Below are 554,393 nucleotides of genomic sequence, written 5' to 3' on the forward strand. Positions count from 1 at the left end.
ACTTCAGTTTATCTTGTCGCTATCCCGTTGGGCAGTCTGATGTGCGTCATGCATCGTCGCGAAATGTGCAGCACACATGATTTTGCTAGTTTGGAGCTTCCTGCCTACACCATTCCGTCCAGTGAGCACACAAGTATATAGTATAGGTGAGTTTGTGGTAGTTCCAGGTGGATTGTCCATGGAGCCGATCTCCGCTAATGCGGCTGCCAATTTAACCCATGTGCGTGATCTCATGTCTGGTTGCTGAAGAAGTCTCTGGTATGAACATATTGTTACGGAGCAGTGGGGCATAGTCATAATATGACTGAACAAAGACGATGATTTGCCGAGGAAAGCGTGCGGCTGGTTTTAGGCGGCCATCTTGTGCATGCAGCATTGCTGAAACTTGTATATGCTTGTAAATACACCTACGCTTCACTAATTCTGCCCCGTGGCATTTTGGTGGCATACAGACTTGAGCATTTCACGACAGCTTGCCGCCTACCATTGTGCTGAGTGGCCAGCGCTGACTTTGCATCATGGCCATGTGCTGCTTGGCCTAACCAGTGCTGCTTCATCAAGATGCTGCAGTGAAAGTTGCAGTTGGGTGCAGAATCGATGAAAATCCCTTAGTAGCTGCCATATGGCATTCTGAAAGTAATCGCGTAAACAAAAGCGGGGGTTAGGGCAACAACCTGAATGGCGGCAACATTGTTTTTAACTGTTGTGCCCGTGCCATTATTATACGTTATCATTATTATACGTTGGAAGGAGCCTCGGGGCCCAAGCCCCTTCCAAAGTTTTCCGGGCAATGCCAAAGCCCCTCCCCCCCCCCCCCCCCTTCCTCACACACACCTAAAGTGGCATTACCATAGCTTTGTTACCCACATCATTTGAGGTTTCTTTGACCTTCCCCGACCTTTTCACTTGAAATTTTACTGGGGCTAATAGCTTACCCAGGGTGTCTACCAATTGGGAAAACCGGGAATTCTCGGGGATTTTGAGTAGTCTTGAAAAACTCAGGGAAAACTCGGGGAATTTGTGCTTCTGTCAGGGAAAATTAGCTGTAATTTTATTGAAAGGGTCGAAAGTGGAGGTAATGCTGGCTCGAGTAACAGACAAGAATCGTAATGAATCATCTTTGACGCCCTGTCGTCGGCTGTAGGAGTTGCCAGTGTAGTCATCGACCAACTTTCCGGATTCCCGATAATTTGGACGGCTTCGCGGCACCACCACGTACCCCATAGAGTCAATGTATCAGAACGTCTGAAATTTCGGACGTAAGAACTCTTCGCCGTCCGATTTTCCGGAAGTTTTGCCGTGACCGCAGGTACAAAATGGCATTAATCAAAGCCACCACCGCTGCCAGCGTGATTACCTTGCCGCCTCCAACCGGCGCTCTCACACGCAGATCCGCTGGCAGCCGTAGCCACCATGGCGGTGTTGCGACTTTGGCGTGGTCCCGTAGCGCTCATCACCCGTTTCGTGACAGAGCGTTGCCAGCGCTCCAGTTGGTAGCGAAAACTCCGAGTCAGGAGTCGGTGAGAATAACAAAAGTGAGTTTATACACTATATACAGATCATTATACAGGACAAGATCGGATCGGCACGCGGGCCGAGAGCTAATAGCAAACGCGACTGTTCCCGCACGGCGACGTCCGGTGAGACTCCAACGCGTAACACATCTCGCTCCACTCGAGAGCGGCACTCGGCTCACAGTGGTTCGGTGGATCCGGCTCTCCAGGCGGCGGCGTTGGGGCTTATAAAACCCCGAGAAACGATTGTCACTTAAGCGGCCCAATACAAAGCCAGCACTCGAAGGTCGTCCGAGAGGTCCAACCAGCGACCGCGCTGGCCACCCGCTTCGATTTTGCCGCACGTGGTGACCTCCAGAGGAAAGGAAATACGGCGCCAGGCTGTCTAGCATAGCATTTTGTTGCACATTTGGACATGTCGCTCACCGATGCTCCTCCACAGGATGCCACTGCCAGGTGGCGCAGCATCTTGACTTGTCAAGGGAGCGTTAGGGCGTTGTGCCTTTCGGCGCAGCCCCGGGTTCGTCCAAAGGGCGTTCGCAGGATAAATTCTGCATCTTCTAAATTCGGAATCCGGGCTGGATGCACGGGCACAACAGTGGCAACGCTAGGCCTAGCTGCTTCGACGTTCGCTATGAAGCTTGCCATTGGATGCCGTGTTTTTTATTGAAAGAATTCGCTGCTGTCAGCAATGGCACGGACTCCGCCTTTGTGGTCCTCGCGATTGGCTTAGAAGCTTGGAAAGCACGGTGCGTTACATAATGCCGGTTCCCGAAAGTCAGCTTCGCCTCCGTACACAAATGTTACCTGGTGAAGCATATGCAAAGGTATTGCAGTGAAGCGTAACAAGCGTGGGAAGGGGCTATTGCCATGGGACACAGTATGTATTCCTTAATTATACATGCGTGCACCCGGTATTTCCTGTCGCAGTACGAGCACCGATATGCCTAATACGTGTACCGGCAGGCCTTCAGAGCGTTTTCGAATGTGCCTGTGGCGGTTTGAGCCGGTAAGGGCAGTAAATGACATGCATTTATTTTTTCCAACTGGCCGATCTTTCTGACGTTTTCGCGGCCCCTAGGGAGTTTGAAAAATCGGACGTGGACTGTGCAACTGACCAAGAAGATGTTTCAAGTGGTCTCTGGGGCGAACGAGTGGCGGAAGGAGGACAAGAACAGAAAGGACCTACGCATTAAGGAATGAACGGGAAAGGAAGCGTGCTGCCGCCGATTTGAAGGAGCTTGAGCTCAAAAAACAGTGTTGGCTGATGCCGAGTTGCAGGTGTCTCTCATCCAAACCAAAATAAACTCTTCAAAGCCGTGAAACACAACACTGAGGCGTCGTGCGCTGGCTGAGAGTATGTCAGGACAGTTGAAGTTGACATACGAGGTGTTGAGAGAAAATCTCAATTGTGACAAAGTTTGGGCTTCGTACCAATGAGCTTGCTATCAGTTGATAGAAATAGCTCATATTCGAAAATATTAGCTTCTGTATGCATCTTCTTTTTATTCGTATTTGAGAATGTCCGACTCGATTTGCAATTTTTTTCGAAGACATTTTATTTGCTGTGCATTTTACTAACCCCTCCCGTCTATTTCCTTTTTGAATAACATAAACACTACTCCTTAGTATTCAAATTTTACTAAGTCGTTTTTCTTTAAATTTTTCGTATGCTTACTAGAGTGACAGCATCGGGCGATATGGTTTCAGCCCATCTTGACATAAAACATAGTTCTGCATCACTCAGGGAATTTAGCAAAGGCACTCAGGGAAAACCTGGAAAACTCAGGGAATTCGGAAATGTCAACTTGGTAGACACCCTGTATACTGCATCATTGCTGGCATGGACATGCATGACCTTTAATTCATACTTTCGGTTTATTTCTGCAAATCCTGTCAATAGGAGAATGCGCATTACAAGCACTAGCGGCAGCTGCCTCATCCGCATTTTCTCACTTCAACAGTGTTTTAAATTTCCACTGTGAACAAGATGCACATACACAGGACAAAGTTTGTGATATTTTTGAAAGAGATAGAGGTGGCCAATTAAAAATTATTTCTGAAGCTATGGATAGCCTATGCCTAGAGAATGAACAGTTCACCACACTTCAAATTGCTTTGCATGTTTTTTTGACCATGAAGAAAACCTATAGACTTCAGTGACCCCTTTGACAGAGTCTTCTATCAATGGCATGTGAAATGCATGTGAATGTTGTGTGCCTCAGTATTGCTCTTTTTCCAGTAAGCAATGCTAATGACTCGTGAAAAAAAAAAAGAAACATTTCTAATAATTTACAACATTTTTAGGGATACTGACATTGTCACTTGCATGCAAAGGTAAATATATACAGAGTTTCGAAATTAACTATAACACAGCAAGATTTTAAAAAAAGAGCAATGCGTTACTTGAAGAAAACCTAGTGCATATGATTTCCAGTACAGTGGAGTAGCTGCCAGTAATATTTTAATTACCGAGGTTTAATTAGGTAATTGTAATTAATTAGATACCTAACTCGAGGCATACTATCCTAATTATCAAAGTGTCACTGAGGCATTTGAAGGCACAACCAAGGGACATCTAACTGCGATATTGTCACGTGGTCGTGACGTCAAGGAACACAGCAGCAATACTGTGAACGACAAAACTAACTTTTATTGGTCGAACCTGTGCCCACAAAACAAGCTACACATATAGCACAACGATAGCGGCGAACACGCTCGGCGATCGTTGAAAATCTGATCAGCGGGTCAAGCGCGTCGGCTTTTATAGATCAGTCGTGGAATGTTCCAGATTAACCGATGGGACCCGCGTGCTTTCCATAAAGTTCTACACTATTCGCGTCGCGCATACATGCAATCAGATTACACAAGTTGCGGTGAAAGACAGTGGAGGGAACCATCGATAACATTCCAGAAACTTCTTTTACATGCAGGCGCGTCCTGCACTGCACGATAACATTTGTTAGGCGGCCAAACGTGGTCGCCCGATAAAGATAAGTACACGTGTCAATATTTTCAGCGACGTCCTAATTGCATACAATTTCTTTTTCTGTCTCGTAAGCCCCGCGTAATATGGAGAATACCACGTGACTGCGCTCCCACCTGGATCGTAAAGCAGCACCCTCAAACAGGCTCCATCTGAGTTATATAGAACAAAATAAAAAAAATAAAGAAAAACATAATGATCGAGCTATGCCTTATCTGCCGCACCCCGGCCGAAGTAACACGTCTCATTTGGTGTTGGAAACACGCTGTGATAGCTGTTGTCTTAGCGTAGATAAAGTGCATGGATGTTTCTTTGTTTTGTTCTTTTCCACGAAACCTATGATCACAAAAGCGAATTGACAACGTCGGTGCAAAGGTTTAGAGGTGCGTTTTGTTTCGTCCCAGTTGCCATGTCTTTCTGTAATGAGCAGAAGGTGAACATGATCCTTTTCTTGGGATCTGCAAATGGCAGCAAGAGGAAGGCCGCAAATATATGTACTGTATATCAGTCATGGAAGTGTAGCGGTAGGCCAAACGCATCGACTGTTATCAGAAATTATGAAAACCTAAGACAAACCAGCAGCTTCAAGAAACAGCAGTGGAGGACTCCATCTTTGAGTTCTAGCCTACGCACGGATGTTCTAGCAATTATGACCTCAAACCATCATGCTAGCATACGGGACCTGGCCGTCCAGGTACCTATTTTCAAGTCACCAATTTGGAGGATTCAAAATGATGGCATTTCACTCGTACCACCTTAACCAGCACCAATGCTTAGAAGATATGGACCAGTAGAATTCTCAGAAGATTTCTCGAAATGTGTACTCGCAAAAGCCAATGAGTCCCTGGACATTTTGAGCAACTTCATGTGCATAGATGAAGCCAATTTTCGCAGAAACGTCTAGGTAAGTTTGCATAATGCACACTACTGGAGGGACTCTGATCTACACTGGGTAAAGCGCAATCAGCACCAGTATCAGTGGTCCCTCAATGTGTGGTTTGGAATTTATGCCGTTGCCACGATTGGTCCCATCTACTTCGATCACACATTGACTGGACAGCATTACGTGAATGAAATCTTTGAAGGAGTGGTGGATGAGTTTCTCAGCGAAGTTCCACCATCACGCCTTCCACTTATATGGTATCAGTAAAATGGGATACCCGCACACAGCAGCAGCCGAGCACGAAACTGGCTGGATGCGACATTTCATGTGCATTAGATTAGAAGGCATGGGCCCGTAAATTGGCCGGCTGGGTAACTTAACTTCTTTCCACTCGATTTCTTTCTTTGGGGTTATGTGAAAGATCATGTTTACATGATCAAGATGGACGTACATATTAGTTCAAGGCAAGGATAACGGATGTCTGCCGTAGAATTCTGGCGTCGGTCATCAAGAAAGCCACTGAAGATGTGATAAAATCCACACAATACTGCGTAGCTGCAAAAGGAGACCTATTGGGACACGTCCTCTAGGCTGGTGTTCATTTGATAATTCGTTTGATAATAAGGACACACTCAAATATGATGGGCTTTTTTTCATGTTTTTTGTTTTTGTGCAGACATCCCGACTGCCAATTTGGCCCATTTAGAAGTGGTATATTTACTTTCTTGAAGGCATAAGTTTTGTCTTTTCTCTACACGTTGGTCACTTGCCGGTGTGTTTATTTCGCTTTTATTTTTTGACACGAATCTGTTTTTGCAGCACGTATACACTTTCATGAAAAATAAAACGGTCACATTAACTTGGCTTTGGTCCGAAGCAAGTTTCTAGCGCAAACTGTAGCTTCATGTGCACTCTTTCAATGCGGTGCAAGCAAAGCTGGAATTTTGAAACATTCTATGCCTAATACATTGCTTTTGGCATGTCGTGCGTGGTCAGAGCGGCGCTTCGGCCGCGTTATCAAGGGGCTTTTGTTATCAATGTGATCGATCGGCCTTGAGAGACAAATAATAAATGTGACATAGAAATGAGAGGAAGGAATAGCTGCGAAGCCACGAAACCTGCTGTTGGCGCTCCTTTCGTACGATTATTTTTTTATTTGTTTATTTACATTACCCCTAAGAGAAGGAGAGAAGGAGATTCTTGTTGATGGGAAGGAAAAGTCCTCACACAAGGGTAATACATAGGGGAGGGGGGGGGGGGGGGGGCACAGACATGAAATATACACAAGAAATAAAACTACATCGAATAAACATACACTCAAGGAACATAAAATAAATAGATATGAACAAGGGGTATATGCACTTCGTCATGAAAACACAAGTACATTTTACATAATATGTTAATATGTGCATGTAACCATAAGTAATATCTAATCTGCTACCACTAACCGTTTTCTTGCAACAAAGTTTGGAAAGATGGTAAGTTAACTTCAGTAGCTATGCGTGATCGTAGGTTATTCCATTCTATTATTGTGCGTGGAATAAATGACTTTGCATAGAGCGATGAGCGGCACATTATGCGTTTTACTTTGTTAGCGTGGTCACGGCGCGGGAAAACTGCCGGGGGTGGTGAAAAGAAGTAATTGTGAAGCGTGGAATGGTGATGGTGAGTTTATGAAATAAGGTTAGGCGAGCAAACTGGCGTCAACGTGATAGTGATTTCAACTCAGCACGTTATTTTAACAATGTAACGCTGGTGAAGTGTGAATAATCGGAAAAGATGAAGCGAACAGCACGGTTTTGCAGAGATTCAATGTTGTTGATTATGTATGCTTGATTGGGATCCCATATGGCAGAAGCATATTCAATTTTTGGGCGGATCAGCGTGATATAAACAAGTTTTTTTTAAGTGTGAAGGTGCGTGCTTGAGGTTATGCTTAAGAAAAGTGCTCGGTTAGCTGATGCTAAGACAGTGTTAATATGGTAATGCCAAGTTAAGTCAGACTGAAGATGAAAGCCAAGATACTTGTAAGTTGGCGCAAGTTCTACTCTAGCATTATTGAGAAAGTCGGTAGTAGGAAGTCGAGTAAAATGGTTGGTAAATGACATTAGCTTGGTTTTAGACGTATATAAAGACATTAACCACGAAGAGCACCAAGCGGTCACCGCATCAAGATCAGTTTGTAAGGAAAGTCGGTCAGCGTCATTACTAATATTACGATATATAACACAATCATCTGTGAATAATCGAATTCGAGATGAGACACTTTTGGGTAGATCATTATTAAAAATTAAGAGAAGTAGGGGACCGAGGACGCTGCCCTGGGGGACTCCAGATGTTAAAGGAACAGAAGAAGAGTTGCAGCCATTAGCACAGGTAAATTGTTGTCTGTTGGAGAGAAAATCTTTAATCCACACAGGAACATTTGGGTGAATATTTAAGTGTGTTAATTTGATTAGAAGCCTGTGATGAGGAACGCGATCAAAAACTTTAGAGAAATCAAGAAACACTGGGTCAACTTGGAATCCTTTGTTAAATGCGGAAAATATATCGTTAGTAAATCCGGCGAGCTGAGTGTTGCATGAATAACCCCTGCGAAAACTGTGCTGGTACTTGAAGATGATATCATGGTCTTCTAGGTAGTTGATGACTCGTGTGTGCTCGAGAAGTTTACATATGTTGCTAGTTAATGAGATAGGACGATAGTTAAGTGGGACAGAGCGATCACCTGATTTAAATATTGGCATTACTTTAGCTATTCGTCACTCATGAGGAATAATGCCAGATGATAATGATTGTGAAAACAGGGCTGATAACACTTGAAAAATGTTTAAAGAAGCGTTTTTAAGTACCTTGTTATTGAAACCAAGTTGATCAGAGCTAGTAGTAGTTTTGAGGTTATTCAACAGGGCAAGAATACCAGAATCACTGATGACAATTTCTGGCATGGAAATGTTAGGCAATGGCTCTAATATAGGCGAAGAAGTTATATCTTCATTGGTGAATACTGATGAAAATGCATCGTTCAAAAGCTGCGAACACTCAATTTCAGTGACTGGTTGTTCGTCAGCATTAATTAGTGGTATATCAGTATAGGAACTCGGATTGATAATGCACCAGAACCTATGAGAATTATTGGTTAACATAGTAGACAGGTCGTGAGTGAAGAAATTACGACGGGTTGTTCTAAGCAGGGACTGATACTCTTCATCACAATTTTTGTACTTGTTCCATGATGACAGGAGACATGTGGTCATTGCTTGGCGGTACAAAAGTTTTTTCTTATTATTAAGACGACGAAGACGATGTGTGAACCAAGGTGAATTTTTATGATGTCGGATGGTGATGATTGGCACATACTTATCAACAAGGTGAGACTAGGTGGTTTTCAACGACAGCCAGTTTAGTTCGATTGAGCGTGATGAATACTGAGCCAGGAAGTTCTCAGAGAAGGTGTGTAGTTCCGAGTTAATCATCTCAAAATTCGCGTTATTGTAGCAATGAATTTGCTTAATGGTAGTTTTCAGTAAATGGATGCGTGGTGCACACGGTGATAATGTCGTGATCGGATAAACCATTTAAATGCTGTGTATCAGAAAGAACATCCGGGTTATTTGTTAGGACAAGATCAAGGATATTTGCTGTGGTAGCGGAGCGAGGGGTAGGACTAGTAATAAGTTGAGCGAAAGAAAAATCTAAGCAGGAATGAAGAAAGGTGTGAGCTTCTTTATCACTGGAATTAACACAGAGTGGGCCATTCAATGCTTGCAAAATAAAAATCGCCAAATACGAGGAAAATAGAGTTAGGAAAACGCACATATAAGTCGCTGAGTATTCTATGGAATTCACCCGAGAATCCGTCAGACATATCGGGCGGCCGGTAGAAAGCACCAATAATAACATCAGTAACTCCGAATTTACACCATATCAATACACATTCGAGGAAAGTATCAACAGGGGAACAGCAGATAATTGTTTCTTTCGTAAACGCACGTAGAATCTATGAGCGAAGAAAGGGCAACAGTTTTGGAAAGAACACATCTGATGTTTGTGAACAGGAAATTGGTATTATTCTTTAAATTAAGACACGCATTGGGCAAAAATGATGTAGATTCTGTAGATGACTTATCAACAGGCACATGTCATACTGTGGTGGGATGACAAACTGGCACAGCACGGTTACCCGCGACATCCCACACATAGGTGTCATTATTGATATGCAGCTTGTCGAACGTTAGGCGCACACGGTCACGTTGTTTTTAATTGATCAAGAGAACTGCAGAAGTTTCCGGCGTTTATCACGAACGGCTTGGGAATAGTCGCGTCCTATGCTGAAACCTGTGTCCCTCAGCTTGCTGCCTGCTGCCTTTACTTAAAATAGCCTCAAGATCTTTATCGTTGAAGAACTTAGCTAAAATGGGACGTTTTTTCACAGTTGAAAAACGGCCCACACGGTGTGCCCTAGCAATGGAAGTTACAGTGACACCAAGCTTATCATGGCAGAACTCACGCACAAGTCGCTCTGAACTTTCCCAGCTTTCGGATTCGTTAGTATCGGTAACACCATAAAACAAAACATTTGATCTATGCGACTGGTTTTCTAGGTTATCAATTTTGTTAATGATGCTAGAGTTACCACTATCGAGAGATGTTGGGGCATGAACAGATGGAGCAGATTCTATTTTGTTTTCCAGTTCCTGCACACGTTTGGTTAAGCTTTCGAGGTCTGTTTTGAGTTCTGCATGCATATTTAGAACTTTCATTATTAATTCGAGAAGACTTGCGTTGCTGGCTTCAAGACGCTTTACAGCCTCAGCCACACCATCTAACTTCTCTTCTTGAGCCTTTGTCATAGGTCCGGGGTTTTCCTCAACATCCCTACTCAAAAGCAACAGTCGCAAAACATAAACAAGAGCAGTGCCAGACCATTTGAAATAGTTGGGTGGCCACGTCACTGCCAGAAGACAAACATTATTGCTGCGGTAACAGCGAGTTTGATAGTAACAGACCTGTAGAAAAGCAGTTGGTGAGCGCCGAACCATTGTGGCAGTGTCGTGGCCCGAAGCTTCGTCCAAATGGGCGCGCTTTTGGGGAGGCGCTGTAGATGTTGCCATCCCATGTTGTCCGATGAGCAGCATGAAATTGTCCAGGATCGGCGGCGGGTGATGCAGCAGACTCGATAAGTCTCGGCAGATTGGCGGGTTGCCCATGCAATCCCCTGTACTCATGCGCTGTTCGTCGGCACGGGTATCAGTCGGCTGTACTGCAGGCAGCGACAGCAACTGTCCCAGGACCGGCAGCAGCAACATCTGTAGAAAAGCAGTTGGTAAGCGCCGAACCATTGTGGCAATGTCGTGGCCCCGAGAGAGACAGCGCATCAAAGTGATGCGCTGTCTCTTCGGGTTTGCGACTGGCAAAGCGGTTGCTTTCTATCAGCTTATTTGAGGGCGCTGCCTTGTGATACGGGTGGGAGTGCACTCACGTAATATTTTTCATACTTCGTGAGGTTTCCTTGCCAGTCAGAAAAAATTGAATGGAATTAGTACGTCGCTGAAAACACCGCAGTTAGATGTCATTTTGGGGTGCCTACACATGCCTCATTGACACTGAAAATTGGGATAGTACTTCTCAAGTTAGATAATTATTTGCAATCACTGAATTAAATCTCAGTAACGAAAGAATTACTGGTGGCTACTCCACTGTACTGGAAACAATATGCACTAGGTTTTCTTCGAGTAACGCAACTGCTTTTTTTTTTAAGTCTTGGTTCATGATAGTTGGAGAACACTGTATTTTACTCAGTAACCGAAATGAGGCCAAGCCGGATTCTTTCAAAATCGGAATCAACAGCGGTTATGCGCAGCAGCGCTTATACTCGGACTCACAGAAAAAAAAGAGAGAGAGAGAGGCTGCAGTTTCGCTGGAAAGGTGAAGCAGTATTCGTGATAGTCAAGTATGCGACCATTACACGAAGGAAGATTACACCACCGAGAGGACACAGGCTGTGAAATTGAACTGGCTCCTACTATGGGTCTTGTATATACTTGTATAATGCCACCGAAAAATGAAAACTCCCCGCCTATGGTTGTAGGTATTAAACTTGTGGATCTGAGTTTAGCAGATAAAATACTTCAATGTAAAACATTTAGTACATGAAACGGATAATGAATTAACTTTACATTAGGGTTAAGTATGAATTTATCGTCATCTTCTTATATATAAGAAGAAATATGGAACAGCAAGTTGAAGAAAAATACTTGTATACTAGTGTAACACATAATCAATGCATTTTTTGAGAAAATATCAGCTTATATGGTGTCTTTTTTTTTTTTGTTAACTGCATGCAGAGCTTCCTCTTTGCACCAGCGCAGTAAGTTACTGCTCTGATGCATTGTTTCCTTGCTCCAAACAGCAAAATTTTCTGCTCTGAAAGCATACATTCTGACTCCAAAAGCTTCAAAAAATACCCGAGTGCCGCATCCAACATTAGGAGTGAACCAGTCCAGAAGCACAGAGTGAACGAGTACAGAACAAGAAGTAACACGCATGAGCGGATATAAACGCACAATAAATTGGTTGATTCTTGCCTGCACTTCAAGCAAGGAAAAAATACACAAAAGAAAGATAAAACATACACTGCGATGTGTTCATTGTGAAAAATGGCAAGAAGACTGATGCATGCAAGCCTTTCGAATACAGACAGAGGTGCAAAAACCTCCAAATATTAATTGGGAAGTCTGAAACAGAAAAGGAAAAAAAAATATTAACAGTAAAATAAATTTCATTGTATTATAGGGCTCCAGAACAGTGGGAAGTTAGTTTTCGAGGTCTTGCTCTATGTACTGCTCTGTTCAAACATCTATAATAATACGATAATCTTTTTTTTTTTTTCTCTGTGAACAGAAAGGTTTTTCATGATTGTTTGAACGTCCACTTCGTCATTGTGATTGCCCTAAAGAGCAGTGCACTTTTTCCAGCGGTGTGAGAGCCTTGCTAGGCCCTTCTGGAACCACTTGCTTGGAGTGCTGCACATCTATGCCCGGACAATGCCTTGCAGTCCCTGTATGTGAGCAAAATGCTGACCATATGGGGGTACGGAGGTCTTTTCATAGTTCGGAACAGGCGAATGTCACTGTAGAGTCAAGGGCAAGTCCCATGGACGCCTCCATTTTGGAGAATGTTACGTGCCTTTCCTCCATAGTCATGCCTTCCACCTCCGTGATGGTGGGCGGCGTTGTCACAGTCGGTGACCGTGCAGGACTGGTCCCTTTCGTCGTTGACATGCAGGCCGCTTTCCAGCCGTCCACCCAGTTGTAGATGGATCTTTGGGAGGCTGCCTGCTCGCCACACATTGCCACAAGTCACTGGTGAATCTCCACAATGCTCATGCCCTTCTTCCTCAAGAACCACGACATCCAGCACTGCCCTTGTTGGTCGCTTTCTATGCTGTCCGCTTGGCTATACTGATGCTTGAGGGGAACATGTGTACTGGCAACCACAAAATGGATGCTTCCGGCACGTTCTGCTGTTTGGTACTGAAACAAACTCCAGCCGGTGGAGACGGCAGTTGGAGAATATCGGGGTGTTTCATGAAGTTTCAGTCTTCATTTGAGCAAGTAAACAAAGACCCCTCGCAACGTCTGTCCTTGATAAGGGTATAGGAATTGTCGGCATTTCTTAAGGCCTGGCCGGGCTGGAAGCAAGAGTCCCAGCAAGAGGTCCCCAGATTTCGAAAAAATATCCAGCAAAAGTTCCCAGATTTTTCTCTGGGGATCTTCTGGCTCTGGCAAATATGATAAAGAAGGTCTCGTGAGGCAAGTGCAGAGGCTTTTTGGTTTTACTTCTTCATCATTTATGCCAGGGGGCGTACGTAGTGTTTCGTTTTTCCCGCTCCTTGTTCATTTGGTCCATTGTCCTCCGCATTACAATTACCCACGTTACTTGCTCTCTCAGCTGCCGGTGCACCGATGGGTGGATGGATGCTATGAGCGTCCCCTTTGAAACAAGAATTGCGGATTGCACTACCCAGCTCTTGCGCCACCAACCTCTGTTCTGTGGGATACCAACCCCTAGCTGCGGTGATCATCCTGTTATGTCGATCGTTATCGTGATTGGCGAGAGACAGCATATTTCTATATATATATATATATACAGAGAGAGAGAGGGAGAGGAAGAGAGGGGAGAGAGGTCATATCGTTCGCGGTTTGACGGTCGCCCTCCCCCACTCAAGAAATATGCTGTCTCTATGCTTGTGTGTTGTGTATATATATATATATATATATATATATATATATATATATATATATATATATATATATATATATATATATATATATATATATATATGTATATAGAGAGAGAGAGAGAGAGAGAGAGAGAGAGCTTTATTGAGGGCCCCACCATTTTGCGATCGCGGCGCCGTCTATCGTGCGGCGCCATGCTGGTATGTGGGATCGCGCTAGAGTGCGCATGGCGAACGTGTTGACGACGAGTGGCATGTTTTCGCGCTTTCCCGAGAGGTGTGGACAAGTTGTTTGGATTGGAAAACTTTGCATGTCATCACTGAGCTTGTACCTTCGATGTAGCCGCAATATCGAACAGCTACGGGCCTAGAGGCGCTTCCGCAGCTCTCCCCATGATTGAAATAGGAGGCGAGTAAAGTATGAACATTGTCGATGCATAACCTATACATGTAACGTGTTATTATTGTATGTCTAGCCTTGAACTATCTTAAGGTAGCACTCAGGCGACAACAATCATATATGTCTACATGTTTCATGCGGTGTGCCGCAGCTTCGAGGAAGCACGTCTAGCTATAGTTGGATACAACTCAAGTCTGCAGTAAAGCCCCGCCCACGCCCTCATAACCGCCAGCCACTGTTCCTTGGCGAGGCTGCAAATAGTTAAATAGTTAGTACTTCAAACTTTCCCTGCTACCTAAATTAGGTGATAACCACAAAAATAAAATTGTAAGGGAGTAATTTTCTACGTTTTCACTCGTCAATTAGTGGAACAGTGAAAGCCTAATTCTTTACTGAACTGAAATAAAAAGCATGCTTCGCTGCAACTATTTATTGTCAAGTTTCACTTCATTTGGCAGTGAAGTTTCATGAGTAAAATGGGGTTAACAGTGAAATAAACTGTACTGCGGACTTTTGAAAAGTGAAATGCTGAGACTCCATACACTTTGCCCATGTCTGTTGCACAAGGTCCTTAAAGTACCCCCACTACCGCTATCTTTAGTTGAGCTCAAAGAACGCATCAGCCTCAGTGCTGCAGTGCAGACAATTGACAGGACTATGCTAGAAAATGTGGAATGAGCTCAACTATTGCCTGGACGTGTGTCGTGTCACCAAAGGAGCACACATTGAACATTTATAGAGGCAGTATAGACTTGGCGAGATTGTGGTTCTTTTCGTATATCTTTCATGTGTGTACGTGTAATACCTTTGAAAATATTTATTTATTTATTTATTTATACAATACTGCAGGCCCATATGGGGGCCCAAGCAGAAGGGGCAGAATACATAAATATATGCATATGCACATATATATATACATACACACATGAAAAGGAAATACAAAAGCAATGCAACATATGCAAATATCGAAAAAACAAGAAATGAGAGCGACGACCAATAAGATTAAGAGAACGTACACTGAAGGAAGAACAGTATCACACGCATATATGAGCACTTGCAACCACTGTCAAGAGAGGGAAAAAATAGAAGAAAAAGAAGAACAAGTACCAGACGTTGAACGAGCAACCATTGCAAAATACTGAAAATAATAGAATAAGGAAGATGTGGAAAGTATCAAACAAGATTCACGTGTAAAAAATAAATAAACATAACAGTAACAAGGCTTGCCGACATGGCAATACCCCTAGTATTAAAGACGCATGCGTTCAATACAATCGGTGTTTATCAATTGTGATAATGGCAGCCTGTTCCAATCTGTTACAGTTCGCCGGAAGAAGGAAAACTTAGAGGTTAGTTCAGATGTTATAAGGTGTTAAAGAGTCGGCGTGACGATGCCGTGTTCAGCGTGCTGTAAGTGGTTTAACATAAGCCTGTGGGTGGAGGGACAAACAGTTGTTTTTAAGCAAGAAAAGGAATGTCAGTCGTATTTTCCTGCGGAGTTGTAGCGTTTGAATATTATGTTGATTCATTAAGCTAGTAGGAGAGTCACTCAGTCTATATTTGGAAAAAAACCTGACAGCTAGCTTTACGTTGAACCATCTATAAAGCGTTAATGTTAATTTTATTATAGGGATCCCACGCAATGCATCATATTCTAGTTTCGGTCGGATGAGGGAAGTGTAAGCCAGTAATCTAGTACCAGAAGGAGCGTGCTTTAGTTTGTGCCTGAGGAGACAAAGCTTCCTGAAAGACGAGTTACATACGTTCGAAATGTGGTTATTCCAGCTGAGGTCACTGGTTATTGTGATTCCAAGATATTTATACTGGCTGACTTGGGTCAGCGGTTCAGAGTCGAGGTTATAGACAAACGCCATTTTTTTTTTGTTATGGACATGTAAAGTTTTTTCTCTGTTCAATTCCATGCCCCACCGACTCCACCAGGAAAGAGTGTTTTGATGGTCAAAGTTAAGCATTAATTGATCTTTGTGGCAAGTAACCTCGTTACACAACACACAAGCATCAGCAAATAGTCTAACTTGAACAGGATGAGAAATTTCGGTAGTGATGTAGTTTATGTATATTAGAAATAGTAAAGGTCTTAGCACGCTACCTTGAGGTACGCCAGAGGTTACTGAAAGTTCGTTAGAAGATTATAACTATAAATTGAAACAAACTGCTTGCGATTAGACGGATAAGCCGCCACCCAGTTAATAATATAGGCTGGAAGGTCTGTCGACTGTAGTTTTTCTGTAAGCTTATTGTTAGGAACAAGGTGAAACGCTTTCTTAAAGTCTAAAAATATTACGTCAATTTGGCTTGACTAGTCAAGAGCACTTGCAAAGCTGTGAATAATTGTGGTTAATTGTGCCACAGTAGAGAAACCGTTCCGGAAACCATGCTGATGAGGAGACAGTACGTTGTTGTCACTTATAAATTTGGTTATTTCATTAGCTATAATATGTTTGATTAACTTGCACCATGAAGTTAATGATATCAGATGATAACTAGTTACTAGGGTTTTGTCACCTTTTTTCGGTATTGGAACGACACATGCAGTTAGCCAGTCTATAGGAAGATTAGCCGAAGATAACGAGGAACGGAAGATAACAACACGAAAAAGGGCTAACACTCCAGCATATCTGCACAGAAAAGCGTTCGGTATGTTGTCTGGTCCTGGAGATGATTTAGCTTTGAGGTTCAGGAGCATCGACACTACACCTGGTTGCGAAACAATGTCAGAAGGCGAGTTACATGACATGCGGTTAAGGTTTATACCACCATTGAAATTTGAAAAAACACTCTGAAAATAATTATTGAAGTGCTCCACGATACGCCCTTAAATATGGCCTTTTCAAGGCGAATTAATCATTTATGCTAGCCATGCATATATATATATGTATATGATGTTACGGAAAGGAAGAAGTGTGCGCCTATTTACAGATGGCTTTTAATGGCTGGGCCAACAAGCGTAGAGCAGCGATAAAAAACTACCCTCTTCCTCGTCGTCTCTCAGGCCACCATCATAGTCTTCACACATTACCGACTGTGACAATATATATATATATATATATATATATATATGAGTGGACCAAGATTTTAAAAATACCCAAGAGCTCTAGAGAAATCGTACCGACTACATAGTAGCCGTATTGTCGCGTGGTCGTGACGTCAAAGAACACAGTGGCAATACTGTGAAACACAAAACTAGCTTTTATTGGGTGAGCCTGTGCCCACAAAAGAGGCTACACTAATAGCACAACGATGGCGGCGAACACGGTCGGCGATCGTCGAAAATCTGATCAGCGGGTCAAGCGCGTCCGCTTTTATACAGCAGTCGTCGAATGTTTCAGACTAATCGTTGGGACCCGCATGCCTTCCGCAAAGTTCTACACCATTCGCGTCAGGTGATGAAATCAGATAACATAAGGTTCGGCGACAACAGACAGCGCATAGAAGCATCGATAACTTTTCAGAAACTTCGGATACATGCAGGCGCGTCCCACGCTGTGCGATTACATTTGTTAGGCGGCGAAACGTGGTTGCCGGATAAAGATAAGTACACGTGTCAGCATGTACTCACGGCCGCTATTTAATTCATCACGAAGTATTACTTAATTACTTCTAATTAGTGAATATTTACTTATTGATTGAATCGCAAACGCATCAATTACAAAGTTGTTGGGCACCTCAAAAAACCTCCGAATCAAGCATTTGTTTAGTGCTCAGCTTTGCCTTGTTGGTTCTTCCGGGAAAAAACAAAAGCGCGTGATATACGAAATAGGCGCTCGCGCGCCGCTACTCGTGCGCTCCTAGCGGCGGCAGCTCGATACAGGGCCTCACGCTATGTGATGGGCGCGGCATCAAGAGGACACGCCGCTGACGCATTGATAAGCGTTGCGGAGCCTCTCTTACGAGGCGACTGTATGCAGCCGTATATCTTTCAATGGTTGCTTGTAGGCGCTTGAGTAGCGGCGTGCGAGTGCGCATCTATTTCGTATTTCGCGGGCTTTTGTTTTTTCTTGGAAAAAACAACCAGGACCACTTCAGCACGAAATAAATGCTTGATTCGGAGGTTATTTAAGGTGCCCTACAACTTAGTTATTGATATGTTTGCGATTCAAGCAATGAATAAACGGTTCACTAATTAACGGTAATTAATGAATACTTCGTGATGAAAAATATGCTGGCCGTAAGTACTATACGCACTACGGCTACTGATATATGCTATATGACTACGGCTACTATATGCAGCAGGTACGATTTCTCTAGAGCTCTTGGGTATCTTTGTCCAAGTTAGCTGGGACACCCTGTATATACAATACTCATTCACACAAACAACTACTCTTCTAGAGCTTTAAGAAAGCTAGAGGACTGGAAAATGGCTCCGGAAGACAGTTTCAATCGGAAACGGTCCGCGGGACAGAAATGTGTTTGAACGTTTCGCTTCTTGTAAAAATTAGTTTTAGCAAATTATTTCCAGTGGGGTGTGTTCGTCTAGGCGATAGCTGTTTAAGTATTGTGGGACGCGGTATGTTTAGTTTATGTGTTAAAAGGTTATGCGTGAACAACAAACGGGACATTTTCCTGCGTACTTGAAGTAATGGGATGTGATTGGTTTTCTTTAGTGTCGTATGTGAATCTAATCTTTTGCATTTGTTATAAATGAACGTAATCGCTTGTCTTCGCACCATCTCAAGCTGGTAAATGTCCTCCTTTTAACCTTGCGCTATGATTGTGGATTCAGTTACAACGTTATTATTATTTCGAATTTTCGTCAACTGATCAATCTTGCAACCTAGACAAGTCCAAAATTTTTAGGGATCACTTCTGATCAATTCGGGCAGCGTCGTGCCAAAATAACGGGACTTTGCAAGTTTCTCTTTTAGTACCTGGAACTGTTGAAGGCAACATATTTCTTTCCTCCTACATTGCTTCAGTTTGCGTCTCATTTGAATAATTGGCGACTTATCCAAGGATTGCGACGATTAATACAAATCTTTCTAAGGGCAACAAAATGTTTCCCTTAGATTGGAACGCAGGAATCATTCCAAGTTACGTGGTTTATCGAATTATCCAACGAGAAGAGATTTCGTGAAACGAAGTACAGTACTGTATTGCACAGGCATAGTTAACATATCTGCCACGCGGTTGCCGATCCGCCGTGGTTACTTAGTGGCTTTGTCGTTATAAGCATGAGATCGCGGGATCAAATCTTGGCCACGGCGGCCACATTTCAATGGGCGCGACATCCAGGAACGTCTGTGCATTGGGTGCACGTTAAAAAACCCGACGCGTTCAAGGTTAATCCGGAGCCCCCCGCTACGGCATGCCTCGTAATCGGATCGTGGTTTCGGCATGTGAAACCGCAGAATTTGCACAGGTGCTGTATTTTATGCGAACATTTCGCTCTGCGCTTTTGGGTTCTGTCTGCGCAGCTGACTTTCTATGGCAGCCATCTTGATATTGAACGATGTCGGTCGCGTATTCTTTTTACAGGGCTGACCGTCGGTGTATGATTTTTGCCGCGCATGCGCGACCTCGCAAGGTGTTTTTGCTGCACAAGGGGAAAGATGCGCTAAAGCCTGTTCGGCGTTTCTTGTAGCCACGCTGGCCGTGCCTCCGAAAGGAATGAGGCCTACCTGAAACCGTGGTCGAGCGGTCGAAACAGTGCTAACCCACTCGTGCGGCTACGTAGACCGGAAAAGTGTTTGCCATACGCGCCTTTCCTCTTTACTGTCTGAAAAAACTGCGTGCACGTTTAAAAGCTCGATAGTGGAGAGTAACAGCCTGGCCATACTTGGAGAGAAAACGTGCCACCCGGATTCGACTATGACGACGGCGCGAATCTTGTGCGGTGGCTGCTGAAAACTGCGCGCGGGGAATTTTAAAGCGGTGAGTCATGCTTCGCTAGGCACACAAGCGGTGGGCGACATAAGCCGAAAGGTACTTTCCGAGAGTTTGTGTTTTGGCCGATCGAGCAATATGAGGCCAGAAAATTAACTACTGCTTTTGTTAAATTTGCAAGATGATCTTATTAATAATTGATCACGTGAATGATGTATATTAATTAGAACTAACGCACTAGTTATTTACTACGTATCTACATGACATGAAGTATCAGTGTCGTTTTATATGTCCTGTCAAATGTCATCATTGGCAATGTGGGAACAAGCGACTATTCAGGCCGAGAAAACGCCAGCCATTCACTGTTGTGCTCTCGTGCTGCGTGTCAGAGCAAAAGAAAAAAAAAGTTGAGTATTTAGGAATTTATTCAGGGTTGATTTGTGTACGTCATAAAAAAGGGTGACTGACGACGGGATGCACAAGCGGGGAGATAAGGGGCTGCGAACTGCCAGGGGAGGCTTCCTCGGCAGAACGGGTGCACCGATAATTTGGTCAATGTGCACGCACCTTGCAGAAAGCGTGAACCACAAGTATTTAAAAAAAAAACACCCAGAGCCATTCCACTCTTTGAACCTGGATGACCAGCGTAGCTGTGTACAGTATATGGTGATAAATATGTTCATAATAAGTATTATAAAGGAGATTTATTGGGGTTCGTAGCGACCGCCGGTTCTAGGATGCACCGAGCAGTTCCCGAGCTCGAGCCTCTGCTGCGCGCTTGATGCTGCCGATGCTGCTGACCCAGTGTGCTCGTTCATTATATTCCTTACAATGGCTCCGCGGAAATAAAGGAGCCATCCTGGCGACTTAGTTTTCTGGAAGGACGGTAGAATGGTGATACGGCTTGGCACGCTGAACGTGAACGACTTCGCGGTTACGACGTCGCATGTCGGACGGCGGCGTTAGCGGCTCAACCAGGTAATTAACGGTTGATGTTCTTTCGAGAACGCGGTATGGCCCGTCGTACTTTGGAAGGAGTTTTGAAGCGAGCCCAGGCGTGCAGTTTGGCGCTAACAACCAAACGAGAGCGCCTGGGAGAAAAGTGGGAGTCGAGTTCTGAACATCGTGAACCGCTTTTTGACGGTTCTGGTCGTCGGAGGTGAATCGGCGGGCCAGATGGCAACATTTCTCGGCGTGTCTGGCGGCTTCCGAGATCGGCAGGCATTCGGATGAGTCCGGCCGGTAGGGCAGAATGGGGTCGATTGTGTGCGAAGGATGACGGCCGTAAGGAAAGTAAAAGGGTGAGAATCCAGTAGTGGCCTGAGTCGCGGTGTTGTAGGCCTATATAGGTGACAAACGGAAAAACTAGGTCCAAATTAGGGTGATCAGGTGAGACATACATGGCGAGCATGTCATCAAGAGTTCGATTAAAGCGTTCCGTGGTACCGTTAGTCTGTGGGTGATAAGCAGTGCATTTACGATGAACAATAGCGCATTCAGCAAGCAGTTGTTCGATGACTTCAGATAAGAAGGCGCGGCCTCTGTCGCTTAAATGTTCACGTGGACCTCCATGACGAAGGAGAAAAAAGCGAAGTATGAAATTGGCGACCTCCTGCGCTGTAGCATTTGGTAGAGCAGCAGTCTCAGCATAACGGGTCATGTGGGCTACCGCAACGATTATCCACCTGTTGCCGGTAGGAGTCAACGGAAGTGGCCCGTAGAAATCTATGCCCACGCGATCAAAGGGTCGGGATGGGCATTGTAAAGGCTGGAGTTCACCGGCGGAGTTGTGCGGTGGCGCTTTGCGGCGTTGGCACTCATGACAAGAGCGGACGAACTTTCGAACGAAATTATACATTCCCCGCCAGTAATAGCGGTGTCGAAGTCTTTCGTAGGTCTTGAAAACTCCCGCGTGGCCACACTGAGGGTTGACGTGGAACGAGGAGGAGAGCTCTGACCGCAAGATTCTCGGAATGACGAGTAACCAGGGGCGCACCTCTGGGGCATAGTTGCATCGATATAGTAGCTGGTCTCGAATGGCAAAATGAGGAACTTGGCGCCGAAGCGTACGTGACGCCGGAACTTTCGACGTATCCGAGAGAAGGACGAGCAGAGATGCAGTCCAGGGATCATTACGCTGTCCAGCAGCGATAGTGTCAACGTCCAGAGAGGATAATGTGCACTCGCCGGAGGAGTTGTGACTGGCCATCGGGGGAAGCGGCGATCAGGATAGCGCGTCAGCGTCGGAGTGCTTTCGCCCGGAGCGGTAAACCACGCGGATGTCATATTCTTGGATTCGCAATGCCCAGCGGGCAAGGCGGCCCGATGGATCTTTGAGCGTCGACAGCCAACATAGTGCGTGGTGGTCGGTCACTACGTCAAACGATCGGCCGTATAATTATGGCCGCAACTTGCCAAGCGCCCGCACAATGGCTAAACACTCCTTTTCTCTAACGCTGTAATTGGTCTCCGCCTTGGTTAACGTGCGACTCGCGAATGCGACGACGTATTCTGTGTGGCCAGGTTGACGCTGTGCAAACACAGCGCCAAGGCCTACACCGCTTGCATCGGTATGGATTTCGGTTGGCGCTTAAGGGTCAAAATGGCGAAGAATGGGTGGCGTCGTGAGAAGACGGCGCAAGGTTGTGAAGGCTTCGTCACACGCTGGAGACCACGATGAGAGATCTCTAGCGCCACCAAGGAGCTGCGTGAGAGGCGATATAATTCACGCAAGGTTTTAAACGAATTGCCGGAAGTAAGAGCAGAGGCCGATAAAACTGCGTAGCTCTTACATAGTGGTAGGTTTTGGGAACGCAGTAACATCACGTAGCTTCTCGGGATCCGGGCGAATGCCGTCTTTTGACACGACATGGCCTAAAATTGTGAGCTGACGAACTGCGAATTGACATTTCTTCAGGTTAAGTTGCAACCCGGCGTTGGTCAAGCAAGTGAGTACGTGCTGGAGGCGGAGCAGGTGCGTTGCGAAATCAGGGGCGAACACCACAATGTCGTCAAGATAGTAGAGACAGATTTTCCATTTGAGGCCGCGCAGAACATTATCCATCATTCTTTCGAACGTAGCAGGTGCGTTGCAAAGTCCGAAAGGCATGACGGTGAATTCATACAAGCCGTCTGGTGTAACAAAGGCAGTTTTCGAGCGATCGGCCTCTGCCATCGGAACCTGCCAGTAACCTGACCGCAAATCCAGCGAAGAAAACAACTCAGCTCCCTGCAAATAGTCCAGAGCATCATCAATGCGTGGTAATGGGTAGACGTCCTTCAGGGTAATCTTGTTCAACCGTCGAAAATCAACACAGAAGCGGATGGAACCGTTTTTTTTTTTGTGACGAGGACCACGAGAGAGGCCCATGGGCTTTGCGAAGGTTGAATGACGCCTCGACAGAGCATGTCATTGACCTGGTCTGCAATGACACGACGTTCCGTAGCGGACACGCGATATGGTCTTTGTCGCAGCGGTGAGTGAGACCTAGTGTCGATGTAATGCTCGACCGTCGATGCACGGCCAAGAGATGTTTGCGCAACGTCGAAAGAACGGCGGAAGTGCTGAAGGATTGCGAGAAGTTGAGATCGCTGCGAATGCGTCAGATTTTCGGCGATGAATGGGCTGAACACACCAGTCGATGTTGAGTCTGGTACGGAGAGGGCACTCAGTTCATGGACGGCAGTAGAAGGCACTTCGTCGAGGACGGAGGCAATTCGTGTTGAATCGACCGACTCGACGTAACCAAGGCATTTGCGGCGGAGCAGTGATAGCGGCGATGAAAGATGATTGCAAATGGGCATCGTGCTGACACCGGCGGCAAGGTCAATAGCTGCAAAGGGCAAAGGAAGCGCTTTTCGGGTAACAGAGTGATGAGAGGGCATGAAGAAAACCGTCCCGTCGGATATGGTACTGCAGAAGACTGGTACGAATGCTGAAGAGCACGGGGGAATACAGGTGTCTTCTTTCACGACAATTTTAGCGGCAGGATGAGCATCGACGGAGGCTAGGTCACCAAGGTGGAAAAGTTCAATCTCAGCCCGAGCGCAATTGATGATGGCATTGTGGCGTGAGAGAAAATCCCATCCTAGAATAACGGCGTGGGAGCACGATGAAAGAACTATGAATTCAATCGTGTACAAAACATCCTGTATGGTTACACGGGCAGTACAAGCAGTGGTAGGGCAAATGGGTTGAGCACTCGCCGTTCGAAGCGACAATCCAGACAGAGACGTCGTCACTTTACGAAGCGAACGGCAAAACCTGGCATCCATAACTGAAATAGCGGCACCGGTATCGACGAGGGCGACTGTAGCGACATCTTCCATGAACACATCAATGACATAGACAGGTAAAGGAGGAGGACTTCGGCATGGCGACACATACGCAGTTCTTGCCTCAGGAACTGCGTCGTCTAGTTTCCCTCTTTGTTAGAAACGGGTCGTCGACGCATAGGGGAAAGCGATCGGCGTCGTGTGGAGGGTGGAGGCGTTCGAACCGAGGACGGCGATCAGTCTGGGAGCGAGCTGGTGATGGGTCGAAGGGTCCGTAAGGCGCATCTGAATTAGGCGGCTCATAGGGCGCTCGGCGATCGTCATCGAACGCCTGCGATCGGCGGCGGCAGAATCTTGCGACATGACCGGGATACCTACACGCGAAGCATATAGGGCGATTGTCCGGCGTACGCCACGGTTTAGCGACGGCAGTGGTGGTCCAGGGAACGGGAGGGGGAGAGCGGTGCACAGGCTGCTGGAAGCGACGCACGGGCACAGTGCGAGGGGCCATTGCAGCAACCGTAGCATAAGTGACTGGTATAGTCATGACATCCTGCTGGTGAACAGCCGGCAGCGCTTCCGCGACCTCTTCATGGATCACGTTACGGAGATGAGACGGCAAAGTGCTGGCAGACTCCCGAGTGACGGACACCAGAGATAGCTGTCGTGCTACTACTTCGCGCACGAAATCCTTGATTTGGGTTATCAGGGAGGCTTGTTCTGGGCCGGTGGTCAGGCTGCAGAGTGACGCCGCATTTGGTGTGGGATGTCGCTTTGTCAGAGCTCGCTGCTTGCGTAATTCATCATAGCTCTGGCACAAGCTGATGACGTCGCCAACAGTGCGCGGGTCCTTGGCCAGAAGCATCTGGAACGCGTCATCGATTCCCTTCATGACGTGCTTGACCTTTTCCGCTTCCGTAATGACAGCGTTCACGCGTCTGCACAAATCTAGGACGTCTTCTATATAGCTGGTGAATGTCTCACCCATGTCCTGTGCGCGTGTACGCAAACGCTGCTCGGCTTGGAGTTTCCTGACGACGGGTCGGTCAAATACTTCTATAATCGACGTCTTGAACGCCAACCACGTTCGGATATCCCGCTCATGAATTCTGAACCAGAGACTGGCCACGCGCGCGAGGTAGAATGATACGTAAGCCAGTTTGTCCGGGTCATTCCATTTGTTGTGAACGCTCACCCGTTCGTAGGACAACAGCCACTCTTCAACGTCGTTGTCGTTGGTTCCGCTGAAGATAGGAGGCTCCCGCTGGCGAACGGTGCCAGCGCAAGGGACGGGTGGCGATGGAAGAGTCTGCTGGTCGGCGTCCGGCATGGCGGAGGGTAGCGTGCGAGACGGAGTTCCAGGATGGTAGAATGGAACGTTACCCCGCACGGCTCCACCACTTATAAAGGAGATTTATTGGGGTTCGTAGCGACCGCCGGTTCTAGGATGCACCGAGCTGTTGTTGTTGTTGTTATTGTTGTTGTTGTCCTAAGTGGCCGTGGCACATACCCACAGTGGGCGATTGGCCAAGAATCGGGTGGTTCAATTAGGTGCATAACAACAATAATAATAACAAGGGAGTTAACAATTTGAGCGTTGGAGTTTAAAAGTAAACCTTTTGTGTTTGGAGAAAAAAGGAAATAATCAGATGAAAACCGGGTTATACCGAGCTCGAGCCTCTGCTGTGCGCTTGATGCTGCCGATACTGCGGACTCTGTGCGCACGTTCGTTCTCTTCCTTACAATATGTTTATTGAGAATGAAACGCATACCACAATGAATTTTTTAACGATGTTTATTGTTTTATTAAATTCCATGCTCCATGCTTTCTTTATTTTTAACGTTCTTTTGTTTGCTTTTTTATTTATTATTCGGTCACCAAGGTGACTATCACTTTATGATAGCTATGATATACAGCCAGTAGCTCTGTGGCGACACTGGAAAGGTTCTTGGCCAATGTGAGGTATATACACGACGGATGACGCGTCGTGGGCGCACTAATGTTTGTGTGACATTGAATACTGAACCTTTCCAAGAGAAACACCACTAACCAGTCTTCGTCTGGCCGGGACACGTGTATGTTGAAATCACCCACAATTACGATGGGAGTGGAGTCGGTACGGATGAACCAACCAAGGGTGCATACCTTTGGTTGGTATGCACCTTCGGTATGCATACCGAAGGATCTTCGTCGTGCCGCCCGCCGTCGCCGCGCACATTCTACGACGGTGTTCTTCGTAGGCGCGCGGTTATTCCGCAATACTCACCGCACGCGGCCTGGTCATTGCACGGGTGGAAGGGAACTGAGATAAGGTTACGTGGTTTGCCTATAGATCCCGTGACGTCAAACCGCAATCCATACTAAACGGTGTCCATTCCGGTGTAACTTTTTTATTAGGATATATTTTTTTTTTTCACAATGCGTTTTGACAGTTCTCGCGATTAAGCGCAGCTCGGGCATACCCGGCAATATGCTTTTGCTTTACGCTTTCTCTTTCAGCTCTTGGGTGGCCGCAGTCTTTTTTGCTTACGTACACAAACCGCCAAAACCTAGCGTATAGAGGGCAAGCTCCACCACTAGAAAAGCTGGCGCTGCCGTCGGCGTAACGTGGTATGAGGGATCACGTGGACACAGCAGCCGCGTTGGCTGCTTCAGAAACGCAGAAGCAAGCTGAAAACGAAAGTTTGAAATCCCGCCTGCGCTGCGGTTCTGATTAAGTGGGGAGGTTTTCCCGCTTCGGGTGTCTACTTGACAACACTCGAAAGCACTATAAGAGGTAGTGGCTGCCTTTGAAGGCGTCCAACGTGGTAGGCTATACGGTTCGGTGCCGTAGTGCCGGACGTACGCAACGGAGCCCGGTGTCAGTCTTCCCACGTAGCCGCAGGACAAGAAGCAGCTTGAAGCTTGGATCGTAAGAGCCGGCAAGAAGCCATGCATCGGCTGCAACTATAGGGTGTGCAGCAAGCACTTCCGGAAAATTTCTGCTACGGCTTCGGGTCCGCGATGTTCAGTGAGTAACAGAAAGTGGGCACTGAGACGCTCGCCCGCGCGCGCGCTGCCCGGCTAATGTCATTAAGCTTTGTTCTATGGACTTGTTGATGCTAGATACTGACAACTCCACTGAAATGGAAAGGGAACGGTAAGCGCAAGCATGGCACATGCTCATGTTTGTGTTAGTACCAAACAGTGAATGTACTGGATTAAGAAAAAGCAGTAGGAAATTGCTCGCTGAGAAGACCGATAAACATACAGTGCGATGCAACTTCAAAAATAATGATCTTTAAACGTTCAATAATTTAAAGAAAAAAAATAGATTGAATCGTCGCGACGGCACATCACAAGTCGCCGTAGACGTCGAAGTCCCTAGCTATAACGAAATTATTTTTGAACAGCTCTGATAGCGTTCACGCAACAATGGTTGCTTGTGTACCGTCAAATGCTCATATGCTGCGACCTAAAGCTCACGGCATGGTGCGAAAACGCGCTCGCAGCGGAAACGAAACATTGTGCGCGGACATGCATGCAGACGCGCAATGTACCAGGCACTTCTTGTGGGCTACATGCGCTACACCATGCATGTGTTATCTAACATGGGGTCATCTTGTATACGCACGCTGGAGTGCCTTCAGGCACAAGCACTACGGATATGTCTTGGCTTGCCACGCTGCACGTCAACTAAGGGCACAATAGCGGAAGCACGGGCTTGTCCAATCGACATATACAGGTCTTGTGAACCTGTGCGAACCTATCTTCGCCTGCTAACCAGAAACTCACACCATCCACTGTTAACACTTCCAAGCACCAACCTTGACTGTGCTTTTTCTAAAGCTATTGCATGTCACGCATGCATTATACCTGCAAGATTCCAGGCCACCGACATCCCCGCGACACCTCCATGGACATTGCCAAGACCACTAGTGAGGCTTCAGATACCCGGAATTATGAAGAAATCTCACGTTTCCTCCATTGGCTTGAAGCAGCTCACCCTGTCCCATATATTTACATTATATAGTAGGACTGTACTAGTATATACCGATGGTTCGGTCACGCCATCTGCTACAACGGCCGCATTTGTCATCCCACAACTTGGAATTACTCTACGATTTCGATTAGACCACAAATCGACATCTACGGCTGCGCAACTTGCGGGAATACGGGAGGCTGTCCGTTTTATGAGAACGCAGACACCCCATAAATGGACGATATTGTGCGATGCCCAATCAGCGCTACAGGCGCTAAAATACGTTTTAAAGAAAGAACCATACTATCTGTTCGTGCTGGAAATCGTCGAACTTCATCACAGTGCCGAGTTAATAATAATAATAATATTTGGGGTTTTACGTGCCAAAACCACTTTCTGATTATGAGGCACGCCGTAGTGGAGGACTCCGGAAATGTTGACCACCTGGGGTTCTTTAACGTGCACCTAAATATGAGCACACGGGTGTTTTCGCATTTCGCCCCCATCGAAATGCGGCCGCCGTGGCCGGGATTCGATCCCGCGGCCTCGTGCTCAGCAGCCCAACACCATAGCCACTGAGCAACCACGGCGGGTGGTGCCGAGTTAAGTGGCCAAGTGATCACCTTTCAATGGATGCCTAGCCATTGTGGTGTTTTAGGTAATGAACTCGCTGACAGCGAGGCAAGATCGGCCTCCTCTTCCTCTGATGAAGTACGGATTGCCTACTCGCGACCTGACACTAACTCTATGATCAAGGCACTCATGCAGGACCTTACAAAGGCTTACAGAGCCCACTCTGATAACATTCACACACGTCTACATACGATTGACCCAGACGGTAAATTCTGTTTGCCCCGAAGCTTACACGGAGCAAAACATCATTGCTACACAGGATTCGGCTCGGCGTTGCTTTCACCCGTAGCTACGCACACCCCATCGGCCAATCGAACAGCCCTGATTGTGAACACTGCCAGATGCCCGAAACACTGCAACACGTACTGTGCGACTGCCCAGCATATATGTTGGAGCGAAGGACGTTAGACAGTTTCCTAGCCAGCGTTGGCAGACAACTACTGTAGGAGGAAGCTATCCTCGGCCCATGGCCTGACACTGCAATTTCAGTGCGTGCAACAAAAGTATTGTTGAAGTTCCTGCAGGACACCAAGCTCGACGAGTGGCTCTAGCGAGGCAACTGTCTCATGTACATAAGCACTCACCACTTCTCTTATCATCATCATCCATCCCAATACTTTCACTCCCCTTCCCTCTTCCCCAGTGCAGAGTAGCAGACTAGAGCGCACTAGCTCAGGTCGACCTCTCTGCCTTTCCTATCAATAAATTCTATTCATTCATTCGCAGCGTGCGATCGCTGCATTGAGGCTTCATTCTGTTAGGTTCCATTTCGTTACACAGACAGCCCACTACAAATGCCCTAGAGTACAGACTTCTGCGTGATAATACCGCAGTATATTGGGATTCGCTAGGTCACCGTCATCACCGCCTTCATGAACTCGACCCCAGAAATGAAAATACGGATGCCACCGAACATGAAAAAGTGCGATGCAAGCTTGCTGCACAGATTACGATTATTCGTGGCCTTCACCCGGCTCTACCTACATCTCGTGCGCCGGGCTGACAGTCCGAATGGGAAGGAATGTGGTATTCCTGAGACGACAAAACACCTATTGATGCGACTTAGATAAATATCACTCAAAACTTGCGCAACTTGTGAACCAATGCAATCAGTGTAGATGCACAAGGCCTTTTTTTATTCGCTTCCGCAAACGGAACTAATGTGTAGTGTTAAAAAAGAAGCGTTGACGCTCTACAATGATGAGTTCCGGTTTACCCAGGACTGTGACATGCCCGTGGAATCTTTTTTAGAGCTTTTGTTGTTTTATCTAGATAATACTTTTGTAAAATGGCGTGTTTTTATGTATGTACAACAATCAGGAGTTTGCATTGGTTGAAAAAGTGCGCCAGTTTTGAGTGATATTTATCTAAGTCGCGTCAAAAGAAAGCTACAAAACAATATTAAGGAATTGGCTGTGCATACCTTTCTATACGGAGATGACTACCTGGTGTTTTGTTCGTGCGATAACTATGCTAAGAAAGTTACGTATAATTCAAAAGTTTTTAGGAACTGTGGTGAGGGTCTTGGTTTCACGCTTGAGATTATACAGAACAACAAATACAGTTTTTAGATCTGTGCTTAGCGTTCCAAGAGGAACATGTCTGTTGGAGCTATTCGCCTAGGGCAAAGAAACCACTGCTTGAATTTTCTTCTTGGCATTACAGACAGAATACCTCTTGTACATCTGGCCGCGATTTGATGTACAGAGAAAATCACTGACCGACATCTTGTCAAAATTTGTCGTTGGACCATTGACTGAAAAGGTTATATTGGGACCTTCGCCTGATCCTTGTCATCAGCTTGATAGTCTGAAGGCTCTCAACAAATTTTCTTATGAGAACGGACTGGACAAGAGACTTTGAAGAGTCTTGGAGCGTGCAAGATTTTCACCGCCATCTTCATCCTCATAATCAACGTCTTCTCTATTCTTTCTTTGTACACCCTTTTCCCTTCCCCCAACGCCGAATAGCAGGTCAGAACATTGACTCAGGGTGACCTCTCAGCTTTTCTATAATAATAAATACCACTGTACAAGAACATTTTTACATAGTTTGCTCTCAGCGATTGCCTACCTTTCATGCAAGAAACCGGTTCGGAGGACTCTATCGCGGCGACCGCGCGCAGTGGCCATTCACTGTGCATATTCGGTAGAGAGATAGCGTCTGTAAACAATTCTGTGCTTCCTGTTCGCCCAAGGTTATTATTTTCACAGTAAAGAAGGTCTGTCGTTTCGAGAGAACTTGCAGAAATGTCCAGGAGGGCCGGGGCCCGCGTGGTGTTTCTATTGAGCGCCGACAACCAAACCTATATGAGGAGTGCGTCGCGTTAAGCGAGGCGCTTCCGACAGCGCCTCGCTTCACAGTCACTGAGCACCAACACCATGGCCACTGAGCAACCACGGCGGGTAGCGCTGTGTGTGTCCCTGTGTGTCTTATTTTGTCCCGTCTTTTAATCGCGCTACAGTACACCCCTTCAAGATGCATTACCAACAAGCACACATTGCAACCCTCGTGGCTTTTAACCGCCGCGTAGCTAAGTAAGCGAAAAAGTATGGCGAAGAAAAGTGCGTTCTCGACGGCGTAGACAGCTTGGCAAGGACTACACTCGGGAAACCCGCCCCGAAAGTGACATCCATAACAGGCAGGGTGGCCGCGTTTCGCAACAGTCTGTCTCTCCTGTAAGTGGATAAACCGTGATGCTTCGTCGTCACACCGTCCTGCCTTTTAAACGAAAAGGAATTGCAGGCAATATCAAATAACTTTGTCGCAGTAAAGCCGTCCGCAACCAGAATAAAGGGCAAGGCAGTGACCCTTTGTAAACCCATAGAAGTCCAGAACATGGCTGGAGCTATCGTGGACTCCAGAGTGAATACTTTGTCCGTGTTCTTCGCTGTTACAACCCATAAACCCGATGCGCCTTTCAGGACGATTGTCAGCAAGAAAGGCACCTGGTAGCAGCACATTAGTCGTTTTTTGTTTAAGCACTTCAACAGTTTAGAAGTGTAGGACCCCTTTGCTGCAAAGAATACTTTGGATGATGTCAGCATATGTCGGAAGGAGAGCAGCAGAAATGTTATGCTTTCTCCATAGATGTAGATGATGTATTTTATTCTGCACCCCATAACGACCTGTTTTTTACAGCTCGACAATGCATAGCAGTAAATGGCATAACTGCCTTTCAGAATGCAGCTGGTTTGAGTGCCGACAATTTTATGTCACTTTTAGAGTTTTATATTAACGCCACCTTCATCCAGTTTGGCCACCGACGGTTTCTGCAGCGCCAGGGCATTTGCATAGGATTACGTGTAGCTCCAGTTCTGTGTAATATTTTTCTTGCATCAGTTGACAAGATTCTGGCATCATTAAGTGACGGTGGAATAACCCTCAAAATGTTTAGATATGTTGATGATTTTTAGTAATATTAAAGAAACGGAATATAAACCGTGATGTGGAAATCGCTATGGGGATTTTAGAACAGTTCGGACATCGCAGAGAGCTTTCTTTCACGTACGAGTTGCCGGAACAAAATAGCCTTCAGTTCTTAGATCTCAACAACAAGCTCGGAGAAAGGTGTGTTTGCTGGTGCTATCGCTCTAGCGCCAAGAAATATTATTTTTTGCCTTTCGATACGGCCCAATCAAAAACTGACAAGAGGGCTATTGCGACCCTTTCTCTTGAATCCGCCCTCCTCAAGCCATGCCCTCACACGAAGCAGGCAAGCTTTTAAGATGAGGTGGCTGGAATGCGAAAAGCAGGGTTCCCTGACCACGTTTTGGCAGCCGTGGCCGAGGCACTGTTACAAAAAAATCAAGGGGAGACCAAATAATCCAGAGACATGAACGTAGCAGCGCCAAACCAGTGGTGGTTCCGTATACGCATAGGGTGCTCCGCAATCTGAAAAGGGTTAACAACAAGTACGGTGTTGCGATGGTGTTCTCTGCATCAGGTAATTTGGCCAAGGGGTGCCCCAAAGTCAGCAGTGGCGGCCCTGCAACCTCCGGCTGTGGAATGAATCACACATAGCCGTACGTACGTACGTACGTACGGTGTGCCGCGGGTGTGGTCTATGAGGTTCCCCCTTTCTTGTGGCAAAGTTTATGTTGGTCAAACGGGGCGCTGTGTCAACGAACGCGCCAGGGAACATGAAAGATCATTAGACGTTACGGCCTCTTTCCAGAATCTACCAGCTCATTGCCGCTCTTGCAAAGATCTGAGCGATCAAATGTGTGAGCCACGACTTGAGGGAATAAAAATTTTAACCAGGAGTAAAGGCAGATTATCTCGCGAGCTATCAGCAGCCTTTTTATCATGCAGAGAGGCGACATGTGCGTCAGCACCACATCAGTCTCTCTGCGTGGCAGTGAATTCAGGTTATTAAGCGAAGGAAGATAATATGCAGTCTGTTCAACTTAATCAACCGTTTTTATGTGTGTGTGTGTGTGTGTAAGTTTTTTCCTGCAGTCATGAATGCGCATGCGCTCAGTACCTTCATAAATGTAGGGCGTTTGCCTTTCAATAAACATAGTCGGAGTCAGCGCCCGTCCTGTCAAGTCGTTCTGTGTCCTCATCTTAAAAGGTACCGCTGTATTACTTTCGTAAGCAAGAACGGCCGTATGATATGCATTGGGTACGCGTTAAAGAACCCTCGGTCGTCAAAATTATCCCGAGTCCTGCTCTACGACGTGCCTCAATCAAATCGCGGTTTTGACATTCAAAACCCCAGAACTCAATTTAATTGTAAACTAGAGGTGTGCGAATATTCGAAATTTAAATTTCGAATACGAATCGAACATTTTCCTTATTCGAAGCGTATTCGATTCGAAAATGCATATTCGGAAATATTTATATATTCGAGGACGGCCGAATAACGGTAGAAACGGCGAATATTCGGACCGATTGCGAATAATTTAGCAGTTAAATGATTACATGCTTGCTCCGCATTCTCCTAAGAACATGCTTATCCACTGAGATCTTTGCATGATCCGCTCATAATCTGTATCCTCTGTTTCAGTGTATCTGCATCCGGCCCGAGAGACATGATTAGTTTCGGTTTCTTTTTTACCAAGCTTTATTCCGGGGCTCTTTCATAACGATATAGGATGCACTTTCGGGCTCTGTAAGTATACGTTATAAAATATGTGTCTCGAAAATGTTACCTGGATAATTTTCAGATGTTTGGAAATTAAAAAAAAAAAATATATGTCCGAGGAGAACGCCATTGACGACTCCCACCTTGTGTTCCAGTTTTTCTAAGGTGGGTTCTTCGCTACGTGCTGCGCTATTTTGCCGCTGCGCTATTGGCGACCATCTCAGTGCTGATACAGCCCTCTCAAGCGTGTTCTCCAAGAATGGCATCAACTGCGGAACACGAGCCACCGAACAAGCAAGAAAAGAAAACCGGCAGAAGTCTAATTAAGGGGTACTGCAGAAGACTCTCGCCGTCGACAGCTCGGTGCAAGTCGTGCGAACGTGTTCTTAAAACGCCGACGGGAACGACTACTAGTCTTCGAAATCACATGAAACAGTGCCCTGTGTTGATGGAAGAGTACAAAAAAGACGCTGCTGCAAACGCGCCGTTGAAGAATCAACCGACACTGGACGATATACTACAACAGAAACAGCAGCCATTGTCTCAGAAGAAAGAAAACGCACTTTACCAGAAAGTGGAAGAAATTGTCGCCTTAGATCTTCTCCCTTACAGCTTTGTAGAAAACCGGGGGGCTCAAAGCACTGATGAAAGCAGCGGCACCGTGCTACAGTCTGCCATCTCGAACAAAACTGCCGCGTGTGCTCGTCCCGCGCCTGTACGACGATATAAGATCAAAAGTACAACACGAGCCGCGAAAAGCTCTTCAACATGGAACAAGCACTCTCGCTTTTACGAGCGATATCTGGACGTCACGTGCCAACGAGAACTTTTTAAGCCTAACGTGTTATTTTCTTACGGTGAAGTTCGAGATGAAAAAGTTTATTTTGAGCACGCGATGTATGCCGAAGAGTCACACGGCTGTGAACATAGCTGCATCATTGGAGCAGCTATGCACCGGCTGCCAGATACCAATCGACTGCGTGAAGTACATCGTGACGGACAACGGCCGCAATATCCGAGTGACCGCCACGAGACTACCATGGCTCCAGCGAGCCTGCTTTGCGCACACTCTGCAGCTGGCAATAAGCGATGGGATGTCGTGTACTTCGGCAATAAACAGAATCTGCAAGAAGGCGAAAGCGATAGTAGGACACTACAAACATAGCCCTAGTGCGCAGAAAAGACTGAGCGATCTGCAGAGGCAGTTGACCGAAGACGTGCCCCATATTGTGCAGGTTGTTGACACAATTTAACAGGGATAAGCGGGCTAGTTGGTGGTCGTTATTGGAATGCATCATGTAACCGCACAAAGACAAGGGACAAAGAAGGAACACGCAAGACAGGCGCGGAACTTCAACTAAGATTTACTCCGGGAAATCCCACATTTATATAAGTATCATAATCACACTTGCTAACCATCAGACAGCCATCACTCGACGTTGGCATGCGGGCGTGAGTGCCACAAATTTGCATGTAAATATTTGAACTCTTTATCGCTCAATGACACCGAAGAGCTGCTTACGCAGCTGCCAGATTGCATTTTTATATATTCATAGATTTCCCGGCTCAGTTGTGACGCAAACATCTTCAAGACTTTAGTGTCGCGGAACCTAGTTGTGCAATTACGACAGTGGCGATAATGGTCAGCTAGTTTGCCACCCCCCGCCAATCCTTCTAGCCCTGCGCGGTGCTCCTGCGGTCTGACGTTTAGACACCATCCCGTCTGCCCTATGTAGCTATTGCCACAAGAGAGAGGTATTTGGTACACTACCCCTATTCTTCATGGGACGAACCTGTCGATGTGCTTGATACCACATTCATTTCTTTTGTTCTTACCCTGCACCATGTTGCACATAGACAGACAGACAGACAGACAGACAGACAGACAGACAGACAATGAACTTTATTTGATCCTGAGGAGCTTCAGCGGAGGCCCCTATCGGGGACCTGCGGAAGCCGCTGGCCGCGTCCAAGTCGCGAGGCATGAATACCGTGATGTTCCGCCCTTTCTCGGGCCCTCTGGATTGCCTGTAGTTGTGTCTGGAGCGATGGGCTCCGGAGTGCCACTTTCCAGTCGGCTTCGCTGGATAGAGGGCCGTTAGGTAACGAGGGGCATTGCAAGAGCATGTGTGCTAAGGAACACATACCCGCCAGTTTTATGCGAAGCATATTACGAGAGCTCAACCTTTCTCTATGGCTCAACCCAGCTCCTCAGGCGCGGCGGTGTCGCCTTCAATACCACGTGACACCGTGACGTCACGACAGAGCAGAAACGGGGCTCCAACTCGCCCCGTCGCTCGCGGCGTCGCGGCGGTATATAAGCAGCTGCGCTTGCCTCTGCTAGACACTCACGAGGTGAGATGCCTCCTGGAGACTGAGCTGCTCGTTGGAAATAGAAGCGAAGGTTGCGGCGTGCTACAGAGTCTGATTTTCTAGGTGGCTTTAGCTCAACTCTTGCAAGATGGGCTGGGTGGGAATCGAACCAGGGTCTCCGGAGTGTGAGACGGAGACGCTACCACTTAGCCACGAGTACGATGCTTCAAAGCGGTACAAAAGCGCCTCTAGTGAATGCGGTGTTGCCTTAGAAACGAGCTGTTTCTAAGGCTCAGGCGTGCGTCGCTTGCTCAGGCGCACATTTCGTTGCCGCGCCGAACGCTGCGTTGCTCGACGCTCACCGCGTCCAATGCGGGGCGCGTAGTCGCTGCGCCGTAGCCCATTGTCTTACACCCCTTGGCGGGTCGACAGGAACGCTGTCGCGTTCCACTCTTGAAGGCGAAGCAGAGTAACGCATGAGTTGTTTCTTCGTCTAGCCGAACCAAATATAGCCAAGCAACAGCAGTTCACCAGGCTAAACAGTGGTTCAACAACTAAAATAAAGGCTAGTATGCTTCGCATCCTGGGCTTAACCTTAGCTAAGCCACAGCCATTTTTTGGGCGCCGTGAAAACCACCAGTACTTCACATTTTTCAGCCACCTTTTTGAGGCGGTTGGAGATTTGGTGGTAGTACGGGATGGGGGGGAGGCGGGCAACAGGTCTACGACGTTGCGGCTCTACGCTTGGGCGGAGCTCTGATGCGCCCCGCGCTTCCTTGGCAAGGGTTTCTAGCACCGAGGTGACCATATCATACTGAAATCCTGCGCTGTGCAGTCTTTGCAACTGTAAGAACACGCTCTGTTGCATTTCATGCTGGCAGGACTTATCAAGAGCAGCACGCAGGCAGTTTTTTGCAATTCCCCTTTTTACAAGCTTCGAATGAGCAGACTGGTAGTTTAAAATACCTTTTTTTTTTATCGAGGCTGATGCCTCCAGCACGCATGGGTTCCAGCAATAATAATGAAAATGTCCAGGAACTGCAGGCATCCATAAGGCAACTCAAAGGTGAAACTCAACCCAAACGCGCTTTCTCGGAATATTTCAAGAACACGCTCTACTGCAGTTGAAACCCTGAAGCCCTGAACCATCGGCTCGTCTTTCCGGAAATTGTTCTCCTCTTCTACCCGTGCACTCCCTCGAAAAGGCATTCTACCAGGATGATGAAGATACTCAGGTCTGAACTATGGAGGCAAGTGCGACCTATTCAAGGATGCCTACGGTGCTCGCAGCGTCCCAAGTGGAGGGAATCCAGAACATTGAAGCCTTGTACAGAAGTTACTCTCGCGAATGTAACCATTTTACCGAACTGCTGTGGTCCCTGTGCCTTCCAGCGCTCCTCGATTGGGCAAAGGTTCGAAAAAAGGTAGATGTGTCTTCAGGAAAGGTTTCCTATATTGGACACTGCGATGTGCCAAAAAGTGTTGATTCGGTCTTATCTAAAGGACCTAAGTTCCGTATTCAACCCCAAGAGTTCCCGGTCGAGCTCCTATCTATTGTCAAGAACATTGCTAGACGCGCGCCCGAGGATGAAAAAGCCTCAGAAGGGGTGAACTCGCTAGCAGTGAAGCGGTCCAAGCAGAACCAGCAGCGAGATGTTAAGCGAACTGGCGAGTACCTCAAACAGAATGATCTGGCTTTAATGATTTCTGATAAAGAAGGTAGTTTTACGGTTCTACCAAATTCGTTATTTCGTCAGAAAGCGAGGGAAGCTGTCGCAAAAATTTTTTCCATCAAGACGTGCTCTGCCGCTAAGCTAAAAAAGCTAGCGTTGGGTCTGTGTGATAGGTGCAACCTGAAAAATGTTGGTTTGGGTATCAAGGGTGCGAAGAGCGGAGCGCTTAGCATTTTCTTCTCCGCGAAAACGCATAAAGAAGGCATTCCTTTCCGTTCCATCGTATCGGAACGTGACACGTGGCAGGGGACGGTCTCTTAAGTTTCTGCATAAACACTTGCTCTTGCTCAGATTTGAGGACCCGTTCATGATAAGGAATTCTGAGGAGCTTATCGCATTTCTTCGTGATCATGAAGGCTCGAGGGAACCGCTGTTTTCGTTTTCCATTGATGTCATCGACCAATTTTATTCCATTCCACAAGATATATTGCTATGCGCCATTAGAGATTCCATTGATGACTACGGCCCTGCAGTGTGGCCTTTCAGAACGCATGTGGTGTAAGTGTGGACGACTTTTTAGAAATTCTTCATTTTTATCTGGCATCGACCATCGTTAATTTTGAAGGAAAGAATTCGTCCAAAAGCGCGGAGTGTGCATTGGCTCCTGTATTGCCCCTTTATTAAGTGACATATTTTTGTCATATTGTTACAAGCGAATTGCTGACCGCATTGACACAGCCTACTCGGCTAACATTTTTAGATATGTTGACGATTATGCCATTTTTTAAAGGGGTTGGGAAGGGAGGCGGTTCAACTGCAGTAGAGCATGTTCTTGAAATTTTCCCAGAAAGCGCGTTTGGGTTGAGTTTCACCTTTGAGTTGCCTACACATGGATGCCTGCAGTTCCTGGACATTTTCATTATTATTGCTGGAATCCATGCGTGCTGGAGGTATCAGCCTCGATAAAAAAAAAAAAGGTATTTTAAACTACCAGTCTGCTCATTCGAAGCTTGTAAAAAGGGGAATTGCAAAAAACTGCCTGCGTGCTGCTCCTGATAAGTCCTGCCAGCATGAAATGCAACAGAGCGTGTTCTTACAGTTGCAAAGACTGCACAGCGCAGGATTTCAGTGTGATATGGTCACCTCGGTGCTAGAAACCCTTGCCAAGGAAGCGCGGGGCGCATCAGAGCTCCGCCCAAGCGTAGAGCCGCAACGTCGTAGACATGTTCACCCCCTCCCCCCCCCCCCCCCCCCATCCCGTACTACCACCAAATCTCCCACCGCCTCAAAAAGGTGGCTGAAAAATGTGAAGTACCGGTGGTTTTCACAGCGCCGAAAAAACTGGCGGGTATGTGCAACATGGTGCAGGGAAAGAACAAAAGAAATGAATGTGGTATCAAGCACGTCAACAGGTTCGTCCCATGCAGAATAGGGGTAGTGTACCAGATACCTCTCTCTTGTGGCAATAGCTATTTAGGGCAGACGGGACGATGTCTAAGCGTCAGACTACAGGAGCACCGCGCAGGAGTAGAAAGATTGGCGGGGGGTGGCAAACTGGCTGACCATTGTCGCCACTGTCGTAATTGCACGCCTAGGTTCCGCGACACTAAAGTCTTGAAAATGTTTGCGTCACAACTGAGCCTCTATGAAGCTTACTGTATAAAAATGCAATCTGGCAGCTGCGTAAGCAGCTGCCAGATTGCCAGCTGCCGGAGTCCTCCACTACGGCGTGCCTCATAATCAGAAAGTGGTTTTGGCACGTAAAACCCCATAATTTAATTTTTTTTAAGCAGCTCTTCAGTGTCATTGAGCGATAAAGAGTTCAAATATTTACAAGCAAATTTGTGGCACTCACGCCCGCATGCCAACGTCGAGTGATGGCTGTCTGATGATTAGCAAGTGTGATTATGATACTTGTATAAATGTGGGATTTCCTGGAGTAAATCTTAGTTGAAGTTCCGCGCCCGTCTTGTGTGTTCCTTCTTTGTCCCTTGTCTTTGTGCGGTTACATGATGCATTCCAATGTTGACACAAGATGGAACAGTCAATACCTCATGCTCTCGAGGCTCCTTGAACTCAAAGAGTCCATCACACTTGAGCTCACCACTTCGGACACGAGCATAGATGCCCTTAACTTTGCAGAGTGGAGAGATGCAGTGGAATTTGTGGAGGCACTCAAGCCTTTGTTTGACACAACTGTGATCTTAAGTGCTGAAAAGTACTCCTCTTTGTCATGTCAAATTCCAATTATTTTTGGAATGTTGCATTGCCTCGAAGGTTGCAAAGGCAACTCAGGGTTCGCTAACAATCTTGCAAAATGTATCAATACTCGTTTTGCGGAGTGCGAATTTGACGAAGTGGCCAGCCTGGCCATGTTTCTTGATCCGCTCTTTAAGGCCCCACTTCATCACGCATCTGGTCAGACTATCTGGCTCAAAGACCTAGCGACAAAGGAGCTCCAGGCAGCTGACGTGGAAGCCAGTGAGGACACTGCCGTGCCAGCGTCGACTTCGTGTCCGCTGGTGGCATCCAGTGTATGGAATGCGTTTGACAATCTATTGATGAACAAAGAGAAGACAAATTTGGCATCTGCCCCTGAGAGAGAAGTTACAGACTATGCGGAAAAGCCTCTTCTGGAAAGGAGCAAGGATCCTTATAAGTGGTGGCAGTCCATTGGCCCGTTCAAGTACCCGCTTTTAAGTGCACTCGCCCAGAAGTATAGCCATCCATGCCACCTCAGTTCCTAGTGAAACAGTTTTTTCTACCGGTGGAAATGTTGTCACAGTGCATAGAGAGCGCTAACTTTCTGAACATGTCGAGCAGTTAATTTTCCTTCACGATAATCTGTACCAAACGCCTTACCTGACTGAGAGAATTACCTGGCATTACCTGAGTGCATTACCTATAATGACTGCTTCTTTAACCTGAAGCAGCCTTGTAAAATGCGATATTATTTTTTAAAAGGATAATAAAGCTATTGTTACCTCGTTTTTCAACATTTTAATACTACACATATATTCCATATTCGATTCGATATTCGAAGACAGATTTTTGCCTCATTCGTATTCGATTCGTATTCGAAAATGTCAATATTCGTGCACCCCTATTTTAAACCTAAGTTCCCTCTCGCTCAAAGAAGCGCGAAAGAAATCGGTGCGCGCGGAGCGTTTGTACGTTCCACGTGACACGACGAAGCTTATCCAGTCATTATACATGTCAGCGAAGCGTGCATTTAAAGGCAGACTACGAATGAATATGTCAGACTGGCGATATTGTAAATAAATAAGAAAAAAAGTTCGGCAGAACCCGCTTCTAGATGACTGTCGACGGTTGTGCGTTTAGCATCGAATCAATATAACCGCCGTCGAAACGAGTTATGTATGAGACGTATACCGCAGTGGGATTCGTCTTTCGCGCTTCGCTAAGAACACTCGGCGTCATCTAGCGCTGCCGCTGCGAAGCCTGCGCGTGTCCTCCGAAATGCGTGGCGCGGCGATGCGCGCGAACGCTGAGAAATGCGGGAAATGGGCTCCTCTCTCGCGCTTTTTTCTGGACACGCTGCGCCATCACTGCTGAGAAGTCCGCGCATGGCATCGGAGACGAAAAGTGTGGTGTGCCGGTCCCTGTGAACGCTGAGAATTGTTCCTTTGCTTGCTGCACACCCAGTGGCACAATCTCGGTGACCCAAGTTGCCAAGAGGTCCATTGGCGTGTGACACATACCTAGTGCATTCTTGGCCCAACTCGCTAGAGAGTTGGTGTGAAAAACGTTCAGACACGAGCGGCACATACACAGTGCATTTGTTACGCAGCCTGCTAATGCGTCGAGTTGCTGTCCTTGAGGAGTCCTTGCGACGTCGGTTCAATTCCGCTCAGCATCGGAGAAATTTAAGGGATCTTTTTCGTCAATGTATAGAGCGGCACGTACCCCGTGGCAAGTACCTATAGTTACCCGAGTTGGCGTCAAAGACCTTCATTGAGGAGTGGCACACACTTACTGGCACTTACCCAGTGATACAAGCTGCCATCAAAGAGGCTCATTGAAGACCAGAACAAACCAAGTGGTATATGCCCAGTGCTCGAACAGTTCTTTGAAACAGCGGTATACCTACCCAGTCTCGCATCTACAGTGACCCATGTCGGCCTGAGAGAGGTTCGTTGAAGAGCTGCACGTATGTACACATTGCCACATACTCAGTGATCCGAGTTGGTGCGATGGTTGGTCTCGAACCCTGTCACCTCACCGCAACAGCCCGATGCGCTACCCATTCGACCACTGACTACCCAGTGACTCCAGTCTCCTTAAGTCCTTGTTTTCTTGTTGCGCTATTATGCAATCCTTAGTCCCAGTGACCGACTATGCAGTACCGTAAGCAGTATCACAGTGCACTGCAAGACTTGCGGTTGTCAACCAGCATTTCAAGAGACGTCGGCGCTCGAGATGTGTCTATATCGTGAGGTCTTGGAAAACACGTTTAGGTGCGCATGATGTGCCTTTAAAATGTGAAGCATGCGTGAACACGCAATCAGTAGCCAGAAAATTACATAGAATCTTAGTATAGCGCTTGTGTCTGTCACCTCGTCCTTCATGTAACTTGACAATGCACCAACTATAGGCCAAATGTACATGCAAGATAAATTTGCATTTCCTGGCGCTGCCTTACTTTGTGTCCTGCTCCCCGGCACTTTGTCCTCCCATTAAGCTCCTGCCGCAAAGCGAACAAACACTGTGATGGTAAAGTTTTTAGCAACGTTTTCCTCGCCGAACTTTGACTTGTGCTGTGCCAGGTTGAGGTGTGGGATTGTCTCAGCTGGTGAATGAGAACGAGACGTACGCGTGGGGCATCACTGCTTGCATTCTTGTTTCCCCGATTGCGTGTTGTGTGAAACATGCGTCGTCTCGGATGAAGGGTCTCGCCTGTGATTGCTGGGCTGGCATAATATGCGCTGAGCATCTAAAATGACAAGCGTCTACCAGACACACACCCCACAAGTACAAACATATGTTGCTTTATTGTTTTCACTGTTTGTGCAGCGTCTTAACGGGTACACTTGGTACACAAAGATGTTCTTCGGCAATGTCGCCGTTTTCGCCATGTCGGTAAGGCCAGAATGTCTTGCCTTTGTGGCACCCTTGAATGTGCTTAGGAATTGCGTATCTATGGGGTATTACTGAAGGTCAATTAGTGTTCATATAAACGCAGTAAATTTTACTGAGCTAGGTGTTTAAGCTAGGCTACACTTCGTTTTATCAGTTGCATAGAACGTGATGTTAAATTATAGCAAAAAAAAAAAAAAAGAAGGCTCATCACAGCGAATACACCACGTTAGGGGTCCCCGTTGACGGTGGGATCACCCATGGTTCCACATGAAGTCCAGTACATTCTTCAGGCCTGCTTTTGATCTTAGCATTCAAACAGATCATCAATCAAAGCAATATGCGCCATATAAAGTTGAACACAAGTACATTGCAATGTATATAATCATTACAATGCATCTTTACAATTCTGTACAATACTGCTCCAGAGGTGTCTGTGGAACAGACTCTCATGCTTGAAGATGCCCAAGCGCAACTCGCCGTCATTTTTTGTACAGCTCGCATGAAGATATAGCTCCTGGGAGAACGTTTTAAATACTTATTGTGCGCAATGTGTCAAGAAGGTGCACAAATTTCTCCGCGCGCTCACGCGAGCAATTTTGCGCATTCGTCGTTACTCTTTCCAAAAGTAGTTTAACTCCTGTGCAAATGCTTTAATTTGTGACGATTTTTAAAGCCCTATTCAGGAGTACAGGAGTTCACCATTTTCAGCCTTTATATAAATTACCCCTTCTTGTTCAGAATGCGCAAATATTGGTATAACCTAAATGATGTTTCCTGTACTTACTCAAACGCGTGCGCAAGGAATAATTACGGCGTGCTCTGTATATGGATCTTATAAAGTTCACTTAACGTGGGTTTGATGTTGTACCAGTGCAAAAAAGAAGGAAGGAAAAAAAGAGAAAAAAAGAAGAGCGTCTTGAATAAGTGTAACCAACAACAACGTGGGAAACATGACATCTGTGCATTTTCTTTCAAACAGTGTATAGAAATCGGAAAGAAATATAATGAAAAGGGACATGTGGCAGTTGGCACAAGTGACTGTGTCCTTACGTTCACTGCATATTCAACACTTCCCTGTACTTCGGCTTAACTGCCGAAGCTGCGAAGGCACCTGAAGGACTGTCAGCGAACACTACAATCTCAGGAGGTGTACAGCCGATCGCCTCACAGGGTTTTACTTTCTGAAACACAAACAATGTATTGGTAATGGTGAGTGATCCGTCCTTGTGTTTTTTCATCTTACCACTATAAGCATCCATACACTTGCACAGCATACCAACGAGGCCTTGTAAAGCGCAATACAGTCCCCAAACCATTCTTAACGGGATATGCTTGCAAAGACGAGATCTGTATTGAAAAGTGCGCTATTACCACGTGTCGATTATACATATAAAACGCACATACGAGAAGTGACCGTTAAGGAGCCCAGTTGTGGCGGATGTGGCGGTACTACTGACATGTTTGCTGGCCACAACAGCGTGCCAGAAATTTGGATGCACCATCTATTTCTATCCCATAAAAAGACCACACGACATCTAGCTCACGGTTGGCTTCACACCGTATAGTCCACATATAAGGACGTAAGAGCGCAGTAAATGTTTCCTGAATGCGTAGGATCATGCAGATATAAGACAATGTTTTCCTAATTTTTTGGACAGCGATGAAATATGTGTTTGACCGAATGGTGTATACTGCTGGCAATAGAATGTTCTACCGACCATCACTCCTGACATTATTGCGCGACCCCTACGGTGCTATCACGTTGGAGCAACGTAAATTCAAGTTATTAAATATGTAACATGAACGACGATTCATACAGGTGTCTGTCATGCATTTCTTTTCATGTATCGACAGAACGATGGTCTGTTCAAAATAAACTAGCACGGTTCATTATTTCCTTTTAGGAGGTAAAAGCGCTCACCCAACTGCATGCAAAGGCCCCACAATTGGCCTATTTCTCATTTTTAACTTGATTGTGTGTTCGCCACAAGTACAAAGACCTAATTGTATGCATTCTGACGCACTGTACTTCTGCGCACCGAGTACAATAAGACTGGTTTCATTGAGCATGGAATCGCCAGGAGTACCATAGCAGCCTCAACTTGTGTCTGGACGATAGCCATGCCCTTGCGCTTAGTGGTTTATCTACTTCCAACAAAGACTGCGCCGTCACACTGTACGTCTCTATAGCTAAAATACGATCACAGGGATGTAGTTCCTTTCACTGCGTTATATGCCCACGGAGCAAGGAACGGACAGGAGGACACCGCGGCCACGTAGCGCCACGAACGTTTGGAGAAGCATTGAGCCCGTTAAAGCTCTAGAGCCCGTAGCATGCTGGGGTCACCTTGCGGCCACGGTTCCGAGGCCGTGGTCGGTGCCGTATGCTTTCGCCATTAAAACTGAGCTTGGTTTCTCTTCTTACTACCAGGTGGCAGCCGTAGATCCTCCTCCCTAGAAGTAATGCATAGGCTCAAGCCATGGAGCCTATACAGTAACTCTGCTCCTCCCGTTCTCCGTGCTCTTCTCCGTGCTGCGTGTGACGTTATGTGGTCGCCCGCCATTGGTGAGCTTATTCTCCGAAAGGTTTCTCGCTCCGCGCATCCGTTCGCCACCAGACTGGATGAACTGCCTTCGCCTCATCTGCACGCGGCTACCTCAGCCCGATTGCGACCAGCAGGGCTCGGCGTGACCTCTCTCGGGACGCACATGTCGTGCGCGGTACAGAGTCGCGACATTTGGTCATACGGGGCGCGCGAGAGAAGGCGGGGGGCGAGCTGTGCGCAGCGATCACTCTTTCTTTTCGCGAGGCGCTTTCATACAGAAGATAAGAAAGAGCGTGTAGAGGATGAACGCTGTCGATATGGCTATCAGCGCGTACATGAAGAGGCTGAGTTCAGGATGCCTGTACCGATTTTTTTTCAGCCACTCCAGGACCTCCTCTTCTTTCATCAGGTCACCTGCGTAGGGAAGCAGTTTTCAATGAGGGCGAATGCGCTCTTTAAGAACCAAGTGCGCGCTTCTTTCGCGTTGCTTGGCCCATATATGTCTCATAATCGGTCGCGAACATGTGAGAACCACTCACGCGTCGCGCATAATCTGCACGTTCAGTGCCTGTTCGGAGCGGGGCAAATCCAGGGCAAAAGTAAAAAAAAAGCATCGAGCTCGTGGCTGAGTGGTAGCGTCTCTGTCTCACACTCCGGAGACCCTGGTTCGATTCCCACCCAGCCCATCTTGCAAGTTGTTTTTATGCGAAGCATACTAGCCGCCCAACCACGCTCTTCCTTGCTGCGCCGCGCGCGGCCGCGTAGCTACCATATGACGTCATAACAGCTGCAAAAGCGGAGGCTCAACTCATGCGCTCGCTTGCGGCCGCGTAGCTACATAGCCGGGTCTCAGCTCGTGCGCTCGCCTGCGGTCGCACAGATGGTACTGCGGCCTAACTCCCGCTCCTCCTGCTAGGGCACTGACGTCACAACAGCTGCAAGCCGGGCTCAACTCTTGCGCTCGCCTGCGGTCGCACAGCCGGTGCTGCGGCCTAACTCCCGTTCCTCCCGCTAGGGTACTGGCGTCATAACAGCTGTATAAAAGAGCGGCGCGCTCTCGTCGAGGCCGGTTGTATAGCGCGATGGCGGGAAAGGAAAGGGCCGCTCGTCAGACCGCAAAGCGCAAGTTACAAAGAGCCACGGAAACGGCCGAAGAACGAGAAGTTCGACTTGCCAAGCGACGTGCACAGCACGTGGCTAAACAGCAGCGTTCCTTCACAGAGTCCGAGGTAAAGGTAAAGGATGAAGTTGCGAGTGTATCTAGGGGTACTTCCACTCGCTTGGAGCGGCGAAATGCAACTAAAATAAAGGCTAGTATGCTTCGCATCCTGGGCTTAACCTTAGCTAAGCGACAGCCATTTTTTATTCACGAAGTGCCTGCCGGGATTTATCGCTCACGGCCTACGCCACCGACGCCGACAACACCGGCTTTTCTGCGACACGAGCTCCGTAACGCTGTCGCGTTAAAAGTAGTCGGGTAACTTTAAATTCAAAGTGCACACTGCTCGTGTGAGAGTGACTTGCCTACTTAATGGTACTGAAATAATTTGAGTTTATAGATGCGTTCTCCAGAGCTCGTGCACTGCGCGCTAAAGTGCAGTGAAACTGCAATTTAGCCCCACTCTTGTAACAAGCAATCGTGGCGTTTAGTACGTTTGTTTATTTATTGAAGTGGACAGCTTTCTTTGGCTCTTTCGCCCGCTTCCGTGGTGGTCGGACATTTACCGCCGAAGCAAAAGGCGCCTCCGTCGCCGAACGCCAAACTCTTTTGAGACGCGCGTGGTGTCGCGCGAGAGCTCTGGGTGTGCCTGAAGGTGTCACTGCAATGCAGCAGGAAGTAAAGCCCCTTAAACTTCGTAAAGTAGCGACATTCTCCTCCTCCGCCTTCACTACTCCTCGTTTCTCCTCTCTTTCGCGCTCCTTCCTCGACCGTGGCGCCACCTACACTGCTGGAGCGTACCAACATGCGCTCCTCGCCACTCCGTAGACGCTTCTCGAGCAAAAATTGCGCTTTAGCAAGGCGCGAGGGCCCACGTGATGCTATTAGGCCAATAGCGACGCGGCGGCGGCCTCGGCCAGAGCGCGCGAGGAGGAGGCGGCATTCTTCAAAGCGTGGCACTACTTTACAAAGTTTAAGGGGTTTTAGCAGGAAAGACTAAAGCCCCTCAATTTTCCAAAAGTAGCGCCATTCTTAGATCTTTCCGCCACCCCGCTCACCCAGGCGCTTCCTCCTCCACTCCTCCTGTCGCCCCAGCCTCCTCCGCTCCCCCATTGGCCAATCTGTGTCACGTGAAAGCGGGCCCCGCGCTTTTGTATATTTTTTTCTTTCCGGCGCAGAGCAGGCGCCGCGCTTTTGTAAATCTTTTCTTTCCAGCGCGCTGCGACCCCCAATCTTGGGCCTGCGACCCCCATTCTTGGGCCTGCGCGACGAAGTACGGCAGGCGGTTTGAAGGAGCGCGGTAGTTTTATACAATGTGTTAGGGCCGAGTGCTTAATTGCGATGCCGTGCTGCTGCGCCTACGGTTGCCACAACAGACCCAGTGAAGGCAAAAAGCTTTTTGTTTTACCATCCGCCGGGCGCAACGCAAAACGAAGAAAAGTGTGGATTCACAAGATCGGGCGGGCTGACTTCGAGCAAGTGGCAAAGAACGCGCGGCTTTGTGAAGTGACACGGCTCCTCCAACCTCTTCTTCTGACGCCTGTGTCAAAACGGGCCCGTGTCCAGTGCATTGGGGGTGCGTTAAAGAACCCCAGCTGCAAAAAAAAAAAAATTAATCCAGAGCCCCCATTATGGCGTGCCTTATGAGATCGTGGTGTTGGGATGTAAAACCCAAGAATCAACTTTTCTTCTGTCTTGTGTGCCTTGACTGTTCCAGTTAACGCAACACTGCTTCCTTGTGAAAACTTACAACGCAAAAGAATACAGACGCACGTAGTATACAGAGATAAAATTAGCACTTCAACAAAAGTGTTGCTGGTGCCAATAAGGGAGGGGGATAATTATTTTCTGAACCTCTTTCCAGTTGTCCCATCAAGTTCCTTCTTTCTTTTCTATCAAATTCTAACCATTTGCACTGTAATAAATAAATAACGATATCATGTGCTGGTACGTTGTTAAAATTATCTATACCGCCTATGTGTGAAAACGTTGCTCATGGCCACCACAACCTGTGCATGAGCTACGTACATCTGTAAAAGGCGCGGAACAGAAACGGCCCTGCTGCCAGGCATTGCTGACCGCAGACAGTCGGAATCTCTCACGCGCCAGCCGAACAAAGCATCCTGCAGGTACGTAAATTAACCTACGAAACCACGTGCACATACTTTCGCGCTGTCAAAACCTGAAACTCTGGTAATTACTCGCGTGTCTGAGCACACCGCGTGCTTGTGTCGTGTTTCAGCAACACGAACTTTCAACGTGCGCGCGCTTTACGCCTTAAATACGCCTTGAATAATGGTGCTTTTCTCTATTTCTTCCGCAAATCCGACACGACATTCTTAAGGCCAGTTACCGACTGACAAAGCAAGATCTAGATTGAAAAAACTGCTCCGCAGGACTCGAACGAACTTTTCCGCGGATTTCCTCCCGTAGCGTGTTAGCCGTCGTCTGCTACGGCAGGCCCACCACCAGCGGCGCCACCGTCGAGGCCGCGCCGAGCGGAGGAGGAGGGAAGTGAATGGCGCTACTTTGGGAGATTGAGGGGCTTTAGGAAAGACAGCTCTCTTGCCGCTTCCCTGCAGGAGAGGGCTCAGCGGAGGGAGAGGAGGATGTCAGTCGCCCTGCTCGCTTTTGCGAACAAAATTTTCATTCGTCACGAACGTATAACGTAGTTAGCACAAGGTTGGCGCAATAACAATTATCCTCGCTTGTAAAAGTGGCCCAGTTATTGCATTCCGGTCATGTAACTATTTCCCGGAGCAGATCACATTTTCTTGCAACTTACTGATGTATGGACGGAACAGCTTCCACCAGTATATTATTTTTATTGCGATAGCAATTACATGGACACCCCAAGCCGATTTCTGCTGTTAGCGTCGCCGTGAGGTTCTGTATAGAGTCCAAGGGCGATAAAATCGTCGCCACGCGCCGTATGCTGTATGTGCGAGTGAAAGCGTACGAGGGTGAGCCCAACGTTACTAGACTAGTCTAAGTAACGTTGGGTGAGCCGGCGATCGCGTCTCAATCTCGCGCACGAAAGGGCGCAATACGGGGACGAAGCGCGCCGTGTTCCGTCGCGCGCAAGGCTTCAGGGGGAGGGTAGGGAGGGAGGCGCGTTCTCCGTCGGGCGGCCCGGGCCGCTGTTGTTGAAAGCCATCTGCGACGGGGACCATGTCCGCTGCGGGTAGAGAAAGAGGGGCCGCGTTCTACTCCGGGCAGCGCGCGGGCGGCCGCGCATGCGCGGACCGCTGTATCTTGAAAACAATCTGCGGCTGGGACACAGCCCTCCGTGCGCTGTTTTTATGCAGCTTAGTTTGCGTTGACGCGAGACACAGCACGAAGGTCAATTCGCTCACTGCTGCTGCCGCGCTTCCTCACTAAAGCGTTTGGCAGCGAGTTTCCGCGGTCATCGAGTGAGGTGTGTTCATGTTTGCTTGTGCGTGCGTGACATCATGCTTGTTAATTTAGTTAGTATGCCTGTCTTTACAAGTCTATACGGTTTATAAAACTACTATCCCTACTTCGTATAGCTGTCCACTAAATTGCTATCGCAATCGATGCTTCGCCTTTCGGGCGAAACTGCAACTTTTTTTTGTCAGGGGACCTATTTGTGCGAATTCAAATTTGTCGAGACTGTAACTTCTTTTATTTACTGGAATTTCGACAGAACATTACAGACAGGGCACTTTTTCCACCGGGTAACCGTATAGAAACCGCATTTGTATGCTACCATTGGCAGAGCCTGGCGACTCAGGTATTTGAACTTACCTCTGAAGATCGAAGGAAACTTCCTCCGGAAATAAACGATGGCTGGAACCTGGGCGATGCCGTACTTTCTGGCGTACTTGACGTCATTAATCTTGACGAAGGTTACGTCAAGGTCGTCCACTTCATCATCAATGTTCTCCAGCTCAGCTAACACGCCGTCGCACTTCGGACAGTTGCTGTCAACTGCGCAAACAAATGAGAAAAGCGGCAGCCATCATCAGCGCTCCCGCGCTCTCTGCACTTAATCAAGTATATTTTGTCATGGGTCTCTGAACTGTATTAGCAGTTTATGAATCTTAGTGCCACAATATAGAGCAAAAGGAATCCGTCAACTACTTGAACGATCTTACGCGGTTTGAAGTGATGCTGGTGGTGGTGTTTGTATGAAACACTATCGTAATACGACATGCTCTTCGACATGTGCGCTGTGAATGATGTGCTGAGAACACGTTGTCCACCGCTTGATATCAGTGACATGCAATAATACGCTGGCAGCTGTAGCCTTTATTGCACGCCAGCGTTGACTTACAGAAGAACACGGCGACGAAATCGTTTTCGTCGAGTAGTTTGTCCAGCATCTTCCTGTTGACCTCCTCAATTTCGTCCTTGAGCTCGATGTTCTCGTGACTGGTGAGCCAAGCGAGCACCTTCTCCTCGTTCAGTAAGTCACCTGCGAACGCACACATTTGAGCGAAGTTGCAAGGATATATCTGCTATAGTATGCTATCAACATAATTAAAGTGAAAAAAATGGCGACTAGAATGTCTCCAATGGAGAGGCGAAAATATAGTCGTACAACGACACGGTTATAATATATAAAAAAAATCAACGCACGCACACACAGTGGTTGGCGGCGAAGAGTCCGATGGTGTAACAATGAAAACCGTCGTCTTCAGCATCACTGCAGCCTGCTCTCGGTTCTTAAAAAAAATATCGCCCTGAAAGCTGCGGGCGCTGTAGTCACGTAGTAGCACTTTCATTCCTCGATTAACCTTGTCCTGCAATTCCCGAACCACCCGCCGCGGTGGCTTAAGGCCGATTACTGTCGAGCTGCACGTCGCACCGGTGCGGTCGTGCGAGAAACTGCACATGCCGCACACATTTCGGTTTACACTGCATGTGCGGACACAATGTAAACCGAAATTTGTGCAATTTTCCGCACGAACGCACGCGTGTGGCAGGCGGGCGGTGCGGCTCGAGAGACGCTCGAGCCGCACCGCCCGCCTGCCACACGCGTGCGTTCGTGCGGAAAATTGCACATGTCGAACAACTGTGCACAAATTTCGGTTTACATTGTGTCCGCACATGCAGTGTAAACCGAAATTTGTGCACCAGTGTGCGGCATGTTTAGTTTCTCGCACGACCGCACCGGTGCGACGTGCAGCTCGACGTGCAGCCGGTGGTGCTTAACGCCCGATATATAGCGGGCGTTAAGCACCACATCGCGGGCTCGAATTGCGGGCGTGGCGGCGGCCGCATTTCGATGGGGGTGAAACGCCCGAGTACCGCAGACTGGAATCATGTTAAAGAACCCCATACAGCCAAAATTAATCCGCAGTGCCTCACTACGGCTTGCCTCATGATCATGGTTTTGGCACGAGGACCGTGTAATTTAATAAACAATCACCTGAAAGGCGCGTTCTTTGCAAGCTTTTTTCGCCAGTTTCACCCACTTCCCATGATAAGAGATACCAGTTTGGTCGCCGACATTGACCGTGGAGTTTCTATACTTGTGTTATGCCAAACGAGAGGCAGAAATTGACCTCCACTCCTGTCGGTGCCTTTTATTACGTCGAGAAGGGGAGAAGCGCGAGGCCTCTGGGTACAAAGGAATAAGGAGGGCCTTCCATTGTCTAGAGGACGGCACCAACGGTCTACGTCAAGCACTAAAAAGCGTTTTTCTCCGGGACGATGCCGAGATGTGTTTGTTCGAATTTAATGGGTTCGCGAGCAGCATCCAGCGCAGTGTGGTTCACATGTTTCGCCTATTAGCCCCGCAGATTTTCTTTGCCCTGGCTTACTGCTGGTTCCCTCCATCATTACACGTGGATACGGCAATCTTACTATCAGCTGAAAAACTGCATCTCGGTCATGGTCTCGACTAAGCCCCAGCTATCGCTCCGATGCCGATCAACGAATTGATCCTTGCTCTGCAAAAGCCAAATTCGTCTACAGCGCCACTGCCCTTCACCAAGAGTTTAAAGGACCCGCGCGGCCCTGTTATCGTTAGTGGGCACGCGAGCAGCAACCAGCGCAGTGTGGTTCACATGTTTCGCCTATTTGCCCCGCAGGTGCGTAACCAAATTTGTTTATGCGCTAAGCGATGTGACTCTCGAGGTCTAGTGCTGCTCCCGTGCCCGCGGGTTCTTTGTGGCATTTTAGCGATTGTGTAAACGTAGCCCTTTTGTTGCTTCAGTCAGGGGGTGTGGAAACAAACCCTCGTCCCCCTAAAACAATCAAGTCTCGCTCCGACTCAACTAATGAACTTGATATTAACCAACGAACTGTGGAACTGGCAGAAAGTCAGGCGGAAATTATAACTAGCCAGCTGGCCCTTGACTCAAAGCTGTCCCAAATATTCAAACGCATTGAAACTCTGGAACTCAAGTCTAATTGCATAGACGCCATCGGAGACAACCTGGCGGCTATTTAAGAAACTACCAAGAGCCTGACGTCACAACAAGTAACATTAAACTGCCGGCTGGACGAACTAGAAGGTCGATCCAGGAGAAATAATGTGATCGTTCATGGTATTCCTTACTCGCGCTAAATGTGGGCGCGAACTGAGCAAAAAACACTTGCGGCGATTTCTTTAGCAATAGACAGCGACTTTTCCCCAGATGCTGTTGAAAGCGCCCATATACTGGGCGTATTTTCCGACGCTAAATGTCGCCCCGTAATCATGAAGCTGAACAACTTCAAGGACAAAGAAAAAAATACTTTCCTTGCGTCCCAAACTAAAAGAGGACATTTCGGTTTCAAGTGACATTGCGCCGGCAACTAGACATGCACGGAAAAAACTGTTGGTATACGCCAAAGGACAGCTGCATTCCCCACAGTTTACACTAAAATACAACAAGCTACTTATAGATAACCAGTACTATATGTATGATGCGAAGAGAGATATAGCATTCTAAACGTAACATCCCGAGCTTCAAACTATGCTGCGCCGGTTAAACTACGCAACGCTACCACCAATGACGCAGAGACAAGTAGCTTTCCCTCCGAACAGCGTTGGGCTTCCTATAGCTCGATAACATTGCTTACATCGACGAATTAAAACATGCGAAAAATAATTACCTTCAATACACATTGCCGTCAATGCTTAATAACGATCCTAAAAGGTTTTGGCGCGTTATTAATCCTCCCAAATGTAACTCAATTCAGCTAGTCGTTCCCAGTCGCTCTCCCATACCGAATGACGATTGCCCATCTGTACTTAACACTGTTTCCTTTAATAATTTTGTAACCTCTTCTAGTAATTTGCCTCCGTGTGAGGCCAACTATGAGGACCTGCCAATGAATCCCATTACAATTGATCCATATGGCGTTGCCAAAATAATTAAATCGTTGAAAGTGTCTGGTCCCGGCTCTGACCTTACTACTGCTAAGTTCCTAAAGAGCACTATTTTGTATTCGTCTATTATTCTGGCTAAGATTTTTCAGCAGTCACTGGGTGTCCACACAATCCCTGCTGATTGGAAGGTCGCGAACGTGGTGCCCATCCATAAACCCGGTAAAAAAGACGCCTAACAATTATCGACCCATATCACTAACAAGCATACCATGTAAAATTATCCAACACATCTTGTACTCACGCTTAGTAACCTTACTTGAATCAAATTAGTTTTTTTCGCCTTATCAACACGGTTTTAGGAAGATTTTCTCGTGCGAAACTCACTCTGTTTCGCCCATAAACTTAATCTCATTCTAGACCGCGGCTCATGCACAGATTGCTGTTCCCTTGGTTTCTCGAAAGCATTCGATAAAGTCTGGGATAAATCACTTCTCCTTAAACTTAGTCAACTTAACATGGATCGTAACATTTTTTCATGGATAGAAGAATTTCTTCTGAACAACTCGCAGTACGTAACATGTAATGACCAAGAATTCTTTTTTAGTTCTGTTCATTCTAGTGTGCCGCAAGGCTCAGTATTAGGTCCCCTTCTCTTTTTGATATATAATAATGATTTCCCTGCTTGTGTTTCGTCTAATAATAACGCAGTTTCGGCAAACTGCGTTATTTTTCGTGAAATTACAGACCATAACGACACTAACATGCTACAAAATGATATTGACGCAGTGTCTGCCTGGTGGAGGAAATGGCACATGGAAGCCATCATCATCATCATCACCATCATCTTCTTCTTCTTCTTCTCCTTCTTCTTCTTCTTCTTCTATGTCCACTGCAGGACGAAGACCTCTTCCTGCGAGCTCCAATTACCCCTGTCCTGCGCCAACCGATTCCAACTAGCACCCACAAATTTCCTAATTTCGTCGCACCACGTAGTCTTCTGCCGTCCTCTGCTGCGCTTCCCTTCTCTTGGTACCCATTCTGTCACCCTAACGGTCATCTAATCTGCGCATTACATGACCTGGCTAGCGCCATTTCTTTCTCTTAATGTCAATTAGAATGTCGTCTATACCTGTTTGCTCTGTGATCCAAACCGCTCTCTTTCTGTCCCTTAAAGTTATGCCTAGCATTCTTCGTTCCATCACTCTTTGCGCGGTCCTTAACACGTTCTCAAGCTTCTTTGTCAGTCTCCAAGTCTCTGTCCCATATGTCAGCACCAGTAAAATGTACTGATTGTATACCTTCCTTTTCAATAATAACGGTAAGCTTCCAGTCAAGAGCTGTTAAGAATGGCGAGCTGTAATGCAGGATTGCCACCCAATTATGACTGGGGAACAAGACGCGCATCCCCCACTCTCCGTCGCTTCAGCTAGGATGCGTTCCATGAAGCGGGCTTTGTGCTGAGAACCGCCGCCATCCTCTAGCCCCTTCGCCGTTGTGACGGAATGAGTTCGGCGGACGAACTATTGTGCCCGAACTCCCCAGCGCGGACCTGATCTGCTACGCGTGCGCGAGCTGCCGCGGGAAAGCCGTTTTTGTTGCTTCCCACGCGCCGACCGGGACGCAAGACAACGAGCTACCCAGAATGGCTCCGAGCTACCCGGAACGGCTCCCCTCGGACGTCGGCTCCGGACATGGGAATGTGTGTGCCTTTGTGGGCGTAGGCCGTCCTGCGGGAGGCGGCTAGTTTTGCGATGAAACACGAACATTCGCCGCCTTGTATCGCCGGAGGACCGAGTGTTTAAAAACTGCTGTTGTGCGGGTGCTCGATACACTTCTCTTGAGCAGTCATGTTAGACTGATACACTTTTCTTAAGCAGTCATGTTGGACTGACACTCTTTTTCTTAAGCAGTCATGTTAGACTGATGCACTTTTCTCAAGCAGTCATGTTAGACTGATTTAAATACTGTAAATAAACCCATATTCCTCGTTCTCGATGAGAAGCAGTTCTTCCCTTCATCAACGTCCTCAGTGTGGATAAGTTGGACGACGGCATGGGCCAGCTACTTTCGAATTCATGCCGGACTCCAATCTTGACAACGGATCACGAGCGATGGGATTGAGCCCCCAATCCTGACAGAGCTCACGATGTCTGCCGTATGCGATTCAACCCATTTTTATTCTTCTGTGAATTTCCTTCTCATGATCATGGTTCCCTGTGATTGATTGATCTAGGTAAACGTACTCCTTCACAGACTCTACAGGCTGACTTGCGATCCTGAACGCTTGTTCCCTTGACCGGTTATTCATCATTATCTTTGTCTTCTGCATATTAATCTTCATCCCCACTTTTACACGCTCCCTGTCAAGGACCTTAATCATTTGTTGTGAATCAGTGTTGCTGAATAGAACAATGTCATCGTCAAACCGACGGTTGCTGAGGTATTTGCCGTCGATACTTAATCCTAGAGGAAGAAGAAGAAGAAGAAACATTAATAAAGAATAGTCCGGCAGTTCTTGCTGTGGTGGCCTCAGGTGACGGCTCGAAGTCCTTGGACTCGAGCGGCATCTTCGGCTTGCCGGACGGCCCAGAGCTGGTCTGCCAGCTCTGAACTTCTGATAGCCGCCTCCCAGCGGCGGCGACGCCTACGGAGAAGGTCCCCGGCGGCTCCCGCATCCGGGGCGGCGTCGGGAAGAAGCGAGCTCGAGCCTTCTCGGCAACGGCCGCGATTATGGACGCGTCGCCAACGGAGCTTGTTTGATTACCGTTGTTGCCGGCACACTCCCAGAGCATGTGTCGCAGCGTTGCTCTCTGTCCGCATGTTTTACACGCGTCTGTTGAATATAAGCGCGGATAGCAGTGGTGTAAGATAGCGGGGCTAGGGTAGGTGTGTGTCTGGAGCAATCGTAAAGTTACGGCCTCGTTCCTGTTCAATTTATCGTGCGGTGGCGGGAATGTGCGTCTTTCGAGTCAGTAGTGTTGGGTGAGGTCTCTGAACGTGGTTAGGCGATCGCCCCATGCCCAGTGTGTTTCTTGTTGTTGTGTTTCTGCTGTAGTGCTCCGATCCGGCAGATCCGATGCCCCGCTCTCGGGTGCGGAGGCGGCCACATAATCAGCGGCGGCTCGGCGTGTGAGACTTCGAGCCGGGGCGTGGGCCGCCTCATTGCACGCGAGCGGAACATAGGTATGTGCCGGGGTCCAGAGGAAGAAGACCGTAGAATTTTGGGGTTGCGAGGGCGATGACGAGTTGCTGTCGTCAGAAATTTGGAGTATGCGGGCCGCTTCCCGCGAGACACGACCGCGCGCGAAGCCGCGGATTGCCACCTGTGAGTCGCTGATCACGATCGCAGCGTTCGGCACCGCGACGAGTGCTAGGGCTATCGCGGCTTCTTCGGCCGCCTCCGTGTGTCCCGTGGTCACCGTGGCGCTCGCGAAGCACTTACCCGAGCGGTCTACAACCGCTATCGCGTGTGCGCTTCTCCCTCCTCCATATCGCGCCGCGCCTACATACACCGCCTCGTTGCTGTTACCAAACTTCTTGTGAAAGTCGCTTGCTCGTTTGTTGCGTCTCCCGGCGTGGTGCGTCGGGTGCATGTTCTTGGGAAGCGGCGGGATGATCAGGCGGTGGCGAACGGAGGCGGGAACCGCCGCCTTTTCTCCATGCTGAGTGTGGTACGCGATGTTGAGCGACTCGAGGATGCATCGACCTGCCTTTGACCTCGATAATCGTTCGTATTGCGCAATGTCGTGCGCATCGATTAACTCGTTAAGGAATTTGTGAACTCCGAGCTCTAGAAACTTGTTGGTGCTCGCGTTGAGTGGAACGCCGACCGCCCTCTTGAAAGCCTTTCGGATCATGCATTCGACTTTGTTTTTTTTTCGGGCCCGATCCACCTCAGATAGGGGGCAACATACCTTATGCGGCTTATCGCGTACGCCTGCACGAGACGGATCGCGCACTCTTCACGCATACCATTGCGCCTATTCGTGATGCGACGCAAGAGTCGGATCGTGTCATCTACCGAACGACGAAGTATTCGCACCGTCTCTCCGTTATGGCCGTTTGCCTGCATGTGTAACCCTAGGATTCTAATTTTCTCTACGTGCGGTACGGGAGTACCATCTGCCAATGTAATGCGTATTTTGGAATATTCCCGTTCCTCTTCGCGCAGGGTTAAACCTTTCCAGTTTAATAACTTGAATACTTCTACCAAGCACACAGTGAATAGCATTGGAGAGATTGTGTCTCCTTGTCTGACTCCTTTCTTTATAGGTATCTTCCTACTTTTCTTGTGTAGAATTAAGGTGGCTGTGGAATCTTTGTAGATATTTCCCAGCATATCTACGTAAGCGGTCTGTGCTCCTTGATTACGCATCGACTCTATGACTGCTGGCATCTCTACTGAATCAAATGCCTTTTCGTAATATATGAAAACCATATAGAGAGGCTTATTGCACTCTGCGGATTTTTCAATAACTTGATTAATGACATGGATGTGATCCATTGTAGAGTATCGCTTCCTGAAGCCAGCCTGTTCACTTGGTTGTCTAAAGGCGAGTGTTGCCCTTATTCTATTGGAGATTATTTTGGTAAATATTTTATATAATACTGGGAGTAAACTAATGGGCCTATAATTTTTCAGTTATTTAACATCTCCCTCTTTTTATTAGTATAATGTTTGCATTCTTTCAATTTCCTGGGACCCTTGCAGTCAATAGACACTTTGTATAGAGAGCCGCCAGTTTTTCTAGCATTATGTCTCCTCCTTCTTTGATTAAATCGACTGTTATTCCAATTTCTCCTGCCGCTCTTCCTCGTTTCATGCCTTGCAAGGCCCTTCTGACCTCATCTCTAGTTATAGGAGTTTCTGTATCCTGTTCATTATTGTTTCGAATGGAGTACTCCTGAGTCCTCTGGGCACTGTACAGGTCAGTATAGAATTCTTCCACTGCGTTTATTATACCTTCGAGATTGCTGCTGATATTACCCTGTTTATCCTTCATTGCATACATCTTGGTTTGTCCTATGCCAAGTTTCCTTCTCACTGATTTCAGGCGGCGTCCATCTTTTACGGCTTCTTCCGTCTTTTTCACGTTATAATTTCCAATATCTCATATTTTCGTGTTGTTGATCAGTTTTGACAGTTCCGCGAATTCTATTTTATCTCTTGAGTAGCACACTCTTATTCTTTGTCATTTCTTTATTATGTCCTTTGTTACTTGGGAGAGATTGCCTACTGGTTGTCTTGGTGCCTTGCCTCCCACTTCACTTGCTGCCTCTGAAGCCAGCCTCGTTACGGTTTCATTCATTAGCTGTATGTCATCATCATCATCTCTCTGTTCTAAGGCTGCATATTTGTTTGCAAGTAGCAGCCTAAATTTGTCTGCTTTTACTCTTACTGTCTCCAAGTTGACCTGTTTCTTCTTTACCAATTTTGCTCCTTCCCTGTCCAAATTGAGGTGAATCCTAGCCCTAACTTATGATCACTGCACTTTACCCTACCTGTCACTTCTACATCCTGCACTATGCTGGTATCGGCAGAAAGTATGAAATCAATTTCATTTCTTGTTTCACCATTAAGGGTTTTCCAGGTCCTCTTTCTGTTGCTACGTTTCCTGAAAAAGGTGTTCATTATTCTCAGCTCGTTCCTCTCTGCGAATTCTAGGAGCATCTCTCTAGCGTTTCTAGAACCGACGCCATAGTTGCCAGCTGCCTGTTCACCCGCCTGTTCTTTCCCACTTTTGCATTGACGTTCCCCATTACTACTGTATACCGCGTTTGCACTTTTCTCATCGCTAATTCGACATCTTCATAAAACTGATCTACTTCCTCATCCTCGTGACAGGACGTTGGAGCGTAGGTTTGTACTATCTTTAATCTATACCTTTTATTGAGTTTGATTACTACTGCTACCCTCTCGTTGATGCTGTAGAATTCATCAACGTTGCCCGCTATGTCTTTATGGATTAGGAATCCTACCTCGTATTGCTTCTTATCAAGGAGACCTCTATAGCAGAGGACATGACCGTTATTTAGCCATGTATAAGGCTCATCAGTTCTTCTAATCTCACTAAGGCCGATAATATCCCAAACAATGTCTGATAGTCGCTCAAAGAGTCCTGCTAAGCTAGCCTCACTCGACAGAGTTCGGCTGTTAAAGGTTGACAGAGTCAGTTTCCATTGGCGGCCTGTCCGGACCCGGAGATTCTTAGCACCCTCTGCTGCGTTACAGGTCTGACCGTCGCCATGGTCAGGAGCTCCTCAGCTGCTGGGGACTGAGGGCCGTGGGCTAATTGTAGATATCATCAGGGAGGTTGTGTCCGAACACTGCGCCAGGGAGGCCAGTTCCTGCTCTGGTGAGGAAGTGTCTTTGTTCAAGCTTAGTGGGCCTTCCTAATTTGGTTGTACCTAGATTACTATAGCCCCACTCGCTCTCGGCATCTTTCGCCGGTGTCAGGCGTCACTCGAAGCCTGCAGATGTAGTGCACTGGAGAATGTCAAATTCAGGTGCATCAGCGTCAAAAAAAGAAGGGGGGAGGAGGGGAGAGATTTGAACTTCCGACTACCGCAACCGAGCATTCGGCACATGGAACTAAACACTACGAAATGCAAAGCTATGCGTGTCTCCCGTGTGGCATCTTCTCCTGCCCTGGATCATCTTACCAACGTACCGCTCGAAACCGTAACATCATACCGATACTTAGGTGTTCACGTAACGTCTTCGCTTTTATGGTCCCTGCACATTGAACAAATGATTAACAACGCCAGCCGCACGCTTGGCTACCTGCGTCGTAACTTTTCATCCGCCCCGATTTCACTAAAAACACTCTTGTACAACACCACTTTAGTAAGGGCAAAATTAGAACACTCTGCTTCTGTATGGGACCCGGGTACTGAAGTTCTAATTAAATGTCTTCAACTCGTTCAAAACAACACTGCACCGTTTATTACAAGAAATTACAGCAGAGCATCCAGTGTAACATCTATGAAAAATACATCGCGCCTGCCTCTGCTCGCCCATCGCCGTCAGTATTTTCGTCTTTGTTTATTTCATAAAATTTATTATCACAATCCCTACTTGCGATCCATCTTGATACCCGAACCTTCATATGTCTCTGCCCGCACTGATCACTGACATAAAGTTACAATCATTTCTTGTCGAACAAAATCTTGTTTTCAGTTTTTCGTATGCTGTACGTGGAGTACAGCATACGAGTGGAACCACCTTCCCGGACCAACCGTCGCCATTGAAGACAAGTGCCTGTTTCGCACTACTTTAGCTAATACTGTTACTACAGAGCCACCTAGATATGTTATACACTAACTTTTGCTGCATTTTATTGTTTTTACAATTTTTTATCCACCCCCTCTGTAATGCCTTTGGCCTTGAGGGTAAATAACTGAAATGAATTTTACGTTCATTAGGATACACTGTATGCAGGGCGATGAACAGCAGACCGCAACGCAAGCCCGCCCACATGTGTCATTTCGTTGCGTGCATGTTAGTACTTCACTGTTCAGCCTAGAGTGTTTTGAGTTGACTTTGTCGCTGAGACATGTCTGCTCTGACAAGCCCTGAGCTTACCGTCGTAAACGACAGGGGTCTTCTTCCGGAAGTAGACCAGGGTCGGGAATGTTGACACGCCGAACTGCATCGCTGCTTCGAAGTCGTTGATCTTCACGAAGTCAATGCCAAACACGTCGGCCTCATCGTCAATGTTCTCGAGCTCTTTGAGAACCTTTTCGCAGTCCTCGCAGTCTTCTTCGTCTGAAGCAAGAGAGATCGTCGGTTGTCATTGCGTCAGCACAATTTTGTTTCGTTTGTACTCTGCATGATTTGAACATGAATAAATCCACAACATACTGAATCTGCTTTCACTAATAAAATATTTTTACGCGTTAATCACAATAAAGAGTCCTATAGAAAAGTGCATGATCAAGTAAAGATATGTTGAAAGCAAATTCACAGGCGATTACGATACTCCCTAATGCTGAATTTGTGCGCAGCTCTATGCGTGTTTTCATTTCTCGATATATTGACTGGCGCGGGCAACCTGTCTCGCGTGGCACATTGCAAAGGGAGCGTAGTGTGGCGCGATTGTCTCACTAATCGTGAGATCGCGAGAAGCAGTGCGTGGGTGACGCGTGGGCGCGATTCACAACAGTCGCAGGAGACAGACCTTCGCTCATGCTGCGCTTTGTTTCCATATATGACATCGATGGCATCATCGGTGAAAAGACGACGCGCGCTACCCTGGCGCCATCTCGTAGTCATCGTCGCCGCAGAGCCAGTATTGCGGCGCAATACGCTTCTCACGCTTTCGCCATACCCTCCTCCTCCTCTTTCCGCCTCATGGTACCGCTGCACCCTCCTTCTCCACTTTCCTCCTCGCGCTCTCTTCGCTATCGCCGTCTTTCATCCCCCGCTGCGCTCCGCGTTCGCTCTTTTATCCTTCGCTGTGCTCGTTCACTCGGTTACGCCGAGGGACGGCGCCGACGCGAAACGCAGGAACGGGCGTCTTGAAACTGTGCGCTAAAGTGTGACTGAACAAATGAATGAAAGGACAGTCACTTTAGCACACGCTAAAGAGAATGAAGGTGAAAGTCAGCGCGCTCACGAGACATTTATTAAATTACTTGACACTCTCATTCGAATGCATTGTTATTTCCTATCGTTTTCTCTCACCAAAGGTCGTGGGCTCGTGCGCCTCAATTAACTCTGCCTTAATTAACACCATAGGTCGTGGGTTCAACTCCCACCAATGATTGTGGGTTCGACCATCAATGGTGGCACCATCAATTTTGGTGCCAGGAATTTTGGTCTCACCAAAGGTCGTCGGTTCGAGTGCCTTCATTAACTTTGCCTTAATTAACACCAAAGTCGTGGGTTCGACTCCCACCAGAGGTCGTGGGTGGCACGATGAATTTTGGTGCCATAACACCGGACGGTCAATTTTTCGACAACGCCGGACAACGGATATTTAGACACATGAGCCACTTAAGTTGCATTTTTACAATTGCTGGTAGGTACAGCGGAGCGTGGCATTTCTCGACAAGCTCGACGTTTCTGAGCAGGCGCGACTAAAATCGGGTGCGAGAGAGAATATCTGGGGGCGTTTGCTCCTTCAATATCTTACTCTGCCTAGGCACTACGGAGGAGAAGTTTCTTTGCGCGTGTTGTATGCGTTTGGCCCTAGGTGTGCCGGCATCGTGGAGTGGGGCTGAGTTTCTTTACGCTCGGACACTGGCTGTGGCGGCGCGGTGAAACAGGTATAGCAGCGGGCACTGACGCCCCGTTTGGTGATCGTATACGGCTATGTAAATTCTCTGTGAAGCCTCCTTCCCCAGTGCGGAGTAGCCTGCCGGGTTAGCCTCCCTACCTTTACGACACTCTCTCTCTCTCACTCTCTCTTTGTGAAGCCCGTACCGCTGTGAAGGGTTCCGTATGAAGCCCTATAATGTCGAACATTCGCTTTGACTTGGTCACTGACCAAATTTTCCGTTCAGCGCATGGTAAATGCGCTCATACCGCCTAAAGTAATGGAGAACATGTGGCTACTACGTCTTTGTCATGCTTTGCTCCTGCTTTCTGATCTGGAGTGCAGGACAGTGTTTGCTTGTTTGTTTGTTTTTTAGGGAAACGCGCCACTGTAGAACTTTGACTTGTGGAACACTGGACTCTGGACAAGTGAACTGTGCACTATGCCTATAGTCATGGCCGACCTGCCGTGGTGGCTTGGCGGCTGTGGTGTTGCGCTGGTGAGCGCCAGGCCGCGTGTTCAATTTCCGGCGGCCTTATTTCGACGGGAGCGAAAATGCAGCAACGCCGGTACGCCGTGCATTGGGCGCACGTTAAAGAACCCCAGGCGGCCCAAATTAATCCGGAGGTCCCTCACTGCGGCGTGCCCCATAGTCAGAATTTGGGTTTCGCACGCCGAATGTTTCTGTCATTACCGCCTCGACCGAATACCCTCGCTCGACGCATCGCGAAGAACCAATAGACTCAACCTGACTACCGCGCTATTTTTCAACGGCCTCGCCATTGTCCTCCGTCATCGCACTGCGATGTCACTAAACACGCCGTGAAGTCTGCACCGAGAGCACTGGGCTATGGCCGCGACATACCCTGTGAGGCTTGCCAGTGACCGTGGAGACAACGCGAGGAACCATCGTAAATTATACGGGCATAAAGAAGAGCACAGAAGGAATTTTTATCAATTGAAAAGCTTGTAGCTAGGTTATTTCAACACGTTTTCATTAAATATCTCGCTGGAGGTCTTTCCCTAGACGTATGACTATCATTTCGGAGGAAACAAATTCGGATACGATTGCCTAAAGCTCTTCCAGTCAATCGAGTGATGTGGGTAGCAGCGTACGTTAACATGCAAACAACGCTTACAGAACAGAACGGCGAGGAAAGGCGAGTCGTCCACCAGCTTGTCGAGCATCCTCTTATTGACGGCCTCGATTTCGTCAGCCAGTTCCCGGTTGTCGTCATCAATGAGCCATTCGAACACGGCCTCTTCGTTCTTGATGTCGCCTGGACGACAAAGTGCTTCTTAGCGTTAACGCAAAGGGATGCGCGGGGTTTATGAAGACACTATATATATATAATATTACAACGAAGCTGTATATGGCTAGGCTTTCATGTATTTTTCGTGTTAATGGTTCGATCATAAAAATAAACCCAGTGAGCGTGGGCCAATCCCAGAGATAGCGCAATACCAGGCCGATCCGCGGCGGAGGTAAAGCAGGCTTCCAGCGCTCCACCTCTAATAATAATAAATGGAAAATAATAAATGAAATAAATAAATCAAGATGCATTGTTTCAAGTCGACGGGTATAAGGAAATCGTTTATGAACAGCACATAGAGTCACGAGCAGGAGACGTTGTCACATACGTAAAGGACAAAATGTATGTACAATCACACACTCTTGACTCGTAAGAGGACAATGCCACCGACTGTGGAGATGTCTGTACCATACAAGCGAAAGACAGAATTGTGATATCCATTGTGTATATATCTCCAGGCACATCCAAGTGTGATGCCGAGAAGTTCATGAACACGCAGTTTTCATGGGTTAGCCGTGATGACAGTACCCCTGTGATCATCGCTGGTGACTTCAATGTGGGCATTTCAAAACCAGACAAGAAATGCTTCACTCAGTTTGTGCTAGAAGAGTTTGGTTTTAAGTGTCACACCAATTCAAGTAACTCAACTACTCAACAGCGGTCGTGTATAAATTTATTTTTGGCCAAGATTCTTTCTGAGGGTGTAACCGAACCAATCAGTGCATATCACAGTAATCGGAAACATATCGCTAGCACCAATACCAAATGATGAAAATACATGCATGTACCCTTGTCTAACCCTCTGTGATGTTCTACAGCTTCGCTTGTCATCCACCTTCACAAAGTGGAATAGCTCCTCAATTTTTTTTATTTTTTTTTTTGAGGACTCTGTCTGGATCGATTTGACGGGGAAAATGTCGGCTATTAGCGGAGAAAGTGAACTGCCAAATTACCCTTCTTGAATTTCTCGGCGGAACCACATAGCTAGTCGGTCAATACGATGTTAAGTATTTCTAAGTATACTCGCATGTTCAAGTTGTCTTTGGCCTTTAAAGAAGCTATCAAACCTCACTGAATTGAGCCTTTGGTTTCTTCCCTATAATCCTGATTTGTTGTCAAAATATTCCGAAGGCCTTAAGGAGCTATCGCTCTTGAACTACAAGCCCGTCTTTCGTGTTTGCCTATTTTTGGCTTGACAAGGCACCGCTAACGATATTGGATTGCCGTTTCTGGTATTCAGGATGTATAATTTACCAATTAAGCTTAATGTAACATTCCCTCCTAATGTGCCTACAACTACCACCGGTGTGTTCATCCAGTACCGCAATATCAGGAAATACTGGATGTTTCCATCGCTCACGTTACTTATAACTTGCAGCTGTTATTCAGCGTGCCAAGAAAAGGCTGACGTATTGTGCGCCTCGGCTTCTCGATCTGTTTCTGTGACATAAACAGCGAAAACAGTTCAAGGCAAAATAAGAGCGCAAAAAAAAACGATTAAGCAAATATGCATTCTGGTGGCCACTGTGACATCTACCACAAGAAACTTTTTCCAACGCTGTCCTCAGCTCAGCAAAGGCACTTTCGACAGATACAGCTGCGACAGTGATGACAATCTCCCGTTCCAAAGTGCTATGCCGTTCCTACGTAACATCGTCCAATACACACTTTAGGGGGCCACACACTGCTGCAAAAGTCTACAAATTCTCCTAATATGTCTTTGCCGACCGTCGTATTTTTCATTAGCATAAAATAAATAAAAGCATGAGTGCATAGTAAAAAGCGAACACTAACTCTTTTTTTTTAACACAGACCCAATGCCAGTATCGGACCACACCAAAGACTTTAATTCCTCCGACCCTAGGCAATGACACATCATGAAGAGTGTACAGAACTTGTAAATGGTGTGTTTCGGAAAATCTACAGTCCTGCAAAATGTTATTTTCTGTGCACCAGCTTCTGAGGGGAAAATGTCCCTTTCGAGGCCAATGTGGTGACGAACACTGTCGAACACCTAAATACATTTAAGTGGTGAGAATGTAGAACGAATGAAGACTTGAATTGTTGACGAGACGTCATTTATAAACAGTAAGAATAGAAGAGGGCCTTTGAACGGATCCTTTAACTCCGCTAGTGACTTCGTAGATAACAGAGCCCTGTTCACTAGTGCTCACTTTGCAAGCTTGGGTACCAGCGCCACAAGAAAGGGAGGTTTTTAGGTGCTTTATACGCGTAAAAACAATGGACCGATAGCCTACTCAACGTACCAGATTGAGAAAGAAGGTTACTCGAGGTATAAACATTTCTCACAGCGAACATAAATGTTCTGCAAAGGCATCAGCAGCGTTCAGAATACAAGGCATCTCCGGCGTTGTTTTTCGGCGAGTGAGAGTGGGCGTAGGTCCAGAAATATGTTAATTTACGTTTCATGCTGGCTTCAACACGTTCAATATGGTATAGACGAGACAACCTAAAGTTTGCCCGCGCGGCACCAGCGCCGAATGCTCCCCTAGCGGACCGATGGAAGTTCCGAGGGTCGTCGCTGCGCTAGCGCGCGCCCGTGTTCTATACGGCGGGAGCGCTCGTGCGCGTGGTTTTTGCGATGCCGAGTGCGACCTCATCAGCCAGGAAAGGTGGCACGCAATACTGATGTGTTGTTGATTGCCACAGCAGCCTCGAAGACACGAAAGGTCGTACGCCGCCCGTGAAGTTCTACAGATTTCCTGGGAAGTGGTACGAGAAGGACAGACGACAAGCATGGATAACTGCAGTGCGTCGAGTCAGGTAAGCCTCATACTTTCGCATTCACGTGTAATATCTTGAAAGCGGAATAGTCATATGCCTGCTTTTAGTGCACGGCCGTTTGTTTATATAGCGTGTCGCGTTGTTGAATTGTGGTGGCATCCGCCGTTTGCTAGCGGTAAATTCATGCGTGCTGCGCCGCTAAGCTCTAACGCGCACGCTAACGAGCACGCTAACCGAGCACGCTAACGACGCGTGCTCGATTCCCTGCCACGGCGGCCGCATTTCGATAGGGGCAAAATGCAAGAACACCCTTGTTACCGTGTGCTTTGATTTTTGTGCACGTTAAAGAACCCCCAGAGGTTGAAATTATTCCTGAGACTCCCCATTACAGCGGGCCTCATAATGGTTTCGTGGTTCTGGCATATTTTTGGCACTTAGAACCCCCGAATTTATTTGATTGCACTGTGCCTTCCCTCGCGATCGGCATGGACGAGCTCAAGATAATTGTTTCCCTTTTCCAAACGCTGCAACTTAAATTACTAGTTGTGCAGGTAACGAAAGGGGCCGCGCGCTACTTTTGTGTGGTAGCAGACCGTATTTAATGCAAGCCGCGGTCGTCGCGTGCGTCGGGAAGCGGCAGATCGGAAAGCAGCCGCTCGAGACGTGCGCGTTATGTTTGTTGTTTGTCCATGCTTTCTACGTATCTAAGTGTGCAAGTATCATAACTTGTAGTGGTACCACTCTTGTAGAATAATATATGCACACAATCACAGGAACGTTACCTTTGAAAACATATTATTGGGAGTAATTTAATCCCCACAACAAATAGGCACACATACTGTTTCCTTTATATGCGGGCCGCATTTCGATGGGGGCGAAATGCGAACACACCCGTGTGCTTAGATTTAGGTGCATGTTAAAGAACCCCAGGTGGTCGACATTTCCGGAGTCCTCCACCACGGCGTGCCTCATAATCAGAAAGTGGTTTCGGCACATAAAACCCCATAATTTAATTTTAATTTCATTTATATGCGATGCAGATGGAAGCGGCGCCAAACAGACCAATGGCAATCACAAACAGTCTTCTCAGCAGTCAGCACCACCGGGACATGTGCTTTCGTACTGCAGCGACACAGCTCTTGAGCAGCAGCAAGACACATGTGAAACAGACTCCAGAACATGCCTTTGTGAAGTGACGGAACCGTCAAGAAGCAGCCCAATGGATCTGCAGTCATCGCAGGCACGTACCCAGGGAAGGGCCCGGGGGGGCCCGGGGGGGCCCGGCCCCCCCCCCCCGAAATCAAGTGGCATACCCCCCCTCCCCCTCCCCACCCACGCCACCACTCCTCACACATTCCTAAAGCGCCGCCAGATTAATGTTGAGACTTGGCAGCTGTTCATCGGCCAGCCTTATCCTTTTTCACTCCTTTTAGATGGCGGTAGTTATCGGCATATCTTGTAATGTGAAGGACAGTTTTCTCATAGATTCCGCACCCGCGTGGATAACTTGAGATGCGCTGAGTTGTCACCATCTATTCAACCGTCACGCGCATAGCTGTTGCTTTTGTTAGTTCAACCTTCTTTGTTTAGGCTGATCCTGGGACCAGGAGAGAGATGCGGCTGTTACTCAGCTGGTCTGTACTCTCATGGAACGAGTTGCGGCCGGAGAAAACACCAATTGCGTTTAACTTTTCCCTTTGCTTCATTATTTCCTTGAGTTATGGCTCGCCGCGACGCTGGCAGATGCCCGGAACCTTATACACGTGATATGGGTTAGATAAGGTGGGAAATAAAATGATGTGGAAGAGCGTCCATCATGAAACCCTGCAATAACCCTTAAACCCATAAGCAAGATGACTGTCGCCAATTACCTCGGCTGTTTTTCCTTAATTGTATAGCACTTTTCGTGCAAAATTGGAAACCGGAAACAAAAACCGCAAGGAGTTGAGAAATTAAGCGATCTACTAAGGGAGAGAGCCAACGCAACAACCAAACTGCAGGCAAAAGCGAATGATAAAAATGTTAACCGTTGTTTATGAGAATATTTATGGATCAACATTTTTTTATTTAAAAAGGAAGTAGAGAAAACACCACCGGAAGTGGAGAATAATTACTTGCTTTGAATGACGCTTCTACAGTTATCGGTCGAACCGCCTCACGTAGCCACTTCTCTGCTGTGCTTATGTGGGTGTTTTTCTAACCTTTCTCGGTGAGCGCAGTATCTAGAATCGCAGAGTCCTGCGCTCTACGCGGTTGTATGGGACTGGCGGCCGCACAGAGTTACGCAATTCGCGGAACTGTCAAAACTGATCCACAAGGCGAAAATAACTGATATTCGAAACTATAACATGTGAAAGAGTGAAGAAGCCGTAAAAAAATGAACACAGCCTGAAATCAGTAAAAAATAAACCTGGCATAGGACAAACCATGATGTATGCACTAAAAGATAAGAGGGATAATATCATAAGCAATCTCGAAGATACAGTAAAAGCAGCGGAAAAATTCTAAGTTGACCTGTATACAGTACCCAGAGGAGTCACGATACCTCACTTAGAAACAGTAATGAACAGGATACAGAAACTCTCCTATAACTAGCGATGAGGTCAGAAGGGCGCTGCAAGACATGAAACGATGAAGAGTGGGAGAAGGTGGAATAACAGTCCATTTAATCAGAGATGGAGGCATAATGCTTGGAAAACAGCGGCTCTTTATACGAAGTGTATATCGACTGCAAGGGTCCCAGAAAACTGGAAGAATGCAGATATGCACTAATCCACAAAAAAGGAGACGTTATAGAATTGAAAAATTATAGGACCATTAGCTTGCTCCCCGTATTATATAAGATATTTACCAAAATAATCTCCAATAGAATAAGGGCAACACTGGATTTTGTCAACCAAGGGAACAGGCTGGCTTCAGGAAGAGATACCTTACAATGGATCACTTCCATGTCATCAATCAGGTTATTGCGAAATCTGCAGAGTACAATGAGCCTCTTGATGTGGCTTATATAGATTACGAAAATGCATTTGATGAAGTAGAGATACCAGCAGTCTAGAGGCACTACGTAATCAAGGACCACAGAACGCTTACGTAAAAAGCTTGAAAAATATTGCTACATGCGTGTGGTATTTGTTTGTTTGAACGAGGTGCGTGGGTGCCATCACTCCAGAAAAGAGGAGGAAGAACGAACTGGGCTCGCGCTGTGAATCTAACCGGTCAGCGCTGCAACCGTTGTTGTAAATATAATCTGTAAATAGTTTCTCGTCTTACTGGCTCGTCCTTCGCGTAAGAATATATACAGAGGTTCTACAGCTACCTTAATTCTACACAAGAAAAGCAGGGAGATACCTACAGGGAAATGGGTCAGACAGGGAGACACAATTTCTCCAAAGCTATTCACTGCGTGCTTAGAAGAATTCAAGCTATTAAACTGGGAAGGCTTAGGAGTAAAGATCGACGGCAAATATCTCAGCAACCTTCGGTTTGCCGATGACATTGTTCTATTCAACAACAATGCAGACGAGTTACAACAAATGATTGGAGACCTTAACATAGAGAGTGTAAGAGTGGGGTTGAATATTAATATGCAGAAGATGACGATAATGATAAATAGCCGGGCAAAGGAACAAGAGATCAGGATTTAATTACATTTCTAAATTACAGTACTATCGTCCCACGCTCCACTATACAAATCTAGTTTCTCTCTACTTCTAGCCATACGGAAAACTGCCTGCTTCTTGGCCAATCCCCCATAGTGGGTACGCGCCACTGTCTGGGACACAAGACAAGACAAGACAAGGATCGCCAGTCGGCCACTAGAGACTGTGAAGGAGTACGTTTACCTAGGTCAATTAATCACAGGGAACCCTGATCATGAGAAGGAAATTCACAGAAGAATAAAAATAGGTTGGATTGCATACGACAGACATTGCCAGCTCCTGACTGGACGCTTACCATTATTATTGAAAAGTAAGGTGTGCAATCAGTGCATTTTGCCAGTGCTGATAGGGGTCAGAGATTTGAGAATGAGTTAAGGACCGCGCAAAGAGGGATCGAACGAAGATTGCTAGGCATACCGTTAAGAGAGAGAAAGAGAGCGGTTTGGATCAGGGAGCGAACGGGTATAGACGATATTCTAATTGACATCAAGAGGACAAAATGTAGCTGGGCAGGTCATGTAATGCGCCGGTTAGATAACCGTTGGACCATTAGGGTTACAGAATGGGTACCAAGAAAAGGAAAACGCAATCGAGGACGACAAAACACTAAGTGGAGCGATGAAATTAGGAAATTCGCGGGCGCTAGTCGGCATCGGTTGGCGCAGGACAGGGCTAAATGGAGATCGCAGGGAGAGGCCTTCGCCCTGCAGTGGACATAAAACATGATGATGATGATGAAGATGATGATGTTGATGATGATGATGATGATGGAGGTGGTGGGTCCCCCCCGAAAAAAAATCCTGGGTACGTGCCTGAGTCATCGAGTAGTATGACAACAGAAGTTCCTGCTGCCAGTGTGACTTATGTTGTAATTGAAATAAAAGTGGCTAAATTTCTGAACATGGTGTGACCTCTAACTCGACGTCGTCTACGATCTTGTCGGACACCTGTGACACGCACTTGGCTTTCACTCTCACATCACCGTCCACAATTTGTTCAACGCCGTACACGTTCGGAAGCAGACGCTCCCCTATTGTGAGGTTGCCGCCACGAAAAAAAGCTGTCGGCGTCGGCAACCTTCTTGAAACCGCAGGGCAATCTTTGCATCGCTGTTGCGCAAGCAGGCGATATGCCGCCGTCGAAAACGGAGCGCCGTGAGAACGAGCAGCGAAGAAAAGCGCGGACGGCACAATGCAATCAAAGCGGAGACTACGCCACGACGCGACCGCGTTGCTTGGCGTTTCCACATTGGGGGAGGCGCAGCAGCGCCGCCTGGCCATGGTTTTCTCGTCTATATATGTGATCACGGTTAGGAAAGAATTTGCAGAGAGAACGATCCTGCCACGTTCACATTTGTTGTAAGAGACAAGAGGCGTGGGTGACTCACCATCATATATGAGCGGGTTGGCGTTGCGGAAGTACACCAAAGCAGGGAATGTTTTGATGCCGTATCGCTTGGCCAGCGATGGGTCCTGAATTTTGACCATGTGGATGCCGTACAGGTCGGCATCATCGTCAATGTTCTCCAACTCATGCAGGGCTTGGTCACAAGCTTTGCAATTGGGCTTGTCTGTGAGACAAAAAAGAAAGCGAAAAGAAGACCCGTGGCATCGCTTTCCCCTTCGAGAAAATCACGTACGTGTTATGAATTATTCGATCTTTTCGTTTCCCGCAATACTTGTTACAGCTTCTGATAATTTATGTTGCAGTGATTTTCACGGCTCAGCAGCGATATGCTTGTTTGTGCTGCTGCATATTTCTGGTACAAACATAAAACAGCGCTGAAACGTCCATTGAACTGCAATTAGCGTAAAATAAACATTGCTGTTTAAAAGTTCAGAGACCGTGCACCATTCGCGTGACAAGCGGACTTCGCGCCTTGTAGTCCGGTTAATTGTGACGCGGCACTCCAACGGCCGTGGGAGGGGGCGAAAGATTTCGTGCCTTACTGCAACAGCCGCCCTGGTGGCTTAGCTAGCGGTTAATAGCGCTGGCTGCCGAGTCCGATTTCGATGGTGGCGACAATGCAAGACTCCCGTGCGCGCTGAAGATGCCCGGCTGGTTGAAACTAATCCGAAGCCCCCCGCTACGGCGTGCCACACAACCACATTTTGGCTCTGGCACGTAAAACCCCACACTACGCAACAGGACGGCGAGTCGGGCGAGCTTGTGCGCCACACCTTCACGCTCACGGAGGGCCAGAAGTGGCGCAGGAGTTACGGTAGTGCTACGACTATTGTGGCCGAGTGGTAGCTCACCCTGGGACGACTGAATGTTGAGGTATTCAGCTATACATACACCGACACACATGGCGGAGGCCTAGACTTGGCTAACATGGCGTCCCTTGGAACCCAATAAATGCACCGAAGAAGAAACTCTCGTTGTCGACAAAGCAAAAGATCGAGTGTAACTTTAAAAAAATCTAAATATTTTTTTTTCTTCTGATTTCACGCCGTATAATTTATTTCGTGAGCACCATCACACACTGACATGCATAGGCACTCATCTATTGCATGCACGGAGGTCATCACGCAGCAACTTCATCAGTGCGCAGGTCACGGTCTTGGCAGACAGTTGACGAGAATTTTAGACACATGAAAGTCAACAAAATGCAAGAAAAACGAGGAAATTAATTTTCGTGACCATAGCCGGGAGCTGTCTACGAGCACAAACCTATGCGTGCAAAGAGCGGAAGTTTACATTGAAAGTGAGCAGTGTGCAGGCGTTTGGACTCTACAGGTTCTCAAGACAAAAACACAGACGCGCTGAAACAACGGATAATGGTTAACTCACAGAAGAAAACAGCCAAATACTGCGCTTCCTCAATGAGCCGATCCATCATGTCCCGGTTCACAGTTTCGATCGTGTCTTCTGACTTTTGCAAGACGAGCCACTGAAGCACTTCCTCTTCGGCGCCGAGGTCACCTGCATATCGTAAACAGCAAGTTTCATTGTGATTGATGCGTAGCAGAGAAAGGAAACACCCAAGATCATTGTAGGTTAGAAAGGCGCCCCCATCCTGAAAAAAAAATGTAATAAGAAATGAAGTGTTGGCATCTATTAAATGCGCCACGAAGCGATGTTTTTTTCAGTTCCACATAGCGCAACGGGAAGTACAGCACCCACAAAACGAGGCGAACCCTTCTATGCCCAAAGTTGTGTAGTAACTGTGGCCTTCGAAGGGCCTGCGGGAACCGATTTGAAACCATCCTTGTATAAGCGGAATACTTAAAGTGGCTTTTTACAAGGAACGCCATGTGGCATAGTTGTCCACATTCGCTGCCTCGCAGATTATTGTGGATGGCGCCTGTGGTGCTTTTATTGATTGACAGGACGGATATAGTGGTTATCATATGATAAACCATTGGTTCAGAAAGAGTTACGAACCTTCGATGACAACAGTCACTATTGCGGCAGTAAGAGCGAGACACTTTTACAAAACACCAGACGTATTCCGAAGAAGTGTTCCATCGTCAGCCACTGAAAACGATGCAACGCGCAGCAACGGTCTCAGAAGCAAGTTCTCGTAAGACAGGCTGCGTACGAAAAGAAATTGCGCGACGCATATCGAACGTCAGTTATATGTGCACATAGAGCCATGGGATCGATCCGGAACAACTCTAGGGACTACTACTTCTATTCTTAATAAGTTATTAGTCATGACCTCTCCGAATCACTTAGCAGGAGCAGTGTCGTAACCTCAGTGACGTAACCTACGAAGTTGTCCCCTATAGTTCTGACCCCGGTTCGCTCCGTCGTCGTCCTCGCGCTGAAGTTGTTCATATAGTGCGCAGGAAGCCGCATTAATTATGCGCGCACGTGAACGCTGCACCTCAGAAGCTCCAATTCTTGCCGTCAGCTCCGCTGACAGAACTTTTTGATGCGACCGAGACGGTCAATTTTCGCACGGGGGGAGATTGAAACAATGACTGTGGGGCTTCCGCACCGCAGGAATTAGGCGCGCGCAAAGGTCGATGCCACGAAAGACGATGAAGCGCGTTGGCTGCTCGCTCTCTTTCTGGCCCGCCACTAAAGAGAGAGCGTTTATTTTTCCAGCCTCGGTTTTCAACCTAAGTTACAATATTCAGCGAATAACCTAAAATTAACTAATGAACTTCTGAATTGCTTACTTTACGGAACATGTCGCAATTTATGAATTGTGGCCGATGAGTTTGCAAGACGTATCCACTTGAATTTCTAGGATGACGCCAGTTTCAAGGTATTATTTCCCAATGTGTGGGACGAAATACATAGGCGTTCCAGTTACTTTTGTGCTTCAACGCCTAAAATAGCGTTTTCTTAAGAAGGTAAGTGGAATAACAGGGCGTTCTTACGGCAAGTTTGACGGCGCATGTCGCCAAACTGGTGTCATTCTGGATCCTTTCCGATTGGATGTGCCTTGCAATATCACCGGCTACAATTCGTAAATTGCAATATATGCCATAATGTTATCTGTCGCAGACGATTTTTAAACATTCCGTAAAACTTTAAGATGATCACCCCGTGTAAGCGACACTAACTCTGAACAGTGCAGGAACAGCGTCATTGTCATTTGCTGGGAAAATCCAAATCGTATTAGAATTGCTTAAGAAGTGAAAAGTCCTTAGCTACACAAGTGCGAGGCCCCGCCAGTAGTTTGACAAGCTGACGCGACCTACCTTCGTACACGTTGGGTATTTGGTTCTCGAAATAGACAAGCGCTGGCAGTTCCTTCACGCCGTACTCCTGTGCCATGGCAATGTCGGTTGTCTTGACGAACTGGATTCCGTGGCGGTCTGTGTCATCGTCAATGTTCTCCAGCTCTTCCAGTACGGTTTTGCAGTCCTCACATTCGGATCCGTCCGAATCTGGGAAGACCGCAAGCGATGATTTGCAATAGCAGTGCAGTGGCTGCATGCCTTATTGGAAACCGCACCGGGAAATGTCTAGGACAAACGTCGCTTGTGCGTGTCAAAGACATGTTAGATTTTGTTCGTAGGCGCAAGCCTAAAAACGCAGTGTTGACTGCATTGACTTCGTATGTTAACACGCGCACATAAAAAAAAAGACGAAACATATGCTGCAGGAAGAAGAGACACACACGAAGGCTCATGTCACCTCTTGCGCTCCGTTTTTTCTTTGCTTTTAACCGAAGATGTATAACCAAGAAACAATATTCCCAAACTCCCTTTGAAACTTTCTGTAGTTGGTGCGTTAGTCTACCAGTGTGTAAGTGTTTTGCTACTTCGTTTTCAGTTCTTGGCTTTAAGGAATAATACGAGTTGTAGAATGAAAACCTCTCTATGTCATCTCAAGTATCTCATCTGAAGTCCTTCATATATAGGAAGGCTGACCATCTTCAGCTTCCATTAAACTCTTTTTCTTTTGGTGAAAGAGTATAAAGCACTCACAGAATAAAACCGCCAGATACTTGGCCGCCTTGATGAGCTTCTTCAGCCCTTCTCCGTCGACATCTTCGATGATTTCACTCCCAGGGTTCTTCTGCAGTAGAATCCACTCGAGGATGTGCTCGCCGCTCTTGAAATCCCCTTGAAGACAAAGCAAGATGGCGCTTGGCATGACAGCTTAACTTTCGCTTTCGTCATTCTTTTTGTGTGCCACACCTCCTAATCATGGAACTGTAAGCAACATCTTTATCAGAAAGAGTGCAAATCACGGAACTGTATAGATTTCACGTAGTGCAATGCACGCCTTCTTTTTGAATGTGCGATAAGGTTAACATGACGGTGCACGAAACAAGCTCGTTTACGTTACGCGCATCCAAAGCTGTAAGTGAGAGGGAGTTTCGGTCAGATTCCGTGCATGTTCGCGCTGCAAGACATATATACGGCGCTCACAAGAGACACGGTGTCAAAGAAGGGACATGATTGCATGTTCCGTGTGCCGTATCTTGCCGAATCTCATGCTTTACTGCGAGTACCTGATAGCCTTCGTGAGTGAAATTTTGAGTCCTCCATTCACAGCGGCGTGCTTCAACAAGGCTTGGCATTCATGTTTGGCCGAGTAATATATAGAGGAAGCGTACAAGGCGAGAAAAGTAAGAGTGGACCCGCCATGCTGCAAACTCGTGCATGTGCAATAGGTGATGCGCAATTTCACCTACGCGCAATATCTACAACATACAGTAGTGCCTTACAAGTGTTATTGCTGTGATACTATTAAACAGGTAACCTAACCTATCTCTTCGCGTCTTGCCTCCGTGTCTGTACCGCCGAAGCCAACATGTGCCGTCTTCCAACGCAAAGAAAAGAAATCTGGTCATTCGGGCGTCGGTAATCGGCAGCATGGCGTGCCCACATCGGTCGACCCCGGCCGTACATGCATACACGACCGCGCTCGAGCGACATCGATTCGCCCCCCGTTTTCGCCCATCTTTCGGGGCCGCCGCACGCCGGGATGGGCCGAGAACTGGCGCGTTACTTTTCTCCTCTGTGTACAGGGGCGGCATGCAGCTACTGTATGCGTGCACACCACCGTCGTCACCGGAGGAGAGCCACCGACCGGCGTAGATGACGGGCTCCTTGTCGTCGCTGCGGAAGAAGAGGATGGCCGGGATGGCGAACACGCCGTACTTCTTGGCGAGCGCCATGTCGTCGATCTTCACCATGTTTATGCCGTGCGCGTCCGCGTCGTCATCGATTTTCTCGAGCTCTTCCAGAACCTTCACGCATTGCTTGCAGCCCGTCTTGCTGTCTGCGTATGCCGAGACGTCGTGTTTCAGCCGCATGGCGTGCACAGCTTTCCTTCTCTCTCTCTCTCTCTGTAGATATATTGAATACCAAATCGTTAGAAGAAATTGACGTCGTTAGTAGCACCGTATGGCCTTTACACCTTACCTGTTCTCTCCGTTTCTTTCTTGCTATTTGTTTGCCAACACTCTTTTCTAATCACGATATCTTAACAAACAGCTGGAGTCACTCACTTTTCTAACACCCATTACCATGCCAAATATGCTACCGTTATTTACACATTTAAAAAGTGAGTGTTTAAAAAAACTGTCTTTCTCTTACTTTTTAAAATAAGTTCATCAGCTTTTCCTGACAGAACAAAAAAGTTTTATTCAGCATCCGGAACCATGTTAATCGGGAAACATTTCATATTAACGGCTTCCACTAGCCGAGTGGCCATGACGCTCTGTAGCTGAGCATGAGGTCGCAGGTTCGTTTAGCGGCAGCGGCGGCCTCTGTGCAAGCGCAAAGGTGGCACACAATAAGGCTCGTCTGAAGCATCCCAGTGTGTGCGTCTCTTATAACCCGTGCGGTGCTTCAGGACTCTAAACGCCATCAGTCGATATACATATCACAAATGTACATTTACAGTCCTCACACTTGTCTCTCACTGAAAAACGCTATGTTTTACCGCAGTCGTCTCCTTCTTTTTCGATAACTGATGGGACCGTCTCTCTCTCTCTCTCTCCTTGACGGCCGTCATCAACACCTTATTCTTACTAACGCGTCCACACAAAAAGAGAAAAAAAAAACAATATCGTGTCCCACTAACTTGTCGTGGTCGTCGATATTACTCCTTTCTCTGAACCATGCAACGACTTCAGCAAGCATCAGTATACACGTAGCAGAGCAAGCAATCAGAGCACACGCTTGCGCTGAATAGCCCATAGCTGAGCCGAAACGAGTTGGAAGAGGTCCAGGATCGAGAGATCTTATTTTAGTTTCCGGCTGGAAGTGCAGAGTTTTGTTTCGTGTTTCGTTGTTACCTTATGAGTGGCGACGAATATTGGCCGGCAATATTTTGCGGGACAGGCTAGAGTGTATAACGTTGGTGAGACGTTGGATATTTTAGCTGAAATTATTTTTGGGTGCTTTGCACTTTCAATTCTCTGTCTTATTATTCTCTTTCGAACTAATGATCCTACGAAAAAAATGAAAAGAAAAGCTTGCGTGTGTACGCCTCCACTTCCCCGAGAAGACGGTATCCGTGCTGCTTCCTTTTATACCCCATTAGGACACGTTTCGTGACACCTAACGAAGCCGGCTCCAGATCGGCTGGAGAGAGATGTCACGTTTTTCAACGACAGTCTGGATCACCTCAAACAGAAAGCGGGCGAGGCCCTCTGAGCGATTGTGCGTCTCGGTTTCGTGCCATTTCAAGATATACCGCAGAAACCACCTTACAGAAGAACACGGTCAGGTACTCAGACTTCGCCAGGATCCTTTCGAACATCCGCTTGTTCACTCTCTCAATGGCGTCATCCATTTCCATGTTTTCTGGATTGGTGAGCCACTCCAGCACTTCCTCTTCGTCGAAAAGATCGCCTGTTGATAGGAAAATAGAATGCGCTGTTTAGAGAACGGGCAAGAGGTGCTCCACCTGTGCAGCAGGACAAGCGTTATTAGCACAGCGTTCGATGGTGCTTAGCTTCCGGGATGACTTCCCGCTCATTACAGAATTGCACATTCACACTTGCCCACTCTGCAATTACTCCACGCGATTTTTCGGCGGCCTACTGTCCCACGGTCTGTTGGCAGGAAACACACTTGTGCGTAATTTCTAAGCTTAGCTATTTTCTTCATGCAGCTCACTAACAAAACAAGTTCCCAGTGCTTGTTTTAAAATTAACACACGCGAAGACATGAATTGTGGGACTCGCAAATCTTTTCGCAGATTAGAGAGTTTTAGTATAGCGTGAAATACTTGCGTTAGAGGCGACGCAAGGCTAATGCTGTCGTACACTAGTGATGGAGGTGCTACCTAGCCCTTAAACTGGTTTTTGTAATTCTCCGGCGCTTTCGCCGTCATCTCCATCCTTACCACGATTGATTAGTGCGTGTTTGTCACGAAGCGTTCTTGCACACGTTCGAATACGTGAACCTGAACATTGGTTCTGGTACCCCGTATTTGGCAGCGACAGTCTAAATGAACACTGCTACACAGGTACGGGAATGATTTCGGGACAGCGGAAAACAAAATCAGTGCATCTTCTGCACCCCGAACGACGGGGATTTCTGTCGCTTACTTTCATGTCATAGCGGCCTCCTGCGAAGTCTTACTCGCACAAAACGACACTCGATGGAACGTGAGAGGCAGGAGTTTTGCGCTGAGCCTTTGGTGCCCTATAATCGGAAACATATATTTTGCCTTTCACGTTTGTTGCCTTTCTCTGCCTGTCACTTGCGTGTTACCCCCGGAGGACTAAACTGTATACGTATGCGCCAGCTACAAACGGATCAGGATGCGAGACGGGTGTACTTGAATGCGTGATGGACGAGGCTGCGAATCACCTCCGAAATTATGCATTGCTTTGCTCAGTTGATGCACAGCAAGTGGGAAAACAATACTGCTGTAACGGGACGAGAGGAAGAACGGTAGGGCAGTTGACCACGTCGTCTGGTTCCTGCTCGTCCTGCTTCAGTGCTGCTGTTTTCCGACTGCGACATACCTTAATTCCGCTGCCTTTCTGCGCGCATAGTGAGCTTTAGGCAGCCGTTCACGACGCACGCATTCTTGCCATCGCCTACATTTTGTGATCCACTTTCCCATAAGGGCGCGACTGATGTGCCCTCCGGCTACTGCTCCTCCCCTTTCAACTATACAAGTTCCTTTATATATATATATATATATATATATATATATATATATATATATATATATATATATATATATATATATATATATATATATATATATATATATATATATATATATATATATATATATATATATATATATATATATATATATATATATATATATATATATATATATATATATATATATATATATATATATATATATGTACACACACACTATAGTAGGTATGACGTAATAGTTCTGCGGAAGCCCGCAAGGTGGAGGGTTAATTAAGGGAAATTGAAACAACCACCCAATCGTAGCAATTGCTACAAAGGAAAGCCATACGGGTTCCTCGTAAGAAAAGCCTCGCAGTTGAAGAAAAATTCGTCCTGGTCCGGGACTCGAACCCGGGACCACCGCCCTTTACGGGAACTATTACGTAAAACTCTTGCCCTTGCTTCGCATTGTTGACCAATTCGACTTCGTCCTCCCATCTGCGGGCCGCTTGGTTAGCTCAAATGGTAGAGCGGCTGTCCCGGAAAGGCGGTGGTCCCGGGTTCGAGTCCCGGACCAGGACGAATTTTTCTTCAACTGCGAGGCTTTATTTTCGAAGAACTCGTTTGGGTTTTCTTTGTAGCAATTGCTACAATTGGGTGGATGTCTCATTTTCCCTTAATTATAATGTAGCACGCATTTGTTCTCCAACGCATGGCTCACCGGTGAACCTGAGGTGTTTGCCGTGCCGGAAGTAGGCGAGTCCCGGCGGGTTCCGGATGCCGTACTTCTTGGCCATCAAGTTGTCCTGCATCTTGACCAGGTGCACCTCGTAGTCGCTGCAGTCGTCGTCGATGTTTTCCAAGTGCAACAGCATCTCCTTGCTGTCGTCGTCATCTTCCAAGTCTTCAAATACAAACGAATAATACATTAACACATTTTGCCTATTCTGCAATACTTATAGAGCTACATGCAGCGCATGCTGTTGTGGTATCAAAAATAACGCATGCAGTATGAGGTACATACGACAAGAAGATATCCTGTTGCTTTATAAACACGATGCATTCGGTACAACGAAAGAACGAAGGTTAGAAAGGTCTGTGTCTTGGCAATGAGCAATACTGCTCGTGCTGGATGAAGTAAACCATGCTGCGATTCAACCTGGCGTGAGCATCGTGAAACCGTTAAAAGCACACGAGCAGCATGGCAGGACCAGGAGTATGATCTGTTGCTTGCGCGCATCTGGTGGGAAGCACGTTAAAATGAACAAAAGCGAAGATAAGCTTTCGAAAGATAAGGTTACTAAAAATGTCCCGGCTAAGGTGCTCGTGTCGCAAAATGGTCATCGTTAAGCAACGTTGCAGTTTCAGGACTGGTTTATTCTTAAGGCGAAAGATTAAAGCTGAAATTACATTCTTATTACCGCTTTTTGTCAGCGTACACTACTACAGTCGAGCTTCCTTCATATTCGAAGTGTGCTAAGCCGACTACGATTTGAGCGGCGCACCAAACTGTGCACACACATTGTATATTGACACGTGTATTTATATTCATCGGGCGACCAGGTTTCACCGCCTAACAAATCTTATCGCGCAGCGCGGGACGCGCTTGCATGTATCCGAAGTTTCTGGAAAGTTACCGATGCTTCTATCCGCGTGTCTGTTGTCGCCGAACCTTGTGTTATCAGATTTCATCGCGTGACACGAATGGTGTAGAACTTTGTGGAAGACACGCGGGTCCCATCAGATAATCTGGAACATTCGACGACTGATCTATAAAAGCCGACGCGCTTGACCCGCTGATCAGTTTTTCCGACGATCGCCGACCGTGTTCGCCGCTATCGTTGTGCTATAAGTGTAGCCTGTTTTTGTGGGCACAGGTTCGCCCAATAAAAGTTAGTTTTCTCGTTCACAGTATTGCTACTGTGTTATTGCTTCTTTCTTCACCGTCACTACCACGTGACATCTGGTGGAGGTGCTTTTCGTCCATGTACAGGACGCCCCCGACAAGCCGTGATCCCAGCCCAGACCGCGAACAGAACACCAACGTAATCCCGGGCCACCGAGCAAGCCGCCGTCTTCAACAGCTGCCCCCGGAGCACGGACTTCTACCTGAGAAGACCAAGAAGATTGTGGCCAAGGCAACCGCAATGGCAGCCCCAGCGTCCCCCATCGTCCTGCAGCAGCCCAGGGAACCACCGACGTTCCGCGGTTCCACATTTGAGGACCCGGAAACCTGGCTGGAAACGTATGAGAGGGTCGCTACGTTTAACAACTGGGCAAGCGAGGACAAGCTACGACATGTCTATTTCGCATTGGAGGACGCCGCCAAGACGTGGTTCGAGAATCGAGAAGCCACCTTGACGACGTGGGACCTCTTCCGAAGCGGCTTCCTGAAAACATTTCAAAGCGTCGTGCGAAAAGAGCGAGCCCAAGCTCTACTGGAGACAAGAGCGCAGCTGCCGAATGAGACGATCGCGATTTTCACTGAGGAAATGAGCCGTCTGTTCCGCCACGCCGACCCAGAAATGTCCGAGAAGAAGAAAGTACGTCTACTGATGCGTGGCGTAAAGGAGGAACTTTTCGCCGGTATGGTAAGAAGTCCACCGAAGACCGTCGACGAGTTTCTTCGTGAGGCGACGAGCATCGAGAAGACACTGGAATTGCGGAACCGGCAATTTGACCGACGCACCAAGCCAACAAGCTACTCCGGAATTCACTCACTGGCCACGGACGATTTATGCGAGACCATCAGGGCCATCGTGCGCGAAGAACTGCGCAAGGTCTTGCCATCGTCGCAGCCTCAAGTGCCCTCGATCGCCGACGTCGTGAAAGAAGAGGTGCACCGATCGCTAGGAGTTCCTGAGGTGCAACCACAATTACCGCAGCCCCAGCCAGAAGCGATGACTTACGCCGCCATCGCACGCCGTCAAGCTCCCCCTCCGGGACAACGCCAGGTCCCTGTAACGCCGCAATTCCGTCGTCCACCGCCGCCGCCGCCAGCACGCCCACCCGTCGCCCAGCGCACCTACGCGAGGAAGACGGACATTTGGCGCGCCCCCGACCACCGCCCGCTCTGCTACCACTGCGGCGACGCCGGGCACGTGTACCGCCGATGCCCATACCGCGACCTGGGATTGCGAGGCTTCGCCGTGAACGCACAGCGCCCGAGGGAAGGTGAACGCCCTCGTGACATCGCCGATTACCTCGCCGCTACTCAGTGGAGCCCTCGACGACCGTCCCGTTCACCGTCACCAGGCCGCTACCTGTCGCCGCAGCACCGACCATACACCGGCCCAGCCCGGGGCCGCTCTGCGAGCCCATATCCGGAAAACTAAAAGCAGCAACCGATGGAGGTGCGGTTGCTGTTCGTCGAATTGACGAAGATCCTCCGCCGCCGACGAAGACGACGAAGAAACCGTCTCGACGACCTAATGACGACACGCCGCCGTCCCGACGAAGTCAGGAAGCCAAGACTACACCGACGAAAGACGACCTGACGAAGCGACGTTCCAGCTTCAGTTCAACACGACGCAGCCGTGATCCGACGCCACGACCTAACTGCAACGCCAGACAAAGAACCACCGACCTTGACGTGCTTCTCGACGGCCACGCAGTCACTGCCTTAGTCGACACAGGGGCCGATTACTCCGTAATGAGTGGACGCATCGCCGCCCAGTTGAAGAAGGTTACGACTGCATGGGAGGGCCCCCAAATTCGGACCGCTGGAGGGCACCTCATTACGCCGACTGGAATCTGCACGGCAAGAATTACCATTCATGACCGGACTTACCATGCCACCTTCGTTATCCTGCAACAGTGTTCACGAGACGTCATTCTCGGCATGGACTTCCTGAACCAACACGGCGCCATCATCGACCTGAAGTCGCAGTCAATAACGCTGTCGGGAGATCAAGCGATACCATCGGAGCGCCCTTGTAGCCACCACGCCTTGAGTGTGCTCGAAGATCAAGTGAGCATCCCGCCTCGCTCCAGCATCGTTATTTCGGTCGGCACCGAAACACCCGCTGACGTAGAAGGCGTCATCGAAGGCGACCAACGTCTACTACTCGACCGTGAAATTTGCGTCGCAAGAGGGATCGCTCGACTGCACGGAGGAAACACGAGAGTGTTGCTGACAAACTTCAGCCAGGAGTTCAAGCACATCAACAAGGGCACGACGATCGCATTCATCGAGGAAATACAGGAAACCAGCGATGCCTTCGTCCTCTCGGATTCTGTTGCATCTACTCCGACGACCGTAGTGCCCGAGCCAGACTTCAACATAAATCCAAGTCTCCCCGTGATTAAGCAGCAACAGCTCAGAAGTCTGCTTCGACGATACAAAGACTGCTTTTCGACGTCATCAAGGATTCGACAAACACCAGTCGCAAAGCATCGCATAATCACCGAAGAGAGCGCTCGACCACTACGCCAGAGCCCTTACCGAGTTTCGACGCGAGAACGCGAAGCTATAAGACAACAAGTCGACGAAATGCTGCGCGACGACATCATCCAGCCGTCGAAAAGCCCGTGGGCGTCTCCAGTTGTTTTGGTGAAGAAAAAGGACGGAACCCTACGTTTCTGCGTCGATTATCGTCGACTGAACAAAATCATGAAGAAAGACGTATACCCCCTCCCACGGATAGACGACGCATTAGATCGGCTCTGCAATGCTAAATACTTCTCATCGATGGACCTCAAGTCTGGCTACTGGCAAATAGAAGTCGACGAAAGGGATCGCGAAAAGACCGCCTTCATCACGCCAGACGGCCTCTATGAATTCAAGGTTATGCCGTTTGGACTGTGCTCGGCGCCTGCAACGTTCCAGCGCGTGATGGACACGGTTTTAGCAGGATTGAAGTGGCAGACCTGTCTTGTTTACTTGGATGACGTCGTTGTCTTCGCCGGAAATTTCGACGATCACCTTAAGCGGCTTGCGACAGTATTAGAGGCCATCAAGTCATCAGGGCTCACCCTGAAGCCGGAAAAGTGTCACTTCGCTTACGATGAGCTTCTATTCCTAGGCCATGTCATCAGCAAATCTGGAGTACGCCCCGACCCGCAGAAGACAGCTGCCATCGCAAAGTTCCCGCAGCCAATCGACAAGAAGGCAGTGCGCAGATTCCTTGGCATGTGTGCCTACTATAGGCGCTTTGTCAAGGACTTTTCACGCATCGCTGAGCCGCTGACGCAGCTAACTAAATGCGACGTCGAGTTCAAGTGGGAAACGCCGCAGGCCGAGGCATTTCAAGAACTCAAACGACGCATGCAGTCGCCGCCCGTACTTGCGCACTTCGACGATCACGCCGATACCGAAATCCACACTGACGCCAGTAGCCTAGGCCTCGGCGCCGTCCTGGTCCAGAGAAAAGATGGACATGAACACGTGATAGCTTACGCTAGCCGGTCGTTGTCAAAAGCGGAAGGCAATTATTCTACAACCGAAAAGGAATGCCTCGCCATCGTTTGGGCTACAGCGAAATTTCGCCCTTACCTATATGGCAGGCCATTCAAAGTCGTCAGCGACCATCACGCCTTGTGTTGGCTAGCGAATTTAAAGGATCCCTCAGGACGGCTGGCACGGTGGAGCCTCAGACTACAAGAATACGACATCACCGTAACATACAAGTCCGGACGAAAACACTCAGACGCCGATTGCCTATCCCGCGCCCCCATTGACCCGCCGCCGCAAGATGACGAGGATGACGACGCCTTCCTTGGAATAATAAGCGCGGAAGACTTCGCCGAACAACAACGAGCGGACCCGGAACTTAAAGGCCTCGTCGATTATTTGGAAGGGCACACCGACGTTGTCCCCAGGGCATTTAAGCGCGGATTATCTTCCTTCACGCTTCAAGACAGTCTACTCGTGAAGAAGAACTTCTCGCCAGTCCGCGCCAATTACCTTCTTGTTGTCCCGTCAGGACTTCGTCCAGAAGTATTGCATGCCCTATATGACGATCCGACCGTTGGACACCTCGGATTTTCCCGGACACTATCACGGATACAAGAAAAGTATTATTGGCCGCGCCTGACCACCGACGTCGCCCGTTATGTCAGAACATGCCGAGACTGTCAGCGACGCAAGACACCGCCGACAAGGCCAGCCGGATTACTACAGCCAATCGAGCCTCCTTGCCGACCATTCCAGCAGATCGGGATGGACTTGCTGGGACCCTTTCCGACGTCAATAACCGGAAATAAGTGGATCGTCGTGGCGACGGACTACCTCACCCGCTTCGCTGAAACAAAAGCACTGCCGAAAGGTAGCGCAGCCGAAGTGGCGAAATTCTTTATCGAAAACATCCTGCTGCGACATGGCGCCCCAGAAGTCCTCATCACCGACCGAGGAACGGCCTTTACAGCGGAGCTCACCCAGGCCATTCTGAAATACAGTCGGACAAGGCACAGGAGGACAACGGCTTACCACCCGCAGACGAATGGTCTTACGGAGCGGCTGAATAAGACCCTCGCCGACATGCTAGCGATGTACGTCGACGTCGAACACAAGACCTGGGATGCCGTCCTGCCGTACGTAACATTCGCTTATAACACGGCGATGCAAGAAACAACACAGATCACGCCGTTCAAGTTGGTTTACGGCAGGCACCCGACGACGACGCTCGACGCCATGCTGCCGCACGTAACGGACGAAGAGAATCTTGACGTCGCTACCTATCTCCAGCGCGCCGAAGAAGCCCGACAGCTCGCCCGCCTGCGAATCAAGAACCAGCAGAGGACCGACAGCCGACACTACAATCTCCGACGACGCTTCGTCGAGTACCAGCCCGGCGACCGTGTTTGGGTATGGACCCCTATACGCCGACGAGGACTGAGCGAGAAGCTTTTGCGTCGCTATTTTGGACCGTACAAGATCATCCGACGTATTGGTGCACTGGACTACGAGGTCGTGCCAGACGGCATTTCGCTGTCACAGCGGCGCCGCTCACGACCTGAAATTGTCCACGTCGTGCGGCTCAAGCCGTACCACCAGCGTTGACGAACTTTGGTACTTCGCGTAACTGACCTTTGGACTTTATTTCTTTTCGTTGTTTTGTTACTCATGTTTAATAAGTGTCCCTTTGTGTTTCGCTCTCTTTGTAGCATCGGGACGATGCTTTTTAAGAGGGGGGTATTGACACGTGTATTTATATTCATCGGGTGACCAGGTTTCACCGCCTAACAAATCTTATCGCGCAGCGCGGGACGCGCTTGCATGTATCCGAAGTTTCTGGAAAGTTACCGATGCTTCTATCCGCGTGTCTGTTGTCGCCGAACCTTGTGTTATCAGATTTCATCGCGTGACACGAATGGTGTAGAACTTTGTGGAAGACACGCGGGTCCCATCAGATAATCTGGAACATTCGACGACTGATCTATAAAAGCCGACGCGCTTGACCCGCTGATCAGTTTTTCCGACGATCGCCGACCGTGTTCGCCGCTATCGTTGTGCTATAAGTGTAGCCTGTTTTTGTGGGCACAGGTTCGCCCAATAAAAGTTAGTTTTCTCGTTCACAGTATTGCTACTGTGTTATTGCTTCTTTCTTCACCGTCACTACCACGTGACAATATCTATCTATCTATCTATCTATCTATCTATCTATCTATCTATCTATCTATCTATCTATCTATCTATCTATCTATCTATATATATATATATATATATATATATATATATATATATATATATATATATATATATATATATATATATAATACAGCGTTGAACGGACGCAGCCATATAAAGATAAAAATAATTTCAGGCAAGCGCCGCGTTAACCCTAACGCCGGTTCGGCAGCCCGGCATCTCTACCAACTCATCAGGCAACTATGGAAATAGAAGTGGAGGGGACTGAAATCGCCCCGGAAGAACTAAACGAGGCAGGATGGCTCGCCGCCCATAAGACCCTACAGCGAAGCAAACCAAGCCTTAACGAGTCCAAAGCCATACCGCGTACAAGAACTAATTCGGTAGCGCAGACGCCATCGTCCCGTCCGCGTCGGCAAGTGCCGAAGCCCCCACCGCTGCCGGAAGAGGACTTCAAAGTGGTTCTCCGACCGCGTGACGGATTCAATACAGCCAGCTGGAGCTCCGCGCTCATCACCGACAACATCATGAGAACGGCCGCTCTGGAAGCGGCAGCGCAACTAGAAGACACGATCCGAATCAACACCAGCCAAAATATCATTATTGTCAGCACACCAAGAGAAGACAACGCCGTCAAGTACAGCCAAATCAAGGAGCTCAAATTACAAGAGAAGAGATTCAGCATGACTACTTACATTACGGCGCCTGAAAACTCGGCCAAAGGAATCATCCATGGGATTCCGGACTACGACACACAAGAAGACATTATTAGAAGTTTGGCGCGTAATACCCCCCGGGTCCTGCACGCCAGGCGCATGGGCAAGACGTCCTCAGTTATCATCGTTTTTCAAGGTGAAGAAGTACCACACTACGTCAACTACCGAAATACTACGTACCGGTGCCTTCTGTACAAGAAGAAGATCGAAGTGTGCGGAATCTGCCGAAAAGTCGGCCACCGGGACGATGTGTGCCCCACCCCGAACGAAAAATGTTGTATCCGGTGCGGCAAGCAAAACCCGCCAACGGACCATGACTGCGAACTAGTGTGCGCTATCTGCAACGGCAACCATCTCTCCGGCTCAAAGCAATGCAGGAAACGTTTCCAAATCCCCTACATCATCCGACAACGACAGTGGCAGAAACTATCGGTGGAAGAACAGAACATCCCTAACGAGCGCAGGCAAAGTAGATCACGAGAACGCCGATCGACGCAGAACAGCCAAGAAACCAGTGCAAGCTTTTTTCCCGGAGGATCGAGCAGCAGGAGCCGATCTCGGTCTTACCCGAGACTAAGCTCAACTCCAAGTGCCACCGACTCCGACGGGACGTCGCGGAACCGGTCGAGTTCCGGGAGACGAACGACCCCGACTAACAGCGGTCCACAGGTGAGCTGGGCTAACACGGTCTCTTCTCCCAATGCTCAGTATCCTAAGATGCAGGCTCTCGAGGCAGAACTCCAACAAATGAGGCAGTTAATAGAACAACAGAGAACCGAAATCACTAAGCAGCGTGCAGAAATCACCCGATTACAACAAAAACAACAGGAGCGCAGTCAGACGCCGCGCCCTACCCCACCATCTAATCCCTCACTCAACACCACAGCACCACCACATAAACGTAAGGCAGAAGATCATACAGACAACTCTTCAGACATATCACCAAGATTCGAGAAACTAGAACATATGATTACTGAACTTGCCAACCAGATGCTTCAGCAACATCAGGAGAATGGTGCCCACTTGCAACAAATTAGCGCACGTCTAGACGCTCTGGAAACCAGAAGCACCAACCTAGAGTCTCGGGTAGCCGCGACCGAAGCCAAAGTACTTCGCTGGGAGTCGAGATTTACATCCACGGCCTCCGGCTCCCTTAAGGGCGTGGCATCCAAACCCTATGACCGTCCACCCCTATCCGAAATCTCTAAACCGATCGCTGAACCCCCTCCACCTCAAAATGGCTCACACTCCTAATTACAAGATCTGGCAGTGGAACTGCCGTGGGTTTCGCCGCAAACGGGGAAACCTTCAGCAGTTCCTTCGGGGTAAGGCGGCCCCTGATATCATTGCCCTTCAGGAGACGGGAGGCCACGCAAAATTGGCAGGGTACAAATCCTATAATGCTTCTGGGTCGGATTCCACCACCGCTATTCTAGTTCACAGAAATCTAACAGTCATTAAACATGATATTGAAGAAGTCGACATAGACCACGTCTTTATTGAACTCATTCCTAAACGTAAGGAGGATGAAAGCATATTCATTCTTAATGTCTATAGTAGCCCAAAGTGCCGACGTCACCAGTTCGGAACTCTATTCAGGAAGGTTCTCAGAATCTCCCAACAAAAGGCCATATTATTATTAGGTGACTTTAACGCTCCCCACACTGCATGGGGATACCGCACAGAGGTAGTCAAAGGTCGTAATCTTTGGCTAGAAGCCCAACAACAGGGACTGACTCTGATCACAGACCCCCAGACACCCACCCGTATCGGGAATAGTGTCAGTGTTGACACCACTCCCGACCTAACTTTCATCAAAAACATAGGCAACTATGATTGGACTAATACCGGGGAAAGCCTCGGTAGCGATCATTATATCATAGAAATCCACATTCAGGCGGGTCCACCCCGCAAGAAAGGCAAACGAGTTTCGCTCACGGAATGGGACCGCTTCCGCCAGATTCGGGAGACAACCGCCACCGAGCATATAAACGATCTCGAGGCCTGGATCGGGGATCTCAGAGATTGCGTGAAACGCGCCACGAGGGAAATCCCTGAAGACGATGGTCTGGTCGAGGTGGATAGCCGCCTCCTACACTTGTGGGAAGCCAAAAATAGCATGCAAACCCGCTGGAAAAAGAATAAACTAAATCGTACACTCCGCTTGCGCATCGCGCAAATTAACATAGAAATCGAGGAATACGCTAACCAATTAACCAAAAACCAATGGGAAAAGGTATGCGACAGCATGCAGGGACAACTCGGTCTAGCCAAAACGTGGAATCTCCTCCGATACCTTATGGACCCGGATAAAAGTAAATCCGAGCAGAGGAAATGCCTCAATAAGATCACTCACCAATACCAGGGCACGAACGACGAGCTCCTCACAGAGCTCAAAACCCGGTACATAGGCACAAATGCACAAATCCCCCAGAAGCCATACACTGGTCCGGAGAATCTTAACCTAGACGCACCCATCCTAGAGGCTGAAGTACGAGCCGTCTTGCTGAAACTCCGAACTAAATCTGCACCAGGCCCCGATGGAATAACAAATAAGACCCTCCGAAATCTAGACGACGCATCTATCACTGCCCTAACAGAGTACTTCATCCGCTGTTGGGAAACAGGTTCTATCCCCTCGCAGTGGAAGCATGCACAAATAATATTCATACCTAAACATGGTAAGCGACTACAGCTCGAGAACTTGCGCCCCATCTCTCTGACCTCATGCGTAGGAAAACTCATGGAGCACGTTATACTTAACCGCCTCCACAATTTTGCGGAGGACAACAACTTATTCCCGAACTCCATAATTGGCTTTCGTCCAAAACTTTCCACGCAAGACATCATGCTTCAGCTTAAACATCAAGTTCTGGACCACATACCCAAGAATGGTACCCGGGCTGTCCTGGGCCTTGATCTTATAAAGGCCTTTGACAACGTAGCGCATCAGGCTATACTAGAGAATCTGCAGCACCTAGGTGTGGGCCAGAAGACATACAACTACATCAAAGACTTCCTCAACCACCGCACAGCGGAACTAAGAATAGGAGAACTACAATCGGACAAGATCCCTCTTGGAAGTCGTGGCACCCCGCAGGGATCAGTTTTATCCCCGTTCCTCTTTAATTTAGCGATGATCAGATTACCGGAACAACTTAATCAGATTCCAGGTCTACACCACAGTTTGTATGCAGACGACATTACCCTGTGGGTGGTTAAAGGTAGCAATGGAGATGTAGAAACCACGCTGCAACAAGCTGTAGACACGGTCGAAAAGTACGTTACCGACAAAGGCCTCGCCTGCTCCCCGCAAAAATCAGAACTCTTCCTACTCAGAGCCCCTACAAACCGCAAATCCGACACTGCGCCATCCCCAGAAATCACTGTGCGAGCCGGAGGAGGCGCGATCCCGGTGGTGACCACCATCCGTGTACTAGGCCTCTTCATGCAAGCTCACGGGCGCAACGGCAACACAATTCACAAACTGGAAGCATGCGTTCAGCAAACGATGCGACTCATTTCAAGAATTGCCAACCGACACTCTGGCATGAAAGAAGCCAACCTCATAAGGTTGGTACAAGCCTTCGTTCTCAGCCGCATCACCTACATCACCCCGTACCTCTGCCTCAAAGCGGCTGAGAGAGAGAAAATAGAGGGGATTATCCGGAGAGCCTATAAACAGGCTCTTGGGCTACCTATAAGAACGGCCAACGCTAAATTGCTAGCCCTAGGTGTGCACAACACCCTCGATGAACTAGTAGAAGCGCACCTTATATCTCAATACGAAAGGCTAGCTCAGAGTGCCGCCGGGCGAAACATCCTCCAGAATCTCGGCATCAACTACGAGTCGATGCAAAGCATTAAAGTAGACATTTCTCACAATCAGAGGCGCCATCTCAAAATTAATCCACTCCCTAAAAACATGCACCCCGAATTCCATAAGGAAAGGAGGGCCGAGCGGTCCAAAGCCCTACATCAGAAATTCCACGCCTTCAAAGACGTAGTCTATGTCGACGCAGCAGAATACATAGAACGCAACTGTATGTCCCTTGCAGTGGTGGACTCCTCAGGTCAAATAAGCGCTGGTGGTTCAATTCGCACCAGAAGCTCCGAAACAGCGGAAGAGGCGGCTATCGCTCTGGCAATAGCCTCCACACATTGTCATTACATTATTAGCGATTCCAGAGCAGCAGTACGCAATTTTGCGAAAGGTCGGGTCTCGGCTCCCGTAAAACACATAATAGACACAAACCAACACCCACGACCAATCCACATCATTTGGGCACCAGCACACTCCTCCCTACCCGGCAACGATGCCGCCCACACCACCGCTCGAGGACTCGCCAACCGAGCACCCGGACGGCTCACGCTAGGATCAGGGAGGGATCGCATGGTCAGTTACCAGGAAATAACTCAGCACTACAGGTTAGCCAGGACAGTGTACCCGCCAGCACACAAATCGCTTAACAAGCGACAAGAAGTAGCTTGGAGACGACTTCAGACGAACACCTACCCCAACCCCGTAGCCTATCACTACTACTACCCGGACCAATACCCTAATACATGTAAGCATTGTCAGCAAAAAGCGGATCTATTCCATATTATGTGGTCGTGCCCAGCCGAAAATCATACAAATCACGAAATAAGTAATACTGAGCAGTGGGAGGCCGTGTTGCTCAGCTCCGACCCTGACCTGCAGGCCAAGGTCATCGAGAGAGCTGAAGAAGCCGCCCGGGCCCAGGGGCTCGTGGCTGCCTAACAACAAGGTCATCCGTCAATACCTTGTTTTCAAATAAAGTCTTTACTCACTCACTCACTCAGGCAAGCATTGCTTACAAAAGAAAACAGCCAAATAGTCGGTGTCGACGATCATATTGTTGAGCATGTCCCTGTTGATGTTCTCGATGGTGTCTTCGTTCTTCTGCTGCACCAGCCACTCGAGCACGTTCTCCTCCTTCGTGAGATCACCTGCGCGAGGAGGCGAGCGTCCTGGCCGTAAGTGCTCGGTCTCGAGAGGGTGGCGTGTTTCAGCGGAGCAGGTACCCACCCACGTAGATGCTGGGCGAGCCGTGCTCGAAGTACACCAGGGATGGGTACTCCGACACACCGAGCTCCTTGGCGTACACCTCGTCGTCGATCTTGACGAAGTAGATGCCCTGCTTGTCGGTGTCGTCGTCGATGTTCTCCAGTTCCTCCAGCACCTTGTCACAGTCGGGACAGTCATCGGAGACTGTTTCGAAAAAAAGGTACAGAAAAAGAGAGGGGGAAAACAGACATGCCGATTCGGCTAAATGTAGGTGCCTATTATTTACTTTCATTATTTATCTACGGATCTTAGAGATTAACACAGAATAGAGACAAGAATAACGACCTCTGTGGCACGTAGTTACAAATTGGATGTTTGTGCTGTTCATCCATCCGGCTAGTCAGCCTAAAAGTCATGGTACTTTATTTTTTCTTGACGGGCACCGATGGCAGTGGAAATGGCCATATTTTCGCGGTGCTTTAAGGCGGATTATGAAAGTTGAGCAAGTAATCCTATAAATAATTTTGAGCACCTACGGTTCTTTATGTATATAACTTGAAGCAGCGCGAGTGGACGAGGACATGAACAAGAAAACAACCACGACAGGACAAGCGCTGTAAACTCAAGATTAACCAACTCCGCCAAGTTAAGGTGTCACTCATGATTTCCTCCACAGTTCGAGAAAAACCAACTCGCCAAAATCAAGTTCTTATTAGAAAGGTTCTTTAACGGGTACCTGAATGTAAGTGTTCGAGGTGTTTTACTTTGTTTCATTTCACCATCAAGCTTCACATCATTCGTGCTGGCAGTTTCATTAAATTATTTATATATTTTATAAAACTAGAAATACTGGCAATTTGTGTCGCTGTTCCCTGCAGAGCAATTGATTGTAAAATGAGGGAGAATAAATTACACGAGCACTCGGCAATCGCAGATGAAACTACCCGACCAGTTTCGCATGCTTACGAGGCTACCTCATTTTTCCCATGGTGGTGGCGATGTCATACTGCCCACACTGATTCATGCCAGTACTTGCGGTGCAATGGTTGCTGTATATTCATTGTTTGGTTCAGTATTGCATACATCACTTCCAGACTTACTGTCTCTTATTTCTATTTATTCCCCTCATCTTATAGGCACCACTGAGTCATGGCTACATAGCAATATTATGGCTCCTAGTTTGCTCCACCCGCTTTTATTGCCGTGCGCTTAGACAGGATCCACGGCACTGGCGGCATCGTCGTGCTGCTTATCCTCTCGGATCTTCGTGTCTCAGTTTTGCTTTCGCCTCCGGATACAGAAACCGTTTGCCGTAAACTTTTCTTGAATAATCAGTGCATTGTAATTAGCGTTATATCTCTTCCCCCCGGTTCTTCCCTTGATGTCCTTAATGTCATTGCAAATTTCATGTTTCATGTGCCTGACTAACATTGCTGCCTCACGATTTACCTCCATGGATGATTTCAATGCTCCTGGAATTCACTGGCATTCACTAAATGCAACAGGTCGTGACGTAGCAATTTGTAATGAATTAATAAATATTTTCTTGTGCTTTGGGCTCACTCAAGTTGTTTCTAGCGCAACTAGGTTAAATTCCATCTTCGACTTGGTTTTCTTAAGCGCTGATGTAGCGAAATATGACTTCTCTTGCGAAATAATTGACGCAATCTCAGATCATAAAGGTGTTTTGTTATCGCTCTCTTCTCCAACCTCCAAATTGCCCTATACGTTTACTAGTTTTCCTGACTTCACTTGTGCGGACAATTTCATTACTCATCTCTTAGCTGATCACTTCGATACGCTTTGCTCTCTGTCAGACATACAGGATGTAAATTGTCTTGTTAATTATTCTGAGAATGTTGTGAAGTCATGTGTTCAACGATTGGTGCCCATTAAAACTAAGAACAATAATGCTAACGTTCCGTGGATTACTTGCGACATCTTTACCTCGTCGTGTCCGTAGGCTTAGGCCTTCTAAACGAACCAACGATCCCATAACCCTGGACAGGTTTCACAAGGCAAAAAATTAACTTAATTTGAAAATGCGAACGGCCAAAGATTTCTTTTATCGCGTCCAATTGCCTAATCTGTTAAGAACTAACTCTCGTAAATTTTGGATTTCTGTTTTACCTCGCGATGCTTCAGCAACTTTATTCAAAATTGATAATGACGTGATCAGTGATCCGTCAGTAATATCGGATGCTTTCAACAAGTATCTTCAGTCCCGTTCTTGTCACCGATAGCAACTTCATTCCTTCTCTCACCAATATAGTTTGTTTTGAAGGAATCACTGACATTGACATGGACAATAAAGGCGTTTTTAACATAGTGTTATACTTGGATACGAAGAAATGCACCAGTCCGGACGGGATACACAATGCATTCGTGGTTTCTATACCTTGAGGTCATCAAGCCATCTGATGGTGATATATAACAAATCTTTATCATCTGCCACTGTTCCTTCCTCATGGAAGTTAGCTAAAGCGCTTCTTCTTTATAAATCTGGTGATAAGCAGTCTATATCGAACCAGAGACCGATTTCAATAACATCACAGTCTTGCAAAACCTTAGAACACATATTCATAAACACAGTGCTTTTCCTTGAATCTCATAATCTGCTATCTAACATACAGCATGGGTTTAGGCGTGGTTTTAGTACGACAACGCGGTTAATTGAGTTTACGCATGACATTTTGCTTAACCTTGATGTTGGTTAAGCAAAATGTTGCTTAAGCAAACACTTAAGCAAACACTTGTTGGTTAAGCAAACGCTATCTCTATAGACTTATCTAAATAATTTGACACAGTATTACATTCTAAGCTCCTTGATAAACTTAACGCTGTACTAAATAATTCTCAACTACTTAATTGGATTTCAAGCTTTCTTTCACTTCGTTTTCAGTTCGTCTCTTATAGCTCGACCGAATCTGCTGCTATTGATGTAACAGCTGGAGTGCCTCAAGGCTCCGTTCTTGGGCCACTGCTTTTTAAAATTTACATAAATAATTTTCCTGTTAACATCTCTTCGAACAATCGTCTTTATTCCGATGATTGTGTTTTATATTAAGGTGTTAACTCTTCTGATGATCATTACCGTCTCCAAGAGTCATTTGCTAGGTTTTTCACTTGGTGAAACACCTATCAAATGAACATTAACTTTGATAAAACCGTCCTTATGTCCTTCTGTAAAAAATCTTCTGCTTCTCTTTTTCCTTACTCCTTCAATAACCGCGCTGTGCGTAGGGTACCCGAGTACAAGTACCTCGGTGTTATTTTTACGCATAACATGTCATGGTCTAATCACATTGATTACATTTGTATCAAAGCACTGAAGAAATTAGGTTACCTACGTCGTACACTATCCAACTCTCCAAAAGATACTAAGCTACTGTTACGTGAATCGCTAACTCGTCTTGTTGCTGACTGCGAATTAGTCGTATGGAACCCTTATAAGCAGTGTGAGATTAACAGGCTAGAAGCAATTCAGGAAAAAGCTGTAAGATTTATATGTCACCGTTATGATCGTGACTTTTCACCCTCTTCTGCACTTCGTTCCTTGAATTTAACTTCGCTCTATTCACGTCGCCGCATAGCATCGTTAGATTTCTTGAAAAACATCATCAATTCTTCCGTTAGACTTTCAAAAACCTATACTAACCTCGCGCCAGAGTCGTCGACAAGACGACATCACAACTTGAATTTGATGCCCTACTTTGCACGCACTAGTATGCTTAAATTGAGCCTTTTCTCTCGTTCCATAGAAGACTGAAATTCCTTGCCTGGGTCTATTCGCTCATGCTCACCCCGAAGAGTTTTGTATGTGCCATCCGGGATGAATGGTCCTAGCGCATCACCCTCATCGTTCTATCGTAGTTTTCTCTGTATAATTTTCCTCCCTCAATCCACTCCTGCTACAGCGATTATTGCGCTGCAGTATGGATAAATAAATAGATAAATGAATAAATGAATAAATAAATAAATGAGTGCTGTACATATACACTTCTGCTGCACTAGGCAGCCATAGTCAGCAATTTACGCAGCCCTGCATGAATATGCTTGCAGCACGCAAGGTGGAATGCACTTGCCATTACCCCCTGCCTTCGGTCACATCGTCCCGAACTCTGTCGAGCAAGCTGTCCTTCTCAAGGATGCCGTGGAGTATCCAGCAATGCGATTTGTTCGCGAAATATTGACAACCCAGTCACGCGGGGGCCTTACAGAAAAAAACGGCGACGCTTTCCATGTCCTGCAACAGCATCTCCAGCATCCTGCGATCCACGAGCTCGATCTCATCGTCGGACCTCTCCTTCATTTCAGTCAGCCACTTGAGCACTTGGTCTTCGTCCTTGAGGTTTCCTGCAGAACAAAGAACGAGTTGCACGCCATTACGGAGGACAATGATTTCACGCCGCGCGCAATGAATTGTGGGCACTTGATTAAACGTGCCCCGAAACAACCTCCTTCACTTTTTACCGCGATGTGTCCTCCGCAATGGGGCCCCAAAGTGCTTTGCGGGTGTTAGCGTTGGGGCACGCTGGAGCGGAGTTTTAGAATAGGGCATTGCGTTTGCGGATAGCGTCTTGCGCTGACAGTGCCACTACGGCGTCAGTGAAACGCTATTCGAAATAATTAAATTAAGTATACCATTTTAGAATAAAAATAGTAATTCTGCCTTTCGTGTAATAGCGTTTAATTACAATTTATAGGTTATTCCATAAGCAGCAAACAAATAGTTGCGCTTAGTTTTGAGTAACCAACTTTACGTACCTTCACCAGCCAAGCTAAGCCGTGTTAGGCCTACGAGCCATAAGATCCACAATCGAATTCGGAATCAGCGGCGTCTAATGAATCAATCTTCATAACACACGCTAGATGAGGGATAGCGATAACCGCAGTCACTTCTCCTAGCTTGCGAACTTCACACGTTACCACGAATCGAACCCAGTTTGGTGCTAGGTTAGAGACGTCACTTCGATGTTTGTTTACGCAAATCTTTTGCGGCTACTTTTTGGGCTCCCGCTAAATCAGTGAAATAGCGTGCCCAACGCAAAACCCAAACGCAGTTTGCGTCTCGCGCATGCGCAGTGGCTTCGACGCTATTTCTTTGGGGCCCCTATTCGAAAACTCTCTAATGTAACTGTTCCATTACGGTGCCGCTCCTTTTCGCTCTTGGTGAGTGGCCTGAGCGGCGCACCGCCCGCGATCTGCTGGCCGTGAGTGGCGGATGATACACGAGAAAACAGCCGAGTCGAGCGAGTATACGCGACACCGGCTCCGGCGTCCCCACACGAACGCGTTGCCGCGGGTGTCTTTCTCGAAAGCTCGGACGAAGCGAAAGACAACGCGCATGCGCACCTCGTGATCACGTATGAGTCGAGCACTGCCAACGCCTGAACAAATTCTCAGGCCTGCGCATAAAATTTTGGCATCACCAGCTGCCGACCAGCCGTTCGCGACAGCTCCGCAACAGTTCTTCAACCTCATTTCGCCTCGCCGTGTGTTCCTTTTCCGAATAGTTTATATACGACCGTCGCTTTTGCGACATGTTATCGGTGGGCTATGAAAGGCTAAATGTGCGATGCCAGACACGTGTTGCGCGCAACGCTGTTCTGGAGGCCATTCGATAGGAAACAAGGTGTGAGCATTTTCATCTAAGATAATGAAAATGCTTGCACACGGAGCAGATGCATCCCTGCCATTCCTCAAAAGTTGCCTACCTAGAAGGTAGGGTTCTTTCCGTGAGCCGGCGCTTTTTCCAGCACAATTCACCGCTGCTCGTGTTCCCTGTGCTCAATGTCTTAAACAGGGCGTTTTCAAACAAAAGCGCCGCGTTGGAAAAAAAAAGAGAAAGCAAAACAACAACAGCAAAAAAAAGAAACGTAACGGTGATAGCAACGGTGAATGCGAAGGACTGGTGGCCGCCATTTCCAGAGAGACCGTAGGGCTTCAGTGGTTTCTGTGTAGGGGACCTACTTCATTTATTATTTATCTTCACAATACTAGATGCATAATATCCAAGCAGGCGTCTCTTTTTGCTCAACACGTACGTCCTTGTGTACAGCGAATGATAGGCTTTAGTTCTAGAACGTGTATAAGAACCTGAAGGATAACGGTTACGTTGTCACTCATTCATTTATACAGTCCGCCATATATGATGTGTGATATCCGGCGTAGTGCTGTACATTTTGTTTGGAGGTCGAAGGAGTTGGTTATGCAGAAATGGTTCGACTGCCGCACTATAGGTAGCTTTTATCAGCAGCAAACTCAGTGAAAAGAAGAGCAGGCGTATTTTTTCTTTGGCTCACCATCGTAGTACTGAGGAAACTTCTTCTTGAAGAACACCAGGGCAGGCAGCGAAATGATTTCGTAAGCCTTGGCTATCTTCGGGTCGGTGACCTTGACGAAGTCGATGTCCAGTGCCTCTGCTTCGTCGTCGATGTTCTCGAGCTCGGCAAGAACCTTGTCGCATTCCGCGCACTTCGGCTTAGCTGCGTGATGTCAAAGCATTGTGAGTGCAAATCTCATCTACACTCGTGCCATGGATTTGATGTTAAATAGGTAGGTGTAGTCGAGCGGCTCTTGCAGTTATAGTATGGTAATAAATCATTCACACACTGCGAAAATAAACGTGTTCACAAACGCACCTTTGACATCGTTAGTTGACATTGCCGGCTGCTGCACAGTCGTGGCACAGCTAGTGCATTCGCGAATAGCTGTGCAGGAGATGGCGTCGGCAGGGGGTGACCGCGAGTTAACGAAGATAAAATTTAACAATAGTGCGAGAGCGCTACTCTCCGCGTTAGGTGAACGGTTTATAATGACAACCGTTTTGCACTGCACAGCCTAATCTATCGCATGTGTCGTACTTTGCCGAACTGCTGTAAAGGAATACTTTATTAGATGTCAGACCTACTGAGCCAATAGTTGGTAACACCTTGTAATTATTTTTTATCTGTGCTTGATCAGGAATGTTAGGTCATTCCCACATGGACCAAGCGTACCTAATTCTGGTGGAGCTGTCTCCCTGCGCTATTTATCGCCTGACCTGGGAGGCGAACCCTCAAACGCAACTGCAGCAATCGCACTCTGCGAGACTCACTGAAGAAAACTGCCACGTAGTCGCTAGTGCTGAGCAGCTTCTCCAGCATCTTCTGGTTGACACTCTCGATTTGGTCTGGAATGTCCAACGTCTCCTCGCTCGTCATCCACTTCAAAATCTCGTCTTCGTCCATGAGGTCCCCTGCAGGAAAGCACCACGCGACCGTTGACTCACTCGGTGAGCAGTGGACCCCCACGAAAGCCGATCCCAATGCCTTCGCATGACGCCAGCAGTTCTATGCAGATAGAGCTACGGCTGTGCCCCCGTTGACCTTCTCGGGCAATTACGTATTTATTCATCCTGTCGTACTATCGACTGGAGATCGTGGTCAATCGACTGAAGCTATGAGAACCAACGAACCGATCGTAAAACAGTGAAAACAAAAGCCTACCTTTGTAATGAACAGGCTGACCATTCCTGAACAAGACGATGGCCGGAAGACGGGTCACTCCGGCCTGCTTTTTGGCCAACTTGGTGTCATCGGTGGTCACGATAATTATGCCGTGGTCGTCGGACTCGTCATCAATATTTTCGAGCTCTGCCAGGATTTTCGGGCACTCCTTGCAGTTATCAGGCGCTGCGACAAGGAAACGCACGTCTCTGAATGACATACATGACCCGTAATTACTGGCAAGCCGGCAAGCTGGCAAGCCGCATGTGAGGCAGCTCGAGGCTGATGATTCACACGGCTAGTGATAAAAACATCCCAGAAAACTATCGTCCTATCTCCACCCTAACTGCTATAAATATTGTATTCGAAAAATTAATAGTCAAACGAATTATGTCTTAGCACCAAAGTATTATACACCCTGTCAGCATGGGTTTAGAAAGGCTAGGTCAACTGACACGGCAGTCTTGTCCTTATCTGATCTTATTAACTTCCACTTAAATAACAATGGAACAGCTGTAGGTATGTCTCTTGACATAAAGAAAGCCTTTGATACTGTCAACCGCAGCACATTATTAAACAAACTGGAATGATATGGCTTTCGTGGAATCTGCCTAGAATTCTTTAAAAATTATCTAGAAAACCATAAATAGACATTGCAAATAGATCATACCTGGTCTGAGTTTCTTGAAACAGTCTTGGAGTATACCTGTAGTTTAGTTCTTGGACCAATATTTTTCGCACTATACATTAACGACCTTCCTAGAGCGGTAAAATCTTTTCAATATTTATGTATGCTAACGATACAGCTCTCATATGTGCCCAAGACTCTCCAGACCATACCTTTATTTGTGCGAATTCAGAGCTTGATGATATCCACAAGTGGTTCTGTTCAAACAAGCTAACGTTAAATTCACAGAAACCCAAGTATATTGTTTTTAATACACCGTGCAAAATTCTAGAGAAATACTCACGAACACTTACACTAAATAATTTAGCGTTAGAACGAGTGAATTCGGTAAAATATCTAGGCGTTATACTTGACGAATCTTCTAACTGGAAACCTCACATCGACGAAGACTAAGAAACTTAGTAATGGTTGTTTTCTCATGTACAAATGCCGAGACATATTTGACATACCGACATTACCAATAATTTATTTCAGTATACTTAATAGCCACTTAAATTACTGTTTAGTTGCCTGTAGTCACACGCACACCGCTCATATTTAGAACCAGTTACAAGCGCTCCAGGAAAGAGCAGTACGCTTTGTGGCAAATTCGGACCGTGCTGCACATGCACCGCCACTCTTAATCCGAAGCCTAAGTGTGCCGTTCGCCACTCTTGCTTGATTATAAAACTGCGCTAATGGTCCATTCTGGTACAAGCACAAACTATCCAGTCTTCTAATCACATTTTTAATGTTCTCACTACGAAAGCCGTAGCAAAGTACGAGGCAATTACGTCACTGTGGAAGCAGAAAATATCTACGGTAAGAAAACTTACAACTAACGGAGTCGCCGTATGGATTAACCTTCCACTAGAACTAAAACAGAGTAAGGATTTCTCCTTAGCATTGAAAAGACATTTCCTAAGTAATATGTAGGCACTCAATATATTCACTGCTAAAAACCATTTGTTAAGACGAGTAATAATTTTGAACTGACTACCATGTATAATTGTGTTGTACTCGTACATACATTGTGTACATACATAATTGTGTTGTACTCTGTGCATACATGGATGTGTTGCTTATTCTATTGTAAGAATATGTGTACTAATGTTATGAAACGTACCTGTATAAATGCAGGAAACATTTGAAATAGTATTGCAGCGTAATAATCGTGTTATATTTAGTTTTTAAGTGTTACAATGTTAGTCAAAATATTTTTGTATGTATCATTATTGTTTTGTTATGTGGCATGCTCCGTTTCATAATTATACTTAAATGAGTCGCAACTAGCCCCAGTCTAAGCATTCGGGTACGTTACTGCAATTCCATTTTTGTAAATTCTTTTATTTCAATAAAATTCAATTAAGTTAAACTCAGGCGATAGCTGTGCGTGTTTTCATGTGCGCCATATTTCACCACTGGCGCGGCAGTTGTCTGGTGAAAGTGCTGGTAGAAAGTACTTTGAACATGGTGGCCAATGAGTGAAAGAAGCAAAATCTCATTTCCTTCTGCACTGGTCAGTTGCCAATGTTAGTGTCATATCTGTAAGTAAAGCGTTCTAGCCAAGAATTTTTTATCATCATCATCATCATGATCGTCATGAAAGCCTGCAGCTGCCTGCCATGGCGCTTAAAGGGCCCCTTACCAGGTCTGCCCATTTTGAGCTGACAAGCGCAGAGCGTACAATGCGCGATAACGATCGTGTCTGCAAAGTATTACGTAGCTGCGCGCGGCGGAAAGGTCTGACATTTCACACCGAACGCCGTTTCCCCTTCTCCTCGCGGCCGCCAGAGGATTACGTACACGTGCGCCTACGTACTCGTGTCCGCTCTGTGACGTCGCTCGTGGTGAGACGTGACTTCGAGGATTATTCAAGGTTAAATCTGTTATTTGTGAAATATGTTGCTTGAATAGACGAATTAAAGCTCAGAGAAATAATAAAACACAAACCGAATGTCTGCATGTTTTTGTTTTACTTCTCACCGCAGCAAGAGAGATGTACTTCCGCTTTGTCTGCTTCTTCCCACGTCGTGCAGTCGCGCGCGCAGACACAGAAACTATGTCATTTTCTACCGTGTTCCAGCGCGGGACCATGCTCTGTGATCCGCTCAGTATTCGTGTAGCGCAGACCTATAGCACTAGTCAGGTGTCCTCGAGCACAGCGAGCAAAATCGTGCGCTGCGCGAAACGAGGCAATCGCAAATGCTCACACGCGACGCCGTCAGCGGAAGTGCGCCGCGCCGCAAAAACGCGAGGAGACAAAAAAAAAAATGAAGGCAGGGTCCGTGACGTATGCGTCAAGCGATCCTCGAGGACCGGTATGGGAGAACGCTGGGAAGGAATTTCGCTTGGTTTAGAGACAGGGAAATAAAATATAGCTGCAACTTCGCTATGGCCAAATTCTCACATTAAAAACAAAAAGCATCGTGGGACGGAAACGCACCAAAGAACACCATGACGTATTCTTTTTGACGGAGCAGCATTTCCAGTATTTCTTCGGTGACCTCCTCAATGGTGTCCTCGGACTTTTGGTGTAGGACCCACTTCAGGACCTCCTCTTCGTCTTTCAGGTTACCTGCAATGAAGCACGCTGTAATTGACAACGCACGCCTCTCGTAGCAGCAAAGTGGTAGCGAAGGCCGTCCTCGTAAGAGTATATACGCTCCTCGTGGCTCCGAGACCGCAGTTTCTGTCGCCTCCGATGCTCGACATCGCGATGCGGCGGGCTCTTGCGGTTTGGATGTGCGCCAGCGGCGTCATGTGTTCTGCTACCGATGTTTGTGAGGAAGTCGGCTCAAGACGTAGCCTTGCATACGTATATAGCAAGCGTGCGACATTTAAGATCAACAGAAAATAAAACTAACCGGAGAAATAGATAAGTCGGTAATCTAGCGAGACAATATTTCGTTTGGGAAACAGGTTTCATCATTCTCAAATGGGTGCCAGGGAGGCTTAAATTCCGTAGCATACTTTGACAAGTTGGTTTAAAATGAAATGAATTAAATTATGGGGTTTTACGTGCCAAACTCACGATCTGATTATGAAGCAGCCGTAGTTGGGGACTCCGGAATAATTTGGACCACCTGGAGTTCTTTAACATGCACCTATATCTAAGTACACGAGTGTTTTCGCATTTCGCCCACATCGAAATGCGGCCGCCGTGGCCGTGATTTGATTCTGGTATTTCGTGCAACCACGGCGGGTGACAAGTTGGTGGGTCTCTTAGCTATAAAATTCTTTTCCATGAAAGAGAGGAAGAGATAAAGCAAGAGGTGAAAGGCAGTGAGGTTAACCAGATTAACTGTCCGGTTGGCTACTCTGCACAGGAGGATTGGGCAAGGGCAGAAAATATTAGAAAAGTGGAGCAGATAAAAAAAAAATGAACGCATCAGTTCGTATATATACACTATTGATTTTGATCTATCCCGTTGGTTTTAAAAACAGCACTAGCGCATTTAAATCATTTCGGGCCCACGTCGGCTGCAACCAGGGTCAAATAATTTTAGCTTCCGTAAAGGGACGGTTGTCAGTTTTGTCAAGCGTGGTGCTGAGGACTTTTCTTTGTACATTGAAACGACTACAATCGCCTATTGGCACTCACAAACTTCACTTTCCTTGCTTGTGGCCTTTCTGATGAGGTAGTAGTTGGCATTAGTAAAATATACTCCAAGCCATACACGACAAATAGGAATTGCTTCCCGTCGCGGAAAAATGAACGGAATCATAGGCGGTGTCTTGTGAGGGCAAGGTTAATAAATGAAGTATGGGACGCGCCAACGTTCAAGGACAATAGTTTGGCTACACTTACGCTGACATATACGGACTGAATGGGGGCAATACGAAGGAACAATTAGCAGTACCGCCTGTAGAAAGCATTTATATTAGAGTGACAGACAGCAGCGCACAGGTAGCCAATTGAGTGAGGGTGTCGGCTTACAGCGAAATATCATCGCGGCTTTTTAGTTCAGGCAGATGTGTCGATTGCGTATTTCCTCACTCATGTTCTTCGGTTCCCTCGCTGCTTCTGTGGTATTGCAAGCAGTCCACATACTCGTGTGTCTTATTAGGCTGTGCCATTCTGTTCCTGTCCACTCGCTCCTCCTTTTCCAAGCCTTAAAATGGCTCATTGAGTATTCTAGGGCGTGACTATCTGGCTTTCTGTTCGGGTCGTTGGTTACTTGAGCAGTGTTTTCTGAATATTTCCTCCTTCCCCATCATCATCATCATCATCATCATCATCATCATCATCATCATCATCATCCCACTTTATGTCCACTGCAGGACGAAGGCCTCTCCCTGCGATCTCCAATGTCCCCTGTTCTGCGCCAATTCCGATTCCAACTAGCGCCCGCAAATTTCCTAATTTCATCCTAGTCTACTGCCGTCCTCGACAGCGCTTCCGTTCTCTTGGTACCCATTACGTAACCCAATTGACCCAACGGTTATCTAACCCATATTAGGCAGCAAACCAGGAGGTATCTGACAATAACTTGCGCGCCTTCCTTTTTCTGTCGCTCTCTCTGCCTTAAAGGTCTGCCCTGCAAAGTTGCTACGCATAATTTTCTCGCTCGGAATTACCGCCTGGCTTCTACCGTGGCTTTGGCGTATGGCTCATGCACAAAGACGCACCTTCGTAGACGTTTGGGATCTTGTCCTCGAAGTACACGATGGCAGGCAGCTCGTCGAGGATGCCAAAGTCCTTGGCCACGCTGTCGTCGTCGATCTTGACGAAGGGCACCTTGTGCTTGTCCAGGTCGTCGTCAATGTTCTCCAGCTCGGCGAGTACCTCGGCGCTCCCTTTGTGGTCCTTGTCATCTGAGAGAGCCCGCATGCACCGGCCAATGCGAAATGTTTGCGGTCGTTCACGTTGATTTAACGTTAACGAGATTTTCATTTCGTTTTCCTCTCTTGGTTTTAATTAACGTATACAATGGCAAAGTGCACACTTTTGGTACCCAACAAATTTGTTAAAGGGACCCTACCGATTGTTATTAGGAAAGAAACACTTCTGTAGCAGCTGTTTTTTTTTTTATACTGTAAGGTCACATAAAACTGAAATAGCTGAATAAGTAAAACAAGAAAATACAGCAGTAGGGAAAATTTCACAAATGAGATACATTTTCTAACAATTTTCTTTTTTACGTCATCGAAAACTTTTTGAATGAAGATAACATTTTCTAAGCAGCTCCCCATCATGAATCTTTTCCTATCGTCTCGGACACTTCCTGAGCTATATTACACAACAATACTGCTTCTTGAAACTTTTATTTTTTAAATAATCAATTCGTAGCCCTTCATTCACAGTTTCAATCTTTCTAATTTCATCTTCACCGCTTTTAGCGCATGAAAAAAGAAGCGTAGGCGTTCAAATATGTATAATTGTACGCAGCAAAATCGGGACAGCCTCGTTAGTTTGCCCGAATTGCCACTACGTGGTGCTCCGCGGCCTTCCCTACTAGGCACCTACTAGGTTTTCTAACTTTACAATTACAAAGAGTGGCACCATGAAGTTAATGCAATAATTAGCGAATCAACAAAATTTTAGTAATGGATCGAGCGAACTGGCCTTATCACAATACATTCATTACCAGCTAATTAAAAACCATCAGCCACCGCTTGCGCAGAGAGTTCTTGGTGAGGACAAGCTTATATGTACCCCAAAAGCGCTATTTTTCAAAACAATAGTTTCAATCTCCCATTTTAAACGTAGTTCAGGAACTCTAGACAGCGCTTCTCCATTTTCCTTCTGTTTGTCCTATGCCATACGTTGTTCTATGGTTCACAATTCCACTAACTTGTGAGCTTTGTTTTCTGAAATATATATATTTTTAAGTTCTACACTTTAGTACACGTCATAGCATAGTGCCAAAAAGAAAGAGTAGTCCTGTTTAGTAAATGAACTACAAGGCGTTAATTGTGCCGGACTTACTTTCACCCATTGTGTTTCATTCACGAAAAATTAAGTCAACAAATTTCATTTACATACCCTGCGACAGTGGGCAAACTCGCAGTAGATATGTACTGGACTAGGTTGCACTCTTATAGAATTTTTGTGCGTTTGAATATATGCAAAGCTAGACGAAGTTGGGGTGCGCACCATGTGATTTCATATAAGGACGCCAAACACACCTAAAGTAACATTTGTGAGTTGAATTTATGTAAAAGACATTTGCATCGCCCTTTTTCTATAGTCTCAAAGTCATCTGTTGGCGTGCTGTACATTAAAATAAAGTATTGATGCAATGCAAATGAACAGTGACTCACAGAACAAGACTACCAGGAAAGGATTTTCGTCTATAAGCTCGAACAGCATCTTCTCCGTGATTTCCTCGATTTCTTCGGATTCCTTTTGCTTGATAAACCAGGCTAGGACTTTGTCTTCATCCATTAGGTCTCCTGAAAAAAAAAACAAATGTGCGTCGTTTGCAAGATGTGTCAGGATTTATGTTTCAGAATAAGAAACGCAAGTAAATCATGTGCCGCATGTAATTTCCGTGCTGTGAACCCTTGAACCTGTGCCGCCTAAATAGCAGAGGCGAGTCCGGCACTCGTTCGCCGCCCGATCGACCACCGGCCAGTGAGACACGCGGCGAACCACATGCGGCACAGCTATAGGAGGCGCTGTCAATAAGGCACGACTGCGAGACCGCTTACGAAGCAACTATGACGAAATTGTGAGGTAAGTGACGCCGGCCACGAACAGAGAACGGCGCTAAACGACAGGAGAAAGAGAGGGACACAGACCACAGCGCTCACTAACAACCAAGTGTCTTTATTCTTTCAGTCACGATGATGAGGAAGTAGATCAGTTTTATGAAGATGTTGAATTAACGATGAGAAAAGTGCAAACTCAGTATACTGTAGCAATGGGCGACATCAATGCAAAGGCGGGAAAAAAGCAGGCTGGTGAACAAAGAATTGGCAACTACGGCGTCGATTCTAAGAACGCTAGAGGAGAGAGGCTGGTAGAACTCGCAGAAAGGAATAAGCTTCGAATAATGAATACCTTTTTCAGGAAGCGTAGCAACAGAAAGTGGACCTAAAAATCCCAAATGGTGAAACAATAAATGAAATTGACTTCACACTTTATGTTGATCCCAGCATAATGCAGGATGTAGAAGTGATAGGTAGGGTAAAGTGTAGGGATCATAGGTTAGTGAGGGCTAGCATTCACCTCAATTTGAAGAGAGAAACGGCAAAATTGGTCAAGAAGCAGGTCAACCTAGAGTCAGTAAGCGTAAAAGCAGACAAATTCAGGCTGGTACTTGCCAACAAACATGCAGCCTTAGAACAGAGAGATGAGGATGATGATGACATAGTGGTAAATAATCAAACCGTAACGAGGCTGGCTTCAGAGGTAGCAATGGAAGTGGGAGGCAAGGCACCAAGGCAACCAGTAGGCAAGCTCTCCCAAGTAACAAAGGACTTAATAAAGAAACGGCAAAGAATGAATGGAATGAATAGAATTTATTGATAGGAAAGACAGAGAGGCCGACCTGAGCTAGTGCGCTCTAGTCTGCTACTCTGCACTGGGGAAGAGGGAAGGGGAGTGAAAGTATTGGGATGGATGATGATGATAAGAGAAGTGGTGAGTGCTTATGTACATGAGACAGTTGCCTCGCTAGAGCCGCTCGTCGAGCTTGGTGTCCTGCAGGAACTTCAACAATACTTTTGTTGCACGCACTGAAATTGCAGTGTCAGGCCATGGGCCGAGGATAGCTTCCTCCGACAGTAGTAGTCTGCCAACGCTGGCTAGGAAACTGTCTAACGTCCTTCGCTCCAGCATATATGCTGGGCAGTCGCACAGTGCGTGTTGCAGTGTTTCGGGCATCTGCCAGTGTAACAATCAGGGCTGTTCGATTGGCCGATGAGGTGTGCGTAGCGACGGGTGAAAGCAACGCCGAGCCGAATCCTGTGTTGCAATGATGTTTTGCTCCGTGTAAGCTTCGGGGGCAAACAGAATTTACCGTCTGGGTCAATCATATGTAGACGTCTGTGAATGTTATCAGAGTGGGCTCTGTAAGCCTTTGTAAGGTCCTGCATGAGTGCCTTGATCATGGAGTTGGTGTCAGGTCGCGAGTAGGCAATCCGTACTTCATCAGAGGAAGAGGAGGCCGATCTTGCCTCACTGAGAATGAAAGTGTCCAACTCAAGAGATAAGATAGAATTCGCGGAACTGTCAAAACTGATCAACAAGGCGAAAATAAGTGATATTCGAAACTATACTGTGAGAAAGACTGAAGAAGCCGTAAAACATGGACGCAGCCTGAAATCAGTGAGAAGGAAACTTGGCGTAGGACAAACCAAGGTGTATCACTGAAAGCTAAGCAGGGTAATAACATCAGCAATCTGGAAGGTATAGTAAAAGCAGTGGAAGAATTGTATACTGACCTGTACAGTACCCGGAGCATAGAGTTTCTCACTGTAACACCTAGAGGGTAATCTGGCGCCACCGTCTATGGGAGTTTCTTAAGGGGGCACCGTGCCGTCATGGGAATGACGGTATATGTGTCTGCGAGGCTCGTGTTGGCTGGTGTTGTAAGAGGCTTCGTCTAAAACGTGGATATGGCTACGCAAATAACGCGTTTTCAAAGCAAAATCTTCATAAAATGATTCCATTCACGCATATTACATCTTTACTCACCCACGATGCATGACCAAGCGAAGAAAAGCAAGAACAGACGACCAACTGTTTCAAAGCGAGCGCGAACCTTGTCGTCTGTCCTCCAACTTTAGCGGCCCGCTGATACTTTTTACGTGACATGTAGTTGTACACACAATAACAAGTTCTCATAGTTAAACAAGACATGTTTTCGCGTAATAATAAAGCTAAAACAGCTTTTCACGTGCTGCTCTAGTAGAAGATGAATCATTGTGACAGACGGAACGGTACTTGCCAAGCGCGTCTTCAAGGTGTCCTGTCTCTACGAGAATGATGCCGATCCGAAGTCACAGTATACCGGCATTCCCATGTATACCACAGCGCAGCAGCGCCAGATTTCCCTCTAGGTAATGTAGTGAGAAACTCTATGACCCGGAGGACTCAGGACAACTCCATTCGAAACACTAATGAACAGGATATAGAAACTCCTCCTATAACTAGCGATGAGGTCAGAAGGGCCTTGCAAGACATGAAACGAGGAAGAGCGGAAGGAGAAGATGGAATAACAGTCAATTTAATCAAAGATGGAGGAGACAATGCTTGGAAAACTGGCGGCTCTTCATATGAAGTGTCTATCGACTGCAAAGGCCCCAGAAAACTGGAAGAATGCAAACATTATACTAATCCACAAAAAGGGAGACGTTAAAGAATTGAAAAACTATAGGCCCATTAGCCTATTCCCAGTACTACATCAAATATTTACCAAAATAACCTCCAATAGAATAAGGGTAACACTGGACTTTCGTCAACCAAGGGAACAGGCTGGCTTCAGGAAGGGATACTCTACAATGGATCACACCAATGTCATTAATTAGGTTATCGAGAAATCCGCAGAGTACAGTAAGCCTCTCTATATGGTTTTCATAGATTACGAAAAGGTATTTGATTCAGTAGAGATGCCAGCAGTCATAGAGGCGCTACGCAATCAAGGAGTGCAGAACGCTTACCTAAATACCTTGGAAAATAACTACAGAGGTTCTACAGCTACCTTAATTATACACAAGAAAAGCAGGAAGTACCTATAAAGAAAGGGTTCAGGCAGGGAGACACAATCTCTCCAATGCTAATCACTGCGTGCTTGGAAGAAGTATTCAAGCTATTCAACTGGAAAGGCATAGGAGTAAGCATCGACGGCGAATATCTCAGTAGCCTTTGGTTTGCCGATGACATTGTTCTATTCAGCGACAATGCAGACGAGATACAACACATGATTGAGGACCTAAACAGGGAGAGTGTAAGAGTGGCGTTGAAGATTAATATGCAGAAGACAAAGATAATGATGAACAGCCGGGCAAAGGAACAAGAGTTGAGAATCGCCAGTCAGCGTTTAGAGTCTGTGAAGGAGTACGTTTACCTAGATCAATCAATCACAAGGAACCATGATCATGAGAAGGAAATTTACAGAAGAATAAATATGGGTTCGATCGCATACGGCAGACATTGTCAGCTCCTGACTGGAAGCTTACCATTATCATTGAAAATCAAGGTGTACAATCAGTGCATTTTACCAGTGCTGACATATGGGGCAGAGACTTGAAGTCTGACAAAGAAGCTTGAGAACAAGTTAAGGACTGCCCAAAGAGCAATGGGACAAAGATTGCTGGGCATACCGTTAAGAGACAGAAAGAGAGCGGTTTGGATCAGAGAGCGAACGGGTATAGACGATATTCTAACTGACATCAAGAGAAAAAAAATGGAGCTGGGCAGGTCTTGTAATGCACCGGTTAGACAACCGTTGCACCATTAGGGTTACAGAATGGGTAACAAGAGAAGGGAAACGCAGTCGAGGACGGCAGAAGACCAGATGGAGCGATGGAATTAGGAAATTCGCGGGCGCTAGTTGGAATTGGTTGGCGCAGGACAGGGGTCATTGGAGATCGCAGGGAGAGGCCTTCGTCCTGCAGTGGACATAAAAGAGGGTGCTGCTGCTGCTGATGATGATGTCTTTATTCCTTCAGTCAGCATATACAGGTTATCCTACATAACCTGAGCCAAAGTTTTAAACATGAAAGGCACTCTGGACGCGAGTTGAATCGAATGCATAATGTTGGCACTGGCCTAGAGTTACTTAGGCTATTTTTTATTTTTCCCTTAACTAAATGATTAGTTATCTTTATTTAATCTCGGCAGCAGCAGTCGCGGCGACCGCACGCTTTTCTAAGCTCTCCGGTGTACATCTTCAGGTGGTTGAAATCTTACCCTACTAGCCTGAGAGCTTTTACATTTGCCGTGGCTGCTGCTGCTGCATATTGTTGTGCCATTACCACAAGCCCGGATTCCGAATCTGCAAGATGCAGAATCTATCCTGCGAGCGCCCTAATTCTCCCTTCACAAGTCAAGGTGCTGAGCCGTCAGGCAGCGGTGTCCTGCGGGAGAAGCATCGGCAGGCGACGTGTTTAGACGTGTCAGCGTGTGCCAGACAGCCCGGCGCCGCACCTCCTTTTGCATGGAGGTCTCCGCGCGCGCGAACTTTGAACCGGGTGGCCAGCGCGGTCGCTGGTTGGACCCCTCGGACGACCGTCGTGTGCTGACTTTGTATGGGCCGTTTGAGTGACAATGGTTCCTCGGGGATTATAAAAGCAGCGACGCGCTGCCTGAAAAACAGGATCCGCCGACCCACCGGGAGACAGTGTCGCTCCCGACTGGGGTGAGATGTGTCACGCGTTTTCGCCGGACGTCGCCGTGCGAGAACAGTCGCGTTTGTTGTGAGCACTCGGCCCCAGTGCCGACCCGTTCATGTCCTGTATGATAACCTGTATATAATGTATAAAGTCCCTTTTGTTATTCTCATCGACGCCAGGCTCGGAGTCTTCGCTACCAACGCTCTGTCACGAAACGGGTGACGAGCGCTACGGGACCACAAAGCCGTAATCGTGGAACAGCGGTGAAAGTCCGTAACAGTGGCGGCACCGGGTACAAGTTCGTAACACTGGATGGCAGCTACGGGATTGACCGGCATCAGCTACCTCGGCGCGGTGAGTGCCTGAAGTTTACCTCAAACACCAGACTTTCTCTGACACAGGTTATAGTAGCTTAGGGAAGGATTTGGCGTTGCATTGTGATAACCTTGTGTGTTTCAAGCCTAGTAAGAGTATTTTGAAAACCAGGGGATGCTGAGGGGGTAAACAGGGCAGTGTGTGAAATACTTGCATATGTCTTACTAGTAGTGTTATAGTAGCGTACGGCAGGTATATTCAAAAAGGGTAAACAGCAGGAGGACAGTGTGAACGATGGAGAAGTACAAGGTGAAGGAACTTCTCGAAATTTGTGAGGAGTTGGGCATTGAGTTGGGCTCAACCAAAAGAAAGAATGCGATCCTTGAGGTCATGAGGACTGGGGACGTAACGGCTGAGGAAGCCGCTGAGGCCTGGGCGGATATCAATGAACGTCGGGAAAGGGAGGAGAAGGAACGTTGTGAGCAGGAAAGGAAAGAAAATGAACGTCGGGAAAGGGAGGAAAGGAGAGAAAAGGAACTTCGCGAGGAGGAAAAGGAGGAAAGGAGAGAGAGGGAGCGACGTGAGCACGAGCTTAAAATGAAAGAGTTGGAGATCCGAAATAACTCGCCGGCGCCTAGTCTTACTTCTAATGTTCCAAGAATACGAGATCAGCTTCCACCCTTTGTCGTCGGAGAGGATATGGCCAAATACCTCGTGAAATTTGAGCACGTGTGTGAACGGAATAGCATGGAGCGATCCCTTTGGGCACAGAATCTGTTAGCCTTGCTTCCTGGGGAGGCATCAGACGTAATAACTTGCTTATCGAAAGAGGCGTTTGAGAGCTACAGTGATGTGAAGGAAGCGCTACTGCGGAAGTACAAATTGTCGCCCGAAGCTTTCCGGCAGAGGTTCCGGTATGCAAAAAAGGGCAAGGAGTCGAATGTTGACTTCGCGTTTCGTCTAAAAGCCGACCTGGTGGAATGGCTGAAGGGCGAAGAGGTTTACGACGACCGCGACAAAATTGTCGAATGCATCGCGTTGGAGCAGTTCTACCGTTGCATTGATGAGGATGTCCGGCTCTGGCTGCAAGATAGGCTAAAGGAGGTTAAGCTAAACAAGGCAGCAGAGTTAGCGGAAGAGTATTACACCCGCCGCAGCTTACACAGCAAGGCAGTGCGTGTAGAAAAAGCAGATAGAAGAGATGGGTTTTACGGGAAGCCCGACGAACGGAAGGAAATCACGCGTCGCGAGTTTCGGGACGACGAGTCCCTTCCCAAAGAAACTGTAAGGGAAGGACAGAATGCATCTCAGAATGGTGACGATGGTCCGAAACAGCGAAACGATACGACGCGTTCTTTTGAAAAACGGAAACCGTTAACCTGCTACAATTGCAAAAAGCAAGGGCACATCGCTGCAAGCTGCCCAGAGAGAATTGCTTTTGCAACGATACAGGAAACTCACAAAAACATACGTCTATTGGAGCCCTATGTGCAGGAAATTAAGGTAAACGGCAAGAAGTGCCGAGCACTGCGGGACTCTGCAGCAGCTATGGACGTTGTTCACCCGTCTTTCGTCTCCTCGAGTGACTTTACGGGAGAGTGCGTTAGGTTAGGATACGGCAAGTGGCCGAGAAGGAGAGTGTCTGTTTACCGATCGCAACGGTTATCATTGAAGGAGAGTTTGGGAAACTTAACACCGAAGCCGCTGTGTCAGCCACCCTCCCGGAGCAATTTTCCTACCTCTTCTCAAATAACTCGGAGCAGCTGCTGAAGGATCAGGGCAAGTCATTCTTTGCCGACGTGGCGTACATGGCGCTCACGCGATCCAAAGCGCGCCCGCTGTCGAGAGAACTTGACTTTGCGTCGGTGAGCGAAAGGCGGTGCGGCACACGGACCGATCAAGGTAACTTGAGTTGCGAGCAGTCACGGGAGAGGCAGAGCTCGGAGGCTGGCCTAGACGAGCGGGTCCTGGAAGTGAGTGGGAGTGACGCGTGCAGTGCTAGCCGCGATATAGACTCGACGCCGCAATTAGGCGACGCGGGCTCCACACTCGCTCCGGTTTCCGCCAGCCGGCAGGAGCAGGCTGCAGTTGAAAGAGAAAGTCTGATTCGCGAGCAACAGGAAGATTGTTCACTAGCCGATCTGAGGAAGAGCATCAAACGGGGAGTGAAAAAAAAAAAGGGGTTTCATTTGGCAAGGAATCTGGCTTATTGTACCGCCGCTACACGGATAAGCAGGGTCGCAAATATAAGCAGCTTCGGATTCCGCGAAAATATCGCCGGGAAAAATGAATGACCTCATTTGCTTCCTCAGTGGTATGTTTTCGGTCCAAGTGATTTCAAGGGGACCATTCCATTTGTAATTATTATTGCTGATTAATAATTGTTTCTTGTCTATTCTGTTGCGTTGTTAATTTGAAAACTGATTGTTTGAGCCTTGTGTGCTAGATCGTACACCTGCCTCTTGTTGCAGCGGGAGCAAAAGGGGATAGCGATTTAGTTAGGTTGATTTGGATTATGGCCTTGTCTGGTGTTTGACGGGAGACAGAGGGCACTTGTTCGTGTTGGGTGTTGCCTTTTGCCGGTCGGTTTTGCAAGCTGCAGAACGACCAAGCGGGACCAGTGGCGAGAAGCAAGGTCTTAGGAACGACCCGAGCGGAGCTGGTCAAGGTGCCTTGGCGACGACGCGGTGAGCAGAGCTCCTGTCCTGGCGAGTCGGACCTGGGCACGTGAAGTTACCTGGCGTCCCGACACTGGACGTGAACTTGGACGAGCCTGACGAACGTGCGCGCCCGGCATCCGAGCCACGTGGAGGCAGCTCGTCTTCCCGGCGCCTTATCTGAGGGCGGGGATGCTGTTGTGCCATTACCACAAGCCCGGATTCCGAATCTGCAAGATGCAGAATCTATCCTGCGAGCGCCCTAATTCTCCCTTCACAAGTCAAGGTGCTGAGCCGTCAGGCAGCGGTGTCCTGCGGGAGAAGCATCGGCAGGCGACGTGTTTAGACGTGTCAGCGTGTGCCAGACAGCCCGGCGCCGCACCTCCTTTTGCATGGAGGTCTCCGCGCGCGCGAACTTTGAACCGGGTGGCCAGCGCGGTCGCTGGTTGGACCCCTCGGACGACCGTCGTGTGCTGACTTTGTATGGGCCGTTTGAGTGACAATGGTTCCTCGGGGATTATAAAAGCAGCGACGCGCTGCCTGAAAAACAGGATCCGCCGACCCACCGGGAGACAGTGTCGCTCCCGACTGGGGTGAGATGTGTCACGCGTTTTCGCCGGACGTCGCCGTGCGAGAACAGTCGCGTTTGTTGTGAGCACTCGGCCCCAGTGCCGACCCGTTCATGTCCTGTATGATAACCTGTATATAATGTATAAAGTCCCTTTTGTTATTCTCATCGACGCCAGGCTCGGAGTCTTCGCTACCAACGCTCTGTCACGAAACGGGTGACGAGCGCTACGGGACCACAAAGCCGTAATCGTGGAACAGCGGTGAAAGTCCGTAACAGTGGCGGCACCGGTTGGAAGTCGTAACAATATCAACTATCGCCTGTACTTGCTTTTCTGTACTGTTGTTGTCATAGCGTTATCCGAACAGCATGCTTATTTCTCCCTTTGTCCAGTGTAAATGTCAAAGGAGCTTGTTAAACTTTTCGAAGAACTGAAACGAGACCTTAAACAAGAGTTCCGCAAACTGCGGGAAAGTCTCGAAAGGGACATAAGAAAGGACATCCGCGAGATAAAGAAATGCGTAGGCTTCATAAAAAAGAGTTATGAAGAAATGAAAACGTCCGTGAACGACCGTGAAATTGGAAAATGGGGACCCAAGAACATCCGTGGCAAATCTAGAAAAGGAACGAGACGCTTTGCGTACTCAAGTTAGAGAGCATGAAGTGAGACTTCTACAAAATGGACAGCACATGCGGTTTCACAGCGTTGAAGTGAAAGGTGTTCCAAAGACGCAAGGTGAGAATGTCATGGAGATCACAAAAAAGATAGCAAAGGCTATTAAGATGCCCCTTGAAAGTGGAGACATGGAGGTCTGTCACCGCGTTCGAACCTTGGTAAATACAGAAGCTCCAAATACGGTGGCGCAGTTTGCTCACAGATCAGTCCGTGACTGCTTTCTTGAGAAAGCTCGAAAGCAGAGGATAACGTCAGAGGACATTGAACTTGAACCCACGACCCCCGTCTTCATTAATGAGCACTGCAGCCCTTCTATGAAGAAACTGCTCGGTGCGGCAAATGGAAATAAAAGAAGAGTGGCCGCGGAAATATGCATGGACGCGGTATGGCAAAATATTTGTGCGCAGAACAGATACCTCAGCAGTCATAGCGATCATCCAGTTTGATGATTTGCATCAAATTGTGTAGTTGTACCTGCAGGCACCTAAAATGTGTTGCAGGCACCCGACATAGTTTATCAGCCGCAATAAATTAAGCATATAGTGAAACCAAAAAAAAAAAAATCTGCTTTGTCCATTTTTCATTTAAACGTTAGATCCTTAACAAACCATGAAGGGGAATTAGCTGTTCTACTGGATACTTTCGGAGTGTCTCTTAAAGCAATAATGTTAACTGAAACCTGGTACACAACAGCATCGATTGTATTTCACTGTCCTGGCTATCAGTGCTTTTATCATAACCGCCAAGAGAAAGGGGGAGGCGGCGTCGCTCTTCTGCTTAAAGGAGCAGTATCGTGCGAAATAGTCGCAGAATACACGACGACAACTGTTAATTACGAGGTGCTCACTCAACGAATTTCGAACAAACTTTTCTTCGTTATTTACAGGCCACCATCTGGAGCCATTAATCGCTTCTTTGAACTTCTTGAAACAACTTTAGCTATGCATCTGATCAATCTTTAGATATCGTTCTAGGTAGTGATATTAACATAAATATACTTTCATTGACTCAATACCAAAAGGACCCCAATACTTAATTGCTGCGGATGTTTTTTTTTCAGCGTAATAACAAAGCCGACGCGAGTGACTTTAGAAAGTGAATCTTTATTAGATGCATTTATTACAAATTTTGACAGTAATTTAGTAACTGCAGGCGTAGTTTATACCGACATTATTGATCATCTTGGAACCGTCATGATAGTTGATAAGGCTGTTCATGTTAATCAAAAGAAGAGGCAAATAATTTATGCACAATCTATAACGAAAAAAAAATCTCGAATCAATTTTTTTATGCCATTAGCCAACAGACCTGGAACCACGTTTTTGAGGCAGATAATAGTGGTACCGCTTACCTTTTACCTTAACTTCCTCACTACATTCGAGGCTATCTATGACGCACATTTTCCACTAAGAAAGACAGCCACGCCATCAAAGGCACGGAAACCCTGGATGACGTCTGACTCGCTCCAAATAACCAAGCATAAGAACAGAGTGTACGCACAGTTTGTACAATCAAAAGATGAAAAGTTGCTTCGGCAGTTCCAAAAGTACAGAAATAATCTACCATCAAAACTCAATGTGGCTCGAGATGCCTGTTTCACAAATGTGTTTTGGAGCCCTGATGAACAACGATCGGACGTAATCTGGCGGTAACTGAATTCCTTACGGCAACAAAACACCCTTGATACTTCTGATAACGTTCAACATGAAGAAAAACGAGTTTACGGGACCTGTTTAGCTGACGCTTTCAACAATTTCTTTATTTTACAGGCATCTCAGAGTCAGCTAGAGCGCAACCAAAATTATACTGAATCCATAAAGGGATGCAGCTGTCCATCATGCCTTTTCGTTGCGCGCACCCAACTACACAGAAGTTTTCTCGTGCATAAGTAGTATTAAATATAGAAAGTCACTAGATGCAAGTGGTCTTCAAATAGCGCCCATTAAACATGTTATTCACCTAATATACCCGGCTGTTACTCACATTTACAAGCTCATATTATGTACCGCTGTATTTCCAAAGGCACTGCAAATGGCTCGAGTGATACCGGTTTTTAAATGTGGCGACAAGAATTTTATTAATTACTATCGTCCCTTTTCTCTACTGCCGGCATTATCGAAGGCTATACAAAAATTAATGCATGGTAGGGTACTATCTTTTTTTTTTTGAAAAACATAACCTGCTCCTTGACTTTCAGCACGGGTTTCGAAAGAATCGGTCCACTGAAACAGCATTACTGACTCAAAAAGAAATCATAACAGATATGTTCCAAAATAAGGAGATATGTGCAGGCATATATATAGATTTTACTAAGGCTTTTGACTTGATAAACCACAGAATTTTACTGCATAAATTGGCAAACTATGATGTCTCAGGGAAAGCTCACGACCTTATGAAATCCTATTTGTCGAACCGAACACAATATGTAGACTTTAAAAATTCATTGTCTTCAATAGAAAATATTAGTGCAGGAGTCCCTCAGGAAGCATTTTGGAATCGCTTTTATTTGTAATCTATATAAATGATATTGTGCAATGTGTAACTGGTGGTAAGATTGTATACTACGCTGATGACACTTCGGTGTTCATATCCGGGAGATCAGAAAGTGACATTGAAGAGAAAGCAATCAGAACACTGAATGCAGTAAATACGTGGGCAAAATCAAATTATTTGAAGAATAATTCTAAAAAGACAAAAATAATATTGTACTTTCCAAAAGGGAAGCAAATTTCTAGGTCGTTGAACGTGTTCTTAAGCTTTGATACTGTTGAAACAGTAGATTCTGTTAAACTCCTTGGTGTTATATTTTCAAAGCATTTGACTTGAAATGATCATATTGACTATATTATATCAAAATTTTCTTCAGCTGTCGGTGTTATGTTGAGCCTGCGCGTTATTGTTCCTGTCAAAGTTAGGCTGTTCCTGTACAACTCATTAGTTCTCTCTCTCTCTTGCAATATTGTTGTGCCGTTTGGGGCACTGCGGTTGTCACAAATTCACCCAAGCTTCACGTTAGTAGAGAGAAAATCAGACATCCACCCGTTCGTAGCAATTGCTACAAAGGAAACCCATGCGGGTTCCTCGAAAGAAAAGCCTCAGAGTTGAAGAAAAATTCGTCCTGATCCGGGACTCGAAACCGGGACCACCGCCTTTCCGGGGCAGACGCTCTACCATCTGAGCTAACCAGGCGGCTAGCAGATGGCAGGGTGAAGTCGAATTTGTCGACAACACGAAGCAAAGCCAAGAGTTTGGCGTAGTAGTTCTGCGGAAACACGCAGGGTGGAGAGAAGTAATTATTAAAGGGAAAATCAGACATCCACCCGTTCGACATCCAGACATCAAACATCCACCCGGCTTTCCTTTCGAGGAACCTGCATGGGTTTCCTTTGTAGCAATTGCTACGAACGGGTGGATAATGCTGGGCCACCTGGGCCACCGGTACAGACTGTTTATCACGCTATCCAGTGGACGAACCACTCGCCGACCCTGACCTCGATACCGACGCTTGCGTTTTCTCCGTCTCTCAGCTGCTGCACGTTGCCGACGAGCAACGCCGTGATGCCACCTTGCGCGCCGTCATTGATGGCTTGGAATCTTCGCCTTCGGATCCGTCCCTTCACCTGTTTGTTCTCTGGGATGGTGTATTATATCGCCATAATGTACGCCCCGACGGTCCTGCCTTACTCCTCGTCATTCCTAAGCACCTCCGGTCAGCTGTTCTCCAAGAACTTCACGATTTACTAACGGCAGGTCACCTTGGCATCTCCCGCACCTACGATCGGATTCGCCGACACTTCTTTTGGCCAGGCCTTGCCCACTCCGTCCGGAAATACAGTGCGGCGTGTGAGAAATGCCAGCGCCGAAAAACACCACCGACGCTCCCTGGAGGGTGCCTTCAACCGCTCGACATTCCTTCGGAGCCGTTCTTGCGCGTTGGCTTGAACTTACTTGGCCCTTTGCCTATATCCACGTCTGGCAACAAGTGGGTCGCTGTGGCGACAGATTACGCCACGCGCTACGCCATCACCAGATAACTTCCAACAAGCTACGCCACAGATGTCGCCGATTTTCTTTTACGCGACGTGATTCTGCAGCACGGTGCTCCACATCAACTGCTCACTGACCTTGGTCGGACAGTTCTTTGTAAAGTCATCGCTGTCATCCTGCAGTCCTGCTCAACCAAGCACAAGCTGACTACGACTTGCCACCCACAGACTAATGGTCTCACGGATTGTCTGAATCGCACTCTAACAGACATGCTTGCAAAGTATGTCTCGTCCAACCATACTAATTGGCACCTTGCCCTACCCTGTGCTACTTTTGCACATAATTCTTCGCATCACGGCACTGCCGCTTATTCCCCGTTATTTCTGTTGTTCGGCCGAGAACCCACATTGCCACTGGACGCAACCATTTCATCCGCCACAGCAGAGAACAGTGAGTATGCACTTGACGCCATCACTGTAGGGCAGCCCAAGCACGCGAAATTGCCCGCGCTCGCCTCCTGACTTCCCAAGAGAAGCAACGGCGTTTGTACGATCGCCAACACAGAGACGTCCACTTTTCGCCTGGATCTCTGGTGCTCCTGTGGTCCCCGACTCGTCACGTTGGCCTGTCAGAAAAACTCATGTCTCAGTACACAGGCCCATATTGAGTGCTGCGTGTCGTGACTCCAGTTACGTACGAAATCGCCCCATGCAGTCAGTACCAGTGCCTCATCTGCCCCGAATTCCACTGACGTTGTGCATGTCGCACGCCTCAAACCATACTACTCTCCTGTTCATACCGATATTCAGACGCACTGGGACGGTGCTTCTGCCGCCGGGGATAATGATACATGCATAGTGCGTGTTTCTTGTGGACGATGCACGCGGGCACCCCGACGAAGACGACGAACGTTCTCTGGCTCTCGAGCTGTCGGCTGAGCGTGCCAGCCCTGCAATTATCCTTTGTAAATATCCTGTGTAAATAGTCCCCATTTCTGTTCGCGTAACGATAATTCACTCAATTTAAAGCTATTAATAAAAGGAAAATCCGACATCCACCCGATCGTAGCAATTGCTACAAACGAAACCCATACGGGTTCCTCGAAAGAAAAGCCATTCGCACGCTTGAGAGCAGCACAATAACAACACGCAATCGCTCCGTCACGTGGTATTATTTGATATTTCGCGGGCTTTCTTTGGAACGCGGAAGAAAGGACCACGTAAAATATATCGTGTCGGGAACAATTTATTGAGAAGTTTCTCAAGGTGCTCTACAACTTTGCGTATCACACTTGGGGTCTCCAGCCAGTACTTCAAAAGTTTATTAATTAAACAAACTAATCCGTTAGTTAACTGGAAAATAAAAAGATTGAGTAACTCTAGGCCGGTGCCAGCATTATGCGTTCCGTTCAACTCGCGTCCGGAGTGCCTTTAATTTTTAAAACTTTGACTCAAGTTATGTGGGACACCTTGCATATACTCTACCACTATCGCGAATAAGCCGGTATCACGCACTCTCACATTTCAATCTCCTGCCAGAGGCCTGTTCTGTATCCCAGAATTGGTCTTATTGTTTTCTATTTCGGCACGGCGCGATGCCCCATTCATTGTACCGCCACGCTTGGCCTCGTAGCATGTCGCTTGCCAGGTAGAGCGGGAAAGCTGACAGCGCTGGCACTCTGGCCAGCGTCAGCAAGCTCCGCGTCCCGCAGTTGCCACTCACCAAACTCAACACGGACCCCAGCAAACTTTTCCGGAGATCGCGAGTTGTTCGCTGCCGAGCGCGCTTACGCCTGCCTCTGCCGCAGGGACCGCTGCCGTGTGAGCTAGCGGTGGTGTAGCTGGGACGCGAATGCGGACGCATGGCGCCTTCGTTTCGTAAATGAGGATAACTATTGGGGGCTTGTTGGTACGGCACATCTTATTTTGTTGTAGCGCAAGCTGAACGACAACAGCGACACGTGTAAAATCTCCGTAAACATGAACAAAAAGAAAAACACAGGGAACCACACGCAAGCACTTTTTAGCCACACAGATTAACAGACATGTGCACGTTCAACGCGAAGAAAGATAATCCGGCTCTCTCATGGATAAAGAAATAGAAGGCTTACTGACGCATGTGTTACCAAATGTTCCTAGCTTCCATCATCAAGCGCGTCACCTCACACCTGCTTCTACTCATGATGACTGTTTCTTTAAGTCTTGGTTTGCATTTGCATCTCTGGCAATGGATGGCAAGAAAGCCGTCGGCATGCCACGTTGTTTACTTTTTTATTGTGTTCTCGTAGCCTGTCATTTATGCATCCACTTATTTGACCAACGTAGGATCGTCCACACCCGAAGGAATGCGGTAAACCAAACCCGCGAAGCAATCAATGAATTTGATTTTATATTTCTTTTCGCATGTGGTATGTGCGATTCTTTATGGCCTTGTGTTTCTACACATGTTCACCAGTTTAAGTAGTCACCAATCATCATTAGTAGAAGCATTTGTTAGATGACGCGCTTGATAATAGAGGCTACAGACATATCAACATTTGGTGACACATGCGTCAGTAAGCCTTCCATTTCATTATCCACAAAAGAGCTCGATTATCTTTGTTCGCGTTGAACGTGTACATGTCTGTTAATCTGTGTGGCAAAAAAGCGCTTGTGTGTGGTTCCCTGTTTCTTTGTTCATTTTTACCGAGATTTTGCACGCGTTGTATGACGTTTCGAGGGTGTATATAGCGACGAGAACTGGAAATAAATCTATCGTTGAAAGTTAGCGCTGTGTGTGTCCAATGTGCCTTTCTGTTGCCCTTGTCGTTCGGCTTGCGCTACAACAAAATAAGACATTCGTTTTGTATTCCCCTTCGACCTTCCTTCGGCCTCTCCGGTAGCGCATGCTTAAAAGTTAGCCCGTCTCTACAGTGGCGTCCTCCAGCGAACGCCGCCAACTCGCCCAAAAGCACGCCGCTTCTGTGCCCCAGGCAATGTGGCGGCGCGCATAGACCAGCAGACGAATGAAACGGGGTTCACTTCATGCACCGGCGCGTACCGTACATCTATGGCCTCCGAGACAGCACAGCGGCAACGCTTCGGCGCGTTTGCTCCTTTCCAGAGTCGCACACGTGTTGTCCACAGCAGGCCATGCCCAACTCCGCACAGTTTTCGCCACACTGCGATTCGTGCTTGCGGGTGCGCAGGCCAGCACGAATCTGCTGTGACGACGCGACACTGTCGACGTGCCGTCGCCCTTACCGTCGTACAGATTGGGAATCTCGTTGTCGTAGAAGACAAGCTTGGGAAAGCTCTCGATTCCGTGCTTCTCGGCTGCCTCCGGGTCGTTTGTCTTGAGGAACACGATCTCGTGGTCGTCTGCCTCGTCGTCGATGTTCTCCAGCTCGGTCAGGATCTTCTCCGACTTCTTGTCGTTCTCTTTGTCTGCAACAAAGAACGGCGGACAACGCATTTTCCAAGTCACTGCTGCAGTATCTGCATGAAACGGGCCTCCGTGCTCAAATAATTTCGTACCGAGCTTACACCGCGTGGCAAACCGAGCGAAAAATAAATTGAAAGAAAGTCGACAGACGCAACGCGATGCTCTAAACATGCAAATCGACTGCGGCTGCTTTCTTTCGGTTGTACGCGTATTAGATGTTACCGCTGACATAAGATAATTTAAGGCATTGTAAAAGCGATATAATATTTTTTTTCCGCGTAAACATTACTAAAAGCGGCTGACTCTGTAATGCGCTTTGTGCCCAATTAACAAAAATCCATGGGTGCTCTTATTTAACAACGACTATTTAAAAATATAAAGCCATTGCATTCTATTATTTTAAATGTAAATATAAAGTTCTTAAACTTTAAAGCAGGTGAATCCACCCAATGCTAAACGCATGTGCACACCTACAAAAAATACTACGAGAAGCGCCAGTTCCGAGAAATGTTTACCGATATGTGTCGTGCAAACGCGTTTCTTCCACGTGCTATTGCTCCAAAGCATAAGAGAAAGCCGTTTTGTGAAAAACAATGCGTGGAACGCTAAATTAACACAATTTTAGAGGATTCTTCGTCAATGCGCATGCATTGAGTACTGGACGGTTTCAATTTCTCAAGCGGAACAAAAGGTATTAAATAAAGATGAATGTGTCGATTACGTAGTTAAATGACTCAATTACTGGGTTTAACTCATTATTTCTTTACATAGTTTATTTTTATTGATTGATTCATACATTCACGCTGGGACCATGTTATAGTCTTAACAGGGAGGGCAGCGCAGAAAATGCAAGCAAGCAAGAATACGAATTTTATTGAATATAGTGGCAGCGTCTGTAAATAGCAGCTAAAAACTTCAATTTAAGGGGGGATCTCGGCGAGAAAGGCAGGTTAGGCCATACATGCAGTTCCAACGCACATACTTTCTTTTTTTGCCACACCTGCAGTATAGGTCACGACGTACGTTTCATGGGGTATGTTCGAGCAATCTGAAGCGTACTTTTGGGACAAACAGTGTTTCGATGTATAGCGTATAGAGTTATCTGCAAGGCTAAGGAGTGACGGGCAAGTGTGCACACGATGAGCAGGGAATTAAGCCAGCAAGCTAGACGATGCTGCGTCAATATTATATACTGCTCGCAACGATGTTTAAGAAGCGTCAAGTTCACAAAATACTGTACTCGCAAAACATAATAACTCTGGCACTGTTGAGGTGATTGTAATGAAATCGCTGCTTCGCAGATGGTGGCACGCATTTCCAGACTGGTACATAGAGCACGCTAATGCATGCAATTTGTGGGGCACACTTTCAAGGGCCTCGACAGACACACTGAAAAGCAATTAAGCTGCGTCGAAATGTTTTGTTCCCTGGCCGATCTTTATGGCTGGCACATCTATGTTATTAAAGTACGTTTAAATGCAATTTCTGCTGTGCACAGACGACACGCACTCGCTTCGTCCAGTACTGCACTCGAGCTTCTTTCGCGCGTCTTACCAGCATGGCCGATTCTCTACGCTCGCCGATGTCCACATTCTGAGTAGAGCGCATGTAGTTTGGCGCACGAGTGCTTGCAGTAGGCCTAGCGCGAAACAAACGGCTACACATAGAAAGACACTCACCCCGTGTAGCGCACGTCCAGTATTTGCTTTGCGCTGAACCTACGACGTAAGCAGTCCATATTATGTCCTATTTGCTCCCCGTATAGATGTCCGTCCGCAATGCCAACAAGCTATGCATTTACTTCCACCACAAGACAGGGTGCCCTCGAGGTTAGTACTCGCGCCTCAATGCGAACGAGATTTTATCAGAGCATGCCAGATGGGTGCAAAATCAAAGGAGACTATACGCCCAGCGATCCTCTTACAGAAGAGCACAGCGACGTGGGGGTGCTTCTCGATGAGCGAGTCGAGGATCTTGTCGCTCACTTCCTCGATGGCGTCCGACTTCATCTGGTGCAGCAGCCACTCGATCACCTCCTCCTCCTTTGTCAGGTCGCCTGCGGGTCGCGCAGGAAAGGCAGCGCTGGTCACGTCGCTCTGCTACGCTCAGCAATGTGCGAAGTTGGGCTGGTTGGTGATTAGTCATCATACCTTTGTGGCGAAGCAGCGCACTGGCACGGACACAGTGAAGACGACACTCAACTATTTTGAAAATACTTGCGAGTGCAGCAGGTGTTGTCTTTTCTTGTGTGTCTTCACTGTGTCTGTGTCAGTGCGCTGCTTCGCCACCAAGGTATGATGCTCTGCTACGCGTTTGCTTAGTGAACGCGCACATGTGCAACGATTTGCCTGCAGTGCTTATGTCCGCATACTCGAGTGCACCGCGACTACGGCTATCTCGGTTATCGGTCCCCTCCTCTCCAAGAAGATTAAAGGAAGGAAGAAAATAAAGAAACCTGCCCACACCACTCTCTTACGGTCAACAACACTTAACAGATCTCAAATGTTCTATGGTATACTTGTAAATGGGTCAATCACGCTACGGCGCTAACGCTCTTGGGTGGATTATGCCCATTTTCCTCCAGGATTACAATATCACGCGGTATAAACAGTCAGCACTTTTGCCCTCCGCATAGTATGCTAATGATATTGAAGAAATGGCATACGTATTTTTATTTTATTTTTACCTGAATTTCCCCCGTCGTTTCTCGTTTGGCGTTTCCACAAAGCTTTCTCCTCTTGCGGTAAGCAAGGTGCTACGCAATACAAACACGGACGAGAAGAGCACGCAAGGCTGAGCGCAGTCGTTGTGCTCTTCTGGTCCATGTTTGTACTGCGATGCTCCTTGCTTAACGTTGTACGGCTGACTCGCCCAAACATATGTACAGTTGAACTTTCTCCACTTAGTCTGTAACGCGCAGTCTACTCCCAATAATGAGGCTTATAGCGCGTGAAAAGACAACGACGAAAGTAAGACGTGACACACACTTTGTCCTTTCGCCTTTGTCTTTTCACGCGGTATAAGCCTCACGATGTCACACCAACAAGCCCAAATCACTGCCATACAACTCCCTATAGAATATCTCGGATAAATGGCGTACCTTGATTTCGTGTTTATCTATTATTGCACTTTGTTTTTATGAATCTTTCACTCAGTCGGGCGCCCTTGCACGTAGGTACGCACGTTTTCTTTCAGCGAGTGGAGTAGCCGCACAGCAGCAACACCACGCAATCGAATCGGTTTAGGCAATAAACTTCAATATTGGCCTTGTCATAGCGCGGTGGTTCACTTGTTTAAATATGAAAAACGTAGTGGAATGTAGACGCCTGCACAAAGTCAGCCACCCCGAAGGAGCACCAGAGGTGTATAGGCTATCGAATGCCTTCTTCGTTTGCTCGCTCCTTTGGGTGCCGCATGTGCATGCTCTTATTTCATATTCAAATAGCTGAATGCACGCAGAGGGTCCTTGTTCTTGAGCCACCTTTGAACGCCGCATTTGTACGCGAAGCCCACGTCATGGGCTGTTTTGTAGCTTGCGCAATCGCCCATGCTTTTTAGCATAAAATGCCGAGCTCTCCATTCCGTCATACTTGGGTAAAAGCGCCAGTGAACAAGGCAAACGATCTCTACACCACGTCAACGCCGGTGCGATGGGGCATTAATGTGGGTGGGAGGTCCTTTTTTTTATCTTTCCTGCATATCATTTATTTGGGGGGGCGAGAGGGGGCGCTGCCGTGTTCACACCGGCATTTCGCTGCCGCACAGAACATATATCTCGCACAACTAAGAGTGCTCGCCTTCGTAGATGTTGGGTATCTCCTTCTCGAAGTAGACAAGCAGGGGCAGCTCATCGTCGATGCCGTAACTGCGGGCCACCTCGTCGTCGTCGATCTTGATGAAGGGCAGGTCGTGGGCATCGGCGTCGTCATCGATGTTTTCCAGCTCCTTGAGCACTTCCTTGCTCCTCGGGTCGTCCTTGTCGTCTGAAAATGCACAGCGTTTGTCGCGAAACACCGCTCCGAACGCCTCTGGACGCACGCGTCATGGGTCCGCGAGCGACGGATTTCACTGCTCCGGATTACTCATGCACCGATACAGTAACACGCCTCGGAGATGACTAAGTTCGAGACCAACCAGCACCTCGGTTAAAGAAACACAGCGTCAAGCACAGAAACACAGCCTTTTCGCAAGAGTCGGAACTGTCTCAGTGCGCAGTGCTGCCTCACGAGCACAGTGTGCGGATTAGCGTGCAGTACGCTTGTACGCTGCTGCTAAAAACGGAGAAGCATGTCATTACTTACAGAACAGCACCGCCAAGAAATTGGACTTCTTGATAAGCGTTTCCAGCACTTCCGGAGTGACATCTTCGATCTCGTCAGACTCCTTTTGCTTCACAAGCCATTCCAGAACCTCCTCCTCCTTCATCAAATCACCTGCACAAGGCATGCACTTGCAATGACGGGCGGGCAGAACTATGTAAGGTCAGGCACAAATGGTTCCCATAGGTTCCCGTACGATCCGTCTGAAATCTACTGTGCATGGATAAAGTTTATTCCTCCTCCTCTGTAATGCTATAAAAAAAATGCGGGGACTTTTTAAACTGAAGCTACGCGAAAAATGCGCAGTATAAAGGAAGAGAAAACACGCCGAGCGCTGTACAAAGGCGACGACATTGGCGCACATTTATGTTCGGCTTCATGTTATCGTGTAATTAAACCGCCTTGCTCTTTACTTCTCAGCCCTACATAAACTATTGTGTGCAGCTTATTACCATTCCCATTTCCTTGCGGTGCAAGAAAATGAAATATAAATGCATTTTTTCTATTAATGTACATTTTTATGTTTATATTTAATCGATTATTATACATTTATTTGCCTCAATCAGAGTTGGAATGCGTGCACTTTATAATAAAGCTGCACTGTTCAGATCAAGACGAACAAGCATATTTAATTACTTGATTCGTGCTATGTTCAAACACTTGCTAATTGTAACAGTGCACAGTTGTGTTTCCTTCGCCCTCGACTTCCTCATACAGGCAAGTCCTGTTGAGGAACGACAAAGAGAGAGGGCTGGGAGGAAGGGGTGCTACCGTGTCTTGCTCTTGTAATCTTGTATGTTATCTCACTTTGTGCTCCCCTTGTTTAACAAATCAAAGGAGCCCGCTTCGAGAGCTTTCGTAGCCGTGTCATCAATGACAGATCCACACAGCGCGCAAAGTAAAGCTATAGTTTCATAAAAGGGACAGTTGTCGTCCACCGGACAGCAATACGAAACCGCTTTCCGGTGAATGACAGCTTTTCCTTTCAGGTTAGAGTTCAATTCTAGAAGTTGAGAATTTTAAAGAAGCAGCGTGAATATCGGCTAGAAGGTATATACGAACAAGAGAAAGAGAAAAGACGTGAAAGAAAAAGAGGTCAGCCTGGTTAAGTGTCCAGCTGGCTATACAAACAAAGCGCCGCATAATAAGTACCAAGTTGGAGGTTTAGTAAGTTATGGTCGAAACTATACGCCTTCGTGTAGAGCATATTCAACACTGTTTCCAAGGCTAGATACGGCTGCAGCGATTGGCGATCGCCCGAAAGGTTATGTTTCCTATTGCACCGTATAACGCATTACAGGGCAGACAGCGGTGTCGTTCGCGCTGTCACAATGCCGAGCGTCCACCGGTTCTCAAGAGTTGACAACTCACCTGAATAGAAGTTCGGTATCGAGTCCTCGAAGTAGATAAGCTGCGGCACGGCGTCGACGCCGTACTCCTTGATGACGTCCTCGTCGTCGATCTTCACGAAGGGGATGTCGTGCGTGTCCAACTCGTCGTCGATGTTCTCCAGTTCCTTGAGAACCTTTTCGCACTTGGCGTCACCTTTCTTGTCTGCGCCACCGTGGAGCGCAGCGTCGCAGCAGGAAAGGGAGGGGGGGGGAAGAGGGGACAAGAAAAGGAGAGAAACACTCTACGGTCTGCTTTAAGTGAACAGCCGTTCACCCTCCAGGGCGTCAAAGAAAATAAGGTGTCATCTGAGCAAGACAGAAGTTCACAGGACGGTGGAGGCTTGAAGTGATCATCAGCAGCTGAGCAAGCAATGTCGCTCAAGCAAACGTTTCGGCAAAGTGGACTTGTCAGGACAGCAGCTGCTTTCCTTAGCAGTTGCTGCACTGATGAAGACTAGTCCCCTTGTCGAGACGTCTTCAGGATAGACAGGGCTGACTCGAATAGCGAATGAACTATACAGTCCAGCATATGCGCTCCGAAGTGCTACGATTCAAGCTGCAACGCAATGGTTAAAAAACGAACAGGAAGAGCTCTTGCTGAGGCGGAGGTATGTGCCTGCGTGTTAAAAAGCGCTGTTTCTGTTGATTCTTCATCGGTTAGAAGATTTGCCTGAAGTTGATCCATTCACACGATCAATATTTTACCCCCGCATGCCCTCGGTCTCGTATAGCTTTTTCTGCTTGTATGTCGAGCTGTTTTCACCTACACATTACGTCTCCCAGAAATGCTAAACACTCTGCCAGTAGCGACGAGCGGAACGCAGCGTTTTGTGCACCAGAGCGGGACAACATTGCGCAAGCGTTTTGTTGCCATGGTGACACCGCTTGAGTGGGAAATAAGTGCGCGGTTGGATAAGACTTGCGCGCTCGCGGCTCGCAAATTTCCTCGGAAACTTCATCGCTTGCCGCGGGCACTGATACCGCGCAAGGTTTCGAATTAGTTGCAGCATTTCTTGTCATCTAAGATGCAGATGCGAGACTGTCATTCGCCTTTGAGGTGCAGGTGTATGAAGGATAAATGAAATAAGTCAACTGAACTGCCACAAGCTGATGCATAAAATATGACGGTGACAGTAAGCTCACAGAACGCAGCTGTTTGATTAAAATTGAAGCAGAAAAATCAGTTGAACACTGCAGCTTGTATTTTTCATATTCTTGTAATTGCTACTCCAAAACACCTAATTTGTGAAAATTAAACAGGCCCCAGGCCGTAAAATATAGAGCAAAAGCCAATTACACACAACAGTAGCAAAGTAGTATGCCCTCGCAAGAACTTGTTTCTGAAGAAGGGCCCTGATCGTTTTTAAAGAAGCGCTCAAAACGTGTTAAACGTCACTGGAACACTTCAAATTTATCAGACAGAGCGGCCCACCCACTGAATAGTGACCGTAACCAATATAGTAAGCAAAGTGTCTAGGGCCTCCCGCTTCGACCGAATGGGACTTTTTAATGTCATGAGTGATGTGCCTTCACGGCTTACAAAGACGTGTTGTTCAAGAACACAGTTGCATTAGCGAAGCGTCATTGCGACTGAAAGACGATGATTTATATTTATCCGAACGGCTGCTACGATAGTTGGTCTAATCTTTGTTTTCACGTTAGAAGAGTTCTGTGCGTATTGCTGATCTCGACTTGACTTTAGGCACCTTGACTTTATGCAGCCTCTATACCGACGAATCCACGCCTTTTTCTTTAGGGGATAAATCAATTGCGACTCGACCGCTTGTCCATCTTTTTATCCCGTCTGTGCTATGCTTCGCGCTTTTTTTTACCATTTACTTTTAACAAGCAATTTTAATAATGCTTTCCGCGCTTTAGTTCACTGCGGCTTCCGCAGCATACGGAAACGACCTTGCTGATGATGCCACCCGGTCAGCCCGTAAAGGAACCCTCAAAGTTCCTATACCCTTATCAAGAAACGCTGCGAGGGGTCTTCGTTTACTTGTTCAGAACAAGACGAAAACTTTGTGGAACACCTGCAGATTACATCGGTCGAACTTCTCCCGCCGTGATGCAACTTTACTGTACCGCCTCTGGTTAGAGGTGGCTTTTACGGAAGCCTACTCATTCCTTATTGGAATGTCTGACACACCGATCTGTTGCTCGAGCAACTGTGAAGAGATGATAGAGCACGTGTTGTGTTTTTGTAATCTCTACGACATCGAACGCGACGTTCTTCAGAGGGTGTTAAACTGACGGGACAGCAGACCATTTTCTAAGATTCTCGGACCATGGCCCCCCGTGTCGCAGGCTTACAAAGCGACGCGGGTACTGCTACAATTCATGAAATCGACTGGCATCAGTGACCGATTTTACACGTGAAATGGACGACCGCTCGTGTTCACATTGACAGTACCTTCTTCCCTCCCTGTCTTTTCCTTTTCATCCCTTAAACCCCTTCCCCGTATAGGGCAGCGAACCGGACGTTCGTCTGGTTGACATCCCTACCTCTCCTTACTTCTTTTCCTCCTCCTCCTCTTGGACTATGCCAGTTGCAGACCTTTCCGTAGGCCTGAAGTTTCTATACACGATACATCAATCAGTTCAGGCATAACCTCTGATGCACAGAGAATCTGTGCACAGAGATGCACAAGGAACGCTGGTACCAGATTTAAAGAAGAAAGGAATTCCAATATGTTAATCAATGGTAGCGGTCGGATCCATCTGCAAAGTCTCAAGAATTTATCTCTCGGCACGGCAGACCTTTGCAGAGGAGCTCCGCAACTGGCATGGCAAAATGACTCCGGCCAAACTCTGTTCTATTTAACCGTGAAAGAGCGTTACGCGAGGCAGTATTAGTGAGGCAGTTGTTGTGATGACTGACTGAGAGTTAGAACCTACAAAAAAGTACCGCGAGATAGTCAGCCTTCTCGACGAGCTCGTCGAAAACGTCCTCGGACACGTCCTCGATCTCGTCCTTCATCTTCTGTTCCACCAGCCAGCTCAGCACTTTCTCCTCGTTGCTCAGGTCCCCTGGATGCGGGTAACGTCATCGCGGCAGCAGTTAAACTCCGCATACGATACTCATATCGGTTCATGATTGCAACGTATTGTCAAAAGGCAATGCTAATATTATAATAGTGAAATATCTGCTTTCCACGACCGAAACAAGTGATATTTCCATGACTTTATTCATAGCCTGCTGGAAGGGACCCGCCCGACAATGATCAAGGTCAACTACCCTACAGCCGGAGGCGACGCGTGCGCCCAAAAAAAACCTCAGTGCCTCCGGCTTTCAGTTCAGCAGCAAGTGACATCGTGCGTGAGTTTATGCGTGCATTACGAGGTCGGCCACAGGCAGCAGTTGCCAGCCGTCGCGTTGCGTGCGGAAACCAACACAGAACGTGTTTGGAGCGAAATTTTCATCCGTACTGGATTCTTGGTATAAGCCGTTCTTTTGTTTATTTAAGGAAACTCGATTTCACAACTTGGTGCACTATTTACGTTTATGGCTCCGGCATTTAATGGCAAACGCACTGCCTTAAAGGGACGCTAAAGAGGAGGACGCTTTCAGCATTGGTAAGTTATCAAATGCCGAGAAAGCCACTCTCGAAATCAAGAAGACGCTTGGTGCACCAGAAGCGGAAGACTAGTGGCGCCTCGAGGTTCCCGCACCGTGGCGTCATGGATTTTGGGGCCGTCGGCTCTGGCCTAGTTAACATTTTATCGGTGAAAACGAATGGGACTGCGTCGTACTTTAATAGAGTCAAAGACTGAATGTAAGAACTTTCAAAAACTTTTACTGAGCCACAGCGGCCGAAATGCGAAAAAAATAATTTGTGGTCTGTGACGTCACGCTGGTGTACCTGCACTGGGGTTTCGGCGAGAAATTCAAAAATTAAAATTTGACGGTCACGTTCCCTTTACTAGTCAACCTATTAACGCCAATTCAACGAAAGCACATTTCTTGAAGAACGCCAAAGCGACTCGGTGTTTCTCTTTAGTGTCCCCTTAAGTAAGCAAGAAAGGCACAATTGGTTCTACGACCGGTGGGCCCGCACCAAGTGCACCCACAGTGCTACCCGTGCGCCCTCACCTTTGAACACGGTGGGCACCTCGTTCTCGAAGTATATCAGGACGGGCAGCGTGTCCCAGCCGTACTTCTTGGCAAACTCCACGTCGTCCGTCTTGACGAACGGGATGCCGTGCTGGTCGGCGTCGTCGTCGATCGCCTCCAGCTCCTCGAGGATCTTTTTGCTCTTCACGTCGTTCGCGTCGTCTGCAGAGAGAAGCTCGTTTAGTGCTCTTTTTTTTTCCCCAAGGTGCGTACGCCGCTAGTTATCTGCGAGACTATTTATTGCGGTACCACCACACATAGCTGAACACGTGTGCAGTACGTTTGTACTTTAGTTGGGCCGCTTTTCCGGGAAAAATCGCGATTCACAAGTCATGTCGACCTGGAGAAAACGGAAAATGCAAGGAGGTTAACCATGTTGCTTCTGGCTTGTTACACTGTACTGAGGAATGGGAAGAGAGAGAAAGTGGAAGGAAAGCGTCCGAGACGATTGCGCGCATACACGGGAATTGGGCGGCTGCAGTACAAACGGAAAGACGAGCCGCGCGTGGGGGAAGCGGGAGGAAAAGAGGGAGGGTGCGTGAGCGCTGCGCGCAAGGCAATGCACATCACTACTGCAGGCTGACCTACGCATGGCCAAATGGCTGGAACGTGCACCACGCTAACTGGTGCGAATGGCGCATAAGGACGCTGCGGTATCCAACACGAAAGTGAACTAATGAACAAGAAATGTAAACTTCCTACAAGGAACATTGGCTCACAAGAAAGAAACTGATTGATGCCCCCATAACGATATGCGATGACTTTGCTGGTGCTAGGCATTGCAAAACATTTCGGTCAAAATGCGAAGACGCCCTTTCGTCCGACACCGTGGCTGCAAGTGCGCGCAGTTTGAGCCGCGGAGACCCGTGCGTTAAGGCAGCGCAAACGGCGACTCACAGACGAAGACGGCCAGGATCTCGGTCTTCTCGATGAGTGCATACATGTCATCCGCGGAAACCTCCTCTATGATGTCCGTGTCGTCGCCAGTGTCCATGAACTGCTGGAGCCACTTGAGCACGTCCTCCTCGTTTTTTAAATCGCCTGCGACGCAGAAGGTGGTTGGTTACACAGCACGAATCGTCTACGTTTAGGCAATCTTGTCACATTATGCATTTGCTGGCTTTGCAATTTGGCCCTTCTAAAGGTTATAGCGGCATTAAAAAGTAATTATGATAAATTTACGGTGGTGGATCTCAACGCAAGAATCCAGCCAGTCACATATTCTGGTAAGTTCATGCGTCGTCGCCTGCTTTCTCGACGTATTCCACGCTTTGTTTTCTTACCTTTATGACTGATACTTAATTTGCAAATGCCATTGCTTTCTTCAATTGTTTGTTATTGTTTTTTGGCCGCCATGTATACTTACGTGCACAATGCACCTAATGTCTTATTCTGCCCATTAGATTGCTCACTGATTCCAGCCCGTCAATGCTGAGTACTCGTCAGTGCGTGTATATATTTTTTTTATTTACACATTTCCTCATCTAATTTCTGTATATTCATTAGAGAGCCAAACTTTGAGGAAAAGCCAGCTATGAAGGAAGGAAGGAAAAAGTGGAGAAGGAAGGCAGGGAGGTTAACCAGTTTCGCTTAACCGGTTTGCTACCCTACACATGGGAGCGGGATGGGGGAGATGAAAGATGGGAGGAGAGAGAGAGAGAGCACATAACACAGCGAACACATCGTCAGTTACAGTCCGTCAGTCTTGCGCAGTACGCGATATCACTGTCACAGCCGCTTGTCCAAGCCCGTATCCTTCATAAACCGAAGTAGTCCCTTCGTCGCCTTCAGCTGCGATGTCTTCTGTCGGCGATGTGTGAAAATGGTTGCAACTGACAATGGTCTATTGTCCAGGTGCGCTAGAACAGATGCCATGGACTGTCTCTGAACATTATATTCAGGACAGTCGCGAAGTTGCCTACGTTTCCAATATCATGAAATAAATAAGAAGAAATATTGTCGCCTGCTGTTCCGCCCCTGGCATTTGAAGCGGTTTCGGTACAAATCAATTTTAGAGGGAGCTGTTGCAGCTTCCTCGATTGCGGAGGCCAGGCAGTGATGTTCCTGTGTGAACTTTTGGCGACGGCGTTCGTTGATCGCAACGTCTGTGGAAAGTCGATCGCCGAACGGGCCCACCTAAACGCCGCGACTTTGCCACTAGAAGCGCATTGCTTCGCGCTAGCTGCTGACAGCGGCGCAAACGTTATACGGCTGCAGACCTATGCGTTTGCGTCTTTTTGATTTCGCACCTTTGTTGACTGTGCTCGGCTCAGTTCACGTTGTAAGAACAACAGTGATCGTGTAAACTGGCCAGTCTTGATCGTGAAATGCGCTCTGTCTGCAGTATGCACTTAAAACAAATGTGAACAAATGCGAACGTATGCTACTTGCTAGTCCTGTGGCAACTGACCAGTTGATAAGGATATTTCAAATATCAGGTAGAGGTAAAATGAAACAGGACGAGCACACTGCTTTAAAATTCTTGGGGAGATACCATCGGGGACATCAGCCTTACTTTCATTGACATTTCTAAGCAGAGCTTCAATGCCGCTAACGCGAAGCTCGATTGGATCCAAACGAGGAGCGCTGCTATTAGACAAATGTGGACTGCATGCAGATTTAGAAATAAAGACTGGCTGAAAGTAACTGTTTAAGCGCGTCGCTTTTTCTACATCGTCAGAAAGAGTGCGCTCACTGCTAATAATTTCATTTATCCCAGCAGGATCACACTCACTTCTCTTCAAGTACTGCCAGAAATGCTTAGGGTTTATTTTCATTTTGTCATTAGTTAGTTTAAAATGTTGTTCTTCCGGATTTTCAACAGTTTTTTGTACTCGTGCGTTAATTCCTGGAGACTTTTAAAATGAACTTCTCCTTTCGTGTTGTTTTGTATTTTTCAAAGACGCGCCTTTTTTTTTTAATTAGCCTCAAAATACGGAAGGTGATCCATGGTTTTTACGTTTTTAAGCCTAGCAGAATCAATACTTGGTATGAAGTCCCCTGTAAGTTCAAGTAACCTATTTCTAAATACGCTCCACAAGTAATCTACATCGTGTTCCTCTAAACATTCAAAAACAGGCAAATAGTCGCACAGTTTATCGGAAATTGATGGACAGTCACCTTCATCAAAGAATAATACCCTTTTGCCGGTGCGCTTTTTAGTGCGCTGAGTTTTCGCTTTAATACCTGCAACGACAACGTGGTGATCACTAATTCCTGGAATGATATCAACATTATAAACTAAATTAGCCGATTTACAAAACAGAAGATTTAGGGTATGGCTAAGTCTAGTGCGTTCCAAAACATACTGTATCAAGCCAAAACTATCAGCCATGTTTTTCATTTCTACATTAATACGACCTGCAATTTAGGACTTCACATGCACCATTTTCCCATTTCAAGTCTGGTGAATTAAAATCACCCGCTAGTAAAATGGTTCGATGAGATGCCTCCGAAACGATATCATATAGCGTTTCTAAAGCACGGAAATATGTACTGGGTGGCCGATAAAACGCCCCAGTGATAAAATAAAAGTTTTAGACAACGCAGTTGTACACCATACTGACTCGACTGCGTCATGACCGACGTTCAGCATCGCAGGCGAAAGGGACGAGTGAACTAACCAGAAAACACCGCCGCCAATAGCTGGCCTATCGTTGCGACAAGCAGTATCGTTCTTGGGGAACGCCTTCTTGCCATCGATGGATGGGTTGAGCCAAGACTCAGTACCAAACACTATATCTGCCTTCAATGACGCAACCAATCCAGCAAACTCATCTGTTTTTGTTTATTATACTTGGGCAATGTACCACTACAACAATTGAATCACGATGAAGGCGATGATTACTGCTGTGTCACCGTGTAGACAAGGCAACAACTTCTTCATTCTCATCGTCCCATGTAAATGCTCTGCCATTTATGATCAGCTTATCGGCTTTTAGTATAACTTTGCTTTCCCGTATTCCCAGAGTTTCTTTCGCAATGCTCGAATTTTAAAAGAGAAGTCCTGTTCCACGCCATACTGCGAACCCTTAAAATTATTTGCCTTTTTCAGAATGACCTCCCTTTTCTTTATCCGATGAAAAGTTTACAGTAATGGGTCTTCTGTTCCGTTCATTAAAATGGCCAACCCGGTGTGCCCTTTCAATTGACTTCAATTCCCAAATTGGTAGTGCAGACGCTCTTAATCAAGGTTTCGGACTGTTCTCACGTTTCAGACCGGTCGTTGTCATCTATCCCATAAAGCACAAGGTTTAATCTACGGCTTTTATTCTCGAGGTCCACATTTCTCTTTTGTAGAACTTTTACTTGATGAGAATTAGATCCTCAGTTACGGTTGCTTACTCTGGTACCAATTTCATAGCGTTGCGCATCTGACCCCGGGTTGTGTCAAGCTCCCTGTTTATTTCCACCATCTTAGCATCATTGTTAGTTATCCTGCTGTCAATGTTGTCCAGCTTAGTCATGACAGTATCCTGTAGCTTCTTCAAATAATCCGTTTCACCTTTATCAAATGGCCCAGGATTGAGCTCAATGTCTCCAGGAAGTAGCAAGAGCAGAGCAAGGTGTAGCACTCGGCTTACAAAGAAAAACGAGCACGTTTGTTACAAAGTCTGGTGCACACTGGCGCTGTACACGCTACGCGTGCCTTTGTGCGAGGGGCCGGCAACGCTGTAACTGCTCTGGAAATGGGACGAAAAAGAGCAGCCTGCTGCTGGGCGATACCGGAAGAACGGAACCGGCGACTGAGCTGTCATATCGCTACTCGGAAGCAACACTGTGAAAACACGGTTCTTATTCACAAAACCGTTTGTAGCGCACGTTTATTTATTTATTTATTTATTTATTTATTTATTTATTTATTTATTTATTTATTTATTTATTTATTTATTTATTTATTCATTTATTTATTTATTTATTTATTTTCATGCTCCGAGGACCCGAGGAGTGTTCTAATAATAAATTGTTAATCGCAACATTAAAGGCGGGCTGCAGCGATGGAGGCGGGAAGGTGGTTCCAGTCACTGCTTGTTCGCAGCAAAAGAGAGGCATGGCAAGTGTCAGTACTTCATAAAGGAATTTTAACCTCGAGTTTATGATTGATCCGCGAAGGCACGTAATCTGGAGGGATGAAAATATCGTTTTTAAGTGTTGGGTTAGTGTAACAAAATTTTGTGATAGAGGTTTAAGCGGAAGCACTTGCGGCGTGACCGAAGTGTCGGTATATCTAAATTAGCTTTCATTGAATAAACGCTGACGTGGTTCTGAACGGATTCAGGGGCAAGAATGGTTTGTATACGAAGTGGTACTTCCCAATGGTGAAAAGACACAAGATGGCTGCGAATGCGCCAGCCGATCAGAAGCAGTTATAAAAAAAAAGGGGGGGGGGAAGCGTAGGGAAACCCGCAAGTAGAGAAGAAAGGCGATATGCTTTTTGTGCGTTCCCGGAATTGAGGCGTTTAAAGCAGCGCTGAAAGAACGCTGGACAAACAACTAGAAGCACACAGGTGGCCTATGTGCTTTCGGCCCTGCGTCTTCTCAGCGTTGTCCGAAATTTTACAATTTTTCGGAATCCCGATTTGCCGAGTGACGTGCTTGTGGTGCATATCTGGCACGTCGCACTTCTGCGGAGCTCACCGTCGTAAAGCAGCGGGATGGTCTTTCGGTAGTAGACCAGTGCCGGCAGCTGGTCCAGGCCGAACTCCTCGGCCACCTCGGTCTCGGAGATCTTGACGAAGCCGATACCGAGTGCATCCGCCTCGTCGTCGATGTTCTCGAGTTCGGTGAGCACCGCTTCGGACTCCTTGTGCTTCTGCTTGTCTGCACAAAGAGGCACGCTAAGCTGAGACACTTGGTGATTCCGGCAGGAACTTTTTCGGCATTACTGCCGACGTTAATGCGATTATTTATTTATTTATTTATTTATTTATTTATTTATTTATTTATTTATTTATTTATTTATTTATTTATTATCCGTTAGCATTCTTAAGATAATTCGTGCAATTCCCGTGGGCTATCTATGTATCTATCCATGTTTGTGTACGTAACAGTTTTCCAGGTTTTGAAACCAACCAACGGACCAACTTCGAATTTTTCGATCGTGATTGGCTCCTTAGTGCAAACTGCGGAAGGAAGACGACAATTCCTGTCGATAAATTCGGTTCCCATCGGGATTGATCATACTCGAGAATGAACCGTGGGACACGCGTGTTAGTCGCCAGACGGAAAATTTAAGCTAATGTGGACACGGGCCAGGATCTTAAGAATTACCCGGTGGGAGAGTGCGTCTCTCTGTGTTATACTAAGGGCCAACACTGCTTTAAAGCTGTATGTAAGAGAATTGGCAGGACATTAAACAATTAGTATGATAATCCACTGATTCATTCATTGGGTTTAACGCCCCAAGCCAGTACTGGGGCTGCGAGAAATGCCTTAGTGAAGGGCATCGCATTAATTTTGACCGTTTAGTGCTCTTTCACGTGCACTAAGCGCAGGGCCAGTATCGCACGAAAGTGCAGTTGCGTCACTCCCTGCCTCGTGTGCTGCAGTCAAGCTGCCGTCGCCGCGGCAGCTTGCGCAACAGTAATTCTTCGCGGGAGAGCTATGCGGGGAGCGCTACGTGCTTCGCATTGCATGTAGGCGCGGGGGAGCCTTATAAAATTACGTGGTTCGGATGCTTGTTTTGAGCGTGTTCTTTACTGAAACGTACGCTGTTCTGTATGTTGTATGCGTGATTCTGAACTATGTATGCACTGTTCGCTTCACTTTGCTGAGTGCTTGTAGCCTCTGCCTTACGGGGGTATGAACCATCGCATTTGGAAGTATTAACCATGGATGATGATATCTTTCTGTCGACGTTACTCCGCGAAGAAATCACGGGATCCTAGCCACAAACAGCTTCGCTGTAAAAATGTTTCTGTCAGCGCATTATTATTTTGGGTTTTCGACCACTTCTGACTAGCATATGAATGTAGGAGATTTCTTGCGAACATTTGTCGTATATGTTTTTCTGTGTTCGCAGAAAACAGCGAAAGCGGCGCTTACGTATACTTTGTCTAAGCTCCCAGACGCCCTGTCTTTTTTTTCTTATTTTTTCTGAGTGGGGTGCACTTTAGGCACATTGAGAGCAGGAAAACAAAACAAAATAAACAAAAAGAAACAGACGAAGGAAGGCTCACAGAAGAGGACGGCTAGGTATTGACTCTCCTTGATGAGACTCTCCAGAATCTTTCCGTTGACCTCTTCTATCCGGTCTGGCAGCTCCATGGCCTCCAAGTTCGTCAGCCAGTCCAGCACTTTCTCTTCGTCCATCAGGTCACCTGCACGCGAAACGCCCATCAGCGGTGTCAAATACAGGAGAGCAACAAAGACTAGCTTCGAGGCACGCCTCCAGCCGAGCGCAGCGGCCGGCCGGGCAATTCGTTTTCGCCTCGCTACAGTGGTGCAGCGTTGGGAAAGCTGCAGCAGTCGTCGGCCAACCACCGTGCGAATCTACAGCTACGTATGCCCGTAAGAACCATTCGTGACTAGTTTATACCCGTGACCTCGATACGACAGTCATGTTACTGGTCAGTGACGATATGTAATTTACTTTGAGGTGGCCTCTCAAATGCTTACGCACGACACAACTTTGTAGATAGTAAATCGATGTAAACCATCAGTAGTTTACGTTAGCTGTGCATTCTACGATGCTGCACTGTTTTTAAGACGAGGAGTACACAAACGTTCACTGGTGGGCGGTGAGGCTTGTTTGAAAAGGAAGGCACCAAAGCGTGGTGAAAAGGGGGAAGGGGAACAAAATACTGTGTGCCTTAGTTCCTCATTGCTCCCTGTCGCTCCCCCCCCCCTTTTTTTTTACTGCGTCTTTCATTTAACGACTACCATCTTTTCTTATTGCGTTTTCCCCCCTCTCTTCGGCCATACAAGGGTCTGTTCATAGAATGGGAAGCTTACCTTAATATACAAAATTTTTGCTTACTTCATCTATAGTTCTTCTATAGTTCTTCATCTATAGCATAGTTCAAAGCGGCTTCCTTTGAATGCAAGCTTTAGGCACAAGTACACGAAAGAAGAAAGAGAAGAGGAAAGAAAATCTCCGAGGCAAACAAAGAGGGCGAGTATTTACAGGGTCGCTCTCTTGTGCTCATAATTTTCCCACCACACCAGTGCTTGTAGATTGAAAGACCAATATCATCAGGCAGCTTATAGAGCATTGCTTGACAGGAGAGCGGCGCTGAACGTTGTAACATGGGCATCGCTGCTGCATCATTGTTGTCATATTTATTTATTTATTTATTTATTTATTTATTTATTTATTTATTTATTTATTTATTTATTTATTTATTTATTTATTTCAATATGTTGCAGCCCCGAACGGCTATTGCAGGAGCGGGAAGTACGGGACACAAAAATGAGAAAGAAATAAGGAAAAAAAGGTGCAATGCAAGATCAGGGGTTCACAATGTATTAGAAGAATTCAGCGGACGTTAACGATTGAACATGGCCGGGTAAAGAATCCCAGACTTCTACAGTACGCAGAAAGAACTGTATTTAAACACATCGGTGCAGCGTTGAAAAGGAGACGCGTTCAACTCCCGACGGTGTCTATAGTGGATGTAGGTCTAGCGGTTGTCATCTAGCTACTGAGTAGATAGTAAATTGTGGAGCTGAGCTGAGTAAATCGTGGAGAGTTATTCAGTGCACGTTCAAGGATTCGACGTGGTGACGGAGAGAGAGAGAGTGGTAAGCTGAATATTGCAAAGATAAGAACTAGGTGGAAAAAATGTCTGTCGTAGCGACGATAAATGAAGAGTACGGCTTTCTTCTGGGCAGACTCAACTTTGTCGCTATCAGATCGTTTGTGTGGGCTTCGTACGACCGAACCATACTCGAGTGCGGGACGAACTATTGTTTTAGAAATCAAGAGCCTCATGCATGTTAAGAGGGGCCGAGGGTATGTGGCAAGTATCCTAGCTTTTTAAGCGCACGGTTGGACATGAGTTCAACGTGATGGGACCAGCAGAAACCCTTAGAGAATGTAAGACCAAGATATTTACGGTGGCAAATTTTCTAGAGGAGGATAATTACACCAGTAACTGAACGAAGATGGGAAAGAGCGCTAAGTAAATGATACTGAGATTATCTTAACTATAACTGTCATAAACGCGTATTTTAAACACCAGCCGAAAGAAAAGTGCAAGGACAATGCCGGACACACAAACGTACGAGTATGTCCGTGTGTGCATGTATACACCGGGTGCTTTATTTTAACATTAATAGAATTATTTAAATCGCCTGTGTCATTTAGCACAAATATACTTATTGAGCTGGAATATTCGAAGAGGTATACGTTATATTCACTGAATATCAGTGCGTATAATTGAATAATTAAAAATCACTAATTACATGTTCAACTAATTAGTTGAGCATACGTATTGCAATACATGAATTGAAGCCAGGGTATCGCACGGTACTTCCACTTGGAACAAATCTTGAAACTAGCACCGGTTTTGAGGCAAGCACCGTCAAACTTGCCGTAAAAGCGCAATGCTGTTCCACTTACTTTCTTAACAAAACGGCTTTTTTATGCAGGGAAGGTCGAAAATTACTGGAACACCAATGCATTCCGTCAGAAACTGTGGGAACGCACATCCCGAAACTAGTGCCATCCTTATAGTTCGTTCCAAGTGGATATGACTTTAAAGGTCACCCGGCTACAATTCGTAAATTGCAGTATGTGGCGTTAATTAATTAGTTTAATACTAATTAGCAAGATGTTTTAATTAGTCACGGACCCACTTTTTTATACGAATACCATTTGCCTCTGAGAGTAACTTAGCTCAAGAAGTAGAATTATGCTAAATGTCACGGGCGAGCTTTGAAAATTCTGTTAGCGATAACGCAAGACGAGGCGTTTCGCGTTATCGCTAACAGAATTTTAGAAATCAGGAGCCTCATGCATGTTAAGAGGGGCCGAGGGTGAACCCATTCACGCTGGTGGCGGCAGCACACGCGACGGCGCCCGGCCGCCGCAATGTGCGGAGAAATCGCTCGCCGCTTGTGATTCGCACCACGCCATGCTCGGTGAGTGAGTCAGGCTGTTTACCAAAGGACCAACAGAAACCGCTCGGTAAACACTGCTTTTCTCCGAGAGCTTCCGGCAGAGTGGGGCTTGCAAACTGTATGCGCTGGCCTATGGGAAAGCAAGGCACGCGTTGCGCGTATTTTAGAAGCGTGCTCGGAATATTGTCAACGTAGAAACTGCTGGTGACATGTTTGTGACAAAGAAAAAAAAAATAGCGTCAGCATTATTTTGCGAGCAACCGTGCTCCACAGAAAGCTTCCGCCACGCTCACGTTTCAGCAAATTGTGTCAATAAAGTATGCCATTTATTACTAATAACTCGTCCTTTTCCTTGTTAAATTTTTGTTGCGATTTGGACAAGTCATGACATCAATGCCATTAACGTGCAAAAACGTGGCGAATAAAAAGCAAGGGTGGAATTCAGAAAGCTTTCCAACCGTAAAACGACGACTACGCCAGCATGCATCTCGTGGGCTGTTGGCTATTAGCTGACGAACGTCATGCCGAACATTTATTGCTTTCTCCGGTGGTTGTAGCAGAAGATGTGTGCAAGTTAAAGTAAGATTTTGTTCTAGTAACGGAGAACGCTGAAACGAGAAGTGCAGTGCTCAGCAATCGAAACGCGATAATCGGAGCCCGTGGCTGCCGGCACCTTTTGCGCTACCGGAAGGGAAGCCACGATGCTTTTTTTCTGGGGGGGGGGGGGGGGGGGAGGAGGAGGGGATGAAAGCGCGGAGGTGCGCAGCGTTCGGCGCCGAGCGCTTATTGGTGGCGCTGGCAGCCATGGGGTCCGAGAATCGCTGAACACTGTAAGTGTTTACGCAAATATGCAAAAAAAAACATCAGCATTTTTTTTTCATGGTGTATTCTGCATGAAACAAAAAATATTGGTTACACTAAGGAATTTAATGCATCCTGGGAGATAAGCAGAAGTCAGCGCTCAGAGTCAGAGCCACCTCATAAGCCGCATTCAGATAAATTCGCACAATAAGTATCGGGGGGGCGGGGGGGGGGGGGGCGCTCTCGCTTACACAGTGGCTATGCGACGACGAGAAAATGCTGTTGTTTGCTTTCCTTCAGTGTCCCAAGTTCCTTGGATTCCCAATGCACAAGTGTATAGACAGCTGACTGCGCTATGTTTGCAGCCACCGTTTCTTGGTTCGCTTCAATAAGGAGGTTAATTCACCGATGCACAAAATAACGTACCGCAATTCAGTCACACAGTAACGGCTTAAACACAACGCCGCGCCCAGTGTCGTCATCTGTCGACCGCCTCACCTTCGTAGATGGTGGGCTCCTTGTTCCGGAAGTAGACGAGCGACGGGAACTTGGTGATGCCGAGCTTCTTTGCGGTCGGCCGGTCGCTGTTCTTGACGAAAGCCACGCCGAACTTCTCCGCTTCGTCGTTGATGTGCTCCAACTCGGCCAGGATGGCATCGCAGTTTTTGCAGATCTTCGTGTCTGCCAGTAGAAAAGACAAAGAAGGAAAGTAATAGAGTGATTCATTCGAAATTATTACATTTATTTGTAAAACAAACATGTACCGATTTTGCCACTACTGGTTTAGGTCCGCGGCAGTTGTTCCCTAAATGTACAAAAAACTAAATGCAACATGCGCAGAAGGCCATGAAGGAATTGAAGTTATTTGAGCGAAAAATTGTATTATGCAGGGAAGCGGGCTCTCACGCGAATTGCGAAAGCCTTCGTTGTCGCTCACCTGCAGTGAGGTGCAGCGACCTGCGTGCAGCCAACATCACATCGCGTGGCCTTGCAGCAAGCTGGAGGGGCGCGGCGGCCAAACTAATCGCGTTCCGCCTTGAGTGTGGACTTCAGGCAGCGTCCTTTAGCTGGCGCAGCAATGCGCTCGGCGCTCTGTATAATGCCGCAATTTTTCATACCATCCCAAAGCTGCAAAACGTACTAGCTCGTAAATGTTAGGGCTCTTCTTTTTTTTGTTTTGTTTAACGCTGTGCGTGACCATAAGTTCCATTTCATATACTACTAACCGAAACACTGGGTGCCCTTTTAAATGATGAAAATGGTGCAGAAAATTCGTGTTACTAGATTTCGCAAGAAAATGAATAAATATTCGAATCTCAGCAATATAAGGACGTCTCTTGGCAAGATTGGCAGTGCCAGCCACAGTTACAGGAGTCACACAATGTAACCGAGAAAGCACAGAGCTTGCAACGATGTTCTTGAACTGAAATCTGGCGCGAGATACGGAGAGGCACACACGTCGGTCGCTCGGCGCCCGCATCGATGGCCGCACTCCCACGGGGTGCGAAGGTGCAATGCGTATGCGTTAGTGTACCGACCCTTGTGCGCCCATCAAACAACCTCGGGGAATCAAAATTAACGCAGGGCCTTCTGTGCCCTCTGTAACAGTGTGTTGCTTTCGGACATTAAATCCTAATGATTAAATTAGTCGATTATTGTACTCGTATTTTCTCCAGCGCTCACTTCTGTGACATGACTTCCTAAATTCAGGTTAAAGAACTATTAGTGCCAAGACGTGGGATCTGACTCCCGGCCCGCCTTGAATTTCATTGGCTAAACACTACTACGGCGTTACCTGAATAATGTTCTACTGTGAGGTCTGTACATGGTCCACGAGTAACGAAGGAGTCCGGCGTCCAGCTGGGATTAATGTGCATCACTGGCGGCGCTGACGTTTTTCGAAGCATCATGGCGCTTGCAAACCCGATTCCACTCCAGTTTGCGAGCAACCGCTCGACGTTCAGTTCTGCAGCGTAGAAGCTGGATTTTCTTACTAAATACACCAGGGTAAACTAATAGGATTGCTAATCAGAAAAAAAAAATGTCGCGAGGTGTTTTTCTGGGCAATTCGTGGCAGTAGCACTAGTTCTTAGTTCCAATTATGATCGACCTTGTGCGTAGAAACCATACCACCGGCAACAGCTGAAGGAGTGAAGCAGTGAAATTTATGCAAAACGAAGTTAACTTCATCAATGTCTGGATCAAAAAAAAACATGTTCGTTACTACCTTTAGACACCAGTTGTGCCCATGGCCGAAAACAACGGAGTGTTTTGCAGGAAACGTTCTTGGGAGGCCTGCGAATAAAGCGGGGTCGTGTTGCGATTCCAGTCACGCGATGATTTTCGGCGATTGCTGGAAATCATTGCGTGACTTGCTGCTGTAAACAACCACCTGCCATTTCTTGACTCTCAATGTAAGGCAGTAGTAGTGTATTGTACTCGTACACAAAATTCGCGCAAACGCGTGCAAGAAATTCGCGTGGTGAGTAAATCACTTCTGCGGAAATGCTCAAGCTGGAAGACGCTTCATGAAAAGGCAACGTTTCCATCCGCCTGGGAGTGGCACAAAAATACAAAGCAAACTCAGGTTCGATTCTCGAACAGGGACGAATTTTTGTTGGATGGCAACGCCGTCCTTATGAGAAACTCGGATGTGTTTACTCTGTAGTCTGAATAGCCACTTTCGAGTGGATAGCACTTATCACTTACGTAAAATTTGCGCCATGTAATTCACTGTATAGTATCGAACGCCTCTTTATTCTTTTCGTCACAACCAACCTGAGCGCTGCTGCAGAACACTTTGCGAATGGTATGCAGTATTCAAGTATCTTTTGGGCTGCCAAATACGTCTCGACATCAGGTATTTACTGCATTTATTTTTAATTTTATGCCGGTGCTCAATGTACAGAGTCTCCCTCGGTATCCCGTACGGCTCCGCTCCTGTATATATCCACTTTCGAGTGGATAGCACTTATCACTTACGTAAAATTTGCGCCATGTAATTCACTGTATAGTATCGAACGCCTCTTTATTCTTTTCGTCACAACCAACCTGAGCGCTGCTGCAGAACACTTTGCGAATGGTATGCAGTATTCAAGTATCTTTTGGGCTGCCAAATACGTCTCGACATCAGGTATTTACTGCATTTATTTTTAATTTTATGCCGGTGCTCAATGTACAGAGTCTCCCTCGGTATCCCGTACGGCTCCGCTCCTGTATATGTATGGGCTTCTAGCGAATCAGTTCTGTGAAAACCCGCAAGATGAACGAGAGGGAAAGTTGGCATCAACCTGCGAAGCGAGAAGGAAGCTCTCACACGCTTTTCAGAAGGAAACCCATCCGGGAAACCACTTTCTGGAAAAAAAAAACACCGCATGAGCTTTCTTGCCCCTTTGTTTTACGCTTCTGCACAAACCCCCATGTTTATTTTCTGCCTTACCTCGTTGAAAGATACGACATACTCCTCTCTTCGTTGCGTCTTACGTTTTTGGGAAAGGCGAGGCCTCTCGGCTTCGGAATAACTAGCCCTCTTCCGACAATGCTCTTCTGCTAGTCGAATGCGCTTGCGCGAGGCAAATACGAGAGAACCGAGGAACAGCAGCCGCGGACAGCCAGGGGGAGCCAGCGGCGCCCTCGAAAATCCCTCGTCGCCTCGAGGGCGTCCACGCCTGGCCGCACCGTTTCGGCCGACTGCCTCCGAACCTTGCCTCTGCCCCTACGAACGCTGACGGTGCACTTCTAGGCATACAACGAGCTTAGTAATTATCTTCCAACACCGTCAGTGATGCGCAATCATGACGCTCATTTTCATCCGAGGCATTTGACACAAGACGCCGTATACTACAGTTGCAAAAATGCGCATCATAGCAACAGAAGAGAAATTGTGTGCTGGCCTTTTGTCGACCACTGATATATACGTGGCACTAATCAGCTCGCAGCTATCACGCAAGCCGAAACTCCTCGAATTTTAGTCGAACAGCTTTCCTATATCGCTTGAAAATTGAAGTTGTCTGCTCCTATCACCACCATCAAATGCGGCGAAGCCAGCTTTCAGTAGGTTAAGTGCATCCGTCGCGCATGTTGTAGACGGCGCGATGCGCCCTGTCCTACTGCGGTGATACGTTCCATCCAAACGGCATTTGAACAAGCGCCGGGGAGCTTTTGCGTTCGCACCTGTCCTCTTGAGGCACTGCAGCGTGTTAGCAGATCGAACGTCGCGATGCATTAAAATTTCCCGATTGCCATTTGTTCGGCATGTTGGTAAACTGGAAAACATCTTTAGCGCCAGCGAACAAGGACAGAAGGGAGACAAAATGTCATGCGGTCACAGAAACTTTCGGGAACTTTCCTTCATTATGACGGAAATCGATACATTAGCGTGTGCGTGTTAGATAAATATATAGATAGATATATCTATATATATATACATAGATATAGATATACAAAGATCCTCCAAATTTAAATTGAAGTCACAAGCTGCCATTCCAAACCTATCTCTGCTCCTCCATTTGTCCTTTTTGTTAGAACAACGATGTCAAATGTTAGAAGCAGCGCCATTAATGTAGACCGATGTTCATTTTTTTAAAGCAATTATTAGCGAGCAAGTACAGTTTGTCGTCTTCTGGCTAGCCGATGTATTGTACAGCGGTTAGGCCAGAACGTATGTGTGGGATATGTGGGCGCAAGAGAAGTCCTTTTTTGTGCCTAACCGGTAAGCTTGCGAATAAATTACGGTTCCCTTGCAAGCGCATATCCTGACACTGACAGCCTACTTAGGGAGCACAGAAATATAGTGACCTCGTCCGACCACGTGAGAAATACAAAAGCTGGAAGGCGGCGTAAAAGGGAGTTCTTCGTCCGCCCATTTCCACGAGGCCGTAAGTTTAACGATCTCCCATGCATCGTCATTTGTTGCTGCGCTGTCCGGCCAGAAAAGCGAGCAAACGCCGTCAAAAAGGAAACAAGTTCTTTCCCCGCTGATGCGCGCGTAAACTTTTATTATGCGTCGAAACTAGATAACAACGACAATCTAGAGCGTGAACAGCCACAAGAAACCAAATATTAAGAAAAAAGAATAAATGAAAGCATTTTTGGAAATGCCGCAGCATATTGTCTCTCTTAACCCACATGGCATATGTCTAATGCTTTGTATTCGTTCTTACATTTTTGTACGATGCATGCGCGAACCTGCAGCGTAACTTCAGAGCGATACCTATGAATGCCAATGACAGAATATTAAAGCGTGCATTCCACCCTGGAAATTCGTTCATATCGCAAACAAACAAGAATTCGATCGAGGGTAGAAAAAGTCGCTTCCTTAAGCGCGTGCTTCGATCGACGCGCACTCGTCGGGGATCGTTTCAACATTCCTGACAATAGGCCTCATCGTTCTTGTTATTCCTGAAACTCAACGCTCTTCTTTTCGCAGCAGCGTAATTCGAAAGCTTAAACATGAAACGTAGAACGAAGACAAAACGAAAATATCGAAGTTTTCAAGAACTGAAGAGCGAAGCGTCGCCAGTTTTTGCCTATTAAAAAGACTGGCCGAACTGCCTGGATTGAGAAGCAAAGCATTTTTTGTTTCATTAAAGTATAGAATTCTCATAACGTGCCGACATACATCACCGAGGTTTACTTGCGTGCTGGTGTCGCTTATAGTGCGAGCTAGTTGCTTCATTATTGCAGTGCCCTACTTCGCGGTGTGCCACCATCTCCCGCTTTGTTCGCCCCCTAACCCCGCCCCCCCCCCCTTTTTTTTTCTTTTTACGGTGATCTTCTTATTCTGAGACACGCGTCAGTTCAGGAGCGGCTGAATAAACCTTCTCTAAACTTACTCGGACAGCGCCTACACGAGAACGAATGACTACCAAAGGTGTACACCTTAGTAGTGCAGGTTGGAGATATCAACCATCGACAAGAACAGTGCAGTGGAAGACTAGTGCTGTGTTACGCGGTGCCTCCTTCGAAGATGTTGAACCCATAAAAGGGACCGAGAGAAAGTGTCCCCAATATTAAACTACGGAATCTAGGTGTCGGAGATAACGATGTGAATGAAAGAAGGAACGCGCGTCCTTCCTTTCGGGTTCACCGGGGGGCCTCAGCGGCCGCTTGCTCCGCCCCGAGAGCTGAGCTCGACGCCGGGCGTCGCCGCGACGGCGATGGCACTGCGCCTTTGAATCAACGCGTCTCGTCAACCGTCCGACATCGAACTGTCTTCCAGCTCTCCGTGCCGAGTGTCGGCGTCGTCGCTCACGTTTTAAAGCGAAGCTTTTTGTTGAATGCCCCCGTACTTATCGTGAATGTTCATGCGTGCCCAGGAGCTTCTTAAATGCTCTGGGCACCAATATGGCTGTGCGTTCGTTCTGCAAATCAAAATGCAATCATTAATACCGTTTCATTATTTATATTCCCCTTTACTTGGTCGCAGAAACTTGCACCGTATTGTTTGCAGCCATAAAAATATTTGCACGTAGCACCTAAAGCTCGACGTATTCATTCCCTGCCTTTCTATCGCTTTAAATTTTGCCCATGTAAGACCGGTTAAAGGCTTTTTCGTTTATATTACGGGTTTAATCTTGGTTATACTTTATTCTTAGCACGACATTAATGTCATCCCATCTTGTTTCAATTGTTCTATCCTTCACTACATGGCGTTGATTCTTTCGTAAGGCAATCGAGGCTTACTACTTGAATGTCTCTGTATTTCAGAAGGTGCTTTTTCCCCAGAGGCGTCTTTGAATGCCGCTTTCTTTTCGACGACGCGTTCGGGCCGCTAAGCGAGCAGTTGGGCGCTCTTTATCTTGTCTTGAATGTCGCATCCTCCATTATCATTGCTCCTCTTCGACGTTCGTTCCTTCTCACAGCATGATGGCGGGACTGGCTTGTTATATTTTGCGCCTCGCTCAAATACTTGCCTCGTTCATTTACCCTTTTTTTTTCACGCCTGCCCACCGAAGGCATTGATAATCTAGCGGACCGCCTTTATACCCACTGAGCGCACAGTCGTAGTTGGGGAGAACCGCATAAACACGGTGGGCGAAGTGTGTGCCGTTCCCTTGAGGCACTCTTCCGCGGCCGACTCGGTGATGAGATTGGCCGAAAGAAGTTGAATAAGGGCGGCCAACAGGAGAGTGCCTGCTCGTCTCGCACCCCGGCTGGGTAATTCCACGAAGCGCAGTGAAAGCCTGTCCGAAACTGCGCCGACGAAAAGCGATGACTTAGAGGACATGCTGTGCGGTATACCTCCGTGCAGTGCATCAGCTGCCTCGCGTGCACGTATCGGAGGCACGCTTCCGCTTCGTCAATCGGTACTTGTCGATGCAAAACGCCAACGTATTTTGCGATTTGTGCAATAGCTGCAATAACGAACAAAGAGGATTCAGTAAACGCGTCCACAAATTGAAAGGCTGTAATAATTCCTGAAGCGAAAGCAGTCACGTTTGCGCAGTTTCGCTGAGCTTGAAAATCCGGACACGATACGAGTAAGTGCCACAGTACCAAATCTTGCGCAAGAAGTTTCGTGGGCATCTCTCAAAGTTTCGTTTTCGACAGGGTCAACTCAGAGAGCGAGGCCACACGAGAATGATGTGCAGTCAACACTTGCGCCGTGCACGTGACAGCGTAGATAGAAGAGACCGCGTGCCGCCATTGGGCCGAACAGTGCACCATGTCCGCGCACTGCTCGAAGGCCACCACCTCAGTATGTGCGCTTGGCAGTGGCCGGATTTGAACTGCAGAATTAATATGCCAACAAGAAAATTTGTCTCTCTCTTGACATTGGCTGCTTAGGATAAGGAAAGGTATACTTTCCTCAGATAAAAACACAGAGCGGTTTTCATTTACCAACTACATCGCGTGTGTTTAAATTTGCACTGAACGCAAGCACAATTCATGCTTGAGTTTCAGATTCGACAACAAGAAAGAAAAAAATGGCTGTGGCTTAGCTAAGGTTAAGCCCAGGATGCGAAGCATACTAGCCTTTATTTTAGTTGTTGAACCACTGTTTAGCCTGGTGAACTGCTGTGTTGCTTGGCTATATTTGGTTCGGCTAGACGAAGAAACAACTCAGGCGTTACTCTGCTTCGCCTTCAAGAGTGGAACGCGACAGCGTTCCCGTCGACCCGCCAAGGGGTGTAAGACAATGGGCTACGGCGCAGCGACTACGCGCCCTGCATTGGACGCGGTGAGCGTCGAGCAACGCAGCGTTCGGCGCGGCAACGAAATGTGCGCCTGAGCAAGCGACGCACGCCTGAGCCTTAGAAACAGCTCGTTTCTAAGGCAACACCGCATTCACTAGAGGCGCTTTTGTACTGCTTTGAAGCATCGTACTCGTGGCTCAGTGGTTAGCGTCTCCGTCTCACACTCCGGAGACCCTTGTTCGATTCCCACCCAGCCCATCTTGCAAGAGTTGAGCCAAATCCACCTAGAAAATCAGTCTCTGTAGCACGCCACAACCTTCGCTTCTCATTCCAACGAGCAGCTCTGTCTCCAGGAGGCATCTCACCTCATGAGTGTCTAGCAGAGGCAAGCGCAGCTGCTTATATACCGCCGCGACGCCGCGAGTTGGAGCCCCGTTTCTCCTCTGTCGTGACGTCATGGTGTCACGTGGTATTGAAGGCGACACCGCCGCGCCTGAGGAGCTGGGTTGAGCTCTCGTAATATGCTTCGCATAAAAAAAGGAAACTCTCACCGAGATAAGATGCCGAATAAGGGACATAAAAGAAAGCAAAATTATTAAGTTGTGGTGGCGCCACACGTACTCCGTCCAAAGTCTTGACAGGTCTCTATGTAGTTGCCAGGAACGAGTTCCTCTTCGGCGATTTGGCTGGTCATGCGCAAAATTTCTCGAACCGAATGAACAGCAGGCGGATCCACCGTTTATGCGCGGCGCCACTGCCGCGCCATGCGAGACGCCGAGTGGCGCGTGCACGGGCTGCTATACGCCGTCACGGCGGTGACGCTCGTTTGTCCTGTATTTCGCGCGCTAAATGAACTTGCGAAGATAAATTTGGCTCAGTGTTACATCCGCTAATGGGTTGCGTTCTCCCTTACAACGTCTCATGAGAGAGAGAGAGAGGAAGGCAGGGAGGTTAAGCAGATGCGAGTTTCCGGTTTGCTACCCTGCATTGGTGGGGGTACGTAGGAATTGGAAAGAGGGCAGAAATAGAGAGCAAAAAAATCGCGCAGACTCCTCGGGAGTTGCTTAAATATGCGTAAGCATTGTGTCACTTGCTCGTCTCCACGCAGCCCGGTGTCATTATCAGTGTTATGAAACTTCATCCGACCAGTACAAACGACAGCGCTGCGGCGACACGAGCTGGTGCTAAGGGCGGCGCAAGCTGTATTGATGACGCAAGCAAACTACTGCAGGTGCAGGCGCCTGGCGCTCTGTTGACATTCCGATCATTAGAAGCCGTCATCTCTCTTTAGCGCCTTAACCATCCGCGTCGGACGTTTATCAACCGTGATCAACCGTATACTCCGGCGGTGACTACGTATGGCGCGGTCGCGCGCGCCCTATCTGGAAAGCGATCTGCGATGGAGAAACAGTGCGCCGAGTGCTGATAGCTTCGTGTGCGCTGTGTTCTCGCCGCTTAGTTCGCGCTGAAGCGAGAGGCAGCACGAAGGTCAATTCTGCCGCTGCTGAGGGCCTTATCTCGAAAGCGATCGTCTTACTTGACGGCCGGACGGAGGGACGGGTTTCCTCGTTGGGTAGGCATAGAAATGCTTACGCATTTAAAAAAAAGAAGGAAAAAATAACAGGAACAGGTAACGAAAAAGGCGTAGCAATTACAGGCGTTGACACGGGCCGGTCGATCTCAAGAAGCGCAGTAGCGCTTGCACGACCTTCTGATGTGCCAGTGTTGTAAAAGAACGTTTCATGAAAGTGTTATTCTCGGAACCAGCGCTGGTCCCCCTGGAGGGCGCCTTTCGCGCGAAACAGCGCTGCAGTGCTGCGGCAGCCGTGCCGTGCTGCAGCCAACTAGTGCGTGTATAGCTGCATTGATTGCTGTCAAGCGCACGGCTTGCTCGTACCCCTACGAGCACCTTTCGCCGATGACGTTTTCGGGAAACGCGATCTTTTTTTTTTCTTTTTTTTTTACGGCGCTAAATGTATCTTGGGCGGGCCGACCTGAAATAGCCCCATCGAGGCAGCTGCTCTCAGCCAGAGTGGCTGGCGGGAGGAAGGGGGCGGAAGCTGCCGGTGCCGACGCAAAGTGGTGAGGGCTTTCGAGGAGGACGTTCGTGAACATCATTTAGTCGCGTAGCCATACTCTGCAAATCTGCTTTGAAAGGCGCCACATTTTCCCATTTACTTGCTTATTTTTCACTCTTTCGCCATCACCGTGCTCATTTATTTTTTCGGTCGTTCCATATCACTTATGGGCCGCTTGCCTTCTGCGTTTTTATTTAGTTTTTTATCTTCTTCGGGAGCAACAGTTAGCTCGCGTTGTGCTGCAAGCAAGCTAATTTACCCCGCAAGACAAGAAATATTCAATTCTGAAACTGTGGGATGCTTCTGATATGTAAATCAGAAAACAAGGCATATCCTCTTGTTGCGTACAGTGCTGATAAAGATTTTCGGTCAAAATATTTTAAAGTGTGTTTCAATGAGCCCTCTGTTCGCTGAACCACTGGCTCATAACTTCCATGTGTGCGCGTCATGATACTGAATTACACGGTCATTTTTTATAAATTGCACTGTAAACGCTTTTCTGTAAAAGATGTGCGTCTTGAACTTCTTGTCGCGAATATAGTTGACTCCACATAGCGAATATCACTTTATCTGTAATAATACGTAACTTCTTATATCACGAGCAATTAAATTTTCCACTATTGATTCACGTCACCTCATCGCGATCGGTAAAGGCTATGGTTAACTTAAAAGTGACAAGACGTCAGTGTACCATGCACCACCCGCACCTTTCACAAATAAAATAGAACGAACCGTATTGCTACAGGTTAACTAACTTTGGCACTGTCTTCAAACATTCACCCCCGATTATTGCATGTATACGAGAATATCGCGTTTATAAAATGTCTAAAGCGGCGCAAAGTCTTTTCTAATTAAAGTGAAGACGAGATGAATTTGGTGCACGCATTCATATTAGTCATCTTCCTTTTTCTGTCCATATGTATATGGCTTTTTTCTCTCTCTCTTTTCTTTGGCGAATAGTAGTTCTCTGCTTATCAGAGTCATAAATTCGGGCTAGTTGCATTCATAAAGATTCGTCGTGAACCACACTCGCCAAGACAAAGACAGAAAGCGAGGACCGTGTCTTGTGGTTTGTTGCCTTCTGTTCTTTATTTAGTATAACGAATCGAAGCGCGCAACAGGATAAGGAATGCAGACGCACTGGACAGCATTTAAGTGTACGTGTCCGTGTCTTTGTGTCCTGTGGTGCGTTTCGTTGGCCTTAGAAGTTAACCTGAACTACTGATAAAACCGTTTTGTGACGACGACGGTTAGGTGAAAGGCTAGCATCCCGTTCCGACGTTTCTTGGCAGGCATCTAGTGCGAAGAGGGCACGTCCGCAGCCGGCGCTACCGCACGGGCCGCGTGTGTCCCCCGACGGCTGAACTGGCGTCCCCGTTCTGCGTGGAAATGCGAACGAAGCTGTCTCGCTCGGCACCCGGTCTCCGCTGGGTGACGTCGCCTCTGGGCCCTGCGCGAGGCTCGGGCGTCGACGCAGGACTCTGCCCTCGGTTCGAGCTCAGTGAACGAAGGCGTGCCGGCGTTATATATAACCCAGCCCCTCTCGCCCTCCTCCGGCAGAAAAAGTGGGCGCCTCTTGTTTTACGTCCGACAACTGGGCCACCGGAACGCGCGCCCCAGCCTTTGCCGCGTGTGTATATATATAGGCGTGCGCGGCGGAGACGAGACATGCTCCTTTCCCCTTCCTCTCTTTCTTTCTCTGCGTAGCCCCTCCCGTCCACCCTGCTTGCCGCTGCTGTCGCCAGGTGTTACGAGGTGGCTTGTCCTCGCCAACTGGTGGCACGGCACAGTTATCAACGCGGTGCGAGGCTCCCGAGCGAGAAGGTGGTCGCCGCCCAGACGCGTGCTTCCGCTCATTCCACGCGGGCTGCACTGTGCAAGCTTCATCGTACGGATGTTTCCCGAATACCGTAGTTAGAGTTGCGTACAGCTTGCAGCAAACATTTTCCTTGTTTTTTCTTTCTCAATTTCTTACTTTCATTTCACACTCATTACGTGCTCATTGCTTTCAGTCGTCCCCTCATCTCTATGTTTGTCTTTCGTTGTGCTACCTGTCATGGAAAAATATAGGCAGCCGCGTTGCAGTTTGCGATGGATTGTATTTTTTTTTTTTTTTGCTATTGTGCTGAATATTTTTTACTGAAATAGTTGCATATTGTATGTTACGTGTTCCTGAGTCCAGTTGCAAGCGGCCAATCGTGGGAACGCAGCCTCACGAGCAGAACGAAGCGGCCTCCTATTCGCGCTTGTTGTCGTCCGCCAAGGATCCATGTTTCATTGCTTATCGCGCGATAGAGTCCCCACTGCTTGTACGGTGGTGGCAGAACCGGATACGCCATTAGCCTCGCCGGCGGATGCCCCGCTGTTCGCTGCTGTTGACAGGCAGGAATTTCTGGCGCGAGGCGATAGACTGGAACGCCGCATTCACAACGATTCGTTCGCACCAGTGGGTGAACCGCAGGCAGAAACTAGTTCGAGAACGGGCTTTCTGCGGGCACGAATACGGTTTCGCACACATTAGGTTCATTCCGTCATCGTTAGAACTTTGGTGGAATTGGCAGGAAACTGAGAAATTTCGTCTTCAAGAACACACACCTCGCAATGATTGTGGGAACGAACGCCCGCGTTTACTAAGATATTTAAGCACGTCCAGAAGTCCTCCATCTTGTTATTCATTATTTAATGTAAACAAAGGTGCGAAGGCCAGCAAGAATTACGCTATTGCAAAAATATAGAAAGTAAGAGAACAGCTGTGAAGAAATATGAATAAAGGTGAAAACATGAAAGCGCAAAATAAAAAGAGCCGTAAGCAAAATCATCGAACGAGTAAACCATCGAGTCATTCCCGTGTAGCCTGCCATTCTTTGATTAAAAGCAGGTACTCTGGTCCCTAGTCAAAATTAATCAGGCACCCTCCTACACGGCCTAACTCCTTGCCCACGAGGAGTGAATTCGGCTCATATATATAAATATACAGTCCCTATTCATTAGTGTAACGGGTCCGCTTACGAGCGCTCCTTCCCGTTACCATGATTATCTGTAGCTGCCTCGGCAGTTGTGGTTGCGATGGTGTCACAATCAAAGCTATGGCCAGCATTCGCTCCGCCTCAGCAAAGCGGAGAACTTGACGACGGAAAGCGGATTCTTTTATAGGAACGTAAGGAACAGCGCCGTCCACGGTGGTGGTCACTTCGGGGGTCAATGGTGGATAACCGCGTAACGAGACATCTGGGAAAGCTCGACGTCCCGACGAAAGTGCGCCACGTCTTCCACCGCGTCGCGCCTGAACTTCTTTGGATATCGCTATAGGCCAGCGTATGTGCAGAAGTGCGCATGCGCAAGAGTTGCTCTTTCTCCGGTCAGCCATTTGGCCGCAACAAGTTTGGTAAGGACCTTAGAAAAGTGGGCCACGGGAATATGTTTGGTATATCAGTTACGCCGCACCACGTAAATACTGTGGAAGGAGATACATTCGTACAGTGAGTATATGAGATGACTGCATGGTTATCCCGGCTATGCACTGCGATAATTCTGTGCAGTCCCGGCAAGGACTGTGCTCGTTTCCTTCTAACACGAGGGACACAGTTCTCGATCCGTGCAATGAAATGACCGGGGCTTCGACGGCGGCTCTTCGCCGCGCAGTCTCTCAGCCGAGAACGCCTTCATTCGTTGCAGAGCTGTGGAAGCAAGGTGCGAAATAGTGAAGGATTGTTCGCGCAAAATTTGCTTACAAATATGAAGCTAAGTTCACAAAGCTTCTATTTCCACGGGAAGTTTTTTATTGGCTGGTCGCCTTCGACAATAATATGACTGCCATCACGATTGGCTCTTACGAACACATTTAGCGCTACGGCTTTCTGTGAGTATGGGTCCTGAAATTTTGGTTATTAGCTATAGAGTATTAAAAGAAAGCAATATTGGACGTGATTGAATTGCGAGGAGGAGAATCCGACACCGGGCGAGTAACGAATGTCTCAAGTCGCAGTCTAAGAGAGATCTGACAAACAACGGCTTCTGTTACTCTTTCATTTCGTTTTTTTTTTTTTTCCAATACCAACACGTAACGGGGATGCTAAAGCTGCTGCTGCAATGCAACTTTCAATGTTTCTCCCATTTTTTTTTTCACGCGTCCGTTATTTCAGGAATCGTGCCATGGCTCGTTCTGCTATAAACGTCGTATATTGAAACGCAAACTTCCCTTCTAAGCAATTGTGTTTTCGAAGAGACGTACATGAGTGGGCTTCGGAGCACAACTGTATAGGAAACGCATGTAAGCAACAGGTGCTGCTCGCTCTGAAAAGAAGCAGGAGCGAAATAATCAGAACCTTCTTGCTCGTGGTGTCCCTCAGTGAGAGGCACGTGCAAGATGCTTGCTTGTGGTATACGGTGCCATAACCAGAAAAGTAAACTGAGATCAAATGGGGAGCGTAATGTAATTACGTTTCGGTGGCGGGCAATCACTGGAAGCAAGCGCAGCAGGCTTTTTACTCAATTAGCGATCGCAGACCACCACCCTCAACACATTTACTTCCCTCTCTAGGATGCGTAGAGGTGGTTTAACCGTATAGTAACATTTTCATGAATCTGCTCTGTGGAAAACAGATAGTTGAGAGGTACATGACACGTTCATTTGTATGTGTTCGCTATATAGTGAGTGTCACAACTTGTTTGTGAGCGCGCCTACCTTGTTGTAATCGGCATCGAAGCTTATATGATATGACGAGGCTTATGGCATGACGTTGTCGTTCTGTCGTCACCGCCATTCAGTTGCCACTCGCGCACGCGTCACTTGCGCGTAGCTGGCAGGTTGACGGCGTGCTAAGGCGTTGCACGGTGAAGACACACGACAGTTGCGCAGGAGCGTTGTGCCGTCAGTTTTCTTCGTGCGTCAAAAAGTGCAGTCGGCAGCCTCTTCCGGTGGTACGCATACAGTTATGCAAATTAACGAAAACGGGCTGCGCAACTGTTTGCGAAATAATCCCTCCTGTCAGCGTCGAGTGCTCTTGGCTCGCGCTGGAGCGAAGGCTCGGCCGATGTATCTCGCACGGCTGCTGCTCTGTGGTGGCGCGACGACGAAAACGCTGGGCGGTCGGGCTCCGCTTCCAGTGCGAGCCCAACCGCCATTATCGTTAGGCCTTACTGAGCACAGCAGCCATTGTCCCTTCGATCGATGCTTTGTTGTCGTGTGCGGCGGCATTCGAGTCCCCACAGGGCGCATGGTTTAACGCGAGGTCGGCTCCCGCCTGGTGCCAACGAACATTCATCTGCGCCACGCGCGTGGGCAGCGGTGCGGGGGGCAATAATGAGACGCACAGCTAGCGCGTTCGCACGGCCGCGTGAAGCGAAGTGACATTCGGTCGTGTAGTGAAACTGTCCGCAGATGCGAGCACATGTCTCAGTGCTCGCATGTATATATATATTGTGGGAATTTATAAGCTATATTCTGTCATCTGTACACGATCATCATCATATGGGGTTCATGTGGGGTTCTTCTTCATCATCGCTTGTGGGGCTGGTTCTTAATTACTTAATTACTTAATTACTTAAGGGTTACTTAATTACTAACGAGGGTCTCGAATCCGGCAACATTGATGCCTTCAGGTAGCATATGTGGGTTTATTGACCAGTTGCCTTCACCCGAAAAAGATCACGTTCTCGTGACGCCTGCGGCAAGAAAGACGTTCCACGTCCGCCGCCAAGGTCTGTGAGTGGGGGCGCTGGCTAACACTCCCAGGGTTCTACTAGTGCACATAAATACCCAAGAAAGTGGATGGGGAAACGCCGCCGCGGTAGCTCAATTGGTAGAGCATCGCACGCGACATGCGAAGGTTGTGGGTTCGGTTCCCACCTGCGGCAAGTTGTTTTTTCATCCACTTTAATTTCCATTAATTTATCATTACTTTATTTCATTTAATAAGCACATGCAATTTCCCCTATGTTGTACTTGGTGTCAGTGTTTGTTGGCTTCTCATTATATGATACATATATATATATATATATATATATATATATATATATATATATATATATATATATATATATATATATATATATATATATATATATATATATATATATATATATATATATATATATATGTGTGTGTGTGTGTGTGCGTGTGTGTGTGTGTGTGTGTGTATTACCGATGCTGGCTATATCCAGCACCGTTCGCGGTTATTCGCAAAGCGTTACCAAATGGACTAGCGTGTTTTCTATAACGCGAGCATTTGCGCGTGCCACGACATAGCAACACGACGACGACAGTCGCGACGATCGTGTGACGGCGACGGCATTTCTACTCCGGCCGTTCGACGCGAGTGTAGGACGTACTGGTTGATGGGTTCTACATGGGCACTAGACGAATGTGTGCGGCAGAAACACGGACTTTGATGGCATCGGCGACTGAGTGATACAGTCATACGTGTCTATATATGTCATGTCGTCTATGTTAGAACGACGAGGACAACTGTACTTCGGTTACGTAGCGTTAAAACCTGTTCGACTTGGGTCCGTCAGGGACGTGGTACAATGTCACACAACTGCTGTGTAGCGTTAACTGCTGCGTAAAAAGTACCGGGGAACGTGGACCGGCTCTGAAGTCTGTCAGTCTGACACGGCGTCTCCATAAGTAATGGCCATCGTAGAAGGAAAGAAGCCAGATCGTCTCGAAGGGCTAGAGGTGGCCTTGGCACGAGGGAAGTATGCGTGCGATCGTGGCTTTTCTCTATTGAGACCGCCACCAAAGGGCGGTGCGGGTGTCGTCTTACAAGTAATGGAGACCGGATCGGCGGATTCCGACTCTGGACTCGCTCTTGGCCAAAGAGGCGCAGCTCTTAGGACGGCTCTGAATACCCGCCACCTTCAGTACCTTCCTATTCCACGTAATACGCCTTCGAGCGATCCCTTAATAACAGCAATTTTTAAAAATCATCATTGGGTTAAAGGACACAAGTGACGGTAGACAGAGGTTTGATCGCACCGTCGGTCACGCGTTTCTTCTAACTGAAGAGACCAGAAACAAGGCGGGACAGGAACGCATACGTAGCGCTATAAGCGCCTGGAACGAGGAGGCAAGCAATGATTCGTGCTAAATTGCCTGACTGCAGCGGTCTGGATGAGATCCTCAACGTACACCTCTCATTGCCCGGCTGCGTGCGGAGTCAAGTCGATGACCTCGCGTAGCCACGAGAAGCGCATCCAACGCTTGTCTACAGTTCGCGTTGTACCGATGCTGTGCCAAGAAGCACGTCGTGAGGTGCAGGTCACAACCGCTTCGACTCATTCATCGCAGAGACGCGGCGATCGTGTGCACAACTCATTCGACGTTTGTCTTGAGACGCAGGTAGTACGTCGAGGAGGAGGAGGAAAGACTGGGACGTTAGCCACTCTCAATACCGGCGGGCTATCCTATTCAGGGTAAAGGAGGAAATTGGAATAACAGGTGATAAAACGAGGGAACAGGTAACAAGAAAAGCGCGCGCGAGAGAGAAAATAAATTGTGCAAAAGCCTTCGAGCGAATAGTCTGAATTAACGAAAGAATGAGAGAAAGAAAGAGTGAACGAACGAACTCATTTTTCTTGCCGAGTCTGACCACCGACCGCAGACCACGATAACTGCCGAAAGAGCCGAAGAAAGCTGTTCGCTTTAAAATGTGTGCACACAATCGCGACGCAAATGTGTCGGTGACACCGTCCATATGTTCCCAAGTAGCGACACAATCCCGGCGGCCACGGCAGCCGCATATCGATGGGGGCGAAATGCGACAACACCCGTGGTACTTAGATTTAGGTGCACGCCGAAGAACTCCAGGTGGTCGAAATTTCCGGAGTGCCCACTATGGTGTGCATCATGATCAGATCGGGGTTTAGGCACGTAAAATCCCATACTTTTGTTTTTTAAAGTAGCGATACAACACGTTTAGAGCATTTTTGTGTTGAAGTCGGTCTAAAAAAGATGTCTGAGGAAGTTTCCCTCCGTCGAGGGGCGAAGTGGGGTGGGGTCGTCCCATTTGTTAAGCATTGCACTTTTCTAGCTTCAGTAGGGCAGTCACAATGTAGCTTCCTCGCAGTCTCCTGGCAGCCGCAGATGTCGCATGAATTGGCTGTCAGCCTCTTCAATGCGAAATGAATATGCATCCGGGAACGCCACCCCGAACCACACGTGATACAGCTCGAGGTATCCCTGGTGAAATACGGAGTTGCAGCCGATGATCCAGGTTGCGGAGATGTGTGTCGGTGAAATGGCGCCGAGGAAGTGTTCGCCAGTATTTACAGAATTTAGATGACTGCAATTTGATGGATGAATATGCCTTTTCTCGCGAGTATCGTATCATACGGAGATAAGTCCGGCCATGAGCTTCCGATAAAAGGCTTCGTGTAAGACTGAAGACGCGCAATAGACGGAGCGGAGAAGCATATCGGTTGCATTAGTCAGGCTCCTTCGCAGCGCTCGCACCGCGGCTTTGAGACGGAGCGTCGGCGTTCTTGGGCGACTCGCAACCGGTGGTTGTGCGCCGACACTCTCGGAGCGCCGGCGGCGTGGGCAAGTGTGCGACGTTGCACGCGCGGGCCACCTCCCGAAAATAGAAGGCCTGCCGGCCCGCTTAGTGTGCAGCGCTTGGGCCAAGACGAGGATGCAGGGATGCATACGCACTCTCCGCAGGGATTCTTCTTCGTGGTGTATACTCGTTAAAGTGTAGTGATCTAACTGTACTATGAATGCATATTGAAATCTAAAGTGGCATGCACAAGACTATGTACGTGCTTGCGCGTGCATGTTTGAAAGAGGGAGAGAGAAACCCCAGTTTCCATATGGCGCCAGCGCCTGTAGTGACGTCACAGGCAAGTTCACGGTCTTTGCGTGCGTCTCGGTTGCGCTGGATCGCTTAGCGAAGACGACAGGAAGCGACTCGAACGAAGAGGGGACTCATCTATTTTTGAGCTCTGGAGAAGGGTGGGCGTGCAACGTAACTATAGGGAAAGCCAGCGCAAACTATAAATGAGCGAAAAGAAGAAGCTGGTAGCACGGGTGCTGTGTCTGTGCTTCCCGTTGCACTTCTATCTTCTTCCACCAAAAGCGGAAGCGAAACACATGCGCTGCTTCGTGTGCATCCCCACTGCGGCAAGCTGACGGCGATGCAGTGCAGGAGCCGTGCTATTCATCAGGCTATACTTGACCCAATGGTTGGTGACTTAGCCGGCATGCAGCGGAGGGAGAGAAAGGCAAGGAAAAGGCATGGAGGTTAACCAGAGATTATCTCCGGTTGGCTACACTGTACTGAGGGAGGGGGAATGGGATCTGATAGATGAGTTAAGAATAAGAAAACACACACATACGCACACACACGCGCACGCACGCGCACGCGCGCACGCGCACACACAAACACGCGCGCACGCACGCACGCACGCACGCACGCGCACACACTACAGAACTCCGCGGCAGCCGCTATGGAGGCACTGATGCGTTATTTAAAAGGCACCGGACTGTGTGACAAGTTGTGACTGCACACTGTGTGACGCAGAATGTATTATAGTGAGACGTTGACGCTGTGTGACGCTATATATATGTAACGCCACCGCAGACTGTGTGACAGTGCCCTCATGCAGCGCAGCCGACTCGAATACTGACATAGATCTCTCTCATTTCAAAGTTGCGGACGGCATCGGCTAAGTTCAACGTCGGTGGTCAATTTGAGTCGGAAAACGGCCAACTGTTTTGTTCATGAACTACGACAAATAACTTCGCAAACGGAGGGTTGGGGAGGTTGCTAAGGTCCAGCTGATAGCGGCGTCTTCTTCAGGACTGTTCCTCGCTAGGTTCTGGCGTCGCCGCAACGTTCGTGCGGCGCAGGCGAAGCGTTTCCAAATTATAACCTTGGTTGCATGCTACGCTTTGCTTACATTTATTTATTTGTTTATTTATTTATTTATTTATTTATTTATTTATTTATTTATTTAGTTAAGATCGGTTTAACACGTTGGCGACTCTTCTTGCCATCTATTTTGCGACTCGTATGATGCTCGGGCACGCAGGTTTGCTGGAATTCTTCGCCGTTGACCTGCCTCGCCCACACGCCGCTCAAAGCAGGGAGGAAGAGGTGAGGCTGGGTGAGAACTACGCCAGTGGCTTGTTTGTTTGTTTTGCTTGCTTCGGTCCAAAGTGAAGTTAGCCTCAAGTTAAACTTGCCCGTTTCCCACGGTTTAGTGCGAGAGCGCTTCGATTCTTCGCCGAGCCGCCAATGCTACAAATGCAGGCAAACCTGAAACGTTAAAGAAAAAGAAACATTCCAGCTGTTTTCTACTCGTTCGCGTTCGTATTTGCGTCGATGGTACCGGGCACAGACAGCTACAAGCGAATTCCAGAAAAAATACACCGCGATCGGTGTACACTTTGCGTGGCTTTCATAGATTGTAAATAAAGAAGTATGCATTTGCGTAACTCTTCATTACATATACAATTGTTAAGGAATGTACGCTACACTTATGTCGTGCTGCGAGAACGCGCAAACCACCGCGTTGCCGCAGCTGGTCGCGAATGGTCGGCACCGCCTCTCGACGCCACTCGCGCACGCGCATGCACGGCCGCCATCTTGGTGGCGTCTCCGGCGGGCACGGCCTCGGGCCACAAACGAGCCAGTTCGCTAATCATGACCAAGCAGCACGGCTGTCGAACACGGCGTGCCGTGCGCGTCACTCTGCCTCGCGCCCGCTGTGACAAAAAGCGGCGCGTCACGCCGGTTCAGGGCGCCGCCGCAGGCAAAAAAGCGTGACGGCCGGCGGACTGTGTCGCGGGCGGACGGGCCGCGTCCCAGAGCGCGCGCGACGCCGGTTGAACCGTGGCTGCACAACGTTCGTTCCTCAACAACGCTCAGCCGTTGTTAAAATGACGAGCTTCTGATAATCGAAATAATCATTTGAATTACGACTTCTCACCCTTATTTGGCCCTGCTAGAGAAAATTCTTATTCAAGTTCTAAGCTTTCTCTTACAGGCTGTATGCTTATGCTCGTGTTATACACAAAATTATCAAGCATTGCGTTGCAAATGTCTTTTGTCCTCATTCTGTTAGCTGTCTGAAATATCTCTATGCTGCGCATTTAGTTCTGCCGTTGAGCTTACTGCTTTATTAGAAGCCTCCTTTCTACAATATTTTGTTATACGTCGTTACCGAACTACGTCGATGTAATAGCACGAATAAACGCCTGCCGAAGCCTACGGTGATGTCTGCCACTTTTCTACCATTTTTATTGAAACCTGTGACGAAGCCTTGCGCAGAGAGAAAAGAAAAGAGCAAAAAACAAATAAGCAGTTGTGGTACGATGAATTCTGAAGCCACGTGAATCGGTGCACCAGCTCGTCACGAAGAGCTAATGTTGCTCTCGCTCCAAAACTTAGGCACAGGGGTTGGTTTCAAAAGTAAACGAACAGGCTGCAGCTACTGCAGCGTCTATGGCCATGCGTTAAACATTAACGTCAAACGCGAGTAGCACTGCTTACGCAAATTGTGGCACTTAACTTCACCAAATTTACGTAACAAAATGTGGTTCGCAAAATTACTCAGTCTGACATAAAACACGCTATGTAAGCTAAGTGACGACGTAGCACTGCTACGAATCCAGCATCACGGTTGACACGGCGCGCACCGCAGATCAAACAGGGTTGAAACAGGCCGTTTATTGAAGTGGAAAGAAGACGCGTTTAATCGCATACGCCCGCATCGCTTCCAGAATTACCCAATGCTGAGCGAAGTTCACAAGCATTGCGAAGCCCGTCGTTTCTCACCAGTTGAAGCAGAGTTGCGTGCAGCCACCGGTCCCCGTGCCAGTTAACGCTTGCTGGCATAGAGCTGCGTCCCCTTATCGACGCGCTCTGAGCTTTGTTCCGTGTACAAATGCGAAGAATGACGCCTCCTTCGTAGCTGTCCACTTAATCGAACCAATGCTTGATCATGCGCTTACCGTGCGCTAATTGCCGTGTTCTCCGGCCTCGTTTCTTTTCCCGTTCGCGTATAAGTTGCGTGCACAGACTCGCATATGTCTCGCTGCGTCTAAGGAAGCTACGGCCGCCCACAATAGAGAGCTTTAGGTTAGGGGACGCAAGCGGCTTGCGTCCCCTTATCTAAAGCTCTCCAATGGCTGCGCTTCGCGCAGTGCTCCCGAATAGCAAGCGTTAACACCAACGCTACAGCATCCGCGCCATACCTTAAGCACCTGTCAACATACTGGAATTCAAGTATTTCATGTGTTGGACGGAGCTTATCGTAACGTTGTCTCCCGTTTCGTAAGACACATTTCGTTTTTAGCGACTCGTTTTTTTCTTTTTCAGCTACTTCGACAGTTCCCGTGCTAAGCCACTCGCTGCGACGCCACGCCACGAGCGCGCCTCCCGCCGGGTTGGGTGCTCACCACCGGCCGTGTCCCGGGATGTGGACAGGCTGCCCGCACACTACGAAATGGTTCATATTGTGGGCAGCAAGCTCTACATGCAATTCGTGAAGAAGGAGCGCACGCATTTATTTAAGTACACCGTGCCCTATGGCGACTCGCGCGGTTAAAGAGGAACAGTTCACTCCCCGCCGACATGCCGCGTGGTGAGCCGGCTCTCGGTCCGCAGCAACGCGGCGTGACCGGCACGCGTCTTGCCCAGCAGCGGTGACCGCGGTGGTGGAACGCCCTCCAGCAGGACGCGCGCGGTAACCAAAAACCCTCGGCTGGCGACGCCGTGCCCGGCGTGGCTGACTCAGTGGCCCGCTTCCTAAACGGGTGCGCGCCAAGGGGAGGCGGCGAGGGGGCCGCGCACACTCCCGGCGACGACGCTGCGCCGCCCCTGCGGCAGCGCGACCGAAACGCCGGTGCGAGGACGATGGGCGAGAAGTCGCGTTGTTCCCCGCTTCCCACTCGATATGCTCTAGGCCGACAACTAGCGGGACGTCGGTGAGGTTGCACAGCTAGAGAGACAATAGAGAGTTTTGGAATAGGGACCCCAATAGTTTGGGGCCCCAAAGAGCTTTGCGGATGTTAGCGTTGGGGCACGCAAGTGTGAAGAGTTTTGGAATAGGGTTTTACGTTTGCGGATAGCGTATCGCGCTGACAGCGCTACTACGGCGTCAAGGAAAAGCTATTAGAAATAATTAAATAAAATATACCATTTCATGACAGGAATAGCAATTTTGACGCTTTATTCGGGTGTACTTACAAGTTAGAGGTTATTCTGTAAGCAGCAAACAATTATATACGCTTAGTTTTGAGCAAACGAACTTTACGTGCCTTCACCAGCCTAACCTCCCGTACACGAGCCTCCGTTGAGTGCCGTGCATGGGTCTTTAGATGCTGTACTTTCTTGAAGTGCGCCAAGAAAAGAATCAGTATGATGAAAGCAAGGCACAATGCTGCCCGTGTTGCTAAGAAAAAAATACTGCTCAGTGGAAAGAAAAGAGGAGCTGTCACAGCTCTCTTACGTCTAATCAGGACACACGGTTCTGCGGCATCACAATTTTTTCTTTCACTTCTAGACATCGTATATGCGAAGGTGAATCGAATTGCATCCTGGGGTCTTACGTGCGAAAACCACAGTTTGATTATGAAGCGCGCCGCAGTGGGGGGCTCCGGATTAATTTTGACCACCAGAGGATCTTTAGCGTGCCCCCAGTGCACAGGGACACGGGCGTTTTAGAGCGCTAACACTACTACTCCAGACACAAAGCCCGAAAACGCATGGGTCCGTAAATCTGACCTTCAAGTTCAGCCAAGGTCAAACTAGGACTTAGCCTGCCACTACCGGCGGCTGCTGCATACGCCGCGTGGGCGCCCGTACCTCGAAAGCGATCTGCGACGTGGACAAAGTGCGCCGCGTGCTGGTAGCTTTGTATGCGCTGTGCTTTTAGTTCGCGTTATAGCGAGACGCAACATGAAGGTCAATTCGCTCGCTGCTGCTGCCGTGCCGAGCAGCGTCTGCGTCCTTTCCCAAAGCAAGCAAAACCGTTCTGTTGCTCGACAAACTTGGATTAACCGCGTTCAACCACGGCTTTTTTTTTTTGCATTTCGCCCCCGTGGAAATGCGGCCCCCGCGGCTGGGATTTGATCCCACGACCTCGTGCTTTAGCGCAACACCATAGCCGCTACGCCACCGCGGCGGGTTGTGCGAAGGCGGATTCCTCCCACGCGTCATAAGCCATGAAACACCTTTCAGCTAGCAGTACTGAAAGTTTATCATTATCACTCGTGCATTAGGAAAGTTGCTCTTCCGTATGGAGTTCATATGCTTTCAAATAGCTTATAGAGCTGGCGTTTGGCCTATAGGGCAATCATTCGTCTGAAAACAGTCTTTGTTGCTGCCGCTGGTATAAACAAGATAGAACACAGTGAATGAGTTTTCTCAAAAAGCCGATAACTCAATGATAGATTGATGAGAGCGTTAATCTAAAACGCAAGATGCCTTTGATTGTGTTGTTTCTATTGTTTATATTTTACTCTAAGCGACGTAGAAGATGCTAAGGTAGCTATGAAAATATCGTACATAGCTGACATCCTGCGCGCTACGTGAGGCTATAGGCGTGCAAAATACGAGAAGACTAGGGTGCAATGGACATAAAAGAAAAAGGCAGTACCTTATAATGACCGGATTTCAACGCAAGTTTTTCATCGCCGAGTTAAAGTCACAGGGTGACCCAGAATCCCTGGAGGGTCGAAAGCGTAGAAATGATTTATGCGACGCTGATGGGAATAAGGTTCGCCACGACGAAGCACCACGATCAGTTCGAAGGCACGTGCCTGCCCTCGGCGGAATCGTTGTTGTTCGCGGACTGTACGTTCGCAGGCGCCGCGACGCGTTGTCCCCGGTTTCTTGCAGGCAAAATAACGGCTGCGTGTGATCGAAATGAAATGTCGAGGCAGCAGATAAAATCGAAATGTGTATCTTAGTAAAGAAAGTAACACATTCCGGTGTGCAGAACTAAAAAATAAAGCGCGGGTACTTCGCCTTTCAACTTCTTCCTTCGTCGTTCTTATTTCTCACAATGTTCTTTTATTTATTTATTTATTTATTTATTTATTTATTTATTTATTTATTTATTTATTTATTTATTTCAAGTCGCTGAACTGTGCTTTCTAACGAGTTGCAGAAAATAGCGTCTCTTCCTCTTCACAATTTCTCTCTCCTTCATTTTTTCTTTGCCGGATTACGCATTTCATACAAAGCTGCACTTCCATCGCACGCTTCGATTATCTTACATTCAAACCGAGCAATGTCTCGGTAAGTTTATCTGGAACCAGAACACGAGCGCAAGGCCTTCCGCATAAGAACGTGACTGATGTCGACGAGACGCAACAAAACCACGTTGGAACTTTCTTCCGTGGGAAACGGACGACGGTGTAGAGGATAGCATGGAAGGGCAAAGCTCCTTCACAACGACGCATTCTCACATATTTGCACGACTGCGATCGCACCTTCAAAGTTGAACGGACACCTATGGATCGGATCCTGCGATCTGAGCAACAACTATATCACTGCGCACGTTTATGTCAGGTCGCGGGTGCGGCCCCCTCCCGACAACCTTGCGTTGCTGCTGCACTGTCCAGGCGGCGAAAACCCGCTCCATCGATTGGGTGGCGCGTGTCGCGTGGCTCGTGCGCGTGGCAGCCTTTGAGGGATCGGGCGCAGCTGCTCGCTCCGCGGGTGCACGCGCGCGCGGCCGATTTTCGCACGATCGCAACAACACAGAAGCGAAGCTTTGCTTGCATCGAATGCAGCTCGTGTACATATAGGCACCGGTGAGATGCCCAAGTGCGCGGTCAAATTCTAAAAATAGTGGGATTTTACCTGCCAAAAGCACGATTGTGATTGTGAGGCACGCCGTAGTGGGGAGCTCGAGTCACTTCAGCATGCGCCAAAGAGGGTGAAGGCGAAAGCCTGCGCGCTCAAGAGACCTTCACTAAATTATTGGCATTCTCATCCGAATGCGTTGTTACTTCTTATTACTTGATTTCGCCCACCGAAGGTCGTGGGTTCGAGTGCCTGAATTAACTCCATCTTAATTCGGCATTTTTTTGGCATGACGAGCGGTATCGGAGCCAGCCGTGGAAACGCGCGGGCAGTGGCATGTGCGCGTGTCTGCGCGAGGCGAGCTCACGTGACTTCCTGTGCCGCACGCCGCGTTATTGGGGGTGCGGACCACTTAAGGCTCTCGCCTTAACAATTTGGACCACCTGCGGTTTTTATAAGGTGCATCTAAATCTAAGTACACGGGTGTTTTCACATTTCGCCCCCATAGAAATGCGGCCGCCTTGATCGGAATTCCATCCCGTTCGGTTAGCAGCCCAACACCATGGCCACTAAGCAACCACGGCGAGTGTGGTGAAATTCTAAAGGCCGTAATTAATTACTCAAGTTACGATGAACTTCAGTAGAACTGGCGGCTGCAGGCGGATAGCTTTATCAGTGTCACCACAGGGTATGTAATTGTAAACTATAGCTTCAGTGACATCTGCGAAAGCAGTAGCGAAATAATGCATTGACGATCCTTCTGGAATTCTGCCTTCTTTTTAACAGCTTGCTCTACGGCATATGTGAGTATTTAAATGAGAGCCTGGGTGCCCCCCTCGTGTAATAAATTGAAATATATTGCCCGGAGTTCTTTGCTTCCTGCTAACGGCGCACACTTGATGCATGCCTGAGTTCGTACATATCTACATAAGCTTTTATCAGAGGGCGCACACTTGGGTCGCTTGTTAAGATAGTAAGGTTCGAATCTTTTGTCACGTGAGGTAATCGCAGCAGCGCACAACACCTTTGTTGATTGAGGAGGGCAACAAGGTCATAATGAATTACTGTTCTGGCTGAACCAACACTTTCTTCATTGGAAGCCCTGTTCTTGTCCCCACTGTCGTCTCCGTGGCACACTGCTGTGTTGCACAAGAGAGCATCTGTGATCACGAGAAATGTGCGCGCTTATGGTTGTACAGGTCGCGCTATATACGGGGAAAGTTTCCCCGTAGCGCGACCTGCTAATCGAACGGGATGGAATTCCGATCAAAGCGGCCGAATTTCTATGGCGGCGAAATGTGAAAACAGCCGTGTACTTAGATTTCCCGCGCGGTCAGTCATATGAGAGGTGCGCTCAGGTTCGGAACAGGCTTCGGAACGTCGAAGCGCGTGTCGCTGTACTGCGTTCTCGTGGCCGCCTTGCGAGCTCCGGTCATTTCTTCCACGTGGTGGCGGTGCTGGGTTGTTGCAACAGGCTGTTGGACTGCGCGTCATCTCTTTTGCCTTCCATGGCGAAGCCGCGATTCAGATTAAGTGCGGCGTACCATGTTCACTCCAGAGCTTGCGCTTCATCATGTTCCGATGAAAATGAGAGTGATTAGAGCGAACTGTCACAACGAATCGGAAGGAGGTGTTAGTGGTGTCGAGTTTAATATGTGGATAGTGTTGAATATGTGCGGTATAATTAAGCGAGTTGTAGGAAACTGCCGAGGTTCTGCAACTGTATTTTGGAGCATGGAATATTCCGCAGGACGCTTTTTCGGATGTATCGGGCATTCCAATAAAAAGCTTCGTAGAAAGCGTGTTTCTGGAGGAATACTCAAGAAAAAAAAAAGATAGGTTGTAAGTAAGGACACCGTAGGACATCATCAAGTTTGGGCAAATTAGTGTACTTATATATACTTGTAAAGAGACTGAAGCTTTCTTAAGTTTTCGAGCTACAGGTGCATCAAGGTAAAACGTCATGGAAACGGAACGTGTTCTCGGAGAAACATGCTGGGGAAATTCTAAACTTCGTAGCTGCATTGCGAACGCCGTAGGGATTTTCCGACGGGCTGTCGTAGCCTTTAAAATGCTCTATCGTGCAGAGAATTACATTTTTGAATAGCACTAAGCAAATAGCTCGGCATTTTGCCTTTAAACCTTGCAAACGTTGACAGGAGACATGCTTAGAATCACCCGTTAAAGGTAAAGCGTTAATTGCAAGCGGTTGCACATTCAACGCTGCCGGCGGAGACGGTCAATAAGAGGGTGCACGAGGACTGTGCAACAGTTCCGCAGGGACGCGACACGCCTAAAGGAAACACTTTGGTGCTTAACAAGGAGCATGCCGTGGCCTCTGCTTCTGATAATCCAGTTTTTTTTTCTGCAATATTGGTTGCGACTCTGCAACTTCGCAGCACTAGTGTGCCGTGGTGTATTCGCTATTGTTTGTTTGTGCTTCTCTGCAATTTTTCGCCGAAATCCCGTTATAGACACAGTGTTAACCGAAGCGTTATCTTTAGGGACAGTAAGGAAAACACAAATGAAACTGGCTGTGGAAACTATTAAAGACGGCTGGAAGGATCACAGGCAAAGAAGAAATAACATGCAATAAAGCGACATTCTGCAGCGAAGAATGTAGTTTGAAGTATAAAGTATATTTTAATGTTTAAATGCAATGAAAGAATTTAAATAAATAGCTCGGTGGCATATGCCCTTCCTTAATTGGGGTGCTCATATCACTGGTGTCCTCGTTGTCGTGTTGTTTTTTTCATATCCCTATATATTCTGTATTTTCGTTGCCAAAAGCACCAGTCTAATTATTTCTTGTAATGATGTGGCCTGTACACGTGTTGAATTGATTGTTGTAATATACTTTAATATGATATGACAGTCCTATTTGGACCCTCTTGTGGTCTGCAGTGCGTACAAAATAAAAATTTTAAAATAATCGTCATCACCGAGCGAGCACGAGGCTTAGAACGACAGAAAGCTGAGCTAATTGGTAAGGATTCATTATGCAAAATAGAAGTGAAGCGTGCAGACAGGACACAAGAGTAGAGAAGTGGACAACACGAACGTTTGTCTTGTCCACTTCTCTACTCTTGTGTCCTGTCTGCACGCCTCACTTCTAGTGAGCACGAGGCTGCTCATGATGGTCGTTCGCCGTACGAGTGACCCCCCCCCCCCCCCCCTGTAGTGCATATCGTCTGAGTGCACAACGCTGCACCTTTCCCTTCTTTCTCTTTAGGGTAGAGCGTTGTTTTCTTATCTATGATTCTTCCGTTGCCCGAATTCGTGACGCTTCGATATCCGCTGGTAAACAGCAACATCGCCGCTAGAGCGCCCAGTCCCGACAGCCACACGCTGTTGCCGCGGGTATTCTTGGCGGCGCTCCCTTCCATCCTGCGCAGCGGTCCTCTCCGTCACAACTGGGCGCATTCCTCGCGTCCATGGTTTTTGGGTCACAGTAATAAAGACCGGCGTGCGGTCTTGACGTGTGCTTTTCCGCGACACTGCGGTGTGCGGTGGAGCAGCATCCCTCCACGTTTGGGCCTTCGCAGGAAGCAAGGGACAGGACGTTTACAGCCGGCCGGCGGCGCAATGAGATTGTTTCGCTTCAAGGAACCAGAAACACAAGCTGGTCGTAAGCTTTCGTGCAATCAAATTATTGGTGTACGGATCTGTTACAGAACCTGCCTCTCTCTGCTTCCTCCGTTTCATTTTCTGTTCCAAATGGCAAGCTACATTTTTGCATAGCTTGCCTTTTAGATGCATCCTTTGCGGACACTGTTAAAAAGCTCTTCTCTTTCTACTGTATTCAATCGTAAAACTAAGTTGCTGGAAGTTGCATAACAGAATGCGTAGGTGAAAATAAAGAAACAGCACTTGGGCCGACCCCGTGAACATCGCTCGCCCATGGGCCGAGAGTGGGTGCGCTGTGGGGGAGCGAACTGCAAGCGCCGCCTGGTTGTCGGGTCGAGCTCAGCAGTGGCGCAATTACGCAGAAGGCGCGCGATCCCGCGGCAGTGCCACGGTTGACCTTGGGAGCATGCGCCTTCTAATTCTCATCGGAGGTCACCGACAACACACACACATTGCGCATTCAAGTTCTGTTCACTGTTCACGCGCTTAGTCCAGAACTGCTTCAATCCATTTGGTGATTCACTTTGATTTAATATGTATTTCTCGACTGACATGGCCCGACATACAACGGGGTCGCAAAGGAGCAAGCGCCGCTGTGCGTTTCTTACACGCCAAAGAAAAAAAAAAAACGTCGATGCTCGAATCAGAATTGCTCTTTTCGACATACTTCCTTAAGCGTCGTTATTACGTCGCCATCTCCCTCTCGTTTTCCCTGCGCTCAGCAGCTGGCTCGAACCATCCGGCATATCTGTCTCGGCTGCTTCGTTGTCATTTGATTCGCTCTGTATGCCATCGTGATGTGTGCATTTTCGCGTCGATAGTTTTGCGTATCTCGTACACCAGTCAACGTCTTCGATATCCTCGCTAGGCATTCAAGTGACCGCTCGAATCGATTTTTCCCGCCGCTGGCGACCGAGTCGAACCCGCGACGGCGACACGGCGCACGCTGCTCCGCCGCCGCGAAACTTTATAAGGCGCGCCCCGAGCGGCTGAGCTTGAAGCGCCGCCAGAACGGACTCCGACACCGCCCGGCTTCCCCTTCCACCCGGCGCGTCTTCTGGCGTGGCTATTGGGCAACGTGGGCCCGGCGATCGCCGCTGTCTGTGTACGAGCCCGAGAGGCGGGAGAGAAAGAAAGAAAGCAGGGGTGTAACGGCGGCGGTGTAGAGGCGGGTGTGTGCGAGACGAGCTGGCCGCAGAGGAAAGCCAGTGTTAGATTGTTTACCAGACCCCATCGAGATTTTCGGACGGTCGTGTCGCCTTATTTTTAGAGCGACCCGCGCTCGACGGTACAGTTTCGCCGCGTGGCGCCGAGAGGAAAGGCGGCGGCTGCTGGGACGTCGTGCGCGGTGCCCGACTCGGGCCGGTGCTGTGGAACGGTGGCGTTCTCCCAGAATATTTCAGCGCGCACCCTGCGGCGACACGCACTCTTCTCTCGCACGTAAGGCCGCGTTTGACTTGACTGGCGTTGACGTTCTGAAGCTGCGCGTGCGCTTTCAAGGACGTCGGTGGGGTTCTTTGCCGCAAGCCCAAGTCGCAGCACGTGGGAGTATTCTCATTCCACACCGGCCGAAACGCAGCCTCCGTGACTCGCAACCGAACGCGCGCAACCTCACGTTTAGTAGCAGGACGTCATAAGGCTCGGAGACAACGCAGCGGCTGTATGCGACACCAGCACGCCGCGTTTGACTGAATACACCGGCCGATGGCGGGCAAACCTCGGAGGCCCCGTGTAGAATACTGCCGTGAGGCCCGTGGATAACCTGTCCGCTATAGTACCTCGGATCCTTGCGACGGTTGCGCTTGTTACTGTTTTTTTAAGCTGTCGAATTATATCCAGTTGACGGCCGAGAGCTGCACGCAGTGTGCGAGCTGATGAAGGCATCTAGTCGAATGAGAGGGGATGCCGCAGTTCGTGCGCATGCACGCGGAGGCCAGACCTTCTTACGCAGTCGAAATTGTGTACTTATAATTAAACACTGCGAACAACGACGCCGCTGTGCGTAAGGCATGGACGCTATAACGAATTACAAATGTGATGCGAGGTAGCTTCGCGGAAGAAGAAAGTCCGTTGTCGCCTACTGTCAACGTCTGAGGAATTACAGAAAATATAAGCTTCTAAAACGTAAAAGAGGTCAAATGCATATTGTATATTCTCATTTTTCTTTTCAAGATCAATCTACCACGGGGGACTTTAAAGGTCACATTAAAAAAACTGGCTTCATTAACAGGGATGACGTGAGCATAAACGTTATTTATTAAACACAATTTAGAAATGCTATAATGAAGGCTTCGCCAATTTATGTAAACAATTCACGGTCGAAAATTTACTGCACATTCATCTGAAACATGTAACATTTCTGACATCGCAGTTATTGCGTCATGTTAAGTTTTGCCCCACGTCTCTTTTATCCGATGCAATATTCAAGTATTGGTTCTAATGAAGTTCTACCTATAAGCAGCAAGAAGTGCAATACGCACTTTGTGAGGTACACTACTGCGCGCGAACTTAGACGTATCGTCATTTGTTTCTTTACTAACGCTCTTCTTGTTGAAAACAGTCGTTGAAATCCGACGGGCCACAGTAATATGATTCGGTATAATGGCCCACAGTACGAACGAACAATCCACGTTGAGAACTACTCCCAGCCAAGGACCAATGTCACGTATAGCGGGAAGGCAGTACGTGAGAAGGTGTTCAATGCAAATGTTTAAAATAAATTTACGTGCTGTTGTGCAAGGTTTCTAAAGGATCGCATATAGATCTATGAATTAAAAAAATAAAATAAAATAAAATAAAGCTCTTAATAGTCGTTGTACGAGTAGTGCCTACGATTCAACTCTCCATTATGCGTGCACTACTATAGGGTGCCTAGCTTGGATCATCCAGGCATTTTACATGACAACGACAAATCGATGGACTGGGAGCATTCTTTTTGTCTTTTTGCTAAAGCACGGCCACCTTTGTGCATCGTTTTCTAGACTGTAAATACTTAAGTACGCCTGTGCCAATTATGGAGAACAGAACTTGCGGTTCATTTTTGTTCGCGCTAATTTTAACCGTGTAGTTGAACACGCCGCGCTGAGAAGGGAACCAGACACAGAACCAGATTCACCGGAGCAGTGGCCGGGGAGTCCCGCTAACGATGCCGAATGTCGCAGGTTCGACGCCCTGCCAAGTGCAGCGTTTGCAGAACGGCTTCAATCGCGTCGCAGTGGAACTTGGTTAGCAAGCTACCCTGCCACCACCACGGCTTCTACGGCGTGGTAACCGAATACGCACGCACGCACACCCTGCGCTGCTGCCACTCACAGAAGAAGACGGCGAGGTATTCCTCGGTCTGCAGAAGACTCTCGAGCTGCTTGCCGTTCACGTCCTCGATGACGTCGGAGTCGACGGCCTGCTTCGCTTTCTTCGCCCCGCTCGAGTGTCCCGGGAGGAGCAGGAGCAAGAGCGCGAGGCTCAGGAGCACGCGCCCAGCCATCTTCCCGCGCGCGACTGCCGGCCGACCAGCGACGAAGCGCGGGGTCTCGAGTCGCGACGCCAGGTGCCGCCGCCGCCTCGATTCCGTCAGAGCCGCGCTCGCCGACCGTCGCGCCAGCTGTACAGCTCGATTTGAAGTTCTCGTAGTTCAAACAAAGCTACTCTCGTAGCCTTGTTTGGCTCTTATCCCCCGTTTTCGAGGCGGTCGGTGGTATAGCTGGACTTTCAGCGGCGATTCAAAGGCGTCGACACAAAGGCCGCGTTCGTCACCCCAGCGCTAACTATGATATCTCTTTGGGACGCATGTGCTATGTATAGCGCGATAGAAGGCTTGCATGGTGCGCTTGGGAGGGTAGCCCTACCCGCCGAACTCTCCCCATGAGACGGAGGCGGCAGGAGAGGAGGATGACAGTCACGTTCCACGCCGGCGTTCACTCCGATGGAGACCACGAGACATATCCGACGAGTTGGCTTGCACGTATAGCCACCTACATAACCGCTAAGGACGTGCTGGTTAATAACTCTGCTCTATACAAAATGACACAATGAAATAACAAACACTACCTAATATCCTCACTGCAACAAAGCATCATTCCTTTAATAAAACGAACACAGTTTGCAGAGTTCCGCTGTTCACTTTGACAATAATCGTCGATGGTTTCTGCACTTTTTTTTCCTCTAGAATTATGTTGCTTTCAATATCGGCGCGAAGACATCATATGTGTGCGACGCTTCTCTTGCATCGATCAGCACGATGCAAGATTTGGGAAACTGTACGTGGAGTTATACACTCCGGTTTCTCGATGACCATACTGCTGTCTCAAAAAAAGATAAGATGCATTGTAGCCGAGCGTCAGCTTGAGCACTATTCGCAACAACTGTGGAGTTCCCGTTACATTGTTTGCAAATTCAGTACTCAGGCTGCAATGAGGTGTGAAGGGAGCATGCGTTCTTTATTGGCGACGCTGTCGCCTCAGGGGATCTAGCTCGCATATCCTGCCCGCAATCATCATAGCGAATAGACCGTTATAGTGGACTCATGAACTACTACATGCATTTTACTCGCATGTGTTCAGGCAGAACGACAATGCCGTCCAAATGCCGCTGCCAAGAACTGTGGCTGTGAGCTTGCGAAGCAACGTAAAATCCGGAAAACGCGAAGGATTCTGTTATTATCGACCTCTCAAGTGCGAGAAAGATTCAAGCAGGCGTTCCCATGCCGAGATGATTTGTCTCGTCGCAGAAAAGAATGTTAGGATCAGCCTCAATTTCGACCTCTCAAGTGTGAGAAAGATACAAGCGGGCGTTCCCATGTCGAGATGATTTGCCTGGTCCCAGAAAGGAATGTTTGCATCAGTCTCAACTTCGACCTCTCAATTGTGAGAAAAATTCAAGCGGGCGTTCCCATGTCGAGATGATTTGCCTCGTCCCAGAAAGGAATGTTAGGATCAGCCTCAACTTCGACCTCTCAAGTGTGAGAAAGATTCAAGCGGGCGTTCCCATGTCGAGATGATTTGCCTTGTCCCGGAAAGGAATGTTAGGATCAGCCTCAACTTCGACCTCTCAAGTGTGAGAAAGATTCAAGCGGGCGTTCCTATGTCGAGATGATTTGCCTCGTCCCAGAAAGGAATGTTAGGATCAGCCTCAACTTCGACCTCTCAAGTGTGAGAAAGATTCAAGCGGACGTTCCCATGTCGAGGTGATTTGCCTCGTCCCAGAAACGAATGTTAGGATCAGCCTCAACTTCGACCTCTCAAGTGTGAGAAAGATTCAAGCGGGCGTTCCCATGTCGAGGTGATTTGCCTCGTCCCAGAAAGGAATGTTAGGATCAGCCTCAACTTCGACCTCTCAAGTGTGAGAAAGATTCAAGCGGGCGTTCCCATGTCGAGATGATTTGCCTCGTCCCAGAAAGGAATGTTAGGATCAGCCTCAACTTCGACCTCTCAAGTGTGAGAAAGATTCAAGCGGACGTTCCCATGTCGAGGTGATTTGCCTCGTCCCAGGAAGGAATGTTAGGATCAGCCTCAACTTCGACCTCTCAAGTCTGAGAAAGATTCAAGCGGGCGTTCCCATGTCGAGATGATTTGCCTCGTCCCAGAAAGGAATGTTAGGATCAGCCTCAACTTCGACCTCTCAAGTGTGAGAAAGATTCAAGCGGACGTTCCCATGTCGAGGTGATTTGCCTCGTCCCAGAAAGGAATGTTAGGATCAGCCTCAACTTCGACCTCTCAAGTGTGAGAAAGATTCAAGCGGGCGTTCCCATGTCGAGATGATTTGCCTCGTCCCAGAAAGGAATGTTAGGATCAGCCTCAACTTCGACCTCTCAAGTGTGAGAAAGATTCAAGCGGGCGTTCCCATGTCGAGATGATTTGCCTCGTCCCAGAAAGGAATGTTAGGATCAGCCTCAACTTCGACCTCTCAAGTGTGAGAAATAATTCAAGCGGGCGTTCCCATGTCGAGATGATTTGCCTCGTCCCAGAAAGGAATGTTAGGATCAGCCTCAACTTCGACCTCTCAAGTGTGAGAAAAATTCAAGCGGACGTTCCCATGTCGAGGTGATTTGCCTCGTCCCAGAAAGGAATGTTAGGATCAGCCTCAACTTCGACCTCTCAAGTGTGAGAAAGATTCAAGCGGACGTTCCCATGTCGAGGTGATTTGCCTCGTCCCAGAAAGGAATGTTAGGATCAGCCTCAACTTCGACCTCTCAAGTGTGAGAAAGATTCAAGCGGGCGTTCCCATGTCGAGATGATTTGCCTCGTCCCAGAAAGGAATGTTAGGATCAGCCTCAACTTCGACCTCTCAAGTGTGAGAAAGATTCAAGCGGACGTTCCCATGTCGAGGTGATTTGCCTCGTCCCAGAAAGGAATGTTAGGATCAGCCTCAACTTCGACCTCTCAATTGTGAGAAAGATTCAAGCGGGCGTTCCCATGTCGAGATGATTTGCCTCGTCCCAGAAAGGAATGTTAGGATCAGCCTCAACTTCGATCTCTCAAGTGTGAGAAAGATTCAAGCGGGCGTTCCCATGTCGAGATGATTTGCCTCGTCCCAGAAAGGAATGTTAGGATCAGCCTCAACTCCGACCTCTCAAGTGTGAGAAAGATTCAAGCGGACGTTCCCATGTCGAGATGATTTGCCTCGTCCCAGAAAGGAATGTTAGGATCAGCCTCAACTTCGACCTCTCAAGTGTGAGAAAGATTCAAGCGGACGTTCCCATGTCGAGATGATTTGCCTCATCCGAGGAAAGGATGTTATGATCCGCCTGGGCTTCGACCTTTTAAGTGTGGGAAACATTTAAGCGGGCTTTCCCATGTTGAGATAATTGCCCTCTTCCCCGAAAAAGCGTCACACTTTTATGCTCTGTACAGACACAAAGGGAAGGACCATAGTAGAAGACACGAAGGGGAAGAGCTCGTCGACTTCACAACCTGACAAAGGCACTGACAAGTCCACAAATTCCACAGTTCCGAGAAGACATCGACGACCACAAGACCGCGAGGGGTTATTTGAGGCCGTCCTGGCCTCCGTGTTAATTAGAACCCCTCGAGACTCCAATAAGAGTCGCAACCATGTACCAATGAAGCGAATACATCATTTTCAATTTTTTTTTCATTATCACGATGCCTACCTTGGTTGCCGTTTCCTGATTCTTGCGGTGAAGACCCAGCTCACCCGGTCGAGATCATATCAATACAAATTTATACAGACCAAATGCACATGTTAGAATCTATTTGAAGCGAAGGTTTTCTAAAGTAATTATTTAAAGGTTTTAAAATTAAATGCGATGAATACAAATGTCTTTATTTTTGTCCCATGCAACGTGTGATCCCACGCATTGTTTGTTTATATACTCTACATTGTCCGCAAGCTATGGCAAAATGCAAACAGCAGTTAATGTGGATGCACACTGCGAGACGTCGACGCAGTGATGTCACGAGGACGAATGCGATGTTTATTGTTTGCCGAGGAAGGCATGTGTAGCGACAAGTACGACGCGAAAGACAGCGGCAGTCTTTATTCGCCCGCTTCATTCTTGCCTGTGTGGCCTAGCGATCGACGCTCTCGCGGCGTGCCGAGCAAGGCCATTCGGCAAGACAGCAGCAGTGCCGGTGCCGGCAGGACGGGTTCGCACGGAGAGCTTCGCTTAGCTACAGCCCTTGAGGTGCATAGGTTGTTTTTGAAGCGTAGGCATCAAATGGCTCATTGAGCGAAAGAGCGTCTGGAGCAGCGAAACGTCGCCTGAATTCCCGTTTGGCTGCGACGCCGCGTCTTGAGCGCGTCGCTGGCGTCGCGACGGAGCAGCGCGGGCGGAAGCGGCCACCTGCTGCTGCTGTGTTGCAGTCTCTCGTCGCGCAGGACGTCGGTGGCAGGCGGCGCTGGCGCCGAAGGGTACTGCTGCAGCTTGCTGGCTCGGGCAGCACGTACCGCTATGGTGCATTGCTCGCAGTGCTATACTCGAAGGACCTATCAGTGGAGTTCAATGCAACATTAATGCTTTCGCATTCAGAATTCGTAAGAAGTGCTTAGGTGTTCTCAGAATTTTTTTTTTTGGACCTGCGCCTGAGCTGACAGTAGAATAATGGACCAAGTCCGCATATACAGGGTGTCCCAACTATCGTCCATCAAGGTTTAAAAATATGCAAATGCCACGTACCTGGATAGAACCAAGGTAATATTTGCCGTCGCTTGGAAATACTGCGATTATTTTTGCATTCGGTATAATTACATAATTAGTCTTAATTAATTAATCACCTTCTCAAGTATTTTAACTTGATGAAAAGTGTCAATGATAAAACTATACAGCAACATGAAAAACTCCCGATACAACTTTCTGTTGCTGAATACGTGCTACATAAAAGTGTTTTTCCCAACGTGAAAGAATCCCGAAAATACACGCAAAATAGCCGCGCTACTGGCCGCTAGAGACACTTCGCCGGTATATGCATTTGAGAGAGAAAGATAAATTTTAGTGAATCGCTGAAGCGAAATTTTGATCTAGGGCCTGGATTATTTTTAGAGAAATTGCCAGAAATTAGTAGGTTTAAAAAATATAGAGCACGACGTTTACGAATCCGTAACTCTTCACCGATATCACAGTCCTGTAAACTGCACCCGTTAGAGCACCTAAAGCGGACATATATATCTGGTATATAAATTTACACTTCACGCGAATTGATTACAATATCTACATGGGTCTTCCAAAGTCCTACTCACAAATTAGTGGTATGTTTCAGAGAGGTGTATAACACATCAATTTTGTCCGCTTTAGACGTATTATTAGGCGCGGTTTATAGAATCTTGACTTTTTTTTTTCTGCTAAGGTGCAAAGTCTTAAACGTGATAGTGTCGTTTATTAAAATTTAGCAATTTTCTACAGTTCTTAACTAAAAATCTATGGCATAAACATAAACATCTGCATCTTACTGTCATATTCTAGCTTTTTCTTTTAAATGTAGCAAACCTCATCAAATTCGCCGTAGTGGTTGCTGAGAAAAAAAAAAACAAAATCTCCGTTTACATGTACTTAGATAGGAACCCCCGAACTATAGCCTCCTCGTAAAGGAGCACGGCTACTGTTCTACTGCCGTTTGTATCTAGCTGCGCTGTCAATCTGTGTGTCCTTTCTATAATATGTTCATCTGTAACCGCGAAAACAAACGTATGGTGCAGCACCAAACAAATCAGCCGACGTAAATCGCAACATCAGCGGACGCGCACATAGCGCTGGGCACAACGCAGTCGTGGCACTGCGCGGCCGACTGTGTTGACACGTGCACTTGTTTGTCTTTCTCGGGTGACCGATTTTTCACTGTCCAACAAAGGTTAAACGTTATCGCTCAGCGCAGGACGCGCGTGCATGTACCGGAAATTTGTCGAATGTTATCGATGGTTCTACCCGTTGTCTGTTGTCACCGAACCTTATGTAATCTGATTGTATAAGCGACGCGAATTGTGTAGTACTTTCTGGAAGACACGCGGGCACATGCGATTGCACTGGAACCTTCGACGAGTCGTGCACATAAAAGCCGACGCGCTCGAGCCGTAGATCAGATTTCGGCGACCGCCGACTGTGTTCAACGCAATTTTCGTGCTTTGAGTGTAACTTGCTCTTGCGGGCACAGATTAGCCCAAGCCCTGCCGTGGTTGCTCAGTGGCTATGGTGTTGGGCTGCTGATCAGTGGCGTAGCCAGAAATTTTGTTCGGGGGGGGCTACGCCACTGGCCCCATATATATATATATATATATATATATATATATATATATATATATATATATATATATATATATATATATGTATATACATGGGGCCGGTGGCGTAGAGAGAAATTATGTTGTTGCATTTAAAAGACAAAGTTTAATTCTAGTGACTACTGGTTTCAAATTTTTTATTTAGGTGGTCAATTATTTATTAAAAATTGGCCAAATCGAAAATTTTCAGAAAACAAAGCTCTCAAGTTTAAAACTCCGTGACTGAACAATGAAAAATGATATCACAATTCTGTGAATTGCATCTAATAGTACATCTGCAGCGGACAAAATGGATATGTTACACATGAATCTCAAAAAAATTTAGTATTGTGGAAATACGGCTTGTGCAGAACCCTTGTACACAACGTAACCAATTCACGTAAGATACAAATTGACATAGCAAACTTGTCCGCTTTGACTGTTATAATAGATGCCGTTTACAGAACCACAATGTCTGTTATTTATGCATAGCTATTAGTTTGTAAACGTCGTGCTTCTATATTTTCATACTTTCGAATTTTTCAAAATACTTTAAACAACATTCAGGCCCTAAATCTAAGTTGTGTTTCCAACAGAACTAGGATTTAACTTTCTCTCTCAAATGCAACGAATTTCAGTAAAAGCGATTAGCAGGATTATCTAAGAAAAGGGTTTCTGCGTTTTACAAGTATTTGAATAGGCCGCGTCGGATTGGGCCCGAGCTAAAGCTTCCTCTTAAACGATTTGTCAAGGGATCAAATCCATGAATAATAACTGCATTGTCATTGCCAAAGATGCTGCAAACGAATTCTTGAGCGCTACGCACAGTCAAAACAATAAAATATGTATTTTTTCATAAAAGAATGTACTCGTATGTGCCAAAAATATTGCCCAAAATAACGTATATCAATGCTTCCATATTTTTGTCTATTTCAGTAAAGAAAATATCACACGAACTTTAGAACTACATCAGTTCGAAACCAGGAAAGCAGTGCATACCACTGATATGAAAAATTGAAAGGCAATGAACTGAACAAGTTGAGGACAAATATGTTAATGAAACTTTGTCATTCAAGAACTGTGCTTACATTCTTGTATATATGCAATGGCCAGTGAAAAATCTCAATGACGCTGCAATTTGTCTTAATGCATTACGCAGAAGCAGCTGTCACCGGTCGTGTATCGTGAGTAATTGCACCGAAATCAGTCGCAACTGAGGGCACCTATAAAAAGCAGGAATTCTGCAAGATATACGAGGGCAAGTCAAATGAATGTGAGACAACAACGGGGTACTTCTTTTAAAAGTAGTCTTCATGAGAATTTAGACATTTGTCCCATTGACTAACGAGTCGCGTGATTCCCGTCTTATAAAACTCCTCTTGGGTTGCTCCTTCAAAAAGTCTGTATCTGGTTCCCTTGAGCTGTTTTTTCGGTTGCCCCAAAATGTAGAAGTCGCAAGGTGACAGGTCTGAGCTGTATGGGGGATGCTGCAGCGTTTCCCCCTTGAACTTTGCCAGTTTTGTATTAACCACATAAGCGACGTGGGGACAGACATTGTCGTGGAACAAGATGACCCCATTTGTCAGTTTTCCACGTTGTTCGTTCTTGATTGCGACACACTGCCGTTCTGGCGTTTCACAATATCGGAAACAATTGATAGCCTCTCAAGATTTAGCAAATTCTATCAGTAATGGACCCTGACGATCGAAAGAAAAGTCAACAACACCTTTCCAGCGGAAATGATGGCCTTTGCGTTCTTTGGGCGTGGTAAATTCGAATGTTTCCACTGTAAGCTTTGCCGTCGTGTTTCAGGCTCGTAGTAGTGGCACCAAGGTTCGTCCCCGATCACAAATTCAAACATGAAGTCATCATCCTCATTGTGATACCCGATCAGATGAGTCAAGGCAGCGCGAAACTTCTCCGTCTCGTCGCTATGGATCAAAATCTTGGGGATCCATTGCGCACCAAAGAGCCCGATAACCGAGAAGCTCATGAATTAAGGCGTGAACCGAACCGTGACTGATGTTCAGACGGTCTGGCAGTTCATCGATGCTTATCCTCCGTTCTTGTTTCATCAGCTCATGAACTTTTGAAATTGTGTGGGGGGGTGATTGCACGATGGTTTTGGCCCGGTCTTGGAATGTCTTTACAACGTCTTTTAAACCGTTTGCTCCAACGCTTCACAGTGGTCAATGAAATGCCGTGTTCAACGTAAACGGCAGCCATACGGCGATTAATTTCTGTTTCGGAAACACCTTTAGCTGTCAAAAACTTCGCGACACCGAGCTGTTCAACTTTTGAAGTGTCCATTATGTGACGCAACCATATTCAACCCAGTGTATGAGAGCATCAAAGAACATTTATCTTCACACCTGCGTCTCACTTTTGTAAATAAGACATGCCGTTCTCCTACGCGCATGCCTCGCAGATAATGAACCGAACCATTATTGCGCGGTTAGGGTAGGCGCACTTTCATTTGACTCGCCCTCGTACATTAGAAATGCAAAGATACAATGGTATATACAAATGTGAAAATACGGCTTGATAAAGGACAAAAAAGTGTCACTGGAAACATAGTTCACTGCATGTATACACAAAAAATCGCAACAAGATATTTAAGTATACGTATAAGTCTCCAATGAGTAATGTATGTAAGAAAAAGTAACTCTAGGTAATGCGTCAAACAAGGCAAATAAACATGTTGCACAATCATAGATTCACAGAATCCTAGATTCCGCCCCCATTCCATCCACTCCCCCCGATGTATTGCGCGCGACGGAAGGCGGCGCGCTTGCTCCCCGCTTTTCTCCTTTGCGCACACAAGACTGAGCCACCATCGTCGGCTCACCCATTCCACCTCCCCTCCTACGCTTTCACTCGCACATACAGCATGCAGCGCGTGGTCACGATTTTATCACCCTTGGATTTTATACGAAACATGAGGGCGACGGCGACGGCAGGAATGCGCCTGGAGTGTCCATATAATTGCTTTCGCTATAATATAATAAACGTATCCGGAAACTGAAGCGTCCCGTCGCCCATTACTTTCCGCAAAAGAAGTATCAAAATCGAACTTTCACCATGCGACAATTCGCTGCGCCGCAACAATGTATTCTTTTTCTGTGGGGCGGAGGCACCGAAATGGAAAAAAAAACGCATAGGAAAGTGTGTTGGCCAGAATCGAATGCCTACATCGGGCACCTAATGGGGCTACAGAATTAATACCGAAGAAAACATGAGACGATTGGCCCACCGAGAAACATACGCATATTGCTCAGTATCCTACACCGGCGAAACAAGACTTTCCGGAAAGGTTCCGCTCAAGGAACGCGGTGCAATCCTTCGAGTCCCCACAGTGATGGCGGCGAGCGACCATTGTTTTTTTTTTCTCGTCTGCTAGCCAGAAAGCTTCCAAAACTCTGTCAGGTGAAAATCCACTCGGTCAGAGCAAACCGAACGCCCACCGAAGTGCACCGCGCGGCGGTCGGGGCCATACGAGAAAAACATATGCGCTCTGGCTCGCTCTGGCAGCCCGCGGGTAGGGTAGCGAGAACAAAAAAAAAAAATTTGAAGAGGCTCAATGTGTTCTCGGCGAATAAAAGTCAAAGTATAAAAAATAAATAAGAACGTAGTTACTTTGGCTGGCTTTAGTGTCTTAACATGGTTGTTCTGGCGTAGGTTAAAAAAGTGTTGATATTTTTTTATGTGACATGACGGCACAAATGAACCACCCCAACAAATCGTCTCATTGGACCTCGCTGCGTGCTTTGTCAACTCATCTGCTAGTGTGTTGATTTGGCTTGTCTCGTTGTATGTTCCGATGTAAGACTTCAGAAAAGTCAATGGACCTTTGGCGTCAAATGTTTATAACAACATTAAACCCACAAAGTTCCGCAATTGAAAATTTAAAGCACAACTTTGGAAATGTCAATGCAAGTTTCACATCACGAGCTTATGAGATTTATACCCATAAAGTTTCGCAATTGATATCCATGCGCTCCACAGATTCCGTGGCCTCAGTGAGATGCCGCGGCGAGCCCGCTCACCATCAAAGTGCCCTTGAAACATTGCGCTCGGATGGGACTGCTTGGCGTTATGTGACTGCCGGTGTATGGGCGTTGCCACGAAATCCAGCCCGAGTTCGCAATCTTCGCGGTTAAATGTCTTTTCGAGCGTCAAAAAGACATTCTAGACAAAATCCAGAAAATCCAGAGTGATTTCCGGCGCCGGGGGTCGCTTTGGTCGGCGGTTCATGGACAGCACGAAAAAATTTCGGGGGGGGGGGGCTGAAGCCCCATAAGCCCCCCCCCTGGCTACGCCCCTGCTGCTGATCACAGGGTTGCGGGATCGAATCCCAGCCACGGCGGCCGCATTTCGATGAGGGGCGAAATGCGAAAACACCCGTGTGCTTATATTTAGGTGCACGTTAAAAAACCCCAGGTAGTCGAAATTTCCGGAGTCCTCCACTACGGCGTGCCTCATAATCAGAAAGTGGTTTTGGCACGTAAAACTTCATAATTAAGTAAAAACAGATTAGCCCAATAAAAAGTTAGTTTCGTCGTTCACAGTTTTGCTACTGTGTTCTTTACAGTAATTACTACGTGACAATACGCACGCAAACTTTCCCGGAACCACCATGGGCTGAGCAACCTTGAACAGAGTCCCATAATAGTCTCCCAGTGGTCACGTTTTTAGCTTTGGCATAGAAAAAAAATATTCGCCACGTGTTGGCGTGTTTCGCTGCAAATGACGTGTAAACGCGTAAGCGTGGTGGTGCTACGTTAGCACGTCAGGGCATGCGCAAAGAAACTATTCCGCATATTTTAAATTGGTGCCGAGAGTGTGTCACCCTCTTTTGACTCTGCTACATTTTGTAAGGGTGATACGGTCGGTGCCCAACTTACAATTCGAATTACGCTCCGTGTCAGTCTACGCACTTGGATATTGCCAGAACTTGCTTTGCATGTTGATCTGAGTTTTTTAAAGACTTTACACAAGAAGACACACGCTAGCGCCGTATGTGTCCTGTGGGTCTTCTTGCGTGCAGTCTTATTCACGCTAAAAAAATAAAAGAAACTCAGATCAAGATGTCATACTAACACGCGCACATTGTTACTCTGTTTCGAATGTTAAACAAAGTAACAACATGCTGACGTCATTTTTTTATGTGAACATGGCTTCAAGCACGAGGTTGTTTTGTTAGCACAACCTGAATGGAGACATCTTTTCAGCTGGAATGCAATGTTCATTATTTAAATATTTTGAAACGAGCATAGAAATAAATTTCAACTAAAATTTTGCAGTAAATTTGCATAACAAAAGATTAGTCTTTACAGAAGCCCCCATATTGACAAACTGAACAACCATATCTTACAAAAATCTAGGTAATGTTAGGGAATCTTTTTAACCGAGTTAGAGGGAGAACAGGCTTCGGAGGTTGGCAACACTGCCAGCGCGACAGCGAACTCCAATTACAATTAACGCTACCGTGCAAAATATTGTTGCATCATTTAGTATCGAAAAAAATCCTTCTTTCTCAAAACACCACCAATTTTCGCACGGTGGGATAAAGGGATATTTATATTTCTACTGCAGTATTTCTATCCTTCAAGCCACCTTTTCCTTCCTCAATGCTTCACAGTATTACAACCACCCGTGCTGTTACAGCCCATTACCGCCGCGCTGTTTCGTGAGGAGACTGCGTAGCGTCGACACCGTCATGGGAGAGGGAGGCCTTCGAATAAACGTGTGGTCAAATAGTTGCACCTGCCATACTTGTTTCCGCATGCCAAACGAGGTTGGAGAAGCGGACTTCTCCTTACAATCGTCGTTAATGCAGCGAAACTTGCTTTAAAGTGTTTTACTACGCATTCAGACAATCGGTGAGCATATAGAGCATGCGGCGACGTTCGTGCATGCAAAGTACTACGTCGCAAACAGTGCAAATTTCTTTCTTAGAAGGGCAATCAGGTGTTCCGCTCCCAGTGGTCGTTTGCTTGCCTGCAAATCCATAGTAATACCATTGCTTGACTACATTGTCATTCTTTGAGCTCCGTTCACATCAGCCAATGAGCGTAATATTGAAAGTGTACGAAAGAGGGCAGCTCGTGTCATGTATGATAATTTTTGCTGAACGTCAGTAAGCGTTCTCATAGCGAGAGCAAACTTACCTTATCTAAGTGAAAGAAATAGAGCTTCTCGTCTTATAAATTTTTATATCAGATAATTATCGGACACTATAAGGTAGACGTTGCTCATTTCATCGCTTTTTCCTCCAGTTACGCCACTGGACAACGCCATGATCTAACCATAGCGCCCTTTCTAACGCGCAACAACTGCTTTAGGTGCTCTTTTTTTCCAAGGACAGTAAGGAAGTAGAACAAACTGAGAAATGACGTTGTTTTGCAGCCGTCTCTCGAAACGTTTACCTCGCGTATCTGATGATTTCCTGCGCCGCGGGACTTTGTGTTGATCATTGTATGACTCTGTAGAAGTTTCAGTTCTGTTTCCTTGTTTCCTCCTGGTTTTGCTTACGTATACGTTTTGTCAGTTTTTGATTATTTATTTGTTTTCTCTTAGTGCCTATTGTTTGTAATATTCTTGATTGTATTAACCCATCCTGCGTTGCGTTCTGAAAGGTAACGTACCCCACCGCTGCCGAGTTGTTGCGACGCCTGTTTATCGATGCTCGACCGACGTTACTATTGGGTAGCGTGGCGTTGTCGGCGGGCTGCAGCCATCCGGTATACCATGGCGACCAGCCAAGGACGAAACGACTTCTACTGCGAAACTTGCACGGTTTGTTCAGTGGTAGGTGAAAGAATAAGAAGAAGAGAATGAAGTAAAAGTACATAGCGGGGCCCCTTAAATAGGCCCACTAAACTTGTAAGCGGGATCTTGCTCATGTCAACGTCACGTGATATGCACTGAGCTCCACGGTGCTTGGCGGCAGCACCCGTTCACCCGGCGACCTTTCACGAGCGCGCCTCCGCAGGTGGCAACCAGCAGGTCCGGGATCGTAGGCGCTTATGCTTTCTTCTAGGCGACGTAGATTCGCGAAAGTTCTCCTGTAGAACTTGACAGTTCATGGAAAGGGCGTCTGGTTGTGGATAGGTGGCTGACCCGCTGTCCCTATTGACGTCCTCACGAGCGTGCCTCCGCTAGCGGCAGCCAGAGGGTCCTGTCTGGTTCGCGGAAATGGTTTTCACGCACGCAAACAAAGGGGCCTGTGAGCACTTCGGGGCGTCCGCCAGACCGGCATCCCCTCGAGACAACCATGGTGAATTAGGCGTACGTCTTTCGTTCCGCTCAGGCATCCCCACACAAGAAGGCGCCTGTAAGCCATGAGGGGCCCTGCCAGACCGGTCATCCACTCGAGACAACCATGGCAAATTAGGAATCCATCCTTCGTTTCGATGAGGCATGGTGAAGGAGCATCCTTTTTGCCCGTGGTGTCACACGCCAACCGTGACAGCATCTCCAGCGGGGGAGGAAGATCCCGACGCGTAGCGGCCTGCAGCCCTTACAAAAATTTTTATAGAAAGTCCATAGACAGTCCATAGACATTTGTCTATGAAGTCTATAGACTGTCCATAGACATTTCTTTAGACTGGTCTATAGACAGTCTATAGATTTATGGCCGCACACTTTTTATAGACTGGTCTATAAAACGTCTGAGTTTATAGACTGTCTATAGACATTTCTTTAGACTAGTCTATAGACAGTCTATAGACTTATGGCCGCACACTTTTTATAGACTAGTCTATAAAAAGTCTGAGTCTATAGACTGTCTATACACTGTCTATAGACTGTCTGTAGACTTATGGCCATACACTTTTTATAGACTAGTCTATAAAAAGTCTGAGTCTATAGATTGTCTATAGGCTTTCGATAGACTTATGGCCATACACTTTTTATAGACTAGTCTATAAGAAGTCTAAGTCTATAGACTGTCTATAGACCGTCTATAGACTTATGGCCATACACTTTTTATGGACTAGTCTATAAAAAGTCTGAGTCTAGAGTGTCTATTGATTAATTAAAATTCATGTTTGTAGACAGTTGTCTGCATAATGTCTATGGGCAAGTGTATAGGCTTGCAGTTCTACTTTTGTAGACTGAAGTCTATGGAATGTCTACAGACAAATGTATATATACTATAGACATTCTATAGACTTCAGTCTACAAAAACAGAACTTTATAATCCAATACACTTTTTTCTATGACATTCTGCATACACTTGCCAACAAACATGCATTTTCATTAATTTATAGACACAGACATTTTATAGACAAGTCTACAAAGAGTGTATAAGGCCATACCTCCATAGCGGCTATCTACAAGTTAGTTTACATTTTTCATTACATGCGGTAGCAAAACGTTTTGAATGTATTTCATTTCATTTTATAGATATGAAATGCATGGAAATGCATGGAATGCAGATATTATACATGTGCACCTGTTCCTTTTCATGTGCACTTATGCATTACCGTTAGTAGATTAATAAAGCTCCTGAACCAGCTGTACTTTCATATATGTTGCATAAACAGAAAGAATTTATATAGTGCTGAATCATGGAGTGTAAAAAATAAAACAAATGCACCGGCAATGCATTAACCGTTTTTATTGCTCGATATAATACATGAATTCCTTAAATTCTTGTCTTATGCTATTATGGAAACAGATTAAATATTTACACTACTCCTTGGCAAGCATGGTCGCCAGGCTGGCCTTGACCTTTGTGTCATTAGTCCCAAAGGTGCTGCAGGTGTATGCTGCAAATAAGTACATGCAGCAATATGAGGCAAAAATAACAGATGTGTATTCTTTGTATGTTCATTAAGCAGCTGAATATATTTACTCAAACCATCTAAGTCAATACTTAATGCGGTTTAACTATGACTAATGGCTGCTTGTCAATACAAATCAGTACCTTTATGCAATGTTCTATTGCATGGTATGGTGAACAATTAAACAGTCACAACTGCTGCTCGTGTCAGCAACAGTATGTTCCCTTTTATGACAAGTTCATATATGATGCATTAATGTACTTATCCCAAATGGTCCCTATATTTATTGCGGAAACGTTACCCAGTTGGGCTGTCTGTACAGTTTTTTTGGCTGGTAGTTAAGTATGCCCGTGCAGAGGGATGTTTTCAGAAGACGTGACTGGAATATTCCCAGTATCATGCCTAAGATTGTAATTTATTTTGATTAGTACACAATGAAATGTATTTCTCATACTTTTAAACGAATGGGTCATTGGCCATAACTTCAACAGATGGCAGATGGGTTGATTGTATTGATATGGTACCTTAATTTCTTGCAGGTAATGAGGCCTCTTGGGCATGCTAACAGGTTTCCAAGTTAGGTATACCACATGAGCACCCGAAATACCACACGAGCACTATGTGTAATGGCACGACAGATATGCACCTCCTAGGAAACAGAACTGATAGTATAGTTCGAATGAATTCTATCACAGTAAATTATTTAAGGTGCTTTGAAAGAAGAAAATTTTTTCTAGGCTATCGAGGTTCAGGACGTTTAGTTAACGCAAAAAAAAACATATTGAGTAAGAAATGCCTTGTCAGTCTGGTTGACTTTCTTTTTTTTTCAATAAATAGAACCAATTTCCTTCAATTTCTATGAAGAGAAACGTTTTAAAAATATATTTAACACAGAGACTTTCTGGAAACTTTGACATGTAACAAGACAGCATACCTATGTGGCCAATTTAAAGTTTCCCGATCTTTTTCCAAGCCTTTCCTGGCTGTTTTCATGAAACTTTTCTGGCAATCTATGACGCCTGCAGCTTAAGTGCAATAAAAAATACTATGGTTTAATAATTGCCAAGTAGTGCCAGTCCATAATATTTAGATAAAACGAATAACACGTCAGTCACTTAACATGTAGTATTAGATGCAACTGACTTGAATCCCTTGTTTAATAAAGCTGACAAGGGTTTCGGCAAGTTCGTAATTGATGGCCACACGAGTACAGCACGGAAGACACAGAGACACGCGTAAAACAAATGCAACAATGTGAGGGAAAACTATACAATGAGTTATTTTTACGGTTCAATAGTAGTTTTCTATATAATTTGCTCTCACCACTTATGCCTCTAGTTAACTTTGTTTACCTATGACTAAAGACTACATGGCAATATTATTCAGTACCATTATGATGTTTCGTTATATTACAGTATGATAAGCAGTTAGACAACCATAATGGTCGCCGGCGTTAGCAACGGTACGTTTCGTTTCAAGACAGGTACATGTGACACACAGTGTACTCATAAAAATGAAAGAAATGTGAGAATCCCAAACGATTCCTATAATAATAATTGTTGAAACAAAGATACCCTGCTGGACTGTGCACATTTTTCAGGTGTTAATGCAATGTGCCCGTGCCGATCGAACATGCTCAGCATACTGACTGCAGTTTTGAACAATCACGTTAAAATTTGCAATTTATTTCCGCTTAGAACAGTCTGCATTGTCTCTTTTCTCATACTTCGAGATGAATACATTTGCCACACTTTCAGTAGAATGCACATGAATGGGGGCGTACTGATCAGGTTACTTATCAACTAAAACATGTTACGATCTCTTAGGTGTGTTAATAAGTGTAGAACAAATGCAATGTCCACTGAATTATTTGAATAATCTGTGCGTTATCTACTAAGAAAAGATCACCAAATTGATAATCTGGCTCTTTTTTCATTTGTACAGCGCATATAGTATGCAGTCTGTCCAAGACGACGGCACTACATGCAACAGTAATGAAAACCGGAACACTTATTGCGCACGACAAGGGCTTCATACCGTGCACGACTGGCACAATGCGAATCTGCGCCAGCAGCTGCCTAGAGATTAAGAGCACGTAAACTGCATAACCCCGAAGCATCGAAAGGCGCTTACGCTTTTCATATAGCTCGAAAGATAACTTCTGCTGCTAAACTGTTTAAAAAAGAGACAAAAAACAAATCTTCCAACTACCGTCAAATGCAATGCCTTCACTCTGAAACGTGTAAAGGTGCTTCCCGGAGCGACTAATTTATTGTGCTCCAATTTTTTCGGCTAAGTTGCGAAGCTGCGAGTGACTGAGCTTATCGCAGGTTTCATGCTCCAAAAGCGTTTGTGGCTGCATATAAATAGATTGGGTGAATCTAGAGATTTTCGCTTGACATTTCTTCAAGTCTCGTGTTTTGCTTGCGGTAACTTCCCAAAATTATTTAGATTGGTTGCCAGAAACCTTAAAAATACTGCTACCTTTAAACAATGCGAAAACGGCAGTGCACACACTGCTGATGCATGCCCCGCAAATACGGCCTTTCATCCGAGTACGTTAGCAGTTATTTAACTATACGTGTCTGTCAGAACATTCTTGATGCTAACACAATTTCGAGATATATACGTAAAGCGTGTCACGAGAATTTCACTACACATGCGGCGCAGCATTCATCGCGGCCGGATCAAGCGCCACGAAATGAGATCTACCACACTGGCTGCCCAACATACACAATCCGCTTAGTGGTAGCTCAATATCAAGTTAAAACATGGTGTAGCTTCCTTCTTTACGCACCTAAACTAATATGCGAAAATCAACAAGCCCGAGCGATCGCTCGCCGTAAAACATTCCGTATAGTAGAAGCGAGAACAAGAGCGCGTTATGAAACCATGTCAACGACAAACCGACACTATACCCGAGTCGCCTGCGCTACATGCAGCCGCTTCGCGCTACGAAATGCGCTCACATAATCATGAGCTATTGACGCAAAACATCTTTGCTAAAGCTTACCGTTCAGTGTAGTTGACGTGTGATGCCACAAAGATGACACGCATACACAGACACCAACGTTCAGGCGGACACCGCACACCGGTACAACTGTTTACGTGCCCGGCGCGCTCGTTGAGATGGCGCACCGCCGCGCATGCGCAAGATCTCCGAGCATGCGCAGGAGCTCCGCGCGCGATCGCGCGTGCGCTCGGAGGAGTCTGAGCGCCTTCTCCTCCTTCATTTTTTTTTTTTGCTCTCTCTCTCTGCGCGCCATGCGCGCCGGAACGGGTGGCTTATTCATCTTTATCACCATTATTCATCTTTTTTCGTGGACGAAGGAAATGCGCTGGCAGGTTGTATGACAAACGCTGTGGGCTATCGTATGAGACTGGAACGCTAACTTGAATGCGCTGTTTGTAAAAGCCATTACAGGGCTCTTCAAACGTTTCAGACGCATTATTGCCAGCGTCGATTAGTAATACAGCGTACTTGTAGCATATCTTCCAGCGTACCACCAAATGTGATGCCCGCACGTATGTTAGTGCTAATTTTCTGTTCCGGTGATAGGTCAAAGCAATCAGTACAGCATTGAGGTACTCATATGCGTGGCTGCCCAGGCATACCGCCGGCGAAATACTGGGTGGGCTCTGGTGATTTGGCACCTATTTTAAGTGAATGAGAAACTTTGATGGGTTTATAGTGCAGGATATCAGTCAACAAAAAACCGCCCTATGTTAGTGACGCAGCCGAGGTATGAAGAAAATGTGAAAAGTATCCGAGAATCGGACGACACACAACGCGAACACCACATGCGCGACATCGGTTCATCGCACATTCACAAAGTCCGCGTTGTCAGCTACAAACATTACGAGTGTCCTTGCTGTTAGCTCGATGCCTGTTTGGAATCCACTTGTAGCTGAAGCTGGCGTTCATAACAACTATTATAACAATTGGATCGGCGTTTTGCTTTCTTTATTCTACTGCCGCAAAAGTGATGCGACAACTGTGAAGACTGTATTGGGATTGCCGAGACCGACTACGTAGATCATATCATGTGGTCAACAAATGCGGAGGTATACACTATGTGTATACTAATGTCTACAAATAGGCTCTACAGCAATCTCAGCAGTATACAACTTCAGTGGCTTATATCAAACGCAGCTACGTATTATCCACCGGTACCTGCGCTTGGTTACAGCGTACACGGGTTGGGCCCAGATTAACGATGTTTGTCTATTGTTAATCTATAGACATGCAATACCACGACAACTCAGAGGCAGACGAGGTGGTGAATTCACCACCTGGTCTGCCGGCTTTCGCGACTTATTCACCACCTTTGCCACATCATCACCATCTGACCTTCACCAGCTGGTCTCGCGAAGTGTACGTCCGGGAAGCAGCCAGGTTTAGGGCCTTCGGGTGCCTGGAAGACCTTTGTGACTCGGACGTTGCCTGTTCCGCCGCGATCCTCGTTCGGTGCAGCTGCACCGAATGACGACTAGCAGTCTGCACGGTTTGCCCGCCGCGCCGGGGTTGCACGCGGTGCCGGTCGCGCATCAACCAGTGCCATATCATCGCCTTCGCAGAGGGCGGGGAGTATGGGAACTCGGCATTACATATTATCGACTTTCTTATATAGACATTCAATACACCAGGAGAGAAAAAGAAATAGAAACCTTAGCCGACTATTATTATTAACTGTCTAATATAGAGAGTCTATAGACAGAGTATGGACAAAAATAAATAGAGACTGTATCGGCTTTCGTCTATAGGTAGTCCACATAGAGGGGAAGCAGACAAAAAAGAAACAAACACTTTACGGAATTTTTTCTATCGACCGTCTATGGACTGCGCGTAGACAAAAATAAATAAAAACCTTATTGACTTTCGTCTATAGAAAGTCTATAGACAGAGTATATGAACAAAAATAGACAGAGACATGTACCCACTTTCGTCTATAGGTAGTCCATAGAGGGGAAGTAGACAGAAAAGAAACAAACACCTTATCGACTTTTTCCTATAGACCGTCCATAATCTACGAGTAGACGAAAACAAATAGAAACCTTATCGACTTTCGTCTTTAGAAAGTCTGTAGACAAAGTATGGACAAAAATAGATAGAGACCGTACCCACTTTCGTCTATAGGTAGTCCATAGAGGAGAAGGATACAAAAAAAAAACACTTTATCGACTTTTTTCTATAGACTGTCTATAGACTGCGAGTAGACAAAAAGAAATAGAAACGTTATCGACTTTCGTCTATAGAAAGTCTATAGACAAAGTATACCCGCCGTGGTTGCTCAGTGGCTATGGTGTTAGGCTGCTGAGCACGAGGTCGCGGGATCGAATCCCGGCCACGGCGGCCGCATTTCGATGGGGGCGAAATGCGAAAACACCGGTGTACTTAGATTTAGGTGCACGTTAAAGAACCCCAGGTGGTCGAAATTTCCGGAATCCTCCACTACGGCGTGCCTCATAATCAGAAAGTGGTTTTGGCACGTAAAACCCCATAATTTAATTTAATTTTATAGACAAAGTATGGACAAAAATAGATAGAGACCGTAATCCACTTTCGTCTATAGGTAGTCCATAGAGGGGAAGGATACAATAAAGAAACAAACTCCTTATCGACTTTTTTCTATAAACTGTCTATAGACTGCGAGTAGACAAAAGAAATAGAAACCTTATCGACTTTCGTCTATAGAAAGTCTATAGACAAAGTATGGACAAAAATAGATAGAAGCTGTATCGACTTTCGTCTATAGGTAGTCCATAGGGGGGAAGTAGGCAAAAAAGAACAAACACCTTATCGACTTTTTTCTATAGATCGTCTATAGAGTGCGTATAGACAAAAAGAAATAGAAACTTTATCGACTTTCGTCTATAGACAGTCTACCGACTTTGTATCAACAAAAGTCCAAATCTATAGAAAGGAAAGGTCGTCTATAAGAAGTCTATAGACTTTCTATAGACAGTCTAAAGTCATTTTTGTAAGGGCATGCAGCCACTGGGCAAGGTATCGGCGTTTCAGTAGCAGAATTTCCCTCAGGGGTGACGAACCCTTGGTTCGTAGCTGGTAGATTACTGGGAGTCGTTCATCAGTCCTCTTGGCGCTCTTGTGTCTCTTATCCCTGGTCCGGTCCGGTGAAATTGAACTTGCGAACACGTCTCTCAACTTCTCGTCTCCTGTTTGGGCAAGCAATCACTCCAGAACAGTGCCGGATCCACAACCACAATACAGCGACCACAAGGCCACCCTCCCCCAAGATACACCAGGCTTTACAAAAAAAGAAAACTCGCTACTGCTTTCCCATCCCTGTCTCGTGTCCTTCCCTCCTGAACTCTAAAGACAGCCATTTCTTGAAAACGTTCAGACGTGGTTATTAAATCAGCTAACAATCAACTACAACTTCTCGATAATAAAAAACGTATAAAAATACCAACGTAATAAAGCCACGGACACCAGAGTGAGCATGAGGCTTTCGTTACTTTAGAGGCAACGACTCAGACCGTCGGCATTGCCGTTAAGCTTACCCTTCTTACTGTCATACTGTTGAAGAGCCAAGTTCCAGCGCAAAAGACGACCGTTTTTCGTAGACATGGACTGCAGCCATGTGAGGGGACAGTGGTCAGTCTCTATGGCGAACCTTGAACCAGTGATATAGCATGCTTTTATAGCTTCTGCGCCGCCCATACTACGCAAGCGCATTCCTTTTCTGATGCACTGTATGCTTCCTCACGAACTGAAAGCTTTTTACTGGCGCACAGTACAGGGTGTTCGTTTTCGCCATCTCTATTTTGACAAAGCACCGCCCCCATACCCCTGTCGCTGGCATCACACTGAAGAATGAATGGCTTAGAGTAGTCGGGCGCGTTCAACACTGGCTGACTCGTTAGTGCATTCTTTAGCATACTAAGAGCATTTTCTTTGTCGTCATCCCACCTTACCGTTTGTGGTTCTGTTTTTCTGAGAGCTTGCAATCTCGGAATAACGCGGGATATATCTTTGGTAATAACCTGCCAAGCCAAGGAATGACCTGATGTCCCGTTTGGTGCGTGGTTGCGGGAAGTTGTCTATTGCGGTCAGTTTAACCTCGGAAGGCCGACGATGACCTTGCCCTATAACGTGGCCAAGACAAGCTACCTCCGCGCGCCCTAATTGGCATTTGGAAGCCTTGACAGTTAAGTTGGCCTCTCGTAGACGACACAACACTGTTCGCAAGTATTGCAAATGGTCCACGCATGATTAGGAAAAGATTGCTTGTCATCGAGATGCGGAAGCGCCGAGTCCTCCATTCTTTGTAGCGTCTGGTCCATAAGGCTAGAGAAGCAATATGCAGCATTCTTCAATCCAAAGCTCAGGACTTACGGCCGAAGGGTTCCCATCAGGGAAATAAATGCCACAAGCCTGCTTGCCCTCTCGGTCAACGGAACCTGCCAGTACCCTCTGACTAAATCGAGCATGGCGATGAAATTAGCACTGCTCACTTTCTCAAGCCTTTCCTCGATATGCGGTATTGCATAAGTCTGGTTCTTCGTGATTAAATTGAGCCTACGGGAGACGATACACGGTCGCGGCTCCTTCCCTGGGACCTCAACTAAGATAAGAGGCGAGGTATAATCACTCTCTCCTGGCTTGATTCTCTAACATATTGTTTACTTCAGCGGCCATGACTTGTCGTTGACGAGGTGAAACGCGATGTTTTCGAACGAACCTACTCCGATGAGGCTAACTCGATGTCGTGAACGATCGCAGTGGTCCTGCCAGGGGTGTCTGAAAATATGTCTTTAAATTTAGTCAAACACGAGTTCCCTCAGTTATGCCCTTTGATTTAGATTCAACTCTGCCTGCTCTACTAGCTTGTCAATGGTCTCGTGAATGTCTTTTGCCCCCGTTACTGATGTTAACTCCGGAAAGTCGACAGGCCTCTCCTTAGGTTGGTTAAGGGACATGTTCACAATGGCCTCCCTCTGCCGGTAGGGTTTAAGTAGATTGCTGTGGTACACTTGTGATGTCCTTCGTTTTCTCGGTACCGTGATTGCGTAGTTTGTTTCAGATAATTTCTGCATTATGTCAACCGGTCCTTCCCATTGAACCTGTAGTTTGTTTTTCAATGAGGGTTTCAGGATCATTACCTTTTCCCCAACTTCAAAGCGTCGTGTCCGACCCGTCCCGTCACAGTAATGCTTACCATTGCTTTGGGCCTTGCGCGTTTCCTGCTCAACAATCATTGTGGCAGTGCTTACATTCAATAGCTTTCTCCTGCATTCTGCCTCTCGAGACATTTTAGGCTCCGGCGCTTGCCTCACCTCGTCATTAGCTGGTGCACTTTCCGCAATATCCCCTATAGGGCTGTCCTGTTTGGTGCTGGTTGACGAATCCTCCGCCAAACCTGTTTCCTCCACCACTGGACATTCATACACTGCCTTGGAACGAGTTAGGACTTGCACTGTTCCCTCACTAAACCCGATTCCCCTGCGTCGTAGCAAATCCTCGGATTTGTTAGAACACAAATACGTATATTGCGGCGGGAGATGTGCCGAGACGGCTGTCCAGTACTCCAAAACGGCCTTCGATACGAATGTTGGCCACAGGGAGACAAACACTGGAGGTCACTACGGCTTACCTTATCCAAGCACATTCTCCCGTGAACTGGTCTTCATCTACGTACGACGGGTGCACCACGCTCATTGTGGCTGCCGAGCCGCGAAGCACCCGACACGGTTTGCCGTTTACCACGAGGTCTCGAATGTGCGGTTCTAGCAGCTTCAGATTTTCCACGTTACTACTTAGGGACATCAACACTAGTTTGGTATTTCTGCACTCAACGGAGATATGCCCCCTTTTCTGGCAGTTGTATCAAACTACTGGTTTCATTGCCTCGAAAGCTTTTTCTTATTTTGCCTTTCTGCCCTCCGTTCGGGTGACTCCTCCTTTCCCTCAGCATTACTTCATTTGGGCCTAGTTGATACATAATCGCTGTCCTCGTCACTACTTTTTACCGAATCTGACCTTTCCTTTGAGTTATACTGACTCGACTTTGACCATCGCTTTGGCTTGTTGGGTCTGTATTTATTCATCTCCTTAGGAGTTTCGTTGCCTTCGAATGCACGGCGAGTTACATACTCCTCAGCGAGATCGGCAGCTCTCGTGATAGTGTCCATGCCTGGCCTATCCTGAGCCCAATAATTGATATTTTCTGGTAGCAGGCGGTAGAACTGTTCTAAACCAATGCACTGTGTTGTCTTTTCGGCGTCGCCGAGTGCACCCTCTTCTCTGAGCCATTCTTTCAGGTTTACCTACAACGTGTATGCGAAATCCGAGTATAACTAACTTTTGGTCTTGTCGATCTCCCTGAATTTTCGCCTGAATACCTCTGCTGATAATCTATACTTTTTTAAGCAGGTTCGCTTTGACTTCATCGAAGCCCTCTGCTTCTTCTTTCCCCATGCGGGCAATGATATCAGCTACCTCACGTGGCAGTAACGTAAGCAAGCGTTTCGGCCACGTGTTTCTCGCGGATTTTGCCTTCTCACACGTGCGCTCAAACTGTACCAGAAAAGACCTATGTCCCCTCCTACTGCGTAGTGCGCCATCAAGTCCGTCATTCTGCGCTCGCTTTCACGTGCCTCTGAGCTAGGTCTTTCAGTATTTTGAGCTATAAGAAAGTCAATCTCTAGGCGATTCATTTCGAGTGCGTCGCGTGCTGCCCGCTCGCGCTCTTCTTGTTCCTCTAGGCGCTTAGGCTCTTCTTTTTCCTCTAGGCGTTTTACGCTCTTCCTTTTTTTCTAGGCGCTTACGATCTTCCTCCTTATCAGCAATGCTCTCTAGACATTCCTTCAGTTCATCGTCGTCTGCCCCGTTCGCTTCGATGGCCTCAATGATCTCCGGCTTTCTTTTTGATTCGGCAATTTGGAGGCCCAATTCTCTGGCCAAGCTAACCAATTCCGGCTTCTTTAGTGCCTTCAAGTTCATGGCTGCTCTTAGTGCTGCTAACTCTTCACTCTGTAGCAACCTCGACGTACTCAAACCTTCCGTCAACGGTTAAAGAAAAATCACTGCTCTGTACTTCCCCAAAAATACTTAAAGCCGTGTGATATCTTAGTGAAGAAAAGCCGTGCGCCTGACACCTTCCTTCCGACACCAAAATCCTGACACCTTCCTTCCGAACATTGTCACCAGGACGAAGAGGAGAGGATCTCTTAGATGTCGCCCAAAGTGTGGGTCTCCAGGGTAGCGTATCCCAATCGCTTCCAACCAGTTGTTGCGTTCTCCGAGGGTATCGTACCCCGGCCACCGCTGCCGATCAGTTGTTGCGTTCGCCAGGGTAGCGTACCCCACCTCTGCCGAGATGTTGCGACGCCTGTTTATCGAAGCTCGACCGACGTTACTATCAGGTAGCTTGGCGTTGTCGGCGTGCTGCAGGCATCCGGTAGACCATGGTGACCAGGCAAGGACGAGACGACTTCTAGTGCGAAACTTGCACGGTTGGGGCAAGTTTGGTGAAATGGTTGGTGAAAGATGAGAAGAGAATGAAGAGAAAAAGTACATTGCGGGGCCCTTTAAATAGGCCCACTAAAGTCGTAGGCGCGATCTTGCTCACGTCAACGTCACATGATATGCACTGAGTTCCACGGTGCTTGGCGGCGGCACCAACTCACCCGGCGACCTTTCACGAGCCCACCTCCGCAGGTGGCAACCAGCAGGTCCGGGATCGTATGCGCTTTTGCTTTCTTCTAGGCGACGTTGATTCGCGGAAGTTCTCCTGTAGAGCTTGACAGTTCGTGCAAAGGAAGTCTGGTTGTGGAGTCGTAGTTTCGTCTAGTCAAAGCACTTATAGCCATAGCTAAGTATTACGCAGTAATTGAAGAAGTCAAGCTCGTAGCTTTCCGGCCGTAAACATTCGCTTCCTAACTAAATGATCATGATGTCACGTGCCGGAAGACACACATGGACAGAGTACTCGATTACTGCGAGCACTTACCGTCACATCACTGGCCCGATAAGCGCCGGCAGTGGAGAGTGCAACTACTTGACCCAAAGCGAACATTCCATGCTTCATCACTTCAACTGTCGCATCAAGGCACCACCCTACTCAGGTTGCCCTCGCTCCCGCAGCAGATCACGTGGTCTCAGACGTGCGGTCGTATGCATGATACGCGGGCTTGGAGGGCTGGGCCACGCATACACCTCTCACTGGGGACCACATGGCGCTACCGACAACTCTAACGCGCCTCGACTGTCCGTCAGCACAATAAAAGCGATACATTACCCAACCAACAGGTGCCACAACGCCCCACTCACGTAAGCCACGGATTGGTACCCAATGGACCGTGCACCTAAATCTAAGCACACGGGTGCTTTCGCATTTCGCCCCCATCGAAATGCGGCCGCCGTGGCCGGGATTCGATCCCGCGACCTCGTGCTCAGCAGCCCAACGCCACTGAGCCACCACGGCGGGTGCACTGCTACAATTGGCGACTGTCTTGGGAGAATATAAACTAGCCTTCCACGAACTGCACAAGCTAGGTGTGATTGCCGTGACGATACCGGCAGCATCATCACCTTGCGAGCGCAGGTTTTCGTGCCTTCAAAGAGTGAAGACTTATCTTCGCAGCACGATGATGAATAACCGTCTGAGTGACCTAGCTGTGCTTACGGTTGAGCAATCTCTTGCCAATTAGATCTTCAGCTTATTGTCGACATATCTGATGCTGCAAACAGTGGTCGATGTATACGTCTGCACTAGTATGCTGGTATAATGACATCCCACCATATCTTTGCGGCACATTCGTGAGAAAATTGTGTGGCACAGGCGTAGGACCGATACCTATACCGGTATCGGAACACCCGCTTCAACATCGAATAGGCTGTGTTTTGTTTTATACTGTCACAGCGCAGGCATTGGCATCTGTGGTTGTGACAAAACCTTCCGCTGTTCCTGTCATCGCTTTGAAAGAGGTTCCATATAGGGTGCTGTCCGAGGCCACGTCGGTAGCCTAGCTTGTGTAGTGAACAGTGTATAGTTGGAGAGCTGTTATTTGCGTCTATAAGACCTGCTGTACTGGATGACCGAATGTGACGCTGACTGAAATGCCTATTGCGTGCTCTATTTTTGCAGTTCTCCCTTCTATTTGTTTTTGTTATTTTTTTTCCCATTTCGAGCATATAGAATCACTAGCCAGCGCCACAAGAATAAGAACTTTTTTGTAACCTAGCGCATAGTTACCAAAGTTAGAATTGATATACACATTGCTTAGAGATGTTAGTTATCTCTCCTGCTGTGAAATATACTCTTTTGAAGCTCTATGGCAATCTAGTTAGCTGATGTTATTTTGTTGCTGCTGGGTACCCGTTTTTTTAAATTTAATACTGTTTCTTTATGTATGTGCTGTACCATTCATTATATATTATATATATATATTATATATAATTACATATTTTCTCTTTTCAGGATTTACATGATTTCATTTAATATCTATTGTTGGGTTTTGTATTAACACAAATGTTTGCATCCACGTACTGTTCCCAGGGTTTTATTACTTTTGGCACACAATTATGATGCTTTTTTTATGCGCATGTTGTTGCTCTATATTGCTCCATAAATTAGCTGACGTTTATTTCATGTATAATTGTTCAATTTTATCATACCATTAGCAACTCAAATGCTTACTTGCACTTAGCCGTTGCTGTACATTGTACTATACATTTGAAGAATCGAATGACCATGGACTTTCACAGTAACCAACGCTGTTGTAACGCGCAAAATTGTGCATATGTGTGTGACCTGCTGTCAAACCTGTCATTCGTGGGGGCTGAGACCTTTGTCAGGCTTTATGCCTTTAGTCTCAGTCTACCCTCGTTTGAATAAACGAGAAATAAAATTAAATTCAATTCAATAAATTTTCATTTTCTTAGAAGCACTGCTGGGTAAATATGCAAAATTTTAGTTTAAATCTCCCTGCGATACTGGAATACCTTATTCACACTAATGTGTTTAAAGGCCTTCAGCCCAATTAAAAATAGTCAAAACACAATGCATAAGTTCCCCAATTCCCTGCCTCCCTGAAGGGACTCATTTGTTGTTGGTGCCCCCCCCCCCCCACCAATCACAAAATCCTGGCGCCACCCTTGGAAACGATAAACAACGGAGGTGCACAAAAACGAAGTTCCTAATGAGGGTTTAGAAAGTTTGGTGATGGGGATTCTTCGTGGTTTTCGTTTTTTCTTTTTTAACATAGGTAGGACATTAGGCAGTATAATAACAAGAGCTTAGTGGTGTAACCCACCGGTCCGTTCCAGAGGGGACGCTCATAGCCTCCACTCATCCATCCATGCAACAAAAAGGCACGGCGCGACGCAACCCACAACCAGAAACAGGAGACTATGACAGGAAGCAAAGGCGGGTGAAGGAAATACATTATGCAGACTTCTGGCCAAATCTGCCTATTTCGGCGGAGCAAATATTATTGCTCCGCAGAGCGATACAGAATTGGCGGCAGGTCCCGATCTGCCATTGGAACAGGACTGCTCCATACAGAGCAGAAGAACTTGATTCGGATCTACCATTGGAAATCAACATTACGCTGACCCGCGAGTGTGAGGCTGGCCGAGTAGAATTTTGGCGAGTACTTGAGCAAAAAATGAATGTTCTGATTATTTTCTGACTACCTATATGGTGAAATTGAAGAAAGGCATCGCTAAAATCGTTTCGGCGGTGGCAACATCAAAACTTGATCCAAGCGCACCATACTCTGAACGACTGTATCAAGAGAAAAGGACTCATCACGAAACTGTGCGACTGCCGCATTATCGGCTGCACAATGCTCTCACGTATACATTGAACTTCCCCAGTGCTTCCCCCCTACAGGTGCACACACATGTACAAGTTTTACATATGTGCCTGTAGCTCCTGTCCAGAGCCGTCGCAGCAGCGTCGATGCTCAGTCGCCAGCCGCTTCCACTTCCACTGCCCTCACTGCCCAGTGCTTCTTGTCTTGCTCCTACAAGTGTGTGTGTCCACATTTTGCGCCTCCATGGCCCGACGGGGGAAGTTTAGAAGGGAAACGTCGCAGGTGAGTGCCAAGCACTGATCCTCCTCACGAATTTGAGGTGATGGAGGATTAGGAGTCACCAGACCTGGTGGTGGTGGCGACACAGTGAGAAGTGAGTATGTTCAATGCCGAGTGCCGAGTTTGGTCACTTCAGTCAGTGGGCTGGCGAAACTGCTTTGAAACTGGCTGCTTTGGTGAGCCAGCTTTGAAACTGACTTACAAAAGGATAAACATATCTATATAACCTGAAAATTTCTAACTATAATGCTATTTCAGCACATGATAATCTTTTGCACAGAAATTCCACTTCTACGTACTTACTTGAATGAAGCGAGTGTATACCTGCAGAAAAAAATGAAGCATTTGGGAAAATAGCCTCCGACATGCACTTTGACCCTCGTACACCTTGAACCATTATTTCCAAATCAGTAAAAAATCATTTAACAGCACAAAAGCATTTTTTTCTCACTTCATCCATGCCACGGCAACAATACCAAAGCGCCTGAAAGCCTCCCCGACGCCTCGGTTGCGAGCGCCGCGGCGCAGAGGAGGAGCTGACCACGCCCACCTCTGAAAGTACACTCTCTCCGTGCGATTGGGATGGCTGGAGGAAAACCAGCTGGTGTGCACAAAACTTGGAGGCCATGGCAAGATTGACTTCTTACTAATTAGGCTCATCACAAGAGCTGAACCAGTTATCATGTCTTGTTGAGCACATACAGAGCATGCATAACTTCTTCAACTTGCTGAGGAAGAAATGGTCACACAATATCTTTATCAGCGTATTTATTATATTTTAAAAAGCTATCATAAATTACCCTAAATATGACTAGAACAACACTCAACCTCGCGAAGCATCATAGAACAGACAATAGCCATAATAGCCACAACCTAGTAAGCATAAACTTGCTTGAAGTAGGGTGGACATAGCCCTTGTGGCAAGTCACTCTTATTCAGATGATGCTTGCCACTTACGAGATCTCCTAAGTCTCTTCTTGGTCTCTCGCACAAGTGTCTGTTGACTTGTGTATACTGAAACAAGAAAAATATAGTAGAATGGGAGAAAAATATGCAAGAACAAATGTTCAGCAGCCCCTAAAACGAACAAGCATAAGTAATTCCACTCTTCTACATACAGCGTACAATATAAAATAATTTTCAGAATAAAGTAAAAGCAAACATAGTGAAGGTAGGCAGTAAACCTAGAAATACATTGCACTACCATGTAAGCTACAGGTGTGGCTATTGTATTTGGCGCTTTCATTGGTACTATTTATGAGTACTATTTATAGTACAGTAAAACCTCGTTAAACCCTACCCGCTTAAACAGTAGTTTCGTTTTTAAAGTAGTAAAGTCAAATCCTCGACTCAGTGGCCATTGAACATAATATGTTTTATATACGCATAAACCATACTAGCTTATTGCGTATGTATCGGTTAACAGGTAGTGTTTCCACTTTTTGTTGTGCAAGCATGGCGGTGCGTCATCTCCCTCGGGTCGCCTGGCAGAACAACAAGCCTCGGAGATAGGAACGATGGATCAGAACAGCGGCCTATGCATTTGTGCGTGAAGCCACATCAACATCAACATCATTTCGGCGCCGTGCCAGAGAGCATTGTCTAGCCTGTGGCGTCGTGCAAACAAGGACTCGTGTCATGCCGAAGCTCGGATAAAAAAGATGCCGGGCGCTCAGCTTAGAAGAAGAAGACATTGTTCGTGCTATTGAATGGGACAACAAGAAGTCGGTGCTGGCCCGCGACAGGGATCGACTGTTGACTACGGTGTGTGGCATTTGGAACGCAAAGCAGTTCCTCGGCAGCACTGCTGCGACTGCGGAGAGATGTCGGCTGCGAGGTCAACTTTTCGCATCATTGCCAAAGTGTCGCCTAGCGACAGTGATGAGGATGACACAGAAAGCAACAGCACAGGCGATTCAGGCCTGACAATGGCAGAAGCTGCGCGTTACGTCAGCCTCATGAATGCAATTGTAGTGATAAGAACAGCACCTCGCAATAAAGAAGGTGCCCCGCGGCATCTGCAGCGCTACCACGTTCGTGCCCGAAGAATATGCAACGCCAACAAAGAATCTGCCATGTGAGTGTTTGCCATGAAGAGGGGGCTGGCTAAAAAGCTGGCTCGCAGCTTCAGTAAGTTTGAGGCCGCGGTCGTCGATGTTAGGCTGCCACAGCATCAAACGAAAATAACACTTTTGTTGCGCGAAGTGAATAAATACTGCACATTCTTTTCCCATTTCCTTGCACTCTCTCTGAGTTCCGTTTTTGACAGGTAAGTTGGCAATTGCACGCTATTTCGGTCAAGCAGTACTACCGTTTAGTACATACTTTTTCCGAGCTCCGGCCACCTACAGTTTAACGAGGTTTCACTGTATAAGCATTGAGCAAAACATATCACTGAAACATTACATATTGCAAGGAACATTGACTTCATCTGTGTGTTGCAATTAGCTTGTAGCGTCTTTGGTGTTAGTAACTGTTAGCTCACTTCAGAAGCCTGCCAGTTTTATTCTTAAGCAAGCTCACCCATATTGCATGTTCTAGCAAAATGTACTAAGCCAGCCAGATATGCATTTGAGCAAGTTACTATCCTGACATTGCATTTGCTTGCTTGGACTTTAGGTACACCTTTTGCACACACCGAGTTGCTGCACTTCTCATCTCTTCATTTGGTCATCCAAAAATGGAATTATCCTTCTAAATTTACTGCTACAAATTGTAATTATACTAGCTTTGCAAATGCTCTTCAAGACGTTACAGTGAAGTACCCGGAATGAGATCTTCAGGATTTACCCTGAAGGCCTCGTTCAGGGTACTTCACTGTCAATAAAATAAAAAGGGAAAAGTCAACAATAAACACTAACTGCATGAGAAGTTATTGTGTTCAGCTTTTTTGCTGCTGTAGGAAGCACAAGACAGTGGCATCACTGCAGCGCAAGGTTCTAACTTATCGCTTCAATGACACTGTCATGGCAACAGAAGTACAACAATGTGAAACATCCAGCACCATGGTTGGCACACTGGTACATAATCAAACCAAAATTTTCTTTTTTTTTATGTGCCAGCCGAAATGTCAACTACATGCTCAAGGAAAACAACTGGCTCATCCTTAAGAAACAACTTCAAATTTATGTGGCTACTGATAAGCATATTGAATTAATTTACTTGTTTTTACCTTCATTGTACTTGTAAGCATTCACAGGAGAACAAGTGATCGAGTTTCCTTGACTCGGTGATGACAGCTGTCCACGATAAGTCATTGAACCAGTCACACTTGGAAGGCGAATATCTAGATGTGATCCCTTCTCTGTGACTATCTGCGGTTACAGAGGTCAGATAAAACTTTTAGGTGGCTATCTAACTCACATGCATTGAAATTGAATGAAAGGCATCGTAGGAAAGCTAATAATAAAGTGGTGGGTACACAATAGCCAGCTGAGCTGCAGAGAAATAATATGCCTCTTTACAACAACTACACATGGCAACAAAACTTTTTTTATTGCTATTTTATTCTCTAGGTAGCTGTGGCAGAAAAGCAAGTGCGAAATGGTTGTTGCTGAGAATCAGCACCCTGCCCAGATAAAAGGTAATGCCATCTTCAACATGGTCGCATTCATTTTGTACACATCTTGTTGCACATTCTTCTACTTAAACGTTATTAATTCCTGTGTATTCCTGCCCAAAAAAGCTTGAAGTCATCCAAAATGTGCACATTCCATCTGAAAAAACAAAGCCAGAATATATATAATCATGGTGGGCACATACGGTGATGCAACAGGAACTCTAAAACATTCATTCTGTAAGGAGCACCCGCTATGCTGGTTCAGTGGCTATGGCATTCTATTGCCAAGTTCGAGGTCGTAGGTTTGATGACGACCGCAGCGGCCACATTTCTATGGAGATGAAATGCAATATGTTCGTGCACTTGAATTTAAATTAGCACTAAAAAAATCTATGTGGTCGAAATTATTCTGAAGCCCCCACTACTATGGCATCTCTATGGCGTCGTGTTGCATTCAGGACATTAAACCTCATTAATAAATTAATTCTCTAAAGTGCAATAGTCCAGAGTCCAATGACTATGACGTGTTTCCGGCTCCCAAAATCGCTTCACCGCATTCAACCGGCAAAAGCACAGCCTTTAAAGGGACAGACAACCGCACAGAACATGAATCGAGATAGTCCCACTGATGGAATGATTCCCTATTGTAGTGGCTAAAATGAGCCATGTTTTTCTCATTAAACATGGATTTTTATTTTTAATTCATCGCTATAAGTAGTGAAAAATGTCCTCTGGGGCCCCACGCGGCAAAAACATGAAGCTGAATAAGAGGTCCACCGCATGACCTTCTACTAGTGTATGCGGTTGCTGGTCTTTTTTTTAGTATTGAAATGCAGTATACTTTTTATTATTATAAGTTTCCTGACTTACACGTGCAGATAAGCCTTCGTTTGCAGTGAGCAGACAAGTGGTGCTGCCTTCGCCTTTGTTTTCAGTGAGTTGGCTTGGCTCATCTATCGGCAGAACAACAACGACGGGGGCCAGCCAGCCATGGCATAGGCATGTATTTGGGGAAGATGCAGCACAAATATAAGAAATGTCTCTACAACAATGCAAGCTTATAACACCAGCTGTTTATTTTCAAAAGTGGTCGATGAGATCAAAATGTAGGTGGTTAATCACAGTTACACTCACTCCTGTGAAAGCAGAACATATTTAACAGGGATAGGCAGCCTAGTTGCGGCTGCCTACCCTGTTAAATATGGCGGTTAGCTGAAGTTCCACGCCTGTCCTGTGTGTTTCCTTCTTTGTGCTTTGTTGTTTGCGCGGTTACATGATGCATTCCAAGAAAGCAGAAAGATGGGCAGCTTTCACAATTTACAAGGCGGGGTATTGACATCGCTCTCACTTCTCGGCGTTGCTGGAGGAGGGACTTACTTTTTAGAGGCTGTTCAGATCGAAAAATTCTGCTTATTAAATATCCACAAGCTTTTGGAAGTAACCGCTGCAAATGTAGACACTACTGAGAGTGAGCTTTGCGTTGCGCCACAAAAGACTAGGTCCTTAAATATTGGTTGTCAGTCCCTTTAAGATCCGCATTTCAAATCCAGATAGTGCTACCCTATGGGGCATGGATTGGATGCCACCTATTTTTCTTGGAAGTCTACACCAGTGAAATGACAGTTAAAAAAATGCATCATGAAAGAGTAAGCAGTCATATATCCACAACCCAAGGAGACAATGAAATGAGCTGCAGAATCTAGGCAAACTGTACATGCCTTTTCGTTCATAGCATACAGCTTGGAAGTGATGTCTCTAGCAATCAGCAGTGACACAACCGTTGCAAGCTGAGGTTCCTTGATGAGCAAGTACTCCAGGTTGGAGCGCTGCCAGAACAGGTATCGACAAGGAGTCACAGCCAGTATGGACACCTGGAGGGAGACATCAGACGTATAAGATATACGCTCGACAAGTTGACAAAATACAAGTACGACCACTCGTAGTTGAGTGCCACCACTTCGTCATAAATAAGTGCATCTGTCTACTATGCGTCAGTATGATGATACTATATGCAGAGCGGAATTGGGACTGTAAAAAAAGCAGCTGCAAGGTATTGTTACAGATTGATCTGAACATGAATGAACACAATGCTTGGGAGAGCGACGAAGATGCTTGCATGTGGGCTGGATCAGACATCTCTTCACCTAGCTTTCCTTTCGCCTACATCTTTCGCCTACATCGCACCTCTATCAGACTTTGGTGGAGGTGCGGCAGCATGTCAGGGCTCGCAATGGAACTCTGCAGCGGCCGTTGTTCCAGATGTCTGTCTGCAATGGTGAAAGACATGGCACCCAGATTAGCGCCTGTCACTTTAACAGTCGTGCTTGTGCAACCCTGGGGTCCTGGCACACATTGCTGTTCTGGTTAAGCGGATGTTGAAGACTGGCTTGTGGAGTATGAACGTGTGAGTGCTAACAACTGATGGGACCCTACCCTGATGTTGGCAAATATTATATTCTACCTCAAAGGCACGATAACCACAAAGCTGAGATCGGGAGCTGCGACACCTGCCAGGACAAACTATGAGACTTGTTTGGGAAGCCTGTCAGCCGGAAAATCACCGCGAAAAAGATGCTCGCATCATGTGTGCAGACATCTACAGAATATTGCGTCTCATGCATAGAAGATGTGTTATCCTTTTGCCAAAAAGCCGATGGCGTGATACAGGAGGATGACAAGGTTGGGCATATCTTGAAAGGGATCGCCGACGACACTTTCAACCTTTTAATGTGCAAAAATTTTTCTACAGTTGGCTATATTATAAGGGAGTACCAGTGCTTTGAGCAGGCTAAAAGCTGGCACACTGGCCATGTGTTTGCCTGGCTTCTCAACACAATGGCAACGTCCACTTGTGAAGACTACACGGCAGCACAGCCGTCAGTTCCACCAGATCAGTTGACTTGGATTGTACGCTGAGAACTTGGAGGCCGTGACCCTTGCCCCAATTCACGATGGTGACTTGAGCTCGATTACGACTCCATTTGTCCAAGCCATTGTCCAGCCTGAGCTCGCCAACATGGGAATTCACTGTGCATGCACTGTGGCCAGCCCAGTGCAAACTTCGTGGCATACCCATTCATACTATCAAAAGCAGCGATTCCCCACACGATATCACGACCTTGCTACATGGAGAATCTCCGAAAATTGACCGATATGCTTCAATTGTCAGAGTATTGGCCATGTTGCCCGTTACTGCGCCACCCGCTGGTTCTTGAACGCCATCTACCCCTTACTGCAGTATGGACTGCAACCACTTCCCTCCTTCAACCCAGTCGTATTTCCCCAACGCCGATGCTACCACAAGGATATAGTTGCTCCCTGTTGTCGCATGGCCACCACTCACGTTCGCATCCAGGCCGTTGCCTGTCGTCTCGCTCACCACAGACTTGCAGCCCATCATTTCCCTTTAGTCCTGCATGTGCTTATCAAGAAAACTAAGCAGCGCAGCACCCAGGGGTGATGCTGCATTGACAACTTCCACTAAAACCCCTCTTCTGATGCTGCCAACGAGACAAAGCTTGTTAGATGTTGACGTTGATTGCGTCACTATTTCTGTGCTCAAAGGCACTGGGGCACATATCTCTGTAATGAGTGCATATCTTCGTAGTCGTCTTCATAAAGTGCTCATGCCTGCTGCCTGCTGCCTCCTCTGTGTTGCTGATGGAGGAACTCCTGCCGTTCTTGGGAAGTGCACCGCACGTGTCTGAATCGCTGGTCATGCTACTCCAGCCAAATTTGCCGTCATTGAGAAGTGCCCCCCTGACATAATCCTCCTCTTAGATTTATTGTCCACTCATTCTGTCCACACTGATTGTGGGACCAGTGATCTTCAGCTTGGGCTGCCCCGTGTTCCTGATATTCCAACCAAGATTTCACCACACTTATACCCTCGCCATCACGTTCGCTTGCCGCCTCAAGCTGCTACATACGTTACTTTGACGTCTTGGTGGTCGTTCCCCTTCTCAACGTCATCGATGCGAGGCAAAAGGTAGATGTCTTTATGATTACTTTGTTCAAATTCAGGTAATTAACGCATAAACGCCAGCTACCATTCTTCTTTTCCACGAAAACGACAGACGAGGATGAAGGTTTGATGACATCTTCTGTAATCATTTTGTTGGCCTCGTTTTGGATGACTTGACATTCGTGATGGGATACGAAATATGGATGTCGGCGCATAGGATTAGCATCGCCAGTATTGATACGATGAGACACGACAGAGGGCAGTCATCAAAATCAAAAATGACACAATAGGATGCCAGAACGTAGTACAGATCTAGAGCTTGCGCCTGGGTCAGATCGGGAGCAATCATCTTGTTAATGTCATAGAGAGATGAAGGAGCGAAATTGGCCGAGCAAGAAGGTGGCGAAACATCTGCATCCAAAGCGGCAATCTTGCTATCAAGCACGGATATGGCGGCCAGCGACATGCCTTGTGAAATAACCTTAATCAACAGTATCTTTGCAGGGTTCATACAGAACATTTCACTCAAAATTAAAGATCAATTCAAGGATGCTGAAGGCCAAAATTCAAGGAAGGGGAAACACATTATTTGTACACACACTGAGAAATAGTGAAGTCTCCTTAGCTGAAATTTCTTGCAACTAAGCAGCTGCTGAGTTGGACACATGCACCAAGTTCTTCAGGTCGCTTTTCTAAGTTGCCTTTTCCCATTGTAATGATGTCAATCGCCTCTGGCATCATGGTTGGTAGTGTCGGACTTCAACCAATAATACTCTTTGAGTCAATGCCATATGATTGAAACTTACTTTCTGCCAGGCATATATAAGACTAGAGCACAAAAATGGAGCCATGATGGCTGTGGTGTGAATCAACTAGCAAAAGAACCAAACGGTGGCAACGGCTTAGTCACTTGATCTGGCTTTGTCCAGCTCCACGATGTAACCACTTTGAAGCAATAAACTTTGAAACTTTGAATCTCTAGGATTGCTTTCTGGTAGACAGGGCCCATGGCAAAGCTCTTATGCAGATTCTGTTACAGTGAATGTTCAAAAGTCACCCACAAACCGTTTTCAAGGAATTTAAAGAACATGTTTTTTTGCAAGGAGTTTTGCCCTTGAATACATCTTTTCAAATCCAAGGGCTTTTAAGGATCTCATGGAGGTGAATGAACCCTGTGTCTGAGATTAAACTATAAATAATTCATGTGAATGATAATAAAAATAAAGGTATTTGTTCTTTTAATTACATATTAGTGGCAAACTGTGCATATTCTTGATCAACACAGGCTAACCATGCTGTATTGTTAGAGCACGCATAAACAGACGAAAACAAAAGAGAAATTATTAGCTCCACCATCTGTAAATCAGAATCTTACTATGAAAACATTCAAGGAAAGGGGCATAACACTGTGTTGGCTTACCTTAAATTTGTCATCAACACCTGACCGAGTAGACTCAAATTCAGGGGAATCCAGAAACTCACGGGGATGTATGTAATGTAAAAAATGATGGTCTGTCAGCACACTGACCCTGAAATATGTAAAATATGCAACTTTTGGAGCACTTAAAGAGAATTTGACAACATGCTGTCTATACAAGGAAATGACTGAGTGAATGGCGTTTTATCTGTAACGGTACAAGCTGTAAGTTATGCAGTATAAATAAATGTGTTTGCATAGACACAAGCGTAAGGCTGGTAGTTAATTATTAGATGCCTGAACATTAGGCAAAATGCAAATTTTTTCATTACGTTATAGTGCCTATGTTATATATAAGCACGAATTATAGGCCTAGAAACATTTCAGTGGTACCTTTGTCATGTCTATAAATGCCTATTTCGATTTTGGTGCCTATATTGCATCTGCAGTGCATAAAAATATCTTTCTCTGTTTTGCCATAGCCTCACCTTGCTTATAATGCTATCTCCCGTTGGGTAACTTGGCTGAAAGCAGCAGATTACTAAACAAACATTGCCGATGTAAAGGTGTTATTAACGCCTTTACAGGTGATGAGAGTATCGCTGTGAGAAGGGCTGAAACTGCTTTACATAACAATACACTTGAAGGTGACCTTAGCGTACGTGTGTGCTCACTTCACAGTTTAGCTGACATTTTATTTGAAAGCTTGGATGAAACTCTGAACTGGAATGTGACGCTCGTTTTGGACATTCAGGAAATGTTTGACACAATCCGCACTGTACCTGTTGCTGAAAGTTAGTATTAACTTCAACCCGTCTCGGACACAAATCTAGGGCTTTCGCTACTGAAAGAACTGTTGGAGGTTCTGACTGATGAACATTCTGAAATTCCAGAAGGCATTGGGCCACTGAACATTCCAAAGTACAGGTAAGGGCTGCCAACTTCAGTGGATGTTGAGTGTGTTCTTTTTCTGCATAGAAACTAACATACTCAGTAAAAAAAGGCACAACATGAAACATACAATTTTTTAGATGGTGCTTCTTTGTCATTATTTCACAACTTTTCTCATGGTCTCTAGTCACACTAAATTTCAGATAAAAATTGCAACCTACACAACTTGCCTCACTTGGTTTTATTGAGAAAATAAAGAGAGTATCACAAAACTGGGGTTTAGTGTGCAATGTTCCTCAAAAAATCATAATTTATCTTCAGGTGCACAGCAGAAGTTCTTATACTTGCCTAAAGGGCAGTTTTAGGCATATATGGCTTAAATGACAGGTTTAGTACCTGTTATAGGCACCAAAAACAGCATTCTTTAGTGCCTAAACAACTTGTCCTTATTAATTATACACGTGTACCAAGGTGAATATCAGATATCATGATGATGTGGCAAAGATATATGGTTATCTGATTATTTGCTTTAGCAGGTCCTGTCCAAATTAACAAGCACATGACATCTAAAATTAGAGTGGTAAACACTATGCCTGCAAGTGTGCTCACTCTTTCGTTTTATGTTTTAAAGGAAGCAGACTAATCGTGCAAGAACCTGCTCATTGTGGCAGTGTCCACATTGACAGTGAATGCATCTAATGTAAATGTGAGCGTGCATTTACAATGTGTACTTGTGTGTTGTGCACACGTACCCTTAAAGGGGCCTTGAAACACTTTTCTAAACCTAAGTAACATGCTGAATGAGTGCAATGCCCTTCAAGGATTACAATCCAAAAGAAATGTTTGATAAGATCTGAATATAATTATAAAGAAGGCAATGTTGACTTTCCCCATTCCTCCTCAACTCATTGGCTCCTCTCAGCTGGTGTACCTTTGGTATCAACACCCTGCTTATCACTCCTTTCTCTATTTTCTTTCCACTGTGCACCTTTTCAAATTGGCGCATGACAAGCATGCCTGAGAACAACAAAAGAGTGGTGGCATAGTGGATGGACGAGGACACATTAAGAAGAGTCACTTCCCTCTTTACTAGAAGAACTGCAAGGGTGTGCATGCATGCTTGCAGCTCAAGATCACGAACGATCATCCAATGACTGGCATCTACGAGCTATTGTGCCCATGGGCATCTGGAAGTGGTGGGGGGGGCTGGCCACTATAGTGTGCTTCATAATCCAATTGTGGTTTTTGCATGTACAGCCCCATAATTCAATTACAGTTTCTCTTCTGCCGCAATGCAATGTGCCATGTGAGGCAATGATAATGCTCAACCCTCTCAGAGATTATGAACAACGGCACACAACAGTGCCTCAAGCAAACACATCTCCCTGTGTGTTCTGTGTATTATGCAGACAGCTGTGGTGCACAGAAGGTAACGTTTAGCATCAATTAACCAGTCTTGTATTGGACTAAACACTGAAGAAGTTACACATTCACTATCAAGTTCACCGCTCATTATTGTCAATCAAAACAAACAGCATAGAAAGATTCGCTTACAGAGGTTCCACAGTGCGCGATATCCACATATTTTTCTGAACTCAAAGATATTTGTGCAGTCTTATCGTGAGAACTTCAGTTTTTGCATAAATTGACATCTACATCTACGAAAAGAAATCTTGACCACTACATGCTGTGGGGAGAGTGTAACACCTTTCCCTGGCATCACATCTCCTTACAGACTGTGCTTGCCTAATTGCCGTCCACCGCACCACCCAAGCCCCCAAACCTATAAATCTGCTCCTCAAAACCTTGTACTGCACTGAAAGTCAGAGAGGCCAGTACTATGCTTATTATGCGAGCCATTTAAACGGGATTAAGATAGTACCACATAGTTATCTTGGTCCCAGGTAAGTGAAACCAAAACCAAGTTTGGTGAATGGTTGTCTAGCCAAAAAGGATAGTTCATTATATACGCTTTTTTATTACTGTAAGAGTTTAATACACAACATTGCATACCTTGCTTCATTTTCTGTGTGTGAGAATGAGAGCCAAGTGCTTCAGAATAATGTAAACATAATGTAAACAATGTAAACACCCAGAAAGCCACACTGTCATATGGAACTGGTCGGTTGAGTCACGGGACACCTCACGTGGGCAGCGGATGTTCGGCCAGGTCAACACATCAACACCACACATTGAAGTCTGCGATGAAGTTCTGTGACTCAAAAGTCCCTTAATTCAGAGAACCCCATTTGTGCAGCATTTACATACAGGTGCGAGCTGTCAGAAGTTTCATCCATCAATCCTGTACACATGGCCGGTCTGCACATTACTCTTACATACACCCATGTCTTTTCGGCCGGCCGCAAAAAGTAGTACCGTAACACGCGTTTCTTGGAAAGTAAGCCCCTGTCCGTGTGTGCGTCTCCGTGTGGTTGTGTGATTCTGTGTTTTTAAGTGCCCTGCTATCAATGGAGCTGAGAACAACCACGACAGCGGATGAGAGAGCGACGAGCGGCAAGCAGTGTGGTGTGTCACTCATCGTCAGTGTGGATGCGCGAGCGAGATCAAGCGAGATCAAGCGAGATGTATGAAGTTGTGAGCGTATATTTTACCATGTAAATAAGTTTTCCTTGAAGATATAGTCATTTTGTGTTTTCAATGTGCGCACTTAATTTCCCTTTCAATCAATGTATGTATATTTTCTGACACTATCAACCATGAGGAACTGCCTAGCCAGCTTAGACTTGCGTGGTCCCTAATGATGGACATCCGACGCTTCTTCAAGCATAAGTGGGTGTCTGATGGAGTGTTATCCAGCTGCCCGGCCGAATCTTCTAGTGTGCCATGTGACAATGTCGCAGCATTTGACCATAGTGATGTGAACTTTCATCAGCGGACAGTAGCTGAGGTCGTCGACTACATGGAAGGGACTCCACTAACAGTGAGCTCCTGTGACATAGTAAGGCATGATGATTCCCTTTCTCCTTGCTTCGGATTAAATTATGGTGATAACAGCAAAGAAGTGACTAACTTGTCTCAAGAATGACTTGGGAGAGTTTCTAGGCAAAGCTAAACACACGGGCATCCCGGACTGTTAAAGTTAGGCCTTCCTGCTGACCCGTAGTTGCCAAATGTTACATACAACTTTAAGAAAGATGCAACACCTCACAAGAGGAGTTTTCGCTACTAATGGCTGGAAGATTACGCCACATGGCTTGCGTACTTAGCGATAGCGGAAGGCACCCTTCGTCGTTTCTGTGTCACTTTTCCACCGAATGCTCACTGGGGCACTCAAGGTAGTTTTATCGTAGTGGCTTTCAGTAACTACAAAAAAAATATATATATATGTATATATATATATATATATATATATATATATATATATATATATATATATATATATATATATATATATATATATATATATACACAAGGCATGCAGGGATCACGTAAAATCCTAATGGCACCAGGAGGTAATAATGGCCGCACAGAACTTTATGGATGTGATAACAGGCAAGCAGCTGCCTGTTGTACAGCAGTTGAACAGAGCACTGTACAAGAAAGTTGAACGGAACCCTGAGAAACTATTTCTGATAGTTTTTACCAGTATCTTTTGCGCAACGCATGACTTCTCAATTTGGGAAGCAGTCTGACATTGGAGTCTTCAATGATCTCCTTGACTTTCAGGTAGAAGCTGGAGATACTCGACTTGAGGAACACTTCACATCTGCTGGCAATGCGAAGTACACTTCTGCCCAAGTCCAGAATCATCACAATCTGTGGTGACATTCTGAGAGAGCAAATAATGGGTGAAGATAACACAGAATTCACGTTTTCTGTTCTTGCAGATGAAACTGAAGATATTACACTTTATTGACAAAGTGGGAACTGATGTCTACGCTTGAGAGCAGTTTATTGGATTTTTAGAGCTAGAGGAACTGATCTCCACTCGCATCGCCAATACGATCTTGAAGTTTTTGATGTATGCTGGGGTGATTCTTTCAAACCTTGTTGGACAGGGGTATGATCGATGCTCTACAATGACTGGAAAAGAAGCTGGAGCGAACAGAATAATACAGAAACAGCTTCCAAAGGCACTATTTTTCCACTACCAAGCCACAAACTGAATTTTGTGATCAATGATATGAATGAGGTCTTTGAAATTTGAAACACAAGAGGGATCATCAAACAAACCATAAGCTTCTTCTGTGAGAGCATGCTTTGAAGGAAATTGGTGCGCAACATTCTGATGCTGTGCGAGACAAGATGGCCTGCAAAATACAACTCAATTAGGATCCTCTCTCAGCATTACATGGCCATAGTCGAAGCACTCAAGGGGCTCACGTCACTGGACTCAACGTTGAATGCTGCAAACAGGCAACGAGCTCACATGCTCTACTGTGCAACAACAAGTTCACCTTTCATCATCTGCTTGTACATTGTAGTGAAGTACAGCACATGGCTGGGACCAGTTATGAACGTCCTGCAAAGTGTATCCATGGACGCGTTCTGTACATGAACACATCTCTGAAATACAGAATATTTTTCGCAGCCATCAGACTAATGCTCAGGAGCAGTTCTCTGGCATCATGAAAACAGCAAGTGAAGCAGCCTATAGTTTAAATCTGTTGATATCTGTACCAAGACAAGTCTCTTTCCAGGCCCGCCGAAATAGCTACAGGATTCAATCACTGGAGAAATACTACCGTGTGGTAAATAGGTGCCCTCCTTGTACTCTCTTACTGCTTCTTTGGCTCGCCACTTTTCCGAAAGCAACGTGAAGAGCTTCAAACTTCTCCAGCTGCATCCAGCAAAAATCAAGTATTTGAGCCGTGTTGAGTTTGGTGTCCTCACCGAAGAACTCCAAGGCTTTTACTGCATTGAAAACTTCGAGGAAGAGGGCATCTCTTGGTATGAGATGTGGCGCAAAAAACTGGGAACTCTTCAGGAATAACTTACTCTGAACTTCTGCTTCAGGCCAAGATATTCTTCGCCGCTGTAGCGAAAGCAGTTGAGGTAGCTCTGGCCTTTCCAGTAACTGCTTGCACTGTCAGTATGATGAGGAGAGTGAAAACCTGGATACACTCAACAATGAGAAATGACAGGCTGGACGGCCTTTGTATGGCGAGTGTGCACCGAGAACGTGTAATGACATGCAAGAATGACTTCACCACCCGTGTCATCATGCAATTTACCCAAAAAAACCCAAGGCGCCTGCAGCTGTTATTCAAGGAAGACTCACTGACTGACTGGAGTTACACATGTTGGCGAACATAATGTGGTGTGTGCTGGTGATCAGTTTTCATGAGTCAAGAAACTGCATGCGGCGAGACTGATCACTCTTTTCATGCAGTAATAGTAATTTTTTGCATTTTTTAGGCTTCATATGGAGGCTGGGGTGGTACTGAGTTCAAATCCCGGTGCCGCTGGAAACCAACAGTTCTTTTCTGGTGGGTATCTAGAGATGTTCCTAGGCCTGGTGATCGGCGTCTCATGGGGGTTTACATCTCGAAAAGGGGCCCAATAGAAGTTTCCCAAGTTGTCTCTTGGGTGCCTCTTGTCCAATCACAGACAGCCATGTTGAAGGGTAGCTGCCGCGGTTATGGGAGGCAAGTGCTGCCACGGGGACCTACCGGTTAAATAGGTACAAGCGCACTCCTGGCCAGATATTTAGTCGTTATGGGACCTCAACACTTGGAAAGGAGTGTTTGTGCTCAACGCAAAGGTATCCCCACCTCAATAGGTGCATTTGAGGTGCCACATGGGAAATGGCCGCCATGGGAGCAGACCAAACCTCCCTTTCTTTTGTGCTCACAACGGTTTCGAAGGTCGCGTAGCAGTCTTTAACTTTAGGAACGTTGTCTGTACACTGCCTTTTACCCATCCATTGTATTTAAAGAATAATAAACTGAAACTAAAACTGAATGGCAATTTAGGGTGCAAACTCATTTTCCAAGCGTATCACCCCCTAAGGATGCTGAACGCCACGCCACAGTACACTTGTGCCCATTTGAACCAGTGGGCGCCAGGCAGCAGTGGGAATCGAACCTGCAACCTCCCGCAGCCGAGGAGGGCACTCTACAACTAGGCCACGCTACACCAGTAACTCTTGTGTTATTTGCTTTACCACTTCACACATAAAAAGCTATTATCAATGGCACAGTCATCACTGCACATTGTATAGAACAACAAATTTATGGCTTTGTAAAAACTGTTGCACAACATTTACAGTACCACAATGAGCTCATCATTTATAACCTCTAAGCACACTTCACAACCTGATGCAATTTCATTAAGTCAAAATGACTACTGCCTGCATACATTACGAAATAAGTGATACACGATGCAATGATAAAGCTCTGTCAACAGTTGACAAAGCTCGGTTTCAACAGCTGGAGCTTGAACTGTATGGTTTCACTAATGCCTGCAGGGTGGACACATAGGGGTGTTTCTTTTTTAAAAAAAAGGCATGGTGCTTAATTTAATGCTGGGCAGTGCCAAGTCTGCAGAACACATTTGCTTCTCTTAGTGTACAAAAATTTGTGCCTAGCAGTTTTTACCTCAAATCAGAAATTATGACTGCTGCTTATGACAATAATTATGGCAATTGTTAGATGAGAATATTGCGCTGTTACTCTAATAAATAGGTAATTTCTTATCAGCTCCTGGAATTTGGCTGAAATTCAAAGCCCAACAATGACAAATTCAGCTAATGAGCAACAACCTTTTTTTTATGCAGATCTATTGGCTTTTTAAGCATGATAAAAGCAATTCACAAAATTTCCCTCAGCAGTAAATATTTATTTTGTGAAAAAGAACAGTATGTGAGCAATACTAACTTTCCTGCGATCAAGAGTCCCAGGCGATCTGTCTTTGTCAAGTTTTGCATGGCATAAGCTTCTCCAGCATGAAGGTTACATATTTGGGCATACTCCAAGCTCACCAATTTCTTGAACAGCAGTCGTGGTACCTGGGGGGAAAACTCAAATTTACAACTTTTCATGTTTGTTTTCAGCTCGCGTGTAATCAAATTATTATTTTTGAAGAAATAATGTGAAAAGAGAAACCAAGAATTTGCCACTAAGATCAACTTGCAAAATGAAAAAAGAAACTTTTGATAATTGCAAGCTCTTGTGTACTAAAAAAAAGAAATTGGTAGACACAGTGCATCCTGAAATTGCAAAATCCAAACAGGACCTTTGATTAACTTGAACTTTGGGCTCCCTGACGAAGCCAACACGAAAGTAAAACAACTTCCACTGCTCCACTGGCAACTAGTACTGTGCATGCAGAGACCACAGGATGGCAAAAGAGCTCTCGGTTTACATTTAAATGAAGGTTCAGCAGGGCCTCCTTTTTAGTACTAAGTAGAAATTTGGCATATGAAGTTGCATATCATTCACGTGCAGGTAATTAAAAAAACATGTGTGTGCTGCTTAGGAGTTCCCAGGTACCGACATGATAGCCAGTGTATAGCGCATTTTCTGATGGCACAAAACTCACTGCCCTATTCTCCGACAGGCATGAGGCCAACAAGACCAGCAGAATTGTTGATACGCTGTAAACTGACAACTACATTCAACTGTCCGCACCCACATCTGCAGCCTCAGATTATACACAAACATGAAAAAGAAGTTCAGCGAGGAAACAGAATTGTTAAAAGGCTTGATGTGGGTGACGTGGCATTTATTAGTATGCAATTTTATTTTCGGGTCTAAGAGGTTGCCAGCAATTATTGATTTGCTCACTGGCCAGGTGTGCCACAGAGTCACAACATCTGATGGCATCAGATGGCTACTACTGGAAATGTTAAGTCCACTAGTTAATCTGTTTGGTTACAGCGAGTTCCAGCAGACTTCAACTGAATGTGAAGAGGATCACCAGCTCAACGAAGCACTTTTACCACCAAGTTTTCAGCTAGACACTCCACTGGAAAAGCTTGCTCGGTATTCAAGTGCTGAGGATGTGAGCGCTCAAGAGCTGCCCAATCATGCAACAACCAGCAGCTCCATGATCCATACGTCCCTGACTTTCACAGAACCATCTAGTGAACTTCAAGGACTATTAGCTCAGTGGGAAGAGTGTAGTGAAAAAACCCAAAATGCTGTTGGCAACCACGGTATCATACTTACTGGTACTATTTCTGACTCTGTGTATTCTTAATCAGCCTGCATCTGCACGGCATCACATGCAGATGTAATAACTAACTTGTTCACTTTTGTGCAAGCTAGGTGCATTTACGTGCATTCAGAACTTCTACATATGATTGGCTGCCCCGTTTTCCTGACCCTCCATTAAGTGCTGGTAGGATGCCACTTAATGGCCATTTTAATATAAGCATAGTAATAAGTTGCAGTTTCGCATGAAAGGCGAAGCATCAGTTGCAATAGCAAATTGTTAGGCAGCTACATAAAGTAAGGATAGTAGTTTTATCAGCTGTATGAACTTGTAAATATTTGCTTAATAACTAAATTGATAAGCATCGTGTCATGTGGGCACAAGCAAAATGAACACATCTCACCTGATTACCATGAAAACTCATCAAAAATGCTGGCTTGAGGAAGTGTGGCAGCAGCAATAGCAAGCGAATTCACCTTAGTGCTGCCTCTCGCTTCTACATGAACTAAGCAGTGAGAAGACAGCGCACACTAAGTTATCAGCACTATCAGCTATCAGCACTCTGTCTCCATCGCAGATTTCTTTCACGATAGGGCGTGCACGACCATGCTCCGCCACGCCATACACAGCCACCATTGAAGTAGAACCTTCCCGCCCCTGGTGCCTAGTGCGTGATGAAAGACAGCGCTTCCTCCCTTGCATGTGCGAGGTTGAGCCACCATCGTCGGCTCACCCTCGTACACTTTCACGTGCACATACAGCACATGGAGCGCGGCCACAATGTTTTCACTGTTGAAATTCATGTGGAACACCACGGTGACTGCAGAAATGCACCTGGAGTATTCATATAACTGCTTTCGCAATAAAAAGTATGATACTCTCTGGCATACATGTGAGCTGGAGACACGATAGTGTTTGCTTATAATTTGAACATATCAAAACACACATTTCTTTCAAGAGCACAAGGCTTGAACAGAAGCATTATTAAAATGCAGAATCTAGCCTTGCAGAGGCATGCTTACAATTGCTCCATCTGGGATAAATACGCATGGGAATAAACAGTTCATCACAGCATACAGAGGTAGAACTCAACCAAGTTCCTGTATCCAGTGAGTTTACCTACTGCATGACTGGTGATGTTTAGCATTATGTGCTAGACTTGCTTCTTGCATTCTTGCTGGCAGCATGAAAATACAGTGTAGTAAGGAGGTTTCTGATCAGCCGAGTGCCTTGGTCATGGTGGTGGTATGGTGAGGACCCCAAGGAGTGACAGTGGTTCATGATGGCCAGCCTTGATAGTCGCTGCATGTTCTCAGGTACTCTCACCATCAGCTGGTATGCTAGTCCTTGGCGTGCAAGACCATCGGCATCTTAATTTCCGGACATGCTGATGTGCAATGGGAGCTTCTGGAAGTCCAGGTGAAATCCTAAATTGCATAGCTGCTTGATGCTGCGTAAAGGCTGCTGTAGACAAATGTTAAGTGGAGTATCTGGAATACTGGCTTGCAGCCTCACTGCAATACCAGTTGTACTGGGCAAAATTTAAGTTTCTGCAAAACAGCTTCGATTGCGATACTTTTGCTTAATGTCGTAAGAATAACCTGCTCAAACCAGGCAGCCCAAGAAGCTCCCAAGGACAGCGCTAGCTTCTTGTTTCACACCAACAGAGCCATAGGTGAATGCTTGTAGGTGGTGCTAATATGTTTTATCTAATTGCTTGAGCACTAAAAACTTGGCCTGTGCCACAGATGTAGTGTGTTGGTGTAATACAAGTTATCCTTAGATGGCATTCCACAGACTGAAATAACCATGGCAGCTTTGGTCGCTCTCTTATTCATGAAAAATTAAGGCCAAGGAGTCTGAGCACTCAGAACAACGAAAGCACAGAATTCTGTTCTTTTTTGGAGGTGTTGGAGCAGAGCTCTTTCGGTCTCTGACTCGCTCATGCGACAAAGCTGCATTAGCAGTCTTTGAAAAGCTAGCAGATGTAGAGGGAGTGATCGGGACTCATAAAGTACCTTTTCATTCGCTGTTGCCTGAGGTATCCCAAGAGCAATTTCGAGACCTCGCCTTTGTAGTGATCCCAAGATGTACTGGATTTTGGATGATGAGATCAAAGGCAGATGATGAAGAAGCACTCAGGTGACTACCAGGGCTGTGCGCAGCTTCACATCACTGATGTTGAATGGCTTCACCAATGTGTGCCAGTTATTCTTCGAATTGCACTGATACACAGAACAGGCGATGAAATTATGGTATCCATTGCATGCCACTGCAACCTATGGTCAAGCATGACACCAAGAAAAGGTGCTTGCCTTGTCTATTTGATTGGTAAGCCTCCAATGCTGATTGTCAAGTTCAATGCCCTTTGATACATTTCAGGGAATAGAACAAAGCATGATTTGTCCATTGATATTTCTAATCCGGCTGCCACCAGGTGAGCTTGCATAGTCAAGGGGCTATTATTTCCAGACATTTGTGCTGGTAACCACTGAACTAAATACAAATGCCATCGGCATACATAGAAAAACGAATTACTTGTTGAATCTCTTCAATGCTTCGGGTAGGCCAGCCATGGGCACACTGAGCAGTAAGGGAGACGGGAAACATGAGGTATGCATAGGTATGCCTTGTGCTCGTGTTTTTCATGCACAAGCTGTGTGTGTGCTCAGAGTAGTCAAGGTGAAATTAAGGCCCCTCCATCCACACATCACTGCCGCTTTGCTAGTACCGCCAACCTTTGATATGTGCTGCCATTCTCTGATTCGTCGCTCATACCAGTTCCAGTAGTTCCATTTCTGGAATTTCCACTTTCACTGGTGCTGCTTGCTTACACCTCAAAGCAGCAACAGTAGATGGCAAATGACATCACTTCCACTCGGGACCAGAGGCTGAGGACAATGTATGCTGCACTTTACACCAACAGCTCAACAAATGAGTGATCGGGAAGAGTGCCCAGGAAGAGGGTACGATGGCGGTAATTAACCTAGTCAGTGGGAACATGTACAGAGGGGTTTTAGGTACAACATACTAGGTCCTTTCCATTTACTCTGCACTTTATGAACTAGTTCATATCCGTTCAGCACCAGTTCTTGTTTGTTCACAGAACTGTCTCATTGCCTTCTGCACAAGCCCTTCTCTACCTATCATGGAAGGAATGCTGTGGACTCATTTGGCACAAAGCCTGCATAGTGTGAAATGATTGGCAATGTGCAGATGCTGTCACGATGGACTGGTAGAAAAAAAGCCAAAGTGCAACACCTCCAGAGATAGTCCATTAAATACAGGCAAATTTATACCATCAACATTTTATACCACCTTTTCAGGCAATCTTAAGCGACAGGTCAACTTCCCTCCGATTGGAAAATTGGTAAAGTAGTGCCTGTGTTTAAAGCCGGTGACAAACATACTCCCGAAAGCTACAGTCCAATTTCCTTAGCTTGCATCTGCGGCAAACTTCTTGAACACATAATCGCTTCTTGTGTTTACCGACACTTGGAATCTAACAATTTCTTTTTTAACAACCAACATGGATTCAGGAAAGGTTTCTCTTGCAAAACCCAGCTACTAGAATTAAGTACAGGACTACATTGCAGCATCAACAATAATCTCCAGACTGACTGTATTTCTCTTGATTTTTCAAAAGCTTTTGAGCGTGTCGCCCATTGCCGTTTGATTCCTAAATTATCTGCCCTCCGATTAGACTCGCTAACCTTATCTTGGCTCTGTAACTTCCTTTCACTCCGCAGCAGTTCACGGTTATTAACAATTTCCAATCCTCCCTTTCTCACGTAACTTTGGGCGTACCGCCGGGGTGCGTCATCGGCCCCCTATTGTTTTTAATCTATATAAATGACCTGCCGGAAAACATTTCTTCCTGCATGCAAATCTTTGCTGACGATTGCATCATTTATAGTCCAATAACTTGTACCGACAGCCACTTACCGCTGTAAAACGATTTTTACCAAATTAACAACTGGTGCAAAAAATGCCTTGTGTCGCTGAATACAGAAAAATGCAAAATAATCGCCTTCACATGCAAGCAAAACATTTCCAACTACAGCTACACCGTTAATATTTACCCACTGTCACAGGCATCATCTTATAAGTACCTTGGTATTCATTTCACACCCAGCCTCTCCTGGTCTCACCATATTACCACCATATGCGCAAAAGCTTCAACATCTTTAGGATATTTATGTTGAAATTTACATAGCTGTCCCACTCACATTCGTCAACTAGCTTATCAGACCTTCGTTCGCCCGCAGCCTGAATTTGCTGCATCTATCTGGTCCCCCTACCACAATTATTTAATTAATATGCTTGAAGTGGTTCAGAATAGGACCGCCCATTTAATTTCACGCAATTATGACTATCTTAACAGCATAACGCAAATTAAGCTCAATCTTTCACTTCAACCCCTTAGTACAGGCCACGACATTACCCTTTCATGCCGTTTTCACAAACGCACACAGCAACAGACCATTCTCACTTCACCTTGATGCTCCTTCCATTACATCACGTCGGCTGCATAATCACTTACGTTTCACGCGATTATATGAGTCAACTGATGCCTTCAACTTATCTGCTCTTCCTCACGTCATATGTTTGTGGAATGGTCTTCCAGATAATATCGCATCTGAATCGGACCACAATAGTTTCCGTCGACTTTTGCACTCTTTCTTTCTGCAATAAAAATTTACCACTAGATTTCCCAATTTTGTTTTACTTTTCGTGCCATGTCCTGTATCCCACCCATGTATTTATTTATTTATTTTTACTGCTTTAAGACCAAAGACATCTGTCATTCTTTTTTACCACTGCACACGTTTTCCTGCTTTTCTTTTTTCTCTTCTCAGTATCCCACTTTGTGCCCGACTGCATTTCTTATATTGAAAAACGTCTTTACTGTGCATGCAATTAGGCCCTGCGTTTTTGATCATGCTCTACCCTTTTGCGTCTTTCAAACAATGTCAATTGTTTGTGCGCCTAGAATCTGCATATTTGGCTGTCTATTATTGGTTGTAGTTTCTTTTCTTTTTACTGTTGTCATTGTAATTGATATACGTTGTAGTTCTTGTGTGTAGTTTTGCCATATGTATCATGCCATGCAATTTTTTTTTTTTCGTGTTATCCCGTTTCCTGCCCAAGCTTATATTGCCATCATACCACATTATCACCGATTCCTGTTTCTTTGTGTTAATTGCAAATGTGAGCCGTATATTTGTGCTCTGTTGAGACACTTTGCACTTTTGTTACCCCCCTTACTCATGCACTGTCAAGGGGCCTGTAAGGTGTGTGTATGTATGTCTGTGTGTGTATATAGATATATATATATATATATATATATATATATATATATATATATATATATATATATATATATATATATATATATATATATATCAGATGGACCTCTAATAATATATCCAAAATTGGAACTCTCACAGATGCCCAAGATGTGCATGGATGCTGGGTATGCAATGTGTATTGCCCATCAGGAGTTTTTAATAAACTTGAGACAACTATATATTGGTTGGCATAGTTGGTGAACAGAAGTGTTAGAAGCAGAAGCATTTATAGAGCAAGAAATTAGCCCAATTTCCATGTTTATCACATATATTAATGCTTCTTCAATAACGACAAAATATTAATTCATATACCTTTCTTTAGCTGCACACAATTATGGTAATATGAACATGTCATTAGTGGGTGCATACTTAGAAATACACATAACCTAGTGCACTTCAGTGAGCATTTTCTTTTTGTTTTATTGCTTAATATATGACTTGGACATACTGCAACATCATTGGACACAGGGCAATGTTTGTGAAATCAATGCTTACTTGCAAAGGCTGGAACATCAGGACATAGATGTCTTCCAATTCCCGTGGAAACTTGACTTGCCTCATGGTGTAGAGAAGGAACATGGTTTGCACCATGTTGAGTATCATGAAACTGAAGCTCCAGGAGAACATGTCTGGAGCACATATCACATTCCATGCCCATGTGGAATTAAGCAGAAAACCTGGGGAAATGAAGCTTTCTCGTGAGCATCACAACTGCAAATGAAATATTCATTCAACAGGCTGCACGCGCATACACACGCACGCACGACAACCAAATATTGCTAACTGAATGTTCAAAGCAGCTTGAAATGCTTCACATAGCTGATAGACTAACCTAGAATAAGAAGGGCGTGTAAAAACAGTATCCCATAACGACCATTGGGTGCTAAATAGGATACGCAGAAGCAGGTGTTGGCCAGTTGAAATAGCACATGCTGTGGTTGTTTCCAAACATCACACGTTGTGTCTCCAAAAAGGCCCGGAATGGAAATGTTGCGTATAGTGTACGCCTGGGCGCTTGCATTGGCTATCATGGCTGTCTTTGGATGGGGCGAACTGCGCAAGAAAGAAAGAACAAACGAAAAATAGAGGATATTCAGCGTTGCACGCATCTCCGATCAGAACGGATTGCCTTATACAAATTGAGGTTCACAAACGACTAGAAACGTCAGAATCGGGAAGAAATCGAAAAGAATAAAATAAGAAACATTACACCACAGAGCCACCAGTGAGGTTCGAACTCACGACCCCTGGTTTACGAGACCAGTGCTCTAACCACTGAGCTATGGTGGCTGACGTCGATGGGGGTCCTAAATGTCGTTTAAATATCCTTTGTCTACTTTGAATGCTCTTCAACGCTTTGCGTTAATGCGGAGCTGCCTACCTATTGACGCTAAACCTCTCGACATAAAGCGTTCAGTTTACGTAAGGAAATCACCTAAACTCGAGCCGCCATCAACCCAACCCTTCCCCTCCTTTCACTCGCAGCACTAGCTCAGCGGTCCAGTAACACTGAAAAATCGGGTCACTCTTAATTTAATGAGTGATCATATTATAAAGACGATTTAGAGGACAAAAATAGGCTATTGCTACACCATGAGGGCAGATTGTATGTGTTAATGCGCCAACGCTCGGCAAAACCGCGCGGTCGGCAGTCCAAATGCTTGCAAACGCGAACTCACTTTTGATTCTTATGCATTTTGCGTCATTTATTCATAAAACAGCACAAAATACGTCGCACGTTATGTGTAGTTTAGTATCTGTTCATTATTTCTCTCGTCTTTTTTCGTTTCTTTCTTTTTTCGATCTCGGTATACTTTTAACAAGGAGCGTTTTACGCAGGGCTCGCTGCAAGTACGATTCATTACTTCATCCGAAAAGAAATGGGCTAGAACAATATGCACCTCATAATGAATAAATATTAGCCCATGTTATACGCAGTGGATAGGAACTAAAGAGGAAGAGAAACACGGGAGGTTCGCCGCGAAAGAAACTGCTACGAATAATAATCCCGTGGCGATATTTCAAATGCATGAATTTAGCAACGAACAAACCTCATGAGCAGTAAATCCATTCATTCAGTTGCAAAGCCAGGCGCCTCATTCTTGCAAAGTACAGTTATTTGGCAGAAGTAACAACCAAAACATATGTTCGCACATGGCGACGATGCACTCAAAATTAGAGGAGGCACTGCACTGACGAACTGCAGATGGTGGTGGTGTGGTGGTGCTCAGGTGAGAAGAACGCTTGCTACTACCGCATCGATCTTCTCTGCATCACGTAGCTAGCTCGCATCACTGATTATGACTATTAGCTATATAGCTTGTGGTCTTATATCACAGCACTATACGCGAATTTGTTCGCGTCTATACGGAATAAACGATTAAGATAATTCACGTCGTAGCACTAGCGCTACAAACATTTATAGGTGAAAAACTTTTGTCGTTGAGGGGCACGCCTGTGGGGACTAACCAACCATTATAACGTTAAGCCTCAAAATTGTTTAGCGAGAACGTTCGGCAAAACGCTCTTCTTTCTACCGTTAGCTGGCAGCACAATATTTAGTCACCGCGCATCTTCATTATTTGAGGCCAGACAAGCCAGAAACAAGCTTCGACTTCATTTAAATGTTTTTTTATTTGCGAACTATTCAACTCATTTTATTGACCTTAAAATGTGCATGTGAATACACAACTTACGTAACTATTTATGTGTTTCTGATCAATGTCCTTACCTCAGAAATGTGCTTGTTTTGCAGCGCCATCTGCTTTGACTAACTTGCTTCGCATCTCGCACCAGAGTCAAAATGACCACTAGCGACGGGGTGCGGTGTTTTCAGAGCTGGTTCTGTAGGTGTGGTCGCGTGAGAAATGTTTACACGCATGCGCAGCTGATCTGAAATCTGACATGGCGGATGATCCGCAGCTCGCCAGCCCGAAAAGAAATACTTCTGGTGAGTCATGATTTTCATAAGAGATTCCAAAACGGCATCATCAAGCAGCGAGTATTCATGAGTCCCAAAAGTGCAGCACGTTCTACGCGGATGTCTTCTTGTGCATTACCGAAGACGGGCATCTTATGTTAACCCTAAAGAAATCTGCGATGGTATTTCATTCACTGCGTCGAATGATCCGCTTCTTAGATCGTGCCGGTGCTCATCTTTTGTTTGTCTTCAGAGAGACTCTGGGAAATGTTGACGGCGCTATGTTTCCTTGTCGGCTTGCAGCTCTGTCCCTCTGCAAGCAAATTCGTGGCATGCGGTTCTCGTTCGCTGACGCCAATATGAAATGATCCTGACGAGCAATGCATGTGACAGCGCCTAGGCTGCTGCAGTCATCGCGGCCTCTAACTGGCGACATCACGACATATGATTATATCGAGAAGCGCAGTCTGAAGCGTCTTCCCTCTTACTGCTGTTTTGCTAGCTACGTTTCTACTCTGAACTGAAAATGCCGGTCCAGCACTGCTCTGACCTGCTCCGGGATGCGCATACGTCGTCCTCGGCCTCGCACACCTTGATCGCCAAAAGTAGCCAAATGGTGTGCGCCAACACCGCTCCTCTTTCAGCTGGTGTGCATAGTTTACGATGGTGCGAACGTTTTCCCGCAGCTTTCGCCATGGGCTTGAGATGCAACACCAGCCAGTGCTTTGTATAGTATACTGCTTTCTGGCCTTAGCGTTTCTCCCTTACTTCAACTGCTATTATTTGCCCTTGGCATGTAGCTAGACGAAGCCCTGTGTTTCGCGGCCACGCATAATATTGCCTAAATGGCCGTCGTTGCTTTGCCGTCTGTCTGAGAGGAAACACGGACGTCCTGTTTATGCACCGCGATTGTGGCGTCATTAACTGCGCTGGTGCAGACACTAATTAAACTTTCTTGCCCGCTTAATCACAGCGTTCTTTTCTTTCTTTTTAATTTCCGACTTAACCGCTTCCTTTTTCTCGAACCGCATGGGTGAGTTGGTTTCGGGATTTAGTTGCCTCGAACGTCGGTTGCGATTGTCAGCAGAGGTTTTATTTCCTGCTAGACGGATCCTGTTCAAGTCGCTGTTTATATTTTACTTAGAATTGTCGGCAGTTTTTCTCGTGTGTCACTTGCATACACACCCGCGTCACACCGATTAGTCCTGTCGATTGAAAATTTAGCTTCACCGCATTTTTTGCGTCTTCAGAATCATGTAACGCGTACCTCTGCAGAACGTATGTGAAACCGCTACATGACGGCGTACCTACAGAGATGGCACACTCCCAGGCTTTCCTGCCAAACACCTTGCAGCACGGGTGCAATCAAAAAGTGTGGCAAGAAGTATGCCATGCGTTTAAATATCGTTATTTTCATCGCAACCTTTTTGCTTTTGAGGCACTATCACGCTGCGCTTGAAGGGGATATGGCTTTTGTTGAGTAAAGAGAATGATTCAGTGATGCGTTGCTGGCGTCAATACCGAGATAATTGTGCGCATGGTGATGTGCGAGTGAGATGTCATTAAGAACTAGACGCGGTGATGCCAACGTTGAATGTGTGCGAACAGTGTCTGGCTGCATAATATTTACCACTTGGTATGTCGGTCTGCATGAATACGTTGTATTCAAGGCGCTATTTCGTTTATTAGTCGTCAGAGACCGGTACTTGTGCGGCGCCGCTATTTTGCTACTTTCGCCCGGGACCTCTGAGACCTTGCGTGCCGAGGCTGGTGTGTGCCGGCGTCGTGAAATGTCAGGGTTCAAGTTAAGGGATCGCCGGCCGAGTCCGCAGGAAGGCACGCCCAACGCAAACCTCTCTACTAAGTAGGTTCCCTTAGCCAGTACGTGCGACTTCCTTTAGTGAGTCACGGAATATATCTGCGAGCAGCTTCGGCAGCGCTGATAGTTCTCCACGCGAGACAAGATATCCTCGCTCACCCCCGACTCTCCGTGGGCGCACAATATATCGCAACCCCGCAGCAGTGGATGTAGTGTGCGTTCGCGTGCATAACAAGTGCCAGAGCACAAAATGCTTCGGGAAGGCGAGGAGGAAGTACGCGTGCATTTTTCCTGTGCGTCGCCTCATTCGCGTTTCTCTCGCTGTCTTTGGTCGTAACGCGTCGTGCCACTAAGGGGCGGAATGCCTCGGGTCGCCGCCTTTGTTTCGGCCGCCCTGTTGGGATGGAGACTTCGGCGGAGACCCTCACCTCGAGGCCATTGTCGCGAAGTTTGTTCGCGTGCATCATCTGTTCGTTTAACGTTCGGCTGATGCGACTGCATCTGTGTTGCTAGTGACGGTCGAACAGCTCGCAACATGATATGAGTGTGTGGTGGTTGTACTTTTGCAGGGAGGTTAATTTGTTTGGGAAGCACGTAAACAAAGCAGCGTTCCCATTTTCTTGTTTCACGTGGTAGATTTGTGCTGCTCTGGTGCGCAGACGATAAGGAAAAAAGGCGACCTTGACAAGTGTGGCCGAACAGGCGCGATAATTGCGGCTGACGACATTTCTCTTTTAATTGCTGCAGCAGCGACGCTGTGGGAAGAGGAAGCTGCCTTGTAGCGGGTGTGGCTGTATTTTTTTCACCGCTGTTACCATCTAGTGTAGTCACCATGATTCATTTAGTTCGCCAATGTGGAGTAAACAATATATTTTATTATTTATTTTAGTTTTCAGAATGAGTGTTATTCCGTCGTTGACCTAATTGCGCAATGTCGATGCCTCCTGTACAAACCCTTGTTGAAAACGTGTTGCAAAAGCCGCAGGAACCGTGAATTGTGCATTTGGCCATCGTGGTGGCTATTGAAGCGGCGAGACGCACCAGGGAAATCTGGAAGATGCGATGCGCTTGCGAACGCGCGTTATGGAGTCGCCGATTGGTACCGAACAGTTTGCATTTCTGCGGTCGTTTGGCGTGCTCAGTTTGATGGATCGGCACATTCAACGCGTTTGTATCGTACGCTGTGAGGGACGGTTGCTTGCGGAATATGTTTCGGACGTAAGGCCCATATCACTCAGTGTCGCGCCGTGTTTGATAATGAAACTCCCAGGCCCACATTTCTTTTTTCTTCGGTGCACTGCAGTCGTGTTCTGCTGCTATGTGCGAGGTTGGCAATTCGATTCCCGGCTGACGTCAATGTTAACCGCCGCAGTCATTTTTCGTTATATACGACGCGGCAAAGCGAACCTAAAAGAAGTGGGGAAGAAATGACTGTAAACAAGGCCAGCGTCAAGTGTCGGCAGCTGCTGCTTTCTGCGATGTCCGATAGGTGTCGCAGGCGAGAAAGGGGCGATCGGAGCGGCACTGCGGGCGGCGCCGTCGGTTCCCGATGACAGTTAGTTAGCAGAAAGGGACAGACAACCAATTTTCATGGTACCATTTTTTTTTTAGTTCAATGGAAAGCTTACCGGTCAGAGTGTCTAATCATCAAGTGGACGCTGTTATGCTCGACCTGTCAGGTATGAGAAGCATTCAAACGTGCTTTCCCCATGTCCACGTAATTGCCCTCTTCTCCGAAAAACGGCGTCACCCTTTTTCACTCGAGCTGACAAAAGGGTAGACGAAGCAGGACAAACCAAAGGGCAAGCCGCCCTCCCCCCCCCCCCCCCCCCCCGCCTCCCCCCTCGCTCTCCACAAGCTGGCACAAAAGGGAAGGCGAGGGAAGACAAACCGAAGGGCAAGACGGCTCCACCCCGGTCCACGCGAGCTGACACAAAAGGATGGACGGCGAAAGCACTACTTCCACAGGCTCCGGAAGAAGACGGCGACGACCACAGTACCGCCAGGTGTTATTTAAGGCCGTGATGGCCCCCGTGTTAATCAGAACCGCTCACGACTAAGATGAGAGTCACATCCACGTACCAATGGAGTGCATACAATCTTTTCAACTTTTTTTTCATCATCACTGTGCCCGGCTTCGTCGTCGTTTCCCGATTCCTGCGGTGAAGACCCACCTCACGTGGTCGATTATATCAACGCGGAAAATGCCGCGGAACATCCTTTATCAGACTTCTTCAATGTGCAGTGAGGACGTAGTTGTTCACTGGAAGCGTGATGAAAACGGTGATGGTGAGCGCGATAGCGATTATACGTCGGCATTAGTGAAGGGCAGGCAAGTGCGGCCGTAGCTATGAGAAAGTATAATTTTGTTTATCAAGTCAACGTTCCTGTGATTGTCGTTTTCAGAAGTGTTAAAATATTTCTGCGATAATAGCTACGTGTTTTCGTGGTTTTCGGTCTAACGGCTTTGGCATTTAACCAGTCGGATCGAAAACGAAACGCCGCTTTTGCCCGTGGTGCGCAGTTCAGCGTATTGCCGTAGCCATGCGCGCACTTTTAATTTCCGAAGCATAGAATAAAGTACGAGTGTCTAATTGTATGCCAACTGCAATATTAAGCAATAATTGTGCTGCACTTAATAACAGGTGACCTACGTACAGTAATCTCATGGAATACATACGAAGTGTCAAGATTTGGCCGCCAGGCCTCGCCACTTACTAGTCTTTTCAGACTTTACCGATTTAGAATTCTAATTCCTATTTAAATCGCGAACAGCTTCCTGGATTCTCTCACTATAAGTCATGCTCATGTCATTTCCGTCAACGCCTCACAACACATTTTGGCGCCAATTGAGGCGCGCAGCGAAGTGCCGCGCCGTGCGTGGCTTCCTCGCCCACGTCGGTGAGTTTCGCACCGGAGGACGTTCTCTCGGCCATTTGTTGGGAGGCTTTGCCTAGTGTGGCCGTCGGCTGAGGACGTGTTTGCTCGATATTCGTGTCACGGTGGAAGCTAGACATTTTGGCACAATTGCCGATCTGAAGGAGGTAATTAGGCTTACAATGCTGACCACGTGAAAGACACTTCCCGCATGATCAGCGTATTATGGGCAGCCGAGTTTTGCCAGCGCCGTCGAAGGCTACGAGCAGTGGATAGACGACAGTTCAAAAACTGGTCAGGCATTCCGCGTAAACGGCGTCGCGTTGTTTGGTCAAGTCGTATCGCAGGCACCGGAATGCGCTGCCAGTCTGCATCCCGCCTCGGGACGCTGCCGCCGTTCTCATCAGCTGGAAAACGAAAGTTAGTCGCAGCCAACCCTTGTGACGTATAACTGAGAGGTTCGTTATCGGAATACACTCGCGGAAGCTTTCGTGGTCAGATGTAGGCCAAATATTCTCATGTTAGCAGTTCACCGTGCGAAGCCCTCTTGATGGTATAACCGCCGGAAATTGCGCTTCTGACTCTTTGCTTGCTAGAGATGTGTTAGCGCATTATTGTTGTTTCCGATGCGCAGCGGGTGTGCCGCCGCCCCCGCCGTCGTTACATGCATACACAGTTGGGATATAGTTATCACAGGCGTTTTGCACATAGTTGGTATCGTTGGAACGATGAACTGCTGTTGCACTGAAGGAGTTCAGAGCCGGAGGAATCGGTCGAGCCGGCCGATTGTTTAATTTTTCTAAACGAACGTGTCAACAGCTGTGCTTTTAAAAGTGATCGCGTCTTCCTTAGTGGATACGGCCTCCCGACGCCGCCACGGTGTCGACGGACTTCAGCGGCGTCTAGTGTGCAGTATGTACTTGGCAGAGTGAAAGCGGCGCATGCTTCCGCGTTTCCGAACCGTGCACGGGTCGCGATCGGTGGCCCTTGCTGTGCGAGAAGAGGCTCTGCAGCCCTTGCACGACTCAGCGCCTCGGGGAGGGGGGACGTAAAGACGCAAGAAAGAACCGAGAGGCGGTCGAGGCGATCGCGAAGCCCGGTACCGTTAGGTACCGCTGTCAGCGGTAGCCATGCGGCGCATTCACAATTTACACGACAGCCCCGCGTCCTCCAGGGACGCAAGAAGGTGCGCGAAGGCGGAGCCGTGGTGCCGGCCGGGAAACAGCAGCTGCGAGGCGTCGGAATGAGAGCGCAGCCCTCTCTTTGGAGAAGGCTTTCGTCCTCGCCGCACGGCCGGGCATGGCCTGTGCCGTGTGCCGCCGTCCAAGAGCAGCCAGGCTGGCGGTCGGCGCGTGCGGGGAAAGCGGTCGCAGGCGGCTTTTCTCGACGCTGCGCTAATCCGCCGATTAAGGTTAGGAAGGCGCACTCCGCCGCGCTGGGGCTCGCCTTGCCTTCTACGGGAAACCGCCTTCCTCCTCGTGGAGAAAGCGTGCGAAGGAATTCCTTCCCCGACTTTAGGCGCCCCTGCGCTAAAGCTTTGTGCAGTTGACAGTGCGCCAGAACACGTAACCTCTATCGAGCGGTGGAAGCAAATTGGGAGGGACGCAGTAAAGATTCGCAGTGATAATTCCGATCGCTTACCACGGGGCAAAGGTGTCCGAGATGTGGAAATGTCCAGGTGCGCTTGTGTTGTATATGAGTGGGGGCGAGGCGCGTAACGTGACTCGGACAGGCGGCGAAGCGTGTGTCGTTTGAAGTAGCGCTCTCACTTTATTCGCACACCTGTCGGCGACGCTGGGGTGGAGCGTTGTAGCGTGACTGTTTTGTCGCTGTTACCCGCGCGTCGTGGCTGTCTGAATTCCCTCTGTGTGGAAGGACACACCGGCAAAGCTATAGAGTGGCCACAACTGCGCTGACTTTTCATCCGACATGGGTGCTCTATGGCGGCAAGTTGAGACGCTGCATCAATCACAGACAAGATTTTGTACTCATTTTTCGTCACTGGGTAATCGCGGCTAACGGTAATCACTGAATACCATGTATATTACAGTAAAAATAGAAAATTAGTTGATGACCTCGAGGAACAAAGGGGCCCAGTAGCCAGTGTGGCCACCTTGGTTGTCAAGAATTCCGCCAAAAAGTGCCCTAAGTAGCCGCTAGAATCCGCTTTTTTTTTTTTGCAAAGCCGCCAAATTATCCGCCAACGTATAATGTTAAAAAACCTTCACTAAGGGAAGTGTAAGTACTAAATAGAGAGAAAATTTCTGCAGCCGCGACAATAATCTTAACACATTACAATTCTAGTGAAAGTAAGCGTAAATAATTACAAATGAGAGAACCACGCTGCTAGCTTGCCCGACTGTCGAATTCAAATGATGGCTGAACGTATATGTTGAACGTCGGTCCACTGACTAGAAGGAAATGTCACACTCTTGCAGAATTAGACAAGATGGTGTGGTCATTTTTTTCTTCACAATTATATTTCATCTGGGACTGCATCGCTTCTGTATTTTGGCACAGGCAGACATGCCAAAAGATGACTGCTAGTTCGTCGTCGTCAGTATGTGGGTCATGGCTTCTCACTTGGCAGACCGGATGTTCCGACTGGGTCGCAGCGCCTGTTAGAGTTTAACGGCTCACTCACTATTTCTAGGCATCACGAGTGCGTGCAGCTAAAGCGAAGGATAATACTCTGTGGAAGCTCAGTTAGGTGGAAGGTGGGGCCAGTTGGGCTTGCATCAAGGTCACATAACAGCGCAAACTTAAACACATTGCTACGAAGCGCTGCAGTAGCGAACGATGATGAGAGGACTGACGACGACCGCCGATAGTCGCGCGCACGGGCTCCGTCTTGTATGCCGGTCATCGGCCCGTTGTATATATTTTGTAAATATAGTGCCAAGCATCTTTTCTCCCCGTAACATTTTGGCAGAGGTTACAAAGAAGCACACACGGGGACAAGCGCTATGGCCACGCAATCCTCTGAAAGCTCGCAGTCGAAGCGCCCCCTTTGTGCGTGTGTCATCGTCATCGCATCATTTTCAACCAAACGGTACCCACTTGGCATAGAGAATTCTCATTGCTGTACGCTCACTTTATTGCACTAACCAGCCGCCCCGCCATACAGCTGCGAATCATCCCTCCCCAGGCACACACACAGGATTTTTTTTCGGGGGGAAGCCCAACCCAAGGTATCTTTTCTATGCAAATGAGGGGGGGAGGTGTACCTTTACTAGTACAAACGTAAATAATGGGCACCGTACGCCATAAGTACGCCTAAACCCTGAGCGGAGAAATGAAATAAGGTGTATCTCGCAGGTACGCCTGTGAGATGCACCTCTCATTTACTTGACAAACAAGGAACCACACCCAATGGACTCGCGCAGGAGGAACACTGCCAGAAGAAGTGCAGGAAGAACACTGCCAAGAACAGATAAACAAGTGAAAGTCTAAAATAAAGATTTCTGGTAGCGTACCTTGAATTATCTCTGGGAAAATTAAGGAAATATATATTTGCCGAACAATCACAGTTCACTTTGATCCCTCGTTTCCTGCTCTACCAAGTGCCAAAACCGACTCGTATTGTTGTTTGAAAAGCTGCGTAACGATGCGTGGCCGCCGGTCCCGTGCAACCGCGCAGAGCGCAGGGCGCTGCGGTTCTAGACGTCCTGCGGCGGAAGGTTAGAAAAAGATCCACATAAGCACACCAGAGAAGTGGCAACGTCAGGCGGCTCGACTGGTAACTGTAGAAGCGTCATTCAAAATACGCGGAATCATTCTCCCCTTCCGGTGGCGTTTTCTGTACTTTTGTTTCTGTATATGTTGATGCATAAATATTTTCGCAAACAACCGTTATATTTGTGAATTTTCGCTTTTCCTTCCTGTTTGGCTGTTGCCTCGGCTCTCGCGCTTAGTAGGTCGCTTAATTTCTCAACTCCTTGCGACTCTTGTTTGCCGATTTTGCGCGAGAAGTGCTGTACCATTGGGGAAAAACCAGACGAGGTAACCCGTTGCAGATATGTTGCTTATAGGTTTAAGGGTTGTTGCAGGGTTTGATGATGGACGCTGTTTCGCGTGGTTTTATTTCCCACTTAGATTAAAGCTAACTCATGTCACGGGCTTCCAAGGATCTGCCAGCGTCGCGGAGGAAATAATGAAGCAAAAGAAAAGGAAACGCAATTGGAGTTTTCTCCGGCCTCAACTCGTCGCACGAGCATACTGACCAGCCGACTACGAACTGAATCCTTTTCCCGGTCCCTAGGTCAGTCTAAACAAAAGGTTGAACTAACGAAGCAACAGCGATGCGCGTGACCGTTGCAATAGATGGTGACAACGCATCTCGAGGTAATCGCGCGGGCACCGAATCGACGAGAGATCCGGCCTTCACAACCTAGGAGACGCCCATAACTACCGCCATTCAAAAGGAGTGAAAAGGGCAGCAAAATGTCGACCGCGGAATCGCCGTCGAGTTTCGAGATTGATTTGGCTGCGCTTTAGGAATGTGTGTGAGGAGCGGTGGCGTGGGCGAGGAAGGGGGGCGCTTCCTTCTGGGGGGGGGGGGCGCTGCCCCCCCCCCCACCCTGGGTACGTGCTTGCGCCTCCGTCATGGCTCTTCCTCATCATGAGCCACACGCCACTTGTTTCGCTTGCGTTGGCGCCCGCTTTAGATGACACTGTCTTCCGCTTGCGTGCGTGCGTCACGTGACCTACCTCGGGACTTGCTGCTTGTTTGTCTGTGGCGATTAACATGTCGCACCACGATGTATGGAAAACATTCTGCGGTAAATGCGAGAGCAATGCGCTAGCAATTTGTCGCACCTCTTTGAGCTCTCGGGTCCACGATTTAAACCGCGTTCACCACATCGCAAAGTGTTGTTCAGGAGCTTACTCGACAGACGGCCTGCCTCTTCGAGGAACCAAGTCCCACTTTGACCTATTGCACAAAACCTGGTACGGCAAAGTACGCCGAGGACAAACCAGGTCAACAACGCTATGGTGACGAGCCCTGCACGGAGACTCGTGGAGATAGCGGCGCGATAGATCTGCCGTCACATGTGAAGCGAGCTCGAGTGCAGGTCGTCCGGCGTACGCGCCTGGCCGCAGGGTTCCGCTGCAGTGAGCCGGCGCCGTCCACCGCCTGCTTCGGCCCACAAACCGGTTCTGGCCGCATCGAGAAGATCGCTCGCGAAGATATGCCGGTGAAAAACGTAACGGGAATTACTGCCGCAGAGCTCTCCGAAAACATAATGGCACTTGTCTGCGCTCCTGGAAAATTGTAGGCATTAGACGTGTTCGTTATATGCCCGAAACGGTGGTGCCTGTGCGACTGCAGTCTTTCGTCCCGAAGGCGCTCGTTTGCTTTTTTTTTTTTCGCACGCCATTCACGTTTGCGCGAGCTAGTATTAATTCGCAGCGGCGATCGTATTCTGGAACGCACGACCGGCTACCGTCGTGTGCGGTGGCAGCGTTTTTTATTTTTGCAACGTGTAGAGCGGTTGGTGTCTGGCGTTTCGCGTCGAGGTTGTGGAATGCGTCCCTGCGAAAGGACAGTCGAGTGCGACTTGGTCGACTCGTTCTTTGACGCGTGTGCTCCGCAGTGGCGTTGCCGTTGTGCAGCCCGGCCATGCGAACGCTGATGGGCCACTGCTCTGCCGGGGCCGAGGGATCGTGTCGATCGGGCACCCCGAGTCTCCGCTCGCTGAGTCTTCTCGCCAGTGGTGCGAGCACATTTGCGGTGGGATTGCCGTGGATGCTTGACTGCCGCCATGCGACACAGTATTGAACTGTACGGTGATGGATAGTTTGGCGAGTTGGTTTGGATGATACGTAAAACTTGCATACTGAAGTTTGAGCGGGCAGATCTGCTTATGGGTAAATGTTGCCACAGCAGTGCGGTATAGCTTCGCTATTCTGAAAAAAACAGCGCTGGCCACAAAACCACCGGGGCCACATGACGCGTGCGTCCCCCCCCCCCCCCCCCTTGACTGAGCTCGCGGTGCTTCGCGGCCGACGGTCCTGGGGGTGGGTGGCCCGTCTCCTCGCCTGCTGGACACGACGGCCTTGGACGTCCTTGGTGTGAGGCGGAAAGGTGACGCCCCTCCCCGTGAGAGAGAATGCCGGTTTCTATGTGGTGGGCGTGGTCTGCAGAATGGCGTGCCGGCTTGGGGCCTGTTTTCCATTCACGTTCGGTGCCGCACAGTCGTGCGCCACTTTCAGGGGAACCATTTTTCTCCATCGTTGGGTCGCGATGCCCCGACCGAGTCTTGCTCGGCCGCGCAGCGTCCATTGCTGCTTTGATGTCGCTGCTCTTTACGAAATGCCTGTCGCGCTTGTGACAGAAATTGTGTATACTAACGCACATGTTGGAATCGGTGTTAATAAGCGGAGCATTCGTGATGCTATAAAACTAATTGCGATGAGTGCAGTGTTCGTCCTGTGCAACGAGTGATCACACGCAATCTTCGTTTACGCACCGCACAAATCGCGAGAAGAAGCGTTCGCACAGAGAAGTACGGCGTATGGCTAAATACGTTTAAGGCAGCGCCTCTGTCACAGTGGCACACTGCTATAACGACTCCAGAGTGGGGTAGGCCAAATGTTAGAATTCAAGAAATATGCGTAAGGTTCGCTTTTAAAATAAAATGTTCACTTCAAGCCGCGAACTGAACGTGCAGAGGTCGACCGGCTTTGAGAAAAGCGGGGGGGGGGGGGGGGGGGGAATTGCGTTCGTAGTGCACTTGCGCCCGCACGTGTGGTGCGAAATGGATTTCGGGAACTTGGTCGCATTTCTCTGTCAGCGTCTTTCTTAAGTTCGCTATGTCATTTAATAATTTACTTCCTGAATCTTTTGATTATGTAGTGTTTCTCATTTTGTCGCCGTCCTTGCGTCTTCTGCGCCCACTTCATTCCCCACTCGTCGCCGACGTATACTCATGGCGCGTCTGAGCCGCCTCGGTCTTCACTGCTGCTTGCCGATTATCGCCGCGGTAGTTTGCAGAACGCCGCAATGTTTCCATTCCTTGTTCATTTAACCATCCCCTTTAGGAATGCGTGGAACCTTACACTGCTATGTGAACTTTATTGCAGAAAGCTTGGCTGATGTACTGTCGCGCTCAGTGCGAGCTGCAACGCGAAAGCGCGTACTCGCGCGTTGTATAGTACGCCATGCGGAGTGCGATCACGCACAAGAATGTCGCATGGGGCACCTGAAGTGGTTGGTAAATTCGAAAGCTTCATTAAAAAAATATATATATATTACTATTATTTCATCAGAAATAGTGTAAGAGGACGCCGATACAAAAGGTTAGGAATGCCTTACGGAGTCTCGGACCCCTTAACATAATTACACAACAAATTGGCAATTGACATTTGGGCAGGTGGATTCCGCACATGGGATGAAAATGCAAATACGCGATTTGAAACAGTTTAGAACTGCTCAGTTCTAACCATGAAGTATTAACAAATCTGCGAGAACGACCTTAAGAACATAACTACACTTATAGCAGCTGCTTTCTTGTTTATTTTTTTACATGCACCAAAATTTTAAAAATTGCCTGTGGCAGATAGCACAATTCTAAACCTTGAGTTACGTTGCTCCACGCGGCATCTATTACTTCTACAGGAAATCAAGAGGCTAAGTTTTAATGTGTCCGATGAAATGCACTGGCGTTCCAGTTTCTCTTGTGCTCCAATGCATAAAGCGGCTTAAAAGCAAAGCAAGTGGAACAACGGTGCACATTTACCGCAAGTTTGACGGCGCATGCCTCGAAACCGATGCCATCCTCAGAATTCGAGTCGATATGCCTTGCAAATTCCCTAGCCACAATTTGTAGATTGAAATATGACAATGATGTTTATTTGCATCAGTACATGACGCGAGAGGCATGCAGGAAAAGCTGCCACATGGACAGCTTGACGAAGCCGCAGGCCCCCGCATTGGCGTTTGCGCGGCGTTAGCGAGCACAAAGGTAGTACATCATTGTTTAGAAATGTCCTTTACACAATATGGAGCATCTCTAACCATGCGAAGCAAATGAAAAAAAAAAAGGATGTGCTCTAACAGGACATAGTAAAGAACATCTCTAACCAATAAGGATAAAGAGAACAATGATAGGCACAACGGTATCGCAACTGTTCAAAAAACACGAGAAAGATATAGTCATAACACAAGCTGTAACAACATTTCTCATGCAAACAAAATCAAAAATCAAGAATATAAGCTATACAATGGGACTAGTTGGTTTCGATAAGGAAAAATTTGCGAAAGCCAGGGAAACAATCTAGTGCAGGCAGAAATAACTATACATAGCTTTAAAAGAGGTATTTTCCAATCCGGTGGTTTCGTTGTGTAATTTATTCAGTAACCTTGGCAGGTTGTTACGAATAGTTTGTTGTCCATACGTCGTTCTGACGGTTTCTACTTTCCAAGACTGTCTGGACTTTTGTATATGTTGTAATGTTGATTTTTAAATCCGCTAGTGTTCTTAGAAAGCTGGCTACATTCTTTATTTCTTGTTTGTATGCTCTACAGAGTCGACAATCGTACATACTGGCAATTGGCATTACATTGTATTTTATAAAAAATTCACGTGTATGAACATATCTTGGAACATTTTCTACGACTCGTAGGAATTTTTTTTGCAGTACATAAAAGTTTTCCAAATTTCCCTGTGTGGTATAGTAGCCCAAACTAAGTGACAGTAGTTTAGACTGGAAAGAAACAGTGTGTAGAAAATCAGCATCATTATTTTTGTTGGCAGTATATGACGGTATATGCACCTTAAAACGATTAATTAAAAAGTTAGCGTAATTATGGTAATTACTCAGTTAACTATTTTTATTTCTCGTAGAAGTAATGGCCGCTCGTCGAGTAGTTCAGCTCAACTGTTGGAATTGTGCTATCTGCCTCAGGCAGTTATTAGAGATTTAGTGCAGCCAAAAAGAAAAACACCCTATAATACAAAACTAAACAGTAGCCTCATAGATAGGAGGCACACATGCGCGCACACACAAACGCACGCCGGTGCGAGGCCCAGACAGAGCGAGGTTAATTCATACATATTTCAACATGCTTATTTGTCATAGTCAATTCGAAAGTATACACAAAGCAATGTTTGTGTACATACAGTTAAGTAGCATTGCACTATGCGACATCATCTTAGGCTGTCTGAGAAAATAAGTAAAAACAAAAGCAAAAATGAAAATACGCGCACATTCACACGAGAGGTCACGAATAGTGTAAAATTATTGAGGACATTATGCGAGTGAAAAAGGCAACATATGCATAGCACACGGTGTCGCGTACATCCAGTTTTGAGTTAAAGAATTAGAGCAATCAAATTCTTTCACCCATCTTGCTCAGTACGTTTGCTGTATTATAAGAGAGTTTGGTGGCCGTAGGGTGTACAAAAAAAAGCACGCATACGGTCTAGTTATGTAGCTTCGATACGCTTGCAGCGCTTGCGGTCTTAAAATATAGCAACCGCGCTGCGTCCGACCAGGACGGTCACGTGCACCGCTGCCGGGGGGCGCGTTCTGAAGCACCTTCGGTTTCAGATGGATGCGACGCCAGGCAACTGGTTTCTGGCAGTCATCCACCGGCCCACAAGTCGGCGGTCGGGTTACGTCATGTCGTTATATCCGCCAGCGGCAGGCCGGATAGCTCAGGAATTCGGGTTTCTTTTTGTTTCACGTAATCTTTGCAAAGTGGGAAGCCATGCAAAACCTGCGCGTACCTCTCCGCCGCGCGTCGAGTGCCCGCCTTCGACCGGGGGTCTGGGCGCTCGAGCGTCGCTTTCGTGGGCCGCCATTGCGCATGCGGGTGTGCGCACTGCCTCGATCGTGCGCGGGCCCGCTCGCGTGAGCTCTGCTGCCGATCGCGGGGCCGCGGTTCTCGACCACGGCGCCCCTCACCCACGGTGTTGAGGCGCACGTTCCGCTCGCGCCGATCGAGCGTAGTGATTCGACGGCCGACATCGCCTTGTCGAAATAATGCGTGCGCTCATCGAGGCGACCATCTCGACTTAGGTGCCGCCGACGCGGGCCCACGCGGAAGAGCCGGCGGTGGGCGTCTGGGCCGACGCTGCCTGCTGGTGCGGCGCCGATGGGCTCTCGCTGTGCGCCTCGCGTGGTAGGCCTTTCCGGTCGGCGCCGTCCGTCTGCGCGCCGGTCTCGACGCCACCGCGTGCGTCCGGCCTTCCGAGACGCACGCGCACCACCGCCCTTGACGCGAGTCGGCGATCCCAATGGCCGCGGTGTCTCGCTGAGGGTCACTTTGGGACGGTGAGCGCTGCCCCGGGGACACCTCGGCCGTCGCGGATTGCCCGAGAACTCGCTCGCCTGTGGTGCCATGAAACAGGTGGTGTTGCTGGGGCCAAAATAAATTTGCGGCCCACTACTAAAAGACGCCAGTGTCTTGCCAACCTAGGCACACAGCTCGGAGTTCGAAGGTGCAGTCTTTGCTACTTTACGTGTGTCATTTAGACACCCGTGGGCCGGCTGTACCTTCTCGTTGTAATCGTCGTCGTATATTTTATGTCCACTGCGGGACAAAAGTCTCGGCGATCCCAATGGCCACTGTCTTCAGCCCAGTCCGTCCTATGCGTGCAAATTCCCTAATCTCGTCCCACCGTCTGCTGCCCTCGGCGACGTTTATCTTCACTGGGCACCCATTCTGGGGCTCTAATAGATCACTGGATATTTTCTCTGTACAGATTACACGACCTGCCCAACTCCACTTGCGCTTAATCTCGGCCAGATTATCAGCCATTTGCCGCGCTAGCTTAGTGGCCGTCGCGCTGCTTAGGTCGAGGGTTCGATCCCGGCCGCGGCTGCTGTATTTCGGGGGGGGGGGGGCGGGGTGCAGTAACCGCTCGTGCACTTCGCCTTGGGATATGCACGTCATAGAATCTCAGGTGGTAGAAAACAAGCGTGTGTGTGAGGCGTGCCACGTAATCAGATCGTGGTTTTGCCTTGTAAGTAAGCAGAAGTTAATATTAGTTTTGTAGGATATCACCTGCTCCATTTGGCCTTATTGGCGGCGAGGAGTTACGGAGTCGCCATCTATCGCAAGCGCCCGGCTGGCGTAGTATGAGGGATCACGCGGCGCGCTCCTCATAGGTTTTGCTGTCAGCGCTCACAGAAAACACCACGCGCGAGCTCTCCCGGACATTTCTGTAAGTACTTGAGAGAAGTTTTTTGCTGTCTAAATAATAATCTTGGGCAAACTGAAAATGCAGAATCGTTTACAGACGCTATATCTCTTTACCGAATACGTACAGTGAACGCCACTGCGCGCGGTCGCCGCGATGGAGTCTCCCGAACCGGCTTCTTGCGCGAAAGGTAGGTAAACGCTGAAAGCAAACTATGTGAAATATGCCCTTATAGTGTTTGTATAACTAAATGGAGCTTAATAGAATGAAGCCTTAATGCAGCGATCGCACAGATTCGCAGCGACCGACTGCTTGTCTGCGCACTGTTTCACTTTCGCCGCGTGCGTGTTTTCGCACCGTGCCATGAGCTTTACGCCGCAGAATATGAGCATTTGACAGTATACAAGCAACCATTTTGCGTGGGCGTTATCAGAATTGTTCAAAAATAATTTCATTTTAGAAACTTTGACGCCTACGGGGATGTGCCGTTGCGACGATTCAATCTTTTTTTTTTTCTTCTAAATTCTTGGACATTTCAATATTTCTCGAGTTGCGTCGCACTGTATGTTTATCGGTGTTCTCAGCGTGCGATTTCCCGCTTCTTCTTCTTTGTAATCCAGTGCATTAATTCATAACACAAACATGACCTTATGTCATACGTTTTTATAATGTGCTTCTTACGCTCCCATTCCACTCCAGTGAACTTGCTAGTATCTATAGCATCGACAAGTTCATCGACCAAACCGTCATGACATTAGTCGGGTAGCGGACTCGGGCGAGCGTCTCATTGCGCGTTTTCCGAAGATCACAGACCCGGCGCTGCAGCAGAAATCTTCCTCGCGTCTGTGCTTGCTGCATACCCGAGTTGTAGCCGATGACTGTCGACCGGTTTTATGTTCCGCGAGCCAAGCTTCACGCAGCTTGACCTCCGGCTACGTGTGAATAAGGCTGACACCGGGCTCCGTTGCTATGTGAAGCAACGCGGCTACTGCTCGGTGCCGTGGCATTGCGGCACCGAGCAGTAGCCTACCGTGTTGCGCGCCTTCAAAGGCAGCCACTACCTATTGTAGTGCTTTCAAGAGTTGTAAAGGAGACATTCGAAGCGAGAAAATCTCACCACTAAATGAGGACCGCAGCGTAGGAGGGAATTTAAACTTTCGTTTTCAGCTTGCTTCGGCGCTCCCGAAGCAGCCGACGCGGCCGCCATGTCCACGTGATTCCTAATAGCACGTCACGCCGACGGTGGCGCCAGCTTTTCCAGTGGTGGAGCTCGAGGCCAATACTACCCTCTCCCTGCTTCTTAACATTACCCCTTTGATTTTCATTTTCATTCTCTATGGGCGTTCCTTAACTTCTCGAGTGTTTTTGTCCTAGTGTTTTTAAAAAGCCCCATAGGTCAGTGCTGGTAGAATGAATTGATGGCACACTCGATTTGACTTGTCATGTGTGACCATGCCTGCAGTGGCGAACTTTATCGCTGCGGCCGTGCAGTTTTGTTGTGGCCTTCGTGCCGCTGCCGTGCGTAGCCGAGGTTTCCAGGGCGCTGTCGCGGCCCCGCCGTGCACTGCAGTCCTTTACGCTCAGCGTTGATCGCGAGGCGTGCGGACCTACGAGCAGTGCCGATGGGCGGGGACTCGGTCGCGAAAGTCGCTTCACGAGCGAACTACAGGCTGCGCCCCAATACTTAGTTGCCGTAGACGGCTAAATAGACAGCTAAGGAGACAGCGGCCACGTTTACTCTCGTTCTAGGCCTGGCTAAACCGGCAGAAAAGACAGCTTCCCGAAGACGGTATCGAAACCAAAAACTGTGCAGGCTGCTGTCCAAACAAGATGGCGGCTAAGGAGAATGCTTGGAAACGCGTAGGAGGTCCTCTGCCTATATATAAGGGCGCACGCACGCTTTCTTACGCGCTTAATGTTAATAAGACAAAGAACAACGCAGCAATAATATGTGCTTTCCTTAGCGTTTTCTTGTCGACTCTAGGTGTCAAGTCGCGAAGACGTCTTCCAAATCTTCTCTTGTGATCGAAGCGGTCTTATCTGTTAACGTGTACTGCCTCCAATGCGTGGCCAGAACTGAAGCACACCCATTGTATATATGCATAAACATCTGCCTATAGTCGCTGTGTTGTATATATGTATCTAAACAGCCCTGTTTGATCTTTACTCTGTCTCTATGCTATACTATCTTCCTGTCCTTTACTTGCCTGACATTAGAGGTGCAGTGACGCTGAAACCTGTGGCAAGAACTAAACGTCCCCTTGATGTTTGAAGGTGTGCTGACCTATTTTCGAAACGTTCTTAAACCCCTAAGCCCGAGAAAAAAATACTGGCATGCCTTAGCTTTAGTTTTAGGTTCGGTTTCGTTCGCCAGGTGGTTGTTGTGGCACGACTCGGAGTGGTGGGACCAGCGACGTTTGACACTCGCGCGGTCGCCTCCTGCATACGCTGCTACCCGTTGTGATGTAGCGGCAGGAGATGATCGACCGAGCGAGTTGTAGCGAGTGTCAAAACGTTGTCACGATGAACACTGCTCGAGCAAGGTATGTCGCCGAAGCCAACTTTAATTTCGTCGAGGGGACTTCGTGAATTGCTGCCTTGGCAAACACAAGTCCCCTTGTCGAAATGTTCGCTTCAGCGACATTGCTTGGTTCGAGCACTGTTAAATCAAGCCTCCACCTTCCTGTGAACTGTTCCCTTGTTTTGGAAAACGTCGCAGTGTCCTGCTTCCAGATCACTATACCTTCTGTGTCTTAACGTAACGACAAAGTAGAAGTTTAGCCTAAACTGGTTGTTCAAAGCTATTTATTAAATATTTAGGGCACTCCATCGCCGGCGAGTATTTTTGTTCTAGATTTTTAGGGGTCCCGGACCTCCCCCCCCCCCCTCATTGAAGGCAAAAAAAAAAGAAACGATAATAAAAAGAGTCTAAACGCGGCACTGTTTTCGATGTGTCGGGCAGCGTGCGCCGTATCGCGTCGGCGACCCATCGTGACCAAACTCGCCCCAGCCGCGTATTCCAGCTGCGTAACTGTGTGCGAGCGGCTTGTCGCGCACGGCCGCAGCCACAGAGCGCGCGCGTACTCGTCGCTCGCCATCCTCGTGCGCTTTCGTCTTGGCGCGTGCCTGCGCCGCGCTGCGCCACGCGACAGCGCGTGTCGAGCGCAACCGAACGTTGGCGGAAGCCAATCTCGTCGCCTGGTTGTGCAGCAGCCTAGAGTTCGTTGGCCGTGTGGGCGCAGCAGCAGCTCCCCCGCATCGCTCGCTGCACGGGTATCGCTCTGTGAAAGTCCGGCAGTTCGTGTCCCGCGACCTCCTCGGCCTTGGAAGGAAGTGAACGTGAATGCCGCCGCTTCGTCGTCTACGTGTGGTCTGCGTTACGTAGGCGCAGATTGCTCGCCCCTTTGGAGAGTTCTGTAGGAGTGCGCACGCGCTAATTTTTTTCGAACAGAGGTTAAACAGCGCGTATTAAACAACGACACAAATACCACAGACAAGCGCTGTATTTGTTTTTCTGTGTCCCTGTTTAATTCCCGCTGTTTAACCTCAGTTCTAAATATGAACCAACTGGCCCTCATCAAGTGGCACGCTACTTTCTGATTTCCATCTGCCAGCACCGTTTATTTAAGCCTTACAGTTAAATAAATCGCGCCTGCGGTAACAACTCGGGTACACTTGGCGCGCGACACGACCGAGACCACGAGTTGGGTGCTCGACGGTAGAGCGCTGACGCACGCATTCAGGCGCGTGCAGCTCTTGCAAGCCGGCAGTTGTGCGCCATAATTTGAGTGACCGGCGGCGCGCATTGATCCGCGGCCCTTCGCCCGCGTGCACGGGCCAGCGCGTCTCGAAGGACGCCTCGCTCCAGAGGAGGGGATGAACGGCCGTCCGTCGGTGTGCTGCCGCCCCGGGACGATTGTCTGGCTTCCCCGCGGTGACCCAGAACCGCTCTCTTTTGTTCCCCCTAGTGCGTGCGAGATGGTACGTCGCGCCGATCTGTTTTGTCGTCTTCTTGGCGACCGACATTACAACATTAAAACTGGGCTACCGAGAAATCACGTTTTTTTTTTTCTCCTCCCAGTACGTACACCTTCGATTTGAGAGCGTGACCCTGATTAGGCGGGAAAACATGAAGCTGTTGTTTAAACAAGGGGAAAAAAGAAAGCTCAGTGCCCTTCCACTCTGTGAAGAATGATGACCAGCGAAGCTGTGTATGTGGGCCCCGTAATGGCGAACTGCACGTCCCCCGCGGGTCGGCCCGGCATTGCACAATCTTCGGAATCGGTTCACTTATGGAGAGTGCTTAAAGGGGGCTTGACACCCAATTTTCGATCGTAATATGTATTGTGTGAGACAATCTTTGTACGTTTAAGAACACGTTGGCAAAACTTTAGCGCATTTGAGCGAGCACGCAATTTGTTAAATGAATTTTTTTTATTACACTCGAACGGCAAGGCAGTGGGGCAACACTGGCACGCTCCCGAGCCGTGGTGTCACAGGCTGCATGCCTGCCGAGCCAGCGCCTGTATGTTGTAAATTCCGGCGAAGAATCGGCGTGTGCAGCTGTGCGCGCATGCGGGAAACTTCTGCTTTGTTCAGCTTTCCATTGGAATTGTTCAAATTGCAGCGGCTGAAACAGTGCCACAGCGGTGCCTATGTGGTGCTTTGGGCTGCCCGAGCAAGCGGAGCAAGGAGTGTTCCGTATCGTTCTTCAGTTTCTCCGAGGAGCCCGTCAAGCGTAATTGCGGCTTGCGAGATGAGTGCGGGCAGGAAGGACTGGCGTTCATCTGACGCTTTTGTTTTGTTCTGGCAACACTTCACGCCAGACAGCTACGACGACGATTTGCGTCTGCCCGCCGAGTTTGGGATACCCGCGAAAAAGCTGAGGCTGCGGCCAATGCGATGCCGACCGTGTTGCCGCACCGACCCATGCGGCAGGCAGCGGCCCGGCCAAGTGTAGCCTTGCTATTTGTTTTATCGATATCAAGCAAGTTCAAGTGAAAGTTCAGCCAAAGCGTACATCGCGCTAAATCCTTGCGCCGCGGACACATGTGCGCGGGCATTTGTTCACTCATACGCTGCACGCAACTACAGTGGGGAAAAAAAGTCGTGGTGGGAAGGCGCGGCAGCTTAACAACATCGTAGTTTTATTAAGTACGGATCCTCGAGAAATGCATGCCAGCAAACAATCTACGGGCCTAACAATTTGCATTGTACGAAGTAGCATCAGCAGACTTCGCCTCCCGTGTACGGATGTCTACGCGGTGCTCAAGAGCGCGGAAAAGCGCCAACAGCATTAAGCGCAACACCAATGTCGCCATCTATGTTGACCACGTTTACTACGCGGTCTTCGTCCATGGCCACTGTTGTGTACTCCAGGGTAGCGTATCGTACTGCTGCCGAGTTGTAGCGACGCCTGCCTATCGAAGCTCGACCGACGTTACTGTTGGGTAGCGTGGCGTTGTCGGTGGGCTGCACGCATCCGGTAGACCATGGCGACCGGGCAAGGACGAGACGATTTCTAGTGCGAAACTTGCACGATTTATTCAAAGGTTGATAAAAGATGATGAGAAGAGAATGAAGGGATTAAAAGTACATTTCGGAGTCCCTTAAATAGGCTCTCTACAATCGTGGGAAGGATCTTGCTTCCGTCGACGTCACGTGAGCGGCACAGAGTCTGATTGACGGAAAGAGGGCCCCGCCTCAGGTTATACCACGTCTCTGGTGGTACCGAGCCTCCTGGAATTGTATACGCTTGCCCGTCTCTTTTGCGCATTGCTGGTTTGTGAAAGTTCTCCTGTAGAGTTTGACCGTTTGAGGAAATGGTCCCTCTAAAGTCGCGCACGCACGCACGCACGCACGCACACACGCACACACACACACACACACACAAAAAAAAAAGAGAAGAGGCCTGTAAACACTGCGGGGCTTCCGGCAGACACTCGAGATGGTCATGGGCGAATTAGGAAGTCACGCTACATTTCGACGAGGCATGGTGGGAGAAGGTCGGGTGAAATTCCTTTCTGCACGTGGTGCCAGATGCCAACCGTAACACCACCGAGATTTGCGCAAGCCAGCCGGCGCGTGCAAATCTCGGAGGCCGTGTTTCGTTACTTGAGCTGGTGGCGATGAGGTCGAGGTCAAAATACACCATCGCTGCATGTTCTGCTCTAAGATTCCTCGGTTGCTTCATCACGTGAAGTTGACAGTGCCGAAGACATGGCACGCGACATCTGGAGCAAATATGGCAAGAAACGGCAGCAGTGTCCCCACCTCAGATGGCGCGGTGGCTGATTTTGCAGCACACGATGGCTCGGTTCCATGTAGCGCACGACGTCACACATGCGTTGGCAATATGGCGGTGGGCGCCGGAAGGCGGAGCTGAGAGCCAGCGAGTTCTAGCTCATATTTTGGACAGAAGTGTACTTTTACTGCCCAGTTTTTATGCGTGTAAGCCATCATAAACCCTCTGCTGCTACGATGTCTCGCGGGAAACCGAAAATTGTTGGGTGACCGTGTCATGCCCCCTTTAACGCCTGCTTCACCTCCGCCGCGGGACTGCCCGGTTTTGCACTGTCTTCGAGATCGGCCGACATGTGGGGAGTTCTGTGTGTTCACGCAGACACGATCTTGGGGGGGGGGGGGGGGGGGGGGAGGGGGGGTGCTAGCCCTTAACAGCTTCGCTGTAAAATTGGTTACGTCTGTGTGTTTCTTAATAGAGTGTTTTAGTTTTAGCCTGTTTACGCTCCGCTAAGCGGAGCGGAAGCGCGAATGCGGATGCGCCGTCCGCTTAGCCCTAAGCGGGCTAGTGGAGCGAGGAACACGGTCCGCTTAGAAGCTGCCTGAGCGGAGCGTTGCCGCGCAGCGCTTTGGCTAGCGTTGGCGTCAGAAAGGATTGGATTGGATGCAGAAAGCAAGCGCGCTGGCTATCACGTGGCGTTCCCCAAGACGGCGCTTTATTTTCCATTGGATAAAATGGACCGGTAACGCATTGCAAGCGCACGTCTAAATACTTCATGGAGAAATAAGTTATATATATTCATATATACGTTTTACTATATAAGAGTGATCAATAGGTGTATTTATTTTCTTTCATTACCCTGAATTTGGCCAGGGGGCGCTGCAACTACCAAAGGTCCGCTCCGCTCCGCTAACGTACAACTAAAAGCGTGAAAATCGCCCGCCGCTCCGATGTGGCTTAGCGGGGCAGCTCGAAGCGGAGCGTACCGTAAAGACGCGCAACACTCCAATTAATCAGTGGCGACGACGAACGCGGGAGCACTTGCACGAGCGCGTTCGCGCCGAGCGGCGCCAACGAGCCAGCTGTGGAAGGAGACGACGCTGCTGGAGCCAATCCTGACGATGGTTTTGTGTTAACACACGGACACGATCCTCGTGAAAGTAGCCCTTAACCGCTTCGCTGTAAAACATCCTTTAGTGTGCAACTCGTAGGAAGAAAGAAGCCGACAGTACAGAGCGCGCTTGAAATTGGCACGTGAGGATGGAATCGTCAGCGCTCTCTCTGCCGTTGTTTTTATTGGGACGAATTCTGAGGTAATTCCCACGTCTCCGCGCACTTCCTCTCACATGTCGTGTTCGTGGGGGCACAGATAAGAAGCGCTTCCTCGCTCGGTGCGCATGGAAATAGTTGCTCTCGTAGAATAAGCGGCTGTATACACTGGACACGCATCGCCCGTTCGCATACCGGCGGCGTGCTAACGAACAACATATACCTGTGCACCGCCATTCGTTTCAGTTCGTGATGAGTACTTCTGTAGCGTTCAAGAAATATCCATGCTTATGTCTAAATGCAGTGCAGCAAAAGGACGTAGTAAATGTATCTTGCGCACGCGGGCGCGCTTGCCCCTCCACTCACTCACGTGCGGGCACTCGCGGAGACGTGGCCAAAACTTGCAATTAAGGAAGTGGGGGCTATGAGGATATATATATATATATATATATATATAATTTCTTAAATATTCGTCGGCATAACCAAACAAACAGCGTCCGCTGGCGCCGCCTATGCGCTGTCGGCGTTTCCTCAACTGTGCGGACAAATAGCCACCCAGCCTGTTTAATTAATCAGATTTCACTGCATCTATCGCTGTAGCCTTTTGCCTATCTGATTTCGATTTTGTGCATTTGCAACCGCTATCACTGCGTTGTACATTACCTACGCTTGCATTGGTTATATATCACTCTCTTCCTCGCTTTCTTTCCACGCATGCTCTAACCTTCTCTCACCTCGATCGGTGACCAGTTAATCCTCTCGCTGGGTGAACATCTTGGCATTCCGTGACGATGTGCAGAGTCGTTTCCGGACTTTGCAGCGCGCACACAACATTGTGTGGATAAACAGTGCAGATCTTTGAAGGCTTTGCTTTTGCTGGTCGCGTGCGGGTGGAAGCTACTGCGGGAGCAGGAAACACGTCAGAGGCGTCGGGTTTTGGACACCGCATATCGTGCTTCCTCTATCATTGTTTGCATCGCCTTTGCTGCGTCAGGGGGCAGCTTTGGCGGTGACCGAAGCTTTCGAGAGGTCATCTCGCAGGCAGTATACGGAAATAAAGGTGTGCATAAATAGAGAGTGTTAGAATATGGGCCCCAAACATTTTGGGGCCCCAAAGAAATAGCGTCGAAGCCACTGCGCATGCGCAAGACGCAAACTGCCATTGGGTTTTGCGTTGGGAACGCTATTTCACCGATTTAGCGGGAGCCCAAATAGCGGCCCCAAAAGTTTTGCGTCGGCAAACATGACGGCACCCATCGAAGCGACGGCTCTAACCTAGCACCCGACTGGGTTCGATTCGCGGTAACGCGTGAAGTTCGCAAGCTAGGAGAAGTGACTGCGGTTATCGCTTTCTCTCAACTAGCGCGTGTTATGAAGATTGATTCATTAGACGCCGCTAATTCCGAATTCGATTGCGGATTTTATGGCTTGTAGGCCTAACACGGCTAAGCTTGGCTGGTGAAGGCTAGTAAAGTTGGTTTGCTCAAAACTAAGCTGCTTACAGAATAACCTCTAAATTGTAATTGCAGGGGAATACACGAAAGTCAAAATTAATATTTTATCATAAAATGGTATATTTTATTTGGTAGTGACTACAGTGACGGGGCCCGTCACTTTAACATCTGCACTACAGTGACGGGGCCCGGTACTTTAACATCCTCACTACGGTGACGGGGCCCGTCGCTTTAACAACAACACTACACCGACGGGGCCGTCACTATGGGGGCGAGGTCGACTTACGGAGTCGCCATCTGTCGGAAGCGCCTCATATGCGTCGGCGTTAAATAAAGGTTAAATAAACATACTACGCGGCAGCCCTCCTGAACAATTTTGCAAGTACTCTCGAAATGGCAGTATTTTACCTTTAAAATAATCATGTTGGACAAACAGAAAGCACATAATGGTTTACAAACGCTATCTCTTTGCCTACTACGTACAGTAAGCTGGGACTGCGAGCGGTCGCCGCAATCGATTCCACCGAACCGGTTTGCGTGAAACGTAAGCAATCGCTGAGAAAACTATGTGAAATATGTTCTTATAGTGGGATGGCTGTCTGTGTAAATAAATGTAGCATAACAGAATGAAGCTGCAATGCAGCGATCGCACGGGTTCGCGGTGACAGACTTCGCGTCTGCATGCATGTGCTCGCGCAATGTTTCGCTTTCGCTCCGAGCACGTTTTCGCACCGTGCCGTGAGCTTTATGCCGCAGCATATGAGCATTTGACAGTACGCAAGCTACCATTGTTGCATGGACACTATCGGAGCTGTTCAAAAATAATTTCGTTATAGCCAGGGGTCTTCGACGCCTACAGCGACTTGTGATGTTCCGTCGCGATGATTCAGTCTTAATTTTCTTTTTCTTTTCTTCTAAAGTCTTGGAAGCTTCAATATCATTATTTCTCAAATTTCATCGAACTGCATGTTTATCGGTCTTCTAAGCGAGCAATTACCCGCTGCTTCTTTTTCTTAATTCAGTAGAATATTGATTGTCAGGTGCTCACAAGCAGGAACATGGGCCGTGACTTTTTAAATGTGTTTTTACCGTTCCCCTTCCATTAGAGTGAACTTTCTTTATTATAATCATCATACGTGTTACAGTGCATACGCAAAAGATTGTACATTCGTGGACAAGTACCCATTGCGGTCGTTCGATCCGTATGTGTGCAATCATGTATTCGATTACTGCACGGAAGTTGCTGACATCGTGAAATTCACGTGGTGTTGTGGACAGTACTGGAATAAAATACCGCGGTCCGTAAAGTGCTTGGCATCCCCATAGGCGCCAGCACCGAGAAGCTCATGCAGCTGGGGTTCCACAACACTTTCGATGAGGTTGGGTTAGTTAGTTAGTTAGTTAGTTAGTTAGTCCGCTGGACTTTAACCCGTCAGGGAAAGGCAGTGCGTGCTCGACGCGTGGTCGCGGGAGGCCGTCACGGTCTCGCCGTTCCCGCGCAACGTGCACCCGCAACGCAATGTAGGCACACGCCGGGCCCGGGCCGCACTTCTCGGATCCGTCGCCGACGAACCACGATCGGTCGCGTTCGTCGACGTCGCCCAATACGGTTCGTCCGACCGGTTCGCGGCGGCCGTGGTGGATCACAGGGGCAACCTAACGCCGCGTCCGTGCGGGGCAGGTGTCCGGATTGCGGATATACATTCTGCACTTTAGAACACATGCTCTGGCGGTGTCCCTCGTTACGGGACCACGGTCATCTCACCACGGATGAAGAGTGGGAGGAGGCGGTCAGGCACGGCCTGCCCGTCCCAACGTCGGAACGGCTCGCGGCGGCCCCCTCCCTCATAAGGGGGTTTCGGAGTCGCTCCTCAGGACCTTAATAAAGTTCACTGCCTGCCGTGAAGTGCTCGAAGTTGTTTGCATAGAATGTTTGAAAGAAGTGCGGCCATTGACGTCGCTACAGTGTCGACGTAAAGTGCCGGTCCCGTCTGTGGTTAAGGAGACGGGCCCCGTCACTGCAGTGTGTATGTTAAAGTGCCGGGCCCCGTCACTGTAGTACAGATGTTAAAGTGCCGGGCCCCGTCACTGTAGTGCACGATTATGTTAAAGTACCGGGCCCCGTCACTGTAGTACAGATCTTAAAGTGCCGGGCCCCGTCACTGTAGTCACTACCATTTTATTTAATTATTTCTAACAGCTTTTCTTTGGCGCCGTGGTGGCGCTGTCAGCGCGAGACGCTATCCGCAAACGTAAAACCCTATTCTAAAGCTCTCCACTCCTACGTGCCCCAACGCTAACACCCGCAAAGCTCTTTGTGGCTCCAAACTATTGGGGCCCCTATTCTAAAACTCTTTAATGAAAGCGAGGCTTTTGTACACTGCTGGCTTTTTTCAGCGCTCATGGTTTGCCATGACTTACTTTCGGCGCCTGTCGCATGCATGCAGAGCGCGTGGGAACCTTTTTGATGGCATGCGATCTGCACTATACGCTTGAGCTGCCCACGAAGCGGCCCGGCGGTGCGCCTGCAGCCGTTCGCCGAGGCGAATACTACGCGCACGGTGCGCAAATAGCCTGCCAACTGGCGGCCATGCTTTTGCGCGTATGTGGCGTGGGAACATCTTCGACGCGTGCGTTTTTCTCGGCGCAGCGTCACGGCCGCGCTGGCGGCTGCAGGGGTGGCGTGGTTTTGCGTCGCGATGGGAGGCATTTGGCGCGAGCATTCGACTGAACACTCGGCAGCCGTCGTCTGTCCACAAGCGATATAGCGTAGCGCAATCTTTTAACAATAACGACTCGGTCATACTGGCACAACTCGTACTTGTTTTCCCTCTTCTAAAGGGATCCTGAACCATGCTTGGTGGAAAAACTGTGGGGGCAACTAAGCAATTCTTATGATGCGTAAATGCGAGAGCATTACTTTCGCCGAATGTATCGCCGAGTTTAGTGTTGCGACGAAATGTCGCCGAGATTAATGCTGCTGCGTTATGTTTCCGAGTGTAACGTTGCTGCTTACGAGATCTCGACTACGCGAACCGGCCGAACCGGACACGCACTGGCCGTCTATTTAGCGGTCGTGGTGGCCCGTACTCTCACGCCGTGCGTCGCAGCGTTGTTTTTGGTCCCAGTGCGGGCCAGAAGCCGCGTTGCAAAACGCAGACAAAATCACCGGCCCGAGATTTCCAGCAGAATTTCGAAGCGTCGCCGCTATTTGCTTCCCGGCCGTCACAGGCTGCGTGCACACGGTACTGTGGAGGACGGAGTGCGGCCAACTTGCGAAAGGTTCGGTACGGAGGCCAATTCTACCGTTTAGTGCCACTTCTCTGTACTTGTAGTGGAGAGAGACCTACTCGGAAAGAAGGCAACACCGAGTGAATAGGCTTTTTTTCTTCCTTCGAAGCGAAGGGACGCCGCCGCTTTGTGCTTCTATACGGAAACACTGCCGTTGTACGGCTTACGCACGACGTGTGTAAAGCGCTCAGATGCATTAAATGTAGCTCAGCTTCCTCGGAGCAGCAGCACCCATCGCGTTTCGGTGTGCACCCGAGGCTGCTACTTTTGCAATTGGGGCAACACTTTCGCCCCCGTCTGTGCATTCTTTATCGATGGCGTCGAACCGTGACTCGTCAAGCTGCAGCCTCATCTCTTCACGTGTGTCGGGTGGTGAACGCAGATGTTCGGAAGCTCCGTTTGTCTGACTCGTGCGGCTGCGTATTTGCACCGAGATCGGACGAGCGTGCACGAGTCGTCAAATGCTGACGAGAAACAGTGTGGTTAACACTCGTAAGCTTTACTCTCCAAAACTTATTGCCAGCGGAGAAGCACCTTATAAGGAACGAGGCGAATACCTAGAAGCGCAATCGTGGTCGAGTGCGAGCAGGCCTGTGACAAACATATGTAACATTCCTAAAGCTTTTGTATGTTTATGTAACGTTCTGTCGGACCACATGTGGCTACGCACTCGTACTAAACTGTGCAGTTATCGGTGTCTTAACTGCTTAAGCCGCATTGATACACCAAGAAGGCGCCACCTGCTGCAAAGGAATGAGCTTTCGTAACTGTTGAATGTGACCCGCCGCGGTAGCTTAGCGGCTATGTTGTTGCGCTGCTAAGCGGAAATCCCGGCAGCTGGGGGCGAAATGCAGCAACGTTCGTGTCGCCGTGCAGTGGAGGCACGTTAAAGATTCCCTGGTGGTCAAAATAAACCCGGAGTCCCCCAGTACGGCGTGCCTCATAATCAAATAGGGGTTTTGGCACGTAAGTCTCCGGAATTGGATTCAACTGTTTGGGCATACTCAGCAGGTACGCGAGCCTCCCTCCTCGCTATCGATTTTAGTGGGAAGGACTACGAGGGTAGGCCTAAAGAGGAACGCATCGGGGCTCGACGGACCCCAGGAAGTGTCGACATTGCTTTGGAACAACGCGTTTCGCCATTGCATGACGCCCCCTCGGTCTGTGGATATCATGATGGCTCTCTCTGGCCCATTGTGATGCGGCCGCAGCGCCGCTCCGTCCGGGCATGTATAATAAGCGCAGTGTGCGTGTGTGCGTGCTGGCGGCATGCGTAACAGGCGGCGTGGGCTGCGCAGCTGTTGGCCGAAGGCGCGGCGGGCCGACCTCGAAATAGCGTCGCCCGCGGCGCCACCGCGCGCGCCCATTCCGGCGCCAGCCGCCGGTCGAGCCGCACCGACGGAAAAGGACGACGCCAGTGGATTACCGCTAGCGCGCCGGCCGCGCTTCCGGGCACGCAACGCTTCCTCCGCAGTAGTTGTGTGCGGTGCGCGTGCTTGGCCGTCGATCGCCAGCGAGGGATGCGGCTCTACTACGGCGACTCCGGCGTCGTCCAGTTTGCCGGTGAGCGGCGGCCTTCCCTTCCCCTCTCGCGGCCCGGCAGCGTAGCGCGCTGCACCGCGATGACCGTGCCGCCAGCGCGCATCGTCTGAGGCAATGCAGGCGTCGCAGCCATCGCGCGAGCACTGACTCTGCCCGCGATAGGAATTCGTCTCACCAGCACACCTCTGCGCACCCACTGGGATGATCTCGGCCCACCGATTCTCTCTGCGCCATCGCGTGCCTTCTCGATGTTCCCGCGCTAGGAAGGAGCGCTTTCTCAGACGCTGCGTGCATCCGCGCTATAGTTGCAAGCTGTCGATGGAGCAGGTACAGCGTGGTCTGATGCCTTCGCGTAATCAATCAGTCGATGGTCGCTAGCGGTGTGCGACTGAATGGCTTGTCTAAGTTGCAAAACTTGCGATCCAAATCGGAGGTGCAAAAACGAGTAGAATCGTGCCGTGCTGTCACTCGGCGAGACGGCGGGATGGTGGTGGTGGTAGAGACATTTTATTCGAGAAGTTAATAAGAGAGTGGCTTGCTGTGCGCCTGAGTGGCAGCCCCTAGTCCGGGATGCCATTGGAGATGGCCGCTACCCTCTCGTGCGCCACCAAGGAACGTTGAGCTTCCAAGGTAGCCGAGCAGGTACTCCTCCCAAGCCTCTCTAGTAGGGATAGGGTAAGGGGATGAGAAGGAGACTGCAGTGGCGGGCCACGAAGCCACAACGTGAAAGGTGTCGGCGAGGACCTGACAAGTCGGGCACGTGCCTGAGATTTCTGGCATGAAGTGCCGGGCGACCGCCGGACTAAGGAAAGATTTGGTCTGAAGGCGGCGTAGTAGTAGTCGTTCGTCTGCTTTCGCCAAACCGCGTGCAGGGCCAGGGTAGAGTCGGCGCGAAGTGCGATAATTATCCAGAATATCGCTGTAGCGTGTGAGACTCGAGTTGCCAGGATCCGGCACGGGACATGAAGGGGCCCGGGTCGACAGTGCGCCGCCACACGTGATGCGCGACGTGTCGCGTGCAGCACTCGCAGGTGAAGCACCACGCTGTGCACGTTTTTTTTTTTTCCAGCGAAACGCAGCTGCCGTACGGCTATGGCAGCGGCGGATTACCGCATTAATCAAATTATGGAAGAGCTGTAACTATCTTTACAGCGAAGCTGTGCAACTCTACTCCCCCAGTGCATTTGTCGTGTCCGTGGGCAAAAATGTGGTTAATGCAGTTAGTGCAATACTGGGCCGACCCGCGGCGGAGGTGAAACAGGCTTCAAGCATTCCGCGCCTAATGAAATCAATAAATCAAAATGCATTGTTTCAAGTCGATGGGTATACTGGAATCGTTTGTGAACAGCACATGTACTCACGAGCAGGAGGCGTTGTCATATACGCAAAGGACAGGATGTATGTACAGCCACACACCCTTGACTCGTAAGAGGACAATGCCACCGACTGTGGGGATGGCTGTACCGTGTAAGCGAAAGACGGAATTGTGATATTCACTGTGCGTATATCTCCAGGCACACCCAAGTGTGATATCGAGAAGTTCATGACCACGCACTTCGCTTGGGCAGGCCGTGATGACATTACCCTTGCGATCATCGTTGGAGACTTCAGTGTGAACGTTTAAAAACTAGACAAGAAACGATTCGCCGAGTTTGTGCTAGAAGAGTTTGGTTTGAAGTGCCACACCAATCCAAGTCACTCGACAGCGGTCCCGTATAGATTTAATTTTGGACAAGGTTCTATCTGAGGTTGTAACCGAATCAGTCACTGTATATCACAGTAATCACAGAGCTATCTTCACTGCCATTAACAAATGATGAAAATATACCGTTGCCCAACAGTCCATGACGGGCTACAGCTTCGCTGGCGCCGCGCACGTGTCATGCGCACATAAATCTCCGGGAGTCAAACCCGCGGATCCCCCCGTGCGGTGCCCGAGCTGGCCCCAGGGAAGGGGGCGCCCGGTCGCTATAATAGGAGTGGCCCCGGTGCGTGGCGCCCTGAGCCGGGGGTCAATGCTCCCGGGCCACGAACCTGGCACGGGTGGCTCGGTCATTGCATCCGCGGAAGACGCCATTCTCGTCGGGCGTTTAGCGTCGGTCGCCTCTGCAACCGTGCGCGCCTCCCAAGCTCCTTCCACCTTGACCCCGCATCCTTACCGTTGCAGGCCCTGAAAGTTATCTGTTATCGCCTCTGATTGAGGGCATACAAAGCCAAGTCCTTTCTAATCCAGGAATTCGAACTAGACGTTTCGAACGTCTCGAGTTAGGGCAGTTGTCGAAGTTGTCAGCAAAAAAGACCAACTATCGCTCCGCCTCTGTGGAGTCGTCTGGAGGATTCGGCAGCGGAAGCCTTCCGACAGTGACGGTATCCGGCCGCCCTGTAAACTTGTGACGGGACGTATATATATATATATATATATATATATATATATATATATATATATATATATTGCGTGTAAACATGAACAAATACTTCTTCCAATGCAACTGCTGGAATAATGCGAAAACTTCCAACCGGCATCTTAAACACATCGAGGCCAGAAATTTTTATCTTGCTACAATTCAGATGCATCTCTCGTTGATGGCGCCATCAGACATATCGCCCATTCCACCCGCAAGTACAGTGCCGCGATTCCGACGTTCCGAGGCCGCTGTTTCTTCTCGTCGTGTCACGTTGCGCATTTGGAGGAGGAGCTTCGGAATCGCACGTCGGGCTGACTTCTGACGGCACGCATGCGCGGACGGGTGGAGAGGAGGGTTCACTTTTGTTGGTATTGTGTTATTATGCGAAGCATATTACGAGGGCTCAACCCAGCTCCTCAGGCGCGGCGGTGACCATGAAATCACGTGACACCGTGACGTCACGACAGAGGAGAAGTGGCTTTGGCTCAACTCTTGCAAGACGGGCTGGGTGGGAATCGAACCAGGGTCTCCGGAGTGTGGGACGGAGACGCTACCACTGAGCCACGAGTACAACGCTTCAAAGCGGTACAAAAGCGCCTCTAGTGAATGCGGTGTTGCCTTAGAAACGCGCTGTTTCTAAGGCGTGCGTCTCTTGCTCAGGCGCACATTTCGTTGCCGCGCCGAACGCTGCTTTGCTCGACGCTCACCGCGTCCAATGCGGGGCGCGTAGTCGCTGCCCTGTAGCCCATTGTCTTACACCCCTTGGCGGGTCGACGGGAACGCTGTCGCGTTCCACTCTTGAAGGCGAAGAAGTAATGCATGAGTTGTTTCTTCGTCTAGCCGAAGCAAATATAGCCAAGCAACAGCAGTTCACCAGGCTAAACAGTGGTTCAACAACTAAAATAAAGGCTAGTATGCTTCGCATCCTGGGCTTAACCTTACCTAAGCCACAGCCATTTTTTTCATTTCACCCCTACTTGACGTCATTGTATGGTCAAGACGGGCAAAAGAATTAAACGAGATGACACAAAATCACGAACGAAGCTGGACTGACTGAAACAAAAACAAAACAAAAAGCACTCCTTATGCCACGGAGGAAGGAAACTCAGGAGAGGCCCTGACGTCACTCTTTGTGAATATAAAGTGAAGCCGGAAGTTGGCGTTGCTCCGCCTATCGGGCCAGCTCTCCTCTCTTGCTTACATTTCTCGCGAAACCACGCCGCGCTGCGCGCAAGCGGGCTGCTCGGACGCGCGCGCTCCGCAGCAATACTAAACAATCGTTAGCACGTTAGCATGATTCCGCGAAAGAGGGCAACATTTCCCGCGGATATTCCTTCGTCCGTTGCCATTGCCATGGCTCGGTACATTGCGTACAGCGTTGCATGCGCGTTAATTTCACCAACTTTAGTTCCTCCTGTCCCACCTGGCCATAGCAACATCCGGTAGAGCACGGTCCAGATAACGCAGCGCAACAAAACACGGAGACCAACGCAAACCTGCCCGCACAGCGCCTTAGCCTCGGTACGAAACCTGCGGAGCAACACGTGTGAGCGCACCGAACAATAACAAAGCCGCCATTGTGACCCGAAAGGCGTGGCCGCTGCAGCAAAGAAATAAAAAAGAAACAGCAGAAAAAATTAGAACCTTCTACGTCATTTCCTCCAGACTTTTCTAGCGCGCGGACGGGGTAGGGCCTCTCCTCATGTTTCCTTGCTCCATGCCTTGTGCCTATTTAAATGGCGCGCCGACCGCAAACAAACATCGGCGGCGGCGCCTGTGAGCTCGCGCCCCCTCGCGACCGACACTCCGCGCAGGCTTCGAGCACGGACGGTCGAGTGCCAGAGGGGAAGATAGAAGTGCCAGCGTGACTCATTTGCGCATAGGCCTTTTGCAAGCGTGCCTGTAGTCGTCCTCTGAGAACGGACGCATTTACCTTTCGCACGTAATGTGCGATCGTTCAGCCCCATTCACCGGTTGATGCACGTGCTGATATAAGAAGGTTCTCGAATGATGCGTAGGCGCGGGAGGCGTTCGCACGCACCGTCTCGGCACCTGCGCCCGCGAGGGGAACGTATCCATCGCTCCCGGAGTGCTACAGCCGCGCGTGCCCACCGAACCTAAAAATGATTTCGCGGCGTGTTTTCACAACTCCCGGTGCGAGCGGAGGTGGGGCACCGCGGACAATTGAGTGCGTGGCGGCTCGTCTTCCCCGCTGCGTTGGGGTGTGACATAGTGTTTCCTACAAGAATTACTAGAGGGAACTCTGGCGCTATTGTCTACGGGAGCTGCAATGGGAGCGGTTGTCCCAGCATGGGAATTATGGGAAGTACATGGATTTGCCTAAACTTCGTCCTTTTGGCTTTCATCAGCTTTGTGACTTTGTAAACTCGTCATTTTCAGCAGTATATTGCGGAATAAGTAATTAAATAAACATCATTGAAATTGCCCGACGGCAGGATTCGAACACAGGGACTCGAGCACAGAAGCCTAGTATTGAAACCATTAAGCCATGGACGCACGTATCGACACGCGAATGAAACGCCCTTATGAATTTATCGCGGGCATGTCAGTGCGTTGAGACGCTTGGCGCGTTTCGATTTGGCTATCTGGACAAGCTCAATTGTTGCAATTAATAGCAATTGTACGCGGTCCCGGCGTCTTCTGCACTTCGAGGAATATAGATTGCGCCGAAATATACGACAATAATATTTATATAGCGTAATATACAAAGCCACAAGAACGTCTGAATCCACAAGCACGAAGATCAGACAAATCCACGTACTTCCCATCATTCCCATGGTAGGACAACGACGGCAGCGCCAGAGTTCCCTCTAGTAATTTTGTAGGAAACAATTCTTGTAGGAAACTCCATGGGGTGTGAGGCATGCGCGCTTGGGCGTCTGTGCGCGACCAGGCTATGTGACACGAGTTACTGTAAACTAAACGCAGATTTAATATTAAATGTACCATGTACCGTCCTGTCGTGTATTCGATAGTCGCAGCGCCATTACAGAATGTTCTCTTTCAAGAACGAATAGTCTCTTGGCTGTCCACGTTTTTCTTTCTTGTGTTTTCTCTCCCCAGGGATAGACAGTCGGCACATCCGCGCGCTGTCTTTCCTTGGTTTGTGCAGAGGCGCGTCCGTTTGGTGGCTCCTCCTCGGTCGGTGGCACGCGCAACTCGCAGCGTGGCTGCGGCGGGAACCGAGAGAGCTTTCCGCCGCAAGAAGCGCGCAGCGCCCGTCGACGCTGCCGGTGCCGCTCGGTTCGTGTCTGGCCGGCGATCGAGAATGCGTGACCGCAAAAGCGGCGTGTCGCGACAGGCCGTGTTTACGTCGTGCGCCGCAGACTGACGCAGTTACGGCTCCTGCAGCGCACACGGCGGGGGGTGGCCCTCCCGAGAGTCTGGCGCACCGTCTGCCCGCGTGAAGCGACGCGAGGGGGGGGGGGGGGGGGGGTCTGCGCGAGAGGTCCGCTTGACGACCGAACGAACGCTTATATTTGAGAGGCCTCCATTGCGCGCCGCGTGATGAAATATTCTCGATCCCCAATTTGTGGAATCGCTGCCGTAGGTTCGTGGGTCCTTCACCTGTTCGCGAGCGGCAGTCTCTTTCTCGCCCAGTCAGTCCGCATCTCATCCACGGTGAGCCGGCGATTCCGCTTTCGGCGATACGGTTGTTCCGGCGTCGGCGCGAGCCCGCCGTGCCCGCAGCGTTTCACGCCGTGGGAGACGTTGCGTGGTTCCGGCGGCGACTCCTCGCGCGTGCACCTGTCGCCTCCTGCGCGGGTGCGCCTCATCTGCATAGTGCGCGACAGATCCGCTTGCCGCGGCCTCTCCTCGTCGGGCCAAGGTCCCGCGCGGGGGACCCACGCCTCTCGAGCCTGGGTGTCGCCTGCCGAAGAGTGCGGTGCTGCGAGAACACGAAAGTGCCGTGCTCCATTTTGTTGTCAACGTTTATTCCTCTTCCAAACGCGTCAAGCCTCTTAGGAAGGGGCTTTTGGTGGATCCCGGGTAGGGAATAACGGGGAGAAAATAGCGTAACGTGGATTGAATGCAAAAGAGTGTCCCGGGCTGGTTTTACTAAATGGGTATGCGTGTGTCGGAAGTAAGGGAGGCTGCGGATAACAATACGTACGAAGTATAAGCGATTCGTGAAGCGTGTTGTAGCCGCCTTTGTCCCGTCGCCCTAGTTTCTTCGCTCCATGTTGCTGCTATTGTACCCAAGTGCGCGTTTGTACGTTCCCGACGGTACGCTACACGAATCCGATGGCAGTCCGAGCGCTCTAGGGAGAATTGATGCGCGCACCGTGCAAGCGAAGAGCAGAGCGGCTGCTCCTGCAGCAAACGAGGAAGAGCAGCGCGGGGCACTGCCCCGCGCATCTCTTGCACCATCTCCCACGGCAGAGAAGCGCACGAGTTCTGACAACCAGTCAATATTTTTCTCAGGCAATGTGCAGGGTGCTTCAGCGAACACTTTTGAACATTTTTAAGGTTGCATCTGTGGCAGATAGCTTAAATATAGTTCACATGCTGGTCTACTCGAATAGGTGGATAATACTTGCACGAAATTTCAAATGCATAATTCACCAATTAACAAAATCACAAATAAGTGTTTAATACCCCTGTCACACGGGCACCCGCGAACTCCATTGAACTCCTTCGTCTTTACACCAATGAAGTTGCGCTCCGTGTCACACGATCTCCCTTGCGCCAAGGAAGGTAAATGGAGATTTCGGGCGAAAGGAGTTCGGCAGTGACCATTACGGTTGGATGGAGTACTCACGTTCCCAGGCAGCTACAGTTCTGCAGAAAACCACGCTAGTAAAGTCGTCGTAACTGGTTCATTTACAAATTATAGCATTATTTTTTTTTTGCCTTGGGGTATATGCCACATAATGGAAGTTTTAATTTGTTTTCAAGGGCATCAGCACCTGCACTCTCTACACCAATACTTCGCCACGCGGCATCGGGAAACGTCGTTCCGCCATTTTGTTTGTTTTTATATGCACGGGAGCCGCACGTATCGTACGGGTGACATTCTCCGGGTGACACGCACCATGAGCGATCGCGGCGCACCGCGAACGCACAGACACGCGCGATTACACAGCGGAATCGCAACTCGAAGCGCACCGGCCCAACTACGTGACCCGCTCTGCCCACGCACGAAAGCAAGAGCGCAGTGTGGCCAGCATCGCTTGCAACTTCGCTATGCTTGGAAAACAAGTCTTGCGCTAACGTACCGCAAAGATTCCCGCTGTGATTTTATGTTATTACATACTGCGTTAAAAAAATGCACATCGATTACTTTAACGGCGACCGTATACGTGAACAGTTGCACGCGGAAGTAAGCGCAGCAGCGCCGTCCGTGCGGCGCCCGTCGAAAGCTCGCGCTGTGCCGCCGCAACTCCATTGCCGTCAATCTCCGTTAGGGAGTTGCATGCTCAACGGAGTTCGCGGGTGCCCGTGTGACAGGGGTATTACCTTATGGCCCATCTTGCAATTTACAAATTCTATCCGTGGAGTTCGCAAGGCGGATCCACTTGTAACAAATTCTGTGGATGACACCAGTTTCGGGATATTAGTTGCCAAACCTTACGGAGGAATGCATTGGCGTCCCAGTTAATTTGTTAAAAAACGTCGTTTTGCGCATTGAAGGGTAATAGTAACTGGAATGCCAATGCATTTATCCGCTAAGTTCGGCTGTTTATTAATATCTCGAAACTGGTGCCATTTTGAGAATTTCTTCCAAGTGGATCCGCGTTGCGAACTCCACGGATAGAATGTGTAAATTGCAATATGGACCGCAATGTAATCAGCTAAACTTTTAATAGTGAGTTTCTGTTAATTATTCGATTACGCATTTCAATTTTTTTGTGCAGGTATTATCCGCCTGTTTGAGTAGAGCAGCACGTGAACTGCAACTGTGCTATCTGCCACAGGTGTAACCTTCAAGGATGTTTAAAAGTGTTCGCTGCGGGAAAAGTTGAAATGTGCGTGTGAAACTGGCACGATTACGCAGAGTCGATCGTGAATGTGTTCTTTTCAGACCAGTTTGGGGATCGCTCTGAGGAGAAACGACGCGCACTGGCCCGTTGCTTTGTCGGTTATTCTAGAGGGGTGATCGCGGCTTAATTTTGAATGCGCGTTCGGATCCTGCCGGAGACGTGCGTTCGAACGTGTAAAGCACAGTCGCAACAGCGCTGGTTTCTCGCTGTTCGCGGCTTCCGTCCGTCTTGCGACAAATCGCCCAATTCATCCCTGGTGGCGTGCGCATGCTGCGTCAGGATTGTGGTACGTGGCCTGGGCTGCAATTTTGTAGCGATGCCTTATTCTATGCTATTCTTATCATCCACCACACACGGCCGCCTGATCGCGTTGATAATGTGGGCAGACCGTCGCTCTGACCAGTGGCCAAGCGCGAAAAGCCGGAAAAAGCATAGAATGGGAAAAGGCATCGCTACAAAATACCGACCCTGGCCCCCTCACGGCTGCCTTGTGCGCAGTTGCCACGTCGCAAGCACCGCTATAGCGCGCTCATTATGCGCGCCGTGTCGCACGCGAACCGTTCCCGATTGTTCGTGGTTTTGCCGCCCCTGCACGACTTTCCGCACGCGAATGCGAGAACGGCCGCCGTTCATTGTTCCCGTCGGATGGCCGGCCTTGGCTCCGGCCGCCTCGCGCGTGTCAACGCGCTGTTGGCACTGAAGCCGCGGCTCAAAGTAAACGCCGCTATTGCGAACAGCACCGTGCGCGCCGCTTCTCCAAACAGTGCGCTACAACGGATGGCGTCAGGCATAGCCGTGCCGATTTTTGTTTCAGTCGTTCGCTTGGATCTTACCGCTTTTCGTTTATCTTTTCATACAAATATCGCGTGTATCTCGAAATTTGTTTGTAATTAAATCTAAATACGAAGGAGACGTTATGTAGACATTGCTCTGTAAGATAACTCCACTGTCGAATCGCTGCTGTTTCGTCTCACGGGCGGGAAATCGAACCTGCCGAGTGCGGTGAGTAGTGCGTCCTTTTATGCGCACGACACGACTGCACGTAGATGTGTGCCCGTAGCGCTTGGCCAGCGGACTCCGAGCCTCGGGCCGTCGGTTCCGCACACTCGCGCAGCGCTGCGTAGTTGCGTGCAGTCCGTGTGTCGCCCGCACGGCGAGTGGCCGGCCAGCTGCTCGAGCAGCGCACGCACCTTGGCGCGGGGCGAAGAGCGGCGGACCGGCCTGCAACTGCGTCTTGGCGCGCACTTCACGTGCGACGGGTGTTCCGGGCGTGAAATGCGAATGTCCGCCATGTTCGCTTGCTCTCTTTCGCAATTACGCGTGCGCTTGTTCGGCGCCGCGGTACGAATTGTCGGCGGAGAAGAGCAACTCGCGACCGTGCGTTCATTTCGCTTCTGCATCGTGGCGCCGGTCGTCGCGCGATTCCCGAGGGTGTCGGCCGGTTGTATCGAGGGCGAGCTTGCACTTGTAGCTGTGCTGAGCTTTCGCGTATGTTAGAGCGCAGTTCTTTCCAGTGTCACCTGGGAGTATGTTTTGTTGGGCGCGACAGAGAGACGAATTGCGCCGTGTTTGAGGCCGCCATGTTGTCGTCGCTCTTGTATGAAAAAAGGATAATGTTGAAGTCGAAAAGCATTTCAGGCAGAAATGAGAGCATCTATTTATTATTCCGTTCAACAGTTTTTCCTCTCGTAAAATCTCTCGACCGCTGACCACTTATGCCGCCTAATGTGCCACGACTGCTCGCAAGAGCGGTCGAAGGCAAACTTTACACACTGGTGCGCTGCACTGTGCAACCTGCAAATGTACTGCATCGTTCCTTTTAGTTGCTTAGCACTGGCGGTACCGAGGTCAACCCGCCTGCATGTTGGCTCGTGTCATAAAACGAAAAGGCAAGCCAGTGCTCCTATAGGGATGCCCGAGGGGTTGGGCTTTTCTGAGTGAGAGAAATCACGCGATATAACAGCTTGCGTCGTTATTGGTGAAGCAACCCCTGGAATGATCTACCTTGCAGATCATCTAGTTAACCTCTTGGCAACTTTCTCGCTCATTTTCCGATTTGCCTTCGTAAATCGAATCGCTTTGCCTTTCGTAATACGAGCATAAACTATCTACGAAATTTGACTCAGCTGCAAGAAATAAAAAAGAATAGGGAGTTTTAGAATAGGGGCCCCAATATTTTGGGGCCCCAAAGAGCTTTGCGGGTGTAAGCGTTGGGGCACGCAGGAGTAAAGAGTTTTGGAATAGGGCTTTGCGTTTGCGGATAGCGTCTTGCGCTGACAGCGCCACTACGGCGTCTAAGAAAAACGATTAAAAATAATTGAATAAAATATTACATTTTATGATATGAATAGTAATTTTGACTTGCGTGTATTCGCGTTTAATTACAATTTAGAGGTTATTCTTCAAGCAGCAACCAATTAGTTGTGCTTAGTTTTGAGCAACAAAACCAACTTTACGTGCCTTCACCAGCCAAGCTTAGCCGTGTTAGGCCTACGAGCCATAAAATCCACACTCGAATTCGGAATCAGCGGCGTCTAATGAATCAATCTTCATAACATCCGCTAGTTGAGAGAAAGCGATAACTGCAGTCACTTCTCCTAGCTTGCGAACTTCACGCGTTACCGCGAATCGAACCGAGTTTGGTGCTAGGTGAGCCGTCGCTTCGATGGGTGCCGCCATGTTTATTGACGCAAAGCTTTTGGGAACGCTATTTGGGCTCCCGCTAAATCGGTGAAATAGCGTTCCCAACGCAAAACCCAAATGCAGTTTGCGTCTCGCGCATGCGCAGTGGCTTCGACGCTATTTCTTTGGGGCCCCAAAACGTTTGGGGCCCCTATTCTAAAACTCTCTAATAATTCACGCTCCACGACACACGTTGAAACACACGGTCATGTAATGACTTTTATCGCCCCTAAAACTCTGCAGTGAAGCGTATACACAAAACACGGTCTCCCAAACGCGCTGACCGGCTTGGGAACTTGGTTAAATGTATACCAACCGGGAGTTGAAGGAAAACGGTACGAAAAAATATATATATTTAACATTTTTTAGTCTATGGTTTGTGCCGTTCATTTGGTATGTGCAATTTGCTCCCTTTGTTGTTGAAGATGTTGTTTTCACTGCTGCCTAGAGAATGGGGGCTACAGCTTTCACAAGCTGTTTAGGACATCCTTTTCTGCAGCTCCTCTGTCTTTGTTCCTGTTTCAAGACTGAAATAATAATAATAATAATAATAATAATAATAATAATAATAATAATAATAATAATAATAATAATAATAATAATAATCACTGAAAAGCACGGCTTTTGTGAACTTTGGGTGGGAGAGTGAACCCGGACTTTCCTGCTATCATCCAGGTTCGTTGTGTTGCAGTTTCCAACCTGATTCAGAGTTCGCGTGATGCCCGTTTGCACCGTCGGTTGCAAAGTTATGGTACGCGCTTCATGGCACGTGACGCACTTAGCATCTTCAGAAGCACAATACAAATAAAAAGGCTGATAGACGCAGTGCTATTGCGAGAACACGTCCGTTTGTGTTTTGATTGAGCCTGTGTGGAAAGTGGAGGCCTGAGCATTTCCTGCGCCAGCGATCTAGCGTAATGATGTGATATTCATTTTCTACTTCAGCGTCAGATTTAGAACACGCCGTAGACGTGACAAAAAACAGCTGTAAAGGACGAGAAGCAAGTACACTGCTGGAACTTCACTTTATGACAGCACAAGAACGTATGCATAATCTTAAACGACGGCTGCGGCGCAGTGAAGCTCTGCCGAGAAGGGAGGCGTGGAGTTCACCGGCTCTGCCGGTCGTTAAAATGTGACGCCAGCTTTCGACCCTTTGTTACGGCGCAAGCACCTCGGCGCTTTCGAAAAATGTTCGCTAGACAGAGGAAATATTGTCTGCCATTGTGATGATGACATTCGAGCGTGCTGTTTGTCCAGTGCCCGTAACATTTAATGCTCGTGCGGTTCATTCGGAAGATCCATTTGCTTCCTATAAGCGCGGTTGTTCATTACGAAGCGATGCGGCAAATATCGGGAGTCCTAACGTTTGCGGATAGCGCCGTGGTCCAACGGCACGTTTCGTCCGAGCCATGTTTTGACCAAGCTAGGTCTTCGTGTTCCTTTTAACTCGATTTTCGGCAGTGCTGTTCATCGTCTCCATATTCTGTGGCGGTGAAAAGAAATTTGCAGCAGTGCAGAAGGTGAGTGCCCCTCCTGGGACGTTATGGGCGCAGACACTCTCCAGCGGTGCGCGCTTCTCTACAAGAGCAGCGTCTGCTTTTTTTTTTTTCCTACGCGCCGTCAGCCGCCATCGACCGGTTCTGAGGGATTTTGCCGTGCGAGCTCGCGCCGGTTGAGACACGTCTCTCTCTTGGCGGACGAGTGAGCCCGTCGCATGCGGCCATCCTGGTCGGGAGTTGCTCCTGAAGTTAACGAAGGCCGATTTGGCGCCAGAACGCAGCGCACGGCCGATGCTGACGAACTGTGTCGCGCTCGGCTCTGCAGACGTCAAGAAGCCGTGCTTCTGTCCGTTCCCTCGATCGTTTCAGTTGTGCAGCATATTTCAGCGTGGCACTCGCCTCGCATCGCAGTGGTCTGGTCCCCGCGGCATAAAAGTCGACACAGGCGGCACCGAACGCCTGCTGTGCTGCCGTTTGTTCTCCGCAGGAGTCCTGCAGGTGCTGTAATGACGTCACGTGCGTGTGTGCGTGAGAAACGTAAAAGCTCACCGTGGAGGCGGACGTTTCTTCCGCGCCCCCTCTCCTGCTGGCGGGCAGTGGAGATGCGTGCGCCTTTTCCAGGCACCACGTGTCAGGGAGCTCGCTGGACGGCGCACGAAGGATCGAAGGGCACGTGTCGACGCCGTAGGCCGCCTTCGTGTGGCCTTTGCCGAATCGGGCTCATTCCGAACCTTACTTGTACTCGGCCTTTTGTATAGACATCTCGCCCTATTATCTACTTATTTCGCCTCACACGTGCAGTCTCTTTTTTTTTTTCAAGTCACCACTGCCAGGACGCACCTATCGCCGAGCCGAATGCCTGACAAAGCGTTCGTTGCTTCCAAGCCCTGGGAGGGACAGCGCTCGATGGCAGTTGTTCCGCAGGAGTGCCCGCTTCTTCCGAGCGCACAAGTTGCGGCGTGCGCCATCCACGCCGCGCGCACGGCTCTTTCTGAGCGTGCCTGATCGACGGTGTTCCGTCGCTTCGCGATTCTATAAGAAGTGCAGCGCAGCCGCCATTTCTGTCTGTGCCCCGTCGATCATCCTGTTCGCAGCCTTGTCCACGACGTGAATCTGCGAGTAGTGTGGCCATATGCAGGAACACTATATATGCGAATGATAGGAAAAGAGGGCCGCCAGACGATGCGCCTTCCTTGCTTCGCATTCTTTGTACGGGCCTCTCGAACACTGGCGCCCTTCCGCCTGTCTAGAGGGAAAGCTTGCAAAGTGTAAAGGCAGCGAGCACGCTACATTTAGTGCCGTGGTTGCCAAGCTCGCTGTCGCGCTGATGAATGAAACAGCAATGAATGATTATATGTTTGTCTGAACGGGCGATTCGTCGTACACCGTCGAGCGTGGATGGATGGATGGAAGGTAGGAGCGTCCCCTTTGAAACGGGGTGATGGCAGTTGCCACCACGCGCAGCTTTTTATTTTTGTGGCGCCGATGAAACTGCGCCACCAGTGGAAACGATCTGTGTCCGTGGTGAGCCGTTTGTGCATACGAAGCTCGCTTCCCGCCACCCATCCCAACCCCATGCGACATGCAGTCGAAGAGTGCCCCGTGGCCCCTTACGTAGACAGCCATCCCACTGCAGGGTGCCTTTCTATCGAAGGCAGCGCAGGTACAGTGGCTACTGTAGCGCATGCCACAGCGCTCCTTCTGCCTGTGCCGGTGGAGGGCCGACCGGAACCAATTTTCGCCGCCATGCTGGCCGCCGCGTCCTCCCGGAATAGCGGCGTCGCGCGGCACCGTTCTCGGCGGGCAAGGACGTCTCCCCCGGCGTCTGGATGTTTCTCCTCTCCCGGTCCTGTCGCTTCCGCCGGCCTCTGTGGCGAGAACGAACGAGGCTTTGACCCCGCTTGCTGGCATAGCGCGAGTTCTCCGAGGATTGTGGAGCTGGCGACCGAATTGGAGAACGTTGCACCGCCGCGCAGAGGCCCGACTGATGGCGTCCCACTGTTCTGCTCCTGTTCGGATTACCAGTCGTAGCACCGAAATTTCGATGGAGGCAGAATGGAAATACACATTTGCTATTCAGTGTTCAAAATCAATACACGCCAGTGCGGCTGCGAGGCGCGGGCTTGTCGACTTCTTTCCTCGTGCATGTTGTTATTTTTTTCCATAGCTGAAACGTCGCACTTTAACACGTCGCATGTGCAGGTTCCTCATCTGGCGAATCCATCGCCGTAGTCTTGCCACGCACAACTGTGCTCGTTTGTGTACGCGTTTGCTGCCGTACGTGTTTGCACGAGACGGCACCGACGTCTGCGTGCGCGTTGAGGGCACTGCCCCATTAGTCGTATTCGATATGCGCGTAGCTGACGGTCATTCGTTGCATTCGGAAAGTTCTGGATACCGTCCCCGAAGACTTTATTCGCATGTAGATTGCCTTGTGTGCACCGCGCGGTATTGTTATGGAACATTTGAGGAAACGCGGTAGTTGTCACCGAAAGCGATGTTATACCATGGTTTCGTGCGAAATCGAAATGTTTTTTCACCGTTGCTCTCAAGTCTGCTGTGAAGCCCCGCCCATGCCCTTATAACCACCAACCACTGTTCCTCCGCGAGGCTGCAAATAGGTCGTACTTCAAGCTTTCCCTGTTACCTAAATAAGGCGGTAAGCACAGAAGTAAAATTATAAGCGCGTATTTTTATGCGTTTTCAGTCGTCTATTACAGTAGAACGGTGAAAGCCTAATTCATTATTGGACTGAAATTAAATGCTTGCTTCGCTGCAACTATTTACTGTCAAGTTTCACTTCAGTTGGCATTCAAGGTTCATGAGTAAAATGGGCTCAGCAGTGAAATGAAATTTACCGCGGACCTTTGAAGAACGATATGCTGACTCCGTACACTTTGTCTATGTCTGTTGCACACCTCATTGCTTCCGCCGATGAAAAGGCTCTCCAAGAACAGTAGACGCTCCAGAGATATCAAGTACGACGCCATTTTGAAAACGTCGCATGATGAGGACTGTTTGCTTCTGTGATTGGCTAGCGGAGTAACCCAGCCGCGCGTTCCGTGTGCCTTGGTTGCCAACTGCTGTTCTTCTTAAAGTTTTATCCTACTACGGTGTGCCTCACTTTACCTCCATGGAGCCAAGCGAGCGCGCGCTTGCCGCCAGAATGCCGTTCTGGTTAGGCATGTAATGTGTTCTGTCTGCCGGCAGTGCCGCAACAGGCTTCTGTCCCGCAGTCACTTCAATGGGACAAAATGTCGCTTGAAATTGCGGAGTTAAGTTTTTCCAGCTTGGACAACCCGCCTGACCTGCGTGTACTGGGTAGGCCTCCCTGTCCTGGTGTCGCCGAGTTGCATCACGGGACAGTGGTACCATCGGCTGAAGTTTAATGCTCTGAACGAAAAGGGGTCGACGTGGAGCAACGGCAAATGTGGCGCCCCGCAGTGTCCTTGTGCCGAACTCGTTTCTTCCTCTCTGGGCCCGTCGTCGACGACGGCTGTCGCCCCGTGCCTCTCTGTCAGGCGTGAGTGTATGCGAGGCCCGCGCTACGTTGCCTGCGGGCTCGCTCGCGTGCGCGTTGGCGTGAATAATCGCCCGGTATGCGGCGCGCTTGTGACTCGACGGCGGTGACCTTGACGAAGATCCGAGCTCGTCGCTCGGTGCCAGCACTTCCCGTTGCGCTCGCTGTGGAGGAATGCGCCAGTGAAAGCTGTGTGGATACGTGCGCTCTCGTTGTGTCATAATGGAGGCCTATATTAAACGTTGCAATGCGGGCTGGCTGGATCAGCTGAGCGCATCACGACGCGCGTCATGCATCGATACGGTGACCTCTTCGCGAGGGCGTGCATGTTCTGCTGCTTTGAACAGGGCGGTTGTTGTGGTTGCGTGGTGCGCTGCCAGTAAGTGGCGCAGCTCTCCGCTGCTTCGAAAATGAGGCTTTCGTTGCTCTTTTCGTTTCGTTATGCGCGCAGAGCGAGGTTTTGTCAAGGGAGCAAACGCTCCAATGGGCGATATGGATCTCCATCCCCCATGGGTGCGTCATCCAAATGCAGAGCTTATCGCTCTAGAGTTACAAATGATGTTGATCGTGATTTGGGATTCTTATGGCGCAGCAGCCGTGCAGGCTGTAATGCGCCAAGCATACAAAATCTGGTAACTTATAGCGAAAGCGTCGTTACTATATAGCATTCAGTGAACGCTGTTGAAGAATGGCCTCCGAAGCAAGAATGTGCAAGGTTCCATCGCTACTGTACCATTAGCTATCAGCAGTCTTAGTAGCTTTGTTGATTCAGATCAAAGTCGTGGCTGATAACAACCGTGAAGAACGACGCTGTTTGACAATTTTTGTTTCTGATGCACTGAACGTCTGGCACCGCGGCACGATTGGAGCCCGTCTGTGAAGACGCCTTGTCCGTCTTCCTCCTAAGTGGCAGTTTTCTTCCTCGGCTGTTCCCTATGCCTCAGGCACGTGGGGGCCCGGGGGTGCGCCCCCCCCCCCCTCTCACGTCACCGCTTGTCACGCACTTCCTTAAAGCGCCGACAAATAAATCTATTCGGTGGTCAACATTTTGCTGACTTTTACAGCGAAAGCTGTGTATGACTAACCTTCCGTAGTTTTTTACCGACGTCAACAAAAAAAAAAATCATATGGGCCAAGCCTGGTGATTGTGCAGAAAGGGTCCAAGCTCAATGGCGCATACCCCTGTGGGCTCGGGAAACTGTAACGCGCCCTTCGGGATCATCGGGATGGACCCACGTATACGTAGCGCTTAACGCCTGCTTCACCTCCGCCGCGGGTCGGCCCGGCATGGTACTACTTTGGGGTCGACCTGCGGCGGAGAAGAAGCACTTTGCTTTTCGTTTGAGAGCTTTGGCAGTCGTCAGCTTTCGCTGCCATTCCATCTTCACAGAGTGGAATGGTTGTCAATTTTTTCAATCATTTTGCATGGCGGTAGTTATCGGCATCTCCTGAGGTGTGAAGGCCAGTTTTCTCCTCAATTCGGTACCCGCGCGATTAACTCGAGGTGAGTTCAGTCGTTACCATCTTATCAACGATAACGCGCATCGCTGTTGCTTCGTGAGTTTAACCTTCTTTGTTTAGACTGATCCAGGGACCAGGAAAGGAATTCGGTTCGTAGTCTGCTGGTCTGTATGCTTGAGGAACGAGTTACAGGCGAAGAAAACGCCAGTTGCTTCATTATTTCCTCGAGTGGCGGCTCGCCGCGACGCTGGTAGATCGTAGGAACCATATACCCGCAAATTAGAATAATGCAAAACAGCGTCCATCATCAGAGACTGCAATAACCGTTAAACCCATAAGCAACATGTTTGTCACCCGTTACCTCGTCTGGCTTTTCCCTAATTGTACAGCACTTCTCGTGCGAGATTGGCAACCGGAAACAAGAGTCGCAAGGAGTTGAGAAATTAAGCGATCTACAAAGGGAGAAAGCCAAGGCAACAGCCAAACAGGAAGGGAAAGCGAAAATTAACAAATTTAACCGTTGTTTGTGAAAATATTTATGGCTTTTTATTTAATAAAAAAAGTAGAGAAAACGCCGCCGGAAGTGGAGAATAATTTCGTGTGTTTTGAATGACAGTTATCATTCGAGCCGTCTGATGTAGCCATTTCTCTTCTGTGCTAATGCGGGTGTTTTGAAGCGAAAAGCTTCACTGCGCTAGTCAACACCGCGCTTCGCGCGAGCCGGCGTATGTCGGAATTGGCTCCGTTATGTTCGCAGTCGGCGCAGGGGGCCACTGCCGCGCGCTATGCGTCGTCGTTTGACGTTCGCCGCAAGCGCGTGTTTATCGCGGAGGCCGACTATATAACCGCTTGCCAGAGAACAGGCGTGCGCATTCAACATGGAAGGAGAAGAGAGTGATACTACCGATACAGAGAGCTGTGTCCGTGGCTGTACAGAAATCGCACGGCAATGTGCCCAACAACGATGAATAAAGAAGATTAATAATCCTGCATAACTTATGGTATATATCATTCATAAGCAATTTGCATCACTACACAAGGCACACGTATAGCATAACCGTAAGCTTACCAAAGTATATCCTTAATTAAGTGAAACCGTAAGCATAACCATAGGCTAACTCATAAAGCATAACCATAAGCATCACCGAACCTTTTCGCTTCGAGATATCCAGGCTTAACCTTAGCTAAGCCCCATACGATTCTTTCAAACCTTCCGCGGCGGGCGCTGTACGTCTAGAAACGCACCGTCCTGCGCTCTACGCTGTTGTACGGGGCTGGTGACCACGCATCGTTACGCAACTTTCCAATAACAATACGAGTCTGTTTTGGCACTCGGTAGAGCAGTAAACGAGGCATCCAAATTAACTGTGATTGTCTTGCGAATATATATTTCTCTAATTTTTCCAGAGCTAATTAAAAAATAGCGTTATTAGAAATTTTAGGCTTTCGCTTGTTGTTCTTGGCAGTGTTCCTGTGCTTCCTTCATGCGAGAGTCCATTTGATGTGGTTCCTTGTTTGCCAAGTAAAGGAGAGGTGTATCTCATAGACGTACCTGCGAGATACACCGTATTTCATTTCTCTTTTGCGGGTTTACGCATCTTTATTGCGAAGGTGGGCATTTTTCGCTTTTGTACTAGTAAAGGGGCCTCCCCCCCCCCCCTCATTTGCATAGAAAAGTTACCTTGGGTTGCCCCCCCCCCCCTCCTCGAAAAGAAATCCTGGGTACGTGCGTGGTATGTCTAGTTTTCCCGGCTTTCCTCTCTCTCTTCCTCTCTCTATTTTTGTTTTGTTTTGTTTACTTCGCGTTGGTATTTGTATCTTCAGTGAAAATTATGTATGTTAGATCTTTCCCTTCCATTAGTGGTTGTGTGCGGCACGGCCGACTTCTTATTTTGCCTTTGTCCGCTCCCTAATAAATCATTCGACGCCCTCTGTTGGAGGGCGGGATGTGCAGTCTCACTCTGTGTCCGTGTCACGGAGCTGCTCTGACTCACACGGCGCAGGCGTAAACTGCGTGGCTGGTTAGCGAGAGAGGCGGGTTAGCGTGGGTGGCCCGTTGTGTGGTTTCAAAACACGCTCGTTCCTATTCCTGCTCTGGCTGATTAGGGCTGTGGCTCCTGCTTGGCACACGTAATGTCTATTGCGGCGGTGGCACGTGATCCAGACAACTTTTCTGGGCATACGCTGCAAGGTGAATTCACATGGTTGCGAAGGCAAGGCTGAAATCAGTTACACCAGTTACAGTCGTGCGATTTGAAGCGCGGCTACATCTCGCGGGGCAAAACACTAGCTGATGAAAATTATGCTTCTAATACGTCACCAATGGAAACGTCTGAAAGGTACAGACAACGTCATTAGAATAGGAAAATGTCAAGTCGCAGTCTGTTTGTAGTTTGCCCGTAGGAGCGAGGGTGCGGGAACTCCCTATACCTCCCCTGGCACACTCGGTTCCATGCCGATACTAGCCGATACGCAGCGGCAACGCCGCTACCAAGCGGAATATCCAACTGGAAATAATTAACAAACGAAACAATGCCTCCATGACGTCTCGGATGAGGTCTGAAGATAGAGGGGAGGGCGCGCAGCCGGGAGGAGGAGGCTTGCCGCGAAACCCTCCTTTCCCACTTGCAAGCGGGCTGTGTTCGTGCTCTCTTGCAGGTCCGCTGGCCGCGCGGCGACAGCTTGAGCGTCTTTGCGGTCCGCTCCGCCCTGAGTTGCCCCGCTAAGCCACAGCGCAGCGACGGACGATTTTCATGTTTTAGTTATACGTTTAGCGCAGCGGGGCGGACTTTCGCAGTTGCAGCGCCCTCTGGCCAAATTCAGGGTAAAGAAAAAAAAAAAATCTAGTTGATCACTCTTACCAAAGAAAACCAATATATACAACTTATTTGTCAGTGAAGTATCTAGACGTGCACTGGTAATGCTTTACCACTTGATTTTATTCAGTGGAAAATGAACTGCCGTCTTGAGGAACGCCACGCGATAGCCAGCGAGCTTGCTTTTGCATCCAATCCAATCCTTTCTGATGCTAATGCTAGCCAATGTGCTGTGCAGCACGCTCCGCTCAGGCAGCTTGTAGAGTGTTTTAACTGAGCATCTTTACGGTCCGCTCTGCTCCGACTGGCACCGCTAAGCCACAACGGAGCGGCGGGTGATTTTCACTTTTGAGTTATACGTTTAAACACGATAGCGTTAAGGAGCCCGTGTCGCAGAATATCCGCCATCGGACGTCATTTCGGAAAAAAAGATTTTCGAACCACCCTTACCCAGGCCATACATGTGACGCAAGGAATTCACTGAACTAATTGAATTTCTCAATCGCATGTCGAAATGCGGGGTTGGTTTTAGTGTTCCCGTTCTGCAGTCAGAGCCATGGCAGGGCAGCCAAACAAACACCCACTGAATAAAAACTACTGGCATAGCTACTGGGAACCAACCGTCTCAGCCAATCTCGGTTCTTTCTCCATGATCCTGATGCAAGAGGTCACGTGTTGGGCCACCACTGTGCTTCATGGAGCATTTGCTTGCCAAGGCTGGCTGCGTGACGTAATGTTCCCTCCTATATTTTTCCTTCCTCCATGGGAGCTTCAGTTGTTGAGTTGGCATTGCTCGAGAAGGAAGCAGAGTGGTTGGAGGTGCGATATTCGTTTGAAGAGATGGCAAAAAGCAAATTCCGGTGTCGCTTTCATTTCTCTAAATGAACAGTGCGTTGAGCAGCTGCCTCTGATGCGCCGAGATCCAGGGGCCTAATCGGACATTGCAGTGCGACGACATGTTGCCTCTTGAAAAGCACACCGTTTCCATTGCTTATTATTATTATAATTTTGTTTTTTGGCTTTGTGCGACACCCTCTAGCTACCATGCAGAAAAACTAATACTAATGAATGTAGTGGTCATATGTATTACTATTTGAGAATGTGTTTAAGCTTGAAAAGAAAAATTTTTCTTTTTATATAATAATTTTATCTGTAAGAAGCAAGAAGTATTTAGTTTTGTAGCATATTGCACCCAAGCAGACAAGAACTAGGCACGTCAACTTCTGAGGAGTTCGCCGCTTACCGATTGGCTGCTCTCTCCCTCCCATTCTCATAAATTTTGCGGGCCACCTGCTTTGTGACACTGCAGCAACTGTATGCGTCCTGTTATGAACGAAAATGTCTGATCACGCCCCTGTTGTTTGCTTTGTGTATGCGTGTGATGTGAGCTAGAGATGGGCACAACGGCTCACTTCAGTGAGCGGCTCAGAATGGCTCGGCTCACTGAAATGAACCGGCTCATTTGAACAGCTCACCAGTTCACTTAAACCTGTAACCTGTGTTATGCGTCCGCCCTGTCTCGTCTTTTCTTTTTATGCTGGCTAGTCCCCTCCCGGTCACACGTACCAATCATTTTCACTTTTTTTTTTGAGCAAAAGCGCAATAATAACAATCATGCCATCGTATGCCAGGACAAAAAATAAATAAATAAATGAAGTCATATTACAACACAACAGATCATTCGCCTCGTTTTATTGACCTGCTAACGATACAGGCTCAGGAAATGCATAGAAGTGGATGACATGGAGGACATTTTCATGAATACACTAATTAGCACAAATAAAGACCAGGACATAAACTGTACATTCAGTTGTCTTGAAAGACACAGAGGACATAGTTTTCGAAGGTTGTTGCACCAGCACACAATGTGCGATCTGTGAGAGTCGTGAGACATTATTCAAACAGCAGCAGGAAACGAATGGCACCACCCTTTGCTAATTAGGGCCTCTTTACTTCTCCCTTCGATTGCATCAGATGCCACACTATAGGGCGCATGCAATACCACAAGGACTGCCGCGCACACCGCATACAGCAAGCAAGTACGAGTAGCATGAGTCTACCCACGCCGGCCACCACTCATCGGCAAGAAAACAAAACAATGAAACCCATCAGAAGATCCGGCTCTGACGGAACGGTTTGGCACGGCTTGCTGAACGAGGGAACTGGCTTCCTCTCTTCAAAAGAACCACCTCTTACTTTTACTGAACCACAGCTCACTCATTCCTTAAAAAGAGTGCTACAAAAGACAGCCGAAGGCAAAGGGGTGGAGGACAGGAGGAAGGGCAGGAGGACAGTCGCTTTCTCGCATAGCTTATAGAAGGCGCAGAAGTCACACCCAGCAGAAGACCTGACTAGCTCTGATGGAATGGTTTGGCACAGCTCACTGAATGAGAGCGAACCAGCTTTTTCTCCAAAAGAACCGCTGCTTACATTTACTGAACCACGGCTCACAATTCTTTTAAAAAGAGCAGCTCAAAAGATCTGGCTCGCTCCTGAGGGGCCCATTCATAGCCGAAGGCCAATTGCTTTTTTTCGCCGCTGCAGTTGCTTTCTTGCGCCGCTAATAGATCATGCGAATGTCACACCCAATAGAAGACCCAGCTCTGATGAAACGGTTTGGCATGGCTCACTGAACGAGAGAGAACCAGCTTCCTCTCACCAAAAGAACTGCCACTCTTTTTTACTGAACTGTGACTCACTCACTCTTTAAAAGCCTCAAAAGTTCTGGCTTGCTCCTGAGTGACCCATCTCTAATGTGAGCTGGCGTAGTAGACGACTTGGCACAAGAAGCTTCAAAAGACACATGTACATTTCTTCCACCGAGAAGTTGGCCCCCGAAATGTAGATGGCGCAGCCGTGTATTCACAAATAGAGTTACTGTATATGCTACCGCAGGTAGCAGAGTTGCGCGTCTGTTTTATCCCGCCGCTAGCCGCCCCTATTGGCAGAGCGTCATCACGTGGTAGTCAAGCAACCGTGCATTGCGGAGAAGCAGATGCCCGGGCCAATTTTTGTATTTCCCGACGCCGCCGCTGCAGCGAACTGGATTGACACAAGTCAAATTCAAAGCGAATCCGGCCGATCTTGGCGTTCGCTGTTCGCGTGCGCGCTAGCTGCGGAGCAACAACACAACGTGCGCAGCACATCTCACAGTTGGTTCATCGCAGTGTCCGCGCAGTCCCATCGGAATGATATAATGACCGGATGCTCTGCTTCCGTCTGCACGAATCGCTCTGAAAGCGGAAAAGCTTTTTATTCGATCCCATTCAAACCCATGCACCACACTGCTTTCACAGAACTGTCATAAAAAAGTCAGCTCACATTTTCAGGATAATGCACAGCTTTGGTTGCTGTTTCTGAACATAAAAGAGGTTACACAACTAAGTAAAGATATTTCATCTACTACTGCTTATGTGAAGCAGGATGCAAGAGGAATTAATGTTGTTATTTACCATACGGTAAGGGCCTTTACTGTGTTTTGCAATATTACCCATATTGTAGCTATGTCAATCCTGTGAGAGAAAAACTTTCACTACACTCCCACAGAAGGTTACTTTTCGAATCCCTGCAGTGAAAAGGCACATAATGAAATGGCACTTGAAGGTGTGGCTGATATCCAGTGCCTGCTAGTAGGTGGGTACGTTTCTACAGCAAATTTAATATGGGGTACCAGAGTCGAAATACTAATGGTTGGTCATTGATTCACCAGTAATATTTAAGACTACCTACACGTTGAGAGCTTTGGCACATAAGCAGGTATGCCAATTGCAAAACCCAGTATCCAGTGCAGCGCCGGATTATGGGCCCAGTGCCGCGCGCTGAATGCTGGGCAGGTGCGGCGTACTGGGAGGCACTGGGTACTGGTGCGAAAAACAGCTCTAGCACGTTAAATACGCGGTGCCTGGACACCGTATATATATTTTTGAGAACAGAAAGAAACAGAGCATTTTGGCACAATAAAAAAAAAACGAAAAAAGAAAGCAAGCTCCGACGAGGATTCGAACGCGGGATCTGCAAATCCCAAGCCCGATACTTTACCACTACGCCACGCCAGAAGCAGAACGTCTGCGCATGATTTTCTACGTCAAGGACTAAGAAGCAGTTTTAGTTTCACAGAGATAAGTCTCGCTCAGCCATGGTAGATGTGCTATCGCCCAGCAACTAAAGCTCACGCCTGTACCACAAGGAAAATTTTGCTGTTCATATTCAGTAGCTTGCTCGGAAGTGCCACAACACCGATTTTCACTTGCGATTGGCGTTTTAAAGTCCTAAATGAACCGCCGACCCGGGACGCTGTATGGGCTGTTACTACCGATTTGGATAGCCGTTTGTTGTTCTTCACGCGAAGGATCTGCAACGTTTTCTTAGTTCAGTGATGCCTTTCAGTCGACATGTCTGTCTATTCATATATCTTCGTCAGAGAAGCGCAGGCTAGGACTGTGATCCTTCGGCGACAGCACATATGTGTTCATGACGCGTCACATCGGCGTTCATCGCTACTTGTGCTGTTTGTGCGCTCATGCTACTTGTGTTTATTTAAGGACACTGATGCGAAAGCTGAAATATGGTGATTTATCCTTGTTAGACTTCTTGATTCCTGAGCCTAAACGCGCCGAGAGCGTGCAGACGGACTTGGCGGATACGCTTGGCATAAGCTTCGGTGGGGACCGATCTCGGTGCCTTTTCTTGACGATCTTATTCAGTCAGCTGTTTCGATGCACTTTGTTTGCGATTAGGCGGAAAATCAGTCCACAAGCGATGCAAAAGCGTCCACGGTCGATCGACGATACGGTAGGCATGTCACCTGCAAAAACAGAGTGCACCTTCGCCGCATAGATATGGTTGCTTGCCAGGCAAGATGGCGGACCTACGCGCAACTCTGCTACCTGTGGTAGCATATACAGTAACTCTATTCACAAACTGCCATTGCAGGACGTATGGGCTTTTACTGGAGCCAAGCTACCGTGCATGCATATTCCTTGTACGCTGTCGCTAGTCAAGAAGGGAGCGCCATTTATTTATGTATTCTCAATAATAATAATAATAATAATAATAATAATAATAATAATAATAATAATAATAATAATAATAATAATGTTGTTGTTGTTGTTTGTGTTAGCTCTGAACAATCTTGCCACCTGGGCCTTGCATTTGCTTCTGGTATGTCCTTGAAAATTCACATGTAGAGGCCAATTTCTGAACAGCTTCCTGTTTTGTCAAGTTGCGTGGAACCACCAGCTTTTGGAAGTATCTTTTATTAGGTTCACGATTTCTGCTGCATGACAAAATAGTTAGGGCAGCTGCCTGCTCACTGCATTGTCTAATGCGAACGCTTTGCATTCGCAGTGCTTCCATCGGGCACGCTTTCTGCATGAACACTGCGTTTTGACAAGAAAAGCATTTACTCTCTCATGTGTCTGTGTATAGACAGATGCATTTTGAATACCTAAAAAGTAAATAATTTGCGAATTGAAAATGAATCTGCCACAGACTTCGAACTCACCGCTCCGCAAAGTAAAAGCATCCCCAAGTTCTCTCCAAAGAAGAATGCCGGCCACTGCTTCTTCCCGGGCGGGAAGTGCGATGATGGAAGGCTGCCCGTTGCTTTATTTTTCCCACTGGTGCTGTCAACACGCCTTGCGAGGCTGACACCTTTCTCCGTTGGTTGTTGCTACCCTTGGTTGGCAGGTCCGCACGCGGCAACAGCAACTTCATGCGGGTCGTTGAACGACCGGAGCCGACAAGAATGCCTCGCTTTGTTGTGCTGTTTTGCCACTGTTTCTTTTGGTAGCTCAACGCAACTGCATTGGCAAGGGGCTCATTTCCAAAGCTACTTTGACTCTCATCTTTGTTTCACACACAGAGTGCGCGTCCATTGCTCAACTGCGAAGCTTTCTGCCTGAGAAAACCGTATGGGTTGCCTTAGTAATCTCGTGCTACATTTGAGTGGATGACACCTTCTCCTTTCACGTACCTTCCTCCACCTTGCAAGATTCCACAGAACTGATTAGCCAGATTTAGTGTCCCTGTGCTTCGAGTTCTCAAATAATTCGCCCTCGCGCTGTGTTCTGCTATCCTCCTGGTTAGCTCAGATAGTGGAGCTACCACTCCAGAAAGTTTTGGTTCCGGGTTTGAATCCTGAGCCAGGACGGAATGTTCTTCAACTGTGAAACTCTTTCTCATAAGCCCGTATAGGCTTCCTTACTAGTCTTGTGCTACATTGGGGTAGATGACAGTTTTTTCTTTCATGAAGTACTTGTACATGTTATTTCATCTGCTTTCACTTTCTGTCTGCCCAGTAGTTCTTGCTGCACTATTCTTCCAATGAGCCACACAAGCTTCAACCCTAGTTCATTCCTTTCACAGGCAACAATAAACATGTTTTATTGCAATAGTAACTATACGAACACTCGGGGCACATCTGTGCCATCGTGCTGCTCTGGCACCAATGGCGCATTTCCAGCCTACGCATGGAGGGCTAGGCTTCCGGAGATGCGCAGTGTGTTTGGCTGCATATACAAAGGAAGCTGAGTGGTTGCACCTTCAACTCTGCTCAGTATGCTTAGCTGGAACAGAGCATTCTGGATTCTGCTGAAGAGCCATGTGCATACTACACCATGGTGCATACACTGTCTGAGCGGAACGGAGACTAGATAGGAAACATCAAGCTAAATCTGATCTTTTCATTGGGCACTGACAAACACTGACGTCTCTCTGTCAGTCTCACCTCTTGCACCATTAAAGTGCTGTATCTGTAATGCCACTGCCAGTGTTCCTCTCCAAACTAGCATTGTAACATAACTCGTATAGGCCAGGGAGCTGTCCTTGCTGTGCAAGAACAGTTGTCTACCGGGCTGCATCATGTCATGTCACCTCCCCACATTGTTAGAACACCGTATGAGGCGCACAAGTGCAACGCTAAGCCTTCCTACAACTTTCAATGCTTCGCTTTCGGGCAAAACTTCCAGTTTTTTTCTGTTTTTAGGTGCATTTGGAGAGTACTCGTACTCCAGATGTGCAGACTACCAAGGTGCAGACCAGACTTTTGGAGTGGCAACTCTGAAGTTAGAATGACACCATAATCATCGCCCATTTTCAAATCCATGGAATGGAACAGGAATGGAATGATGGCACCAATCAGGCAGATGGAAGGGAAATGGAATGAAGCTCAAGATCATGGAATGGAGTTAGAATTGAAGGGACACATAGTTATGTAGCGCTAAACATTCAGTTTAATTGAGACTAAAAAACTGCTATATTTGCCAATTACTCTTAAATAGACTTGGCCAATTTCTTAAACTTCTCAGTTTTTACTGAATACCGGCTCTTGAAGTTCAGTAACGTGGAAAGTTGGGCTAGTTGGTGAGTGATCATAGTACCTTGCTGGTGAAGCAGCGCACAAACACGGACACACTGTGTCCGTGTTTGTGCGCTGCTTCACCAGCAAGGTACTATGACCGGCTCTTGCAGTGTCTACTTTTAGGTGACTGCCTCTTTCACAGTAATTACTGACAAAATGGTATTCTAAACATTCTACACTTCTGAAGACTTGGAAACTTTTGTGCATTACTGGGTTTAACTTCAGTTAAAGACAGTGGTTTTTATTTGCCAAGAAGGATTTGATTTAGCAAGAGAATGCTTGTTTTACGGCACAAGGATGGAGGCCAGAAACAGTGTCATAAACGGTTGCCCCCTGCTTCATCCCATGGTGATTTGATACACGCATCATGTTTTCTCACTATCAATACCCAGGAGGCTTGTAACAGGTGGTCACAAGAGAGTGTCTGAGAACAAGAAAAATGAGGTTCATTAAAGTGTGACGATAAATGTGAAACAGAAACACTGTCCTGCAGAATGCGTTGTGCCTTTCAAAGTGACAGAATAATACTGTGTACGTAAAAATATAGTATGTAACATTATTTGTAACGTTGTTAAGGATTCACAATACGTTTTGGTACGAGCCACGCAGGTAGTAAACAATTAGTGAAAGCATTTCAGTTAATGGAATTGGAAGAGTGGAATGGATCAGCTGAGCCACTCCAGCAGTGGTAATGGTTCAGCTCTCACCATTCCAATGAGTTCAAGGGAGTGGAATTAATGGGATTCTCAATCTCCGGAATAGAGTGGGAATGGATGGAAGGCTCCGCTCTGCAACTTTGGTATAGAGCTCATTTGTATGCACTTTCCAGGCAGTTATTGTTCGAATTCCAAATGCAGTGAATGAATTAAAGGACATATTTTTGTAGAAACAGCACTGTAGCTTTCTGTATACAGCACAAATAAGAGCAACTTTGTGCTGCCACGTCACTCAAGATAAACCAGTGTTCTTGCAATTCATGCTCATGAAGTTGTGTTAGTATGAAAGCTGACTGTTTGCATGAGCCAACGAACTAACTGGTTGGCATTTCTTGACATTCCAGATTCAAATCACATAACGAAAAATTCAGCATGTAACACACCCATGGCACAAAAGTCACCAAAGCAAGGTGAGAGTTATGACCCTGCACACTTTTTCACGTAGCACATTCTTTGTTTGCAACTAATAAATATTTCAGCTGTGTGTGTGTGTGTATCTTTTGACAGTACATGTATTGAAAATCATTTGTATATGTTCATTCCTAAAAGGAGGAAAACTCTTTATGTGCTACAAATTAGTTAGAGACCTGTCTTTTGAAGCTGGAGTACCAATAATCATTAAGGAACTGTGGCTAGGCTTGTTCCCTCTGTTTCCTATAAGGTGAAAGTGGCAGGTGAGGCCATCCTTGAACGGGTCGCAGATAGGCATTTGCATCTGGCAACCTCACTTGCCACCATTTGTGATGACAGACGCATAACCTATTCTCTTGTTTATGTTAATCACCAATTGCTGAACACTTGCCACTGTGCAACTACTTCCAGAGCTAAGAACTAGCCACTGTTTCTGAAAACTTTAATCCCATACTGTTCATGAGCTTACAAGTGTGTTATGAGAACAAATGGATAATCACTGCCTTTTCTACATCAGGCACTGTGTACTGTAACTTAGGATGATAGGTAAACCTCAATATAACTAAGACAAATATAACAAATAATTTTGTATAACAAAGTAAATCAAATGTATCTTGTTGCTATTGGCTTGGAACAAATTTATGCTGATACGAGTGTTGGGTAAAACAAGGGTATTTTCATGTTGGATGTGACTTCTTTATAACAAGGTTCAACTGTATTCCTTCAGGTTACATTTGTTCTTTGCTGCTTATTTTCTTTCTTTTTCATTTGAGCATAACTTGCCTAATTAATTTTTCACCACTGGACTCAGCTTTCAGTAAATCTGTATTAGTAAAAATGTCTGTTCAAGGGCAGTCTGTACTTAAGTTTTATGTCCCACACTGGTGTTTTGTATTAGAATATGTCAGAGACCTTGCAAGAGGAGATTAGATGGTTCAGTAGTGAAAAAGTAAAGAGGAGGGTGCAAGTGGACTTAATTGCAAATTCTTTTTAATATTAGAAGCATACATGTGCAGACACACAAATAGGCAGCAATACACAATATGCACTCAGTGGGGGGTGGTGACCAGTATAGCGTGCAAACACTCACATGCACTATGTGTGTGTGCGTGTGTGTGTGTGTGTGCACGTGTGTGTGTCAATGAAGCGTTGAATCACAGGGTCTGTGCTGAGAAATTCCTACATGACTAAATGTGATTCTGCATGACAGTCGGTTGCGTCACAACTCTCACACGCCACAGAAGTTGTTTGGCACGTTCACTTTTTGCTTACTTTATCGGCACTGGGAAACGCAACTTTCTTGAGAATCAAAGGAATTTTTATGTCTTCTGCAAATAAATATATTATTCTGAGTGTGTATTGGGCATTTACTTAATGTGCTGATTCAATCAAGCACTTCAAAAAAATTGGCATTTTGGAAATGTTATTAAAAACGTAACTTGGGAGGTAAAAGATTAAAGATAGGTTAACTCGAAATCCAGTAAGTCTAGCTGCAACACAGAACATTAGTTACCTTGCTTCATTGACAACCTCAGGCACTACAACAATACATTATATGGTTTCACACCTACTTGCCTACGAGAGTTTACAAAATGCATGGTATATGTCTTTGGTATAACATACCACTCATAATGCACAACTATACAAATTAAAGTTAACTGGTAACCTAAAGAAACCTTGAATAATTCACGAGCAGGTAGCTTCACGCTCAGGTGGCTCATGAAACTGTATGCTGTGCAGAGAATCTAAGTCGAACATGCGTGGTGAACGTCATGTGCAGTGGCCTTGGTGAAATGCACGCAGCACAATAGCTCCTTTCCTGTTCTTGCTCATGCCGCATCTACCAATTAATCGCGATTAAATCATTAATTGCAAAATAATGTGAAGTGAGCATGGACCTGTATGCCCCATGGGCACCACAGCAGCCTTCTTCGAAGGGGTTCAATTAACAGACTTGTCTAAATGGCCGACTTGGTGACTGCGCAGAAGTGTCAAGGTGTTGGCAACTGGAAGCAGCGGTGTGGTGCTTTCTGAGCATGAGCAGTGCTCACCGACTTACGGCTTAGATCCGTGATAAAATGTACGGGTACTCGTAGCAGCTGCCAACAGTTACACTAATGCCTTGTCGCATTCACATGGTCGTCAAGTCAGTCATTTAGTAGAGTTAGCTTGAAGTTCCCTTAAAGAGCACTGCTGTCACGCATGACATGTTCGTTTCACTGTTTTTTTTTTCATTTTCGTTTTTTCTTTGCTACACCTTTAAAACATGCAAAAAATATTAAAGAAAGACGTAACAGGTTAGAAACTGTTGGATATGTTGTTTCCAAATAGAAAGTGAATTTTGGCATTCAAACTTATGCCATTAGACCAGTGATTATAAATCAGCTGATTAATTCTGGCCATTTGGGTATCTAAATGTAGAAGAAAGAACAGTCCACCTTGCCTAAGACTTTTGCGTACAGAACACCACCGGTCCCATGCTCGTATCTTGCAGCCTTTCTTTTTTAAAAATAATTTGGCTTATGTGAGCTGGGACACCCTGTACATGTAGGTGGTGGCACTAAGAGGATAATTTAATAACAATGTGGCATGTAGCGAGCTTTCATGTGTACGGGCTTCTAGTGGTAGTGGCCTGCTTATATATCTGTGAGAAAAAGTTAATAAAAGAGTGGATTTGGCAGTTGTCAGTCATTGTGTGTGAGGAACAGTGAGAAAGGAGGAGGAGGGGGTGCTGAAGGGCAGGACGTGTGATTTGAGTGGCTCTTGTGCTGGGTGTCCAGACATGTACTGGTTCGCGTATGCCGCGGACCCTCCAGCGGAGCGGCACAGACGGGGTCTCTGGGCCCAGCAGGTAGACGAACTAGCAAGTCCCGAGCAGGAGCTCAATGGTGGGACAAGTGCGCAGAAAGAGTCCCCCTGCTCTCCTCTAGGTATGTCAGGGTGTGCTCCCCACCAAGGGCTCCCTTTCCCTCCCGTGCAAGAGCATGCTGGCCGAATCCCCTTGGCTGAAGCACGAGGTGTTATAAATGGGCGCATGGTCCAGCTGGATGATCTACATTGGTACAGCTGGTCTTGAGTTGCGTTTTAGAGCTGTTCAGTGCTGTGGGCTGGATGGGGCCAAGAGTTAGCTATGCATCATGTTCACTAATTTGGGCTGCTTGTTTCGCTTTTGATAATTCATTATCAGTGTCTGCATTGTGCATTGTTTTCTTGATTTTTCATATCACGAAGCTTACTGGCACTGTAAAGGCACTTTTAATAGGTATCTTACATTTTGCGGCCATAAGAAGCAGACTGTGCCCCTCAGTAAGAGGTCCCATCTCCTTTGTGTTGGGCAAGCTATTATTGTAGTGCTGGAAAGTTATGATTGCAGGATGTGTTTAAAGTATGTAGGCATGGCCTGCCTATGTATCTATGAAAGAAAGTAAAGTGGAATTCCTGTTTTTTGACCATGTCACTTCTTGGTCTATGGCCTGAATCTTGAACTGTATGAGCTCTATGGAATACAAATGTGTTTGTTTTGCTTTAGTTTGCTTTAGTTTGATTAGATTAGACAATTCAGTACTGGTAGACTTTCTTTGTCTGTTTCCTAAGTTTTGATGGCAGGCAATTTTTCATTCCTCTTTCACCCAACGTGTGCATCTGTTAATTGATGATTCATAGTATCACATATATGCAAGATGCCGCTCTGTCTTGGCAGTGAAAACAATTGCTTAAACATAAACTGCTTTGGCTAATGTTAGGTGATACAAGTAATTAAGCTGTATTGCATGATTTATGTTCTGACTACTGCTGGCGAGGTTATTCTTCTTGGAGTTTCCTAAAATTTATTGAGAACCTGCAGTCTAGTTGCATTTGTAGAGAGTGCAGAGTGTAGTGTAATTGCGTCCTATCATTGCACGCCATCTGAAGCTAAAGCCAAGGTAAATACAAGATTCACATGAGGGTGATTTAGGATAGTAGAACCGTTTTTCCCTTGCTGTCTCACCTGCCTGGCAGCTTTGCACACTCTGACTAATCTGTGCCACATGTGCACCTGGCATGGTAGAGTACATAAAGTCACAGTAATAACAGTGTGCTAAATGTTATGTTGACTTACAATGACCTAATGAGACCTGAAGAAAGCCCAGTGATTCAATGTCCTTTCAAGTCAGTTATTACCGACTAATAAGTTACAGACTTTGAGGGCGGGGGGGGGGAAGTACCATGGTTAGATGTGTTAGCGCAATACCTCCATTATAAGGACAAAGTGACCATCTCATATAATCTGTTCTGGGAAAAACGACTTTACCTATACAGGTAAAGTAGCATTGTGTGGCAGGTAAGAAGGTTGACGCAACTCGGTAATAAGTTATTGAAATGGAATTGAACACTTCCTTCAGGTCACATGGGGATATATGAAGTCGACATAGCATTTAACATATCATTATTACTTTCTGTTAACATCAGACAGTTTTAGTTTAATGTTAGCATAATAATGAGGTTAAGGGAAATAATGTTACTCTTTCGCAAACGGACCTTGCAGAAAGTGAGAAAGCATGATAGTTTAGTTCATGTGCGGGACACTATTCCATAACACTTTGAATTTCACGTACATAGTGCACCTCAATGATTCTATCTATTCGTCAAGCCTTGTGTATGCTTTCAAACAGTGTGAAAGGCAGCGCAATGAAAATGAAAGCTGGACGTGTGTTGTATTTGTATTTTCGATGTTTGCCGATCCACGGCGAAATCAGCACAAGAAGTACAGCTGTTGACCGTAGCGACCGAGATCTTCCCATTTCAAGAGGCCATATGCCGTCGCACCTATCTCCCAACTTCACCGAGAAGTGGTGCTGCCATCTCGGAGGTTTCCCTCATTATGCTTCAAAGTTTTGGAAACGAAAAGGGATAGCATAAAATCCATAAGGTTGTCCATAATACTCTATTGTCCAAGCAGTCTGAGACTAAGTGAAAGCCATTTACACAGTCATTTGTTACGAGTGAAGTGAATTCTAGAAAAGCAATGCCAAATTCAGTTAGAAATGGGCGGCCGGGAGCACCACCATGTTTTACATAAACTATGTAAACCATGCGAAGATGGTTACATTAAATCAGAGAAATAGCGTGCATACACTAAACCCTATTAGTGTTCTGTGCATGTTAAGCATGTTAAGCCCGCTATTATGCTAAACACTCTAAACTAAAACTGTCTCAGCATACCACACCAGGTGCCTGTGTGGCTCAAATTAGCCAGCATGCACAAAGCTGTCGAATGGATTGAACCAAGGGCAATACAATTCTAGTATGCTGCCTTCTAGGTTAAGGCACCACCTCGTGGCATTCGATGTATACATCATAGGCACATTTAGTTGTCAGGGAAGATAAAACAGCATCACACAAATTAGCATCATTGTTAGTGACAGCAACACGATACACCATTTACCTATAGTTTATTGTGCACCTGGCTTCAAGTCTGGAATTAATATTTCTTGTTTACCATTTCTATTTTATTATTCAAAAGGAATAATATAGTGTGTGAGAGAGCGTACAGAGGCATCAATAGCAGATTGTAGCCATTACTACCAAGATGATGAAGGAAAAAACTGACTGGCTAGGTGGTAGGAAGTGCACTAAAGCTACCCGTCTTATTATCTTCCAGCTGTGTGTGTGTGCGCACTTGCAGGCATGAGCATGTACCTGTGTCGAGTGAATTCAAATGCTGTCCTTATTCATGATGTTTACTTATTGTTTTGCAAATTATAATCTGATGCTGCCTTGTGTGTTCTACTTTCTTTCACCCTCAGTGACATCATATGAGCCATTTTGTTTGACTTTCTTGTGCAAAGTGGAATGGGTGCAAGCATATTACTGCATTTGCTCGATGTCACTGCATGTCTTACCTGAGTGGCACTCATTCTTACAGCAGCTCACTGGTGCCAGCATGTGGCTTCATACCCTTGACAGCATTTGCATTACATAAGTTGGTCATAGCATTAGAGGCTATGGTAGAGCAACAGGAAATGGTGGCAGTCAGTTTGCATTTTAGCTACTTGGTGCTGATCTGCTTGGATCACAAGTGTCACAAAAGTGTTGCAAAAAGAATCAGGTGGAAATTTAGGAGCTATATTTTTGTAAACAACACTTATATGAAGCTAATGAAAGCATAGAGGGAAATTAACATTATTTTTTAAATTTAAACATAGAAAAATAATGAAAAAGGAAGTAGAAGGAAAGACAACTTCCTGTCCTTGGCTTCAGTTGCTGAGCCATGTGTTGTGCTTGCTTTTGTCTGTGTGTTGCATCAGTCATCTCATAATTTACGCAGGAATTCAGGCAGGTTAGGCACACTTTTCATGTTGCCACAAGCATACAGTTCAGGGCTTATAATATGGGGCATAACCTTATAATCAGTGCTTTCATAACTTATGTTACTCGAGATAACGCAATTGCAGTTTAAAATGACAACACGTGTATATTCTTTGCACTGGTAGATAAACTTTTGACATCAAGTACCGTTTGGAATGCACCTTGCTCCTTGACCTGCTTATTTTGATTTGCGCATACGTTTTGTGCTGCTTGGTGAAGTCTGTTTGCAGCCTTCATGTGCTGAATTTGCACTGCCTTGCTTTTTCGTGTATTATGCAAATCACACCTGTATTTCTGTGTGCACCTTTCTTTCCCTGTCTATTTAGGTTTCTTAGAAGCTCACTCAGTGCATTTATTGTTTTGTTTTGCATATTTTACTGCCTTATTGATTATCGCTAACTGATCATCTTTGCGGGCCTATTATCTGATGTTTGTTTGCAATGCTGTGACGCTCCCAAGCTGAGATTGGTTGATTACAATTTTGCTTCAAATAAAATGGGAATAATAATTGGTTCATGCTGAAGCTTGGTACACCCTTCAAAGGGCCAATATGTAACGTTTCTACTGCAAGACATTCTTGCATAGCAGCCTGAACTTATGCATAGCAGGTATGTTCCGTCTGTACTTTCTAAACTTCTGCACCTTTAAACCAGGCTAATCCCAAATCAGTTTTCTTAAATTTAGAACACTGCTCTGCTTATTTGCAGTGCTTTATAAGATCTCCATGCATAAAACTGTTTTGTGAATGTCTATTGTTTTGTCATTTGCTAATACCATCTGTAATTTTCTGTTGGTCAAAATGCATATTTTGTTTGTTTTCTCATTGCCATTGCATCTTTATTGTGCTGTTGAGTGCATGATGTTATCGGCTGCTTTCCAGAGCATTTGAAGCTCATGAGCTTCTTGGCAAGCTTCTTATGTTTAGTTTCCTTTCTTCCATTCTCCTGCACTAGACACTTACTGGTTTGCTCACGCTGGCGGAGATGCACCCAGTGAGGATGGCACCGAACGTAGGTTATCCCCAGGTAAAACACTGCAAAACGTTGTTGACCAATTGATTGATTCATGAGATTGAACATCCTAAAGCGGCACATGCACTGTGCGAGACAGCATAGTCGGAGGGCTGCAGAATAACTCTGACCACCGGGGCTCCTTCACCCAAAGCATGGTGCACTGCCACTGTTGCATTGTGCCCCTGCTGAAGCACAGCCACTGTGACTGAGCTTCAGACTCGCAATATTGTGCTCATTAGCAGAATGCTGTACAGCCACTGAGCTACTCTGGTGGGGGCTAATGTGTTATGGCTCAGTGTTTGATAATGTGGAATCATAGTAGTTGTTAGTTAGCCAGCACTTTGGGAAGCTATCAGAGCCTCCACTACAGTGACTGCTAAGTCCATCCAGAAGCTCATAGAGAGAACAGCAGTGCTGCAGTAAGAAAAAATGTAATTTATACATTTAATATGTAGATCTATGGTTATCTTCAGAAGGTACAGGCTGAAATCATAGAAGACTCGGAATGTTTGCATATTGTTTTTGACTTATGTACATAATGTCATGGGAACAGCTTTTAGGGGTCTTTAGTGGTCTTTTGCTGCATTTAACTTTGGAAGACAATAACAACAACCAGAAGCATTTCTGGAGTACACTCAATGGCTTGTAAGTTAGTGATATGATGAATGAGTGGGAACAAATTGCTGCTCTTGTTTAAGTACTTGTCACTAAAGACTGCTGAAATTAGTGTAATTGAAAGCTATGTTTGTATGTAAAGTGGTTCCAAGAAAACTTATTGCCCATATAACCATAATATGACATTAGCTGATATTTTAGTAAGCCTGTAAATGCTCAGAGCTGATGAAAATAATGAGTGCAGTGCAGAGCTGCATATGCTGCACATGTCACCACAGGTAAGCAGCACTCAAGTATTTAAGTGCAGCTTTGCCTGGATTCCTATGCTTAACACAATAAGGTTCCTAGGAATATAACAAAAAACATTTTTTATCCCTGCTTCAAGTAGCAGAACTGAAACTGCTTCAGGCCTATGAATATTAGTTGCAGCTCTCAGCAGTTATATCTGGAAGCACGAAATGGCCGAGGTCATACATTCTGGTAGTTAGTGTAGGAGCCGGGAGTCGTAACCTCAGAGTCTGGCGCCTCACTGTGGGTCGCACTCTTGCCTATGCCGCCGGTGTGTCTCGTAATGGGTATCCGGCTCATGCTTCCGGGGCATCACATGGAGGCTAAGTGAGCCCACGCCATCATCCGAGTTTTCTTGGCGAGTGTTGCTTCTTTTGTGAAGATTATGAGGTCGAGAGAATGAGGAATGGAACAGGGGGTTTATTTACATTAGAATCGCAAACTTGTTTACATCGAACAAGGGTATCATACTGGCTGGAGCACGGAGCGCAGTACATTGTCAAAAGGCTGCATCTTTCTGGCGAGCACACAACAGAGCACACTGCACACACTTCAGAAGTCCGCTTGAATCCCTTTTGTCCTCCCTAGATCCCGAGGTCAGGGAGATCTGCGGTTTCACGTTCTTCCAACCGGAGCGTCCAAAGCCGCCAAGGGTTCTGCCTTGAGACTGAGGGTGCACATAAGCACTTCGGCACCTTTGTTCCCTGAGCATGACAAAAAGAGGGCCATATTGTAGACAGGGATTGTCACACTTGACTCAAGCTGGTGCGTTTTGGTTGACCATCGCAGTTACTGGAGTCTGTGAGTAAATGGCGTAGAACACCTTTCTCCAGGAGTTTCTTGCTCCCATCATCCGTGACAGCGACAGTGAACCATCAAACAGCACTCAATCCGCGAAGCATGTCTCGCCTTGTTGTCGCTGCAGGTCTGTCCGAGGGGACACATTGTAAGCTTCACGAAGCGATTCGTCACAGTAGTGCAAGAGAGACTAGAAGGTCACTGCCCCCACTGGTCGATCATAACATTAGTTGCTCATATTTCCCATATGTAGTCATTCCCAATGGTGATTCAGGACATAATTTGTCTTGTTGACTCGCTCTGTATTTAATCACTAGCACTAACAGGGAAAGTTGCATGTGTTATGATGGGTAGACAGTAATTGGGGAGACAGTGATGGGTAGACAACGCAGCGGAGCGCCAGAACAAGCAGGCTTCTAGAACAGAATTGCTCATGCCGTGCTTGCACATCGAGCATGTGCTGCCCATTTTTATTTTCTTCCGTCTTTCACAGACGGTACCAAGGCGCCAGCTGAGAGTGCCGACCTTAATGTCCCTGCGTTGCACGGTCGAGCGCTACAATATATATATATATATATATATATATATATATATATATATATATATATATATATATATATATATATATATATATATATACACACACATACTCTATCTACAAATCTTCATTTGTACTGCTAGGGTGGGAGACCAATAGCAAGAGCTCATTTAACAAAATAATATTTAGTGAGCAGGTATGGCTATGCAGCATGTGCTTTTATTCAAAATGGCTAGGGAAATTTAGACAGCATTACTTGTCATTGCCTTAGGCAACAGCACAGACACGAGTGGAATGTGTTAACTCTAAAGTTAGTGTTTATGGTATAAAACCTAAGCAAGTTTACAGTTCAAAAGAAGGTGTTGGCAAGTTGGCTGATCCTTGAGGAACTATTTTAGCACAGAGTGGGCACAAACAACAGAATAAGGAACAGCAATAGCATTACAAAGCGCCTGTGCTGTCATGCCTTTGTGGTAATCTAATTTGTCCTACGATGGCTTTGCCAAGTTTATAGCTACTTGACAAGATTCCTTGTGTGATGGCTGAATATGAAGAATTTTGAAGTGTAGCCAACAGTGCTTAGTGCCTTGGGATGAAGTTTACAAGTCAAGCGTCCTTGCATTAGTTGGCATTCAGAATTTTTAGCTGCTGGTTTTATACCATTCATTACATTGTTGCCTTGTGGCCCAGTGTTTGTGGGTAAAAGTAATGATCATTGTTACCTACTAAGAGAAAAGAAATTCATAGGGTTAAAGTATTTCTGCTCTAAAGAGTGAAAATGCACTATCGTGCTCAGTGTGAGTTACGTGAAAGCAAGTGGCAAAGCAGTTGCAGGTTGTAGCGTATACTGTGCATGGTAGTACAGCAGTGTGGTGCCAAAAGACTGGTGTGAAAATCATGAGGTGTATAAAATTAGATTGGAATAATTTGGCATCTCTTGGCAACCTTGGGCATCCTTCGCATCTACTGCTCTACCTAGTAAGCTAGCTTTGTTTTTCCCATCTCATTAAAGTGGAAGTCTGAAAATTAAAATTCTAGATCTATTACTCAAATTCACACGTGCAGACCTGACCCTTCTGTGTATCGCAGCCCGCCAGTCACTCACTGGCACTTGTGCAGCAGCCCTAAAGTCTGAGCTCACCCTGTGTCGTGACCACAGCAGGTTCAAGCCAGGGGACAAGACAAGTTGTTAACTGAAGCTGTTTATTGGTCCAGTTCAGTTACACAACGGCAGGCAAGAAACAATAGGCAAGAAACACAGAGGCCACAGAAGTGGAGCATTCTGCATGGCTGGGGCAAAAACTGCAATAATGAGGGAAACACACAAAAGACTGATAATGGTTCAGCTCACCTAGTATGGATCTGCACTTGGGCCTTAGGCCATCAGTCGCTTATAAAAGCCGGGCCACTGCAGGGAGACAGTGTGCGGCAGTCGCTGCGGCCGAGCAGATGTGCAGCTGGTCACACACTCGTCAGCCAAAAGACCAGGAATGACTTGGGAGTATAGTGTTTCACCTCAAACTGCAGTGTGGGGAGGGAGTCTCCCCAATTACAAGAAAGGAGAAAGGAGGGAAAACGCTGCCTTGGCTGCCGTGTTGCAGCCAAATGGGAAAAGTCGTGGGAGCAGTGAAAGTTCCCTCTCCACTCCACTTTCCTCCGAGATTGCACATAATCATCATGTGATAACCACACGCAGCGACTCCTAAAATATTTAGGTTGGCGTGCCTCTCCACAAAATACACCTGCACCCAGCCGCTCTGAGCCACTGCGCTTGACTCAACCATTCTATGGCCCATTGTCAGCAACTACTACGTAATTGCTCTGCAACCTTGAAATTTCACACGTCTTCAGCTTTCTGACTTTCTCATTGCCAGGTGTTATCTCCATATGTGTGTTAAGTGTGCTCTTAAAAATTATTCCAACTGCGCCCTTTGAGCATCATCACACCACAGTGTGATAGTGCAGACACTGCAACTCTGTTTGTGAGGGCATTACTGCTTTGTGCAGTAAAATTCATGCCCTTGGCTCGAAGGAAAGTGAGATATGTCAAAGCCGTGTCTGCTTCCACCGACTTTTGACATCGCCCTCTTGTGACTGTCTCGAAAAAATCCTAAACCACTCAGAAAGGCCTGGAGCGTATTTTGCAAATTTGCATCATGCTCTGTAGTTTCCAGAAATGTTCAGGGTATATGCCTTGCATAATTGGTGGCATTGCAGACAGGAGCCAAGCAGGTGACAGTGAGTCTGGGGGCCGGGGCGACTTGCCCCAGCACATGCAGCTGTCCCAGCTGTCGCGAGAGGAACGCCTTCGACTCGTGAAGGAACGACAGGAAGAGCAGCGGGCACGACGGCTGCAGGAGCTCGAGCACCAGGCGCAGGCTGCGCAACACTACCGCGAGCAACTGGAGGAAGAGCGGCGCAGGCGCATTGAGGAGATGCGGCAGCGAGACCATGAGCGCCGGCTCCAAGTGGAGGAGCGTAAGAGGCTCATCTGGGAAGCCGATCACGTAAGCAGCTTGGCCCCCGTGAGTCAAGAAGCCTTCAAAAGACACCCCTTTCAAACATTGCGAGTGTTTCACCCCATGTTTGCCACCTGTTGCGTCTCCCTCCCATCTAAGAGAAACAAATCTGGCTGTGCTACCGGTGTGGGCTTGAAGCCATACCAGCCATGAGTTTCTTGCAAAACTGGCACATTGATTTTTGCATGATGTATTTATTTACTTTAGGCAATGTAATTACCAGAGTACCTGTGGCTGCAAAGCAGTACTGGTTCATTCAAATGTTTGTCACCATACGTATGCTTCAAACTAGTGTTGCTGTGACTTGCTGTGGTAAAGTGCAGTTAAGTCTAGACTCCATTACAATGCTGCTCGTAACTCCTGTTTCACAAAGTGGCTCTTCCAAAGCCCTAGAATTGTTTAAAGAGCCACTGTAGGTTGCAAGGAAGCTGTGTAAAGAGCAGTTGTTTTCATAGCTCATTTTGTACTATATTGCTCTTGTTGGCCATATTTTTATGTTCAAGAAATGGCATCTTTCTTAGACTGCTGTCACTTCTCCCAATTGTGAGGAATATCGTGGAGCTTCAGAAAATTATCTTGGCATGGTATTTGGGCCCACTTAGGAATTTAGCATATGCATCTGATCTGTGACAGAAGCAAGGCTCACGTTCTAGTAGTATAAACTTCATATATGTGAACCAAGATTTGCCACACCAAGGCCAAATTACATGTAGGCACACATTTCAGGAGGGGTGTTTTTGTTGAACCTAACATCAGAATTTCATTTAAAGGAAGGCAGATTTGTGTGATCTACATGATCAGTACTTTGGAGTATGCAGGCAAATTAGGTGGTTGTGCAGTGAGGCTCACATTTAGTGTGTGTTGGTCAACTACAGTTGGATCTCGTTAATTTGAACGCATTTAATTTGAACTTCCAGTTTATTTTAGCTGATTCTGTGGTCCTGTGAAAATTATCTGTATTTCAATGTGCAAGAATGCCTGGCAGTTTGAATATGTAAGCATTTGCAATAATTAACTGTTTGTGGTGGCACAGCAGCGCGAATTCACGGTGGCACCTCTGACCCTGTTGTGCAGCCGTGCGCCAGCTGCAGCTCCTGTCTCCCATTGCAAGTACTGTATTTTTGCACACCAAAAATTCAAGAAGCTTTAAAGTAAAATTCGGGTGCAGGCTAAACGCGAATTTTGCCTTGACGTGCGACTTCACAGCAGCACGTGCTAGGCTGCCATGAAGCCACATTTCCAGACTTTGTCACTCATGTGTTGGGCCAGTGCACATGTGCCGCCTAATGCAGTACTGCACGCAAGTCCCCCATTCGGTGAGCTTCCTTTTGTTTAATTTGAATAAATTATTGAGATTCAACTGTGATTTTGATGGACTAAAGCCCTGTGGTATAGGCTTGCCTATCGATATGTCTTTTTGAAGGTGCACTAAGATCTGCAAGTATGAAATTCTCAAATTTTAGGCGCAGATCTTAGGTGCCCATTCCTGCGGCGAGCGTTGGCATCAGCTTAACCAAGCAATTGAGCGCAGCGAAGGATAAAAGAGTGAATGCAGAGCACAGCGGGGGATGATAGATGTGAGGAGGAAAGCGGAGGAGGAGGATATGGCGAAAGCACGAGAAGAAAAGTGGAGTGTGACGACGATGGCTACGAGGTGGGAAGTCTGTCTGCTGCGGCTGCTATGAATCGCGCCCACACATCATTCACATGCTGGCTCTGGCGACTTCCAGATTAGCAAGCCAGTCGCATCTTAGTTCGCTACGTTTTCAACATGGCACATGAGACAGCTTGTCCATGCCAGCCAGCATATTGTGAAATGAAAGCATGTATAGAGCTGAACTCAAGTTTCGCATTCGGGAGTATGGAGTATTGTAATCAATGGTGAATTTTCTTGCCAAGTCTTTCTTTCATCAGTACCAAAAAGAATAAATGTTTTTTATTCCAGGAACGGAAAGAAGCCATGCTGAAGCGGAATATAGAACGAGAAAACAAGCTAGATGCTCGGCGAAGCACCAATCGTATGAGCATGAGCTTTGCTTTTGGCAGCTCAACACCGAGGACCTTTGATTTAGATTTGGCCACCATGAGCTCAGCCGGTGCCCCTGTGCTCATGTCAGCAGCGCCTCAGAGGAAATCAGAAGAGCGAGACTTTGAGAGCAGCCGCAAGAGGGCAGCATCGGCCTACAACTTGTGCCAGGCAGCAGGTAATGGCAGCTTTCAGAGTCCTCTGTGTGTGAGCTAATTGGTTTTCCATCATAAGCAGAAGTAAAGGGCGCACAGACTGGCAAAACAACTGTTTTTATTCTCAATGTGATTGAATATATTGCGTAACCTATAGTAACATATATGAGGAATATTAACTATATATATCCATGGTACTCTAGTGTGTTCCTACTATATTGTCGCAACCATTTTCCCATACCTTCTCCAGTCAAGGTGCAGTCCACTACACATGTTAAATAGACATTATAGTGCTGTTTCATGATGAAACAAACTCCTCTGTACATTTTATTTGGCCCATTTAAGGTGCTGAGTCTCGCATCTCTAACAAAAGCAATTGTACATGTGTTTGTGGGTGCGACACCAGCATCCATTTCTGACTCCTGGTACACATTTCTCAACTTGTATGGCACCTTTGAACAAACGCTCAACCATTTGGTAGAGGAAGTGTAGTATATGCTTGCAGAAATTGACATAAGGTCCACTCACTTATGTGTCATGCATGTATTGCAGCTTTTTCATATTTTTAGCAGGTTCATATTTTTCCATTGTTTTCATATCGTGCTGCCCTTGTTCACTGTTGTTAGATAATAACCCATTCAGTTTTGAATGGCAAAGCAATGTATTGGGGAAAGATAGCATATGTCTCGTACTCCTTGACACAAACAGTAGGGTGTGAAGTGTGGCAGAACACTGCAGCTTCAAACGCAACCGTAATGACACTCGTTGCTATGCTGGTAGACAACTCTTCAGAAGCTGAACAGCTCGAATGACACATGCAAAAAAAAAAAATGAACAGGAAAAAAACTGGCGTTCTTTGCCTGATGCATTTGTGTAATCTTCCAGTATTGTACTCTTTATAAAATCAATCTTGCAAAACCTTGTGAAAGCCGTAAGGAATTTGTTACTGTCAACTTCATATGAGCCTATTTTGTGTTTCATACTTGGGAGGCAAGGTTGTGTATGCTAGGGTAAAATTCAACTGCCTTCAATTGGGGCCAAAGAACAGTGGTTCACTTAATGGAAGCAATATTGGGGACAAACATAAATTATGTATTGGCAATCACTGTTTAGTGGCATTCCACTTGCATGTGTAAGCATTTAAAGGACCATCCATCATCTGGAATGTGTCCCGCGATAATGGTGCCGATGGAAAGATAATGTATCAGTGTGATAGAAACAAGTATGGTCTCATTCCTTGTATAAACACATTTTTAATTTGGTTCAGGAAATCATGTAAGGACTACATAAGTCAGCGCACAGCAGTGAAACAACATAACAAAATACATGTGGCTTAATATAAATATGTACGCCTTATCTGCTGTCAAGTACATTATGGTTTTCGTAGAAAGTTATTCTTTCGCTAGTGCAAAAGCCATTGCGCCTTTTAATTCTTGCTCTTTCTTTCTCAAGTGGTGCTGCCTTTGCACGATGAAAGATATTCTTGGTTTATGTTTGAGAATGTGATCATTTTCATAAAATTTGGGATAGTGCCAAGAATGCTGTAGTCCACATTGAATGCTGCTGCCGATGCATCTGACACTAGTCATCCAAAACCTGGAGAAAGTAATTGTATTCTGGAAAGTGAAAAACCAAGCATTCCACCCCAGATATAGTTACAGCACCTACCACATGCACCTTCTTGCAACCATTATTGTCTACCTGGCTGCTTCAGCTTGAGAACATTTCATACACGCTTATTGGTTCCCTCAAGACATTTTGTGTACCATTTCCATTTTCTTCTGTCATCGGTTTTCTAGAAATGTCCATATCAGTGGTCCGCCAGCTACATGGAATGCATTCAAATGACCAGCAAGAAAGTCTGTATATAGAACCATAAGTTTTACAGTATGCTGTCAGAATTTGCATAAATTTTAAAATACTTTTGCAACCGAAGCTGTACTAATTTCGAGCTCTTCACTTGTGAGTGCTGCAAGTGTCTGTACCCTGTAATTTATGGAGCTTGCAGGTATAAAAATTCTGTTTTAAAATTTTTCACACATTTTCTGAAGGGACCACTGTGGATCAACTCTTGACAGTAAGTTTTTGGTTCCACCACAAAAATGGGGGGAGGGTCTTTAAAAATAAGTATATGGTCCCTCTAAGGCAGTGTCTGACTTTCTCATTATATATTATGGTTTTTCTCCTTTACTAATGCACTGTGCTAAGTGCCGTAAATGTATTCATTTCCACAAGTCAAAAAGGTGTTTTCATTTCTGTGATGCATGATTTTCTGAGCATGTGTACCATTTGTATGTGGTGACACGTCATAAGGAAGGGTCACTCTAAGGCGTATTCACATCAAAAATTCGGTTTTACTTCCTGGACTGAGATAGAAATATTGTTTATGATGCACAGTGTATTTCTAAAAACTCTGAATTTATTTAATTTGTTTTCATCTGAGTGGTTTTGGATGTTCCGTATGCAAGTACCATATGTTAAGTCACGAGCTGGTGGCAACATATTTGGTGCTAATTGCCTGGTAGTAAACCTGCACATTTTGTACTGCTCTGTCAGCCATAGTACACATGCTGTCACATTTAGTGCATAATAGGATGACCAATTTTTTTACTCTATAGGTTTTCTTCGGTCTGGTGACATCACGCATCAATCAGTCGAACTTGTCCCCTTCCAAAAAGCAAAACTGTGGTGTTGAATTTTATTAAGTGTTGCTTATTGGTGGATAGCATATTGTGATTCATGATAAGTGATTATACATGCATTGTTCTGCGGAAGGGAATGCACTCAAGATTTTTTCGTGTCTATACCCCTTGAAAGCATTCAGGTGGGGCCGGGGCTTCTCTTGCAGACGCAGATCAGACTGACTCATCCCCAAGTCAGGGGGCAGTGCCTGATGTGGCATTCATTTCCCCTACCATTGGGGGTTGGCTTGTGGGGTCAGGGGTCACAGTGGGTGAGTAGAGAGACGACAGAGGGGCTCCTTTTGCTTGCTGCACCCCTGTCCCCTCAGCCAGCTGTTGGTGGTGTGTCCGCGAATGTGTGGTTGTCGCTTTCCTTTGGGGATTGAGTAGGGGGGGGGGGGGGGGACAGTTGGAGCGGGGGAGGGGGCGCTCTGCTTACTCTTGGGTCCTTCCTCTCTTCGGTCACTCTAACACTTTCCTCTGCACAGAGGTCTGCATTGAACACAGTTTACACTTGTTGCCTTTGTGTGTGGCACCGAAAGCTCTGGCTTCACTTACCTGCCATGGAATTTGTTGTTGTCAATATGTATACAACTGTCACAGACAGTCATAGTGTGTGAAGCTCAGAGCAGTTGTTTCTTTGAGACCTGGTTACTTGTGCTTGGCTAGGTGCACCCCTATTGATCTGATGTGTCTGGAGCCAAAGGATCACATACATGGTGACACGTCGAGTCAAGAGTTCAGGCTTGCGATGCTGGGAAAGCATCACCTTTTTCATGTCCCTTCACTTAGCTAGCCTAGTCATTACATTTGACACCATCATACTTATCACTTCATGCCAATTCCTTCATAATTAGTCCTAACACATCCATTCCCATTACATTATCGGAGTTGTGATGAGTACCGCTCATATCACAAGCAGCCAGGAATTCTTTGCCGACCTCTGTGTTTGAGATCCTTTGCTGTTTCAAGTAAAGACATTGCATCTTGTAAATTGGGTTGTGAACTGCATTCCTGTGTTACGATAGTGCCATACTCTGTTTTGGCCTGTTATTGTCTCCTTTCCCTGATGGCCGTTCTTGCTGGTTGAGCGTAACAGGCAGTGTTCTCGTAGTTCACACTTGCTTCACTCACTTTTGGCTGCTCTGTATCAAGTTGCTGTCATGACCTACAGTGTAGCTTGCGCAGCACTGTTGTGTGAAGTTTCCCGCCTACTTTGCTCTCACCTTTGTGGGCTTCTTGCTTTGTGGGGCCATTCAACTAGTGCACGTTCATTTGGGAATTGTGCGATGATGTGCACTATTGCATTTGTTTTCAGTGCAAGATCTTTGACAATAATGGGCTACTAATCCGCAGCTGTTGCGACATTCATAACTTCAGATTCATGTCGAGAGTTGCAGTACCTTTCCATCTGTGGCATTTTCGACAATTTGGTAAATATAACCAATGTAATCCTTAGGCCACAGGATTTCTTGTAACAATTAGTCAGAAGCCATAAATTCTGTCTTTAGAATTGTGAAGCACAAGATGCCTACAACCTTTTCATATTTAAGGGCCATAATAACCATATTTCTATGGTAATGGCAATAGTTTAATAGTTTACTAAGCCTAATAATGCAGACAAATTATGACTAACCATCAACACTGAATTGGCAGTTTATTGTGTCCTTCACTTTTATTATTGTGGTTCTCATAGCTTGTAATTTTTGGCTATACATGGCTTTTCTTTTCGCACTAACCATCACTTGCACTTCAACACACCCACTGTGTTTTCACAGCTGATAATTTGACTAGAGCTACGGAATATAGTAATTACACATGGACACCTGAGCACCATTATACTGATATCTATAGACAATGATTTTAATCTGATTGACATAAACGTTTAAGATAACTAAATTACAGGACTCATTAGTGATGTAATGCAAAGCAGCTACATACACGAAATACTAGGTCTTTTCTTTCACATTTTTTATACAGTACATATTAGTAGTTACATTTTCGGCATTTACGCGGCATTAGTATCCATCACATGATTTGTCAGAGGGCCTTATTTTTGTAAATTATTTATTACAGTTTGTTTTCCCACTGTATGGAAGAGCTCTTAGTTTATACCATTTGAGGAGCTCCCCGTACGCTCCATGTTTAAGAATCCAGACACAGTAATTGAAGAATGGCATGGAGGTCAACTTATTGTTAGACCACCTATGGACAGCAAAACTAACTGTAATATACCACTTCCTCTAGCACCGCAACAAGAAAAATAGAGTAGATCTGTGAAACCGCTGTAAAGAACAGCAAATAGGCACAACATTCAGTCAACACCAGTTTGATTTTCCAAAAGCCACATGTCAAGCTCAGAGAGCGACACATGGATTGCTGCAGTTTCTGAAAGCTGACATGCTCCCGTGACTAGCCACAGTCTTGTCGGTGTGCCTCATGATGAAGTGGAACCCTGAGTGGGCTCTCTCCTTTCTCTATATCCTGTGACCTTTCTCCCCCTTTAGGTAGGGTAACAAACCAGACATGCTTCTGGTTGATTTTCCTGCCTACTTTTCTCTTTCATTTTGAGCAGATTTTATCAGGTGGTAGGCATCAGAAGTTTAATTTGGTCACTTACTGTTACCTGCGCAGATTGGTAGAATGGCTGGAATTTTGAAACCGGTATGATTGAGGAACTCTTGCGGTCACAGTTGGGCTGGCAGACACTTTCTCTAGCTACATTTAACGGGGCATGATTGAGTGGCCTTGCAGTAAAAAGCACTGACTGCTGGGCCACTTTGCAGTGCATTGCTGTTGGGAAGTGCAGCGGCATGGGACGAGCACTCAATTATAACACGGCAAGCTGGGCGAGTTGGTGATTGAACATGTTCCTATGGGTGGGCAGCGCAACCCGGACGAAAGGCACGAGGAACTACACAATACGAGCGCAGACTAACAACTGGTTTATTTTTTCAGGCAAGGGACTAAAATATACAGAAAATGTAAACACATGTAAAGTGACGCTTACAAGGGTGAAAGGGTGTTAGCCTATCTTGCCACTCAAAAACTCAGAGTCTTTATCCTGCAGAGTGATGGAAGTCTCGCTGACGCATGCGCCTGAGTTTACATGCATGAAGTAGGCTTCCACAATGTCGCGGTTGATTTGATTCATATTTTTATACAATATTTCCATTTGTTCAAACATAGGTTTTCATAAATAATGTCTACAATGCGCAGCCAGATTAGAACCTGTTGCATTCCTGATCGCACCTTGGTGCTCCCTAAGGCGGATGTTAAGACAGCGTCCCGTCTGCCCAAAGTACTTTTTGCCGCACGAAACTGGAATGGCGTAGACCACTCCCACCGAGCATGCCACAAGCTGCCCCGAGTGTTTGACGCGGCTCATAACCTTGGATGCCTGTTGAGGTCTATTGACAAGATTGCAAATCTTGTTTAACGAGTTCTTTGCTGAAAAGGCAACTTGAACACCATATTTCATGGCTGTCCTTTTTAACCCATGCCCCATCTGATGTACATAAGGGATGACTGCATACTTTTTTACTTCTATCACTCTGCAGAATAAAGAAACTGAGTTTTTGAATGGCAAGATAGGCTAACACCCTTTCACCCTTGTAAGCATCACTTTACATGTGTTTACATTTTCTGTAATTTTAGTCCCTTGTTTGAAAAAATCAACTGGTTGTTAGTCTGCGCTCGTATCGTGTACTTCTCTTGTCTTTCATCCAGGTTGCTCAACCCACCCATAGGAACAAGTACTGCTTTTCCTCCAGGAATCTTTGAAACCAGAGACCATACTTCGACTCCAATGCCATAAGGGTTGTGTGCAATGACTGGCAAAGGCATAGGGTTGGTTGCATGGAAACAGGCAGCCACCACACCAGTGCTCAATACCTTGCAATTAGTATTGCGTGTTGTTACCTAAGGTCAGGCAGGCCATGATGTTCTCAGATTTGACTCTTGTGAAACGTAAATATAACTTCAAATTTGGTTCAAGTTCCAAAGTAGTAGCAGCTATTTAAAGGGACACTAAAGCCAAATGTTAAGTCAAGCTAAAGTGATAGATTAGAGCTCGACATCTGAGGTGCCAATTGCAAACAGAGCTTTAGTAATTGTGAAATTGAGATAAATGCAGGACACAATTAGCGACTTTCCCGGGACATTCAAGTACTTTTCAACCATCCAGCAGTAACACAACGCTGTGAAGAAAACCCATATATGTTTCCTAGAGAGCTTTTAAGTTAAATAAAAATTCCCTTTGCCAAGTCAACCCACCTGCTTCCATCTCTGCTACTGACAAAAATTTAAAGTCTGCCCTTGCTACCTGAGCTGTGCTGGCAGGCACTTGTAGTAGCATCCCAATGTGTGCCCTCCCATGCCGCTATTCTCTTCCGTTCTGTCGGGCTCTACAGCCGGCTCTTGGCCACCGCAGACTCTTGCAGACATGGCCCACAAGTGCGCTGCTTGGTGTCTGGCCCCGACCCAGGAGAGGACCCCATGACGCGCAGCATGACGGCGTTGCCAAGCCAGCACAGCCGTGGACGGCGCAAGACGGACCTCATGCCAGTCATCCCGTGGAACCGGAGTGCAGCAGCCTCGGCCTCGCGCTCCCGGTCACCAGCCACGGCTCCATCGTCGTCCTCGTCAGGTGTGGCTCAGCGTGCCGTGAGCATGTCGCGCCTGGACATGCTTGCACAGCCTCGGCGGCCGCGGCTGCTTCCAGCCAGCCCCAGCTCGGGTGCCTCTGCTGCCACGCCACCAAGTATGGCTGCCAAGAGCATGCTCAACTTGTCTTCAGGCAGCCCTCCTTCCAGGCGGGGGGTGGTAGACATGTCCCAAAGCATGGTGCTGTCGGGCAGGGGTGGGCTGGGGAGCAGCAAGCTGCAGTCGGCACGCAGCATGAGCCAGCTGGCAATTGCACCCCGCCCCACACGGGCCTCGCAGCTCAGGGCCACCAACCGGATGGCAGGAAGCGCAGGTGGGTGGCAGTGCATGCTTTGCTGCTAGGGACAGCTCTGCCATGTCTGCATGTTGGAAGTGTGACTTTGGAGGCCAGTTCTGTTCGATCTTGCCACACTTGCATAATGCCCTGAAGTATGGCAGTTGGTATATACCAGGCTTATGATATACATGGTCGCTTTAGGTACACAAATCTGACCACATTTTAATCACAGCCCTCTGGCTTGTATGGCAAATGCTTGTGAAAAGCTTCATGCTCAAGGCTACCTACTTTGGGAGCTATTATTCAAATACATAGGAGCAGAGAAATCATATTGTTCAGCATCTGCCGAACCAGTTTAGGTGCGATTTGTTGAACGTAAATGGTGAAAGTTAATCTCTGTTGGGAGCAGATTTTTTATTTTGATTATCGAATCTTTTTACAGATTTTGTCGAAGACCAAACAATAGAAAAAATGAAACTACATCTCTTGAACTTGGCTGTAAAGGATGAGATCACATTTCTATTAACTGCTCTCAACTAAGGCATCTAAAACATGAAAATTTATATACTATACAACCATCTAAAATATGTCAGTAAATTATTAATGTAACTTTTGCAAAGAACCCAAAACAATTTAATGATTTCATGAAAGCTATGAAGTAATCCAACATAAAGAAATAATTTCTCTACATCAGACAATCTAACAGTTTACAAAAATTGCAATATCTGTTTTTTTTTTGTTTTGCAGTTACATTGCTGTAAACTCTTTTTATTTCCTTTGTTCTTTTTGGATTTAAAGATTTCTTGGCAATACACTTGAGGTCCTAAATAAAAATTTTTATTCTTACAGTTGGTCAAATTGCAAGCTTTTTTTTTTTCTTTTTGGCCAAGTGACAGTGCTTCTAGATAAAGGAATTAACATCGGTTGCTCCAAAGCGGCTCACCAGTGGAGCGCTTCTTGCTTTATTTGGCTTGCACGCTTGTATAAGTACTCTTCCTACCCTGACCATGGTGATGGGTTCCTTTCGACCACTTGTGAGTATGCCATCTTTCTTCTAACTTTTTTATTCACCACCACGGGACACTGCTACTCATTCACCATCTTGGTATGCTTTGCATGGAATTCTTATTTCTTTAACTTTGTGTGCTGCCTGGAGGGAGGGTGGGGCTTTTGCTCAAGAGTGTTTTCACTCTTGACGTCCCTTACTTTCACTGCTTTGCGATCTCACTCTTCGCACTAAGCGTGTGTGATCTCCTAAAATAATCGGGGGCTTTTGGCCATGCACAAATATGCATCTGATATGCATGAGAAGCCTACGCAATGATTTTTCATATTCATGCATTCATTATTTACATGTCTGCAACTTTCCAACTTGCACAAACACTTTCTCGGATCACCTGCTTGTGTCTAAATATATTAGAGTGTTTCATGTACGTTATAAGATTTGAATGTTTCATGCACCTTTTCCTTTCCGGGAGATTAACACTGCAAAATTAATGTGGTGGTTAATATCTGCGGGTGTGGTATCTCCAAGGGCCTTTTCAGATACAGTACTATGTATTTTGCTTTCTTGTGTCAAGGTCATAGCACAAGTTAAAGATAATGTTAAAAACTACAGTGACATAAATATGAAACTGTAGTGAAATTACATCACCTCATGTGCATGACAAGTGTTCCCATGGATTGCGATCAAGCTTTGTTCATCAGAGACTGTGAAGTGCTATCATGTGTTGGTTGGTTGTGTATGGGCTCTAATTATATTGTTACTAGATAGGACAGGTCTATTCACTCTTTTCTGTCTTCTAGCATATCCATTTATGTACAAACTAATGGGACACGCATGCTAACAGCTTGCCAAGTGGGCAGCAGACGAAACGCTCTGGCTTTAATTTCTTTTCATATAATATTGTTACGTGAACGAAGGATTAAGAACTGGAGACTATTTACAAAGTAACTTTGCAAAAGATAACTGCAGCGCTAGCCGGTTCAGCATGAGATAGCTCAAGAGCCAGAGAGCATTCGTCGTCCACAAGAAACATGCAATATGCATGTATCGTTATTCCTGGCAGCAGGAGCACCGTCCCGGTGCGTCTAAATATCGGTGATAACAGGAGAGTGATAGGGTTTGAGGCGTGCGACATGCACAACGTCAGTAGAATTCGGGGCAGATGAGGCACTGGTACTGACTGCATGGGGCGATTTCGTACGTAACTGGAATCGCGGCACGCAGCACTCAATATGGGCCTGTGTACTGAGACAGGAGTTTTTCTGACAGGCCAATGTGATGAGTTGGGGACCACAGGAGTACCAGAGATCCAGGCGAAAAGTGGATGTCTCTGTGTTGGCGATCGTACAAACGCCGTTGCTTCTCTTGGGAAGTCAGGAGGCGAGCGCGGGCAATTTCGCGTGCTTGGGCTGCCCTGGTGATGGCGTCAAGTGCATACTCGCTGGTCTCTGCTGCGGCAAATGGAAGGGATGCGTCCAGTGGCAATGTTGGTTCTCGGCCGAACAACAGAAAGAACGGGGAATAACCTGTGGTGCCGTGATGCAGAGAATTATATGCAAAAGTGACATAGGATAGGGCAAGGTCCCAATTGATATAGTTGGATGGATGATGCATACTTTACAAGCATGTCTGTTAGGGGGCAATTCAAACACTCCGTGAGACCATTAGTCTGTGGATGGTAAGACGTAGTCAGTTTGTGCTTGATTGAGCAGGACTGCAGGATGTCGGCGATGACTCTAGAAAGAAACAATATGTGTCAATTTAATTAGGTATGTGAAGAAGAGCATGTGCTTTATTATAAAGTTATAGTCAGCCTTGTGCAAGCAGTGGTTTTGGCATTCGCTACTGGATCTTCAGCAAAGATGAGAGAGTTACCTAATGGCTCAAAAATAAAGGCAAAAAGCTACTTTTATTATTATTTGTGTAATGAAAGATGGGAAGATAGGACACACTAGAGCCAACTAAACCAAAGAACGGTGATTTTCAGCAAGTCATTAATCTTGGTTGCAAACATCAACCTAGCAAACAAATTTACAAAATACAGCTGACAGACCTTTGACCTGCAGCCTTATGATGCAAGTTCATCTGGCCAAACTAAAAGCCAAGGGGTGTCCGGAGCACATTAATTTGCTAGAAATATTCAAAAGATTAATTGCTGATAGTTTTCATACTCGTTATGAATTGTGTGGCATGTTAGCATTTCATGTACTATCATCCTCCTAAAGTGTGGGGAGTGGGAGCGGTATGTTGTAGCAAACACATTTCTTCGTGCACTCTGGGCACATGAGCCAGTGTTCTAGTTTGAAGATTACTAGCAAATTGCTCGGAGAACAAGAAGCAGTGTTTTGTGCATGTACAAGCTACCACCTGTTTCTCAGGGTTTACAATCGGAGTGTTTACAGCGTGGTGCTGCTGTATGCATGTGAAGACAAATTTGCTCGACAGCAAAACTTGTCATATAGTACGCTTAAGTGTGCTTTTGCAAGATTCTGCAACTGGCTGTGAGCAAAAACATGACAGATTAAATTCATGTGAACACACACACACACATATATATATATATATATATATATGAGTGGTCTCCTTGCGACGCTCATGGCGCGCACGCTCCGATTCCGCGTGCGCCGGACGACCACCGCGGTTTCAAGCACTCCGAGCCGCCATACGTGCAGGGCACCGCGTCCGCGCCTGCTCCGGTCCGCTTCGTGTGCCGCCGTGCAGCTGCGCGCATACGCGCCTCGCCGGTCCTAGCTTAGGGGAAGGCGAGACCACACGCGCAGCAAGGGAGAGCGTAGGCAAAGCTCTCTAGAAGCCACAAGGAACATTTATTAAGGTTGGACTCAACACAGACACACGTTTTAACATGACGTCCGAATCTGAAGCCAATTACACAAAGCATGGTCAAATGGTCGCCGGTGGCCGCGAATGGCGCACCGCGACAGAGAGAGAACAAAGAACAAGGAACCCCAGCAGTAAGAGGCTGCCTATCCTTCGGTCAGCGCCTGCCATCGCGCGCCCCACGGCAGAGAAAAGAGAAATATAAAGAAACGACAGACGAACAGACGGGGGCATGATCGGCAGACGCTACGTCAGGACATCGAGACGACGGAAGAGTGCGCACGCCCGCTGAGGCCGGGACCCCGACAAGCCGAAGTAACCATCAGCTGGCAGCGGACAAAGGGGGCTGCCGCCAGCAGAGAGGAACACGTACGCACCTTCCGACGCCCCGATGTTGTCTCTTGGGGCCCCGTGTTGCGCGCGCTTACCCGGAGTGCACGCAAGCAGGGCCCGAATCCCGCCAAAATGTCAGTCAGTGGGGAAAGCCTGTTGGCCTTCCCGTGGGCGAGATGACAGCAGAGCGACAGTGTTTTATGACCCGCTGCCAGCCCGTCCAGGCAAGGAGGAGAGGGACACGGAGCCCCCCCCCCCGGCAAAACAACGCAATGGCCCCCACACAATCACCGCGAGAGCCAGAACCCCCACCCCCTTCTCACACACGCGCACACGCACGCACACACACGCACGCACACACACACACACACACACAGTAAAATCTTGATAATTCGAACCTGAAGGGACCTGAAATTTTGTTCAGATTAAAAGCAGGATTTGTGCGTGAAGTATTCGTGCACTGTAGCACGATGCACAAATGGTGCAAGTCGTGAAATATCGCAGCACGCAAGCACACAACGAGCGAGAACCACTAAACTGCCCACGTCGGCCTACGCTCGCTTTCTGATAATGGCAGAAAACGAAACTTCAAGGAGCGGACTAAGCTGGTGCCGGCGCACACGCATGGTGACTGTCGAAGAATAGGCTGATGATGATTATTTTTTCTAAGCAAGAAAATCACAATACTTATGTAAAAGTGAAACAATGTTACCACTTTGTCACGGTGCAACAAACGTTATCATATTTCGTAAACATTCTAAGAAGCAAATAAAGTGGACAAATTTGCTGCTTTACACATAACATCAGAGCACAGTCGTGAATGAAATGCCAGCAAAACTCATGTAGTCGAGGCACCAGACAAAAGCCATGTGCAATGCAAAACCTACATTTTGTTTACATGTTCAATCTCTTTAATAAGATGTCTTGTATGCCAATTATGTGCTATATTTCCTGCTGTTCAGTTCAGTTCAGTTCAAAACTTGTTCAATTTTGCTGGAGCATATCTGATGCATATCTGATGAAGCTTCCATATCTGTGTATAGCTACCGGCAAGGAGCAGCAGTCACCATCACGACCTCGTTCGTCTATGTCAGTGGCATCTGAGCACTCGGTCGCCTCTAGCCAGATGTCTTCATCGGTGGTGATGCGTCCAAGGCCACCTCCACGGAAGCCCAGGCCACTCAGCATTGCAGGCACCATCCCGGACAAAGCGCTGCAAAGTAGGCAAAATCTTGTCACAGAAAAGACAGGTATGCACCAAGCTACTACCATGGTGACATGCGTGCAGTTTCTTCTTTCAACTCTGCAGTGCTGCTTGGTTCCACATTCTAGTGTCACACTTTTGCATACATGGTCTCTTCAGTGATGGGACATATTTTGCTTGCTACTAACATGATAGTTTACTTGTCCCCACCCTGTAGCTCCCCACACTGTGAGCTTTCATTCTTTTCCACTCACCTGCTTGGTTGAGATTCTTTTTTTTTTTTTAGACGAGGTGACCGTTTTCAACTTCCAGTAAAATTGATTTTGACATGAACCATTCAAATGCAAACAGACAAAAATTGGAGACACAGTATGTGAGGATGTTTGATCACTTGAGAGTGCATTACAGCATTGCTGCTCAGCCAGCCTCCAATGAACATGTTGCAGTTTCACATATTCTGGGGAGTGTGAGAAAGAGGAATGTTACAGGGCATTTCAGTGTAACTGCTCTTAACTTTTTGTCGTTAGAACCTGCAATGACTACAGTCAAATCTTGATATAAAGAATCACGTGGGATCGCCGAAAATTGTTCATTATTTTGAAATATCGTTGTAATGAAGACATTGTGGTTATAAGCCACTGGACAAGCCTAGGAATGAAAACAACATACCTTGGCAATAGGCACATGTGCAGACGAGCATACTCTCAAATAAAAATGTTTCAGGTGGCAAATGAAGCAGCACGAGGACTTTCTAGCCGTGCTCTTCAAGACCGAGCAACTTACACTTCACCCGGGGAACACAGGGATCGATTATTAACATATAACGAAATCACGAAGCATTATTATTTAAGCTGAAGGCAGTACCCATTGCCACACGGTAAGCTTTGCAGAGCCCAAGCTGTCACATTATGTTTGCTACAGACTAAAACATACCCAAGTCCAGATTTTATTAACAGGCTCTATCCTGAGAGGGAAACTCAAATCAACTGTAATAAGTGCAATGGCATCATTACTCTTGACCACATGCTTTGGCAGTGCCCCGCGGTCTTCACAGACTGTGACAAGGAAGAATGGTGGCGGCAAATACTACACAGCGAATCGCTCTCTGACCAATTACGGGCAGTCCAGAAGGCCCGCGATGTGGCTGAAGGGCTCGGCCTGACAGTCCCAACGTGGGAGCGGCCCGCGTCAACCTATGGTTGACCTTCAGGACCAAATAAAGTTCTTCATACCATACCATACTCACTTCAAAGCTTCTTTATTTGAAGAAATAAGTGGTTTTCTTCTGGCGCATGCCAGAAGAAAATCACTTGGGAATCGTAGGAATGCATCTACATCGAAAAAGGGCTGCGATACTGATTACATTGTGCAACATTCTCAATTATCGCCATAACTTTATATAAGCTTGGTATTCAACTTCACTTTTCTTTAAAATGGGCTCTGTCTTCCTGGTGTTAGATATGGAGCTGGTTCCTGAGGCTACTTCGAGTTCCCCAAACCGCTTCGAGTGGCAGCACAGCTAATTGAGGAATGCAGAGGCAGGAAAGCGCATTCCAGAGAAGCGGCCGAGCAAACAAGTTTAAGGCAACAAGTTCGTGCGTCGCCGGGATTAGAAGGGGGCCTGGGACAATGGAGCGCAATCGACCCCCTTCGTCTTTGAAGAAGGCATTTGCCACCGCTGCGGAGCCGAGTCACCGGGAGCAGGTGGGCATCCGACAATGAAGCAGGTGCACGAGCGCCCCCCCCCCCCCCCGCTCCTTCTCCAGCCTACAAGTGGATTGCCAGTCTGCGTGGCAAGACCGCAGAGAGCCCCGACAGGTGTGCCACGCGACACGGGCGCCTACCATTGGCTGCAAGTGGCGTCATCGGAGTGGACTCTCCCATTGGTCAAACATGACGTGACTTGCAGTGCTCGAAGGGCTTATAAGAAGCCTTCCAGAGAGACCTGAGCATTCTGGGACATGCCCTGATTCCCTGTTTCACCTCTCTCGAACTTCTTGCCGCGGGCCGCAGCGTCCGAGTTGCTGCGGGCCCGTAATGTCTGTACGACTGTTAATTGACGTCTCACGTCCCCTGTACATAATGTAGAATAAATCCTCCCAAGTTTTGAGGGTCTCCATCCCGACGTCCCGTACTTCAACCCCTACATCTGGTTGGCAGCGGTAGGATCGCCTCCGAATACATCAGCTGGTGGCAGCGCTACGAATCAACCTTCGTCGAGAGAGATCGTAAAGAACCGGGAAGAGCGAAGAAGAGAGAGCCTTCGTCGAAAGAGGTCCGAAGAGACTGGGAGTATCGAAGAAGGAGCGAGCCTTCGACCGAGGGAGTCCGGAAGGAACCGGCAACAGCGGACGAACGAACCGGATGGCAGGGTGCTGCAACCGTAAGTGAGCGCGTGGTTTTTTTCCTTATGATTCGTCAGACTCAAAGGTTGTGTGTTCAATTTTGATAGTTCTGGGAATCGGGAGTTTGTTGCATTGTGTGTTTGCACAAATTAATTAAGGAAAACAGTTTTAACCACCTGTCAGGGCAGCTGCCATGGATCTTAGAAGGTTGACGAGGTTGGATTTGTTGTTGGTGTGCGACGATTTGGGAGTTGAGGCGGACGAACGGATGGAAACGCCAGCTATCATAAAGGCGATTAACGATAGTGGCAATGATGATGAAAGTATTAGGCTTGCTTGGGAGGTGATACAGGAGCCACGGGAGCGTGTGCGTCGTGTACGTTTGCGAGAGCGTCGTGAGCTTAGGAGTGAGCGTCAGCGTGAAGAACGCGAGAATGAACGGAAGCAGGAGCTTCAAGAACTTACTCTTAGGTGTCAGCGTCACGAACGTGAGAAGGCACGCGAACGTGAGCGAGAGGAAAAGTATGAGAGAGAGAAGGCAGCACTGATCAAAGAGATACAGTATTGTGATCAGTTATTGGCACAGAGACAACGGCTGTCTGAGAATTCTGTAGGTAGTACAGAGCGAAAGAATGAGGAAGCATCTAGCAGATTTTCGCCAGAAGCCGACGAAAAGAGTAGTGCCTGTGAGATTGGCTGCAGATTCATAAGTGAAGGGAAAAGGCTAGCTGCTAACGATGCCTTAGTGGCAACAGAGGCCGTTAAAGGCCGCAGTGAGAGCGACGAGGTGCTGTGCCAACAGATGACTGTAGAGACAGCTAGGCCAGCTGCGAACAAATTGGCACAGTTACCGCGTGTGTGCGTCGCTGGTAATGTTAGCGAGGTAGCTAGCGAAGGAAAGGGTACTTCTGACCCGACAGAAGGGAGCACCCATGTAGAGCCAGAGGTGCGTGCAGAAGTGAAGTGCGAGCTGGACGATGCAGTTGAGAATAGTTCTCGGGGTGGCGAGCTCTGTAGCTCACGAGAGAACAACTGCATTGTTCAGGGATCGGTGCGGCTCTCCGCCAGTCTAGATAGCCTAGATAGGGATGATTCCGTTATTACTCATTCGGACTGTGCGCGTGAGACAGCGATCGATACCGACGGGCTGTGTGCCGATTCACAGCGTGAGCTGGGCAATGTAGTAGAGGGCAGTTCGCAAGAGTGCGAGTTGTCTTACTCGAGTAAAGCCTGCTGCATTGTGCCAGAGTCGGTTGAGCTGTCCGCCAGTCGAGGCAGAGAGAGAGTAGATTTAAATGTAAATCACTCAGACTGTGCGGGTAAGAGACCGATCCGGGCCGACGAAATGTGTACCGGCCAGCACGAGGCACGAGGCGACATGAAAACGAGTGCAAAGAGAAAGCGCCGTAAAAAGAAGCGCGGTAAAGACCGAGAGACGGTAATTAATGTAGCGCCGCCAAAGATGGCGAGAAACCCAAATGGGCAGGGCGCGAGGAAAAAGATGCGGTCGTCTCGGACGATGTTGACGCATCGAAAACGTTCAAGCCACCGGTCAAAGGGGGACCGCGAAGAATGTTCTGCACGGACGCGGACAAAGGGCACGAGGCTGCTAAGCTCCTCGTCGTTCCGTAGTTCTTTTCACAGCTCAGCGTGCAGTTCGAAGAAACGCAAGGTGGCAGGACGAGACCAGGTGGGGAGTAGCGACGCGGTCAGTCGAGTTTGTGTTGAAAGCGGGACGCGGGGACGCAAATTGGCAAGAGACCGTAACGTCTTGGGGGAGCTGATAGTGAATCAGCCCTTTTGTTGTCTCTCGGCAGCCAGAGTAGCTTTGAAACTTCGCCCACCGCGGGTCAGGCTGAAAGTATGAGTCAGTCGTAAGCAATCGGGAACGGGAGGCCAAGAGCGCTTCCGTAGAAATGAAGTGTTTGTTTGTTATTTTTGAGCATCGGAAAATTTCGCGATTTGAGACTAGAGTTTCTTTCAATGTGTAAGGTTTGAGCTTTGTTTATGTTTTCCTTCGAGAAGCTCGAGATTTGAAAGACGCGTTTGTGTAAACATGTAGTCTCGCGAGATGTTCATTAATAAGTAGATAGGCTTTTTTTTTTGTGTTTGAGTAACCAAGGGTCAAGGTTATTGTTAAGAGGCCTATCGTAACGCGCGTGTGTGTTATTTAACCTTCTTTCTTTTTAAGTGTTTTCGAATTTTCCAAGGTTAAGCGCGTAGGTTTTCAGTGAGTGCATGATTTGCACGGAGAAGCGTTCTTAGTTCCAGTTAGCGCGTGTCCTGTGTGGACGGAAGGAAGCAGACTTTATGACTGGGTTGCTAGTGTGTGTGGAGGGCAGCCGTATTCTGACTTCTTTAGTCAGCGTGCGTGGAAAGGGTTAGTAGAAGACGCATCATTTTAAGAGTTCTGCGGAGTGTGTAAGTCCCGCGAGTTTAATTGTTCGTTTATGTCACGTGTCCTGTAGGACTTTCAGGAAAGAAACGTGAGTAAGCGTAAATGAAAAGTTTGCCTACAACGCAAGTACGCGTTTTGTATAGTGACCACAAGGCTAGCGCGCTTGTGATTACGTACTTGTGAGATTGACCAGATTGTTCAGTGGCACCAATACGTGCGATAAGTACGCCACTGCGATAGATTGGAAACATGCTGTTCGTGTAGTTAGGCCACTTATGTTATGTTCGGCTGTTTTCATTTGTTGTTTGCATCGTCGACGACCCTTTTGTTTTGCAACAACAATAGTACTCTGGTCTTGTCGGCAATCGAGGAGAAATGGATAGCTGTTTGGAAGGGTGGTTGGAACTGTTGTCAAAATTGGGGAACTAAAAGATCAGGGTTGATTTTGACTCAGTAATAGCCTGGCGAGTCAGGGGTGAAGAGCCTGCGCTTACGCGTGGTGCAGCGCTGTGTTGTTTGGTTTGTTTGACGTTTGTTCTCCAGGGCCTAGGATCCCGAAGTTCGTCAAACGAGGCTCGACCCCAGTACCCTGCAGCTTCTTTCTGCGTTCCTCCTGGCCAGCGAATTGAGTTCACCGGCCATTCAGAACAACCTGGGCGAGGACGAGCTGTTAGATATGGAGCTGGTTCCTGAGGCTACTTCGAGTTCCCCAAACCGCTTCGAGTGGCAGCACAGCTAATTGAGGAATGCAGAGGCAGGAAAGCGCATTCCAGAGAAGCGGCCGAGCAAACAAGTTTAAGGCAACAAGTTCGTGCGTCGCCGGGATTAGAAGGGGGCCTGGGACAATGGAGCGCAATCGACCCCCTTCGTCTTTGAAGAAGGCATTTGCCACCGCTGCGGAGCCGAGTCACCGGGAGCAGGTGGGCATCCGACAATGAAGCAGGTGCACGAGCGCCCCCCCCCCCCCGCTCCTTCTCCAGCCTACAAGTGGATTGCCAGTCTGCGTGGCAAGACCGCAGAGAGCCCCGACAGGTGTGCCACGCGACACGGGCGCCTACCATTGGCTGCAAGTGGCGTCATCGGAGTGGACTCTCCCATTGGTCAAACATGACGTGACTTGCAGTGCTCGAAGGGCTTATAAGAAGCCTTCCAGAGAGACCTGAGCATTCTGGGACATGCCCTGATTCCCTGTTTCACCTCTCTCGAACTTCTTGCCGCGGGCCGCAGCGTCCGAGTTGCTGCGGGCCCGTAATGTCTGTACGACTGTTAATTGACGTCTCACGTCCCCTGTACATAATGTAGAATAAATCACCCCCAAGTTTGTGGTTTTCATCCTGAAGTCCCGTCCCCCAACCCCTACACTGGTGACAAAAACAAATGCCAGCAGTCTTAACAACAACAAAAAAAGGAAGAAAGTAAAAGAAAAGTATTAATTTTACTTGATCCAATGTTTACTTTTGGTGCTAAAGGCCTCTGTCATTCTAATGTCGCAGCCTCTTGTGCTGCTCATTATTTTGACCTTAAGTTAAAGCAAAATGAAGCACAGCTGTGTATTTACTTGCTGCCTTGAGTTCTCACATGCCTGCACAAAATAAACCATTTGACTTGTTTTTTTTAACGTGGCACCTTCTGATGAGACTAGATTTACTTGAGCATTCCAGGAAATATGGTAGAAATTATACATTCAATAGAGCACGCGTGAAGGAGCATGAGAAGTAAACTGAGCTGCAGCGCAGTGAGCAGTTGAAGGGGAAGTAGTACAGTCGCCGTCTGTTTATTCGGACCTCACGGGGACTGCGGAAATGTCCGAAAAAGCAGATTAAGAAAAAAAAATGAAATCCTTTATTTCAGTGCACTTATTCGGGCTCGGCAGTAGGCTTGAAGAAATCGTGAATGCTCCATTGCACGCTGTTCCGTTTACACACAATCAGATAAGCCTGAATCTCGGAGAGGGTCGTACGGTCACTGTAGGCGGCTGAAAGCACAGTTACTGCTTGTACTCACTCCGCATGCGACGGCAGCGTGCGTCATCTTCCGACTCAAGAGTCATTGTCTGGCGGTGCTCTAGAAACGTGACGAGTTCTACGCATGTCAGCTAAGCAGTGTCAGCACCTGTGAAACTGTCAATTGAGACGGTGTCCAGAATCGCAATGCAATCACTGCGCAGGTCTCAGCGGAACATTTTCCGTGTCAGTAGGGAGCACATCGGCAGGCGACAAATCTTAGGCCTCCCGGCACCCGCTGGCCGGCATTCCCCAGCACAGTCTGCGCGGGCACTGTCGGCGCCATTAGACACTTGATGCGATGTTTCCGTATGCCGCGTTGGATCACCGGAACCTCGACACAGCACACAAAGCAAACACCACCATGCCGACATCAGTCGCACAAACAAAAAACGTGGCCTACTCGCAGTGTCATGCGCGAAGAAACAAATCAGCTGCTGCATTGTCTTGACATGGCTTACTAAGCTGAAATCGGAACTACTGTAGAGCCACTCTATCGAACCGGGCAGAAACGATGATGATGAGCGGGGATTTGCATTAGCGCCACTTCGTGGAGCAGCAAGGAGGCTCCATTCAAAACAAAAATGGCATTCAGCCAGTCGATCCATGCACCGGTCAGAGGCGATGCATGGTGCTCTCGATCGAGTTGGCTCAAGGAGTGTCCGAAAAATCCGACGAGAGGTTGCAAGGTGTCCGAACTTTCGGCTGTTGTTATATACATTATGGTCTATGGGGAGAATGGCGGTGCCGCGAAGCAGACCGAATAATCGAGCATGTCCGAATTTTTGGAGTCCGGAAAATCAGTCGGCGACTGTATCTTATTATTTGAAATTATATAAAAAGCAACATACGTTATGAGACCACATGCAAGTTGTAGGTGTATCTTAAGAAACTGGGAGGAAAACAGCAAAATTCAGTAGTGCGCATGCACCGATGCATGCACCGATGAGACTTGCAATGAAGTGCTGATTTCGTGAATGGATAGCATGTGAAGTCGACAGTATTGATGTTGACAGAGGATGGGACAAAGCAAAAGCTGAAGCGGTGAAGTTATGAAATTTGTGTGTCTCAGAGAAGATGTAGTGGGCTGAATACTGCGGTGGTAGAAAATCTTTGCAAGAGGCCTATGTTTCTTTTTTTATTGTGTCTGAAGCCTGCAGCTAACGGCAACAATGCACTCTCTTCACCCACAGCACCTGTGATGGTGGAGAAGAAAAAGTCGGCGAAATCATCAAATGGCACTGAAGCGGTGGCTGGAACCGCACCCGAGGTGCCACCCAAGCCAGCCCACCTGCGCAAGCCACAAAAGCCTCAGCCACCAGCTGCCTCAGCCTTCCGAAGAGAACAGCGCCCACCAGCTCCTCCTGCCAGGACTGCCAAGGATACGCCACCGAAGGAGCGGGCAGGTTCCAAAGAGAAGAGCCTCTTGGTGGCCAAGGATCCCAGCCACACCGTGGGGCCTACTCAGGGTTTGCAAGCTTCCCTGCCAACCGCAGCAGTTGCTCCAATTGTGGCCACAGCGGCTGCAAAGCCAGCTTCAGTGGCCATGTCTGGGGCGACAGAACCTGCCACAGCACCCCCAGATGTGGTTGCTTCAAATGTAATCGCAGCAGCAGACCAGCAGCAGGGGACACCGTCTACAGAAAACAACGCTTCTGATGTGCAGGCTGCAGTGGCCAACCAGGTGGCTACCCTTCTCCATCTCTCATTTTTTTGGTCACAATGTGTGCATTTGCAGGCGTTTCTTATTTACATTTGTCTTTAGACGTCTAAGAGAAGGCACAGGCTTCTTTTTTGTTGTTTCCATTAACGGGTTTAGTCTTATGGTGAATAGTATGGAAAGTTGAAGATTCTAACTTCCCACAGGACGAAGAAAAAAGACATGAACACGAGTGGGATGCAGGGTAGGCCTTATGTTTTACTCTGCTTATGCTTACATTGTTTATTCACAGTATGCATTATGTTATCAATGAAATGGAATATTTTATGTAGACACACCTTTGTGGTTGCCCCAACTTTCTGGGCTGCTCTGAAATTAGTGCGATAAAGGAAGAATTTACCTAGCTAGCTAGCTAGCTAGCTAGCTACCTACCTACCTACCTACCTACCTACCTACCTGCCTACCCGCCCGCCCGCCCATCCGCCCAGCTAGCTAGCTACCTACCTACCTACCTACCCGCCCGCCCGCCCGTCTGTCCGTCCGTCTGTCTATCTATCTATCTACCTGTCTGTCTATCTATCTATCTATCTACCGTATTTACTCGCATAATGATCGCACTTTTTTTGTCAGAAAAATTGAAGCAAATTCAGGGGTGCGATCATTACGCGGGTTAAATTTCCCGGGAAAAAAAAATTTTTTTTTTCGTCCGTGTTTGCTGCGGGATGCGAGATTGCGGGTGCGGGACACCAAAACAAAAATGGCGGCTAGCGGAGCGAGCCTAACGCGCCGAACGCGATTTTTTTTTTCTTCTCGTGAGTACATTACGTGCATTGAAACAGTTTCTTCCGTATTAGTGATGAATAATATCGTTAATATCGGCAAGTTTGCGGCAATAACGTAGCCATGTCCACTTTGAGGGGACAGTAATAGGTGGGCGCGGTTAGCTGCCAGTGACAGAAACGCATGACGGGCATGCTGCGGAAACTGCGGCATCTGTCTTCACTACTTTCCGCTAAGGGTGGGCGAATATCTTAGCTGCGTTACAAGCGTCGGCGTATGAATAGGGCACACTTTTAACGTATCAGAGTAAACGTGGCTACTATCATTGCCGCGCGCGATTTGTTGCGTGCTCACGAGTGCAAAAGCAGATGAAAAGAATCGAAATGCGCCTTTATTGTTTTTGTTGACATCAGCCATTATAAAGCCAACCCATAATAAAGGCAAGTTTGGTTGTACCTCATTTTGTCATGGAAGTGCGGAAAGTGATGAAAGTAATGAAACGAGGCATCTACTTAAGAATGTTTAGTGCGTGCAGGCCGCTTGGCTTGTCTTGAAGAGTCGTTCGCGTAGCATTCGACAGGTGGTAAGCGCGATCATTATTCGCTAGACTTAGCACACGACATATCGCTGCGGCAAGTTCGGGGTGCGATCATTACGCGGGAAATAAAAAAAATCGAATTTTGACGACAAATTTTAGGGGTGCGATCATTATGCGAGTAAATACGGTATCTATCTGTCTGTCTGTCTGTCGGTCGGTCGGTCTCGGTCGGTCGGTCGGTCGGTCGGTCGGTCGGTCGGTCGGTCGGTCGGTCGGTCGGTCGGTCGGTCGGTCGGTCGGTCGGTCGGTCGGTCGGTCGGTCGGTCGGTCGGTCGGTCGGTCGGTCGGTCGGTCGGTCGGTCGGTCGGTCGGTCGGTCGGTCGGTCGGTCGGTCGGTCGGTCGGTCGGTCGGTCGGTCGGTCGGTCGGTCGGTCGGTCGGTCGGTCGGTCGGTCGGTCGGTCGGTCGGTCGGTCGGTCGGTCGGTCGGTCGGTCGGTCGGTCGGTCGGTCGGTCGGTCGGTCGGTCGGTCGGTCGGTCGGTCGGTCGGTCGGTCGGTCGGTCGGTCGGTCGGTCGGTCGGTCGGTCGGTCGGTCGGTCGGTCGGTCGGTCGGTCGGTCGGTCGGTCGGTCGGTCGGTCGGTCGGTCGGTCGGTCGGTCGGTCGGTCGGTCGGTCGGTCGGTCGGTCGGTCGGTCGGTCGGTCGGTCGGTCGGTCGGTCGGTCGGTCGGTCGGTCGGTCGGTCGGTCGGTCGGTCGGTCGGTCGGTCGGTCGGTCGGTCGGTCGGTCGGTCGGTCGGTCGGTCGGTCGGTCGGTCGGTCGGTCGGTCGGTCGGTCGGTCGGTCGGTCGGTCGGTCGGTCGGTCGGTCGGTCGGTCGGTCGGTCGGTCGGTCGGTCGGTCGGTCGGTCGGTCGGTCGGTCGGTCGGTCGGTCGGTCGGTCGGTCGGTCGGTCGGTCGGTCGGTCGGTCGGTCGGTCGGTCGGTCGGTCGGTCGGTCGGTCGGTCGGTCGGTCGGTCGGTCGGTCGGTCGGTCGGTCGGTCGGTCGGTCGGTCGGTCGGTCGGTCGGTCGGTCGGTCGGTCGGTCGGTCGGTCGGTCGGTCGGTCGGTCGGTCGGTCGGTCGGTCGGTCGGTCGGTCGGTCGGTCGGTCGGTCGGTCGGTCGGTCGGTCGGTCGGTCGGTCGGTCGGTCGGTCGGTCGGTCGGTCGGTCGGTGCCCACGGAAAGCTTTGTGCCTTTTTAACATAATGTGCTACTTTACAAATGGAATGGTGTGCATGGCAGCAAAAAAGCATAATAAACATATTGCGTGGAGCAAAACAAACTGAAAGACAATGACAGCATTTAAATGGCTGGAGCCCGATACACACAAACTACATATATAAACATCTACACATACAAAGACATACCCGTACATATAAAGCAAAGAGACGTAAATGAAAGGACATATTAAAGAATGGTAGGAAAAAGTATGCTGAAGCCATTGACGTTGATTGTCAGTGTAAGTGGGTAGCCTGAACTAACAGACGAGCGAGGATGCGAGCAATGTACCTCCCCCACTTACTTTCCACCCATCCCTGCAACTCAGTTGCCCAAGAGCGTGCATCCTTTTCCTGGGCCTTTCTCGGAGTTCCTTCATGGCAGCCATGGAGGGCAAACGCGTCCACTTTATGCTCTCCTCTCTGTGTTGGCGTCAATGCCATCAGCGTTAAGTGGAACGCTCGCCTGCATCTGTCGTGTATACTTTGTGGGCAAGAATCCACTGTGGATCCTCGTCCACCGCATCGTCCACAATGGGCTGGCCGCCGCTGGGCGGCAGTGAGACGTGCAACGAATGAGCAAGCTGCTGTTTCTGCCACTAAATGTGAAGTGGCTGTGTATGTGGTGTGTATGTTAAATAGTGGTGAAAGGTAAAATGATCCCAAGCGGGGCGTAGTTCGCATCAAGGCACTAGATTAATAGAGGCCTTGTGGACCAGTGCTACAGATGTTGTGAGCACAAGATCAAGAACTTTACCCTGGTGGTTGACCACAGTGTTGTGCTGTTGAACGCCATTGTATAATGCAAAGTCCACAAGAAAACTGGCTTTGCGGCAGGAGCTAGGGTAAACATTGGACACACTACCTGTGCCCCACTCAATGCCAGAAAATGGTGGTGTACATACTTACTAAAATTTGTGAATGGTTCAACCTCAACGAAGTGCTCAATAAACTTAGCGTTGTCAAGCAAATGTGGGAAGTAATAAGTACCCAGTAGGTAGTTTGGGGCCGTCGTTGGCAACAATTTACAGTTCAAACTCTTTCAGTATGTGACTCAAGGTCAAACCTGCAATATAAGGAGTTCAACACTATAAGGACACCACCTCCTTGTTTAAGACATCGGCTATCATAATCACTATCACGATGAAACACAGGGTAGTTGAAACACTGGTTGGAAGGTATAGTGCCATCGAGCCATTTTCTGTAATGCGCAATAGGAGTGTTCCTTGCAGTCAGGCTTGAGTAGAAGGCTTCAGCTTCAGTGTGAAGGCCCCTCCCATTCTTGTGGTAACCGTTTGTAACGCGCCTGTTGGAGTGGTCTCATTGCTTGCAGTGGTCTGTGCACATGCTCGCAAGATGCCCACGAATGGTCAAAAGATATTGTAGGAACAGAAGGCCCCCAAATAATAGCCATTTATTTATCAGGGGACTGTGTTGATGTCGTGGCTACCATTGTCAAGCCTATATGCCTGATCGCGCCTGTCCGGTCTCTTCTTCCACCGCGGCGCTCTATGAGTACTGTCTGCTACATGTCTCCTCCCCCCCTATCCTAGCGATTAAGTTGTGGAGATGGCACTGCCAGAGTGTAGATGAGCTGGCTTCAAGCGGTCTATCGAAATTGTCTCTTCGTGTCTGCTGACAAGAAGTGTGAAAAACTTGGCGTCACGCTTGAGGACTTTGAAGGGACCGTTGTAAGGCGCTTGTAAAGGAGTGCGAGTAGTGTCGTGATAGATAAATACATGCCTGCTTTGAAGTAAAGATGGGCTCATGTAAACATTTCTGCAGTCGTTACAAAGCGGGGGTGGTATAACAGTGGCCATACATTTTAATGTTGGAACCATTCATGGCAATGAGAAAAGACTTGTCGTGGTGATGTCTTCTGCAGTTTTGAAAAGTAGGGGGAATGACACAAATTTCCGCACCAATGTCTACAAGATACAAGATTGTGAACTTTCGTGACACGGTCGATGACGTAGAAGAGACTACTTAATGTAGGGCCATTAGCACTAGCCGTCATCAGCGACTGACCCAACTGTTTCCCGGAAAGTTACAAGGCGGACGGTACCGATGTGTGCGAGTCCCTTTATCTGGCGTGATACCAACAAATAAAGGGAGACGGAGGGCGTGACACATTTTGGTCATGCGAGCGATTCTGCTGCTGATGGTTTCTCACACAAAAGCGTTAGGCAGCCAACTGGTTAGTTAGTTCCTCTACTTGCGCAGCAAGGTGCATTCTTGGACTGTCAGGTTTGTCAAAGTGCTGCTGTAACTGGGCTTGTGTCGCCACGGATGCATTACAACGGTCAACAGAGGATACACAGGATGGAAAGAATCCATAGCCTGGTCTGCCATCGTCGCCAAGGCCTCGACAGATGTTGTAGTAGGTGAGGCACATAAACTCATGCATACCTGGTTTTGTAGACGCTGGAAGAAGAGCTCCCAAAGGATTCTTGAGTCTGCTGATAATGGACTGGTTCCCAGGGGTTGTGTCATGCGGCGAAGCAGCTCACTTGGTTTTCTGTCACCAAGTTCCTTCGGTGAGAGGAGCTGTTGAATCCGTCGCGACTTATAGCCGGTGGTGCGCTGCAGTAACTCCCGCTTAAGGGTGTCGTACTGATCATCGGGCGGAGGAGCTACCGTATAAACGCGTGTAAGGGCCGCACCCGTGTATGGGCCGCACCCCCAACTTCCCGAAGCAAATATTTAAAAAAAAAATATCCGTGTAAGGGCCGCACCCCGAACTTTCCACGACCCACGTGTGATTAGCCTTCAAAATGCGCGCGCACGGAAGCTTCCAGATGCCGCCCACGGATGGCGCCGATGTCGCGGGTCATCATCATCATCATATTTTCTTTCTGCCGCGAGCTTCCGCAATCCATATCGTCATCGGTATCATCAGCCCTGGCCACCATGCTGGCCACCCCGGCTTTGTTTTGCGACTGTCGAAGGCACGCGAGTTGTAGCAGCGTTGTTGGCGTGGGCGCACGCTGTTGTTGCGGCTCTCGTGTGTGCTCTGCTTTATTTTTCACGAATTGCCATCGAGCGTTGCCATTCTAGCACGATGGGCAAACATATCAATAGCTACACGGCAGGCTTTAAATTGAAGGTAGTGGAGTTTGCCCTCGACCATGGCAAGCGTGCGGCGGGTAGAAAATTTGACGTGGACGAGAAGTGCGTCCGAAGGTGATGCAACCAGAAGGATGCGTTGAAGACCACCAGCTCCAAAAGGCGTGCTTTTCGAGGCAAGCCATGCAAATATCCTGAGCTCGAAGAAGAGCTGTTCCGCTACGCAATGGAAGTGCGGAACAATGGATATGCGCTGACGACGGACATGCTGCGCGTGAAGACGCAAGCTTTGGCGCGTGCGAGAAGCATACCCCGCGAGGAGTTCAAAGGTAGCGTCGGCTGGTTGCGGAGATTTTTAAAGAGGAAGGGCCTATCCTTTCGGCGAAGGACCAACGATTTGGACGGAACTGAAGACGACGACTTGTGGGGTGATGAGCCAGAAGAATGCAGCACCAGCTCGGAGTCTGAGGACTCCGCGAGTGATGATGACTGATTGTAAATAGTGATGATTGATGAGGATTATTGTAAATAAACGCGCATTCACTTATTGGTCTGTTTTTACTTGAAAAAAAATTTTTTTTTTTCGTATGTCGCGTGTATGGGCCGCACCCCGAAAATAGGCCCTCGAATTTGTAAAAAAAAGTGCGGCCCTTACACGCGTTTATACGGTAGCAAAATGTCACAGGCCAAAGTTGCAGTGTTCAAGTTAAACACACTCATGACGTCGTCATACTTGGCCGCCTGAGATGTGACTCGCTGAAGGCGAAACTGCACTTTGATGTGGACGAACCAGAGTTCGCAGTTTGAGGGCCAGAAATTGGAAAGTTTGAGTGTGGCGATGGAAGACGTTCCGTTTTCTTCGAGATGTCCTTGTTTGGAGGCCGGTTCCATGGTGTCTAGAAGAAACTTGGTAGACGTATACAGTTGTGATATGGTATTGCATCCATGTCACCAACTTGTAGGAACAGAAGGCCCACAAAGAACTGCCATTTATTTATCAGGTGACTTCATTGATGTCGTGTCTACCATCATCGAGCCTATATGCCTGATCGCACTAGTGCAGTGTCCTTCGACCGCGGGGCTCTATGAATACTGTCCACTACAATGCAGTCCACAGGCCATACCTCCGGTGAGTTTATGCTCCCAAAGTCTTGTTCTCCAACAGCCACATGTTAAGACGCACAGTTTGGCTGTGTGGCACTGAGCCTTGCATTGATTCTTTGTGTAAATGATTCAGTAATGTATGTACTACTTCAGTTCTCATTTCCGTATAGTATACTAATCATAGCCTGATTTATTGCACTATTCTCAGGAAGCCATGCATAAGTGCAGACTGGTTACATTTATAGAAGGCGCAAGTTTGGGGACCTCTTTGCCTCATCTTGGCACCTTGCGGTAGGTAGGTAGATAGTTAGATTCCTGTCTTGCCTCACTTTAGTAAAAGGAAAATAATGGGCGACTGATGGTGGAATTGAATCTCTGCCATTGAGCACAGCAGCCTGGTGCTCTAACCATTAGGCCACAATCACACGCATACAACCCTCGTTCCAAAGCCAGCCAGATCTTTGAAACACTCAGCATGTGTGCCTCATGCCAATTTCTCGTCTTCTTTCTTCATGGCAGCTCACGCTGTGAGCTGCTATGCTAAGGCCATACTACACGTACTCATGCTGGCACATGAAAGCTTGCGCCAACACATCTCAGGCACATGCAGATAGTGCAGGACAGATCATGCGCATTGACGTGCAGAGCAAGCATAGATCTCTTCTCCAGACGAGTATCAATGCTTTGGCTGCCTCACAAAAATACAAAACAATGTTTACTGAAGCAAAAACTGAGGTAGCCTGCACTGATGTGCGTCTTGGAGGTTCAAACCACCATTCCTCGCAAGGCACGGCAAATGCAAGGGGCACGAGCGCAAGCTTTCGAGCACTGGCAAGCGTACATGTAGTTTGGCCTTTAGACTGTAATATCTACGGGACAGACCCACTTTTCTGACTACTTTCCTCGTAGCAGGCTGTGCTACATAGAGACTGTGTGGTGTTGTACTGACTTCATAATTGCCAAAGTTGATTATGTTTTCACATTTCTTTGCCGTATTACAAATGCCCTCGTCGCTTGACAGACACCAGATTACATAGCCATAGGTATGTCCAATTGTATAACATGAAGTCGCTGATGACATCACAATCCATGTTTCTCGCTTATGCTCGTCCAGTACCTATGTAAAACCTAACAATTGCCATGTCATAAGCTCACATTGAACGGCCGGCATAGAAATCGTGTTGTTGCTGCCATATGATCGTCTTCAACGTGGTTGTCCTTGTGCTGTTGTCATTACACACACATACACGCATGACCAAGGCACATCTTCACAACCCACACACATACAGCTACCCCAAACAATGCTGGATAGCCAGGTACAAACAAAAGGCTTCACATAACATTGATTCCCACAGTGCATGGCATCTGCATAATTTTTTTTATCTTGTTTTACGGCATTACTGTACTCCATCTAATAATTTGACACCATCTTGCCCAAATGCAAGTGGTGGTTCATTGATGCAGCTTACTTTAATAAATTTTTAAAAACTCAGTTACGTGACAAAACTGACATTGGCTGTGTATAAACGTACTCTAGGAGCAGAAGGCACCTGTACTTCAGGAGGTTCCCATCACCACTGGGCCTGCAGAGCAGAAGCCAGCCACTTTCCATATCGGTGTGCCTGAAGGTCCCATGCAGCCGGCTGTGCAAAGTGCAGATCCAAGCACTGAAGATGTGCCCAGTAAACCAGCACCACGTGTGATCTCCGAGGAAGAAGCACGAGCCCTACTGGCCGAAAAGCGCCGTTTGGCACGTGAACAGGCCGAGAGAGAGGCTGAGCTGGAACGTCAGCGGCAGGAAGAGCTCAGGTTTGTGCTGGTATACTCTGGAGGTTACACCAAGGAATACATTCTTGATATGCTACTTTTAACTAGGGGAGTGTGAATACTGAATAGTACACATTAAATAGAATTGAATAAAGAAAAAAAAGCTGAATATTGAGTCGAATGTATAATGTCAAAAGATTTTGCGCAGAATTTAATGCTTACAAATTTTGGGCTAGAAAATATGGTGCTGCAGATTCCTGGGAGTCTCTTAGCCAATAGCATTGCCAGAAATCTTAATTCTCAGGGGGGGGGGGGGGGGTGCGTGTTCTTTTCTGGCGGCTACCACTCTTTACCCTTACTCTCGATATACAGCCAATGTGGGATTTTTTGGACTCACTAGTGGCTGCAAAAAAATCTGAAAAATCTCGCAGCCCGAAAAAAATAAATACATGCCTTATACTGCCCCAAGGGCTCTTATCGCCAAAGGCACATGCGAAATAACTCGGAAGGCCTGCCAGTACACTTATTAGGGGTATCGGTGCTCATACTGTGAAAGGAGACAGCAGGAGCATGCGTGTATAATTAAGGGATACATACAGTGTCCCATGACAATTGTCCCTTCTGACTTTCGGTATGCTTCACCGCGTAACACTACTGTATAGAGGCGAAGTTAACTTTCGGGAACCAGCATTATGCAATGCACTGTGCAATTCTAGCCACCCTAATCGTGCTTTCCGAGCTTCGAAGCCATTGGCAACGATTACAAAGGCACAGTTGGCACCATTGCTAACAGTGGCAAATTTTTTCAATGAAAAACACGGCACCGAACAGCAAGAAGCTAGGTAGCGAACATCGAAGTAGCTAGGCGTAGCGTTGCCACGTTGTTGGCTATGGCTGCCTGCGGATCTGCGTGCAAGAGTGCCGGTTCGAGGCGGTGAGATAATCAGAATGGCGGTAATGATGGCTTCGATTAATGCTGTTTCGGGCCTGTGGTGATGGCTAAAAGTCCAGGAAATTGGACAGTGAAGGTTTCTTGCATCTGAAATTTCAGACATTCTTATACATTGACTCTATGGGGTACGTGGCGGTGCCGCGAAGGTGTACAAGTTATCCGGCTTTTCACGGACACCATGGACTGGAGTTTACACTTTTCTGTTTGGCTTCTTGTTAGTGCTTGAGACGGCGCAATGTTGTAACAGGCTGTGGTCTCTAGAAACAGGCGTCGATTTGTTGGGTTGAAACCGATTTTGGTGATGACTTACGAAACGAGTGACAGCATCATCATCATGTTCGTGTGCATGCATGCGTGTGTGTGTGTCGAGAGATAGAAAGAAAGATACGCAGAAAGAGGTACACCATTCACAGACGGATACTTCTTTCACTTCCTGAAAAGCATGCTTTATCAACGAGGATACATGTTTTACATTGTAGAAACAACGCTTTCAGGGGTGGGACTCCTGCGCCAATTGCGCCATATTGATGCAAACGCTGGTTCCTGCACCAAACTGCGCCAAACACAGAAAAGTGACCGAAATTGCACCACACTGCACCAGAACAGTTTTGGCATGTGTGCTCTAGCAGTGATCACGAACAGTGAGCGGATTCATTCTCTGAAAAAGAGCACAGCCATTCACATTCCACACACCGCGCGACGGCGCCTCCCGCACAGTTCCTCGTAATTTTCGCGCTTATAGCACTAGAATTTCCAGCGCTTCCGGCAAGTGGCTGGTGCGCGCATGGCCACTCCCGGCTGTTGTTGCTGCTGTAAAGGCCAGGGCAGGTGTATTTAGTGGCGCACACTCCATTGCTGAGGCACAAAATGGCAAGAAGTAGACTGAGGGTGCTGCGAGCAAACTAGAACCTTTTTTAACTGTGTTTAAATTTCCTTCGCATCCAGTGCTTCATTATCTTGTTATCACTGTGGCCTCTGGTTTTGCTCTTGTACTGTTGGCGTGAATAAAAACACGTACCATAACGAACACGTTTTATATGTAATTACAGTCAATGACCGATTTTTTACACATGTCCGTAAATTGGAATGTCTTGGTGAAACCCCCCCTCCGGAATTTTGGATGCAAAACTTTTAGCCGTTTTATTTTCCCGACTCTTTCACAGTGGCTGCAGGTACAAAGTGGCATTAATCGAAGCCACTGCCATTTGTATTATATCACACACTTAAACCGATGCTCTCGCACGCCAATTCGCTGGCAGCGACCACCGCCTGGCTGCTTCAGATGTTCGCTGCCAAGTTTCTCGCTGTTCAGTGCCGTATGTTCATTGAAAGAATTTGCTGCGTTCATTGAAAGAACTGGTGACCTGACTCCACGTTCGTAATCCTGATCGATGACTTCGAAGTGCAGAAAACATGCTACATTGCATAATGCCGAGTTTCAAAAGTCAGCTTCGCCACAATGTGGAAATGTTATGCATTCAAGTGCACAAACTGTATTGCAGTGAAGCATACCGCGTGTGTAAAGGGGCAACTGTCATGGGACATGGTATGTATTCCTTAATTACACATGCAGGCGCCCGCTATCTCCAGTTAATACGAGCTATGATACGCCTAATAAGTGTACTGGCAGGCCTTCAGAGCTATTTCAGGCTTGCCTGTGATGATTTGAGCTTTTTGGGCACTAAAGTGCATGCATTCATTTTTTTGGACGTTGACTGGTAGCTAGTTTGTAATCATGGAGTAGTGCCATGTGTACGTTTCAAAGTCTGGATTAAGCTACTGTTATTAATGTACCCAGTTTCATCTAAACTGGAAACGAAATAACGCATTGGAGTAGTCTCAGAAGGGTGTGCGTTTGAATTTATGCTGATAGTGCCTTCATGTGATTATTTCATGCATAGAGTGAAACCACCTCGTAAACCCATACCTAGAAAGAGAATGACAAATTATGTGGCTATATGGTAATTAAACTAGTTGGGCCTAAATAGAATGCATGCTTTCCTATATGTTTTGCCAATATTTAATGTCAGCATAATTTTGGCTTCACGCTTCAACCAGATGAGCAGCTGCGTGAGATCATGCGGGTGAGTTATTGCTTAAGAAAGGTGTTCTACTTTGTGATTTCTTGCTTACACTTAATTTGTTCGTGATGGTACATCTGCTTAAATAAATACATAGGTGTAGCAGTAATTTCATTATGGAAATAAAGTGCCGTCCAAAGCTTTGATTTCATGGAATGCAAAAGAATCCTGCATTAGGGGCCATGCGCTGCAGCGGGTTCAGCCGGTGGGCGTCTCTGTGTGACAGGGCCGGTGTGACGTAAAACTTTTCCAATCTGTTTTTGGGCCCATATGGCAGAGGCCTCAGACATTTTGACCTATCACGAAGGGCTAATGGTGGATTTGGAATAGCTTTACGTTATACCGGCCCAGGGTCCGCGTCTCTGTCTGCGGTGACATATGGTGACCCAGGAATTATGTTACTGTGTCAACTGAACTGCATAATTTGAGAACATTTTCTACTACCATCATGAGTGTTGGCACGTGGGAATATATAGTTCGATTGTAGTTCCACCGGTGTTTTGGCTTTACAGGAAAGCATGCGCCTTGCCGCCACTTGTCCCACTGATCCATATTCTAGTACGCTATAGCTACAAAGCACATTTTTACGTCCCTGTGTTCTGATTGACTTGCAGCAAGACGAAACCATTTCTATTATGTAGAAATGACTTTCAGTAAACCACAGTAGTTCACAACTCTGGCTTCTCCATACGGTCTGTTGGTGAAGCGCATTCCCAGGCACTTCACCCACGCTGTCGAGAAATTAGAGAAAAATCTGTTTATAATAAAGGCTATGGTTACTTGTGGATTTCCGCAAGTAACCATAGCATTCAATCATCTACTACTGTTACTGTTACAAATGTACCCAGTTTCACCTAAACTGGAAACGAAATAACGCATTGGAGTAATCTCAGAAGGGTGTGCGTTTGAATTTATGCTGATAGTGCCTATTACTCAAATGCTCTTCCTGTGCTGTGTCCATGCTATTGGCGGCGAGGAGTTACGGAGTCGCCCTCTATCGGAAGCGCCTCGCTGGCGTAGTATGAGGGATCACGTGGCGCGCTCCTCATAGGTTTTGCTGTCAGCGCTCACTGAAAACACCACGCGCGAGCTTTCCCGGACATTTCTGTAAGTACTTTCGAAACGAGAGAAGTTTCTTACTGGCTAAATAATAATCTTGGGCAAACTGAAAGCACACAATCGTTTACAGTCGCTATCTCTTTACCGAATACGTACAGTGAACGCCACTGCGCGCGGTCTCCGCGATGGAGTCTGCCGAACCGGCTTCTTGCGTGAAAGGTAGGTAAACGCTGAGAGCAAACTATGTCAAATATGTTCTTACAGTGTTTGTATAACTAAATGGAGCGTAATAGAATGAAGCCTCAATGCAGCGATCGCGCAGATTCGCAGCGACCGACTGCGCGTCTGTATGCTTGTCCGCGCACTGTTTCGCTTTCTCCGCGCGCGCGTTTTCGCACCGTGCCATGAGCTTTAGGCCGCAGAATGTGAGCATTTGACAGTATACAAGCAACCATTGTTGCGTGGGCGCTATCAGAGCTGTTCAAAAATCATTTCATTGTAGAGACTTGGACGCCTACGGGGGGACTGTGATGTGCCGTCGCGACGATTCAATCTTTTTTTTCTTCAAAATTCTTTGATCTTTCGATACTATTTCTCGAGTTGCGTCGCACTGTATGTTTATCGGCGTTCTCAGCGTGCAATTTCCCGCTGCTCCTTTTTTGTAATCCAGTGCATTAATTCATAACACAAACATGACCATATGCCATGCTTTCTTTAAATGTGCTTCTTACCGCTGCCTTTCCACTCCACTGAACTTGCCAGTATCTATAGCATCGACAAGTTCATAGACCAAACTGTCGTGACATTAGTCGGGCAGCGGACTCGGGCGTGCGTCTCAGTGCGCGTTTTCAGAACATCGCAGACCGGGCGCCGTAGCAGAAATCTTCCTCGCGTCTGTGCTTGCTGCATACCCGATTTGTAGCCGATGACTGTTTGCCGGTTTTATGTTTCGCGAGCCAAGCTTCACACAGCTTCTTGTCCTGCGGCTACGTGTGAATAAGGCTGACACCGGCCTCCGTTACGTGCGTCCGGCCTTGCGGCACCGAGCAGTAGCATACCATGTCGCGCGCCTTCAAAGGCAGCCACTACCTATTGTAGTGCTTTCAAGCGTTGTAAAGGAGACACTCGAAGCGGGAAAATTTCGCCACTAAATGAAAACCGCAGCGTACGAGGGAATTTAAACTCGTTTTCAGCTCGCTCCGGCGCGCCCGAAGCAGCCGACGCGGCCGCTATGTCCACGTGATCCCTCCTAGCACGTCACGCCGACGGTGGCGCCAGCTTTTCCAGTGGTGGAGCTCGAGGCCAATATTCACCTAACTTTAAAAACAGGAATGAAGTTTTGTGCAAGTACTTTGATAGTAGCATATGACACAGTTTCACTCAATTTTGGTGACCTGCTGCCTGACTTGTTTAAAGAGATGTTTGGAGGGAACTTGCAATCATAGTATTGCAGTCCTCATCGTGTGACACACATATTATTTTATCACATTCAGGAATCAATGAGGCAGACAGTCAGAAACAGGGCTGCTTTTCGTAGTAGAAGTATTTGCCAAAAATTGCAGCATTTGTAATTCACAGTAAAATAAAGGCTAGCAGCTCCAAGAGATCTGAAAATAATGTCTACTGACACCCGGCTGGTCTGAAGACTGCAGAGGTATTTTGTGAGGATGGGCTCTTAGTAGCAAGCAGCTTGTGTTATGACAGGGTGGGGAAACCACACCTAGGCAGCTGACCATAGCTGTCTGGTGTCAAGGGATCGGGCAGTGACAAGACATTCATCCGATGCCCCTAATTTCTTGCCACCTGCATTTTTGGTATCCTTGATGTGCATCTTCCCCCTAGTGGGAAGCAATCAACGAAATAATTTTTTCTTTCATTGCAAAAAGGATGGGGCATGAAAGGGACTGACAACCAATTTTTATGACAATTTTTAGCCACATAATAAGGGTTCTGGTGAATTCGTCTGGCCGTGTCTTCAGTGATTATTCGGTGCTTGGTAAAGGGCATGCGACCGACTCCTGATGTAGAAGCTAAGCATTCCTGGAACTCGGCTGGTAATGCGAGGAGTTTTTCTCATTCTTCCTGTGGCAAGATAGCGCTGACGTCAAGAACAGAAGCCGGATCTTGTGCGGATGTTTCTTTGAGCATTGAAAAGCAGCCTTGGACATCTGTGACACCGTCGAAATAAGTCACAGCCGCACCCCCTGGAAGGTGCTGATGCTCTGTGCTGAAATTTGTCAGCAACAAATCCGTGTGCCCATTAATGACACTGGCAATACTTCGTGCAACTGAAATACTATGAGTATATAACAGTGGGGTTATTTGGTCTGCAACTCCTTTCCTGTCAAATGGTGTATCGCATGCCACAGAAACAAGGGTGCACGACCTAGGTGGGATGACGTCGTCATCACTCAAATGTAATTAGTTGCATGGTGGTTCTAAGCAATCAACTGGGTCAGGGTTATGGTAAAATGTTACCAAATACTCTGGGATGTTGATGACTGCGCCACGTTCCCTCCGAAAGTCCATTCCGATAAGTCTTTACAGCATGCGGGGAAAATGGCGAAAGTGACGACAAAAGATGCACTTCCTATGTTGACTCTTGGTGTACATCATCCGGCAGGCATCAGTAACTGGCCGCCTGCAGTCCTTATATGGGGCCCTGTCCACGGCGTCTTTAGTTTCTTGAGACGAACTGCAAGGTCTTGACTTATGGAGAATTCAGCACCAGCGTCGACCAAAGCTGTCACTTGCCGCCCGTCAACAAAAACAATAAAGTCTGCGCTTACAACTTCGTCGCTGTTATAACTCATTAGCTTCATAGCATCCTGAAGCAGAAGCAACAGGAGCTTTTTATCATTGTGACGGCTTGCAACGTTACCCCTGGAAGTTGCCACCCTTAGATTCCCCGGCATGGGCTAGGCGACCTCTTGCCTCCAAGGTCAATGAACGTGTGATTTATTGGTGCAGGCGAATGTATAGGAGACGGAGAGAGACTGGTGACTTATGTCGGCCTGGTGATTCGGCAGCGACTCCTCGTCATTGGTTCAGCAGTCGTAAAAATAAAAGCGGGTTTCTGGAGGCCCTTGAAAAGGTGCTTGGCGGCCTAGGGAGTAGTCGTTGGCACGTCGACTGTCAAACCATGGGCGGAAAAAGTGAAACTGTATGTCGTGATGCCAGCAATGACTGGAAATGTGGCTGGCACCACTGCAGTTGAAGTAGAGTGAGCGCCGATCTGCAGTCCGCCGTATTCCCATTTTACAAAACTGCGGACATCCTGAAGGCTCTTCCAGGGGTGACCAAGGTGCGGCAGACGACTGCTGGTGGTACAGTGATATCAACTTAACAGGACAGCACGTCGGACAGGGGCGGTGCAGTTTATGAGATGCGGCACGGAACTAAGGTTCGGAAATGAGAACGCTTGCTTTATTTCGTTTTGTATCACTTCGGCGACAGACGCCACTGGCGGTTCCACTGTTGGAGTCACAAGCTTCTGAATTTCTTCATGAACAATCTCCCTAATCAGATCACACAGAGAGCTCTGGGTGCCAACTGTTATGGCGGTGGCGTTGACCTCGTTGCTGCTGGACAAGCGATTGTACTGCCTACATCGTTGATGAAATGCTCACTCAATAGCAGTAGCTTCCTTGATAAAATCAGCCACTGTACTTGGTGGATTGTGCACCAGTCTGGCAAACAACTGCTCTTTCACGCTACGCATGAGGTGGCACAGCTTATCATCTGTCATGTTTGGGTCAGCATATGACACAGATGGGCCATGTCCTCGGCAAGCATTGCAACAGTTTCGTTGGGTTGCTGAATCCGTAACTCCGTTAGCTGCTGGGCACGGTCCCGTCAATTGACACTTGCAAAGGTATTAAGGAGCTGCTGGCGGAAGTCGCTCCATGTTGATAGACTGGCTTCTCAGTTTTCATACCACGTATGAGTGCTATCGCCAAGAGCAAGATAAACATTGGTGAGCTTTTGTTTAGAGCTACACTCATTGATCTTGGCGACACGCTCAAACTGGTCGAGGCAGTCTTCTACGTTTTCAAGAGTGCCACCGTGAAAGTGATCCGGAATCCATGGACGAAGAAGGGTTACCTGTAGTGGACTGGACGAACAGATGCTTTCGGGATTCTGGGGCGGGCTGGCGTCAGCCAGGCGCGGCGATGGGTAGACAGTGTTTCTGGGCTGGATGGACGGCTCCCAGGAGGGGTCCGGATCATCGGGTTGTCGTACCCCGCACCTCCACCAGTGTTGCGGTGCAACGAAAATAGGACAGGAGGACACGTATTACGAAACCAGCTTGCTTTAGCAATCGAGCGTAGGGACTAGATACGTCCTCTTCGTCTTCTCATGTCTCCTAGGCCAACGCACGAGACGAAGCCTGCGAAAGCTCCCATCCTGGTCTTTGTCATCGACATAGAAAAGACGTGGCAATAGGATGCTCCAGATTGGCCACGTAGGCGAGGCCAGCAGTGCACTGCATGCAACTTTTTCTGCCAAACGTATGGAAAGCACACGTGCATGTCATTGTTCATGAATGGTTCCCCTTTTTTGTGTGTGTGACAATGTTTTGTGGTGTTCTGGTGGGAGTCAAAACATGCAGTGACTGTTCGACAATCTTTTGGCATCTGTTAGATGTTGGGGACTTCGGATAAAACAGACATTTTTGTCTGATTATCAGGGTCCGTTGTAACGAGAGTTGACTGTCTAAAAATGAAATGGGTGAGGAATGTAACATTAATCAAACAGAGCACTTTGGGTCTACAATGATGCATGGAATTTGGAGAAGTGTAATGGTTCCTGTGCTAGCTTTTGCAAATGCAATTCTGTGCTATAGATCAGAGACCTTGTCAGGGTTGGAGATTAACCAGAGGGTGGTGGGCTGATTGCCTTTGGGTGCACACGGTAAAACCGAGCGGTGCTTCTTTTGAAGTCAGAGACGCGTAAAGCAAGATTAGTTTTATGAAAGACTAAGGAACATGAATTAAAACAAATGGACGGCTAATGTGCACAAATATGTCTACCTCAAAAGTGTGAACACGTAATGGAGGAAGAGGTCAAGAAAGGCGGCCGCCAAGTAGTCGCCAACGGACTTTTAGATTAATTTAGGCCCCAAAGTTTGACTTTCCAGACTAAATCACTCGTTCTGAGTCATGCCACCCGATCTTGGAGACCGCCATGTTGGATTATCCAGTGGCATGGCCAGGCTTGGCTTCCATTGGCCCTCTCTATAGCCTTCATGATTGGGAGGCGCACCCTATCAATAGGCCTGTTCAATTTTCAGAGTTCTCGTAGTCTGCTGGAAGCCAGACAGCAGCCAGCTAGTTCCAGTCCTGATAGGAAGTCACATCGGCTGGGATCCCAAGACAACCCAAAGCTGCCCAAAGTTTGCAAAATCAAACTCTGGGACAGCTGATGTACCAGCATCACAGTGGCCTCTGAGGCCGGCGCATGCTTGACGCACGCTCAGCGTAGTTGACCCACGAGATTTCGAGATTTCGTGCTATCACGAGATTTCGTGCTACTCGGCACAGGACGTGCACTGGCACGCCTCACTTTGCACAGTGCAACAAATGGCCTCCAACGCATTTGATGCCAAGACGTGAAATCGCGCGTAAGTGAATGTCTTCCTGAAAGCGATTGCTTGAAGATGCCTGCTCGTAGCGATCATGTTGCCCACCAGCAACATTGATGAATTGGCGTTTGTAATCATTTGATGAAACTCAAAAAAGCAGGATATCGGATAAAAATTCGTGCCGACCTGTTTGGACTTCAATTTTAGAATGTTTGTTTCAGGTGTTGGTGCTTCACTTCTGCCCCTGTGCTTAATGAGATGGGGCTGCAGCTGGTGCATGAAAATGTGCCAGCTGCACACGCACGTACATAAAGGTTTCAAATCATCAGCCACCGCACATATCGCACTGCCTCGCAAGGTTAACGGTGCATTAGAACTTTAGAAGATAACGCTTGAAGTAATGGAATCCGGAGATGACTGTAGCCGGTTGGCTGAGTGAGGTAAGAGTCCTCAAGCGCCCGCATTGCAATCTGTCAAGTCCCCACAGAGGTGTCGCGACCGCTCATCATCTCTTTTTGTCGTCTGCTAGCCAGATCACTTCCAGAGAACAGCCAGACCAAAATTGTCCGGACTGGTTCTGGCAGCCCGCGGGTAGCCAGAACTGTCCAGCCCAAATAAAACGAATGTGCTACGGAAATGAGTTGCGTGGTGGGTGGAGCAAACAGAGAGGCTGTGGAAAATTAATGAGGCCCGATAGAGAGCATGCACCATCCTCCCGTATCGGAGGCCCACGCACGCTAATGCGAGGCCCTAATACGCAATCTGCGAAGTAGTGGGGTGGACGTTTCTGCCACAATGACATTCAGGACTTTGCTAGTGTGGATGACGACACACTGTGTACCGAGCTCATGTATGATGAAAATATACACCAAGTCCCTCAACCAGAAAGCTGCTCAGATGATGATGATGACTGCCCCCCTTGTCGACGGCGAAGATCACCAAAGCGGTGATGCTCTTGGCGACATATGTCGACATATATGGAGACGGTGTCACACTTGCTCAAATCCAAGCAAATCTGATCGCCTCCAAATGTAGTGGGAGGCAGGGCATTATTAGTGAACTTTTTAAGGTGCTCTAAGTCAAGTAAATGTTACTTTTTTGGGCTGAAGGAATTTTGCTGTCTGTTCGATTTTTTTCTGACAATATTTTTAAGTCCCCGCTGTGTCCGGTTGGTGACTGTAATTGAAAGCATAAATAGACAACCAAGAATCTTAAAAAAGAAGGTGCGAGAAACAGAGATGGTAAATTGGATGCAGAGGATGGTAACATAAACAACCATGGAGATTTACAAAATGGCAAAAAAGAAATCGGGAGGGAAAATCTGTATGATAACGTAAAGGGGAGTGCCTTGCAATTAGAGGACTGAGCTGGCTGCCTGAGGGTACCGGAGCAAATATGCGCCACAGGATGTGGCATGTATGGGCTTTAAAGGAACCCGGGAATGACTCTGCAAATTGTATGGAATGCCAAGATATTCACCCCAGCGAGACTCCTAGGGAATATCAACATTCAAGAAAGAAGTGTTAGGATTCAAAGAAGGTGGAACTGGTTATCAGTCACGATAAGTAAGAGAAAATTAGTGTATTGGTGGAAGAAAAGCAGGGAAGAGAGTGATAGGACTGTAGTCATTGCAAGCATAGGTAATGTGTGATATAGTGATAGAGGTTTCAAATACGAAAGTTAAGATCAAGATCAGATAAGCAAAATGCCAGATAGCGATATATGTAGTGAAACCTGATTAAACCAAGCAGGCTAGGTGACTATTTATCCCTGTCCCGTTTCAAAACGGGTGCCAATAAATATCATCACATTGCATGCTTAGTCATCAGCTGAATTAAACTGGACCTTGTACTTTCCATCATTTCTGTGCAGGACTAGTGCCACATTTACCTCTAGGTAAATTCTAGAGATTTGTTGGCGATATGTTGATTTTCACGTATGACATTCAGCTTGATGCCTCTCCATAACAATATGCATTGCCCATTCTGCCAGGGCACTCAAGAAAGGAATAATGATGCAGAGTATGCCGTTCCACAGTTTTAGCCAACTCTGTATGTGCTCAAAAGGATATCTTCAAATGCTTTTCATGGAGATGTGATTCCTTGTTGGTGGCCTTACATAGCAAAGTCCCATTTCTGCGTAAGTTGGCCATGTTTGCAGAAATAGTTAAACATGCAAGGCAGGCTGTCACCAGGAAAGTAACTTTTTTTTTTTTACATTCTGTTCCCTGCAAGCAAATGATATTAGCTCACTTGAATTTCTGTCACATGGATTCACAATTTATAAATTGATGTGGACATTCAGAAATCGTAAACTTTGCACTCTAACTGTATCATGTAAAATGCTTGAAACACCCGTTTTCATGTTTTCTGAGTGCTTGTTAGGCAACCAGCAATCAGCCAATTTAATGTTCTAGCAAAGCAAAAGTGAGTATAACATAGTTGTGATAGACCACATACCCTTCAGTGACTGCATCCAGGCTTTTTAAAAACAGGTCTGCATTTTTTCCTATAAATGCCAGATATTTGTTAGTGCGAATTTTTGATTAATGCAAAGCATCCTAGATATCGTAATGTAAATAAAAATAATACACGGAGAAGATAGCTATAAAATAATAACCTTAGGTCAGTAAATCTTACAGAAAACACTAAAGGAAACAAGATAATCTGCTGAAAGACTTCACTCTGTATGCCTGAAAGTTATAAGAGTATATTGTCCTCTTAATTGCACGATCTTGTTTTTTTTTTTTTGTTGCATATACTTATATCTTGCAACCCTCTCCTTAAAATGGTATTAGGGGACCTTTGCCTTTATGATTTAGGGCTCTACAGAATTACCAGACATAGCATAATCTAAGGAGCAAATAGTTTGAGCTTCTAGTCCTGGATTGCTACAGAAACAGTTAATCATTTTGTTGTAAGCAACTGCAAGCGCTTCGTGTATCTGCTACACCAATGTCACAATGTGCAGTCGGGAGTAAAAGCCTAAGGGCCAAAACAGCAACAAAAAATTTAGATTACTTCTAGCAGAGTCATGCTACGTAAAATTTTCTCAATTGGTCAAACAGGCGCACAGGACTGCGTAGCCCCATGCTCTTAGCCTGTTGTCGCACTGCTCTAAGTGCAGAGAGAGAACAGGTTGCCATCAGGGGCTTTTTCCCTGCACTGCAGGCGCCAGGAGGAAGAGCGGCTGCGCCTGGAAGAGGAAGAGCAGCGGCGTGCTGAAGAAGAGCAGCTCCGCCTGGCCGAGGAATTCCGGCGGCAGGAGGAAGAGAAGCTGCAGCGGGCCATCGAGGAGCAGCAGAAGCGGGAGGCTGAGGAGCGCGAGCGGCGTGAGCTGGAAGCCCAACAGAAGGCCGAGCGGGAGGAGCAGGAGCGCAAGGCTCGCGAGGAGGCCGAGAGGCAGCGCAAGGAGCTCGAGGAGAGGCTCAAGCGGGAGGAGGCTGAGCGGGCAGAGAGAAAAAAGGTCAGCCTGTGATTTGCAGCAGTTTGACGAGCTCTTTTTTTGCATTTACCACTGGCCTGTTAACATCTCGTATACTTGTCAGTCTGCTCATCAAAATTATGGAAGCAATGGTACCACTTACCCAAATAGTCATACAGAAAGTATGACCCAGTGTTGTCTGCAGAACTTACTCAAGCGCACGGCTAGGTTAACCGTTTGCATCATTAACATGTGGAGCTTTCCTGCTACACCGTTTGTATTTCTGCTTCTTCATGGCAGATGGCAACGCTATCTATTTGGCTGCTTGAACTTACTCTTGTGAGTGCTGAATTCACAGTCTCCCTGCCTGAACAAGCTATTTCAAGTGCAGCGTTTACAGGTTCTACAGATGGCATTAGTTACTTCTTTCTTTAGGGCATGCATGGAAACTGATTGCTAGAGCTAGTGTTCATACAAAATTTGAGCGCTCACCTGCCAGCAGCAAGTGCAGATGTGTTTTTATAGGGATGGGCGAATAGTAAATTTTAGGTTAGAGTTGAATTCGAAGAAAATTGTAATTTGGTAGAATAATTTCAGATAAAATAGTTTGAATAGCAGTGCTTTGTATACCACATATTTTGGTGCAGAAAAATGAGACAGGTTTTGGTATAATTAGGTTGGTACAAATGTTAACTTTTTATGCGAAGCATACTAGCCGCACAACCACGCTCTTCCTTGCTGCGCCGAGCGCGGCCGCGTAGCTACCATTGAGGGGATGAGCCATTCATTGTTGCGCGTCTCATATGTGGGTCTATTCTCTTTTAAGTCTGCTATGTTTGTTATTAAGTTGCTTCTATTTTTATGCGTTGCATAATGCAATCACTCAGTTCAGCCCTTGGGCGCGGCCGGGCAGCCACCATTGACCTTTAGCGCAACCACGTGACGTGACGTCACGACAGCCGGAGGAAAAGCTGGGCCCCAACTCGCGCAATATGCAACGCATTCTTGGCTTAACCAAGCTAAGCTTGGCCATTTTTATGCGAAGCATACTAGCCGCACAACCACGCTCTTTCTTGCTGTGCCGCGCGCGTCCGCGTAGCTGCCATATGACGTCATAACAGCTGCAAAAGCGGAGGCTCAACTCGTGCGCTCGCTTGCGGCCGCGTAGCTACATAGCCAGGTCTCAGCTCGTGCGCTCGCCTGCATGAGTTGTTTCTTCGTCTAGCCGAACCAAATATAGCCAAGCAACAGCAGTTCACCAGGCTAAACAGTGGTTAAACAACTAAAATAAAGGCTAGTATGCTTCGCATCCTGGGCTTAACCTTAGCTAAGCCACAGTCATTTTTTTGGCTAGTAGTGAATAGTTGTGGGGCTGTTATACAGGTGTTTTTATGCAAAAAGCACAAGTTAAGCATTTCTATACCACATCATCAGTGTGAAATTAAATTTATGTGCATGTATAATTAAGAGACACATAGTACCATATTTACTCAATTGTAATGCGTCCTCGATTGTAACGCACACCCGTTCTCTGCGACCAAAAAAAGAAAAGAAAAAGAAATGCTCTTGATTGTAACGCGCACCCATTTGTCATGACCTAAAAAAGAAAAGTCCTTTACAGTACCGCGCACCTCATTCTTTCATACAGAAATACAACTTTCTCTCATTTTGAAAAAAGAAAGATTTACTACCCAATGTACTAAAGTTGTAATAAATAAAAACAGTCGCAGTTTCGTCCGAATCGATTATGATAGCAAATTAGTAGACCCTCCTCAAAACTGCAGTTTCTCCTAAGAAAACCGTATATAAGTTGCAGCAGTGTATAAGACGTGTGTGTTCATTTGGTAACCAGTTTAAACACTTGTTGAGGATCGGGTCATGAGAAAGTTCGATGAAAATACATGCTTGCAGTGGGCGCTGCCTCTGCACGCATCCTGCTGTAGGCTGTACTCAAATGCATGCAAGTGTCTTCCAGCGTCTAGAAAATAGTTTTAAGAAGTATTTTATTCCAGTAGCATGAACAATGCTGTTGATAGTTTACATGGCGGCATTTAGTCAAAGCCATCGAAATCATCCTCTTCTAGGTCGCTTACAAACAATGCAGCTACTTCAGGTTGGAGTTCCACTGGCACATCACTGTTGTCTTCCGAGTCGCTGGTGGAGCGCACTGGAGGCTTTGCGCTAGTCTCGGACCATTTTCTCGCTGACTTCGAGTTCCCCCTCTGCAGCTCACTTTCCACGTTCCATTGCAAATTCAACTGCACAGCACACAGCTTGAATTTTGCGTTGTAACTTTGCCGACTTTGCTTTGCATACGGCATTATGGTTAGCAAGGCTGCAACGACACACGTGAAGTGCGCAGCAACAATGGCAACCAGTGCAATGAAGTGCAATTGCTGTGCATGGCAGAAGGTGATGTGCAGTGGCACGTCATTTGATGCCCGCTCGATACAAAGGGCGTAGCCATAGCGTCCAATCCAATTTTGAGTGTATATAAGTCGCCCCGTTCTATGATGCAGACAAAAACTTGAGAAAAATGAAAGTGCGACTTATGCACTCTAAAATACAGCATATGGAGTTCTATGGCAGGGTAAATGGAAGTAAGAAAAGGCCACATTATAGCTGGTTCTGCACCATAAGTCGTTATAAGTGGTGTAAGCTGTAGTTAAATTCGACCAGAATCGGATATTGATTAGCATAACATTAATTGAATATTTGAAAATGTTTAACATTTGCCCAACCCTAGTTCTTATATTGTCTAACCACACAGATCACAGTGTTTTGATTTGCATTTTGTTTACAGTTTATTGGAACATATTTTAGAAGCTACCAAGATACACTTGAGTCTCGTAAAAAAAAAGGTTAAAAAATTAATTCTGAAAAGGCTAAAGTGGAAAAGGCATCCTAGAATATATAAGAAATAATCTCCCACAAGTAAAAGATATATAACTTGAAAAAGTGGATGGCAGCGCTGCCACTTGACAAAAATGGTCGCCGCAGTTCATTGACACGCCACGACAATTCTCTTCAGCCGAGGGGTGGTGCTGTGCTCAATCAGTTGAAGTGGAGAAAGAGCTTCGATTCAAGGATCATCTGAGAATGCAGGTGTTGGTGTTACTCTTTTACCGTACATTAGGTAAATATACATTGATTAGTGCGTTTTCTCATAGTTATATTTAACTACATTGCTCTGGGGCACCATCTGTCTTTTATGGTTGCAAATAATAAGTTTAAGCTTCACAAGTGCCGAGCTCTAAGGATGCGACCACCATTGACCATTGTGGCTGATTGTAAGACATCATTTGAACAGGTAACAGTGCCTGCCTTGGTCTAGGGAGGTGCTTGAAGTAGTCACCAGGAGCAGTCGCATGGTTGACCACTACAGCCGTTCTGACTCATTCATTGCTTCATTAACTTTCAAACTGTCAAGTCTCATGAGCGAGTCATTGCCTATGCCACTCATTGGCTGTCCACACCAGTGAAAAATTATACAATTACTGAGCAGGAATGCCTCGCTGTTGTTTGGGCTGTGAAAAAATTCTGCCCATATTTACACGGCCACCGTTTCATGGTCATTACAGACCATCATGCATTGTACTGGCTCCCCTCGCTGAAGAACTTATTGGGTCGTCTTGTGCGTTGAGTGATTCGCTTACAGGAGTAGAAATTCAACATCCTGTACAGGTCTGGAAAAAAGCCCCAAGACACCGACGCTCTCTGTCGTTGCCCGCTTCCACTCTCGCATCACCCACCCCCGCCTCCACAAAATAGCCTGTCTCACGAGCCATCTTCATCCCATTTACAAATATCAACACTGTGCTGGCAAAGTGCTGATTGTCATCATACTCTTATTGTGCACCAGCATGCAGACCCATACTGTCGGACAATTTTTGACCGCCTTAGCTGTTCCTCCTCGCCCCCAAACTCCTGTCTGCGTCAACAACTTGACCTATTCCAGTTGCACAGTGGCACCCTATGCCGCTACATTTATCACCCAGATGGCAACAAATGGGTCCCCTTCATTGCCCATTCTCTGCAAAGCGACATTCTACAAGCTTTTCACGACGATCCAACGGCAGGGCACCTTGGTTACCACAAGACGTACGACTAAATCCGAAGTTGGTTCTCTTGGCCTGGCCTCTCCTCTGCCGTGGCCAAGTATATCGCCTCTTGCGTGCCTTGTCAATGCCACAAATGCCCTACATCTGCCCCCGCTGGGCCATTGCAACCCCTCCCTTGTCCTGCCTCTTCTTTTGCGGTCGTCGGAATAGACTTGTACGGGCCTCTTCCCCTGACCGCCAATGGTAATCGCTGGATCGTGACAGCTGTTGATCATCTCACTCGTTATGCTGAGGCAGCTTCTCTACATTCTGGTACAGCTTCTGAAGTTGCAGACTTTCTCCTGCGAACCATATTTTTACACCATGGAGCACATGCATTCTCCTCAGCGACCGCGGCGAGATGTCCCTCTCTTCCATTCTTGCCGAAGTTCTACGAGCTACCAACACTGTTCATACGAAAACTTCCAGCTACCATCCACAAACCAGTGGCTTGACCAAGCGTTTCCATCGTGCACTCTCCGACATGATCTCGATGTACATCAGCTTGGACCACGCAAACTGGGATGCAATCCTACCATTTGTGACTTTTGCCTATAACACTGCGCCTCAACGTACCACCAGTTTTTCCCCATTCTTCCTTGTCTACGGCCACTCACCAACTTTTGCCCTTGATGCATCTTTCTTCTCGGCCCCTGTCTCATTGGCAATGCTTTTTTCCAAATAATTTGTTTCCTGCTTCATCCACTGCCACTACCTTGCCCACATTAACACTGACATCTCCCAAGATGCTCGCAAGCACCGCTACGACTGCTCCCCGCAGTGTCATTTTCTGCCCTGGTGACAAAGTACTACTCTGGATGCCCTACCGGATTCTTGAACGAACTTCGCCTGTTAATTACCACATTTCGCCTCATTGTGCTCCCTCTGACTGTCGTTGTTGCAGGCCCAAGATTGTGCACGTGTCTCGTTTGAAACCTTATGTACAGCGCGTTTCGTAGCACACGTCTACGGCCAGGCTGGCCGCTTCTGCTAGAGGCGGAAATTAGTGTGAGCGAAATATTCGCATCTCATCTTCCTCATCATACATATCATCATCGATTTATATCATCATTGTATCTGTATATATCATCATCAGAGCCGTGAACTGCTTTGTTGTCTTAGCGCGGAATCTTCGAGAATAAAGAAGCTTCTCAGAAGAAACTTTCAAGTTACAGTTGAGATGTGTCGGTACATTGGGTGTAGTCACATGTTCTCTGGTAGAACCTAAGCTACATTAGCAAGGATTCCTCTAGTGTATCTGTTATTAAATTCTAGAAATCATTTATGTATTGGTGTATGCAATGCATTTTGTGAGCAACCTACTTTCTTATAAGCAAACTGAAGTCGCCTATAAGGAAAAACTGATGTATGTGTTTTCTTCCCCAACGTATTCTGTTTTCAACATTTTGGACTAGAATGTTCATGCGGAACCATCACTCTTGTCAGAATTGAGAGAGGCAACTGCACAGCTATCGCAGTAGTTGTGTAGTGCAACATAGTGTAGTGATCAGAAATTACAGCTGGTAGTATTTTATAATTCTTCCTCAAGTTGATCGGGAGATATTCATCCAGCTTCCAGAACACATATTAAAACATAATGAACAAAGGTTATCTTCAATACAAATGAATCAGATTTTTACACTAATATTTCAGGTTAAATGATCCCCTTGTTCTGGACAGTTTTCAGAAATGCAATGCTGCTTATTTGGGTTCGTTTTTCAACACATATCCACTTTTGCAGTAGAATTCATCTCCTCACCCTGATCCGCACAAGTGAAAAAGCATGCTCTGCAATGATCGCATGGTGGCAAAGATGTGTTATGAACCGCCATATGGTAGAAGCCTTGCTTTACATCTAGATTCAACTGCGGCCAACACAATGTGGTTTCTTCTTTACTAACCAGTTACAGTGTTGCCTTATTTTGTTGGCAAGTATGTGCCATGATTGCAGGGGCTTTCCATTTCTACCATCCAAGCTGTGTGATACAAAATGATAGATGACTTATATTGGTGGCTGCAGTTATAAATGCAAAGAACTTGTGTCTTATTCATGCTTGTTGCTTCACCTATGCACGCAGAGGGTCGAAGAGATCATGAGCCGGACACGAAGGAGGGGCGCCAAGGACCCAAGCTCTGCCAACAAGGCTGGAAGCGATGCGCAGGCATCACCTGAGAGAGACAGCTCTCCATCGGTGTCAGGTCGATCCTCGCCCCAGCCACTGCAGGGCAAGTCATCTGATGAGAAGGGCACACAGCAAGAACCAAGTGCCGCCCCTGACACAGTGCCATCTGGTAGGCAACAGCAGTCGCCAAAGGCACTAGAGCCGGAAGCGGCTGCACCAAAGCCAGAAGGTGTGGGTGAGGACAGTGGGAGGAGGGAACAAGGGTCTCTAGTAAATGTAGCTATGCTGGCGGCTGGCTCGCCGGAGGAGAACTGTGTGAATGGTAGGGAACCAATTGTTGTGGAGCATGCTGACAGTGTGGCGGACAGTGGCAACAGTGCGGGTGGTGGCTCTCAGGGTGGTGAAGGATCCACAGTGGTGGAGGAGCCTATGGACCAGTCTCCGCCTCACGGCAAGTGCTTCTCCCCTCCCTCCGTGGCCAGCGAAGGGACAGCAGCCCCGTTGCCACCCTGCACCAATGGCTATGGCTCACACCACACCAACGGTGGAGGAGACATCATCAATGGCGTCGGGTGAGCCTTGACATTTTGTGTTCTTGCTTTGCTCCTTTTCATTTTATACCCTCTGTAGTCCTCTAGCAACAACCGAATAGCTACTGGCTGTGACTTGAGAGGAAGTTTTAGCTCGGGCCCAACTCTGACGCGGCCTATTCAAATACATGTAAAACGCAAAAATGCTTTTCTGAAATGACCCCTGGAACGAGTTTAATGAAGTTTTTTGCATTTGAGAGATAAAGGTAAATTCGAGTGGCACTGTTGGAAGTGGAATTTCAATTTAGGGCCTGAATATTGTTAAAAAGATTTTCAAAAATTCGAAAGTTAGAAAAATATAGATGCACAAAGCTTACAAATGCATAGCTCTGCATCAAAAACAGATATTGCGGTTCTGTAAACGGTATCCATTAGATCATTCAAAGTGGACAAATCTTATATATGAATTTATATCTTACATGAATTTGTTACGTTGTGTACAAGGGTTTTGCAAAAGCTCTATTTCCATATTACTAAATTTTTTTAGATTCATGTGGGACATCAATTTTGTCCGCTTTAGATGTACTATTAGATGCAATTCACATAATTGTGATATCCTTTTTCATTGCCGAGTTACAGAGTTGTAAACTCGAAAGTTCCGTTTTCTAAAAATGTTTGATTTTTGCCGATTTTTAATAAAAAGTTAATGACCTAAATCAAAAATTCGCAATCAACAGTCACTAGATTTTAAGTTTTTCTTTTAAATCCAACAAACCTCGCCAAATTCGGTGCAGTGGTTGCCGAAAAAAATGAATTCTCCTTTTACATGTATTTAGATGGGAGCACCTGAGCTAAAGCTTCCTCTTAAGTCTACAAGATGATTTGAACACTGGCACAAAGCTTCACAGGTGATAGGACCATGACAGTGTTGTATTGGGAAAGCTGGGAGTCTGTGAGTGTGGGCATGAAACTCCTATTGTTTGATCAGTGCAGTGAGATATGGAGGACGTGGGACAGGGAATGTGAGAACTTAAAAAGAGAAAAGGTTGCTGCACAGTCATGCAGGTATAAAGGCAGCAAATCACACATTCCTTTGAATATGAAACACGCATTTGATATGAGTGCCAAGATTGAATTAATCTGGCAGGTGCAGTATGAACCGAATCAAGCTAGTCATAAGAGCAGGGATGGAAGTGCTGCGCCAATTGCACCATCTTGCGCCAAACTGTCGAGCTGTGCCAATCTGCTCCAAAGCACTAATTTGGAATGAAGTTGCCAAATTTAGCCGGATGTGCATGTTCAGTGGCAACCACACAGCCAGAGGCAAGCATCGGCTAGCACTTAGCGCTGCAAGCCAAGCTTAGCAATCCGTTTCAGCATCGGCGTCATTGGAGTGCAATGTGTTTGGTGGCGTAATAGTAGCTAAAGAAGAGGAAAACCGTATTGCGCTATACCATGCATTACGAATGTTTTCTAAATGTGTTACGCATTTGTGTATATGCAGACCAGCCAAAGATGATTTAGATGGCACGTCCGGTATTTATTTAATGGTGGTTTCTGAGAAACCTGTATGGGATTTTTTTGTAGCTCCATGCAACGTCAGGTAGATGACAATTTTTCCTTGGAATGAATTTTGCTCATCTTGCGAGCTCCCAAAGAACTGATCTGCCTTAACATAATTGTGTTCTGCAAAGTCAAATAAGGAATACTTTTTCTTCATATGCCTGTATTTTATTCATATTGACTTTTACCAAGCTGCTTCCAAATGTGCATTGCCACCTGCAGTAGTGGGGTCATTGCAAAAGAAGAGGCAGGAAGGACAAGAAGGAAGAAGTGTGCGTGCTATCCCCACCGACTCGATAGCCTGATCCTGCTGCCATTGTTTTTCAGAAGCCAGCTGTCCTCATTAAACGTTGCCAGTCCTCTTTGTAGACACGTGACAAACTAGTGGAGGTGTGGCGTATTTCTCACTCATGCCGCAGACCCCCCCCCCCCCCCCCCCCCTGGGAGCGTAACCACCAGCCCAGTGCTAATAGACACTCCCGTCCATCAGGCCAGTTGCAGGATCAGGGAGCTGCCTTTAGAAGACAACACAGTGATCCCAACCACCTTAGCTGGCACGGATAACGCCATGACGACCTGATACATGCTTCAGAACCCACGAGTTCCAAAGTCGTTCCATGGCAGCATGTAGTCTTTTCTGGAATATTTGAGCAACATCCTCATGGCCTGCAGAATGTGCTACAAGTGATCCGATTGGCTGATCTCACGCTTAAACCAGAAAAGTGCCACTTTGGCCATGAAGAGCCCAAGTTTCTCGGACACATCGTAAGTGCCAGAGGAGTCCAACCTGATCCTGGCAAGCTTGCCGCAATAACAGCTTTTCCTCCTCTGGCTGACAAGAAAGCTGTTTTGACGTCTCCTATGCTTGTGTGTGTATTATTGCCGTTTCATTGAAAACTTCTCACAGATAACGGAACCCCTGACTCGCCTTACAAGAGATGACTCGCCATTTGCCTGGACGAATGAGCAACAGGCTGCCTTCACTGAACTATGACAACACATGCAGTCAGCACCCGTGCTGGCACATTTTGACGATGACGCCAACACTGAGGTACATACTGACGCCAGTAACATCGATCTTGGCGCAGCACTCCTCCAACGTCAAGACTGCAATGAAAGAGTAATAGCTTATGCTAGCCGCTCGCAGTCCCGTGCCGAACTACTATACCACAGAAAAAGAGTGTCTCGCAGTTGTGTGGGCAATCACGAAGTTTCGCCCTTATCTCTATGGCTGTCCTTTCAAAGTGGTGACAGACCACCATGCCCTATGTTGGTTGGAAAACATACGCGATCCTTCAGGACGACTGGCAAGGTGGAGGTTGCGGCTGCAGGAATTTGACATCACTATCATTTACAAGTCTGGCCGCAAGCACAGAGACGCTGACGCACTGCCAAGTACACCCGCCGAATCTGTCAGTCGAGAGTCGGAGAATGATGACGGCTTCCTGGGCATCATTACTGCATCGAACTTGATAAGACGGCAGCGTGACGACACTGAAATTCGACCTATCATCGACCACTTAGAGGGCCAGCCAATAACCATTCCACTCCATCGATGTCGCGTATTGACGTCCTTCTGTCTGTGAGACAACATGCTTTACAAGAAAAATGCCCGTTCAAATGACCGAGCCTACCTCCTGGTGGTTCCAAAAGCCTTGCGGGACGACATTCTTTTCGTTTGCCATGATGAGCCCACATCTGGCCGGTTAGGCTCCTCACAAATGCGAGGTGTATTACTGGCCCAGGCTTTCGGCAAGCATCAAACAGTATGATACAAAGTGCTGCGGCGCATGAGTGATGTGAACTGCAAAGTCGTTCCAGACAGTGCGACTCAAACGCAGCATAGAGAACAGCCTAGCCCTGACATCACTGTTCACATTGTATGCATGAGACCATATGTTGCTCATTCGCGATTATTTTTTTCTTTATTTATTCAATTTTTATATTTGTGCTCATATGTGCAGCTAATGCGATTACCTCTCTGTTTCTTTAAACTCTGCACATCATGTGTCACCTTTGCTGTACTTGTGTCTTTCCTGTGGCTGTCACTGTTTTCTTTTATTTATTTATTTGCAGGTACTGTTGGCCGATTGGGCCGTTACAGGGGTGGGGTACAATACTGGCACAAAACGCATCACGGCTTACATAAAGCAGCACTGTATAGCTGATACTTAATCACAGCGTGCCATTATACATAAATATAATACAAAATCTGACTTAACACCCGTTATGTGAAACAAAGCAGCAATGTGTAGCCGAAAAATGCATCACGTACTACATACTACAACTTACATGATACATATTACATCACATACATCGAAACATTATACATATAACAATACTAGATTCTACAACTTACACGAGAAATGTTAGATCATGAGGGTCCATTTAGGAAATATTTTGTAACTTCGGTTTCAAGATGTTCTACAGTTTGAGAATCCCATATGGCATTCGGTAAATCGTTCCAGTCTCTAATGGTTCTAGGGAAAAAAGAGTATGTGTATGTTGTCACACGAGATTGACGTACTAGGAAGTTGTTGTGGTGGTCACCTCGTAGGCTCCGGACTTGTCGCGGAATTAGGTACTGCGCTGCATCAAAGTTAAATAAATTTTGAGAAAGCAAAAACAAGAATTTAAGTCTGGCTATGCAACGGCGTTCCAAGAGGGGGCTAAATTTAGTTCTTCCAACATCTCTGTCACAGAATCAGTACGGGAGTATCTTGAAAGAATAAATCTAGCCACCCTTATTTGCACTCGCTCAATTTTATGAATTAATCCTTTTTGGTAGGGGTCCCATATAATGCTTGCATATTCCAGTGTAGGCCTTACTATTGTTAAACACGCTGTTAGCTTTACGGGGGCTGGAGCGAGTTTTAATTTGCGACGTAACAACTATAACTTTTTTTCAGCGGTAGAGCAAATATTAGTGATATGTTGAGTCCAGTTAAGGTCTTCAGATATTGTTACTCCTAAGTATTTACATTTGTTAACGGTAGTTAGTACAGTGGAACTTAGTTGATAATCAAAATTTAGGACGTGCTTAACCTTGTTTGTAACACGTAAAACAACAGTTTTTTCTTTATTTACTTGCATTTTCCATCTTTCACACCATTCTTCAACAGACGCCAGTGCCTCGCTGAGCATTTTTTTATCCTTGTGGTTACATATCTCTCGATAAATTAAACAGTCGTCGGCGAACAGTCGCACGGTTACGTTTTCATTAATATCTGAACAAATATCATTAATATAAGCGAAAAATAATATCGGTCCAAGGACAGACCCTTGAGGAACGCCTGAAGTGACAGATAAATGATCGGACTGGTAGCCGTTTACGTCCACGTACTGCGTCCTACCTGATAAACGCCAGCATTGTGCCAGCATCTGCAGCATCTTTGTGCCAGCATCTGCCTTGACCACATTTTTGTTTCCCTTACACCGCGTCTTAACCATCGAGCCAATTTTCTTTTCGAGGAAGGGGGGAAATACTGTCTGCAATAGTGGAGATGGTGCAAAAGAAGAGGCAGGAAGGACAAGAAGAAAGAAGTGCACATGCTACCCCCGCCCGCTCGATAGCCTGGTCCCGCCGCCGTCGTTTTTCAGAAGCCAGCTGTCCTCATTTAACATTGCCAGTCTTCTTTGGAGACATGTGACAGTATTTGCTGCTCCAAAACGGGCAATTCATGCTCTGAACCTGCTCTTAAGTGCCAAATTTGTTGCTCCCAGAGCTGCTCCAAAACTTCCCTGGCCGCTTCCATCCCTGTGAGACCCATTCTTTGATCAACCTCTGCAGTTTACATTTATTTAAATGTTAAACATGCATTTGGAAGGGCTGCCATGTGGTGTATGGCTGGTTGTCAGGTAAAAACATGTGGGTTTAAATCTGACACCACAGCCATGTAAAAAAACCATGCACTGCTGTCATAGTCATTGTCTTGTGCACATGCATACAAAACGTGGTTCGTATAAGTGTATTGCCTAGGGCAGGCAGTATATCATTGAATTATTGCCTTGCAGTTATGAAAGCTCTGTCAGCAACATTTATTTCGCTGGGCGCATTAAACAGTTAGCAAACATAGTGATACAAAGAGGGCCGAGAAATCTGTAAATGTGCGTTATTAAGTTTGCTCAGGAACACAACTTATCAATAATATAAGAAAAGCTTCAACATATTTACTGTCACACTATAGGGTCTGCACATATCAGCCACTGCTTTCTAAAATCAGTATTCTGGCCAAAAGTGGTACAGTAAAATCTCTTCAATTTGACTCTCATTAATTTGGACTCGTCCTCTGGTCCCGGCAAGTGTATGCATCTTCTAAGGGAATCATACTCTCATTAAATTCAGGCATCTCTCTGAGATTGGCGAGCATGGAGCACGGTAATTTTTCAATGCAAAAGAACAAGAGTGCCCTCCCAAAATGAGGTGGCAGAGTCCGTATCACCATACTCGTGAGCAGAAATCGTATGTGAAAAATGGGGATGCCAGAACGCGTTGTGCCTATCTGTGCCTTCATAGCCTTTATTCTTGCGTTTACTGCCATGCCTAACAGTGCATTGGCCACCTGCCTTCATAGCTTCATAGTTGCCATTCGTGATCTTGTTGATAGCGACCATGGTTTCTTCCACAGCGGCTGTAACATACAGGCGTTTTGTTTTGACTCTATGCGTGCGTCGACGGCATACATTCAGAACTGCGCGGTCACTGCCATCAATGTAGATGATGCACATTTCTGATTTAAGTGTCTTCCAGCTCTCACAGATGCTAACTAGCCCACAAGACTTCCTTTTTAAACTTCATGCTGGTAGCTCACAGCCGTGTATGCTCTGAAGAATCCTTAAAGAGACACTAAAGGTTACTATTAGGTCAACGTGGACTGTTGAAATACCATCCCAGAAACCTTGAAGCGCTTGTTTCGTGCGAAGAGGAGACTTATTTTAAGAGAAACTGCATTCTGAAGCGTCCGCTTACCTGTAGTGCAGTTCAAATCGCCCACCCTCCGATCGAGGAGTGGTGACGCCACGGTCTCATAGTGACTTGCGCCGTCGGCGAGTAAAACGGCACCCGCAGATGGCGCTATGGCTTTTCTCCGCAAAACGCAAATGCGCGGCCAGAAACAGAGCCAAGACAGAGCCGACAGCAGCGCGAAAGCGGAGCTATGGTGACTAGCGGAAGGGAAAGCGTGGGACAATAAGCTGGTTCTTTATTTTATGGCACCAGCTTCTACGCTTGTTGCAATGGGCGACCCTGACAACGACACATTGGCTCGCGATGCTGGGCTCGACTTCAGCGATTTAAGCACTGATGAACGAGACTTGCTGCTAAGGGCTCGCGCTGCCAGCGTCGTTGCGTACTACTACGACGGCGGCCTGCTTTGAAAGGCACTCCACAAGACTTCAGTAAGTCGGCGTTCAACTCGTAATCCTTTGGACGAAAGATCAGCGAGCACACTACGTGATTTCTCGGCTCTTTGCAAGCGCACTGTGGCAGAGGTATGACACTTAACCACTTCGAACAGAGAGGTTCACTCGTTGGAACACAGTGATAAGTAATGTTGGATTCGCTGCTGCAACTGCCCTTGGCCAAGTTTCACGGACCGTTCGCGCATCCCACGACATCACATCGACATGGCATTCCCACTGCTTGTTCCAAATGCAAGTTTCGCAAGCCAGCAGGACCACCGCAGCACGCGCGATAACAAAACAACTGAAACTCCAAAGCGCGAGAGACGCAATGTCGAGCGTGCAGAGTCGAGTGAAAACGAAACCTTTCGATCACCCATACTACTCAAAGCTAATGTCAATTTTTTTTTTCTTAGAATCGAATAGAAGTAGACAAGTAGCATTTTCTTCCATCTTATAACCCAATGAAATTATCTTTTTAATACGAGTAGTTGAGTACTAGTGACATAAATTATGATGAGGAGTGCCTTAGTCATCGGGCTAGTACCAAAATGTCGCTGGGGAGTCTCAAATCGTGTCAAGCATTTACCTCAATTTCTTGGTTGCTAAAGCTCTGTTTGCGATTATATTGACACCTTAGACGTTCTAGACTATTGCTTTATCACTTTAACTTGACTTCATAGTAACCTTTAGTGTCCCTTCAAGATGGGAACAAACTGTTGCATTTGTTCCTAATGCTTTGTTTGCACTTTTAATAAGCTGTGCTTCATAATTTGCTGTGTAATGGAGAGTTTTCGGCACAACCATGCAAGCAGCTCATTGCCGCCAACTGCTGTCGGCTCAGTGCTGAGCAGGTGGTGAGGGTGATGCTAGGCCTAACATGCCTCACTTCTCATGAGGGGCTTAAAAAGCAGCCACCAACAATGGTCAAATGCATAATTTTGAGGGTGCTTTATTTTTCATCACATCCATTTCTACAAACAAGAAAATTTATTACTGTTTGCAGCGCCCATGCTGTGAAATATGTGATGCTGTAGATCCATTTCACATGTGCACTCTAAGGAAAGTTTGCAGCCTTTTTGGTTTAACTTCTCCCCAAACAATAAGTGTCATCTACCTTGTGTGCCTTTCCTTTCTTAGACTGCATGCCTGGTACTTCCAGGTCATGAAAAGCATGCATTATCAACATGACATATTATTAGTGAAAGGAAAGTAGCAAGTGCATATTTAAAAAAAAAAGGAAACGCAAGCACTATAGATAACAATTATTGTTTATGCCCAATGGGCGTAAACCTTTTTTAGTGTAGTGCATCTGTGGCAGAGTTCAGGCTCAGAGATAAACTTTCTTCCCATCACAGGTCTCGTTCGTGCTTGAGGTTTGACAGTGGTTGTCACTTGTCCTGAAATTAAAAATTAAGACGTCACTTTATTCCTCCAAGATAGTTTTGTGTAAAAAATAAACTTTAGCCGATGTTTTTGTTATTGGCAACGGCGGCAGACCAGCTGGCCGGGAGCTGGCCTCAATGACAGAAATATTGATACATGCATATTGCATGTTTCTTGTGGCCGATGCACGCAGGCGCCCAGACAAAGACGACAAGTGCTCTCTGGCTCTCGAGCTGTCGGCTAAACTGGCCAGCGCTGCAGTTACATTTTGTAAATATACTTTGTAAATAGTCTCCAGTCTTAATCCTTTGTTTGCGTAACATTTTGGTGGAGGGTGCTGTTCCCCATTCTCTCCACGGAGCTTCGCAGCAGCCGCACCGTCCTGCTTTCCGCCATGGCTCCCGGTGACAACACCTCGTCTCCTTCTGCTCCTGCGACCCCGACAACAACGTACGTTACAGTTACCGATCCCTGCGATCCTGGCATATTCTCCAGCCAAGATAATGTCGACATTGAGGACTGACTCAACCTGTATGAGCGGGTTAGCCAAAACAGCCGCTGGGACCCTACCATTATGCTAGCCAATGTCCTATTCTACTTGAGCGGAACTCCTTGTGTCTGGTTTCGGACACACGAGGACGAGATCTCTAGCTGGGATGCTCTCAAGGAAAAGCACATCAACCTCTTTGGAAATCCCACCGGTCGGCAGCCGGCTGCTAGAAAAGAGCTTGCTACCCGAGTTCAGTCTTCTACTGAATCGTATGTCTCATACATACTAGACGTGCTCGCTCTTTGCCAGAAAGTCGCCGAGAAAATGGCCGAGGTTGACAAAGTCTGTCACATACTCAAAGGGATCACAGATGACGCCTTCAAGTTGTTGGTCTTCAACAATGTGTCCACCATCGAAGTCATTGTCAAGGAATGCCGCTGCTTTGAGCTCGCCAAAAGCTGCTGTGTCATTCCACAGTTCTCCCGGTTCCCTAACACGGCTGCGACTTCGTCTTCAATGACCTTGCCGTTTCACCACCCTTAAATGTGCACATCACACGTATGGTTCGCTGCAAACTCGAGGCTACAAGTCCTGCATCGTTCCATTCACGCCCTCTTGAACCCACTATTGACCAACCAGCCCCAGCGATATCTCTCATTCAGGTAGTTGTACGGCAAGAATTTGCAAACCTAGGTTTTTCTGCTGCCTGCTCCGTCTCCCGACCTGATGCCTGACCGTGTTTTTGCCTGTTTTTTGACACCCTTTTTTTACCTTCAGGAAACGCTTGACATTGTCATGTTGAAGTAATTAGAAGCAATTTAGCACTCCCGAATTTATGCACACACCCAACATTCACACACTCCAGAACACCTCCCACACACAGCGCTTACTACCAGCTGTTTATTCATGGGAATAAATTAAAATGATTGCCATTGTGCTGCGAGGTAGAGTTAACGAATATTAGTGAGCATGCACAAATCATAGTCTATGCGGATGATACTAGCCTTTTTTTCTGATCACTTGATATCGCACAACTTACAAATATGGCAAATAAGACTTTAAACTTATTGCAAAAGTGGAGTAATCTAAACTCATTAGCAATTAATGCGAATAAAACTAAGGCTGTGCTGTTTACGCCACCACAAAAACAAGTAAACTGCTATACTGTTCTTTACCTCGGCACAGAAAGGATAGAATTAGTTGATAATGTCAAAACGTTAGGTGTAATTTTTAACAAACATTTAATTTGGGATACACACATTGAGCGTATTATGTCCACTTTGGCGAGAGCATGTGGAATAATCTGTCGATTACGACACATACTGCCCTCTGAGGTAAAACTGATGTTATATAACAGTCTCTTCCTTTCACATGTTAGCTATTGTAATCTAGTGTGGGGTACAACATCGCAAGCAAACATACGAAGCTTAAAAACGTTACAAAAGAAAACTGTCAGACATGTTGTCAACGTACCGTTTGATGCACATACACTCGAGATATTTCGTGCTCTTAATGTGTTTCCTATTGAATATTTTTATGATTATAACCTAGTGTTAAAAATTTTTAAATATTTTTGCTGTAGCAATAACGTTTCCGTAAACTTGTGTAACTTAGTCAAATCAAGGGAAACATTATATCAAACCAGAAAACAGAGCCAATGGATGTTACCTTTCACAAGAACTAATTATGGTTTCAAGCGATTGCAGTACCAGGTGCCTAGAATAATAAATGTGATCCATGTTTCCCATATCAAACTAAATGCTATTAGGAGAAAGGCACTGAAATTAAAATTAATTAATAATGGTCAAATTTTATAAGTGATAACATTGCATTTTTTATTTCTTCTTTTTTATTTATTTTTTATTCGTGACATTTTTTTTTAGCATGTTCCAAATCTTGCTTTCCCATCGTTCCGCATTTCTTCTTTTTGTTCCGCTGAACATTGCTGTTACATTCTGAGTATAATTGTTGGTATTTTTTAAGTGTATTTTTTCAGGTGTTGCTTATCATTTGTTCATGATCTTTCTTCCTCCCCTTTTTCTGGCTACAGATGTATGCCTACATGCACAGATGCAAATATGTATAGATGCTGGGTTGGTGTTGATACACATGTGAATATATGTATATAGATGTTATAAATGTTCTGATGTGAATATCAATGTCTGTTTAATATGAAATTGTTGTGTACATATGTAACAGATTCTCTTTGTGAATATGCTGCAACTGTTCGTCAAAGACGGGACAGGAGCCCCGCCAAGCTGCGATTGTGCAGCTTCTTGTTCCTACCCTTGCATTTTCTTTTGCTGTAAAAAGGAAAATGCGAAATAAAGTTGGAAGTTCACTGAGCCAGCATGCCAAATAAAAAAAAAGATACTTTGAAGTCCGTTATATCTACTGGTGTACCAGTGCTGGAGCTTCGGTGTGAACTGGGAAAAAAGAAGGTAGAACTCTGACCCCCCATGTTTTCTTCTAATAATCATCCTATTGTTACAAAATTAACAAAAACTGTTTTCAAAGAATACTTTATCAGTCTAAACTAATTTCGTGTTTCTCGTCATTGTCACTCTTAAATACAGCAGGGAAATCATGGTATTCCCATTGGACTGCAAAGCCGCCCTTTAGGGGCGTAAATTTTGACATAAATGCTAACATGTGCACCACATTTTTGTACATTCAGTATATTTTTTGTGTCTTCTTCTGGCATATTTTTTTCCCAGGAGTGATGCATTTGGTGGCCTGCAACACCAGTCAACCTTGCCCAATGTTACTGGGCAAGTGTTTAAAGTCACAGCCACCATATGCAGTTTCTCAGGCTGCTAGATGCCTCTTTCTTTCCTCAAGTTTCTTTTTTTTTTTTCCAAACACAACACAGAATAAATTTTTCAACTGTTAAACACCTGGCTTCTAGAGACTGAAACGGAAGTGGCCCAGCAGAAGCAGCTTAGAAATTAAATCTTTTGTCTGGGTGCATTTGGGACTCGTATTGTGGTACTAAAAATTAATTATCAGCATTATAGTGATTGTCCCGCATAACTTGAGCGAAAGTTTTAAAAATTAAAGGCACTTTGGACGCGAGTTGAACCGAATGCATAATTTTGGCACTGGGCCTAGAGTTACTCGGGCTATATTTTATTTTCCCCTTAACTAATGGATTAGTTATGTTTAATTAATCAACTCTTTAAGTATTGGCTGCAGACCCCAAGTGTGATACGCAAAGTTGTAGAGTACGTTGAGAAACCTCTCAATAAATTGTTTCCAACACAATATATCTCACGTGGTCCTTTCTTCCACATTCCAAAGAACGCCCGTGAAATAGGAAAAAAATGCTACGTGACGGGGCGACAGGCCGGAGTGCCTTTCATGTTTAAAACTTTGCCTCAAGTTATGTGGGACAACCTGTATAATTCCAAGCAGAAAAAAAGATGTAACATTGAAAGTAAATTTTTAATACCATTATGACTTAAGATAGTGCTGCTAAATGTAAAATGCAAAAATTGGGATGGTTAGCTCATTACTTTCTTATTACCTTCAGAGCTGTTGTTCCATGGATTTTTGCTCTTTTCAAGAACAGAGTGCAAGAGTTGCCACTTGGATTATTTTTTCACTCTGCGCACTCTGGACAGTTATTCACTTGCTAGAAATTTCCACAGTATTTGAGGTTACAGAATGATGTATCTGGAATGCAAAAGGTCATATCAGCACATATCTTTAATTCTTGCTTCATTTTTATGCCTACCAGTCCTAAGTAAAAATGATGCGCTTGTTATTTTGGAAGTGCAATTCTAGCTGGGCCATTTAGTACTCACACCACCTCCTTATCAGTTCAACTAAGAGAGTTGTGTTTTTGGCAGGTCAGAGAAAGTTGCTGACTTGATTGGTCTAGACTCGCTGGGACCCCTGAAACCTGAAGCCTTGAACACTGGAAGCCAGGCTGTGGAGAACCTTCGCAATTCGGGTGACATCAATTCCAACCGCATTGTGCCAACCGGGAACTCTCTCATTGGCTTTGAGGAAGATAACAGGAATAACAGCGCCAAGACCCAAGAGATGCAGTTCACCGGTGAGGGCATTAATGACCAGCTCTTTCTTTTCAAATGTGGTGTTGTTGTGGAAGAGCAAAGCGACACAATTCGAAATAAACACTGAGTGATGTAATTTATCTCTTATTTCAAACTAAGGGCTGTAGCAAATAGGGTGTTTATGTTTCCCATCTTAAATGAACGCAAATGGGACTTTATTTGCAGGAGTGCTGTGGGAGCCTGCATGGTTTGCCTCTGTAGCATGCGTATACTGCAACTTCATTTCATGCTCTCCCATAGGGAAACCGTATTTTGTGATTTTGTTGTGCAACCAGATTTCACACAGTCATGGCTGGCTATCAGCACAGTTTGGTTAGATATTCTTGCCTCAACAAATTAACTCCGAACAACTCAATAACTTGCATGTAGTATTAGGCTTCTAGTGTGTAGCTTGTTGTCACAGTTCTTATCATTCCCTTCCCTGTGCAGATTTGCTCTCGTAAATGGACCAGTGCTGCAGATTCTGCCAGTCTTGAACGGTTGATCCCGCTCCCAAGCACCAAGCTTCCCACTGTTGTGCCATCATCAGCAGTCTCTGTGGGAGCTGGTTCACAGGCAACCTTCTTGTTTCTTCGTTCTTGTGTTCAGAACGTAGGAGCTTCAACAGTTGGTCGTGCTAAGAGGCAGGACATTGAGTCTCTTGGAAAAGCAGTAGCTGGCTTGTGTAGGTGACCTTGCAAAGCCATGCCTGCAAAAGCAGGCATCCTTAAAAGGTAGCTCTGGATTTGTCAACACCAACTGAGAAAAGAAAACTGTTCGGAGCATTTGGTTGTTAACATGCAATAGCATCAAATAGTCTGAAGCTTTGTTGTTTTTGATAACACTGGATTGCCTGTGGGATTTTCTAGGTTTTGAAGTTATTTATCGTGCAGTGTGTGCATGGGCATCATGAGTAGTGCATCAAGAAAAACATGGGACAGCAGGACGTTTTGCTGGCATACTGAAGTGAGGAAAGCATCTCTTTTTTCCAGATGCAGACATCATGCTGCGCAAAGTATAGAGCATTGAACTGAAAGGCACTACATATTATTTAGGATATTCTAAGGTAACCAAGTTACTAATTGTTGGCAATGTGGTTTCTTGGCTGTACGGGATAATAATGGCATGTTGAAAGTGCTGTTTCTCTGGCACACACTGGTGCAGTAATCGCAGCTGTTTCTCTGTAATGTTGGAAAATGTTGCTGGGCCGTCGTCAATGCTGTCGGCTCAGCAGTGACTTACCAGACCAGGTGCATTTCGTGACTGTTTTGCTCCTCTCTGTGCTTCTCTCTGTTTTTTTTTTTCTAGCAGTTGTTTGTTTGAATTCACACCAGTGCTCTTTCTATGAACAGAGGTGCCGTTAGCCCAGAAGATTCTCAGCATGTCAAAATGCCAGCACAAAGACTTGGCGTTTTGTGCGATAGTCAACAAGATCTTCAAGCACCTACTACTACTTGTAATGAGGGCCACTTTTAGCGTTGTTGTCATGCTTGCAAAGAAAGCCTCGTGGTCTCAAACATGTCTGTAAATATAAGCGGCAAGTCTGTTGTCCTTTTTTCCCCTTGCTTTTTCTTACTGATGAGAGTTCCCAGTCATCAATGCTGTACCTCTATCTTTATTGTTTTTAGCATGAGAATTGGGATGTGCTCTCTTTACCATTTTTGTTTACCTGTTCTGTAAAAATGTAGGTAGCCACTTTGTCCTCTGTTGTTCTCTCTTTTATATACCACACCTAACTTCTGTATGCTGTATAGTAAAATAAAATGAAGAACTAACAATGGTCCTCCTGCTGGTCTTTGTCAATTTTTTTACTTGGTTATTGCAATAAAAATGGGAAATAAAAGGCTGTCGGGTACAGGCTGACCATAAGATGCGCTAAAGTGATTATTGAAGGCAAGAGAACATGACAGTGCTTATCCGGTACATGGACTGACCTCTTGCCTTCCAAGCATTGTCTCTCTCAGTTTTCATGTGAGCAACATTATTACACTACAGGTTATGGCATAAGAAATCGAATGTGTCTGGCATGAGCTGATTCCTTGTGCTTTCGTATTTCTTGATCCAGTTTTGCATATCTTGGCAAATCAGGGAAGCTCTGAATCATGCTGAAAACTTGTTCGTGAAATAGTATTTGAAATGGGTAGTGTATAAATATAAATCTATGCTATGAAATTATATATAGCAGAGATTTCCCAGGAAAATTTCTGCCTAATATGCTCGTGAGAAGGAAGCTGGCTGCATTGGCTGAATGCTTATGTCAACAGGCTTTGACAGACGCATTGGTGCACCCGACAAGAGTAATGTGCACAAAGTTGTGGCAGCTTGTAGCTCACCAGGCTCAAAAACAAAGATGCGTTGGCACAAGGATAAGCAACATTGAAAAATCATGCAGTGCTCTGAGCTGTGGATGCAGAGAAACTTTTGCAATCAGTTTTGTGAACAGTCCATAGGAAGTCAGAAACTGCACCATTTTTGCTCTTAAAGGGACACTAAAGCGAAACAATAAATCAGTTTAGACTAATGAAGCATTGTTTTAGAACCCTGCAGGCAGTCATTTAAATAATTAGTTTGATCATTAGATGAGAAAATGAAGGTCCAAGTATCAGTACTTGAATTTCGCGCCGGTACGTAGGCTTAGTAAAGGTTTCCGAAACTTGCCATGTTTAATATTTGGTTCCTTTAGAACACAATGTAGTAAATCTGTACCGCTATATATAATTAGTAGGCCCTAGAAGATGCCATCAAAATCCGAGAAGTCGCAGCCCCCAAGTGCGGGAACTTAAGTAGGCGTCGCCACCCGTATTTCGTTCTAGCGCTTTTCCTGGCTTACCAAACGTCTTAGCATTGCAAGAGTGGTGTTTTTGGTGTTGCAGAACGGTAATTTACTGATGCAGAAGAAATCATTTTTCACTTTAGTGCCCCTTTAAACAGTGAACACAAGGTTAGTTATTTGCTCCTCTGGATAAACAAATAAAGTCAATATGGAACCAGTTACAGACCATCTTCTGCACCACGTTGGAGCACATCATTGCTACTCTTGTGTTTTTCTTTATTTTACTCCCTCAGTGGCTGTTGTATGCCTACACCAAGTTTAGATATTATGAAGCGTAGTCAAGCTGCACACCAGCCTTATAGGTATACAGTGTGGCAGGAGTGTATTGGCACTGCCCTCATTCGTTTTGAGCACTCGGTGAGCTCGAGGCAAACACAATCTGCCAACTATAGCGCAAAGCGGTGTGCATGCCAAGCTGGCCACGAACCCTAGCACGAGCACAGAAAAAAAAATGGCCAGTCATCTCTGGTCTCTCACTGGCTTCAGTTTTCACACTCCACTGTAGTAACACAGTGGCACTTGTACTGCCTGAAAGCTATTGAATGATTTCCACGTGCCTCAGCAGACGGCGCTACGCAATGAGATAAAGCAAAGTTCGCAATAGAGGATCAGAAAATTTCGTTGTAGGAGTTCAGTTTTTTTTGGTCTTTAACTTAGGTAGGACATTGGGCAGTATAATAGCAAGAGCTTGGTGGCGCAATCCACCGCCCCGTTCCAAAGCGGACGCTCATAACATCCATCCAGTCGGCGGGAAGTGGAACGTAAGCAGAAAGCATGACGGAAGAAAATAATAAGAGGAAGCATGCCGCAACGCGATTGAAGCCGATGTGGCGACCCAACACATGGTAACTACGTCCGAGCGCGCGGTAGATTTTAGTACTCGCGGTTGATTTTTTTTTTTTCGATACACATTCGAAATTATTTCAATCTCTTCAAATAAACAAAAAACATGGCTTCCGGCACTTTCGTTTAATGCCGCGCTCAAGCTGTGGTATGGAATCGTGGTGTTGCGCTATGCGTGTCCATGGGCACGTTGCAAGTGCTAGGCGGCGCCCAGTCTTTCCGAACCCTAGCGCCACCTGACGAATATTTGCGCGAATGTGCTAAGATTACTCGCGGCGTCAGCAGCCCGCGCTGCGTGTTTGGTGCCCTGTCAAACGGTAGTGATGGTGCAAAACAGCGTGCTGATATTAATTTTAACCGGGTTTGGGGAATTACAAGATCTCCACAGCTTTTTTCGTGAAAAGAATTTAGAGAAAGGAAGTCGTCTATTTGAAGGGGGCACTTCTACGACGTGAGGGAAGTGTTAAACTCGCACTGATCGGCAGTGACTGCTAGGTGTATTCCGCAAACAAAAAATAACGCACCAGCGAGATGCGTGAAGCTCAGCGTAAGTTACTTCGTTTTCTACGGTGCGGACGCATGAAATTATAGGCGACATTGATTCTTGAAGATCGGCGAACGCAGACAAATCCTAGCGGGGAGCTGCGATTGCCACGCTGGCATCGCAGGGAAACAAGGACGCCGCGGCAGTTTCCCTGTACATACAGGACGGCAAATACGAATCGAAAATATTTCATCCAAGAACGTGGGGCGTACGAACGACTTGTAAGACATACCCGAAGTATTCTAACGTTGCTCTCCCCAAATACAAAAAAAAGGGGAGGACCTTACCAGTTGTGTTAGAATACGTTGGGGAAATATTTTCGCCCAAGATACTGGAAGTGCGATACTTTTATGTTGCGATTTTCCAGTGCGTGCAAAGAAGGTTCCAATAAACCACGCCGTCAAAAATTTTGGTGATCTCAACTGCCCCTTAGTTGATATGCTGGGCGCAGAAGGGTGTATGCCAGCTCAAACAGCTGCAACTTCTCCTCAAACCTCTCAGCAAGCCCTAGCGCTCTTTGAATGGGAGAGGATTGGGAAAGAGTTCCACTTCTTAAATTTACTGCGGTACAGTGTGGGAACAAACTACTTTGTTTGCTGTATATCCTAGTACGCACTGCAGGTGTCCCGTTGCTGCCATCATTGCTGCAAAAGCAAAGAATTCAGCGTTAACGCGCTTGGCATAACGCCGGAACATAAAACGGCTTATGCCGTCGGACGAGCGCTATCCAGTGTTGACGCCATTCTGCTTCATACGGTCGGCTTGGAAACCTGTAAAACTTTGTTCCTCGTGATTTGGTGTACGTGCTGTTGCAGCCCACTACGCAACAGCTAGTGTTGCACTTCGCCATTGCTCAGAAAAGGCAACAGCTACGCGCGAAACAGTGCGCAGACAGGCTTTCCGAACGCAAGCGGGCCGGTCTTATCCCGCCGGTTCCGCGCTCGCCGCCGCGAGGGGCGCCCTTGTAGGCGCGGGAACTACGTTCGCAACCTGCCTATTCGGCGAGCCGCATCAGAAAGAAAGCCTCTCAAGCGTGTCGGAAGGCAAATGTTGCAGGCCTCTCCGAAAGGTGCGCGGCGAGTGCTATGTGGCGTGGCGTTGCTACACTGTTGACTGCTTTTGCGGTAATTGTGCGCTGCGGTTCGCGTTACAGTAAATTGCATAGTAATGTATGTTGTCATTTCAGAAGCTAAGCACGCATATCCTTCACTTATAAAGGGAATCGTGTAGTGGTCAGTTTACGCGTTGGAGTGCAGCTTTCTCTTTCGTTTGCCGATACTACCTATATTCTACCCGCAGTGGTTGCTTAGTGGATGTGGTCGGCCAGTAAGCACGAGATCGTGAGATCGAATCCCGACCACGGCGGCCGCATTTCGGCGGGGCGAAATGCAAAAGCATCCGTGTACTTGGAGTTAGGTGCACGTTAAAGAACTCCGGGTAGCCCTAATTATTCCTCCACTACGGCGTGCCTCATAATGAGATTGTGGTTTTGTCACGTAAAACCCCCATAATCTTTTGTAGTAAGATCGTATGCGTCCGATGACCTACCGCTTGTTCGTGTTCGCAGTACGCAGTGTTCGAAGCAGGCTCAGTGCTTGGAAACGTAGCGGAGACTGCATGACCCGGCCCTATGAGGGTCTCAAACTCCAAAAGCTGGAACAAGCGCTGTTTGCAGTTGCTGCTGCTTTTCTTGGGAGCAGACAGATTGGGAACGCACCGCGTTTCACGAGAAAGCAGCATAGCACGTACGTAACCAATGCGACTCACCGTTTCTTGCGGGAGTCAGCGTCATCATGAGGCAGTTTCGCCTGCAAGGATGACTCTGCTCCCGCAATGCGATCAGTCGCATGCATGCACACCCTAATCTTAAGGTGGCACGTAAGGTGCCGCTGAGTGTATGGCGAACGAGAGAACAATTGTCGGTGTTCGCAGGCACCGGTGAGTAACGCTTCTCGTCTCAGAGGCCACGCGCGCACTTCTGGGCAGTGCCACTAGCTGGCACTTCAGCCAATTGGGTCCGGGACCCAATTGGCTGAAGCCGCTGCCCCGCTCTCTGGACCAAGGCCTGCTAGGCCTGACAATCTGAGCAGCCGAGCAGGGCCGCTTCCCAGTCCTCTCGGGTAGGGTGGCGCCTGTGTAGTTAGGTGGCGCCAAGTGTTCTTAGGGAAGTGAGTATGAGGAATCCCGCTGCGGCACACGCCTCGGGCATAACTCGTTTCGATGGGGGCTATACATCGTGTCTTCATATTGATTCAGTGCTAAACGCATTACCGTTGACAGTCGTCATCATACGGTTGGGTTCCGCTGATTCTTTTTATTTATTTTCAGCGATAACTTCATGTTATCGTTATTGTTATGTTATTAAAAAGATGCTCATAACATCCATCCATCCATCCCAATGGTGTACGAAAACTAGGGAAACGACAAACAACGGAGGCATGCAAAAACTGAGTTCACAATAGGGGTTCAGAAAGTTGGGTTATGGGAATTCATGTTGTTCGTTTCTTTTTTTTTTAACGTCAGGCATTAGGCAATATAATAATAAGAGCTTGGTGGGGCAACCCACCGCCCCGTTCTAATCCAAATGGGACGCTCATAACGTCCATCCCTATTCGATGTCACTCCCTCAAGTGACACTGAAGGGAACAGACATGCCGAAGGAAGGAGCCTTCTCAGCGCAGCAGGAGCCGCGTGCCAAAGCGATAAGATCACGCAATTGGCCTAGGCCAATCGCGTGAGGCGAAACTGAACGCTAACTGAACGTGCGTTTCGAACAACGAATTCCTATCGGAACCCTGGTATCCTGCGTCTTCCATTCCTTGCACGCCTGATCAAGCTTCTCTGTCGTTGCCATCTTCATACTTGACCGAGCACGATCCGACTTGTAATATCGCTGAGCGAGTGGCAAGGGTGAGCGGATGCAAGCTCGACGGATGCGTGAAGTCAACCACTTCCTGTGCTTCGCCCGATTTAATATCGACAAAAAGAGAGAACACATTACGGGTTCTCTTAAGATCTCTTCAGAGGTGAAAGGCAAAAGGCTACTCTTCCTCCTCTTATAATTTGCCTCTTTCTCTTTGCCTCTTTCTCTTCTTTCTTTTACTCATTACTGCTCGCTACTAAGCATTTTTAGTCATTTGTAATCAATTGTGGTCATTACAAGCCGTCGTTAGACATGTTGGTCTAATCATAGTCATTACAAGTCATTTCACTCATTACTAGTAATTACTGGTCATTACTAAGCATTCTTAGTCATTTCTAATGAATTGTCCTTACAAGTTCTTAGTCATTATTAGTAATTACTGCTCACTGCTAAGCACCTAGTCATTAGTAATCAATTGCGGTTCTAATTAATTTTCATTACAAGCTTTCAGTCATTTATTAGTCATTACTGCTCACTACTAATCATCGTCATTTGTAATCGATTGTGGTCATCACAAGCCGTCGTTGGATATATTGTTCATTTCGGAGTCATTCGTTGTCATTACAAGTCCCTAGTAGTCATAATTATTACTAGCCGTTATTAGCCCCTACCAATCTATTATAACCACGGAGAAAGGAAAACTGAGGAGAGGCCCTACCCCTTCCACGCGCTAGGAGAAAAGTGTGGAGGAAATGACGTAGTAGGTTCTCCTTTTTTTGCTGTTCTTTATATCTTTTGCTGTAGCGGCCATGCTTTCGGGCCACAATGGCGGCTTTGTTATGGTTCTGTGTGCGCGCACGTGTGGCCCCGTAGGTTTCGTACCGCGGCAAAGGCGCAGTGTGGGCAGGTTTGCGTTCATCTACGTGTTTTGTTGCACTGTGATACCTGGACCGTGCTCTCCCGGATGTGGCTGTGGCCAGGTGGGACAGGAGGAACCAAAGCTCGTGAAATAAACGCGCCTGCAGCGGTGTACGCAATGTACCGCGTCACGGCAATGGCAACGGGCGAAGGAATTCCTGCGGGAAATGTTGCCCCCTCCGGGAGAATCATGCTAACGTGCCAGCGCAGGCCGAAACCGATGCGTTTCGGAATCTGTACAATGAACGCCTAGCAGGTCAGTGGTTCCTGCTTTCGACAGCTCGTGGTGCATTTGCGGCACGTAGGATGTACGTTATGTAAGAATGCATAGTCCTGGTTTTAAAACATTAGCGTTCAGTAACTTGCTTTTGTGAAAATTAAAACGCATGTTGCTTAACTGTCGCTTGTTTCACGCAGTACTCGCGACAGCACGAACTCTTCTAAGCAGAGCACGTTCGAGGTTCATGCACTCTCTGTAGTACACTTTGTAGCGACTATAATTTTGGTGCAATTACTCACACAACCGGTGAGAGCTGCACCTGGGCGTTACATTGGAACGAAGGACAGCATCATTGAGATTTTTCCCAGGCCGTCGCATATGTACAAAAATGTAAGGAAGGTTCTTGAACTACAAAATTTCATTAAAGTATTTGTCCTCAACTTGTTCATTTCATGGCCTTCACGTTTTTCACATGAGCGGTATGCACTCCTTTGCTGGTTTCGAACTAATATAGTTCTAAAGTTCGTGTGATATTTTCTTTTAAATAGACAAAAAAGGTGGAAGCACTGATATCAGTTATTTCTGGCAAAATCTTTTGGGACATACAAATTTATTTTTTCATGAAAAAATACATATTTTACATGTCTTTACAGTGCGTAGCGCTCAAGAATTCGTTTGCAGCATCTTTGGCAATGGCAATGCAGTTATCATTGATATATTTTATCCCTCGACAAATTCTATAAGGAGCAGGGCGAGCTGGAACGGGAGCTCCCTCCCCCCTCCCGAACGAAATGCCTGGCTACGCCACAGTCCGCTTGGTATGGGTACCAGGACACATGGGACTCATAAAGGCAGAATGTTTTCATTTTACCGCGGGTGGGGGGGGGGGGAGGGGGCTGGGCTCCGATCAGCCTTCCGAACGCACCCCCCCCCCATATCTATCTATCTATCTATCTATCTATCTATCTATCTATCTATCTATCTATCTATCTATCTATCTATATATATATATATATATATATATATATATATATATATATATATATATATATATATATATATATATATTACTGTAAAATAGGGAGCAGTGGGGCTGTGGCTAGGAGAGAGACAACGACGACGAGAAAGAACAACCTTGTTTCGGTGCTCGGTCGGCTACACTACCTCTCGCTGCTCCAACGTTCTAGTCGCGAACGCTTACTGCTCAAAGTGCTTCGCGACATTTGGTGGAAGGTGCTGGACTTATTGCCAACCTGGAACTCCGAATCCGGACGATCCCTGTCACATCTCCCATGCCTGAGGAGACTAGTCCTACCGCGCCACCCATGGCACCGCCTCCAGTCGTCTGTCCTGGTGCGCCACGCCAACGGGATCCTCCCATATTCAATGGCACTGACGATCATGACGTAGAGGACTGGCTGTCATCATACAACCGAGTGAGTGCCCACAACAAATGGTCTGAAGCTGACAAGCTTGGCTACGTCCCATTATACCTTTCCGGGGTCGCCCATCTTTGGTTCCGCAACCATGAGGCTGACTTTTCCACCTGGACAGCATTCCGAACGGCACTTCAAGAGGTATTCGGTCGCCCTGCTGTGCGCAAACTTCGGGCTGAACAACAGCTTCGCTGTCGTGCCCAACAAAAGGGCGAAACTTTTACGAGCTACATTGAAGATGTATAGTTGACATCTGCCGGCGTATAAACCCAGATATGACCGAAGATGCCAAGGTCAAGAACATCTTGAAAGGCATAGAAGATAACGCCTCCCAAATGCTCTTGGCAAGGAATCCTCAGAGGGTCAACGACATCATAACGCTTTGCCAGAGCTATGAGGAGCTGCGCAAACAACGGCTTTCTACGCGCCAAGCACTCGCTCCGGACGTCGCGCTTTCAGCTCTGAGTGATGATGTCACTTCTACTCCTTGCAGTTCAGAAATTTTCGACAGAATCAAGCAATTTGTACGAGAAGAAGTGGCGCACCAACTCTCTCTTCTGCCAGTCGCTCCAGCCTCCGAGCCGCGCTTGTCTCCAGATCTCCGTCACATGATACAAGAACAAGTCGCTAACGCAGTACCACTTGCTCATCAACCGCCTCCTACGCCTGTGCCACTTACGTACGCTGCCGTTGTCGCTAATCCAAGGCCTCCTTCTGCAGGTAATCAATCCAGACTTACCAGCGGCTTTCCCTCACCTCCGCAAGCAGCCGCTGGCAGGAGTTTTACCGACTGCTTCGCGAAGCCTTCTGCGCTCCCGAAAGGAAAGAAAGAGCCGAACAGGCACTGTCTTCGAGGTTCCAAATGCCAAACGAAACAGTCGCCATGTTCGTCGAAGACATGACGCGATTGTTCGGTCGGGCCGATCCACTAATGCTTGAAGACAAGAAGGTGCGTCTGTTAATGCGAGGCGTAAAGGAACAGCTTTTCGCGGGTCTCGTGCGCAATCCTCCTACAACAGTCTCTCAGTTCGTTCGCGAGGCAACAGTCATGGAACGTATTCTTCGGCAGTGGCTCTCGCAGTATAAACGCCAGACCACCATGACTGCTGCATGCTATCTCGTACCTGCAAATGATGACAGGGAGTACCTTACCGAGCTAATACGACAAATCGTTCGAAAAGAACTGCAGAAGTCCTATGCATCAGCTCCGGTACCTCCCAGTGCCGCGGTTCTTACGGATGTCATTCGGGAAGAAATCGGCAAAGTGGTTCATCCCTCGCCACCAACACGACCCGAACCTCCCACGTTCTTGTACGCGGATGCTCTTCGGGCTTGCGCGCCGTCGACGGGCCGTTTTTCGCAGCCGCCTGCTGGGATTTCTCGACGCTCCCCAAGTCCGATCCACCGCACGAATCCGCAAGCACCGTTTCATCCTGGTCCGCGCAAATCTACAGTATGGCGCGCCCCCGACAACAGCCCGTTGTGCTATCACTGCGGGGAGGCTGGTCACATGTATCGTGACTGCCAGTACCGACGGATTGGTCCACAGGGATACCATCCGGATGCCCGTTGCCCGCGCTATGGCGAACGCCCGCACGAAATCGAGCAATACTTAGAAAGTAACTGGCTTCCTCCTGCCCAACAGCGAAGACAGTCACGGTCGCCTTCACCTCGTCGGTACGCGTCACCAAACCGTGCGCGACCCGCCTTTGATTCCGCTGGAGTCAACGGTGGAAGCCCGCGCCGGGGAAACTGAAAACGGCGACCTCCGGGGGTGAGGTCGCTGTCATGCGAACCGTCAAATCTCCGCCGACGCCATCCCCTCGCGACGTTCCGCTGACGCCTTCATTCGAAGCTACAAAAAGAACTTCTGCTGCTATTACTGCTTCAATCGACGGTTATCCGGTAACTGCACTTGTAGATACGGGAGCTGACTACTCGGTTATGAGTGCCTCACTGGCTACTCAGCTACGCAAGGTGCTGACAGCGTGGGAAGGCCCACATCTGATTACGGCCGGAGGACACCTCGTGGCACCCATTGGACAATGCACCGCCAGACTTGCAATTTCTACTTCGACTTTCGTAGCGTCTTTCGTTGTGCTGCCCAAGTGTTCTCGGCTAGTTATACCGGGCATGGATTTTCTCCAGGAATATGGGGCGATATTAACCTTCGTGACTTTTTCGTGACTTTTTCTATGTTTCTTCGGATTCGAGTGTGGAGGATGAACATCACCGCGCGGCTTTACGCGTGGTCGATGACTGCGTGACGTTACCGCCTCGAAGTAGCATCTTCGTCCTCGTTGAATGCCCCCAAGAACAACTAGGAATAGGCATTGCCGAAGGTAACCTCACCATATTGCTGGATCGCGAAGTCGGCGTCGCACGAGGTCTCGTAGAGCTCCAACATAGGCAAACCACGATTCTAGTTACCAACTTCAGTGGCGAATACAAGCACTTTGCGAGGCATACCACCATGGCCTACTTTGAAACGGTGGCGAGGTCCAACGCCTGTGCTTCGGTAACGACAATCTCGATTCCGGAACCCAGTGATGTGGACTTGACCAGTCACATCAACGTCAACCCACAGCTAGACCAAAACGAGAAGGAGAGGCTCATCACTCTGCTATCCTCATTTAGCGACCTGTGCGCCACCACGTCGAAGGTCAAACAGACTCCTTTAATCAAACACAGAATCATCACTGAACCGGCCGTCCAACCTGTTCGCCAACACGCTTATCGCGTGTCGCAAAGAGAACAGGATGCTATTCGTCATCAAGTTAAACAAATGCTCGACGATGATGTCATTCAACCATCGACAAGTCCTTGGGCTTCACCTGTTGTATTAGTTAAAAAGAAAGACGGTTCACTACGATTCTGTGTCGATTATCGCAAACTGAACAAGGTCACGAAAAAAGACGTTTACCTACTTCCTCGAATTGACGACTCCTTGGATCGCCTGCGACACGCCCGTTACTTTTCTTCAATGGATCTGCGTAGTGGGTACTGGCAAATTGAAGTTGACGAACGGGACCAGGAAAAAACGGCGTTTATAACACCCGACGGTCTCTGTCAATTTAAGGTCCTCCCTTTTGGATTGTGTTCCGCTCCGGCCACATTTCAACGCATGATGGACTCAGTTTTATCTGACTTCAAGTGGAACTCGTGTTTAGTCTACTTAGACGATGTAGTTGTTTTTTCCACCACGTTTGAACAACACATCCAGCGGCTTGAGGCGGTTCTTCAAGCTATCCGCACCGCCGGCCTCTCCCTGAAGCCCGAAAAATGGCACTTTGGCTACGAGGAGCTCAAATTTCTAGGTCATATTGTCAGCAGCACCGGTGTGCGCCCTGACCCTGACAAAGCCATGGCAGTCGCTCTGTTCCCGATACCGAAGACAAAACACGATGTCCGCCGATTTTTAGGGCTTTGCGCGTATTACCGCCGTTTTGTACCCAATTTTTGTGGAATTGCCGAACCTTTGCAACGACTCATCAAGAACGACGTCACATTTGTTTGGGGCCCGGCACAATCCGACGCCTTCCACGACCTTCAGCGACGTCTACAGACACCACCGATCCTTGGTCACTTTGACACCGAGGCTGACACAGAAGTGCATACTGATGCTAGTAACGTTGGTCTCGGAGCGACACTCGTACAATTTCAAGCTGGTGTTGAGCGCGTTATTGCGTATGCCAGCCGAACCTTGTCTGCTGCTGAAAAAAACTACTCGGCAACTGAAAAAGAATGTCTGGCAGTCATATGGGCTATCCAGAAGTTCCGCCCATACCTGTACGGACGCCCCTTCCCTGTCGTCAGCTGCCACGCACACTTCTTCTTCCTCGACTTCTAGCGTAACTAGTGCGTGCCAATATTCTCCTGCCCCCTCAAGCAGCTACTGGCCGCCACAGCAGCCCGTGCGCCCACCTCGGCAGTATTTCCAACAGTCTCCGCCCGCTATTCTCAATCCATGGCGCACCCATGACAAGCGGCCTATATGTTATTCGTGCGGCCTACCTGGGCATGTAGCACGGCTTTGCCGCCGGCGTGGATGGTATCCTTCGGATTCTCCGCGGGCACACAGTAACGGTTTCGACTCTCCGTCCCGTTCTGCTACTGCCGCTCAGCCCTTCGAAGCCTCGTCTCCTCTTTCCCGACCCTTTAATACCCGTCGGTCTCCGTCTCCCCGTCGGCGTTCTTTGTCGCCGCTTATCCGTCGTCCTGAAGCTATCCGACAGGAAAACTAAGGACCGCAGTTCCGGAGGCAAGAACTGCGATCTCAGCGAACTCCTCAAGACCTAATTTATTTCCTGCGAACGTCCTTGAAGTTTATGCAGAAGACATTGCCGTTCGTGCGCTTGTAGACACGGGAGCAGCAATATCAGTGATTTCGGACCAGCTTCGTCTTACCCTTAGAAAAGTCGCGACGCCATATTCTGCCATTTCATTACGTACAGCAAGCGCTGCGCCGATTGGACCCTTAGGGATGTGTACCGTGCGTGTTGTTATAAGCGGCGCTTTATACCATGTTGAGTTCGTTGTTCTGCCTCGCTGCTCCCATGCCATGATTTTAGGATGAGACTTTCTGTCCTCTCATCATGCCGTTATAGATTGTGCCCCTGCTGAACTCGTGCTGTCGCCGTTCGGCACCAACGTTTTTGAAGATACTGATGACACTTCCGGTCGTGTGTTCGTCGCCGCCGACACCGAGATTCCTCCATACTCTGCCGCACTTGTACCTGTTTCCTGCGTTGGGTTTTCCGACTCCACAGTTCTTTTCACGCCGTCTAAGCTTGTTGCTCGCCGCCATCCTTTCTTGCTTCCTTTTGCCCTTCTTGCCATTCGACAAGGTTCGAGCGCACTTTATGTATCGAACCTGTTTCCTTGCCCTGCTAGGCTGCTCCACAATGAGTGTCTTGGTTATGCCGACGAAATCGAACCAAGCTTCCTTTACGATGTGCCTGACGACCCGGCTTCTCCTCCGGTTGACGCTCTGGCCCTTCAAGTTTCTCCTCCCACGCCGCCGTGTGACCCAACATTTTACCAGAGTATTGATCCCAACCTCACTCCAGCGCAGCACGCCCAGATCTTCCATCTTCTAGAGCGCTTTCGCACGTCATTCGACCTACAACAATCTCGCTTAGGCCGTACTTCCACTGTTGTCCATCACATCGACACCAGCAACCATGCGCCTTTACGCCACAGGCCGTATCGTGTATCCGCCACGGAGCGTAGCGTGATCGCTGAGCAAGTTGCAGACATGCTCCAACGCGGTGTCATACAACCTTCACACAGTCCCTGGGCTTCCCCTGTAGTGCTGGTAAAAAAGAAAGACGGCACAATTCGGCTTTGCGTGGACTACCCGCGACTTAATAAGATCACACGCAAGGACGTTTATCCGCTACCCCGTATTGACGACGCGCTAGACTGCCTCCAAGGCGCTGAATTCTACTCATCCTTAGACTTACGATCCGGGTACTGGCAAGTGCCAGTGGCTGAGTCAGACCGTCCGAAAACGGCCTTCATCACACCTGACGGTTTATTTGAATTCACCGTGATGCCATTTGGCCTGTGTAATGCGCCTGGCACATTTGAAAGAATGATGGACAACATCTTGCGCGGCCTCAAATGGCAGATATGCCTGTGTTATCTGGATGACATCGTTATCTTTTCACCGGACTTTCTTTCCCACTTACTTCGACTTGAACGCGTCCTTAAGTGCATCGCCGATGCTGGCCTCCAGCTTAACTTGAAGAAGTGTCACTTCGCTGCCCGGCAGCTGGTCATCCTCGGCCATGTCGTGTCGAAAGAAGGTGTACTCCCTGATACGGCGAAACTACAAGCTGTTGCCCAGTTTCCCCGACCAACGACTTTGAAAGAACTGCGCAGCTTCATTGGATTAGCGTCATACTTTCGCCGTTTCATCCGCAATTTTGCCACTATAATAGCACCTTTAACGCAGCTTCTTCATGGTGGCCACAACCTTTCAACCTGGTCACCGGATTGCGATGCCACCATCACAAAGCTGCGTCGTCTCTTGACGTCACCACCAATCCTGCGCCATTTCGACCCCAGTGCTCCAACTGAAATACACACGGATGCCAGTGGCTTTGGCCTTGGGGCCGTTCTCGCTCAGAGAAAGGCTGGCTTCGATGAGTACGTAGTTGCCTTCGCCAGTCGTGCGCTCACTAAACCTGAATCGAACTATTCTGTCACAGAAAAGGAATACCTCGCTATAATTTGGGCCATAACCAAATTCCGTCCGTATCTTTATGGCCGCCCGTTTGACGTCATAACTGATCACCATTCGCTGTGCTGGCTGTCGGCCTTAAAAGAACCGTCCGGTCGTCTTGCTCGATGGGCCCTTCGACTGCAGGAGTACGACATTCGCGTGCTGTATCGTTCTGGCCGAAAACATTCGGATGCGGATGCCTTGTCTCGTTCGCCACTAACAGACGAGGCTAACTTCCCGAAGGCCTCATTGTCCGAGTCTTCCCTTGCTGCCACGGACATTCTTCTGGAGCAGAAGAAAGACCCATGGATTGTGTCCATGCTGCGTTTTTTGTCCAGCCCATCGACACCCACTAACAATCGCGCATTACGTCGCCAAGCACATCACTTCTCCATTCGCGACGGGCTCCTGTACCGTCGCAACTACCTCCCGGACGGCCGCAAATGGTTGCTTGTCATCCCGCGACACCTGCGTTCGGATATTTGCGCAGCGTTCCACGACGATGCCCAGTGCGCGCATGCGGGGGTACTGAAGACATACGCGCGTCTACGCCTTCGTTACTACTGGCGGGGGATGTATCGATTCATCCATCATTATGTCCGCTCCTGTCTGGTTCGCCAACGCCGTAAAGATCCCCCTCATCGTTCAACCGCCCCATTGCAGCCTTTGCCTTGCCCAGCACGTGCTTTTGATCGAGTAGGCATCGACATTTATGGACCTCTGCCAACCACATCAGATCGCAATCGCTGGGTAATCGTGGCCATCGACCATCTTACGCGCTATGCGGAAACTTCCCCTTTGTCCAGCGCTTCTGCACGTGACGTCGCCTGGTTTCTCCTGCGCCACATCATCCATCGCCACGGAGCTCCCACGGAATGACTCAGTGGCAGAGGCCGCGTCTTCCTCTCCGACGTCATCGAGGCTCTCCTCAAAGAATGCCGCATCATTCATCGCACCACTACTGCGTATCATCCGCAGACTAATGGCATGACCGAGAGCTTTAATCGCACTCTTGGTGACATGCTGGCCATGTACGTTGGATCCGACCAAACCAAATGGGACCATGTTCTACCTTTTCTGACCTACGCTTACAACACCGCCACGCAGACTACCACGGGATTTTCGCCCTTCTTTCTCCTGTACGGACGCGAACCTTTTTCCATAATGGATACTATCCTTCCGTACCGCCCTGACCCCACGGAAACAACTACCCTATCCCAAGCTGCTGCACACGCAGAAGAGTGTCGCAAGCTTTCCCGCATATTTACGTCAGAAGACCAGCAATGCCAGAAGCACCATCGAGAAAGTTCCAATTCTCCTGTATCCTATGCTCCTGGCTCGCTAGTGTGGCTTTGGGTTCCAGCCTCTACCACTGGACTGCCACCGAAACTCGCGTCGAAGTACCAAGGCCCATACAGCGTGATCAAACAAACGTCTCCAGTCAACTATATTGTGGAACCCCTCGAGCTACCTTTGGATCATCGCCGTCGTGGACGCGAAATTGTGCATGCCCAGCGTCTCAAGCCCTACTATGATCCGCCTGTGCTGTCCTACCCGTAGGTCGCCGGGACGGCTTCCTTCTCCGCGGGGGAGATAACTGTACTGTAAAATAGGGAGCAGTGGGGCTGTGGCTATAGAGAGAGACAACGACGACGAGAAAGAACAACCTTGTTTCGGTGCTCGGTCGGCTACACTACTTCTCGCTGCTCCAACGTTCTAGTCGCGAACGCTTACTGCTCAAAGTGCCGCAGTTTCGGCCGACAAGAATTTGGAGCTGCTCGTAGTTCTCGATCCACTCGATCCGCTTACCACATCTACGTAGCTCGCGCGTTTGGGCGAGTGCGAGCGTGAGCGTGATCGGGAAGGCGATCGGAGTATAGATCTAGATCTACTTCGTTTGGGGATGCTGCCATCACTGCCCCTCATGCTGGTGGTTGAGCTTCCTAATTGTGGGAATTGTTCGCCGCCTGAGCTCCAGTGACTGTCTCTCCCTTTGAGCCTGTCGATGTGTTGCTGTCGTATGTTGAATGGCGGCGGGTTGGGTTTCAGTCTTTTCTTGCAATCTTTGCTTGTGGTTTCGTGCCCTTCTCCACATAACTTGCATGCGGGTTTGCACTCGTGGTTGGGTAGTTGATCGGTTTTGCCACATTTAGAGCAGAAGGATGGCAATGGTCTCGGGCAGACATCCTGGTGGTGTCCCGTGTTGCCACAAGTTCTGCAGTATTGCACTGACTTGCGGTAGGGTCGGCATCGAAAATCGAGACTCTGGAAGCGGATGTAATAAGGAACGTGCGGTCCTTGGAAAAAGATCACGGCCGCGGACGATTGCCCGAGCATACGAGCGTGGAGGACGGTGTACCTCGCTGGTGCGCGAAGACTTGCCTTGAGTTCGTCACTCGTGCCGGGCAAGAACCCGCTTGTTACGCCTCTGGATACATCGTCCGGGGTTCTCGTGTTGCCTTTTACAGTGAAGAAAGTGCCGCCAAGTTGTATTGTGCTGATATTTCCGAGTTTCTTCGCGTCTTCCCAGTCGGCCGTGCTTGCAATAATCAGGTTCTCAATTCTTTGCACTTGAACACACACTTTTTCGCCGAAGTGTTGCTGCGAGAAACCGCTGGCTCTTCCGAGAGAAGTTTTGCATTATTTGGGTAGGTGTGATCATATATAATTTGTAGGTTCTCTCGCATATCACAAATAGTCGGTACCTCCCAGAGACGTACATTTAGGGATTGATCAATGTTTGTACGAACACCACCTGTGGTGTATGAAAACGATGCCAGTGTACTCCGAAGAAAAGTCCAGGCTGGGAAATGAATATGTATTCCAGTCTTGTAATAGGGGACTCATACAATTTTAAGACTGTTTGCACCGTCAGTAAACGAAATCTACACAATATTGAGGGCAACCTGACTTCTTGTTGTAATATGTTATTGGCAACATATTTCGGTAATCCGCAACACAGTCGTAGGGCTTCCCGCTCAAGTAGAACAATGGGACGTAATTTATAAGCTGGAGCACCAGAAAATAAAACACATCCAACTTTTCAAACGGGCCGCACATACATTTTGTATATCATTAAAAGTGGATCTCTCCGCATTCCGGACCGACTGTTGCACAGCTTACGTAGCATACCAACTGCTTGCACTCCTTTTTTAACTATATGGTCAATATGGCCGAGCCAGCTGAGGGAACGCCCATATACTACACCTAAATATTTCACCGACTCCACTTGAAATATAGTCTCGAGGCGATAGGATATCGATATGTTAACCGGAGTGTTAAGAGGGAAAACCAATATCGAGCATTTTCTAACGGTAAGTGAAAGGCGAATTTTGTTTAACCAGGTTTCTATGACGTTGAGGTAGTTCTGTAGTCGATAATATAAAGAGTGAATATCAATGTCTATTGCGAAGAAAGCAATGTCATCCGCGTATACGTATATCTGTACATCTTGATGAAGAGGAATGGAACACATCAGAATATTAAATAGTAATGGTGAAGTGACAGCTCTTTGAGGAACACCTCGTGATTGATTATATATACTCGAGGAAACGCCACAGCAGTAAAATGTTCTTCCATTTAAAAATTCATCAATCGAGCTTGAAAAATAAGTTGCAATCTCTAGAGTTCGCAATATATCTAATAAAATTAAGTGTTCTACACTGACGTAGGCTTTGTAAATGTCTAATGTCACAAGAGCACCTATTTGCCTCTGTCGCCGTGCTAATCTTATTCAACTTTCTAAGTCCACGTGAGCGTACCAAATCGAACATGATGGTCGGAATCCAATTTGGCGGGGCTAAGCAAGTCTTTGTGCTGTATAAATTTAATCATACGGCCATATAGAATCCTGTCAATTCATTTAACCAAATTTGAAGTTAGCGCAATTGGCCTAATGTTATCTATTGTATATCCTTCCCCATGATTTTAAAGAATAGGGATGATTTTAGCAATTTTCCTCGCAGACGGAATCCATGAGAACCGAATTGAGTAATTTACAATAGCTTAAAGGTCATCAGAAGCTTCCTTAAATAAAATTCTGATCATAGTACATGTTGCCCCATCCACGCCGGGAGCTGAATCTGGAAGTCGCTCCACGATTTCAGCCAATTCTAACATGGAGGTTTCCGTAAAGTCATCTGATGCTCTTCGTAAGCGAGAAAAAATTGGCAAGACAGAAGAAAATCTAATTTTTAATCCCTTCGCGATTTCTTCTAGTGATTGTTTCATTTCATCGCTACTTAAGATTATAGAGTCAATATTAATTTGACGCGGAAGAACTTTTCTACCGCAGAGAAAACGGAACAATGCATGCTTATTTTTATTGTTAGACAAGAAATCAAAGTGCTTACAGTCGAATTCATCTTTGGCTTTAGAAACTGTATGTTTAAAGACAGCTCGAAAAAATTCATAGTCACTCCAATTTTCGGGACTCTGGTTGTGCAATATTTTTTTCCAAGCAGCTGTTCTCTTTCTGTAGTCTCGAGTGCATTCTTCATTCCACCAAGGACTGTAAGAATTTCTTTTATTCAATCTAATCTCACATTGAGCCTTTCTTTTTAGAACTTCCCAAAGCGGAACAGATAATCGTGGTTTTTTGTTCTGTAGGCGCATCAGGCAGAGATGAAAGAACATTTCGTAAGCATTTTTTAAAAATGTTGTAATTTGTGAAAGTTCGAACCTGGTCACTCATAAATGTTACAGGACGTGCAACGTCAAATACTATTGGAAGGTGATCACTGCTTGTCGAACAATCAACAGTCGGCCAAGAACTTACGGAGCGACTCGGGCCACAGAATTTAAGGTCGTGAAGAGTAAGATCGGCTTCTCACAAACGTAATAGATCCGGAGTTTACACACGTTAGTCGATTGTCCAACGACCAGTTCCACAATCGGGTGCCGCACAAATCTGTTCTTAAACCCCATGAGATATGGTGAGAATTGAAATCACCTGTGATTACAATGTCACGTCCACAAGAGTTAATAACACTATCCAGCGTACTAGTGTCTTGTACGCCAGATGGAAAATATGCATTAACTACGGTAAAGGGACAACATCCCGGGAGAACCAGCTCTATCGCTAGGATTTCACACTCTGGAGTAGAAAGTTGAAATGAAATTTTAGCCTTATGGCAAATTTTAGATGAGATAAATGTAACTAATCTGTCACCTCTTGTAGGACGGTCTAATTGAAATGATCTGTAGAATTTCATTTGAAAAGATTTCTCAGGATTTAGCCACGTTTCTTGTAACATAATCAAATCAGGATTAAGTTGTGAAGTTAGACAAGTTAAATGTACTGAAGCAGAATATAAAGAGCGGCAGTTCCACTGAAGCACTTTTAGTGATCCTATATTTTTGAGAATGCCGCACTCGAAACTCCCTTCTTTATAATGTTTTCCTTTAGCACAACACTGAACTGACTTTTTTTAGCTTTTGAGTGAGGACTGGGGGAGGAATTTTCATTAATAGAAGACATGGTTCTTTTATATGCTCGAACATGTTGTTCTACCTCTGTCATCTCCAAATCTGTATTAATCAGATTACAAGTTGTAGGGCCCGCGGAAGAGGGGGTTGAAAGTTCAATATCATTATTGCAAGGATTGGCATCTGATCTTTTATGGTTAGTTTGGTGCTCAGGATCAACTGTTTGCGTTAGTACAGGAGCTGGGCAGGTAGTTTGCATCAAATGAGATAAATGACTAGATACGACTTGTGAGATACATTCACCAGGGCTCATTGCCAACCTTTCCATAGCTTTTGTAACTGCCTTTTCCACTGCGGTCTCTATAGTTGCAGTAAGTGATAGGTCCGTGGTAAGATTTTGTCTGCCTATTATCCCCGCATAGCCAGACGCCCTTTCTTTCACAATGTTTATGGCCTCCATCTTAGAGCAGCGTTGTCGATCAATTATTTCAATCACCAGTAATTATTTAGCCGTAACAGAATAGTTTAAATAATTGGCTGGATGATTTCCATCACAGAGACAGCATCGCTCTTCTTGGGCACTACAATCACTTTGAGCGTGTTCTTCCTCACATGCGCAACAGCGTTGTCTTGAGTTACACCCTGCCATACTATGACCGTATCGCCAGCAATTACGGCATTGCGACGCCTGGGGTTCAACTCTGAACACAAGGGGCCACACCTTTAGTTCTGATGGGCAGGAAGTTCCAGCAAAAGTTGCAATCACCGATTCTGTTGGGACTCGCTTATTGTCTACCACTCGATTGCATCGGTAAACAGCAATTACTCCAGTCCCAGACAATCTCTCTAGTGTTTCAGCGGGAGAAAGATCAGCATCGACGCTTCTGACTATGCCCTTAGTGCAGGTGAGGTGAGCAGGGATGTAGGCACTCACTGGTAATGACGCGAATGATGAGCACTTAAGCAAATCCGCGACACAGGACTAGTCTGGCGATCGACACGCGATACCTCTGCGGCCTCACTGCCTCACTTCCGTGATGGTCTGGTATGAAGAGGTAGCAACATGCAGAGATTTCTGGATCGCCTGGGGGTTGGTCAGACGTATAAAGCCTCCATTTGAAGGAACCATAGCCACCGGGATGCTGCTCGCACCACTGCGGATGAACAAATCTAGAGGTAATTCATCCGTTGGAATAGAGGCCGCCCATGGGGGAAAACCCCTGCCGGGGATTTTATGGACATCAGCCTACGATAAAGCTGGCGTTAGAATCAGTGAGAGCTCAACAAATAAGATTAGTAAAGCCTAATATCACCCAAAACCTGGCCAAGTGACAGAAGCCGCTTCCGCCGGGACGCCCGGGCGCCCTCGATCCTCTTCTTCAATCCCACCGCTGTGCCACATCATGCGGCAACATCACGTGACTGCGCTCCCACCCGCATCATAAAGCAGCGCCCTCGAGTAAGCTGTTTGAAAGCAACTGATTTGCCTGTCGCAAACCCGAAGAGACAGCGCATCACCTTGATGTTGGTACAGAAGGAGCACCAACAGTAGGTTTCGCGGCTTCGCGGCTATTCCTTCCTGTCATTTCTGTGTCACACTTAATATTTGTCTCTCAAAGACGACTGACCACATTGGTATCAAAGCCCCTTGATAACGCGGCCGAATCACCGCTCTTACCACGCACGAAACGCGAAAAGCAATGGAATAGGCATAGAATGTTTCAAAATTGCGGCTTTGCTCGTATACCGCATCGAAAGAGCGCGCGTACAGCTACAGTATATGGCTATATTTCGCGCCATGAACTTGCTTAAGACTAAAGCCAAACTAAAATGACGGTTTCATTTTCGTGAGAGTGTATAGCTGCTGCAAAAACAAGCTCGTCTAGAAAATAAAAGCTAATATACAGACCCGGAAGCGACCCACGTGTAGAGAAAAGACAAAACCGATGCGTTCAAGACAGTAAATGTACCACTTTTGAATGAGCCGAATCGGCAATCACGCAGGACGTCTGCACAAAAACAACAGAAAAAGAAAACCATCAGATTTCAGTGTGCCTTTATTATCTGTGAATTCGTAAGTGCTGTTGATGCCTTAGAGGACGTGTTCAAATAGGTGTCCTTCTGCAGCTACGCTGTACTGAGTCCGCATTATCACATCTTCAGTGGCTTTCTTGATGACCGACGCTGGAACTCTACGGCCAACATCCGTTATCCTTGTTTTGAGCTCATCTGACGTCGTCGTCTCGATCATGTAAACACGATCTTCCACAAAGCCCCAAAGAAAGAAATCGAGTGGAGATAAGTCAGGTGACCTAGCCGGCCAATTCATAGGACCGTGCCTTCCAATCTATTGCGCATGAAAAGTCGCATCCAGCCAGTTTCGTGCTCGGCTGCTGCTGTGTGCTGGCGCCCCATCCTGCTGATACCACAGAGGAGGAGGAGGTGAAAACTTTATTGATTATTCAGAGGGAAGGGGGAATAAGGAAAAGGATAGGGTGGGAGGGAAGCGGTTGGGTGGGTCCCTATTCCAGGACATCAGTGGGGGGGTCATGGCTACTCTCTCCGCCTGGTCCAAGAGGCCCCTTTGGGCCCCAAGCCCCGGCCGGGCGAGGAGGATCTCCCACTGCTCCCTACTGTAGGTAATCATCTCAGGCGAGTTTGCTTCTTGTGGTTTTTTTGTACATTCCCACGTTACATGTGGTAGTGACGGCCATGCACCGCACCATGTACAAGCGCCGGCATGTAGTGTGGGATTCATGTGGTGTGCTCTTCCCAAGTGGGGATAGGCGTGTGTTTGTATTCTGTATGTGCGAGCCTCTTGTATCCCCAGTTGCCGATGCGGCGGGGGGGGGGGGGAGGCAAGGCGCTCTCTGGCGGGGTTCGAGGATGTCTCGGGCTGTAAGAGGATTATCTGGGAAAGGGCATTGGTTCCCCGCTCGGTTTGTGAGTTCTCGAGCTAGGGAGTGGGCCCTCTCATTGCCTGGGATGCCCTCGTGTCCTGGACACCATGTGATTGCATGTTCTTCTCGGAGTGCGTCGCTTAAGATTCTCAGCGCGATTCGTGACAATCTGCCTTGCATGTATGTGCATTCTGAATGCTGCTTGAGAGTCGGAGATAACCAGTGCAGAGTGCCCGGCGCTGTCGCTGTTTTATTGTCATCGCGATTGCCAAAGCTTCGCCAGTGGCTGTGCGTGTTGTGCTTATTGAGGCCGTTACCTCGGCTCTTTTCCACTGTGTGTTGCCAAATACTACTATGACGTGTCCTCTAGCAGTCCGAGCGGCGTCCGTGTATGGCACTTCTTGATTATTCCCAAAGCTTTCGATAAGTTGCTTGGCTCGCACCAGTGGGAAGATGTGACAGTGGGACTTCGCTGAGAAACTCATCCATCACTCCTTCAAGGATTTCGTCCACGTAACCGTATTCAGTCAGTGGGTGATCGAAGATGATGGGACCCATTATAGCCATGTGGTAATTTCCGCACCGCACATTGAACGCCCACTGGTACTGTGCCGAGTGGGCTTTACTGAATGTGGATTTGAGTCATTCCAATGTGTGCATTGTGCAAATGTACCTGGCCGTTTCTGCAAAAATTGGCTTCATCTGTGCACATGATGTTGCTCAAAAAGTCCGGTGACTCATCGTCTTTTGTGAGGAACCAATTCAAGAAACCTAGACGATTCTGCAGGTCCATATCTTCCAAGATTATTGTTGGTTAAAGTGGTACGAGTGAAACGCCGAATGATTTAGAATCCTCCAAACTGGTGACTTGGAAATTGGTACCTGGGAGCACGCTAGGGGCATGAGGGTTTGAGGCCATGGCGGCGGTATCTCTTAGAGACCCGGTACTGAAGATCCTGAAACCTTCGGCATACATTACGGCTGCAAAGTTTTGAAAATTTTGTGTTCAAGAAAAACATGATAAATCATGTGTATTAATAACACCGATATTCAGCACCTTAGCTTCCGTTGGCACAGCAGGTGGTGTTCAAGAAAATTTAAAGTTTCATTCACGAGAATGCGTTGCCAAATGCCAATGCTTAAGTTTTATTCCCACAGGTCTGGTTTGGCATCTTCCCCTCAATGTTTTTATTGCAACGAAGGTGAAACTATCGAACATTTATTTATAGAGTGTCGTAGGTTCGACATGCACAGAAAACGCCTTCTAGAATAAGGTCCCCTTTGCCAACTTGGATTGGACATTACGCTCCCTGTGATACTGTCTCTTGGGGCATCGGCGCCATAGGACGCTGCAATAGGAATGTATGTGGTGCCATATTTCATTTTGTGAGTGAAACAAGGAAACTGCGATGTTAATTTCATTGTTTTACTTTCCTCAATATTAACTTGAAATATTAAAATAATAGAGCCTGAAAATTGCTAATAACGATAAGTATATATTCATTTAATATCATCTCTAAATTGAAAAATTCTGTTCAAGTATTCATGATACTGCCGCCCGATGCACGGCGCCGTAGTGGGTTGAGCCACGAACACGTGGGCACCAAACTAAAGGCCGGCGCTGCTCCACCAGCTCTCGGCATCGGAATGGCGCAGCGTGACGACGGATCCGCGAGTCGCTACGGACGACGCAACCCACTGGTGCGGCCGCGCAGCCGCGGCGGTGCGCACTCCTCGAGCCGCAGTCGCCGGCGTTCCTCCTCGGCCTGGGAATTCCTGTCCGGCCTCTCCCTGCTCGGCAGGTCGGCGCCGAGCACCTCGCGTGGTCCCACCAGGAGCTTGAGGCGCCGCTTGGGCGCACTGCGCTTGCGCAGCGGGACACGAAAGCGCGGTCGCCGAGGCCGCCTAGGGTTGGCGCCGTCGGTGTCCGCAACAAGCGACACCCTCTACTCGACGGCGGAAAAGATGACGAACGATGAAGCGCACCGCAAACTGAGCAACGCTTTCGCCGATTCATACGCGGCTCAGCCCGGGGCTTTCGCGCAGCAGCTGGCGAACGCACGGCGCCGCCCGGCGCCACAGCATCCGCGGTTTCCGCCGCCGAACAGGCCACAACCGGAGAATGCTGCCGCCGACAAGAAGACTATGATGGCTAAGTTCTCGAAGCTCCGCGCAGCGTCTCTTGCGTCGCCAGCGCTTCCAGGAGTGCCGAAGACGTTGCCGCCGCCGGCGATACAGCCACCAGCACCGCCGCTGCAGCAACCGCCATCGGCTCAGCCGCCGTTACCGCCAGAGGAACTACAACCACCACCGGCTCCGCCACAGCAGCAGCCAGTACCGCCTCAGCAAGCGCAACCTTCAGCGGCTCCGCCACAGCCACCGCTGCTGCCACCCCCACAGCCGCAGCCATTCTTGCAGACAGTACCTCAAGCTCCGGTGGCAGCGAACATTTCGACGGAGACGTTGGCGTATGCAACAGGCGGAGCACCGCCGGCCACCGTAGTACTCGACGGAGCCCCGCTTCTCGCCGTGCCTGCTGATGCAAGCGCAAAAATGATTGCCCCTGGTCCAGGTCACCGGATGGCAGGAATGCCGCAAGCTTCCTGGTTCGATGACACCGCGGTCGACAATTTTGCTGGTGCCAGCTACGACACCGCAGCGCGCCATGGTTACCGCTACCCAGAGGAAGGGTTCGACAATGGTGTCGACCAGTGGGCCGAGTCCAGCTTCCCACCAGATGGCTACCGATACGGAGGTCCAAGAAGGGACTCGAACCTTTGGGCTCGGCGTCGTGGAAACCGCAGGCGGCGCGGACGCAACAGAAAGAGGAGAAAGTACTACGAGGACGAAGACGAAGAGTCCGACTCCGAGAGCGATTCGGAGTCGTCGTCAGATGACAGCGACGACAACGGATCACCGTCGCCACGGTCGCGTGATCGTAGCAGATGCAAGCGTCGAAGAAAGCATCGAAAGGGAGGTAGGTGTCGCTGCTACAGGCGGTCCATTTGCGAGTGTGACGAAAGCCTTCCGTGGATATTGAGACCGCTGGGAGCCCGCGCGAGGAGAGAGGTTTCTCGGCTCAGTGAACTAGTGGAGCAAACATCCAACGCCAGCTTTCCCGAATTCTTCGAAGAGGTGACTGAGGATTACCTCGCGCCGGGCCACCCCGATTACAACGCAGCATATGGAGGACCAGTCGTGCGCAGGACACGCACCGTACTGCCCTACAAAGATCAAGATACTTTCTCACCCGGCGTTCAATCAAGTAAAACAGCGAGGCTTACTAGCACTCGACAGTGGAAGAGTGGCCAAGAGCAGCTAACACCCTGGTCGGCATTCCGCACATGGGCGCCTGCGCGTCGTCCTGAAGTCCACACGCCAGCTGACAGCGGCAGATGCGTGCTCTCGGGTGGTGGGTATGCGTACGAAGATCAGGCATGCGATGAATGTTACGCTTTGTACCCTGTGCCTCCTTACGGCGCACTCCCGCCCGAATATTTCTGCGGAATATGCGGCTATTTCGGCTGTCCTGGTGATTGCTGGACTTACGCACATCAGCCTCGAAGCGAGCTAGAAGAACGCTTGCGGCTGGACGAACGCCAGCGCTTAGACTTTGAAGAGCGAGTGCGCATGCAGGAGAGAATGGATCGGTTGGAAGAGCGGATGTGGATCGACAATCTAGGCGCGCCTCGGTGGTATCGTAGTCCGAGAGACGAGCGAGGGGTGCCTGTCGATCTGTTTGAAGGGTATGGAACAGCGGACGAGCAATTCGCCGAGAAAGTTTATACATCGGCACCAGAATACCGCGGGTACACAGATTCGAAGGAGGCTGTGTCTGATGCTTCATTTGGAGCGGATTCCCGGCTCGAAACAGATGAGATGCAGCGCCAGCGAAGACGCTCGCTACAGAGCTCCAGCGACAAATCGGAGCGCAAATTGATGCGATATCTGCGCGAGAGGAGCGAGTCTTTAACAGACCGGCGCGGTTCCTGGGAACAGTCTCGGTGCTCGCTTACAGATGACACTCACCGCAGAGGGTCAACTTCGAGCAGCTCGGGGTCGAGTCGCAAGCGGCGGAACACGGGTAAGCGACACGAGCGAAAAAAAGACACGAGCGAAGTAAGCGAGGACGAAGGATCCGAAGAGGCAGAGACGCCACCAACGGATGCCAAACCGTTCAGATGGAACTCTGCTACTTTGTTGCCGATTGCAGCTTTCGTCTGGTCCACTTCCAAAGCACCTACATCCACACAAAAACGCAAGAGTGTCTCGTATGGAGGTGGTCCAGCAGAGGACTCGACGGAGGTGAAAATCGCTGAGGAAGAACTCTCGACAGCACTCCCTCCCGATAAAGCGGGAATGCCTCGCAAAAAATCTGTCACGGCTGTGGACAAGTTGCTGAGTAGAAGAGCAAGCCTTATCGCGGATCAAGAAAGGAAGTCTGAAGGAACGAAAGAAGGCACGAAAGGAACTTCCGACTACGAGACAGCCGCTGGCACTAGTGACAGCGAAGCCAGAGAGGTTGCAGCGAGACCGGTCATGCCAGTCGCTGTGGCCAAAGATGCTCCGGAACACGAAGCTATGACCCAGCAAGCAGATGCGTCACCAGACAATGTACTGGTGGTGGTTCCCGAACTGTCAGAAGGGCCACAACAGATACATGACGAGGCAACGCACGACGGAGACACTCAACAGACACTCAACAGACACTCCGCTTACGGAGCAGACGTTGAGAAGGACATGCAAGATATGACGCTGAGCAGCACCAGCTTGTTTCCAGAAACTGGTGTTGTGTGCATAATCTGCCTTCTAACGCTCGTGTGGATCATCGTCGTTCTTGTGACGAGCACGGTGGTTCACACTGATTACTCAACGGAGACCATTCCAACGCCGGCACCGCCTCCTCCTTGGGTGCCGCCCACCACGCACAACGTGTCTCCAGAGCCGTATTTTTGTCACACTGTTCGGTGCCTCCGTGAGGGCGACTATCTCAGGAGTTTGATGAACGGGCTCGAACGGCCGTGCGACAACTTCTACCGTCATGTCTGCGACCGCTGGTCCCGTGTCGTCGGCAGAAGAATCCCGCAAGCGCCGGAAGCTGCGAGCACCGACAAAGAATTGCAAAGCAGAATGCAGGATAATTTAGTGAACCTGGTTCAGAACCTCGACACAGGTATTAATGTGAAGCCCGCATCGGACCTCCTCAGTGCATGCCAAGATCGCACGCAAGCAAACTCACGTTCCGTTGATCAAGTGAAAGCCATTTTTCAGAAGTGGGCGATAAGAAAGTGGCCTGTAGGAAGCTACGACGACGGTCGTCTTGAGGACGTGTGGTCGCTTGCCGGCGAGCTCCTACGTGACCTCAACCTTGCAGTCTTCGCGGGGTTGACAGTAGCCTTCAACCCTGCTAACACTAAGACAGGCATAGTCGCCTTCTTTCAAGCCGATCCTTTGCCAGTTCTCTATCAGGACGACGATCGAGATCTCATCACTGCAGCGTTCAGGGAAGCGGCAACCGCCTTCGGCGTCGCCGACGCTGCTCATGCCGACGTACTGGTTCAGGAAGCCCTGTCTTCATTTGGCATTCTGGACGGCGTCCTCGACATTGACGCAAATACCGAAGGGGCCAAAGTTTCGACACTGTGGAGGCTTGACTCGGGATACAGTAGCCTGGCGAACGCAGCGCTTGGTTCGCACACCGTCCTCGACGTATCGTCGCCAGTGCTTCTGCTCAACACGGAGTTCCTTGAGCGGCACCTTCCTGCCGCGCTGCGGAACGTGTCAACTCCTCCCCGCATTTTCCTCAACCACCTTGGTTTCCGAGCACTTGTGAGAATGGCGGCATTCCTACCAGACAGCCTCGCCGCCCTGCGCCAGCTGTCCCTGCTGGAGTCTACTTACGTCAGTGCGCCTCCGGACTACGTGACCTTGTGTGCGCGTGCTGTAGAACAGGCTATGCCCATGTGCCTCTTGAAGGCTCTGGCCATTCCCCTGTCACGAACCAGCAAAATGGTGTGGGAGCGGCGCTCTATGTTCGACCTGCAAACAGTGTTCCTCCGTGGCTTGCGGCGCGTTCGTTGGATTGACGAGCTTAGTCTATACACGCTGTCGTTTCGGCTGCAGCATTGGAGGTTCGATTCCCTCTACCCTACTGACCTGGCCTGGGACACATCACCGTGCGCTCTCATCTCGTCCGCGCGCATGGCTCCCGTCGAGAGGCTCGTAGACGCCTTCTCACAGAGGCTACGAGAGCTGCCGCGGCAGCTGCAGGCGGGGCCCGGATGGCGGGTGAGTCCTCCGCTTTCTGTGTGGCCTCTGCTGGACCTGCCGGCTCGTGCGGTCCGCGTGCCTCACGGCTTGCTGAACACGTCGCTACCTTCCAATGACACGCTCTCCACATTCCAGCTCGCTGCCCGCGTCGCAGCCCGTCTCTACGCCACCATCGTGCCTCTCCTTTACACGGGCACCGTTTACGATCGCGAAGAGGCGCTCGACATCAGCAGTGACTCCCAACGCCGACTCGACGACCTGCGGGAATGCCTGATGGCCGACTGGCAGTCGGTGCGGCGGCGCTTGCGCTTGCAGCTAACGCCGTGGCGCGCGCTGAACGCACAACGCTGGTTCCGCGACTGGCTGCTCGAGCAGTCGGCGGGCCTGCACCTAGCGCTGTACGCCTTCCGCGAGCTCATGCACGTGGGACGCGTCTGGCGCATCGACTTCCGTCTGGGCAACTTGAAGCACGTCAGTTCCACCAAGCTCTTCTTCATCTACTATGCCATTGACCACTGCGAGCGCAGCAGCGAATCCTACCAGCGTCGGCGGATGCGCATGCGCCTGCCACCGGCGCCACTGCGAGTCATTCTGCCGCTGAGGCACCTGAGGCTATTCGCCGACGAGTTTCAGTGCGCTCACAGGGATCTCATGAAGGCTGAAGCACCGTGCGGAATATTCGACCTGTGACGCTGTCCCCTGCTATTTTGTATAAGGTAGCGGGTCAGTGCGAATATGATTACTGCAGACCAGCATGGCTTTTCCTGTATGTATGTAGACATTCAGATAGTAATATCTTCCGGAGCCTAATTGTTTGGTCGTTGGAGTACGTGTTGCAGTCGCTTTTAGTAAAAACATTCTATTGTTGTAGTGCCTCATTTGATATACCATCACAAAAGGTGTCTGGGTAGTCCGCAGCTACCTTTTGAACAAGCGAGCAGATTTAGTTGTACACTAAAATCAGGCGCTAAGTTGCGTCTCGTGGACTGCACCCTATCGAAATTTTGATAGGGCACCTGCTCTCGCCTTGTCAGTGATTGTTCACGTTGCTTATTTCCTTCACGGACAACTATTCAGGTGCACGCTACATAAATGCTATCGTGGTTTTTGAGAGCATGTCACAATGAAAGTCAATATCTTTTCCTGGGCATGGTGGATGTGCTGTGATTCTTGAATACTGGGATGTTCACCGAGCCCTTATGGGAGCTCAATGACACCTTCACAGGGTAGACATGTCTTGGACTCGTATGCGCAGGCGAGAAAGAGTGCACCAGTTTTCTTTCCGGCTATCTAGCGATCCCACCAAGTATGTGGAGCATCCACAAGATAGTGCAGTCTAAGTATGTGGGCTGATCCCGAAGGTTGTGATGTCTAAAATGTGGGCCGTACACGTGGGTACATGGCAGTGGGTATGTGCCGCTCTTCAATGAAACTATTTAACGCCAACTTGCACGTGCCACTGGTGATGAACCATTGGGCGGGGCCTCCTCTACTACTTTTTCCAACGCCAGTCAAGCCGCCCGCATTTCAATGGGCAGCCCTCTGCCGCTGCGTTTCACGTCGACCGCCAGAGGCGCCAACTACTGACAGTCCCTTTTCTGGAGAAAGACTCGGGATCATGGAGCAAAATAAATGGGTGACCAAAGTGCACCAGTATCTGTACCTGAAAAACGGGGACACAGAATGGAGGAAGAGGTTAAGAAAGTTGGCAACCAAGTACAGGGTAGTGGAAAGTGTAGATAGATGCCAGGAGTCGTCAGAAAGAAAGTGAGAGAAACAGAGGCAGTGTATTGTGATATGATGTGCTGCGCTAAAACGTGTCAAACATGATTCGTTCTTTTTTGTTACGTCATAGGCAAGCAGCATATATATATATATATATATATATATATATATATATATATATATATATATATATATATATATATATATATATATATATATATATATATATATTAGGGGTGTGCGATTATTCGAAATTTCGAATACGAATCGAATATTTTCTTTATTCGAAGCGTATTCGACTCGAGGAATGCACATTCGGAAATTTCCGAATATTCGAGGACGGCCGAATAATGGTAGAAACGGCGAATATTCGGACAGACTATGAATAATTCAGCAATTATCGAATTATATGCTTGCTATGCATTGTCCTAAGAACATGTTTGTTCACAAAGGACTATGCATGATACGGTTATTATCTGTAGGCTCTGTTGCAGTCTATCTGCATAACGCCCCTGAGACATGATCAGTATCGGTTTCTTTTTTACCAAGCTTTATTCCAGGACTTTTTCATAATGATATATGACGTACTTTCGTGTTCTGTAAGTATACGCAATGAAATATGTAGTGAACGTGTTGTGTATATATATATATATATATATATATATATATATATATATATATATATATATATATATATATATATATATATATATATATATATATATATATATATATGTGTAAAATATGAGTTTATTACCTTCAATAACACGTTAAATACGACTTGCGTATGCGACGACCCTCTCACCTAAAGTGTCGTCTCGCTGTAGGAGAATGCCGCCAATTCCGTGACCACTAGCATCCGTATGCAGGAGGGTAGGAGTAGCTTCATCAAAATGGCGTAGTACTGGTTCAGATGTGAGAGCTTGCTTCAGATGGGTGAACGCAGATTCACATTCGGGAGACCACACAAAGGGAACATTAGAACCCAGTAATTTGTGCAGAGGTGACGCTATTGAGGCGAAGCCCCGTATGAATCGCCGAAAATAGGAAGCGAGGCCTAAGAAACTACGCAAATCTTTGGTCTTTTCGGGACGAGGGAAGTGCTGAACTGCGGAAACCTTGTCAGGATCAGGACGAATGCCATCTTTGCTCACAATGTGACCTAGAACTTTGATCGTCTTGCTCGCAAAATGGCATTTCTTGGTGTTGAGCTGAAGTCCAGCGTTGGCAAGGCACGTGAGAACTTCATCCAGACGTTGCAGGTGCTGAGAGAAGGTTGACGAGAAAACAACAATATCGTCGAGATAGCACAGGCAAGTCTTCCACTTTAGGCCACGAAGAACGGTGTCAATCATGCGCTCGAACGTTGCGGGCGCATTGCAAAGGCCGAATGGCATGACATTAAACTCGTAGAGCCCATCTGGTGTTGAAAACGCTGTTTTCTCCTTATCGTCCTCATGCATAGGTATCTGCCAGTAGCCGGAACGCAGATCGATGCTGGAGAAGTACTCGGCACCCTGCAGGGAATCCAAGGCATCGTCTATTCGTGGCATAGGGTATACATCCTTGCGTGTGATCTTGTTAAGTGCTCGGTAGTCGACACAAAATCGAACAGAGCCGTCTTTTTTGCGAACCAAAACAACGGGGGAAGACCAAGGGCTAGCAGAGGGGCGTATTATGTTTCGTTGGAGCATGTCGGTGACGTTCTCGTCAATGACTTTCCTCTCGGCTAGTGATACGCGATATGGTCTACGGCGCACGATGGATGTACCATCTGTCTCTATCCGATGCGTCGTAATCGAAGTCTTTCCCAACGAAGATGAATGCGCGTCAAAGGAAGCTTCATGTTTTTGGAGCAAAGCAAGCAATTGTTGTGACTGCGAAGGTGTCAGGTCGGAACTGATGGCAGCTGCAAGAGCTGAAGGAGATGCGGCCCGTCCGGTACAAGGACCTTCAGAGGAAGCTGGTTTAAAGGAAATAACAGATATAGACTCTGACGCTGTGGCGCAAGCCAATGTAGTGCCTTTAGGGATGAGAATCTTTTCGGATGTCGGGTTTGTAGCGTAGAGAAGTGCAGAGCCATGATCAAACCTAACGAGCCCTGATGCAACGGCTATCCCTCTTGCAAGACAGCGTGCAGATGGTAAGACGAGCACGTCGCCGCAGTCAATCACATCAGACGTGATAGTAACGATGCTTTGATGGCGAGGAGGTAACGCGGTATCTTCTGCAGCAAGGAAGTGAAGGGGTGTGTCATCTGCATGAAGTGAATAGGTCGTGTCGGTCGTGTGGAGAACGCGTTGTCCACAACAGATGGAGGCGGAGGCCGTAGAAAGAAAATCCCATCCCAATATGAGCTGCTGGGCACACGAACTTAGCACTGCAAATTGTACGTGATGTAGAAGTCCATCGATGGAAATACGAGCTGTGCACATGGCGATAGGTCGAATGGAGGCCCCTTGAGCAGCGAGTAGCGTAGGTCCATCATAGGGGGTCGTAACTTTCCGAAGTCGCGAACACAAATCACGGTGAATGACTGAAACACTAGCACCAGTGTCTATTAAAGCTTCTACTTGTACACCTTCTACTACAACCAATATCACATTGTACGGACGCGATGGAGGAATTTCTGTCCTGTCGTTCGATGCAGCTTTTCCTCCAAAAGCTGCATAATTTAGTTTTCCGGACGACGCTCGGCGAATTGAGAAGCAGGTCTCAGTGGGGATGTAGAGCGGCGAAGGGGTGACGGCGAGCGGCGTCTCGCAGGACGGTAAGCCGTCTCGGATGCTACAGTAGGCGATGGAGAGCGTCCGCGCGGTGGACCATAAGGACGGCGTTGGTCATGGAAGCTCCCTAGACGTTGGAAAGTAGCTCCGGGCGAAAAGTCATCCCGTTCGTATACGTCATATCCGCGACGCTCGTCTTGCTGGCGCTTGCGGCAAAAACGCGCTATGTGGCCACGATAGCCGCAGTAGTAGCAGATGGGACGAGGAGGACGCCACTGCGGATAGCTGGTTTGGGTAGGTGCACTGGTAGTCATGGAAGCGATGTGAGCCGGTGTTGGTTTTGGAGGCATCGGTGGGACGATGACTGGAGTAGCTGCGGCTACTTGTGCGTACGTCGATGGGGCCCTAGGTGTTAGACGGTCCGTGTACGCTGCACCAGCCATGGATGCCAATTCCTCCTTGATGACATCTCGCAGATTGGTATCGGAGGCATGAGAAGGCATAGGTCCTGCTGCTAAGCCAAGGTACTGGAGCTCTTCTCGAATTATTGCGCGTATCATTGCTCGTAACGTAGGGTCGTCGGCGCTAGTGTTTGCAGTGGTGTCCGGCTGCAACCGTACTGATTCGAGCTCATCAAGGCGCTGGCAAGTAGCGACGATATCAGCGACGGTAGCGGGGTTCTGGATGGCTAAAGCATTGAAAGCAATAGCTCCGATGCCTTTGAGGATGTGGCGAACCCTGTCTGATTCGGTCATGGCCGTGTTCACGCGTCGACAAAGAGCAAGCACATCCTCGATGTACGACGTATAAGATTCACCGGGCTGTTGCTTGCGAGTGTCGAGCGTCTTTTTTGCGAGGGCGGAACGAACAGCCGGTGTGCCGAAGATTTGGCGGAGCTGCTGTTTGAAAGCGCCCCAGTTCGTGAAATCAACCTCATGGTTGAAAAACCAAGTCTTCGCTACGCCTGTCAGATAAAAGGCGACGTGACGTAGCTTAGACGTATCGTCCCAACGGTTAGCCGAACTCACTCGGTCATAGTCGTCCAGCCAATCCTCGACGTCTTCACCGCGAAGTCCAGCAAACAGATGGGGATCACGCTGGTGCCCACTGACAACCCAACACGGAGAGGCTGGGGTAGTCGAGGCCGAGATGGTGGAAGTAGAAGTGCCGGTTGGCTCGTCCTGCGACATGTTGGCGGACAGCTGGCACAATCGGCGACCCGATCGAAGCTCCAGGAGGTTGAGCGGGGAGTCAGAGTACGGGGGACCGAAGAGCACACTCCACCACTTGTGACGCAGCAGTAATCACGGCTTTTATTCCGCGTCAAAAGGTTAGGCGAACCGACCACGCCTACAGCACGGAGCACACTCGAGAGCCAGCCCCACAAGCGATGATGAAGAAGAAGCCCATATGAACCCCATATGATGATGATCGTGTACAGATGACAAAGAATAGCTTATAAATTCCCACAATATATATATATATATATATATATATATATATATATATATATATATATATATATATATATATATATATATATATATATATATATATATATATATATATATATGTGTGTGTGTGTGTGTGTAAATTATGAGTTGATGGGATGTTTTTGCGGATCTAATGATGAACAGGGAGAAGACACATTCTACATCTGGCCCTCAGAAGGAAATTACAGCCTATGCGAAAAAGCGTCTTCTGGAAAGGGGCAAGGATCCTTGTGAGTGGTGGCAGTCCATTGGCCGCGTCAAGTACCCGCTTTTAAGTGTACTCGCCCAGAAGTACTTGGCCATCCCTGCCATCTTCCTAGTGAAAGAGGCTTTTCTATCGGTGGAAATGTTGTCACAATGCATAGAGGGCGCTTACTTTCTGAACATGTTAAGCAGTTAATTTTCCTTTACAATAACCTGTAACAAGGACATTACCTGACTGAGAGCATTACCTGACATTACCTGACATTACCTGAGTGCATTACCTATAATGAGTGCCTCTTCAACCTGAAGCAGCCTTGTAAAATGCAATATTATTCTTAAAAGGGCAATAAAGCTATGGTAACCTCGTTTTGAACTTTTTAATACTACACACATATTCGATATTCGATTCGATATTCGAAGACAGTTTTTTGCTTTATTCGTATTCGATTCGTATTCGAAAATTTCAATATTCGCACACCCCTAATATATATATATATATAGTTCGCGGTCACTGAAATAACCGTTGTCGGGCGTTTGCTCTTGGGTCGTCTCCGTCACTCTGCCACTCGCTACAACAGTGGCGACGAGGGTGACCACACCGCGGAGTCCCCCGCCACGAACAGTGGCGTCTCGGTAGCGCTGGGAGTCCTGCTGGGTACTGAAAGTAATCGAGTCTACGGAGCATCGGTGGTCATGACCCTGGCTACGAACCTCGGTACCCCAAGTTTCGACGAAAATGAAGATAAGTGGGACATTTACTTGACTCGACTGGAGACATTTTTTGAAGCAAATGATAAATCGACGTTTCTAAGCAAAAGTCACTTACGCACGCAAACAGCCAGAGGCGCGCTGCCACTTCAAAGGCGACAGGGCAACCACGTAGGAGTCGGCTGTGCCGTTTACGCCAGCGATGCGCTCCCGTCGCGAAAGTTTGTTATAGCGATACGAAGACGCAGCGATTACCGCTTGTGCTGCCGGAAGCAACATGTACGTCATTTCACGATAGCTGTAAGCAAATTGAACATCCCTAAATAAAAAAAATGGCTGTGGCTTAGGTAAGGTTAAGCCCAGGATGCGAAGCATACTAGCCTTTATTTTAGTTGTTGAACCACTGTTTAGCCTGGTGAACTGCTGTTGCTTGGCTATATTTGGTTCGGCTAGACGAAGAAACAACTCATGCATTACTTCTTCGCCTTCAAGAGTGGAACGCGACAGCGTTCCCGTCGACCCGCCAAGGGGTGTAAGACAATGGGCTACAGGGCAGCGACTACGCGCCCCGCATTGGACGCGGTGAGCGTCGAGCAAAGCAGCGTTCGGCGCGGCAACGAAATGTGCGCCTGAGCAAGAGACGCACGCCTTAGAAACAGCGCGTTTCTAAGGCAACACCGCATTCACTAGAGGCGCTTTTGTACCGCTTTGAAGCGTTGTACTCGTGGCTCAGTGGTAGCGTCTCCGTCCCACACTCCGGAGACCCTGGTTCGATTCCCACCCAGCCCGTCTTGCAAGAGTTGAGCCAAAGCCACTTCTCCTCTGTCGTGACGTCACGGTGTCACGTGATTTCATGGTCACCGCCGCGCCTGAGGAGCTGGGTTGAGCCCTCGTAATATGCTTCGCATAAAAACTCAATTTTCAGAAGGCTGAAAATGGTGGAATAAGAGTATCATTAATGACCAGACGCAGTCTTTCACTGAATTTACGTTTATTTTTCATGCGCTTTCACAGCAAGCGCTCGAAGAGGTCACCTTCTGCAACAACAATGGAACCTTCTGAGAACGCTTGCTGTCGCTGCCTTGAGCACCGTCGGTGAAATGCTGTGGCAGACATCAATTATCTTCTCGTGTAAGGCTTCTGGAGTAGTCGTTTCCGTCGTGTATACGTGATCCTTAATATAGCCCCAGAAGAAAAAGTCAAGAGGGTTGATTGAGGTCGTTTGACATTGCCGGCCACAGCACAGGCCTGTTTCTCCCTATCCATTGCCCTGGGAAGGTAACATCAAGGTTTGCTCGTGCTTGACCGCAGCTGCGGGCTGGGGCCCCGTCGTACTGACACCACATTGCGTCAAGCTGGGCTAGTGGCATGTTGCAGCAGAAGTCTTCAACCTGCCTTTTGAGGAACTGACATACCTCTTACCGGTCAGAGTGTTGTTGAAAACACTGGGCCAATGACTGTGCTGTCATATATTCCGCGCCAAGCGTTAAAAGACCACTGATATTGGTGGCGGAATCTTCCTAGCCAGTGGGGATTTCGCTCACTTCTATAGTGGGCGTTGTGGATATTTACTTGGCAATTTCAGGAAAAGTTAATCTCGTCAGTGCGGATACCTTGGTGAGAAAGTCAGAATCCTGCTCCTCCTTAATCAAATCCAATTCGCAAAGTCGAGTCTCTTTTAAAGATCCCTTGACACCCGGCATTGATGCAACCGCAGGTGATAAGGGTGCAGTCCAGCTGTTTTCAATATCATCCAGGCAGTTGAGTTGGACACACCGAGCTGTGCGCTCACTCTGCGCGTGCTATAGCGTGTGGATTAGCCGCCATGAAAGACAAAATGTTGGAGCGAACCTCATTATTTATGACTGAAGCTATATGCCTCTTTCTTGTGAAGCTGCCGGTTTGCTTCAGAGACTAGTAGGTGTTGAATATGTCATCGGGCTCAGTGGCGTACCCGATCGATACCAGTGCCAGATCAAAATATTCTTGCAGCCTGCCGTCTCTGTCTGCCTGCAGCTACTATAGGGCAAGGATCATGTTTGCTTGTTCCTCGTTGGAAAAAAGGCATCACGAAATTGCTCGTGCTTTAGCGGCCGATGCACGATAGTCTGTTTATCGCTGTCTCGAATTACCACCCACCACCACCACGGCTACGTCCGTCAGTCGCTTTGCACAGCGCAGGAGATAGCGGTTGCTAGCTTAAATCGAACAGCCAACGCTTGCGTCGTTGTCATGTCGCTTTCTAAGTGGCAGCTAGTGCACTTATGGCTGTTTGTGCGCGAAAAGCTTGGGAGCAGTGCAATCACGACACGCAAGCGGGCATGTCACGTTGTGTTTTTTGTATTTCGCGGGAATCCGCAATGAGCTGAAGAACACTAATACTTAATAGATCGAAAGACTGAAACTGTTTACTCGGACGTTTCGCAAACCGCTCTGAAACTTTCTAATTGGAATTTTTTTCCTAGCTTCGTTGCTTCAGAAGCTAGTTAATTAATCTTGACTGATTGTCTAATTAAACAAAATACAAAAAAATACCTACACAATGCATACAAAAGTGAGCAACATGCATTTCGTCGCGTCGTCTTAAAGTGCATCGGCATATCTGGCTAAAGTTAGCTAAAGCACCCTGTATAATGCGTCAAACAAGGCAAATAAACATGTTGCGCAATCACAGACTCACAGATCACAGAATCCTAAGGCCCGCACCCCCCCCCCTCCCTCCACTCCCCCGATGCATCGCGCGCGACGGAAAGCGACGCGCTTTCTTCCTGCTTTTCTCCGTTGCGTTGCGCACGCAAGGCTGACCCACCATCGTCGGCTCCCCCCTCCACTCCCGCTACGCTTTCACTCGCACATACAGCATGCGGCGCGCGCTGGCGATGTTATCGCCCTTGGACTTGATATGGAAAATGACGGCGACGACAGGAATGCGCCTTTAGTGTCCACCTGATTGCTATCGCAATAATATAGTAAGAGTATCCGGCAAGGGAAGAGTCCCATGGCCCATTACTTTTCGCAAAAGTAGTAACAATATCGAACTTTCAGCATGCGACAATTCGCTGCGCCGCAACAATGTCTTTTTCTGTGTGTGTGTGTGGGCGAGGGGGCGGGGCACCGAAATGAAGAAACGCAAATGAAAGCATCTCGGCTACAATCGAATGCCTACTTGGGGCACCTAATGTAGCTACCTAAAGAATATCCAAGAAAACGTGAGACGCTTGGTCCAGAGAGAACCATATGCATACTGCTCGTTAATCTATACACTGGCGAGGTAAGAGTTTCCGTAGACGTTGCGATAACATCGAAACGATGGTGATGCCCTCAAGCGAACGCATTTCAATCTGTCGAGTTCCCACAGTGATGACGGCGAGCGACCATTGCTTCCTTTTCACGTCTGCTAGCCAGAAAGCGTCCAAAACTCTCCGAGGCCAAAATCCCCTCGACCAGAGACGCGCACCGCAGTGCGCCGCGCGGTTGTCAGGGCAACACGTGATAAACGCGTGACCTCTGTCTGGCTCTGGTAGCCCGCGGGTAGCGAGAACAAAAAATTGGAGAGGCTCAATGTGTGCTCGCGAATAAAATTCAAAGTAGAAAAAAAAATAATAAAAACGCAGTTACCTTTGCTGGCTTTAGTGTCTTGACATGGATGCTTTAGCGCAGGTGAAAAAGATGTTGGTATTGTTTTCTGTGACATGATGGCGAATATGAACCATCACAACGCTTCGTCTCATCGGATCTCGCTGCGTGCTTTGCCAACTTGTCTGATAGTGTTTTGATTTGGCTTGTTTTGTTGTATGGTCCGATGTACGACTTTAGAAAAGTCAATGCAGTTTTGACATGAAATGTTAATCATAACATTAAACCCACAATGATCCGGAATTAAAAATGTAAAGCACGACATTGTAAATGTCAATGCACTTTTCGCATCAAAACTTTATGTGATTTTTATACCTCTAAAGTTTCTTAATTGAAATCCATGTGCTCCGAAGATACTGTGGCCTCTGCGAGATGCCGCGACGAGCCCGCTCGCCATCAAAGCGCCCTTGAAACTTTGTGCTTGGATGGGGATCTTCGCGTTATGTGACTCCAGGTGCATGAGCGTTGCCACGAAATCCAGCCCGAGTTCATAATCTTTGCGCCGAAATGTCTTTTCGGGCGCGAAAAATACATTCTAGAGAAAATCCAGAATGATTTCCGGCGCCGTCGGTTGTTTTGGTTGGCGGTGCATCGCGGCACGAAAAAATTTCGGGAGGGGGGGGGGCTGAAGCCCCATAAGCCACCCCCCCCCCCCTGGCTACGCCCCTGGGCCATACTGAACTCACTTGAAGCTGTTGGAGTTGGTGGCAGGATGTATCAACGGATTAGGGACTATTTGACTGAGAGGTGCTTTTTCTTACAGACTGCAGACGGTCCAATTTCGGAACATTACATCTGCCGTCGTGCGCCGCAGGGTGGAGTGTTGAGCCCTGTTCAACCTCGTCTTGGTAGGACTAGCGGAGTACCTACCGCGGTCAGTTCACGTCTCAACATACGTCGACGACGTTTGCATCTGGGCTTCTGCGGTGACTCGCCCTCAGGTACGAGCCAGGCTTCAGCGGGCGGCAATCATGACGGCGTCTTATCTCCGAGAACAAGGCCTCAGTGTGTCTACTGAAAAGTGCGCATTGGTTGGCTTTACGCGCAAAGAAATGTCATCGTATCCTGTTTCAATCAATGGTCAAGCTGTATCCTATGCTAAGACACATCACTTTCTGGGTGCAATAATTGGCCGCAACCTCTCGTGGAGCCCTCACTGCGTCTATCTAATGAAGAAATTAGTTGCCATTGCTCAGGACTTTAAATTGCTCTGCGGGAAAAACTGGGGTACACCAGTCCGTTCTATGATGCAGCTCTACAGGGTACTGTTTCTGGGACTCCTACGTTACAGTCTACCAGTGTTGTCAAATGAATGCAAGACGAACTTTCGCGCTTTAGAGAGCGTTCAAGGTCAAGCCCTACGCACATGTTTAGGGCTGCCTCGGTGCACGTCAACAGCACTAACAATTGCCATCGCTGGGGACCATATGACACAGACACACGTAGCTGTCGACTCTCTCAGAGCGCATATTCGCCATCTGTCAAGCATCCCCGACCATCATTTGGCCTCCCTACCAGCCGAGAGACCTCAAGCAACCTTTTCAAGAGTGATTAACGCTCATCAAGAGTGCATACCGTCATATTTTACGTTTGGTTCTATGGAAACCTCAGCAGTCGTGGAGGCATTACGGAATCAGGGTGTAGACGAGCCGTATGTAAAAATACTGAAAGATATCTATAGCGGCTCCACAGCCACCGTAGTCCTCCATAAAGCAAGCAACGAAATCCCAATAAATAAAGGCGTCAGGCAGGGAGATACGATCTCTCCAATGCTATTCACAGCGTGTTTACAGGAGGTATTCAGAGACCTGGATTGGGAAGAATTGGGGATAAAAGTTAATGGAGAATAGCTTAGTAACTTGCGATTCGCTGATGATATTGACACGTGTACTTATGTTTAACGGGCGACCAGGTTTCGCTGCCTAACAAATGTTATCGCACAGCGCGGGACGCGTCTGCATGCATCCGAAGTTTCTGGAAAGTTATCAATGCTTCTATCCGCTGTCTGTTGTCGCCGAACCTTGTGTTATCTGATTTCATCGCGTGACTCGAATGTTGTAGAACTTTGTGGAAGACACGCGGGTCCCAGCGGTTAATCTGGAACATTCGACGACCGATCTATAAAAGCCGACGCGCTTGACCCGCTGATCAGATTTTTGACGCTCGCCTAGCGTGTTCGCCGCTATAGTTGTGCAATAAGTGTAGCCTGTTTTGTGGGCACAGGTTCGCCCAATAAAAGTTAGTTTTCTTGTTCACAGTATTGCTACTGTGTTATTCAACGTCACCACCACGTGACAATATTGCCTTGCTTAGTAACTCAGGGGACCGAATGCAATGCATGCTCACTGACCTGGAGAGGCAAAGCAGAAGAGTGGGTCTAAAAATTAATCTGCAGAAAACTAAAGTAATGTTTAACAGTCTCGGAAGAGAACAGCACTTTACAGTAGGCAGCGAGGCACTGGAAGTCGCAAGGGAATACATCTACTTAGGGCTGGTAGTGACGGCGGATCCGGATCATGAGACGGAAATAATCAGAAGAATAAAAATGGGCTAGGGTGCCTTTGGCAGGCATTCTCAGATCATGAACAGCAGGTTGCCATTATCCCTCAAGAGAAAGGTATATAATAGCTGTGTCTTACCAGTACTCACCTACGGGGCAGAAACCTGGAGGCTTACGAAAAGGGTTCTACTCAAATTGAGGACGACGCAACGAGCTATGGAAAGAAGAATGATAGGTGTAACGTTAAGGGATAAGAAAAGAGCAGATTGGGTGAGGGAACAAACGCGAGTTAATGACATCTTAGTCGAAATCAAGAAAAAGAAATGGGCATGGGCAGGACATGTAATGAGGAGGGAAGATAACCGATGATCATTAAGGGTTACGGACTGGATCCCAAGGGAGGGAAGCGTAGCAGGGGGCGGCAGAAAGTTAGGTGGGCGGATGAGATTAAGAAGTTTGCAGGGACGGCATGGCCACAAATAGTACATGACCGGGGTTGTTGGAGAAGTATGGGAGAGGCCTTTGCCCTGCAGTGGACGTAACCAGGCTGATGATGATGATGATTACACCGGCGACGAAGCCGTCATCTCCCCTGTGGTGCCTACGACAGCCTCAAGTGAATTTTGCTATTCCTAGAATTACAAAAAAAAGCCCAGTCATCCATCGCCGGCTCTGAAGCAACTACGCTCCTATTACTGCACCAGACGGATCATGACCGCATATATATATATATATATATATATATATATATATATATATATATATATATATATATATATATATATATATATATATATATATATATGGTTCGACCTCACGTACCAGCTCAACTGCCGCATTCGTCATTCCAGCCAAGACGGTTACAGTTGCATTCAAGTTGTCCCACATGACTACATCTACATCGGCAGAACTTGCAGTTCTCCATGCCGCTATGATGTATGTCACCGAAAAGCCAAAAGTGAAATGGGTCGTATTTTGGGACTCTAAGGCAGCCCTTCGCAGCATAAAGTCTGCATTACGTCACAGAACTTACGAGCAGAGGATATCTGACATCAGGTAAGTGCACCACCATGCTCTGGAAAGAGGGCACACCATTATATTTCGATGGATTCCTGCTCACTGTGGCATCGTCGGCAACGACCTAGCTGACAAGGCTGCCCGGTCTGCCCACGAAGATACCCAGACGCGTTCAATACCATTGGCGAGGTCGGACGCTGCCAGGGAACTTCGCCTACATGCACGCAAAAAGTCACAAGACCTCTGGAGTTCAAGTGCCTTCAATTGCCGATTATGTAAACTGGACACCACGCTACAACTACAACTGCCATTTAGCCTTTCCCGCGGCGAAGCAACCTTGCTGTACCGCTTGTGGCTGGGAGCAGCGTTCACGAACTCATACTCCTATCGTTTGGGAATGGCCGAGAGCCCGATGAGCGATTCCTATGGGTCCTAGGAGACCATCGAGCACCTATTGTGTACCTGCCACCGCTACGATGTACAATGCCTCTCTCTGCGGGAAACTTTACACCGACTGGACTTAAGACCGTTCACCGAGTCAAAGATACTCGGACCGTCACCACACCCGTCACTGGCACGAGAAGCGAATCGTGCATTAGTGCAATACTTGAAGTGCACCGGCGTAAGAGACCGTTTATAGTGCCCCTGTGCATAGCGTCCCGCCCACACGAACTCAGTGCTCACTCTCTCCCTTTTTTCCTCTTTCTATTCCCCTCTCCCCCACCCCCAGTGTAGGGTAGCAAACCGGATGCTCTTCTGGTTGACCTCCCTGCCTTTCCTGTTCTCGCTTTCTCTCTCTCTCTCTCTCTCTATCCCTTCCTAAAGCCAGCCTGTTCCCTTGGTTCAGTGCAGTGTTCAGTTCAGTCCCTTGTTCAGTCTCTTGTTCAGTCCAGGATTGCCCTTATTCTATTGGAGATAATGTTGGTAAATATTTTATATAATATTGGGAGTAAGCTAATGGGCCTATAATTTTTTCATTCATTAACGTCTCCCTTTCTGTGGATTACTATAATGTTTGCATTCTTCCAGTTTTCTGGGACCCTTGCAGTCGATAGACACTTCGTATAAAGAGCCGCCAGTTTTCCAAGCAGTATGCCTCCTTCATCTTTGATTAAATCGACTGTTATTCCATCCTCTCTTGCCGCTTTTACCTGTTTCATGCCTTGCAAGGCCCTTCTGACCTCATCTCTAGTTACAAGAGGAGTTTTTGTATACTGTTCATTATTGTTTCGAATAGAGTACTCCTGAGTCCTCTGGGCACTGTACAGGTCAGTATAGAATTCTTCGGCTTCATTTACTATATCTTAGAGATTGCTGATGATATTACCCTGCTTATCTTTCAGTGCATACATCTTGGTTTGTCCTATGCCAAGTTTCTTTCTCACTGATTTCAGGCTGCGTCCATTTTTTATGGCTTCTTTAGTCTTTTTCGCGTTATAGTTTTGAATACCACTTATTTTACCTTGTTGATCAGTTTTGACAGTTCCACGAATTCTATCTTATCTCTTGAATTGGACACTTTTATTCTTTGTCGTTTCTTTATTAGGCCCTTTGTTGCTTGGGAGAGCTTGCCTACTGGTTGCCTTGGTGCCTTGCCTCCCACTTCAATCGCTGCCTCTGAAGTCAGCCTAGTTACGGTTTCATTCATTATCTCTATGTCATCTTCATCTCTCTGTTCTAAGGCTGCATATCTCTTTACAAGTACCAGCCTCAAGTTGTTTGCTTTTACCCTTACTGCCTCCAGGTTGACCTGTTTCTTATTGACCAATTTTACTCTTTCTCTGTTCAAATTGAGGTGAATCCTAGCCCTCACTAACCTGTAATCACTGCACTTTACCCTACGTATCACTTCTACATCCTGCACTATGCTGGGATCAGCAGAAAGTATGAAGACAATTTCATTTCTTGTTTCACCATTAGTTCTTTTCCAGATCCACTTCCTGTTGCTACGCTTCCCGAAAAAGATGTTCATTATTCAAAGCTTATTCCTTTCTGCGAATTCTATCAGCATCTCTCCTCTAGCGTTCCTAGAATCGACGCCGTAGTTGCCAATTGCTTGTTCACCAGCCTGCTTTTTCCTCAATTTTGCATTGACGTCGCCCATTACTACAGTATACTGAGTTTGCACTTTTGTCATGGCTAATTCAACATCTTCATAAAACTGATCTACTTTCTCATCATCGTGACTGGATGTTGGAGCGTAGGCTTGTCCTACCTTTAATCTATACCTCTCATTAAGTTTGATTGCGCCTACAGCTACCATCGCATTAATGTTGTAGAATTCGTCAATGTTGCCCGCTATGTCGTTATGGATTAGGAATCCCACCCCGTATTGCTTCTTATCTAGGAGACCTCCATAGCAGAGGACATGTCCCTTATTGAGCAACGTATAAGCCTCACCCGTTCTTCTAATCTCACTAAGGCAGATGATATCTCAAACAATGTCTGATAGTTCCTCAAACAGTCCTGCTAAGCTATAGCCTCACTTGAGAGAGTTCGGATGTTAAACGTTGCAAGGGTCAGTTTTCATTGGCGGCCTGTCCGGACCCAGAGATTCTTAGCACCCTCTGCTGCGTTACAAGTCTGACCGCCGCCTTGGTGAGGTGCTCCGCAGCTGCTGGGGACTGAGGGCCATGGGTTAATTGTAGGAATCATGTGGGAGGTAGTGGCCGAATACTGCACCAGGGAGGTCAATTCCTGTTCTGGTGAGGGAGTGTCTTTGTTGAAGCTTAGTGGGCCTTCCTGATTTGATTGTACGTGGATTAGTATAGCCCCACTTGCTCTCGGCCTCTTTTTCCAGGGTCAGGCGTCACTACAAGCCTACAGATGTAGTGCACTTGAGGAGGTGAATTTCAAGCTCCCATCGTCAAGTAAAAAAAAAAACTTATAGAAGGATTCGAACTTTCGACTATGGCAACCAAGCATTCGACATAGCTCAGTCAGATAATCTCGTAGGCGGCGAGGCTACCTTATCGCCGACAAGTACAGCCTAGAGGGCTCTACGTGCCTAAAAACGTATTTGATGTATCCGTGATACATATGTTTTCCGGATCGCGATGGGTAACTCTATATAGAACGATTTTTAAGCGGTTCTGGCCTCGTAGTTTCGGAATCGAACGTGCACAGACGGCCGTAAATTCGGCTATGCAAACACTACAGGCGTACCGACGACCTTTCCCAGTTGCGAATACATGCTCGTGGTCTACACGAGTAGAAACGGAAAACCGCGAAAACGAATATAAGTGCCAATGTATAAAAAATAACGGGACGCAGTTAATTTAGTATATCTCAATTGCCTGAAAACATGATTGAATTATCCGCGGTATACGGGTTTTGATGATCGCGGTAGGTTGCACGGCATAGTATTTCTCAATGGTTCTAACATCGTGCTTTCGGAGCACCCGTACGCAAAGCGGCCTTGAACGCAGCTATATATGTGTCTATATATCTCCCTCAGCAGCTCTACGAAATCGTCATCTGTGCTTTGTGCTTGAGAATACCCTATAACAATTCCCTGTCGGCGTTGTCGTAGGCTCCCTTAATATGTAAAAATGCAATCCACAAAGGTCTATTCTGAGCTACTTGAATCTCTATGCACTGTGTTAGTACAACCATATCATCCTCTGAGCGTCTGCTTGGTCTGAACCGATTCTGTAGTTTCTCCAGTGAATCGCTTCTTTCCACCCACTTTTCTAATCTTACGGATTGCATTGTCGTTCTGTGTGTTACTCTAACTGGCCTAGGCGTACGAGCTCGTCCGGTGCTTATCGCCTTTGCCTTCGTAGACGAGCTTGCTTTCACTTCATCGGTCGGAATTCGTTTTAATCACTTGCTAAATGGCATTAATAAGCAGTGTCTTGCGCTTTTTAACCAAGGTTCTTAATTAGCTGTATTGGTATTTCATCGGATCATGCGGCGGTGTTATTGGGGATATCTTATTCTGCTTTTTTCCAGTAGAAGTTTTCTATGCTAAATTCTCATCTCTCAGGCCACTGTGTTGTTGCTGGATGTGTTTGGGTCTGCAATGCGCTTTCTTTTGTGCCGAAGTTATCCCTAATAACGTCTGTGATGTATCGCAGCGCATCGTCTCCTTTGAAGATGTTACCATCTTCATCCCTTATAGCCGTTTGCGAACCTTAATTGAAGCTCCGAGTGCTCTTACATGGTTCCAGAATCTTTTTGGGGCGTCTTTGTTTTTTTGCGAATGTTATGCACCCGACGTTCAATTGCGTGCGCATTTAATTTTCTCTTGCACGAGCTCACTCGGCACCCTTTTCTTTTCTCGGTATTTGTTTCATCTAAGGAGCACCTCTTCTTCGTGCAATCCCAACCTTTTGCCTTCTCGATGATCCCTAGACGCCTGCTTACGCTCTTCTATAGCTTGCTTTATTTCCTTGTTCCATCACTTGCATGGTTTCGTCTTTCCAATCCACAATTTTTTTTTGCCGTGTCTGTCTTGTCTCCTGCTGCATAACGTCTACAAGTTCTTTAATTCCCAGACTGTTGTAGGAAACGCCTCCATTTCCTTCTCTATGTTATTTGCGATCTCTGTTATTTACTTTTTATTCATTTTTAGACGTTCTGACGCTATTGGTTCGTGGCTTGCGTTTGTATCTGTTCCAAATTTTAAGGTTAAACGTGTGTGACCGCTACCTAGGCCGTCTTTTCGGGGTTCAGCTATCGTCATTTGGTCTAGTCGTTCTTACACCGTTTCTGAGAGTAAGACGTAATCGACACGTGACTGCTTATGTCCGCGTTGTCACGTTACCTGTCCATGAGAGTTGTCGAGTGCGCCGCAGTAACAGCGCCGCCGTCCAGGGCGGAGGCACCCCCTGCCTCGCCGCCTTCCGAACGCGCCGGCGCCAGGTTGGTCTTCTCTGTCGTGCGGTGCTGTGCTGCATGCCGGATTTTCGCTCCGTCCGTCTGCTTCCTCGTTCCCTCTTTTGTAATTTTTTGTCAGTGTGAAACTCAGGGAAACATGATCATGAACGTGCACAAACTAGCCCATTTCATTGCTTTACTTACTTTGTATACAGGTTTGTGTGTGCGTGTGCCTATTTTATGCGCGTGTGTGCGTGTGGGTTTGTGGTTCGACTCGCATATACTATATGTGTACGTGCGCGTACGTCTGTGTGCGCCTGTTTCATGTGTGTGCATGTTTGTGTGTATCTGTGTGCGTGCATATTTGTGTCTGTTTGTTTTCGGGCTTGCGTGTCTGTGCGCGCGTGTCTGTACGCATGTGTTTGTGCGTCTGTGTTCGCTTGTTTGTGGGTGCGTGTGAATGTGCCTGATATGTGCGTCCATGTTTACGTGCAACTGTATGTGTGTGTGTGCGTCCATGTGCGTGTTTGTGTGTCTTCATGCATATGTGTTGCCGTATATGTGCACATAGGATGTAAACGTGTTAGGTATGGTAAAGGGCAGTGACCATAGGCTAGTGAGGTCTACAATTTATTTCACTTTGAAGGGAGAAAGTGCAATTAGTCAAGAAGAAACAGGTCAACTTAGACGCACTATGGTTAAAAGCAGACGAATTCAGGCTGGTGCTCGCAAACAAATATGCAGCTTTAGAATAGGAAGATTAAGATAACACAGAGGTAATTAATGAAACCGCATATAGGCTGATTTCAGAAGCAGCATATAAAGTGGGGGGCAGGGCACCGAGACAACCAGTAGGTAAGATCTCACAAGTAACAAAGGGCCTAAAGGAGGCATACGTGTCCAGTCACTTCTGATGACTGGCGACTACCAAATATATGCAAAGCGACAGTCATGCTCCGGAGAAGTTCGCTGGCTTCGTCCGTATAAAGCCCCACTCGAAGTACTTCACGGCCGCCAGTGGCGCACTAAAAACCAGCACTTCCCGAGGCCACTGTGACAACGGTGAAGTCACACGCATGCCTGTTTGGAGTACAAGGAAGGCAAATTTATAGGTATGTTTTCGATGAAGAAGAAGAAACTGGACTCGTCATCGTCACTGTCTTCAGCGCGTTGTGTCGCAAATCCGCAACAACTTGGCCACTGCGTTTGTCGTAGCGTTTCCGTGCCGTGTATACCACATCGTCCGATCACTAAGGCGGTTTCATTCCAGGAGAGAAATTTTTTCGAGGTATACATTTCGCTCTGAGACGATCACCGCCGATGTCTCGCTTGCCGGTGAGCAGCCGAATTTGTGTCCCGCGACGGCTGCTAGCTGGAGGCCGGAACCACTATACGAGTACACTATACCGCGTGTTCCCGCTAACGTTAGCCAAACTGCTAAACGAAAAAGCGATTTAGACAAAACGGAGCAAGTTGCAGTGATACGGCTTTCGCTTGTCAGAGGTACGATGACCAACACCGTAGGTCGTATCTTGCACCGTGTTTTCTAAATCAGCTTTGCTGTATTTTCGTTTAACAGCTTGGCTAACGTTAGCTGGGACACCCTGTAGAAAGTACATATACTAGTATATATGCGTACAGCTGTATGCATACGACGAAGACGTTCATCGGTGCCGCTGTGCAACGTGCCGGGCAGGGCCGGCCGTGCCCGATAGTTCCACGTCGTGGATCGCTGTAATTGGCCTGGCCAGCGTGCGCGCACGGCCGTACTATGGGCCGGGCCGCCGCAGCAGCTTTCCGGCAACTCGCGCGTCACGGCCGCTGTCTGTGACCGATAAGAGAGCCGTGCCGGAAGAAGCGGTGCGCAGCAAGGAAAGTTTCGGAGACATACATCGCGGTCGCTTGTCCCGATATTCCTCGTTTCAAACTGAGGCGTTTGACTCCATGCACACGAATGCAAAGGATTCGAAATGTCTACACTTTTAATGATGGTCGTTTGTAAATATGGTAAACAAAAGTAGCAGCAAAGGTGGCCAGCGAGTGACGACTTGCGGCGTGATGCTGTAGCTCGATGCCAAATGATCCCGCCTTCTCTCGGTCTCACGCGGTACATAGCCTTCTGCCGTCCTTCGCTGCCAGCTTACCGTGAGTATGCCTTTTCGAGGACACGGCTTTCCCGCGTTAAATGGGTGGGCCGTTGCAACTTGGACGTTGACCCTCCAAAAAGCCCCTTGTATGGATCATGGTTTCCATCGCCGTGTTGTGGATCGTAGCCGGAGGACCGCATATATTTTGGTCGGCAATTAACGCTGTCCACCTTTCAGTGAAAATGCTGCCCATGCTGACCCGTGTACTGCGTCAGTCGTATAAATATTAATCTAGGAAAATGTGGGATGAATGGACACGAATTTTCAAGAGAACATCAGTTTTGATTGCCACTCACTTACAGCAGAATGTTACAGTAATATAAGCATTATGCCAGGAAAAAGAACAGCAATCCTGCTTTAAGAACTCTCCGAAATGCTAAATCAAGCTTTTGATCACAACCATGTGCTGTGTTCACTTTTTCTTGGCGTAATCAAGGCCTTCGATAGCATCTGCCACATACTTTTGCTTTGATAATCTTGCAGCACTGGGATTTCGTGGTTTCTTTCTTCAATTGCTTAGTAGAAGGCACGGCAGCTTTTCTGAGAACATGCGTGGCCTGCTTTGCAGGTGCTTTTCTTCGCATCCTTGATCTAGTATTTGTCTCAAAGCCTGAGTTATGTCAGTCTCTCTCGTGTGCTAGTAGTGGCCTTAGTGACCACAAACTACTATTTTTTGATTTGGCTATTCCCATTCCCACCCGCAAGCCATCTTTAAAATATATTCGCGACTATAACAAAGTCGACTATGCGCAAATTAACCTTGAACTAGAGGCGTTTCTTTCTCACTTTAGTAAAACTGCTCACAACCGAACCGTTAATAGTAACTGGTTACTTTACAAGAAAAAAATACTTTCGCTCATGGAAACATATGTCCCGCTGATCTGTATTCGCGGAGATGCTGATAAGCACTGGTTTTCTAACGGCCTTCGACGGTGGTTAAGGAAAAAAAAAACGACTTTTCCGAGCTGCCAAAAATTCTGCCTGGACAAGTACTTTGAATGCCTCCGGGATTATACAAATCTTTTGAGGCATTCCAAAAAAAAATTTTTCCATAAAGACTTGCATAACATTATTCGGAATAACCCTAAAAAGTTCTGGAACATCCTGTTGCCAAACCGAAACTCGCCTCAAAATATAATCTTGCACGACCAAGATGGCTCGCACGTCGCCGCAGAAGACTGCGCAGATGTCATGAACACTTACTTTTCTTCAGTTTTTACTCGGGAACCAGTGCTAAACGTACTCAGCTATCCCAGTCATAATTTCAGCCAGATGCCTCCGATTTCCATTTCAGTCGAAGGCATAGCTAAACTCATTGATAACTTGAAGCCATCAAGCGCTCCCGGGCTGGATGACATAACTACCAAGATACTAAAAGGTACAAGAGATATTTCATGCCAGATATTACAAATAATTTTCAGTCAATCACTTTCAAGTTCAGCAATTCCAAATGACTGGTCATTAAGTAAGGTTGTCCCGGTTTTCAAGGTTGGTGACCGCTCTGATCCATCAAACTATCGACCAATTTCATTAACATGTATTGCTTGTAAAATGCTCGAACACATCGTATACTCACAAGTCTCCTCTCACCTGGACAGGAACTCCTTCCTTTTTACCAAACAACATGGATTCCGCTCTGGATTTTCGTGCGATACCCAGCTTTTCGAGTTTACTACCGACCTTCACCTGAACTTAGATTCATCTTTTCAAACTGATATCATCTACCTGGATTTCTCTAAGGCCTTTGACCGGGTTCCACATCAACATCTTATTGCAAAACTCTCCTCTCTCTCTCTGGATCCCTTAATATTGTCATGGATTTCTTGCTTCCTCGCAGACCGCACCCAGTTTACTGTTATCGGCAACCACCGCTCCAAAACCTCCAAAGTCATTTCAGGCGTACCGCAAGGCTCTGTCCTTGGACCACTCTTATTTTTAGTCTTTATCAGTTAACGACCTTCCTACAAATATCTCCTCCACAATTCGTCTTTTCGCTGACGATTGCGTTCTTTATCGTCGCATAACTACCACCTCTGACCAGAGCCTCCTCCAGAAAGACCTTGATATAATAGAAACTTGGTGCACCACCTGGCTGATGAATCTAAACATATCCAAATGCAAGAGCATGCAAGTATCTCGAAAGCTTTCCACCTTTAACTTTTCATACTCGTTAAACTCCACTGCCATATCACGTGTTGAATCGTACCGATACTTAGGTGTTGTTATCACTGACAAACTCAACTGGTCTGAACACATCACGAAATTAGTGGCAGAGACATCCAAAACACTTGGTTTCATTAAGCGTGCCCTTTCTTTATCCCCCAGTTATATCAGAAAACTCGCCTATGAGGCGTACGTTAGGCCGAAACTTGAATATGCCAGCTCAATATGGAGTCCTCACCAGCAATATCTAATCGAATCACTCGAAAGCATTCAGAATCGGGCTGCTCGTTTCATTGTTTCCGAATATAATAGACGGGTTAGCATTAGTGCCATTAAATCATCCATTAATCTTGAATCGTTAGCTCATCGAAGGAAGATTTCACGGCTATGCCTGTTTCAAAATCTATACTATAATCGCCCTGACCTGAGAACCACCCTTTTAGTGCCACCCATACGGACATCACGACGTCTTTTCAATTCTATGAGTGCACAACGCATAACTGGTTCGACAAACACATTTAATAAGTCTTTCTTACCATTGGCGATTGAAGAATGGAACTCGATTCCAGAACCATTAGTCAATGAACGTGACAACTCAAAATTCAGGCAGCTAATATCGGCTCACTTTGCCAAATAATCTCATATTCGGTAAACATTTCCTGCTTTTCTCATATATCCAACGCGTATTTCACTTTGCGGCTCTTCCTTAAGATGGGACATAACATATATGTCACATTCTCTGCTTTGACTTGTGTGTATATATATGTGTATTGAATTGCATTTTTGTATTGAATTGAATGTTGTATTGAATTGAATTTTATATTGAACTGTATTGCAACCTTTTTATTCAATTCCAAACATATGCGGAGCTCAACTGCTTGCGTGTTCTTTGCGTCTTTGCCTTCAACCACGGTTCCATAACAATGTATAACGTTACTTTGCCTGTCTGTCTTTTTATTTCGCTTTATAATTATATGAACACGTGAATACTTCTCTTGTTAACCCCCCCCCCCCTTATGTAATGCCCAATAGGGCCCTTAAGGGATAATAAATGATGATGATGATGGTCTCAAGTGCTGAATTTCTGACTATTCCGAAGCGTGCGCCACTGCACATATGTATATGATGGTCCACTGGATGTGTGACGTCAAGGCCTTCAGCTATAAAGGTAGGTGCTTCACCTGAGGACTTCGTAGGGCACGGCAGCTTTTCTGAGGACGTGTCTAACCATGCTTGGCTTGTGTTGCTGGTTGGTTTTTATAATCCCTGTTCTAACGCACGTACAAGCTGTTACAGTCTTTCTTTGCTTCCGTACCTCAAACGGTGTTTTCATATGATTGCTGGCTTGCTGTACTTATCGTTTTGTCTGGAGATGTGGAGGAAAATCCTCGCCCTGAAGGACAGCAAATACTGAATACGAACTTGAACTGCGCTGAACGAACTTACAGCATCCGAGAAAAAGCGTGATGACACACTGTCGCAAATTAATTCTCAGCTGTTAAAGTTGGATGAAATGCTACGAATATCACAAGCGAATGAACAGAAGATATCTTAGAACTGAGGTGAAACAGCGCGAAAAAGACGAGGACACAAGGAAACAAATACCACAGACAAGCGCTGACTGCCAACTGGAAGTTTATTTGAAAATCACCGGACTTTTATAGCTTTCATCAGCATAGGCATGCGCACATCATTCACAAAAACATCTGCAAATCATCATTTTAATCTTTCTTCCAAAAATGTTATTTCTTTTCCTGACAAGGCAAGAGAGGGAGTGCTCACACATTTATCACCTTCCTTTCTTATATGAAAGGCCTCTATTATCTCCCTTTCCTTCTTGCTCTTTCCTTTCCCTATGAATTTAGTCTTTTCAAATATGGGGGTGCATTTACACTTGTTAGAGTGTCCAGCTAAATGACTCCCATAGCCATTCTTTAGGTTAGTGCTGTGCTGACGAGCTCTTTCATTGCAGCACTGTCCCGTTTGACCTATATAAGATTTCCCACAGCTTAGCGGTATTTGATAGATGACATTGCGCCCGCATTCAGTGAAACGTGTTTTATGATTAGTGGTGCACAAGTGCCTTTCGCGCTTGTTCATGCGATTGCATATCGAGGACAACTTGCATGGGGCACTGAAAACCAAATTAATATTATGTCTATTAGAAACTTTCTTCAGATTGTGAGACAGCTTGTGTAGGTATGGCACCACTTGCACTAGTCTTTTGTCTTTGTTTTTTTCTTGGGAAGCATCGGAACTTCTTTTCTCTTTCTGCAAAATGGCTTCGCATACTGAAGTGATCACAGAACTGGGAAAGCCTGCGTTATGTAGTCACGATATCTGATTTAAAAAACTATGATCGCACTCATGCTCACATGACTTACTAAGTGCTGCCTTAATGCACGTTGTCGCTATGCCTCTCTTAATCAATTTAGAGTGTGCGCTGTCGTAACGCAACAAAGTTTTCTTAGATCTGGGATGATATCGCTACAGAACGCAGGCTTTCCCAGTTCTGTGATCACTTCAGTATGCGAAGCCATTTTGCAGAAAGAGAAAAGAAGTTCCGATGCTTCCCAAGAAAAAAAACAAAGACAAAAGACTAGTGCAAGTGGTGCCATACCTACACAAGCTGTCTCACAATCTGAAGAAAGTTTCTAATAGACATAATATTAATTTGGTTTTCAGTGCCCCGTGCAAGTTGTCCTCGATATGCAATCACATGAACAAGCGCGAAAGGCACTTGTGCACCACTAATCATAAAACACGTTTCACTGAGTGCAGGCGCAATGTCATCTATCAAATACCGCTAAGCTGTGGGAAATCTTATATAGGTCAAACGGGACAGTGCTTCAATGAAAGAGCTCGTCAGCACAGCACTAACCTAAAGAATGGCTATGGGAGTCATTTAGCTGGACACTCTAACAAGTGTAAATGCACCCCCATATTTGAAAAGACTAAATTCATAGGGAAAGGAAAGAGCAAGAAGGAAAGGGAGATAATAGAGGCCTTTCATATAAGAAAGGAAGGTGATAAATGTGTGAGCACTCCGTCTCTTGCCTTGTCGGGAAAAGAAATAACATTTTTGGAAGAAAGATTAAAATGATGATTTGCAGATGTTTTTGTGAATGATGTGCGCATGCCTATGCTGATGAAAGCTATAAAAGTCCGGTGATTTTCAAATAAACTTCCAGTTGGCAGTCAGCGCTTGTCTGTGGTATTTGTTTCCTTGTGTCCTCGTCTTTTTCGCGCTGTTTCACCTCAGTTCTAAGTATGAACCAACTAGCTCTCATCAAGATCTTACTAATACAGAAGATATCTGTTCCGCAAAAATCGGTGAAGCATTCAGAAAATGCTTTGGCTGCTCAAGATAAAAGCTTAGCGATTACGAAGACAGAACACGTTGAAATAACTTGATGGTGTTTGGAATTCCTGAAACACCTGACGAAACTAGTGACATGCTCGCGGATATATGGTGATCTGGCAGGTGTGTCATGCCAGATAGGGGATCGGGGTCAAATCATTGGAACACATACACAGGATCGGCGAGTTGCGAAATAATATACCCAGGCCCATAATTTTCCCTCTGTACAACTTCAGAAGAAAAAAAAAAGGAATCTGCCATTAAAGTTTGCTTTAAACTAAGAGGTACAGGGATATCGATATCACGTGATTACTCGCAAAGAACCCTTGCTATCAGAAGAAAGGCTTTGGCAGTCTATCGGCACCGATAGAAATGTCGAGGACAGGGTGAGCCTTGTGCATGATACGCTGTTCGTAAACGACGATGCTTACACGTGGGATGAAGGCAAAAATTGTAGAGTGCTCTTGCGCAAGGCCAGTAGTCCAGCGCAGCAAGTCCGAAGTAATTCTGAAAACAGGCATATATAGTGACGCAATATCAACACCGCAAACGCGGAAAAGAAGCTTTTTCGGCTTCTCCTCAAAGTGCAAAACTTATGCAACAAATATGACCAACTGGAACGAAGGCTCTTATTGTATGATCCTCGTGTTGCGGTAATTACCGAAACCTGGCTGCGTCCCGAAATAACGAACGATTGTGTTTTTCCGCCAACATATAACTGCTGTCGCAAGAACAGTCTTATACGCGGCGGAGGCGCGGCTATTTTAGTACAAGAAACGTTGGCATCTTTGCTTTTGCCTTCTGTTAGCTCGGAGCATGAAAGCGTCTTTGTAAGGTGTTATTTTCGGGCAATGAAGTTGTAGCCGAGGGCGTTTACAAGCTACGTGGGGCTCATCTGCATTTTTTATTTGAATTGTACGATTACCTAGATAGTTGCCAGAAGCGAAATGTTATTATTGCCGGGGACTTCAACTTATTTGATATTTATTGGTATTCAATGTTATGTGGCTCAACGGACGCTAAATGTTCTGAAGCCTTGATAGATATATTACTAGCGCATAACCTTACCCAAACTGTTTAACTCCCTACAAGGATTACAGACTCAGCGTCATCAATTCTCGATCTTGTGTTGTGCGCTGCTAGCTTCTCTGACTACAAAGCTGAAGTTAATGAAGGCATCTCTCACCACAAAATATTGAACTTCACATGTGCGCTTCCTACTCGATTACAGTTACGTACTGCCAAGTATATCAATGTTATAAAATTACGATTCCGCTGACGACGTTCAAATTGTGGATTATTTGGAAGAAGCACGTGCACAGCTTGATACTGACGATGACGTGAATTCTTTGTGGAACAAGTATAAGTCATCGTGCCACTGTTGTATTAGAAAGACTAATTCATTCCGGATAAAACAAGAAAAGTGTATGGGGAAACGGCGCCGCGGTAGCTCAATTTGTAGAGCATCGCACGCGTAATGCGAAGACGCGGGATCGTTCCCCACCTCCGGCAAGTTGTTTTTTCATCCATATTCATTTCCATTAACTTATCATTTATTTAATTCAATTAGTAAGTACAAGTGATTTCCCCGATGTTGTCTTTGGTGTCATTCTTTGTTGGCTTCTTATGATTAACAAAAATCGGGCCCCTCGGTTAACCCCCTTTCTTCTCGTTCATTACATGACGAGGGTGTCGAATCCGGCAACAATGATGCCTTCAGGTAGCATGCGTCGGTTTATTGACCAGTTGCCTTCACCCAAAAAGTTCACGTACTCGTGACACCTGCGGCAGAAAGGATGTTCCACATCCGCCGCCAAGGAGGTTTGTGAGTGGTGGCACTGGCTAACACTCCCAGAGTTAGTTCTAATCATCATCATCATTAGCCTGGTTACGCCCATTGCAGGGCAAAGGCCTCTCCCATACTTCTCCAACCACCCCGGTAATGTACTAATTGTGGCCATGTTGTCCCTGCAAACTTCCTAATCTCATCCGCCCACCTAACTTTCTGCCGCCCTCTGCTACGCTTCCCTTCCCTTGGAATCCAGTCCGTAACCCTTAATGACCATCGGTTATTTTCCCTCCTCATTAAATGTCCTTCCCATGCCATAACGCGCGTTTGTTCCCTCACCCAATCTGCTCTTATCCCTTAATGTTACACCCATCATTCTTCTTTACATAGGTCGTTGCGTCGTCCTCAATTTAAGTAGAACCCTTTTCGTAAGCCTCCAGGTTTCTGCACCGTACGTGATTACTGGTAAGACACAGCTGTTATACACTTTTCTCTTGAGAGATAATGGCAACCTGCTGTTCATGTTCTGAGAATGCCTGCCAAATGCACACCAGCCCATTCTTATTCTTCAGATTATTTCAGTCTCATGAACCGGATCCACAGTCACTACCTGCCCTAAGTAGACGTGTTCCCTTACCACTTCCAGTGCCTCGCTACCTATCGTAAACTGCTGTTCTGCTCCGAGACTGTTAAACATCACTTTAGTTTTGGGCGGATTAATTTTTACACCCACGCTTCTGCTTTGCCTGTCTAGGTCAGTGAGCATGCATTGCAATTGGTCCCCTGATTTACTAAGTAAGGCAATATCATCAGCGAATCGCAAATTACTAAGGTACTCCCCATTAACTCTTATCTCCAGTTCTTCCGAATCCAGGTCTCTGAATACCTCCTGTAAACACGCTGTGAATAGCATCGGAGAGATCCTATCTCCCTGTCTGACACCTTTCTTTATTGGGATTTTGTTGCTTTTCTTATGGAGGACTCCGGTGGCTGTGGAGCCGCTATAGATATCTTTCAGTATTTTTACATACTTGTCTACACCCTGATTCCGTAATGCCTCTATGACTGCTGAGGTTGCGATTGAATCAAACTACGTCTCGTAATCAATGCAAGCTATATATAAGGGTTGGTTATATTCCGCACATTTCTCTATGACCTGATTGATAGCGTGAATATGGTCTATTGTTGATTAGCCTTTACGGAATCCTGCCTGGTCCTTTGGTTGACAGAAGTCTAACGTGTTTCTGATTCTATTTGCGATTATCCTTGTAAATACATTGTAGGCAACGGACAGTAAGCTGATCGGTCTGTAATTTTTCAAGTCATTGGCATCCCCTTCCTTATGGATTAGGATTATGTTAGCGTTCTTCCAAGATTCCGGTACGCTCGAGGTCACGAGGCATTGCGTGTACAGGGCGGCCACTTTTTCTAGAACAATCTGCCCACCATCCTTCAACAAATCTGCTGTTACCTGATGCTCCCCAGCTGCCTTCCCCCTTCGCATAGCTCCCAAGGCTTTCTTTCCTTGTTCCGGCGTTACTTGTGGGATTTCAAAATCCTCTAGACTATTCTCTCTTCCATTACCATCGTGGGTGCCACTGGTACTGTATAAATCTCTATAGAACTCGTCAGCCACTTGAGCTATCTCATCTCTATTAGTAATGATATTGCCGGCTTTGTCTCTTAACCAATACATCTGATTCTTGCCTATTCCTAGTTTCTTCTTCACTGCTTTTAGGCTTCCTCCGTTCCTGAGAGCATGTCCAGTTATATCCATATTATACTTCCTTATGTCAGCTGTCTTACGCTTGTTGGTTAACTTGAAAGGTTCTGCCAGTTCTATTCTAGCTGTAGGGTTAGAGGTTTTGATACATTGGCGTTTCTTGATCAGATCTTTCATCTCCTGCGATAGCTTACTGGTATCCTGTCTAACGGAGTTACCACCGACTTCTATTGCGCACTCCTTAATGGTGCCCGTAAGATTGTCGTTCATTGCTTCAACACTAAGGTCCTCTTCCTGAGTTATATGCCGAATACCTGTTCTGTGGCTTGATTTGGAGTTCCTCTAGTTTGCCTCTTACCGCTAACCCATTGATTGGCTTCTTATGTACCAGTTTCTTCCACTCCCTCCTCAAGTCTAGGCTAATTCGAGTTCTTACCATTCTATGGTCACTGCAGCGCACCTTGCCGAGCACGTCCACATCTTGTATGATGCCAGGGTAACCGCAGAGTATACGGTCTATTTCATTTCTAGCCTCGCCATTCGGTCTCCTCCACGTCCACTTTCGGCTATTCCGCTTGCGGGAGAGGGTATTCATTATCCGCATATTATTCTGCAAGCTCTTCTAATAACTCTCCCCTGCTATTCCTAGATCCTATGCGATATTCCCCACTGACTTGTCTCCAGCCTGATTCTTGCCTACCCTGACATTGAAGTCGCTCATCAGTATAGCGTATTTTGTTTTGACTTTACTCATCGGCGATTCCACCTCTTCATAGAAGCTTTCGACTTCTTGGTCATCATGGCTGGATGTGGGGGCGTAGACCTGTACGACCTTCAATTTGTACCTCTTATTAAGTTTCACAACAAGACCTGCCACCCTCTCGTTAATGCTATAGGATTCCTGTATGTTACCAGCTATATCCTTAATAATCAGGAATCCGACTCCTAGTTCTCGTGTCTCCGCTAAGCCTCGATAGCACGGGACGTGCCCGCATTTTAGCACTGTATAGGCTTCTTTTGTCCTCCTAACTTCACCGAGCCCTATTATATCCCATTTGTTGCCCTATAATTCCTCCAATAGCACCGCTAGACTTGCCCCACTAGATAAATTTCTAGCGTTAAGCGTTGCCAGGTTCAGATTTCAATGGCGGCCTGTTCGGAGCCAAGTATTCTTAGCACCCTTTGCTGCTTCACAGTTCTGGCCGCCGGCGTGGTCAGTTGCTTCGCAGCCGCTGGGGACTGAGGGCCGGGGTTCGGTTGTTATATTAATATAGGAGGTTGTGGATAAGTACTGCACCAGGGTGGCCAATCCTGCTCTGGTGAGGGAATGCGTTACCGGTTCTGGTCACCAGGATCAGGCCGCACTACAGGCCTGTTTATGCAATTTTGTCAACACGCGGATTTTTTTAATACGCTGGAAAATTGCACGGCACAGGGATTTGAACCACGGTCCTCTTGCACGCGAAGCGGATACTCTACCTACACGCCACCGCTGCAGCCCTCTAGTAAAACATAAATACCGCAACAAAGTGGATGGGGAAACGGTGCCGCGGTAGCTCAATTGGTAGAGCATCGCACGAGTAATGCGAAGACGTGGGATCGTTCCCCACCTGCAGCAAGTGGTTTTTTCTTCCAATTTGATTTTTATTTTTTAAAGATTTCTTTAAATCAGTTAGTAAGTACAAGTGATTTCCCCGATGTCATTGTTTAGTGGGTTCTGATGATATGATTAATAAAAATCGGGCCCCTTGGTTAACACCCTTTCTTCTCGTTCATTGTCTTGCGTGTATTCATTCAAAAGGCCCCTCACCAGGTCTGGTCATTTTGAGCTGACAAGCGCACAGCATACAATACGCGCTAACGATGGTGTTTGCAAAGTATTACACCTCTACGCGCCGCGGAAAGGCCTGAAATTTCAATCCGAACGCCGTTTTCCCTTTCCCTCGCGGTGACCGCGCTCCAAGGCGGACGGTGACGTACTTGTGTCCCTGCGCCTACGTACTCGTGTCCACAGTGTGACATCGCTCGTGTGCTGACACGTGTCTTCGAGAATTTTTCAAGGCAACATCTGTTATTTGTGGGATCTGTTGCTTGAATTGACAAATTGAAGTTTAGAGAAACAACAAAACATGCAAACATAATGTCTGCGTGTGTTTTCTTTTACTTCGCACCGAAGCAAGAGAGATGTACTTCCGCTTCGTCTGCTTGTTCCCGCGGTCGTGCAGTAACGTGCGGAGGTACCGATGCATGGCCATTTTCTACCCTGTTCTAGCGCGAGATCGTGCTGTGCGATCAGCTTATTCTGGCTCAGTATTCATGTAGGACTGAATTATACCGCTAATCACGTATGCTTGTGCACAGCGCGCAAAATCGTGCGCTGTGCGATACGAGACTATCATAACAGCTCGCGCGCAACACCGTCAACGGAAGTGCGCAGCGCCGCAAAAAAAGGAAGAAAAAAAGAAAATAAATAAAATAAGGTAAAATAAAACGAGGAGAAAAATATGAAGGTGGGGCCCGTGACGTATTGTAACGCGATCCTCGAGTTCCGGTATGGGAGAACGCAGGAAAGGAATTTCGCTTGCGGAGGCTAGACGGGGCGAGTGGAGAGAGAAAGAGAGAGAAACAACTTTATTGACCAAGGGGTTCGGACACGTAGGTCCCAGGGACCCCACCCCGCACGACCCCACTGCACTACACGTTTGAGAGTTCATGGAGTTCCATGACGTGGGCGGCCCGGTCAGTGGCGATCTTCTGCCTGACCGGCTCCGTCGAGCGCAGAAGGGTCTCCCATTCCTCCCAGGTAGTCAGGAGCTCCGAGCCCCTCGGGGGAAGGTCCGCCGGGCATTCAAGGAGAATGTGGGTAAGCGTAGCATGGGGGTGAGTGCATTGAGCACACGAGGGGGTGTATGCTCCCGGGCGGATGCGGGAGAGGAAATAGGGGGAGGGAAGGGTGCGGGTCTGGAGGCGGCGCCATAGTATTTGGTGATAGTTGCCAAGGGATTGGTGGGGTGCGGGGTATAGCTGGCGTTCGGCGCGATATGCCTGGCTCAGCTCGCTGAACGAGTGCATGCGCTCCCGGGAAGAGCTTGACTCCGATTCCGCCGCCGCCCGGTTGATGAGGCCTCGGGCGTAGTCATTGGCGGCTTCGCTTCCGGGGTTCCCAGAGTGCGCAGGCACACAGATCAGTTCCACATGGCGGGGCGGATTTGCGGAGGGCGAGCTGAAGATGCGGAAGGCGGTCTCGTGGACTCGTCCTCGAGCAAAATTTAGTAGTGCGGTTTTTGAGTCGGTAAGGACGTACCGAGCATTAGTGTGTGTAAGGGCAAGCGCGATCGCCGCTTCTTCCGAGGATTCCGGGGTGGATGCACCAGGAAGGTGGAGAGTTGCGATGGGTTGGAGTGTATTGTCAATGGCTACAGCTGCCGCGTCTTCGCCCGTGCAGGCCGCATCCACCCATACGGCGTCAGCTTCGAAACCGTAGTATTTGTGTAGAGCTTTTGCGCGTGCTTTGCGGCGGGCCGAATGATAGGTGGCGTGGGTGTTCCGAGGGAGAGGTTTTACTATGAGCTGAGTGCGTATGGGACGGGGAACTGATAGGAGTCTTGGGTCGGCTGCTGGTATGTGAATTCGGAGATCGTCTAGTATGTAACGTCCTGTGATAGATTGAGCTAAACCAGTGTATTATGCTTGTCTGTGGGCCTCTATGAGTTCGTGTGTGGTGTTGTGGAGCCCAAGGTGGAGAAGTTTGGTGGTTTGCGTGTTAGGGGGAGGTGTAGGGCCACCTTGTAGGCTTTACGAAGCATAGCATCTAGGGTGGCGATTTCTTCTTGTCGAAGTCGAAGATATGGAATTCGGTAAAAGAAACGGCCAAGTATGAAGGCCTGAATGAGACGACACAAATCGCGCTCCTTCATGCCATAGTGTTTGCCGGAAACTCTTCGGATGAGGTGCGACAGCGCTTCCGTCACCCGCTTGAGTTTCCAGATGGTGAACGTGTTCCGGCTGTTGCTCTGGATGCGTAGGCCCAGGATGCGGAGTATGTCGACCTCCGGGATAGGGTATTCGGCCAGAGTAACAGTGATGGGGGTGGTGGGAAGCGTACGTGGTGAGGGACGCATGAGAATTATCTGAGACTTTTCCGTGGAACAGGAGAGACCAATGCTTTGTGCGTGCTGTTGTGTGATGTTTGCGGCAGTTTGTAAAGTTTCCGCTATGTCACCATCACTGCCGTGGGTGGCTCACAGAGTTATGTCGTCTGCATGGAGGGTGTGGTGAAGGTGAGGGATATTGTGAAGATCGTGGGCTAAGGGAATGAGTGTGGAATTGAAGAGAAAAGGGGAAAGGACAGAACCTTGCGGAGTCCAAAGTCTGCGACCCGGTGCTGTGGTGTACCGATGACCCCAGTCTGTATTTATTTATTTGTTTATTTATTTCACGTACTTTCAAGGCCCGAAGGCGTTACAGAAACGAGTGGAGTCAAAACAAGAAGTAATGCAGTAAAAATACAAACAAAAAGTATTAACAAAAAATATTAACAAAATGCATTCTGAACGGCGGTCTTGAAGTTAATAGGGTCGCTGATGAGTGCAATTGAGGCGGCAAGGCGATTCCAGTCCGTGCTTGTCCTGGGGATGAATGAGTCACTGTACCGGTTTGCACGGCACAATGACACCCCGATGCTGATATTTAAGGTCGCCTCCTATGAGTAGGGGATTTCGGCCCGCGATGCTATGAATTTTATAGAGTAGAGCATCGAGAGTGGTCATAGCTTGGCGTGGGGTGTGGTATATGTTGGCAATAAAGATCGGGAGGTGTATTACGTTTCATGGGGATGATTTCGATGGGGACACGCGGGGTGGTGCAGGTGATTGTGTGTTCTTGGTAGGTAATAGTGTGATGTATCAGTGTGGATACCCGAGGGTTGTCGGTGGTGTCTGAGTGTACTGCGTGGTAACTGGGAAGTTTGGCTTGGTGTTGTGTGTCCTGTAGCAAAAGGAGCTTAGGTATGGCAGGGAGGGTAGGTATTAAGAGCTGCAGCGGCGCTTGCTTGCCCCGAAAGCCGCGGCAGATCCACTGAATTAATGATAGGTGGGTAGAATTATCCCGGCCCGCCATATTGGAGCGTGGGTGGGGCGAGGATAGGTTCTCGTGGTGGTAGTGGAATAGGAGGAGTAGGTAGGTGTAGGATGGAGGTAGGGGAAACCTCCTGTGAAGAGCTGGTATTTGTCTCTAGCTTCTCAAGGCGCGCGTCTCAAATTGTGCAAAAGTACGCTAGAGAGTTAGGCTTAAGCGTGTGAAAAGTATGTCTATCTGTTGCTCAAGGCGAGAAGATAGCTGTTCGGCGAGTGTTGTGAATTTGGTTTCGAGGCGCGCCTCCACTGCTACCAATTTGGCGTCAAATTTGGATTCCGTCTTTGAGATCAGCCTGATGATCTGCATGCGAGTCCGATGTGCGTTTCTTTTTATGGGGGGGGGGGGGGGGGGGGTGAGGCGGGTATGGCAGGTGCGGTGGGTGACTTTACAGTGGGTGGGAGGATTCGTTCTGGGGAGGGACGTTGGGGTGTGCAGGGGGGAACGGGGTTGTGTGTTAAAAGTGTTGTGAGGCGGCTTACCTCCACACGCAGGGCCCGAAGCTCCTGGTCACTGGGGTCCGGGGTAAACGGGGTGTTGCTTGCCAGTTTTTTGTTCATGTTGGGCGTCTTCAGCTTGTCCGCCCATGTCGGTCGGTCCGAGCTCTTAGAGCGTCCTGTTTGTTGGCCGGCAGATGGTTCCGGGCGTTCGGATCCTGAACTGCGCGGTGAGTGGTGGTCTACTTGTCGCCGGGATCGTGCTTCGCGTTCGGAGGTAGGCTTTGTTGTCCTATGGAGGTGGCGGTGCTCGCATTCCCGGGTTCCGGACAAGTGCGGGCCTTGGCAAATAATGCAGACTGGAGTGCATGTTGGAGTTGGTTCCTTCGGGTGTGACTCGCCGCATCTGAGGCACTTGTGTGTCCTAGGTTGGATACAGACATCCGTGCGGTAGCCTGTGGTCCGGCAGTTACTACAGGTCTCGACCCTTGGTGTGTAAGGCGTGCACAGATGCAGTCCTCCGCGATAAACAATTTTTCGGGGGACGATGGCTTGACCGAAGGTGATAAGTATCGAGCGTGTGAGTCCCATCCGTCGAGCATCTAGTATTAGCCCCGAGAATTAGGAGTGGCGCCCTCTCGCGAGTGACGTCACGGCCAGGACGCCGCTCGCTCCGGCTCGCTCGGCTGTCGCGCGCGCTCGTTCCCTTCGTGTATGCTTGGGGTATGGGTGGTTCGAGCTGTACGTATTGAAGAATACGTCGGCTTCTTTCAGCTGCCATACCTTAACCACAGTTTCTTCTTCAAAAGCGTGTGAGTCGAGAAACTTTGCGGCTTGGATATCGCAAGCTAAGTAGCGTTAAAGGGGTCTACTAGGTTTAGCAATGCATATATGCGCCGTGTCTATCGGTAAATTTTGACTAAAAAAAGAATATCTGCAAATTCAACGCGCGAAGTTGTGTATGATGCTTCGCTAAACATTTAACATTCCTTTAGTATTTAGCTATGAGAGGCATTGCATTTTACGTGGAAGAAAAATATGGTAATTGGCGTCAACATGTTATCTGATTTTAGAAAGACACTGCCCAGCGAAGCTCTCATCATGATTCCTATTACTCTGGTGTGTTGTTCTATTCAAATATGGCCATTCATTAATGCGTAAAAAAATAGTTAGGCGCGCATTTCTTATGAAAAAGTTTGCTGCTACTTTCATCCCCCTCTGAAACAGGCCTCCAAAAAACGAATTGCTCATGGCTGCTAACACAACGGCGCGTCATGTAGAGTATTTACATAGTTAATTCACAAACACCATAGTAGCAATCACCTGAGAGAAAAGTTTCGTTGTTAAGATCGAGAGCCACTCAATTGAAAGTGATGAAATGTTTCATAGTGGCCCTCAGTAGCCTTTATCGACAATATGGCACACCACTGATCACGTAACGGTAGCAATCGACTGTCCGTATGGCGAGGCACGCTATGTTCGCGAAACCCATCGGTTCACTACAACTTCGAATTAAAACCATAAAGCATGTTTTTTACAGCGCCAACTGGAATGGCTAAAGTATTCTCGAGCTACTACACCGCAGCTTAGATTTCATGTATACAAAAGAAAATTCAAGCAACTTCTGTCTCACCATGTCTCGATCCAGCGTTATTCAATTATAGAAACGGATAACAATTCGCTTCGTCGGTACATAAATGAAAACCTTGCAGGCAAATTAAGTTTGCTCCAATCCAATCGCAAACATTCATAAAGAAAGCACCACAAGCCTTACATATACTTTCACTTGATTTCTGACCCTCCACTGGGGGAATTTCGATATATTCAATATGTCCCATACTACTAATCATTGACGCTTCGACTTCTTTCTGGCTGCAGCTATGCGGTCCAGCAGGCATACTTCACTAAAAAAATTGGGCCGATTAGCCTGTGTCAGTTCGCCAAACAGATTCGTCATGTATATTCCTCAAGCAGCAATCACCAGTAAATTTCTCAAGTGAGTTTGATTTGATTTATTAATTTCCATTTACACACACACATGTACAGAGGAGTGGTAAGTGGAGGTGGATGAGGGAAAAAAGTCGCACAGACGCGGCTTGAGGTAACCTCACCCCCTTAGGTACAATATGGCTGCATGGGGTAACACATCAAGCGCCATATAAATTACATTTATATAGTGGCCATAAAACATTGCAGTTATACAATATATGAAAGAACAGTGAAATATTTCCACAATAACAATGCAAAACACAATGCGGCATTGAAATAAATAAATGAAATACACTTGGTAATATAGACAAAAAAAGAGGAACATAACTTACATTATTAATCATTAACAAACGCACCCTAAAGAGGTGAGTTGAACGTGTAACACGGAAAAGGAAGTATATATTGGTACATTCCTATTTGTACTCTGTAAATAGCTGTACGCGTTCATTAACTTTACTTCAAATTTCCGCCGCTTAAAAAAAAATAAACCCGTGAAAAACCGCCTAATCTTGACAGGTCGTTAAAGAAGCAAGTGAGGCGTGTAGAATCTAAACTCCAGTATTAGTTAAGTCCCCGTGCTACTGCCGAGCGTTTCTGTGAGGAAATGCAAAAATTCGATATTATACCATGAACTACTCGTCGTGAGCAAACCTATTTTAGCGGAATAAAATCAACGTAACTGCTGTAGAAGTCATATATAGCCAGCTTTGTGACATACTTGTTGCACCGCGGCAGGTATGGTATCATAACTGATTCCTATAGGCTATGCTTTTGCGATTGTCTATCCGCGCATGAAAAACCCGCAATGGGCTGGTCTGCGTCGCTTCGGCTGGCACTGTAGCGTTGCCTTCGAGAGCTGCATTGTTGTCTAAGAAATTAGCTCTTTGAATAAATGTTCGCAAAGGAAGACGTCGTAAAAATATATTTGAGACGGCCACCATAAGTATACAAGCAGAGAGAACGAGGTCGAACAAACGAAAACACCGCAGAAAGCGCCCGGACAACGCCCGAACTGTAGCAGACGACAGGCGCGAGTCCGTGCCCTGACGTCACGCGAGCGACGCTCGCAGCGCCGCTCGTGTTCGTTCTCGGGGCTAATAGTAGTGTGGGGGTTGCGGGCGATCAAGTCTGCTAGAAGTTCTTGCGGCGATTCTTTCCAGTAGGCATTCGTGATAGCTCCCCTAATTGAGCCATCGGGGGGTGCAATATATGCCGCCATGGCATACTCAAGTTGGTCGTAGATTATGTGCTGGAGTTGTACGAGCTTGAGAGCGTCATCTTTATTCGCCGCAGACTCTATGCAAGTGTTATTGATCGGGTGAATCCGAAGTGTCAGCGTAGATGGGTCGGTCAGTGAAGCGGCCTGCATGAGAGCGGTGAGGAGGTAGCGTGGCTGGAGCATCTTCAGGTCAAGGCCTCCCTGGGAGCGGAAGACGAGTTTATATTCGTCTGGTGGAAGAGCCGCCGGCAGTTGCTTGATCTTTTGTGCAACTGTACGGAGCACGCGTAGCTGCGTCGAGGGGCTGTGTAGTGTGGGAGTTGTGGCGGTCTTCCGCGTTTCCCGCGACTGACTCTGCATCTCCCGACCGGCAGGATCGGCGCTTGGACCTTGGGTCGCTTTTCTCGTTTTCCGGGGATTCGCCTGTGTTCTCAGGACTTGGGTCCAGTCCCGAGGGTCATACTGGCTCGGGTCCATGTCCGTACCTTGCACCTGAACCTCCATGCTGTATGAAGGCGTTGGTGTAGTCGTGCGCACTCCAGATAGCAGCGACCGGTAGTTTTCGCTGTCGCGGCGGCCGAGCGTCTCTCCGGAGCTGCGGAGCCGGAGTCGCTCGGTTTTCGAGGCGAGCTGTGCTGCTCGCGGTGCCTCGGGGGCCCCCGGCTGGGGGCGGCGGTTCGGGCCGAAGTACGTGCCGTGGGTCAGTGTTTAGGCACGTCTGACCTCGACGAGCGCGTGTGGTGTTCTCGAGTGGAGAGTGTCTCGCTTAGCGGTGGAGCAAGCCTGCTTAAAGTATAAACCCCATGCAAGCGATCTTGCACGCGACAGCGACAAGCGACGCGATGGAGATGGCTGTCGCGTTCGCTCGTCGCCTACAAGTTGTACCCCATGCGAGCGACGACTTCGAGCGACGTCTCCTCAGTGTGGCCGGTATGAGGGCAGCAATATAGGCACCGAAACTAGCGTGAGGCTTACTTTATTAACTTAAGTTGATGTGTTTTACTGTAAAAAGCAGCATAAAGTATTTCTGAAAGTCTTGCAGTATAGGTTCTTATCCTTGCACATAAAAATTCAATCGTTTGCTCGTTCCATGCATGCGACAATCGGAAGTACTTGAGTTACGTACATCCAGTTCCCGCTTCGCGCTATTGGCTAGTCGCTCATAGCACTTCCGGGCGACGAACGACGAATTCTAGATTCGCAGAACCGAGCGATCGCGCGACAAGACCGAGTGATCTGTTCACGCGACGGCCCGATCAGTCGCTCGAAGCCGTAGCTCGTCGCTGTCGCGCACAAAATCGCGCTCATGGGGTTTAGCCTTAAATCATGGGGTCGCGGCACTGAACTATTTCTATCTCGGCTATTAATGAGCTGATTTGAAAAATTATTGCGGCAGAACGCTCCCTAGAGGACACGTAACAACTTCCAGCGTGTAACCAAAATTTGCTATGGGGCTTGGTGAGGGGCCCTTTAAGCGATTAAGCATGACATAGTCGAGCGTTTTGCCCGAGCATAACGTGAGGGTAATAGGTCTAAGATTAGCTATAGCAGAGGGTTTATTGGGTTTAAGAATAAAGATTACTTCAGCGGTTTTCCATGCGTTCGTAAGGAAGCTGTTATAGAAGCAGGACAGGGGTAATTAGAGATCGCTGGGAGAGGCCTTCGTCCTGCAGTGGGCATAAAATAGGCTGATGATGATGATTATAGTATTCTGTGAGGGCAGAGATAGATTTGTCGTCCAGATGTCTGAGCAATTTATTATTTACATTATCTGTACCCGGAGCAGATGTAGCTTTAAGGGAAGCTAGGGCATGTCGAACATTCAGTCACTTCGCGCCTAATGCAGAACCCCACTGTCCAAACTGTGAGGAGGCGTACTGCTCCTTATCCCATATGCTCTGGCAATGCCCTGCGTTACGCAGCTCATCGCTAACCACTCTAACCGACTGGGAGGCAGCCCTTAAAAGCGGCGACCTCTCAGAGCAACTACGGCCTGTCCAGAGGGCCTGCGACAGGGCGGAGGACCACAATCTTCCGACCCCGACGTGGGTGCGGCCCGCGATGGCTACGGGGACTCCCTGAAAAGGGAGGCACCCTAACGCGGTTCCTCAGGACCATTAGTAAAGTTCTTTGTCTGTCTGCCTCCGTTATTGGGGCTCCGAAAAGTCCATTAACCTCGCCTGTGTAGTTGAATTCTCGTGAGTTGTGGGAGGAGGGAGGTGTTATCGTGCAAGCTCCTGCAAAATATGGGGAATATTATCCTTGTGTTTGCGCGATAATTGAGTGATGCAGTGACTGTGGTACGCGCGCGAGGTCAAGAGATCAAGCAAGTGTCTCGGCAGTTGCCAAGTCCTTTTATTACTGAGATTCCCATGCATGCTCTCACATACTTGGCCCGATTGTTGATTAACTAGTTGGGTTGCATATGCTTGGGTGTGAGCATGAAGTCTAGCTACACAGATGCGAAGCCTGCGGTTGTGGCGGTGCCTTTTCCACTGCTTTAATAGCGATTCCTTTGGTTGCCACGTGTGTAGTAGTTTGGCGTCAGCTGCTTGAAAAGGAGCATCAGGTGGCATAGTTTGTCAACGTCCGTTCGGAGCTGACTGATCCATTGCTGTAGATAAAGTATGGAATTGGAAGCATTATTTGCGCTAGTTTTCCGAAATTTGTCCCAATCCGTAAGTTTTGGAGGTCCAGGGTTAAAGGTCTTGCGAGAAAAATTAACATAAATCTGAATGACGTAGTGGTCGCTACCAAAATTGATTTGAAAATTTCCCCATTTAGTTAACCCGAGAGGTGCGAGTGGCATCTGGCTAAATTTAGCGTTTGTATGGGTACTGAGGTTATGAACGTTAGTAGTGAGGGACTCAAGCTTAGCTTCTACGGCATCCGTTCATTTCTCAAGGTCCTCAAAGCGATTGTTAGAGTTTCAAATGGTGCGGCAAGTTTACGACTTAGCTTATCGTGTTCCTGCCAAGTATCTCTCCCATCATAAGCAGTTTTACGCTTTGTGGCGGGAGTGGTAGTGGGATAAGCGTCTCTAGTTAATGTATAATCGCCATTCTGTCTGACAGGGGAAGGGTTTGTAGTGGGCTTATCAATAGTAGGTTGAGATGGAGAAGTAGTAGTTGTACATAAAGAAGGGATTTGGAGGTCGGGAATTTGTTTAAGCAGAACAGGATTTTCTTCCTTAAACTTCTGCATGAGGGCATAGAGGGGGGCATTAGGATGTTTAGGTTTAGGTAAGCTGTGGGAATCTACTGATGCCCAGCTTACCTGAGGAAGCCTTGATTTGTTATTAGAGGGAGCAGCCGATAGAAGAGGCCAACTTTCGTCTTGCTTTTTTTAGGAAGAGGTCCCTGCTTTTTGGGCAGAGGAGGAGATTTGGTCTTGGATGAAGGCCTTGGTGTTAGGCCGTTCATCTCTCGAACAGGCAGAATGGACGGCGTAGGGCTGCATGATTGTTTTGTATATACTTTTGCAGTGCCGCGAGTTGCCCATGCGTTTTGTGAATGGGGAAGCGTCCACCCCCCCAGCGCGTCGGGCGGCAACCGTTTCTGTTTTTGAGGGGTCGGACGGCCCGCGTGGTGTCGGGTAACGAGCCGAGGCGCGCGCCGCCGCGGGGGGCGCGGTGCAGAGGCGGAAAACGGATTCGGAGAAAATGCTTTTACGCGCGCTGTGTTGACATTCCGCCGATGGTCACAATAGGGCCACGCGGACAAAGCTCGAGTGGGACGGTTCTATACGCGACGTTGTGGCGCCGGCTCTTGAGTCCCCTGCTAATTAGAGACGCAGCTGCTAGCAATAGGGACTTTTAGCGCGTCCGGTATCCGGGAAAGCGCGGGCGGTTTTCCGGTTTAGCGGGAGCGTAAAGGTGAGCGGCCCGATCGGTGGCGCCAGCTGGTGGCGCAAAGATCAACCACACAACCACGGAGCTAATTACTGTATTCTGCTTAGCTGCTGGGGTAAATATTCGACAGTGGCGTAATCGTGTTCACAATTACGCCGCTGCCAAAAATTTGCCCGAGTGGCGAAGCAGGATATGGTGAGTTACTGCAGTTTTAGCTATGCGTTTGTCTGGTTGAGCTCTACAACACCAGGCGGCTTCACCGCTCACGTTTACGCCCCGACCATCCGGTAACCCGCCCAAACCGCTCCCGTTTACCGGATTAGCGTACAAGCTAAACGTCTCTAATGTTGACCACGTCTGGCGCGTACGGAGAGGGGGGTTCACGCCCCTACGCATTCGGGCGGCAGCCACGTGCATCTTGTTTTGAGCGCTGGGGAGAGCCCGCTTGGTGTCGTGTTACAACATGCAGTGCGCGCCGTAGAGAGGGGCGCGGTGCGCATGCGGAGGCCGCGTTCGGAGAATGTCGTTTTAAGAGCACCCGAGTCCGAATGCCGCCAGCGGTAATTATTTTTCTACCAGGAAAAACCTTGAGGGGGACTACGGTACGCGCTGTTGGGACACCAGCGCCCGAGCCCCCTTGCTGGCTAGAAACGCCGCTGAGGTGCGAGATGGCCTCAATAAATCGTGCATGCCTGGCGTGTTTGCCGAGGCCGTCACTGACCACGTGGAAATAGGAGGGGGAGAAGAAGATGTGGGAAGAGGGAAAACAGGGTGGTTTTCCAATAGATTCACTTATGAGAGTAAGCCCATCCCTTTGGGTTGTGGCTTAAGAAACTGTCAACTCTCATTGGCAATTGCTTCCGTGGGATGGGCTAACGACCCTACCGCTCTTTTTCTTTGTCTCTTTCCCCTATAACAACCGAGACGAGGTGCTTGTTCCTCAGTCTAGGCTGTAATCACTAAACCTGATAGAACAGTAAGACTCCGTACGATGCAATGCTAGTCTGGGCCGTAACCACTTAGTGGTAGAACAGTGAGACTCGGTTGATCGTATGTAGTGACAGTTGTCCTAGGCTCTAACTTAAGAAAAAGTAGAAGAGTAAGGCGCTGTTTACTTGTGTGTTTTGCATCAGTGTTCTTTTGCTAACTCTGTATTTGACTGTGTAAATATTTCCGTTGCAATATATCTTCAAGTTTTGTTACCTCCAACCTGCCTCCTGCTTCATCAACGCCGATAAACACCTTGAAGAGACTTTGGTCGACTTCAAGGAGAAAAGAACAATCAAAAACTTAACTGGCGCAGTCGACAGGATCGGCGAGCTCTACAACATCGAATCCTGGACCAGTGGTGAAAGGATCAAGTCATCCAACGTGCACCTCCTGCACCTTTGAGAAGATCCCACAGCAGCCAAGCCCGGCACCGTGGAGGAGATCCGAAAACGACAGTGCATTCAGCAAAGGGTGAGCAGGATTTCTTGCGTCTTTCTCAAGTTGGCATGGCAGTTGATGTGTAGAGCAAATGGTGAGGACACGCGGGGGCGCAGAGACAATGGAGTCTAATGGAGTTGAGGGTGCGACTGTGGCGGAAATGGATCGGAATCGGGAGTTATCAAATGACGATAGGCTAAATTCCGATAAGTCAAATGAAATGAGAGAACCCAGTCAGAGCCAGGAATTTTCGCAGCAGGCATCTCAGCCTTTACAAATTCCGAATGATACAAGAACGCTTGAACTTGAAATTCAAAGGCTCAATGCTCAGACTACCTGTATACAACTTCAGATTGAGTACGAAAGGCTGTTGCAGGCAAGGACGAATGCTGAACGTCTCAATGGCACGTCGTCCAGCGCTGAGTCGGAGCGGGGCGATCGGAGGCGAATGGGCTTCGACTCCGTCGAGCAATGCGCAAAAGTGCTGAAAGAGTTCCGCCTGCCGTGTGACGCGGATGTACCCTTATGGTTTGAGGAGGTAGAAAGACTTTTTGCTACTTACAGGGTACCGTATGAGAGTCGCGTGCATTTAGTCATGCCAGCTCTAACTGAGCGCGTTCGCTACCTACTGCGTAACCTCAACCAGGAAGAGAGTACAGATTACGAGTCAGTTAAACAGGCAGTGTTGATGGAACTGAAGCTTTCTCCGGCGGAGTATCTGCAAAGGTTTGAGAGAGCAGTGAAGCGGAAGGAGGAAACGTGGTCACAGTTCGCGTCGCGAGTGAAAACGTATTTTTCCTACTACCTTCAAGTAAGAGGAGCCGACACTGTAGAAGTTATGGCAGAACTCATGGTAGCGGATCGTATAAAAGCGGGCCTTAGTATAGAGGGTCTTGAATACGTGGTGCTACGAGAAGGCGAGGGATGGCTTAAGCCACCTGAGATTGCCAAAGTACTACAAACTTTGGAACAAGCCAAAGGCAAAGGATACGCCTCAAAGCCATCAGTGGCAGAGATGGGGCAAAAGCAGACGCGCGTAGCGAAAAGCGCCCTCAGGTGCCACGTATGTCACAGCTCAGGCCATTTCGCTAAGGATTGCCCGATGTCTAGTGACAAGGAAAATCAGCCAAAGAAGGCTATCGAGCCAAGGCAGAGGGCACAAAGGGTGTCGATAGCCCACGAGACGGGAAGTGAGATACCGAATGGAGTCCTCACTGCAAAGGTAGAGGCCTTGAAACACAAAGGCGAAGGCATGACTAACCTGCAGTTGATCCCTATCTCATGCGGAAACGTATCCACAGATGCGATTCTAGATACGGGAAGTGAAATAACTGTCATACGCGAGAGTCTCCTTCCGAAAAGTATCGTGGAGCCATCAGGCACAATAAGATTGGTGTCTGCATTTGGTAAAACTATCGAGGCAAAGCTAGCAACGTTGCCGGTAAAGTTAAATAGCCCGCAAATGGCGGCGGAGCCCCAGAACATTGACCTACTCTGCGCGTTGACTAATGAGCTCGTCGAGGGCACAGATTGTTTGTTGACCAAGAAAGATTGGGAACATTTATTCAGGGCCAGCAGCTCTCTGGAATCCATCGTAGCACCGGCCGAGCCTACTCAGAGGATAGAGCGATCAAATGAGAAAGCCGAGGTAGTGGCCTGCAACGTTACTTTGGAGGAGGAAGGTGTTTCTGGGGCAGTTGAGCTAATTGATGAAGATAGGGATGCGTCAGTAAGCCAGAGAGAAGAGTTCCGCAGATTGCAGCTAGCTGACGCTACCTTAAAGAAAGGTTGGGAAGATGCTCGGAGTGGGAAATCCGGCATGTTCGTCTCTGATGGACTCCTACACCACTGGGACTCAATAGTAGGCACCCGAGCGAGACAACTAGTTGTTCCCAACGACAAGCGCAGTGAGGTGACGCGTTTAGCTCATGAGTCACTATGCGGAGGGCACCTAGGGCCAAGGAAAACTAAAGTGCGTATTAGGTGTAATTTTTTTTGGCCTGGCATGGAGAAGGAGGTATTAGAGCATTGTCGTTCATGCCATGATTGCCAAATTCGCTCTGACAGGCGTCGCACGGACAGAGTACCTATAACTCCTCCCACTAGGCCAAATCACCCTTTTCAAATTGTCAATGCAGACATCATTGGACCCTTAGACAGACCGTCAGCGAAAGGTCATAGGTACGCGCTATGCTTGGTGAACATTTGCACAGGGTGGTCAGAGATTGTCCCACTGCGCTCTTTGACAGCTAAGGCGACTTGCGACGCGTTGATTGAAATTTTCAGTCGCACTGGCGTTCCGGAAATGATCTGTTCCGACCAGGGCACTAATTTCAAATCACAGCTCACACAGTCGATGCTCGAGAAATTAGGTTGCGCACCAAGATTCTCAACCCCAGAACACGAAGAGAAAATAGCTGCAATTAAGAATGTGGCGCCACCACGCACTAAAAAGGAGCTACGCAGCCTGCTAGGACTGTGCGGCTACTATCGCGAGTGCGTCCGAGATTGTGCAGAGGTGGCGAGCCCGCTCATGCGGTTAACAAAGAAAGGGGTACCCAATAGCATACCCTGGTCAGAGGAAGCTCAGACGGCGTTTAAGACGCTGAAGCAGTCCCTGTGCGAGGCCGTGGCGCTCAGCACTCCGGACCCATCTGAGCCCTACTGGCTTTTCACAGACGCGTCAGCTACGGCGGCGGGCGCTTGTTTGGCGCAAATGACAGCTGAGGGAAAGGAGAGGCCTATTGCCTTTGCCAGCCACCGCTTCACGCCGACTCAGACGCGATGGTCGACAATTGAGAGGGAAGCGTTTGCTATTATATGGGCCTTAAAGAAGTTTGACTACTGGCTTTTTGGTGCCGAGATAACCGTGGTTTCCGACCACAATCCATTGTCGTACCTTACAACTTCGACTCCACACGGGGCAAAATTGACAAGATGGGCGCTGGCTTTACAGCGATATCACGTGTCAGTGCGACATCGGAAGGGTGTCAGTAATGGTAACGCGGATGCTTTGTCCAGGCTTCACAACAGCTCATGGAAGCCAGCGTAATACTGTAGTGCCATGCCAACTGGATGGGCGTGAATGTTCCTGCTCACTTGGCGCTGTATATTGCGGACTTTGTGAGTGCCGATTCAAGACGCAGAGACACTAGAGTGCTCTTACAGTATGGAACTGCAATCGTGTGCTTAATAGTTTGATGACATGTATTGTGTATTTCTTGTTACTCTCTTCTGGGCTTTGTTATTTGAAAGTGTTTGTTGTTGTGATGTAATTAGGCTAGGGTGTGGTTAGAATGTTCATTACGTAATCGCGGCAGTGATTTATCGTATCACTGAGCGAAAATCAGCCCAGTATACTCTTTAGGGGGAACGTGTTAGGCCGCTCATCTCTCGAACAGGCAGAATGGACGGCGTAGGGCTGCATGATTGTTTTGTATATACTTTTGCAGTGCCGCGAGTTGCCCATGCGTTTTGTGAATGGGGAAGCGTCCACCCCCCCCCCCCCCCCCCCCAGCGCGTCGGGCGGCAACCGTTTCTGTTTTTGAGGGGTCGGACGGCCCGCGTGGTGTCGGGTAACGAGCCGAGGCGCGCGCCGCCGCGGGGGGCGCGGTGTAGAGGCGGAAAACGGATTCGGAGAAAATGCTTTTACGCGCGCTGTGTTGACATTCCGCCGATGGTCACAATAGGGCCACGCGGACAAAGCTCGAGTGGGACGGTTCTATACGCGACGTTGTGGCGCCGGCTCTTGAGTCCCCTGCTAATTAGAGACGCAGCTGCTAGCAATGTTGACCACGTCTGGCGCGTACGGAGAGGGGGTTCACGCCCCTACGCATTCGGGCGGCAGCCACGTGCATCTTGTTTTGAGCGCTGGGGAGAGCCCGCTTGGTGTCGTGTTACAACATGCAGTGCGCGCCGTAGAGAGGGGCGCGGTGCGCATGCGGAGGCCGCGTTCGGAGAATGTCGTTTTAAGAGCACCCGAGTCCGAATGCCGCCAGCGGTAATTATTTTTCTACCAGGAAAAACCTTGAGGGGGACTACGGTACGCGGTGTTGGGACACCAGCGCCCGAGCCCCCTTGCTGGCTAGAAACGCCGCTGAGGTGCGAGATGGCCTCAATAAATCGTGCATGCCTGGCGTGTTTGCCGAGGCCGTCACTGACCACGTGGAAATAGGAGGGGGAGAAGAAGATGTGGGAAGAGGGAAAACAGGGTGGTTTTCCAATAGATTCACTTATGAGAGTAAGCCCATCCCTTTGGGTTGTGGCTTAAGAAACTGTCAACTCTCATTGGCAATTGCTTCCGTGGGATGGGCTAACGACCCTACCGCCCTTTTTCTTTGTCTCTTTCCCCTATAACAACCGAGACGAGGTGCTTGTTCCTCAGTCTAGGCTGTAATCACTAAACCTGATAGAACAGTAAGACTCCGTACGATGCAATGCTAGTCTGGGCCGTAACCACTTAGTGGTAGAACAGTGAGACTCGGTTGATCGTATGTAGTGACAGTTGTCCTAGGCTCTAACTTAAGAAAAAGTAGAAGAGTAAGGCGCTCTTTACTTGTGTGTTTTGCATCAGTGTTCTTTTGCTAACTCTGTATTTGACTGTGTAAATATTTCCGTTGCAATATATCTTCAAGTTTTGTTACCTCCAACCTGCCTCCTGCTTCATCAACGCCGATAAACACCTTGAAGAGACTTTGGTCGACTTCAAGGAGAAAAGAACAATCAAAAACTTAACTCTTGGGGAGTGATATTTTGGGCTTATATTGTAGTGCACACTGAATGGAATCAGTCTCACGACCTCCACTACACAGTACCACTTGGGAATGCACAGATGACCAGTCGGAGGATTCACAGTTCCGCATTAATGGCAATTACCCTCTTTGTGCGTAGGGCACACATCCGGTCGATGTCCAACTCTCCAACAGCGTGTGCATGCCTCCATTCTTTGTCGGAAAGGCTTGCACCATAACATCGCCGTTTCATATTTCACCCCAAAAGGAACTTTCATTCCTAAGAAATTAACGAGGGCTTCGTCGGAAGTTTGAATGAATGAATGTGTGTGGTTTAGTGGCGCAAGGGCCAGATATGGCCAAAGAGCGGCAAGAGAGTGTTAGTGATTTAGTGGTGGAATGATGAGTTCTGTGAAGAAGATGTGACTTGGCTGCACAGGGGCCTAAAAATAGTCGCTGTAAAGTGCGTAAAATCTACGTGCTATAAAATTATGGCGATGACTAATGACGAATACTACGAACACTAGAATGCATTGGGAAAAATCATGCAATGTACAAAATATGTGAGATGCTTAAATTTTCTAAGAGCACTACTGCCTCGCCAGAGCCCTTGAACCCAAAGGACGAGAGGCATGTGCTATACGAAACAACTGTCACAGCGCTATCCTCTATAGAGAGGAGGCGCTACGAACGTATGGGCTAATTACATGTAATACAACATCTTTCAGGAAACCTAGGACTGCACTAGTATCAAAGAGCGGTTCTGCACCGAGTAACATAACAGGATGAAGGAGGATGTGCTGTCGATATGCTAAGGGAAAATGTTTCTTTCTTTCATATTCGGCTTCCCGACACTCCAGGAGGACGTGGAGGACGGTCAGCCTCTCCCCGCATCTACCACAGGTTGGAGGCTCATTTCCAGTGAGTAAAAAGTTATGCGTGCCAAATGTGTGTCCTATTCTTAGACGACAGAATAGGACATCTGTCCGGCGTGATTTTGTTACAGGAGGCCAGAAACCTAATTGTGGCTTCATTACATGCAACTTATTTAGTTTCCAGGTCCCACAAGCGTTGCCAGTAGTTTCGCAGTTTCCTTCTTAATAAAGGCTTCAGGTCTGTGACAGGGACTGCAGCGGTAGAATTAACAGTGTGTGTTGCAATTGATGTGGCCATCTGGTCCGCTAGAACGTTACCCTGGATGCCCCTATGGCCAGGCACCCAGCATATAATCACATGCTGGTTAGATAAATATGCTTTACATAAGACGGAATAGAGTTCAATTATTATAGGATTTTTGTGCTTACAGAACGATATCAAAGACTTCACAACACTTAGGGAGTCCGTATATATAACTGATTTTTTGAGTTTTGATTTCCTTATATGCTTCACGGTCGACAATATTGCGTAGGCCTTAGCCGTGAAGATACTAGTTTTCGGATGCATTAAATCGGATTCCGAGAAGGATGGACCGACGGCTGCATAAGACACCCCGTCGTGTGACTTCGATGCGTCTGTGTAGAACTCTGTGCAGGAATATTTGTGCTGGAGTTCCCGGAAATGCATTTGGATTTCAATCTCGGGAGCGTGCTTTGTAACTTGCATGAAAGATGCATCGCATTGTATCAGCTGCCACTCCCACGGAGGTAGCAGCTTCGCTGGATGCATTAGGCGAAGCTCGAGGAGTGGAACATGCATTTCATGACTAAGCTCCCTCACACGCACCGAGAAATCCTGTCTTACGGTGGGACGATTAGAAAGAGTGTAGCATATGTCATCTCTTTAACGGTATTATAACACGGATGTCGAGAATTAGAGTGAACTTTCAGAAAATATGTTTGGCTGATGTATGTTCTCTGGATATGAAGTGACCACTCATTCGATTCTGCATATAAACTTTCAACGGGACTTGTCCTGAAAGTTCCTGTGGTGGAACGGATCCCTAAATGGTGAACGGGGTCTAGCATCTTTAGCGCACTCGGGGCGGCAAAATGATGGATCACGGCACCATAATCTAATCGTGAACGAATCAGGCTCTTGTAGAGATTAATTAAGTACTTCCTGTCACTACCCCACGAAGTATGGGATAGAAGTTTCATTAGGTTCATTGTTTTCAAACATTTTTCTTTGAGATGTTTAACGTGGGGGACGAAAGTGAGTCTGTAGTCGAGTATAACACCTAGAAATTTGTGCTCTTTGTTTATAGGTATTTGTTGTCCACCCAGTTTTAAGCAAGGATCTGGAATCATTCCTCTCTTTCTTGTAAAAAGAATGCAAGAGCTTTTGTTAGGATTGAACTTAAATCCATTCTTGTCTGCCCACATTGAGACTTTGTTCAGGCCATGTTCTACCTGTCTCTCGCACACTGCGAGGTTACAGGATTTGAAAGCTATTTGTATGTCGTCCACGTAGACAGAATAAAAGATTGCCGGTGGTAATGAAGCATGAAGCGTGTTCATCTTCACAATAAAGAGCGTGCAGCTGAGCACGCCTCCTTGGGGAACACCCGTTTCTTGCGTAAAAGGACGTGAAAGTACATTGCCGACTATCACCCGGAAGGTACGATTGGACATATAGATTTGGATTAGGTTAAGCATATTACCATGAATGCCCATTTTTAACAAGTCTCTTAAGATTCCGTAACGCCACGTTGTGTCATACGCCTTTTCCATATCGAGAAATATCGATAGGAAGAACTGTTTATGTATAAATGCGTCCCGGATATTTCCTTCAACACGTACGAGATGATCGGTTGTGGAGCGCCCTTCTCGGAATCCGCACTGATAAGGATCAAGCATTTTGCTCATTTCAAGGAAACGGATGAGTCGCCGATTAATCATTTTTTTAAATACGCTACAAAGACAACTTGTGAGGGTGATCGGGCGGTAACTTGCCACAGAGGAAGGATCTTTGCCTTGTTTCAAACCAGGAACCACAATGGCTTCTTTCCATGCAGTTGAAAGGTATCCTGCAGCCCAAATGGTGTTGAAAATTGTGAGTAGTGTAACTTGGGTGCCTTTGTGTAGGTTTTTGATCATTTCATACATGATTCGGTCAGATCCCGGTGCAGAGCTCTTGCATGAGCTCAAGGCAGCTCTCAACTCGGCAATACTGAAAAAGCAGTTGTACGATTCATTATGTAGACATTTTCTTTTGAGTGGCTTGCATTCTTCTATTTGTTTATATTTCAGAAAGGATTTCGAATAATGTTTGGACTTGACACACTCTCAAAGTGCTCCCCAAGTGACTCTGCCTGGTCTTGCAGCGTATCACGTACCCTGTGTGTTTACCAGAGGGAGTGAATATGTTTGTCGCCCTCTAATTCTATTTACGTGGTGCCAGACTTTCGCCTCATCGGTAAACGAGTTGATGCCGGATAAAAACTTTTGCCAACTCTCTCTTCTGGCCTGTCGGCGGGTTCTCCTGCCTTGAGACTTAACTATCTTAAAGTTAACAAGATTCTCTGCAGTGGGCGAAGCGCGTAGCGACCCCCACGCTTTGTTCTGATTCCTACGTGCGATTCTACATTCATCGTTCCACCACGGGACATGCCGTTTGCATGCCGAGCCACTTACTTCACGTATGCATTTAGATACGGCATCTATAACGAAGACTGTAAAGTACTCCACAGCAGCATCAATTTCTAACAAGGACATGTCATCCCATGATATGCTAGTTAACGTTCGGAATTTCTCCCAGTCTGCTGTGTCAATCTTTCACCTAGGAGCCTGTGGTGGATATTAGTTTTCTTTAAGTGTTCTTAATAGTATGGGGAAGTGGTCGCTTCCGTAAGGATTGTTCGTAACTTCCCATTCGAGTTCAGGCAGTATGGACGGGGAAACTATGCTCAGATCAATTGAAGAAAAGGTGTTGTTTGCAAGACAGTAATATGTGGGTTTCTTCTTATTCAGAAGGCACGCACCAGAGGAAAAAAGGAACTGTTCAACAAGATGACCTCGCGCATCTATACGAGAGTCGCCTCACAGGGAGCTGGGCGCATTGAAATCGCCAAGAACAACATAAGGTTCTGGCAATTCATCTATGAAGGACTGAAATTCATGTTTGCTTAGTTTGTAATGGGGAGGGGGGGGGAGGGTATATAAAGCGAGCAAATGGTGACGAGTTTATTTAGAAAAACAGCTCGAACCGCCACTGCTTCAAGGGGCGTTTGTTGCTGCAAACGCTGACACGAAATACTTTTATGAATAAAAATGGCAACACCGCCTGATGATACGACTTGACATACGGTCGGAGAAAGTTTTGTGTGTTGTTGTTTTAGGTGTGTTTCCTGTAGACACAGCACTTTTGGATTGTGTTTTTGGATAAGGTCTTGCACGTCATCAAGGTTCCTAAGAATACTTCTGACGTTCCATTGAATTATTTCTGTATTCATTATTCGAAGTAAATAGTTGCTGTGTATACGGAAACAGAAGTAATAATTACAATTACAGAGATTTCAGAGATTAGATTACAGAGCTCTTTCGAGGCCCTGTAACCGGGGTTTTGCCCTTTTTGAAGCGTTCGAGGGAGCCTCGCCGCTCCTTAGGCGCTTGGTGCGCCTTGAGGATAGGTGTAGGGTCCATTGCCTCGGCTGCGCCCACCTTCGGGGTTCATGGTCCCTTCTGCTCGGTTGGTGGAGCAGCGCTAGCTGCGACCACCGTGGGGGCAGATGGCGTAACTGCCGACTCACTGCTTGTGAGTCGGACAGCCGCCGGAGGCTGTTGTGACGCTGCCCCCTGACGCGCCACTTCGGCAAAGCTTTTCTATGGCAGGTATGATACCCGCCTTCGTGCCTCTTGGAACGATATATTCTCTTTTACTTTTATAATTACAATTTCTTTTTCCTTCTTCCAGGAGGGGCATGACCGCGAGTACGCGGCGTGATCCCCGTCACAGTTTACACAGTGGAGAGAGTTCTTACAAGCTTCAGTGGCGTGTTCAAGGGCACTGCATTTCGCACATGTTTGGCGGCCTCGGCAGCTCTGCGAGCTGTGCCCAAAACATTGGCATTTTAAACATCTCAGGGGATTTGGCACATACGGTCTTACACGGAGCTAGATGTACCCGGCGTCGATTGACTCGGGAAGGAGACTTGAATTGAAGGTGAGTATTAGGTGTTTGGTCGCAGTTTCTTTACCATCTTGCCTCATCTTGATTCTTTTGACATTTAAAACATTCTGTTCACTGAAGCCCTCCAAGAGTTCAGCCTCAGTGAGCCCCAGCAAATCATCGTCCGAGACAACGCCGCGGGTGGTATTCATCGTGCGGTGCGGGGTTACTATTAGTTGGGTCCCCCCAAATGATACTAGTTTAGGCAGTTTCTCAAATTGTTTCAGATCACGGAGCTCCAAGAGGAGGTCACCGCTAGCCATCCTCGACGCCTTATAACCTGGGCCAAAAACTTCGGTAAGGGACTTTGATACAAGGAATGGTGAAATTGTTCGCACTGGTTTAGCTGGCTTTTCAGAATGGATGACGTGGAAACGAGGGAAAGATTCTTTTTCCCGATCAAAAAATTGTAATATTTCATCGGTGCGCCCTCTTTTCTGAGGGCGATCAGGGAGTGGGGGGAAGGAGCTAGCCATAAAGATATGTGAGATTTCGGCAGTAACGCCAGCCACCCACCGTGGAGTCCTTCAAGGGGACGCTGCAGGACCTGTGAAACACGGCCCGCACACGCCAGCTGTACATTACCACTATAACCAAATATGAAATAACCTAGGTTGGCTATTCACACAAGGTTAACCCTTGCCGCCTGAAAAAATTGGAAGTAAAGGGAAGATAGAAGTAGACAGGAAAGGTGGAAAGTAAAGGAAAGACGAACGTTGTAGGGAGAGAGATACAGGAAAAGGCAACTACCGATTTCCCCCGGGTGGGTCAGTCCGGGGGTGCCGTCTACGTGAAGCAGAGGCCAAAGAGGTGTGTTGCCTCCGCCGGGGGGCCTTAAAGGTCCGAACACCCGGCATCGGCTCAACCCCCAGGATCCCCCTTTCCCCGGACACGGCTAAGCCATGCACGGCTACACGCGGGAGGGTTCAACCCTCGTGTGCTCGGGTACGTGGTGTCGCAACACACCAAACGCCTGCTGACGCAGACGCCCCTGCGGGCTTCGTCGGAAGTTTATCCCATTCAAGAAAATGCATTTGTAGGTTGCACTCACGAAGCATGGGTAGGATGTCTTTTTCGTACATAACTTCTCCCAGGCATACTCTGCCTATGTAGATAATGCCTTTGCACGGGTCGGAGTTTGGAACGCTGTAGGAGCTGACTTCGTGTTCTTGGCCGTCGACTGTGAGCGCCTTGGTGGCGCGATATTTCTTCAAGCGATCGTAGCTTTCCGTGCTGAGGAGGGTAATGTGTTGGTGGTGATGATTGATGGATTGATGGTAACGACGTCTTGGCGCAGCTCCGTAGTGGCTGGAAAGCCGGCTGCTGTAGAGAGGAGCTTGGAGAGTTGGAAGTGGTTGAAGTGGGAGGCTTTGAAACCTCCACGAATACAAAATAGTCTTGTATAAAGATTTGGGTAAGTTGGGAGATCTCGCTTTGTTATTCCTGGAGGTCATGTGCTTCCATACAGTGGCAGTTGCAGGGAAGGTGTCCTTACGAAGTGATCCTTGCCGCGTCGTATATGTGAGTTTGCCGCCACTTGAGCATCTCCTCTAGGGAAAGATCGTCCCCTTCTACCTCATCAAACTAGCTCATGACGCCCGCACGCGGCGTGCCAACGCCTACGTCGTCGGAGAGTCATCAAGCTCTCGTAGGCGAGGAACCACAAAAGTCACAATAAAAAGAGTTCTAGAGCACATACCTTTTCAAAAATAGTCTCAGAAGGTCGCGGAAATCATCACACATGTCGTGTGAAAGAGTCACGGAGCCGATTAGATACTCCACATGCGGCGATGCCAACCCGCGTTCCCCCAGTTTTCAAGAGATCACTTGGGATGGAGTCCCTGGGACTACGCTCGTCGACACTGCGTCACCTGTTAGCGTCATCTCAATGACCACGTTCAAGCAAAACTAAAGCAGATGGCCTCCGTTAAGCAGCACCACTCTAAGATTATCTTGTTTGGGGGGAACCCCCAGTGGTTGGAGAACTGCGTATGAAAGCTACATGTGAAGGGCACGACGTACATGGCACCCTGATAATGTCGGCAGACCCGGACCGGCTCTACGCGGAAGAGATACCATCAAGGCGTTCAAAGACTGCGGAGTAGCCATGACGAAGCCGAACGTCGTCGCCAACCTCAACACGTGAAGGAAGACTGCACTAGCCAGGAACTTCAGACATTGCTTACTGAGTTCGAAGACGTGTTTTCACCAGGTTTAAGACTCTAGAAAGGTCCATCTCTGAATTTAATCCTGAAATAAAACGCCACGCTGCGCTTTTGCAAAACGCGTACGGTTCCGTATGCTTTGACCACCAAATCGTCCGAAGCTTTGGACCGATTAGTAGCAGACGGCGTCAAATCACCGCTTACGGCAGAAGAAAGGGCTACGCCAGTGGTTCCAGTTGTGAAAGGTGATGGAACGATTCGACTTCGACAAGCATGAGTTCTGGGAGCTTTGCCCATCAGTGTAAAAGAAGGCAAAAATTGAGCTTGACAGGCGACTTTCAAACCCAGACAAGAACCGTCCAGACGCAGGAAATAGAATTAACGAGAGAAGTAGGCAACCTAGGAAGACTCGATAGCGACGCAAAAGAATTGTCAGTGCGGCAACACTGAGGGTATCAAATGGAATTCCAATAGAGAGATGACACGGGTTTTTACGAGGTTCGGATGGATTGACAAACTGATGGGGAACACTAGTGCATAGTGCTTAAAACGTAATGTAGGTTACGCGTGAAGTGTGTAGCTTGCATTTGGGTTCGGTTGTTTGTTAGCAGAGTTGAGTAGAATCTAAGAAATGGCTGCATTAGGAGTCACAGAAATTGTTTTCACGGCATGCATAAACATGGATAGAAGAACAGTGCTCTAAGTGCTCATATGTTGCCATCATTGTGGTAGGTGAAACACTAAGAACGTATGCTTTTTTTTCGTAAAAGATGCTTGTGGTGGAAATCACAGATAGTAGCGGTGGAGTGTTTGAGCACAGTTGTGTGAAGGATGCTCGCTTACTGTGCTCAGTGCCGGAGCGGTGTTTAGTAATGCAGTAAGTTTATTCATGTTTAGCAAGTAGTTTGTGTTAGTGTGAAGCAGTGGGCCGCTGAGTGCTACACGTACAATATAACAGTATTGTTGTGATACAGCAGTGTTCAACAATGACTCTTTGGTTGACTTTGGTCACTATTGGAAATGTCAAATAAAGCTTCGCCGCACTAGAAGTTACAGCTTGAGTGATATTGTAAACAAACATTTGGAAGAACTGTGAAGCAATATTTTTGTAACTTGTTTAGGAAGTAACTAGCATATGTAATGCAGTCTTGTCTGGGTGCCTGGATGATCACATTTTGTTCTCGCAACTTGCCCGGATGTTTTCGTTGTGGCCGGTAAAGAGGCCACAACTGGAACCTCATTACGGCCAGTTTCCTCGACGCTGGGCGAGCTACGTTCATGTACCGCCTGGCGCGAGGGTGTCTGCCGTTGAGTTACGGGCCCTCCACAACCGTCCCGGCTCGTGGAGTATGCCCCCTTTGTGGCGGTCGTGAGGACTCGGGTCATATCCTTACGCTGTGTTTGCTTCCTGCAGCTCTTCTCCAAAGGATTGCTAGTCTCTTTAAGCTTCCAGATGGTGTTCCATATCAGACTGTCCGATATTTGCACCCTTTGCCTAAACAGGCAATCAACTAATTCGTGCTTCTTCTCACCGAGTGCCCATACCAAGTTTGGTTGGCATGCTGTGATGCAATTTTCCGGGGACAGGCGCCGGGCCTTCACGAAGTGCTTGCAAAAGCACGGAAGGAGGTCTGGTTCCAATTTTACCCGGGAGCGGCATCGCTTGGGCGACAAGAAGTTTCTGTAAGTGTGGACCCGTCCTGTCGTGATTTTTGATGAATCAGGTGGAAAGCTCTCCATTAAGTTATGATGCAAGCTCCTAAGGTCGCTCGACTCAGCCGCGTGTGCCAGTCGATCTACGGGGTTTTGTTTGGCTCAGTGGACCCCAGAGCCGGAACCGGTGGTGGCGCACCCTCGTGTGGTCATGCTGCCCCGCGGATGGCTTTGGGGCTCTCCATGGTTTTATGCCTTGACCTCCTTTGCGTCAAGGCAGTCCGAGGGTCACTCATGCTCGTGTCCTGTAAGGCCGACATGGCTCTTTATGTGTTGAGTGCAGTAACTCAGTTGTGCTGCACACAACAGCCCCCTTGTCCGGGAAGGACCGTTGGCCTGAACCAAAGCCCCCCGCCCAGTCAGCCCGGGTAGAGGGGGAGTTCCAGGGTCAATGTATCGGATGATGTTGGGTTGATGAGCACATGTAAGCTCTGGGACGCGGTATCTTCGGGTGCCAAGTCCTCTTTCCATCTGACAACCGCACAGGTAACGGCCCTTGCTTTTGGATCAAGGTCACTGGAAGGTCGCCGACAAGGGGAGCTAGAAGCATTTCATGCTTAATATTTCTGACTTATCAATGCATCGTATCTGAGGACTTTGTGGAATGTGTACAATTCCAGAATAGTGGCTAGCCGGGCTTGTTGGTACTTTTAACTCGCGCTGTACATTGTTTGTTTTGAGTTGTTTTCTTTGATAGTAATTTTTTTAATTATTAATTTTTGGCTTTCACGTGCGACGTGCCTGCCTGTCTTTAGTTTGTCGAAATTATTGAAAGTTCTGCAGCTTCATGTGCGGGTTTGAGCACTACCCGCCGTGGTTGCTTAGTGGCTATGGTGTTCGGCTGCTAAGCACTAGGTCGCGGCATCCAATTCCGGCCGCGGCGGCCGCATTTCGATAGGACCGAAATGCGCAAACATCCGTGTACTTAGATTTAGATGCCCGGTAAAGAACCCCAGGTGGTCCAAATTTCCAGAGTGCCCCACTACGGCTTGCCTCATAATCAGATCGTGGTTTTGGCACGCAAAACCCCATAATTTAACTCCTCTTTTTTTTTTTTGAGCGTTGCGCCACATGTATTAGCGTCCCTGCTGAGGAGCTGTGTGGTTGCGAGCTGCATCTTTAGGCGCTGACAAAAGCAGTCTCGTGCGCCCCCGAGGTCGCTGCTGCCGGCTTTCCTCATCCAGTGCCCCTCTACGGCCCCTGTTCGCACCGGCATCGCGCCAGCGTTGTGAGACGCCTTGTATACCCGCCGGGGAGGGGGGGGGGGGGAGGCACTGCATGTGCACCCGTGTCCCATACAGTGCGCAGAGTCTATTGTGCTGCGTCGCGCTATGTCTCTGCCGCGTATTGGTATTGTGAGGAGCTCGAGCGCGGCGCTAAACCTTCATATCGCTTTAAATGCTTCGCCTTCCGGCGAAACTGCCCATTTCATTCACTGCGCGAGAGAGTCCGGGTGCCAGGCCAAGTGTCCACTGTCCCGTGAGTACAGTGGCGAAACCCGGTGATTGCCCCAAGTACGATGCAACAAGCAAGCGAGCAAGGCTGCCGCGCTGAACTGGTTCTCGATAGCGGTATATGCACGCACTGAGCCGAGCGCGCAGCAGTTTCATCTGCGCTGACGTTGCGGTAATTTCGCAGTGGCTGAGCAGTCACTGAAATATAAGGTGTCACGTTCACTTTCAAAAGCTTGGTGGTGATGGAGCATGCCCAATTTCATGTTCATGTACTAGCGTCAGTGACGCGGCCATAGAGGTCGTGGCAGGCAGGTCAGAAAAGTGCCTCACTTGGTTCGTTCTCTCGGAGGCGAAATTGTTGTTTACATTAGCCGAACAACCTTAAGCGGAGGCGCGGGCGGATTTGTTATGTCGTACGTAAAGGGAGACGCTGTTTGTTGCGCGATGATGACTCCGTGCATCGTTTGAAGGGTGATGCCCGACGCGAAATCCATGTGTGGTCTCCGCCGGACTGACAATGGGCCTCGCTTGTTGGCGTGCGCCGTGGGAGGGGAGCCGCCGCGCAGTCCCCGACTCGTCGGCGCGCGGGGTAGCGCTCTCCTGCGGCAAAAAAACGTGCGAGCCAAGGACAATTTCGCAAGCCAGTTACGTGCACTGCTCTAGGCTATACGTCCGTGTCAGTCCAACGAAGCGCGAGGTACTGGAAAAGCACATGAAGGGACGAATTTTCTGTATCGAGGGCTGATGCAGCCCAGCACCTAAGCAACCTAGCATATGGTTTGAAAAAGGAGTGGCGCACACCTAACTTTACTCAGTGTCATTCGCATTCACTCGACACTTTTATGCGCAACTGTGCATGTTCCCTTCCACGAATTGAAGAAAGAGGTATTTGTCGCTTGATAGGAACAATTTTAGGCATTCTGTGTGCTGTTGCCTGTCCTCAGAAAATCAAAGGATTGGCCGCGCACCGCTCTGGAGGATGAAAGACCTTTCTTCTGGGGTAAAATCTTGAGATCGTGGTCCCACATATCACAGCTGCGGAAGGCCACGAGATATGCTGTGATTTCTGATCGCAGTCCAACTTTTTATTACGTCGGTGACTCCAGTGCACATCTATTAATAGACTCTGCTTAATTTTTTGCTCCCGTTACCCAGAGCGGCACGTAGCCAACCGTGCGGTCCGTTTTCTTTCGTTTACCCCTCTCTCCACATTAGTTCGACAAAGTCTGGGAGCTCGTCGGGCCCAGGTCCGGCTTCGTGCAAACGGGTCTGGCCAAGAGAGAGGTTCGCTCGGCAAAACCGCGTGCAAGGGAGGTCGGGTTGACCACTCCCATTTACGTCTCGGTCCGCTCGCGTCGAGTTCGAGTAAACGAAGCCATATAACAGTAGGGCAGTGCAAGTGACGAGTCAGCCGCGTATCGCCTAAACAAGCGTAGTAAATATCGCGGATTCCTCAAGCAGTATAATATGTGGTGACGCTGCCTACTGCACGTGCACCCGTGAGCAATAGTATACAAACCCCAGGGTCACCGAAAAAACTGAATTTTTGCGCAATTAATAATCATAAATTGAAATTGACGATTGCACTGGAAAGTTTGCAATGCCAAATTTGGACTGCAGTCCTCAATTTCAAATTACATTCACAGGCGAAGAAAAAAATTGGCCTTATCGCGCCATCACTGGGTGTACTTCCCGGTCAATGGCCTGCCTTCAATTCTACTGCACGCAACTACTGGAATGTAGCAACTCTGTGCGACTTGCTTTCTCCGGTCATCAAAAGCGTCAGAAAGTGGTCCGTGGCTGAGACCTGCTGCGTAATAGACCTGAGTGATGCGCCTGCTGAGAAGATCTTGTTCGTCGGGGAATTTACTGCTAACTAGCTCGTCTCCGTGCCCTCTTTTGTTGGACCAAATCTTTATCGGTCTCGTGAGAAAATTGCCTGGCTGCGTAGGTTTCACAAGCTGCCCGCCCACCCACGTATTCCTTCCTTAGCGAACGAAACCACAATAAGTTGTGGGACCTGTTATATTGGCTCCTGTAAATTCTCAGTAACTTGTAGCGAGCAATGTCTTGAGTAAGCTGCTGCCGTTAGCACCGCGAGACATTTTTAACACCCGCTTTTCTGACCAGTCTTTTGCAAAACACATAACATCATGCCGCGCTAAAAACTAAGGAAGGCACGCAAAGGAAGCCGAAGTAGCGCGCTTCAGTTTCTTTTGCTGCTGAACCGCGTTGTCACTGTATTTTCTCTCCTCTCTGTAGGATGTCCCTTCGAAATTTGAGCAAAAATAGAATTTGGTCGGGCTGAGCAACTATAACCTCAACGGAAACACCCCTCGCCCCTAAACAGTTCCTTTTTATATATTCCTTGTGGTTTCAGCGGCGACTATATACGTTTACGATGTCCGTCTCTGCTTTTGCGTTAGTTTTCCAATGGCAAACTACGTAACTGATTTCAAAATATGCTTCAGTGTTTCTTTCGTTTTTTTTTACATGGGCTCGCACATGGCAATGACAGTCGAAACGCTTTATTTACAGTAAACATTCAGCCTACGCGTTTTAGCTCAACCTCTACAACGTCGAGCTGTTGCATTGATTCTCAAGAAATAAGCACAGCCCAATAGTTGAATAAATTAACACGTAGTTGCTTAGCATATGTTCATGAATTCCGAAAAATTCTCTGCTTTCACGTTCGCGTAAGCAGCCCGAAACATTCGGCATGAAAAATACCGCTAGCGATGTATTATAAACATGACAGCACTCAGCCCACATACATCCATGATCCGTCTAATTCGCCATCCATAAGCATGCATTCTAAAAAATTATGGTCAGCGTCATGCTGGTAACAAACATCTTTATTGCTGTAACGGTATTTGCTTCCGCTTTTCAGTGCATTAACGTGGGCTTATTTAACTACCAACGAGGTGTAGTAATTACTGGAGACAGAGAGAGAGAGAGAGAGAATTTTAATGAGCACCAGCAGTTCAGTCGGCTGGGCCTAGGCCTCCCACGATGGGACGTCGAGGTCTTGCCTCTTCGCCGCTTCGTAAGCCTGCTGGGTCGCCCAGAGTTATTGGTCGTCGAGATGTGAGCTGCGCAGGGCGGCATGCCATCTCGACGAGAGGGTCACGGTGTTAAGGTCTGGGTATTGATGTTTGCACTCCCATAGCATGTGGGGGAGTGTTGCTGATTCAGTTTTACAGACCTTGCACGTCTGGCTCGGGTAGATGTCGGGGTATATGGTGTGATAAAGTGTGAGGGAGGGGTATGTATTGGTCTGTAACAGGCGAAGGGTGGTTGCCTGTGCTCTGTTTAACTTGCGGTGAGGGGTGGGGAAGGTTCTTCTTGCAAAGTAAAATGACTTCACAAGGTCGTTGTATCTTGTAAGGTGGTCGCGTCCTGCGGGTGCACCTGCACCATCTCCGGCACGGTTGACTAGTCCTCGTGCTGCGGAGTGAGTAACCTCGTTGAGGTTGGCGAGGTGCGGGTGGACAACACCGGCGTGTGCTGGGATCCAGACGAGGGTGATTTGATTTTCAGACGAATGCGGGGCTTGTTGTAAGATACGGAGTGATTGCTGAGAAATACGACCCTTGCTGGAGTTGTTGATTGCGGCGCGAGAATCGCTCAGTATGGTGTGACAGGCTGGGTCAAGAGTGGCCAGGGCGATGGCCACTTCCTCGGCCGTCTCGGCATTTTGGGCAGCGATGCTGGCAGCATATCGGAGCAAGCCGCCTGCTGTGGTAACCGCCGCAAAGCGCCGCCCATCTTGGTACTCAGCTGCGTCGACGAAGGTGACGCCCGCGGTGTTGGCATAAGCTTTGATGAGGGAGCTAGCTCGTGCCTTCCTGCGTTCTTTGTTGTGGTCTGGGTGCATGTTTTTCGGAATAGGGTCGGCGTGTATCCATTGCTGAATGTCGCGTGGTATTGGGTGTTTGTCTCCATATTGACGGTGGTAGGTGATATCAAGCTTGGTTACAATGCTGCGGCCCGTTTCCGTGAGCGTAAGCCGCTCTATAGTTGAGATCGACGTTGTGCTTCGATTAACTCGTCTAGCGTGTTGTGGATACCTAATTCTAGTACAAGTTCCGTGCTGGTGTGGTTGGGCAGTCCTAAGGCCTGCTTATAGGCTGCTCTGATGATGATGTCCAGTTTAGTCTTTTCAGCTTTGTACCAGTTGAGAAAGGGCGCAACGTAAGTGATGTGACAGATGATAAAAGATTGGACAAGGCGGATGAGGCTTCCTTCCTTCATACCCCTCGTCGGTTGGTCACTCGTTTCAGCAGTCTGGATGTATTAGCGGTCTGTCGAAAGATCTTGGATACAGCCGTAGAGTTAGCTCCGTTGGCTTCTATGGTCATACCAAGAACACGGATGCCAAGGACCACGGGTATGGGTCTGCCATCCCTCAGGTTGAGCTCTATTTCCTCGTATTGGCGTTTATTCGTGGAGCCCCGTGGGGGGGCGTCCACGGAGTGTGGGGTGGTATAGGAGAAGCTCCGACTTTTCAGGGGAACAGCGGAGTCCCGTGCCTTCAAGATAATGTTCTACGACGTCAATGGCGTCTTGTAGGGCAGTTTCGATTTGGCTGTCACTGCCCTTTGCAGCCCAGATTGTAATGTCGTCTGCGTATATGGTGTGTTCAATGCCGTCGAGTTTTTGTAGTTCTTGTGCTAATCCGAGCATAACCAGATTAAACAGTATTGGGGAAATGTCAGAGCCTTGCGGTGTGCCCGTGCTGCCGAGGGAGAGTTCCTCCGATCGAATGTCTCCGACCGACAGGAAGGCCTTCCGATTGGATAGAAAATCTCTTACGTAGTTGTAAGTGTGTTCTCCAAGGTTGAGCAAGGAGATGCGTTCGAGGATGGTAATTACCAGCAAAGTTTTTTTTTTACTTTGCCCACTGCTAATAGGCAACCGCTGCGGCATAAATGGAAGACGTCAGCTCATGATTGAAATGCAGCATTAATTTCTGATGCACCACGGCTGGTATGCGCGCAGGAAAATTCAGCTTTGATAACATGTTCCCATCTTAAGTGGCGTTTCGTATTTCTGCAATTTCAGTATCGCCGTCGGATCATTTACCGCCACGAAAACAATAACGAAACCTCTTGATATTGTTCCGAGGCGGTGGCACAGCTGAGTTGTGTTGCGAGTGAGCCCGACTAACCGAAATTTTGGTAAGACTGAGTCCGAATGAGCTCTGAGCTAAGAAAAAAAAAGGGAGAAAGAAATACGTTTTGTGAGTGAGTCTGAGTGAGTTCTTTTTTTTTTCTTTTTTTTGCGATCTAAATACGAAGAAAAACATAGCTAAATTCGTGGCGGGGACGGCTATATCACGCTAGATGCACCACATATATTCACAAAAAGAAAAGATCAAGCACTGGAATACGGGGCTCTGCGCGCAACTGCGATTTCCCCCTCCCTTTCACGAAGGCGCGCCTTTTTACGCGCGTCTTCGTCCCGACTACCAGCGCCCCATTTCACCGCCCCTCTGCTTGGCATTAAGCATGCTTGAAAGTGAGGGAGGGATCACTGCAAAGCATCCGCGTGATGCCATGGAGGCAAAGAAATACTAGGAGGGAGCGTTACGTGATTCCGCTAGCAAGTCAACATCCTCTAGCAAGGCCCCTCTTCGGCATAGAGTTACTATACTGCTCTTCGGGGTCTTGTGCACGGCGCCTTTTGGGTAGGAATAGGCCCACATGGTTGCCGGATCATTCGAAATTGTTTGGTACGTGGTAACATTTAGTGGCGCCTGCCGTCGCAGGCATGGATGCACGTAGGAAGTGGTAGTTGTCTGCCTGTCGCGCACGTCGTTCTTTGCTTCAAATGCATTGCCTTGAAACGTGGAGAAAGACTGGGGTGCCTGACTCATGACGACCGAATTTTCCAAGCGACACTTGCGCTTACCTGCGCGGTTAGTGGAGTTGCCAGCGCTCTCGCCTCGAAACCCGTTCAGAATGCATTTTAAACTGCGGTGCGTATTTTTTAAACTACTTTTTGTTCCACCGTCTTGCACCTGTGTAGGAAGAGAGGAGACAGTTTGCGCTATACATTTTTGTCGCGTTTTCGCTTAGTAAAAGGTTCTGCTGGGCGTCTTTATTTCACATGAACAAATATCATTAGCTTGCGCGTTGTACGCCGAAGCCGCCGCCTTTCTTTCAGATTTACGTGCATTAATTGGTAAGACTGTGTGGTGCTACGTCCTTACGCCGTTGAGACGCGCATTTTGAGTTCTCGCAGGTCTGCTGAGATGCAGAAGGTATTGAGAAGAACGACAGCGTCCACTGGGACCGTCTGCCATAACAGTGGGCCGGCACAGCCTCAATCGGCGTCCCCGGCTCGCCAGTCCATTCTCGGGCTCAAGAAAGGACGATTTTTTTTTCTTCACGGGAAAGCAGTGGTTGCGGACCCTGGACGCTCGCTTAATCGCCTGAACATATTTTCGGCAACGAAAGGTACCTCTGTTTCCTAAAGGACGTCCCCAAACGCGACGAAAAGCCGTCGGAAGGGTGGCTTGGTGGCGTGCACACGTTTGCAGGGCGAAAGGTTTCCGTGTTGCCCTGAAACCGCCCCGAAATGCAACCAGTCGTGTTTGAGGTGGTCCTCCCGGATTGTTGGGCACAATGCCCGTTACCAGACGCCTTCGTTCGCTACAGCCTTACGCCTGTGCTGCTTAAGCTTAACTCATTCGTCATTCGTTACCACGTCTATTCAAATCGATCACCGGTTATCGGTGCTTTACATAGCCAATTTCGACATGTTAGAGCCGTTTCATATTCACTTAAGGCCACCAGTAGTCAGCGCAGGCACTGCACTTTCAGAATCAGTTTAAATTTTCGTGCTTCGGCGATGTTGTGATTTTTGACGGACCTTTTTGAAAACTAATGTGCCTATGCTGTAGCGAGAAGAGGCATGGCTCTCACCTTCTGCCGCGCCCGAGAAAAAGAGCATGCCGCTCACGATTACGCCGCACTAGCATCAAAATTTTCTAATCAAATTATTCCTAGCCAGTCACAAATTAAATTATATCGCCGGGTTTGCCGTCCGGCAGTGCTGAGCGGTGACAATTAGGCGAAAATGACGCCACGTACCTGTTCACCAGTGAGCTTTGGTTTGGATTCCGAGTCGTTTTATTCCGCTAAAGTGTATTCGTGAAGGTCCGCCGCATGTCCAACACATGGACCCTGCTTTTGCAACCAGTTTCCAAGAGTTTCGGTACCGCTTCTCTCGTAAAATCCAGGCAAGGGGCGCTGCCGGTGTCGCTGTGCAGTTGTCGAAATTCGCTCCCATGGCGTCGTCCCGCTCGGCTGCGTCGCGAGAAAAGCGTCGTGCTCGTAACCAAGCTGCACCCGCGCTTGAATTTAGCGGCGAGGGCTCGAGTAATGATTCCGAAGGTGACAGCAAAGCAGATTCAAGCTCTGACGATGATGCCGAGTCAGCATGGGACAGCCGCAGCTGTGCACCGGCGAGTTTCCTCTACGGTCTTGGGCGGTCTCCTCCCTTGTGCGCGATTAGCAGCCGATGTTTTTGCACGACCCGAGAGCTCTACTGATTATCTTCAGGTGGTAACCACTTCGCGTGGTTATCAGGTGCTGCAGCAAAGAAACTCGTTCACGCCAGGAAGGCCGCCCGTAGCACATCTCTGCCCAGCACTACGGATCAGCGTAAGACAGTTTGCAACGGCACGTGGTTTTTTTCTAATCTTCTTCTCTACAGAGGTGATAAAGAGAATCTGCAAAAATGCAAACGGGTATGCTTGTATGCATAATCTTGCAGTTGCCCAGCTACGCTGAGTGTGATCGACCCTAGAAGAGGTGCATGACTCTGGACGAACCGGCGAAGTACGTTTCTTGGACTTCTCATCGGACCATCCTCAGAAGATGCCGAAAAAGCGGAACTGCAAAATGTGTTACGAGGACCGCAAAGCTGAACGAAAACAAGAAGTTTTGTGGGAAAAGCGCGGAGTGCACCTATGTTTCACAAGATCCAGGAACTGCTTCACCGCATGACATGAGCGATGAACTGGTCTTAGTTTCTTTTCCTTTTTTTCTTTGTATCCGAAGAATGGCGACGTACTGAGTATTTACTTTTTCAGGCACTATTCCTGGGTTATTTATCTTTGAGATGCATATTCTGAATTTCCTTTAATATTAATGTATTTGTAGATATTATGGGAAAACGGGGAGAAGGCGGGAGATGGAAATTCAAGACGATTTAGCAAAACGAGAACAAGGTGAAAGCGTGAGCCAACGTTTCGACAAGTGGACATGTCTTCCTCAAGGCGACATGTGCTTTCCTCGCCACAGTATCTATAGCTGGGGTTCTTCTAAAGGGGAGAGGGTGAAAGGCGGGTGTGTGCGGCAACGAGCGAAGGTGTGTTAGCGGCGAGGGTGTCGAATTGAGAATAAAGGAGTGCTGTGCACAAGGCCAGTGACATGGATGTCTGTCAATCACGTGTCAATCACCTGTGTGTCAGCCGGCGTGTCAACAGCGTGCGCAGCACCCATCTATCACCTGTTTCGCTGGTGGGCTATCGTGCCTCAGAACGAGATGATAGAAGGAGCGGCAGAAACCGGTGCTCGTGGAAAAGGAAAAAATTAAAATAAAATATTTAAATGGAATGAATAAATAAAGAAAGAAAAGAAAAAGAGAAAATACAGAAAGAAAGGAGAAAAATAAAAAAACACTAAAACCAAACTAAGTGTTGTTGCCTATTGCTATTGCTATTGAAATTTAGCATAGCGAATAGATTTTAAAGCACCCTTTGAAACGTTTATGCTTATTGATTTCAACGTCTTGAACTTATAGATGAGGTATGATTTTCTGTATCTTTTTCCTGTTCAGAACGGAAATTTGACGAAGATGTAGAGTTTAAGTTCATCATTGTACTATTATTCGTCAAAGCTCATCAAATTATATTATTACATCATATTATTGTTATTCATCAAAGTTAATCAAACACCTGGATTTATGCATAAAGCTGATCTCAAAGGAAATTCTAGAGTCAGCGCGGCATTGCCGGAAACGCAAAAAATTGTACCCCGCTCAGCACCAAATTCTGAAAGAACTCGTGAAAAGGAATGATATTGTTATAAAATCAGCAGAAAAAGGCGGCAGTATCGTAATCTAGCCTATAGAAAACTACAAGAATGAGTCCTCCAAGCAACTGAGCAACCACACCCATTAGAGAAAACTCGACTATAACCCAACTTCAGACTACAGCAATACTGTGAAAAACACAATAGCGGAGCTCCTGTCCAGGGAACCAATCACGCAATCTGAATATCGTTTCATGATGCCCAAGAACAAAAAAGCAGGCCGATTTTATCATTTTATGTATTTATCTTTATGTATTTTATCAAAATACATAAAGTTCTCGTCAAAGGAATGTTTACAGCTGAAATCCCAGGTTGACCTATTGTGTCTAATAACAACACACCTACCGAGTCACTATCTAAATTCATAAATCACCACCTGTCAAACAACCCCACGACCCTCGCATCTTTTGTTCAAGACACGCCGCGCTTCCTTTGAATTAACGACGGCACCAACGCCAACCAAATCCTTTCCGACCGTGCTATTCTAGTCACTTTGGATGTTTCTGCCCTTTACACTAACATACCCATGAGTGAAGGAATTGAAGCCGTTTATAAACCCCTCGCAATCAATCTCCAAGCGCACGCTCCTGAAGTTTACCTGTCGCTCCTTAGGTTAGTTCTCACGCTCAACTATTTTGAATTCGATTCTATTCACTACCTGCAAACTTTCGGCACTAGCATGGGAACACCATTCGCTCCCACGTATGCGAATGTTTTGATGGGACAGCTTGAAGCAGACTTGTTGAAATCCTACCCTGTAAAATCCCACACCTATCTTCGTTACATTGACGACATATTTATAATATGGGAACAAGGCATAAACGCGTTAACCGACTTTCATTCCATTTAACTCGCTTTCACCCAAGTATTAAATTTACTGCTCACCAATCTCCTAGTCAGATCAACTTCCTCGACACGACGGTCTACATAGAAAGCGGAAAACTGAGAACGACACTTTACCGGAAGCCTACGGATAGCCAGCAATATTTAGGCTACAACAGTCAACATCCGCGACACTTCAAGCAAGAAATATTTGTCGGCCAAGCGAAACGAATAAGAAGAATGTGCAGCGAAGACCACGATTATATCCACCACCTAAATTACCTTAAAACAACGCTAGCGGAAAGAAACTATCCACAAGTTGCTCTCGATAGAGTTTATGATGTCGCGTCAAGATTGGAGAGACAGTCAGAATTAGCGAAGAAACAGCCTACACCAGAATCTGACAGACCGCCAGCCTTTATAACAAAATATTCTAATGCACTTCCAAACATAAACAACATCCTACGAAGGCACCACCCAATATTATCGAGTAACGAGCGTCTGGGAAAAGCGTTCGCGGATGTACCAAGGGTTACCTATCGCCGCAACAGGAACCTTAAAGACATGTTAGTGAACGCAAAAGTAAGCCATCATCATTCCCCCGTAATAAAAGCATGTTGTCGCCTCAGGTGCAAAACCCGCAGGCACCTTTAAAGAGACGTTAAAATTAAAAGCACCGCAAATAGTTATACACACGAAGTCCAATCTAGTTTTACTCGTACAAGTTCGGATCTGATTTATATGCTTGAATGTTCCTTCTGTAAGAAACAATATATCGCTGAAACGGGACAATCAATGAACGTCAGATGAAACGGACATAGCGCGGACACTGCTAAAAAGCTTGACAAAGCCGTCGCCAACATTTCAACCAACCAGGTCATAACATTGATTAGCTTAAACTCTACATCTTACAGTCAAATTTCCCTCCTGAACGGGAAAGAAAATACAGAGAATCATACCTTATCCATAAGTTCAAGACATTGCAACCAATAGGCATAAACGTTTCAAAGGGAGCTTTAGAATCTTTTCGCTATGCTAAATTTCAAGCTATAGGCAACAACACTTAGTTTGGTTTTAGTGTTTTTTATTTTTCTCCTTTCTTTCTGTATTTTCTTTCTTTTTCTTTTCTTTCTTTATTTATTCATTCCATTTAAATATATTATTTTAATTTTTTCCTTTTCCACGAGCACCGGTTTCTGCCACTCCTTCTATCATCTCGTTCTGAGGCACGATAGCCCACCAGCGAAACAGGTGATAGATGGGTGCTGCGCACGCTGTTGACACGCCGGCTGACACACAGGTGATTGACACGTGATTGACAGACATCCATGTCACTGGCCTTGTGCACAGCACTCCTTTATTCTCAATTCGACACCCTCGCCGCTAACACACCTTCGCTCGTTGCCGCACACACCCGCCTTTCACCCTCTCCCCTTTAGAAGAACCCCAGCTATAGATACTGTGGCGAGGAAAGCACATGTCGCTTTGAGGAAGACATGTCCACTTGTCGAAACGTTGGCTCTCGCTTTCACCTTGTTCTCGTTTTGCTCATCGTTTTGTAGTTATCAAGCTTTTAATTATTGTTTTTTATCGATTGGCAGCAAAAATGGCGCTTTCTAGAATTGTTATGTTTTACGTAATAATATTTTTTTTGACAACTTATGTTTTTGGGAACGATCTCTCCAATGCTATTCACAGCGTGTTTACAGGAGATATTCAAAGACCTGGATTGCGAAGAATTGGGGATAAGAGTTAATGGAGAATACCTTAGTAACTTGCGATTCGCTGATGATATTGTCTTGCTTAGTAACTCAGGAGACCAATTGCAATGCATGCTCACTGACCTGGAGAGGCAAAGCAGAAGGGTGGGTGTAAAAATTAATCTGCACAAAACTAAAGTAATGTTTAACAGTCTTGGAAGAGAACAGCAGTTTACGATAGGTAGAGAGGCACTGGAAGTGGTAAGGGAACACGTCTACTTAGGGCAGGTAGTGACCGCGGATCCGGATCATGAGACTGAAATAATCAGAAGAATTAGAATGGGCTGGGGTGCGTTTGGCAGGCATTCTCAGATGATGAACAGCAGGTTGTCATTATCCCTCAAGAAAAAAGTATATAACAGCTGTGTCTTACCAGTACTCACCTACGGGGCAGAAACCTGGAGGCTTACGAAAAGGGTTCTACTCAAATTGAGGACGACGCAACGAGCTATGGAAAGAAGAATGATAGGGGTAACGTTAAGGGATAAGAAAAGAGCAGATTGGGTGAGGGAACAAACGCGAGTTAATGACATCTTTGTCGAAATCAAGAAAAAGAAATGGGCATGGGCAGAGCATGTAATGAGGAGGGAAGAAAACCGGTGGTCATTAGTGGTTAAGCACTGGATTCCAAGAGAAAAGAAGCATAGCAGGGGGTGGCAGAAAGTTAGGTGGACGGATGAGATTAAGAAGTTTGCAGGTAGAACATGGCCGCAATTAGCACATGACCGGGGTAGTTAGAGAGGTATGGGAGAGGCCCTTGCCCTGCAGTGGGCGAAGCCAGGCTGGTGGTGGTGGTGGTGCTGCTGCTGATGATGATGATAATGTTGTTGTTTTTGGGAAGAGCACAATATGGTATGCTGCAATGTGTGCTGGAATATTATTCGTGGTGGTAAATAATTTTTTTTCCCGAGACCCATAAAAGACCTATCTTCTCGCGGTAACGAAAGAGTTAAGCGGCGAGCCGACTGGTGGTTCAGTGCGTAACCTGGCTGACATAACACAGACTCGATTGCTGCACGCACTTGAATTCCTTCACCAGCCTCGGCGTGCTTTTGCCACGCGTGCTATGTATACGCATATTCCGAAGCCCCCGCAGCAGACGCAACCAAAGTGAGCCGACTAACTCTGCCGCTTGCCTATCACGTGAGGGCCCATTTCCTATCATCCCACTACTCTAAATTCTTTTGTGGCTAAGCTTCAAGATTGTCACGTGGCGCTTCCTGCTAGTCTTTTTTCTTCCTCCATGGTGCATGGCGTGTAAGCACTCACTTTCTCTCTTGCGTCCATCATCAAACAAGACACGCTGTGAGGTTGCGTTGTTGCGAAAAGAGAGAAGTTAGACTGCGAGCGTTTTGAGCTCCAGTTTGCCCTAACGCCGTTGTGCTCTATGAGAGAAAAAACAATCACCGGCGGCTGCTCCTTTTGGAATCCCGGCACATTCAGAAGACGCCGGGTAAGACCAGCCGTTCGACGGCAACACTTCCCCCCCCCCCCCCCTGCGCCCTCAAGGTCTACGAAACGTGTCTGCGCGCCTGCGAAAGCGCCAAAAACTCGACTGAGCACTGCTATGCCTCGCGCCATCTCACCCCTCCGAAACGTGGGATTTAAGAGGAAGCTTTAGCTCGGGCCCAACTCCGACGCGGCCTATTCAAATACATGTAAAACGCAAAAACGTTTTTATGCGAAGCATATTTCTAGAGCTCAACCCAGCTCCTCAGGCGCGGCGGTGTCGCCTTCAATACCACGTGACACCGTGACGTCACGACAGAGGAGAAACGGGGCTCCAACTCGCGCCGTCGCTCGCGCCGTCGCGGCGGTATATAAGCAGCTGTGCTTGTTTCTGGGTGGCTTTGGCTCAACTCTTGCAAGATTGGCTGGGTGGGAATCGAACCAGGGTCTCCGGAGTGTGAGACGGAGACGCTACCACTGAGCCACGAGTATTTTTTTTTTATTACCGGCTTTGCGAAAGAAGGTACAATGTGAGTATTACATGTCCATAAAAACAACTAGTCAACGCCGGATCAGTGTGGTGTGATAAGAACGATGTAGGCTAGTCACTTTGTCCAAAGCACTTAGCCAATCAGGAGGGTCACTCTGTGCACAGAAAAATTCGCGTATATATAACACACTTTCAATGAAATATTCATGTGCTGGGGCCTGAACATTGCGCTCATGTCTAATATCCATACGCGTTCGCCACACACTGTGCATGCACAAAAGCATTAACAGATCGACAGGCACTCCCTCTGGTTCCGCGCATGGCAGGAAGTGTATTCCGAAAGCACTTAACGGCAATTCCTTTTTAAGGCTACGCTTTAGAATATCCCACAAAAACACTGCGTCATGACAGTCCAAAAAGATATGCTCAATCGTCTCCGGTTTTTTGCATATAAAGCAATTCACAGACCAAGGTACAAAAATGCCTTTGCTTTGCAGCCACGGTTTCACTGGGAGAGTGCCTGTATGTAGTTGAAAAAAGAAAGATTTTACAGAAGCTCTTACCGGCATTCGTTTAACTCTCTTCCCAGGTGAAAATAATTTCCATTCCCAGCTGGATTATGAAACCGGAAATGTTTCCCAGCTGGGAAAATTCCAGCTGGAAGCGACGCAATTTCCAGCTGGAAAGAATTTTATTCCCAGCTGGAAAGCATGCAGATTCCAGCTGGAAACCACATGATTTCCAGCTGGAAACCACATAATTTCCAGCTGGAAAGTGTGCAGATTCCATCTGGAAACCACATAATTTCCAGCTAGAATCTGCTGTATTCCCAGCTGCGACCAGTAGACATTCCAGCTGGAAATGGAAGAATCTCCCAGCTGGAAGGCTCAGTGGTTCCAGCTGGAGCCAGAAAATGTTCCTACTACATTTCCAGCTTTAAACCATTGACCAGCCGCTTTGGTGTTGAGTCATGCCCAAGTGAAATCCCAGGGTGTAAGTTCGCATCAAGCAGGATACAAACTGGCCAGAGCTCGCATGGATCTTAGCTCACTGTCGCAAGTCACAGTTAGTTGCTAATGTGATTGGCCGCAGGACCAGCCGGTCCAGTGAAAATACACACAGCCAACGCAGCACAGTGCTGAAACTTTAAATCATTTATTTGAACACCTGCAGCAAGGATCGCGGAAGCATATCTTGCATCTCCCTCAAGATGTGGAATACACTTGCGCATCTCCTTGTACACCACCTGAAAGACATATTCAAACACAGTGAGTGAAACTTAAAACAATCATGACTTTAATCCACTCAGTTCTAGTAAACAGTGACCTTTACCAAAATCAGATGGATTGTATCAACAGCTTTTGGACAGTACCATAGTGTACCTTCATCATAGCCCCTTCTACAGTTAATGTGGCGCAAGGCCTCAACCTGAGCTCTCGCAAGGCTCTCAACCTGAGCTGCAGAAGTGATGCAGTGATTGTTAAATTGCTTAGCACCGTAGACTGTAGCTTTAGTCTAAATGGAGTTCAAATGAGCTCACTTGTATTTTGAACTAGGCGTGTGATGTAACTCAACAGCCTCCCAAGAAGCATTTATTTTCTGAATAACGCAGGAGGTTGAGGGCGAGTCTTTTTATGTTGTCGTTTTGCACCAATTTAAATGCCTGTTTGCAAACACGCACTTGCAGAGAAAGCACGCCATAATTGTGCTTATATTGTGTTGCGCAGATTGACACATACACACTAGTATTTCATAGGTGTATGCGCAACATTGGGCACAAACATTGCATGGCACTATTTTCAAGTGGACTATTGGAGACCAAAGGGGCTTACGCAAACTGGCAAGCACTTCGCATATACAGGATGATAATTTTTAGTTTTTAAACAATTTTTAAAAATCGCCTGTTGAAGATACCATAATTCTAGTCCTTGAGCTGGACCCTTCAGAGAGGTGGAGATTACTTGCACAAAAAATCGAAACACATATTCAACTAATTGTAAAAAATTAAACAACTTCCTAATTTATTACATTATGGCACATATAGCAATCTACGAATTGTAGCCGATGAGATTGCCAGGCGTATCCACTTCAACTTCCAGAATGACACCAGTTGGAAATATGCGTCATCAAATTTGCCGGAAATGTGCACTGTTGATTTACTTTTTTATCAAAACACTCTTTTATGCATTGGAGCACAAAAGTAATTGGAACGCCTATTTATTTCGTCTCACACTTTGGAAAATAATATCTCTAAACTGGCGCAATTCTGGAAATTCATTTAAAGTGGATGCATTTTGCGAACTCACAGGCTACAACTCGTTAATTGCAATGTATACAGCAAGGTAATTAGTTAAGAAGTTAATTTGTCAATTTTTGATAATTAGTTGAATATTTGTTGCGATTTTGCGTGCTAATAATCGTACCTCTTCGAATAATTCAGCTCAGCGACATTAATTATGCTATCTGCCACAGGTGAATTCTACAAATTCCGTAAAACAAAGATGATTACCTTGCATACGAACACCACGTACAGCACGGACTTATGATATCATGCTCGAGCATGCTAACTTTCAGGATAAAAATGAAGATTAATTACGTTCAAAACATAAACAAGTAAAATAATTACCTCGATATGGTAGAATCAGGGCTGGAGAAAACGGTGCTGTTCGATCCGCACTGGTGAATCCACAACGCCACAAATTACAGCAATAAAAACCGTTGACACCCGCTTGCCTGTACTTGTAACGCCGTCCAGAGAAGAAACTGTTTAAAAAGAATTACTTCATGTGCAAGATCATGCAGGTTCCTCATAAAAACTTGTTCATCAATCACTAGCGCACACCCGAGAGTCTCACGTTGTCTGCCCGGCTATGTGACAGTTGCCGCCATGTGCTGTACGAAACTGGGGGCACTGTGGCGTCATCATATTTTATATGTTCGGCCTGCATCTGTAATGCTGCTGTTTGCTTCGAATAAAAATCCGAGTTTCTCTGCGAACTACTAATATTGGAATACAAGCCTATTATTTTATTATTAGTGTCAAAAGAGCACATCAAGACAAGATACGAGACTAAAGCTACTAAGCATTCAACAAAAATGGCGGCGATTGTAGCGGCGATTGTAGCGGCGTTGTGCAGGAAGGAAAAGATAGGAGCAGCGGTCACTGCAGCCTAATAACTGCTGAAGGTGCCACATGTTAGGGCTCCTTTTTTGGTAGCCAGGGAAGGAATTCCTATGCTATAAACACTAGCCATTTGTGCAACGGCTCATCATGACCAATCGGGCAAGCTCCTCGCTAGACGACGTCGACAGTGTAGCAAGATAACAGTGTCGATCAGGAGCGCGTCGCTTTTGTCTACTACAAGTAATGTTCAATAAAAGTGGCGGTTTTCCTGGTGATATGTTTTTTTTTGGCAACTCGATCACACAGGGCACTTTCGATTGCAATCGATCCCGATCAGGCCCGATAGCGATCAAAGGTACCCTGAGTGATGAGCATTTCCATGCAGTTCATGCAATTAATTACAATTGCTGTCACAACACAGACGAAGAAAAACAAAACTTTTGCCGCTGCAAGAGTAAAGCTTTCGTTCCGATACAAACACCACCTAGGACTAAACATGCGCATGTTGCAGATATAAAAATGTCTTAATGCAAGTGGAAACCATCCCGCTATTTTATGCCTGCCACTTTCCAGTCGGTAGATTCTACTTCCAGCTGGAAAATGCTCTACCCAGTTGTTTCCAGCTGGAAGCGCTGTTTCCAGCTGAAAAATGCTGCATCCAGTTGTTTCCAGCTGGAGCTGGAAAACTTCCAGCTGGAAGTGTTGCTTCCAGCTGGAAGACCAGCTGAGGTGGATTCCACTTCCAGCTGGAAAGTGCCATTTCCAGCTATTTCCAGCTGGCTCTGGAAAATTTCCAGCTGGAAGGGCTAATTCCAGTTGGAAACCTGGCTGGAAATACCATTTCCAGCTGGAAATTCAGAGCCCATTTTCATGTGGGTTAAGAACATCTCGTTCTGAACCTGAAACAAATACTGTACGATACAACGGTACAGGCAAGAATACATCAACAAGATCTTTGTACAACTTCTTACTAGTAACAACGGCCAGATATTCACTGGAAAATCTTGCTTTTAGTATTCGGAAAGACGCGACCACTTCACGCAAAAAAGCACTTAAAGGCATTGTCCCCGTATACATGGACGACACTACATAATCAGGCAATGAATCACGCAGTCTAGCTTGAATCATTGTTCTCAGAAAAGCATCCTTTTGATCACGCAAAAAAAAAGAAACCTGCTTACAATCTGTTTGAGGAACAAATGTGACAACCCCAGCCCCCCATTCAACACTCTATGGAAATGATTACTACGACTCGCAATTACTACGATCGCAAATACTCTGTGTAGCTTTTGCACAGACATCCTCGTCAGACATAACGCTTGCATCACATAAAAAATTTCCGCGACTAAAAACAAATTACACACTGTGGCTCTTGCAAACATTGAAAATTTATGCCCTCCCCATTTGCCGGTTTGGGTTTTCATTCGCACTACTTCATTGTCCCAATATTCTTTGCTATCTCGATAATGTTCGAGGGGGACATCAGGGTAGGTGCCTGGAGTTACCGCCCATTGCATGTTACAAAAAGTCTCGGGCTTGTATTGCCAATTCCCATGCCAAAAACCAAGACACTTGTTCCAGTTAATAGCACTTCCACTTGCAGTACAAAATTTTACAGCCTCTTGTACAACTGCTTTAACACTGTCATGGTCCGTACAAAACACTGCTACATCATCAGCATATGCTAAAACTCGAACTTTTATGTTTTATGAAAAGTGTAACCCCGAATGTTTGGGCTCTTCAGCAGCCGCAAACAAAAGGGCTCGAGGTAGAGAGCGAAAAGCAGGGGGGGATAAAGGGCAGCCTTGTCTCACAGACGACAGCACAGGAATACCATCACTTAACTGCCTATTAATTATCAGCTTCGCTATACAACCATTGTACATAATTTTAACACCTTCTGTAATAACAGTTCCAACATTGATATGGTCTAGGATCAAGAACAGAACTTCGTGTACGACTTTATCGAACGCCTTGTGCAGATCTAATTGCAACATGGCCACGTGCCCATACATTCCGTCACAGCATTCAAGGACAGTTCTAGCTGTGTGAACATTGGTAAAGATTGACCTGCCTTTTATGCCGCATGTCTGATGTGGCCCTACAAGTGACCTAATAACACTTTGAAGGCGCCGAGCTAAAATCTTCATGAATATCTTATAGTCCACGTTTGTTAGACTGATGGGACGGTATGATTCAACAGACTAACTTAATCGGATCAGTCGTTTTAGGAATTAGTACTACGTGGGACGCTCGGAAGGATGGAGGACTTGTTTTCGTTTCATAGAATTCGCTAATCAGTCTTTCAAGTGCGACTGCCATTTCTGTTCTAAAGGCTTTATATAGAGATGCACCGAGACCGTCTGGCCCAGGTGACTTGTGTGAACTAAGCTCCAGAATCGCTGATTCAATTTCCTCAGCCGTAATACTGGCTTCTAGAGCGTGGACAAGGTCATCCTCTAATATCGGCATCAGCGATAGGAATTCTGTTCTGAAGTAGTCAGTGTCCGGAGTATTAAGGCTGAAAATATCTGTGTAATGTTCGACGAATGCCTGTTTGATTATTTCTCTTCGATTTGTGATTTCGTTTTGATAGCATATTTCCGCTATCTCTTTCGACAAAGCGTGCCTTTTTTCATCACTGAGCTCGCGTTTGGTAGGTGTCTCTCCGGACCACAGTTTCTCGTTACGCGCCCTTATCACTGCGCCGCGGTACATTTCTTCGTCTATTGCCTCGAGCTTAGTTTTAGTCTCTTTAATTTCCCTTGTGAACAATCCCGGCTCGTAGCACTCCGTACTTAGCATAAAATCTAGGGCACTCTGCAGCTCTTTAACTCGTTGTTTTTCTTTTCGCCGGAGTGCACATGATCTATCAATAGTGGCTATTTTAATATCACATTTGAACTGCTCCCATACTGGCATAAAACTTCCGGAGTTACTTCGCAGCATGTTCGCTATATAATCCTTGACTTTAGTCACGTACTCTTCATCTTCCAGTAATTTATCATTAAACTTCCACAAGTCCCAATTAAATTTCGCAGCTATTCTCTTCGTACCGACTGTAACCATGACTAGGCAGTGGTCACTAAAAGAGACATAGATCGTCTGGTAGTCAGAACATAACAGCGAACATTCGACAGGAACATATATACGGTCCAATCTAGCATGACTGCCTCCCTGAAAGTGAGTGTACATTGCCTGGCCTTCATGCGTCGATATCGAGCTTACATCTTCAAGGTCGTGCTCACCTACAATTTCGGAAAGTAACTCGGCGCTCCGATCTCGAAAGGAACGGTTTGTTGTCCTATCCTCTGGTCTACAGACGCAATTGAAATCACCAAGCAAGATCACCCGCCTTTCAGTAAGCAGGACAGGCTTCACCTGTCGGAAGAAACTCTCCCTTTCAGCAATTGCATTCGGAGCGTATACACACACAGCTCTCCAAGCCACTCCATCCGATTCAAAATCACACATTACAAGGCGCCCACTTTCACACGAGAACACAGTATCAACAGCCCCAATACCATTTCTTAAAAAAATAACGCATCCACCCGCTCTTCCAACAGCATGACATACGCAAACGCTGTATCTGCTACGATAGACCGCTACCATTCTGTCTGTTTGTTCTTCGTCTTCAATTTTAGTTTCCTGAACCGCGAGCAAATCTATTTCGTTTTCTATCAGAAGGCGGTTCAGTTGCAGTTGCCTTCTACGCGCCGACAGGCCCCTTACATTAAGCGTAGCAACACGTAGGCTGGACGTGAGGTTGGTAGCCATCTAAGGAAAAGGGAGACGCCGATCAGTCTACTCACACATCAAACAGGGTGAAACCATATCCATTAAGGCGTTTGAGCTTAGTACTGACCCGATCAAAGACCAGGCTTCAACCGTTGTGGCAAAGGTAGCCTCCGCTAAGGCGGAGGGAGAGCAGACGCAGTACTGCGTTCCGGTGACAATTTCGGTTTGGGCTTGAACGGTCCGCGGCGCGTTGAAGGTGCCTTCGGCGGAGGCTCCTCGCCGCGTTCACCGACCAATCTCGGTTCCTGAATATCCGAATCCTCGTGAGCCCGCTTCACTGGTACACTTGACGCGGCGGGCATCTCGGTATCGGCGTCTTCCTGGTTGTCGCCCTGCTGCCCAGTCGTAACCAGGCTTACAGCAGTCACGCTATCCGCTTTTTCCAGAAGGAACGCTGGCTTTGGTCCTTACCGGCTTGGCTGGTATCTGCAAGGGGTGCGGGTGCGGCTTCCTTGGATGTTGACTCCTTGATGGCATCATCTCCCTCACTACCGTGGGTTGCTTCAACCGCGTCTGCTTCATCCATGAGGTGTTCGGCCACTTCATCACTTGTGCCTGGCCCGTAACATTAGCGTAGCTACGCACGCACTGGCTCTCATCGTGGCCGAAACGCCGGCATAGCCCGCAGCGTGGCACCCGACACTCACGGCGTATATGTCCTTTTCATGCACGGCACCGAAGGCAGAGCGGAGCGCTACCAGGAACATGGACGAGGGCAACGTCCTCACCAACACGCCACTGATGGGGCAAGTCCTCGATGGTAACACCCACCTTCAGTTTCAGTGTAACCGACCGTGTTGTTGAAGCCTTGTCGACGCAGCCTTTAACCCTCCATTTATCGCGGGTTATTTCAGTCACTTTTCCCAACGCTGCTAATGCCACTCGCACGTCGTCGTCTTGCACACCGCGGAGCAGCCAAAACAGCTTCAGTCTGACACCTCGGTTGGTCAGGTCAATAACCACGCAGCGGTGATCTTTCACATTGAAAGCTTCGGCCTGCAGAATCTTTGCCTTCGCTCCTTCGCTGTTGAAAGTAACGGCCCACAGGTGGTTCATCTGATATGCCCCAAGGGCAACCACATCCGGCAGCAATGACAGACGCGCTAGGGCGTCGCGAAAATGCTCGACGCGATATGGCCTGGCGGTGACATCACCATGCAAAAATACTGTGTTCAAAACATTCGAACCTGATGGCAGATGCGGAACAACCATTTCATAATCCTGGGCAGGCATTTCAGTGCTCCTGATACCGCGACCCGGCTGGGCCGCTAAAGCCGCTCCTTGGGAGCCCATGAAGCACACGTCCGTCACGCTCGGTGGCCGGAAGCCGTCCCACTGAGCCACGAGTACGATGCTTCAAAGCGGTACAAAAGCGCCTCTAGTGAATGCGGTGTTGCCTTAGAAACGAGCTGTTTCTAAGGCTCAGGCATGCGTCGCTTGCTCAGGCGCACATTTCGTTGCCGCGCCGAGCGCTGCGTTGCTCGACTCTCACCGCGTCCAATGCGGGGCGCGTAGTCGCTGCGCCGTAGCCCATTGTCTTACACCCCTTGGCGGGTCGACGGGAACGCTGTCGCGTTCCACTCTTGAAGGCGAAGCAGAGTAACGCATGAGTTGTTTCTTCGTCTAGCCGAACCAAATATAGCCAAGCAACAGCAGTTCACCAGGCTAAACAGTGGTTCAACAACTAAAATAAAGGCTAGTATGCTTCGCATCCTGGGCTTAACCTTAGCTAAGCCACAGCCATTTTTTATGAGATAACTCCTGGACTGATTTTGATGAAATTTGTTGCATTTTAAAGAGAAATTTAAATTCTAGTGGCTGTTGGAAGCGGTATTTCGATTTAGGGCTTGAATTTTCTTAAAATGATTTTCAAATATTTGACCGCTTAAACAAAATAGAAGCATGAAGTTTACAAATTCATAGCTCTGCATCAAGAACCGATATCGCGGTTCTGTAAACGGCATCCATTATATCATTCAAAGCGGACAAATTCAATATGTCATTTTACATCTTACGTGAATTTGTTACGTTGGTTACAACGGTTTTGCAAAAGTTGTATTTCCCTACGATTAAATATTTTTTTTATATTCATGCGTAACATATCAATTTTGTCCGCTTTAGATGTACTATTAGACGCAGTTCGCAGAATTGTATTATCATTTTAGTGGTTCAGTTACAGAGTTGTAAACTTGATAGTCTCGTTTTTTGAAAATTTTCGATTTTTGCCAATTTTTAATAAAATATTTACGACCTAACTAAAAAATTCGAAACCAACAGTCACTAGATTTTAAGTTTATCTTTTAAATGCAACACGCCTCGTCAAATTTGGTGCAGTGGCTTGCCGAGAAAAACGAATTCTCCTTGTACATGTATTTAGATAGGAGCACTCGAGCTAAAGCTTCCTCTTAAGATTGGAGTATTTCTTCTCTTTAATTCAATTGAGCCCAACCAGGAATATATCTGCCGAATATTTACCTTTGACGCTGTCAGTGTTTCTCCAGTTGCGTAGGTTTCTTCAGCGCAGTTACTATTCCCGTTACACTCCTCTGCTTTGCTTGGGCGCTCGAGCTTTCTTGAGGAAGCGGGGGGGGTCTGCCGTTCAGCGTGACTTCACATCACGGCACGGCTCATTCGCGGGTCCTATGATGCTAAACGGTGCGTGCAGCATTGCCTATGATGAGTGGCACTGCTGCTGCTTCTGTGGAGCAACCGGTTATTGCAAATGCTCAGTGTCCAGCGCAACCTTCGCGAAGAACGAGGCGAGGCGGAATTTCAGCATTGCACTCGTGTATAGTAGTTCGATTGAACGACGTCGATGTGGCTATCGGGCGCACACTTGGTACCTTGATGGACGGAAAATGCAAACAGCAGGGAGCGTGCCACCGACCAGCTAGATCCGGCAAGCCAGCCTCCTATGATTCCGCGCCACAATGTTCTCTCCAGAAGCAATCTGTGCAACGAGTCTTCAGGAGTGGGCCATCGCACGCTTATTGGGATCTTAACAGTGGAGCTGTTCTTAGTCGAGCCTTCGCCGTCCGGTATCATGCAGGGGGGTCAAGTTAATGGCACAAACCCACTATGGGGGATATGCCGTAGGAGTGGGGAGGAGAGGGGTATAGGAGCAGGTCTTACGCCGGCACGCGCCCTTTCGCCCCACGGATTCCGTTCGGCGCGTGCGGCAGCGCAGACGTCGCACAAATCCCTAGCTTCGAGAGCGAGAAGTGCAAGCCAAGCGCCGGTGGAGGCAAGCCAACCACCAACTTCGAGCAGAGACCTCAACGCAGAGAGGTTACTCCTGCAGATGGTGCCGATGAACGATTCCAGAGAGAATTCCTCGACCGTGAGTGCGGCCGCAGCAGCAAAGTGTGTAGTAGACTGTGGTTTGATCACAACCTCACGCAACTGAAGAGTGTGCGCAATCCGGAACCGAAGTTCGGATCTAGCAAAACGACGACAACGAGGCAAAATACTTTCATGAAAATCGCGTTGAACACGAGTTGAAGTTTGAGAAAACGACCACCAGCTTCACTGTTTTGACAGCGTTCACTGCGTGGAACTGGCTTTTATTTCAAACACTGTCTGGTACGCGATAGGCTTTAGTGGCGCCCTCGTCGCGCTCTCTTCATTCCACGCGCTCAGCGGATAGAAATGATTGCTTTCGCAACGCATGGTAAGGGCCTATTTCCCATGAGCATTTTTAAAAATATCTTTATGTTATTGTAAGTTACGTACAGGTGACACGGAAATCTTGTAATTATGATTTTTTTAAACCTTACGTAATGCAAGCATTTATATTTACTTTTTATCCTGTATTATCGATCAAGCGAAAACGAGTAGCCGTCCCCGGCAAACGTCTACAGCGACTGCTGCGATTACATTTATCGCTATAAAAAAAGCAGCGCCTATAAACTTTGCAGCTGTTTAACACGCTGTCTTTTCGCCTTCGTTGTTGGATCTCACAGAAGCCATTATGCCGCGGCGTTACCACACACGAGATCGAACCAAAGAAATTATTGCCAGATACGACACTGCGGTTCTCCCAGTTGCCAACGTCGCGTTGTTGTCAGTTGCAAGATCAACAACGTTCGCCGTTCTTTCTGCTCAAACATTTGATGGGAAAATAGTGCCAACGTCGATGAGAATTGGTCGCGAACGCAAGCAATCATGCAAGCATCAGGGGGGGACCAGTGTGATTAAGAAGGCGTCACGGCGCTTGTGTTCCGATGCGTACACCGATGCAGATGACCATTGAGGGAGAAGCACTGTGCAGCTACAAAAGCCACGCAAGGATCCTGGCCGTGTTTGCCGACGGACGAGCGGAACGCGGGCGACATCGCGTGCTCGCAGCATAACACGGCGCCGTTGTCGTCGAGCCACGAGTGCGCCACCTGCGCACATGCACGAACGCGTGGCTGCATGGCCGCGGTGCCGACGAGTGCGCGATCGGCAACACGGCGCTGTGTACGCGCCTCGGTGTTCGCGTGACGACGATCATGGCGGCGATCTCCACGCGCGATCACGACTTGGCCCAACCGGCCACGCCCCGAGAAATTTACGGCCGCTCTCGTTATCTGCGCAAGCGACGGAATACGACGCGTCTGCTGCGCAAGCGGTGCAAGGGCATCTCTCGCCGCGGCCATTACACGCGGCGACCTTTCGTGCGCCGTCAAAGGGCAGCTCGGCAGAAAAAAAAAAAAAAAGCGCCGGCTTACCAGGGCGCCGTCCTCGTAGAAAGGTTGGCCGCGAAGCAACTGTAGCACCACATATTACTCAATGCTAGCACAACCTGCAATGTCGCAAGAATACTCGCGCTAAAATGTACGTTCCCGATAGGAAAATGGACGCTAGGTTCGAATCCACGCGCACAGGGGGGTATTCTGTAAGAGTCCACCTAGTGGACTGTCCATTTCGGCCGCTGCTGATTGGATGCAGCTGTACGAGTGAGGAGGAGACGAGCGGCCCTATAGCCATAACCAGGAGCGGCCGAAATGGACAGTCCGCTAGATGGACTCTTACAGAATACCTCCCCAGTAAGAATGGCGCTCGTCTTGTCCGCCCTTATATTTCCACACACGCGTGTGCGCGCGCGCTCGTGCGTAACATTCATTGAGCAATGCAACGTTAAACAACCTGTGCTGTCCTTTTTACCCGTTTTTATTGCGCTAACATGGATCGACGCAATTACAATCAACTTGCGCATCAATAATTTTAATCAGCAAGTAGTCATCGAAGAACGTTGGCCGCCGCCCGCGCGCCCGTCATTCGCAATATCACGATTACTGCAGCGTCAACAGATGTGCCGGCAGCGCTCATGGTGAAACATTCTTGGATGTGCCGACACGGATCTGCAAAATCTGCTCCTGATTAGCCGTCGCCAGGCAGCCCGTGTAATAAACACTTCAAGAAATGCACCTAGCATTGCGCGTGCGATTGATCAACGCTATAGATCAATCACGATTTAAACATGATCTAGACGAACCAGAACTCGCAGCTCTTGTCTGCCATGACATTGCGAATGCGACCGGGTTCAAGCACACACCGCAGCCGGAGAAATGCAAGAAGCCTCGCGGATGCAGAACACCTCGTGGTATTCTGGGGCGTTGTTCCAGTGAAAAACAGCCGCAAATGACTCGACCGTGTTGGCGCTAGGTAAACTATATGTGCGGGTATCAATTTTTTGTTCTGAAGGACTCGCTTACTGTACGTGAGGCAAGTGGCAAGGACCCGGTCGTGGGCCTAGCTTCGGCTTCGCTGCATGTTTTTGGTGAGACGGCTGCTGATGGGCAGAAATACGCCCCATACAATATCCGCAGACAAGCGTACGCGCGTTCCCGTGTGGTATGCGCTCCTCGTATTCCGTGCTTCGAGCGGGGTCATCGGTGGCCCGCCCTGTGCTATACGTGGCTATCGTGTCAGTTCTTAGCTTATGGGTTTGCTGCTTCCGACCAGGAGAGCGTATAGTTCTGTGGTGGCGCCCCCAGTGCTGGCGACGACTAACACCGCCTGAGAGCTGGAGGAGACCAAGTTTTAGGGCGCGCAGTGGGAACGGACTCTGGTTTCATGGTCTTGTGCGTTGCGTCGTTTTCACTACATCAGTGACCCGGAAGGGAACGCGTTGAAGTGTCCGATCGACACCCCGGGCCAAGTCGGCACCACAGCAGCAGCTCGTTTAAGCATATATCGCGCGTATTTCACCGTTCTGGACTCAACATCTTGACATGTGGTTCCTGAAAGCTGAATCAAGCTTCAAGGTCAGCTGCATCACGTCGCACCAGGCCCGTTTAACGGAAGTGCAATCAGTGTTACTCTGCCAAATTGCGCTGGAAGTCCGTGTCGTACAGGTGAATACACCAGATATCAGCGCGTATATGGTGCGCTTAAGACCCGCGTCCTTCGGCGTACGCCCCATATGCGAGAGCAGGGGGCTCCAGCAGCTCGTCTCTGACGAGGAGCTCGACGATCGGCATCCTGCGCAGCTACTACGCAATATGCGGAGCCTGCTTTGATGCAGCCGCAAGTTTTGTCGAGAACCTTTAAAAAAACTTTTCTAACAGCAGCTCCCATGGTCGGCCGGTTGCTCCTCGCAACTGTGCTGCAAATGGCTGCGTGTGTGCAAAGGCGAGGAGGAGGAGGAAAATTTAATTTGCTTTAATTGGTTAGAAATTAGCGGTGGCAGATGTGGTCGGCCGTCTTCACGGTCTTATTCCCCATCTGCGCAGGGTCGACGCGCCTATTCCAGGGCACCACTGAGGGTGGCTACTCGGTGAGCGTGCCTTACCAGTCCATGCTGGACTTTCGGGTCGCTGCTGCAGAGCACCCTCTGCCACTGCTCCGCACTCGGGTCTTTTACTTGAAGGAATTGTTTGTTGATTGTGAACGCATCCCCATGTAATATGATATAAGGTGAGCTTGGAGCCGCACCAGGGGCAAATGTCTCTATACTGGGTGGGAACCATCTTGAATGATTTCGCGAATCCTAGCCTTATTAGCAGTTCCCTTCCCGTTTTGGTCTGCTGGAGTCTCATGAGCTCTGCGATACTTCGGGCTTCTTTTAGTTCTTCGAAGGTGTTGCTTAAACCAAGTGCCATTAGTTTCTCTGTCGATGTATTGTTCGGCAGGTGAAGTGCTGTTTTGTAAGCTTTGCGTAAAATTGTGTCTGGTTCTTGTATTTCCTGTTTGGTGCAGTTGAAGTACGGGAGTGAGTATGCGATCCTGCTGACCACCAGGTTCCCAACCAGCTTAAGTGTGTCTCCTTTTATCCCATATCTCTTTTGTGACACCCACGTGATCATGCGTGCTATTTGGGTTGTTGACTGCTTAAGTGTTTTCTGCGTGTGGGTGCAGCGCTGGTTGGATTGAACCCACATTCCAAGGATCCTGATTTGTTGGCCTTCCGGTATCGGCTGCCCCTTTAGCCGCATGTTAAGAGTTTCTTTGCTTTTCTTGCCCCGTGTAATTCTCAGGAGCTCGAGTTTCTCCGTTGAGCACTCAAGACATCTTTCCCCGACGTATTCTTCCACGCAAGTGGCTGCTTCTTGCAGATAGCTTTCTTTTGGGCACAGCGAGCCTTTAGTGGCCCAGATGGTGATGTCATCTGCATACATGGCGTGTTGTATACCTTTGATTTTGCTTAGTTTATGCCCTAGGCCAATCAGTGCGATGTTAAAGAGTATCGGGGAAATTACTGAAGCTTGGGGTGTCCCCTTGTTTGGTGCGGGGAATTTTAGCGATTTGATCTCTCCCAAACCTATTGTTGGAGAGGAAGGCTTTGGGGAGGAAGGCTTTGACGTATCCGTGTACTTTCTTGCCGCAGCCTACGCTGTTAAGGCCTTCCAGGGTTGCCGCGCGGCTGACATTGTCAAAAGCTCCTTTTATGTCTAGTGTAGTGTCATTAAAACGTGTTCTCCGTTATATGGGATGTTGCTGAGAACCTCATGTTTAATTTGGAGAAGGACATCCTGTGTCGATAGCTTGGTTCGGAAACCGAACATACTAAACTGTGCTCAGCTGGGGCTCGTGGCCGGCGGACGGAGAGAGCTTCCCACTTCGTCGCCTTCTTCTCTCTCTTCGTTTGACCGTGAATTTTTAAACTCCTCGCCCCGTCTTTCCCGACTTCAGTTTCTTCTTTCGTTCCCCGGGAAGCTTATTAAAAAAACTGTTGCACGCTATTTCTTGTAACGACACCAAGAACAACTAGTCATACGGTCGCCATTACTGTTTGTTCTCTTTTCTTCCTTGACTCCTCAAGACCGTCCACTCACGTTATCTTTCTCTTCAACCTTACACTCAAGCCCTCCGTTTTCCTTGTTCACCCCTCCTGGGGTGATAGCGGAGAACATTGCTCACGGCCGCGAATTCTAGCTGTACGTTATTGAGGTAGTCAATAACCTTAAGCACAGTGCCGATGTTTGCAGGACTTTGAAAGGGCCAAGTGTTCTTGTATCGTTGCTGGGTAGCCCCTTCCATACAAGCACAAGGTCGTCCAGTTAAACATCAACCCGGTGGCCTTGGCGTCGCTTGTCAAATTGCAACTTCATCGCTTTTCGATATCTAGTACGCGTTTGCTCCTCGTTGCTCTTACGGCACTCAGACAGGCGTAGTTCTTTGTCAGCTGACAGCGTCGGTACTTTGCCATAAGCAGCAAAATGAGGGCTACAACCAAAACTAGTAGTGTGCATCCTGATGTGGTGAGCCACGGCCGCTTCTAGACGGCATTTCCACCCTCCTGTAAACGTTGGGTACATGGAAATGAACTGCTTGAGGTCACGGATCACTCTCTCGGCCATTCCATTTGCCTGCGGATGATATGGAGCACAACGTCGTAGCACAACACCTCAGCTATCTGCCCACTGCTGAAGTTTCTAGCTTGGGAATGTGGGTCCATTGTCTGATATAGAAACGTTCAGCTGGGAAAATATTGAGCGATCAAGAAGGGCCATAATGCTCTTAGCGTCTTCTCCTCCAGGGCGCGCTGCTGCCATTCTAGTGCACTGATCTACTGCAACCAGAAAAGGTTGCGTCTTGCGAACTCCAGGACTCTTCTTCAGTTCTGCATAGTATTCGGGCACAACTTCAAAGGGAGTATCGGAATGATTTGGCAAAACTAGTTCGTCGGGTCGCGGCCGGTACTTGGCCTTGTTTACTTGGCACAAGTGACATGATTTGACGTAGTCTGCAGTGTCCTTTTTCATATTTTTCTATGTGAACCTCTGAAGAAGCTTAATGTACGCCCGCCAAAAGCCGTCATGACCACCAGATTCAGGGCTATCGTGATGTAGGCGAAAGTACTTTTGGTATCAGCGTCTCTGGTAAGGTGAACCTTCCATCTTTGAAGTGCAGGGGCTCATACCCTTCCCATAATTTTATCAAGTTCACCATTCCATGTGGAACCCCAACTGCCAATCGAGATAGGGCATCTGCATGATGACTACGTGCACGGTGAAAGACCTCAAAGTCGTATTGCTGAAGTTCACTGACCCAACGGGCCGGCTTCCCTCTGGGCTCTGACATAGATAAAAGATGGGTTAGTGCTTGGTGATCAGTGTACAATTTGAACTTCTTTCCATCGATCTAGGAACGGAAGTAACGCGGGCCATTAAAACGGTAACGGTTAGTGCTTCTTTCTCAGTTGTTGAATAATTCAGTTGAGTAAGGTTAAATGTATAGGAGTGGTATCCTATAACTCGCAGCTGCTGAGTGGGACATGTTAAATCTTTTTGGTATAGAACTGCCCCTGTACCATAATTTGAGGCGTCCATGTTCACTTCAAAAGATCAATTATAGCCTGGTAGGGTAAGAACAGGGTCCGAGGATATACGTTGTACTAGTTCTTGATAATTCTGTTCGCATTCTTAGGTCCAGACAAAAGGTACAGCTTTCTTTGTGAGCTCCGTCGAGCACTTGGTTATCTTGGCGAAATCTTTAACGAAGCTCCTGAGGTGACCTGCGAGTCCAAGGAAGACTCTGAGGGAGTGAATGTCGTGCGGCTTTGTAAGTTTCGTGATCCTTTGGACGGACTTTTGTTTGGCGCTTTTGGTAGCTCCGTCGAACACTCTTCCAAGGAAAACTACCTTTGACTTAAATAACTCGCTCTTCTTCTCATTTATCTTGAGGTCTGCGTCACTGAGCGCGTGCAAAACTTTCGCCAGATGTTCGCAGTTTTCCTCTTCTGACCATGAGTAACACTAGGATATCGTCAATGTAAACGTTGCAGAAGAGTTCTAATTGTGGCTTCAAAACATCCATCATCTTTTGAAACCAGGCTGGAGAATTTTTCCAGCCAAATGGGAGTCTGTCGTACTCAGAAACATGAAACCGTGTGATGAATGCTGAGAACTTCTTCGTCTCTTCTCGCAAAGGCACTTACCAGAAGCCCTCGCAAAGGTCGAGACAAGAAAAAAACTTTGCAGCCTCCCGTTTCATGGATTATTTCGTCTATATGTGGCATAGCAAATGGGGAAAGGTAGGTCTGTTTGTTTATGTGCCTGCAGTCGGTGCAGAGACGAAATGTTCCATCCTCTTTAGGCGCAATCGTGATCGGAGAAGCAAAAGAAGATGTAGAGGGGCGTATGATACCAGCGTCAAGCATTTTCTGCAGCTCTTCTTTCAGCCAAAGCTTCTCGTCTCTCGACATAATGTAGGCTTTCCGCTTCGCTGCTGTCGTATCGTGTAGTTCAATGGGACTTGAAACTTTGATGTCGCTCTTGGGTAGCCTCCGACACAAAGTAGCTGTGGGTACATACGAGTGACGTCTTCTGCTGAACTGGGCTTGCGAGCAATTTCATCCAGGACTGTGAAGGAAGGAAACCTGTGATAGTCTTGCGTTGTGACTTGGCCATCCCAGCAGAGGTTCAAACGGAGTTCTTGCATTACCGGAATACTTCACGCCGCTAAGAACCTAGAGCTCTCTTACGGATGTGCTCTTGCCCTGGCACGTAATGAGTACATCCGCCCACTAATTGAGCACTTGTTTGTTTCCATCCTACCCGTAGACGATGACCGGATAATCTTTGCTTATATTTAGCTCTGGGATCGCGTTCTTATTGACCATAGTGATTGACGCTCCGCTGTGTTTTCACTTCCTTTCCATTGACTTGTGCGGGAACATATATAAGCTTGGCACGATCACTGATGAAAATTGTTTCCTTTACAGATAGCGCGAGGTCGTCAAGCATCATTTTAAATATTTTGTTTCTCTTCTGTTTAGAAAAGTCTTCCACAAGTGAACCAGATTTGCCGCCTGCATTCCAAAAACTGTGACTTCGGAACCCCGGTACTAGAGATACTTCATTGACATTCATTTCTGTCGTCGCATGTTGTCGCTCCTGAAGTAATTGCTTCATAATTTTCATTAGGTCTTCTAGTATTTGTGGTGCCCCAAGTTGAACTTTATGCTGTATCCGTTTAGGAAGTCCCAGTATGATGAGGGGCACGAGAGACGAGTCTGACAGTGCAGGATCTGCTGCATGCAGCAGCTTCCACTTTTCGAAAAAATAGTTATGAACAGGGCCAGAAGCGTACTTGAAAGCTGTTGCCTTGCGCCAACTTTCGAGCCTACTTACAGAAAATGTCGACAAAAAGCTTTTCCTCCATTCCGCCCAAATATTTCTTGCCTTTTTGGTCACTCAGATCTCATACCAAGTCCTTGAGACGCCTCCGAGGTACAACCGCATGTTCATAACCTCGTCAACACCATCCTGCCAACAATTATGGTCACATGCGTATTCATAAAAATTAAGCCAAGCCTGAGCACTCTTTGTCGATGACTCGTCGAAGATATCCGGTTTAATAAATTCAATTCGTGTCCTCAGAGACCGTTGGAGTCCCGTTAGCCTTATGAGCTCCAACAGCTGTTGTTGCCGCTGGCTGTTTTTTTCTTGCAAATCAAACACATTGCGCAAAGTATATTTTGTTCTCGAAACATTTTTGTCTTTCTCGTAGCAATCCCCTTCTGCAATCGTGAGCCCATTTCCCTGCACTTTCGCGTCGCGATACTCCCTATTAAGATGCGCGATGGCCACTTCATGTTCGTGGTCGCTGCTATTTATTTTATGAGTATTCATCGTCGCTTGGTCGCCGAACGTAAGTATGCACGTTTTAAGAAAAAAACAGTCAAAGCCCGCGTTAACAGGCCGACTTTCCACCACAGACGCTGTATGCACCGCTCACCAGCTGGACATCATGCATATCGGTGGCCGTGACGTTGACACACATTGCGCTTGGGGAATCGGAGTGGTCCATCAGGCAATTAACAAAAGATCGTGAAGTAGACTGTGCCAACTTTGCAACGACACCAAGGACAACTAGTCGTACGGTCGCCATTACTGTTTATCCTCTCTTCTTCTTCCTCGACTCCTCAAGACCGTTAACTCGCGTCATCTTTCTCTTCGACCTTACATTTCTTTTCAGCGTATACATCCTGGCACCATTTGTTTTTTGGTAGCTCATGCATTTATTGGCGACTTCCCTTGCACACAATCCGAGCTTTGAAGCAGGACACTCATATAACGCATTTCTCGTGCCACCTTCTTGAAGTCAAAGCTCGCTCTTCCTCTGCCCAACCAAGTGGTTTCCTTACCTGCAAGTTAATTTCCTATGACACTTCCAGAAGTCCCCTCTTGTATAGTTACGGTATTACCTTAATTAGTCCAGAAAAGTCCATGTGACATAGGTAGTTTCAGTTGTGGTTAGCAAAATCCGTTCGCGCCGAAGTAAGGTGGCTATATATACTTCGCCTGACCTGCCCCCCCCCCTCCCCTCCCCAGGTGCTTTACCTTGTACGCACACTCGCTACCCCCTTCGCCGCTTTTCCATAAAACGACGAAGCAGACCTCAAATAGCACCTAACGCAATGCGGGAGCTGTCGGTTACTCAGTGAAAATTGCTACGATCGAAGGTGTAATGCGACCGCACCTCTCCTGCTTCCACCTCGTTTTGACCACATGGGTGCGTCACTAAATGTATCCTGTTAGTCAACGTGTGGTAGTCCATATTACTACATACACAGCAAACCAGAAGAAACGGGTTTAACCTAGGGGCCCGATTTTTATTAGTTATATCATAAGAAGCCAACAAACACTGACACCAAGGACAACATACGAGAAATTACTTGTGCTTAATAAATCAAAGAAACGATAAAGTAATGGAAATGAAAGTGGATTTATTAAGCTCAGTAATTTCCCCTATGTTGTTCTTGGTGTCAGTGTTTGTTGGCTTCTTATGACAGACACAGCAAGGTAACACTGAACTTATTTCCAGTCTTATTAAAATAATTAGGGCTGCTACGTGCCTTGCATAAAGCTTGAGATGGAAACATGCCCTAAATTCCGCTGCAGACTTTTGTCAAAGCAACTAGCCACACACTAGCCTCTTTGGCCAGCGACATGGAGAGAGAGGGCGAGTTGCGATGCCACGGACTCGTGTGATCTGTTCGCCCTCAGCCAACCGGAGAGAGCACTCATCCGAAAGATGCGCTATAATTGTTTTCCTTGGCTATCCAGGCTGTCCACAAGCACTACAAATTGAAGTATACAATTTCGAAGATTTTTACAGCAAAAGTGGGGCGCCGTGTTTTGCTACAGCGCTGGGAGTAGCGATCTTCTACGTAAACGTTGAAGGAAAAAAAAATTGAGAAGCCATTCCACTCAGTGAAGGCGAATGACCAGCGAAGCTGTAGCACGTCACACAGGGTTAGACAACGGTACATGTATTTCAGCAATTTCGAAGATATAGTAAAAGCAGCGGAATAATTCTATACTCACCTGTACAATACCGGAGCAGCCACGATACCTCCATTCGAAATAGTAATGAACAGGTTACAGAAGTTCCTTCTATAACTAACGATAAGGTAACAAGGGCCTTACAAGACATGAAACGAGGAAAGCGGCAGGAAAAGATGGAATAGTAGTCGATTTAATTAAAGATGGAGGAGACATCATGCTTGAAAAGCTTTCGACCCTTTATACGAAACGTCTCACGACTTTAAGGGTCCAGGAGAACTGGAAGAATGCCAACATTATACTAATCCGCAAAAAGAGTCACGTTAAAAAATTGAAAAATTTTAGGCCCATTTGCTTACTTCCAGTATTGTATAAATTATTCACCAAGATAACTTCTAATAGAGTCAGGGCAACACTTGACTTAATTCAGTCAACCAAGAGAACAGGCTGGCTTCAGGAAGGGATACCATACAATGGATCACATCAGTGCAATCAATCAGGTAATCGAGAAATCTGCAGAGTACAATCAGCCTCTTTACATGGCTTTCATAGATTATGCAAAGGCATGTTATTCAGTAGAGATACCAGCAGAGACATTACGTAATCAAGGAGTACAGAGGCTCACGTCACTATCTTGCAAAATATCTACAGAGATTCCACAGCTACCTTGGTTCTCCACAAGAAAAGTAGAAAGATACCTATAAAGAAAGGGGTCAGACAAGGAGACACAATCTGCCTAATGCTACTCACTGCATGCTTGGAAGAAGTATTGAAGCTATTAAACTGGGAAGGATTAGGAGTAAGGATCAACGGCGAATATGTCAGCAACCTTCGGTTTGCAGATTCCACAAACGATCCGTATACCCATCGGCTTCAAACAAGGCATCTTGCTGGATTTATAGAAATAATAATAATAATAATAATAATAATAATAATAATAATAATAATAATAATAATAATAATAATAATAATTTATTATTATTATTATTATTATTATTATTATTATTATTATTATTATTATTATTATTATTATTATTATTATTATTATTATTATTATTATTATTATTATTGATCTGCCTGAAGCCTGCTTCAGCTCCGCCGAGAGTCGAACCGGGATTGCACTACTTCCGGGATCGGCCCGCATTTTTGCCCACGGACACGACAAACGTATTGGGGGATAGAGGTATACAGCTTCGCTGTAAAAAGAAAAAAAACAACAACAAAAAAGCAACCGGCACAGTATTATACCGCCAACTTGTGCGATTAATATTTTGATTGAATCTCATCCACTCGAACAAGCAGAGCGTGCCAACTGCTGCCCCGTGCGCATGAATTCAGTTCGAAACTCCAGCTTCCTCATCGGTGCAGTTGTTTAGGTACAAGGCCGTAACCGCAAGCATTTCGACGATGCACTGTCTGCCGAGCTGGCGCCAGTCAGAACTGCGGAAGTGCCAGGTACTGCGCAATCAGAAAAGCAGATCTCTACGGCCTGCATGGATCGACGCGAGCACACGTTACGGTGTTACTACTGAGACACCGTTATCGGCACCAATCTCTCCGCTGGGCACCGCATAAACTTTCCGGTTGGGTTGGTCCACTCCCGTGGGCTGCGAGTCAAATTTACGGCGTCGCGCATGGTCATACAAGGTGTCCCGTAGACTGTCTGGTCGCCGCGTGTATAAATACTCCGTTGACAGCTCGGCGCTCGCGATAACATGGCGCCTAACTTTCGAACGAGTCTGCTGAAGTTCCATTAACCGACACCAAATGTCCTCGTAAATTTATGTCCACTGCACTACTACCCAGGCTGCTCGGCGAGTCTCTTTGGCTTACAGGCGGCCACCTGTCAGCGTTCTGTGAAAGATTTAGCTTTGCTTCCTTCGTTCTATGTCACTTGAGAAAACATGCTTCGCTGCAAATAAAAACGTGTAGTGAGGTATGCCTAGACATTTATCGTGCATTCATAAAACATACAATGTTTGTCGACTACTACTAATGCTCCTATTTATTATTTTGTGGCTAGCTTGTTGCCTTGTATAGACTTGTTCCACTACGGACATAGATTGTCGTTACGTGCGTGACCATGTGTACTCGAATAACTGCTTCTTTATTTCGTTAGGTTTGCCATACGCCAATATGCAGGAAACAAATTTAAAGGCATGCAGGATGCAGGTACGGGCATTATTCAAGTGGTGTGTAAAATATTTTGTCCCTAACTAAGCCATCGGTTATAGTTGTCAAGGCGTTGATCAATTCGTAACCTATAAGCTACAGGTACCCTTTCATGAATGGTGTTCGTCCAAGAGCATGTTATTTTCCCTTCTTTATCAATTCCTTGCTTTGTACACCTTGCCTACCATGACGTCATTTTTGCAGCCCGAAGCACTGAAGTGCGGAAAGGGCGTTACGCTTCGTCCTTTTTCTTTTATGCGAAGCATATTACGAGAGCTCAACCCAGCTCCTCAGGCGCGGCGGTGTCGCCTTCAATACCACGTGACACCGTGACGTCACGACAGAGGAGAAACGGGGCTCCAACTCGCGCCGTCGCTGCGCTTGCCTCTGCTAGACACTCACGAGGTGAGATGCCTCCTGGAGACAGAGCTGCTCGTTGTAATGAGAAGCGAAGGTTGCGGCGTGCTACAGAGACTGATTTTCTAGGTGGCTTTGGCTCAACTCTTGCAAGATGGGCTGGGTGGGAATCGAACCAGGGTCTCCGGAGTGTGAGACGGAGACGCTACCACTGAGCCACGAGTACGATGCTTCAAAGCGGTACAAAAGCGCCTCTAGGGAATGCGGTGTTGCCTTAGGAACGAGCTGTTTCTAAGGCTCAGGCGTGCGTCGCTTGCTCAGGTGCACATTTCGTTGCCGCGCCGAACGCTGCGTTGCTCGACGCTCGCCGCGTCCAATGCGGGGCGCGTAGTCGCTGCGCCGTAGCCCATTGTCTTACACCCCTTGGCGGGTCGACGGGAACGCTGTTGCGTTCCACTCTTTGAAGGCGAAGCAGAGTAACGCATGAGTTGTTTCTTCGTCTAGCCGAACCAAATATAGCCAAGCAACAGCAGTTCACCAGGCTAAACAGTGGTTCAACAACTAAAATAAAGGCTAGTATGCTTCGCATCCTAGGCTTAACCTTAGCTAAGCCACATCCATTTTTTTTTTCGCTCTTCAGTACTTCCTGCTGCAAAAATCACGGCATCAACTTAGGCCAACCCGCCAAAATCGCTATTCTTATCCGATACCTTGCTTTCCCTATACTACACAACAGCGAAGCCAATATGTAAGTCTTTAAGTTGAAATTGAAGCTTTTACTACTAGATTGTTTAGCGTGCAGTAACGTGCGAATCTAGATTTAATACACTGAGATGTCCCAAAGTAAAAACGGTCAAAGTGGCCTAATTGTTAATAGCAAACGCAGGCAAGCAATTTATGCAGGACGTATTGACAGTAACAAACTGAATACAGTAGGCAAAATTAAAATATAATAAAGACGGCATCATCATCATCAACAACAACAACTTATTTTAAGTCCACTGCAGGACGAAGGCCCCTCCTTCCGATCTCCAATTACCCCTGTGCTGCGCCAACTGATTCCAAAATGCGCCTACGAATTTCTTAATTTCATCACCCCGACCGTCTTTTGCCGTCCTCAACTGCGTTTCCCTTCTCTTGGCTCCCATTCTGTAACCCTAACGGTCCACTGGTTATCTAACCTACGCATTACGTGACCTGCCCGGCTCCATTTCTTTCTCTTAATGTCGATTAGAATATCGGCTATGCCCGTTTGCTTCCTGATCCACACCGCTCTCTTTCTGTCTCTTGCGTTACGCCTATCATTCTTCGTTCCATCTCTCTTTGTGCGGTCCTTAAAGGGCCCCTCACCAGGTCTGGCCATCTTGAGCTGACAAGCGCAGAGCATACAATGCGCGCCAACGATCGTGTTTGCAAAGAATTACATCGCTACGCGCCGCGGAAAGGTCTGAAATTTCAATCCGGACGCCGTTTTCCCTTTCCCTCGTGGTGACCGCGCTCCAAGCCCGACGGTGATGTAGTCGGGCCCCTGCGCCTACGTAGTCGCGTCCGCAGTGTGACGTCGCTCGTGGTGACACGTGACTTCGAGAATTATTCATGCAACATCTGTTGTTTGTGTGATCTGTTGCTTGAATTGACCAATTGAAGTTTAAAGAAATAATAAAACACACAGGTGTCTAGGTGTTTGTTGTTTTATGTACTTCGCACCGAAGCAAAAGAGATGTACTTCCACTTCGTCTGCGTGTTCCCACGGCCGTGCAGTCACGTGTTGGTGCTGAAACAATGACATTTTCTACCGTGTTCCAGCCCCGTGATCATGCTCTGCGATCCGCTTGTTCTGCCTCAGTATTCGTGTAGCACTGAATTAAACCGCTATTCATGTGCCCTCGTGCACAGCACGCTAAATAGTGCGCTGCGCGAAACGAGATGTCACAACAGCTTGCGCAACGCCGTCAGCGGAAGTGCTCAGTGCCGAAAAAAAAAAACGAGGAGAAAAAAAATGAAGGCGGGGCCCCTGACGTATGCGTCACGCGATCCTCGAAGTCCGGTATGGGAGAACGCAGGGAAGGCATTTCGTTTGCGGAGGCTAGACGAGGCGAGTAAAGAGTCTCGCAATGCAGTGAAGTTCACCTTCTGAAATCATGGGTTCGGGGCACTGAAGTATTTTTATCTCGGCTATTAATGAGCCGATTTGAAAAATACTTTGTGGCAGAACGCTCCCTAGAGGACACGCATAAACTTCCAGCGTATAACCAAAATTTGCTATGGGGCCTGGTGAGGGGCCTTTTAACTTGTTTTCGAGCTTCTTTGGGAGTCTCCAAGTTTCTGCCCCATATGTTAGCACCGGTAGAATACATTGATTGTACACCTATTTAGTGATAATGGTAAGCTTCCAGTAAGGATCTCAGTATGTCTGCCATATGCGCTCCAGCCCAATTTTACTATTCTGTAAGTTTCCTTCTCATGATCAGGGTCGCCTGAGAGTAATGGACCTAGGTAAACGTACTCCTTCACACACTCTAAAGGCTGACTGGCGATCCTGAACTCTTGTTTCCTTGCCAGGCTATGACATGGATGCGATCCATTATACAGTATCCTTTCCTGAGGCCAGGCTGTTTCCTTGATTGACTGAAGTCGTGTTGCCCTCATTCTATTGGAAATTATCTTGGTGAATATTTTATACAATACTGAAAGAAAGCTAATGAGCCTGTGATTTTTTCACTTCTTTCTTTTTTGCGGATCAGTATAATGCAGAATTTCGTTAATTCAATTAGTAAGTGCAAATAATTTCCCCTGTGTTGTCCATGGTGTCCTTGTTTGTTGGCTTCTTATGCTATGACTAATAAATATCGGGCAACTCGGTTAACCCGCTTTCTTCTCGTTGATTACATGACGAGGGTCTGGAATCCGGCAACACTGATGCCTTTAGGTAGCACGTGTGGCTTTACTGACCAGTTGCCTTCGCCAAAAAGACCACGTACTCGTGACGCCTGCGGCAGAAAGGATGTTCCATATCCGCCGCCATGGTTTGTGAGTGGTGGCGTTGGCTAACACTCCCAGGGTTAGTTCTAGTAGCAACACAGAAATATCCCAGAAAGCGGTTGGGAGAACGGCGCTGTGGTAGCTCAATTGGTAGAGCATCGCACGCGTTATGCGAAGACATGGGATCATTCCCCGCCTGCGGCAAGTTGTTCTTTCATGCACTTTCATTTCCATTAAATTATCATTTCTTTAATTCAATGAGTAAGTACAGATAATTTCCCTTGTATTGTCCTTGGTGTCTGTTTGTTGGCTTCTTATGCTATGACTAATAAATATCGAGCCCCTCGGTCAGTCAGAGTCAGAAGTGGTTTTAGTTAGGCATTGAATTAGTTAGCAATGAATTACAAAAATCTGTATAAAGAAAGAGGTCCCATAGTCAGAGAATGAATTGGGACCTCCTATGGTAGTGAATGTAGAAAAATTAATTAAAGCAGCAAACACCAGTAGCGAAATCAAAAAATAAAATACATCGCAGGCAAAGAAAAAAAAACAAAGAGCAGCAGACAAAGGAACAAGAAGCAACAATTAGACAAGGTAAAAGCAAAGCTAATTCAACACTCCTAAGCAGTTGTCGGATGGTTACAGGGTGAAAAATACTTAAACGGAAAAAAGAAAACGTAATGAAGTCGCATCTATTTTCAGCCCTGTAAAAGAACCCCTGATGAGAAGCCTCATCAAGAAAAGGTTGTGGACGGGTAGGTATGATAGGGAGCGGGACAACAAAAAGAAATAACCGCAATTATACGAAATATTGAATGGGTGTGAGGAAAGTTTTCACTTCTTTTTTGAATTTGCCAATTGATTGAGAGCTTTTGATCGCCAGTGATATGGTATTCCACAGATGGATTCCGGTGAAATCTGCCGTTTGTTTGCCATAGTTGGTATGAACAGAGAGTAAAATGAAATTCTGATTATGTGCAAACCTTGTCAAGTTAGTATTCACTAAGTTGGATTGAGGGATGATGAACAGAGGAAGCTGATTGTTGATTTGCTTGAATAATAATATTCCTAGCTTGTATTTGAAAGTGTTATCAACCGTTAGGATGTTGTTGGGCTTTCGAAGGCTTTCGCGTCACTGAAATATGGACTACGGGTAAGCATTCCTATGGATTGATTTTGTAAAGTTTGAAGGGAGTCAAGGTGGCTGCTGTAGGTATCCCCAAGATGTGATACAGTAATTAATATGGAAATGAATAAAAGTGTAGTATAACGAAAGTAATGTAGGTAGAGAAAATATATCACGAAATCGGATTAAAACATGTGTGCCGTAGGGCCATTTTTCTTCGCAGGTGAGCAACATGCGAGTGAAATTTCAAGTAACAGTCCTGTTGAACTCCCAAAAACGTAGCCTTTTCGTTTGCTTCAATTGCAACCCGATTTAAGTATACCGGCGGGATACAATTAGGTACACGTTGGTGAGAATGAAAGACAACTAACATCGTTTTAGTGGGATTAATTTGCAATTTATTATGGAAGCACCAAGCCGCCAAGCTTGCCAGGTCATTATTTAGTTTGCGTGTCAGAGATTGGAGGCATTTATCAGTGTTAACATTTGTTGTGTTATCTCCATTAAGTAAGCATCCTGAAGTAGTAAAAGAAGCTGGTAAATCATTTATGTAAATTGGGGAAACAAGTGGGCCGAGAACAGAACCTTGGAGTACTCCTATATTTGTTACTTTAGGTCTAGATTTATAACCGAACAGGCTAACAACATGACCAATTGACATCTGTTGAGCAAGTAATTTTTTATTAATGAGAGTGTAGGACCAGTTATGCCTATAGCGTCAAGCTTCATAAACAGAATGGGGTGGTTGATAGCGTCGAATGCTTTGGTGAAATCGACAAATACAGAACCTGCGTAGTAGCGACCATCAATTGCTTTCTTTAGCTTTTCGGTTAAAGATAACAAAGCGAGGTCAGTAGAATATGCTTCATGAAAACCAAATATGTAAGGTGATAGAATGTGAAATTTATTGAGGTAATTCGTAAGGCGAATTACAAATAATTTTTCGAATGTTTTACTGAAAAAAAGAAGTATGCAAATGGGTCGATAGTTGGATATTAGCGTGCAGTCACCTTTTTTTTTTTTGAAAACGGGGACGACTTTACCTCTTTTCAGCTCTACAGCAAAGATGCCAGATTTGTAAGTTAGGCTGATAATGGTTGCCAGAATATCAGAATCAACATGCGCAATCATTTTTATGTGGGTGGGGTGAATATCATCAAGACCAGCACTTGTTTTCAGGTCGCGAATGACGTCATGAATTTCATGAGATGTTGGAAATAAGAAGGATTGTGGCAAAAGAGAAAGGGAAAGATGATGGTCAGCATTGGGGATCACATCAGTGGGAAAAAAGTAGTTAATCAAGGCATCAGGAATCTCTAACGGGCAGTCATACGTATCCTTGTAGTGAATAGTAGTTATGCTAGACAGCCTTTCGTTCCTGTTCAAGAATGTGTTAAAAATTGTCCATTTTTTCTTAACGCTTGAGCCAGCGTCTTCAATTTTTCGCTCATAATAGATCCTTTTTGCGTTTTTCAGTCGTAATGTAAGAGTGTTGCAAATTTTTTGTAACGCGCAAGTAGTTTTAAATTAAAAGGTTTCCGTTTTGTTTTTTTTATAAAGGTTCTCTTTGGCTCTCAGCTCTGTCAATAATTTTTCAGTAATCCAAGGGTTCTGAGGACTAGCATATACTTTTTGACATTTACAAAGCTACGTATGACTTTGATTTAGGTTAAAACAAATGGATGAAAACACCAAATATGCAATTTGTGCATCATCTAAGGGTATTGCTGAGGACCCGTTAGTGCGCATAACTGCATCAATGAACGATTCCCTGTCTAAAACATGCCTGGCGAAGGATTCGCAGGTCGGAGTGGCGTTATAGTTGGAGCGCGAAAAATCGGGTAATGATCAGTGATGTCGACATTAAGAACCCCTGTATCGGGTGCTGGTGATAGATTAGAAAGTGCACGATCAATTAGGGCGCTTCCACCATTAATGCAGCGAGTGGGAAGGGAGATTAAACACTCGTATCCGGAACTCTGGAAGTCACTCGAATATTTCAAAGAATTAGGGGATGATAGGTCAAGTGAATTATTGTTGAAATCATCCATGATCACTACATTTGTGTGTTCAAGAGCTAATGTAGGTAATGCTTTGTGGAGAGCAGAAATTAATTACCGACGAGGATGAGGAACGATAAATGCATCCAAAGATGAAGCTCTTGTTGTCTAAATTAAGGAAATCGTGGTTGAATTGTACCCAGACACTCTCGCAGTCAGTTACATTTAACTCAGTGTCATGTCGTTGTTTATAGTATGTGTTAGAATTGATATAAATAGCTACACCTCCATGATTGCTGCTTATTCTGTGGGAGTATTCAGATTTGTATGAAGGGAGACAAAACAGATTTTTGTCGTCGTCGCAAAGCCAGGTTTTAGAAATACTGATAAGTGAAAAAGGATTGTCAAGAGCCGAGAGAAGTTGCTGTATGTGGTTCAAATGTTTATGGATACTTCTTGCATTACAATGAATGGCAGAGTGGGAGACAGACGAAAGAAAGCTGTTGAGTTTGAATATTGAGAAGTAGGTAGCCATAAGTGGATGGACTTAATTACAATAGAGGGAGAATTTCAAATTGAATGTGGTCTGCTAACAGGTTTTGGAAGGTCAGCTTCGCAAGTAATGCGGAGCACCTTGCTCTCTGGAATCCTCTGACTTTGATTTGACAGTTGTCAGTCGATAAGGATTTCCAGTTCGTCTTTTTTAGGGAGAGTGCCTGAGAAGAAAGTGCCTTGTTTTCGGGGGGGCAGGTGGTCGTTAACGTAGACACGGCTATTGGCGGATCCAGGCAGTCTGATATCTCCAAGACACAGTTTAGCCTTCGGAGCCTTGCTCACTTTGACAAAGGCTGGTCCGCCAGCCGAAATGTCTGTGAAATATACTGTTCAAGGTACGTTGTACTCTCTTTTTCTTCATTTTGCTACTGGGGCCAGCGTGATTTCCTCAGCCACAACTATATACATATATACACACACATGGGTTTCCGAAAGCTGGTCGGGCCCTAGACCCTATCGCCCCCCGGAAAAAGGAAAGCTTTCCGCCTATGGGTGCACGTTAAGGAACCCAAGGTGCTCAAACTTAATCCAGAGTCCCTCACTACGGCGTGCCCCATAATCAAATCGTAGTTTTTGCACGTAAATCTCATATATTAATTTAATTAATTACAAACTCTAACATATGATCAGATCAGTTCAATGTACTTGTGATGATAACGCAAAGGTATTCGTAGGATATGACCTATATTAACTGAGGTTGAAGTAGAATGGTGGTGACGTTAGTGCGCTTGCGTGATATCAGCACGGACTTGCACTTGGACAAGTTGAGCTGCACGAGCCACGGAGCCTACCAGATTTCTATAGTTGTTAGGTCGTTCTGAAGCATTAGTTGGTATTTGCGAGGGGAAATGTGACGGTAAAGGATGCAGTCGTCAGTGAAAAGAAGGATGGTCGACGTGATTCTGGATGAAAGATCATTTATGAAGATTAAAAACAGCAGTGGGCCGAGCATACACCTTTGCGGCACGCCCGAGATTACTAAATGCAGAATTAACGCTTCCGATTGCTGAATTTCGCGAGCAGTGTGTAAGGAAGTAGGAAATTCTGGAGGATGAGGAGGAGGAAAAGAAGGGAGGGAAGGTAGGTACGTCAACCAGACGCACGTCTGGTTTGCTGCCCTACGCGGGAGAAGCTGTTTAAGGGAGGAAAAGAAAGGAGAGGGAGGGAAGAAGGTACTTTCCGTGTAAACATGAGTGGTTGTTCATCACTTCACGCCTTAAATCGTTCACTAAGGCCAGTCGATTTCACGAATTGAAGCCTGCGACGCGTGAGACCATGGTCCGAGAATCTTACGGCGTTTCTCACTTCTCGATCTGGAGCAGAATTTTTTGCTCGATGGCGGTGAATCCAAATTTCCCTGGTCGACCTGGACGGCATCGCGCTTTTCACTAGTCGTTTCGCATCAACTTGCTCCGCGCCGGATCGCTCTCACTTGCTCCGCTGCCGAGGCGCGGATTCGGGCGGAAATAGGACGAGAAGCATACGTCACTCCCGGTCGCTCTGGGATGGCGATATTGGTGGTCATGGAAACGCGCAGACTTGAAGTAGGTTTGTTTGACGTGTGCGCACAGACTTCCGGTACTATGCACCGCCGAGGACTTTCGCTCTTCGCTGGTATATTCGGACTGATGAAATGCGAGCACTCGCTCCAGGATTTCAGTGGCCGCTAGAGGCCGACCAATGAAAAACGCCGTTAGTCTCTAAAAATGGTCTGCTGCCTAATCGGTTTAACATCCTCCGAAGAACGTCGCGTTCGATGACATAGAGATTACAAAGCTACAACACGAGCTCGAACGTCTCTTCACAGTTGCATGAGTCACAGATCGGTGTGTCGGACATTCCAATAAGGAACGAATAAGCTTTTTTAAAAGTCACCTCTAACCAAATGCGGCACAGTAAAGTTGCATCACGGCGGGAGAAGTTCGATGGAATCTGCAGCTTCAGTGTAGGATCTAGCCGGTGGAGACGGCAGTTGCAGAAAATCGGGGTGTTCCCCAAAGTTTCAGTCTTGCTTTGAGCAAGTAAACGAAGACCGCTCGCAGCGTCTGCCATTGATAAAGGTATAAGAACCGTCAGGGTATATTTATGGGCTGACCGGTCGGCATCATCAGCAAGGTCATTTCCGACGAAGCCATTGGAAGATGATGTCATGGCCGTTTATGAGTGCTTGATGGAGAGCTTCTCTGGTCTCAAACACCAGTTGTTCACGGCTCTTGCGCCGTGAGGCTGCCTTGGCGTCACAAAAAATGACCCAGTTTCGAGGTTTTGCTTGTGCGATGTAATTAACAGTGGCACGTAGGGCGGCAAGTTCTGTTGCCGTAGAGGTCATTGTATGGGACACCTTGAACTTCGACTTGTAATGCCAGTATCATAACAGCGCCTGTGGAGCTGGTGGCTGAGGCGGATCCGTTGGTGTAAATGTGCGTGCTTTGTTCATAAGCGTCGTTCAGTAATGAGAGTGTCAACTCACGTAGAGCCACTGTTGAATGACACGTCTTATTCACAACTCTTGGAATTGTGAGGTGTAGTTGTGGCTGTCGTAGGTACCACAGGGGTAACAGTGGTCTTGTTGCTGGTGTAAAGCCCGACCGAAGGTAGCCTTGATGTGTCACAAGTTTGGAAAATGTGGCTTGAGGTATTTGTGCTGGCAAATCAGCAATATAGTGACTGGGTACGCGACACAGATGTCGAATGTGTGCTCTAAGGTTGCCAATCGTAACATATGTTGGAACCAAGTAATCTCTCGTAATCACGATTGCTGCATGAGCCGAGGCACATCTTGCTATTCCAAGACATGTCCGTGGAGCCTGGCCTTGCAAACTTTCGAGGGTACGATTATTTGTTTTACGTGTCTCGGCAAGCTGTACCGTAAAAAGCCCAGAAATAGTGCTCTGCACAGTTGCAGCATGGGCCGTGCCTACGTGCCCCGAGTATTTCCGCACAGTAACTTCATTGTATGTAAAATCGAAATTAGTCGCCGCTTCAGGTAGATGCAGTGGGGGGCTCCTCGAAAGGTCACTGTAAATAAGCGCACCTAAGAAGCGGTGAGATTTCCAGCATGTGATATACTGGCCATAGAGAGAAACAGGGTACGGTGCCATGCGCTTGCGCGTAAACGTGATTAAGACGCATTTTTCGACGGACACGCTAAGGCCTTGTTTGCGGAGGTAGGATTAAGTTAGGGTGGTTGCCCACTGAATTCTTGCGCGCACTTGAAGACGAGTCATCGCAGAAGACCAAAATGCCATCAGCGTACATGGACAGGTGAATGGTCTTGGCTAATGTTTCAGCAAGTCAAACCATAGTTAGGTTAAAGAGAATACGGCTCCATACCCCGCCCTGTGGGTCGCTATCATATGTATAATTATAAGTTGGCAGTCGGGCTTACTCCGGTCTGCCCAAAGAGAGACCTTCTGGTCAAATAGTCGCGGATCCACTGAAACATTCGGGGACCGATTCCAACTGCCTCCAATGACTCGAGGATCGCTTCATGTGTGACATATCATACGCCCCTTTCATATCAAGAAAGAGCACCACTGATATGCACTTGAGGCATTTTTATTGTTGTATGAAAGTTGTGCGGTCAATAACACTGCCATTGTTGACCTGCCTCGCTGAAAGCCTGTCATAGAGACAGGATACACATTGTGGCTTTCAAGATACCATTCTAGGCATGTAATGATCATGTTTTCCATTACTTTCCCTATGCAGCTTGCCAGGGCAATAGGGAGATATGACGTCAGGTCGATGGCAGGTTTTCATGTTTAAGTAGCGGTATGAGCATACTAATCATCCATTGCTGAGGAACAATGCCGTCATGCCATGGAAGGTTGCAGTAGTCCAATTGTTCTTGCCTGGCCTTTTGTCCAAGATAGACAAGAGCTGCATAGGGGATGGTGTCAGGCCCTGGTGTAGATGAACGTCGAGAAGCATATAAGGGGCGTCCAGTTCTTCCATAGTAAATTGAATTTCTATTTCTGGGACGCGAGACACAGTGCCGACACTCACATCATCGGACTTGGGTGTACATAATCGGACTTGGGGGTGTTACACATGCCAGCGATCAGGGCACAAAAGTCATTCGTCACCTCAAGTTGCATCTGGCAGTGATGTAGGGCTAAGACAATGAAATGAAGTCGCTGTTGCGTACACGAGCGCAGACCACGAATAGTTCCCCAGATGTATGAAAGTGGTTTAAGAGGGCCCAATGATTCACAGGACTTCCAGCGTTATTCCTGAAATTTGTGCAAACGGCCCTGGATTTTCTTCTTTCTCCGTGTCATTCTCGGGTTGCAAACTGCATTCATGCGCTTGTGTCTCCTTTCAGCTCGTCGCCGAAGTGCAGTTAGCTTCTCTAGTTCTACATCGAATTGGGAACGGTTCGCTGTCAACGTTAGAAGAGATGAAGCTTCTCTCACGGCCCCTGTGATGGTCTATGGCCAAGGTCTACCAAGGTATGGCTAGGCCAAGGCCTCTGCATGCATTTTTCATGTGTAGCTTAAATTTAGACCAGTCGATTCTTCGTGCTGCATTCGATGAGGAGGAATTGTATAGCCCATGATCCGCAAGTATGCATGAATATGGTGACTTCCATGTTTTTCTTGCTGTGCTTAAGGCTTCGCAGGAATGTAGGACTGCCATCAACGTTCGTGACCAGAGACGAACTACACCAGATTCCTGCTTCTAGAATTGATTGCCGAGCTACCCCACAGTAAATTATGCACGTTGAAGTGTTATAAATCAAGGACATGTGGTCTGTAACAACATGTCTCGAAGGCTATCGCGTACAAATCGTCCTGACGGGGATGTGTACACACCAATGAGGGTGAGTGACACTTGCTTGCTTCTTTCTTACACGCAGGCAGACATATTGATTGTTACCACGTGGTTGTACTGCCTAGTAGGCATACACAAAATCCATGTGGATGTACACAACTTTGCTGCGCTCCACGTACGCCGACGAACGAAATGGTTCGTACCCTGACAGTTTGATGGGAGTAAGGACGTTGGGTTCGCAAATAACGATTATGGGAATCCCATTTGTGAAAATATATTGACGGAAGCATGACATGCGGGACCTCAATCCTCTGGCGTTTCACTGTAAAATCGAAGCTCGTCTGACCTCGGTGAGAAATTACAGTGTTGGATGAGCCATGGTGTCTATTCAAGGCTTGCAAGTACTGGACTCGGAGCATCCAGTATATGTAGTGCACTCTGAGGTGACGGCGTTTTTTAGCTTGCCGAGGAGCACGCGAATGGCGTTCATGAGTGCTCGAAGCATTACGATCACGTATTTGTGCTCTTCAGGCACTTCATCGACGGGAGGTTCCGAATTCAAAGCTGCCGATGCGCTCTGTAAATTTGCAGGTTACTGCGGCTTTGAAAATCTAGGCCAAGCTACATCAGCCGCAGCCTCGCTGTTTTCAGCATTCTGGTTCCTATCAGCCACGACAGGTCTGGGCGGCAAAGGAGATGGAGTATAGTAGTGCACGCGACGGACGCGGTAGAGGCACCGACTTTCTTTAACGAACGTCGGCGACGATACCGCCGCGTTCTGATGGTTTTGGAAGTCTCTCGATGAGACGAATGGTCTCTCGCCATTTGTTTCAGGACAGCCAGCTCCTTTTTAATATTTGGGAAATGCTTTGACGAAGCTTCATGAGACCCACGAAAATTCGAACATTAAAGAACAGCGGCCCTGCAATCATCCACGAAGTGGGTTTAAGCGCAGAGAGAACACACTGCTGTATTCTGGCGTGCGCTTCTCACGCGACCCAGCTTCATGCAGTTGAGGCAGTGTAGGGGCATCGGTACGAAAGGTCGTACAAGATGTCGAAAGTGGCCCACCTTTATATATGAAGGTAGAGTCTCCCTTGAACACTATATTCGAATAACGTGAGTTTCTAAGGCGGATAACACCCGCGATGACAGCAGCTTCACTGGCTTGCTTGACGAGAACTTCTAAGTCGGAGCTTGGAACGGCGGCACCTACATCGTTGATGACACTGGCGACGACGTCAGAGCCCAGCGGGATGTGGGAACGGACCTTCATTCCGTCCAGGTCGGCGACGTTGCGCAGGGTATTCAGCGCGGCCGCATGCGTGAAATCAATCGCCAGGACGTTTTTCCATGTTTTCACTCTGGTTTCGGAAATTCCATTCGGCACCAATCCCTTCAGCACCACCGAAACAGTTTGCCTGTTGAAGCGTTTCATTTTTTTTCGTAGCAACAATCCCTGTCTCATTGCGGTGTCGTGGCCCCCTGATATGTCCAACGGTATCAAGCGGTTTGCGCGTGTAGCATTATCTTTGGTGCCTGTTATTGCTAGGTGAAGACATTGAAGCCAACCCGGGTCCCATGACGAAAGCGCAAGAAGAAACAGTCGACATGGTATTCAATGTCGTACAACGTTTGGAAGCGAGTAATTCTAACTTGTTGCAATCGGTGAACAAAGTGTTACACTTACACACTGGACTAAAAAATTATCTTGAATTGCTGACCAAACGCATAGACGTAGTTGAAGGCAAAGTTGAGTCGCTTTCCTCACAGAGACCAATCTCAAGCCAAGACGTTAATCTAACAGAAATGCAAAATCAAATTCAGGATTTAGAATAAAAATTTGCATCAGGAGTGTCGCCTCAGTCTTGCAGCAGCAGCGAGCATGATATATCGATGATGTAGGACAAAGTAGACGATTTGGAAAACCGCTCGAGGCGCTCTAACCTTCTCTTTTATGACATACAAGATACGGGCGAATCGGAAGACTGGGAAACGTTCGAGCAAATGGTAACAAAGTTCTGCAAAGACCAACTAGGAGTATCAACAGCTTCAATCGCACGTGCGCGTCGCCTTGGACGATTTTCAAATTAACGCACTCGACAAATTATCGTGAAGCTTTTCAATGAAAAAGAAATCGAAACAGCGCTTAGTAATGGCCACATGCCGAAATATTCTCACTTTGGCATTTTTCGTGATTACTCCGAGGTGATTCGCGATAAAAGACGTAAATTATGGCACTTCTCAAAAGCCATAAAGAAAGAAAAAGACCGTGTTAGCCTTGTCTTTAACAAACTAAAAACTAACAAGGAAGTATACGTATGAGACACTCAAGCACGTTTACCCGGTTGCGTCTCCAGTTTGACACGGCGCCAGGCTTTCAACTTCACCTAAGCTTCCACAAATATTGACAAATAGTAGTACTGAGGACGGCTGTTGCTTTTTGTACACTAACATTAGAAGCGTTATTTCTAAAAATGTTGCACTATCTTCACTAATGGACTCGAAATCGGCAACAATAGCATTAACTGAAACTTGGTTGAACGATGCTATTCCTAATGAAAACATATTGGTTTGTGAAACTGATTTTAATATCTTTCGTTGCGGTAGGAAAAATTGCCGATGTGGCAGTGTCCTCCTTTCAATAAACAGATAGTATATTGTAGAGTCCGTGGTTATTATCACTTTCCTTGATTGCGTAGTAACTTGTTTTAAATTCAGATCAAGTAACGTAAGTGTTCATAATTAGTTTGTTTAGCGCAAAATAACGGACACAAGACAGACGACAGCACAAGGCGCTACTCTCAACTGCCATAATTTTATTGCGTCGCTCTTTTATAGACAGCAGAAACTAGAGGAACATGCGCAGTGAGCACCATGTGCACGAACCACCAACATCCGATCACCAGGGCGCACTCATGTGACAGAATAAAAAAAAACGTATTCAGCGCTGTATAAGGTTAAAGGAACACTAATGCGCTGCGAACCCACTGACTGTATGAAAAAAGCTTGTGATAATTCTCGGGCGGTGGTATCACGGCTCTTTTTCAATATCGTAGTATCATGAAACATAGCTTTGCAATTGCATATTTTACAATGTTGAGCTAAATAGGAACCTGTGCTTGTCAGTATGGATCGCTCATGTTCTCTAAGGCGCTCGTTAACACAGCGGCCTGACTGCACTACATGAACTTTGCCACCTGACGACGGAATCTCATATACAGCACCGACGCTGCAATCCACAACCTTCGCGTGGTTCTTTTCACAGTCTGGTTTTTACTTGTTTTTGAAATATGGCTGCACAGCACTGACAGTTTCTGAGGAGTAGAAAACACTACTGGGATTTGGTATGTAGTGGCGACATTCTTTAGAGTGTGAGCCACACTATGTCAATACGGCACAACTTCAGGCCTCTTCTCGCGCAAGGCCTCTTCTTGGGCCTCTTCTTGCCTCTTCTTGACCGTTGTTTTGCGCTAAACAAAGTAATTATGGATTCTCACAAACTAGCCAGCCAAGATATTGCGCTGAACGTAATTGTTGGTGTCTTTTATTCGCCACCGGACCTCCCTCATGGGTTCACAGCCGAATTTCATCGCATCTTTATCGAACTTACCCATCGTTTTCCACATTCTAATGTAATCATTTTTGGTGATTTTAATTTCCCAGACATAGCATGGTCCATACTATCAACCTGTAGCACACAGTCAGACTCCCATGCCTTCCTTCAGTGTTGTCTCGATTTCAGCCTAAGCCAGTTAATTTCAAGCCCGGCACTATGTTCACGCACTCTTCTAATATTCTTGATTTGATCCTAACTAACAATCCGGATATATGCCCCGAAATAACTCATATTACTGGTCTGTCCGATCACGATGTTTTAACTGGCCGCTTCGTTCCTTCACCTATCAAAAGGCAAGTTATCAGCAAGCAGATGAGGTGTTACAAAAGAGCTAACTTTGATCGTGTTAACAATGAACTATCGCTTTTTCTGTCGGCTTTCTGGGAGGTTACTTATCGCGGACAGTACGAGAAAACTGGTTACCACTTAAAAACGCACTCAGTAATGTTATAGGATTCCCATAAAATCTGATAACACTGCTCGTTGGTTTTCGCAGAACCTTCGGCGTCTAAATAACAGGAAAAAAAGATTATTCAAGCAAGCTAACAAAAATAAATCATCTGAATCCTGGCGTCGGTATAAAGCATGCGACAAAGAATGCCAAATATTACTCAAAGCCACGCGTAGGAAATTCTATAAACGGGACCTGTCATCGATGTTAACAATTAACACTCGGCGCTTTTGGCGTGTCATAAATCCCAAGCATAATCCCGACATCGTCCTTACTGATCATGACGGCACAGCGATAACTGATATTGATTGTTCTCAACTACTGAACGAAACATTTTATCAGTATTCACGCGTGAATGTTTAAAACCATTAGCCACCATGACTCGCACCGATTCGGTTATGCCGGAAATAATAATTACCGATTCTGGAATTTATTATCTCCTTATTAATCTTAAGATTTCATCTTCCGCTGACCATACTGGCTTAAATAAAACAATTCTAAAGAATATAGCCCCAAGCATCTTTCCAATACCGTCCGTCTTATTTTCACAATCGCTATCAACAGGCGTTATCCCCCACGACTGGAAGGTGGATAAAGCAGTGCCATTCTTCAAGTCTGGGCATCGTTCCTCACCTCTTAACTATCGACCCATTTCTTCAGCAAGTAACATTTGTAAATTAGTCGAAGATATAAATTCCCAGGTCATTAACTACCTTGAAGAATATATATATATTTAAGCAACAGCAAGCTTTCCGCAGAGGCTTTTCATGTGACACTCAGCTCGCTGGCTTAATTCACGACATACATTCATCAATAGACACCGGAATTCACGTAGATGCCGTATTCCTAGATTTTTCGAAAACATGTGACCGTGTCCCTCATCGTCGACTTATTCACAAGCTTACACAGCTGAACATCGATTCTACTGTTGTCACATGGATAAAAGACGTTCTTTCTAACAGGATGCAATTTACATCGGTTAACAATCACAACTCATCTCTAGCCCCGTAACATCTGGTGTACCACAGGGAAGTGTGCTGGGGCCTTGACTTTTCCTCATTCATATTAATGATGCACCTGACGGCATCAAATCCAATATCAGACTATTTGCTGACTGCGTCATATATCGTAATATGCACTCTGTGATCATGGCATCCTTCAATCAGACCTAAACACCATAAACGATTGGTGTTCAACCTGGCTAATGCCTCTAAATATTGCTAAAACTGAATTCATGTTTTTTTTTTTACTAATCAGGCACCCCGAACATCAACATCTTGCATCTTAAACGACAGCCTTGTGGAACAATCTAACAGCTACAAATATCTTGGCGTATACTTAACCCCTAACTTGACGTGGAATAATCACATTAATCATATTCTCGTATCTGCAAACCGTTCGCTTGGTTTCCTTAAACATGACCTCAAACATGCTCCAGTACACTTACGCAAATTGGCACACACAACGCTAATACCCCCTAAAATTGAGTACGCTTCAGCCATAGGGGATACCCATCAGACATACCTAATAACTGACTTAAAAGCCCTGCAGAACCGTGCTGTACGCTTCATCTTTTCAGGTTGTTCACGACAAACCAGTGCAACAGCATTGAAAAATCGCGCCGAGCTTGAAGCCTTACCCTTCGTCGTAATATATCTCGTTTAACACTATTTCATAAGCTTTACTATCACGTATCTCTTCGTAACGAGTTCATGTGTGAACGTTCCGCAATTTTTTCGCGTCGTGACCACTCTTGCAAAGTCAAAAGCATGATGTCGTTCCCTCACATTTGGTCAGTCATTTGTGGCTCACACCGCGATAGAGTGGAATAATCTGCCATCAAACATTGTCACGGAAACAAGTGCCTCGAAATTTACAGACTCCTTGCGCAGTAACATGCATACCGAATATAATACGTTTCACTGTGATTTGTAACCTTTTCTTTTTTTCATGTGCCGATAACCAAAGTCTCCATGACATTGTCATAGTTTGTGCAAATCATTTAAAGTTTCGGTACTGATAACTATTTTTATTTCGTTTCTTCCGTGTCTTTACTCTGATGCACTGTAATTATTTTATCCCAAGTTTGTTTTTGTGTTATATTGGCATTTATGCGCTGTTGTTTTCCTCACGGATGTGACCTTTACCCTATGTAATACCTTCTCTAGAGAGCCCTTAGGGTTATTGAGAAGTAAATAAAGCGTTCCATGTTCCCGTGGGGCAGAGCAGGAGCGAAAAGGATCACAGGCCTCCGTGGTGGCCTTTCATTCAACGTCCTCGAGGACGAAGAGGTGCTGGTGTTACGTCTCTTCGCCTTACGGCTCACAACAAGTTCGACGTCGTGCTCAGTTAGTGGATACGGGTGCCCTCGCTGTCACAATGGCTGCGAGGGCCTGTCCGCTTTCTTGACGCGGCCACCGTTGCCGAATATAGCAGGCGTCCGACGTGGTCCATCGCCGAGGGGTAAAGAAGCAACGTCTCAGAGGTACACGTATAATTCCACAAGAAAGGCAAGAGATGTTATTGTTGTTGTTGCCTCAAAACATGGCTCGCACCCACAGGGGTGATTGGCCACACTGGGTTGTTTGAAAAATGTATCTAATAAAATATCAAAAGAGGGTAAATGCATAAATTCAAAACGAAGCATTAGAAAACTAAATGAAAATAGAAATTTCTTGAGGGCCTATAAATAAATTTAGGATAAAAGGAAAATGAAGTAAAGCTCCTCACAGCCGGTAACCTAGCAGCGAAACCTTCCTGACGCTTCAATGAACTTCTGTATAACAGTAATCATTTATCCTTGGCTTGTGCCTAATTTACAGGCGCCAAAGGACAAGACGTTTGGTGTAGAAAGCGCTAAACCCAGTTTACTGGTTGGAAATAAGAGGAACATTCCGCGTAGGAGGAGAAGCGGCGGCAAGAAGGAAAGAAATGGACCATACTTTCTGGTTCATTGGAAAAATAGCAGAGGTTAGTTATGGATAAACCAGATCTATGAAGGTAAAAATTTAGGTGAGGAATTCTACAATGGAAGCCTGGTAAAGGGAAGCTGAAACGGTTTTCAATTTCCATGAATTGCTGGGATTGGGAAGAACAGACCCAATAATTTACGGTTCCGAAATTTTTTTCTTCGTTTTGTTAATATAAGGGGCGGAAATCGCTTTCTAAATCACCCCCGCGGACACGCCCCCATCGCTTCCCGGAGCGCCGGGTGAGGTGGTTGCCAGAGGAGAGAACCGGCGAGAGTGACGTCACTGGCGGGGACCGAGCTGCCGGACCGGCGTGCTGGCATGCGCTGGCATGCCTCTTTCCGTCCTGCGCTTTACTGAACGACGCTACGAGAGATTTGCCGCCGCCGCCGCTCACGTTTGTTTTGCGATTTTCGTAAACTGTTCTTTCCTTCTGTGCTGCGTGAGTGCCTACAGCCAAGGGCGCCCAACATGCCCTCGTTCTATGCAGCATTCGGCTGCGCGAACACACGCGGGCGAGACGATGTTGTGTTTCGCAGGTTCCCGAAGGACAAGAAGCTTGCAGCGCAGTGCATGCGGTGAGGAGAGATAAGTTCGTGCCGACGAAATCAACTGTGCTGTGCTCGGACTATTTCCGCGATAGCTGGATAGCCTTACGACAAATGCGGAAACGCGTTGTTGCTAGCGTTGCTATACTCCGTTTCATTCATACATAAGGTGCAACGCTGTGGAGGCTTGAGATACTTCTTGCAGTGGCTGCGTTCGCACTTAGAAAAAGTTCAGTGTTTCATGACCCGATTTTTGAGAAAACTTTTCATATATAAGCTCAGTTCTGAATGAAAAAAAAGAATTTACCCATAGAAACAATCCGTGTACTTATGCGGTTGCTAACACGTTCTTTTAAATCAATTTTCTTTTCGGCATTCTTTAATTGCAGCCCGTCGCGGCAGCTTCACGTGCATGCTCGCGCGAGCAAACGCCGCTGTCACGCTGCGAACCATAGACGGAAACGCGCGCAGTAATAAATTTTGGTAACCGGACTTCGTGCGTAGGTTCCACAGCGTTGCACCTGAGGTATGAAATGGAGTATAGGCTTGCCTAGTGACATTCGACGTACGGTTGCAGTTATCATGTTTACCACACGGCGGTGCTAAAACTGCCTAATATATTTATGTCAACACTAGCATGGAGTGCGCATACCGATTCTTGATCGAGCAATCGCAAAGTCGTCGAACCATATTCTGAATATTGCACATATAATCCTCCTGACCATCTCGATCTGGATGTGTATGATAAGCAACTTCCATGACTGTACCTCGCAGCACTACATGTGCGCGCTTTGAAACGCGGCACTTATGTTCGCGATCGTGTATCAACGCTCAGAAAACCACGGGACTTTAGACAAACAGCGGCAAGGTGCTTGACATCGCGGAATAGTACCCGTGTTTACAATCTAATGAGAAGTTAGTGCTTCGGCATTCTTCCAGCAGCAAGTTCCCAGTGACACTTTAGCGCATTTTTTCTCCCGTCATTGGAACGTGCAGCTACATGAAAAAATAAAGCATGCGTAACAGCTAAGATTTTCAACGCGCGAGAAGGTGCACACATCGCTCTCGCTTTTGGCACACTCAACATCGTCGTTGCCGCCGTTGCCGCCATCGTTTTCCGTAATCGGCTGTCGGTTCCAACATGTACGGCGAAAATACAAGCTGTCCGAGACAGCGAGAACGTTCCATAATGCTTACAACTCAGCCATGAAGCCAGAACAGAACAGCATGCTACGCTCTGAAACGGCGGCTCCGACCGGCGACTGCCGCCATTGACGTCACAGTGGCTCCGACCAATCACGGGCAACAGCGGCGTTCGCGCGATACCCTGAGGCGCTGGTGCGCGTTTTCATGAAAAAAAAACAGCCGCTTGCGCTTGTTTCCGCCCTTTTTGAACGAGATATTCGTGTTCAGGGGACTCAAAACTTTAGAATGCCGCAGAGAACACATTTTTTTCGAAAAGTGTTTCAGCTTCCCTTTAAGGTCACCTCACATTGTCGTGAAAGACATTTTCTCGTGTTCCATCGGAAATTTTGGTGTCGAAAGTCATAAGCGGAAAGTAGGAATGAATCCCTACAATTTAAAAATAAAAGACGTTTGAATATAGCTCCTGTTATAGAAGCGAAATCGGGAAGGATATTTAAGAGTGGGCCATTTAGCAACGAAAATGCGAGCGAGTCAGTTGATTCATTTAAAAAGATTTCACTATGACAGGGGACCGAGAGAAAGCGGACTTGAGACAAATTGTTCGCGGCAAGCGTCGAAAATAAACTCAGAGGTGTGGCCGATTATTAGAAGTCAAATGAATACAAACCGAAAGTGCATCAGTAACAATTCTTACTTCAGAATTCTGCGGACCCAATTTTCTCATAGCTAGAATATATGCCAGAAATTCTGCAAGATATATTGGGGTACAATCAGCGAGATGGAGAGCAAAAGACCAGTTGAGCTGATTTGAGAAGATGCCAATTCCGGTCTTCTCTAAATTTTTTGTTGCATCGGTAGAAGTAACCAAGTGAGTCGGAAATTTACTAAGATAATCTTGAAGGAGACCTTCAAGTATGCGCGCTGGAATAATTTTTGCGTGTTTTGGAATAATGCCATCAAAAATCAGTTTCAGCTTTAACGAATTAGTTTTTGGAAAAATCAGGCACGGTAGCAGAACATGAAGTTTTGATAACAGCGTGTGAAGAAAAACAACTTGTGATTGTCGATAACGCCGCCAATGTGTTCTGAAAAATGAATAGGGAGAATTTATCAATATGATCGAATTGCAAAATGAAGAGGGGTGCATCGTATAGCCTCAGAAAAGTGCAGGACAGTGAGTTGCTTAAATCTGGACTCAAGAACTCGAGCCTTCCAGACAACCTAGAGCCCGTCTTTAGCCAGAAAACGTGGCAGCACGAGACGTAGCGCTTGTCTTTCTGTTTGTGCTGAAGGTCTCAGCCTGTATGGTGCACATCCTGAAAAAATAACACAGCCGAATTCGAGAACGGGGCGCAGGTAAAGCTTATAAAACAGCAGCAGCGTAGCTCTACGCATCCCTGTGTTTCTATTACTGAACCGGCGCAACAATCCTACTGCATCTTCTCCTTTACTAGCATTTGTTTCTATTTGCTGCTGCCTGTTTAGCGTACCATTATAGTATTTCATCCCTAAGTACTTCAAAGCTGCAACTTGATGTATCGGGATTTGCCAATGATTTGACAAGGGATTTGCCAATGGAAACACAAGCAACGAGCATTTTTTGACGTTCAGGGAAGAAGGCAGTCCGTCCGGACTCGAGTGCAGACAAATAATATTGCAAAATTTGGTGTAACATATTGATATCTCGTGATGAGGAGAAAAATGCAATATTATTAGCATAGAGATAAAGTTGCGCATTCTGAAGAACTGGGATAGACGGTAACAAAACAATAAATAAAAACGGAGAGTGAACATATTCCTGTTAGGTACGCTTCTTGTCTGTTTATATGTACCCGATATAAGCCCATGTTTGAAACAAAATAATTGTCTATCAGAAAGGAACTCGTGTATCCAGGCCACTAGGTAGTCTGGAACAGCACAGCTCGCTAATCTAGAAATTAACATTACATGCTCAACGCTCATATGCTTTCGCAATGTCTAAAGTTACCACAGCTGAAACTTCTGAAAGTCCTGCGAGTCGAATGCGGCTTTTTAAATCAGCGTGAGCTAACCATATGGAACATTGAGGCCTAAATCATATTTGTCGCAAACGCAGAATACCCTGGGAAGAAGTGAATTCATTGAGCCGGACATGAATTACTTTTTGTATTATATTGACTAGATTCGAAGTAAGGGCAATCGTCCGAATGTCGTCGAGGGGTGCATCGTATAACTTCAGAAAAGTGCAGGACAGTGAGTTGCTTAAATCTGGACTCAAGAATTTGAGCTGAGGTTTTGATTTATGAGCAAAAACACAGTTTTTGAAATTTTCCAACAGTCCCAGATCTAAGTATGTTGAAGTGAAGAGTTGACTATATTCAAAAACTCGTTAGCGAAAGAGGTAACAGCTTTTCATAGCTGTTGTGATACTGTCTGGTCCAGGAGCCGATTGAAGGGAAGTTAAAATGAGGTCGGATAATTCCGTCATGGTTACTTCGAAAAATTTATATGCCGAACTATTCAAACCCCTAGGTCAAGGACATTGCGGAGAAAAGCGTGCTTCACGCCCTTGCAATATCATCTAGCGAATCCGCCGCTTCTTTGGCTGGTAGAACAGCGGAATGTGACCATACGGACTGTTGGAGAGATTTTTCGCTCCGTAAAAACCTAAAAAGTGCCGATCTTCTTTCTGGTTTCCACAAAGATGAATACAGTTCGTTTTTTTTTGTTCATCTTTTGCTATTGCCGCAGTTCTTGTAAACAGAGCTGCAAAGTTTGTAGTCAATCCAATTTTTCGCTGAATGATAGACTTCTCCATGCTGCTTTTCTTAGCATGTATGCCCGTGTACATGCTTCATTCCACCAAATGTGTTTGACGGCTAGCTGCCAGACAAAACCGTAAACTCAGCGGGCTGAGTCGCAGAATTTAAAAGTGATACACCTTGTAAGCCCTCCACTGATCATCACAAGTGGTCAACGATGATACCCCTGAACTTATCGCTGACCTATAAGTTTTGCACTTAACGAGCCGTCTTTGCCGTACAATACGAGCTTGACCTGAAAGCATAATTTCAAATATAATGGGTAAATTATCGCTACTTGTTCCATTGTCAAAGGTAACACACGATGAAATAGACATCTGAGCAGACGAGAAAGTCAGGTCTAACGCATATGAGAATCGCCCACGTAGAAAAGTAATTCGACCTGAATTGTGACATTGAAAATTGTTACCATTCACCAAATTCCACAATCTTTTCCCACAAGCATCCGTACTCATTCTCCAAGAAGTGTGGTGAGAATTAAAATCCCCTGCCAGGAGCATTAAATTTGAACAAGTTTGGTACAGTGAGTCCAGGGGATCAGTGCCCCTAACTCCGTTCGGGAAGTACGCATTAACCACTGTAAACGCTGTGCAACCAGCCAGTAAAAAATCTAATCCTAAACATCCGCAGTCGGAACACACATGCTCTAAAGAAACAGCTACCTTATGACACATTTTTGATAAAACTAATACTAACAGCTCTCCACCTCTACCAGGGCGATCTAAACGAAATGTTCGAAAATTATTAAGAGTAAATCGTTGATGTGATGAAAGCCATGATTCTTGAAGTAAAATAACATTTGGAATTAGGTTAAGAACTAGATAAAGTAAGTCAACGTAACCAGTGAAGATAGAGCGACAATTCTATTGAAGAACTTTTACTGATGCAATGGTGACCCTAGTATCGATGCTTCTGCAGCAGCACGCAACGCATCCTGCTCGTAGTATTCACTCTATTTTCTTTCCCCTTTTCAGCTTAGATTTAGGGTAATCAGTTGGAGACAGTGCAGAATTCTTGTGTCTATTGTTAACGGTTCCAACCAAGCCTCATGCGTAGAAATGAGTGGCTGGGATCTGCAGTCGCAGATAGCGGAGAACACATGGAAGTATCATACTCAATTTCTTTGGGGCTATCAAGGTTTGTTTCTTTTGAATATTGAGCAGAAATGCTAGTTAAAGGGGGGTAGCAGCAGAATAGTGCGATTGTAGCAGGCTGTTGAATTTGGCAGTTAGCTCTCAGTAATGCCTTCGGGCAAACATTTTGAGGAGACGCTCCATAAGTATCGGCATTGCTTTGTGAATAGTTGCAGCTACTGCGGCCGAAACTGTGGCATCTAGAGATGCGGACTGGCGGGATGCAGCGGCTGCGTGAGCGACATATCACGCTCTTTAGTTTCTGCTATTGCTTCCGCACGGGAACAATGGGATTTCTCCGCAATCTCAAGCACCTGAATCTCACGGCCTCGCGCAAGACAGTTATTATCCGTAGAACTGCGTGTTCCTTCGCACAAGCAACACCTCGGTGTATCTACGTTGAAGGCTGGTACGGAGTGAGAGCCGCCACATTTGCAGCATCTAGTTGAATATCTGCAGGCATCCGCACTGTTTTTACTGTGTCCATATCTCCAGCAGTTTCGGCACTGCGATGGTCTAGGTGTCAACGTGTCTACGCGGAATAAATACGGCCATGCTTTCACCTCAGACGGGCGCGTTAAACCGATGAACGATACAGTGACACTCTCACTTAGAGCTCGGTTATCACCCATTGACCTATTGCATTTGTAGACAGAAACAACACCCGCAGGATAGAGCATCTTCAAGAAAGCCTCAGAAGTGATAGCGGTGGTTACCCAACGAACAATGCCCTTCACGCATGCGAGGTGACGTGGCACGAAAGCACAGACCGCGATGCTAGCGAAACTCGTGCAATTAAGCACATCATTGAGGCACTTAACATTAGACGAGTTACTCAGAATGCCAGTCTTATCAAAACGCCTCACCTCCAAGATGTCACTGTAATGTTACGTTATAGCGTGCAGCTCCTCCTGGAAACTATCCGATTCAGTCAACCGAATGGATCCACCACTTGTTGGAACGAGCGCCACGGCAAGGTATTCACTCCGTTCCGAAGGAAACACTCCGCAGGCACCGACTCAGCGGGACGACTAGCCGACCAGGGCGAGCCTTGGCCAGGACCGCAGACCGGCATTCACGGCCCCTGGAAAGGAAAAAAAAGAACAGCCTATAGAAGGTACGAAGCTCTACAATCAGTTAAAATGTGGCCGATCCCCTCTCGATGCTGCAGCGGGAAGGCACGGGAAGCCCAATGCCTGTCGTTGTCTCAACGCCGATCTTGCTTGCTTGCTACTCATTTGTCGCGCTTACCCACTGCGGATATACTGGCCAAGAAGCCGGCGGTTAAATGTTAAAGGGAAGCGGAGAGAGGAACACCTAAAAGGAAAAGGAAATTAGGGTGAAGTATAACGTTCACGTAAATTAAGAAGTAGATTTATGTGGCGAATACAAAAATAACATTGTAATTGTATATAAAGAGCAAATCTTATGTTTTTTCTTGGTGGTATTAGAATAATTTCGAACACACAATCAGCGATTTAATGATCTATCCAATTATTCATTCCGAGTATTAACATGGTAGCCTCCTTGTGTCGCAGAGATAGTCGTAAACGGCCACGCAGATGTTCCTGTGGCTAAAGCCCAATGAAGAAGCACCGAAGAAAAGGCTATCCTAATTAAATACCCAATTTTCGGAATGGAAATTCGAATTTCTTCTTCTGATTTCTAAATCGACGGCATGCTATTAGAAAGTGATCAGTGATTTCGGGTTCCTGGCAGGTAGGACATAGAGGGGACGGTGCCAGACCAGACCTGCAGATGTAAAAATTTAATGGTGGGATGCGGCATCTTAATTCTTTGTGGCGATTCCTAATCTACGTGTGGGACACCATTTATTGTCCCATGAAAAGGGCAAACGATTGAATTCCAACGTTTGGATTTTCAGTTTTGTAGAATCTTGGAAAAGAGAAAATTTATTGAACCTAGCCGCACTGACATAAGCCGAAATAGTCGTAACGAACACAGCTGGTCCATCCAGAGACATCCGCGCAAGTATGCCTGCCATTTCATTTAAGGATATACCACGATGGCCTGGAACCCATACCAACAGCACGAGGCTTAAGTGATAGGGGTGTAATTACTGAAATGTATTCGCTACAGTCTGAAGATGGAGTGAGTGGTGTGCGTGCTGACAGTGTATCAGTGACTGTAACCGCCGTTGAGTAGTAATTTGAAGGAAGTTTTCGATGAAGAGCCGGCGCGATTGATGATGCCCTGTGACTTGGCGGCAGCTCGCTGGGAATCTTAAATCGCGCAGGCTCTTCTTGCTTGCTCGATCACCCTTCGCGCTTCGTTACTGAGAACGATGTGCGAGAGTTCTTTTTTTTTTTTCAGCACACGCATTCACACATTCACGGTGCATCGTACAGAGGCCGGCACATATACATTCCTGGAGACGAAGTATGCTTATTAATTTTTTTATGTCATAAGAGAGCACCAGAGTAAATAATAAAAATAGCCCTCAGAAAGGAAATAAAACTCAACACTCTTCTATAGCGTAAATTATTTTTGATCCTGCACTTTCAGGTTTAGTCAATCTTCCACGTGCGCATGTCACCGATTAGTTTAAAGGCACGGTGTAAATAGCCGAAGGCGCTACATTAATACACCGAGAACAATAGAATGAGCGAATTGGTAACAGCTCATAGTCAACAGCAAAGAAAGAGGCACGATATATGACCAACCAAGTTGACTAGTTTCACTTGTTCATTTCATAGAATTAAGAAACTGCATGTGCACTTGTGTGCCAGAAACGCCTCCGAAATTGCATTGACTCAGCCAAGCTTAATCTGTGTATTGTAGAAATGCAGTTAGTTCTAATTGCGCACTCCCATTCCCGAAGCCTTAAAAACTCGTTTTAATAGAAAGGCTATGCTAGCGACGAAAATGCAGCTTGCAAATGTGATTTATGCGCTTTGGCGGACATTAAGCAACATTCGAATATCTGCAAACCAAGCTTCAAACGTTCTTAAGTATACCTACAGTGTTCTTTGTGATGAGTGAATATCACTCGCAGACGCAAAAGATGCTATGTCGTCTGCATAGACATATACTTGCACGGTATCACACAATGGAATTCAACTTAATTAAACGTTAAACAACATAGGAGAAAGGACATATCCCTAGGGAATCCTCTTGATTGATTGTATTTCTGCGTCGACAAGCCACGTTGGGAACAATAAAATTTCCTATCCTTTTAAGATTCATATCCAATTTATAATGCACCGAGTAAAACTATCTAAAAAATTAAGGAGCATAACATGCTCTACACATTGCCGTATGCGTTAGCTAAATCGAACGTTACTAAAGCTGCTGTCTGAGTCCAGCAAGCCTTATGCGTCCCTCCAAAGGGACATGTTCGCACCATATCGAGCATACAGGTTTAAATCCAATCTGACATGGGCTTAATAATGAATTATCATTCAAAAATTTCATGATACGAATATGCAATAACCTTTCTAATAATTTCACAACATTCTAAGTTGGTGCGATTGGCCTTATATTATCTATATTCATTCTCGCTCCTTGATTTTTAAGCAGGGGAATTATTGTTGCCAGTTTCCAGTCAAGGGGCATCTATGCGTTCACGAGGGAGTAATTAACTATATTGCAGAGGTCTTGCGGGGAGAGGTCCAGCAATATTTTCGACATGCCTGATGTAATGCCACCTGGACCCGGAGCTGTGCCAGGGAGCAGCCGAACAACGTGCTGAAGCTCTTCCATTGTTATCTCTAAGAAATCATCCCCTGACAGAGCCCCCTACCTTCCTATCCAGGAAATTGGATAAGATAATGGGGCCAGTGCGAAGCCATGAAAGTTTAGTCAGCAGTCTTTGGTGAGAAACTCGGTCAAATGCTTTCGAAAAGTCCAGATTTATTACGGCAATTTGTAAAAGAAAATCTAGGTATAGATTAAATTTAGTAGTAAGCTCGAAAAGTTGTGTTTCACATTGAAATTGGAAATTTGAACTTTATTTACCGCATAAGTACCCTGATGTATACAAGCGATGGGGATGGCAGGATGAAAGCTGCATAACGGCAGCTTGACCTGTCCCATTTCCGCGTGAACAACAGGCAGTGACATGACAACATATTCGTTGTACATACATGTGGCAAGGTTAGCGGGTTAGAGGGAATTCATGCTGGTTACTAAAGAAGAAGGAATTATTGTCAAGTTGGGATGCGACGTGTGAGTAAATTATAAGCTCCAAGAGCTTACAGGTGATACAGGTTAACGAGATTGGGTGGTAATTCGAAGGGTCTGTGCGGGCACCAGACTTGAAGACGGGTACAACCTTACTTATTTTCCATTCACTAGGAAGGGAACTAACTGCTTGCAACTGACTGCGAGAAAATAATTTGCAGGTATCTGAAGTTTATTAGCTTTTTCTCCTCATTATCTTAGCGGTCATCTTATCTGGTCAGTAGCACTTGAAAATTTACGGTCATCATTTAATTAGGCTATGCCCTCGGCAGCAATACTAATTGGAAGTATTTCATAATAGTTTGCGATTGGGCGAACGGAAAAATCATAAGGGATTTCACGAGCGAAGATAGATGAGAAGTGTGAATTCATAACCGCAGAGTGAAGTTCAGAAAGAACTGTCTGGGTTATGTAGGGATATAGTGCCTGAAGCATAATTTTTCCGTGTTAGGGGACGCTAGAATTTCTGAGGGTTGACATGAATGCTGAGCGAGTTTTGATGGAAAAAAATCCTTTTGGTCACCTTAACAATACTGTTATCTTCATGAAATATATTGAAATACTTATCCCACTTGGAAATAGAGTGGATCAGTTTGGCAGATCCTAAGATACGCTTTCTTTTTATTTGACAGCTTCCTCAAAGAATTATTACGCCTCGGCTGACCAGCGTCACCGCGGATGCGGAAGGGCGGCACGTATTTCTCGGTAAGTTATGCAAGTTTTTTTCGTGAAAATCAGCTAGTTTTCATCGACTCCACTAAAATAGGCAGGATGACTAAACTGCGGAAATAAAGTTTCGTCTTGTTCGTTAAGTTTGTGAAAACTGCCGAAAAAGCTCGGTGGGTGAAGGCATTACTCTGGCCCTGTGCGCGTCGACACCCCCTGCACGTGAGATGTTCTTCGTCACCGTGCGGCGCGAACCACGGCGGATGCTCCGTTGGTCACGGCTGCTGCGCTCGCTCTTCGTCGGTGTTGTCCCGCGACGCGGTTCGAAGGGGATCGCATAGCTTCGGACATCGCAGGCCCGCGAGGCAGGACGGCCGTTGGACGGCGCTCGTACGCCACGTGACCGCGGGACCCAAGTCCGATTCTGAACAGAGAAAGAGACGACGAGCGCCGTGGTGGTTGCACGCCAGCGAGCTGCCGTTGCCGAATCCTCCGGCTAGATCATTCGTTGCCCTTCAACTCGAGCGACTGCACCGAGCCGGCATCGAAAGCATTCCGCCGCTTCGAGACCAAACGAGTCCCAACGTGCAACAACGCGTGGAGCAACAAGAGAAAAGACCGCGCTCGCAGCTTGCGAAGCCAACAGGGGATAAGAAACTGTCCGTGCGGGGGGGGGGGGGGGGGGGGGGGGGTTATGCGTGCGCCTTCCCTGTGGTGTACCGTGCAAGAAATGCAGCGCAGCCGAGCAGAAGGTTGTACACTCAAACAAGAGAGGGGCCAGTCGTGCGGCTCCTTGTTTCTTTTTCGCCTTCCACAGCGTCTCAGAATTAATGAAGGCGCCCGCGTCACCTGCGAGCGATTCATGCATTCCTGGAATGGCTACGTGGGACCCGCGGCCAGGTCAGAGGTCGGCTGCACCTTTTGCCAGGGTCGATCACGCGGGCGTCTCCGCCTCCTCGCCTTCTTCTGCGGCAGGCCGACGAGAAATGCGTGCAGCGCTGCCGAGTCGACGAGCGCGCCCTCGCACGTTCGCGCTAGGCTGCGGAGCGGCGCGCAGTGTGTCTCCTTTCGCTCGTGACTTATTTCTGAAGGCAAGTCATCGGTGCAGGCGCTATTTGCGTATGGTACATTATACGCTTTGCGCTTCGTGAATTAACAGTGCATGTTTTACTGAGAACAAGCTTCAAAAGCACTGCAACGCGCAAAAATTGGCTCAGTGCTCTGATCGCCGCTTCGCGCACGTGTAGCACAATTTGTACACTGCCTAGGTCGATCAGCTTAAAATGTGAACGAATTGTGTGCACTAAAAAGCGTGGCCAAGTGGGCGATCTGCTCACTCTTGTGGTGCACTGCACTGCAGGCGGTGACCTCCTTCATTTCCTCTCGTGAATGACTCATTCCAAGGAACGATGTGCCTGCAGTGTAGTTCAGTAGCCACCATAGGCAAAATCAGCATAAGCTGACATATGATTCTTTATTTTCCCCTTATCTTGTAGTGCCTTGACAATGTGCGATCAGGCGTTGTGAATGCCACCTACGAACGTCTGTCAATGGGCATCTTATTTAAACGAAACGTCCGGGATTTGAAATCGCATTTGTCCCATGCATGTCTCTTTAAAGCGAAGGAGCTGTGCATATGCTAGAAGCCGGGAAAGTATCTGTCTTGGGGTTATGGATACAGATATACATGAAGTGAATCCTGTAGAATAGCCTGTGTTTTTGAGGAACAACTGTAGCAAGAGTGCGGCAGTCATTGTTTCTGTGTTTTCGCTCAAGTTTTATTACAAGATTGCATATTTTGTACCCGTCGTTCGATTAAGCGCTCAGCATCATTGATAGACCTTTTATTATTATGTAACTGAACGAGACGTTAGCGCCTTCAATGGCGCCGGTGCTCCTCTTCGCAGGCTAAGGGAAACTAAATACACAAAAACATTGAAAGAGTCAAATATCATAAACATTTGCGACGTTCAGGCAGAATAGTAAAAGAGCCCTCAGAGATACATAGCTCCGCAACACAAGAGAGTTCGAAAACACGCACACCACGTGACATTTTTGCAGTCGAGGCTGCTCACGAATCTGCACATATTTACAAAAAATGACACAAACAATACACAACGAAATCAGCTTTGTGTTACAAATACACGGACATGAGCTACCCATATCCGATCTATGGTATTAAAACAATCATAGTGGCGTCATTCAGGAAGATTTGCTATATGCGCGGGAAATTGCAACAACCATGAGTGCTCTTTCGTGGAGAGCATTTGTGGCCCCACAGCAAAGTCTGGACTTGTAGCTGCCGACTATCGGCGAAGCCAATCCCAGTCTCTGCAACGCAGCTCGCCTCGCTGATGGCGAGGTGTGCGGACGGGCGCTCGGCGGCAGGAATCGCACCTTCAGGTATGGCACTGCGCGCAACTGCAGTCGACCGGCGGAACGACGCTGTCCCGGTGCGTCGGCATATATCTGCTGCCACATCGGAACCGATCGTGCACGTAACGCCGCTGCGGGAATTCGCTTTATGGAACAGCAGTGGCGAGCCGCCTTCGTAGGCGCCACACTCCGTCTCTTCAATGCAAAATGTTGCTGTCGTTGCACGAGTTCCCTGCTGGCTAGCAGCGGCTTCTCGCGGAAAAAGGAGTGCACGTCTGCCCGCAATTATCCTCGCTGGCGTCCTTCCCGAGCGTAGTCCGCTCGTTTATCGAAGAGAGGGAAAGGCTCTGACCTCACGAAAAGGCTTCGAAGTGAACTTCCAGTGCGCGCGGTCTTTTCGTACGAGTCGACGGACTGAAGACGCGACGCGACGGCAGGAAATATGTCTGCCTGCTCTCAGTGCACCTTCTGTTTCCAAAATAGACATCTGGGCCAGTTGGTGCACGCTTAATAAAAAACATTGGCAGAACCCATCTCACGATGGCCATCGACGTTAGCGCGATAGCATTTAAGCAATGTAGCGGCACAACGTATTGCCACCGCCGAAACTCGTCATGCACGAGGCGTGTACTGCAGCCGGGCTCCGCCTCTGGATATACCGCGCCATCTAGCGGCGCCCCCGCGAAGTCCGCGCGTGACTGACTATATGTTAAAACAGGAGTGTCTCATCATATATGACGCGGGTTTGATTTCGCCCATAACTGGATGAATTTTAAAGGATCTTTTCTTTTTGAAATTGAAATGTTACCCAGTGGCACATGCCCAGTAACCCACGGTGGCGTAAAAGAAAAAGTTAGATACCGGCACGAACGTAGATACCGAAAAGTACGTTAAGTGTCCCAAGAATACCAATCGCACCAAAAACCAGCAATAAACACGGTACACGTGCACAAGGAAAGGAGCAACTCCCTTCTGGACAGTACAGTAATAGATAGTTAACCAATCGCTACAGTCGATTGACGACTGAAAAAAAAGTCAGCTGCGGCTTAGGTCAGCTAACCCTGGATATGCAAAGAGAAACCTTGGTTTAGCCTGGTGAAGTCTTGGTTTCACTTGGTTAACCTTTGATTTAGCTGTAATTATTATACTTATATAGGTATACAATCATCGTTAAGCCAGGTGTGACGGCTGTGCCTAGGTCGGTGGCTAGACATGACTGTGATTAGGCTTGGGTAGGCACGCATCGTTCGACGGTGCGACGCCTGTTGTGTCACAGGGAAAGCGCAAGTGCTAATATGCATGCAAAGAGACGCCGCGAACATGCACAGCGTCGAAGCACGAACGGACAGGGCGCGAACGTGGTCGCTACTTTGATCTCGATTGTGCGACGCCTGTTGCATTCCGGATAGTGAAGCAGTTCGCCGAGCGAGATCCGCGGGGTGGTCACAGACGCCGCTTGGCGACGACGGCTCAGAGCCTCCCGCGCAACGCTCACAGAAGGCCTCGCTTTCATCCATGGCCAAGCTCGCGCTGCCTAGGCGAGCGCGGCGCTTCTCTGTGCTGGTCCTTTGCTCTTCCTTGTCCGTGTGTTGTTTTTGGCGCCGCTTAAAAACGAATGACCCATACCAACTAGCTCGCACCCAAAGCCTTCCAACTCCTCTTAGCCAGGCGCGCGGCGAGTCACGTGGTCAGGCGGCGGCTAGCGCACGCGGCGGCGACGGACCTCGGCGCAGCGAGTCACGTGATGAGCTGCCAAGGCTACGGCGCAGCTGCGGTCAAATGAAGGCCAAATTCGCTGCGACGGAGAAACTCGGCTCGATGAAGTTAGTAAAGCTTTCGCTTTAAAAATCCCTGCCCAAGCGTTCCGTACACATGGTTAAATAGCGAAGCTGAAACGTGCGGCCCCGGTATTTATCACTGGGTGAACCCCGTCGGTTCATTAAACGAAGGCTTGGTATGCTGTTGGATCCTCGGTAAGTAGTTGCTGCTTGCGCTCGGCTGCACGAGCCTGTTCTTGTGCTCGGACTGTAGCATCGGCACGGCGTAGGCGAACTCGTTCCCGGTTCTGCTCGCTGCGGTGCTGATCGAAAGCTGCCTGTTCCTCAGGAATACGTATGATGCATGGCCTACCCATTTCGGAGGCCGGAGAGAAACTGATGCGCGCGTGCTCGGCTGTGACGGAGAGCAACGACGTCATACTGGAGCAGCCAATCGCGCGCCTCCCTTTCTCTTTTTCTTTTTCGCGCACGCTCATGTGGTTGCACCGGAGGAGTTTTCGGCGTACAGGCGACAGACGGGCGGACGGACGAATCGACTAGCCATATACAGCTTCGCTGTAAAATAAAAAAAAAGCCGTTTCTACCAGCGCGACAGTAGCTAAGAGCTCAAAACTGGTTTTCACGTGTCGGTCCGTTCTTTCCGCTAGGCCGACAACGGCGGCGCACCGTAGTCATCGTCGCCATGTTGTCGTCATTCTCGTGTCGTTGTCGTCAGACCACCTAGTCATCCTCAACTTTGCCCTCTCCTGTGCGAAGAAAAAGAAAAACATTGCCGACGACCGCCATCGCATCGTTCTCGCTGCTGGCAGTTACCGTACAACCTGCGTCATACAGCGCGGCCTGTTTTAAGTCACAGAGTAGCAGTGCCTGCGAGCACATTTCTGCTTAATCAAACAATAATCCACGGCATCAATACCTGCGAGTATACATGTATAGCGGCCTCGGGGTGCCTTTCAAGCAGACATACTTGCTGATAGAACAATGCGGGATATTTCCGCGGAATAGCATTCTTGGCATTGTCAGAGCAGTTGTCTTATGGCTATATAGCTATCCACAGGTACCGCCAAAAATGTGGGCTGATACAGAAGATTGTGCAGTCTGAAAATGTGGGCCGTTCGCGTAGGTAGGCACCATTGGGTAATTTCAACGAGCCTCCTTGATGCCAAATTCAGTCACGGTTAGAGTGTTCTAGAATGCGGTTCAGTGGGTCGAACGGCTGGGGCGGCGTTTGCTTGGCAGTGGGACGCTGCGACGACGAAAAATACTGTGGCGGCGCTCCGATAGAAGGGGATTGAACCGCATCAAGGTCGCGCCGTTAATTGGAAACTGCTGGCGATACTTCTCGTAAGGGTCATTCGTACAACTTCGCGCACTGGTATATATGCGTTAAGACAGCTCAAACGGTGTTTAAAATTGCATATGAGATGTATTTATACCTTAGCAATATATTTCTTCTTTATTTCATTTTTTTTTAATGCCGCTCGGTGACTGCGCGCGCATTGCGGCCGCGGTTTCGGCTTTCATTCTACTGTGTTATTGCACGGTTCCCTTTGACGAACAAATGTCTTTCTTGTTCTTCAAGCAGCGCGTATCTCTCGTGTGTATTTCTGCGCATATATAGTTTTCCATCAGTAGGTCTTGCGAAATGCGGACGGAAAACATATCTAAACTTCCTGCGTGCCGCTTCAAACAATTTGCCCCACCCGGCGCACTGTACTCAGATTTACGGGAAGTATCCTTACAGAAAAAAAGAAAGCTGCAGTGCAACATTTCATTCATGTTTCCGTCTTCTTCGCGTAACAGAATGCGGAATAATTAGTAGTAACTAGTACGGGTTCTGTTATTGCAGTCGGACCTCGGGCGCCGAAAACAGTTTTAGGTAGCCATTATATATAAGGTAATATTTTTCCCGTAAGTCGTGTGAACTCTTTTGTCCAGTCCATGCATAACAACGGCAACAAAAAGCGGCGTGGTATAATATAATTATGGCTACGTAGTGGATATGGCGTTGTGCTGCTAAACTCGAGCTCCCGGGTTCAAACCAGGTCGCGGAACTCGATGGGAACGAAATGGAAAACACTCGTGTACTTCTGTTTATGTGCACTTTAAAGAACCGCAAGTTGTGAGAACCGAAAAGGGTGCCTGATAATCATATCGCCCGGCGCAAAACGCCAGAATTTGTTTAATAAATAAAGAAAAAAAGAGAAAGAGGTGAACTGCGTCCTGCGACTTTCTTCTAGGGGCGTAAACGAAAGAAATTATTCTCGAGTCTGGTTTCTGAGAAAAAATTATGTTACGCTTAAGTTATATTTCATACCTAAATGTATTGCCGTTCCCAATTGTATGTCCGCTCAGCTAAGCATGTTCTGTATTATAAACGGCTGCTTTCAGTTATCCGGTGCACTATCATAGGGACACCAATGAAGCAATTAAAGGAACGGCATGCCTCTCATACACGTAGAGATATTTGTAGATCTGCTGTGTTCGTTGAAGAAAAGTGTGATACCGCAGTGGGCAGGCATGGTGAGACTGTCAAAAAAATGTTTCCCTTGCCTGAATCAAGTGTGCAGATTTAGACGCTGCCCCAAAATGGGGCGTTTATATTGAATGACAGCTAGGAACTTGTTCACCTGAACCGATTAGCACCCGTGCGCTAATTCTCTCAGGAACTGGTACGCCTCGGCGCAGCAGCCACGACTCTCCAGCAGCACAGTCATTTGGAATAAGAGTCCTCACTTGCATCGGCCTCTCACCTTCGAGACTTCAAAAGTGCTGTCTTGTGTTACATTCGAACGTAAACGGCTATCAGACCATCTTTAATAGCGAATTCTGAAGACGAATATGATCTGAATAAAAAAATCCATTCGATTAGACTATATGTTTCTACTTCTTTTTGCCTGTTGGCACGTTGAAGGAGATCGCCAGACAAGCCATGGACATTACATTGGTAAAGCCTCTCGGTCTCCACGATTCAGTCTGAGTACATAGGCAATAACTTTTATTATAACGCGGTTGTTAAAATTTTAAATTTAAAGTTTAAATTCCCTCGTACGCTGCGGTCCTCATTTAGTGGCGAAATTTTCCCGCTTCGAGTGTCTCCTTTACAACGCTTGAAAGCACTACAATAGGTAGTGGCTGCCTTTGAAGGCGCGCAACATGGTAGGCTACTGCTCGGTGCCGCAGGGCCGGACGCACGTAACGGAGGCCGGTGTCAGCCTTAATCACACGTAGCCGCAGGACAAGAAGCTGCGTGAAGCTTGGCACGCGAAACATAAAACCGGCAAACAGTCATCGGCTACAACTCGGGTATGCAGCAAGAACAGACGCGAGGAAGATTTCTGCTACGGCGCCCGGTCCGCGACGTTCTGAAAACGCGCACTGAGACGCTCGCGCGGGTCCACTGCCCGACTAATGTAGTGACGGTTTGGTCTATGAACTTGTCGATGCTTTAGATACTGGTAAGTTCAGTGGAGTGGAAAGGCAGCGCTAAGAAGCACATTTAAAAAAAGCATGGCATATGGTCATGTTTGTGTTATGAATTAATGCACTGGATTACGAAAAAGGAGCAGCGGGAAATTGCATGCTGAGAACACCGATAAACATACAGTGCGACGCAACTCGAGAAATACTATTGAAAGGTCAAAGAATTTAGAAGAAGAAAAAAGATTGAATCGTCGCGACGGCACAGCACAGTCCCCGTAGGCGTCGAAGTCTCTACAGTGAAATTATTTTTGAACAGCTGTGATAGCGCCCACGCAACACTGGTTGCTTGTATACTGTCAAATGCTCATATTCTGCGGCCTAAAGCTCATGGCACGGTGCGAAAACGCGCGCGCGGGAAAAGCGAAACAGTGCGCGGACAAATTAAGCATGCAGACGCGCAGTCGGTCGCTGCGAATCTGCGCGATCGGTGCGTGAGGCTTCGTTCTATTACACTCCATTTAGTTATACAAACACTATAAGAACATATTTCACATTGTTTGCTCTCAGCGTTTAGCTACCTTTCACGCAAGAAGCCGGTTTGGGAGACTCCATCGCGGCGACCGCGCGCAGTGGCGTTCACTGTACGTATTCGGTAAAGAGATAGCGTCTGTAAAAGATTGTGTGCTTTCAGTTTGCCCAAGATTATTATTTAGACAGTAAGAAACTTCTCTCGTTTCGAAAGTACTCACAGAAATGTCCGGGAGAGCTCGCGCGTGGTGTTTTCAGTGAGCGCTGACAGCAAAACCTACGAAGAGCGCGCCACGTGATCCCTCATACTACGCCAGCGAGGCGCTTCCGATAGGTGGCGACTCCGTAACTCCTCGCCGCCAATAGCGTATAGGCCGGCTGCCAGTTTCGAGGTGCACCGGTGGGCTAGGCGAGAGCGTGATCCCTAGTGCCACACTCCGAGACCACGATCCCCAAATTCAACGACACCTATATTTATGTAGGCCTGCTGGGGCCTGTTCTATGAGCCGTTCAGTTGAAGTGAAATGGCCGAAACTCTCGGCCTATTCACTCTTTTACTCACCCAGTTCACTCGCTCATGCAGGCATCAGTTTGATTCCTCGCGCACTCAGCCACCGAGTCAACTGGGCAGTCACTCGGCTTCACGCCGTCTCGTCCTCCCACTGACGCATTCATTTGGCGTAGTTCGCTGACGTATTGATCGCCATTTATTCAACACGACCTCTCACGACATTCTACCCGCTCTTCCACAAAAATGCATTTGTAACGCCCGCTTACGCTTGCAGGCCTGCTCAGTCGCGCCACGAACGCCACCAGAGACGGCCGAGCCAGCGGCCGCCCACCGCGCTCGCTCCTTCGGCCGACGCCGGCCTCCGCGCGCGTGCGCACCACCCGCCGGCACCGCGGTGGTCGTGACCGTGCTGTTTCACGGCATCGGTTCTTCTGCTCCTCTCTCTGCGCCTTTCGTCACATATCTCACAACAAACGTGCCACGGAATTTTATGCACATCACGCTGTTCGCCGATGTACCAGTGCGCAGCGCGTATGCGTTGAGTCGGCGTAGACCGCCTTACAGTCCCTTATCCAGCTTTTTTTCGCCGTCTTCCATCATGTTCTAAGAAATGGACTGAAACGCATTTAGGCGGCTCAGTATTTCCATCCCCTGTGGGACGCAGTGACTTAGGCGCAGGTTTCGTTTCGTGTGCTGTCTCAGAGCCCTTCGTTTTCAGCGAGGTCCTTGTTACGACCTACGGTTATGAGCCTCTGGCACGGCTCAAACCGGCCAAAGGTCTGTGATCAACATTCCTGACATTCGTTCCAAGTTCGCCGACGGCACCCACCCTACTAGCATTGTGACGAGTCTGCAGCTGGCGATCTCATCCCTGGTCTGTATACCAGCTGCGTGCGTACCGCATTCTCCGCACTGCTCAGGCCAAGGCTCTCTCCGCAACAAACAAGCACGCGCGCGATCCATCCTTTCGCTCCGATCCGTTCGGCGATCAAACTCGGTCAGCGTGCTCGTCCACTCGCAGGTGCGCTGCGAACAGCGAGGACGCCGCCGTGCGTGCGACCCCGAGAAGCTCGTCCCGAGAAGAAGGCGCGCCAGTGCACGGCGCGAGCACGCGGCGGCCGTCGTCCGGCGCACGTGCGCCGCCACGCGACCAGTCGCGCGACTACATCGCGTGGTGCACACGCCCTACGTAAAGGAAAATTAGAACAACTTGTTTATCTCTGGCCATGGAGAACATACGTTTGTAAAAAGAAATGAAGTGTTCTTGGAGTATAAGCTCGATTAGTATAGTAAGCAATAAATATATAAGTCGCATTTGGCTTGCTCAACTCCAACGCTGCCACCTCGCTCCAATGCACCAAAAACACTTACAGGCTACGCGTTAATCTTTCCGTGCTTACAGGTAATTACAAATATACGTGCTATTCTACGTACCTTACACTATTTTCCCACATAGTCCCCACACCGGTTCAGAAATTTGCCCCATCACAGCACTACATTTCAGATGCCCCAGGAGTATAATTCGTCAGGCTCACTGAGGAACCACCGTCGGACTGCTGTCTTGGCTTCATCGTTGCACGTGATACGCTCTCCTGCCAGGAACTTCTTCAGCCGACCGAAAACGTGGAAATCCCTAGGGGCGAGGTCCGGACTACATGGTGGGTGGTCCACGCGGGAAATGTCGGCCAGCGACACACGTGGCCTCCCCGAACGCTCATTGCCATGCAAGTCTTCACGGCCTTTTGCGAACTCACAACACCACCACCTCACACTTCACAAAGCGAGACACCTTTCCCCATATGTGGGCTGCATTTCCCTGTGGACTTCGATGAACGTTTGTCCCTCGCTCCATAGAAAACGGATCACACTTCGTTGCTCGTGCGCCGTGGACGTGTGGTGCACGACCGCCATCTTCAACAACTGACAGCAGCGCCGTGCCGGGGGGCTACCGGCAGATAAGGCCGGACCCGTCCAAGAAAGGTCCACCGCTGGGAATGGATATGTTGACTTCGCACTTACAGCCGTAATTTGAGTAAAAATAAATAGGAACAAAGACTTCCTGATTCGCCCTCGTATGTATATCAAGCTCAGCGTAGCAAATATTAAGTATGGTAAAGTGTATACGGTACAGATTTGAACCATTGCGTACGTCTGCTACATACCATCCGTGTAACGCGCGGGGACACGGAGATATACTGATGACGTCGCTTGAGGAAGGCCGTTGCTAACGCGCAATAAGCGTAATGTACGAACTTCATACGGTGCAGCAGCGCATTTAACGCGTACATTCCATGCGGTTTTCCTTGGTGGCTGCCATGTGTTCCAGTGCTTCTTTCCACGCTTTCTCCTTTGAGCGTCAAATGTGCCAGCACATGAATCTCTAGTAACTACCAAATTGAGGCCATTTGCCAGGCACTAGCGCCATGTTTCTCTTTTTTTCCGAGAGCGTCTACAGTGAACTTATCGACAGAACGGGAGTATACGGAGACACCACGATTAATGAAACACCGCGTCTTCGCGCTGTAGCGCTACGGGTCAGTGTATCGAATAAGGTCAGGTATATTTAACCACAAAAGTTTACCCACCACGGTATCTCAGAAAGCGCTCACTTTCCGAGCAGCCCGTAACAGTAGTCACTAAAACCGAACACCACAACGCTGTTCACGTATACTGTTAGAGGCTGTAAATGCGAACCCTAGGCTGCGTTGTGAAGCTGCGCAGATATTCAGCTTTTTCTCAGATCTCGTGTTCCGCAAAATTTTGTGCTTGGCTGTACATGCGGTGGATCGCTGAAGGGGCAACGTAGTTTCATATTCATAATTGTCAATGTGCCAAGGTGCTTTTAAAGCTAAGCGTTTTAGGCAATTGGCGGTATGTTCTAGTCACGCCCCTTTTCGATCGCCCTCAAGTTAAAAAAAAAAGAAAAGTATGCGTGTTCGATGGCGGGATCGAGCCAGGGTCTCCCGCAGCACTCTGCCCATGTGACACGAGAGGAGCAAGCCAGTCTCGTTTGTTGCTATCACGAGCGCAGCTGTTACGCCCGGCTTCTCCTCAACAGCTGGCGTGCCATACAGAATCGCATCACGGCTTCGCCTTTGTGTCGTGACCCCTGCCACTGAATGCGAAATTAGCGTACTGAGCGCCAAATTTAATTACGAGTATCTCAGAAGCCAAGTGCTCCAGAACGCTACCAAGAGGAGTTACTCCTACAAGAGTACCTTCAAATATTTCATATAAATCTGCACCGCGATCCCGAAATTAAATGTGAAAATTAATAAACAAACATTTTAATATAAGGTCATTATTGACCGTGCTTGTCCACGGAAACTGTGTCCGCCAAAGTGCATAAATCACATTTGAAAGCCGCATTTTCGTCGCTAGCATAGCCTTTATATTAAAACGAGTTTTTAAGGCTTCGGGAATGGGAGTGCGCAATTAGAACTAACTGCATTTCTACAATACACAGATGTAAGTAAGCTTGGCTAAGTCAGTGCAGTGTCGGAGGCGTTTCTGGCACACAAGTGCACATGCAGTTTCTTAAGTTCTATGAAATGAACAAGTGAAACTAGTCAAGTTGGTTGGTCATATATCGTGCCTCCTTCTTTCCTGTTGACTATGAGCTGTTACCAATTCGCTCATTCTATTGTTCTCGGTGTATTAATGTAGCGCGTTCGGCTATTTACACCGTGCCTTTAAACTAATCGGTGACATGCGCACGTGGAAGATTGACCAAACCTGAAAGTGCAGAATCAAAAATAATTTACGCTATAGAAGAGTGTTGAGTTTTATTTCCTTTCTGAGGGCTATTTTTATTATTTACTCTGGTGCTCTCTTATGGCATAAAAAAATTAATAAGCATACTTCGTCTCCAGGAATGTATATGTGCCGGCCTCTGTACGATGCACCATGAATGTGCGAATGCGTGTGCTGAAAAAAAAAAAAGAACTATCGCACATCGTTCTCAGTAACGAAGCGCGAAGGGTGATCGAGCAAGCAAGAAGAGCCTGCGCGATTTAAGATTCCCAGCGAGCTGCCGCCAAGTCACAGGGCATCATCAATCGCGCCGGCTCTTCATCGAAAACTTCCTTCAAGTTACTACTCATCGGCGGTTACAGTCACTGATTCACTGTCAGCACGCACACCACTCACTTCATCTTCAGACTGTAGCGAATACATTTCAGTAATTACACCCCTATCACTTAAGCCTCGTGCTGTTGGTATGGGTTCCAGGCCATCGTGGTATATATGAAATGGCAGGCACACTTGCGCGGATGTCTCTGGATGGACCAGCTGTGTTCGTTACGACTATTTCGGCTTATGTCAGTGCGGCTAGGGTCAATAAATTTTCTCTTTTCCAAGATTCTACAAAACTGAATATCCAAACGTTGGAATTCAATCGTTTGCCCTTTTCATGGGACAATAAATGGTGTCCCACACGTAGATTAGAAATCGCCACAAATAATTAAGATGCCGCATCCCACCATTAAATTTTTACATCTGCAGGTCTGGTCTGGCACCGTCCCCTCTGTGTCCTACCTGCCAGGAACCCGAAATCACTGATCACTTTCTAATAGCATGCCGTCGATTTAGAAATCAGAAGAAGAAATTCGAATTTCCATTCCGAAAATTGGGTATTTAATTAGGATAGCCTTTTCTTCGGTGCTTCTTCATTGGGCTTTAGCCACAGGAACATCTGCGTGGCCGTTTCCGACTATCTCTGCGACACAAGGAGGCTACCATGTTATTACTCGGAATCAATAATTGGATAGATCATTAAATCGCTGATTGTGTGTTCGAAATTATTTTAATACCACTCAAGAAGAAACGCAAGATTTGGTGTTTATATATAATTACAAACAATTTTATTTCTGTATCTGCAAGTTAAATCTATTTCCTAATTATCATAAACGCTGTATACTTCACCCTGATTTACTTTTTCGTTTAGGTGTTTCTCTCTCCCTTTAACCGCCGGCTTCTTCGCCAATCCCCCGTAGTGGGAAGGAAGGAAGGAAATCAACTTTATTCGAGGTTCTGCAGGCCACGAGAGCTTTGGGCTCTCATGGAGTGGGCGTCTCCCACGACGGAACCGGGAGGTTGAGTCTCCTGGCGGCGTCGTGGACCTGCTGGAAAGCCCAGAGTTGGGGAGCTAGTTCTTCGCTCCGTATTGCTTCCTCAAGCTTGCGCTTATCCTGTTCGCAGTTTATGTGAGCTTGCGAGCACGGCCAGAGTAAATGATAGACGTTAAGGGATGTAATGCAATTGGTGCAATGAGACTTGTCGTAGAGTTCAGACATGCAATGGTGTAGTCTGTTTTGCGTGGGGTTTGTGTCTGTTTGTAGCATTCTGAGTGTAACCGCTTGAGCTCGAGTGGGCGTGCGGTGTGGCGTGCTATGCTCTCTACGTTCTAGGTAGCAGTGTTTCGTGATTTCATTGTATGTAGTGGGGGCACCACAAGTGAGGAGCAAGCAGGCAAGTAATCTGCCGCCAACCGCAGTCTCCACTGTTCGGTTCCGTTCCGTGAGGAGTAGTGCCACGTTCCAGCGATTGCGTCGTCAACCTACAACAGGAGAGGCCCCTTCACGGTGTCTTGGTGTACCCTCTCGGGGGCACGGCTGGATATCGGGCGGTGATTGACACAGACATACCAGACAGTGCTAAAAAGCGAGCACATATGTATATGTGCAGTGCTAGCACTGCACATATACAGTGCTAAAAAGCGGGTACGTCCTGTGCTACCGGGGCTTAGCGGAGAGGCGAGAACTAGGAGTTGGATTCCTGATTAATAAGAATATAGCTGGTAACGTACAGGAATTCTATAGCATTAACGAGAGGGTGGCAGGTCTTGTTGTGAACCTTAATAAGAGGTACAAATTGAAGGTCGTACAGGTGTACGCCCCTACATCCAGTCATGATGACTAGGAAGTCGAAAGCTTCTATGAAGACGTGGAATCGGCAATGGGTAAGGTCAAAATAAAATACACTGTACTGATGGGCGACTTCAATGCCAAGTTAGGCAAGAAGCAGGCTGGAGACAAGGCAGTGGGGGAATATGGCATAGCCACTAGGAATAGCAGGGGAGAGTTATTAGTAGACTTTGCAGAACAGAATAATATGCGGATAATGAATACCTTCTTCCGCAAGCGGGATAGCCGAAAGGGGACGTGGAGGAGCCCGAATGACTAGACTAGAAATGAAATAGACTTTATACTCTGCGCTAACTCTGGCATCATACAAGATGGGGACGTGCTCGGCAAGGTGCACTGCAGTGACCATAGGATGGCAAGGACACGAATTAGCCAAGACCTCAGGAGGGAACGGAAGAAACTGGTACATAAGAAGCCGATCAATGAGTTAACGGTAAGAGGGAAAATAGAGGAATTCCGGATCATGCTACAGAACAGATATTCGGCTTTAACACAGGAGGAGGACCTTAGTGTTGAAGCAATGAACGACAGTCTTATGGGCATCATTAAGGAGTCTGCAATAGAAGTCGGTGGTATCTCCGTTAGACAGGATACCAGTAAGCTATCGCAGAAGACGAAAGATCTGATCAAGAAACACTAATGTATGAAAGTCTCTAACCCTACAGCTAGAATAGAACTGGCAGAACTTTCGAAGTTAATCAACAATCGTAAGACAGCTGACATAAGGAACTACAATATGGATAGAATTCAACATGCTCTCAGGAACGGAGGAAGCCTAAAAGCAGTGAAGAAGAAACTAGGAATAGGCAAGAATCAAATGTATGCGTTAAGAGACAAAGCCGGCAGTATCATTACTAATATGGACGAGATAGTTCAAGTGCCTTGTCAGGATTGGGGGCTCAATCCCATCGCTCGTGGTCCTTTGCCAAGATTGGAGTACGGCATGAATTCGAAGGTAGCTGGCCCATGCCGTCGGCCAACTTATTTACGCTGAGGTCGTTGATGAAGTGAAGAACTGCTTCTCATCGAGAACGAGGAAAATGGGTTTATTTACAGAAATTAAGGGCCAGACAATGAAATCTTCCTTACCTCAGTAAGGAAGCCTTCATTGCAGTGAGGCTACCTTATGTCACTCTGAAAGGTTCCTTACTGAGGCGCCCTCGGTGAAGGCTTCCTTGGTGCTTCCTTGGTACTTCCTCAGCATAAGAAGCCAAACAATGAAATCTTCCTTACCTCACTAAGGAAGCCTTCATTGGGGTGAGGCTACCTTATGTCACTCTGAAAGCTTCCTTACTGAGGGGCCCTCGGTGAAGGCTTCCTTGGTGCTTCCTCAGCATAAGGTAGCTCCAAAGCTACCTTCATGCGTCCTTACGCCGCTCCTGGCCCTGAACGAGCGCTTCACCTCACTGCTTAACCACGTGGCATTCGCTTGCGCATGCGCACTGTCGCCCACCTGCGGAGAAGCGCGAGCACGGTACGTCTTGCCAGGCATGTTCGTTTCAGTCACGCGTGCGGCATGCAAGCATTGCTAGGCGTTGCTAGGCGTTGCAAGACGCCGGCGTGCCAGCGTTGCTGGAGCACATCAAGTTTTGCACTGTAATGCGCAACTTTTTTTTTAACTTTAGTAAACGAAACTAGAAGAAAGCGTCCACGCTTCTCTATATTAGCTATTCAATTTAAAGATTGTGCGACGATACAACATTTTTAATAGAATAATGGTGTTCGCGGAAAGATTTGAAGAGATAATCTCGAACCCAGGCACGCGGCAACCGCTCCTTAGGTGAGGACGGGTGAAGGGAGCTTTCAGAGTGCGCTTGCTTCCTCCATCGGTCCTTCGCTGTAAGGAGGCCTCACGTAAGGTTAGGAAGCGCTCGAAGGAAAGGAACTAGGGGTTTGCGAATATTCGGAATTTCGAATACGAATCGAATATTTTCCATATTCGAAGCGTATTCGATTCGAGAAATGCATGTTCGGAAATTCACGAATATCCGAGGACGGCCGAATAACGGTGGAAACGGCGAATATTCGGATAGACTACGAATAATTGAGCAATTAACCAATTGTATGCTTGCTCCGCATTCTCCTAAGAACATGTTTATTAACTGAGAACTTCGCATGATCCGCTCATTATCTGCTTCAGGCATTTGAGACATGATCAGTTTCGGTTTCTTTTTCACCAAGCTTTATAATTCCAATTATTTTGGAATGCCCCATTGCCTTGAAGGTTGTAAAGGCAACTCAGGGTTTGCTAACATTGATTCAAAATGTTCAAGGCTCTTTGTGCGGAGTGGAAATTTGATGAAGTGGCCAGCCTAGGCATGTTTCTTGATCCGCGCTTTATGGCCACAGTTCATCAGGCATCCGGTCAGATGATCTGGCTGAAAAACCTTGTGACAAGGGAGCTCCAGGAAGCCGTCGTGGAACACCGTGGGGACACCGCCGTGCCAGCGTCGACTTCGTGTCCACTGGTGGCCTCGAGTGTATGGAATGCTTTTGACGATCTAGTGATGAACAAAGAGAAGACACATTTGGCATCTGCCCCTGAGAGGGAAGTTACAGACTACGCGCAAAAGCCTCTTCTGGAAAGGGGCATGAATCCTTGTGAGAGGTGGCAGTCCATTGGCCGCTTCAGGTACCCGCTTTTAAGTGCACTCGCCCGGAAGTACTCGGCGATCCCTGCCACTTCAGTTCCTAGTGAAAGAGTCTTTTCTACCGGTAGAAATGTGACAGTGCATAGAGAGCGTTTACTTTCTGGCCATATTGAGCAGTTAATTTTCCTTCACGACAATCTGTAACAAGTGTTTTACCTGACTGAGGGCATTACCTGAGTCCATTATCTATAATTGAGTACCTCTTTAATTTGAAGCAACCTTGTAAAATGCAATGTTATTTTTAAAAGGGTAATAAAGCTATTGTTACCTCTCTTGCAATTTTTTAATACTACACATGTATTCGATATTCGATTCGATATTCGAAGAGAGTTCTTCGCCTTATTCGTATTCGATTCGTAATCGAAAATTTCAATATTCGCACACCCCTAAAAGGAACGTTTTATTGTTTGGGCCAAGCTACCTTCATGCGTCCTTACGCCGCTCCTGGCCCTGAACGAGCGCTTCGCCTCACTGCTTAACCACGTGACGTTTGCATGCGCGTGCGTGCCGTCGCCCACCTTCGGAGAAGCGCAAGCACGGTACGTTTTGCCAGGCACGTTCGTTTCAGTCACGCGTGCGGCATGGAAGCGTTGCTAGGCGTTGCACGACGCCGGCGTGCCAGCGTTGCTGGAGCACATCAAGTTTCGCACTGTAATGCGCAACTTTTTTAAAGTTTAGTAAACAAAACTAGAAGAAAGCGTCCACGCTTCTCTATATTAGCTCATCAACTTTGAGATTGTGCGACGATACAACCTTTTTTATTGAATAATGGTGTTCTGGGGCCGAATCTTATAACGGTTCGGAATACGAACCGTTCACTTCGCCGCTTACGTCACTAGATGTGCCACTCCCAAGCCGGCGGTGGAAGAAGGGGAGTACGCGACCAATAGATGAGAGGGTGCCACCTCTGAAGTGTACGTCACTATATGACGACCTAATCGAGGAATTGCAGAATGTTTCTGCCTGCTAAATAAATGTAAAATATAGATTAAATATTATACGCCAAGTTTTGAAGTATAAACTTGTGGTGCCGGGCGTTTACGCAATGCAGAAGTAATTTATTAATGTCATTCTTTTTTATTCTCAGCCCACAGGTGGTATCGTAAGCGTAAATGAGTTGGCAGAGCGTAGCGCTATGTCGTCTGCTACCAGGAGCTCGCACGATGCATGCAACAGGAACGCACTGCCAGCACTTCTCAAGTAGCTAGCGCGACAAAGCCGTGAACTGGTTCTTAGGGACACCTTTACTAGCCGACTATATCAATTTTCCTTCTTTTTTCGCCCTTCGTCATCGGCTCAGACATGACTTGCTCGCCGCCGCGCTGCCGCTCTCGCTGCGATCTGCCCCACGGCGCGTCGCGTGATAGAAGCAATGGAAAACTTAAATCGAACATTACGATACACGGGCCCTGCATTGCCTGCGCGAAGTCAAATCGAAGAGTGTGGTGCTGACGGTGCGCGCTGTGCCGTGAAATTGAGAAACAAAGTATGGCACTCCCGAGCTAGAGAAAGAAGGGCAGCCAAATAAGAGAGCTCCACAATACCTTCCCGTCCTGTCTGTATAGTTTTACCAGGCGAACGAAAGAAGCGCTGAACCAGCCTAGGTTGAACCCTTCTGACTGCTGAACGGCGATCTGCGAGCTATTCACACTGGCGATAGCACTGAGAATTCGATCTCACCATGCAAATATCTCCTTGGCACTGACTTTGAAGCTGAGGTCATGGGAAAGCTGACCCAGCCGTTCAACCGGCCAACACAGTAATTGCGAGAGCAACTTTGTGAAGAATGCCGGCAGCAGATATCTAGGCAATTCCGACGAATGCTTCGCGTCCGACTGAGCTCTGGGAGCTGCAGGCCGGTGGCGATGAACCGCAGCGCGCAATATTCCTTCCTCTGCGGGGAATGGCCACTCGTACGCTTGCAGCCGAGTCTCCTCCATTTGATAGCGTAGCCTGCTAAAGGTCTACTTAGAAAGCCAGCAAGGGCGATGCAACCCATTATCCGTCACTTCTTCGAACGCGTATCGCACTTCCAGCAGTGGTCGACACCGAAAGAGCAACGCCAAGCAGACGACGAAGGCAAGTAATAGCTTCCGAAGCAACCAACGCACGCGCGCGCGACGCCCGCGTGTCTCCGGGGGCGCGCGACCGGCGCGCGCGGCCAGGGTCGCAAGCCAACAGCCAAGCCACAGCAACGGAACCCAAAGCGGACTACCCCTTCGCCGGTTCCTACGACCGGTTCGCTTTGAAGATGATTGACAGATGCGTGACGTATTCGAAAATTGCGATACCGCCCCGCTGCCTCTGACGACCTGTGACGTAATCAAAATTTTGGCCAATCAGGTGAGGCCAAAGGAACGGTTCCCCAACCGAACCGTTATAAGATTCGGCCCCTGGTGTTCGCCTAAAGCTTTTAAGAGATAATCTCGAACCCAGGCATGGCGGCAACCGCTCCTTACGTGAGGATGGGTGAAGGGAGCTTTCAGAGTATGCTTGCTTCCTCCATCGGTCCTTCGCTGTATAAGGAGGCCTCACGTAAGGTTAGGAAGCGCTCGAAGGAAAGGAACGTTTCATTGTTTGGGCCTAAATCAGTCTAGCATGACTGCTTGAGAAAAAGAGTATCAGTCCAAGATGACTGCATGAGAGAAGTGAATCAGTCTAACATGACTGCTCAAGAGAAGTGTGTCCAGCATTCGCACAACAGTTTTTATACACTCGGTCCGCCGGCCATACGAGGCGGCGACTGTTCGATTACTCATCACCAACTCGCCGCTGCTCCGCAGATCAGTTTACGTACACAAAGGCACACACATTCCGATGCCCAAACGACGGCGTTGGAGGGGTGCCGTTCCGGGAAGTATCGGTGCCAATCGTGGGTAGCTCGTTGTCTTGCGTCACGCCGAGGCACGAGAAGCACCAAAATACGTCTTTCCCGCGGCAGCTTGTCCATGCGTGTCAGATCAGGTCCGCGTTGGGGAACTCCGGAACCATTGTTCGTCCAACGAGCTCGTTCCGTCACAATGGTGATGGGGCTGGAGGAAGGAGGCGGTTTTCAGCACAAAGGCCGCTTCTTCGAACACCTCCTAGCTGCAGTGACGGAGAGGGTGCGGAATGCGCGTCTTGCCCCCTTGTCGTAATTGGGTGGCAATTTTGCCTTGCAGCTCGCCATTCTTAACAGCCTGAGGTGTTCTATAGAGATTTATACAGTACCAGTGGCACCCACGATGATAATGGAAGAGTGGATAGTCTAGATGATTTTGAAATCCCACTAGTAACGCAGGAAGAAGTAAAGAAAGCCTTGGGAGCTATGCAAAGGGGGAAGGCAGCTGGCGAAGATCAGGTAACAGCAGAGTCGTTGAAAGATGGTGGGCAGATTGTTCTAGAAAAACTGGCCACCCTGTATACGCAATGCCTCATGACTTCGAGCGTACCGGAATCTTGGAAAAACGCTAACATAATCCTAATCCATAAGAAAGGGGATGCCAAAGACGAAAAATTATAGACCGATCTGCTTACTGTCCGTTGCCTACAAAGTATTTACTAAGGTAATTGCAAGTAGAATCAGGAACACCTTAGACTTCCGTCAACCAAAGGACCAGGCAGGATTCCGTAAAGGCTACTCAACAATAGACCATATTCACACTATAACTGAGGTGATAGAGAAATGTGCGGAATATAACCAACCCTTATATGTAGCTTTTATTGATTACGAGAAAGCGTTTGATTCAGTCGAAATTTCAGCAGTCATGGAGGCATTGCGGAATGAGGGTGTGGACGAGCCATATGTAAAAATACTGAAAGATATCTATAGCATTTTCACAGATATCACAATATGGTTTTGAATCGACCTCATTTTTTAACCATCAATGGTATCACTCACGTAGCTCTCAAGTTGTTTTCGTACAACAGCTATGGGATCCATTCAATGTTCACCTATGCCGAGGTGGTCTTGTAAAATTCCTCTGTTCCCGTCGCTAAAACTGAATTTGATTATATTTTTTCAAACTACTGCTAAGCATTTGCCCTATCAGTATCTTAATGATATATTGGAAGAGCAGCTTACACACCTGGGTACTAAGACCGTTATAGCGACAGATGCTTTCGTCTGTGAAGAAAAGGCAGGTGTGGGCATTCTATTACCACATATAAATTGTATATACATTTTCCTTTCGACTGCCTGACTTCACGTCTATCTTTCAGGCGGGATTATTGGCAATTGTCTTAGCTTTACGCAAGTTACCATCGTCTTTGTCATCAGCCGTAATTTTAACTGACTGTCTGTCTGTTCTTCACTAACCACTTCCAAGTTGTCAGATTCATCAGTAACAGTCTATTCTCTCCTCCCAAGACATTTACGTCTCGATTGTTTAGTGTGGGTGGCAGGCCACAAGGGCCTAGCCTTAAATAAATATGCTGATGCACTCGCAGTAGCATCGCACGGTGAATCTGTTATCCCCATTTTACCTACTTCAGCCTTCATCACTGCGGCGCGATTCAGAAAATATTCTACTGCAAATAACTTCGCCAAGTCACCGTTGTCAACATCTGATTTCCCACATCTCAATTTTCCTTAGAACAACAAATCGTGTTCCTCTAGAAAAAAGAAGTAACAATTACGAGACTATGGTGCCGAGTACCCCCACTGAATTTTTACCTCCACAGGTGTGGACTGGCTGTATCATATTTTTGTCCTTATGCAATGAGAGTGAATCTCTACAACAATTCTTGATCTGTCGTCGGTTCATTATCCAAAGGAAACGATTTTTAGATGATCCCTTCCAATATTTTGGCTTGAATTTGACTCACCTGTTAGTTCTTTCCATTGAGGCTACCATACTGGGTTATAGCAACAGGGCCGTTTGTGAAGCCCTCTGCAACTTTCTGCGCGAGACAAAAAGAATTACATGCTAAAATCGTTCCTTTACTTCGTATTATCACTTCATTTTTACTGTAATACTTCGATATTCGATCAGTCGACAGTAGACATATTAATTAACATTTACAAAACACTTATTTAATTTCACTTCATTTTCCCGAAAAATAGTAAGTTTTCTCACCGCCCGATTCATGGCCGATCCCCCCGAGCGGGTTACGCCATTTCACTGAGGAACAAAAACAAGAGCAAGAATGAACACATGTTGACCTCTGCGTGTACACAACGGGCATGATTACATCAGGGGCATGAAACACTTTCATGTATTCAATAATAAGGCGCTAGAGAACAATGCAGCTCGTGTTTTGCGTTTGAAATCTTACTCGCTATATTTTAAAACAATGCGGTGCTCCCTGAAACAGAAAAAGATAACTCAAGTGTAAACGTTGTCAGCCAGTGACGTATCAACTATTTTTTTCGAGCGGGGCGCATGCACTTCTCTCTCTCTCTCTCTGTACACCCACAGAGAGACACAACCGCAATCTATGCCAGCATCGTCATCGGACACTCAACTAGACCACACCCTTTCCGCGAGCGACGCCACCGCAACGCAACCGTCGCCGCCGTCTCAAGCTTCATATTCTGCCACGATCCCTTCAAACATTCACCCTGCCCATTCGGATTCCACTCGCCATCAGCCTGCGCGTGCCTTAGCGGCTGTCCTGGACTCTGTTGAAGGACGCCTCGACCAGTGACTGCTCTCTGCTGAGAACTGTTTCGTCCAGTATATGTCTTCCACAGGGAGTCGCATCGCCGACCTCACCACACATGTTTCCAGCCTCGCGTCAACTGCTTCCACTGGTCAACCTCCACCTGCCTTGGCATCTCAATCCGTCTTTCCCAATTCCGTCGCACAGCAACGATCAGGGGTCTTTCCCAAGTCCAACTACCTTTGACGGTACCACGTCTTGGTCTGACTCCCGGTCACCTCACCACAAAGCTCAAATCATCGTGGCTCATCTTCGTTCTGCTGCCGCTGTATTTCTGGAGTTTCTGCCGGTATTCGACCGTTCCAACTACGCAAGTCTCGTCTCCTCACTCAAGTCCCGCTACGGTGATGCCCATCTTCAGCACTTGCATTATACAGAATTGCAGCATGTTCAACAGGGCCACTACCGCCTGCAAGAGCTCGCTGCTATGTCGAACACCTCTCGAGGAAGGCCTTGGCTGGTTGTCCGAACTCCACTTCCGGCTTCATTGCTACGAAACCCTTCGTCGACGCAATCACTGACCTCAACGTTCAATGCTTCGCCCGCCCGTCTACAGCTCACGCTGCCTTAGCTCTGCCTTGGAGGCTCACATTGGGAGACGCTCCACTGCCCCGCCCCCGCCCTTTTACAAGTCAACAAGCGTCAGCAGGCCCAGCCAGTCGCTCCGACACATACGGCCAGCGCTCTCCAACCATGCGCTGATATCAATGCAGCAGGATCGGCCATTATAGCCGAGACTGTGCGTCGTACCCCTTCGTCGGAAACTTCACCACCGGCCACCGAGGCCAGGACCCTACGCAAGTCGTCAAGTCCTTCTCCTGTCACTGGGCCCGTTTACAGGCATGCCCAGATTGCAAGTCCAGCTAGGTAACCCACAGGAAAACGCTGACGCCCTAGCGGACACCGGTGCAGCTTTGAATTTCATGACACCAAATTTACTCCCCATTCAGTACCGTGTGAAGGTGGCTACGGCCGCACCCGCCGGCCTCCTCCTAGCTGGCGGAACTCGTCTACCATCCCTTGGAGGAACGTCGATGACTATGACTGCTTTCCGAAAAAGTGTAAGTGTCGCATTCATTGTAGTGGAAAACCTTTGGCAGCTTTAATTTTGGGCTGCAACTGGTGCTCAACGCTGGGCGTACGCATGGACTTTAACCACACCGGCTGCATAACAGGATTGCTCCCTCATGATCCGGCACCTGACCTGGCAGCCAACACAGTCGCAAATAAAGTGCTGGCCTCGTCTGTGCGCTCTATCTTTAAGTTGAGCAGCCACGTGGCTGCAGGAGCTCGCTCCTTGCTCAGCAATGGCGCTTCGTCGTTGCGCAATCATGTATCTTACTTTCGCACGAGAGCACGTGCCCTCTCAACATGGTTATGTGCGCAAACGACCGCGTGCTTAAGCCCCAAAAAAATGAACATGTTCGCCCACCACCACCGCTTCCTGGGCTGGTAACAGCTGCGGTAACTATACCCTTGTCTTCTGCTGCGTGGGTACCCGTTCACGGCGACATGGACGCATGCTTAAATGCGGATTTCTTTGTTGACTGCACTATCGGCTCGCGACCGGGCAATGAATTTGCCGTCCCACGGTCTTTAATGCGCTGCTCTTCTTCTGCATTTGCTGTCTAGCTTGTGTTCAACCTATCAGACAGCCCGCTGCGCCTACTCTCTGGAACTGTGTTGGCGTTTGGGACAGGCCTTATTCAGCCCTTCTCCGACCTCGAAGCAGTGCAACACTGTGTACTGCTACAGGCAGTGGCGATGACTCGGTCGACCGGAATTTGTTCCGTTTCGCCCCAAACCTAACCTCATCCGAGAAGTCCGATACCCAAGCATTGCTGACGAAATTTCGAAGGTGATAAGACGTTATCAGTGAGCGAACTTGGCTGTACTACTCTTGCTCGTCACTAAGCCAACACTGGCTCCCATGCACCCGTTTGTCACAACCCTCGTCGTGTTACTGCTTGTGAACTCGCTGAAATTACAACTCAAATGGAAGATATGTTAAAGCGTGGCGTCATATCTCGCCCGTTCAGTCCTTAGCCTTCCCCAGTAGTTCTCGTCATAGAGGAGGCACTACGTGCTCTTGCGTGTATGCTACATACGTCGTCGCCGCCTAAACCGCATCACCAAGCCCGATGTACATCCTGTTAAGAACGGCCCGATGACGTGCAAGTTTTGCCTGCCAGTTACGCCAACGGGCGTTATCTTTTCCTGGAACGCCGCCGCAAACCTCTAGCCACGGCGTCACCTCGTCGCCATTGTAACTAAACGCCCTCGTCGTGATTGGGACTGAATGAGTTCGACGAAGCAGATTATGTGCCGCAACACGACACCGCCAACCGGGTCGGCCGCGAGCATGTTGCCGCGGGAACGTCGTCGGGGACCCACGCGCTGACCAAGACGCAGGACAATGGCTACCCGGGCACGCTACCCGGGTCAGCTCCGAGTTCTACGAAGCCCCTCTGACGTCGGCTCCGAACCGTGCACCTGTGTGCGTGCGTGTGTGTGTGCGTGTGCGTGCGTGTGTGTGTGTGTGCGTGTGCGTGTGCGTGTGTGTGCGTGTGTGTGCGTGTGTGTGTGTGTGTGTGTGTGTGTGTGTGTGTGTGTGTGTGTGTGTGTGTGTGTGTGTGTGTGTGTGTGTGTGTGTGTGTGTAAGCCGTTCCGGGGAGAGGCGGCGTATTTACAATGACTGGACGAACGTTTCCGTCCCCTTGGAATCAAGGCGGGACCGGGTGTTTATAAGCCGCTGTTGTGCGGATGCTCGACACACACTTTCTTAAGCAGTCATGTTAGACTGAGACACTCTTCTTAAGCAGTCCTGTTAGACTGTCGTACAGTCATGCTAGACTGATGAACTGCATGTAAATACTGTAAATAAACTCTTATTCCTCGTTCTCGATGAGAAGCAGTCCTTCCCTTCAACAACGTCCTCAGCGTGCATAAGTTGGACGACGGCATGGGCCAGCTACCATCTAATTCATGCCCGACTCCAATCTTGACAACTTGTTAAGAACGGTGAGATTGACCTCCCAATCCTTACAGAGGGAATCGCTGCTCTTTGGGAGCTCTGCTAGTTGAACTTTGCAGTTTGAAATGTTTCCATTTACTCCACTGTTCGTTTGCTATAGCGCGTAGGCAAGGACACTACGCTATTCATCGGTGAGTCGCGCCATCTGTTGGCAACGGTGCGTTCGTTAAGTAGTTCCCACGCATATACTATATGCTTCGGTGTCGATGGCGGGCGTGGGCGGCGCGTCATGGAGAGCAAGCTTTCCTGGAGAGGAGACAAGTCTCTGAAAGAAAAGCGTCTGCAATATATACTCGAACTAAGAACACGAGGTAAACGTAAAATACAGGAAGAGAGAAGTCGTGGCGATCGGTGATAAGCAGCATTATCACTTGATGACGGCTCGAGGTGAGTATACTCCGACGCATACACCGAATCCAGCGGGAAGGCGTCCAGCGGCCAGACGCAAACCTCAACGCGCATTCTCCCAATGTGTACACCGTGCTTTGCGAAAGCAGCCTGACAACTCGCCTGGGGTGAAGTCACCTCTACCCAGAGGTCGTCGAAACGCTTTCATTGCCGCCACTGTGAAACTGATTCTCATCACGTGGACCGAAAGATTACTTTTCGCGTCGTCATGCATTTTCTTTTACGCGCTGAGGTGCAAGCGTTGCTACTGCGTTGCCTACTTGTTCAGTGCTTAGAACATATGTGCTATATCTTGTGTAGCTAAATAGAATCGTTGAAGTAGCGTGCTGAAAGTGCGATGATGGGTTATCCGCTTCTCTGAGTTCGTGGGAAGGGGAACGTATATATACGTGGCGGCACTGTTTCGTCTCGTGCTCCAGGGTAGCGAAAGTACAAGTGTCATCGCCAACAGCATAACGATCACTCCAAGCGTGTTTTGGGCTTTTTCAAGCGGTGCATGGAGAGTATGATTATCTGCATTAAAAGAATCCAAGAACACCTAAGCGTTTCTTATGAGTTGTGAATGCGAACGAATTAATGTGCCGTTGAACGCCAATGAGTGGTGCTTCGAGTTATGAGCTCCTCACGGGCAAGCGAGCGCGTTGAGACGCCCGGCGCGTTTCGATTTGGCATTACCGAGGCGCAGTTAGAGCGCAGGGGCAAGGAACGCGCGGATAACACAGGCTTCCGAGAGCGAGGGTGACGTAGCTTCGCGGCGTTGCCCTCTCCCTTATGCAACACCTTATCGGGCGTCCCCTTTCGCCCGCCCGTCGAGGCGCGCTCGTGACGTGGCCTCGACACCAGCGGGAGAGAGAGAGAGAGAGACAACTTTATTTATCCCATCTTAAAGGGAAAGGAAGTGCGGGAAGAAGGCGAGGGAGGTAATCCTACTCGCGGTAGGCCTCCTCTACCACCTCAGCCCACCTCAGGATAGCTTCCTGAAGTTCGGGGTTGTAGCTGCGCATGGCAGCCTCCCACAGCTCCCTACTACTTAAAACTCTACAAAGGTTAGGGGGAGGGGAGTGGTTCTTGCATTGCCACATAATGTGGTCAAGGTCCGCTCTGCTAGCAGGACAAAACTTGCAGGCTGAAGTGGGGTATATTCCCGGGTGAATTTTGTGACGTAAGGCAGGAGATAGAAAAGTGCGAGTCTGTAGTTTACGCCATAGTACCTCGTGTATGCGTGACGACCGAATCATTAAAGGAGGGAGGGTTAGGCGACCTAGGCGGTAATGCCCGCAAATGTCGTGGTACGTAAGTAATCTGTCTTTGGAAGTGAATGCTAGAGGGAGATTATTGGCGTCTGAACCGTCCCCTGCCTGTGCTCGGTTCGTGAAAGCTCGAGCACTTAGGTGGGCCGCTTCATTGCCGATTAGGCCTGCGTGAGCAGGTGTCCAGATTAAACTCAGAAGTTGGGCTGGCGGATTGTGAGATAGAATGGCCAGGGCTGTCCTGCAAACCCTACCCGCTCCAAAGTTGTGTATGGCAGTTTTGGAGTCACTTACTATGACAGAGTAATTGGGTATTGTTGCAGCGAGTGCCACCGCCGCCTCCTCTGCCTCCTCCGAGGAAGAGGCTATAATGGATGCTCCCGTCGCAATACTGCCAGTGGAGTCAACGACTGATATGGCAAATTTATGTCCACATGGATACTCTGCGGCATCGACATAGAGCACGTCTTTGTAGTTAAATAACTTTTTCTGCAGGGCTTTAGCTCGTTGTTGCCTTCTATGCTCGTGATGAACAGGGTGCATATTCTTAGGTAGAGGAGGGATATGAAAGTGCTCATGTATCGAGTGGGGAATATTGAATTTCTCATTGGTCATGGGTGCTGGGGCAATACTTAGGCAGTTTAGGATGTGCCTACCAGTGTGGGTGTTCGATAAGCGCTGGTATTGAGCGGTCAGGTGGGCTTCTGCGAGCTCACTAAAGGTATTAAAGGTACCTGTAGCCAAAAGTCTCTCAGTAGAAGCTCTACTTGGCACTCCAAGGGCAAATTTGTAGAGTCTGCGCATCAGTGAGTTAACTTTATCTTCCTCGGCTCTAGTTAAGTGGAGATAGGGTAGGGAGAATGTGATTTTACTGACAGAAAACGCCTGTACCAGTCTTAGCAATTCTGCCTCGCGGAGACCTCCGTGCTTATTGCACACCCTTCCTATTAGCCGTGTGGTATGACCTACGCTGGCAGTAACCGTTTGAAGTGTATACGTATTGAGTCTGTTAGATTGAATGTGCATGCCAAGTACACGGATTTTGTCTACTACGGGAACTTCCTTCCCGTTAATGTTAATCTGAATGTTCGGCGTAACACGTTTATTTGCGGATAGAATTAACAGCTCAGATTTGGTGGGCGAGCACTCGAGGTTCATGAACCCAGCTCTCGTAGCCACTGCGTCTGCAGCCTCTTGTAAGGTATCTTGAATGTAGCCATCCGAGCCACCCTTAATCCATAAGGTAATGTCGTCTGCATATAAAGAATATTGGAGATCCGGTATTTGTGCTAGCTTCCCAGCAATAGACCTCATAGCTAGGTTAATTAGAAACGGCGAGAGCACAGAACCCTGAGGAGTGCCAAAGCTACCTAGGGTGATTGGGGGCGAAGTTTGATCATTGAGACTTATGATAGCTGTGCGATTGGTAAGAAATTCGCGGATGTAGTCATGCATTTTTCTACCGCAGTTAATAACATTCAACTCACGTAAGATAGATCCATGATCTATGTTGTTGAATGCACCGCGAAGGTCGAGTCCTAAGATGGCTTGGGTGTCTTTACTAAACGTAGGAGTGAGAAGGTCATGCTTGAGCCTTAGCATGGCGTCCTGGCAAGAAAGCGACTGGCGAAAGCCAATCATCTCCGGCGGGAATAACTGATTGTCTTCCGCGTATTTATTGACGCGATTAAGCATGACGTGTTCGAGCGTTTTGCCCAAGCACGACGTGAGGGAAATAGGTCTAAGATTAGCTATGTCAGAGGGTTTATTGGGTTTGGGAATAAAGATTACTTTAGCAGTTTTCCACGAGCTCGGAAGAGAGCTGTTATCGAAGCAATGGTTATAGTATTCTGTGAGGGCAGAGATTGATTTGTCGTCCAGATTTCGGAGTAATTTATTATTTACATTATCTATACCGGGAGCAGATGTAGTTTTAAGGGAAGCTAAGGCATGTCGCACTTCTGCCTCCGTTATTGGGGCGTCTAGAAGTTCGTTAACATCGCCT

General features: G+C 47.4%; 3 protein-coding genes, 1 long non-coding RNA gene and 2 other non-coding genes across 20 annotated transcripts; 2 read left to right on the forward strand and 4 right to left on the reverse strand.

Annotated features, from left to right (window-relative positions):
- Window positions 1-42,807: 42,807 nt before the first annotated feature.
- Window positions 42,808-178,622, reverse strand: hlk (hulk). 3 transcript variants are annotated; one of them, XM_065434514.2, is made up of 34 exons: window positions 178,417-178,622; window positions 146,002-146,184; window positions 141,819-141,959; window positions 140,278-140,460; window positions 135,538-135,681; window positions 134,620-134,802; window positions 133,425-133,556; window positions 130,504-130,686; window positions 129,115-129,246; window positions 128,611-128,796; window positions 126,738-126,869; window positions 124,633-124,815; window positions 108,169-108,300; window positions 106,534-106,719; window positions 104,348-104,479; window positions 101,235-101,420; window positions 100,844-100,984; window positions 100,050-100,232; window positions 97,963-98,100; window positions 93,766-93,948; window positions 93,555-93,686; window positions 81,133-81,315; window positions 79,017-79,157; window positions 77,356-77,577; window positions 76,275-76,412; window positions 75,543-75,731; window positions 73,678-73,809; window positions 72,272-72,454; window positions 64,304-64,444; window positions 61,490-61,672; window positions 50,917-51,057; window positions 50,388-50,570; window positions 45,826-45,874; window positions 42,808-44,095 (listed from the first exon to the last, which is right to left on the reverse strand). In XM_065434514.2, exons 1-34 carry the CDS (start codon window positions 178,586-178,588, stop codon window positions 44,089-44,091), a joined length of 5,259 nt encoding a protein of 1,752 aa, XP_065290586.2. In that variant the 5' UTR covers window positions 178,589-178,622; the 3' UTR covers window positions 42,808-44,088. The 3 variants fall into 3 exon arrangements, with proteins under 3 accessions (XP_065290586.2, XP_065290584.2, XP_065290585.2); XM_065434512.2 differs by having other exon boundaries at window positions 42,808-45,874; XM_065434513.2 differs by having other exon boundaries at window positions 42,808-45,874; window positions 77,386-77,577; window positions 178,417-178,621.
- Window positions 178,623-208,416: 29,794 nt separating this feature from the next.
- Window positions 208,417-233,357, reverse strand: LOC135904001 (popeye domain-containing protein 3-like). 3 transcript variants are annotated; one of them, XM_065434515.2, is made up of 8 exons: window positions 233,017-233,356; window positions 231,798-232,018; window positions 231,461-231,642; window positions 224,336-224,466; window positions 216,609-216,717; window positions 212,943-213,095; window positions 210,838-210,979; window positions 208,417-208,679 (listed from the first exon to the last, which is right to left on the reverse strand). In XM_065434515.2, exons 1-8 carry the CDS (start codon window positions 233,034-233,036, stop codon window positions 208,597-208,599), a joined length of 1,041 nt encoding a protein of 346 aa, XP_065290587.1. In that variant the 5' UTR covers window positions 233,037-233,356; the 3' UTR covers window positions 208,417-208,596. The 3 variants fall into 3 exon arrangements, with proteins under 3 accessions (XP_065290587.1, XP_065290588.1, XP_065290589.1); XM_065434516.1 differs by lacking the exons at window positions 208,417-208,679; window positions 210,838-210,979 and adding exons at window positions 211,002-211,381; window positions 212,095-212,177 and having other exon boundaries at window positions 233,017-233,357; XM_065434517.1 differs by lacking the exons at window positions 208,417-208,679; window positions 210,838-210,979 and adding an exon at window positions 211,005-211,381 and having other exon boundaries at window positions 233,017-233,354.
- TRNAT-CGU (transfer RNA threonine (anticodon CGU)) lies at window positions 232,183-232,255 on the reverse strand. Its single transcript has one exon. It is a non-coding gene; the product is annotated as a tRNA-Thr (tRNA).
- A 406-nt stretch (window positions 233,358-233,763) lies between the features above and the next one.
- On the forward strand, window positions 233,764-371,156 carry LOC135904002 (ensconsin-like). 11 transcript variants are annotated; one of them, XM_070539234.1, is made up of 16 exons: window positions 283,782-283,834; window positions 283,876-283,927; window positions 292,340-292,405; window positions 295,187-295,336; window positions 299,708-299,779; window positions 304,224-304,513; window positions 306,471-306,729; window positions 309,555-309,659; window positions 313,820-314,365; window positions 319,550-319,756; window positions 327,650-328,140; window positions 336,395-336,666; window positions 349,471-349,765; window positions 355,902-356,518; window positions 369,167-369,375; window positions 369,824-371,156. In XM_070539234.1, exons 3-16 carry the CDS (start codon window positions 292,381-292,383, stop codon window positions 369,835-369,837), a joined length of 3,552 nt encoding a protein of 1,183 aa, XP_070395335.1. In that variant the 5' UTR covers window positions 283,782-283,834; window positions 283,876-283,927; window positions 292,340-292,380; the 3' UTR covers window positions 369,838-371,156. The 11 variants fall into 11 exon arrangements, with proteins under 11 accessions (XP_065290590.2, XP_065290599.2, XP_065290601.2 ...); XM_065434518.2 differs by lacking the exons at window positions 283,782-283,834; window positions 283,876-283,927 and adding an exon at window positions 233,764-233,915; XM_065434527.2 differs by lacking the exons at window positions 283,782-283,834; window positions 283,876-283,927 and adding an exon at window positions 233,764-233,915 and having other exon boundaries at window positions 313,820-314,149.
- Window positions 371,157-431,415: 60,259 nt separating this feature from the next.
- Window positions 431,416-431,487, forward strand: TRNAT-AGU (transfer RNA threonine (anticodon AGU)). The gene has a single exon. It is a non-coding gene; the product is annotated as a tRNA-Thr (tRNA).
- Window positions 431,488-473,857: 42,370 nt separating this feature from the next.
- LOC139060603 (uncharacterized) lies at window positions 473,858-475,615 on the reverse strand. Its single transcript, XR_011514957.1, has 2 exons — window positions 475,345-475,615; window positions 473,858-473,964 (listed from the first exon to the last, which is right to left on the reverse strand). It is a non-coding gene; the product is annotated as an uncharacterized lncRNA (long non-coding RNA).
- Between the last annotated feature and the right edge of the window lie 78,778 nt (window positions 475,616-554,393).

Source organism: Dermacentor albipictus, chromosome 5, assembly GCF_038994185.2.
Source record: "Dermacentor albipictus isolate Rhodes 1998 colony chromosome 5, USDA_Dalb.pri_finalv2, whole genome shotgun sequence".
Lineage (NCBI taxonomy): Eukaryota > Metazoa > Arthropoda > Arachnida > Ixodida > Ixodidae > Dermacentor > Dermacentor albipictus.

Bases quoted from the DNA above. Each gene is read 5' to 3' on its own strand.
- hlk (XM_065434512.2), bottom strand. From the start codon at position 178,588: ATGGCTGGGCGCGTGCTCCTGAGCCTCGCGCTCTTGCTCCTGCTCCTC. The intron at 93,949-97,962 runs GTAAGGCCCCCG...TTTTCGAAACAG, and splicing joins AAGCGTCGCCGTTTTTTTCT to TCTCCGATGACTGTCCCGAC. The intron at 50,571-50,916 runs GTAAGTCAACGC...TTGTTTGCGCAG, and splicing joins TTTCGTCGCCGTGTTCTTCT to TTGACAGCAACTGTCCGAAG.
- LOC135904001 (XM_065434515.2), bottom strand. From the start codon at position 233,036: ATGGATTTACTGCTCATGAG. The intron at 224,467-231,460 runs GTAAGCATTGAT...TTTTCCCCCCAG, and splicing joins TGATGTTCCAGCCTTTGCAA to GTACCACGACTGCTGTTCAA. The intron at 213,096-216,608 runs GTAAGCCAACAC...GTCTCCCTCCAG, and splicing joins GTGTTGATGACAAATTTAAG to GTGTCCATACTGGCTGTGAC.
- LOC135904002 (XM_065434518.2), top strand. From the start codon at position 233,870: ATGGCGGATGATCCGCAGCTCGCCAGCCCGAAAAGAAATACTTCTG. The intron at 292,406-295,186 runs GTGAGAGTTATG...CTGGGTGTCCAG, and splicing joins ACAAAAGTCACCAAAGCAAG to ACATGTACTGGTTCGCGTAT. The intron at 304,514-306,470 runs GTAAGCAGCTTG...TTTTTATTCCAG, and splicing joins TCATCTGGGAAGCCGATCAC to GAACGGAAAGAAGCCATGCT.